We start from the raw sequence: 483,669 nt of genomic DNA on the forward strand, positions 1-483,669 counted from the left end.
TTACCTTCTGTGACATACTGGGGTACAATCCAGATCAGTGGGAGGCTGTGTCACCCCTGCCCTATAATCTGGGGCATTTTGCAGTACCTTGTTGCTGTAGACTCCAAAAGGTACAGCTCACAAACAGCCACTAGCATGCAGGTCACTCCTAGATGTGCTTGTGTAACTGCAGTGTGCCAGTCCCACATTGGCTTGCACCAGTCTGGGTTATACTGAAGAGTGATCCCAACATACTCCCAGTCCTGGACTTTCCCTCAGAAAGGCATGCCTTGTACTGCCCAACCCTTTCCTGGACAGTCTAAATATATTTAGTCCATCATTCCTTTATGGAAATAATATACCAGCTTATTACCTTAAATGGAGTTACCCAGACACTTCAATTTAACCACACTGGATTAAATAAAACAAGTTTATTAACTACAAAGAGATAGGTTTTACGTGAGGACAAGTAATGATGCATGAATATCTGAAATGGTTACAAGAAAAATAAAGATAAAATGCTTTCTAGCACCTAATTTAACAAACTATACTAGATTCGAGCACATGACCACATGCTTCCAGCATTACTCACTAAACTCTTCAGGTCAGGACCCCTCCCTCCAGAATGCAATAGTTGTTTGCATTCTCTGCACCTGAGAAGACAAAGGAAAGGGTGAGAGAGATAGGGGTGCCTTGGGGTATTTGCCCCTCCTTTTTATAGTTTCAGTCCCCCTTGTGAAAAACACTTCCAGCTGAGAACCAGGAGACAAAGAGTCCATGTGGAAGGATGTTCCCTGCTGTTTTTTCACCTGTTTAAGCAGGAAGGGAAAACAAAGGAAGCTCAATGACTCTGTTTAGTGTTTAAATGCAAATTAAGGTAAGCACACATTCCTTTGTTTAGGACAGACCTGTTTGCCTACTTCTGCCTGGGATGGCTGTGGGGTTTGGAACATGTGTTACTAACATCATACAGAGGAATCCTATAAATTCATATATAATGTTGCCACACACATTTTATCAGGCAGTACTAACCAGCAGATTATGGGTTTTCAAATGATACCATACAAAAAGATAATTAGAATAGTGTGTAGACTGTGAATACAGGGCTATATTCTGTCACACCTTCCTTTTTCACATAGATTAATTATCTAGCATATAGCATAACAATTGGACCACCTCCAAGATAAAGAGAATCAAAACAGGGAGATATAAACTTTAGGATTAAAAATGTCTGACATAAATGCAATACAGGAAGAAAACATTTCCCTAACTTTAGTGTTATTTAATGACATTTAACAGAAGATTCAGAACATTCCAATTTTAATGTATCAGTGTTAATAAAAGTAAGAGATTGTGTGTGAGTGCATGTCCTGAAAAAAAGACTTAATAAATGCAGAAGTTCAAGTGTACTTTTATTTCACCTCTTGGGCAGTTTCAGAATACAGTTAATTCACAGAATTACAGTATGTGTAACTTTTTCTGTGCAATCACTGCCCATTATGTATATGAATTATTTTTTCTTCTTTGTTCTATTTCCTGGTTCCTCTGTATGCCTCATAGTAACATGCAGTGGCTGTGGCCGTTGTTCTGTCAGAAGGGTTGTCTGGTCAATATGTCCCTTATTATAGCTACTTGCTTTTGTTTATAAAACACTGCAGACATACAATAGCTGCTCCTCCTCCAGTTTCTTCTACACTTGAGCAACCATTTTCAGAAGGAGTTCTTTTGAGATCAAGCGAATAGAAACAGCAGCTCTGGTTCCTGCATTTGTCAATGGTGGTCTCCTGTGGCCTTGCGACTTTATTATCCTTTAAAAATGTAGTAGCTTCAACCTTTAAGAACAATTGCTGATATGCAAATTTTTTTTATTTAATAGCAAAAACAGCTTAAAATACATCAGAGCAAATAACTTATTCAAACAATAATGAAGTTCATGTGGCCTGAGGAATACACTGTGACTGATTAAAATTAGTTTATTAATACTCAAACAAATTAATAGTGGCTTTCCTTGAAATAACTATGTAAAGGTATATGCTTAAGAAAGTAATACAAAGAAGATCAAACATAAACAGGTGCCAAGGACAAGCCAGATTTTAAGGAACTTATGATGGTCCTGGCACTTGGGTCTAGTTTGAAGATAATGATCCACAGAATCAGCAAGTGCAAATTTTTTTGGGCAGTAACCTAGCTGATTACATGCCTTGTCTATTCGGAATGTGTGAGTTACAGCGATGTTCCACACCTAAAAAGCAAAAGAACAATTAATAGTGATTCAAATATAGAATTATTTTAGGTGCCACTATTAGAACAGATATATAAATAAATGGGTGGGGTGACTGAGCAGACACAAAACACAGCAACAGAGAATACAGTGCATTCAACCAGACAGAATCTTTATAAATACAAACCAAACAGGATTGCCATAACCCAGCACAGTCTGGCTATGCCTTCCTCCAGTTCTGCCATATGCCCTTCGCTGGGGGAACCAGGAGTGCATGGCACAGAACTGTTATGCCATCTCTACACCACCTGGGGATCCCCCTATGCAAAGCTACTTCAGCCAGCTTGCTATCCCCTGTCTGTCACTGGAGCTAGAAGTTGGTGCAAAGTGAATGTAAAATGCCAGCAAATCAGAACTGTAGCAGTTTAAACCTATTGTGACAAAGCTCTGTCCTTGCCTCCGTGGGTCCCACATTTCCTGGTGGATTTCGCTAGCCTCAGAGGCTCACTGTGACCCTCCACGTAACCCTTCTTTCTCTAGAGACAAGGGTCACAGTCTACTGAGCCATTTTCATCATAAGCCAGCGAGGGAGGTGAGGAGAAGTTATCCTTCCTTGCACAGTCTCTGTTGTCTCCCAGTCTCAGTGATTAATCAGGGGGCAAAGGTGGGGTGGGGGAGCCCGGGCCCACCCTCTACTCCGGGCTCCAGCTCAGGGACTCTAATAGTATCAGCTATGGTAGCTGACCTTGTAGAAACATGACATGTACAATTCCCTGGGCTACTTCCCCCACAGCAGCCCTCAATCCCTCAAGCTCCACTTCACCCTTACCTCAGGGTCTCCTTCCTTGTGCCTGATGAGGTGTGTACTACTCAGCCTCTCCAACAGCACAACTTCCTCCCACAGCTCCTGACATGCACACCCACCTGACTACGTGGGAGGCTTTTAACTAGTTTCAGCCAGCCCCCGATTGGCTTCAGGTGTCCCAGGCAACCTAGCTTTCTCCCTGCCTTCTGGAAAGTTCTTAATTGGCCTCAGGTGTCTTAATTGACCTGGAGCAGCTGCCATTTCATTTATCCTGGTACCAGGGATTTGTTTAGCCTGGAGCTAATATATCTATCTCCCACTACTTTTCTATAGCCATCTGGCCTTGCCCCCTTACACTATGTAAAGTGAGTGTAAGACTACTCAGGGTGCAAGGCAGTGGAAAAGCAGGCTACTTGTTTCTTTCCACATAGCAATACCACATTGATCCACTAGATGACACTATTCACCCCCCCACCTAACAGAGTCCTTCTCTCATTTTAATAAGCATCAGCCCTCTTCAGCCTGTGAATAATATTCGTGTTTAATTGTTGTTTCTATTCTCAAATCTCTTTCTAAGGGTTTATAAATCAGTAATTAATTCTGTTGAGTGAAATGTCTCTCTTTTTTAAAAAACAAACAAACAAACATACATACATTTAAACAGATTTAACATCAAAAGGCCAAATCCTGCTTAATTTGCTCATAGTCCCACTGAAGTCATGAGAGCTAATTAAGCAGGATTTGGACATATCTTTTAGAAAAGGCATCCAATATTGATTTAAAAATTGTCAGTGATAGAGAATCCACCTCCAGCTGTTGGTAGGTTGTTCCAATGATTGGAACCTCCACACTGCTCTCATAATCCCCTGCTCTCTGGCAACATTTACACGGGCTAAAAAACTGGAAATAATACAGTGGTGAATCAGGCCCAATCTCCCTCAACAATCTGTGCATAACTTCAGATGATACTATGTGGACATATGTATAGGAAAATACTGGTAAGTGTTTAATTAGAATGGCTTCATTGTGATATTTTATAAAATTTAAAATAGCTACCATACTAACGTTAGAAAAAATCAATCATAAACCCCGAGTCCTATGAGTGGGTGGGTATGGGTGTATCTTTGCCCCTATATATTGCATAATATATGGTAATGTAAAAGATAGACATTTATCATGTGTCATTCATTCTTAGTATCATTAATGTTTTGGGGTATATATGGATTCATGCTATGCTCACTGGATGTGCTGAGATAAGGCAGTAAAGCAGGTCACATTCCAGTGCATTTTGACACTGACCTACCTAGAATGAATCTTGATGAAGGGTGCTTCACCTCATCATTTTTTAAAAGACTGACATTACCCAAAAAAGGTGATTAAAGGCAAAAAGCATATTTAAATGATATATATAAGTTTAAATAACCAAGATTTTCTTTTTTTAAAAAGCTGATACTTGATTGAAGCCACTCACATTGCCCAAGTACTGAAAAGATCTCAGGGTAGTGCTTCATGTTACATGCTGCAAAACTCCACATTACAAAATGGCAGCCAAATTCTGCCCTTGGCTTCTGTTGTGTAAATGAAAACCTCCTCTTGCTTCCAAGGGCAGGTCTACGCTACGGGGGAAAGTGGATCTAAGCTACGTAGGGTAACTCAAGTCAACGTAGCTTAGATCTACTTACTGCAGGGTCCACACTACACTATGTTGATGGGAAAACACTCTCTCGTCGACTGCCTCTTACTCTTCTCATTCCAGTGCAGTACCGGAGTTGACAGGAGAGTGATCTGCAGTCGATTTAATGAGTGTTCACTAGACCCGCTAAATGAGTGGTCACCAACCAGTCAATCGTGATCAACTGGTTGATCCTAGAGGATCTCCCAGTTGATCACAATCTCCAGTGGGGCTGCGGCTAAGACAGGCTCCCTGCTTGCCCCAGCCCCACGCAGCTCCCGGAAGTGGCCAGCATGGCCCCAGGGACAGTGGGGCAGGGGTCTCCCTCCAAACAGTGCTCCTGCCTGCATGCACCACTCCCGCAGCTCCCATTGGCCAGGAACTGAGAGCTGTGGCCAGTGGGAGCTGTGGGGTGGTGCTTGCAGAGAGGGGCAGCGTGCAGAGCCACTTGCCGGCTGCTGCCACCGGGTTGCATTGGCCCCTTCTGGGAGCGGTATGGGGCTGGGGCAGGCAGGGAGCCTGCCTTAGTGATAGCCATGCTGCACCGCCAACCAGGAGCTGCCCAAAGGTAAGTGCTGCCTGGTGGGAAGCTACACCCCAGCCCCACTGTGCAGAGTGGCCTGGCCCCTCCATCTAGGGGCTGGACATGCTGGTCACCTCGGGGAGCAGAGCAGCACGGAGCCAGGGCAGACAGGGATCCTGCCTTAGACGTACTGTGCCGCTGACCAGGAGCAGCCCGAGATAAGCGCCTCCCATCCGGAGCCTGCACCCCAACCCCCTACCCCAGCCCAGAACCCCCTCCCAGATCCCACACCCTGACCTGCACCCCAAACCCCTGCCCCAGCCCTGAGCCCTCTCCTGCACTCTAATCCCCTGCCCCAGCCCTGACCTCATTCCAAGCCCCCAGGAGCCTCACAAAATCTAATAGCCCTGGGCCCACAGGAGAGTTAATTCGGCCCTGGTGATACTACCCCTCCTGTGGAGTTTCCTCTAGGAGGCAGGAAAAATTGTATGCAAAGCCTCTCCTGGAAGAAAAAGAGGGTTTCTTTTGGAAGCTCCCTGGATACAGTGGAGATGGTAAAAATTTTTCTGATGGAATGTTTTTTTTGTTAGAAAACATTGATTTTTCCTATCATGATGTGATATTTCATATCCTATTATATTAGGACATGTCATTCCATGCCATAATAGAATAGTAAAATATTTAGACTTTTAGAATATAAATTATAATAGGACAACAGTGAAAATAATAATGTCAAAAGAAAACATTTAGATGAGGTTAAAACAAACAAAAAAAATCTCAGAAATTTCATTTAATGGGAAATTTTAAATTTTCAACTTTTTGTTCCGATTTGGAGGAAAAAAATAATCAAAGTGTCAGAATTTCTCTTGGAATGGAATTTGTGAGTTTTGACCACCTCTAAGTTATGGTATCTGCTGGGGATACACAGTCTCCATACCTTGCCTGTCCTTTTCCTACTTCTATAGACTCCAGGTCTGCAGTTGCCTCTGGAACCTCCCTTTAATATGCAGTTCCGTAATATGGAGTGGCTCATTGGAAATGATAATACAGCCTATGGTCCGTTTTACCTCTTATGGTGATTCCCGGCTGGTTGCATGAGGGATGATGCACTTGGTTCTCCTGTACCCCCTGACATACCCCCTCTGGCCCATCCACTTGCAAAGTAGGGAAACAGTATGGAGGGCCTTCTTGGGAGGGGGCTGAGATGGGGTAGAAAAATGGTGTTAAAGAGGTGACAGACTCGCTCTGCCCCTGCATGGAAAAGTGGAGCTCTATATGCAGGGAATCCACTCCACACATGCATCCAGAGGAGATGTTCCCCACCATTGATATTAAGTGTTTCTTGAGAACTTTAGCCAGAGACTTTATATAGATGATTATGCATGCATTTATACTTTTACCTCATTTCTGGTCAAGAAAGGTGTAAAGCTAAAAACTGGTTTCAACGCCAGGTGTAGGCATTCTGTCACTGTGGCTGTGGACAGAAAGTTGATAAAATGAGATAACAATAGTAAAGTGAGCATAACATAGGGCTTGCCTTTGCTGCCAAAAAAAAAGCCATGTTTTTTTATCTGGGGGTAACTAATGTGCGTGAGTTCTCAAGAGATTAAAAACACAAGTGAAGACAAGGTACTTTAGTTTTACCATGAAGTAAACTTGTTGAGGTCAACCCAATGTGGGGTATAGAATGACCTTAGTGAGTCTAACTAAAGCATCTTGTCTTCACTGTATTTTCACCCCAGCATAGCCCACATATATTAGTTACCCTGAAGTAAAGAAAAAACCCTAGCTTTTTTAGCAGTGAAGACAAGCCCATGGTGATGACAGGTGTTGTGGGCTAGATCCACAGTCAGCCCTCTGCAGTCAGTGGGTGTGCTGGGTTTGCTACAGAAGCAGGATCCAATGTTTTGAAAACAACATATAATTTACAGGATATTTGATGAACCCAAAGATATCTTGTCTCCTTTTGTAGAGAAGTACTTATTACACTTTTACAGGTATTACATAATTCCAGCTAGTACAATTGCACAATTATTGTAGGAATTACACAAGTTTAAATCTGTATATTTCTTTTACAGAACTGCCATGCAGATTACCAGTGACAGTGAAAATAAAAGGTGAAATGCAAAATAAAATAGCATAATAATCTAATACATTTTACTCTTTTTACCTGCTATATAAACGAGGAAAGCAGGAATACGTATCCATGGCCTACTGTAACCTAATTTTTCAAACTGGGAGGGATTAAAAAAAAAAAGAAGAGAGAATAAGATCAAAATATTAATACTAAATTGGGTCAGTGCAGCAAGAATATGCAGAAATAATTACTGTCAAATTATAAATCTGAACTTTTTCCCCAATTCAGCTATTACTATTTTAAAAACGTTTTTCAGTTGAATATCCCTATGACTGCCAACACAATGAGATGATATAGGCAGAGATATCTATTCTAAAACAATAGAGGACATGAGAGGAGTGCATTTTTAAAATCTTGAGTACAGTCCTGAAGTTTATTGCATTGATGTTCATGGGAGTTTTGTCTGTGCTTGCACTACAGGATGTGGCCTTTGTGGAGGTTCAAAATCCTAGCCTGCTAATTATGAACATATCCCAATGCTTCTGTTTTATGTTTACAATGAAATTTAAGGGCATGATTTTCCATGGCCTTGCATCTTGAGGAGCCATTTATAACAAAGCAGTCTCTGTACCATAGTGCTACCAGATAAAAATGGTAGCATTTTACATGCACTTTGGACAACTCTGCACAGTGGTAAATGACTACACAAGATGGTGAAGAATCAGGATTTATAGCTTTTTAATTAAATTAGGTCATAACAATAAAGGGCCTTACCCTGCATTCCTGCACATCTAAAACTCCTGTTGAAGCCGATGGGAGTTTGTCTTTATGAGCTATCACTTTGCTAAAGTCTGTGAGAATACAGGATTGGGTTCTGATCTGATGAAACAGAAATGTAGAACTGGAAGGGACCTCAATAGGTCATATAGTCCAGTCCCCGGCACTGAGGCAGGAAGGTGTTGTCTAGACCATCTCTGAGAGGTGTTTGTCTATCCTGTTCTTAAAAACCTCCAATCATGGAGCTTCCACAACCTTCCTAGATAATTTGTTCTAGTCCTTAACTACCCTGACAGGAAGTTTTTCCTAATGTCTAATATAAACCTTCCTTGCTGCAATTTAGTCCCATTACTTCTTGTGCTGTCCCTCAGTGGTTAATGAGAACAATTTATCACCCTTTTCTTTTATGTACTTGAAGATTCTTATGTTTCCCCTCAGTCTTCTCTTTTCCAGACAACAAATAGTTTTTAAAATCTTTCCCCATAGGTCATGCTTTCTAGATCTTGATTATTTTGTTGCTCTCCTCTGGACTTTCTTCCATTAGTCCGCATCTTTCCCGAAGTGTGGTGCCCAGAACTGGACACACTACTTCAATTGAGGCCTTTATCAGTGCTGAATAGAGTGGAAAAATTACTTCTTGTGTCTTGTTTACAAGACTCCTGCTAATACATCCCAGAATAATGTACGCTTAGTTGCAACAGTATTACATTATGAACTCATTTAGTTTGTGATCCACTGTAATCCTTTTCCACAGATCCTTTTCTGCAGTTCTCCTCCCTTGGCAGTCATTTCCCATTTTCTATTTGTGAAACTGACTATTCCTTCCTAAGTGGAGTACTTTGCGTTTGTCCTTACTGAATTTCACTCTGTTTAAATCAGACTATTTCTCCAGTTTATCAAGTTCATTTTGAACTCAAATCCTGTTCTCCAAAACACTTGCAGACCCTTCCAGCTAGGTACCATATGCAAAATGTATAAGTATACTTTCTATGCCATTATCCAACTTATTTATGAAGATATTGAATAGAACCAACCCAGGACAGATCCATGTGGGATCCTCACAATATGCCCTTCCAGAGAGATTGTGAACCATTGATAATTACTCTGAATATGCTTTTCCAGCCAGTTGCGCATCCACCTTATAGAAGGTTTGGCTGGGCCAGTGATACTCAGACTGAGGCTTGCGAGCCGCAAGTGGTTCTTTAATGTATCTCCTGCAGCTCATGATATTAAAACGCTGTGAGATTTATTAACCAATCTAAGTTATTATCCAGTCAGGATGCTTTTACTATGTTATTAACCAATTGTAGTTGATAAAATAATAATACTTGGTCAGTCAATTTTGCTGCAAGTATATTATACACCTCCCCCTGCCCCCGCCCAATGAATTCACACTGTTGTGGCTCTTTGAGGTAATGATTGCTAATTTGGCTCCTGAGCCACTGAGGTCTGAGAATCACTGGTCAAGGACATATTTATCCAGTTTGTTGATTAGATTGTCATGTGAAACAGTATCAAAAGCCTTACTAAAGTTGAAATGTAGCAAATATATTTATATATTTCTTAAATAGACCAGTTTTAAGTTCTGCTTCTTCAGGTAATTACTGTGGTATTGGCTTCATTTAGCCAATACGTTCTTTCTAGATTAGTTATATGCTCAAGTCCCATACACTGTATTAGAACTAAACATGTATATAGTACATACTAACGGAGTTATCCATTCAGAAAAGATGACATTCTCGCCGTCATGTATGTAATATGCCTGACCACTCTGTTAAAGAGGCAGAGAAAAGACAGATTAGAAACATAATACTGTGGGTGGAGTGACATTTTCTTTTTATCTTTTAAGACTATCTTTAATCATTTTGTAAATAACAGCAACCTAATTAAAAGCAAACATTTACAAATATATACAAATCAACAAGCAATCTCCAATGGAACTAATTCTGATCCTCATGTAAGTTTCACACATCTGTAAATTCATTTAAGTTACTGGAGTTACTTATGATTTATTACACTGATATATAAAAAAAAGAGCAGAGTCAGGTTCATTATGTTTAGGACTTCTGCTATGATTAAAACAATCAACCTAGTTGTCATAGCACTGAGGTTTTACTTTATATTTTTGCAGGAGCCAAAATTACATTAGACATGATGAATTAACCAGAGTTGACAATACTGACATGTTAGTTAATGCAACTTCCCGATTTCATGTTCTATTTGGCACTTCTTCCTGCTTTAAAAACAATGGCGTGTTCTTTAATGATTTTACCTATGTATAATTTTTTATACTAGGAGCATTAGTGACACTATTAAGATTTCCTATGGATTTATATTAGAACTCCCTATATTCAGTTCATAACATTCTGAATATTTCATTTAGTGAGATGAAGTTTGCCAGATGTTATCTCAGAATAAAAAGACAATTTTTTTGAAAGTTTGAACGAATACACTTCTGCGGTTCTCAATTAACAAGAGAGTGAAAAATACATTTTCCCCATATGTGATGTGGTTTGCAGATCCTATTCTATACCAGAGCAAGGCCTGGGCTAGTGAGGCCCCACCCCTCAACAGCTACCGGGCATGCTCCAGTTTAAATGGGCACTGGTAGGCCAGGAGAAGGAGTTACAGGCTGTACTAGGAAGTGACGCTGATGCCTGGAGCTGTGGGATGAGTGACTACAGAATTGGTATGGCCACTGGGAAGCGGTGATCCATATGCCTCTCCTGTTTGGAGTTGGAAACTCACAAGAGGCCCCAAAGAACTGGATATTGTCCACCCCGGCAGACTAAGCTGTTACTACTAAGATTGTGACTACACCCAAAAGGGAGGTGCCACAGCCTGGCAGGAAGTGCCCCAGGTCAGGACACTGTGGAGTGGGAAGACCTGGGTTCCTGTCCCCTGCTTCCACGCCACTGTTGTGATGGACGCCGAGGAAAGAAGAGGGGGCACACAGGAGGGACTGAGGCCCACCGTATATGGCCCACAAGGGCCCTGTCCAGAACGAGCAGACTGCAAAAGAACTGTGGTGCCACTATCTGACTACTAGGCCACTTGCCTATCGGACTGGTCAGCTACACCATATAAAAAGGTTACAACTTTTTTCCCCCAACAAATTCAGCACTGCGTGATATGGAGTAAAGAAGTTGAAATTTGTCAGGGAAATGGCCCACAGTGAGAAGTTTTTTTGAGGGTTAGCATGATTACTAGATCGGAGTTGACTAAGTTATGCAGGTTTGAAAAATTTCAGGGAGGAATATTCTTTTTATCCATATGGATAGGTCAAATCTCTCAAACCCTATTATGCCAGCTTTGCAGAATTATACTAGCCAGCCCAGGAAAAACATCTACTAATCCATACTTAAACAAACACCAACACACTGACAGGTCCTGTGGGTCCTGAACCCAGTTCTGTGCGGGTCCAGGAAGTCATTGCACTCCAATTCTCCAGTGGCAGCTCACACAGACAGCAGTTGGGGCCAGAGTCCATGAAGCCCAACTGGGGCACAAGCCCTTCCCCTACTCTCTGACTGAGAGAGGTCCAAGGCTCCTTGTTGGGCTGCAGCCCCTATTTAAGCCAGAGGAGGAAACAGGAAGTTGTTTGTACAAGTGAGCTTCACCCTGCCATGGGCCACTAGTATGGTGTTTATCTGTTTCTGCCTTCTAATCTTGACCTCCTGGTATCCTGTCTTGGCCTGACTCTTAGAAACGGTTTCTTGATCTCTGACCTCCCGTTCATCTCTAGATTCTAATCTCCTGGCTTTCCAATCCAACCTGATTCCTGGTAACTGGCTCCTGGTCACTGGACCCTCTGCCTGCACCCGCTGCTAAACCCTCGGCCATGCTGCACATGCCCCGGCCCTGACATATACAGAGCTCCCACTTCCTTGCCCATAGAGCCCACACATATACCAGATAACACCACCTCCCCATTATTTAAGCCCCACACTCCATGTGCCAAATGTACACCTCATCTCATCCCCTTCCTCCTCAACACTCAATCTTCATTCAGTCACCCACCAGCTGCACCTCAGTAACGCCCCCATTCTTTTACTACCAACTCAGTTCTCTACCCTCACCAAACTGATCAATTTTCTTTTCTTTACCCCACAAATTCATCAGCTCACATTCCACAGTCTAACAATTCTCTTCTCTCCTCCCTCCTTTCTCTCCAAATTGATCAGTTCTCTTCCTTGACTCACTGTGTAGCAGTCTCTTCCAAGCTCCACAAGGTACTTCAGCCCCTCCAAGTTGGGCCTCGTCCTTGCTACAGTAGCTGCCTGAATAACTTCCCCAAAACTGGGGACCCAAGCCTTCCCTTGGTGGCAGGAAACTCTCTCTCCCCTGGTTGCTCTACTTGCATCATCATTTCCAAAAAACTTGGGGAGGTTTGAAGGGTTGATGTCTATAGCCTCCAACACTGAAGAGGGTGGCCACTGTCACTGTTGGGATTTCTGCCCCTCCCTGGAGGAGAGGGTAGAGGGCAATAGAACAGGGGTTTTCTGGGACTGGGTCTTAGCTAACTCGGGGTGAGAATAAAACAACCTGGCCCAGAAGAGGCGGAGCCTAGAGGAGCTGCTGATCTTCCCTTCACCATAGGCCCAGGGCAGGGAATACTCCAAAGAGCCCAGAGAATTCATATATTTCTACAGTAGCTCAGCTGCTGAACAGAGTCAGAAGGAGAGGTGCAATCTATGAGCCTGATGGATGCTGGAGCTGCCAGGCAGTGTGAGCGCAGCTGCAACGCTGTCAGGTGTGTAATGGTTCATGCTCTTAAGATTTTTGTCACAACTATAAGGGTTGGAAATTTAAGTAAAAATATTCATAAGTGTTCACTAATTTTGAATACCCACATTTTTGGGAATGCTGAGCATGTACAAATTAGGCCCCAAAGGTTTCAGATTGGTCAATTAAAAATGTACACATCTAGAATCAAAGCCAGCTTTTGGGAAAAAAAAATATTAATTAAAAACTTTGATTCTAGAGAATTTGATGATTGCCATATTCACTTGGGGAAGATTCCTACTCAACCTGAGCAGGCAGGAAACCTTACCTTTGCAAAGCTAGCTTACAAGAAGAAAAAGATGTGACACAAAAATATTAACAAGATGAATGTGAGCTGCATTTACAAAGAAGACATTTCGCATGTGGAACTGTACAGTTTGCATATTCAGTACTTTTGAGAATTTAGCAGATTGACTTTTAGACACAGAATTTTATCTAAAAGCCACAGAAAGTGACCCATATTTTAAAAGTGTATCCAACTGGATAGGATATTTAAAATTGTTTACTTACCGCTATATAACCCTTCTCAGGGGTGAGAGCTTCAGCAGCTAAGAGATGAGCTTGCACAAGATTTCCTACATGAACCCAGTTCATCTGAGCTTTGGGATTTCCAAATTTGAAGTTAAATAGCCCTCTTTGGATATTCATCTGTAGAAACAGACAGCATATGCAAAAGACTAAAAAATTGCTTTTCATTTTTCAAAGTACCTTAGGTGCTGGAAACCTGCCAAACAAACTGTTGGGCCACTGGATGATCAAGGCATTTAAGGAGCACTTGAGGAACACAAGGCCATTGTGAAGAAGCTAAACAAATTCTTTGTATCGGTCTTCACTGCAGAGGATGTGAGGGAGATTCCCACACCTGAGCCATTCTTTTTAGGTAATAAATCTGAGGAATTGTCCCAGATTTGAGTGTCAATAGAGGAGGTTTTGGAACAAATTGATAAATTAAACAGTAATAAGTCATCAGGACCAGATGGTAATTCATCCAAGAGTTCTAAAGGAACTCAAATAGGTTATATACCACAGTTATGATACTGCAGAACTATCACTTAAATCAGCTTCCATTCCAGATGACAGGCAGATAGCTAATGTGACGGTAATTTTTTAAAAAGGACCAGAGGCAATCCTGGCAACTACAGACCAGTCAGCCTAACTTTCAGCATCAGGCAAAATTGGTTGAAACTATGTTAAAGCACAGAATTATCAGACATATAAATAAACATGATTTGTTGGGGGAAGATTCAACATGGCTTTTGTATGGAAATCATGCCTACCTAATCTATTAGAATTCTCTGAGGGGGTCAAACAAACATGTGGACAAGGGTAATCCAGTGGACATAGTGTACTTAGACTTTCAGAAAACCTTTGACAAGGTCCCGCACCAAAGGCTCTTAAGCAAACGAAGCAGTCATGGGATAAGAGGGAAGGTCCTCTCATGGATCAGTAACTGGTTACAAGACCGGAAATAAAGGGTAGGAATAAATGGTCAGTTTTCAGAATGGAGAGAGGTAAACAGTGGTGTCCCCCAGGGCTCTGTACTGGGATCAGTGCCCTTCAACCTATTTATAAATGACTTGGAAAAAGGGCTAAAAACAGTGAGGTGGCAAAGTTTACAGCTGATACAAAATTACTGTGGACACCTAGGTCCAAAGCTGACTGCAAAGAGTTACAAAGGGATCTCACAAAACTGGGTGATTGGGCAACAAAATGACAGATGAAATTCAAATCTTGGAAAATGCACAGTAATGCACACTGGAAAACATAATCCCAATTAGCTGTTACCACTCAAGAAAGATCTTAAAATCATTGCAGATAGTTCTCTGAAAATATCCGCTCAGTGTATGGCAGCAGTCAAAAAGATAAAGTTAGGAACCATTAGAAAAGGGATAGATAATAAAACAGAATATATCATAATGCCACTATATAAATCCATGATACACCCATATCTTGAATACTGTGTGCAGTTCTGGTCACTTGATCTCAAAAAGATTAGAAATGGAAGAGGTACAAAGAAGGGCAACAAAAATTATTAGGGGTATGGAATAGCTTCCATATGAGGAGAAATTAAAAAGTCTGGGACTGGTCATCTCTTTTCTAATCTGAACAAGAAGGTATATGATAGAGGTATGGAGAAAGTGAATAAGGAAATTTTATTTACTCCTTCACATAACACAGGAACTAGGGGTCATCCAATGAAGTTAAAAGGCAGCAGATTTAAAACAAACAAAAGGAAGTTCCTTCATATAATGCAGTCAACCTGTGGAACTCATTGCCAGAGGATGCTGTGAAGGTGAAAACTATAAAAAATTATATTTCAAAAAGATGATATAGGTCCATCAATACTATTAGCCAAGATAGTCAGGGATGCAACCTCATGCTCTGTGTAACCCTATGCCGCCGACTGCCAGATGCTGGGACTGGATGACAGGGCATATATCTGTGACTGAATGCACCCCTGTATTCACACCCTACACACTACTGTAATAATCTTTGTAAAAAATATGCCTTGTGAGGTATCATACGAAAACTAATAACTCACTGGTCAATAATATGGTGAAAGTATGTAGCAACATTATATGTAAAGTTATGAACATGGACTGAAATTCAGACATGGCATACTTCGTATGAAATATCACAACCATATACAAATGATGAATATGGGGGTAACAGGCTGCTACTTTGAGGTCCTATGCATCACAGTGGTTATCAGGTAATCTGGCATGTGGCTAAACCTGTTTCTCAAAAACAAAGGCCAGCTTTGTCATCAAAGTTGATGGGCAATCACCTGTCAAGTGGCCATTCTTCAGCAAAGAAGGGGGCCTGAACAGATCAATCTACATTTTAGCAAACAGCATGGAATCTTTTTCACCGCAAGATTCCATGACTCAAACTTCACACCGGGAATGAATTTTATCTAGGGTTAACTCTCAGGAAAATACATTTCAAAGGGTGACCGGGCTATACAAATGAGGGGCAAAAACACCCCAGGGATCTCTCCCTATCTATCTCCCTTTCTCTTTCACCTAAGATGACAAAGGAAGCAGCCGTTTGACTTTGGGAGAGATCCTGACATGAAATTTCATCAGCCCTGTTGCTGAGATCAAGTCTAGTTTGTTAAATTTTAGCACTAGAAAGCATTTTATCTTTATTTCTCTTGTAGCCATTTCTGACTTTAATGCCTTGTACTCTCTTAAAACCTACAAAAGGTAATAAACTTGTTTTATTCTTTAATCAAAACTAATCCAGTGTTGTCTTTAAACTGAACTGTAGGGGTAACTCCATTTAAAGTAGTCAACTGTTGTACATTGAGAGGGACAATGGACCTCCAATATCTGGACTATCCAGGAGAGAGCTGGTTAGTGAAGAACACATGTTTTTTGGGGGAATATCTGCGTCCAGGAGTGTATTGGGGTCATCCTGTAAATACTAAGCAAGGCTCGTGGAAGCCAGAGTGTGACTAGAGTGTGCTGGCAGGCTTCAGCTGTACATGCTCAGGGTGTTATCTTCATGCTGGAAGGCTGTGAGTGGCCCAGGTGGGAGCCACAGCAGCAAAGCACTGTGAGGCACCCAAGATTGCAGGGCAGGTGATGATACAACCCCTCACTTTCTGGGCTGCACCCCAGAATGTGACAGGATGACTTGATAATTGCCCTGTCCTGTTAATTCCCTTTGAAGCACCTGGCATTGGCCACAGTCATAAGACAGGATACTGGGCTCGATGGACTATTGGTCTGACCCAGTATGGCTGTTCTTATGCATGAAATAACTGCAGGAAGGGTGTGATTTGCCAAGCAATGTGATTCATTTAATTAGTCATTGCCTAAAAACCAAATGTTTGCCTCTTTAAAAACAAAAACAACACCACAAAAAAACCCAACATCTAAAACTTGACATCAGGAAGATTTAACTACGGCTGCATGTCATGGCTATGGTCTGATTAACTTCAGCATAAAATATTCTCAGAAAAATCCTGAAATCATATTTTACTATTGTTTAAAGTGCTTACTCAACAAAACAAATAATGCATAATAACCAGTGATGCAGGTGTAGCCCTTTCTCTACAACACTAGCCCAGTTTTTGTCTATCAAAAAAAACATGTTTATAATTTTCATTCGCATCATCCTCCAGTTATGCTATTTGTCAGCTTGCATTATGTGGTCAGTCAACAAAAGGTTGTTTGAGGGACTGGTTAGATCAGTAACCAGGTGTAGCCAGACAGCCAGCCCCCACCCCTCTCAGACCAGAATTGCTGGAAACACAGGAGGAAGCTGGAACAGGGCACTTAACATATATTCCAGCACAGCCTTTGAAGCTGTGAAAAGCACAGGTGTGCTGCTACAATGTGCCTCTGGGAACAGATACAACGATTAAGCTCACAGCAGGCAGAGGCCCTGTGACAGACATGGCTCTTAGCCCCTACTAAATAGCGTGATGCACACACACCAACATCCTAGGTGGGAAAATATTTACCCTGATAAAAGAAATGTCCAGTAGTCGAAACTTATTGTTTCTCTCCCTTGCAAGTGTAAACTACTCTTGCGAAAGCTGGCGTCACCCTGACAGACCAGCCGAATTTGGCATAAGAAAGGAGAAAGAGAATAAAGGAGTACAGAGGTATAAGTAGGGGACCTACAGCACCATGATTTTTGAGTGCTTTTCACTATCTATCTGCTGGTCAGATAAGTGACAGCCTCCCAAGGCTTCTGCAGCTAAGAGGGTCCCTAAGCCTTGTCCCTTATTCGTCTTTCCGCGGAATTGAGTGACCGATCCTGGCTTGGCACCGCTGGAATCGAGAGATGCAAGGAGGGTAAGAAGCACCCACACCTGATCTCCTATCTTTAGTGTACACATATTTTGAAATAGAGCTCTATACTTTGTTTTCTTTCTTTGGGATTGTGGCTTCAGTTTTGTAACTTGTTTGTGTGTGTAACATCTCTACATTTAAATAAGTAGGCACTAGCAATTTTGTAACCACATGATTAGAATCTAGCTTAATAAATTTTGGTAACCATTTATGCATAAGCCTGACTTGTTTTCTCTGGTTTACTGTAAAGCAGCCAACACAATTAAAGAACCTCAGCCGTTTTGGCTCTAAAGCCTGGCCATTAGGTGAGAGTACTAAGAGCCTAGCGTTGAGTTGTGCCGCCTCCACGGGGCAAACTCTTGGGGCACCTGTCAGTCAGTATTGACTGCCCGCTGCGAAGGAGCTCTGAGCTCTAGCAGTTAAAGTCACGGGTGGTTAGGACCTTGGGGCATCCGTCAGCCTAGCCCGGGCTGCCCGCCGCGAAGGGACAGTGCGTCCTAGCGGTTAAAGTCACGGATGGTATAAACGGGCATAGCTGGCACCTCACCAAACATCCTTGGCCGTCGGCTAACACCAGGATATTAGCTTTTGAATTTTTTAGACTTAAACAGTACAGGTACTATAATATTTGTAATGCACTCCAGAGCTGATAATACAATACATACTAATACTCGTGGCAGGTGCTTTTGCTCTTCTGGTCCGTAGATGCCTGGTGGGCGAAGAACACATGTATGGAGCTTATCGCCTCCTAGGAGATATAATGAAATGTGATTTTCCAAATAGTTTCCATATCAGTACACGACAGGTACACTTCATATACGGTTTATATTTTATTTTGAAAACGATAAGAGGGCCAAACACACTAGTCCCTTTGTAGTAAATTCTCTTCATCTTCTTTTACAATGTGAATTTAATACTCATGAAATCTGCTGACTCGTGAGTCCTGAAAATTGAAATCCTCTGACCATAAAATAGCTGCAATATGAACAGCATCTTACATATTTCCCTACCAATATACCCTCATGCCTAACTCGCAAAGGCCACCTCTTACAGTCTATTTATAAAAGAAATGCCCATCTTCAGGCACACAGAAGATTGAAAATCACAGTGTCTAATACAACTAGCTATATTCAGACACCTCCTCTGATCACAGTTGTAGCAGTATCACAAAGAGATAGAAACAGTTTCTCAAGCAGTCAGCATCCAAATCAGTTAGTTTTGACCTTAAAAAGTCCTAAACCTTTAAATATCTCATAGAAATCAACAGGCAGCCTGTGCTCTCTACTGAGAACAGATATGATGTGCTTTCTGTTTGAAACTACTTATAAGTAATAGACATATTCTGCACAAATAGTTTCAAGTTGTATCCCCACGTAGAGTACATCACAGTGGTGTGTGTCTGAGCTCACAGCCGTGGATAATGGTAGCAAGGTCTGCCTCTGGTAGACAAGATCATACCCTGCTTGCCTAGTGTAGATTGAATAAAGCCGCCTTGGCACAGCTGCTATCTGTGTACTCAGAATTTGAGAAACTAACATAACTCAGAAACTGAAAATCTAAGTAACAAGCATCTGTCTGCCTTCTTCCTTATCTGTTGCAAGTCATCTGTAAGCCCTAATGACCTGTGAGGATTAAGCTGGTGGAGAGAGTGTTTAGGGGCCACTGTGTCTATAGTGAAGTTTAGTGGGACTGTTGGCATGAGTATGCGTGTATATGAAAAAGAAATGCAGGCTCAGAGCCTATATTTGCAGTAGAATTTATAAACATTTTTAATTGACTTGAAGAAATAAGGTTTTAATTTTCTGAATCTTGGATTATCCCTTTTCCCCTTTGTGTATAGTCTCTTGTCCACCTAAATATACATGGACACTGAGATTAGACACATTAACTGAGGGAAGAAAAGACCCCTTTATGTTCATAGTTTGACATACAGTAGTGATATCAGAAAAGTAGATTTTTATATGTACCTTTTAGTGGGGTTCCATCAGCTGCAAGGATCATTTGGTCTGCCATTGCTTTGGTTCTAGAATAATGATTAACCTGCTGAAAAGAGTGCAAATATAATGAATTGCCTAACTGTATCCCTACATTGGCAAATGACACCTCTGATAACTTTTCAGTAAACTTGCACATCTATCCAGCTTGCAGCCATAACCTCAATAAAATCTTCTCAAAACATAAGATGTGGAGAAATTATTTAGGCCTCCAACCCTAAATTATCTGTTTATGATAAAAGAGACAGGTTAGTATTTTTGGCTACACAAGTTTAGATTCCCAGTAAACTGAGCATAGCCCTCTTTTAAATTTCTATTTTTACTTATGATATGCTTCAAATATATGCTTTGATTCAAATTATTCTTTGGTAAGGTAGATATTTTTGATATAAATAACAGTATTGTGAAAACAATAGGGTAAATACATATCAATTAAGTGATTTTTTAATTTATACATTTACTCATGCCAGATTTCTCATTAATCTTAAAACTTAAGTTGCTTAACTAGAGTATAGACTTGAAGGGCTCAATTCTCCCATGTGCTAGGGCAGCTCTGGGGCATTCTGGCTGCAGTGTCCCTAAAATCAGCTTCCTGGAGGACTGCCCCAATGTAGAGAAATCATAAGGTGGCAGAGTGTTGCCACAGTGGTTCCTATATGTCCCAACTCACAGCTGACATTATAGGGGCATAGCTAGGGAAAAAGGGGTGTGACTGGGGCTCCTTTACATGCAACTGATCACAGGCTTTTGAAATGGCCTCTTAGGGGTAGGAAGAGGCTGATGTAGGAGCTGCTACAGAGTCTCTACATGACCTGAGGTTCCCACTGAAATATATCAGGTGGCACAAAGGGAGGAAAAACCACTGATAAGCCCCCTGCTTAGCGTTCCTTTGGTATGAAGGAGTCTGCAACATGCATAGAACCAGAAAGAGTGGTCACTTACTTTACAGTGCTTTGAGATACATTGTCTGCATAGATTCCACTTTTGGTGGTGTGCATGAGCCCCATGTGCACATGGTTGGATTCTTTTTTGAATAGCAGTGTCCATTGGGGCCACACGTGCTCCCTGAGAGACCTTGTGACCCCTGTAGTTAAGGGTATAAGGAGTAGGGAGGCCCGAACTGCTTCTCAGTTCCTTTGCCAGTAAAGAATTCCATAGCGCAGGATTCTGAATTCATGGATATGGAGGACTGGTAGTGGAATCTGTGTGGACAATACATCTCAAAGAACCACAGTTACCTTTTTTCCTTCTGCAAGTGATGGTCTACACAGATTCCACTCTTGGGGCAGGTCTACACTGCAATTAGACACCTGCAGCTGGCCTGTGCCAGCTGACTCAGGCTCATGAGTAAGGCTAAGAATTTAATCACAGATACTTTTAGTAAAAGTCACGGGCAATAATGAAAAATTCACAGAAGCCCCTGATCGGTTCCTGACTTTTACTAAAAATAGCCGTGAAAAAATGGGGAGTTTGGGCAGCTGCGGGTGGGCTGGGAGCTCCAGGGACCCTCTCTGCTGGCGACTCCAAGCTGCAGGGGTTCCCCCTGGTGCCTGTGGAGGTAGAGAGCTCTGAGGGTTCCCCTGGGGCCCATGGTAGCTGGGAGCAGCAGGGGGTCTGCCTGCCACCTGCAGTGGCCGGAAGCTGCGGGGGGCTCCTGCTGCCTTGGGCAGCGGGGGTACCCTGCAGCTCTCTGCCTCTGCAGGTGACAGGGGACCCTGCAGTGCCCAACTGGAGCTGGCTGAAGTCTTAGAGGTCTTTAGAAGTCACAGATTCCGTGACCTTCATGACTAAATCGTAGCCTTACTCATTAGGCTCGGACTAAGGGGCTGTTTAATTGCAGTATTGACATTTGGGCCCAGGCTGGAGAGCTTGGGCTGTAAAACCCTGCGAGGTGGGAGGGTCCCAGAGTTCAGGCTGTAGCCTGAGCCCAGAAGTCTACACTACAATGAAACAGGCCTGCAGCTTGAGCCCTGGGAGCTCTAGTCAGCTGGCACAGGCCAGCTGTGGCTTTTTATTTGAAGTGTAGACATACCCTTGGTGACTAGCAAGCAGTATCTCATCCTCAGAGGTGGGTAAAAGGAGTCCTACTTAAAGATCGATTGATGGATGGCTCTGCCTAAACTTGCATCTAATCTAGAGGTAAAATTATGGACTGATCCATGGTGCCACCAGATATATCTCAGACATTGGGATACTGTTCAAAGAGGTAGTAAAGGCTGCTTAGGCTCAAGTAGATTGAAACAATGTGTCCAGAAATGTCTGTCTTAGTTAGTACATAGCAAGTTCATATATAGTCTGACACCCATTTAGTCTCTGAGGGTATTGGTTGTCCTCTCACTGGTTCCACAAATGCACCACATAGTTTAGGTGTGGCTCAAATTGATCTAGTATTGGCTATATCAAAGGACAATGTTCTTACTGAAATCCAATGTGTCTGAAGTTTTGCTTTGGCTGATTGAAAGTTCGAGGCTGGAAATTCGGGTGAAGCCTGGGAGTGAGTTTGTTTCTAAGGAGAACCTGGCATAAGGGCCTGAAAAGGCATCACATGCCCATCATTTATGGGCTTTGCTGTGTCACAAGATGAACAAATCTTGAATCCTGGAGACTTTGGCCATTTAGGGCCTATATACAGAGGGATGTAGGCCTTGGAAGAGAGGGGAGGCGGCAAGGAAACCTATCAATGCCCCAAGCAGCTAAATTGGTGATATATATACAATTTTTTTAAACCAATGGGTTAACTAAAATTTATCAAAGTGAATCTAGGTATCTAACAATAACTAATCTTTCTGTAGGTGAAGAGACGCAGGCTCTGTGGGGTTCTGTCTCATAGCCATGGGTGCTAAGAAGAAACTGAGAGGAAGTTGAGGCTGCCCCACCTCTTATACCTCTTGGTTGCAATGCTCCCAGGGCTCAGGCACAGCCCCAGTGGACACTTCTATTCAAGAAGAATCTGACCTTGCAGCCATGGGGTGCATGATCACCATTAAGAGTGGTATCTGCGTAAACAAACAGTCAAAGAAGAAGCGGTGGCTCCTAAACACATGAGGTGTTCTGAGGACAGGGAAGAGCAGCAAGCAGTGGGAGTGGCTAAGGCACAAGGGGCTCCAGATGGTAAACATTCCCTCAGAGACAATAGCAAGTTGGATGAAATTAGAACAGCCCCCAGACTACTCTAATTTATACTTGGGCTGGGTAGAGAACCAGGGAGCCAAAAGACTCCTTGACAGCCCCCTGCAATAAAGAATCTTCCCATTATTTTCAAATTCCAATTTTTTAGTTTGTTTATTTTTGCAAGATCCCAAATGTGCTTACTTATGGATAAGGACTGAATAACTGATCACAGGCCACTCTTAGAATAATCTCACAGCTTTTAAGTCAGAGCTATGGCAGCAATAGCTACCTCTACCCAAAGACAGACTGATACTACTAATTTAAATAAATGCCCTCTATAGAAGCCTACTTTGGAACACAAATACAGTTTCATAAAGTTGGACAGCAGTGCTTTGCTACTGATCAAGCTGACGAGGTCTGTTGCAAAGTAAAATACCTTTTCTAGTGGAAAATATGGTACAGTTTCCTCATCTCCTTCTTCAATGGGATTCCCTCCAAACACCACATTCACCGTACTAGTATAGATCAGCCTTGGGATATTTCTTTGTTTGCAAACTACAGTAATATACAAAATGCATTATTTTAAGAAAAGGGGAAGAATATGAAAATCCACATGAACTGGCAGCAAACATTTTCTTGTTAAAGGCAACTACTGCAAACATAAGAAGGGCTGTCTTTCAGTTTTAGCATTATTTTTAAATTAACATAATACCTTTCATTCATATGGAAATTTTTCATTCAAAAGATCTATTAGTTAGTGTCTATGCCACAGGTTGAAAATGGAAAGTGCTATATGAATGCTATTGTTATTACCAAGTGCTTTACAAACTACATACACGCAACAATCCCATCACCACCGAATTGCAGTCACTAGTGGGTGAGGGGTCGTTACTTGTGTGAGTACACTTGGATGGAAATAAAAAGCCCTGCTGCATTTCAGTAACATCACATTAAATATTTTTACTGTGTATGATTGAGTTAGAAAAGAAGAGCAATAGGCACATGCATGTGATCATATGGAATTATAAATGATTGCATCATCTTTTCTTATGGACTGTAGCTCTCCCTGCTGAAGTCACGTTAGCCCATGCTTGAGCAGTAGGCAGCTGTGCTCATAGTGCTGATACTTCGAGCACATCTGGCCTGTACCCCTGCCACCTCCTTGCGCACATGTACACACCTCCATGAGGTTATCCCCATTTTCATCTTGTGAGAACTTAAGCGTGATAGGAAACAGAGATGTCTTCCCAAATGTCTCAGTGGAGAAAAGTTTCCCACACCGTCATCCCAGGGATTGGAGGAAAAAAGGTGGAGGCAGCCTTCCAAGTGTTATGAAGGAGAACAGAGTGCTCCTCAACCTTCCTTTTCCAAAGTGCAATGGAGGAAAATTCCTCCAAGATAGGAGACAGAAAACAAAACAAAACAAAAAACAAAAACAAAAATCTTTGGTCAAATGGGATTCAAATCCACCATCCCTAATATTACAGCTGACTCTAGTCCCTTGTGCCAGAGTTCTGGTTGGGTTTGAGGTTTCTATACTCCACTTTTGTATGTAGGAAATCTTACGCAGACACATGCATGGGTACACTACGTAGTGTGTGGGAAGGAACAGCCAGAAGCATGGTCCAACTGTGTTAGGAATAGCACCACTGCGTGGCTCCCCACAGGTTGTGGTGACAACAGCAGGGAGAGCAGCTGTCATAATAGTGACTGAGAAAATACTTGTGGTTGCAAATACATGGGGTCAAATTCTGCCTTTTGGCAATGTGTACTCTTGAAAAATGACAGGCACATGGGAAATCTCAGCTTGTATGTATCCCCCACAATTTTTGCTCCATTATAAACCTGTGGAGACGTAACTCTGCAAATTCTGTGGCTCTAGAGATAGTTTCTGGTTGGGACTAAAGAGGGAAATATTTCAATGGATATGTTCCTTGATTCATTCTTGGCTTTGCTTACCACTTCACTTAAGCTATTTTTGCTCCAGGTAGACATAATCTGCCATGAGAGAAGGGGACTGTGCATGGGCATATAGGCAACACAAAAGTGGGTACAAATTAATCTTGCTTTTGCCTTTGCTGTGAGGGCAAAAGCAAAAATAATTTTGATATGTACAATAGAGTATGAAAAGCCATATCATCAGAAACTGAACTGTTGTCATTCTCCTGAAATTGTTGCTAAAAGGACAAAATATAATGGAAAAAGCCAGGATTTCATCCCAGATATCCTACTCACAGTAAGAAATACTTTAAATATATCATAATTACGTTACTTTAGGGTTTAATTCTGCCACCCTTACTCTCTCTGAGTTGTGCCTTACTCTGTGAATAAGGATGGAAGAGTTAGTCTTTGTCAAATCAATCACTAAAAACCTGAAGTGAATGGGAGTCTTTCTACTGACTTCAATGGGCTTTGGATCAGGCCCCAAGAAGGAAAATCTAGGTACATACCATCAATGACTACTTTTGTTCCATTGACATTTATGGATTCAATCTGTTCTTTCTTTTGTAGCTAGAAATAGAGAAGTTGTACAGTATCCAATTAAACACTTTAAATTCACCACACAGCTTTGTAATTACCAAAACCAAATGCAGTTATATCTACTTTGCTACTTATTTTATTGTTTTATTTTCTTGAAAACCTCACTTCTATTTTTTTGTGTCAGTTTCATGTAAGTAAAGTTTAAATTAAAAAAAGGGGATGGGGTGGGAAACAGATCCCAAGGCCTCAATTATCTGTTCTGCCCAAGGTATGACTGGCATAGAAATGAGAGCTGGAAGGTAGATTTATACACCTGTGTGCTATCCCCTATTCTGGGGCCTGGCCATGGCTCTGTCCTGTCCTGTCCACTCTGCCCAATAAACTAGAAGCCTCAGGGTTGCTTTAATTAATCTTTAGTACAACATTCTGATTATTTTGAGCTCTGCACTAGGTTAATGATTTGGTGCTTAGTATTTAATAAATGCCCCCTCATTCCCTAATTAGATTATTTAGCCAAAGTTATTTATAAAGGTTAACACTTTAAACTAATTTAATTGAATCACATTCATCAGAAGCTTAAATTACTTGTAGCTATGGGCTCAACATTTGTTTTCCACAAACATTTAAATGAATAAAATTTCACATGTATAAAATGTTTTAATAAATATAAAACAAGTTTGTGAATATTTTTTTCCTATTATTTACCCACCTTTATGTGAACAATATGCTTCTACTTTTAAAGGTTCCAGAGAGAAAAATAATAGGAAAATTGTACTCACTTGGTCCAGACCTGACATTCCATAAGAAGCTGCATGAAAAACACAGTCAACCCCTCCACAAGCCTGGAATACTGCTTTACAATCCCTCACATCACCCTGTGATAAATCAGAAAATGATAGATTTGGCCAGAAAGGTATCATTTATAATTTTTTATATAAATAATAATTGTTAAGAAATATCTAAAAGTAATTCTGCTGCCATTCACACAATTGCTTTGCTAACTAATATGCAATAGGCTTTTACAAAACTGTGCAGAAAAGTCCCTGATAGAGTATTTCATTAGGGACAATAAAAATCTGTATACAATGGTTTGGTTGAATGGTACTATGTTTTTCACACCTGGTCCTGTAGCCCTTATAATGGCAAAACTAGCTTGACTTGAATTGGAGTAACATGTGTCTAAGGGTATGTCTACACTACGAAATTAGGTTGAATTTATAGAAGTTGGTTTTTTAGAAATTGTTTTTAGATAGTCGATTTGTGTGTGTCCCCACACAAAATGATCTAAGTGCATTAACTCGGCGGAGTGCTTCCACAGTACCGAGGTGAGCGTCGACTTCCAGAGTGTTGCACTGTGGGTAGCTATCCCACAGTCTCCGCTGCCCATTGGAATTCTGGGTTGAGATCCCAATGCCTGATGGGGCAAAAAGCATTGTCGCGGATGGTTCTGGGTACATGTCATCAGGCCCTCCTTCCCACCCTCCCTCTGTGAAAGCAACAGCAGACAATCGTTCCGTGCTTTTTTTCTGGGCAGACGCCATACCACGGCAAGCATGGAGCCCGCTCAGCTCACTTTGGCAATTAGGAGCACATTAAACACCACACGCATTATCCAGCGGTATATGCAGCACCAGAACCTGGCAGAGCGATACCAGGCGAGTAGGCGACGTCAGCGCGGTGACATGAGGATTGAGGACATGGACATAGACTTCTCTCAAAGCATGGGCCCTGCCAATGTGGGCATCATGGTGCTAATGGGGCAGGTTCATGTGGTGGAACGCCGATTCTGGGCCCGGGAAACAAGCACAGACTGGTGGGACCACATAGTGTTGTGGGTCTGGGATGATTCCCAGTGGCTGCGAAACTTTCACATGCATAAGGGCACTTTCATGGAACTTTATGACTTGCTTTCCCCTGAAACGCATGAATACCAAGATGAGAGCAGCCCTCACAGTTGAGAAGTGAGTGGCAATAGCCCTGTGGAAGATTGCAATGCCAGACAGCTACCAGTCAGTCAGGAATCAATTTGGATTGGGCAAATCTACTGTGGGGCTGCTGTGATGCAAGTAGCCAAAGTAATCAAAGATCTGCTGATATCAAGGGTAGTGACCCTGGGAAATGTGCAGGTCATAGTGGATGGCTTTGCTGCAATGGGATTCCCTAACTATGGTGGGACCACAGACAGAACCCATATCCCTATCTTGGCACCGGAGCACCAAGCCGGCGAGTACATAAACCGCAAGGGGTACTTTTCAATAGTGCTGCAAGCACTGGTGGATCACAAGGGACATTTCACCAACATCAACGTGGGATGGCTGGGAAAGGTACATAACGCTTGCGTTTTCAGGAACTCTGGTCTGTTTCAAAAGCTATAGGAAGGTACTTTCTTCCCAGACCAGAAAATAACCATTGGGGATGTTGAAATGCCTATAGTTATCCTTGGGGACCCAGCCTACCCCTTAATGCCATGGCTCATGAAGCCGTACACAGGCAGCCTGGACAGTAGTCAGGAGCTGTTCAACTACAGGCTGAGCAAGTGCAGAATAGTGGTAGAATGTGCATTTGGACGTTTAAAAGCGCGCTGGCGCAGTTTACTGACTTGGTTAGACCTCAGCGAAACCAATATTCCCACTGTTATTACTGCTTGCTGTGCGCTCCACAATATCTGTGAGAGTAAGGGGGAAGACGTTTAGGCAAATCATCTGGCTGCTGGTTTCACACAGCCAGACACCAGGGCGGTTAGAAGAGCACAGGAGAGTGAGGTGCGCATCAGAGAAGCTTTGAAAACCAGTTTAATGACTAGACAAGCTATGGTGTGAAAGTTCTGTTTCTCCTTGATGAAACCCCCCACCACTTGGTTCACTCTACTTCCCTGTAAGCTAACCACCTACCCCACCACCCTTCGATCACCACTTGCAGAGGCAATAAAGTCATTGTTGCTTCACATTCATGCATTCTTTATTCATTCATCACTCAAATAGGGGGATGACTACCAAGGTAGCCCAGAAGGGGTGGTTGAGAGAAGGACAAGGCCTTTAAAAGTTTACAACTTTAAAACTTATTGAATGCCAGCCTTCTGTTTTTTGGGCAATCCTCTGTGGCGGAGTGGCCGGAGGGGCCCCCCCACATTCTTGGGCATCTGGGTGAGGAGGCTATGGAACCTGGGGAGGAGGGTGGTTGGTTACACAGGGGCTGTAGCGGCAGTCTGTGCTCCAGCTGCACCATACACTGGAGCATATTGGTTTGATCCTCCAGCAGCCTCAGCATTGAATCCTGCCTCCTCTTATCACGCTGCCACCACATTTGAGCTTCAGCCCTGTCTTCAGCCCGCCACTTACTCTCTTCAGCCTGCCACCTCTCCTTCTGGTCATTTTGTGCTTTCCTGAAATCTGACATTATCTGCCTCCATGCATTCGTTTGTGCTCTGTCAGTGTGGACGGACAGCATGAGCTCAGAGAACATTTCATCACGAGTGCATTTTTTTCTCTTTCTAATCTTCACTAGCCTCTGGGAAGGAGAAGATCCTGTGATCACTGAAACACATGCAGCTGGTGGAGAAAAAAAAAAAGGGACAGTGGTATTTAAAAAAAAAAAAAGACACCTTTTATAGAAGAATGGGTACACTCTTTCACAGTAAACCTGGCTGTTAACATTACATACATAGCACATGTGCTTTCATTACAAGGTTGCATTTTGCCTCCCCCCACCACATGGCTAACCCCCCCTCACCCCTTCCCCCTCCCCAGGGCTAACAGCGGGGAACTTTTATGTTCAGCCACAGGCAAACAGCCCAGCAGCAACGGGCACCTCTGAGAGTCCCCTGAAGAAAAGCACTCTATTTCAACCAGGTGACCATGAATTATATCTCACTCTCCTGAGGATAACAGGGAGATAAAGAACGGATGTTGTTTGTACAACAAAGCACTGCAGTGTATGTTTGCTGGCGTTCAATGATTCCCGAGTACGTGCTACTGGCCTGGAGTGGTAAAGTGTCCTACCATGGAGGATGCAATAAGGCTGCCCTCCCCAGAAACCTTTTGCAAAGGCTCTGGGAGTACATCCAGGAGAGCCACGAATGCCAGGGCAAAGTAATCATTACACCTGCTTGCTTTTAAACCATGTATAGTATTTTAAAAAGGAACACTCACCGGAGGTCCCTTCTCTGCCTGCTGGGTCCAGGAGGCAGCCTTGGGTGGGTTCGGGGATACTGGCTCCAGGTCCAGGGTGAGAAACAGTGCCTGGCTGTCGGGAAAACCAGTTTCTCTGCTTGCTTGAGCTATCTTCCTCAACCCCAAAACCTGCTTCCGTGTTGCCTCCATCTCCACTGAAGCAGTCAAACAACACGGCTGGGGTAGTGGTGGCTGAACCCTCTAAAATGGCATGCAGCTCATCATAGAAGTGCCATGTTTGGGGCTCTGACCCGGAGCAGCCGTTTGCCTCTCTGGTAGGCTTGCCTCAGCGCCTTAAGTTTCATGTGGCACTGCTTTGGGTCCCTGTTATGGCCTCTGTCCTTCATGCCCTGGGAGATTTTGACAAATGTTTTGGCATTTCAAAAACTGGAACGGAGTTCTGATAGCATGGATTCCTCTCCCCATACAGAGATCAGATCCCGTACCTCCTGTTCAGTCCATGCTGGAGCTCTTTTGCGATTCTGGGACTCCATCATGCTCACCTCTGCTGATGAGCTCTGCATGGTCACCTGCAGCTTGCCACACTGGCCAAAGAGGAAATTGAAATTCAAAAGTTCGCGGGCCTTTTCCTGTCTACCTGGCCAGTGCATCTGAGTTGAGAGTGCTGTTCAGAGCGGTCACAATGGAGCACTGTGGGATAGCTCCCGGAGGCCAATACAGTCTAATTGTGTCTACTGTACCCCAAATTCGACCTGGCAAGGCCGATTTAAGCGCTAATCCACTTGTCAGAGGTGGAGTAAGGAAATCGATTTTAAGATCCCTTTAAGTAAAAAAAAAAAAAAACAAAAAAAAAAAAGGCTTCATCATGTGGGTGGGTGCAGCTTTACATCGATTTAATGCTGCTAAATTCGACCTAAATTCCTAGTGTAGACTAGGGCTAAGAGCTGCAGGATCAGGGACCAATTCTAATAAGTCTGAGAGGGAGGGTTCAGTGATTTGCAATGTTGCCACCCTGAGATAAGAGTGTTAAATTTTACCATATTCATAATGGATCAGACATCAAATCTCAGATTTGCAGTTTATTAAAAACATACAAAATCTGGTCTCCAACAGGTTATTTTAAACATGTTTCTGTTAGACGTTTGCTATTTAATTGACATCAGTGCTAGTTCCTTGCAAAGTTTTAGGGTAGATTATATCCCTCTAGATGGATAACAAAAAAATATGAAAGTTCTATGGCTGGGTGGTGAGATGTGACTCAGATTACTATCAGAGCAAATAAAGTAATATATCTTGCACCTCAAGTTGTCAAAACATTTCACAATACTCCATGAGTCAGATAAATAATATTGGATCTGACCAGTTTGCAGTTTAAAGTGTAGGCACACAGAGTGGTGAAGTGAATTGCGCAAGATCACACGGCAGTTCCAATGCCAGGAATAGACCATCCAGGCATTCCAACTTCTAACCTGCTACTCTAACCACTGGATGAGAATGTCACCCTTCCGTGATTAGTTCATAGATTATATATATTTTAAGATATAGCTATATCTTATATACACACACACACCCCGCAGCAATTTTTTTTTTAATTAAAATGTGGGAAAAAATTGTTTAGTGGATTCTGACAGCCTGATCCTCAGATGGTGTAATCTGGCCGTGTTCCATTAATTTTGATGGAACTACACTGATTTACACCAGCTGAAAATCTTGCACATATTTTCTAATGAGGTCTTTGACATGACTTATGACAGTTCTGTGTTCCATGAAAACTGCTGAGATGACAACTTGCTGTTGTACACAAGAGTAGAACAATTCATTTAAATTTGATTGTTGTTAAAATGTAATTTTACCATACCTGGAAATATATGGCTCCATTAGGAACTTCCCATTTAGGCTTTTGTATATCAAAAAGAACAACAGTGATTCCTAATTTGGTGAGAGCACACCCCAGGTTGTATCCAAAGTAGCCTCCACCTCCGGTCACCAATGCCTTTGTGCTTTTAAGATGAGGTCCAGCTTGTTCATTCAGTCTGCCGTCTGATGATTGGTTCCAGTGGGGCAGTACCCCATCAGCACTGGTTTGTATCATGTCTACAGATTGAGAGACCATTTTGAAAATTCCTTCAGAGAGATCTGGCATGCAGATAATTCCACTAAGTTTCAGGTTACAAAACTCCATTCATGACTGCAAAGATTTTCTTTATCTAACCTGTTTAGAAGGCATAAAGATAAATCATAATACTAGTTGCAGAATTTCCCAGTATAAAGAATAACCAATATAAATGCTCATTGATATGTTCAGTGTTAGTCATTTTCTTTTTCATCACAAATTTCATGTGAAATGAAAAGAAATGCTGGCATTCTGCAAATGTTGCCCAACAGCTTATCAGTTATAAAATATTTTAAAAATTAGTTTATTGGAACTTTTGTACCCTGAAAAGGTTCACAATATTTGCATATATTGATGTCCTATATAAATATTAGTATAGCATACAAGAAAAAAAATGGATGAGTTTATATGTGATCAAGACAAAAAGACTATAACAGAATGTCCCAAACTGCTTGTATATATCACTTTTTTCCATTATGTGGAAAATTTACTGTTAATAATAATAAAAATAATAATTAAAAGTTGTTATAATCTAATGACTGCCTGTGCAAATGAGTTTAGGGAATCTCTGTCCAGTTTCTGTTAGCATCTGTTCTCATTATAAAATTCACCACTGCACTTGACACCTTTGCAGCCTCAGCAGAATGACAACTTGTGGTGTTTAGATGTTGCTTGTAATTATTAGAATTGGGAGCACCGGCTGTTGGGAGTCTGAAAGGACCAGAAACAGGAAGGACAGGGGAGGAGTTGAGAGGCTGGGAGAAAGCTACAGAGGGTGCAGCAGCAGCTTGGTAAAGAGGTTTCCACTTTGAAAATAAAGTCCTGTTGAAGATTGTTAGTACCTTGCCTGGTTGATACAACACAACTGAATGGGCAAGGAGATTACACGAATTCCGTTACTTCTAGGGTGGTCTCTCCAGATTATGGTGCAGGCACAGGAGGTTTGCATTGTTGCTTGTGCTGTGCCTGTTCTGAGGCGACACTAACAGAGGCCTTGTCTACACTTGCAAGTTAGAGCACATTAAGTCAGCCTCGGGCACCTTATTTATCTCCAGTTACCCACCCAGCTTCTTTGACAAGCACTTTCATTATGCTTCTTCCCTACCACACACACACAGTGTAAAAATTAAGAATAAAGTCATGCCAACAGGGTGGATTTGATTTAAATCATGATTTAAATAATTAGTCAGGAAGACTCGATTTAATCATGAATTTCTACATAAAAGTGCATTCTTGTTGGTAGTTATAACCTTAATACATATTTTTCACAACTTAGATGTAGGTTTCATTTTTAGAAGGTACACACTATACATTTTTAATCAGTGATTTATTCTGAAAACTTTTCAGATTAGTTTACAGCTTTATCAGAAAATGAATGATTGTTTGGTTATTTCATTTACCAAAGGTAATTGAAGCAGATATTTATGAAGTCATTCGGAGGTGAACTATCTCCTGTTCAACAAGTTAATCATTAATATTTGGTGGATTTTCTTGCCATGCTGTATTAGGAGGAGACCACCACCAGACAGACATTTAAATTGTTTTATTTTACTAAAACGATGTTAAGTATTCTGGATTTTTTTCTTCAACAGCAAACATATAATATTTTAAGAAGACAAGCATATGTCCCTCTCTTCTCACATTTATCTCCAGACTTCTTCTCCTTATCCAGATCTATTCTGCCCCTAACAATCTTCTATTCTTTGAACTTTCTGAAACTTTGTACTTTTAGAGAGGTGTCAGGGATTGACTCAGTGTACACAAATTTGCAGAGGGACAATAGAGTTGAGGTCTGTTATTTCTCACCTCTACATATTATTTATTTAAAAACATTTTTGCTGTTAACAAGCATGTTACCTCTGGAGACACAAATCCACAGTCTGAGAACTGCAAAACTAAGCATCTCTGATGGTATCTTCTAGACTGAGCTCTGAGTCCCATTGGGTAGATAGAAAGATTAACCTAAATAATCTATACAGAAGCCTATTGAACCCCATATGATTGGGTCCCTAATCCATGAACTATTGGAACTCATTTACAAAATGTTTCTTAAACATTACACGAATATATTTTCTCATACTATAGAATTAGAATTTATAATCCCTATTCCATGATGAGATACCTTTGAGCTATAATGTATCTTAATTAAAACTATCTTTAGCTAGGTTTTTTCCTCAAAAAATATTTTATAAAAAAAATCCAATTTAAACAAAAAAATTATCGATTTTTATCCACCCTGTATGCCAATATGTTGAAACAGAGTCTATTCTCACATCAATAAACAGATAAATCTCATTAGAAATAAGGAGTTAAGATGTATTAGATGTTTAAGGGCTTGGAAATGTGCCATGCTAGATAGCTGTAGGTGCTAAGTATTAACTCTTTTTATTATTGGAGTTGCTTGTATTCATCCTTCAGTCTGAGGGCTTGTCTACTTAAAAGGCTGCAGCCATGCAGCTGCATCAAATGTAGCTGCATCAATGTAGCTGCAATGCTGTAGTGCTTTAGTGAAGATGCTACCTACGCTGATGGGAGAGCTTCTCCTGGGGGGTGTAAGTAATTCACTTAAGAAGCCCTCCCCTTGATATAATGCTATTACATTGGGTGTTAGGTCAGTATAATTCTGTCGCTCGGGGTCCGGATTTTCTACACCTCTGAGCAATGTAGTTATATCGACAGAAGTTGCTAGTGTAGACCAAGCCTGAGAGTGAACCCTAATGTGTCTAACAAACTTACTGAGACACTTGTAAATTTGTAATTGAAATTATTAAAGCCAATACAATATGGTGCAATGCATTCTCATTTAACGTGCTAGAGTTTATAAAGTGGAAAATTCCTTGCCCTTGCACAATAACAATGTGTATTTTCCTAGGAATGAAAGGCGAAGGGAACATGGTGGTGAGGACATGGACAGACAAGTAGCCTAATAACATATCTTGAGTTCTTGTTTCAGGGAATATACAGTGAAAGTTTTTAAAAGTTATCTAGTTTTCAAGGACAAAATTGGAAACATGAGCATGGTATTCTCTATATTTTAGTATGCAAATACTGTAGTAATATCAATTACAAAAAATAAACATTTTAAGGAAGGCTGCATTATTAAGATTTCTTGTCCCTTGAGGTAAATATTGACTTCTGCATTACATGCATCAATACCTACTTCATTAGTTTTGATTATTCACCTCACCAGAAGTCACAGGCAAGGTTCTCCTCTCATTCACCCAAATATAAATCCAGACTAACTCCATCAAAGTCAGCTGAATTACATCAGCGTAAAAATAGTGAGAGAGGAGAACTGTGTTCTACATCACTTTATGATTCTCGGAGATATGAATAAAGGCTGTGCCGAGTGTCACCTTGGAGGGGTTTGGTGGGAATGTTGCAGAATCTGCTCTGGCTTGCTGATATTCAGGGTTGGTCTTGCCCTGTTATTGCTGCAGCCATGCCACCTCCCAATCACGATGTAGAAAATGGGTATGCTGTCTCTGGGTAGGTCTATATTGCATGCAGTGGTGTGTTATGGAGCTTGCATAAGCATACCAGTGCTAGATTTAATCTAGCTAGTTCACTAAAAATAGCAGTGAAAATGCAGTGGCTCTGGCTTCAGCGTGGGCTAGGAACGTGAATACATACTTTCTGTGAACTGGAGTCACGCCTCCAATTGCAGTATAGTCAGCGCTTATAGAATGGCGCAAAGAGACCAGAATGCATTTGAGAATCTGGTCTGTAGTAGGTTAAGTTACAAACTACTGCTATCTTTGACTCATTTACTTGTCATGCCTTTGGTTGGCAAGATCTTTTTTTAAATTTAAAATCCAGGAAATCATGTGGCAGATTTTCCACTCTGTTACACCAACTGAACACCAGTGTCACGTCACTGGAATCCATGGAGTTACAACAGTGTAACATTGGTGTAACAGAGTACAAATTCTAAGCTCTGGATGGTGATTTTACACCCAGGATATCATGAGAAAGTGTGCTGATATTATAGAGACAAAACTGAAAACCACCCAAACTCCTAAAGTAATATTAGGAAAAAGAAAATAGTCCCCTTGCCCCCCAAAGGGGAACTATCATGATTTGTACATTGTGAAAATAAGCTACCTTATAACCAGTGATGAGCTGCCAGACGCTCAAGAACCAGTTCCTTCATTTGCTCTGGGTCTTCAGCAGCATGTTGTTCAGTCCCTCTGGGTCTTCAGCGGCACTGAAGGACCCGCCGCCGAAATGCTGCTGAGGACCCGGAGCGAGCGAAGGACCCGCCGCCGAAGTCTCGGAGTGTCGCCGGGTCAGTAAAAATTCACATGGGAGCCTCCCCAGCCGAGAGCTCAGGCGGGACGGACAGGACGGTCCCGTGGGCCACATCCTGTCCGTCCTGCTTGAGCTTCCCCACCCCTTTAACAACTGGTTCTAAACCAGCTTCAAAATTTAACAACCGGTTCACGCAAACCAGTGCAAACCGGCTCCAGCTCACCACTGCTTATAACTTTAAACAGGGTAAAACTCTTCTTTTCCCTTTGCCTACCACAAGGACAGACCGAAAGCTGGGTTGTTATATCATGCCAGGTGATCTGTTAGGCCAGGTCTACACTACGCTATTATAGGTATAACTACCTCTCTCAGGGGTGTGAAAAATCCATATCCCTGAGTACTATAGTTATGCCTACCAGGCTCCACCTGTAGACAGCGCTATGGGAAAACTTCTCCCGCTGACATAGCTACCGCCTCTCAGGGAGGTGGATTAACTGCACTGATGGGAGAAGCTTTCCTGTCGGCATAGGAGCGTCTTCACTTAAGCACTACAGCATTACAGCTGCATTGGTGCAGCATTTTAAGTGTAGACCTGCCCTTAGTTTCAAACCTACCACATATTCCAAACAATCTCATTTCAGGGCAGCAAGTTGGTTCTTTATAACTTCAGTGAAATCTTGTTATGGGTTGAATTAAAACCTCTTTAAACTGATGTGTGAATAACTCTCCCATTTAAGAGAGGAAGAGCTCTGTGTAGCTCGAAAGCTCGTCTCTCTCATCAACAGAAGTTGAGCCAATAAAAGATATTACCTCATCTTCTTTGTCTCTCCCATTTAAGTCAACTGAAAGAGACAGATAAGGGGCCACCCCTAAAACAAAGCCTAATAGAGTCGGCTGGGAAACTAGCCCTATCTGGGTGCGGGGTTTGACTGGGTATGGTGATCAGGTGTAGGGGGAGAGACCATCCAGAAGAGCCTGAGAACAGACAAGAAAACTTCCTAACTGTCAGGGTAATTAAGCTCTGGAATAAATTGCCTAGAAAGATTGTGGAATCTCATCACTGGAGGTATTTAAGAACAGGTAGACATACACCTGTCAGGTATAGTCTAGTTATTACTTAGTCCTATTGGGAGCCTCCCAGTCTGCCCTGGTCAAAGCTACAGCTTCTTCCAGAACCCATACTTTATTTCCTGTTAGACATGTCTATTGGTTGTTTCCAGGCAGGGCCATACTGAGTTCCCAAGCACCCTGGCCAGCACCTCCCACTGTTGAGAGATGATTCATGAGTCATTGGAGCTTACATGGTCTCTCAGGACCCCTTATTGATCTGGGTCCGTTTCAACCAGTTTCTTAACAATTCTATTCATTCTGCCCAGACAGAGAGGTGACACACAAGCCTATTTCTCTTAGGGCTTGTCTACACTTGAAACTTTTCCCTTTGGCATAGTAATTCACCTTCTGAAGAAACAGTAGCTAAGTCAGACCTAGTGCTGTCTACACAGGGACTTAGGCTGGCTTAACTATTTTGCTCAGGTGGGTTTCACACCATTAAGTGACATAACTGGGTTGATCTAATTCTCTACTGTAGACCATCCCCAAGTCTGGCCTGAAAGCAAACTTAATCCTCCCTTCCAAATATGGGGGAAACAGACACAATACTAGGTGGAGGAAGAGTAGAATCACTAGGCTGAATAAACCTGGGGAGGAACCTTATACAATAGTAAAAACAAAGAGGTGCACAGGATACAGCTGTTTTGTCACAGGACAAAAAGTTATCCATAAGGACTAAGTAAGGCGATATCAGCAGAGGAGGGATTTCAGCATGGCTGCCCTCCAAATCTGAGCATGTGACTGTGGATACTGATGCTGGGAAAGTTGTGACGGTAACCAGTCCCTCACTTGACCAGAATGGACAGGAACTGTCACAGCCAACAAGTTCCACAGAAACAATAGACATGCCTCAGGAGAACACTGAAAGGAAAGCCAGGGAGAGAAAAGCCCCAAAGAATAATTTTTTTTATGTTGATAGTGTGAAACTACCCTGAGAGAAAGACACTGTACATATGTAAATAGTTAAGTTTGTATCAGCTGTAATTTGTTAAATTATTTATTTTCTTTCTATTTGGGATGGGTTATCATGTTTCACCACTTTAGGCCTCATTGGGATGATCGACAAAGCTGAGGTTTGAGGTGGTGTTACAAGTTAAAACCTCTTTAAGCTGATGAGTGAATGAGTCCTCCTTAAGTCAGTTGTAAGTGGCCACACGTCAAACAAAGCTTAATAGAGTGAGCCCAGAAGCTAGCACCAGGTGGGTGGGAATTCAACTGGGTATTGTGAGCAGGTTGTGTGTGAGATTGGTTACCCCTGGGGTGCCACCTGGAACTGGGGTACCACTGAGCTCCCCTGAGTCACCAGCTTGGGTTCCCTTTATACTGCACTGCTGTGACCAGCCTGCCAAGCCCTCTCTCAGGCTTCAGCACACATACAGGTAGAGACACACCCAGCTGCAGTACATACAGATGGTGTGATCAGCTCTGCATGGGGAGGCTACAGCTAAGGAACTGCCCAGCTGCTCAATTTCTACTCCCAGTTGGAACATCCTCAGAGCCCCAAACTCTGACTAGCTGCTTGGATCAAAAGGGGCAACAGTTCCTCAAGGAACTTCCTTTCACAAGCAGGATATTACATAAAATCTCTTTTTAAAACCACTTTTGGCATCAGTGCATTCATCACCATCAGACAGTGTTAGAAAATGCTCACTGCATTTTAAGTGCTATATGGAGATCCCAGTCAGAAATTTGTTTTCATTATTGATTACATCCCTCTTTCTGTTTTTCTCAATTTGTAGAGGCTATTTTGAGAGATTCACTCAAGACTTGTATATGATCAATGTAAATATGCTCAGGATTATGTCTAACTAGGTCTAAATATAGTGGGTTCATCTTTAGCTTCCCCACTGCAATCCTGATCACAAAAGATGCAGAAAAGCTATAAAGTACCTTACTACTTACAGTTAGCAGTTGTCCCAGTTCTTCCTTGTAAATGTGAGGGTGAAAACTCTCTTCTGAGGATGTTTATTAGCACCAAGATAGCAGGAATCCGTAGAACAGCATGTTGATGTTCCCAAGTGTGCTCAGGTTCTTTATATTGCCCCATAATTTCAGAAGAGAGAAATGCTTTAACCTGTAGTTGGAATCTGGCTGCAGGCCAGGGCAGGGCTCATTTCACTTCCCTCCCCTCCCCAGAAGCAGCCTGTCAGCCTCTTTTAAACAGGGACAGGTCTCACTGAATCAAGGTTGTAAATGTTATATTCATGCTGCCTGTGGATCTCAACAGTGTATAAGTTATTATTTATATTGCAACTCTACATATAAATGGTACAAGCAAAGCTATGTCTCATATGGGTGTATTTTGAATGCAGCAGAATTATGAACAATAAAATATAGGGAATTTTAAATTCCCCTTTGAAAAACACAAAGTCTCGTTTAAAAAAAGTGAGAAAAAGTATTTTAAAATGAACCCTTCACAGAATATATCTTCCTCTCAACTGAATGAGACTTTTTTGGTTTCATCTAATCTAACACACACAGACTAACTGTTCCCCAGGGTACTTAGATTTGCAGCACTGTTTTGCATGTAGTTAATACACAGTGAAGAATGAATGAAAAATTCCTGGAGCTGGCAGTAGCTAGTTAAAAAAAAAAAAAAAGTCTTCAGATCTTTATAGATCAGAATTTGTTGCTGTAAATGCCTTAACACTTTCATCTCGACTTACACAGTCTCAAACCCTAATACTGCAAACATTTACAAAGGTGCTTAAATTTAAGCACACAGGTTGTCTTATTGATTAAATTAATGCATGTGCTTAAGTATTTGCAGGATTGGGGCCTTTGTGCACATAGAATCAATGAAGTGCAGCAGCAGACTGGTGCATGGCACACAGGGAAAAGGCGATATTCTTAAACTAAGACCACATGCTTTTACATTAGGACTTGATTAAGTGATTGTATGAGAGCTTTTTTCAGAGGATTTTAAAGAGCTTTTTCAGGTACTAATTGATTAAGTATCAAAGCATCAGTTGATGCCCATTTTCCAAAAATGGAAACTGAGATAGAGAAATTAAAGCCAAATTTCGGCTTAAGTGACCTGCCCAAGATCATGGAGTCTGTGGTAAAGCAGGGTATCTAACTCAGGAGTCCTGTATCCAAGAACATTTGGTCTTTTCAATTTAAGTCCAATAATAGCCAACAGTGGACAAGGAGATCTTAAAATGACACCCAGTTAGGTACATCTTAGCACAAAACTAGGCTTGTATGTTGATTAAAAAGAAATGAAAACCCATTTATGGAGTTTGTAAACTCAGGTATATTTATAAAGTGAGAGATGGGTCATTCCATGTAGCAGGTAATGCATTTTTTTCAGCTTACAAAATTTGCTCCGAATTTTTTTAAATATTCACCCCAGTGAGAAAGTTTCCAGAGAAGTTTGTGGAGTTCATGCAGCTGGGGTGCCTCAAGTGAGAGGATGACTGCATGCTCTGATTTATTGTTCTTTCCTGTGAGGATGGTGTGCAGATAAACTAGGTAAAAGTCATTTGGATGATACAGATGTAGCATCTGCCAGGTAAGGTGGCTTAGCTATTACAGATCTGGGACAGGGGCTGGGGAGTGTGTATCTATACAATGGTGGTGTTTTTTTATGAGAGTGGATCAGGGTTAATTCACCACCCACATCAGCCTGAACTGGCTGTAGGTGCCTGGCAATTCAGGCCTGTGAATAAGCCTCCTCACTTTTGAGAGTGAGTTAGCCTGCAATAAGGCTGAAGTGTCTCAGTGTATATGCTGGAATTAACTTCAGAATATAATCATTAGCTCCGTAAGGATGACCTATTTTTCTTGGTTTTTCTGTTCAAGCAGTTGTGTGTAGGCATTATTTTCCACATTTTTCTGTTCCTCACAAAGTATCTTCACCTAGCTCAGTTCCATTTTACCTATGGTCAGGGTTTGCAAAAATACATACCCAAAGCTCCTAAACAAATTGGACCTGATTTCCAAAACTGCCGAGCATCTTCAGCTCCCTGTGATGTTAATGGCAACTGAAAGAGCCACGCGCTTTGGCAATTAGGCCACATTTAGTGTCCAAAGCATTTTCGGGATTCCCACACCATGTCTCAGGCTCAGTGAGAGAGCAGGGGCTGTGGACACAATACTCCTTCAGCAGGTGAGTGAAAAGAGCATTGAGAGGGTAGGGCAAAGAGGGATAAAGGAGGAAGTGGGCTGAATCTTACCTCTAGGAGTACCCCTCCCATCGCTGTAGTAAGCGTCTACGCTGAAACGCTATAGCGGGGCAGCTAGCTGTTGTAGCATTTTAAGTGTAGACATAGCTTCCAATAGCAATCCAATAGCTAGAGACAGCATTTTTTCTCTTTTTGATTGAAGAAAGGTTTAAAAAGGTATTCTTCGTTCATATTTACTTTATTATGAAAGCCACAAGTGAGAGAAATTGGATTAAATATGTGATTTTATTGCACTGAAACTTTATAGAATAATTTAAACTAATTACTTAAAAACAATGGACTTGGATCATATTTGAGATTGTTGTTCATGTGTGTTCCATGATCTAGTCAACAATTTTTATGACAGTCGCTTTCAACACACCCAGTTTATTAAAATTCAATTATTGTGAAAAATGTCTAATAGGTGCAACCACCAAATAATTATTTTAATTTTTTGGAGGCAGGGGTTTGTATGTGTGGGTGGATAAGAACTCAGACAACTAGACCTGGTTGAAAATTGTCTGACGGAATGCTTTTCCCCTGGAAAATGCTGATTCCTTGAAATTGAAACATTCTGCAGCAAATTTTGACAATTTTTTAGAAAAAAAATTAAAAGCATTTCAGTGGGTCAGAATGGAATGTTTTCACCATATAAATCAATTTAGTTTTTTGTTTCAAAATGACTCACACTTTTTACATTAAAATACTTTTAAAAATGAAAATGTTAAAAGAAAATAAAAAAGGTTAAAAATTGAAACAATGTTTTGATTGACTTGAATGTTTTTTCTAAAATTTTTTGTTTCATAGGAAATTTCAAAATTGGAGGTTTTATTCCAGTTTGGAACAAAAACAAATTCCATGAACTGGGAATGCTAGTTGCTGACCAGCTCTACAAATAACCTCAGACATCAAAGGATTGTACTGAAGTCAAGTGAAAACATATTATATGATAGCTAAGCGTATGCTAGGGCATCTTACACTTGGTTTCTAGAATTCATGTTACTCGAATGTCCTTGGGGTCTATGCTTCAAAGATGAAGTATTTAGTGTAATTAACAAACAGCACGAAGAGCTTTTACATAAAAAGACGGCCCTTTTGTAATTTGGAAAATACTTTTAATTGATTTCCTACCTGTAAGCATAGGGCCAGAGCTAGTGTTTGGCTTGAGTCAAGAGAAGAAGCAGGTCCCCAGTATTGGGAGCTCTTGCAATTTCATCACAAGCCTCGTGATATTTGGTGTGTTTCTTAAAGAATTCCAGCTTTCATTTAAAATAGCATTTCTAGCCCTCATAGATGCAGAGAAAGCTTGAAAGTGTGACATGAGTGAACCCCAAATGTTCACAAAAACAGAAGGGTAAATTATTCTCTTTTAAAAGTCTACTTATTTTTTAAGCCAAATTTATGATGAGACACTGATATGATTTTTGAATGCTTGGATTTGGTGATGTGGGAATCCTTATGACAGCCACATACTCTCATTCCCACTGGGCCCTGCAGCTCTGTTCCCCCCCCGGCTTCCCTCTTATGCGGCTTAAACCTTCAATTTATGTCTGCCCATTACCTGGCAATTTTCTTCTAACCCCATTTCTGTCACTCTCTCCAGCTATGTTTATTTCCAATCTCTTTTCTTTCACATTCTCCCTGTTTTATCACCCTCTCCCCCATGTTTGTGCTCTCCTCAACTTTTTACCACATCTCCTCAGGTTTTTCGTTCTCCTTCTCTTCCCTCTCTTTTTACCTACCCCTTTCCCTATACCCAATCTGCTTGGCCTTATTGTTCTCCCCTCCCACTCTCTCATGACTCCTTCCATTTTTGACCCCATTTCTCCTATCCCTCTGTTTTTTGGCCACCTTTTTTAAGATCCTTCATCTGCCCCGTTTTGGGTCCCAGGTGACTGAAGGGTTCCTCATGCTGTATTTGGGAAGTGACGGGCACATCCCCCATCCACAGTCCCTGCTAGTTTTTGACAGCAGTAAGAGCAAAAGGAAAAATGAGAAATGCTGCTGCATTGAGTCCCAGCCCTGCTCTTGGGTTTGGACTTGGTCCCCTCCCTGTAAGTCAAGATCCAAGGAAGCCCTATGTATGACCATTCCCCAGTTCACACAAAAATACCAGGAGAAAAGCCAGCAAGAAAGTCCTAAGATTTTATCAGTCCATAAAATGTAACACCAGGATGTCAAAAATTTGTCAGCTTGTTTAAACATTGCAAAACAGCAGCTGAGCAAGTTCAGTTTCAGAGATTTTGATATATGCAACTCGCATGCTAAAATCTTTCCCAGAACTATATTAACACCCACTCTGTGGGAAATTCAGAGAGGCAATTACAATGTCTAAGGGTGGATTTAACACTGCTGGTCTATAAATCCACTGATATGTTTTTGGTGAAAAGTTAGGGTGTGTCAGATTTGTGAAAGATGAAAAACGCTGTTGATGCAATAGATGAAATCTGTGTCAACTGGTAGCATCAGACAGGGAATACACACAACTCTAACAGCTGGGGATCAAAGCAGAGATCTGTTTTCCATGAATTTAAATGATGCAACATTGAATATGGGCTGATCATATGATGTATAGGACATTTTTTCCCTACTACTTGAGATTTAAAGGGATAGTTCAAGGAAATATATAAATAAATAGACAGCTTATACCTGAGTTTATGCAAGTAAATATAAAGCATTAGGGATTAACCTATTCCTAGAGGAAGCTCTCTCCTAGCCCACTAAATAGAGACTGGTTTATGCCTTGAAACATTAGGATTTGAATCCCCTTTTTAAAAATTTTGTCTAATGTAATTGTGATCTCATTGTCCATACAAATATATAAATCCCTTTAAAATCCTGCTAACCTTTTGGTGTTGATCATTGTAGTGTTGTGTGACTCACCCCCAAGGCACCTCCTGCTGGTCATCCAGGGAATTAGCATTCCAGCCTCCAGAGCGCCCTCTGCCAGCCAGTGTCCCGCTTCCCGCTAGGCCCCGAGTCCCTCCTGGACCCCAGTGCCCCCTTTCACACGGGGGTGCTGCCACCTGCAGTACCCCACACAGATCTGGGTCTCCCCTCCCCAGGGAACCCCCAACCCTCTACCCCCACCTCGCCTCAGTCTATGGCCACTGCCAGTCATCACCTAGGCCCTGTTCCCTGGGGGCGACTGCAGTGTAAGTGCCACTCATCATAGGCAAAGGAGGTTTGAACCTGCTGCCTACTCCTGCAACCCCTGTACCTGTTAGGCCTTTGGCCAGACCTGCAGCCTGGGGCTTTTCCAGGCAGGAGCTCTGTAGCTCCCTTGCCCTATTCCCCAGCACTGTTCTATTCCGGTACCTTACTCTGTTCCCAGACAGCCAGGTCCTTCTTTCTCTATCACCAGAGAGAGACTGACCTAGCTCCAGCCTAGCAGCCCCTTTATAGAGCCAGCTGAGGCTACTTGCCCCAATCAGCCCAGCTTTTCCCGTGCCACAGCCCTCTCCCAGGGCTGTTTAAGCCCTTTAAGGCAGGACCAGGTGACCACCCCACTACAATCATATTTTGCGACAATGAATTCTATAGGCTAATTGTGTAATGTAAAAAGTTGTAAAGAATAAAGGTATAAATTTAGGGACCGAGCTAAGAAGCTTCTAGATACTTTACCAAACAACCTTTAACCCTGGGGTTAAAGGTTTACCCTGATATCTTGACCCTGTTGAAGTTTTGAAAGAAAAACCAGCTCTCTTATTTTTGTGTGTTTTATTACAAATTAATAAAAGGCAAATTTAAAATTAAACTTCTAATTAAAACTATTAAACTTTTACTAAACCAAGTGAGGATTAACCAACACAATTATCAAATCAGAATCATATCCGGAATTGAATTAATAAATCAACAAATTGCCAGTGATATGGAATGAAATCAACAACTGACCAAATAATTAGATGAACACAATCAAGACTTAAACCATGAAATTAATATAACACATGACCAGGTCTGTCTATACTGTTACCTCTTTTGACTGAAGTGGCTAGCCAAATTTGGGGTTTTCTGAGTTCTTCCAGTTAGAAGGAAAAATTAACAATAGTAAGGTATTTTTTTTATGCAATCTTATTTACAAAGATGATATACAAAATTTGGTTTCCCTGAACACAGTAGGAGAAATGTACTTTGTCTGTTGTTGCAGACAACCCTGCCTTTCCAGCCAGAACTCTGTGCCCAAATAGCTCTCCTTTAGCTTTCTCTCAGAGCCACCTTACCAGAACTTCTGTTATTTAGACGAAGATCCTTGGGACGGGGACAGTCTTTTTGTTCTGTGTTTATACAGCATGTAGTACAATGGTGTTCTTAGTTCCTAAATTATGAGGACGACAGAACTGACTTGAAAACATTGAGGTTTTCAGAGCTGGAACTCTGCATAACTATGACATGAAGTTCTGGAATAAAAATAAAAACCAGCATATTCAAGGTCTTGCACTGCCTTTAATGCAACTGTGACAGTGCTGGAAGCTAACAGGTAACACTGATCACACAGGCACCGGTTAGTTCCCCTGGACAAGGCTGATGGGGGATATGCAAGCTAATTAGCTGATCAGGCTGGGAGGGCTGATGAACCAATTAGTCCATGAGTCAAAGGATATAAGAAAGACACGGGAAGGAAGCAAGTGAGAGGACATGGGCTAGCTAGGCTCAGTGTGTGCCACAATCTCAAGGAAGGGCGATCTGTTCCTTTCTTTAAAACAAAATTTGAGGACTTCAGTAACTCAGTCAGAGGTTAAGGGTCTATTAGAGAAGTGGGTGGGTCAGGTTCCGTGGCCTGCACTAGGTCAGACTTGATGATTACAACAATCTCTTCTGACCTTAAAGTGTATGAGTCTATGGAGGAAAGGCTAAAGGCTGAGATGCACTGTAAATAATTTGCTGCACAAGGAGCAGGAATGTAAATAAATCACACAAAGGTGCCACTTACTGGACAGTCAGAGAGGTTTCTGGGGCATCAGAGGCATGGGATTGAGCATTCCCTGTATTATATCAACGTGAGAAACCTATCTGTTGAACAGGACCATTGATTTATGGATGGCTCTGGGGGAAGGCAAGGAGTGCAGTACCCTGGGTGCCAACTTCCAAGGGGCATTGTACTGCTCAGCCCTTCTTTTTTTTGGGCTTTGCCCGGTGGGCAAAATGCCTAGGACTGCTTCTGTCCTGATTGGTGAGGGGGATTAGCAAACAGGAGAAGCTGGCCTCTCTACCCTTACAGAGGTCCAGCTGGCTAGAGAACTGGCAGGAAATCCCCCCTCCCTTAGTTCTTGCTGCCAGCTGCCCTCTGATTGGAGGATGGCATTGCAATGGATGAAGGGACTGAATTGGTCTGAGCTCCAGGAGGCAGCACATCTGTTTGGCCCCAATGATCCTGTACCATGCTGCATGTGTAGATCAGCCAGCGCCAAAGGGAAAGAGGCTTCAGTTCTGGATCCAGTTCTATTCAATATCTTCAATGATTTAGATAATGGCATACAGCAGGGGTGGACAACCTGTGGCTCTTCAGAAGTTAATACGCAGCTCCTTGTATAGGCACCAACTCCACGGCTGGAGCTACAGGCGCCAACTTTCCAATGTGCCGCAGGGTGCTCACTGCTCAACCCCTGGCTCTGCCACAGATCCTGCCCCCACTCCACCCTTTCCCGCCCCCTCCCCTGAGCCTTCCATGTCCTCGCTCCTCCCCTTTCCCCCCCAGAGCCTCCTGCACACCACGAAGCAGCTGATGAGGAGGAAATGGGAAGCGCCGATTGGTGGGGCTGCTGGTGGGTGGGAGGCACTGGGAGCAGGGTGGGAGCTGACGTATTACTGTGGCTCTTTGGCAATGTATATTGGTAAATTCTGGCTCCTTCTCAGGCTCAGGTTATCCACCCTGGCATATAGAGAGTACACTTATAAAGTTTGGGGTTGATACCAAGCTGGGAGGGGTTGCAAGTGCTTTGGAGGATAGGATTAAAATTCAAAATTTAATTTTAAGACTAGAGAAATAGTCTGAAGTAAATAGGATGAAATTCAATAAGGACAAATGCAAAGTACTCCACTTAGGGAGGAACAATCAGTTGCACAGATACAAAATGGAAATGACTGCCTAGGAAGGAGTCCGGGGAAAGAGATCTGGGAGTCAAAATGGATCACAAGCTAAATAAGTCAACTGTGTACCACTATTGCAAAAAAACCAAACCAAAACAAAAAAAACCCCCAAATAACATTCTGGTATGTATTAGCAGGAGTGTTGTTAGCAAGACACAAGAAGTAATTCTTCCACTCTACTCTGCGCTGATTAGGCCCACTTGGAGTATTGTGTCCAGTTCTGGGTGCTACATCTCAGGAAAGATTTAGACAAATGGGAGAAAGTCCAGAGGAGAGCAACAAAAATGATTAAAAGGTCTAGAAAATATGATGTATGGAAAAAACTGGGTTTGTTTAGTCTGGAGAAGAGAAGACTGAGGGAGAACACAACAGTTGCCAAGTACATAAAAGGTTGTTACAAAGATGAGGGAGAAAAATTGTTCTCGTTAACCTCTGATGATAGTATAAGAGGCAATAGACTTAAATTGCAAAAGGGCAGTTTAGGTTGGACATTAGGAAAACTTCCTAACTGTCACGGTAGTTAAGCACTGGAATAAATTGCCTAGAGATGTGGAATCTCCATCACTGAAGATTTTTAAGAGTAGTTTGACTGAAACCTTCAGGTATTGTCTTCCTAGACCCAGCTGGCTTGGAAGCAACGGGACCCAGCAATTGGGTCTACTCATAACAGATTCTCAAGTAGTCCATAGATTCAACTATGACATTTTCATGCTCTCTCTTTTTGTGGATTCTTGAGTGACTCTGAAGTCCAAAGCGTGATGCACATGCTCGTGAGCAGATCAGGCAGACAAAGTCATTGGTGAGCATCTTGGTAGCTATAGCAGTGGTATGACACTTTTCTCTTGCGGCTAACAATCATTTCTGTCCTTTTCAAAGGCTTGGAAAACTCTGAGTGTTGTGTGTCGCCACGCTGATCATCTGGTTTTATTGCACCAAAGTGTATGCTGTTCTTGACACTGTCCTTGTAGCGCTTTCTGGGGTGGTCTTGATTCCAATGTCCTTGTGCTAATTCTCCATAGAAAATTTTTCTGGGGAATCGATGTTCAGGCATCCTAATGATGTGTCCAACTGAGCATAGTTGGGCTTTTATCAGCATGGTCTTAATGCTTGTGACATTTGACTTTTGGATATCCTCCAGGTTGGTAATTTTGTCCTGACAGAGGATCCCCATAATGGCATGCAGAGACTGCATATGGCAGGCCTCTAGCTGTTTGATATGCCATTTGTATGGTGTCCAGGTCTCACAGCCATAGAGAAGAGATGTGAGCACAAAAGCATTATAAAGTTTTATTTTGGTTGAGAGGGTTATGTTGTGGGATTTTCAGGACTTTGTTACATAGCTTTCCTAATGACTGAGAAGCTTTCTGTATCCTGTTCATGATCTCTTTGTCAAGAGATCCAGCACTGGAAATGTTGCTGCCGCGAGAGGTAAAATTGTCAACTTGCTTTAGTTGGGTTCCACTGGTGGAGATGCCAGGGGGATATGGCCTGGAGGGGTGAAGATGACTGATGCAACACCACAGTTTTCTCCAGGCTGATTGTGAGGCCAAATAATTTTGATGCTTCAGTGAAGTGATCTACGATGCACTGGAGATCTCCCTGTGTGTGTGCTAGGAGGGCACAGTCATCCGCAAAGAGTGCTTCTCTTATTAGTAAAAACAACAAGGAGTCCGGTGGCACCTTAAAGACTAACAGATTTAGTCTTTAAGGTGCCACCGGACTCCTTGTTGTTTTTGTGGATACAGACTAACATGGCTATCCCCGATCTCTTATCAGTAGTTCTGTTACTTTTGTTTTTGCTTTATGCCTTATAAGACTGAAGACTGAGCTGTCATGTCTGTATCTGATGTATATGCCTCTGTTGAGCCCATCTGTAGCATGGTTGAGAACTTGGGTGAAGAAGAGGTTGAACAGTACAGGGGCAAGGACACAGCCTTGTTTGACTCCATTTGAAACTGGAAAGGAGTCAGTGAGATCTCCATTAAAAAGTACCTGACCTTGCATCCCTTCATGAAATAAACGAATGATATTTACCAGTTTTGGTGGGCAACCAAGTTTGCTGACAATCATCCATAATCATTCTCTGTTGACTGTATCAAATGCTTTTGTCAAATCAATGAAGACGCTGAACAGATCCATGTTTTGTTAGATACATTTTTCTTATATTTGCCTGATTCTGAAAATCATGTCTATGGTACTATGACCAGGTCTGAATCAGCACTGAGTCTCAGGTAGATTGGCTTCTGAGACAGATGAAATCAGTCAGTTCAGGAGGACACGAGGAAAGATTTTTTCCAGTGACAGATAGGAGAGAGATCCCACGGTAGTTATCACAGACTATTTTACTGTTTTTTTTTTAATAAAGGAATAATTGTGGCATCTTTGAAGTCTTGTGGCATTTCTTTGTTGTCCCAGATGTCAGTAAGGATCTTCCGGAGTGTTATCATCATCTTTGGACCCGCAGATTTATATATTTCTGCCAGTATTCCATCTCTGACCAAGGAATTCCTTGAGCTCATCATACTAATTGTCTTTTCTATTTCTTCAAGTGAGGGTGGTGAGTCAAGGTGGTGCTGAATAGGCTTTTGAGGTATCTGGTTAATAGCACTTGTTTCAATTGAGGATGGTCCGTTCAGTAGTTGGCTGAAGTATTCAACCCATCTCTGTTCCATGCCATGTTTATCTTTGGTGACTGTCCTATCATCAACCATCATAAGTGAACCTGTGCCCACCTTTGAAGGTCCATAGACTTGCTTCAAGGAATCAAAGAACTTATTTGTTTCCACATACATATGAGTGTCCTCTGCTACCTTCTCCCACCATTTATCTTGTATTACGTGTAGTTGTCTTTCTGTCGTGCTTTGCAGGAGTTTGAATCTGTCTCTCTTTGAGGTGGACTGAATATAACTTTGCCAGTTTTGGAAAGCCTCATTTTTTTTTTATTTCAATGACACCTTGCCAGCTGTTATCATCTTTATCTACTCTTGCACTGAAGTCTCCGAGGACGATTCGTTTGTCATTTTGAGGTGTTGACTTGATGAGAGAATTGAGACCAGAACAGAACCATGCCTTAGCATCGTCAGGGCTAGTGAAGGGAGACACATATGCACTGATGATGGTAGCAAATCACAACTTATTTAGATTTAATTGGAATTTAATTGGAACTTAAATTGGAATTTCATGAGTCTTTTGTTGATGCCGATTGGGAAGTCTTCAAGACATTGCAAGAGAGTTTGGTCTTGATGGCAATTCCCACTCCATGGATTCTATCTTCGTGTGGTTCTTTTCCCTTCCAAAAGAAGGTATAACTACCAGCCGGTTCTGAAATAATGCCCTTGTCTGCCAATCTAGTTTCATTGAGTGCTGCAATGTCAATGTCATGCTGGGCTAGCTCTTTTGAAAGGAGAGCTGTTCTTCTTTCAAATCAAGTGGTATCATCTTTGTCTATCATAGTCTGATATTCCAAGTAGCAATCTTTAGTACTGGTGTCCATACAAAGGGGCACTGAGTCAAGTTATAAGTAGCATTAATGTAGTATTATATAAACCATTAATAATCATAATTTTACAGACAAATTGTAAAGATTACTCTGTACAGACAGAGCTGTCACTCAAAGGACATTTTGAATCAGTCAAACTTACAAAAAACAACATGCAAGAAATGTCTTACTGAAAAATGACACAGGAAACATTTAAAAGGGAGAGAAAATGCTTCTAAATCTTTAAATAGGAGTCAGTCACCATCTAACGCAGAACATACTGCAGTCTGGATTTGCAATGTCATATATATCCAGATTCAAACACCGTTATTCATACTGTGTAATATCTTACCTTGAGAGTAGCCCAACTGATTTCAATGGGACCATTTGGGATCTATATACACCTGGACTTTGGGAAATCTCAGATCACTATCTGGACTTTACATCTCTGGCCCATTTCTACTTAATATTACATCTTTTAAACTTTTGGGGTGAAATCTTGGCCCCAAAGGCAATGGCAAAACTTCCATTGACTTCAGTGAGGCCAGGGTTTCATCCTTGGTGCCCACGTTTGCTAGCTAGAAGTGCATATTTTATGCAATTGCTGGAAAATTCTGCATCTCTCAGAACCGTGCAATTAGTTTGAATTGCATTTTCTCACAAGACTCCTGTGAACATATGTCCAGTCTCTCTGGCAATGTTCCCTCTAATTTTTGACAGGCCGTGTGCGCAAAAAATGTCTTCTGTGCAAATTGTTGTGCTTCTGTGCAAATTTTTGTGTATGCGGTGTTTTGCTGTATGCGCAGGGTTTAGGATCTGTGTGCGCGCGCACACGTGTACAGCTTAGAGGGAACAGTGCTCTCTGGAACTGCTACCAAAGAAATCTGAGCAAACTACCACTAATGTCAATGATAGTCTCTCCCTTGATTTTAGTTGACAGTTGAATTGGACCCATATTGAATTCAGCTGGACTTTATCAGCATGAAAGGGTATTGCTTGCTTGTGGGTCTGCTGATTTCTAGAATCATCTTTCCTTCCTACTTGTAATGGCAGCAAAGAGAAAATTTAGATCAAGAAGTGAAAACAGTTATTTGCAAAATCTTTTTGGCAAATGCATTCTCTTCAACTTTAGGCTTTATTTTTTTTCTGTGCAAACAGTTGTTTCTTGACATCACTATATAAAGACGTTGGGAATAATTTTCTTTTTAGGATGATAGTCCATCTCTTTTACCCATCAAGGATAATATCTGGAGTCTCTTAAAATAACTGTAAAAAAAAAAACAAAACAACAAACAACCAAATAAGAGGCTCAATATACAATGCCAATTAATTGAAGCAATTCTTATTACAATAATACAGTGTAAAAAATGTTTGGAACCTCAGTTAGGAGAAACAGTTGTATCCCCATTTTATCTATTAATTACATTGCAAATTTGCTTCATTTTTCAAAACCCTAACCCTAAGGTTGAACTGTATGTGCATTCTGGGCCTGATTTACTGTCCAAGCTGCAGGCTCCAACTGGCAGGAAGTCTTCACCTCTGTCACAGCCTTGACCTGGCAAAGCACCTAAACATATGCACAGATTAAGTACAGAGATAGTACATAACTTTTAACATATGAGTAGTCCCACTGAAGTCACATCAAGTGAAGAAGGGCTTCCTTACTCAATGCATGCCTATTAAAATAATATATTAAATGAAGTAGGGAAGAGCTGCATTGAAGCATGCTTGAACACTGCTTGAGCATGCTTGAACACTGCATCTTTGGTTCATTTAAAACTTTGGTAAACAGTGCTCTCATTTTTATCTTGGAATCCATTTGTCTGAACCCTGCTATACCTGGATGCTGATGATACCCATATACACTGTGCTTTACTATTTAAAGTTTTTATAACCTGATAGTCACATGTTACCAAGAGACATGTACTAGAATCTCTTGTAAATTTTGATTCCAGCAAAAACACATAATATTGGGTACTACGCCTCCAAAAGAGCTTTGCTATTTATTCTTTCTGAAGCATGGAGCCCTTAATAAAAACATACACCTGTATAGCACTTTTCATCCTCTCAAAACACATTACAACCTGTGAACTTTCTTGTGCATGTATTTGTTAGGTGCTGCTGTTAAGCTAATTGAGCTAAACACTAAAACAGCTGGAATGAATAGCTATTTACATTAAGCAATGACTCTCTCCAAAGTTGGAAAATATGGGATTCTAATTTGAAACAACATTCTTATAAAAATATATACAATCAATGACTTGTTTTGTACTGACTGGTTACCTGAGGATTTTTTTTTTTTAAAAAAGAACTGTCCTTTTGGTCCAAATTCCATTTTTCTAATAGCAACCTATTTAAAAGGAAAAATAAGGAATGTAAAATTATTACAGCATTTTTTCCTAAAGGAAGGTATGTAGTTATATAGTTATTACTATGTCTCTCCAATTAGCTCCGGCCATTGCTTAATTTGTAATGAAAGATGTGCTGGGCTTCAATCAATTTTTTTTTTTACATAACTTTATGCAACAAGCCCAGAGGTGCCGGGGCTATGAATTGCCAACCTGAGAGGTGCCAGGGCTCAGCCCTGATAAGCCCTGGCACAATTTAAGCACTGACCCTGGCCCCGGGTGACATCAGGATGACATTGTAAGGACATTAGGATCAATTGTCGTTCAGTTGTACTTGTTGAAATTAATTTGTTGTGGACTTGATGGGTACCAGAACAGATGATAGTTTTTAAGATGATATTTTTCAGAGCACTATGAGGTTGTTTGTAAAATTATGCAAGTTTGTTACATAAATGATTTACAAAATTTAACCGATGAGTAATGCCGTTCTTCATAAGTGCCATATCTTTCTGTGATAAGAACTTGTAATGGTGGCAGGAAATCCAGAAGGGGAAGGGGATGGGGAGGAGAGAGAAATTGTCTGGGAGTCACTGGCATAGTGATGGTAACATAAACCATGAGGATAGATTAGGCTGCCTAGAACTGAAGCACACAGAGAGAAGTGATGAGGGGACAGCACTGAACCCTGTGGGACCCTGACAGAATGTGGAAGCGAGGAAGCAGAGATGCTGAAAGAAAAGTTGCAAGTAGAAAGAGATTCTATGCAGAAGATGGTGGAGGGTCATAGAAGTCACAAGAGGATAAGACAGAGGGAGCAGGTACTGGTGTTGGCAGATAAGAGTAGGACTGATGCTTCAGATTCTGTCATCAGGCTGACGGAGAGTGCAAGGGAGGAGGAAGCTCACATCAGATAGAGCCACTTTTCTCTCTGAAGAAGATAGGCACCAAACACTACCTTGGTTTGGTAGGCAAGAGGGGAGAGCTGAACAAGATGATCAACCTCACAGAATTTTTCACCTAGGAAAAGGGAGAGACACACCCACAAGAGACAGAGATATTAGTCACATAGCTCAGTGCACTTCTAGAAGATGCTCAGATACTGGTGATTGGCTGCGGTATAAGAACATGAACAGAAACTATAGAGGAGGCAGTCTGCATGGATGTCCCTTCCTCACACTTAAAAATAATGCCATGAGTGCAAGAGACAAATATAGGTGAGATAAAATGATTCTTTTGTAAGCAGAAATTGGTAGCCAGATATTCTTTAACCATCTAACTTCCTCCTTGGCTCCCTCTATGAAAGAAAAGTAGTATTCATTAAAAGATCCTGGATAGATACACACCTAAAGGATTTTGCTTGCATTAAAAAGCTTCTGGCTTTTGCTACTTCTTGAGCAAGTTTCTTTAAATCATCTCCTTCGAAGAAAGGAAAAACTGGATCCTAAAATATAAAATTAAAATGTTGTTGCTAGAATCTACAGCAATCGCTTACAAATCTTAGGGCAGCAAATATAAATAACTGAACCCAAACTTCTGAACTTCACACTCACCAGATCCAGACAAGATCTTCTATTTATGAAGAGATAGAACAGAGTGTTTAACTCCAAATTCTACTTGAGGTGGATCTGGTCTTTATTTTTATGACACATTTCTATTGCAATAGTGCCTGGAGGCCTCAATCAGGTTGGAGACCCAGTATGTTAAGCACATTTAAAAAAACAGTAAATGACAGTCCCTGTCCTAAATATTTTATAATCTAAACCCAAGACATAATAGATGGATAAAACATAAATAGGTGGTAGTGAGGACAGCAGAACTTTGATAAAACTCGGGGGTATTCAGATCCAGGGTTTTGGTTTGCTCTCATTTCCAAATTCTTTTGCATCTTACACTCCTTCGATGGCTTCATTCACCTCCTCAGTGTGGCTGGGCAATAGGTATAGCCAGACATTAAATTTTGTTGTTCGGATCCCAAACATCTCAGTGCAAGATACCTTGGGAGTCTTATATTTTATTTTTTTAAAATGTAGTTTAGATCTGGAAGAAAATATACAGTCCATAAAGAAACACAATCCAAATAACTATTGAACATACATCATCATCATCAAACCCTTCTGTCAACATTCTGTGTGCTGCTAACTGTCCATCCATGTCTCCAATACAGCGATGGTAGCGTCCTCCTGTTTGAGAGGCCAGCTTCTTCAGAAATTCATTAGCTCTTCTGTTGACAATGAAGCAGTAAATTACCAGTAATGACTGCTCTTGAGCATTAATAGAGTCTTACTGTCAGGGACTCTTGTATTTCTAAGCATGCAGTTTGGGGAGTAAGCTTAGAAATGATTTAGATATTTGTAGAGTCTTTTCCAGCTATCGGGGATATATAAATTATATAATAATACTTAGTAATCATAAACTACAAAGGCTGGTTACTTTTGACCAACAGTTATAGGGACAGCATAGCAATAAGCACTGGAACCCAGACTTCTAGGCAGAAATGTGTGGATTTACATACTGGAGAAAAATATCACAGGTACAATAAGTAACTTATTTTATTGCCATAGTAAGTCATTTAATAGATCTCTATCTCTAGGGCCAGGTCCTCCACAAGTGTAAACTGTCGTAACTCCCATTGAAGTCAACGGAGCTATGACAATTTACACAAATTGAGGAGCTGGCCCCTAAAGTCTACACCAAAAATAAAGACACTGAGATTTAATTTCAGTCTAAGTTAGGATCAGAAAAGTTATATTAAATATAAGAACATACGAAGGGCCCTACTGGGTCAGACCAAAAGTCCATCTAGCCCAGTATCCTGTCTTCCAACAGTGGCCAGTGCCAGGTGCCCCAGAAGGAATGAACAGAACAAGTAATCATCAAGTGATCCATTATCTGTCACGCATTCCTAGCTTCTGGCAAACAGAGGCTAGGGATACCCTCCCTGCCCATCCTGGCTAATAGCCATTGATGGACCTATCCTCCATGAACTTATCTATTTCTTTTTTTAACCTGTTACGGTCTTGGCCTTCACAACATCCTCTGGCAAAGAGTTCCGCAGGCTGATTGTGCTTTGTGTGAAGAAATACTTCCTTTTATTTGTTTTAAACCTGCTGCCTATTAATTTCATTTGGTGACTCCTAGTTTTTGTGTTTTGAGAAGTAGTAAACAACACTTCCTTATCTATTTTCTCTACACCAGTCATGATTTTATAGATCTCAATCATATCTCCCCTTAGCCATCTCTTTTCCAAGCTGAAAAGTCCCAGTCTTATTACTCTCTCCTCATACGGAAGCCATTCCATATCCCTAATAATTTTTGTTGCCCTTTTCTGAACCTTTTCCAATTCCAATATATCTTTTTTGAGATAGGGCAACAACATCTGCACACAGTATTGATGTGGGCGTACCATGGATTTATATAGAGGCAACATGATATTTTCTGTCCTATTATCTATCCCTTTCTTAATGATTCCCAGCATTCTGTCACTTTTTTGACTGTTACTGCACATTGAGTGGATGTTTTCAGAGAACTATCCACAAGGACTCCAAGATCCCTTTCTTGAGTGGTAACAGCTAATTTAGACCCCATCATTTTATATGTATAGTTGGGATGATATACTATTAATAAAGGACACAAATGTCATATGTTACACATTAAGAGACTTGCTCAGTTTACAACATAAGGTTTGTTTTTAAACAGCCATAATTGCTGGCTCAACCTATTATCTGAATCTGTAAATCAAGGTATGTGTTAAGTCACCACAACACTCCACATCCAGAGTTTCAGGAAAACAAGAAACGCAAAACATGACTGTGATGCTGGCAGGCCAGGTGCCAGCTAATGCTATGGCATCCATGTCTCAACTGGACGCTAACAGATACAGAACTGGAATCTGTCTGCCTCACTTGTTGGTTAATATTGATAAAATAGGTAGGTATTACAATTATATGAGAGCTTAGTGTTTGGACTCTACTGATTGCTTGAGTTGCTGCATCCATTAATCTTGCTTGTTAATATCGGTGTTCCATATTGTAATGTAATATATGAGACTCCATTGTGAGCCTCTGTAGCTGTGAATCATTACACAGGAGACAGACACTAATTATAGTCTGGTCTACACCAGAAAATTAAGTTGGCTTAACTATGTTGCTCGCGAATGTGAAAAATCCACACACCTAAGTGTGTAGTTAAATCAACCTAACTGCCAGAGTAGACAGAACTAGGTCAATGGAAAAATTCTTCCATTGACCTAGTTACCGCCTCTTGGGAAGGTGTATTACCTACACCGATGGGAGAATCCCTCCCATCAGCGTAGGTAGCATCTACAGACTTATTACTGTTCTGCTCTAGTCCTATTAGCTGAGTTGGAAGCTCAGAGCACATGGCAGGAGGGGGATAAAAATCCCAGACAAAAGGAACAAGGTATCTCTATGCTGCTTGGACTCTGGGGATGCAAGGTGTTTCTAGGCATAAGCAAGAGATCCTTAGAGGTTTAGCCTAGGTTAGCCCTAAAGGACAAATAGAGATGACTGGTTATAGAAGCCTTTATTACTTTTTGAAACCTAAGACTAACTCATTTGTGTGTCTGTTTGGAGAGTTATTTATAAGGTTAAAGCAAGCAATTTCCTTTTCCTATCTAATAAGTCTTCATATTGTTTACTATAGGATTAGTTACAATCACTGTAGGTGTCAGACCTAAAGCGCAATTGACCTGTGGTGACTATTCCTTTGGGATCAGGAGTAACCTGAATATTACTGTGCTTAGTATAAAGGGCCAGCTATCACAGAGCTGTGCTCACCTGTGTGGCAAGACAGACCCGAGTATGCAAGGAGTCTCTGTCTGTGACTCCATTTAAGACTGTTAAAGTGCTTGAGGAGTTTGCAGTTGGCTGATGAAATCTAAGTTTAGAACTCATAACCAATCAGGAGTTCGTGCCCTGGTTTTTAACAGTCTACCCTGATGTTGGTACTCATGCTCTTGTGTTACCATTGGGAGCATTACAATGACAATACCTAAACTAGTAATTTTAATGAATTTCATATTATTCTGTAAAGTAATATATACCTGTCTGAACAGTTAAAAGAAATGGTGTGGATTTTAGTAGTTTGTTTCATTCTAATCTTTTCAACTTCTTTTAGAATGAGACTGCAGCTGGTGTCTGGCTTTCCATCGGTCAGAACATACAGTGCCTCTATATCTTGAAAACAGAAAGCTTTCTGAAAAAGCAGAAAATGAATTTAAACATTGGGGTATCACTTAAACAGCATTTTCACTTCTTTATTGTAATGTTTTCTAAATCCTGTTTACTTAGGTAACTGTACACAAATCATATCAACATTCATGGAACAGAAAATGACTATATTGAATATGAAAAGGATCTTAGTTACTGTTTAGAAAGGATATAACTTTTTTTCTAAATTGATAGAATGTTCGTAACATAAGACAATAAACCCAGGGAAAAATAATCTTCCGAGACTGTCTCAGTGAATTAGACTAGGTAGGAAGACTAGTTGGTCCTGATTTTGAAAGCTTGTGACTTCAGCTAAGCTAGTAAGTCCCCTATTGACTTCAGTTGAACTTGTAGGGACTCAACCTTTGAAAATCAGAATATTATGACTTGGCAGGTATTTCACTAAGAAAACTTGTACTGGGACGATGGGACTGAGATTATATTCTACTAGATCCAGTGCAGCCTTACCTAAGATAGTCTTACAAAACTCCCAATTGGAGGCAATCTGGAGTTAGATTTACATTTCGCCAGTAATACTCTCTTGACTTGTTTTCCAGAACTAATTCCAATTTAGGGATCGTAGGATCCCTAATTAGCCCTCTACATATTCACCTCTTAAGAGTTAATCTTTCATAGTATTCTGGCAATTCTCACAAGAGAAAGAAGGGATACTTATTAGTTACTTGTTTCAGGGTAGAAGCCGTGTTGGTCTGTATCCGCAAAAAGGAAAGAAAAGGAGTACTTGTGGCACCTTAGAGACTAACAAATTTATTTGAGCATAAGCTTTCGTGAGCTGTAGCTAAAGCTTATGCTCAAATAAATTTGTTAGTCTCTAAGGTGCCACAAGTACTCCTTTTCTTTTTATTAGTTACTGTACTTCAAGTGATTGCCCATATAGATTCACACTTCTCATCTACTTTTTCCACTTCTTTGAAGCCTTTAGGTGAATGTTTGATTACGTGGAAAAAGGAAGCAGAGTGGATATGGCACTTTATATATTGTCAAGTGTGACAGTTTGGATCCACAAAGCAGCATGTACATGGCCCAGTGACCCTGCTTTTCTAGGGGGCTCCGACTTGTCCCCAACCACATGTAATATCCCAAACAAGTGGCATTACAAGGGCTCTTCTCTTGAAGAACTAGTTATGGGCATGTTATCTCTTTTTTCTAAACTTTGGTTGAATGTGCAGAGGGTTAGTGGATTAATCTAAAAGAATGAAACATTTTAGGTTTCTGCTGACTCCAATACTAAATGACGTTTCCAAACACCTCTGAACTTTGGGATAAGGACTGGATCCAAATGTGGCTTGGATCCCAGATCTGTTCAATATATTACACATTTTTCAAGAGTTTTGTGCTAAATTAGCACTTAACTGACACTACTGCTGGAAAATAATTTGGTTATGTAAAGCAATGTTTTTATTATCATAATACACATTTTGCCACAGTATGATGTACAGTTAACTAACCTGCAAAGCCTTAAGGACGCATGTAGTGCCATGAGCTTGGAATTTTGACACCCATTGTACAGCATCATGACATGTTTCATCTGTAGCCTCTACAAGAAACTCCTGCCAAGTGTCTATATCTTCTGCAAATCTCAGCAGGTTAAACCTGGCAAGAAAGATGTAATTCTGTTATTGACAATGCCAATATCAGCATCCTAATACACAATTATATTTTAGTGTCAAATGTCAGCACCTATGTGTTCTATTTTTTATATTTAGGTTAAGTTTGGGAGGAATAATACTCTTGTGGGTAAGGCACAGGATTGGGACTGAGGAGACCTGAGTTCAGTTCCTAGCTCTGCCATAGACTCACTGTGTGACCATGGGTAAATTACTTAATCTCTTCATCCCTTAGTTCTCCCCACCTACAAAATGTATCTATGCAAACTATATGTTACAATATTTCCTTTCTCAGACCCTTTTACTGTCTTTTCTAGTTAGATTGTCAGCATATTAGTGCAGGTATCATCTCTTAATAGTGTGTTTGCAAAGTGCTTAACACAGTGGGGCTCTGAACTCACATGGGGCCTCTAGCTGCTACTGTAATACAAATAATAAATTGGAAGTTCATTTCATCCAAGTGGTCTTATACGTTACTGTTACTTTCAGTCCCCAGTGGCTGCCATCTTGCTGGCCTACAGATTTTCACGGTTTCCCAGCTGATGATAGCTAGCATCTGGACTGTACTTTATTGGGTTGGGCTTGCGCATGCTTTCCACTGAGTTTCCTGGTGGGTACTCCCTTCTCTCTCTCTCTCTTCTGAGTCCTGAGTTGTGTTTTTCCTTCCATCAGAGAACAGCTCACAACACTTATTCAAATGGTGCTCTCTGAAAGATTGCAAACTAACTGGACTGTCCAAGTCTATTCTGAGGCATGGTCTCCCTCTCATGCTAGCACTGCTTTAAAAAGCAATGCCAGTGTATGTTCTGTATACTGAGACCTATTCAACCTCTATTATCTGAATGGGTGATTTTTAAAAAAGTTTAGCTAATCAAGGTTTTTGATCAAATTATCTTTGTAAACAACAGATGCTGGGGGACAAAACTATTTTGGATAAGAGGTCATTTCAGATAAATGAGATTCAAATAATCAAGGATGTACTGCTTTACATCCTTTGAAAAGATGTAAGATTTAATAGATACTGGTTTAAAAAATCATATATTCTGTACTAGTTACTAATAACTGCTCCTATTGTGTTTCAATACCATTTAATTAGCTATTTAGCATTATACCACTTTCAGTCATCAGCTTTTCACACATACCTAGCATTATTCTTTCTTAGCTGTTCCCAGATGAGGGAGGTAAGCTCTTTTGTGACCTGTTGCAAATAAGGGTCCATGGAACCAGATGTATCAATCAAGATGCATACTTTTGTCTCCAAAATGGTGCCAAATAATCGCCGGCTTCCTAGTCCAGAACATGAGATTTAGAGCATGATAGCAGTTCATAGTATATTTATAAAATGAGTCTATTTCAGCTGAGATTATCAGTTCAATTTTCCATTGTTTGCAGCATTGTTGTACTGTAGTTGTATTGGGCCAGGATATTAGAAAGACAAGGTGGATGAGGTATATCTTTTATAGGATCAACTTCTGTTGGTGAAAGACAAACTTTTGAGCTACACAGAGCTCTTATTCAGGTCTGTGAAAGGCATTTATGGTATGTCTACACTGAATTAAAAACCTGCAGCTGACCCATGCCAGCTGACTCTGGCTTGTGGGGCTCAGGCTAAGGGGCTGTTTCACTGCAGTGTAGACCGTCAGGCTGAAGCCTGGGCTCTGGGACAAAGCAAAATGGGAGGGTCCCAGAGCTTGGGCTGCAGCCTGAGTCAGAACATTTATACCTCAGTTAAACAGCCCTTAGCCTGAGCCCGCAAGCCCACATCAGCTGGCATGGGCCAGCCGCGGGTTTCTAATTGCAGTGTAGACATCCCTCAGAGTTTCACAACTACATACAAGATGGAAAAAATTATTTAACATACATAGTTAACACAGCTTCTAAGGGACCATTCAAGATGAAGTGGCCCATTGACACCCCTTCTGTCATTGGACAAAAAAGGGGAGTTAGTGGAGAGATTGTTGTAATAAGCCCATACATCCAGTGTCTTTAAGACCATGTTTTTTAGTGTCTAGCAAAGTTGTGAATTTAAGCACCCAGGCTTGTCTTTTGAAGATGTACAGGTCAAAGGCCAGGTCTACACTTTGTCCACATGCCTAAGCAATGTAGTTATACTAGGGCTGTCAATTAATTGCAGTTATCTCATGTGATTAACTCAAAAAAAATAATCGTGATTAATTGCACTATTAAACAATAGAATACCAATTGAAGTTTATGAAATATTTTGGATGTTTTTCTACATTTTCAAATATTGATTTCTATTACAACACAGAATACAAAGTGTACAGTGCAAATATTTGCACTATAAAAATGATAAACAAAAGAAATAGTATTTTTCAATTCACCTCATACAAGTACTGTAGTGCAATCTCTTTATCATGAAAGTGTAACTTAAAAAAAAGTCTACATTTGTGTTACGTAACTGCACTCAAAAACAAAACAATGTAAAACTTTAGAACCTACAAGTCCACTCAGTCCTTCTTCTTGTTCAGCCAATCGCTAAGACAAACAAGTTTGTTTACATTTACTACAGATACTACAGCCTGCTTCTTATTTACAATGTCACCTGAAAGTGAGAACAGGCATTCACGTGGCACTTTTGTAGTCAGCACTGCAAGGTCTTTACATGACAGATATGCTAAACATTCGTATGCCCCTTCATGCTTTGGCCACCATTCCAGAGCACATGCTTCCATGCTGATGATGCTTGCTAAAAAAATGTGTTAATTAAATTTGCGACAGAACTCCTTGGGGGAGAATTGTATGTCCCCTGCTCTGTTTTGCCAGCATTCTGCCATATATTTCATGTTCTAGCAGTCTCGGACGATGACCCAGCACATATTCATTTTAAGAACACTTTCACAGCAGATTTAATAAAACACAAAGAAGGTACCAATGTGAGATTTCTAAAAATAGCTACAGTACTCGACCCCAGGTTTAAGTACACCTCTACCCCGACATAATGCGACCCGATATAACATGAATTCGAATATAACACAGTAAAGCAGCGCTCCGGGGGGGAGGGGGGAGAGGGGGCTGCGCGCTCCAGTGGATCAAAGCAAGTCTGATATAACAGGGTTTCACCTATGAGGCTGTAAGATTTTTTGGCTCCCGAGGACAGCGTTATATTGGGGTAGAGGTGTATCTGAAGTGCCATCCAAAATCTGAGAGGGATGAGGCATGGAGCATGCTTTCAGAAGTCTTAAAAGAAACTACAGAACCCGAAACACCAAAAAAGAAAATCAACCTTGTGCTGGTGGCATCTGACTCAGATGATGAAACTGAACGTGTCAGTCCGCACTGCTTTGGCTCGTTATCAAGCAGAACACATTATCAGCATGGATGCATGTCCTCTAGAATGGTGGCTGAAACATGAAGGGACATATGAATCTTTAGCGCATCTGGCACATAAATATCTTGTGACGCCGTCTACAACACTGCGATGCAAACGCCTGTTCTCACTTTCAGGTGACATTGAAAACAAGAAGCGGGCAGCATTACCTCCTGCAAATGTAAACAAACTTGTTTGTCGGAGCGATTGGCTGAAGTAGGACTGAGTGGACTTGTAGGCTCTAAAGTTTTACATTGTTTTGTTTTTGAATGCAGGGTTTTTTTGTACCTAATTCTACATTTGTAAGTTCAACTTTCATTATAAAGAGATTGCACCACAGTACTTGTACTAGGTGAACTGAAAAATACTATTTCTTTTGTTTTTTACAGAGCAAATTTGTAATAAAAAATATAAAGTGAGCACTGTACACTTTGTAATCTATGTTGTAATTGAAATCACTATATTTGAAAATGTAAAAAAAAATCCAAAAATATTTAAATAAATAGTATTCTATTATTGTTTAACAGCACAAATAATCACGATTAATTTTTTTAAATCACTTGACAACCCTAAATTATACTGACATAATCCCCATGTAAACAGCACCATGTCAGCGGGAGAACTGATATAGCTACCGCCTCTCGGGGAAGTAGATTAACAACACTGATAGGAGAAGCTCTCCTGTAGGCGTAGGAACGTCTTCACTAAAGTGCTACAGTGGTGTAGCTGTGCTGCTATATAGCTGTACATGAAGCCCAAGACTTAATCAGTTTGGATACTGAACCATTCTTTCATCCTTGGAATGGGCCTTCCATGTCAAGATTGAGGCACATTAGCAGTGGTGGATGTGGGGAAGCTTGCATTGCTGAGGCCATGTTCTGTTTCCAGGAATATCAACCTGGTACTCTTCACAAACACTAAAAAAATGTACGAGCAAGGCTCCATGTCCTGCATAGCAAGCAGGGTCTAAATTCAGCTGCAAGGTCCCTGGATTCTGCTGTCCTCTGGGGTGGCAGATTGGAAATTCCACTGCAACTTCTTTACATTTTTTTGAGTTTTTAAAAATAAACATCAATACCACAAGCAGTACAGTAGCCCCCGTGTGATTTTTTGACAGAAAATTTAATGTATTTGACACTATCTCCACATCTTCAATTTTCAGCATTGACTTTTTTTTCACAGCTGATCATTGCATTCTAGAAGTCAGGTGGGAAAGCAGGAGCTTTTGGCCGCTAGATAAGAGCAATAAAGACTTCTGGCACTGAGGAGGCATGACAAGCCATTTGGATTTGTGGGATAAGCATATTAAATAGATGTTTTTATTAAAATGATCAGCAGTGAAATATTTAGTGTTGATATTTAACCTATTATAACAGAGTACCAACTATGCTGCAAATAAGGTTTAGAACAACTTTCTGTTTAAAGATGGACTCTTCTAAATTCCACATAGTTACTTGGATTGCCTTGAAATCTTTGGGTTTTAGGGTTAATACCCTATTGAGATTAACAGGGGCAGTTCCCACGACTCAAAGCTAGTGTTTCAAGCTCTCCGTGGACTCTGGAACAGAATATTGCATGCCAAGTTTGCACTTAAGGTATGTATACACTGCAAATAAAAACCTGCAGCTGGCCAGCTGACTCAGGCTCCTGGGGCTCAGGCTGTGGGGCTGTTTCATTGCAGTGTAGACTTCTGGGTTTGGGCTGGAGGACCTTGCAAGGTGGGAGGGTCCCAGAGCTCAGGTTCCATCCTGAGCCCAGAAAGCCTACACTGCAGTGGAACAGCCCTGCAACGTGAGCCCCGTGAGCTTGAGTCAGAGGGCATGGACCAGCTGTGGGTTTTTCATTGCAGTGTACATACAACCCGAGTTCATCTTTCAAGGTTTTCTTTACAACCATGAGGACTTTACCATAAACATTAATTTAAAAAATTGAAAGTTTAGATTCTGGAGCACAATTCTGCAACAAGGAGAGGACAAGGGAGTGGAACCTTCAGCAAACTGTGCAGCTAAATAATCATGGAATAATAGATACACTAGCTCCTTACTCAGACCTAATGTTTACTATGCTGTCCAAATTTAAGCCAGTAGAAGGAGTAAGCAAGAGGAAATATTTTAATCATGCTTGGATTACACTCGCACAACCATGGATTATAACCTCATCCTTATCCCAGATGTAAAGCCTACCTGAGAGAAGCCACTGTATTCTTCTTATATAGCAACATAACACCCTCTCCATTTGTTCAACATAGTCTTCTAGTTCCTTAGGCTGAAATTGTAGGTGTTTCACAATACCCTAGAACAATTTACACCATTGGAAGAATAATGTCTTATTTCAGCAGACATGTACTGTGCTGCTATGTCAGTCTGTATGGCTGCTCAGGGACATGAATGCTACCATCTAGAACACCCATGACACAGTGGCTCCCATACTACACCTTTGGCTGTTGTTGTAGGTTTAACCACATTAGGAAAACCTGGCTCTGGTCAAGCGAGGGTGCATATGATAGAATTTGACTGGATACATTTATTTCTTGCATTTTTATGGTGTCACTTTTGTTAGGTGACAGACCGTTGATTAATACCTTAGGGTAAATTGCTGTTTCCCTCAGATTGTACTTTGACTAATTACGTGGAAATGTTTATAGCCAGAATCAAATCCATCAGCTACTACTCACACACAACTCTTACTGATTTCAGTGGGAAATCTATTTGAGTAAGAACTGATAGATTTAGCCCTTTATTTTTTTTCCTTTCAAATTGCAGGGACAGAAGACATCTTAATCTAGAAACAGTCTAGGGATGTTAAGTGCATACATATATTTGTACAGGTGTGCTGTATATTACCCACAGTAATTTTAAATAATATACACCTTCTTATTAACAGATAGACCCGTGTTGTTTTTGTATATTGCGGGAAAACAACAACTTAACCCATAGGGTAAGTTTAACACTGGTTTGGCACAATTAGAGATTGACTGGAACTGTGTTAAATGAATCATGTTATGATATGCACCTCAGATACAAGGGTTCATGATATCTGCATCAACTTACATTGATTTCTACACTGGGGAAGATGGTACAGTATTTTGCTGACACTTTCTTGTGCAAAGACTCCACCATTTTCTTCTGGTGAACACAGTTGGGACCAAACATCATTCTGGGCAACTCTAACTTCAACTTTTTTATACTGTACTTGTTCAACCACTTTTAAGAGAGAAAACAGAGCACTCTTAAGTTAACTAGATATAGGACAGCAAATATTAAAACCACGTACAAAACTATATTTGTCTAAGTCACAAATATTCATTTTCAATGTTAATTTCTTTTAAGTGGTCTAATAAAGATGGTGATAACATTAATAAATAACTGAATACCTCTTTGCTTGAACATATTTCCTCTTCCTTTGGCAGTGTAGCAAAAGGAATAGACCTCTTCACGCTTTTTTTCTTTGGATACTTTCTGTAAACTGCACCTAGCCAGAGCAGAAAAAAGTGAAGTTAAACACTCTGGGTGAAATCATGGCCATGCTTAAGTCAATGGAATCTTTTCTGTAGTTGGCATAATATATGTGCCTAAGATTCTTTAAAACACTTTGTATATAAAAAAATGTCACTTCCCTTTTAAACTTGTATTTGCTGTGGAGCATTGTGATCCAAACTTTTCCACATGGGCTCATACTACAATGACAATACTATTGACTTATAATATCTTTGACCAGATGATTTCAAAGAACTTTACAAAGGTGGGTAAATGTCATTCCATTCAGTGTACATATACTGAAATGATGTAGAGAGAAGTGATTCGGCTAAGATCATGCAGGAAATCAATGAAAGTATAAAATAAATCACTGGTTGTATGGTTCACCGTTTGACAAACCATTTTCCATACATTTCTCTCATGTGTAAAAATCAGTGTAAAAAGCTTGCTGGTGTTTAGCCAATATCTAAATAGTTTTGTAAATGAAGAGACAAATTTTTCGGTGTCAGATGCTGAGAGTACTTACCCACATTTTTTCCTTTGTCAATATAAAATACTGAGAGGGAGATCTGTGGCTGTTTTCTTGATGTATGTTTCTTCTTCCCAGAAGTCTGAGCCAATTCTTTTATTGGCTGAGCTATAATATAAAAGTAAATACTGTATTGTTTCATATAGGACAATCATGTTTGCTTTTGCAATGTTACTCCACTGTACTACTCTTTTCATAATTTTACATTGTCACAGATTGAAATACCTAAAAGATTTTACATGTAGATAAAAATGGTCAAATATTATTAACTCAGTCATGCTCTCCATATATAAGTGGGGATCAACAAGCTTAGACACTTACAAAGAGGTAAAATGAACAGATTTATGAATCTGAGGCCGAGAGATTAATACCATAATCATTGGGGACGGCAAGTAACAATACACATTACTCCCCACTGGCTGAAACTTCAAGAGATGATGGAATATGAATTTAGAACCAAATCAGTTCTGATTTTCTAAACTGAAATAGCTTTACTTTGAAAACAATTGTCATGTTTCCTAATAGTCATAGCTGTCTGGTTAAGAAGTGTACAATCAAGTTCTAGAAAGTATTTGCGAAGATAAACACACTTGTTCTAATCTAACTATTCCAGTGGCTTTCGATATAAAATAATGAATTTTATCTATACATACGTGGTGGGATTTCTGCTTTGGCACTAGTTGGACGCCATGTCAGAGCTTTTAAGGCAGCATTTTTCTCCCCCTCATGATTGTCTTTGATATTCTAAAAGCACAGATAACGAGTGAATCTTCTAAACATTTCCTTTTGACTGTATCTTGTTACAGAATTCTCACACTCCATACACTAGAGCCTATTTTCTATCTCCCCTTTACTTTGGTACCAATGACAAATTTGCAGATGAGTTTTAGCACAGGGTAACTTTCAGGAGCACCCCAGCCCAACTAATTCACTATGCTGTATTTTCTCATTGAACTCCTATTGGCTTCAACAGCAGGGTCAGACCTTTGCTATACCACTGAATGTATAGGGAGCATTCTGGAGCAAACAGCATAACAAACCTGATCACCTCTAGCTTACATACCCTAACTACCAGATTGCTGAATATTATTATGGTATTTTACCAAAAAGATATTTCCTGAAATTTCCATCTTAAGCACTTTTCTCTTCTAAAGGGCAGCATCTTACCTCTTGTGTATTGTCACTGACTAAAACAGATTTCATCTTTAAAATATGGGTAATAAATGAAATCAAACCATTCTAGCCAGAGTGAGAGCTGTAGGTTTAGGAGGCAGCAATTTCTGTGCTCTAGTTCTCTCCTTTTTCAAAAGCATCTTTAAGTCTTCTTCTGGGATAAACTGATTAACCAACTGTGTTCCTGAACGTTGCTTTAAGGATTCCACCAGCAAGGCACACTGAAATGAAAATTCAGATTGTTGCTATGCTTAACAGCTCCTTTGCAGGCAATCTAAGTACACACTTTAAACAGGCCCCTTACTATTTCTTATTTGTAATACAGCAACACCTACCTGTCCCAGTCAGGATTGGAGCCCCACTGTGCTTTGCACTGCACAAACACACAAAGAAAATCCCTGGCTTGAAGAGTATACAATCTGATTTAAAACAAGTCACAAACAGGATTGAGTGGGAGAGAGAGGATAAAGCCAACAACTAAATGTTTTACACAGATTAGCTATGAGAATACTAGGTGGTTAATTTAAAATGATACAAGCAAAAAATAAGACATAAGACTCTCCTGAATATCTACCTTGTTTTTGTCAATGGAATCTCCTTCCCTCTGCATTTTCCTGAGCAACAAAGATATCAGAATACAATATACCTTCCTCAGGGTCTTCCATATATTAAAAATTTAACTTCTAAACTGTAACTATATTACATCTGTGACAGTTTGGGGCAACTGAATCTGCAACCGCCTCCATGGTCCAACCTACTCTAGGCTTCTTGGCTTCCTCAGCCATCACATCTCTTGGTGGGGAGACCCAGGTCTTTGTCCCTCCTAACTGGGTTTTTTTCCAGGCTGCACAGTTCCTTGCCTACAGTGTGAGTTCCCTGGCAAGCCAGACTGCCTAACCATGCCTGCATCTGTGTTTTGTTTTCTCCTCAGAAGCTGTGAACATTTATAAGTTGCCACACAGACCTTTCCAAACAAGCACATTTATTCTTACGGAGAGAGCATTACAGAAAAAAAAAACCATATTAAAAATAATAAAATAACCTACATACAGAGGTTACCATCTTTCCTTAGTTGAGGAGGTAGATTTTCAATAAGGGGGGCAGATGATGAGGGGGTATATTTTTGAACATTTACCTCAAGGTGTCTAATTTTAGCATTAGTCAGAAGAACTATTTCCAAGAGAAACAGGCACGTCAAATGCATGACATTACATTGAATGTAATTTGAGAAAAAAATCAAATGGCCATTTTTGTTGTATATAAATGATTCCATATTATATTAGCTTAGTTTACAAGTAAAACTGATGGCAATGCAAAATCAACCTGGGTACGAACAGTCAATTTTCTGTTACATGTATTACAGCGGTGCCTAGATGCTCCGTTCCGCAAGGTGCTGTACAAAGTAAGAGCCAGTTCCTGCCACAAAGAGTTTACAATCTACATGTACAAGACAGCCAAAGGTGGGAGTGGAAATGGAGGCATAGAGAGATGGAGTGACTTGCCCATGGATCACACAGTAGGACAAAGGCAGAGAGGGGAATGAAACCCAGGCCTTCGGATTCCCAATCCCAGTGCCTTATCCACTAGACCAGGGGTCTCAAACTCAAATGACCACGAGGGCCACATGAGGACTAGTACATTGGCCTGAGGGCCACACCACTGACCACCCCCCCGCTGCCCCGGCCACACCCCCACTCCACCCCTTCCATGAGGCCCCACCCCTGCCCTGCCCCTTCCCACCCCTTCCCTGCCCCCATTCCAACCCCTTCCCTGAAATGCTGGGGAGCGCGGGGGTGCTGCGGGGAGCTGGCGGGCAGCAGAAAATAACCCTGTGGACTGCATGTTTGAGACCCCCGCAGTAGACTGAACTACAACTTGATTAGACTACACAGCAGAGTTCTGACCATTCTGTGTATCTTCACCAGTAATAAAAGGATTCTACAGGCCAAATTATGCCCACAGTTATATTTACTATTGCCATTTAGGTTGTTCAGAAATAATTAAGGGAATAATTTGGCCTGCAGAATCTTTATTACTGGTGATGTGTAAGAACCACCCAGCTTGAGTCTCAAAGCCCAGGCTGAGTTCACAGGATTGGCAGATAAAAAGAGCATCCTTTTACTTATAAAATCATATTTGATATGGAATCATTGAAACACAAATATGGAACACCACAAGGCCAGTTTTCTAGTTGCTTTCCAGAGCAGAACTCTATTTTTACTTTAAACATTATTTTATATTATCCTAAATCATACACCATCTTATAAATTACTTTGATTTTGTAGCTAATGCCTGAACACCATCAACTGAACAAATATTTTAGAGCTATTTTCTAAAGAAAATTGAAAATGGTATTTTTTAAAGCATACCTTTTGGGAGTAGTTGACTGCTTTTTCCATTTCAGACACAATAATACTGATATCATCACTTTCATAAATGCCTGGTAATTAAACATATGCTTATCAATAGGTAATTATTTAAAGAAAGTATATCGCAACTTGCAGAGCACACAAAAAAATCAACAGAAAAAGAGAACAAAAAAGTAAAGTGTGTACTTCATAAGGGCTAGATATAATTTAGCCCACACTTCATAAGTAATTAAAAACTTTAAAATGTTTGTCTTTAGAAATGCCTATCTGGGAGTTGACTTATGATTACATTCATTTCTAATTAGGTTTTAAAATACTAAAGTACAGAAATCCTGCATCATTATTAAACTTTTATATTGCAGTAGCACCTAGAGGCCTTAACTGGGATAAGCCCTCTGTCTATTTCAGTGCCAGTATAATGTCTTAACACAATGTAAAGGAGAAGCTATTTGTTTCAGGAAACAGTTGCATGTAATAGTGCAGAGATGGGCAAACTATGGCCTGTGGGATCATCCTGCCCAGGCTCTGAGCTCCTGGCCAGGGAGGCTAGCCTCCGGCCCCTCTCCTGCAGCCTCAGTTTACTGCGCCGCCGGCACGATGCTCTGGGAGGCGGGGCTGCAAGCTCCTAGGGCAGCGCAGCTTCAGAGCCCGGCCACCGGTGCTCCAGGCAGTGCGGTAAGGGGGCAAGAAGCAGGGGGGGGTGGATAAGGGTTGGGGCGGTCAGAAGGCAGGGAGGAAGTCAGGAAGGAGAGGAGGGGTTGGATGGGGCGGCAGGGGGCAGTTAGGGGCTGGGGGTGGTCAGGGGACAGAGAGCAGGGGGGGTGGGGTCGGATAGGGGGTGGGGGCTGGGCCATGCCTGGCTGTTTGGGGAGGCACAGTCCCCCCAACTGGCCCTCCATACAATTTCAGAAACCCGATGCAGCCCTCAGGCCAAAAAGTTTGCTCGCCCCTGTAATAGTGCATTACTAACTTGCCCAATAGAGGAGGAATGTATGAAGATGGAAGTTAAAAAACATACCTGTTTCTCCAAACCAATGAAACCTTCCATTGGCCGCATGTGCTATTTCTCTAAACGCGCTGGCAGTTTCATTTGGACTGGCATAGCGGGATGGAATAATGCCATTGGGGTCAAAGCCATTTACACTGAACAGACAAACGTGAAGCTGCAAATCACAACCTCCACAGACATCGGCCATATAAGTATTAACCGTATGCTACAAGACAAAAAGAAAGGCTACCACCATGAACTTCAGAAGAGTGACTATTTTATTGACTTGCAGGGCGAAATTCTCAGCTGGTGTAAATCAATGTCATTCCACTGAAGTCACTATATCGCTTCATACCAACTGAGGATCTGACCCTCAGAGCTTAACTTTAAGTAAATTTACTCTAGAGTTAGTCACAGAATTGATGAGAGATTTCTCCTTATAATTTAAATCCTCTTCTGTCTGGAGAATGATGTGTGGCCTGGCAGAAGTGGACTGTTGTCTTCTCCTGCAGATGGGGCATGGGAGGGCTGATGAAGAGTTGCCAGATAGAGGAAGGAGTGGGCAAGGAAGATCCTGCTGTCACTAGAAAAAGGGATCTACAGTGCCTGTGAGTGCTGGGGGGTGGGTCACACAAAAACATCCAGAACCTTTTGAGATTCACCCAGCAATATTTCCTGCCTTGAGTTATACAGGAATGAATAATTTCAGGAGGCGAAGTCACAGATCCTGGTACCATTGATGGGCTTACTTATATGAAAGACAAGTGTTCTATCACCAAACTACAGAAGGCAGGTGAAAAAAGTTTGAGGTTAATTCTGAATAAGCAATAAATATTTACAAAGAACATGCAAAATTTTGTATTGATACCCACCATCTCCTGGTCAGGAACTCCAGTGGTAAGTAGATAAAGTCCTTGAGATACATGTTTGTCTTTATCTTTGAGGTCTACTTCCACTGCTCTTCTTAGAGCACTCATGAAATTTCTACTGCCTTTGCACTGCAGGCTCAACACCCATCTAGAAAGAGTTTTATACTAATAATCAGAATGCAAAGAATATGCAATAGAAAGACTTTTCTGCAGGAAGCAATAAAACCCACCGTCTCAACTAAAATCTCATGGTGATACACTGAAATATAGAAATAGCTTTTGAATTATGACACACAGCACAGCCCGATGATACAATGGCCCAAGTGGACTGGCCTAATTTTACTGCAGCCCTGGCAAATTAGCAACTCTGAAAAGGGTCAAGGCACAGTTTTAAGGCAGAAGGATTATTAATGTACATTATATAGGAAAGCTGTAATATGAGACTCCATGTTAACTCATAATTCTACACACTCATGCATCAACAGAACTGTTTACTAAATTCCATTCAGTTACATCTGTGCAGATCTTCTGAAGACAATGGGACTGCATAGGTTCAATAAGGGTATAATTTGGCATGCAGAGTGGTGCTGGTATTAGGAAAGAAAGAATCCAGACTGACTTTCAGCTCTCAGGTTGTATCTGAAGGTTTGGCAGTTATTTTATAAACTACCTTTACACTTCTGAATGGAGCACATATGATATGGAAATAATTTCAACACACTAAATATTAAATGCTATCACGCTGTTGTCACAAGTAATTTTTCAGATTAGAACTACACAAACTATAGGACAGCACACCATACTAAACTTTTTACATCTGCAAAATTACTCACTGCTTTCGTTAAACCTGGTTCTATGCTACATTTGTTCTAGGATAAGCACTTTCATTAAATTCATAAATATAAGCAAATTATAATTTGATTGTACCTCCAGGCACTTTGTAAATTTTCTGAATTTGAAGGAACCATTTCTGGTTTCCAAGACTTGATGTCACTTCCAAATCTTTGGAGAAAACAAAACAGCAGTTACATTTTCAAATTATAGCTCTCAAGGGTACAATGTAAATTCCCTAGATAAAATCTAGCATTACAGATGTTTGTCATCTGATATCAGTTTGTGTTTCAAACCGTGGAACATTCCACACCTACCTGTGTATTAAGGAATTTAGTATTGTTGTATACTAGGAAAAATAATATCAAAGTTCATACACTATTGTATTTATGTCTCTTGTAAATTGCAAGAGGGATTTTGCAGTGGAGGGACCTGATAAACCCAACTATTTTTTTAAATGTGATGTTTTTTGACACTTTAATTTTGCAACTGTTCTCAGTACTATAATATGCACAGTATTTGTTATCACAGAATCATAGAATATCAGGGTTGGAAGGGACCTCAGGAGGTCATCTAGTCCAACCCCCTGCTCAAAGCAGGGCCAATCCCCAACTAAATCATCCCAGCCAGGGCTTTGTCAAGCCTGACCTTAAAAATATCTAAGGAAAGAGATTCCACCACCTCCCTAGGTAACGCATTCCAGTGTTTTTTTTACACTGTTTTAATGTTTTTGAACATTATCTGGGTTCACTGAAATGTGCAAAATCATGAAGCATAAACATCATAAAGTAGATGATGATCCTTAATTACCAGACTGGCCACCGTATATTTCAACTATTTAAAATAGTGATAAGGGCAAATTAGGGTGTTTTTCATAGGCTATTCTTGTAATTATTCTATCACAAAAAGTTAAATACGGTAAAATATCATCTAAATCAGATAAGACATTGGCAATCTTTAGTAGCTAGTTAGCCACCTTGCATGTCATTTTTCTATTTAGCCACCTGTGTACTGCTTGCTCACAATGTGTTATAGGTAATTGTTTAAAGAAAATATTTTTGATCAGCTACTTACGCTATAATATTGAAGAAATCCTTGTTTGACATTTGTTCTTCAAGTAAAAGTCGCAAGGAATGTTGGATATGAATGATGTACAAGAAATTTGTTACTGAGATATCAACCAGTATAACAACCCTACACAAGGAACACATACCTTAATTAAAAGGGACCCAAATCACAGACAATATTTCTATCACTTTGTTTAGATATTTTAATCACTACTGAATTAATTATTGTTCAAGTTTTGGCCTTAAAAATCTATGAAGTAATAGATTTCTTCCCTCGCACCACTGCAGAACTAGGGTAAAAGAAAACACACTTAGTATGGAATAAGCTAGTCTGCATCCTGGAAACACAGGGACAATTCATGTGATTAATAGGGCTGTCAAATGATTAAAAAAATTAATCGCAGTTTAAATTGCACTATAAATATATTTTGATGTTTTTCTAAATTTTCAAATATATTGATTTCAGTTACAACACAGAATACAAAGGGTACAGTGCTCACTGTTATTTTTATTACAAATATTTACACTGTAAAAAAGATAAATAAAAGAAAAGCATTTTTCAATTCACCTCATCCAAGTATTGTAGTGAGATCTCTTTATCATGACAGTGCAATCTACAAATGTAGATTTTTTTGTTTGTTACATAACTCAAAAACAAAACATGCAAATGCCTGTTCTCACTTTCAAGTGACATTGTAAATAAGAAGTGGGCAGCATTATCTCCCGTAAACAAACCTGTTTCTCTTAGCGACTTGGTGAACAAGAAGTAGGACAGAGTCAACTTGTAGGCGCTAAAGTTTTATATTGTTTTGTTGTAGCCAGCATTGCAAGATATTTATGTGCCAGATGCACTAAAGATACATATGTCCCTTCATGCTTCAACCACCATTCCAGAGGACATGCGTCCAGGCTGAAAACGGGCTCTGCTCAAAACCTATCCAAAGCAGTGCGGATCGACGCATGTTCATTTTCACCATCTGAGTCAGATGCCACCAGCAGAAGGTTGATTTTCTTTTTTGGGGTTTGGGTTCTGTAGTTTTCACATTGGAGTGTTGCTCTTTTAAGACATTTGAAAGCATGAGCCACACCTCGTCCCTCTCAGAGTTTGGAAGGCACTTCAGATTCTTAAACCTTTGGTCGAGTGATATAGCTATCTTTAGAAATCTCACATTGGTACCTTCTTTGCATTTTGTCAAATCTGTAGTGAAAATGTTCTTAAAATGAAGAACATGTGCTGGGTCATCATCCGAGACTGCTATAACATGAAATAGATGGCAGAATGCAGGTAAAACAGAGAAGGCGACATACGATTCTCCCCCAAGGAGTTTAGTCACAAAATTCATTAATTAATTATTTTTTTAACGAGCATCATCAGCATGGAAGCATGTTCTCTGGAATGGTGGCTGAAGCATGAAGGAGTATACGAATCTTTAGCATATCTGGCACGTAAAGACCTTGCAATGCTGGCTACAAAAGATCCATGTGAACGCCGGTTCACACTTTCAGGTGACATTGTAAGCAAGCGGGCATCATTATCTCCTGTAAATGGAACCAAACATATTTGTCTTAGCGATTGGCTGAACAAGAAGCAAGAGTAAATGGACTTGTAAGCCCTAAAGTTTTACATTGTTTTGTTTTTGAGTGCAGTTATGTAACAAAAAAAAAAAAATCTACATTTGTAAGTTGCACTTTCATGTTAAAGAGATTGCACTACAGTACTTGTATGAGGTGAAATGAAAAATACTATTTCTTTTGTTTATCATTTTTACAGTGCAAATATTTGTAATAAAAATAATATAAAGTGAGCACTGTACACTTTGTATTCTGTGTTGTAATAGAAATAAATATATTTGAAAATATAGAAAAACATCCACAATATTTAATAGGTAATTAATTTATTGAATTGGTATTCTATTGTTTAACAGTGTGATTAATTGAGATTAATCACAGTTCATTTTTTAAAGCACAGTTAACTTTTTGAGTTAATCACGTGTAACCGTGATTAATCGACAGCCCTAATATTTTTTATATATATATATATATATATACACACACACACACACACACACACACACACTCTGTGGCAGAGCTCCGACCTTGTCCCCGTGGGTCCCGTGCTTCCAGGCGGTTTATGCTAGCTTCAGAGGCTCACTGCAACCCTCCACGTAGGCCTTCTCTCTCTAGGGCCAGGGACACAGTCTACTGAGCCCTTTTCATCCTAAGCCAGCAAGGAGGTTGGTGAGAGAACTCCCACAGTCTCTGTTGCTCCTACTGCCTCATACTAAAACAGTTTAGCCTCGTGTCCTGACAGGGGCCTGTTTTCCCCTCGCAGGAGGTGTTTCTGTAGTGGTGGGTTGGGGGGAACCCAGGCCCGCCCTCTACTCTGGGTTCCGGCCCAGGGACCCTAATGGTAGCAGCTGTTGGCAGCCAACCTTTCACTGCCAAAGTTGCTACATTTCCCTGGGCCACTTCCCCTCAGCTCTCCTGCTTCTCTCTTCTTCTCTCTTACCTTAGGGCTCCCTTACCAATGACTTGAGGGTGTCTTCATTAACTAGCCCTTCAGCCATATTTCCTCTCCTCTGGCTTCCTAGAGTGAGCCCTTTTATAGTATCAGAGGGGCCTTAATTAGAGTCAGGTGGTCATATTAGCTTAATGGCCTCACCTGACTCTTTGCAGGTTAATTGGAGTCAGGTGTTCTCATTAGCCTGGAGTAGTCCCTGCTCTGGTCAGTCAGGGAACAGAAAACTGTTAATCCAGTTGCCAGTATATCTGCCTTCTGCTACTCTGCTGTACCCAACTGTCTATCACAATATTTTATATATATATACATACATAGAGAGAGAGAATATAATTCTCACAGCAAAATGACTGACCAAGTATTATTATTTTATCAACTACAATTGGTTAATAACATAGTAAAAACATCCTGATTGGTTAATAATTAAATCATAGTGTTTTAATATCATGTGCTGCAAAGAGCCACAGAAGACATATTAAAGAGTCATTTGCGGCTTAGGAACCTCAGTCTGAGTATCACTGATTTAGCATTGTGTTCGTCAGTGACTGTTTGATTTTAAATAATCACAATCTAACATAATGAGATCAAGCTGTATTATGGTCCTAATCCAGCAAACAATAATGCACATGCCTAATTTTAATCACATGAATAGTCCCTGTAAGTGTTTCCAGGATTGGGCCCTTACTTATTTCACACAGAATGTGTTTTGTTTTACCCTAATGCTGGACCCGGACCCAGGCAATACACCTCAAAAGGTGAGAAGAGTGGTCTCCCACCATTTTTACTGTGGTTCATAATTCCATATACAGTTTTTGGGGAAAAAAGTATTAAGTGTATGAGTGGGGCTGGGTGGAAGATTTGGTGTCTGAGCCTTCACAGTAGGAAGCTTTAACACTAAGTACAGATGGCTCAATGTGCTTTGCAGGAAGAGTCTTAATGTTTTAGCCTTTGTGACCATACACATCAGGCTCTGTTTACATGGGATTTAAGACAGAACATTTCCCAAAGGGTCATTTCTTAGATACCTCAAATTTAAATGTGTATATTAACCGGTCTCATTGAAGCTATGGCTTCTTTTCTAGTATATTTGAACTTTAGTGTCTTTATGGTTCACTGAACATCCCATCATCAATAATAAAAAGATATAGCTACATGCTGAACAGTACAATATCAGGTTTCAGAGTAACAGCCGTGTTAGTCTGTATTCGCAAAAAGAAAAGGAGTACTTGTGGCACCTTAGAGACTAACAAATTTATTTGAGCATAAGCTTTCATGAGCTACAGCTCACTTCATCGGATGCATTATATCATCATATCAGTTTTCAAAAATGGATACTTAAATTGCATGCACAAGTCACATTATCTGCAAATGATGCATTTAGGTGTGTACATTTTTTGTACTGTGTTTCTATGCTCATTTACAGGCACAAAGTTAACACTGCCAAATTAGGATGCCACTTCTGCAACAGGGACCCAGAATGCCCAATATTAATACCTCCGTTCACAAACAGTTCCCCATATTCTTCTGCTAGCGATAGAAAGCCAGTCTATTCGCCTCTCATATGTTCTCACCGTTCTATCAAGCTGTTTCTGTGAACAAAATATAGACAACTGACGAATGGTGGTTTTTAAAATAATCTAAATTAACATGTTTCTATTTCAGACTAAATTTGTATTTCCAAATATTTGTTGACCTAAAAATAGGATAATTGACTATGACAAACTATACAGATTTTAGTGAATAAAATCCACATATTTAAACTGATGGAAATGATCAGTTATGGTAAAGTACCCTTACCCTTCCAGTTCATGTATTCTGTTAAAACATCTGCAAATAAGACACACAGAAAATGATGAAGAAACTAAAAGGGCTCCATGGTTCTCTGACTCTCAATCTCCATTGACCACAGGAATGTCAGATGATAGTTTAGCTTGCTCATAATTGCCCTCTGTGCATTTTAGTTGCTCATCTGTTAATGTCACTTGATGCAATCACATTTCAATCATTTTGGCTATAACTCCATAGTCTTTAAAACTTCCTCATTAGAAGCAAAGTTGTTCCACAGTATATAAAATACTTGATTAATCATAGGGAGGGACACTGATACTATAAGCTTGGCATTTAGGGCACTCACTTGGGAAGCAGGAAACCCATGTTCAAGTTCCTGCTCGAATAACTATTTAATTATTTATAATTAAATAATTAATTATAGTGGCAAAGCTCCATACATGAAGATGGGGAAACAAGACCGTAGGTATCTCTCAGTGGTGGCATTACAGGAGCCAGAGGGGAGTGGGGCCATCGACAGAAACAGAGTTCACACCACGCTTAGCAATGGCAGCCACAGTGCAGGTAGAAAGCATATCTCCAGGAAGCTGGCAGAAATATGGCTGTTACAAGTGCACATGTAGCATGTTTGCACAGTGATCTACAGCAAGTAGACCTACAGTCATGTCTTTCAGCATCACAGAGACCACTAGGTATTCCTCACCCTCAACTCAGCCTCCCTTGCCACTTTCCTTAAATGTGTATTGTTGGGCAACCATTACTAGGGGGTGGGCACTGAAGGGGCCAGGACCCTATGAAGTCAATGACAGACACCTAGGGTACACAGTTCATAGCTCATCAGGAGGTTTCAGTATTCACACAGTGTTCCAAAACCAACAAAAAACAGTGTAGAATCAGCACAAGCACTTGTCCTACAGGAAGGGGTCCACCCAGCCATCTCACCTGTTTCAAAATTTGTATCCACATCCGATCTGCAGACATCGTCCACAGATATCTGCAGCTGCAGATATAAAGCGGATATCCACAGATTTGCAGGGTTCTGCCTGTTTCCATGCTAAACCTCCACATCATCCCTAAGCCAGGGAGCAAGAACTAGGAGAGTAAATTCTGGTATTCAGTGGACTATTAAAACACGAACAAGACTTAATCTACTTCTAGGGTATGACATCAAGAGCATATTTCTCTAAGGATATGTCTACACTGCAGCTATAAGCACAAATAGCAGCTCGTGTAGACATACCTGTGCTAGCTGTACTCTAGCTAGCTCACTAAACCCAGACGTGAGGATGCTGTGGTGCGGGATTCAGCACCTGCTGCACAAGCAAGTGCACACGCAGTGAGTCAGATGGGCGTGTAAAGCTGGTGCTGAAGCCCACACCGTGGTATCCCCACTTCTACTCCTAGAGCTCTAGTGAGAGTACAGGTTCATCAACATGACCTTCCATTCACACTCATGACTGCAGGGTAGACATATCCTAAGTGCTTTGTAGCACCAGTCAGATATTCCATTTGGTCAGTCAATGACAGGAGCAATGGCAGAGGCCAGGCCATATGTTCAACAAGCACCATATTTTTATTTATTAAAATGCAGTCCAAGGCCGTGCAAGGGCACGGAAGTATATTAAAACCATTAGACAAGAATTGGAGGCCACGCTTTTCTCTGGAGAACAATAACAGAAACTACTCTCAGTGAAGAATCACCACCAAGAATTCTGTCAATCATCTACACTGCAATATAAGCCCAGGGTTAGTAGAACTTGAGTTTCCAGACCGTAAGTTTGTTAAAATAGAGCTTGAGTGTCTACACTCATTTGCAACCCCAGGTTAGGTATTCAACCCTGGATCCCAGCCTGGAGCTTCAGTGTCTACACTGCATTATGGGGGTCTGACTCCAACCACCCAAATCCCAGATTTCCTAGTGCCCTCCCAAAATGTGGCTGCTCTAGCCTTTTGTGTATGGTGCAGTGTGGGAAAACTTGACTGTTCACCAAACTTGGCTGTCCAGATGACCAAGAAAGACAGCCCACAGGATTGTGGAATGCTTTTGGGAGACTCCCAGAGCACGAGTCCAGTGGGGCTGCATCTATGCTGCAAAGCAATAGAGCTTGAACCCTGGATCCTGGTTTGACTCAGGCTCAGACCCTCCACACCTGGGGTGTCCTGGGAAACAAACACCTGGAAGGTGATTCAGCATATTATATATATTCTTTACTATATCTCGTATGAACCACTTATCCCATGCCATTGCAGATGTTGTGCACACAACCATCTGAAGAATACTATCAGGCACAACATACAAGGCAAAAGGAGAGTGTCACTGATGGTGAGCCATAGCTGTTTGGGCATACCCTCACAGGTCTCGGCAAAGTTAGTTTCACCCTACTCTCACAAAGTTAGGTTCACAACACCAGGAGCTGATGTACTTGGCTAGATGCAGGACACATCCATCCTTTCCTATGACAACTCCATTTGCAATCCTATGGGGGCAATGGGGAGTCAAGACAGAGGAGACGTGTACTGTTGACATCGCAGACAGTCGGAGGCATCATATAGCTAAGCTCATTACTGCATATTACTGCAGCTAGCAACGCAGAGAGATGAACCTATAACAGGTCATTCAGGGGACAAAGTTATTCCTCAAAGGCTCAGAGTTGTTCACCCACTCAGATGGTCCAAAATCTTAGGGGAGATTTGTGCTTTTTCGCATTGGGAATTTGAGACTCAAAAGTGAGGATTCTGTTGTGGTGGTGGTGATAGAGAATGCTCACTGTTCTTAGTGATGTGGTTTGACACTGATGGCATATCATCTGTGTCCTTTAATGTCAGGTGTGTGTGGTTTCTTTTACTACAGAAGGGTCATGCACTCTTTCGCCTTGTCTATACAAGAAGGTTTTACTGGTAAAGCTCACTTTCAACTGCCACAACCTGGCAAGCACCAACATTTAATATTTTTTGTCTACTAACACCACTCTCCACTTTTGCCAGCATTTTTATTCCCTCTTCCAGAGTGATATAAGCCTACTGTTGGTATGTCTCAATTGGTACAGTAACAATCTGGACAAACATGTATCTGTATGGGTATAAGAAGTCTTCCAGCAACATTCCCACAATTCACCATTCCCTTCAGAAGCGAGCTGTCTAGTAAAAGATTTTGAACTCTGCTACTATGGGGTCCCAGTGGCCAGAAGCATGCCTCTCAGTTCAATCACCAGCACATTGTTTGTGGTCACATCTTTTCCTGTTACTTTTCTCACAGCACTACAAGCATGGTTCCAATCCATTCTAAAGCTGCTGTGTAGTCTAGAGGTTGGTGGGGTGGGAGCAGGGTAAAGGTCTTTGAATTTCTAGGGCTGTGGGGAAAGGAGCATGTTCTGGCACAACTATGGCATTATTATAGTAAGAAAGATATATATGCCAACCTTTCAAAAGTGATTCAAATCCAAGGAGAAAACCAGAGATGAGACCCAATGCAAGTCAAAAGAAGAGGAAGGGAGGCAGGTCTACCAAAAGGTCAAGGAGCACAAGAGGAGGTCTGGAGCTTCCCGCAAGCCCTGCTCCTTTATGCACAGCTTGATGCTATATCAAGCAGGGTTGCCTACCTTCACCTCTAAAATGGACTGCAGACACTTCAGCATCCCACAGTGCCCAGGAATCCCTCCCCGCACAGTGGGGATGAGGAAAAGGTGCTTGGCATTGCCAGGAATGTGATGATGATGACAGTGAGCTGAGCAATAGCCAGGAGCCGTTTTATATACAACCAGAATCCCAGAAAACTGTGCAAGTGCCCAACACATGTGCCATCCCAGTAAGAGGGAGAATTAGCAGAAGTATTGTAAGTAGGACATAAGAAGTAATTCTTCTGCTCTACTCCGCACTGATTAGGCCTCAACTGGAGTATTGTGTCCAGTTCTGGGTGCCACATTTCAGGAAAGATGTGGACAAATTGAAGAAAGTCCAGAGAAGAGCAACAAAAATGATTAAAGGTCTGGAAAACATGACCTATGAGACCTATGAGACCTATAAAAATTTGGGTTTGTTTAGTCTGGAGAAAAGAAGACTGAGAGGGAACATTATAACAGTTTTCAAGTACATAAAAGGTTATTACAAGGAGGGAGAAAAATTGTTCTTCTTAACCTCTGAGGACAGGACAAGAAGCAATGGACTTAAATTGCAGCAAGGGCAGTTTAGGTTGGACATTAGGAAAAAATTCCTAACTGTCAGAGTGGTTAAGCACTGGAATAAATTGCTTAAGAACATTTAGTGAGGGCTTTCTGAAAGTCCAAGTACACTATATCCACTGGATCCACACATTTGTTGACCCTCTCAAAGAATTCTAATAGATTGCTAATGCATGATTTCCCTTTTCAAAAGCCCTGTTGAATCTTCTCCAACATATCCTGTTCATCTGTGTGTCTGATGATTCTGCTATTTACTACAGTTTCTACTAGTTTGCCTGGTACTGAAGTCAGGCTTATGAGCCTATAATTGCCAGGATTGCCTCTGGAGCTTTTTTAAAAAATTGGCGTCACTTTAGCTATCTGCCAGTCATCTGGTACAGAGACTGATTTAAGTGATAGGTTACGTACCACATACGGTAGTTATGCAATTTCATATCTGAGCTCATTCACAACTCTTGGGTGATCACCAACTGGTCCTGGTGACTTATTACCAGGTGACTTATGGATGTTTAGTTTATCCATTTGTTTCAAATCCTCCTCTACTGACAGCTCAATCTTGAACAGTTCCTCAGATTTGTCTTCTAAAAAGAATGTCTCAAGTGTGTGAATCTCAGTTACGTCCTCTGTAGTGAAGACTGATCCAAAGAATTCATTTAGCTTCTCCACAACAGCCTTGTCTTCTTCAAGTGCACCTTTACCACCTTGATCATCTGGTGCCCCCACTGATTTTTTGGTACTTTCTCCTTCTGATGTACTTAAATTTTTTTTTTGCTATTAGCTTTTGAGTCTTTTGCTAGATGCTCTTCAAATTCTCTTTTGGTTTGCCTTATTATGCTTTTGCACTTGACATGCCAGAACTTGCATGCCCCCAACTGGCAGTTACAGTTCCTTGGGCTGCTGGCAGAATAGCTGGTTAACCTTTACCCACACAGATTTGGGATGCTGCCACAATTTTACAGAAAATCGTATTAGCAAGAGGTATTTAATCTTTTCCCTGTTACTGTCAGGCCAAGTTGCCTTGGTTGGACCACCATGGTATGGCATATTCCCTTGCCGCTCCGGCACTAGTTCTGTGAGTGGATCACTGGGAAAAACAACGTGGCTGCATACATTCCCAGGCAGCCTCTGGGCCTCTTACACACCTCCTTTCTCTGCCACTTTGTTATCCATCAGATGGATAAATCCTCAAAGATTCACAACTGCTGAAATTCATTCAGTAGTCTTTACTATAATATTTGTGTACGTATTTCATGTCCTGCCCCCTCCCTATTTAAGTGACCTGGTTAAGTACCCCCCACCATCCTGTATGGTCTAAAATGCTTACAATCCACATATAGTTCTGAGGCTAACCACAAATGTATACTGCCCAAGACAGGAAAATCTGAGTAGCTGGTGTAGTTATCTACCATAGAATGCTAAATCCTCAAACCTAACAACTGCTGTTTGTTTAATCTGTTTGTCAGTGACCTTTATGAGGGGAACCTCACCAACACCTGCAGAACATCTGGTAACTATCAGAACCAGACACCCCCTCACACAAAAAGGAGGACACATTTACAGAAATTATTCAGGAGATCAAGACAAATGTGAGGAATGCTAGGGAGTGGTATGAAATCTGCTGGAGGAGACATGAAAGGACAGAGGCACAGAAATACGCTGCTGCTACTGAAGCAGCAGACACCACTGTTGATCAGTGAATATATCAAGGATAACATTGCAGCAGTTCCACCCACTCTAAAGCATGAATAATACTGGCTGCTGCTAAGGATCATACACCTCTCCACCCCTGAATCACCCACATTTCTTGCAGTAGTTCCCATTACACTCAATTCCAATAGACAAACAGCATAGGGAACAAAAAGAAATGTTTTGACTAGACATACTGCAATCTGTGATGCATGACATCCAGTCTGCATGTTAAATTTCACTGTAAATAGTTTATATTATGTGGTTAGTAAATTCAAAGTTGTAAGTAAGCTCTTTTCTCCTTTTGTGAGGCATGTCTTACTGTGTTTTACATAGAGTTCAAGGTTGTTGATAGTTACTGCACACATTTATTGTGTTTTTTTTGGCACTACAGAGCTGTCTGAGGTGGTAGAAAGTACTTCATATAACCAGAAAGGCTTCTATACCACAATAAAAAAATTCAATAAGATATTAAAGCTAGTAATTAATGTGCACTACTAAAAGAATTGCCCTTATGCAATCCTCATTAAAATTTCTAATACAAGTCATATTCATGCATATTATCTAAAGGCAGGCTCAGTCAGTGTACATATTCCATGAGACAATGTCAGGCTACTACCCACTGTCAGAGGATACTCCTAAGCTTTCTTCACCCACACAGTGTTAATGGTGGCACTTTAACGGGCTTACTTTCAAGCTGTTTGAATGTAGCCGACGGCCTGTCTGTCCACCTCACTTCATCCACCCTAGCATTAGGGTCTCACCCTTGGTCTCACAGATGTTATGCAATCCGCAGCACACAGCAATAACTGTAGGAAAATTTTCCTTGCTGAATTTTAGCCTTGCAATGAAATACCTTCCCTTCAGCCTTCCAAAGACACACTCACATTCATTCTGTAGCTGCACAGGGGATAATAAAACCTTCCCTTATTTCTGTCCAAATTGCTGGTGTTTGGCTTCATAAGCCAGGGAAGCAAAGGGAAGGTAGAGTTACTAAGAATCACAATTGGCATAGAAACTCTGTTAATGTCAACTGGATGTCTGGAAAAAGTGTCCCAGCTTTCAGCTTGTCAAAAAGTCATGTATTTCTAAAAATCCCAGGTGGTACGGACTTTTCCAGACCAGCCAACTTTGTGTTGTCTGTACATCAATCCTTGGTGATCCACCAAACTACATAACGATCAAGAAACACCCATTTTATTTACTTGGAGGCTGGTGGTTGGGAGGGCACAGAATGGGGACATGCGTAGTCTACTGTCTCAGCAGTTAAGGAAGCCCGTATTGTTGAATCCATCTATTATTTCCTGCATGTTGCCCTGCCTTACTGTATAGGAGGACATGCTTTATTGCCTTGCATACCTCAGTGAAAACTGCCTGTTGATTTTCCAATGCCAAACTGCTTCCTCACTGACTGACAGCATCCAGGGTTGCAAGTTTCCATATGGTGATTGCCATTCATTTCTGCCTTGCAAGAGCAACTCTCGTCTTGGTGTTTCTGTGCTGTAGGACTCGGGTGAGCTTAGCACATAACTGAAGGGATGTGGAGTTCTACATCTCAAAGTTCTGGACCCCAGTGCTGATTGACCTAGGTTCACATGACATTCCAATTGTGCCACTTGGTACTCATTGAACGGGAGCACCCTTTGCAGTTGTATGAACGGCTGTAATAGTATAGCCACTACATTCACTGTCCACTCATCTTCAGCTGAGTCTGAGTAGTGCAGCCTTGCAAATACAACAAAGTTTCCTCTCTGTGCCACATCCATGCTGTTATGAGTTTGAAAATGGTGCATGAGAGCAGTAGATTATGTGGCGGAACAATACGAATTGTGTGCATTTAACCCAAATTCCCAAAATTTCCTGAGAGGAATGAGGTATCCCACATATACAGCAGCTGCCTCATAATGCACAGTGACAATTTCCAACAAGGTAGTGTTTCTGAAGGCAGCACGGAGGACACTGGAATGCTTATCCACAGTACAACGTACCTTTTGCTGGTCTAACTTGATACTGTATGGACATGAGGGATCAGCACAAACAATGAAATGTAAATGCACTCTGCTGAAATAATTGCATTATGCTGGCAAAACTTTTCCTGTTCAAAGTTTCTAGTGTAGATAAGACCTTAAGGCATTCTAAAACCTGAATTACACAGTACCCTGAATTGCACATATAAGGCAAACCAGTGCATCTATGGAAGGGCAAAAATCATGGGTAAAGTCAAGAGGCAAGAGTTCCCTGTTTTCTACTCTAACAGGGCTGGCTACATTGCTCAGAGTGAGCCCTAGCATTTATGCTCGCTAAATTACATTTCATCCAAACAAATGGAAAGGCTATTGTGGGAATGATCACCCAAACCTGTTGAGGCTAAAATGCGACTCACAAATATGATATACAGAGCTCCTGAGGACTATAAAGTGAACATTTCTATGATGGCCCTTTGATGATTATTAACACTTAGCACTTATACAGAACTTTTCATCCATTGATCTCATATTGCTTTACAATGGTAGGTAAGAATTACCCTGATTCATTGATGGAGAAACTGAGGCACAGAAAGGGTAAGTAATTTTCAGGTCACATGGCAAATCAGACTATATTTTGAATTTTGCCTATGTCTCCTGACTGTCTACTATCCTATCACCTGACAATACTGCTTCTCTTTAGGTGTAACAGCAGTACACCTGAAACAAAAATATTCCAGCAGTGCTGGATGCTGTGGAAACATATTCAGAACAGAGCCCATGTTGTAGAAATAAGCAGTGATATGGTGTTCTAAATCTAGACCCATGTGGCATCATGACTCACATCATCTGCTTTTTATTCCTGCAAATTTCCCCTTGATATAGACCGTCCTGTTTCTGTCACTTTCTGCTTCCAAGCTGCCACAGATTGCCCTCAGTGTCCTACACTGATCTGGTATTATTAGTTTTTCACCACTGTCCTCAGTCTCCTCTCCCCCAGGTGTTGTGCATCATCTGTTGCTCAGTTGGAAAACCCCGGTAGATCCACTTCATTGGTGATGAAGTGGTAGATCCACTTCACTGAGGAAGCTCTTTATACAATGCACTGTTTTGCAGGGCAAAATTTCCTGTTTAATCTATGCTTTATGAAGCCCTGGAATCAAATTCTTGACCTCAGAATTCTTTGCCTGCCTCTTCTTTCTGCACGTGAGCTGTCTGGGACTGCTATGGTAGCAGGGTGCTCTCTCTTATTGCCATAGACTGCTGCCATATCACACAGCAGTTATCTGAGCTTGTGAGTGCTTTGCTTGCTAAAATGTCCAATGTATGCCCTAGTTTATTTTTTTGTCTGACCAATGACTGCTAGGCATTCTGCTTTATTGGTCTTGTTTACTACTCAGACTGAATAGAATGGGGATATACTTGTAATTAAGGTATGAAATTATAGGCGAGGATTGTATTAGGGTGGGTTTGGGTGTTGCTGGTTTTAATACTGTACAGTATGTGTATTTATAGGATACACAGAACACCAGAATAGGATGGAATAATTACTATGTGTTCACAATAACTTGCTGCTGGACAACAAAGCATGTTTGGCACTAGTCCAGCAGTGCTCCTGACAGACCTGTTCCTCTTGTTTAGAGTTCTTCATTGTTAGATGAATCTGTTCATATATCCACCCAGGTTACTGGGTCCTATATGCTGCAGATACACTCAATGACAGCTGTAAGCATCTCGTCTTGTAACCAACTGTGCCCGTGAATCCTCTCTGTTGCTGGCCTCGTCTCAGCGCAGGATAACGACTGAGACGGAATAACTAGGTGTGCATGTAGTACTGAATTGTAGGACCAACTAGACAAATATTAATAACTCACCTGATAGTTATATAATATTGGTGGGTCCACGTGAACATTTTTCACCGTCCCATCATGCCATTCAAACTGCATCATTGCTTTCTGAAAGGATGAGAAAACACTCCGCGGTTTAAAGCAACATGTATGTTGTAAGTTACATAAACAGGACATTCTTTCCATTGAGTTTATTAGTGAAGAAATACACAGACTGTAGTTAATGACATTATATGTCTGACTTAAATCCATAAATGTAAGAAAACTAAAAGTCCATGGAGTTTCACCTGCTTACATCAGGGCTGAATTTGGTTCTGTAAGCCTAAGAGGCAGAACACAGAAGGATATTTAAACCTGCACAGATTAGGCATCACAATTTCAAATAAATACTACTTTTTCAGATAAAAATCTACCAGACAACCTCTTTGGACTGGATGTTCTATACAGGATGAAAGCTTTCTGAGCAGGCCACACAATGAGGCATTATACTTTTTAAAAAAAGTTATTTATTTGGGGCCCGTGCTGCAAGGTACTCCTGCAAGAGTATTTGCAACTCCAATGAAGTTCAAGGATGCTCAGAGTATTTAGAATCTCACAAGGTCAGTCCAGAGAAGTTATTTAGAATCATACAACTAGGAATACTGCTCTCTGTGGCAGCAATGCTACACAATTGAAAACAAATATTTTACCTTATTTTTCCATCAGCATACAATGACTTCAGGTAACATGAAAATAACAGAGAGATTTGGATACATATTCACCCAAGGAGACAACGCCTTCCTTCACCCCCCAAAAACCCCATATCAAACCAATCAACCAACCTTTCCCCCTCAAACAACCACCCCCCCCAAAAAAAACCCCACTTTGGAGAATAAGCTTTACAGTGTCATCAGAGTGTAAAACACAATTTAAAAAATTAGTTTCTGGCAGCCCAACAGAAGTTCCAGAGCTGATGTCCCCTCACTGAAAATGCCCTACCTCTATCTTCAGCCCCGTGCTGTAACCAGGAGGCTAACAGACAATGACAAGGAAGCTTATAAAATACGGGAGAACTAAACAAAATTAGTGTGCCCTTCTCACATGCTGGTAAACCACCCTTGGCACTCAGATGGCCTAGTAGAAACACTGCAAGCTGGGAGGGGTTGCAAGCATTTAGGAGGATAGGATTCAAATCCAAAATGACCTTGACAAATTGGAGAATTGGTCTGAATTCAACAAGATGAAATTCAATAAAGACAAGTGAAAAAAATACTTCACATAGGAAGAAAAAATCAAATGCACAACTATAAGATGGAGAGTAACTGGCTCGATGATAATACTGCTGAAAAGGTTCTGGGGGTTACAGTGGATCACAAGCTGAACGAGAGTCAACAATGTGATGCAGCTGAGAAAGAGGATAATATCATACTGGGATGTATTAACAGGAGTGTCATAAAATCGTCAGTTTTAGCTGGTAATGAAGGATGCTTAGGATGGTAATGCAGAGTCCTGCACTTAGGACGGAAGAATCCAATGCACCGCTACAGACTAGGGACCGAATGGCTAGGCAGCAGTTCTGCAGAGAAGGACCTAGGGGTGACAGTGGACGAGAAGCTGGATATGAGTCAACAGTCTGCCCTTGTTGCCAAGAGGGCCAATGGCATTTTGGGGTGTATAAGTAGGGGCATTGCCAGCAGATCGAGGGACGTGATCATTCCCCTCTATTCAACATTGGTGAGGCCTCATCTGGAGTACTGTGTCCAGTTTTGGGCCCCACACTACAAGAAGGATGTGGAGAAATTGGAGAGAGGCCAGCGAAGGGCAACAAAAATGATTAGGAGTCTGGAACACATGACTTATGAGGAGAGGATGAGGGAACTCGGATTGTTTAGTCTACGGAAGAGAAGAATGAGGGGGGATTTGATAGCTGCTTTTAACTACCTGAAAGGTGGATCCAAAGAGGATGGATCTAGACTATTCTCAGTGATAGCAGATGACAGGACAAGGAGTAATGGTCTCAAGTTGCAGTGGAGGAGATTTAGGTTGGATATTAGGAAAAACTTTTTCACTAGTAGGGTGGTGAAACACTGGAATGCGTTACCTAGGGAGGTGGTGGAATCCCCTTCCTTAGATGTTTTTAAGGTCAGGCTTGACAAAGCCCTGGCTGGGATGATTTAGTTGGGATTGGTCCTGCTCTGGGCAGGGGGTTGGACTAGATGACCTCCACAGGTCCCTTCCAACTCTGAAATTCTATGATTAACTGCTTCATCTGGGGAGGACAAAGGAATCGCCAAAGATGCAGAAGGGGTCACATGTTCCTCCAGATGATGATGATGATCAGTACTCTGTACATCCTGTTTGGGATCACAAATACCATGCTGTTGAGGTTGTTGCATTGACTTGGGAGGCTCAACTGTAGGGGAGGCCATCTATTCCTGGATGAGGTGTGGAGGGCGGGCTCAAAAAATATGGTCCCAGATAATGAGGTTGAGGATTTCAAGATGCCCAATAAGACCAAGACAGCATACCATATTAGGAAAAACTTTTTCACTAGGAGGGTGGTGAAACACTGGAATGTGTTACCTAGGGAGGTGGTGGAATCTCCTTCATTAGAAGTTTTTAAGGTCAGGCTTGACAAAGCCCTGGTTGGGATGATTTAGGTGGGGATCGGTCCTGCTTTGAGCAGGGGGTTGGACTGGATGGCCTCCTGAGGTCCCTTCCAACCCTGATATTCTATGATTCTGTGACCATAAGGATATGGCATATGAAATCATGGTGGAGGAATCCAGGGAGTCTGCATTTTGCCTGATCCATGTCTCTCACAGCAAGAACAACATCCTGATGTGACCTTCTCTGATTCCTGCTCATGGATTTACTCAGGCAGTATCTGCCATGAAAGAAGGACTTCTGCTATAAGCTAATGAAAAAGATTCCAAAATGTAAACCTAATCTCTGAAGAACTTTGGGAGGTTCTAGACAATTCTCCCTGAGATATAGATATTGGGTGCTGATGAGGCTGGACGAAGTTAAATCTTCCTTATCAGTACCCTAGGTACTGACAGAGGCTTTGTAGATGTTGGTAATGGTGTCATGTTTAGAAGGTTAGGTTCCAGTGCAATAGTTAAATCCAGATGTTGCAAATGTAGCCAGAGCAGAGGTCGATTGCACTGAAGGAGGCGATATTGGAGGCACTAATACTAAGGGGATTAATGTAGATCTCATTTCTCTATGTGGTACCAAAATTTCTGGAACTGTAGTTAGTACTGATGTAGGAGGTTTGGCAACAGACCTCAAATGGTACAGTGCCAGGGCTGAAAAATGCATTTCTTGTTATAGAGTACAACTGAGGTGCAGGTCAGATGTATGATAATTCTTTGACTTCCTCTTAGACTATACTGGGGATGGTGGTAGGTGCTCAGTTATGGTCTTAGATGTCTGCTCTTCTCTCCCACATATAGCTAGAGCAACTGACTGACCCACACAGGCTTGTGCTGCAACATCACTACCTTTAGAAAATGTAAGGTCTTTTGGTAACTGAAGAGACCTAGAGTACTAAGGTTAACATCCCCGATTAAACAGAGCACTAGCCAAATGCTGCTGCAAACACCAGCCACATCTTTCAACCCACAGTTGAAAGTTCTCCAAATCAGACACACTCTTCACTGAATGCTCCGAGTAAAATGTTTGTCGAGCACCTTAGCTTTTGAGCATGTTTTGATCTGCAGATGGGGCACTTGTCCAGAATGTGTCCTTCTCCAAGGCAAAAAAAGCATTTAGAATGCCCATTATTTCAGGGCATTGCTGCTTTACATGAAGGGCAGGACTTAAACCCTGGACACCGTCTCACACGTGAGGCTAATGCCTCAGTAGTAATGCTATCTTTAAACAAAAACAAAACACCCGCCCCGGCCGCCCCTCCCCAAAGTCAAAACACCATGTAACGGTCCTCACTCAGGGGTTGGTTGGGAAGCGTGGCCTAGTGGTCAGGGCTGTGACCCATGACTGGCAGGGGTTTGGTAGGGAAGCCTGGGCCCTCCCACTCCACCAGGCTCTGACCCAGGGTCCTTTGGGGCTACCAGCAGTCTGGCTACTGAGGCGGCTTAAGGCTGCCATCCCTGGGCCACTTCCTATCTCTGCCCCTACCCCAACCTGGGGGCCAGCTCAGTCCAAGGCTTTCCCCTCCTGAGATAGTCCAAATCAAGAAAGATAAAAAGGGATTACCAATGTCCAAGGTTCATCTGTGGGGGATAGGGGAATTCTTCCCTCTGTGTTTCTGGAGTTGGTCCTCCCTTCCCTCAGAAGGGCCCTTTGTGGCAGTTAGATTAGAGATATTGGCCTTCCCTCTGTTCTCCACTGCAGGAGCCATGGGTTGCAGGTCTGCTCTCTTCCAGGTCTGCCCCCAAATTAGCTGTTTCTGTCTTTTAATTCCTCTACCAAATAGAACATCTGCTGCAGATGTGGTTGGGTGTGGCTGGCTGGGCCCAAAGTAATTCCTGAACAGCTAGTTGCATAGTCTGGGGTTTGTACACCCATTCACACACCACCACCACAAAACCTTTTTTGCCAACAGGCTAGGAAAAAGGAGTGACAAGAAATAACTCACTCTAAACTAGTTCTGTGTTAATCTAACACTAATCCTACACTGACAGTTGAGAACTATGGGGCAGTAGGCAGACCCCACTGCTAAATTCTGTCTCACTGCCACAGGTAGTAAGAAGAAACTGAGAGGTGGTTGGGTCCCTTCTGTCCTTTATGCACTTTGGGGAAGGGGGGAAATGCGTGTGTGTGTAGGCGGGTGCAAGACTGTATGAATGCCATGCCACAATGGACACTGCTTGCCAACACATTGTGTGTGCATGGGGCTCATGTGCAGTTAGAGTGGGATCCATGTGGACAAATACTCAAGAAGCAGTCTTTTCCCTATCTCTTAGATCCACTTTCACTTGCTAATACCCACTGTTAAGATCCAATGTGGAAAACCAGATTAAACCTGCTACAGCATCCAGGGTATCATTTTTTGTGGTGACAGATAACAATCCTTTAGAGTAACTTCATTTAGTTTCCTACAGTCCCATACAATCTTGTTCCGCCATCTTTTTTCTTAATCAAAAATATGGGTAAGGACTGTTTGAAAGTTCATTTATTCCTTCCTGAAACATTTCCACAATGCCCTAAAGAACCTCTTCTCTCTTCACAACTGGTACATGGTATGGGGTCTGTTTAATGGGTTGATTTCCCCCGGTGTCAATCTTGTGCTGAACCAGTGTAGTATAACCTATATCTTTGACAGCATGAGAACAACCCTTGATTCCTAACCTCCGCCCCCAAATTAGACTTTTCTGCTGCTTTTTATTTAAATGTATATTGCTGCACTGGAACAACTCCAACAGAAACTCTGGGAGCTCGCTTTCACCTCTTTCTCCCTTAAAGTTTTCCTCTGTACCAGCTTTTACTAGTTCACATTTAGCAACTGTGATTTTCTCTTTTTCGGTTTTAGTCAGAAACATTCAGTAAATGAACAGGAATCCATTCCTGCTTCAGATTCACAAAAAGTTGGGTAGCTAAAATTCCCACAAAACCCTGGGTCTCAACACAAGTCTCAACCATTCCTTATCTTTCTCTTGCTGGAAAAATACTACAGCACACAGCTGATATTATGGTTTTAGCCCAGGAGTTAAGACAACTTGCTGACTAACATTCCCAAGCATTTTCAAAATGCCTGGTCTCATATCTTATATTTGAGCCCATACTCATAATTCTTCTGCTCCTATTACATATTCAGTAGCCAAATTCCCATTATTGTTTAAATGCTCAGACCTGAAGAAAAAAAAAGTGGGGCTACATCTTACACCTTCTGAATTTTCCCCTTCGTCTTGGTGTCTCCCAATTTACTGAACGGCGTTAGGGACTTTTGCTATATTTTGTGACTCTCCGTTCTGGCTGCCCCTCACTGTTATGTAAGGGGAGGCTGCGCAGGAAGCAGCAAATAAGGAAAAGGCTTGTAGGGCCAGCCAATTAGGGGAAGGTTTATTGGATGAGCCAATCAGGGCCAGGCTGGCCCATATAAGAAGGGGCTGCTGAGCAAAGCGGAGGCGGATAAGATAAGTTGCATATCTGTGTGTGTGTGTATCTATCTATCTATATCTATCTTACTATATGTTCCATTCTATGCATCCGATGAAGTGGGCTGTAGCCCACGAAAGCTTATGCTGAAATAAATGTGTTAGTCTCTAAGGTGCCACAAGTACTCCTGTTCTTTTTGCGGATACAGACTAACACGGCTGCTACTCTGAAACAGGCTATAAAAAAGTGTCATTTACAACACCCTGGATGATGTCTTTGGCTCAGATCCAGGTGAACCAGTGCAGTCTATAATTATTTACTCTACTCTGCACTGGAAGCTGCAAACCTTGCAATTGCACTAGTTCAGCCAGCTGGCTTAACTCATACCACAATACAATGCCCGAGGTTTGGAAAATTACCACACATGGGTGAGTAATATCTGGCTAACTCATCTGTACTGGTTTGAACATTTTAAATCAGTTTTCTGTGGTTACTTATCTAAATTGCCCGAGAAACAGTTTGGTGCATTGGCACAGCAATACTGTAGAAACATTTTAAATATTTCCTTGAAGAATTACAAACATAGCTCAGACATCAGGCTGACTTTGGCATGTCAGTGGTTTTACCTAAGGACGTTTAAAAAGCAAAGAGCACTTGGTTAATAAAGTGAGTTCTGGAGAGGAAAGAGCTGCAGCTTTGTGAAAGTGAACATACATTAAAATTAATCACAATCTTGTGTAACAGATAAAGGAATATGAAGGAGGAGGAACAGGTCCCAAATATTTACCTCATGCAGAGTTGATGACACTGTTTTCTGAAGAATAGGCACAAATTCTTCCACAGATGAAAAAGCGTTAGGAGCCAAAACTTGATAAAGGCTTAATTTCTTGGCTATAACAAACAAGGAAAATGCTAAATGAAATATACACTTATTTTGTAATCCATGCTTCATACCACATTAAGCTCTTTTATATGCAATACCTTTCAATCCATTTGTCTTTAACCAGCCTGCTGAGGTTTTGGCCAGGAAGCTTGGCATTTGTATAACAAGAGGTCCTTCATGCTTTGGAGGCTTGGGTAGGAAACTAGCAGGTGTCAACTTGGTAAATTCTGTGGAAATCTAGATAGATTTTAAAATGCTTTATGTAAATATCAATAATTGTTTTCTCAATTTTAAAACATAGAAGCATACAAATGTAGGGGTGAAAGGGACCTTGTGAGGTCATCTTGTCCAGTCCCCTGCACTGAGGCAGGACCAAGTATACTTAAACCGTCCCTGACAGATGTTTGTCCAACCTTTTCTTAAAAGCCTCCAGTGATGGAGATTCTATAACCTCTGTTGGTAACCAGTTCCAGTACTTAATTATGCTTATAATAAGCAATTTTTTCCTAATATCTAACCTAAATCTCCCTTGCTGCAGTTTAAACTAACTACGTCTTGTCCTGTTTCCAGTGGACATGAAGAACAATTGATCACCGTCCTCTTTAAGACTTCTCAGGTCTTTTTAGTCTTCTTTCCTCGAGACTTAACATATGCCCAGTTTTTTAAACCTTTCCTCATAGGTAAGGTTTTCTAAACCTTTTATTAATTTTGTTGCCCTTCTCTGGACTCTCTTCAATTTGTCCACATCCTTCTTAAAGTGTGGTGCCCAAAACTGGACACAATACTCCAGCTAAGGCCTCACCAGTGCGGAGTACAAGTGGTGTATTTACCTCTTGTGTCTTACATACAATGCTCCTGTTAATAGACTCCAAAATTATAATAGCCTTTTCCACAACTGTATCACATTGATGGCTCATGTTCAATTTGTGATCCATTATAACCCCCAGATCCTTTTCAGCAATACTACTGCCAAGCCAGTTTTTCCCCAGTTTGTAGTTGTGTATCAACTTTTCCTTCCTAAATGTAGCACTTGTCTTTATTGAATTTAATCTTGTTGATCTGAGACCAATTCTCCAATGTATCAAGATTATTTTCCCACAGCAGTTTTACATATGCTAAAATGTGAGGTACCAGTTAGTAGCACAGCTAAAAACTGGCAGAATGCTGTAAAAATATTTTGAACATAGATAACATTTCCAATGATCCCTTTTAAAATAGCTTTTGGAGTAGAGCATTCCACTGCATACATTGTGTTAGGCACACTGCAAACCTGTGGATTTCAATGGGATTGCATATTATTACTGCAGCACTAGGGCTCAAAAACTGTTATATATGTTCTTAGCACCTCCATAACTATCAAGGGCTGTACAGAATATATAAAAGGAGCAGAAGTGGTGCCTCTCATTGTGCAGTAGTGTAGAAAGTCATGCTTCTTCAAAATAGTCCAGATGTCAGTCCAAAGACCAGTGTGCCTGCTGGCCAATTCTACAACAAAAGGGAGCCATTTGGATTTGTTCTCCATGGGGCAGAGTTTTGCCCCAGTATGCTTATTAAAATCTTACTGTTCTATAAAAATTGAAACAAAATTACAGTTAAATTTCTCAGCATTATCTTCTCCTCTGGCTGCTGAACAGGGGTTTCCTCTCAACTACGTTGAGATGTGTTTCCACTACTGCTACATCTGACACTCTTTGGTCAAACAGAAATGGTTATGGTTTAAAAACACACCCAGCTAATACTTTCTTGCAAACAAAGTACATCATTTCACTTAAACAGTCTCCATGCATTTATTTACACTACAGAAAAGAAGTAGGCTTAGGTTTAATTTAGGTTAAGTTTATTCCCTTTGCATCAGAAATATGTATTTACTCTCATCAGTCTCCCTTGACCGCACTTGCTGCTCCAACTAGCCCTCCTTCTCTTTTCCATCTCTAAGCTCACTGAATGCATTGTCTACAACTTCTTTCTAGAGTTCCTCTCCTCTAACTCCATCCTGGACCCTCTCTAGTCTGGCTGCTGCCCCTTGCACTCCTCTGATCAGTCTCTCAACAAAGTCTCTAGTGACCTCTTCTGGGCCAAAGCTCAGGACCAATACTTCATACTCATCCTCCTCAACCTGTCAGCTGCCTTCAACCCATGCTTTTTTCTCTTGAAGTTTTATCCTCCTTCAGCTTTTTTAACTCCATCCTCTCCTGGTTCTCCTCCTACCTCTCTAATTGCTTTTTCAGTGTCTTATCTGCATAATCCTCCTCATCCTTCCCCTCCAACTTTCTGTGGGGTCCTAAAGGGCTCCGCCCTTGGTCCCCTCTCTCATCTCCCTCTCCAATTTATCTCTGGGTAATCACATTAATAAAACACCTCTGCAACTATCATCTCAATGCTGACCACACACAGATCTACCTTTCTACTGTCTCCTTTTATCCAAATTAAAATCTCTGCCTGTCTTTCTAACATCTCCTTGTGGATATTTAGCTGTCAGTTTAAGCTCAACAGCTTCAATGGGGCCCTGATCCAGGACAGGGGCTCCTAGGTGTTATATTTGCAAAACAGATAGAGATAGCTAGATGTAAAGTAGGGTCTGAATGAATGCTTCCCTGACAGCTAGCTGGGAGGGGGAGAGACTTTGTGTGTATTTATGTAAATACAGTTTGCTCCTGCTCTGCTGAGATATCCAGCAAATAGAGTGGTGTTTTGCTCAAAGGAATCAACTTTGGCTGGTGTGGGTTACAAATCACTTTAGGACTGAATGAAGGGGTAATGAAATGCTGTTACCAATGATGTAATTATTGTAGGAATACAGGGAAGCAGGACTGTGCTTAACCAGTCGCAAATGAGGGGGGGGTCACCCTCAGCTGAAAGGACCACATTAAGCCAGGGGCTCGAATGCCAGAGCCCTGTGAAAGTAAGAGGGGTGGGGACAGGGATCCCAGCCAGCTGGTGTGTAGACTCTCCCTAGGAGTCCCCAGAATGTTTTGACTTGTTCCTCCCCACAGTTCAAAGAAAGAGCTAAATAGGCTTCATTAGGAGCCTCTTTTGTTATTTTAAATGCTCAATCAGAGCTGAAATCAGTTGTGGTGTGACTGTGTTTCTATCCAGGCTGCCAAGAGCTCAAAATCACTAAGAAACTGATTTGCAGAGGTCACAGCAGAGAGGCAGGTGATAGCAGGAGGTGACTGACAGTCAGCTGGCGAACAAGTGGTTGGTGAGGTGGTGAGCAGAGCAAGTGGCCAGCAGGGTGACTGGCGGAGGGGAAAGCGGGTGAGTGGTGAGTGGCTCCTAATGAAGCCTAAGGTGCCTCCTTACCTTTACCCGGGGTGGGAAGTGAACTGTGCAGATGCACCTCTGAACTCTGGGTCTGCACTTACCAAGCACAGCAACTGTGAGAGGGGTGCAGAGAAGGGACAGGCACATTAAAGGGACTTTTGCACATGTTTATGAACCCTGTTTGCAGTGTTTTCCCAAATTAACGCCAAGTTACTTCCCTCCTTTTATTAAAAGTTTCTTTTCTACACTCAGACTCTGTGCTTGCAAGTGGGGAAGTACTGCCTCTCAGAGGCGCCCAGGGGTGGTGTGTAATTTTCCCAGGTTACTGGGTGGGGGCTCGAGCTGGTTCTGTGTTGTATTGATGGAAAGAAACCCCTAGATATTGAACCTGGCCCCGGTTGCTGATGGCTTCGCCTGGCAGAAGGGTTACATATAAATAAATTTTCAAAAAGGGATATATCCTAATTTTACAGAGCACACTAGAGCTTATGGAGAACACATCATGCAGATGGTTCACTGTTGTAGCTTGTGTGGCCAACAAGTTTCTGGACTGACACTGGAACTAGTTTGGAGAAGCATGGCCTTCAAAGACACTATAGTGTGGGTTTGATTCCATCTGGTAATTACAGAGCTGGCAGAAATACATACTGGAGTTGCTCTGCCCTAGTGCTGTCATAGCATTTATTATGTCTATAAACTGCTCAAGAGTTATCTCCTTAAAAAGAATGGAGTTAAATTTAGTCAAAAATCCTATTCTGCGAGATGTGAAACATATCCAGAGAAAGAAACACAAGCAGAAGCTCCTATCAGCTGGTGTTTTCCCTTGTCTTAGAGACAGGCATTTCTAGAGTCCATGAGAAAGTCCTAGTGACACCTGATGGAAGTCCTCTAACTGCCTCCAAATCCCCCGGAGGAGAGGGCCCATTCACCTGCACAGCATTGCCCCTTTTACCTACGAGACAGAAAAGCTTACTTTGTTTTTAAAAAAATCTTATATGCATCTAAATTTTAAAAAATAGAGCTGTTAAGCTCATTTACATTAAGGGTGGTAAGTACAGATGATTTATTAAGCTGTTTCTAGGTTGTCAGGCCCCCAGCAAGTACATGATGGCTCGTGTATGTGGCAAAGAAAAAGATGTGGCATACAAGACAACATAGCTCCTTCTACGCAAGTCAAAGCCAACAGAAAGATGTGATCAAGAAGCATTTCCATCTCAATAAATCCGTGCAGCAAATTCTTCAGGTGCTTTACAGAAGGAGAGACAGGCACAGGAAAATATCCTTTTTCTTTTTCCCAACCTCACCAAGGGCATAGGGAGGTTGGAAATGGAAATAAATGTTAATGAATGAGGCTAGCTTTTAGGTAGGCCAGCATTTGTTTTGGTGTCCATTATGGCCACATCCTATGTTTTAAAAATATTTTCCCTGCTGCTCTCTTTTTTGGTAAGTATTTCAGTTTACCAAAATAATTGTACCCAGAATGACTCCATTCAGGATCCATTCAAAGCTTTCCCTTACCATTTGTTAGTATTTATCTGATCTTACAAAGTACAGCCAGTAAATAGCATTTAAATTTATCATTGTGATCTGTTAGTATAATATGTTTTCCCTATTCTGATCATTAATACAGAGATCTGCATGTCTGTGCTATACACAGATTATCTGAAAACAAAACAAATACTGTACTTACATCTTGTACTCTACCAATAACTGAATCACCAATCCTTCCCTGGAAAGTTTCTTTGATGCTGCTGAGAATGTTCTTAGCTTTTTGGGATTCACAAAGCAGTAGATAAACATCGCTACTATCGTAATTCTGTTATGCAACAAGAAGAGGAAAAAAGGTTGAAAGGATTATACAATTCCTATGTTGTATTCAGTGTAGTTGTAGCTGTGTTGGTCCCAGGTTTTTAGAGAGACAATATAGGTGAGGTAATATCTTTTATTGGACCAACTTTTGTTGGTGAGAGAGACAAGCTTTGGAGATGCACAGAGCTCTTCTTCAGCTCTGTGTGGCTTGAAAGCTTGTCTCTCTCACCAACAGAAATTAGTCCAATAAAAGATATTACCTCATCCACCTTGTCTCTCTATGCTTCATAGTAAAACATCAAGCAAAATGCCAGCTCATCTGACACTGACACCAGTTATTTTATGGGCACTACCAATGATGCTGCCTCGCAGAACAGAGTAAATGTAGTTGTAGGCATTAAGATTGTGTACAGAAATGTCTCCCATTATTTAGTGAACATGAAATATTTGAATTAGTCTTCACTGATAAAGCCCATAGCTTTCATGCTACTTAGAAATTAGACCAGTGGTCCCCAATCAGTGGAGCGTGCCCTCCTAGGGTAGCATAGAAGAATGTTCATGGGGCACATCAGGGCCAGAACAGTCCCCATGGGGCAGGGAGGGAGTGCCCCAGCCCCACTCTGCCCCTAGCTCTGCTCTGTCCCCAGCCTCAGACCCCGCTGCCAGCCCCCATTGCGGTACGGCTGGGACCCACTCCCAGCTCCGGCCCCAGACCCACCCCCAGCTGCAGGCCCAGCTGCAGGCCCCCTTACCCCGTCTGTGTCGTCCCCCCCACAGCTAGGGCCCTGTTCCTGGTCCCACTATATCTGCAGAATATCTGAAGAAGTCTCCTGCACCCTTAGGAGAGCATTCCTGATTCTTGAAAACATTTAAGCATATATTTAATTTTAAGCAAGCTCTTAAGTGCTTTCCTGAACAAAGACTTTACTTACCAATTCTTTTTACTATAAATTGCTACAAAGACGAGAACCTATTTCACCAAGAGTGACAGCATGAAAATAAACAAACAAACAAATGAAAAGGTTGTTCTGTCTACTTCTAGCCTAAACCTACCTCACTCTTTGAAGAATAGCAGTGATAACGGCCTCCAACAACTTCTGCAAGGTTCTTTAGAACAGCCTACATATATGAAGAGAAGAAAAGTTACTTAAGATTTGGGCATCCCAATTTATAGGATTTCTTGTTGCTAATCGGCTCTCTAAAACAAACAGAGTAGCACCCTTAGCTGTGTGTAGCAAGGGCTGCAAACAAATTTAAGATGCAGTAATCTTTTCTATGCTGTTATACTTAGGAATAGGAAAACAACTAAGATAGCCTGAAGAGACTGATAACAGGTGACAAGATTGGTCACAGATAAGCTTCACCTCTGGATTAAAATGCCATAGTTAAACCTCTTCCTTCTAAAGGGGAAATATTTCACAGCACTCACTACTTGAGATTGAGATCCCACAATAAATATTTGAAAACATAATTTAACACTTCTGTAAATCTATGAATGTACAAAATATCTTAACTACAGCTCAAAAGGAAACAAACGACAGGTCGTTTTTAAGACAGATACAAAGAATGATTACTTACAGGAGGAACATGATTGCTACATTCATACGTAATGGTGTGTATCAGCAGCTTTCTCCCCAAGGTACATTGCTGAATATAGTCAGACAATATTTCCGAAGACTGATCGGGGCTGATGAAAAATGACATCCACAATTCCATCAACCAAAGAGTAGAAAAGGTCATGCTGGTCAAACTGACGTGCTTGTGGCAGGGGTGGAGAAGAAATATCAAATCACAGGAACATAATTTAAGCATTAAGCAAAAAGGGGTACCTGCCATTTTGTAACTTTTTATACATTTGTGTATCTGCTCCCTTTTCAACAGTTCCTCCCTCTACTCTGAAAAGCAAGTTCTAAAATAGTTTCATATGATTCCATATTTGTCTGTAATGACTTCTGGATCAAATTTGCTTGGTTTACAAGTTCCTGTGTGATGCTAGGCAAGCCACATACAACAAACTTTCCATGGGTATTTACTTCTGCATGTAATTAAAGGCTGTTTCATAATGCATATATACAAAGGGGCCAAATTGGGTCTGCCTGGGCAACATTCACTCTGGCATTTCCTAATTTGAGAGTGCTTGACTTTGAAAACTTTTAATCTTCTTAAACCTTAATTTTGTATTTCCTAATTTTTTGTAGTTTAGTTTATTTATTAGAGCAACTTTAAATGATTTTTTTTGTCTTTGAATTTCCTTAATTCTTTAATAGAAATAAAATCTTTTATACCTGTGCTATTTAATTAATAAAGCGCTTACACATAGGTTGCCTTCAGTGAATTTACCTCAGACTATCATTTTTATGGCCATTTCACCACTCAATACCATGTTGACATTGAAAGTAGTTTAATTAAACTGTATTCAAAGATAACTTTTTAAAATGCAACTTCAATTTTACTAAAACTTCTAAATTGTACCAGAAAACTGATTAGGAACTCTCAGCTACAATTTCTCACTTTTTTTAAAGGTAAACATTCAGAAAGCCATACCCCCCAATTTATAAGAAGCAGATAAACAATCTACATGAAAAGGAGCTGGAATTTTGCATCTTATTTTCATATAACCCTTTCTGAGGAAAGGAACAAGCAATAAGAGAAGAAACAGTGCAACTTTCCCCAGTACGCACCCAAAGGGGAAACACCACAAACTTATCCAAACTCAGTCTGCTTTCCTTACAACTCCTCCTGGGACTCTTCTTTGTAAGAATATTATGGGAGTGTGAGGTAAGCCAGCTAGCCAAGGCATCCATTGTCATGACAACTCAAACTGGAGTGAGAGTGACATATGGCTGATGTCATAATGTTCCTGCTCAAGCACCATCAGGGAGAAACTTAGGTGTACTCTGTGTGTGTTGGGGCGGGGGGAAGGAATCAGGCTTCTCTTTCCTCAAATTTCCTAAAAATCATCATCATTCCACACACATATGAATTAGTGGCTGAATGTTGGTTCAAATTCTTCATGGCATGTTTAGAAAAAAAGAGTTTAAAAAATGGTGAGACACTGAGATGCACACCCTGTAAAACAGAAAATTAGGGTGCAACCATAACTCTAGTTTTGTGTACTGGTGTGGTTGGGGAAGCACCTAACAGTGCTAATCCTTGCTGGAACTTCCAGGCACCCCACTCAGGCAGGCTTTGACCCATTGGCTAATTGTGCCTTCAGTCCTATCCCCTTCTGGGGGGGTTGGAGAGGTTTAGCTCAAAAATGTTCTTAAACAAAAAGCAAATCCAACTCAACATTGGGCCATCCACCATTCTTCCCATGGGGTGTCCAGGCCCTTTCCTTTGGGATTGGTTGCCCAACAGTCTCTTACTGTGTGTGGTTTGCTCCCTAGAGTCTAACTTCTCCCTCCCAGCTGCTGCTCCGACTAGTAGGCTCCACTCTATGCAACTGTGCAGGCAAAGCTCCCTTCAGGCAAAGAGCTCCATCTTCCTTCCTGGCCAAGCAGGCCTGAAGTGAGCCAGGCTCCCTCCTTTTAACTCCCCTCCAGGTTTGGCACTGACCGCAGGCATAGCAGGGTGGGGCTAACTGGGCCCACAAGTTCTCCTTAACCCCTTCACTGCTGTTTTGAGACTACTGTAAAACCGTAATAAATCAGACCTGAGCCAAATCTGCAAACCTTTCTTTGAATCTCCTGTGTTGGTGATTCAGTTAAAATGGAATCTGGATCCAGACTACCCCAAAATATCACTTTAGCAAAGCCAACAGTCTCCTCAATGCACCTTTAAAATAAATTTAATAAGTAAATATAATGGAATTAGTCCATATTGGTTACCTGTGCCCTCACCAGAGTCCTTTATATATTATTCTTTTCTTGCACTCGTTCATTTCAATTATGCAAACTCTAAAATGGACACCACAGACTGCAGAATTTAAGTCCAAGATCTGTGTCAGATCAACACTGGCTGCTGGCCAAAGCATTGTGGATTCTATTTTGCGCCAATGCTTATGATCAGACAGCAGATTAGTATGAACACACAATGCTACTTTACAGAAGTAATTCCAGAGCCATTCACATTCCCTCTGAAATCCTCAGTGATGCTGATGAATTTTTATTGACACAATACTAGTGTTAGACATTCTATTTATCAACAAGAGGACAAATTTGGAAGGGAAAACTATTTTCATATTGTTACAGAGAGGATTAGCAAGTAATAAGGGTTAAAATAGAAAAAGTAGCACACATGTAAATGAGGAAAGAACTGAAGCATGAATCTTGAAGAAACTGAGCTGTTTGAATCTTGTAAGAAAGGGGGATGTCAATAATGTCTCTTTAAAAGATAAAAATCTAGCCTAATTTACAACTAGGCGGAAAGTATAAGTCTGAAGCATTTAATTCTTTATGCAAATTAACATTTATTGCCAGTTTAGACAGTGGACCTACCAGCTTCCTACAATAAGGACCAATGAATTCAGTTCCCTCATTGTAAGGGCCTTCTTTAAAGCTTTCAGCAAATTACAGCCTCCACTGGGTTGTAGCTCCTGCACCCACTGCCTTGCTTCATCTAGGCTAGGAAGACAGAACATTAAAAACTTATTCTACACTTAACTAGTATATGGCCTTTTTTATTCAGCATTAAGATCACATACCCCCCTGGTTGATGGCTAAGATCTCCTGTGTGATTTACCTGTATGAATGAGCAGACTCATTTGCAATGCATTCACAATTCATTTCTGTATTTTTTCTGGCACAAAACTACAGCTACAATTCACTATGAGCACAAAACTGCTCCTAATTAAAAGGCGGCCCTGTTTGAAAACCCATTGTTACAAGCTAGGAAACATACTTACACGCGCACATTGACGTTTGTTGGATTCTCCCATAGAGATGAAATTTCAGTACCAAAGGAGAGGAAATATAACTGTTTCTTATAACACAGCTGTTCATCTATTAGACACTTAATAAAAAATGTTAGTGAGTTAATATCCCTCCTATTACTGGAGTTATGTACAAGAAAAAAAATTGTGATTTGCTAAAGTCAGTTCAGACTGTAGTATTCTGAACTACTATATAGGAGAACTTGGCTCAGAACTGAAGTGACACAGATTTAGTTTTAGTTTGGCACACTGAGAGACAGCAACTTAACCTAGTCCTTGTGCACCATGCTGACATAGTATTCCTATTCAGTTGGTTAAATGGGGAAACACATACTGTGTCAATTTCATCAGCACCCTTTAATAAACAAGCAAATGAGAGAGAAATGATATTGATTCAGAAAGCACATGTTCACCTATTGAGCTGTGATCATAGGAGCAACTGAAAAAGAATGAAGCAGCTATGATAGGATGTCAGATAAAAGTAGCTTTCACTTCTAGGGCTATACCTTAGGTAGGTTATTCTAGGCCCTTGTCAACCAGAGAGTAACAATTTTCTTGAAGTATCTTTACTTATGCTGCACAAATTATCAAAGAAGTAGGTGCAGTCAATTTTAAGTAACCTTCACTGGTATATGAAGAAAGATTGTACAGAGAAAGCTTCAAAACCAGAAAATATAATTGTTATTGTGACATTATAGTGTCTACCTGTAATAATCCTCATTAGAAACACTTTGTAAAAATAAACACAGTTTTGTTTCTTTTGGAAGTTGGGGAAGAGACTGTAAGACAGCAAGGTCCTGACCCAACAAAAAGCACACTTTGCTGCATCCAAGTGCATAAGCACAACTGCATCCTATTCTTTATAGGCATAGTACTGTATGTACAACTTGGCTCTCAGGTACTATGAACTATTTATTTCTATTATGTACATTACTCTAGCACAGGGGTTCTCAATCTTTTTCTTTTGGAGGCCTCCCCCCAACATGTATAAAAACTCCACAGCCCACTGTGTCACAACAACTGTTTTTCTGCATATAAAAGCCAGGGCCAGCATTAGGAGATAACAAGCAGGGCAATTGCCCAGGGCCCCATGCCACAGGGGTCCCTACAAAAGCTAAGTTGCTCAGGCTTCGGCTTCAGCTCCAGATGGCAGGGCTGGGAGCCCTGGGCTTCAGCCCCACACTGCGAGGCTTCAGCTTTCTGACCTTGGCCCCAGCAAATCTAACACTGGCCCTGCTTGGCGGCCCCCTAGGCGCCCCCGGACCCCTAGTTAAAAACTGCTGCTCTAGCAGATGCTTTTGAAGCACATCTGTCTGGGGTTGGTTAATATTTGAAGTCAGATCTTCAATTTTTGTTATTGTGGCAGATGCTTAAAATGTTTGAATCTTGATATTAAACAAATAATTTCTACTTTAAAAGTGATTAAGGTAAATCTATACATCTCCAACAAATTAACTGTTGATACTTAGAGTAATATGTAAATAAGTGATTATTACACTTACTTTCTTCCCTGCACTCAGAGAATCTTATTTAACTTACTTTAAGAGTCAGAGTCTCTTTCAGAATTATTTACCAAAAGGTCTTTCTGGAACTCAAATAGTCGAGGTTCACAACTTATATCAGATACATCAACCAGAAGTCCAACTTTGTTCCCTGTTATAAGGCCGAACACCTAAACATATAAAATGTTCATTTAAATATTTTGTGCTGATCTAACATTAAATTTCAGTATGTACCTCTTTATGCTGCCATTTTCATTTAAAATATTACATATTTATTGTCACTGTTACTTTTTAAGCATTAAAAAAAATGAGACAGTGGCAGAGCAAAGAGAAAGAGATATGAGTTTTGAATTCTACCTTCTGTTCTGAGTGGGCAATACTCCCTCTACCCCTAGATGACATGTTTGTTACTTGAGAAAATGAAGGATTACTCAGTTCCATAGTATCCCCATCATGCCAGTCAAGGGTGCTAGCTTTCTGGATGCTGCCGATACGCAATCCCTGCTTATAAAATAGCCGTCTGAATAAAGGCTCAAAACATATCTCAAATGAAACATCTATCAACTGAGAAGACAAAACATAGCTCCATTGTGCTCTAGTTACTCACAATATGGGAAAAATACAAAAAAGCTTTCTGGGTGGGATTCTAGACAACTATTAAACAGTTAATATATCCTTTAACACCATATGCAGGTTCCCCTTTTAAAAGCATATTAAAAAGTTAACATTACCTTTCTGCTGTCCTCCAACAGCCACTGAATTCGCTGGTGATAAAGTTCAATTGCTCTGACAAAATACAGTGCACACATTTAAATAATGCATTCTCTTAAACGGTATGTCAATTTAAGTTCAGATCTGTTTTTATCATCGGCCAAGTTTTCCATCAGGTGCACAACCGTCGTCTATAAATATTCTATTTACAACATTCTCAACTGTGATACAGCACTAGTGGCTGCAGTGTTAATTATTTAAATACTTCTTTCTCTAAACTTGTTTATTGTTTAAATATCTAATTGCCTTGAAAAAAATGAGATCAACAGAATGCTCTTTAATTAGTTGTGTTTGGATAAAGTGTGTGATGTGTGTGTGTATGGATGAAGGAAAGTTCAGCCAAAAGTCAAGTCAATTCATCCTATCTATTTAGCTTATTGGCTGGAGATTTATTTAATTCAAACCATACAAACTGATTTTTTTTTAAATGGTAAAGTCTCTTGATTGTGGGACAAAAGGAGCAAATTTATCAGTATTGAAAAATGTTTTGGTGATTTGATTACAAAACCTCTTTTTCAATTATTTAACCAATTTTAAAGGATTTATAATTGGGGTGAAACTTAGCATTTGCTGTCCCAGCCCTAGAACAAACTGTTTAAGAATTATTTTTAAATAACTTGCTTTTTAACACCATGCTCATGGTTTTAGAACTGAGAAAAAGTTAAAAGAAAGGATTTTTATGAAAAAGCTCTTTACTTCCCTGGAATGCAAGCCTATTTTTAATTGTTTTGACCAAAATTTTGCAAGCAGCTCATTCACAATGCACAAATAGCAAGTCCTGAAAAGGAGCATCCTGAGGAATCTGGGTCTCTGTACCTGATATATGGCAGTAGACCTAGGAACTATCAGACATATGTATTTATGGAAGATTGAAAGGATTACTATAATATTATTCTGCAGTATACTGAGCATATTTATCAGATCTGTTCTTTAAATGTAAATGTCCTTGATTTTTGGGGTTTGTCTCACAATTTTAGTGACTTTATTGCTGTTGTGGTTGATTATAAACTGTAAATGAGCAGAAGTTTATGTAGAAAGAGCTCATCCTTCAAACCTCAAAGAAAAGAGTTTCTTCCTCCCTCCCCAAAACACACACACTTTTTTAGCACACCAGGCCATGTGGCTCAGGTCTCATAACAGGCTATATAGCCTTTCACTGTTAGGTCATCAATTTGAAACAAACCCAGGTCTATAGCAAACAAAAGTCATTACCCATCTGATGGATGTTCAGAGGCCTATCTGAGGTGAGTTGATTGTTAAGATCCCACTTGACAGGTATCATCACAAAAACCACCATGGGTTCTAATGGACACCGAGCGAACCCATATTCCCCAGCGATTGCCTTTCAACACTGAGGTACACTAGAGGGGCAGCATGGGGGAAGCTTTCAAAGCGGCTGTTTATGTTTCATTTGTTGCATCTCCAGGGTTGATCCAGCCCAACATCAGACATGAAAAAAATCTCATTTTACAACTATCTAAGTTTGGAGGAAGGAAATCACTCTTATACTTTGAAACTGTAGCACATATTATATACTTACTCAGACAGCTTGGCTTCAAAATTAACAACTGTCTTGGCAGCAAACTCTATCTGTTCTGTGGCATTTCTTGAATTCCTAGAATGAAGTATATATTTAACATGAATAATATAAGCAAACTGAAAAGGAGTACTTGTTGCACCTTAGAGACTAACCAATTTCTTTGAGCATAAGCTTTCGTGAGCTACAGCTCACTTCATCGGATGCACCCGATGAAGTGAGCTGTAGCTCATGAAAGCTTATGCTCAAAGAAATTGGTTAGTCTCTAAGGTGCCACAAGTACTCCTTTTCTTTTGCGAATACAGACTAACACGGCTGTTACTCTGAAACCTGTCATAAGCAAACTGATAGATTAAGAAGGGATGGCACTGTACTCACAAGACAATATTGCCTTTCTTTAGGAGATCTTCTAACGTTAATTGCATGGATTCTAAACTGTGGTCTCTTAGCCATTCTTCTGTGGTTTGCACCTCACTGGATTGCATTTTCCTCTTTTGCACTCTCTGTAGATCAGAAGGAGGAGAAAAGTTAAAGGTAGGGATTAGAAACAGCAAGTGTTGTTCAAATGTTGCCAGTTCTGAGGGATGGCAGGAAAGAGGTATTATTTAGTAATTAAATCATTGATACAAATCCACTTGCAGCAAGCAGGAGGCCTTGGGATCTAGAACAGAAGGAATGCTGCCTAGGGTGTATTATGGCAGACACCAAAGAAGGTGTCTGCTACATAGTTCCAACAGGCATTATAGTCTCTTATTTCCTCTTGGAACATAATAAATTAGACGCTTATTAGTAGCAACATACTAGTGCCCTTTTGCTCCTACGTGACTATTGCTGTTATGGGGAGTGTCAACAATTCACAGTATGGAAAGTGTTCTCAGGGGAAATGTTGCTCATAAGCAGTGGTTGCACTTACAAGGTGTTGCTGCAAACAAGCATCTACTGTGCATGTAATTCAACATGAAGTATTCAAACAAATAAATCACTGTGATGCCACTAGAGGTCACTGTCCCCCTTCATTTTCCTGTTTCATAATAGCTTAATTATTCATAGAATCAAAAAGAACTATAAGCTATTCCTCTCTCTTTCTTTTCTTTATTATTTTTTAAGAAATAACCAACAAAAAGGTAGGAAGATACAAGAGTTCTGTTGTTACATGGAGAAGAGAATAACCATTAATGACACTGGAGATGATTTTATTGTGTATAATATATACATTTGCTGACGTAAAGCACTGATATTCATGGAAGTTGATACCTAAAGTACAGAAAATTAGATACTCAATAGTATTTGCTCTCATTTCCTTCTCAATATAAACCCCACAATATGTGAAAAAGCAAACCATGGAGCAGAAGGCAGGTGAAAACTGCAGTCAGAAAAATCTTATTTTGTGAATTTAAACAACACAGGAATAGCTGATAAACACAGCAACATGTAAATTAAAAGAATTATTATAATGGTTGACCTAGCTAGTCCAGAGACTGCCATTAACCTGAGAGTCTCTGGATTAAGTTTAGAAGTGTGAGCAACAAGGGTGATATCATGGTGGGAGTCTGCTATAGATAACCAGACCAGGTGGATGAGGTGGACGAGGATTTCTTCTGGCAACTAAGAGAAGTTACTAGATCACAGGCCATGGTTCTCATGGGAGACTTCAATCACCCTGATATCTGCTGGGTGAGCAATACAGCAGTGCACAGACAATCCAAGAAGTTTTTGGACCGTGTAGGAGGGGACAAGAAGTGAAGGATATCCGTGATAGTGATATTTGCTTACCAGAAGGTCTTGTGTCTGGTTGATGTGAGTAACCAGTAATCCATTATCGGGCTCCAAATCTGTTATTGTAATATCATGCCAGGATGGTCGGCCTCTCACTGGAACTGTGCCAGATCCCACGCTTACCCTACAAAATAAGTTTCAGAGTGGTAGCTGTGTTAGTCTGTATCAGCGGCAGTTGTATGCATCACTGAGAGTGCTGTCGCACTGACAAATAGTCCATTTATAAAATAGTTCATCATTACCCATAAGAATTAAACATTCTGGTTTCTGTTGAACAACTAAGAACTCTTATGCTCCATTTTAAGCATCCCAATATACATATGCATGAAAAAATGTAGTTTGCATCACCAGAAATGTATATTTCATTTCCATTTAAGCATTTCCCCTAAGGATTTTGCAACAACATCCTTACCCTACTTTTTCCAAAAACTGATCATTGTCCAGTAACTGAGCCATTTTTCTTGTTTGTGCATCCATTGTATTTATGACCAAAGATTTAACCTTCTTTAAAAAAAAAAAAAAGAGACATAGCATTAAAGAGTGGAAGTTTAGAATATCAAGAATAAAAGCTATGTATCAAGCATTTATATAAAATATCACTTTCCTAAGACTATAGTCCCACAGATACAAATCAACAGAAACCACATACTTAATTATATTGCATGCAGTGCCTGTGACCAAGAAAATTAAAAAAAGAAGTGGAAGTTATTTGATTATTAATTATTATTATTATTATATAATATACTTGGAAACCATTTTGCAAGAAGTCATTCACCAAGGGTTCTATCCAGTAAAATATGTATTCAAAATTGTGGAAAATTTTGTATGTTGGTCATACAACTCTTTAAGGAGAATGGTAAATCCACCAAAAATAAGAGCTCTGCAACTGAGAATTAGACATAGGAAGGAGTTAGAGAGCTTATGAAAACACAACTCACTGAATCCATCTGACTTCTCATCACTAGAAGCAACCAAGAGAATTACTATAGCCTTAGGAAAATGAACGAGGAGTACTTGTGGCACCTTAGAGACTAACAAATTTATTTGAACATAAGCTTTCGTGGGCTAAAACCCACTTCATCAGATGCATGCAGTGGAAAATACAGTAGTAGGAAGATTATACACACAGAACATGAAAAAATGGGTGTTGCCAAACACACTATAACAAGAGTGATCAATTAAGGTGAGCTATTATCAGCAGGAGAAAAAAACTGTTTGTAGCGATAATCAGGATGGCCCATTTCCAACAGTTGACAAGAAGGTGTGAGTAACAGTCGGGGCAGGGGTGGGGGGGGGGAGAATAGTTTTACTTTGTGTAATGACCCATCCACTCCCAGTCTTTATTCAAGCCTAATTTAATGGTGTCCTGGAATTAAATTATTTCCCCATACTTATTCCCCCCCTCCCACGGTACTGTTACTCACACCTTCTTGTCAACTGTTGGAAATGGGCCATCCTGATTATCACTACAAAAGATTTTTTTTCTCCTCCTGATAACAGCTCACCTTAATTGATCACTCTCCTTATAGTGTGTATGGCAACACCCATTTTTTCATGTTCTCTGTGTGTGCATATCTTCCTATGTATTTTCCACTGTATGCATCCGATGAAGTGGGTTTTAGCCCACGAAAGCTTATGCTCAAATAAATGTTAGTCTCTAAGATGCCACAAGTACTCCTCGTTCTTTTTGCTCGTACTGACTAACATGGCTACCACTCTGAAACCTATAGCTTTAGGGTTAGTTATGTGCCAGTTGCATCACCAACAGGGGCATGCCTGTTGCTACTGTCACAGAGGCAATCTGCTACTCTGGTTTTATGTTTCTTAATGCAGATAAAGGTATTTATTTTTTAAATTAATATTTTTGCCAGGATATTTAAGAGAAAACCAACCATTTAAATGTATTCTGCTTTGGCATAGCTAGATGACACAAAAAAGTTTAGGTCTATATGTCTAACTTGCTTGTTTAGTCTGTTTCTGTTATACACTGAATACTGTACAGACAAACAGTTCTTTCAGTGGTTTACAATTTTCAGGTCACTCCTGATTTGGAACCAAAAATTCTCCTTTCCCCTTTTCAATCTAGTTTTATCATTTACAGAGCATAAATAATTTAAAACTAACATTTCAATCTTCTTACAGGCTCTTTATTCAAACTCAGTTTACACATCTTCAAGTCTCTTTTCTGTTATATAATGATGGTCCCCTGCCGACCCCATATAGATCAGACTCAGGCTAAAAAAATAAGACTGAGGGTATGCTGCCAGTATGAAGCACAAATGCAATTTTTTAAGGATCTTAGACGTCATCAGACACCCAGGCCAGCACACTAGCCATGGGTACTTTGGGTTTATCTTTTGGTTGGACTGTCCCGTGTAATTCAATAACAATGGCAGTTTAACTATTTGAGAGACAAGTTGGGTGAGGAAATATATTTTATTTGACCAACTTCTGTTGGTGAGAGAGACAAGCTTTCGAGCTACACAGAGCTCTTCTTCAGGTCTGAGAAATTTACTCGGAATGGCATCGCTTAATCCAAGATGGAACAGATTGATAAGCGTAAGTAGCTACTGGATTTGTAGTTTATGATAACAATCTATAACCTACTAATAAGCCCCCACCAGCTAATTCCCCCCCTTCCTTTCCTCCCTATGACTGGGGAGAGGTGTTATCAGGCCACTTCACCTTGATTGGCCCCTTGAAACGTGTTAATGACTTATGCTAAACTCTCTGTTCCACCTTGTATTTAGCTGTGAGTAAATTTCCCAGACCCGAAGAGGAGCTGGAAAGCCTGTCTCTCTCACCAGCAGATGCTGGTCCAATACCAGATATTCCCTTACTCACCTTCTCTGTCTCCTCCCCTGGCACCCACACAGCTACAACCACCCTGCATACAACGTAACCTCAGTTAGCGTACAGCCATCCACACCACTGACTATCTGCATTAGATCTCATCTGACATTTCCTCCCGCTGAGCAAGGACCCGACCCCCAGGGGCCGGACACCCCCAGCGCCGTCAGCGGGAGCGGGAAGCCCAGGCGCCCCTGAGGGGACGGACTCGCGAGCTGCGCAGCCAGAGGGGGCTGAAGCATTTGAACCTGGGCGGGCAGGCGCGAGCCCGTTCGAGTTCAGCTCGCCCCGGCTTCTGCAAGAACCCCCCGCCGCTGGCAGCTTTTCGGCCTCACCCGCTCCTCTCCTTCCGCGGCTGGGGCGGGCCGGCCGGCAGCCGCGCCGGACAGGGGAGAACAGGGCAGCCGCCGCTCGCCAGGGGAGCAGCCGCAGCCGCCTGCGGCCCAGCTGTGTGTTACCGCGTTGCTAAGAGAAACGGGAGAAACTATTCCCCGCCCGGCAGGGGGCCGGGTCCCCCCATGCCAGGTAGTGGTACGGTCCCCTGGGCAGGGCTGCGGCGCTGCAAGCCGGCCAGGGTGGGCGTGGAGGAGCCTCGCCGGGGGGCTGGGGGCGGCTCTCCAGGGCCGCCTCCAGCGGAGGCTGCCGCAGGCGCCGCTCGCAATTAGTGCAGACGGGGCCAGGCCTGTCGTAGACAATTTATTTTGATAAACTTGCTCGATAACAAAAATACAATGAAGAAAAGTCTGTTCGTTTGCGCAGTCCGTAGTAGCAGGTGCCTGGCCACCAGCGCCTGAAGAGTGTCCGAGGCTGGGGGAGGAGGCCGCTGCAGCACAGACTTTCCTGCCGCCCAGGAGCAAGGTGACCGCTAACGCCGAGGCCGGACGAGCGAGTGGCAGACACTTCTTGCCTTCCTCTCTTCCATCCGTCGCACCGGTTGCAGAGGCCAGCCTAGAGCGGAGCCAGGCTTCCTGGTGAATGGGCATGTCCAGGGATAGGCTGCAATGCTTACACAGAGGCTCTGAAACAGCAGGCCCGGTCCATGGAGTCGAGGGGCCTAATCCTGCCGCTGAGCGTGTCACTCAAGAGAAACGCCCATTGAAACTAACCCAAAGAGTTCTGCTTGAGTAAAGGCAGGAGCAGGATTAAGTCTAGCGTTGTTACACACTACCAGCACTTTGGACCAGTTGTTAAATGCCTAGACGCTCAGCAATGAAAGTCAAAGGGTGAATGGGTTTGTAAATGCTTTCGGAGAAACACACTGCTCCACAGAGAAACTAAAAAAGCTTCTAGTGAGTTATTCCTTCTGTCTCCAAGAAGCGTTATACAGACACATTTACAATTTTCCTTTTTAAAGTATTTTAAGTTTCTGATTAGGACTTGAGGTTAACCAAATAAAACTACAAAATGTATACACAAATTGCATTATGCTGTGACATTAAACCTTTCAGGTGATAATGAAATGAAGATTAAACAAGAGTGTGCGGTGATTTATAATAGAATAAGCTGTCCTTCAAAATATATAAAACAGCTGGCAGAGTCTGAAAAGTTTATGTAAACAACAACATGTAACATGGGTTACCACCTTTGGAGAAGATTCATACTGAAGCATTTGCTTTAATGAGTTGAAAGTCTACAGATGTTTAGGCATGTTCAACAGGAACTTCCTGTAGTTTAAAAACTAATCCTTGTGCAAATAAAACCTATAAATAGTATTCAGCAGATTTTACAGTGATGCTCTTAGGTATGAAAAGAATGCATACAACTTTAAAACAAAATGACAAATTTGACAAACGATTGCACCATAGAACAGTGTTTTATATACAGTTTACAAGATATGATTTTCTGCTATAAATTAATACTGTACTATATAGTACTTAGTGACCTTATTAAAAAAGCAACTATTGACAGCTGTCTCTTTTCACTCACAGGGACATTTTTAATGCAAATGGATCCATCTAGTTGTAGACTGAAATGCCCAAATATTAACTAAAACAGTCTGCTAGCTGAAGTTATGCTGTCTTTCAATGATTCATAGGATTGGCTACCCACTAAGGTTCCAGCCAGCCATTCATGGACTGGATATGCTTCACGATAAGTTTTTTTTTTTAATTAAATGGTAATACATTTTAAATATAAGCTTAAATGAATAATATTATTATACAGGATGTCACTAACTGAAATAAGTAAACATGGGGGAAAATTCTTAGCAGCTGAGAAACTCTTCCCCCGCCCCCATGTCTGTGATCCAGTTAAAATATTTTATGGAACTATTTACAATAAGACTGACATTTCTGAGGGGGAAAAAAGCTATTAGCTTATCAAATTAATTAGTGAGCTATGATTCATTGTTAACACATTATATCAGGCTATACCACCAATCTTATAATACTGTTGAAAACATTTAGACCCCTGTCCTGCAATTGGATCCACCCAGACTGCATCCATATACACAGCTCCATTGATATCAGTGAAGCTTTGGATTGCCTGTGCAGCTATGACTGCCAGATCAGAATCTAAATTAGAAACCAATCAAATCTGAACTAGCAGTTCTAGATGAGAATCTCGCTGTATATTCTTATACTTCAGAAAAATTTAGAGAGACTTTGATGTGAAAGCTTCCTTCGGCTTGTGAGTGAACTGATAAGAGAGATTTTCTACAACCGAGAGCAAGTGATCCAAAACATCAATCAGGTAATTTTTCCTCACTAAAATACTTCTAATGGCACACAGTTCAATATAATTGTATAAAGTATCTCATTTCTAACACTTGTTTCTGCCATGATAGCTGTTCTTTTTCCAAAATATAAATACATTTCAGAAACAATATTATCATTCTTACAGAAAAATGCACTCAGTTTCACTTATGCCTTATAAAAGCATAAGTTTAAGTAATGCAGCGCTTTTCATAAGTACATTTGGACAGACACTTTGTTGTCAAGAGATACGTTTGTCAATACTTCCCCACAAAAAGATTAAATATTAACTGGGGAATAAGGGCTTGATCCTGCAAGCAAGCTTCCTGACACATCAATCTAAGTTTTGTGCTAATAAAGGTCAGATTTTAAGTGAATATTGAAGTATATAGCACTATTCATGGATCCAAGGTTTATACAATTCTTGTATTTAAAGAAAGTTGATTTCAGGGGAAAACTTACACTCTGAATCCAGGTGGTCCTTATGCCCACATTTTTATCTTCAACTTTAGTAAACAAGGCATATGGACATTAAAAACAGTTATATTGCTCATTTTTTGGTAAAGAAGATGAATTAACCTAATACTCACAAGTGAAAATAAATTCATCCAGCTTTACTACAGAACAGTGTTTTTACAGGTTGACCTAAACACTGAATGTTATATGCATTAGAAAAATTTACCTATGGTAAATTGCTGTGCTTGAACATGTATAAATAAATTCATTGTTAATGTAACAAACAAAGCAGTAGAAAAGAGACTCCCTGTACAACAGTTGCTAATAATTTAAATAGTGTCCATTTCCCAAAATTAGGATTTTAACTTTAAGGTATGACGTGATCTCACCTTCTACCCTCATATACAAATAAATTACCATACAAAGAATTTTAGCTTAACTTAAAATTGCACCTAGAAAGGCATGGGATTGTTTGTACCTGTTACAAAAACCTGTTAAAATCAAGGGCTGCTACAAAGAATGAGGTAAACTGAAGACTCTCAGGTATGTGGCCTTCAGAGAAATGGCTTTTTTCTATTGAGTTCTAGTTTTGCACACCACAGTGTTCTGCTAGCAAAGCATTCTGAGTTATCTTCCAGGAACTGTTTGTGTGTATATATACATATACATATATATATATATATATACACACACAGAGTATACTGCATCAGCAAAATATATATATATGTATATAAATATAAAGAACCTCCCCCCCCCCAAAAAAAAAGTTTCTTAGTGTTGTTCTACAGCTGAAGGGGGATGTGTGTCATTTTTTTTTGTTACATACATTGTAAAGAACATATTTTGATCTATTGGCTTCTTGGTGCAGTAATGCAAGATGGATTCATTTTGGTGCCAAAGGCTCTGCCCATCAGAAAGAAGATGTAAAATGCTAATCTCCTAAATTGTGAGGCCAGCCTCACTTGAACTCCTTTGCAACCCTCTGGTCTACCACAAGGTTCATAAATACTTCGATTTTCAAATTGTTAGACATTAAAAACAGATACAGTAACATGGGGCAATATGCTTCTCAGTGTAAAGCATTCTTCTTCACTAGTCCCTATCACAGTGCAGACCTGACTGCATTAATATGCTCAGGAGATTAGTCAATGATGTCTGTATTTGGTTATGGGAAAGGCTCTCTCTCTTTTTTTTAAAATCCAAAGTGCATAGTAAGAACAAGTCAAAGCATTCCTCTTTTCAGTAAGCATTTGATAGTCTGATCTAGGCTTTCTCCTGAGAATGCAACTCCGATATCTTGCTCTCCTCTGACACAAACTCATGCAGTTCAGATATTCATCAGCCAGGTAAACAAACTTTGCCGGCAAATAGAAGTCCCACTATTGTAAAGAAAATTGATAAGACAAACAGTACGTATGAGGACCCAACCACTGTATTGTTGGGCAATTTATATGGTTGACCTCCAACTTCATTGATGTAAAATCCTATTGGAAATATTAGGGCTGCCATGCAGAATAGGATCACTGCAAAACAAACAAACAAAATCAAGTTAGCATCTTGTTGAAAGTCAAAATGTTTGCCAGTTTGTACGGCAAATACTGAAAAGAGTGAACAAATATCCTTCTGTTGTTAATACAGAACAAAACATGGTCTGAGGTCCACCAATGCCTAACTCACAGGAAACTGATCATGTGGGACATACCCTGATCTTAACGGATCCCTGCTCTCTGTTCCAGAGGAAGGTGAAACAAAGACTGAAGTTCCTGTCAGTATGCAATGGCACAAAGTTCATTCCTCGCCCCCAGTTTATTAATCATTTGAACTATGTTCACAAGAGCAAGAATCACTGTTAAAGAAAGATGAATTTTGGAGGACACATTCTTCCACCATTCATTAATCTAATCCGATCATCATGCCTCAGAGCATTTTACAGGTAGTCATTCCCCCTAAAAGTCAATGTAGACTAACGTTCAACATTGAAGAAACTCACTTTCCGTTATTGAAGAGTTCCCTTTTCCCCAAATGTAGTTGCCCTCTCCTATTCTGCCACACAAATCCTTTACACATTTTCTGTACATATTTTGATAACAATAGAAAACACAGTTGTGCGCCACTAGTTTCCTTTAGATTAATTAAAATAAACCATTGTTTTCTAAATGCTGAGACACACAGCCTAGAGCATAAATAAAACATTCTGTTGAAATCTAACCTCCTCTGTAAAGGGCTCCAAGTTCAGACTACACAAATACAGAGCACCAAACAATTGATTTTTTTTTAATTTCACTTGCACAGTTATATAAATATGCATGGATGGTGTTGCTTACAACACATATCACTTTGTGTGGACACAAAAAAATACCAGTCACTATAAAAGCTACTTATTAAAATTACATAAGTGGTTTCACTCCTTCAGATACTAATATGGGCTGACATTCCTTGCAATACATTTTTACCCAAATGCACGACACAGCATCCAATATTGTCTAGCTCTGCTGACATCCTCTGTTTTTCTGTAAGTGCTTACGGCATAAATAATCTATTTAGTATTGATCATGGAGTCTGCAAGATACCAAGATCTTGACCAAGGCATAAAATCATGTCCTGACATGGCTTTTCTATGAAGCAACATGATTTTCTTCATGATAAAAAGATTTTCTTCACGATTGTTTTGACGCTGTATTTAAGACTATATAAATAGGTGAAAAATAGTATTGGGCAGATACAGAATTTTAAGTGGTAGAGTCATACAAGGCAACTATTAGGCTTTCTTTGCATCTGCAAATTAACTTTTATGCTTTATCTTGAAATACAATTATTCGTTGTGATTTAACTTTAAGAATTTCCAATACCCACTGACCCAACAACTAAGCCTACTACTTTGGGTGAAGAAAAACAAAAACCCCAAACAAACCTGCATTGCTCCCACAAAAACTAAGCCTAACTTACACCAAATCATCTTCCCGCCTTCGTAAATCAATTCTAAAACCTAGCCACCTCAAAAATCAATTTAACCCCCAATCAATTCTGCCTCCACCTGAATAAGAGTAATTAATGTAAGCTCCTCCCTCCTGCCAATCAATCAGTTAATGCTGGGCCTTACTCCTGTGTAGAGTACAGAAAGTCCTGTACCAAAGTTCTCTACACTACACTCCACTCCCAGCTGGTGGAAAGAGCAGTGGCTCCAGAGAAGCTCTACTCCTTACCTCACCTTCCCATCCTGTGGAAAACGTGTGGGCTCCAGCTGCTATGCTTCCTCAGCCTCCAGAGACAAAACCAGCAGTTCCCCATTCCCACTCAGCTCACAACTGGACAAGAGCTCTAGTCCCTCTAGATGAGCCAGTGATGGGTTTGTACAGCACTGAGGAAAGTTACATTTACATTATCTATACCTGCTTTAATACACTTAGAAAGCTTCAGTTTGTCCAAATTTATTGCTTCCTGTCTGTTTCTTCACATATGAATGTTGAAAAAATCCCCCACTCTCTATGAGCCTTATGTGTATTCCAGGCAGATATTTTATTGCATCTCTTTAGACCTCAAATGTCTCTTCATAAAACTATGAATGCTAAAGTTCATGGCTCATCGCTGGAGAAAAGATTTGTTGGTGTGTTTTTATAGAATAGCCTTTAAATTCTAGTTTAGGTCATATGTGCAATGACTTCAAACTGTTGCTCAAGTATTTGTGTATAACACAATAGGCTAATTTAGCATACTTAGACCAAGACTACAAGAGCAGCTGCATTTCATGTCAGGACTGACATGCACTATCACAATGGTTCTCACCCTGTAGTCTGTGGACCCCGGGGGTCTGCGGATTATGTCTAAGTGATCTGTGAAAGACTTGGACTGAAAACTGACTCAACAGAATTCCATTATATATACAGACAATAGATTTCCAAAGGGGTCTGCCCTTCCATACGAAAATTTCCAAAGAGGTACGCACCTCCATTCAAAAATTTTTAGGGGTCCGCAAATGAAAAAAGGTTGAGAACCACTGCACTAGACATGTGAAGCAGCTTACAAAGCACTTGCCTGCACTAGAATCTGTCTCTCAAACTAAAAGAGGACAATATTTAACTTAGTAATTAATATTCAAAAGTCAATAGAGCAGGGGTGGGCAAACTTTTTGTCCCGGGGGCCACATCTGGGTATGGAAATTGTATGGTGGGCCATGAATGCTCACAAAATTCGGGGTTGGTATATTGGAGGGGGTGTGGGCTCTGGTTGGGGGTGCAGGCTCTGGGGTGGAGCCAGAAATGAGAAGTTATGGGTGACTTTCTCCTCTTATTTTCTGGGGAACAGAAGCTCTTCTTTTTTTATGGTATAGGCAGTTCTGAGAGGTCTCCCACAGTCTTGGCTAACTGCAGCAGTAGTGACAGCCAGTGGGGCTTTCTGAGCAAATTAACCTGATTATGATTTGGATTCTGTGGGTCTCAGGGGATGCTCCATCAACAGGAGTTTTAGCCTGTTCTCCCTCAATTTCTTATACCTACTTTTAAATCCTGAGCTGATCTTACATTTGGAGGGGATATGAGTCTCTCCTAAGAAGCAGAGACAATTTGAGTGTCCATTGCTGCAGGAAAAAGACCTATGGCAGGGTCTGGCGCCAAGGACCCAGGATATAACCTGTTACTTGATGCTGTGGTCGAAGCTTGAGAAAAAACAAAGGCCTAGATCACGCAAACGAAAGGAAGGAAGGGGGAACACCCTCTCCCTGGAGCACAAGCTGACCTAAATAATAGAAAAATAAATAATAGTAATTACTAAAAGAAAATATAAGATAGGTAGTAAGCTCCATGGCTAGCTAATGGACACTATCAATGTTCCTTCAAATTTTTTCCGCCATGTGCGGAATACATTTTGTTATATGCACCAAGGTATGTGCGGATGTGTGCCACCAGTAGAAACAAAAAACCTGCATATAATATATATATTTTTAAAGTTACCATAGGGATAATTACTCCAGCCAGTACAGGTTAGGCATTTTAGAACTTGCTACTCAAAGAATTACATTTAAGTGTAAGAGAAATAAAAATTATGAAATGCATAGACCAGTCAAAACGCTAAAGTAACACACTTTGAAAGAATAAAATTACAGAGAACATGTGCGCATTGCAGGAAGTACCAAGAAATAACAACAACAATAATACTATTATGTGTTGGAAGATGTGTGTGAAAGAGACTGTGTGTGTGTGTGTGTGTGTGTGTGTGTGTGTGTGTGTGTGTACACACGCACGTGCGCGCTGGCTGCTGGGGAAATCTCAGAAACAGTGCACTGTAGGCACTCATTCACTCACTGTTCACCGCAGCAGCTCCAAGTCCTGAGCCAGGCTGTCCCCCCGCTCTGTGGAGATGGGGTACAGGGGTGGGGGAAGGGGGACACCCTGACATCAGCACGCCCCTCTCCCCACAGCCAGTTGGAGGGTCCCGCATGACATGCGGGGAGGGGCACCTGAACACATGCTGCTGGCTGTGTGCGCTCTGCTAATCAGCTGGGCAGCATTTGAATTTCTCCTGGGTGGCCATGCAAGCGCACAGCTTACAGGGAATACAGGACACTCTGGTATTCCATCTCAAGCCACAGGCAATTGAGTAGGAACTGGTGGCAGCTCTGCTTTTCCCTCCCCACATATACCCTCATATCAGAACATATCTAGAGCACATGGACACTGCTGACGAAAATCTCCACTCAAGTACACGGGCATGCGGACATCCTGAAGAGGAGCACCCATAGGGATGCTACTCAGAGAATCACCTTAATTCAGGACCCTTGTGCATATGCATTATGATCAGGTAATTAAAAACTGTATCATATGCTATTTTTTTCACAGGACCCCTGTCTCATTCAGCGCACTGGATGGAGCCACTTTGGGAATCAATCAGCTTTGTGAAGTGAAGGAGACTTGTCTGTAGAACCCTACCTCATTTGTTGAGGAAATTAGAAGGTGTTCAAGTGCGCTGTAGTGGGCACACACTCTTCTGCATACCTCCACCCCCAAACTTGACCCCTTTTGCCCTGTCCTCTCAAACCTGTTCCTGTCCCAATCCCGTCTCTTCCCTTCATCCCCCAACTCCTGGTCTTAATCTCAAGAAGTTGTGTTACTACAACGCAAGAATTCCAATGGTATCTTAATAGGATGACAAATAAGTTTGGTTAGAAATAAAATAAATCTTTAATCAATATTCTTTCCACTTTAAAAAACAGCTCACAGCAGAAAGTCAGAGTGAATGGAGAATATATCTTTGAAATTTCTCTTCTTATGTCACTCTTTTTAAAAAACACTGGCAAATTGCAAGCTTTATGGTAAGAGGAATCTAAAGATAAAACAGCTTTCAGGACAACACACATTTCAGCTGAAACAATGACTACTTAGAAGGTAGAGATATTTTAAAAATTAAAATATTTAGAATCAATAATACAAGCCACAGAAGTTAAAAAAGAACTTCAAATAAATGAAACTGATTTGCCAAAAGATAACCCTTTGCCTTAGAGTTCGGAACCCAGCTCATCATAAACACTTTTGTAATGTTTGAGGTGGTGTTTTGAGATTAGAGAGACATGATCCCTACCCTGAAGAGTTTACAATCTATATTAGACAAAAGAGACCAATCAGCTAGACAAAGGAAGAAGCTAGTGAAAAGTCGGCTAGAGTAAATAGCAATACTACAAAAGTAATGATTTCTGATATTTAACACTGTTCATTGTTGGAAATGGAAGAGTCAATCACAATGGAGTTGACTTTAAAATAATTAGTCCCATAGTATGCAAGAGCCACTTCAAATTTAATATGTGATATACTAAAGAAGTCGGGGTGATGGCTTTAATTATGGAGGTTCCTTTGTGGAGTACCACCCGTTAAAGTTGAGTTTTTACACACAGCAGGTTTACATCTATTAACATTAAGTACCTGCCAAATCTGTCTACTTCAGTGAGGAGCACACACTTGAATTTTCTAAGTAATTTTCATACTCCCTTCAGTCGCTTTTCAGAATTCAGGCTTATTTAAAATCTCTCAGTCTTATTTCCGCACCCCCACCCACCTCAAATTCTAGGTTTTTTTTCAGGCCTAGTAGAGCTGCCATCAAAACACCAGGACTTAATTTCATAGCCAAGTTAATCCTGTAACAAAAACCAAAAAAAGGTAGTTTGAACATTTTTGTGGGGTTTGAAAAATTGTATTCCGTTTACTGGTTATAACTGGTTTCCTTTATCTGTCTGCTCCCTTGGCACTGTAGTGAGGAGACGCGGCCTCCCGCCCTGTCAGAAGGGGAAAGACCTGAGCTTGCCCCTGGTGGGCAGAACCAGGCCACCTGCAGCCGCCCCACCGGAAGCAGAAGGCGGGACAGGAAGCTGGACTATAAAGGCCAGCCTCCTAGCTCAGTAGGGAAAGGGCTGCCAGAGGAGCAGGACACCTCTTCCTTGCTTCCGGGTCTTGGAGCTGAAGGAGACGGCTACCTGACCAGAAGAATTACCTGAATTGCTGGAGACCAGCAACGCCAATGAACTGCTGGGGCTGCCATTGGCTGTTTACCCCAGAGAGACCGAGGACACCCCCGGAACCCAGGTGCCCCAAACTGGGGAGGGTAGGAAGGAGCCTAAGGATGCCGAATAGGGTTTGGCTGTGGAATTATTGTGAACTGGCCAGCGTGTTGTGGGCGGATCCCCGCTGACCTAGTGGCAAACTACCTTGCCACTAATGGGGCCCTGGGCTGGGATGCAGTGGAGTGGGAGGGCCTGTGTCTCCCTACCCGGAGCACCCCACCTGTGAAGGGTGGCTACTTCCCCACTCACAGGCCAGGAGGCCTGAATTGGTCTGGTGCCCACTAGAGCTAAGGCGCCAGGCGCATTTACTGTCGCTCCTAGTTGAGAGCTAATTCCCCACCCTGAACTGGGCTGTATCGCACAGACTCAGCCATAAACTATGAATTGCCCTGCTTGAGGGACTGGGGTGGAAAGACTAAGGCCTGGGCTGATTGTTGGCCAGGCCTGCTAACTGCTTACTGTCCTGATTGAGGGATTGGGCAGAGGGACTAACTGCTACTTGGATTAATCACCAGGTGGACTCACCAGCTGGGAGCTGCGCCTCACTTGAGAAACAGTGACAAGGCATGGGTCCCCGCCCTGTCAGAAGTGGAGAGACAAGTGCCCCTCCTTATAGGCACAAATGTCTCCCTGCGATGTGCTTCTCTGCACAAAAACAAGAGGTTTCAAGAGGGAGGTTCAGTATGGGCTACTATGAGCAGAGCTGGCCATGTGTGGGTGCTAAAGAGCAGGTCAACGCTACAGGAGAGAGAAGGAAGGAAAACCTTAGCACTTCTTTGCTGACTCTCCTGCTAAGGGAGCTGCTATGGGTCATCAGGAAAGAAAAAGCCTTTGCACTATGAGCCAGAGTAGGTGCTCTGCAGTGGGCATGCCTTCTGCTAAGATGTAGTTGTGCTGTTTCTTAATAAAATCTATTTAAAATGTTTTTATCCATGTCTTATCTGGAAATTTCCTTTCTTGGAGTAATGAGGGCCATAGATCCATAACACTGGGACTCTATACAGCCTTGGAGGCAGACCAAATATATCCGAGGTGTAGCTCCACCCCTGAGAAACCACCAGTCTACACTTCCAAAGCCTAGGAAAAACTAAGCACTCTAAGGGAACTTAAGCAGTAAGACAAAACAGAACAATCCTCATCCAGAGCAAGCAATTAAATGAATAATCAACTGAACACCACATTAATAACTCAATGTCTTTTCCCAATTAACAGTCCATTCAGGGTGGGTTGGATCTGTGAACCTCATGACACCTGAAAATTTCCTTTCTTGGGAAGGCAGATATATTTTTCTATTCTTATTCATAATGAGGTCCACAGATCTGACATTAGGATTTTTATAGCAGTTGTCCACTTGGTGGCACGGGGGCACTATATACAGTTAAGTACAGGTAACATTTTCCTAATAAAAACTGGACTACTACAGCCCGGAGCACCCACTTACGGAAGGCAGCATCAGATGACAACTGGATGTCCAGTGTATAGCATCCAAAGGTGTTGTGACCAGATGACCCAGGTGACTGCTTTACAGATTTTCTTGTCTGAGGCATATGATCTATCTGCCCATGAAGCTGCTACAGCATTGAGGGAGTGAGCTCTGATATTTGAAGATGAAGTTAGGCTTTTTGACTTGCATGCTTCTGAGATACAATATCTCAGCCACCTGAAAATGGATGATTTTTGAGGCTCTTTCCCGTTGACAGTGGATAATAAAGCACAAACAAAGCATTTGTCTTTCTGACCTGATTTGTGTGGTAAATATATACTTTGAGAGCTCTGCAGTCATCCAAAGTATGCCACAATTTCTCTCTGGAGCGTGATGGATGTGGACAGAAGGATGGAAAAACAATTCCCTGTGTTCTATGGAATCTGGAGTTAATCTTTAGTCTGAAGTCAAAATCTGTTTGCATACCCCTTTTGCCTTATGACACGCAGTACTGAAGTTCCAGAAAAAGAGCTTACTCGGACACCCTGCACATAAACATGACTTTATTTAGGCATAAGCTTTCATGGGCTATAATCCACTTCCACATCTGATGAAGTGGGTTTTAGCCCACAAAAGCTGCTTTTTTTTGGGGGGGTGGGCTGATACAGACTAACATGGTTACCCCTCTGAAACCAGAAAAATGACTGTCATCCAAAAAGGCCATTTTAATGGTTAGAAAGCAATGAGATCCCTTCATGAATTGTTCAAATGTAGGGCTTCTAATGGCACTGAGAACCAGCTAAGAGCCAAAAATAATAAACCTTTATACACACAAGAAAGATGTAGAAGAGATGCTGCTCTCCTCAGAAAAATGCAGGGTATCTATGTAAGATTAAATTCACTACCTGTCCATTTCACTAAAGATGCTAGACAGACAGCAACTTGACCTTTTGAGAGTCTGAACTGTCAGGCCTAACCCGAATCCATTTGAAAAAATTAGAGGATCTGTAGTCCCAATGCAGATGTGGGGGTGAAACCCTGGTGCTAGCTCCAATAATTAAAACTCAACCAGGCCCTTGGATAGGCTGAGTTAGTAGATTTATTTCTGGAAATGAAAATTGTGAGTATTAGATCTCTGAATGACCTCTTTGGCTTAAGAGGCTCTGGTTCAAGAACCAGGCAGCTGGTCTCAGACTGTCTGAATTCTGATTGGCCCTTGTAATAGCATATCCCTTCTGAATGGAAATCAGGTGACAGGTCTTTGTACCATATCAAGGAGATTGTAGAACCAAAGCCTCTTTGATCGGAATGGGGATACCAGAATTATCAGTGCTGCTTCTCTCCTAATCTTCTGTAGCATTCTGGTGTGAAGAGAAAAAAGGCAGGTAAGGCATAAAAGAATCCCTTTTGGCTATTCTTTGCAACAAGGCATCTCTTGCCTTGGGTCTGTGATGCCACTGGCAAGAGCACAACACTGAAACCTTGTGATTCAGGTGGGAAGCAAACAGACCTACAGCTGAGATACTAAATATCTTTACCAGGAGATGAAACAACTGAGTGTAGGTCCCATTCTGGAGGACTGAAGTTTTGCCAGCTGAGCCAGTCAACCATAAAATTCAGTTTTGCCTTGGATGTGAAGATAAGTTGATTGCAGATTCTCCTTTGCCCACCTCATCAGGAGGTGAGCTTCTCTTTGAAGGACTATAGTCCTTTTTCCTTTTGTCTGATGTATGATATGGCTGAGGTGTTGTCTGTCATGGTCAGTGCATTAGGTAAATTTGGATGTGGGAGAAGAGCTTTGAAACCATACCGGATTGCCCTGAGCTCTCACCACTTTATGCTGTGCTTTCTCTTGTGTTTGGACTAGACCCCTTGGGCAGTCCTTGAACCGATGAGAATCCTCCTTGGATGAGACACCTTCACTGAGGTGCAGATAAGAGACAGCTGAGGGATAAGAGAAAGCTCTGTAGCAACCTCATGTGAGCACTGGACATCTAAGAATAACCACAGAGGAGATCACTGATCCCAAAAGAGTATGAACTGGTACTTCCCTTGAGAGGTTGACTATTTTGATAAGAGTTCTCTGCTTCTTGTGTCTTTGCTGCAATAAACAACTTTGTAGAGGGCAGTGACTGTTCCCACTCAGAGACTGGAAATACACTGAGACCTAATTGATTCTTTCACAAAACCTTGGTTCTGAAGTATCCTTATTGCTTTGGTGGTATAATCAATAAAGGAGTCACCCAGGAATGGGTAGACTTAGATCCTTTCCTGTCAGAGAGCAGATATTAACACCACCAGCACTTTTTTGTAAATACAGCAATGGTTTAGCAACAGCATTGCAAGTATTGGTAATGTGGTGCTCTGAGGATAAAGCTAAGGAAGAATCTGTGAGACTGTCAAACTGGATATAGGCATTCTTCATATCTACAGATGTCACGGAGACCCCCATTGATGGCGGCTAACGTGGATGTTACGGTCTCTATCTCGGATTTTTTTTTTTTAATGGATCTGTTGAGATACTTGATGAGAAATGCTCTATAGCTTTTTTTTTTTTCTTTTTAAATAAAGGTACAATATGGAGTAAGGTCTTGATTCCTCTGAAGAGGATGAACAGATTAAATTATTCCCATTGTAGCAGATGGGATGTAGCAGATTTATATGGCTCTCTGCACACCCTGACTCCTCCGCTTTCTTAGGCAGAACCCTTAGGACATGTGGTGGGTGGGGTTTTTTAATTTTTTTTTATTTTTAAAGACCGAGACAGCACACTTGCAACACTGTCCACCCGGATGACAGTTCTTTTCTTTATTTATTGTTGGCCTGAGACCCCCAGATAGTTTTTATGTCCAAAGGATGGGGCTGAGATTATGCCTGTGTGGATTTGGCTGCCTATGAAGGGTCTGTATAGTGAGGAGGCCACTCTTTCAGGTAAAAATTTTTCCCCAGTTAGAAACATCTAGTCCTTGACCATCAGAAAAAAAGGCACAATTCACTTTGATAGTGATAACAGGAGGACTTTTGACTGGTGTACACCAAGGAACTTTCTGAAAGATATGGAAACTCGCAACGGGAGCTGAGGAGGACAGCCAAATACTTTCCCAGTCTTTAGGTGTGTTAGGAAAATCCTTACCGCACTGTCTCACACTCAAAGGATGCATAAGGAGGGATATATAGCTATAGCTTGTCTGAGGCATCAGCAAACATCATAATTGTAGATCACCATCCTCTGTACACTTTTTGATCAGTCTATTCTCTGGTGTTTTTTATTTTAATAATTATTATTTGAGTCTTTAGCTATGATTTGGAGTACTGGCCTTCCTCCTATAAGCAGGGAGAATTCCCTTTGTGGGGTTGTGTGTATGCATGGCTACAGGAAACCGCTCATGTCCACAGTGTGCACTGACTTGCCATGCTGCACTCTGTGAGGATGAAGAGGGGAACCCAACACTGACTATCCCCTGTGCTGGGTGATCCAGGGAACTAAGTGCCTAGGATTTCTGCCTTGCTGCACTCTATGAAAGTGAGCAGAGGAACCAGACACTGAGGATTATCTGTCCTGATGCATTCTGCAGATTTATGCAGTTTGAGGGAAACTGATTTCACTTTATGCCTCTTAGGAGTGCCTCCTAGAGGAATCCCCTAAATCAGACTCTTAGAAAATGAAGGGGTGGAGGTTGTGTGTTTTATGTTGGGGTGACTAAAGGGGTCTGAACATCTTTCTTATGCCTACCTTAATCCTCATCAGAAGGAGAGAGACATTTTAGACTGATGGTTTGCATGGGAGTGAACCTTGTGGTTACCTCTTTTGAGTAGCCCCAAGAGAGTAATTTTGTGTTGGATGGGGTTCCAAAGCTGCTCCATGGTCAGACATAGCTGTGAATATGGGCTCCAATGGTTGGGTGGGAAGCTTCCCTGGCCCTCAGATACTGTGCTTCACACTACACTCACCCCAAGTTGGGGGGTAGAGGAGGAGTTGCCATTTGCTGATGCCAGGGCAAATGCTGTCCCCTGTCACGTACCAGGTTAAGGGATTTTTGCAGATGAGCTACTACCATTGCTTCCAGGAAGCTCTTCTGCTCAGGGAGGGAGACTGAAGGAAACTCTGCCCCTTCCTGAGCACTTAAGAAGCTTGGATCTTCACAGAACAGGCAATTATCTCCATGGAGGCACCTAATCAGAGGGCAGGTGCAAGGAGACACAATGTCAGGTTTTCCCTCTTGGCCTTCTCCACCGTGCTGCACTACATGTGGGTACGCAGGGAATACAGAGTCCTCCAGTGACTGAGAAGAAAGGGAATCCTCTCTGTCAATAAAAGCGGATCCTGACAGCTTGGAGAGTTTAAGCCATTTCCCCCCCAACCTTTTTCCCTCCCCTGAATTTCCTCTGCAGCAGGGACGAGCTGGCCTGCCTGCCTGCCGCTGGAGACGCAAATGGAAACTGGCAGTTTCTCAGAGGCAAAGCCACACCTCCACTGCCTCTGATTAACAGGTTTGGTCTGCCTCCAAGGCTGCTTAGAGCAGTGGTTCTCAACCTTCCCAGACTACTGTACCCCATTCAGGAGTCTGACTTCAGCCCTGGGTGGTGGGGTTTTGGCTCCAGCATGTATCTTAGCTTTGTGGGGGCCCTGCTTGCCACGTCTAATGCTGGCCTTGCACTTGCCACCCCCAGGTCGAGAAACTCTAGTATAGTATTTAGAGCAGTATAAACAAGTCACTGTCTGTATGAAATTTTAGTTTGTACTGACTTTGTTAGTGCTTTTCACGTAGCCTGTTGTAAAACTAGGAAAATATTTAGATGAGTTGACATGCCCCCTGGAAGACCTTTGCGTACCCTCAAGGGTACATGTAACCAATGTCATGGATCTGTGGACCTCATTACAAATAAGAAAACTTTCATGAGAATTGTAACAAAATAGAGCTAGCATCAACCCTGCATCAAATGTTCACAGGAGGATACTTCAACAGGACTGATTTCAGGGCAATAATGAGACCAAGGTCCACCAACATCCTCCTCCATGTGGGGGTAAAAAAGGCTTCAACCATTTCATTATTCCAGCCATCAGTGAGTACCAGCCACACCGGCCAAATTAAGAGTTCACATGACTCAGGAACAGCCTAACCATCCCCACTCCTGCACTCCCATTTCCTTGGGCCACTTTGTGACGTTCCCAGAGGGGAGAGGGGCTGGAGGCTACCATGGTCCAGAGGTGTACTTCTTTCTTCCTCTACCCTGGGGCTGCAGCAGGTGATCAGCACTGTGACTATAAAGCCAGGATCCCAAAGATCTTCCCTTGGTTCTCAGCCACTTCTGGATACCAAACCCTTGATTTTAAAGAAGAGGATTATTTCCATAAAGCAGGAATTTAAAAGGAAAAGCATTCTGTCTGATCAGGGCAGAGTTTTATCACTGGTCTCAGGCAACAAACCCCACCCAGATTTGTTTTAAAAAAAAAAATTCTACCAGTTTAATCCTTCAGATAGGCTTACTTCGTAGCTGAAGTCACTTACTTCCAGTGAATGCTATCCAGCGGGCATATTTAGTAGCTTCTCTTCGCCAATGGGAAGCCACTAGCAAACCACAAGTGACAGTCAGTGAAATGATTCCCATAATGATGAAAAATAATGTGGTGACCCACTCAGGAGGCAGCCGTGGAGGAATACAGGTCCTGTCACGTCCATGGATGGTTTGACACTGTCGCACAAGGCCAACTGTGAGTGCACCTGAAAATACAGAGAAATAAGTCTTAGCAGGATTTACTTTTCCAAAGTAATATTCTGAGATGTCCTCATCTTCCCCATGGAAGGGCTCAGTGTCATACCAAGACTCAGTCTGGCCGAAGAGGGTGGATGCGGCTCTCCTATGGAGTCTGTCAATGTCATTTAACGTCAGCTAGAGTGGTGACTGGGGAGAAGGAGGGTCATTTAGGTCATTGCTCTATCCCTTCCCAGATTTCTAGCATCAGGGGAGATTCCTCTGGCATTCCTCTAATTTCCTCCTGCCAAGCATGGAGTGGGGGAAAATGAGACTCCTCCCTCAGGAACCCCCTATGAGTCAGCTGGTCTAGCGCTGCACGCATTTTGCTCAGTACCGCATTCAGAAAGGTAACACAAGTAAAGTGTTTCTTCACACCTGTAAATACAAATTTACTGCTGTAAGGCACTACGCATGTGTGTGTCTAGATCATAGCTGGAATGTGCCTTTTGAAGGATGCACTTGAGAACATCCCTTTCAGAATTCTTTCATCCAAGAGGGGTAGGTCGGTTCTTTTGATAGTTAAACAGGCAAGTTATTAAATACATGCTAGGGTTTCTATATTACCAGTTTTAAAGGTCACGTCAATCCATTCAGTACACAGGATGCAAGAGAATGGGTCTAATTCAGGGGTCGGCAACCTTTCAAAAGTGGTGTGCCCAGTCTTTATTTATTCACTTCAATTTAAGGTTTCGCATGCCAGTAATACATTAATGTTTTTTAGGAGGTCTCGCGCTAAGTCTGTATATTATATAACTAAACTATTGTCGTATGTAAAGTAAACAAGGCTTTCAAAATGTTTAAGAAGCTTTATTTAAAATTAAATTAAAATACTAATTTTTACGCTGGCAGCCCGCTGCCAGTCTGGGGTTCCGTTCACCCAGACCGGCAGTGAATTGAGTGGGACCGGTGGCTGGGACCCCAGACTAGCCCTGCCCACAGAGTGGGTACCTACCTTCTCCCTGGTTCTAGCTTTTTTTTCCCCCCTCTCCCTGAGTGGGAGTGCACTGAGCACAGGGGTGAAGGAGCAGGCTGGGGGTTGGGGTGTAGGGTCTGGCCAGGAGCTTGAATGAGGGAGGGGGCTCAGGGTTGGGGCAGGAGATTTGGGTGTGGAGTGCTTATCTGGGCAGCTCCCCTTTGGTGCACGTGTGTGTGTGCGCGCACGTGTGTGTGCGCGAGCTCCCGTTTGGTGCTCAGGATGGGGGTGGGAATGTGGGGGGTGCAAGTGTTAGGGCGTGGGGGGGCTGGAGTCAGGGCTGGGGTTGTGGGGCAGTGCAGGGGTCAGGGCAGAGGGCTGGGAGTGTGAGCTAGGGTCATGGGGGTGCTCCCAGCCCCCTGCCCAAAGCGGCTCACGGCAGGGGGCTGGAGGGGATATGCCCTGATTCCACCCCCTTTCCCCAAGTCCCTGTCCCAACCTCTTCTCCGCCTCTTCCCTGGAGCGGTGAGCGCTGTGTGGCTCCGCTTCTCCTCCTCCCTCGCAAGGGCCATCAGCTGATCGGCAGCAAGGGAGAGGAGGAGGGGCAGGAACCCAGCACGCTGGGGGAAGAGGTGGGGGAAGGGGGCGCAGAGAAGAGCAGGCCGGGGCAGGCAGGATTTTTAAGTGGCAAGCTGTTGCCTGCCAGGGTCCCGGCCGTCGGCCCCGCTCAGCCCACTGCCAGCCTGGGTTCGGCAGCGGGCTGAGCGGGGCCGGCAGCTGGGACCCGGCGGGCAGCAGCGTGCCATTAAAAAATCGGCTCACGTGCCGTCTTTAATACGTGTGCCATAGGTTGCCGACCCCTGGTCTAATTATTACAAATATTCTAATCTGCCACAAAGTGCAGAAAAAGAAACCGAGGTCATTAAAATTATAGTTTACCTTCAGTTTGGTAATGGAAGAGTCATTTAACACACAGAATATAGGAAAGACAATAATACAAAACTCTGCATTGCAAGTGGCACAAGATTAGAGAATTTTGATTTTAAGTTTAAATGTACTGCTTTCAAGCACGGTTGCTGGAATTGGAGGTTTTGGGGGTGCGGCCAGGTTTCCATCTTTTTCAGCATTTACAGTTTTGTCCAGTGGCTTTCAGCACCCCCACTATAAAAATTGTTGCAGTGCCACTCCTTTCATGACCCACAATGTGTTACAGTCCAATACTAACCGCAAAACTTAATTTATTAGAAAATTTGAGCCCAGACATAAAATGAGATTCAAAGAGACTGTCTGCCAGTGTCTCTAAAATCTTGAATCCTGCATTTTGTGGAACAATCAGTTCCACCCCTACTCCCAAATCCTTTTCACACGTGAAGATTTCCTACAGCCAAATCAAAGGTAAACTCAGTAGTGCATGGTATTATCTTACATTAGTTAAAAAAATCAACATTCCCCTCCCAACACACACGCACAAATATTAGACACTGTAAACTAGTGTTGCTATACTTAAAAGGACACTTTAAAAATGGAGAGGGAAGGAGGTTGGACAAGTACATACAATGGAACTGGGAAACTGGAGTTCTGTGAGCCACTCAGGACTTGAAAAGATTTCTGTAGTCTATTCTCAATGCTTTTCCAAAAAAGAAAATATGCAAACCGAAAAACACAACTCACTGACCGGAACAATGGCTGGTGTTTACACCTACCCTCCAGGATGCCAGGGCCAGAAATAGGCACAAGCTCCTTTTGTGAGTGCACACAGAGAGGCTGCTCATGCTCCCAGCACTCATGCCCAGCAGAGTCAACATTTTTAAAACAAGCAGAATTAGGAATAAACAAGTTCTGAATCAACTCTGTTAAACCAATTCTGGAATCTGTTCAGGTCGTTTGGGGCCTGAAAAAGCAGGAAAGCTTGTTTTTCTTTTCCAGATTATGAACAAACAGGAAAATGAAGGTGAAGATGACTGAGTTAGCTCATATTGACCTGGCTGACAGTCAATTTTTTAAGTATTTCATTTAACATTGGTTTCAGAGTAGCAGCCGTGTTAGTCTGTATTCGCAAAAAGAAAAGGAGTACTTGTGGCACCTTAGAGACTAACCAATTTATTTGAGCATAAGCTTTCGTGAGCTACAGCTCACTTCATCGGATGCACCGATGACATTATGCTACTCAATATGAGTATTACAGTAATTTAATCTCTAAAAGTGGAAACAAATCACACTAAAGCAGAGGTTTTCAAACTGTGGGGTGCCCCCCACAGAGGGTGCAAACATGGAATGTTGGGGAGGGGCATGGCAATGCCAGGCAGCTCAGGCTTCAGCCCTGGGTAGTGGGGCTCGGGCTTTGGCTTCAGCAGGGTAGGGCCCACTCCTTAGTTTTTGCCCTGGGCCCCAGGGAGTCTAACGCTGGCTGTGGCAGGAAAGTCTCTTTATCCATGTGGGTTCTGGGAGTGAATGCAGAAGATCAAACACCCAGAAGGTGAATGTCCTTCTCCAGGCACTTGAGGCACTGTATGTGGCTGTAGTATGCCAGGAAGACATCTGGTCAGGAAGTGCATATTTTAACCCCAGGCGCTTCTGCTTTTTCAGTTCTGCCATAACACAGAACTGAAAGAGAATCACTGACTGACTAAATTAACTGCTAACGCCAGGATGGATAAAAATCAATTATTTAAAAAAAAAAATCTGATTTTTTTGATAAAATGCTTTTTTGAGGAAAAAACCTGGCTAAAGATACATTATAGCTCAAAGATCTCTCATCATGGAATAGGGATTATAAATTCTAATTCTATAGTAGGAGACAATATATATTCATGTAATGTTTAAGAAAAGTTTTGTGAATGAGTTCCAATAGTTCATGGATTAGGGACCCAATCTTATGGTGTTCCAGGGGTTTCTGTATAGATTATTTGGATTAATCTTTATCTACCCAATGGGACTCAGTGCTCAGTCTAGAAGATACCATCAGAGATGCTTAATTTTGCAGTTCTCAGACTGTGTGGATTTGTGTCTCCAGAGATAACATGCTTCTTAACAGCAAAAATGTTTTAAAATAAGTATAGAGAGGTAAGAAATAACAGGCTTCAACCCTATTGTCCCTCTGCAAATTTGTGTTCACAGAGTCAATCCCTCACCTCTCTCTGAAAGTGCAACGTTTCAAAAAGTTCAATGAATAGAAGATTGTTGGAGGCGGAATAGATCTGGACAAGGAGAAGAAGCCTGGAGATAAATGTGAGAAGGGAGGGACAGGCAGTAGAAACAAAAGTGGAACTGTTTGAGCAACATATTCCAGAAGTCTAGAGGTCTTTCTGAGTGTAGCCTTCACTGATTTGAGATCTACCATACTATTCTCTCACTAGAAGGGAAAACCTATAAATGGCAGCAATCTGTAAGAGAGACCCAGTTTAGGAATATTTTAATGAAGTTCCTCCACCTGTGGGTAAGACAGGCATGCATGCAAAATGCAAACAGTGCAACAAAGAAATGCAAGACCTGGTTGCCCGAATGAAGCAACATCATGAGAAGTGTTCCTTCTCAGGAGGAAGCTGCATTGAAGATGATGAAAGGAACATGTCTGAACATGCAGGATCTTCAGGTTGGTAAACTTTTTTTTTATTTCATACTACTTTCTTAAGGACCAGCTGTCTTCCTTCTGGACTATTCTTGAATTCTCACATTTGAGCAAAAAATATAGTTGTTACTCTGTGGAACTATTTTAGATGCAGTTGTGATAGGCCGTTTTTTTTCACAATTTCACCTTTAAAGTAGAACTGAGTATCAGTGAATGCAATGAGTAATACTAAATGAGCAGTGTGGTAATAATAAATTAAATAACTGCATTGATTTATTTTGCTTAGGAGAATCCATCCTCAACATACAGGATTCTGAAGACTATCCACCTTCTAGATTACCATCATTTTCTATACTTTCAGAGTTATCTGCCAATGGTATGTTTCAGTCACATCATGTATGTCACATAGCCACAGTATATCACCTGTAGCAAAAGGAAAAAAAAATCTCCATCATCCAGAAGCAACCACAGATAAGTTTGTGAGCTAAGGGTGAACCATTCAAGAAATATGTTTGCTGATGATTTAAAGAAAGTCACACCAGTGAACTGGAGGAAGTCACTTAAGCACTTGGATTCAGAGACTGTTGAAGTGATAATCTCACTTTTTACAGCAGTAGCTTCTTCTGCCAGTGTAGAAAGAATATTTTCTTCCTTTGGACTAATTCATTCCAAACTGAGAAATTGTTTGGGACCTGAAAAAGCAGGAAAGCTTGTTTTTCTTTTCCAGATTATGAACAAACAGGAAAATGAAGGTGAAGATGACTGAGTTAGCTGCAGAAGAGTTAGCTCATATTGACCTGGCTGACAGTCAATTTTTTTTTAAAGTATTTCATTTAACTATTTTAGTTAAAAACAATTCTAAAAACAATTTTAACAAACCTGATTTAAAAAAACTTGAACGTTTAACTAAATTCAAAAACGTATATGCTTGTTTTGTTAAAATATTATGTTTGCTGTTGAACAAAAAAATCCAGAATACATAACATTGTTGTTTTAGTTAAATAAAACAATTTAAAATGTCTGTCTGGCGATGTTCTCCTCCCAATACAGCATGGCAAGAAAATCCTCCAAATATTAATCATTAACCTGTTGAACTGGAGATAGTTCACCTCCCAATGACTTCATAAATATGTTTCAATTACCTCTGGTAAATGAAATAACCAAACAATCATTCATTTTCTGATATAGCTATAAAACTAATCTGAAATGTTTTTGAAATAAATCACTGTTTAAAAATGTATAGCGTATACCTTCTAAAAATGAACCATATATTTATCTCTGAGTCCTGGAAGTAGTACAGGATAAGTAAGGTTCTAACTACGAACAAGAATGCACTTATGTAGAAATCCATGATTAAATTGAGTCTTCCTGACTAGTGATTTAAATCATTATTTAAATCAAATCCATCCTGGCTAACTGAGAAAAAAGCAACTCTGGCTCCAAAGAGACCGGAGAGGTTCACGTCTGTCCAGGCATATGGCTGAAAGGAACAGAGGTGGCAAGGGCATTCTGCCCTTTATATAGGCTTGTCTTCAGAATGTCGGTGATGTTGAAGGGAGGGGCTGGGAGCACAAGAGTGCGCTAGTTGACGCTGCTAGAAGGAGATTCTACCCCAAAGCACTGCAAGTAGCGCAATATTCCATAAGTGGGAATATGCAGAGCCACTCGACGAACTGCTTAGAGGAAGAGTATTGGACTTCCTAGCTTCATACTTAAGGGTTTGATAATAAATACAGAGCATTTCTATAGTGGCTCTTTCCTCAAAGTTCTTTACAAACATTAACCCTTGACACCACTGTGAAATAGACACATAAACCAAAACAAAGAGGTGTTAAACTTCTGATCCTGTTCCCATTGTGGCAACACTCCTGTTGATTGCAGACCTCAACAGGAGCAGGACTGGGCCCATAGTGAATTGTCCAAAGCCTTAGAGCAGTGGTTCTCAAACTTTTGTACTGGTGACCCCTTTCATACAGCAAACCTCTGAGTGCGACCCCCTGGTAAATTAAAAACACATTTTTATATATTTAACACTATTATAAATGCTGGAGGCAAAGTGGGGTTTGGGGTGGAGGCTGACAGCTCACGACCCCCTATGTAATAACCTCACGAGCCCCTGAGGGGTCCCAACCCCCAGTTTGAGAACCCCTGCCTTAGAGTCTTGTAAATTCTGTCTCACGTGCAATCACTATTGCAACTGATTTACATATATACGCACATGCCAAAGGACAACAGTGAATATTTGTCAAAGAATTCAACACAAAAATATTTCTACATGTTGTGTTCAATCATTTCAGCCGTTTACCTAACACAAACAGGCAAACTGATACCTGGCAGCTGCCTGACACACTAACTCAGCAAATGAAATCTCAATTAGCTTTTCATAGCCCACTGACAAGATGTGGGGAAAGACAAGGCAAAAATATTGGACCAGATGTAGTTTTATGCCAATATCTGCAGGACACTTCACGTGTAGCTAGAAAAGGGCCACTGCTTCACTATTTGGGAGTCATCAAGTTCTATCTAATGTATAGAATGAAAAGGAATTTGTCACTCAGAGTAAGAATTATAGCACAATAGCTGGAAATTCAGTAAATGTTCAAAGGTGCTGGATTAAACAGCTGTGGAAACTAACTCTTTTTAGGCACAGAACGGATAGAGCACAGGAACAGGGCCCTCCATCCTCACAGTGCCCACTAACTACTCCTGGGGGAATTCTGCATCAAAAAATTAAAAATTCTGCACACAATATTTTCAAATTCTGCAAAATTCTGCATATTTTATTTGTCAAAATAACACAATATAATCACGCCAGTTTCAATTATTTTTGGTCATTTATTTCAAAATATATGTCAGCAAGTATGTTGGTAACAATACATATAACAAAAAAGATTCAGAAAAAGTTTTTTGACAAATAGATTCCTTACTAGGCATATTAATACAGAACTGAGTAATAATTCATTTAAACTACAATATAGAATCATATTTCATGCACCCCCTTCCCCCCCGAAGCAATGCAAAATCTTGGGGGAGTCAGGGGTAACAGAGAGCGAAGTAAATTGCTGGGAAGGAGCCTGGGTATGAACTTGGAGGGTTGTTCGGTATGGGTAGGAAAACAATGGAACAGGATTTTTGGGGAGGTTGGGGGAGACCGTGAGGGAGCTTCCCCCACTAGACCCTGGCGGACCCCTAGCCTCTCCCATTCAGTCAGGCACGTGTTCCTATCCGCATGTGTCTCTGTGCCCCCACCCAGCTACCCTATGTAGCCTACCCAGCCTACCCTACCCAGCCTACCCCTATGTAGCTCTTCACCCCCTCCCGTATCACAATGTGGCCCTGGCCCCTCCCTCCCTCCGTGGCTCTGTGCCCTCACTCCATTCAGCCTCTGCCCCAGTCTGTCCTCCTACTAGTCCTTATAATCCTCTGTCTGACCACCTCCCCCCCAGCACCCCAGGCTCTCTGTCTCCCTAAAGCCCATCTCCTGACCTGGCCTGGTAGGTGCTGCGAAGGCAGGCTCTCTCTCTTCTCTAGCTGGCTGGGAGTGGCTGCTGTGTTCTATTGCCACAGCGCCCTCTGGTAGTCAAAAGGTGGAACTACAGAAGGTTATTTTCTGCAGGGAGCTGCTGCTCTGTTCTATCGCCACAGCACCCTCTGGTGGGCAAAAAGTGGAACTGGAGCAACTTTTCAGCAAAAGCTTTTTTCTGTGCAAAAAAATAAAAATATGCCTGGATCATTAATTATGCACATGCAGTGGTAGAGTTTCCCCAGGAGTAACTAACAGACCCTGAACTAGAGGGACCACTTGAAGGTATGGGAAAGAATCTCTGTTTTCACACCATGTCTAACCCCAGGCTTTCTGCTGAGACTGCCAGCAAGGGCGTAAACTAGTGCCAGTCCTGGAAGTAGTATAGGATACAGATATCTGGTCCATTAGGAACTGGATTCAAACTGCCAATTCCTTTCACATAGGTCAAACAACCTTTAGCGTTAACAAGTCAGTCTCTACTGATTTGGGCTCAATTTAAACCAGTAACCTAGAAATGAGAGGTTTCATAACCCTTTCCCTACCCCTGCATTGCCCCCAAGTCATCCAGCCCAACAGAAATATTGTCATTTTTAAACACAGCATATTTATGCCAAAACATCCACCTGAATCACTTACAAAAATACTCCTTTGCAAACGTTTGAGAGCACAGCTTGACTAATAATTCAATGCAGTTTTACCAGTCTCATAAAAAAAAAAGCCAAGCATTTCATATTTGTGTAGATATATCTGTCTGCTGCTTAAAACTACACCCAACTTCAACTCTTCCAACACAGCCAATCAAATGCCATCTTACTCCTGTTTCCTAGGTAACCAACAGAGCTACCAAGAAGGAAATCCGTACAGTGATGGAAAGAAATGAAGATTGTTGCAGCTATTTCCCTCCCTAACATCTATGAATTATTAAAAGTGTCACAATGATACCAGGACTGAAAGACACAGTGGCATAAGGAATGCACATAACATCAGATTATTACTGTTCTTCATTATTTGCTTGTAGCAGCATCCAAAATTACCTATGTAATGTATGGCCACAGAAAGACTGTTCCTGTCCTGAAGAGATTACAACCCAATAAGAAACAGACACAAGAGAGGGTGAAGGTGGAGAGGGGATACCAAGTCAGAAGTATAATAAAAGGTCACATGGCCCATAAGTGATGTGCAAGTCCTGCAGTACATTAATGCAAGCTAAAAAAAGTCTATTTATGAGATATTTCCTTTGTTCTTAAATCTTTCTTACCTCTTCACCTCGCTACCTCCCCATCATCAGTCCTCACCTATCACCCATTGCTATTGAACCTGTTACATTTTCCTGTTTCTATTGAAAAAAAAAAACAACAACAAACTACTCTATTTAAAGACATCAGATTCTATCCACCACAATCTTCCCTAGCCACAGCCTTTATTCCAGTCCCGTTACACTCCTACCTCCCAAAAGTCAACCACTTCCTTGGCACAAATGCTCACTGCTAACATCAGACACAGTACTGTTACCCTTACAGAGGAGGTTAAAATAGCCAACTGTCACCTATTTACATTCTACATATACTTAGCTTCCTAGTCCCTGGATTTGATCACCAAGGGAGCGGGGGGCGGGGAGGGGAAAGCATTTTCCATAAACGAACAGGGGAAGCAGGTTCCACAGTCTGACAGAACCCACATCTTCACCAACAGGACTCAGTGTAGAGCCATTCTGTTTACTATGGATTTTGTTTAATAGGGTGATGGTAGGTAAATTTTTGCCTTACTGTAGATTGTGGCACAGAACTTAGATGCCATCAATATAAAACACTTAGGTTTTGTGTGTTTTAAGAATGATTTAAGTAGATGAGGCCAGGCTAATTGGGCACTTTAAATAAAAAGGAAGAATTGTGGTTTTCTAACATTCACACGCCACACACGCAGGATAGCTTTTTGTATATAAATAGTGGAACAGATCAGCTAAGATTTCCCCCCCCTCTTCCACACACACTTTTTTTTTTGAGCAGAGGAAAAGAAAAGAGCTGGGGAGGGTTGTTCATTGGAGCGGGAGGGTGGGAAGGCACTTTTTATGAAGGCAAAGTTACAATAAAATGTTAGCATATTACATTGTACATTACTTGTTCGGGATCAAGTTAATATTTAAAAACCTGGCTAAAAATTCTGTCTTGCTGACTGGAGAGCTTTCCTCCTCTTCATACACTGGAAAGGGTAACCAAATTTCTAGATTCCTCTTCTTTTTGTATATGAGCTTAGAGTGAAAGCCCTCCATTACAAGAACAGTCCATATTTTACTATACCCAAATTCAATAGGAGGGGATCTTATTTATACAATAATGTGCAATACAGGGTCTAGCTGCTAACAAAAAGAAAAATTAATTTATCTTTCTGTTTAAAATGCAGCTCCTTTACCGGAGCATTAAGTAGGTAGATCGGAGATCTCTAGGAAGCGGGCATTTTATCATAAAATGAATCTGTAAGAGTTTCCTCTCAAAACTGTTTAATTCCTGAACACAGCCACCACATATGCAATAATGTTCCCCTTTCCCTACAACCCCACCAAAAGAACACCTTCCTAGTAGCAAAAATGATGATGATCTCAACTGGAGTTCAATGTAATCTATATAGTTATTTATAAAACTTTATCACCCACACAAACTTAAGATGCACAGCCCCTTTCCTATATTTAGAGACCCATTCATCCAGATCCATTTTTTTGGTCCAAATCTCTTTCCCATCTTTTCATCTGGGTTGTTTTCTTATCAAGATCTTTTTCAATCAAAATTGTATATATCTTAGAAATTAAACCTTTTGTTCCAGCTTGCTCCGGGGTCAACTCCTCAAATGTGTTAAAGGTCTAGATAGTCACCTGATATCCAGATTTCACAATAAAATCTTTGACTTGCAAATGTTGAAAGTCAAGTGTGTCTAAACTCTACACAGCTGGTAACTGGAAAGGAGCAAGGCCCATACCCACTTTATAGCAGCTACAGATTTCAGCTCACTCTCTTTTTAATAGTGGTGGCCTGCAGAGATGACAGGTTCCAACACTCTATGTTGCTTGACGCATGTGAAGACCCCAAGGATCAAGATGGAGCATGGTGTGGACTAATACTCTCTATTAAACATTAAGGATGACCATAGGGCTTACTTTAGCCACACTAGCCTTAAGCATGTCTGCTTGCTTCCCACCTGCAGTCAAGCCTCTGATGGAGGCTTCCATCAGCCAGTCGAGGCACAGATGAGGACTTGTGGTGGGGGATAAATAGGACTAATTCAGATTTTAGACTAGACTACAGTAGTTATAATGTAACCCCCTTAGTACAGAATAAGCAGAAGCTGTTTTGAAAGAGTATATTTCAAAGTTGTCCAAGGACTTTGGCAGCTATTTAGTGGGATACTTCCAATGCTATTTATAAGGATTTATTTTCACGTGATATGCTGTTTCAAGTGGTGCAGCTGCAGCTATAAAAGGGTAAAATGAGGCATTTAGTTCTCTAAGTATATCTTGGTGTACTTTGCCTTTTAATAAATGTACACACATGGAGCCATATTCAAGGCATGAGCTTCACATAAGCAGAAGAACAAAACTCCATAGCCAGGAAGCTGCAATTTGTGTGTCACTCCTGCCTTTCCCAAAAATCCATGGAATTTACATCACAGATCCATTGCTGCCATAGTCAGAAAGGGAGTTTCTGGACACGGAATTATCAAGCTCCATGCATTTTAGTGTATAACCCACCCAAGCTTCAAACCCTTTTAACTCTGCCATGAAAGGATTCTTCATGCTCCTGGCTAAGCCATGCAGGACATTATGCAAGCACTTTTGAGAAGTCCAGAATAGAGAGTAAAACCCTTCTTTTGCAGTATTCCTATTTTTTGCTGCATTTGTACCCATTTTGGAAGCCATACATGGGCGGGTGTAGCAAAGAGAAAGCAACATGATGAGCGAATGGTTGAGAACTACACAAAACTGGAAAGGGAGGAAAAAGAATTTTGGTTAAAAGTACTGGGACAGACTCTTCTGCTAACAAAATATACCCCTGACTTTTTAAATATCTTCACAGTTTCAGAATATCTGTATTTAAGGTCTTACTGAAAGATGCCTGTAAAGTAAATAAACTGCAGGGTATTCTTCTGTATCTCAGAAAGATCAGGATTTCAATCTATGGTTAAAGGGAATCTAGTTATTCCAAATCTGATGCTTAGACCATTGAGTTATAGACCTACCTTAAAAACATTTACAGAGCCATATGCAGTGCCATCTCAAGACATTTTCCAGAAAGATTCATATATACAGAATTAATAATTCATAAGGAAACCAGACAACTCTCTATTTTCTCACTTCATTGCTTCACTACATACAGCATGACAACAAAAACAAACCTGGATTATACCTACAAAATCAGTGCGATAGATCGGTATAGGTTATCCGGCACAATTAAAGCATAATTTTATAACCTGCCAGTTCACGAAGTGTGTTAACATTAACTAATCAAAGGAAAGCTTTAAAGTTCAACCTTATTGGCCTTGTCTACAACAGGATTTTCAGACCCGTAATTCCCAACTGCTACAGCTCTACTGGTAGTTTAGGGATCAGATTTGCTACACCATACTATCCCTACCCTACGACCCAGCAGTAAAAATGCACAAGACCTGACTACACTAAAGCGTACGACAGTGCTACCACTTCCAAACTATGCCAATGAAGTTGCACTTGGTGGCAGTTATGGGTCCAAATATCCTAGTATAAATATAACCATTGAGGAGTCTGCAGGCAGAGTATACAGCAGTCCACACTTCTGCTATTACTGCTTGAAGATTGTTCTCTGTATGGATGATGTAACAGGGCAAATGCTCTTTTTGGGAAAGGCCAACTTTGCAACAAGAAAGGTTTAGAGGCTTTCAGTGCCTACAATTGAAAATTTGAGATGTATACACCACCACAGTGTAAGTCCAGCTTCTATCATTGATGAATCTACAGTTGTGGAGAGTTAAGGATCTAATTTTTGCCTAAAAGGCAAGTTAGAGTAAATATTTGTAATTAATACAGAGAGGTCCCAAAGGTAAAGATTCCTGCCCCACCTCTCCCAAAGCAAGTGATTTTTCCCTGGGTCTGTCTACTGATAAAAGACATACATAACCTGTTCTAGGCCTCCACTCCTAAACTGTTTCAAAGTAGTTTAAAATAAGTCTCCTCAATATAACAATTCCTCCTCTTTCCATATGTAAATTCACTGTCACTTTATCTCTCGACATAACCCCACATCCGCATGCAAGAAGTGTGGGAACTTCTCTTTAATTATTAAAATGCTGTCTGATGAGGAGACTATGGATTTCAACCAAGAATAAATTAACCTATGAAGCCATGTGACAATTTAGCCCTACAATAATTTATCTCTGAATAGTTAGCACTGTGGTAAGGTAGAGGGAGGTAGCACACTGATTTAATAAACTGGCTAGAGTCATCTGGATGCAAACAACTTTTCCAGTAAAGCACACGGTAGTTTATTTGCTACTATTCTTAAACAAGGATTTTCTTCACAGGTTAGGTCCGATGGGAGTAATTTAGTGTTTAAGCCTCTAAAGGACTTCAATTTTCTTACCCAAATATTCAGAAAGAAGCATGATAGATTAGTTTTCTACTGCACAGATACTAAGCCTGTTGTTCAGTCTGCAGACTGAAAGGTGAACAAGTCCAGACTTGTTGAAAGAAGATTTATGAATACAGGAGGCTGAATTCAGATTGTGATAAATGTGTTGCAAAACAGAGGACTAGCCATTTACTGCAAATGCTGAGGAAGTACAAGAGCTCAAAATGATGTTTATGTGAGTTTAGAATAATTACCTTTCTTATCTTTGGGATGAAAACTCTAATTTCTTTTTAGCATTCTGGTCTTTCCTCTTTAATTATCTGCTGATTACTGTAACTATGAACCAAAAGCCTTTGAAGTTGGCTAGTATTCTATGGACTGTCCAGCTGCAATATTGATCCACTCCTCACCCTTACTTTATTTCCAATAGGACAAAGCCCAAGGCCTGAGAACCCATATGTTCCTGTAAGAATATGCTATGGTCATAAAAGCAGAGATTTCTAATTTACTACATTCTTCTGTTAACATGTCATGTTTACAGAGGGTTTGCCCATATATTTTCCTTTCTGAAAGAACTCCTTAGAAAGTAGAGTGTCCCTTCAAGTTCCAGTTGATGGAGCTCATTATGAGAAGCACTGAGATATCACATCTCATTCTACTGCTAAGACACAGTTTTTGAAGGAATCTTTGCCAAAGTAGTTTCAAATAAACTAGGCCAACACTCTACATTATGCATTGCATCAATTCCAGTGATTAATATAGATTTCAGAGTGGTAGCCATGTTAGTTTGTATCAGCAAAAACAATGAGGTGCATTTGTTAGTCTCTCAGGTGCCACAAGGACTCCTCATTGTTTTTAGTGATTAATGTAGTTATACTATTTATCTTTCAATTTTATGTAAAAAATAATGAACTAGAATTAAAATGTGGGTGACCAAGAGTACGTCTACACTGCAATTCAACACATGCAGCTGACCTACGTCAGCCGACTTGGGCTCATGGGGCTATTTAATTGAAATGTAAGTGTTCGGGCTTGGGCCAGAGCCCAGGCTCTGAGAACCTGGAGGGGAGAGGGTCCACATCTCAATTAAACAGCCCCATGAACCTGAGTCAGTTGACACAGGCTAGCCACAGATGTTGAATTGCAGTGTAGCCCAAGACTATAACTGTTACACACAAGACTCCCACTGACAACATCGGGAGCTCTTAGTACTTGATTTTATTTCTACTGTGTCTTAAGAGAAACTATAGGTGCCCAGAAAATTAGGATAAATAGAATGTAAACCAGCAAAGAAAGTGCTAAGACTTTAGAAAGGCGAGATAACAAAATCTTCACCGAAGTCACAGAATAAGAGAAAAAAATAGTTTTAAAAATACTCAGCGATTTTCAAGAGAGATTCAGACAAGGTTTGCTTTAGGTATTCTTAAAGAGGACTTTGCAAGCAAAGAGTGCATCTTTTTAAGAATAATTTATGTTAAATCAATATTAAGCTACACACAGAGATTGATTGTGCTACGAAAGGCACCGTTTCCCCTCCACTCTGGTTATTCCCTCACCTCCAAAGTCAAAATCCACTCTCCCACTGAAGCCAATTCACAGAGACCATCTTATCTCCCTTTTATATAAAGGCTACTCCTTTCCCTTAATGACAGAATGCCCCCTTCCTCCCACAGAGATGCTTAAAAACTCTTAAGACCCTGTGTTTGTGGTATTAGAATAAGACACCTTAGGACACTTAGAATAGGACACTAGGTCACTAGTTCAAACCCAGTCCACAAAGGTAGTGACCCAGAGTTGTTACTCAGATTACTATTCAGTAGTCAATAATGAAGCAAGTTGTCTGGATGGACCACCATCTCAGAGTCCACATCACAAAAACAATCACAGTGGCATTGACTGGATCCTTCTTGGAACTCTGAGGAGAGGTGTCAAGGACTGATGAATCCTGAAACTGAACTATTCTAAGTCAGCCTCCAAGTTAGGGTTGATGCATGGTAGCAGAACAACGTGGGAAAGCTTGCCCTGCTGCTGCTGCTCTCCATGCTGTGTCTTTTTTGTGGCTATGATGACAACTTAGGTCTTAAGAGCTCTTGATGCAGGGCCTTGCATCAGTGCTAAGTTCAGACCAAAAAAACCAAACCACACTAAAAAGTGAGAAAGATAAATGATCACTGCAGCTGAGACACTAGGACCAGCTTTAAACTTCTCCTCTGCAAGTAACAGACATTTAAATGCATGAGCCCCACATAAAATATTTTTAATTGAACTCAGCTTAAAAATAAGAGGATATGATCCAGTTAAGGCTAGTCTGTTTTCTGATTCCAACATTCTGGGTTTCCAGTACCACACAGGTATTGGAGTTTATTTAATTTATGTATTTTTAGACAAGATGGACCACCACACGTTGAGAAAGTTATCCTCAGGCAACAACACAGAAATAGCTCTCCCAAGAACAAAACAAAGACTCTTCTGTGCTCTTACATACCAGAGACAAGAAATCAGCCCATCCTAACAGTAATCTTTCCTAGTTTATAGCACAGCGTTATTTAAAACGTGCATCCTTCTGGTGGTTTATTTTGACATTATAAACATTGCCACAATAAGATGATGTTGTCAATGAGAACTAGAACCTTTAGAAATTTTAAAGTGTGACTGGGCTGAAAAGACAAACTTTCTTCTTGCACATTTAATATAAAATTTGGTAAAACAGCCAAACCCATGCACCTTGAAAACTGACAGCTTGATTGCAAAGTGCCTAAATGCAACTACATCAATATATTTACTACACCAGTATCCAATATTTAGAGTGATCTTTCTAATCAACTGCTGCACTTTTGTTCCTCACTTTTGGAAGGGAAGCCAGAAGCTATGATACTTACAGCTGTTCTGCCATTTAACTTCTGATGAGTTATATTTGGCTTCAGACAGGAACGTAAAATGATACTCCTCAACAGATCACATATTAAAGTACCACTGAGGGCTTCTCAGAAAGAATGATCAAGAATTCCTGTTAATTATTTCAGTCTCACTACTGCTAAGTTACTGTTCAAATCTGGACAATTTTAATGTCACACAATGACATGATGTGACCTATGTCATAGTCTAGTCACATGGTAGCATAACACTCCAATACATAGTATGAACAAAGTTCAGATCAGCCAAAAAGAGGCAGAGCACTATTGAGGCCCAGACTGAGGATGGGGTGACCTCTCACACAAGGAACACTGTCTTACTCTGGCCTACTTCTGGATTGATGACTAGGTTTCAGAGAGTGCTGATTCTAGCTGATTTTCCATATCGTCTGAAAATATCACTTGCACAAACTACTCAATTTCTCCTCTTTGTTTTTACTTGGTAACTGTTCAAGGAACTTGCATAAAAAGTTAAACAAATGAAGTACCCTACTGTATGGGCACCATCTACAGCTTAGTCAAAAATCTAAAGAAATATCAGTTTAATATCAGATATGCTTTCTTTTGGGGAGAAAGACAACTAAATCCCACTCACTCAGGGACATGGACTTGATAAAGTAACATCAACTACTGTGATCCTGCTATAAATTGTCCTTTCTGTTGGCTTTTTTTTTTTTAAAAGAACAAATATACTCTAGAAATATGAAGAGGCATTACGTTGGTTGCTGATAATCACAACAAAATATGCTGTGCACTATATTGTACAATATGCACCAGTTTTAGAGTGAGAATCGAAGTTATGTTTCTACTACTAAGATTTGGACAGGATTAGTAATCAGAACAAAAGTTAATCAACTCACCATACCCGGGACTAAAAGCAAGACCTTCCACACAGAATCCACTGTCATGGTAGATAAAGCTTACAGACTTACCATGACAGTGTCTGATAATTCTGTACAGTTTTCTCTTCTAATAATGTTATTGCATTAAACTGGGCCCCATATAATCCATGTAGAATTAACAACAGAACACGCCTCTTGTGGTAGAACTATGCTACAGAAACTATGCTTCTAGCCCTCATTAAGAGGAAAGCCTGAAAACATGACCCAAATCTAATTGATGCAGTAATGTTTGCTCAAGTTTGCTGACAGCCCAAAACAACTGCTCTGACAGGTAACTAGCTCCCCCTTTCATCTTAATGGAACGGGACTCACTGAAACCTAAAGACAATCAGTGTCATATTGAAGACTCAAAATGTGGGGACAGCATAAAATAAAGTAGATTTAATATAAAAATAAACATACGAGTTGCTACCGTTGTGATTGTATTACTCATTTTTATATTTCAAATCAATTTTTGTAATATAACTGGAGCTGCCACCAAATTTCTAATCAGTTTGTTGCACAGTCTAAGGACCCCTCCCCAGAATTTAGGTCCAGATTGGCATGGAGTACAGTGGACCTTGGTTATAAGTAAATACTACACAAAGTTCAAAAGAGATAAAGCATACATCAGATGACATTCAATAGGAGAACATTCCTGATCCTTTAAGGCATCAAGCCTCTGCCAATTAAAGAAAGTGTCTCAGGTCATACGGCTTCCCCTATTTCAGAGCAATCAAGGTAAGAGTTCAAGCTGAATACAACAGCCAACAGCAAAAAAAATCCAAGAGTCAATGAACAGCTTCCAAGATTACGTACAACCTGTTTATAGCAATTAATGATACATGCTGAAGTAGTTTGATGCTGGCTGTCATCTATTTTACAAAATGTGAAACAATAACACTAGGGAGCATATTCTTCCTTGGACATGTATCTAATTCCCATTAATGTTATTGGCTGTGTCTCACCCTAAGGGCAGACAATATATTAATATAATTTCCCACTAGATTTTTAAAAGGGAACTGGCTATAGTATATAAAAGGTTGTTGACAGTTTCCCATGCAAGTTTAAAACGTCACATGTTTTGCAACTGATTCGCTGTACTGCAGCAGTAATCTTCACATCTAGGCATTTAATCACTGCTCCCCCGCAAACAAAGGTAAGCCTAAAGAACAAAGGGGGGGTGCAAGTGAGGGAGCAAATTTAAGGGTGGTTTCACTTTCAGAGCATATTTTGTTATCCTTTTCTCCATGGTAAGTCCTTGTTTTCAGAAGCCTACCAACAGATGCTGCCTTCAAGGGAAACTCACTCTCTGTCCTCCTTCCCCTTCCCAAAATGGTCACATACAAAAAGTGGAAGGAAGAATCTGGAGGCTTTTAAAAAAAGGCTTATGCATACTCTGAAAATGACGTCTCAAGAACAGTTAAACATGGACTTTACCAAGTTTAAAGCACAATTTCAACCTGCCTATAACAGTTTGGTCCTATCTGCACAGGAAGGATCATGCTTAAAACCTGTTGGTTTACATTGAGCATAACTATTAACCTGTTTCAGAAACTCAGGCGTATTTCAGAGTGAAAATGGGGCCTTTTTGAGTAAAGAGTACTTTTATTATCAAAACTGAATAAGAGGAGGGGTTAAAAAACAAAACAAAACAGGAATTTCACCCAACCATATTTCAAAGTAAGGTAACTAGTGCAATTCAATGGACTTAGAAATGCTGCTTTTTAAAAACAGAACCATTTCCTTTGGCAGCTTTTTTTTTCTTTTAAATTTTAGTCAAAAAGATGACTTTCATAATACTTTAAAGACATATGGTATTAATATTTTTCTTGGACCGGCATGTTCCTTGGTTCTGTCTGCACTATAACTTTTTAATAGTTTAACTACTGTATAACCCTATGCCATGGGAAGCCATTATGACTTGTTTGAAGAACTGAATAGCAAGCACTTACAGATGGCACCTAGTAAGGAATGGTTATTTCCAGGGGGAAAACCAAAACTCTGCACTGCAAGTCAATGGAAATTGTACTTCTCAATCCCTTGGTGCTTTTGAAAGTCTCCTCTGTATGCAAGTTGGCATATGGAAGTCCTCCGTTTACCATCACAATACTAACAGCACAGATAACTGCTTTTCATGCTGTTCTGCCCATGCATCTCACCATGGCCTGAGAAGACAGGCTCAGGTTACACTCTCTACATCTCAACCTTTTTCTTGCTGAGGCTCCCCAACATGCTATAAAAACTCCCCGGCCTGTCTGTGGTACAGCAACTGTTTTTCTGCATATACAAGCCAGGGCCAGCGCAAGGGATAGCAAGCTGGGCAATTGCCCAGGGTCCCATGCCACAGTGGGCCCTGTGAAGCTAAGCTGCTCAGGCTTTGGCTTCAGCCCCAGGCAGTGGGGCTTCAGTTTTCTGCCCTGGGTCCCAGCAAGTCTAATGCCAGCCCTGCTTGGCGGCTCCCCTAAAACCTGCTCACAGCCCCCCAGTGGGCCCCAGGTCCCTGGTTAAGAACTACTGCTCTAGATACTACCAATAAGTGTCAACTGGAAGAAGGCTGTTTACGATGTGGACATTTTCCACTAAGAACTAGACAGATACCACCAATTCATTTCACAGATACCACTATGCAGCTGTCAGATGGTAATCCATTGATAGTTTGAATGAGTGCAAATCAGTGAACTCCCAGTGCCATTACTGACATTCAAAATCCAGGATTCCCAGCTTCTTGGTAGTGGAGCACTCGGGAAAGAGGATGCCTGCCTCTTTCTGTCTCAGAGCTTCAGGGTCATTGCTGGCTGTTTGATGGCTCTCTTCCTTTTCTTCTGCATTTCCCTCCCGCCTCTTCCCTAAATGGAACTACACAATACTCTTCACCACATCTACTACAAGAGAAAGTGCTGTGCATAGGATATTTACCGTATTTCCCAAAGAGAAAACTGGACACCCCCCAGATGCTTGCCAGTGGGTTCTTCCTGCATGCTGCTGCCCAGCCGCTGGAACCCTGTGGGGGTACCTCATGCTGGAAAGCTGCTCACTCCCACCCAGCCCTGCTTCCCCCCCTGCAGGGAGACGGCATCTCCACTTGCCCCCTCTGAGCCGCACCCCCACCCCTTTTTTTTTTTTTAATATAAACACAAAAGTGGGCATTTGTCCTGTTGCTCTTGCCAACTGATCATATTAGCAAGAGCACACCGGACAAATGCCTCCGTTCGGAAAAAAGTCGAGAGGGCCAGGACAGGGCTTAACAAAGGGACTGTCCTGGCCAAAACTAGCTGTGTGCCACCAGTGTGGGCAGGGATTGTTCAGCAACAGCAAGTGGAGCGGCACTGTATGGAGGGTAAACAAGGAAAGAAAGCTTGGGGAGGGAGAACAGAGTGATTGAGAAGGAAAGGGAAACACTGGAAGAAGAAGACTATGAAACAAAATGGGAAGAGAAGTAGTGAGTCACTTTCATGATGTGTGTCACAAAGCTAGACTGCTTGTATTTGTTGTCCACAAACATGGTCGTTCATACCTTTTGGCTGTCAGTGACTAATGTTACTATTATTAACTACAACTATTTGAAATGCTGAGCACTAGGACAGCCCAATGCAGCATTCATGCATCTGCAGGAAAAGATGTTGGTGCTGAGGTTCAAGCCCTACAGTGCGCACTATTCAACTGGACTAATAACATAAATGATTTATAATCATTTACATTAAGAGGCTGTCATCAAGAAAAGATTCGGTGTAAAGAGAAGTGAGGAAGTTTATCTAAACCTCTTTTCTTTCTCACAGAAATTGTACACTACGTTTATTTTTCTCTAAATACTTGCCTACCTCCTTATTATACACAAAGTTTTGCCTGTTCAACCTCTGCTTTTATATTCCTTCTCCCAAAAGCAACATGTATTCATGGTGTGATGTTACACCACATATTCTTCATAGAAATATTGTTACGATATCAATATGGCATAACAGATATGTTTTATGCAAGATGGGTCATGTAAGATATCATTGGAAAGGTATATATATTTATACTAAATGTATAATTTCTTTACCTAAAGTTAGGAATACTGACTATGAAAAAATTACAACTGTGTGTGTACTTGGGAAACACCCACCAGAGAGCAGACCATCAGCCTTGATGGGCCATCAGGAAGAAACAATAAGACTTTGAAGATACTAATCTCTCTCCTTCCTGAGAAGCGTCCTGGGATGTTGCTTTGATACTACAAGTTCATGTGGTCATGTCACCTGGTACTAAACATCATCTTGGACTTCTAGTGATTTTCCACTAAAAGGAGGGGGAAGTCAAGACTGGGAAACAAAAGGTTCCCGCCTTATGTAAATTCTGTCTAAGGCTGGGGAGTAAGCTGATCTTGGTTCACTCTTCACTGAATCCTCACCCAGGATGACACCTGGAAAGATCTGAGAAACAAAGATGGGGGCGGGTGGGAAGAGAGTTGAGCCCAGGCTGGAAAAGGGATCTGGTCTGTGAATATGGTTTCTGAAGATTTAAGCTGCAAGCAGGGTAGCTAGCTTTCAAGAATTTCTGCAACTTGCCCAAAAGCAACATTTAGGGTGAGAAATTACTTCTTGAAACCAGTCTCAAGATCTTAAGCTTAGTATGCGTGTTTTGTTTTATTTGCTTAGTATTCTGCTTTGTTCAGTTTGCTATCCCTTATAGCCACTTAAAATCTGCCTTATGTGGTTAATAAACTTGTTTTTGTTTATTATAAAACATAGTTTGTGCAATTTATAACGGGGGGGGGAGAAGTTATGCATATCTTCCTCCATATTGAGGGAGGGGGCAAATTTATGAGCTTATGTTGTACAGATTTCTCTACAGCACAAGCCAATATTATTTTTGGTGTACTTTCCAGAGGACAGCTGCACTTGAGTGCTGGGCAATTTCCATAGAGAGCTATTTGTAGACCCTGTGTGATTCTACAGCTGGTACATCCCTACCTGTGTATGTGTGCTGCCAGAGGCCGGAGGGCTTGATTCAGCAAAACAGGAGAGAGGCCAGGCTAGTGGAGCAGGCAGGCTCAGTGAAACCCCAGTACATCAGGTGGCACCCTGGAAGGCGGGTCCAACCCGTCACACATGGCTCCTCTGCTTGGCCATATCCCCATTTTGCTGGTCTCACACACCTGGGAAGGGGGCACACACGAGAAGGGGAATGAACAGAAGTTTCACTGTCTCTTTGTTCTGTTTGTACAGCATCATGCATGATGGGATCTGGTCCATGACTACGGCACATCAACACTATGGAAATACAATAATACTGATGTCATATGTAACTTATACCACATAGCATATTTCTTTTTATTAAAAAATATAGAAATCCCTTCAGTGTTATGTTTGGTCTCTAGCAACTCAAACTCTGTTTGTATTTGACACTAATTCAGATAGGAGCATCTAACCTCTATTCCATTTAGCATTTTGTATTCCACAAAATCACCCACGTCACCTTCTCTGAAGTATCAAGAGATCACCTGCTGCCAGAAAAGAATATCAGGACTCAATGAACAAGTGGTCCCATGTGTTACAGCAAATCCTACATTCTGCCTCAGACAAGATAAAAGTGAGTCCCATCACCTGTGCTCCAAGATCAGAAAAGAAAAAGTTGTAGAGAAAACAAGAATAGTTGTCTAGTACCTATGAAAAAGTAGGTCATGCTTAGAAGTTTGACCTACTGATCTTCTTTACTTTGGCAAAAATACAAATTGAGTTTACATAATGCTGTTCATATGTGAGCACTGACTGAAATATGAAACAGTACAAGTATTTTTAATAAGCCATACAAGTCATTAACAGGATTCCATTTTGCACATTACTGATGGTAGAGAATCCTAGCTGTATGGCACATATTAAGCAAAAGCTTTATTTTTAATAACTATACACCTAAATGAATCACGTTAGAATTAAAAAGGCTCTAATCCGTACCATATTGTATCAATAGTAGCTAGAGTCTTCTAAAGTGAAAAATCCACTTATTTGACTGATGAACAGCGAAAGACCAGTAAAACCACAAAGTTAAAATGCTAGCAAGATACGTTTTCCACTATGTGTAGCGTACACATAAAGCAGATTCAGAATTCAACATATTTTGAGGGGAGTGGGAATTGAAAGAAAAGACAAGCAGCTTCCCCAGATACTGAATGTAACTCAATTTTAGCTGAGTTGTGACCAAAAGTACCTAATTCACTAGGGCTTAATGCTTTTGGAAATGTTACTGTTTGTGAGTAAGCTGAATACTGACGGAAGAAGCAAGGACTAGATACAAAGGAAAAAAAAAGCAATTAAACACTTAGTTGGGAGAAGGACATCCAGCCTTCCTGGAATTTTTATTACAAATTTACTCCCAAAAGAGAAGAAAAATAAAGCAAGCTAGTACTTTATGGCACTTTTAAAAATAATGGTGGAGTAACAACTCAAGTTATTGGCTTCCAGATCTGTGCTCAATGAAAAATGATGATCTGATGTCAGATTCTGTAAAACCAACTAAAATTTAAATAATTTAACAAAGATGCTGGAAATACAGGAATAACATTTTGCACCCTTGTGTGACAGAAATAAATATATTGCTACTTCAAAAACATGAATGAATAGCGTCTCCACTAAAGAGCAAAGAGAAAAGGATGATCAGAGCTCTCATACATCCTCTAGCTATGTCAAATAACTAGGCTGAAACAGGTATCTACCTTTAAGAGAGTCTGCCTATGTAGAAATCAATCCTTCCTATATGCCCAAACACCAGAAATTCAAACAAGCAAATAATTAATGCTTTTCATCACATCTATGCCTTATGATGATGATGATTACTACTACAGTGCTCTAAAACATTGCAGATTACAGAATAAGAAGTCACTCAAGTACAACTCAAGCCTTGTCTGAGATTTTTATAGTCACTTGAAAGACATTTTTAAAAAATATGATATTTAATAGAATTGAACTATACTAGATGTGCTTAGACTGGGAGCTTCAATGTTACCTTTTACAGGCTAATACGTCGCAGGTGTGGAGCAAACACACACTGCATACTTAGTACAGAATACAGAACTGTGCTCCCTTTTTTCCCCCTCTACCACCTCAAATCCATTCTATTTTTTATACCCATCAAAACCAAGCATTTTTATCTACTGTAACAAGTGTATAATCACAGCTTGGCTTTTCATCAGTTTTCATAACACCATATATGGAATATGTTTAGTCTTCAGAAAAAAAGACTGAGGGGGCGGGGGTCCCTGATAATCTTAAAATATGTTATAAGGATGACAGTGATCACTTGTTCTATATCCACTGAAGGTAGCACAAGAAGTAATTGGCTTAATTTGCAGCAAGGGAAATTTAGGTTAGTTATTGGGGGAAACTATCCTTATAATTAGAAAGTTAAGTACTGGAATAGGCTTCCAAGGGAGGTTGTGGAATCCCCATAATTGAAAATTTTTAAGAATAGGTTAGACAAACATTTGTCAGGGATGGTCTAGGTATACTTGGCTCTGCTTCAGCTCCTGTTCTCCCCATTATTACTGCATTTCTCCTTGTATATTTACCGCACCTGCTCCATGCACACGTGTCACTGAGAGGACAACTTCCCTCATTACAATCCCCACAAGATATGACCTAAAACAAATATTTACTTAAAATGATCTTTAAGTTATTCTTTCTTCATGGCTTCCCATCATGACCCATATTCTCTATTAGAATATAAATTCTTTGAAATAGAGTCAGTTTATGTTTTGTACAGTGCCAACCACATTGCTGAAACACTTAAACACTACCACCACTTTGCAGCCAGTTCTTAGATAGTGCAAGATCCGCAAATCCAAGGAGGAAGAAAATATAATAACTGCGCTAAGCGCACAGTACAGCAATTGCTTTCAAACCCATTTCCTCTGAATGGCAGCATTCTACATTACCAACTGCCATGCATGATACTAGACTCCACAGAAAGTATGTCGCAAAATTTGTACCGTAGCAGCCTTTGTGAATAAGCTGTTGACAGTTAAATAAGTCTCATGATGTAGATTCACAACTTATTGTCATTACTGTCACTACACTGCTTGATATACAGGGCTATTTAAATGAAAAACAAACATCATGGTCACTTATGTGAAGAATTACATACCACAGATGCACGGTAAAACTGAATATACTATTCAACAATAATCCTATACAAGACAGCACTGTTACATGTATAAATAGCAACCATAATGTCATACAATGTAGTCCTACATTAAACCATGCATCACATCCACTTACATTAATATGTTTATTTTAGAAGTGATCTTTCAAAATTTAGCAGTCTTAAGTTTTGACATTCACATTAAGTAAGTGATCAGTATAACTCAGTTATATTCTGTACTGTAAATTGGAACCAAATAATCCTAAAGTATTTGGCCATCCATCATGAAGTTGACACTAACAGTTCAGTGTACAAAACAGGATTTTTTTTTTTTTTTATTAAATGTTCCTCCACAGTTTTGTGGACTGCCCTGAAAGTATTCCAAATTGTCAAGAACATATACAAATGGCTTTAAAAATCATTCTTCAGGTCAATAGTACATCCCATTCAAATTCCTTTCGCTATGGCAATGTCTTGAAATGCTGAAACTAAGGTAAATTAAGCCCAACCATCCCTCTGAGAAAAAGACAAAGTATCAGCTTCAGTAAGAGTCACTATAGATCCTCTCACACAAAAATGAACACATAGTTTTTATTCCATCTGCTTATGAAAAACTTTTAAATTGATTACAGAAAGTGTACTGATATAGGATCAAACCCTATCACGAAGATCAATGGGAGTGTAGTCAGTGACTTAATCTGGAGCAGGTTTAAGCCTCTGTTTCTTGCTTAAGATACTGCTCTGTTAAAATAAAGCTGCCTCTGTAAAATTATTGATAAATTGCTGATTTCCAGATTTGATCCAGCAGTGTTTTACATGCACATAAAAAAAGATTCACTTCACACTGGGAGCTCTTTGAGAGACAAATCCATTTTTTAACCTTTTATTTTATGAAACAAATGTATTTTAAAACCTATGAACTTCCTTAAACAAGACTAGCTAAAGCAGCACTGTGATTCTGACAAACCTATGAAAGCAAAGACAAACTCACTTAAGGATCCAGCTCCTGAACTTAGTCAATTGTGCATAACTACAGAAGGGAATGGGAAAACACAGCATTCACACAGAGCTAAAATATCTACTTCTTTATGAGGAGAGTAGGGTTAAAGAGAAGTGCTACCCAGCCATCAAACTCTACAGAATTAAGCTTTCATTTAAATAAAATAAAGGCCCAGATTTTCAGAAAATCATATAAATGACCAATTTGGTTTGTAGTGTGACCAACTGCACAGACAATCTTAATTACACATTGTTGTGCATTCAAATAAGACACAGACTTTCCTGAAAATCTGGGCCCAGGTTTTCAGCCTTTATGGTAACAAACAACTTTGAGTAATCCAGTGCAGTATCATCTTGAATCTGCCGAGACCTCTCCTACACTGTAGGCAGCAGGAGTGCTGACAAGACGAGCAGTTGCATTCTGCTTTTCCAGACCCTGAGGAGAGCAGCCAAACTGAGAAATAATGTCGTTCTGCTGCTACTTGGTATCACAGTTATCTGCATAGGTAGGCACTAGAGCTATTCCCATGAGAAAGAAACCCCCAAAACAAAAAGGTTGGGCACAGAAAAAGAAAGTTCCCTTGACCAATGAGAGGAGGGTGCTTCAGACAACTACTGTTCAAAGGCAGATAGGAAAGAAAGTCCCTGAACATGGTGTAGGGACAGCAAACTAGTACGAATCCCAGAATCCCCCTAGCAGCTGGAACTGGGCTTATCAGCAAGGCATTTCTTTGGTCCTCAATGATGGGGCCCCATTCTTTTCCGTATCATTCTCTGGGAATGAAGTGTCATTTTTAAAAGCACTCATCTTATATTACAGTTATTCCTGAGGGTATTCTGTGCCAAAAATTTAAAAATTCTGCGCCAAAAAAAAATTCTGCAAATTTTATTTGTCAAATAAATGTGGAGGCTCCAGCATGGCATTGGGGAGCACAGGCCACTGACTGCACAGAGATGGGAAATCATTGGGCAGCTTTCCCCCTGGGACATAGACTCAGTGGTGAGGCTGCACCCAACTCTGACATACTGCAAGGTCTGGGCCTGCCCCAGAAACACCCCAGAGCCATGCCCCTCCATGCCAAGTGCACCAGGTGTGGGCAGGCAGGCTCAGGAAGGCAGGATCCAAGTGTGGAGGGGATCCAGGTGTGAATTGAGAAGGTTCTGCATGGGGCAATCTGGGTGCGGATGGCTCATTGGGGATCCAGGCGCAGGGTGGGGGGGATCTGGATGCACAGGGGCTTGTTGGGGGGGCTCTCAGTGCAATGGTGATGGGACTGCGGGGGGGTCTAGGTGAAGGTGGCTGGAGCTCAGCAGGGGGTGTGTGTCTGGGTATGGGGGGGCTCAGCGGTGGGGTCCAGATGCTGGGGGAGTGGGGCTTGGTATGATGGGGATCTGGGTGCAGGTGGCTCATCAGGGTGGCCCAGATGCAGGGGGAGTGAGGCTCGTCGGGGGGGTTCTGGGTATGAGGGGAGTCTGGATGCATGGTGGTTGGGCAGATGGAGGAGCAGCTCCCTGTTCAGTGATCCCTCCCCCTGCAGCTGAGGAGCGATGGGTGCAAGGAGCATGGGGGGCAGGAGAGGGGAGTTTACAGAATTTCCTACAGCTGGTGGAGAAATCTGGGGGTGGGTCTGACACAGCCCTAGATGCTGTGCAGGGGAAGATGAAGTCCTGTCCTCCCCAGCCCAGCTGGGACTAGCAACTAAGCCCGGCACAGGGTAGGAGCCACCAGCTGGGTCTTCCCCAGTCCTGCCCCCCGCCCCACAGTAATTTACCTCTCTGCTGGCTGCCCTGGGGACCCGAAACATACTGTGAGGATGACTGCTCTTGTGGCTTCCCTTTGCTTTCCTGTCAGAAAGTCATTTTTCTGCGGTGAAGCAAACACATTTGCGGGGGACATAAATTCTGCGCATGTGCAGTGGCACAGAATTCCCCCAGGAGCAATTACAGTGCTTAAAAAATACTAAGTGCAGTACTAAGCCCAAGAAGTCCTTGATATAATGGGCACCTTAGTTCTTTTTTTCCTTACTCTATCAGTTTAGATAAAATGCTTATTTTGGAATGTTTTTTATTCTTTTAGTACAAAAAAATTTTAAAAATAAGGTTTTACATTGTAACAATACATCGTTTTTCATGCTGATACAAATCTATGAAACTTTCTTATTAGGAAAAGACCTTAACAGCTTTCTTTTAAGATTGTATCAACTCAGCAGCTTCTTTGGCACCACCAGACAAAAGAAATCTCAGTCTGTCAAAATATTATTTGAATGGTCTAGTGCGTTAGAAAAATCCATGCACTCCTAAGGTTTGCCAAGCTTTAGCTTAATGAAGACTGTTTTACCTGCACCTCTAAAGGAGATTTAGAATGGAAATGGCATCTGATCCCTAAGTAATAAACAGTGATATAACTAATACTTAATGACTGCCCAGCAGAACAGTTCAAGTACTAATTTTTACATTATATAGAGATGTGATAAAGCTTGTTTCTTTAACAAGAATTTTAGTGTACTGTATGCAGCACCTTTATGTCCACATGACCTTTGCTCATTTGTGTTTTCAGAATAGTTTGGAAGCAGTGTCTGTTATCCTGTTCCTGTTTCCACACAAGCGAGAAAGTAAAAACAATTTTAGGTCCTACAGAAAGTGGTGAGGTGACAATTTGAGGGAATCTTGTGTATGTGCAATTAAGGAATTTGTTTGATATTATGAACTCTGTATACTTAAGCCATTTACCATATTCTTAACTCATGTTCCCTGTCCTAAGTCTGTCCTTGAAAGTGACAGTCACTAAGAGCCTCCTACGAGTGAACAGACCTGCCCAGAGAGAATGAGATGGCTAAAGTCTAGTGGAAGCCAGTTTTCTCCAGGTTCCATTAGTGAGCTGGGGTTTGTAGCAGTGAAATTTCTCCAGCAGCAGAACAAAGGAAGCAGATGTTAGTAGCAGGACTAAGGGCTCATTTACACGGCAAGTTACTGCACAAGCTAAGGTGTGAATCTTCAGCACACCAGGTTGCCACACCGTAATTTGCCATGAAATTACTACAGCGCAGTGAAAGTCCCAGAGCATGGCTTAGCACAGTGTGCTCTGAAGTAGTAGTACACTGAGCCACATGCCAGGACTCCCACTGCACAGTAGTCATGTCTATACAGTGAGTTACTGCACAGCAAGCGGGTGTGCTGTAGCATCACACTCTGGCTTGCTGTGCAGCAACTCACCATGCAGACAAGCCCTTATAAACTCAAGGAACTCACAGAGCAAGGAAGAGGAAGCAGGAGAGAGGGGCAGGCTTTCAGAGCAGGGGATCCTGTTTAACCGTGAAAGCAGCAGAGGAAGAAGGCAACCGGGTGATTAGGAGGAGAAGCCATGTGTAGTAGGGGGCTGTTCTTAGACTCCTTAGAGCAGTGGTTCTCAACTTTTCCAGACTACCGTACGCCTTTCAGGAGGCTGATTTGTCCTACGTACTCCCAAGTTTCACCTCACTTAAAAACTACTTGCTTACAAAATCAGACCTAAAAATTCAAGTGTCACAGCACACTATTACTGACAAATTATAATTTTACCATATTATAAAATAAAGCAATTGGAATATAAATACTGTATTTACACTTCAGTGTATAGTATATAGGGCAGTATAAAAAAGTCATTGTATGAAATTTTAGTTTGTACTGATTTCGCTAGTGCTTTTTATGTAGATTGTGGTAAAACTAGGCAAATATCTAGATGACTTGATGTACCCCCAGTGGTATGCATATCCCTGGTTGAGAACCACTGCCTTAGACAAATCTGACCTGAGCCCAAAGAAGACCTAAAAGCAGTGAGAAAACTGAGGCAAGGAAATGCATATAGATATTTTATTGTTTTGCCTACGTCTGTATATCTTTTGTGCTATCTAAAGTAGCATGATTGGTATATATTAGAATGGGAAAAAGTACAGAGAAGTGAAACAAAAGTGATTAAAGGTTGGGAACAGCTTCCATATAAAGAGAGATTAAAAAGACTGGGACTGTTCAGTTTGGAAAAAAGACAAATGAGGGGGGATATGATAGAGGTCTAGAAAGTCATGAATGGTGTGGAGAAAGTGAATAAGGAAGTGTTATTAACTCCTTCACATAACACACGAACCAGGGGTCACCCAATGAAATTAATAGGCAGCAGGATTAAACCAAACATAAGGAAGTACTTCTTCACACAAAGAAACGAGTACTTGTGGCACCTTAGAGACTAACCAATTTATTTGAACATAAGCTTTTGTGAGCTACAGCTCACTTCATCGGATGAAGTGAGCTGTAGCTCACGAAAGCTTATGCTCAAATAAATTGGTTAGTCTCTAGGGTGCCACAAGTACTCCTTTTCTTTTTGCGAATACAGACTAACATGGCTGTTACTCTGAATTCTTCACATAATGCACAGTCAACTTGTGGAACCTCTTGCCAGGGGATCTTGTGAAGGCCAAAAGTATAACTGGGCTCAAAGTGAATTAGATAAGTTCATGGAGGACGGGTCCATCAATAGCTATTAGCCAAGATGATCAGAGATGCAACCCCATGCTCTGGGTGTCCCTAAATCTGTGATTGCTAGAAGTTGGTACTGGAGGACAGGGGATGGATCACTCAATATATTGACCTGTTCTGTTCACTCCCTCGGAATCATCTGGCACTGGCCACATTTGGAAGACAGAATACTGGACTTGATGGACCACTGGTCAGAACCAGTATGGCCATTCTTATGTTCTTAAGAATTCTATGTATTTCCTGTGGGGACAGCCAGGAGATTGGAATATCAATGAGAGATCAGTTTAGGTTGCTTTGCCCATATTCAGGTGGTGGGATCTAGCAAGAATGGCATCACAGCTTCTTTCCCTGACAAGGAGCTTCTAGACTCATTTGGGTGCAAGATCGAAGAAAAACCCTTCTATTGTCTTCCTGTCCATTTCACCAGGACAAGCCCAGCCCCATCCAATAGCCAAGATGAACTGTAATAAAACTATGTATTTTTGCAAATATTGCAATTGCTTTTGCCTATAAAGACACTTGAAAAATCCTCCTTTAAAGGAACAATGTCAAATATTACAAAACAAAACATAGGTTTAAGCCTAAAAGTAGATTTAAAAACATCATGCCGAGAACATTTTGAAATAGGGAGGAGGCAAAATGAGATCTAAAGATCAATTCCAACATTAAAAATACAAACACAACAGCAGAGACCCCAAAAGTGAAACTAATTATAAATAAAAAAACAGACTGTTCTATATTCACTGTCTATGGTGACTAAAATTCAGTGTAGAAACAAGTAGTGGTACTATCTGTCCATTTAGCTTATAAGTGTTTCAACTTCGTTTGTTTTGCTTTTGCTACATAGATAGTATTAAAGTGACTTTTCAGAGAGTTTCTGTATTTGTGCACAGCTATATAGGAGAAGACAGATACCCAGAATATTCCACAAGATTCAGTCAGACTGGGTTGACAGATCAGGGTCCATCTTGCCCCTTATCCCAAGGTTTTCTCAATGTGAATTTACTGTTATTATCCCAGTCCAATTCAACCAGGCCAGTATTCTCGGAGAGTCTTGATCCAGTCTGGGCTGGTCAGGCTGAACCATCTGTACTCTTTTATTGTGGACTACCCAGGATTGATCCCACTTGAGATCTCATCAAGAAATATTCCAGCGCTGATCCAAACCAAACTGGCTTCTTGTCTACATCTCTCAGCATTTTTAATCCAGTATGGTTGCCTAGCTACGCACACAGATTTCCCCCAATACTGATCCATTTCAAATTGGCCAGACAGTGCCCTAGAATCTCTCACCTGCAGATTCTCCTCTCACAGAATCTCTCACCCAATCCATAGACTACTCCCATTAATCCATACCAGTGTTGGCCAGACTCACCTGCCCCATGTCCCTCGAGCTCTTCTCCTACAGATTTCCACCAGAATATATCCTGCCCCGACCAGCTAGAGTATCACCATCTCCGCTTGGACTCTGCAGTACCTCAGTCCAACCCCCTCTCATCTCAGACTCCCCAAAGCTGATCTAGTCCAGGTTCCACCAATACTCAGAACTACCGGCCTCCTTCATCTGGGAACTCCCCACTCATGTTCATTTAGGCAGGGTCCCCTCAACTCCACCTTGACTGCTCCCTGTGACTTAGTCCCCGTCCCCCAGCTTCCTCATCCAAAGGTTCCTAGTGTCAATTCAGGTTGTGCCCGCCGCCTCCCAGCCCCTCAGCCACAGGCTCTGTGGTGCTGACCCACCCCAAGTGGCCCTGCGTCCCCTCCCGCCGCAGGTTCCCAGTTCCAGCCCAAGTCCCCCAGCCCCCTCATCCACAGACTCCCCAGTAAGAAGCGATCCAGCTCCCCCAGTCCCCTTCACCTGCTGCTTACCCAGTCCGGGCCCCCTCACCACCCCCCCGGAGCCCTGGGTTTGATCCACTCCGGCCCCCCCACCCGGCTGCACCCAGACCCCTCGCCGTCGATCCGCTCCAGGCCCGCACAGCCCCTCACCCGCGGACTCCCCGGTGTTGATCCAGTCCGGGTTCGCCAGGCTCGCGATGGCGAAGATGTCGGCGGCCAGAAAGAGGCATCCTGAGATGATGGTCAATTTGTCCATCTCCTCCGGCTCCGGCGGCTCCCGTGTCCAGCCTCCGCCCGGCTCCCACAGCGGGTCCGGGCCGGGGGCTCCTCACAGCTGCGGCTCCATGAGACCTCAACTCCCACCCTCTCTCCGGCGGAGGCGGCAGCAACAGCAGCAGCACCAAAAACAGGGACGCCCACCTTTCCCGACAACACAGGAAGTGAGCCCGCGGGAAGGGGGGGGCAACAGGGCGCTCCGGAAGTGAAACCCACTCTCCTTCACATTTTCCCCAGACTGGGCAGGGCTTCTATGAGGGGGCGGAGCCTCCCCGGAGACGGGGCGGGGATCCCGTGAGACGAGACGAGACAAGCCTTCTCTAGGGAGGAGGGGCGGGGCGGATATTGTAGTGGGCGTGGCTTTTGAAAATGGGCGGGGCGGGTATCCAGGGAGGGGCAGAGCTTCTCCAAGGGGAGGCCAGAAGTGGAGAAGGGGGAGGAGGCGTTTCTAATGGTATTGGGGCAGGGAGGTGCTGTCATCCCTAGGAGCCTGCCCCTCCCCCACCCCCCTCTAGGAGCTGGGAGAGTCCATTCAGGCTGGGGAATGGAGGAATTTTTGGTGCAGGGAGGGTTCTCATGTGGAAGGAGGCTTTCTTAGAAAGGGGCTCATATTTGGGGAGGGAAAATCCCTCAGGGTTTTTGCGGGGCTCTTATTTGTGCGGGGAGACTCTCTGTTTTGGGGGGAAGGTCTCTCATTTTGGGGTGGGGAGACTCCCTCCTGTTTTGGGAGTGGAGGCCTCTCCTGCTGAAGGGGCCAAGTTTCTCCCTTTGGGGTGGGGGCCTGGGGCATTTGCTGCAGCAATGAAGGCAATGCACCCCATAATCCAGGCCCGCCGACAGCAATTCTGGGCCCCAGGGCAGAACAGTCAATGGGCCTCCACGCACGCACAAACCGCCCCCACAGTCCACCTGACACTTGGGCAGTGCTGAGCCTGCGCTGGCTGGTGCTGGGCACGCTCTTCTGGCATGGCCAGGGTTTGCAGATGCCTGCCCGGTAGGGTTGCCAACTGTCTAATTGCACAAACCCAAAGACCCTTGCCCTGCCCTGAGGCCACCTCCCTGTTCTGTCCCTTCTCTGAGGCCCCCCTCCAGCTCATTCCATCTCCCCTCCCTCTGTTTGGGGGGAGGGATAGCTCAGTGGTTTGAGCATTGGCCTGCTAAACCCAGGGTTGTGAGTTCAATCCTTGAGGGGGCCATTTAGGGATCTGGGGCAAAAATTGGGGATTGGTCCTGCTTTGAGCAGGGGTTTGGACTAGATGACCTCCTGAGGTCCCTTCCAACCCTGATATTCTATGATTCTATGTTTCTTGCTCTCCCCCACCCTCACTCTCACCAGGCTGGGGCAGGGGGCTGAGGTGCGGGAGAAGGGGTAGGGGGCAGACTCTGGGAGGGAATTTGGGTGTAGGGGGGGTATGGGCTCTGGGAGGGAGTTTGGTTGCGGGAGGGAGTCTGGGGTGTGAGCTCTGGGAGGAAGTTTGGTTGCAGCGTGCAGTCTCTAGGCTGGGGCAGGGGGTTGGGGGGCAGGGGGTCGGCGCTTACTTTGGGCGGCTCCTGAAAGCAACCAGCACACGCCTTTGACAGCGGCCCTGTGCCGCTGCCTGTGGGCAGCGCCCCTGCCCCTCCCATTGGCTGCAGTTCCTGGCCCCCAGTCAGCTCTCAGGGTGGGGGCAGCGCGCAGAGACCCCCTATCCCCTGCTCCATTCTGACCACTTCCAGGAGCGGCACAGAGTGAGGGCGGGCAGGCAGGCAGCCTGCCTTAGCCCCATTGTGCTGCCGGTGGCCGAGGCCCCCGGGTCCTTTTAAATCACCCAGGCCCCTAGGCAATTGCCCCCTTTCCTCCCCCCCATCAGGGAGCCTCTCATAATCCTTTAAGGCTGGCTGTGGAGATTGGTACCCAATGATCAAAGAATTGGAGGCATCCTAAATATGTAAATACCAAGGCACCATTGCCTGGCTTGCTCCACTGTGCAGTGTCCTGAAAGTGTTAAGTACTTCTTAACTGAAGTAAGTGTGGTCTAGGGCGGATTGAGCTCTAATCTACCACAACTACTGACTCATGAGATAGGAAATCTATATGTCTGTCTACCTATATGACCTCCATTACTGTAGTATGTGAGCACTTCACAACATCAATAGACATCCTCACAACACCCTTATGAGATAAGAGAAATATTGTCTCTATTTTATGCATGGGGAATCAAAGTGCAGAGAGACTAGAGTAAGTGACTTGCTCAAGTCATATAGGAAGGCTATAAAAGAGTCAGATATCAAACTCTGATCTGCTGAATCACAGACCAGTGCCTTAATCACAGCACCACCCTTTCTCTTGGGTTCTAATTCAAGTTTCAACCACTATCTCACTTCGTGACCTTGGGAAAGTTGCTTAATTTCAAAGTGTTACAGTTTCAACATGTGCAAAATAAGGAGAAAAATTGGGGCATTGTCCGGATTGATTAATTCATGTTTCTGTAGCACTTTGAAAATGTAAAGTGCTATCAAAGTGCTAATTATTATTATCTGTATTAGTAAGTGTCTGGAAGCAAATCTAATTAACCTTATCTGGAAAACTAATCCAAATACAGTGTCTATTGATTACATGCTTTTTCCAGTAAGTAACAAAGAATGCTTGAAGCAACTGAGCATTCAACCCACCCTTGGTCATACTGCTCTCCTAGTAGTTATCAAAATTATAACTCTGCGCCTTAGTTTTGCTCCCAGTTATGTGAGAATGTTGTACAACTATTGCTATTGTAAATTCTAAAGTCTAGCAGCCCCCAAATCCACAGGTAGCTTTAAAAATGCTGAAAATACCAGCAGTACCCCTTCCTGCCAATGCCTATCTTAAAACACCCACCCAGCTTTACAGACAAGCCATAATCCTGGCCTATACAAAGTATAGCTGGCATATGAACTCCAAGCAGGTGGTTATCCAGTTGCCTATTATGTGAATCTCCTGTGTAACTAAAAAATAATAGCAATCACCTGTGGTCAGGTCACTTGCCAGATGAGCGGTCCCAAGCAATAACAAAGAAGATACTACTAAAAACATCTAAACGGCATTCAAAAGCAATACATTGGGGGCAGGGGGTTGTTTGTTTTGTTTTCTGTTTTGTTTTTTTTTTCAGACCAGGGTAGGAGGATAGGACCTATCTTCAGCTTCTGTTGAAACATCCTGCTCTGGACAGATATTTTAGAGGGATTGAAAATAGTAATATATTTGTTGAAAAAAACCTGAGTAGTGATAGTTGGTATGTGGCAGAGATGGGAGAGCTAAGGATTTAAAATGATGTATTAACAATGTGATTCGGCAATCTTTAAGATAAATTGTTTCCCAATACTCTCTTGTTTTAGGTCACAAATTATCATAGAGGACAATTATTTTTGAATTGATGATTATTGAAAGAAGAATACATGCCCAAGAATATGTGAGGATTCAACAATGTGGTACAGAAGTGACACTCTGTGTGGGTCATATGTGCATAAGAGTTTAGGCAGGATTGGAGATTTAGAAAGAGAGTCTGAACTGCAGCCATTGGCAAAGCTGCTGTGCTAGACTGAAATAATCCAGCCAATATAGCAATCAGCAACACATACCTAGCCAAATGTAATACTTCCCCCGCATCTGTCACCAAGCAAGGAAATATTGAAAGCTTGAGTCCCGGCCAGTGCGTATGTGTGTGTCTATTGACTGTGAGGCTTTTATGTTTTCCCATAGCTGGGTACCGTGTGAGACTCGGAACCTGGCTGCCCTAGGATTCTAAACAGTTACTGGGTGTTTGAAAACTCCTCCTCACCTGCTGCTCTGTTCTTCCCCCACAGGCCACCATGGGGAGACAGCTGCTTTCAAAGAGACTCGCCTGAGACATTTGTCCATTTGATTTTCTCTTATAGTCTGGGATCCATGGAAGGGGCAGAAGCTTCTGGTACACAAGCAGGTGAGAATGAAACCAGAATGAGTTTTAATTCCCTCCCAACCTGTTGCCTCCTTTCCTGTTCTTCCATCTTCCCATTATCACCCCAGTACTTCAGGAAAAGCCCCAAACTTTGCATTTGAAGGGGCTCCAAGCTTTGGGCATCCTCTTGTTACCACTATACCTAAGACCAGATTACTTGTCTCCTTTCTAGACCTTTGTCACCCCACTTCTCAGCATCCAGAGACACCTCTTCTTTTGGAGGGTTGGGTAGTTCGATACATGCTGCATTCTCATAAGATCTGGAGTGGGATACAGGGCAGATGGCCAGAGGAGAGAATGTCATTTCAGGGGAAGAGAGCTGGATATTACTTCATTCAGAAGACCTGCAGAATTTAGGATTGGCCCTGAAGAGCTTTATGAGAAATGTAGGGGTGCTTCAGGATAAGGTTTGTAAAGTTTCCGATTCTCTCTCCTTACAGAACAAAAAAGTCATCCAGACACTTTCGCTGGAGATTATGGAAATGGACCAATATCAGGTGAGGATAGAATCAAGAGCATGATCCAAAGCCCATTGGAGTCAATGGGGAGGTCTTTCCATTCATTTCAATGGGCTTTGGTCAGGCCCTCTCTTATTTTATGCTTTTATTCTTCCTGTCATGTACTGCAGGGTGATCTAGTGTAGTGAATACAGGGCCAGAAATCAGGAACTTGGATTCTAATCCTCATTATAGTACAGACTTTCTACGTGATTTGGGGCAAATCACTTAGGGTATGTTCACACTAGCTGGGAGTACGTCTCCCTGCATGAGCAGACAGACATAAGCTAGTTCCGCTTGAAATAGCGCACTAAAATGGCAGTGTGGACATCGTGGCATGGGTGGCGGCACAGGTTAGTCACCTGAGCTCGGAGCTGGGTGGACTCATATTTGAACAGCTAGTCTGTGCTTCAACATCCACATTAATTTTAGAGTCCTAGCTGGAGCGGAGCTAGTGCAAGTCTGTCTGCCCAGGCTGGGAAGCACTCTCCCCGCTGAGGCGTAGACATACCTTTTGGGCCTGATCACAAACCACATAAGAATATTGACTTCAGTGGATTTTAAGTTATGCCTTTTATCTTTCTGTGCTTTACCCTCCTCCATCTGTAATATGGTGGTAATCTTTATAAAGTGCTTTCAAATCATTGGAGGGAAAGTGCTGTGTAAGTTTAAATTAGGAGTAGTATTTCGGCTACACTGCCATAGCAGCCCAAAGTTTACATTTTCTTAAAACAGGGTACGGCAGATAAATCAGTTTTAACACAAGAAAGCTTGTTTTAAAATGCTTTTGCGGCAATCTCATCATTTTCCAGGCTTTTGGTCCAGAGGCAAGCTGAGGGTTGGAGGGTTCATTTTGTGATCTGCATTATATTTGCTGGTGGAGTCGAGTTAGAACGAGCGGTCCTTTATTGTGTACTATCTATATTATGCATTTTAATGAACAGTGAATGCTCAGAGTATAGCACATAAAGAAATTAAATACATTTGCCAAGCACCAGTCCCTTCCTTCATGCAAGCAGCAGTGTGTAAAACCCATCTGCTGGAAATTTGGATATGAATCTTATCCAAAAATATTGACACAGGAAATTAATTTTCTCATATGAATTTACAGCTTTCTTGAAAGCTCTAACAGTTGGTGGCCTCGCTATGCTGTCATTTCTCTACCTCGTTCTCTTCCTTCCATGAATGCATACAGCCATTTAAAAATTATTCTAAAGTCATATACAATGTAAGCAATATTTGTTTGTTTTGCTCAATACAGTGTGTGAACTTTTAGAAACAGGCTTCTGAGTGTGTTGAGAAAAAGCTATTTTAGAAATATTTCTTTTTAGATTATTTATGGAATACACAACCTAACTTTTACATAGGCGTGTTTTCTGGCACCTCTTCAGCAGCCCATCCCTATTCAGAAAAGCACTTAAGCGTATGTTGAACTTTAAGCATGTGGGACTTAAGTGCTTTGCTGATGAAATGAATTTAAGTACCTGCTTACTTGCTTTGCTGAGTTAGGGCTTGTTTTGGTGGAGTAAGAAAATCACAATATCATAATTTCAAGTAGTAAAATGTCCCTCTCACTTTCCAAAGGGCAGTTTCCGGCACTGGAAAAAATCTCTGAACATACTTTAAGTGCTACATTAAAGACCAATATTAAGATGGGAGAACAAGGATTAGGTCTTATAGTAATTCAGAATGGACCATATCTCCAGATAACAAGTCTTGTTCAGAAAGGCTCTGCAGCTAAGAATGGAAGACTCAAACCAGGTAAAAAAAAAACAAAAACCCTAATCTTCAGAATTCCATAGGTGTGTTCCATTCCAGAGTTTATACTTTGTTGCCCTGCTTTTGACCTCATTTATGCTGATGTAAATCAGGAGTAATATTGCTTAAATCAGTGGAATTACAGAGGCATAGAACTGGCTCAAGCAATATGAGAGTCAGGCTCAATGTCACAGAAATATCCAACTGATAAATGAAGCCAGTCCAGTTTTATATTAAAATTCCTCTTGTCTTAATTTGATTAAAATTGGCTGACAGAGGTGACTATTTTTGAATTAGATCAAGAAAAAAGCATATCTAAATTGCACACACTTTTATATATATAATATAAACGGGATTGGAACAATGTGTTATGCATCTTACTTTAAGTATTCAAGACCAAAACAAATTGCTTACTCGTGTTTCATATTAATATTTCATAGCTGCATTGTAATGTGCAGTTTTCTTACACAGGCATCTATAAACATGATAAAAATAATTAATATAAAGCAATCGGAAAGGATTAAAGAACAAAAAAGACTCACTCAAAGCCCAGCTTAGGTTGTCATAAAAATTAACAATGGAAAAGACATGTATTAGGTCATCTGTTTTCCCTAGACTAGGTTATCCATACTTCTTTTGGCAGCAGAGGGTGGATTGCCTAGTGGTTTAGTGAAAAAAATTGGTTGTTTCGGCATAGTCACTTCCCCACCCTCTTACTACCCTAATGTCTGAGGATAGTAAGAGAACCAGGGTGCAGCAGATGAGCAAATGTCAGAAATCCCACTACTGCGGCTGAACTTGGCAGCCTCCAGTTCTGCTGGTCCTTATGCCTTGTGAACTTCTTTTGATATTTTACTTCATTATTATTCCTGGTTCTTGGACCCCAATAACTGAAGTTCATGAAGAGAGGTCCTCTGTTGAAATGGGCATTTTTATTTATTTTTTTTATAAAGGTAGCCCCTCTCCTATTATAATGAACATTTGCTTGTGCACAGGAATGGGAAAATGACACTTTGCTATAAAAGGGTTCTACTGTACTTAAAATTTCTCCTTTCTGGACACTGGATGCGCTTTCACAGCTGACAGCTTTTAACAAATAATTGTTCTTCATGTTAGAAGTCTTGATATAAGACTTTCAAAACAATAAATTCATGTCTCCATAAAATTAGGATTGTCATCATATGCTGCCTCTTGAAACAAATGTAATAGTTCTTTAGTCATCTGACTACTAGCCTGATTATAGTTAACATTTTTAACTAAAGTGAAAATATCTTAGGACAGTTTGACAAAAGGAGAATAAGGGTACTATTTAATCAGGGGTATCAAATTCGTGCAACCATTTTAAATTATGGTCTGTGAATAAAAGATATACAGTAACTCCTCAGTAAGTGAAACAATGTTAAGTGAATCCAATTTCCTGATCAGAATTAATGTAAATGGGGGGGGTTAGGTTCCAGGGAAATTTTTTTCGCCAGACAAAAGACTATATATATACGTACACACGTATAAGTTTTAAACAATTTAATACTGTACATAGCAATGATGACTGTGAAGCTTGGTTGAGGTGGTGAAATCAAAGGGTGGGATATTTCCCAGGGAATGCCTTACTGCTAAATGATGAATTAGCACTTGGCTGATCCCTCAAGGGTTAACACATTGTTGTTAACATAGCCTCACACTCTACAAGGCAGCATGAATGGAGGGAGGGGAAACAGCATGGCAGAGAGAGACAGAGACACACACCATGTATATGTGACAGAGAGAGATGCACATTGCCCCTTTAAGTACGCTGACCCTAAGTACATTGCCTTTTTAATTAGATCAGCAAGTTGAGACAGCAGCCGCTGCCAGAAAGCTCCCTCCGGCCTGAGCCCTGCCATGTGCCCCCCCTGCTCTGTGGAGATGGGGTAAAGGAGCAGGGGTTAAGGGGACATGCTGACATTAGCACCCCTTCCCCCCCCCCCCCAACCTCTGTCTGCACAGCAAGCAGGAGGCTCCAGGGAGCAGATCCAAGGCAGAGGGCAGGGGCAGGAGCAAGCAGGAGCAGCACACAGCAGTAGGGGGAGGGACACCTGAACTGGCCGACAATTGATAGCCTGCTGGGCAGCTGCCTTACAGGGAACTTAGGGGAGTAGGGAGCTGATGAGGGGGCTGCTGGTCCACCCTGGTTCCAAGCCTCCACCAGCTAGCTCCAACGGGCTGCTCTTTCTGCAAGCAGTGAACAAAGCAGGTGGCTGCCAAACAACGTTATAAGGGAGCATTGCGCAACTTTAAACGAGCATGTTTTTTAATTGCTCGGCAACGTAACCATGAAACAAGGTTAACTAGGACGACTTTAAGTGAGGAGTTACTGTCTAGAGTTGGGATTTTTATACTGAACACTCTTGAATTTTTCCCCTGGCAGGTGATATTTTGATTAAAATTGGACACGCTAACGTTTTAGGATGGACACTGCGAGAGCTTTGGCAACTTTTGCACAATATTCCCATAGGATCAGTTCTACAGATCAGGGTTTACAGAGATTTTGTTGAAGTACCTCAGCACTGGCAAAATGCACTTGAATTAGTTCCTGAAGTAAAGCCTCCTGTGAAGACAGAGTAAGAAACAAATGCTATTTTCAATGGGTTTCTTCACAATATATAGTTTAGTTATATTAGTCTACTGAGCAAGACAGGGAAATGACGTGGTAGCATTCTGGTTTTAGTTTCATTACTAATCAAGTATAAAAGGTAGAGTTCTTTTAAAAGTGTACCTCTTTCCAATGTAATTGTCTCCTACTCTTAGAAATATCTTGAAGGTAGTACAGCTACCCAGAAACTTACTTACCTAGAAAAGTCAACAGGTTTTCCAGTGTTTGTTGCCTAGACATTGTTCAAAAGTACTAAGATAAAACACCAAATTTCAATTTTTCCCATCCTCAAAGGGCAACTGTCATTGGGAGAGCACCTCATCTTGTATAAGCTGGTTTAGCTTCCTTGACTTAAATGCAGCTATGCCTATTTACATAGTTAAGGACATAGATTATTATATGTACCTGATTTTACCAAGATACAGGTAACCAGAGACCTGTAACCAGATAAACAGTTTAATGGGTCACTAGTCATTCAATCATATTAACAATAAGGCCATGGCTTACTATGTTTAGTCCTCATGACCTCTTAATTGACCTTTCCAGAAATGTTTACATAGCTGTGTAGTGTTATGCTCAGTTTCTACAAAGATAAGTATTATGAGGCCTTTTTTAAAAAAAAGGTCATAAGTTCTCATCTCCTAAAAATAAGCCTCACTATGACAAGTAGTAATCGATGCTAGACGGGGCACTAGGCAGTAAAAGTTTTTCTAAGGCATGGGGACAGATGTTCTAGTAGGGAGGGAAGACTAAAGCTCAGGAACAGGAAAGAAGATGAGGGAGTTTAAGTGAAGAAGGTAGCTGGGAATGGGAACATCAAAAGCACCTGATTAGGGCACAAGAGTGATAAGAATGAAGGAGGAAGTTCAGGCAATTAGAAAGGGGACTGTCTGGAAGGTTAGTTCTTTAAACTTGCGTTGCAACTAGGGCTGTTTTTGACAAATTCCTGCTGTTATTTATCACCTTATTATCTTCTAGGTGTTTGCAAATTGATTGCTTAATTATTTGCTCCATTATCTTTCTGGATACAGAAGTTAAGCTGACTGGTCTGTAATTCCCCAGGTTGTCCTATTCCCTTTCTATAGATGGGAACTAGATTTGCCCTTTTCCAGGAAGACTGAAGACATTCCAGAAGCCATGACTTTCCAAAGATAATTGCTTATGGCTCATGTCCAAAATATAAAGGGAAGGGTAACCACATTCTGTATACAGCACTATAAAATCCCTCCTGGCCAGAGGCAACATCCTGTTACCGGTAAAGGGTTAAGAAGCTCAGCTAACCTGGCTGGCACCTGACCCAAAGGACTAATAAGGGGACAAGATACTTTCAAATCTTGGGGGGGGAAAGCTTTTGTTTGTGCTCTTTGTTTACATGGTTGTTCTCTCTTGGGACTGAGAGAGGCCAGACAGAAATCCATCTTCTCCAACCCATCCTAATTGAAGTCTCCAGTATTGCAACCAGTAGGGGTAAGCCAGGCAAGGCGGATTAGTTTATCTTTTGTTTTGTGTGAATTTTCCCTGTGTTAGGAGGGAGGTTTATTCCTCTTTTCTGTAACTTTAAGGTTTTGCCCAGAGGGGGATCCTCTGTGTTTTGAATCTGAATACCCTGTACAGTATTTTCCATCCTGATTTTATGGAGATGATTTTTGCCTTTTTTTTTTTTTTTTTAAATAAAATCCTTTTAAGAACCTGATTGATTTTTCCATTGTTCCAAGATCCAGGCGTTTGGGTCTTTGATGATTTTCTAACTAATTGGTTAGGATATTATTCTCAAGCCTCCCCAGGAAAGGGGGTGTGTAGGGTTTGGGGGGATATTTTGGAGGAAGACATCTCCAGGTGGTCTCTTTCCCGGTTCTTTATTTGAAACGCTTGGTGGTGGCAGCATACTGTTCAAGGACAAGGCAAAGTTTGTACCTGGGGGAAGTTCTTAATCTAAGCTGGTACGAATAAGCTTGGGGGGGGTCCTTCATGCAGGTCCCCACATCTGTACCCTAGAGTTCAGAGTGGGGAAGGAACCCTGACAGCTCAGATATCCCCTCAGTCAACTCCTTGAGTATTCTAGGATGCATTTCATCAGGCCCTTGTGATCTGAAGACATCTAACTTGTCTAAGTAATTTTTGACTTGTTCTTTCCCTATTTTAGACTCTGATCCTACCTCATTTTCACTGGCATTCACTAGGTTAGATGTCCACTCACCACCAACGTTCTTAGAGAAAACAAAAACAAAGAAGTCATTAAACACCTCTGCCATTTCCACATTTTCTGTTATTATCTTTCCCTTCTCATTGACTAACGGGCCCACCCTGTCCTTTGTTACATAACTGCACTTAAAAACAACATAAAACTTTAGAGCCTACAAGTCCATTCAGTCCTACTTCTTGTTCAGCCGATCGCTAAGACAAACAAGTTTGTTTACATTTATGGGAAATAATGCTGCCCGCTTCTTGTTTATAATGTCACCAGAAAGCAAGAACAGGTATTCGCATGGTACTTTTGTAGCTGGCATTGCAAGGTATTTACGTGTCAGATATGCTAAACATTTGTATGGCCCTTCATGCTTCAGCCACCATTCCAGAGGACATGCTTCCATGCTGATGCTCGTTTAAAAAAGGCAGCGTGAATTAAATTTGTAACTTAAGTCTCCTTAGGGGAGAATTGTATGTCTCCTGCTCTATTTTACCCGCATTCTACTGTATATTTAGTGTTATAGTAGTCTCTGATGATGACCCAGCACATGTTCTTTTTAAGAACACTTTCACAGCCGATTTGACAAAATGCAAAGAATATACCAAGGTGAAATTTCTAAAAATAGCTACAGCACTCGACTCAACATTTAAGAATCTGAAGTGTTGTCCAAAGTCTGAGAGGGACGTGGTGTGGAGCATGCTTTCAGAAGTCTTAAAAGACCAACACTTCAATGCGGAAACTACAGAACTCGAACCACCAAAAAAGAAAATCAACCTTCTGCTGGTGGCATCAGACTCAGATGATGAAAATGAACATGTGTCGGTCTGCTCTGCTATGGATAGTTATCGAGCAGAACTTATCAGCATGGATGCATGTCCTCTGGAATGGTGATTGAAGCCTGAAGGGACATATCTTTATCACCCCTGGCATGTAAATAAATATCTTGTGACGCCGGCTACAAACATTCCATTCGAACATCTTTTCTCACTTCCCTTGTAAACAAGTCGTGGGTAGTATTATCTCCTGAAAATTGTAACCAAACTTGTTTGTCTGAGTAACTGGCTGAACAAGAAGTAGGACTGAGTGGACTTGTAGGCTCTAATATTTTACATTGTTTTATTTTTGAATGCAGTTATTTTGTACATAATTCTACATTTGTAAGTTCAACTTTCATGATAAAGTGATTGCACTATAGTACTTGTATTAGGTGAACTGCAAATATTTGTAATAAAAATATAAAGTGAGCACTGTACATTTTGTATTCTGTGTTGTAATTGAAATCAATATTTGAAAATGTAGAAAGCATCAAAAAATTTAAATAAATGGTATTCTATTATTGTTTAATCACACAATTAAACAGATTAATCCCTTACTGACTTAGTTGCAATTAGGGTTGTCGAGTCAAATTCTTTAATATTCTAAATGAACAGAGTAAGGATAGCTTTGTTTTTATTTTACTGAAAAAAGATATTTAAATTGACACTCCCTTTTGTTGTTTAAAACCCAGATGTTGTAGCATTACCTTAAGTCCAAGCAGAAGAATACACAAAAAAAATTGCACAAATCTGATTTCAATTTTGACACCCTAATCACAAGTAAAGAACTTGTAATTAAAGCTATGTAACTGTTGTACATTTTTAGCATTTCAAGTAAAGACAGTGAGACAAAAGACGACACGTGGACAAGTAGTGATGATTATGAAGATGCAGACTCTGACGGAAGTCTTAGATATGAAACTACACAATCATTTTGTTGTTCTACCAAAGAATTGCCATCAATATCGAAAACTTGGCATGCATTTAAAAGAAAAAAACACATATTTACTGTAGGTGCTGACATTGGATGTGACATTATAATTCATAAAGATTTTGATGCATGGTATAGTTCTGACTTTGCTACTGATGGTATTAGATCTCCTTCATACTGGACTATGGAAACACATGACAGCGAGTCAACATCGTCCTCTTCCTCTATATCAGATGCATTTTGGCTTGAAGAGTTTGCCAGTATTTTGGAATAACTAAATGGTCACATCCAATTTCAAGCCTTCAGAAACTGGATTTTTCTGAAGCACTTTATCAGCAAAAGGTTCACTTTCAAAATATTGATTTTGAAATTAGCTAAACTGAAGATTTAGCATAGCATGCCTTGACTGCCTAGGATATTTGAAAAATCTGGATTCTCAGATGAGAGCTGCTATCCAAAGCCACTCTTCCAGATCTTAAGCAAAAACCTGCTAAAGTCTCCATCAATCCTACCCATGAAGGGAACATTAAACATTCTGCTTCGTTGAGTCCAGTGATCAAGGTACAGCAGGCAAGTGCTAGAACTGCAGTATATTGCTTTCAGCTTTTACAGGTAAGTCTGATAATTTACTTCAGGTAGATATGGTGCAAATGGCAATTTTACCAACAAGTATTCTTGAATGTGTTAAGGATATATAACTGGGATATTAACTGTGGCAATTACAAATTTTACCTGCATCAAGAATGTAGTTAGACTACTATTATTCTCTGGTAGTTTTTGCAAGGCACACACCAAAATGCCAACTAATTGTTTCACTATATTTAAGTATTTTTAATTGATAATGTTCAATGTTTCCATGCTTATACATACCTTACTTTCAGTAGATAAATATTAACAAAAACGAAGCATATGAACTTAGCAATTTATTCAATATATGCAAGCCCACAATTATCTATTAATTCAAATGTCAGAATATTAATCTAAACAGGCTGATTGTAACTTATGTATAATGTAATTGGCATACAGTGAAGAGTCCAGTTTGAATCTGCCTCAGTTTTTTTTCCTACTACAACTCATCAACAAAAGGGGTATTTCCCAAGTTCCCACTAGCTGCCATTGATTTCTTCCCATCAACAAACTTCTTTGCAGCCTGAAAAGAAATAAATAAAAATTGGACATTAAGGAAACATCCATTAGGCACACTGAACAAGCTTATCTCCTTGCTTCAGAGTCCCAGCTTCAACTGATTTATGGAATCAGCAATGTAATATTTCTTATGGCAATGATTTTTAATAAGCTGTCTAAACTGTCTCAGTTTGACAGATTAATGATATCAGCCTGAAGAATGTAGAAAAGTAGCAACTTTTCCCAGCTCTCTGAAGTGGTCATACATATGCCTAACGTAGAAAATATTTTCTATTTGGGTCAGAAAAGCAGCAGAAAGGTCGAGTGTATCAATCACTGAAGGTAGAGTCAGGAAACCTAGGTTCTATTCCCAGTTTGACCAGTGACCTCCTGTGTAACCTGAGCAAGTCACTTCGCTGCTCTATGAACTCTATGTCCCTCCCACCTTTTGTCTGTCTTGTCTATTTATATTATAAGCTCTTTGGGGTAGAGACCATCTCTTACGATAGGTTTATACAGTGCTGAGCGCAATGGAGCCTCTAGGTACTACTGTCATTCAAATGAGTAATAGCAGCTTTGTGAAGAGATTTTGATGTTCTAGATTTGTTTTCCCCACTAGATTTCCAGATGGAATTTGTTCAGTTCAGAAACCGAGATTATAATAATTGTTATTACCACTAGCACAGCGTCTCAATAAAATCCTGTGAGGTATTCATTTTGCTTCTTACAATCACACCCTAGGGTTGAATCCTCCATAACCTTACTCAGGTGGAGGATTCCCTACTGACATCAGTGGGACATCTCCTGACTGTAGTTTTGTATGATTAGGTAAATAGCTGGAATTTTTCCTATGTTTACTTGTAATGGTAGAATTCAGCTAAATTCTCACAGCTATATTGACTTTGCCATATACAATATTAAAGATTATTCCCATCAGTAAACTAAGCAGACAACTGAAAAGGCATAGCTAGCAGAGATTTGTAAGCATCATAGAACCACTTTTTACAGGGTCCCTGTATACATATTCTATACACCCAGAAGAGTATGCTAGTCATAATTGTGCATAGCAAAGCTTATATGGAATCATTCTGTAAACAATGTATATGGACACATTTACTTACATTCACAATATCAGCAGTGGCTATGGAGTCAATGTTTTGAATTACAGCTGTTGGGGATGTATATATACCAGATGCCAATGCCTCGGAACCGATTTCATCAAGTAACCCGTCTGAGGTCTCAACTAACATCAAGTATGTGGCTTTCAGATGATTTCTGCCAAACAAAGTGTTGAGAATATCTGAGTAAGTAAATCTTGCAATGTTACTCAGTAGTTATAGACTAAATTAGAACTCCCAGTTGTGTGTAGTTTTATGCAACTTCGGGCTCTTAACTTCACTTCTGCTTTAATGCCCACCTCTGAAGCATTAGCATTCTGGGGATAAGCACCCTGCGATACTGGGATATTTTTATGGCTCTTCAACTCAATGATTTAAAGTCTCCTGCTGTGTTGAAACAGAAGCTTTCTCTTATGAGTATGGGAGTCTAAAACATATGATCAGCTGAAGAGGTAACAGAACTATTCAAAAGGACAAATTCCAGAAAGCTGAGAGGTAAGGTGGCAGAGGACCTCCCACCCCCTGCAATGGTAAGAAAGCTCTGGAAAGATTTTCAAGGGTCAGATACCAACTAGAGGCAGAAATAAAAGATGGAACCCTCAAGCAGGGCCTAAGGTAGGTATCTCAGCACACTACCCTTTCTCCAGTAGCGAGGGAATTTTTTTTTTTTTAAAGCTTCTAGCTGGAATGTGAATATTTCAAGCCTTGTTGGGCAACTTTCAAACAAATTTAAAGAATGTGATCATTTCAGTATTTTCTAGCCATAGATGTTCAAGTTTTAGCATTGGCAGTTTTTTGAAAATTAGAGATTTCTGGTTTTAGGTTTAAAACTAATTATCAGGTCTCACCTAGAAAAGTATAGACAGTTTTACTGCAAGGTGTAAACAATTAACAAAAACAATTAACACTTTTCTGTATAATAGGTTAGTGCTTCGTTTAAAGAACTGTAGCATAATACTTTTTGTTCCCTTATTATTTATTTGCCTCAAGCAGGTTCCCATTGCTAGTCACAATCTAGTTTATGAAAGTTAGTGTTTATTTTTTATTTTTAAAAGTAAAATAGTAACAGTTTAATCCAAAATGATGATCTATGGCACACACTATAATTGAGAAGTAGCGTTAATGTTATGACTGAATTCAACTAGGGCCACTAATACCTGCATCAAACAGTAATAATAATTATTTTTTTTTAAACTACACCCCAACTACAGGAAAAATTAGCAACATACTCCAAGGAAGATAATACGGAGAAAAACATTGCAGAAGAAAAGAAGTAGCGAAATCTATCTATATATATTAAGAAGATTTCTATTCAGTGCTATAAATAAACCAACAGGTAGAAGATTTAACATCTGGCTGATGAGAGAGGATATGATAATTTGTTTATCATGTTTTGTATGCAATCATGCAAAGTGTAACACCAATTTTCTTTAAGTTCTACATACAATCTTATAATAAATAGATTTTATATACGCAAGGACTCAGTCACTTCTATTCACTGTCTGCAGCTGAATCTCCTGTGGGCTGTAATACTTTGGCCTAATTTTGGCTGTTAGGTTTAATGTGTAGCAGTGGCCATTATATACAGAAGATCAGATTAGATGATCTGGTAGTTTCTTCTGGCCTTAAACTCTATGGGTATGCCTACGCTGCAATTAGACACCCGGGGCTGGCTCGTGCCAGCTGACACGGGCTCAGGCAAAAGGGCTATTTAATTGTAGACATTCAGGCATGGGCACTATGATCCTGTGAGTTGGGAAAGTCCCAGAACTTGGGCTGCAGCCCAAGCCCGAACATCTACACAGCAATTAAACAGACCCTCAGCCCAAGTCAGCTGGCACAGGTTCAGCTGCAGGTTTTTAATGGCAATATAGCTAAACCCTATGACTTGGGATAGTAGTTGAATTTTACTGCTTTAATTTAGAACAGAAAAATCACAATACAATCCCAGAAATTAACTGCACCTTAATTATTACAGTTGTACCCCTCTGTATTATTAGTTAGCTATTGTGTTTGCAGGCCTGCAAATCAGGAACTTCCAAAACTGTTAGTTTTGCCATCAGAGACGTGGCAATATTACTTTCTTACTTCATAGGGCTTTCAAGATTAGATACTTAATGTCCTTGGATAACGCACCACCATCAATTTAATGCTTTACATTTTCAAAACATTTTAAAAATACCATTTGCAGGTCCTCAATATTAGTGTTTTGAAGATGTAAGTGCATGCTAAATATTGCTGGTTGGGGAATCATCTCAGTGTTATCTTGTAGGGAATTTCCTAAATAAAGCAGTTTAGAGAAGTATTTAAACTGGAATTGTATACTCTTGTGTGCTATAATTAAATCACAGCTTCTGCTGACAGCTGTCATTTACATCTAATGAAGTAGTTAACAATAAGCTATTCTTTAAGAACACTTTTTGCTGATTTAAAAAGTTTCTATAGGAATTGCTGCTAGCATAGAATTTGCTGTCATTTTCTTAACAGCAACAGCAATACTTTAATTGGGTAGGTAGTGTATACCATTCCCATCCCTGCATGCTTTTGCTAGGTATAATTACAGAGGAATGAGTCTCAACCTAGGTAGTTATACCGTACACCTACGCAGTTGAAACTGTTGCCCTACAGAAGCCTCTTTATAAATGCTTACTGACAGGAAGCTGAGCATCTGATGTTAAAACTCCACTTCTATAACAAATTAAAGCAGTGACACTCAGACCTCAGAGCCAAACTAGTGATCAATATTACCTAAAAGTTACAGTAGTGTAAATTCATTGTTTCATTTACTATAGTACTATATATTCATATTTAAACAGTATGTCAATATATATGAATTCTCACAGAAAAAATGATTGACCAAATATTATTTTATCAACTACAATTGGTTAATAACAGAAAAAGCATCCTGATCGGTTAATAATTAAATCAGTGTTTTAATATCAATTGCTATAAAGAGCCACTTGCAGCTTGAAAGCCCCAGTCTGAGTACCACTGAATTAAAGTGTTTATTAGACTTTTTTGTATCAACTTACTTAGCCCTTGTGACATCTTCATCAGTGATACTGCCCTGAGCAATTGCCTTTACCTGGTTCAAAGCAGCCTTAATGACCTAGGACAAAAGTTAAGCAGTTTTTTAAATTTGGCACTAATGGCTTGATCATTCCCAACCCACAAGGAGTCTTCTCTTTACTGAGCAGAAACAAAAGACACTAAGTTTGAAAGGCTGCTTCACCTGTTTCACATTCCATTTTATTGGATCATCATTCTTCTCAACCTCCTCATATATTAACAGCCTCCTCCAATAACTATTCTACACTGTATTCAGTCAGGGGGGCTAACAAAAAAGTTTAGTCTGTGCTTTGAATCTCATACTGCCTCCAAAATGATCCCAAGTCCTTACACCAAATAAAATGCGATCACACTCTCTTCCCCCATTAGATTCAAACCCAGCTCTCACAGATGATCAATTCAGCCAGGTTTCTGCCAGCAGCCTAGTTCATTAGCATCCACTTCAAAATGGATACATTTAACTACTTATATTCAGCAATCTCAAGAATGCCTTCACTACTGCTACTTTATTTTTGTACTTGTACTTCCCCAAAAACAAGCCCTATTCCCTGCTTTGAGCAGTTAAGTCTTGTATCAATAATGCAATGTTAGTTTAAATCCAAGTCAAAAGAAACATTTCAAACTCTTGTTCAAACTACTAGATAGTTACACTAATAACTAGAATTTAATAAGCCAATATATCTGATCAAACCAACAAATTCTAATCAGCAACTTACCTCCCCAGCAGCAGAAGCCTGGGATATAGTATAAATCCCAAAGAGTCCAGAATCAGAGTAATTGACATTAAATGCTGCAGCCTGTGAAACAAAATTTTCAGTTACTGTTCCAATAATGAAGATTGGATACTCAATTTCTCCTTCAACAAAATAGCTACCAGTGGTATCCAATATGCTAGAATTTAGAAAGATGGGTTCCTTCTGTTGAAATGAAACCAATTAGGGTAGAAGACATTCCATGAAATATTTTTAATGTGTGTGCTAATGATTAAAAGAAAGGTTCTAGCATATGGGGCTTTAATCTCTCAAAGGACAAGAACGGTTTGGTATATATTTTTCTATTGCATTTGTTTTTTGTTGGGAAGGAAAGTTGCAATAAACCTTTAAGCTTACATCAAATGGTTGATTAGTTGTCTTAGCGATAGCTTGGAACAGTTTGCTGGAAATATTGCTTCCCCTTTTAATAAGAGGCCCTGCACCTAGAATATGCTGAAGGACACTGAACGCATTTGCTTCTGCACTTCCAGTAGCAACTCCTTCTGCTACTATGGCAGCATGGACAAGGCTTTCACCATTCTGTTCCCTGATTTCACCTGAAAATAAGAAGAAATTATAGTTAAAAATATAATGTATTAAACTTAATATGTGAATTAGTTCTTATCATATACCTCCAACAGTGGTTTCTAGTCAGTAAAGAAGAAAAGCCATTAATGAAGTTTAGTTGTAATATTAAGTCCACAGGATCTTGTTCCAAATATTGACAGTGGACATCAGCATTGACAGTTCAAGAAAAATAATCCCCTTGTTTTATAAAAACAGAAAAGGTGTAAGCCTTACTTTTTCACAACTTTCCCATAATCAAAGGGCCAAATTCAGTGGAGATATACTTGCGTATTCCAGGTCTGAATATGGTCTAAGGGCTTGTCTGTATGGTGATTTAGTGCATGGGAAGCCAGGGTATGAATCTACAGTGCACCAGCCTGCCAGGCACTAACTGGCCATGGGGACCATGCTGCTGCACACTACAAGTTTGTAGTATGTCAAAGCGCACATATGGAATTAGTGCATGTCTGCAGAGTTCACACAGTTATTTAAGCGTACAGCAGGCTGGTGTGCAGTAGATTTATGCGCTAGCTTGCTGTGCACTAAATCACTGTATAGACAAGACCTTAGACCCCCTATTGCAAAAGCTACAAAATCCATTGAATATCTGCCTGAAGGGAACGAGTTCTCACTCAATAGCTAGATTTTGACTGTCTGAAAGATTACTTATTCCACATTTTAGCCAACCCAAACGTAGTCCAGTTATCACCTAATTTTCTGACTAAGACTGTTTTCAGCTGGTTGCAGAAATAACCAGATTGTTATGCAGAATGAAACTGTTTGAATATTAGTCCAAGATACTGCATCAAAAGTACTCAAAAGAACTGGTACTCAAAGTTTGTTATGAAATATTTAGTGGCCTTCCTGGAAAGTGAGCTTTTCAATACTCCCAGGTATCCCTTTGTTACCTTCCACACCCCTGGGACACTTTACTGTTTCAAGTACACAAATTCTGGTATGGTGCCACTAGGTTGTGTGTTTTCACTTTATGGAATATAGTGGAAGGATGGCCCTGTGGTTAAGGCACTGGACTGGAGGTTAGAAGATTTGGATTCAGTTCCCAGTTTTGCCACAGACTGTTCGCCATCTTTGTCTTGCCCTTTGTCTATTTACATTGAAAACTGTCTCTATTCCTGTGTTTGTAAAGTACACAGTACAATGGGGGAATCAATCTCAACTGGGCTCTTGAGGTCATACTTAAGTCTTAATAGAGAAGACCAGCACAAACCTTGTAGTTACCAAAAAAAACCCCACCCCAAAACATACACAGACTGTGTTTACCTCCACGATATTGGGCCTTAACACCAGAAGAACCAGCCCCGCTCCTGATATTTAGAAATTGCTGTCCAACTTGTTTTAGTTCAGAATGGCTTACACCTGCAATATATTTGTATTAAAAAGAATCACATGTAAATTAACAGTATTAGAAAATTAACTAGAGATGGCTAACAATAAGTAATTTAGATGTACTTTAAGAGTGCTACTTGTAGAGATGAAGTTTGATTACTTGTATAGTTTTCTTTTAGTGCACAGTATGACACACAAGACATACCTAGTCCCACCAGAGCCATTCTTGCACTTGTGAAGTTGTTCTGTACAAACTGGTGCAGCTGCAACAATAATGTTGTGCGTGTTAGGATATTTCCACAAATAATAATAAAAAAAAGGCAACCACCATGTGTCAGGTTACTCATTTGAAGTTTTTCTAGTGGCAAAGATCCTTCTAGGTGTCTATTTTGGTAATACTGAAGAACCCTTTACAGCAGTGGTCTCCAACTTTAAGCAGAAGATCACTTTTTGAATTTAAGTGCAACCCAGGATCTACCCCACCCCTTCCCTGAGGCCCAGACCTGCTCACTCCATCCCCTCTCCCTCCATTGCTCGTTCTCCCCCACCTGCATTCACTTTCACCAAGCTGGGGCAGGGGTTGCAGGCTCTGTGCTAGGGCCAAGGGTTTTGGAGTGTGGGAGGGGGCTCCAGTCTGAGCCTGGGGCAGAGGGTTGGGGTGCAAGCTCTGGGAGGGAGTTTGGGTGCAGGAAGGAGCTCTGGGATTGGGCGGGGGGGGGTGCAGGCTCTGGAAGTTTGGGTGCAGAAGGGGGCTCAGGGTGCAGGCTCCAGCTGGGTGGCACTTTCCTAGAGCAGCAGGGCTAAGGCATGCTCCCTGCCTGCCACAGCACCACGCTGCTCCCAGAAGCTGCCAGCATGTCCCTGCGGCCCCTCCCTGCAGCTCCCATTGGCCGCAATTCCCCATTCTCGGCTCATGGGAGCTGTGGGGGTGGTGCCTACAGGCAGGAGCAGTGTGTGGAGACCCCTTCCCCCATGCAGGGACATGGTGGCCGCTTCCGGGAGTGGAGTGGGGCCAGGGCAGGCAGGGAGCCTGCCTTAGCCCCACTGAGCCACTCAACTTTTAGCGGCTGGAGACTGTGACTGACTGGCAGAGGCTCAGTCGATCGCAGTCTATCGGTTGGTGACCACTGCTTTAAAGACTCTTTCACAGAGCAAAGGTGGTGGTGTCACTAGCATGAAAAAGCTGTTACAAATAGAATTGGACGCCCAATGTCTTAGGTTAATAAGGAAGTTTAAAAAACGATGGTATCTACAATTGCTTTGACTCAAAGGAGTGCTCTTTAAATATTTCCAAAGTTTACCAGGAATCAGGTCATCTACAGAACTGGTTCAATTTTTATAAAAACCATGGAAGAAAAACCTCAAGCCGTGAATGAAGTTTGATCTTGCAGTAGCACTTGTTGTCACTGCAAAAGTGACAACAGTTGCCAGTTGCACAGAGTTTAGGGATGCAGATAATTTCCTTTTTAAAAAAGCATGCTCTAATCTTAATGGGAAATTCTGTCCATCAATCTCTGCAAGGAGAAATTACAAACATACTTCCCTAAATGCATAAACTTAAAACTCCAAACTGTTACGCACACAAATTGTAAGCTGGAAAGAGCCAGACCCACCTGATTTTTTATTGAGTTTATTTATTCTGAGTGGCCTCGAGAGAACTGCAGTTTTAGCTCTTAAACTACTGTTAATTTTCACTGCAGTTCTGTAAGTAGGTGTATCCATTGTTCAAATATTGTAATTCTGACTGCAGCAAGTCTTGAGGCTTCCAACAGCAGTTGTGTACAGGAGAGACTGTTTTATGCACTCTCCCCGTAGTGGCAGAAGCGTACTACTGTCCTATGTGGAAGTCACTAGCTCTTTGTACATGGATATCTGCACTTCAGTGCAGGTCCTATTGATAAATAATAGAAAGCCAGACACAATACAATGTAGCCTTTTCAAAGGCTTTGGAATCACAGTTGATAAGAGCCACATGAAAATTTTATACCCAATAACAATTTACAGTCAGAAAAAGGCTGACTTTACTTCAGCATCAGACTAACATTTGAGATGAGGACGCATCTATATAAGGAGTATTATTTTGGGAGAATTGAATAAGCCAAAAATGCAGCTTTAAGTGTCACGAGAGAATAGTTTTATAAAAGAAACTAGAGTTGCAGATTCACATCTGTCTCTTTATACTGTGGCTACAATATGTAAGATATATATTCTTACCTGCTCTGGTGTAATTTTCCCAATCGCATAATCTGGACAGTACAAGGAGTTAGCAAGAGCATTCCGATAAGCTGCAGCATGCAAGTTTTCAAGAACACCTAAAAAAAAATGAACAGAAGAAACACTCTTACAAAAATGTAGTTTAATAGCTACTTTCACTGAAGAGTAGAGATGGGATGAACATAGGAACTGCGAAAATGGATCAGCATTGTGGTCTGTCTCATCCAGTATCCATTCAGCATCAGATGCTTCAGGGGAAATCACAAGAAATCCTGTATTAGGCAGAGGTCGAATAATCCAGGAGGTCTCATCTTTATCCCTAAAAATTAGAAATTGTCTTAAACCCTAAAGCATTGCTTTAAAAAAAAATTAGCATTAAATTTTAACAAATCTGGATATTCTTATTATCCATAGTGAAGTCCAATCCCTCTTTGAATCTCAGTTCTTCACCAGAACAGCACTGTGTGGCAATTAAACTGAAGTCATTACGCATTGTGTAAAAAAGTATTTCCCTCTACCACTTTTGGATATCCTGTCACTTGATTTCATTGAGTGGCCCTTGTTCTCATGTCCTGAGTCAGGGAGAACAGACACTTCCTGTTTACCTTTTATAATACTAATAATTTGTGTACTTTATGTTCCCCCTCATACATCTCCTTTCTAAAGCGAACAATCCCAGTTTTTTCTTTATCACACCCCTCTGAACCCTTTCAGAGCTTTATTGTTCTGAATGTTGACTTAATGATAAAGCTGACGTTCAACACTCAATGGTCTTTTGCCTAAGTATTACATACACAATAATACAACATATAATAGTAAGCAACATATAGATCTGAAACCCTTCCTCCAATAGCTACATACAAACAGGATGGGTTTAAGAACAGCGCATACTTAACGTTATATTTTCTTGCTTTTGTGGGTTTGGTGTTACATCCATATTACTTCTTTTTTCTTTAAGACCTGACATGGTAGATCATGCTTACAAACCCTTTTAAAAATGGGAGTGTTTAGGCAGTTTAGTACTTTTACAGAAGAAGCTGTAATGTTTCATCAAAAGTAATAATTGTTTATTGTGCAAATATACAACATATCTATGTTTTTATAAATTATCTTAAGTACCCCTTATGAATACTATTGTATAAAAATATGCAGCTTTTAATAGTTCGATATCTTGGTCACAAAAGAGTTTCATCAAAATATCCTAAGTATGGCTTGCAGACAAACCACCTATTTTCGGATAAGCTTAAAGAAACCAACATGATTCAATTTTATCATTAAAAATACTTATTTGAACATCACCTGTTCAATGTGTCAGAGTTTTAGGAAAAGTGCCTGCGCTTCAAAATAAGCTACCAGTTTCCCAGAGAAAGAAATAGGATTCAACAGGGCATGACAGTTTGGAGACTTCAATATGATTAAATGATTCAAAACAATGAGTGTCATACAGGAATACTAGTATTACTTAGATGATAGAGATCTTGAGACTTGAGCCCTAAGTTATGCAGATATCCTGAAACAATCTCACCTCTTTGTTGGGTTATTACTAATATACTGATGTAAGACTAGATTGTAATTTAGATTAATTTAATAAAAATGTTTGTTTTAGATAGCATAGGTAGTAAAATTCCATAGAACTTCAAGAAGCCATTTATCCATTCAATCCTAAATAGCTTTCTATTAAGAAAGTTTTTATAATGCAAACGGCTTTTTTTATAAGATGGGCTTACCATGCTCTCCCTCCCTATTCATTTCTGATTTCATGGAGAAACAGACAGACAACTATGACTTTCTCCAGAAGGGCAAGTGAAAAATTAACTGGAGGGGTCAAATTGCTCAAAGTTAAGTGAAGAATCTTCTTTACATTTGTGGGGTGGGGGGTGTTGGGTAAATATTTTTGTGAAACTGTCATAGCTGGTCATTTAAAGCATACTTACTAACTTGTGGATTTTGAAAGACAACTGCTTTATCAACTTTTAATTGTGCCTGAAGCTCTGTTACTTCCCAAGGTCTGAATTCTGGAGCTGTAGTGACATTAATTAGGTACTCCATTACTGTATCACTGAAACAAAAAGACAAAAAGTTATGAAGGAATCTAGTTAAAGAGTTCTTTAAATAGAAGTGAATATAAAGTAGCACATATCCAAACATATCCAAGATATACTGTATTGATAGACCATTCTGTACAATAGTAAGAGTCCAATTTCATGCTACAAAGCACACATCTGAACACTGCAAAACTGTATGTAATTAAGTACAGTACATTAATACTTTGATAAAGTAAACAATAAGGGCATGTGTTAGAAGTGATGTTGTTTCCTCCCCTTAAAATAATGGTATTCTGTAGCTTAACTACTATGGTTTCTTGCAGAATATGCTTTAAACTCAATTGTTACATCTGGATACTTACACATAGTCACGTAGGCATTCAACAGAATAAATCATGTTCTCTCTAGTGGAGGTTACACTAAACGAGAAGAAATTTCAGAAAGTTATGTTGAACATATGTTCCTTGTTGATGTAAATTCCCTTGCCCAAATTCCGGACCAGAATGCAAAACTCCATTATTTTTAAAAAAGATTGTACTAGTCTTTTAAACATTCAAATGGATAAAAAGTGCTAATGTAAAAACCATCTCCCATCTCTACACAAATTCTGAAAAATGCCAACAGCTATGAGGCATCTGTAATTCAGGTACAATTTGACATTTTACCATTACATTTTTAAATTGCAAACTCAATAGAATTTAGGTAGAATTGCCCAGAAAACCTGCCAAGAGAGAAGTGTATTTCACTTTTGTCTTTCTGTTCATATTCAATAAAAACCAAGCCTCCTTAAATACATACTTTATTAAAGTTCTTAAATAAAGTATAACCATATCCCTTTGGGGTCAAAGGTTGTACCTTCAACTTAATATCCACTGGGCAACTTTAAGATACATTGTAATAGAATATATACAAGAATGCATTAAAAAAAATCAGCAATGTCTTTTGCATTTCTAAGTGTTAGTTTTTGTACTTTGAACTCCCCACCATCTAATTACAAAAACTGCTAAAAATCATGTACACTTGTATTCTTTTGCAAATTTTTCATTTATAAAACTATGAATAATTGATTAGGATAAAGGAATAGAGAACAAGTTATTTTTTGTCTATTACCGATCATTTTTGAAGCATGAAAAAAGCATGCTTTTTTGAAGCATTAAAAGAAGATTCATACTTCAAAGTTTACATATAATCACATAAGGCAGATCGGTCCATGTAGTTAGTGTTCATTGGGCATGTTTATGTATTTATTCTTTTTTTTTTTTTTTTTTTGGCACTTTGGGTCATTTTGCACATGGAAATTTTAGCCATACTACCTACAGTTTCCATTATTTTCTCAGCAATTCAGATTATCTTTAAATAATAGTTACAAACCTTAGGTTACCTCCAACAGCTTCAATGCCACGAGTAATCTTGAAGGAAGAGGCTCCCTTAGTAGTCTATAAAAACACAGAAGCAGTTTTTACACTTTTAGGTATTCCAAGAACAATTTTATTTGCATCAGGTTATTAAATATAATTCTAGGCACAACATTAAAAGATATTTCCAGTCTGTTTACCAAGAAATATTTTTTTCGTTTTCTTGTGTGTACTAACACATTTTCATAATCTTGAATTTTTAGCCAAACAACTAAAATTAACATGCTGTTAAAAAAAACAACAACATTAATTTTATCGAACACACTTAAGCAGTGGAAGATAGCTAAAACAGCATGGGCAGTATTAGGTCTACAACCATAATTAATAAGGAGGTCAGTACTTGAAAAAGATGATTTCATCTACAACCACAGATATGCCCATATATTAAATCAGATCACCAGGGAGTGAAACTGAACTCAATAAGACCTCATAAGGCACCCTGGAGCTTAAGATGTTCTTATCAGTAAGAAAAACTTTATTTGGACATCAATTAAATAGTAAATACATATTAAACATTCAATTTATCTTTTACTGCATTCTGTGTATAGCCTCATTAAAAGATTGGTGCAATCGCTCAATTTCTTACAGAGCAACACTGAATTAATGCATCAACGGTTGTTGATGTTTGAGACACATTTCTGACTACTAGAAAGTAACGTGTCATCAACTCATTTCTCCCAGACAACTAAAGTCATCGTATGGTAACAGTTTTTTCACTAGCCACCTGTGTTCTATATGAACCAAGAAACCAGAGGTAGAATGATACATCATCATCATTCAGTTAAGCAATCCAGTACCTCTAGATTAATTTTAATTACGTGGGTTTCTCTAAAAGATCTCAAGCATTTCACCATTTTACCTATCTTCAAAGAATTAAATAGAGGAAAGATACCTACCAAGTTTGACGCAAGACGGAGCAAATGGGAAGTTCCCAAATTGTTGGTAGTTTCATATCTGCTACCTGCTTTAATGAACACACCAATCCTTGAAGCAGGGGAATAGTTTTCCAGAGAGGCAATCACTAAGCCATTTGGTAATTTTGTGATCTGTATAATAAAGAAAATAAAGACCTATTACAGTTTAGCAGTTCATTAAAGGTACGGTCACCACACTGTTCCTTTGTGATCTGATTCAGTCCAACACAAAAAAAAGTTTAAAAATATTCATTTGCACTGACCTCGAGATCCTGTGGCTGTAGATGTAACTTTCCTCGCTCTGTAGCTGCTGAGGCTTCAACTTTGGGAGCAACGCTGAGAGAATAAAACCTCTTCTAAAACAGAAAATAACATCAAGCAAGATTAAATAGGAACGTATTTCTACTCTCAAATTATATATCACTGCAGTATCTAATGGAACACATTAAGCAATAATTCAGAACATACAGTTTTGAAATATATTAACCAGTGTATGGCAGAATGGTTACCATATCTTTTACCCCGAGGGTTTAATCTGAGCAGTTTCACATTCCTGTTGGAGCCCATTCAAAAAATCACACAGGTGAAGAACTACAAATTTAAGAATGATAAAATTAATTCTGCAGTCGCAGACTACTTGGGACCTTGATTATTATCACAAATGCCATATTACACTGTTGTATTAAATATTTAGTTACATGAAAATTATATAGCATACTCTGTGGTCACTACTGCAACTCACCAAGCAATTAATCACATGGAATTTAACTAAAATATAACATAACATGTGGAAGTGATACTCTTAACTCCTTGGTACAAGTGGCCCTACCCTTAGAGCGCCACCTACCAGCAAATTGACCCAACTTCACTAATAACTGCATAGATGACATGGACTTTCTTTGAAAGAAAGGTTCTCAAACTTTTTTTAGCTAAGCTCCCCTTCGGAAATTCATTTCCTATATATAACACCCTCACCCCACCCCCTGTATATCCAAGGGGCTAATCACCACATGGCAGTCAAGGAAGTCTTCTGCTCCCTGCAGTGGCCCTGTCAGCCCCCACGACTTCCATAGCACAGGCTCTGTCTGATAGCGAAAGCAGACAGGGCTCTGTCCAGCAGGCAGTCAGTTGTCCTGGGGGGGGGCCTGGTGGTCTGTCCAGCAGAGAAAGATATCTGTTGTTGTACAGGGAGAAGAGCAAGAAGCTATGGACAGAGCCCCCTCCTGAACCCTGGTCCTTCAGCACACTTCGTAGGCCCTTGCACCCTTGATAGTCTTGTGGTGCTCTCCCACTCCCACCCCCACCCCAGGGAGCGCGTCCCACTGCTTGAGAACCTCTAGTTTAGACTCAGGACTACAACGAAACCACAGCAGTAGTCAAAAGTCAGAAATGGAAGGCCTCCAAACTGAAGAGATGGACAATGGCATAAGAGCATCCCACACAGCCTATAAACCCCAAAACCAAGAAGTATAATTGAACTTCAAGTGTGAAACATTACCACCTTCTTCCTCAAATGTTAAGTTTATTTTTCATATAAAGACTCACTTTCTCCCCAAAACCTGAGAGTAACGAGTAAAAATTAAGTGACCAAAAAACCCCCCAAACCAACCAGACATGTTGAGGATCTGATAGAATTTTTAGGCCATTAACTTAAGTTACCATGTCTTTCTAGTTACACTATTACATGCTTTTCACTTAGCAACAGGGCTGGTTAATATATTTTGAAGCTACTTGTATCTCAATATAGGTTTTATCACCACAAAGGTGATAATTACTTCATCTCCAGACTCTTTCCTAGTTCGACTCAGTAGTACAGACATGTCTACAATTTATACAGAAAAATACTAGGGCTCCCAAGATATTTATTAGCCTACCTGTGCCACTATCTGCAACAGACAAGGCACCTTTCCCAGTAGGCCCTCAATAACGGTTAGAATTTTTCCACTACGTGCCGACACAAGTCAAGTCCGACAACCAACGGGCAGGCTAAGGCACTAACTAACAAGCTGAGGCTGCAGGTTTAAGGGCCCTACAGGGAATAACCCTTGTGGGGGAAGGAAGGAGATCCCGTCCAGCTGCCTCCCGAGGGATTCCTCCTCCCGCAGCTGCTCACTGCGCGGCTCCCATGGGAACTCGGAGCGGCGGCCCAGGCTATCCAGCCCGGCCTCCCCCAGCAGGGAACAGGCAGCTCGTTTCTGGGAAGGAGAAGGGCAGGTAGCAGGTCCCTACGGGAGCCCCAGGGAAGCTGCTCTGGCCGGGGACAGGCAAGGACTCCCACCCGCCGAGCGAGGGCCGAGCTGGGGCCGAGGTGACCTTCAGACACTCAGCCCCGCTCCCTGCCCCGGACACCGCCGCGGGCTCCGCTCCATCCTCCCCAGCCTCCCACACGCCCCTCCCTCGGTCTCAGCTCCACGCCGCACCTGAGAAGGGGGCTGCCCTCAGCCCCCTTACCCGACAGCAAGGCCAGGGTCAACCCCGCCTGGCCCGGACCCAGCCCCCTTCCAGGTGCAAGGACTCCTCGCTCTGCCCCCCGAACCGCATCCCGCCGCACTCACCGAGAGGGAACGAGCGATAGTCGGGATCCCCTTCATCCTCTCCGTGCCGCTGCCTCCGGTGCCCCCTCAGAGAAACAAGATGGCGACACCGGAGGAAGACTCTGCCTTCCCAGCATACACCGCGTCGCCTTGACCTTCTAGCTGTAGGCGACCAGCCTCTACTGCTCCCTGTTCGGGATTGGACAGCCTAGACAACCTAGACAGCCCTCTTTCACGGCTCGGCCACTGCGTCCGAATGATGTGCGGCGTGCGCCTGCGTGGGGGCGCAAAGCCCCGCCCACTCCCTCCAGTAATTCCCACGGCTCTTCATGGGGCCCCGCCTTCTCTTGTGGAGCGCCCCCTGCGGGGTGCAGGCCAGGGTTGTGCGCTGTGGCCCGCGATCCGTTCTTGTCTGGGTGGGTCGTGCGGCGCACGGGTGAGCGGGGGGCGGATCGAGGGCTTATGCCCTGCGGTTCAATAGAGAGCCATCACAAATCCCGGATTCTCCCCTTTCCTAGCTGGGCTCGTACCCGGAGATTCCGTAGGATCCCTCAGTAGCTGGGGTAGGAGTAGTGACCCCACAGCACAGGGCGTGGGATTAGTGAAGAGACGTTGCAAAAAACTGTGATCCCGTGGGAAACAATGTGCTCCTTTATGGGAAACGCATTGCCCGTGCCCAGGGCGTGTCACCCAAGTGGAACAAACAGGTTGCAGGGCTGGGCTCAGGCGGGGACAGTTCCCACAACGGAGGCTCCCTCCATTACGTTACCCCCTGCCCACACGCACCGTGGGTTTACCCTCTCCCCGTGGCGGGTGACCTCCCTCCGCAGTGAGCGAGACACCCCACAGTAAGGGATAATAATGAGCCGCACAATGCGGGGAGTTCCCCATAAGAGTCTGTTCCTTAGAATAACGGGGAAAATGACACACACACACACCCGTGACCTGTACCTATGAGATTCCCTGGCGGTGATTCCCCCCTTTCCAAGATAAGGGTCCATGTCCATAATGATTGGGACGTGGCAGCCGGGTCACATGCCGCCGTCCGGCCCCAATAGGCGAGGATGGATACTCCAGAGTGTCCCGTGTACCCACTAGGTGGAGCCCCACGCGGCACATTTGCAGCAGCCTGGCGAGGGGGGTGGCAGCGTGGGTCCCGGACAAAACTTACAGCCAAGCGGGCACAAGAGGCTGCAGCCGGAGGCGCACGAGGGTCTGTGCCGCCCGTGCGGCCCGTGTGCTGGTCACCATGAGCGCCGCGCCGCCGGTTTTCCTGGGCTCCGAGGTGGTGGAGAAGCACCTGCAGCGCGCCAGCCTCCTGGTCCCTTCGCTGGAAGCTGCCCTGGCCAATTTCTCCAGCGGCGCGGAGGGAGGCGTCGTGCAGCCCATGCGCACCGTCGTGGCGGTGCAGAAGTACAGCGGGTAAGTAGGGGTGCACGCTCCAGGGATCCCCATCACGGGCACTCCACGGGGGCCCCCCCTCTCGTCCTGAGCCAGCGTGGGGAGGGGGGGGGGACTCCCTTTCTCAGTCCCTCTCCACGGTGAGGGCTTCCTTGACTGCCCCTGCCGTGAGAGTCCCCAGTTGTGTCTGCTTAGAGAGATTTGCAGCTGGGATACTGCAATGAGAGTAACCAGGCAGGCGCCCCTCTCCTGTCATGTCCCCTACACCCGTCTATTAGTGAGCACTCGTGCAAACCGCTACAGTCTCTGAAGTGCCCGACCCAGGCTGTTGGAGCGGGGCTGTGCGCTGGAGCAGCAGGCAGCTGCGTTGGGCACCAGGCAGTTTGGTGTCCCAAATTTTCTGGTGTCCTACGCAGCTGCGTAGTTTGCGTATGGGTAAGGAGGGCCCTGGCTGATGCTTCCTTCAAACGAGTTCTGGAGCTGGCTCCAAATTGCTTTGTGCCTTTAAAATCTATGCTGAAGATCAGAGATCCAGACTGTTATAAGGTGTGCCCATTGGCCGGCACTCTGCAGTAACAGGATAAATCACTGCTATGTCTCTGCGCAGAGAGAGACAAAGCGGGACTGCTAGTGTTTCAAGGATAATAGGGGGATAATAATTAGTAGGAAAAGGAGAAGACTGTGGGTGGAATCCTGGCCTCCTCTGAGGTCAAAGGGAGTTTTGCCATTGACTTCACTAGGGCAAAGATTTCACCCTGTTAGTTCTGAACTAAAGCTGTAAATAGTCATTAACAGCGCCTGGTTAGGAGGAAAGTCAATGAGCAAACCATTAAAGTTAAACTGTACTAGAAAGCTGGGGTGAAATCTTGGCCCATTGAAGTCAATGGCAAAACTCCCATTGGGGGCAGATTGCATCCTTCTTTAGAAAACACACATTTAAATAGCCTAGAAAATGTCTCCCAATTTAGAAGTGGAGAAAAGAAAAAGTAGGGCTATAGAGAGGGTTATTTATTACATTAGAGATCAAAAGCAGTTGCTTATTAACTTCTTGCTAGTTAGCTAACAAATTATAAAATTTGATGTTAAATGTATATTTTTTTTCTCTTTCAAAGATTTTTAGGGGTCATGCCTGCTTACAGTGCAAAGGACGATGCTCTAACAACTAAACTGGTAACCTTCTATGAACACAAAAAGGATTCTTCTGTTCCCTCTCACCAAGCAACTATATTACTCTTTGACCCAAGAAATGGCTCTTTAAAAGCTGTAAGTTCAGTGTGCATTGATGCGTTCTGTTTTGTTAACAGTCTCTCAAAATCATACTTCGATTTTAGATGACATAGCTGGTGTAAATCGCCATCACTCCATTCACTTCAGTGGAGTTATGGTGATTTGTGCCAGCTGAGAATCTGGCCCTCAGTCTTGTCTGTTTCATTCTCTTTAATCTGTACTCCTTTCTTTGCTCTCTGAAACTGGTGATTTGAAGTTAAGCTGTTTATTTGAAGAAATCCCCCAACACCATGTTTAGTTGATATTTTAGGGGGAAAGAATAAATTGCCAAATATTCTGAACTGTTAAAGGCAATGCAAGTTTTACTGTTGGCCTCAGTGAGAATGGGATTGGGGGCTGTAATCGGAATTTTGGGATATTATCTTTCTTAATTAAAAATGAGGATAATGGTTTGAGAAGGGCCAGAACAGTGAAAGTGTCTGTTTCTCAGCGAGACTCCAGAATCCAGTTTCACATGATAATTGAATATATAGAGCCAGAGTCTCCGTTGTGCTCACCCTGGGTGCAGTACAAGGTAGGGGGGCACTTGATTATGGCTCTATGATTCTCTGCCTGTGCCCTGCTTCATATACATGCTTGCAATAGTCCCCAACGCTAGCCAGAGTGCAGTGTGCTCTGGCCATGCCTTCATTGCTCTGAAACACCCCCAGTACTGGGATTTCCAGGAAGTGTAGTGTAGAAATGGTTATGTTGGATCGATGCCACTGGGATGATGGCCAGTTTCCACTCACTTTGTGCTGACTGAGTATCATGAAAGGAGTGTAGCAGGGAAGAGAATCTGCCAATTTTACACAGAATATATTTGCAAGTGTTGCATTAATAATCATCTTCTCTCAGGTTTTCCTTGTCCCTTCACATGATAGTGAAGCACTAATTCACACATGGAGAAAGCAGCTGGCATTATGTTTTCAGTGTTCATTTCAGTCTATTTGATTTTCTTCTTTAAAAGGTCATGGATGGCAGTGTCATTACAGCAAAACGAACTGCTGCAGTTTCCGCAATAGCTACCAAGGTAGGTCTGATGCTTTATAAAGTGGTTTCAACCTGGATTTGTGCAGGAAATGGCCCAACTTGATTATTATGCACATTGTGTAAAGAGTTTTCACTTTGGATGGGCTATCACCAGCAGGAGAGTGAATTTGTGTGGGGGGGTGGAGGGTGAGAAAACCTGGATTTGTGCTGGAAATGGCCCAACCTGATGATCACTTTAGATAAGCTATTACCAGCAGGACAGTGGGGTGGGAGGAGGTATTGTTTCATATTCTCTGTGTGTATATAAAGTCTGCTGCAGTTTCCACGGTATGCATCCGATGAAGTGAGCTGTAGCTCACGAAAGCTCATGCTCAAATAAATTGGTTAGTCTCTAAGGTGCCACAAGTACTCCTTTTCTTTTTATAAAGTGGGTTGAAGTAGATTATTGGTGTGTGACGAGGCAATCCTTCCTCGGGTGCCCTCCTGCAGCATGCTGCTGCACGACCCATGAACCTGCCACAGTTATCCCTTTCTTCCAGAGTCCCCAGTAACTCCAGGCAATCTTTCCAGGTACCAATACCCTTTCCAGCATTTATTTATTACAAGAGTCCCAAAACTGTAATCCAGAATTCCTCAACACAGTCCAAATTCCCCTGTTCCACAGTTCAGCCAATCTTTCAAGTCACAACAGTTCATGAACACACCAAGTGCAGCCCTTATGTCTCTCACTATGCTCAGGCTCTCAGGTACAGCTCCAGCATCTCTCACCATGCCTCATCCTAGCCCCTCAACCTGGGTTGCTTCTCTGCCCTGTTTCATTCTCAGGTCTGGCTCTGACTCTCACCTGGAGACATCAGCAAGCTCACCCCTACATCCTCCGCCAGCCTTTAGCCCTCTCTGGTCTTTCAGCCAGCAGGTGTCTCCTTCTGCCACTCTCAGCCTTCAGCCCTCTCTGTCCATGGCTCTCTGGCCTGGGGAAACTTGTATGCGATTCCTCAACTGCCTTTCACTTTCACTGGCCTCATCTGGCTCACTGCTCAACACGGAACTCACAGCTCCTTCCTTCAGGGGCAGCCCAGCTCTGCCCTCAGCCTCTGGACTCTCTCTTGCCTTTGGGCTGTCTCTCATAACTCCCAGGAGCAGTCTCGCCCTCCTCATTACACCAAACTAGGGCACACCTGGACTGGAACAGGAGAGCTGGGCCAGTTGTCCTGTGACATGGTGTCATATAAAATAGCTTAGAGGTCAGATGCAAATGCGATATAAGAGCCTTTCAATCCATGACTGTTCTCTTTAATCATAGGTCAGTACTAGATTTATGACAATGTTCAATCCTCAAAGAAAAGCCTAAAACTTGGTTGTTCCTGTTTTAATTTGGAGGGAGTTGTGTAGAGTCAAATAGTTTAAGGCCAGAAGGGACCACCAGATCATCTAGTCAGACCTCTTGCACATCACAGGCCACTAGCTCCACCCAGTTAACCCAGTATTGAGCCCAATAACCTGAATTAGACTAAACTATTGTGTACCATAGACAGCAAATAGGAGGGACCAATGTGAACCAATGACCTAGCCCTCTGCAATAGCAGGGAATTGATTAGGTGAGCTATCCGAGATGATCCTAGTAAGTCACATGTCGCAGAGGAAAGCAAATAACCACCAAGGTCCCTGCCAATATGACCTGGGGAAAATTCCTTTCCAACCTAAAATGGCAATTGGTATGACCGTGAAAATGTGAGCAAGACCCACCAGCCAAGCATCTGAGGGAGAATTTTTCTGTCCCACCCTGTCTGGTGATGCCAGCTGTGCCATCTCCAATGCTTTAAAGGAAGGAGAACCACCCCGCAGAATACAACAGGGAAAAAATCCTTCCTAACCCCTACAGGTGACCAACTGAAGTCCTGCATCATGAGATTTAGGAACATAGGACTGGAAGGGACCCCCTTTGCCATCGAGCCCAACCCCCATCACTGCACGCAATGCCATCATATAGTCCCACTCAAAAATTTTTAAGCTCTATTTTCAGACTAATTAGGTTGTTTACCAAAACAACTTCTATTGGGAGGCTGTTTCAAAACCTCATTCTTCAGAAGATTACAAACTTTCTTCTAACTTCCATCCTAAATTTAGTCATGACCAGTTTGTACCCATTTCTTCTTGTGCCAACATTTTCCTTTAACCTAAATAGCTCTTCTCCCTACCTGTTGTTTATCTTCCGATGTCTTCATAGAGAGTAATCCTATCCTCTCTCATCCTTCATTTTGCCAGACTAAACAAGCCAAGCTCTTCCAGTGTCCTCTCATAAGATACGTCCTCCATTCCCCTGATCACGTAGTAGCTCTTCTCTGCACCTGTTCCAGTTTATGGTCATCTTTCTTGAACATGAGTAAACATATTTGTACACAGTATTCCAAATTAGGTCTTACTAATGCCTTGTACTATTACATTAATACTTCCCTATCTTTACTGGAAATACTCTTCAGTGTATACATGAATGATATGCGCAGAAATTTGCGTACGCTGATGGTTTGGCACTCGCCACTTAGGCCCATAGCTTTAAAAAACTTGAAGTGACCCTTAGATCTGACCTTAAGCGGATGGAGAAATACTTTCAAAAGTGGCAGCTGAGACCAAATCCAAGCAAATCGGTAGTCTCTACTTTCCACTTTGACAATAGAATTGCACAAAACACTCTTAACTGTCAAGTTTCATGGTGAAACTGTGCATTATGACCCAATGCCAACATATTTTGGTGGCATTTTTGACTGCACACTGACCTTTCATGACCACCTCAAGAAAGTAGCCTCGAAAGTGAAAACTCATGTAAATATTATTTAAAAGTTAGTGGGAACACACTGGGGATCAACTGCCCTGGTTCTAGGAACATTGGCCTTGGCCCTTGTGTACTCAGTTGCAGAGTATTGTGTCCTGGTGTCAACAAGAAGCTGCCATACCCAGCTTGTGGAGAGGCAGCTGAATCAGACCATGCGAATCATCATGGAAACTTTAAAATCAACACCTCTACTGTGGCTTTCTGTGTTAACAAACATCGAACCTCCAGCTGTCCGTTGAGATGTAGCCACAGCACAAGAATTTAAATGTGCCAAAGACTATGCGGAACCTCCCATCTGGCAGGTTATGGATTACATAACCCCATCATGCCTGAAATTGTGAAAGTTACTATGGACCACACTTGACTACTTCTAGTCTCTAGATCTGGCTAGGGAATGGCAAAGTGTCTGGACCTCATCTGCTGTTCCAAACAAGCACATTATTACTGACCCAACAAACTGCCTCCCCGGTTTCGACCTGCCAGACAGATTTGGGACCTCATTGACCCACATCCAAACAAACAGAGGAAGATGTAGTTACTTGATGCACAAGTGGAAAATCAAAGACGATGTTTCACGTGACTACAGTGAGAACATCCAAACCAATGAACACATCATAACGCAATGCCCCAAATGATATCCACAGTGTCACAGATTTCAGAGTAACAGCCATGTTAGTCTGTATTTGCAAAAAGAAAAGGAGGACTTGTGGCACCTTAGAGACTAACCAATTTATTTGAGCATAAGCTTTCGTGAGCTACAGCTCACTTCATCGGATGCATCCGATGAAGTGAGCTGTAGCTCATGAAAGCTTATGCTCAAATAAATTGGTTAGTCTCTAAGGTGCCACAAGTCCTCCTTTTCTTTCAGCTTATAGCAGAAATTCTTATTATTGGTTCTTATGTTCATGACCTTGCACTTTTAAATTTCATCTCATTTCTATTACTCCAGGTCATCAGTGTCATCCAATTCTTCCTGTATAAAATTCCAGTCCTCCTGTGTATTGACAATGCCTCCTAACTTCGTGTTTTCAGTAAATTTTACTAGCACCTTCCTACTTTTTGTGTCAAAGTCATAAGTCCCAAGTCTGATCCTTTAGGAACTCTGCTAGGAACCTCCCTTCAGCCCAATTGTTCTTTCAACACAACCATTTGTCTTCTCCCCTTTTGCCAGTTTCTTAACCTCCTTAAAGTTACCCTAATCCCCATCTTCTTCAGCTAAATTACTAATTTTCAGTGTGTATGAAATGCCTTACTGAAGGCCAGATTAGATCTACTTCATTTTCTTATTTAAAAAATCAGTTATTTTATCAAAGAAAGGTATTTATGCTTGTATTGTATGTGATATGGGAGCGATTCATTCTGTGCATTGTTCTGAGAATATATTGGAGTGTTTTTGCTTAGCGATTTTTTTGTTGCCTTATGTATGCACCTATAGGGCTTTGGGTAAGTGCAATGATAAATTAAAACTGATTAGACTACACAGCCTCTTCCCCAGTCTGGCCACTATGCCACTCCACATAACTTCAAATTCAAAGTAGGAATATTAATTCAAATAAATCTTTAAATACTAATTTAAAAATGTTTGTGTGGTCTGTTAATGCTGGGAATAAAGTAGATGACCCTTCTGAGGCCATCAGTTTGAAGGAAAGATTTAGTCTTCCAAGCCCTAGAATGAAGAAGATGGCAGATTTGATAAGTGCTAAATTTCCTGGCCCACTAACTCTCCTGCTTTAGACTGAAGACTAGATTCTATTCTCAAGTACATCAGTTTTATGCTGATGTAATTCAGCCCAAATCAGTGGAGTTACAGCCAACACAGAAGTGAGTATCTATCCCCAAGAGCCACTCTATTTGGAAGGGAGAAGAAGCGAACAATGAATTCCTGAGATGTTGGACTGTAGGGCTACTCTCAGCTCCGACCTTCCCCGCTTATAACCAGATCCTGAAGATTTTATACAGGCAAAGCTCCAGTGACTTCAAAGGTGCTCTGCCTGTATTAGAACTTCCAGATCAGACCCTTATGTGTCATCTGCTGCTCTGTGAGATTTTCAGGACTGTTTGAGCCCAGCTTTCAGTTGTCATCTTGTCCTCTTTATGGCAGTTCCTCTTCAATAAGACAATGCTTTTATGTAGGGAACTTTTGAAATCAGTGCTACAGAGTCGGTGTAATAAACATCGAAGTGGGCTCTTAGCTTTGAAAAATCTGCTGGATGAGAATTTTTTATTTCTTTGCAGCAGTCAGTTCAACAGGCATTGAAAGCACATATAGTTCAAAGGCTCCGAATACACAAGTGGCTATAACAAATGCACAAACAATAAATGCAGGTGGCTGGGGCTAGATTCAAACATCCCTTTTATTCCCTCCCCAGTTCCTGGTGAACCACAGAGGATGATTAAACAGGGAAATTCAGAGCTACCAGAGGAGTGAATTTTAAGTCTTGAGCCTCAAGCCACCCTTGTTTGTAAATATTGACTGGTGAACACATACCCTGTTCTTAGGGAAGTTCATCTATCTGAAGTGCTCTAAATCAGGGATGCCAAACAGTAAATAGATAGATGTAGCTACATCAGTACAAATGCAAAAGTGCAAATTGAATCAAGCCCACAAAAGTTTCTTTTAGGGATCAATGACCCCCCTGTAAAAAGTTTAAAAATAAACTCTCCAGTGTAAATGTGTCTCTCCAGTGTAAATATGCCTAAGATTGAGGTGTTTTAATTTAAAAAGCGGATCACCATCACAACTGTGTTTCTTCCATGACTACTGTCATTGATTTCTTTTCTGACTTGATATATTTTAGTTCTTAATGCCAGCTGATGCAGAAGTGCTGTGCATTCTAGGAGCTGGTGTTCAAGCCTATAGCCATTATGAGATCTTCACGGAGCAGTTCTCATTTAAAGAGGTAAGCCAAGGAATGCATCTCAAAGGAGAAGATTTATTTTTCTCAATTATTTTTCAGTAACACCAATAACAAATAATGTATATAATAACCAATAAAGTTGTATCTAATGGCTTGAGCATATTTCAATAAAATGTCTCTAGAGAACATAACACTTCTATAGCCTTTCCTCCTCCCATCTCAAAGCATTTTAATAACACATGCTTGAAACAAAGTCAAGTTTCAGACTTACTCTTCTCTAATTGAGACAATCCTACCATATATAAATTTCTTGGACAAGCTTCCTGCAGCCTTGATCAGTTCAGATTTTCTATTTAAAGTGTATTTTATAAATATAAAGATGCCATGAACTGTTATACTAGCATTGCAAGATAATCATGAAGGTGTACGAGCCCAGACACAAAATCTACTCCCCTGTTCTTTGCCAGGATGAGTAATGATAATGAAGAAAACTCATTGAGCATTTTAAAATAAGTGCTTGTTTGGGAATTTTGCAAGGATGGGTTACTCATATTATATAATCTCTACATGCTTTCCATGTTGCTTTGCAGGTCAGGATATGGAATCGCACTAAGGAGAATGCTGTGAAGTTTGCTCGCTCAGTTAGGGGTCCAGTGCAGGTTTGCTCCTCTGCTCAGGAGGCTGTCACCGGAGCTGATGTGATTATAACAGTCACCATGGCAACAATGCCAATTTTATTTGGAGAGTGGATAAAACCAGGTGCCCATATCAACGGTATGCCAGACTCTCATTGATTGGGGGGTTTCTCTGCTATTATTTATCATTATTATTTTATTTAGCTCTGATGTGCTCAGTGTGGTGCTGTATAATACTCACAAAGATGGTCTGTGCCCAGACTGGTCTAGATTTCTCAGAATAATCACTTCTCCTCTTTGAGCACGGTCCTGCTGGGTGTCTGGATTCAGTTCTATATAGGGATTCTGCTATTGTATGTTTGAGCAGCAGGTAATCTCATCTTTGCTTTTGTGGCCACCAAGGTGTGGCCTTGATATCCTTTTAATCTTAGATTTAAACAACACCTTAGAAACATGTTCCCAAAGTGATTTTTTAGTAGCACTACTTTTTCCCTGGTATTTATCAACCTTTCTATTGCCCTGTTTTGCAAACTCCTTAATTTCTTTTTTGGGGCTGAATCCCTTTGATCTCAGTGAGAGTTTTGCCTGAGTTAAGAACCGTGTAAAAACTGAGAGAACCCCAGGGTTTGGTCCCTTCGCTGTGTTCTTTTTTTTAATTGTGTTTTCTGGTGATGATGTTGCTGCCCTAGCATACAGAGCCCCTGGGCTCCTTGGCATTTATTTACATTAATTAATTTGGACCTGGTTCAGATGACCTTGTGCACTTTCCAAGTGGTCTGGTAATGAGACAAAGGCAACTTGTAAGAGAGGACAATATAAAGGAAGTTCCCACATTTGAAAAGCACCCCACCAGTTTTTCAAACTTAGTTTAATTCTTTGTCAGTGATGTTGTTATCTATGCTGTCTCACAGCTGAGGCAAGGCATACACAAAGACCACCTCTCCTTGTTTGTTCCCAGAGGCATTCCTACTGCATGAGGCATTGAGACAACACTGGAGTTCTCACATCCCTACTGTCTGTAAAGTTGTATAGGAGAATTGTTTTACCCTTCATACTATTATTATTTGTGTTTATCTGTACAAAAGAAGTTGCTAGGAGTTTTACTTTTTTTTTTTTTTTAATGATAAGCCTTTGTTCGCAAAACTGTTTCGGTAAGTAAAGATCTGTAAATGGGCTCCAATTGTACTGCTTCCAAAGTCACAAGAAAAGAATGGAAACTGCCGATTTAGAAATCGCAGATGATAATGTTCAGTCGTCGGTCTGCACGCACAATTCTCTGCAGCAAAGTGCTTCTTTGGTTCTGATATAATAAGGATAAGTGAGGGATCTTTTAATTGCATTTCTCTCTACAGGCACGTAACATCAAGACAGTCTGGATCAAAAACACTTAATAAAAAAGAATTATGAAATCCAAGGCTTTTGCAAATGAATTGAGGAGAGGGAAGTGGAGAGGGGCAAGAGATAATAGGAAAGGGGGGGAGGGAGGAATTGTGTCATTTACCTTAGATATCCACATCCTGCTGAGGAGGATGTTACAATCACAACATCCAGCAGGGCTTTGTCAGGAGCAGCAGGAAGAGGGTGAAGAACAGAAGAAGGGCTGATAGGATAAGAGAGGATATGATACAGCAGCATAGCACCAGCCAAGCCTGTTCTTGGACAGCTACCAAACTATAGTACAGTGTGGTTGTTTGTTAGTTAAACAACTTTATAAATACGCGTGTTATTCGAGAAAGGGTTGGGCTTGGCAGCCTTAGAGACTGAAGATCTGTGATTTATGATGAAAAGCACTATATGAGCACTAAGTACTTTTATTATCTGTAGCAGAGATACAGTGTAGGCAGTGACAGGGTGAGCTTCCCTATGTCGCCGTGCCTTGTCAGACTCGCCCTAAAGGGCGAAAGGGTAGCTGAGTCACTGTTGTACATCTGTCCTTGGTGCTAACCAAGCACTTGGCTTATCTGGTTTTGTATTAGTTTGTTAATGTCTTTGCCTGGTGTGAGATGGGCGGGTGGACACTGTGAGAATGGGAACAAGCTGGACACGGATAAAGCTCTTAGGCCAAACTGGGGAATGCACCTGTGTAACAAATAACATATTTTGCTCAAGGAGTTGCAGGTTTATTGGCAGATATTTCACTGTGATTACTTTGTAAATGCTATGCAGAGCTCTACCTCCCTTTCTCTGCCTCCACTATGACCTCTCCTCTTTGGCTAAGCCTTCCAGAGGAGTAGAGATGTAAGCAGGAGGGCCAAGCATAAGAGGAAAAGGCTGTCTAACGACAAATGCAAACAAAGAATTCTGCTCCCCCTTGTGAGTTCACCCTGCCATTGTGGATTTGCTCCCACATGAGTTTTATTTTTCTGTTAGCAGCCTGATCCTACAAGGCAGGGGTGGCCAGTCTGAGCCTGAGAAGGATCCAGAATTTGCCAACGTACAGCCCTGCCGATCAGCACCTCCCCCTCTCTCCTGCCCGCCGTGATCAGCTGTTTTGCAATGTACAGGAGGCTCTGGGATGGAGTGGGGAGGAGCAAGGTTGCAGCAGGCTCAGAGGAGGGGGCAGGAAAGGGCAGGGGAAAGTTGGCACCTGTAGCTCCAGCCCCGGAGTCAGCACCTGTGCAAGGAGCTGCATATTAACTTCTGAAGAGCCGCATGCAGCTTCGGAGCCACAGGTTAGCCGCCCCTGCTACAAGGGGACTCATTGATTTCAGTGGTCCTGGTCGTGTTTTCACGGAATACAAGGATTTCAGTGTGAGTAGGATTAGACCCAATGAGGGCTGAGGGTGCTCAGCAGACATAACAGGAACTCAGCACTTTGGAGGATTGGACCCTAAGGGCTTTGACATCAATGGGAGTAGAAGGTGCTAAGCAGGATCAAGCCCTAGATGCATAATGAATGGAGAGAAGCCCAGGACTTTCCCTAGTCAATCAGGCTGTTCTTGTTCTGTATCAGTGAACTTGTCCTCGGTTAATTTCAGGCTGCTTCTGCGTAAGTGACAACACTGCTGTGGAAAGGCATTATTCACCTCTGTTGAACAAGAAATGTGTTCTGTTGAATCCATTTTAAATATTTCTCTCTGAAGTTAATCACTTTTATCTTTTAGCTGTTGGGGCAAGCAGACCAGACTGGAGAGAGCTGAATGATGAAGTGATGAAGAATTCTGTCCTATATGTGGATTCTCGAGAGGCTGCTCTGAATGAATCAGGAGATGTTATATTATCAAGGGTAAGTCTTTCTTAAATGCTAGAGCTTCTCCCCTCGAGTGCTACTTTTGCACTGTGCCATTTCTCATTGCTTTCAGATCCGTCCTGTATTAGATCTACACTTAAAAATGTTTAATGTTTAAAAAATGATTCTAAATCTTTCACTTTCATCCCAGAAGATCCCAAAGCAATTTATATATGATGGGACAAATTCTGCTCTGTTGCACCTATGTATCCCCATGATATATGTTTCAGCATAATTAAATTGGAACTGTCTCTAATGTGTGGAGGCCAGCAGTCAAACAGATGTCTGTCACACTGCACAAAATTGAGGAGAGGGGACCTTTTGTCATGCCCTTACACAAAGTGCCATTGGATTTTTTTTAATGTCCACACATAGCAGACAGGGCTTTCATTTTTAAGATTTCATCTGCAAAACCAGCACACTGTAAACTACATAGAAGTCAATTTATCTTTGTCAGCAAGGTAACAGGTCAATCATTTTGGGTAATAAAATTCAGGCAGATATTTTTCTCTGAAAGCCATGTTATTCTTCTGGAATTTCTGTCCAGTTTCTACATTACTTGACCTAACAATGATCTGTTTTACTAGTTACAGAACCTTTCAAATTTTTTGTCTTCTCTTTCTTTTAAAATCACTCAAAACCAAGTTTATTTCTCTTGATGGCCATATCAAGCCTAAACATGCATTTGTTTCACAGGCAGAGATTTTTGCCGAGCTGGGAGAGGTAGTGAAGGGGACAAAACCAGCCTTGCCTGAGAAAACAACAGTGTTCAAATCTCTGGGTAAGAACAAGCCCCTCCTATGTGTAAATCTGATGAGGAAAAATGCCTTTTTATTTATTGGTTTCAGACTAGCAGCCGTGTTAGTCTGTATCCGTAAAAAGAAAAGGAGTACTTGTGGCACCTTAGACTAACAAATTTATTAGAGCATAAGCTTTCGTGAGCTACAGCTCCCTCTTGCATGGGAAAGTTGATGATCTTCAAAGCTGCTGTCCCACCACACACTACAGAGGACAGTAGCTACAGTATAAGATGAGTATTTTCCCTCCTTTCTCAATGTAACAAGGCTGATAAAATCAAAATTGAAAGGAAAGCAAACATGACAGAAAATTACATTGTCCATTTTGTTTAAGTTCCATTTACTCAACTCATGACTACATTGTTTACTAACATAACTTCAACCAGAACGTCCTACCCTGATGCCGCTGAAGTCTGTTTGATGTGAAGGTGATGTGACAAAGAAGTGCATTATTGAAAGCGATCAGAACACTGGATTACCATGGTCAAAGTAGAATGACCTAATAGCAAGGATCCATTGGTTCCAGTTGTGGTAGCTTTTACAGCATGGATACATGTCCAATGGGAATTGGATTGAAACTAATAAACTTCTTTCACACAAGGCACCTAGCAGCTATCTGATGGTGATAACTTCTTGTCATTATCAGTCTGGTGTCCTAGATTGCAGTGTGAAAGATTCTCTAGTCCATTGTCTAGTCATTCTGCTTCCCTGTGAAGTTAAATTATTTAATTCAACCAAAGTATTGGTTGTAGGTGATTTTAATTTTGTTATATATTTCAGGGATCGCAATTGAAGACACTGTGGCAGCAAAATTAGTTTATGATTCCTGGTCAGCTGGTAACTAAAACGAAGAGCCTGCAATACTAAGAAGGACAAAATAATATAAAGAAAATGGTTCATACCTAGTTTTCTTGTACCATTTCTTTATAAGAAAAGGAAATAATTCCATAGGGAATATAATACTTTATAACTTTCAATAGTCAATATTAAAATTACAACATATATAGCATTTGCTTTTATTCTTTAATATCAAATATCTAATGTTTGTGAAGTTACTAACAAATGTATTTCTGTGCATTTTGATATCCTTTGGAATAAACCACTTTTGCTTCCTAATGTACAATAGCTAGCAGAAAAACTGTGTGCAGATTTCATGTCTGTGGAGAGCTAATTGGTGCTATGGTAAAATGCACTAGTGTGGAACTGTAGTTTAAATCTGGTATCATGTCACTAGTGATAGCTGTCTCACTTTAAATCCCAGTGGGACAGTTCTCAGCATGATGAAACCACCATCATTCAGACATCTATCCATCCGGTCTCTGGAAAGGCCTGAATCTGAAATGCTGTAGGTTACAGTTAGAGTGTGTTAATCAAAAAGACTAAATAGTTCAGTGCCTTTCTATGCTGGGACTTAGTATTATCAGTTTATGATGGTCATGAGATTCACCCAAAACTTAAGCGTTAAACAGTTTTTTCTTTAAAAATAAATAAATAATATTTCACATATTCTTTTGGGAGATTTCCTGATTTAATATGTTCATAAATTCTCTACTAAGGCTCTCTTAGGTTAGAGTCATGCTGACTTATTTCAGTGGGATAAACTTCTTTCCAGTGTGAAGACAAACCTTTTCAGTGCTGAGGTTTGTTTGTGTCTTGAGTAGATGAGTGGACTGGTAATCATGCTTTTAGCCATCTGAGCATTGCTTTAAAGGAGCCACTGTGATCCTTTCTTGACAGGGGAACCAAGGGTGACATGCTAGGTAAAGAAAAGTTCCTGTTCTATGCAAACAACCTAACTGTTTTGCATAGACTGCACATCTGTTAATAGATGTCTCTTGCCTTGGGAAGGAGTTCTGAGCTTGGGCTGTATTTGTGCCATATAAAATTGTTTGTATCTACGTTTTATACCATGCAGGTCATTAAATATTTCTTCATTCCATGGGGATGTATATAGCACAGTCATTTGTAATGTTGCTAGTACAGTATAGAGAAGCAATAGACAGGAGGTACAGTAGAATGTATTGTTAAATCTCTGGGTGGTGCATGAGTAAATTTATAAAGAGAATTATGGGCAAAAGTCACAGGTGACATAATTTGTGTGCAAGTTACCAAGCCTTTTGTAAACTCGTCAGAAAATCGGAGTAAATTGCATATTTAGCATTGAGGGGGTAACAAACCCATAAATCTTTTGGGTCAAATGATGCTCTCTTTTACAGGGGTGCAAAATCCAGAGTAATTCCACTGACTTTTTACTGGCATAAGTGAATGCAGAATTTGTCCTCTTAACCTTTGCATTTTTAAATTGTAATTATGTGACCTTAAAAATTCTGTTATGAAAAAATTAACATTTAATGTACTGAATATTTTGAAATCTGTGCATTCATTTAGCAGTGGTGGACTAACAACACTGGGATGATCCAAGTGTAACATGGGCTACCAGAGTGAGTTTCCACACATAACTCTGGCAAAACAGTAATATCATCTAGCAACACTGCTATCCCAGTGCTATGCCTCTCTTGAACAAGGATTACAGTTCTCGCCAGACTGAGTAATGTTTTGAGATGGGGAACTAATGGGGACTGAAATGAGAACCCCAAATGGTTCATTTCCACATGTGAAATAAGCCAGCCTTTGTGTTTGGTTCTCTGAAGGTGGAACAGTTTATGCACTAACTCGCTGCCCAGTGTTTTATTCTGATGTCTGAAAATAAAAAATGAGATGGATCCAATCAAAGGACTTGATCCTGACCACCTGGAATTTCCATTGGCTTCAGTGGGAAAAGCAGGTGCTCAGAGCCAGGCTCCAAAGCTCCACAACTGGACATTTCTAAACTTTGGGGAAGTTTGGATTCAACTCTGGATCCAGTTTTCATAAACTTAACTAAATACCCAGATCCAAGTGCCCCCCAACTTTGTAAACATTCAGAGCTGAATCTGAACATTACAGCTTGATCCCATCTCTAACGAAAATGATTCTTGGTCATTTTCCATTTGGGTATCATGTTAAATAGTTGCCAAAATGTGACTGTTATCAAAGTGCTGTATCAGCTGATTCACTTTCTGACTTGACATTTCTTTCTGTATTTTCCATTAGCATTTCCAATACCATACTGAGAGGGCCATTTAATTGTAGCAAAATTGCAGCACGTTCAGATGGAATTTCCAAAGAAGCCTAGGAACATTAACTGTACTTCAGTGGAAGGTGTATGCCTTAGCTTCCTTTGAAAATTCCAGCCTAGATTTATATATTTTTCTTCTTTCACAAATCCCAGTGGTACAGCCTCAGGATGAGTGTCATGTGCAAGAGATATGTAAGGTAAAATGAAGGGGAAACTTTTTTATTTGTAGTAATCTTTCATTTTATTGTCCATTATTTGTTAAAACTCTTTTTTAGAAAATCAAAACAACTTTTTCTATCTAATTTGTGCTGCATCTTCCTGTGATTTTTAGCACTGCAAATATCAACCTGGCTGTCCATTATAGTAAATTACTTGCAGAGGGAAAAGAAAACAAGCCAACTCTGCCTCACTCCTGAGCCTGGACTTTCCAGGCTCTGGTAATGCAGCACAATTTGTATTCACTGTGCTGCCTGTCCAGTTTAGACTGTAAGCTCAGTGGAGAAGGGCCCACTGCTTCTGTATGCTACATAGGGCTCAGCACACTGGTGGGGCTTAACAAATAATTATGCGGGCATAGATTTGGCTGGATACTTTTACCCACAGTGTTTAAAGTCCTTCTAGTTGAAAGGCACCGTATAAATGTAGGCCATTATTACTAATGGGTCGAATTTTGGGCCAATTATAAAGACTTCTGAATGGGCAGAGGGTTTGTTTAAACAAGGAGAGCTGCTTTTGAGAGAGCTTCAGGAAATGACACTGCAGATTTCATAAATGAAGAACTAAAACGCATCCCTCCAAATTGAAGCATATTAACAGGTGGCCAGAGTGCTGTTCTACAGTAGGAGCCACTTATCAAAGATGTTGTTCTTCAAGGGAATTGCTTCAAGAAAAGTTTTTTTGTTTTTTGTTTATCATTTAAAATGAAGGAACTTTATCATGTGCATCCAGGCAGTCAGCCCCCACATAGGATATTGCTGTCTGCACCATTAGGAGGTGTGCTGATTCTCAAAGCTGGTATCAATAAAGTAGATTTACAAGTGGAAACACAAAGGGTCAGATTTTTAAAGGTATTTATGTGCCTAAAAATGCAGATAAATGCTTCTGAAAATGCCATTAACTGACTATCTGCATCTTTAGGTGTCTGCATACCTTTAAAACTTTGGCACAAAGAGCCATGTTATGCCTATGACTTTGTACTCTGGTCCAATTTCTTGTTGGCTATATTTTAACTGTACAACACAGTACAGAGACTGGTTATGTATTTCTGCTGAGACTCCAGTTAAACAGGCAACATCATCAGCATAGAATTATTGATGACTGTTCTTTGGTAAGGGTGGCCATGTAGCTGTTCCATCTTTAGTGGCTTCATTCCCAGATGGGTTGATGATGTGGTGAGAGAGTCCTAAATAAACACCGGTAACGTGTGGGGGGAACCAGAGGTGAGGGGAGACTGCAAATTGTAACCGGATTTCAGACATCTGGAAAAGTTGATGCTCAAGTGGAGTTTAGCAGGTAAATAAGGAAGGGGAGGGTAATCATGGGCCCAGTCCAACAGTCTATACTCAGGCAAAACCCACTGAGTTTTTAAATCAATTTGCCTGACTAAGGATGACAGGATTTGGCCCTTTGCGAGCCTCTTGTCAAATGGCTCAGCTAGGACGCCTTCAAGCACATAAATATTTTTAAGATCCTTTTTCTTTCTGTGTTAAACATTTAGTTAATTATCAACTGGGGTTTTTTATATGGAAAAAAATGCTGTCTGGTTTAATTAATGTTCTGAGCACTGCAGCTATTGTAAGTTGCACAGCATGGAACTCCAGAACAACTGCCTAATAAAAAGAAGTGTAGACGCATCAATACATTGCCTTCCGTGGAGGAAAATAAACAATCTAAAGTATGGTTGAGGCAAGAAGATATGTAGTTTCAATAAACTAAGGAACAGGAGGAAGGAGCAAAAAGAGTGGATCATGAAAAGTGTTAAATAGATTAAAAACTGGTGCCAGTGTCCGCAAAGGCAATGTAAAAGTATAACTGGATTCAAAAAAGAATTAGATGAGTTCATGGAGCTATATAGGTCCATCAGTGGCTATTAGCCAAGATGATCAGGGATGCAACTCCATGCTCTGGATGTCCCTAATCCTCTTGACTACGAAACTGTGACTGGATGATGGGATGGATCACCTGGTCATTGCCCTGTTCTGTTCATTCTCTAAGAACCATCTGGCATTGGCCACTGTCAGGATACTGAACTAGATGAACCATTGGTCTGCACCAGAATGGCTGTTCTTGATGTACTTTCTAGGATCACAGCTGAGCAACAGCACAAATCCTGTATGTACAGGCTGAGATTTTCAAAGCCATCTAGGGGATTTAGAGGCCCAGCTTCCATTAATGAGTAATGCAGTCTCTAAGTACTCTGTGTGGCTTTGAAAAATCTATCAGACGGTAGCAGCTCCAGCAAAGTCATTGGGTCATAGAATCATAGACGATCAGGGTTGGAAGAGACCTCAGGAGGTCATCTCGTCCAACCCCCTGCTCAAAGCAGGACCAACACCATTTGTCATAAATATAAAGGGAAGGGTAAACCCCTTTAAAATCCCTCCTGGCCAGAGGAAAAATCCTCTCACCTGTAAAGGGGTAAGAAGCTAAAGGTAACCTCGCTGGCACCTGACCAAAATGACCAATGGGGAGACAAGATACTTTCAAAAGCTGGGAGGAGGGAGAGAAACAAAGGGTCTGTGTGTCTGTCTATATGCTGCTTTTGCTGGGGATAGACCAGGAATGGAATCTTAAAACTTTAGTAAGTAATCTAGCTAGGTATGTGTTAGATTATGATTTCTTTAAATGGCTGAGAAAAGAATTGTGCTGAATAGAATAACTATCCCTGTCTGTGTGTCTTTTTTGTAACTTAAGGTTTTGCCTAGAGGGATTATCTGTGTTTTGAATCTAATTACCCTGTAAGGTATCTACCATCCTGATTTTACAGAGGTGATTCCTTTACTTCTATTAAAAGTCTTCTTGTAAGAAAACTGAATGCTTTTTCATTGTTCTAAGATCCAAGGTTTTGGGTCTGTGGTCACCTATGCAGATTGGTGAGGAATTTTACCAAACCTTCCCCAGGAAGTGGGGTGCAAAGGTTGGGAGGATTTTTTGGGGAAAGACGTATCCAAACTACGTTTCCCAGTAAACCCAGTTAAAGTTTGGTGGGGGCAGTGGAAATTCCAAGGGCAAAGGGTAAAATTAATTTGTACCTTGGGGAAGTTTTAACCTAAGCTGGTAAAAGTATGCTTAGGAGGTTTTCATGCAGGTCCCCACATCTGTACCCTAGAGTTCAGAATGGGGAAGGAACCTTGACACCATTAAATCATCCCAGCCAGGGCTTTGTCAAGCCGGGCCTTAAAAATCTCTAAGGATGGAGATTCTACCACCTCCCTAGGTAACCCATTCCAGTGCTTCACCACCCTTCTCGTGAAATAGTGTTTTCTAATATCCAACCTATACCTCCCTCAGTGCAACTTGAGACCCTTGCTCCTTGTTCTGTCACCACTGAGAACAGCCGAGCTCCATCTTCTTTGGAACCCCCCTTCAGGTAGTTGAAGGCTGCTATCAAATCCCCCCTCACTCTTCTCTTCTGAAGACTAAACAAGCCCAGTTCCCACAGCGTCTCCTCCTAAGTCATGTGCCCCAGCCCCCTGATCATTTTTGTTGCTCTCCGCTGGACTCTCTCCAATTTGTCCACATTCTTTCAGTAGTGGGGGCCCCAAAACTGAACGCAATACTGCAGATGTGGCCTCACCAGTGCTGAATAGAGGGGAATAATCACTTCCCTCGATCTGCTGGCAATGCTCCTACTAATGTAGCCCAATATGTCGTTAGCCTTTTTGGCAACAAGGGCACACTGCTGACTCATACCCAGCTTCTCATCCACTGTAATCCACAGGTCCTTTTCTGCAGAACTGCTGCTTAGCCAATCGGTCCCCAGCCTGTAGTGGTGCATGGGATTCTTCCGTCCTAAGTGCAGGACTCTGCACTTGTCCTTGTTGAACCTCATCGGATTTCTTTTGGTCCAATCCTCCAATTTGTCTAAGTCACTCTGGACCCTATCCTTACCCTCCAACGTATCTGCCTCTCCCCCCAGCTTAGCGTCCAGTTGATTTCAGGGCTCGCAGAGCGAGGCCCAACAAGCGCAACATGGGTTAAGAGGAGGGATTAACTCCCATCACACAGCCCTAGCTCTCTAGGGGACACTGCATGAGCAGTTCTACAGAGGATCTAATCCTCTGAGCAATCCCATCTTGTAGGTAGAGGTCTTCTCAATCCAGCAACCGGGAAGAGGGCTGGTCCTCCTTGGAACCAAGGCCCTCCCGCATAGTGCCATCACTTCCTTTTGAAGGCCTACTTCCCTAATGAGGGGAACCCAGCTGTGCATGACTCCGTCTAGGACAGAGAGTTATTTTTCCTTCCTCCCTATGGGTATATACACCCTAGCACATACAGCTTCCAAGCTGAGACCATGAGTGACCAGTGGAAAATACTGGGCATTAGGACTACAAATTCCATTAGAAATGCTAGGGCCCTAATTTCCAGAACTCTGTGGGGAAAATGTGTTTCTTTAGAGACCAAGCAAAGGGCATGTCAAATGAAACAGATACAAATGCTAGCCAACTAAAAAACAAACCAACCTACATCTTCCTGTAATTAAAGGCCTTGTATCCATTATAGAACAATAACTTTTGCAACTAATGTGACAAGAAAGAGGAACAAACAACTCAAACTAAAGGTGGCTCTGTCAGAAGTTTCACTTTTTAAAAAAACTAAGGAACATCTCTTGAACAGTGAGAAAACATGAATGACAGGAATATGAAATTTATTGGCACAAAGAGTTCATTCATTCAGAACCTATTATAGAGTCAATGGGATACAGTCAAAATCAAGATCAATCACCCAGTTCTCAAATAGTGTCAGTGAAGACACCTTGCAGCAATCTATTCAGAGTCTGAAAATTGTCTTATTTTGTGGGACAGAAAATCAAAGATCTCTGGCTGTTGGAAATGCATTGTGGTTCATTGCTTATGGAGTGCAGTAACTGTCTGTCAGTAATATTTTAAACCATTAAGACTGTAAAAAGAAGATATGCCTAGCATGATCTTTAGGTGGGAAGGATTCAGCTCTGGAACTATTTCTTTTACCTAAAAATGTAAGAACATAAGAGTGGCCATACTGGGTCAGACCAAAGGTCCATCTAGCCTAGAATCCTGTCTTCCGACAGTGGCCAATGCCAGGTGCTTCAGAGGGAATGAACAGAACAGGTAATCATCAAATGATCCACGCCCTGTCACCCATTCCCAGTTTCTGGCAAACAGAGGCTATGGACACCATACCTGCTCATCCTGGCTAATAGTCATTGATGGACCTATCCTCCATGAACTTATCTAGTGCTTTTTTGAACCCTGTTATAGTCTTGGCCTTCACAACATCCTCTGGCCCTTTCTTTGTTACCTATCTGCATTCTCTTTCTTTTTGTCAGGAGCTAAAGGTCATCCATTCAAACTGATGTTCTCTATTGGTCCCATTGTGCATGGTTAATCAGCTGGAAACCTCTTTGTCTTTTCCTGTGGAAGATGCCTGAAAAGAACCATACATGGCTTTAAAATAGCAAAAGCATGATGAATTAATGCATAGTTATTGCAACAGGCACATTTATTTATAAGCGAGTATCTACAAGCTTTCCAGGTTTCTCCAGTGCCTGCTTTCTTCTATCTGCTGCACTGAGGACTTTCTTCCTTGGGCCCAGCTGTATTTGTATGCTCAGTAGGTCTTCATTGGAACATAGCATGAGGGCATCTAAATCAATCTTTTCTCTCATGAAGACAGGAACAAACTCATTCAGATTCTGTGATGCCAGAAATACCTCAAGAGGGGTGCTCTCTGCTTCATCGTCATCCCATCCAATTTCATCCTCATTCCAAGGGACATCAAAATCATTTTCAGTGTCTAGCTCACTTGCGCTCTCAGCCCTTTCATGCCGAAAAAGCTCAGTTGGCATTTTAAAACTTATTTCTTCTTTCTCTGAGAACATCTCTTCAGCATTTATCCCTGCAGCCAAATTCCGTCTAAACACAATATTGCCAAGACCTGGCCGTTTGAAAATGGACACATGCTCCTGCTCGCTATCATCTTCGGAAATATTTTTCCCTTTAAAGTAATTACATAATTCATCCTCATCTTTTTCACTGAATACATCCATCACGGTAGTTCGCCCAGCCCTGTCATCTTCTTGGCCATTGCTTTGTGCTTCCTGATCACCTGTGTTTTCATCTTTCTTTTTTGTCTTCATCCTGAAAGTGTCCTTCAGATTTCTGGGGAAAGAGCCCAATGTATTAGAAATAAAGAAATTGGACACCTTTGTTCTGGAGGCTGTCCCACTGGCAGAACTCACTGATCCATACTTTTCTTTGTTATAATTCCTGGTCATTTCATGTTGGTGTTTCTCTTGGCGCTTTTCACATTCTTTTATTTGTTTCTCTGCATTCCTCGGGGCCTGGGCTTTGAGTTTGGCCACTCTTTTGGGATTCATTACTTTCTGTTCGGTAGCAGCTTTGTCTAGGATTCTGACACATTCATGCTGGTCCCTGTTGGCAGCTGCATCCAGAGGAGTGCGCAGATCATTATCCAGGGCAAATATATTGGCACCGAAGTTAATCAAGAATGAGACACAGTGAATGTGACCATTAGAAGCCGCATGATGGAGAGGTGTGTTCCCCCAGATGTCGCACTTGTCAGGGTCACCGCTGAAAAGCAAAATAGGAGTAAGGTGTGCATGTCAAAACACAGCTCAAACATAGCACTCAACGCAGTGGGAATGAACTGTGATCCAGGGCCAAATTCAGCACTGCTGTAAGTGGATGCAGCTCTACTGCAGACAAGTGGGTGCAAATCCACTGTCTTTAATGGTGTTGCACCTGGTTAGTCCAGGGCTGAACATGGCTGGATGTGTGGCCTGAGCTCTAATCCCAGCCCTAACACCAACGCCCTCTATGGTGCTGGGCAAACTCTTAGGGCTAGAACATGATGTGGACTACAGGCCCACACAGGCATAAGAACTCTCCTTTGTACCCTGGCTTGGGCTTCCCAGATCTTGACTCCAAGCCTTCCATGCTTGTTCACTAACCCCTTGAGCAGAGGGGTGGGGAGTGGGTGAGGGCATGCTGCACCTGCCAACAAGCCAGCTAGTATGACTGAGCTAACCCGTGGGTGTCATGCCTCGTGTTAACCAGCAACAAACTACCATCCCCCTCCCCAGCCTAGGAGAAGCTGGTCAGGAATGGTGTCTCAAATGGGCACTCAGAGAGTTTTACCATTGACTTCAATGGGAGTGGGATCAGACCCTAGATTCAGTGAAATCCTAGCCCCATTGAAGTCAATGGCAAAATTCTCATTGAATTCAATGGGACCAGGATTTCACTCAAAATGTTTTTAAGAATTATTGCTGAGCATTTCCTTTTGAATGTAAAATGCAGGCACAATGGGCTGAGACTACTGTATTTGACTACCTCAAAAAATACTTACAGTGTCCATGGAAGTAACTTTTATGATAGTTAATCGGTAAATTATTAGGAACAAAGCCCTGACGCTACACATTTGTCTTCACTGCAATTAAATATAGTTCAGAGAGAAGCTATCATTTTTCTTCAGCTCCTTTGTTCTTCTTAAGCTGTTTTTGCCCCTGGGTTTTTAAAAGCAGAAACTCATTTGAAAATAAAATTGTCATGTCCATTCATTTTAATTTAAAGCCAGTGGGAAGTATAATTTCTCTCTTCCTCTTGCATTAATTTCACACAAACCTGATGTCTATAGATTAGAATAACTTGGAATCTTTTCTCTCATATTAGGCAGACTTAAATGATATTATCAGCAGCTCAAAAGATAACAATGTTGTGCGTCTTATTACCAGTGTGGTCACATTTTCCCACAGCTTTTAAAGTTCAGAGCATGATTCACCTAATGTGAATGAAAGAGATTGTATCATAACAAAATCTCCAGCAGGCATCAGTCTCTGGCATCAAATGTCACTGGAAGAGACGCTTTAAATGATTCACCTTTAATTCTAAGTTATTTATTCAGCCCCCATTACCCTGGTATCTGAGCACCTCACAACTTCTCCTGTATCCTCACAACCCTGTGACATAGGACAGTGCTACCACTCCCATTTTACAGCTAGGGAACTGGAGCACACAGAGACTAAATGACTTGCCCATTGTCCCAAGGGAAGTATCTAGTGAAGTACGGAATTAAACCCAATAAGGCGAGCATCTTACTAGACCATTCTTTCTCGCATTGTGATGTGTATTAAAAAGGTGGTTGCCTATGTCCATAATTTTAGCCATCGATCATTTGTAATTTTTTTCTCTTCTGATGTCTTCCATCCTAGCATCTCAAAACACTTTGCAAACTAGGTGCTGATTCTAACTCAAGTCAATGGGACAATGGAAAAAATTAGTCACGTGTTCATGAATTTGCCCTCTTTGGGCTCTCTTGTACTCTTGGGCACTAGGAAGCAGCGGGCCTGATAACTCAAAGGAAGCTGATTCTTCCAGTCACTGGGGCTGCAAATAGGAGGAAAGCTTTCTTGCTTTCTCCTCCACTTGTGCAGTACACAGAGGCCAGGCACAATCTGGCCCTTCATGACTGAGGGCAAGTGCAATGTAGATGACAATGGCTCATTATTACTGCGGTTTTGTTTTACATTAGTATGAATACGTTCCAAGCTTCAGAGCCTGGAAATCTGCAGCCATTCTGAGGAAAAACTTCCACTGTATGTGAGTGTCTTTGTCCAGAAACTGTAGAAAACTGCTCTGCTTTGAGGATAAGAGGATTTTATTAAAAATAATAGCTACCAAGAAAATGCCATCTGACTGGAGCCTCTTTTTAAAACCTTCCAAAATTCAGCATCTCCCAGAGACCCAAACGGACATTTTTCAGACTAGAACAGTGTCTCTGTGAGTCACCGTGGACTACCTACAAAGTCAGAGAATCTCAGGTTAAAATGGGTGACGAGTTCCTGAAAACTGTAACTACTATTTGAGGCTCTAAATGGCAACAGCATCCCAAAGTTGTCATGTCTCAAGATGATTTGAATTAAAAGATATCAGATTAAAAATGAAGAGAGAAAACATTTTTGTGGAAGTTTGGATGCTCTGTGACACATGCCCTGACTTGTACGTCATAACACGAGACATTGGAACTTAGGAAAATATAATCTTATCTTCTTTTTCTCTGTTAGTTGCTCCTTCTCTTCTATCTTCTAAACATTGTGGGTCAAAAATTCAGCTGCTGTAAACTGATGTAGCTCTGCTGACTTCAGTAACTTCAGTAGAGCTATGTTGATATACCGCAGCTCGGGATCTATTTTTGCTTCTCTTAAGGTTATTGCAATGACCACACAGTTTATAGGTCTCCTTTATGGGTAATAAAATATTACTACTGCCACACCTAAGATCAGTGAGCAAAGAGGAACCTCGAGCTGTTACGCTTTACCATGCACAGAACTCATTTGCATTCTATAGCTTACGTTCTGTCTTTAAGAAAAAGACAAAACACATCTAAACAACTATTAATTTTTCATTGGTTTTCTGATCTTCCCTCTGGTTTATTGTACCTCATATGAAAGTACCTATTGATTTAATTTCCCTCCCATACTAGAAAGAACATTTGTTTCAATGGGACCCAGCACAGGAAAAAAAGGTATCCTCTAGTGAATCTTATTGCAGGATCAAAGCCTAAAAGACAGATTCAGAGGAAACAGAATACAGTGGGTAATCTAGAGGAGGGAGTGACTTTTTATGTTATTTTTCACTATTTGTACATTTAGGAATTAGCATTAGAAATATTACTGCTACCAAGTACCGAAGTAGAGAAAGCTCCTGGAGGTATACTCTATATTTAATTCCTTTTCAGTCTGCAAGAAGCCTAACTAAAACTCCAGTAACAGCTCTGAATGCTATCCAGGCATTATGGCTGTTTCTAATACTACAAACAGCAGAGAAATCATAATTTTGTGTTCAATCCTCTCTAACACCCAGTTCTGGCTTCCTTCTGAAAATCACCGTGAGGTTGTAGGTATTTACATTTACAAAATATCTGTATTTTGGAAACAAGTGGCATTAACATTTTGATAAAATGTATTGTTTGCTGCTGTGGACTTATCAAGGAGGCATTTCTCTGCTGAGCCAGTTTCTAAGGAATATTAAAACAAAGGGTGTGATCCCCACCACTGAAGTCAATGGCCAATCTCCTGTTGTCCTGAAGTGTTAATTGTGGAAACTGCTCCATGAAGGCAGCTCCCTGTAGCCCCATTGACGTCAATGGGGCTCAACTGGAATACAGGGGTCTGTTCACCTAGGGCAGTTTACAGGATTAGGGCCTAAGTCAGCGTAACTGAAATGAAGAAGCTACTGATACCAGCTATAAAACAAACTACAAATATTGGTTTAAATGTTAAGTCCCATTCCCACCACCACCACCATAACCCCAGCGTCACATCTAAGTCAATTAGAGAAGAAGGAATGATCTGTTTGCTCCACAATTTGCATTAATGGAGGCCAAATACTAGCTATAATTTTGTCCAGCAGGCTTTGGGAGACCAAGCTCTGCTATACTTACCCTCTCCTACATATGACTTCCACTGCCTCCAGGTACCCATGGTAAGCTGCCAGGAGGGTGGGTGTCATTCCGTCTTCATCTGAGGTATTGAGATCTTTTCTGGTGGCTTCTTTCAACAGGTCTAGGTTGCCATCCGCAGCTGCTTTGTGATACCTGGTTGACATTTCCAATAGCTCCCGGGTCCCCAAGGCTGTGTCTCTTGCTCTGAATTGCAGCTGAGATGCACAGCCGCACTTTCACTACCAGGATAGTTAGTTAATAATTACAAGCCGAGAAGTCAGCTTCAGCAGGCTAGAAATGAGAAGGCAAAGTTCATCCCCATAGAACTTGTCCAGATCTCTGCATAGTTAATGCAGCAGCTGTACAAATAGGTGTCTTGGTTTTCCAGAAGAATGACTGTGCCATTTGCCATTAACTCCAGTATTCTATATCTGAAAGGCATGTGGGTTTTGTTCATTTACCATGTGTCCCTACTCCCTTTTTTTAATACATATGGGGTGAAATTCTGACTACGCTGAAGTTATAGGAAACTTTGCCATTGACTTACATGGGGCCAGGCTTTCACCATTGGTGTTAAGATGAATCCTGATTTTGAGACGTGAAATACTGGAGGAAGAAGCATACCTTAGACTGGGCAGCATTTACCATTACCAGTGAAGCTGTTTACATTGAAGTCCCATCGTCTGTCACATAAGATGGAAATAAACCCAAGAATATGGCACTTTGCACCTATGTAGCCCATTTCATCCGAGGATCTTAAGGTGCTTCACAAATATTGATTAATGTAATAGGCATTGTTATCCCTATCTTACAGATGGATAAATGGAAGTATAGAGGCCCAGATGCTCAAATGTATTGAGGCACCTAACTCCCATTGATTTCAAGGGAAGTTAGAGCCTAAATACTTTTGGAATCTGGCCAAGAGCGTTTAAATTACTTGCTTAAGGTAACGTAGTGAGTTAATGCCAGAGCTGGAAATAGTACCCAGTAGTCCTGTATCGTAGGCCTCTTTTCTAATCACTACACAGCATTCCCTGCAATGTAATATATGGGCCTGACCCTGCAAACCCTTACTCCTATGAGTGGCCCCATTGATTTTAACAGGACTGCTTGTATGAGTAAGGGCTACCTGTGTGAGTAAAGACTTTCAGGATTGCACACTAATTCCAATTTGGAGATTCAAAATAGAAAGAGTAAACTTCCATTTTGAAGCAGAAGCTGAGGAGAAATTAAGGAAGATTGAGTAATAAAATGCCCCCTTATCATCTATCCTGGTCATGATCAACTTGCCATTTGACGTATTTTCTCCCCTTACTGTTTTCTATATTTAATTTGCATTTGACAGAACCCAATGCAATAATTAGGAACAACAGTATTTGAGCCTTTTACTATGTATTACGTTCCTAGGAAGAGTAGTGGTAGCAATTACAACCTGGCATTTTCGGTAAGTGAGGAGTCTAATTACTGACTGCAGTAAACCCTCATTTATTTCTCACAATGCATACCACATAATCCAGTGAGGTCTCTACACATGAGTTTTTTTTCAGATGCTGGTTAGGAGATCTTCAAGAGCTGAGTTTTTCATATGTTTTCCCATATGGAGAAAGAGAGTTGGACCAGACTGATCCTGGAAGGGCATGGTCCATCCCATCCTCTGGTGCCCCAGAAACCTTTCAGACTCTTCAGTAAGTGGCAACTTTGTGTGAATGTTTTACATCACTACCACCTATACAGTCATGCAGCAAAGTATTTACCGTGCTTCTTGCTCTGTTCCACAGGGCCAGAGAGGAACTGCAGTCTCCCTTTCTCAATATATTAGCACTTACTATATTCAGGTAGCTCAGGTCCTCACTCCCTTCCTGCATCTTCTTTTATACCTCTAGGCTGATGGCTAACTGATTCATCAGCCCTCCCAGCCTGATCAGCTAATGAACTGTATATCCCCAATCCGCCTTCTCTGGGAGAACTTATTGGTGCCTAAAAGATCAGCATGCTGGGTCACTGTTAGCTCCTAGCACTCTGCCACACACCTCCCTCCCTCACTCGTTGAATGCTGAGGTTCCTTTTCCCTGGCACCTGCTCTTCTTTAGAGGTGCCACCAGGTACCTTTTTCCTGTGCTTGCCCCCAGGGTGGTTATCCTTCCTCCACCCACTGAGCTCACACTTTGTGGGTGGGAGATTTGCCCATAATTCTGTTTCAGATCACTGGTCTTCACACCAGGACCCCCTTACCCTTATTCATTTGGGGCAGGGCATGTCCTAGCCCTTCATCATCTCATTTCCCCTCATTCTCCTTGTCCTACCAATGTATCTTGGGGTTCCTCCTATCAAGACCCTGGTAGTGAACATTCTCTAGACAGCCCATCGTCCTCCAATACTTTCAGGTTTCCTTTCCTCTGATGCCTGCTTGGCCAGTTCTTTCTTTTCTCCACTTTCTCCTCAGGAATGTTCATTCCTCTCTTTCATCCCCGGTTTTGTATCCCGTCATCTAGGGGTCTCTGGCTCCCCTACTTCGCGCCCTTTCTCTATGTTCTATGGCAGCTCATTTCCCTTCTTTCATGGGCCCTGGATGCCTACTTTCTTACTAAAGGGGAAGGGAGTCCAGTCCATCCCTAACAGTACTGGATGAAGACACCTATCCACACCACCAACCCCTTTTCCATCTGACCTTTCCCTAGATCTCCCGGGGTATCTCAGCCATTGTCAGTGTAGTTAAGCACTGGAATAAATTGCCTTGGGAGGTTGTGGAATCTCCATCACTGGAGATTTGTAAGAGCAGGTTAGACAAACACCTGTCAGGGATGGTCTAGATAATACTTAGTCCTGCCATGAGTGCAGGGGACTGGACTAGATGACCTCTTGAGGTCCCTTCCAGTTCTTTGATTGTATGATCCTAGGCTTACTGGATCATTAATAGATAAAAAGAGCCAGCAGTATCCAGTGAAGAAAAAAAATTGACCCACCTCAAGAAATGTTGATGCCAAACATTAAAATTACATACCGTGTCATACATGACCTATGGCTTCATACAGCTATGGTTTGCCTTTTCCATATTTAGCTCAGAAGCAGGGGAAGCAGTAAACACAACCACTGGCAAATGAAATAAATTTATATAAAGTATCTGGTGAGAAAACTATTGCTGGTGATGATGTTATTTGCCCATGGAGATTGAGACAGGGGCTGCCCATGCAAGTGGAATTGTGTTCTGAGCTAGGGCTGGATGAACCTTGCAGTGCCCTGATCCAGGTATACAGTAAGTGCATGGTATGAGAGATGAGACACTGTCTAGTGGGCTTGAATTTTAAATTGTTAGCTGTATCCCTTAGTTGCCTTAAAACTAGGGAGTTACAAAATAATATTTTCTATATGGCTCTCCAAAATTATTGGTTTCTATTATAAAGACAAATTTATTGGCTCCTGTAGCACAACACACTGATTTCTGAGTACTCTTAATTTCTCAAAATGAAAAAACCCACTTTTGTTTAGAATGTTAATCCTTCCGATGAAACAGGTTTTTTGTTGAAAATTTTAATTGGAGGCAAAGCAAAACCTACTTCAAAAAGAAAGAAACTACAGGACTTCACAAGCCTTATAGTTACTTATGTCACAGAAACAGGCAGCACAAAAAAATCAAACAAAAACTTCATTTAGTTCTAAAACCTCGGTGTTTGGTAGTCTTTATTTTTGTCGTCTTTCTAAAAACTTCAGCTTAAAATGTAATAAATGATTCAGGGTCAAATGAGCTGATTTCTTTCAGCCTGCATGGAGATTTTTCTTCTTAGAGGAGAGTTCAAAACTGTGAACTTTTTAAGGCCCCTGAAGGGTTAGAATGAAGCTTTTCTTTTTGTGCTGAAAGGAAGTTCCAAACCATTCCACTTCAAATTGAAATGTCTTACCAGGCTCAGGAGAAACTCTGCTGCTGTTGTACGTGCCATTGTAAACTAATGGATTATTTAACTAGCAGTTTTTATCTGTGATTGGATTTCTCAAGATCCATGATTATTGTTCTCCTATTTTCTTCCAAGGTCAGGATATAAATAAAATATAGGCTGATAGACACACTGTTCGGATTTTAAAAACCAATTGTTAGTAATTTTATTCACAACGGTTCCAGACAATTCAGAGCCCTGTTTTTCTTTATGCCCAAGAGAATGACAGAGCTGTTGTGCCATCTGTTTTGCATGAGCTATTATCCAGCACACCATTTCCTGACTGTACCTTTTGTGAATGGTAACTGCAGTATGGTAAAGCTAATAGGAGGGGGAAGCAAGTGTGTCCCCTCTGCTTGTCTAATGAAATACACTGCTGCTAATAGGCTCGGAGATGAATGAATCCAGTCACACTGGGTAATTGCGGCTACATGATTTGACGACGACAACAGCAACTGCTAACAACAGCAAGAGCTCAGTTGTCCAGTCCTTGTACAAGCAAAACTCCCACTGCAGTCCTAAATGAACTCTTTAACAGTACCTGGGTCAGTCGTCTCCCCCATATCTCCCCTCTGGGCTCCCAGTGAGGGGTTTGAGAGCATAGAGCAGGAGAATGTGGACATGTGGACCAACGCCCCCCCCTGCAATGATCTCCACTTAAGTGAAGTCAGTGGGGCTCTGTGCAGGCACAGGGGTCTGCTTGTGCACAGCTCATTGCAGGATTGTGGGAGCTGATGCCAGCTCTCACAAAGCCCCACCTATTTTCTACCCATCCATCCTCCTGATACTCACAAGAGCATATGTAGGGGCATTTGTAGGGCCAGAGGGAATGGAGGAGTGTGATCTCACTTAGGCTTATCTTCCTTCTAACCAACAATGTTCTTTCCTGCTGTTAGTGCTTAGGAGCAGATGGACATGATCTGTTCTTTTGCTTTTTGCACTCCTGAATGTCAACCCCACTCAGCAGATTCATTTTTCTCCCTGATAACTTCAGTAGCGCAAACAGCACTGAATAGAAAGAGAACGTTGCCTTTCTTGCCATCTGAAATTCTTGCCTCCTATTAATGTCTGACATAAACTGACACTCAACGCTCACAGAAAACTGTGCCCATGCTCAGAGGAGCTGAGTTTTCCTGAATTGCTAATTCACTGCCTCAGTGAGTTCAGGTGTTCAGGGCTAGCCTTGGACAATAACATTTTCTTCCAAAGTCAGAAAATCAAAGAGAAAAAGACAAAAGCTGAAGCATGGGAGATGTGCCAGTCTTCCGCAATGGAAGTGATATTATTCATCAGATAATAACAGTGCTTAGATACTGCAGGGATCAACGCTATAGAAGACCCTAAAATAGATGGCAAATATTTCTATAGTTTAATTCCTGAATTAATTATTTTTTCTACTGCACTAAGAACCTAATTATTCTTTCATGTTTCTACAATCCTAGTGGGTTGAATTTAATTTCCTGAGATGAGGAACAGTGGTTGTTTTCTGTAGTTTAAGTAGCACATTTTAAATTCAGAAATATAATAAAGCAACTATTTATTATCTTAGCATATTGTTGGTTAATCACCTTCTAAAAACTCATAAGCTAAAAGACTGAGACAATGAGCTTCTGGTGCTGCAGGTCCCTCTATGTTATGTTTCTTTCCTTCTATCCTTCTTATACATTGACTAGTCCATCCCTGCCCTAAGCTAACATGAGCTTTCTATTCTGTTTATAACCTGCTGCTACATATCCAGAAGCCACTCAGATCTGATAAGATCCCTAGGTTGTGAAATGTAGAAGCAAAAGGAAGGCATGTCCCTCCGTTAAAGGATGAGGATCATCTCCACCACCTCTTCCTGTTGTTTTTCCCCAAACTACCTGCACTGCCTTTGTCTTACCCAGATTGAGCTTCAACCAGCTAGCTTTCCTCCTAGCCCCGTCTCTCCACTGACTTCCAGGGACTTTGAGTCAGGCCCTGGGGAATCAAGTGAGTGCAACAGTGTACAATTTGGCCCTAAACTGGAAATATCAGGTATATAATTCAGAGACAAGGTGGCAAATCTCTCTCAACTTTTGTGACTTACTGTTTCAGGGATTTCAAAAAAGTGTACTTCTTACCAAAAATGGGCCAAATGCTAGTCCCACTGATGTCAATAGCATGTTCCCATTTACTTTATTGCTACTAAGATTAGCCAGTATCTGATCTAATCTATTTTAGGATTTTGGATAGTACCTATTGCCATAATAGGTAGTGAGTAATCTAGGCACCATATATTCTGCGTTGCCTTTCCATGCCCACTTGACATAGTGGTGTGTGACAGTGTTAACTCTGAATTTCCCATTATTTCATATAGACAATGATTACCTTAAAGGAACAGGTTTCAGAGTAGCAGCCATGTTAGTCCGTATTCGCAAAAAGAAAAGGAGTACTTGTGGCACCTTAGAGACTAACAAATTTATTTGAGCAGAAGCTTTTGTGAGCTACAGCTCACTTCATCGGATGCATTCAGTGGAAAATACAGTGGGGAGATCTATATACATAGAGAACATGAAACAATGGGTGTTACCATACACACTGTAACGAGAAAAGAAAAGGAGTACTTGTGGCACCTTAGAGACCTTTTCTTTTTGCGAATACAGACTAACACGGCTACTACTCTGAAAACTGTAACGATAGTGATCACTTAAGGTGAGCTATTACCAGCAGGAGAGCGGGGTGGAGAAACCTTTTGTAGCGATAATCAAGGTGGGCCATTTCCAGCTGTTGACAAGAAAGTCTGAGGAACAGTGGGGGGTGGGGGTGGGGAATAAACATGGGGAAATAGTTTTACTTTGTGTAATGACCCATCCACTCCCTGTCAAATAACATAGGTTCCCAAACTAGCTACAGTATCACCGTCTGCTGGTGCTATAGCAGCTTGGCTATGCAGAACACTGGTGACAAGCAAACACACTGCCAGCTGCCTGCCACCATTTATTATCCTAGCGCCCAACGCTTTGGTCCCCATCAGCATCTGGGACTCCAGTTCTTTTCTTCCTTTTCAAGCTGTTGTTCCTACCCATAATGCCGTTATCAGCGGGTGAGGGCGTGCCAAATGTGGCTGCAGATTACAAGTCCCTAAGAGCAACTCTGAGTATGAATATATAAACTGCAGAAAGAAAGATACGTAGATGTCTAAAGTTACTTAGACCTTGAACAAAACTACTGCACAATTCCCCCATGCACCAATTTAACATCCCACTCACTAATTACCATCTCTAATCTTAAAATTTTCTACAGTTCCTACAAGGAATCTTTCCATTTTCTGATCTCTGAGAAGTCAATCACTTTTAAAAATAGGATTCTCTGCATTTTTCTACAAGTCCGGTGAATTCAAGAACATCAGTAAAGCTGAAAGATAAAATAAATAACTCAGAGAGGTTTATAGAAATAAGATGGCAATCAATATTGGTCTAGTGATCAGTGCAGGTAACTAGATAGCAGGACTCCTCTGGATCCTCTCTGGAGCTCTGCCACTTACTTGTGCCTCAATCCCTCCAGTAAAGTCAATGGCAAAAAAACAAAAAGCCACTAACTTCAATGAGAACAGGATTAGCCTCCACACAGTCCATTTAAGAAGAAGAATAGGTGTGTGGTTAAGGCCCTAGTCCAGGAATCACAACCGCCAGATTCAAGATCTCGTGCCTCCTGTGTAACCTTAGCCCTAATCACTCTGTAATATAGATCCCTGTCTTATAGATGCGGGTAATAATCTGAACTTTCTCCCACCCTTCTTCTGTGCTCTCTATTTAGATTGCAAACTCTTCATGCCAGGGACTGGCTCTCACTCCATTCATACAGCACCTAGCACAATGGGGGTCGGGTGGGGTGTCGAGATGCTATCATAAAGCAAGCACTCATTAATAAGTGGCTTTGGGCAAATCTCTTTGTGTCCCACTTTTCTCCATCAATAGAATGGCATTTAACAAAGTATTTCTAGGCCTTTCCATCATACAGATTAATACTGACGACAACCATTCCTCTATTTCCCTGAGGGTTGGGAGGATTCATTCACATTGGTAACAGTTATGGCAAACTAGATATTGGGCAAACTGTCCCTCCTCAACAGAACTACCCTGGCAATGAAGATTTCCTGAGCGGGGGCTACTGAGGATAGTTCCCAAGCGTTGGGTAACCTACAAACCCCACGGCTGAGCACAAGGCTGTTTTAGTGGGCAGAAGAGCCCAGCAATGCCAAGTATTCTCCTTGGTAAGGGGCAAAGGGCTAGGGGAGCTTAAGGCTGCCACACAAAGTGTTTGTCTGTTTCTAGCTCGTCAGCTATATTGCCCCATCTTCCAGCGGAGGAGGAAAGGCAGTGGAAGAGCAGGGTGAAAGGAAAAATGGATACCAAAAATCATCTTAAAAGTGAAGGGAAACAGAAAATTGTGCAAAGGGGCATAAAATCCCCTTAAAGGAGGAGCTTTGTCCCTAAGCCGCCCCCTCCTCACTGATTGCAGCACAGAACGGGGCCAGGTGCAAACCATCAGCCTTAGAGTCAGCTGCTAGCAGGTGTTGAGGAAGCATCCCAGGTGTTTTCTAAGAGCTGCTGGTGTGCTGGGGCTGCAGCCCCTCCTATATAATCCCTGTAGCTGAGGAGGAGGTGAGTTTTTGGTGTTTTCATGTGGGTGGCTTGACTCTGAGCCATGAGGTTGCCTGTATTACAGCTAGGCTGGTCCTTTTACAGCATGTGGTAAGTGGGTGGGTTGTGTATAGGGAGGGTTCTGTTTGCTGTGCTGGCTTCTGAGCATCTTCTCTCTTGTTTGCAGGCTGCTTCTTTTACTTGGTTGCCTTATAGTGCCCTTGACAGCTGGTGTTACTAGTTCCATGGCTCTAGACTTCCCAGGTAACCAGGGCATTCACCTGATCATGGTTGGAGGGGGGGCAGGGGTGGACTTGTCTTGAGGCTGATAGGATAGTTTTACTGACCCTGGGGTGTGTTCCTGGGGTGACTCTCCTCTCCATTTGCTGGAGTGAGTGGGTTTTAGCATACTAACAGCCTGTATGCTGTCTCCTATCCTGTGTTGCAAGGAGTTGATATCAGACTGCTCACTTCCTCTTGTAGGGACGGTGTCTTGTCACACTGACAAAATGTTGATTGGGTTTCCCAGAGAGCTTGGAAGCAACTTCTGGCAGGTCCATGTAGTTGGTATGTATTGCTGCATGTTTAGCTAGGTTCTCAAGGCAACTTCTAGCAGCATAGCTGACCAGCTTACTCTTTCTAGATGGAAGTGGTGAAGAGATTGTAGACTGTGACTACATGGTGGATCATGAGAGGCTGACTGTAACTGCTCTGTATGTGAACTGCACCAGACTAGAGGTAAAACCGTCCCTCTGCTTTGGGAACATGCTCACTTGACAGAGGCTCCAAAGTGACTCCTCCTAAGTGACCCAACTGCAGTGTTGGGTCATGTAATGTACCATTTCTCTTTCCTGGAAGACTCCTCCTCCCCAGAGCACCCACTGAGGTGGTGCTTCCATGTAATAATGACTAATCAAATGGCTCCCAAAAATCAAATTCCTTCCTTTGAGTAACCCTGCCTCTTCTATAGACAGCAAATTCTCAACTTGAACATGTGGCCTCTGAGGGTTGGCTCTAATTGCTGATCTGAGGCAACATCTAGTAATGTAAAACTGTGCCACTGTCTTATTCTGACCAATGTGTTCTCTTGCTATAGCATGGCCAACACCAGCTGAGACTAGAGCTGCTGGTGCTCAACAAAACCATTGCAAGGGACAAGAATGTAACCTACAGTATTGGCTGTGATTCTCTTCAAGCAGATGAAGTTGTCCCTACTATTTTTACAGGAGCTACAAACTGTACTAAAGACTTCATGGCAGTAAGTGGGGCAGTTTGACAATCCCTTGGAAAGGGAACTGCTCTCAGCTGTAGAGAGGAGTCTGACACCTCAATGGCCTCTCGGTCAAATCTTGAAGATGTGTCTGTCGACTCTCTTTGGGTGGTGGGAGTAAGGAAATAAGACTGAGTAGCAGGAGGATAGTGGATTTTCCCCTTCCTGATCTCTGGGAAGACTCAGATTAAAGACTAGCCTTCTTATTTGTAAAAACTCTAGCTAGTTACCTTTACCTCCTCCTTTGTGTACTTCTAAGGGCTTCCCTGGCTAGGCTTGGCACAGCTTACTGAATTATGTAGACCCCTCTATTGGCTAATGGTCAGTAGCTGTCAACCTGGGCACAGGTGCCCTAAACTACAGGGGGAGAACAGCATTTGCTGCTTCCCCACCTTGTTCCTCTGAAAACAAGCCAGGCCTCTAGCCACTGCAGCACACTTCCTCAGAAGGCTCCCCGAAAGCTTCCATTCCTCTAATGGGTTAGAGGCTCCTTGTTCCATTCACCATGGAAAGCTTGCTTGGTATCCTCTTCTCTTTGAACAGTGTGCTTTGAAGTCAGCTGCTGTCCCGTTCTCTTTCAGGTTGTGTTTCCAAGACTCCTTCCCAGTTTTGCTGATGAACACATGGTATGAAACGTCGGTCAAAATGGGGGCTGGGTGTGCAAAGTAACATGCCTCTAAAGTAGAACTGCTGCATGTAGAAACTGCCACTTTGGTGATGCTTGCTAAAGTAGCAAACTGGACCCTTCAGTATCTCTCTTGTGTTGGTTAGCCAAGCTGCCACTCACAGCAGTCTTAACACTTCTTAAAGATAAGAACAATAACCCCCTTGCTCGGTAATGGAAAAACCTTATGCTTGACTGACCAGAAGTCTCAAATTGCAGACTACAGAATCTCAGATGGCCTGGATACTGTCCATAGATGATGGAACACGAACACACAGGCTAAGCCTTAGGCAAGCCATGCAGCAAGGGTATACATTCCTAGCTGACAGCAACAACCTAATCTTCCAGGTTTCTTTTGGTGCAACTGGAGTCGCCTCTTACAAGGTAGGTGCACAAGACTGTCTCGAGGCTGAAAGGCAAAACTTGCCATCGGCAAACGATGGTGTCTATAAATAGAACCGTGAGAAGCCTCAGACTTCTGAGGCTCACTAGTCTGAGCTATTGGGGCAGTCTGATTAGTCTGACTCTACATGCAGTCCATGAGGGCATCTGGAAATGGGAGTGTGTGAGAGCTTCAGCTTGACTTCTGGCTATGAATCCAGGTGGTGCATGAGGGCCTAGAATGGAGCTTGTTACACCCTTCCCAAAACTCCTGTGTGTAGGAGTTATGTGAAATGGCTAGGGTGTAATTCCAGTGGCGTTCTGCCTTCCCAACAATTTAAATGGCTAACATGCCCTGCAAGACTTCTCATAACTTCTGAAGTCTCTTCAGAACTACAGCCTGGCTTACTGAATCCTAATAGGCTTCTTTTATACCTGGCACTGGGAACTGCACTCTGAATAACCTGCTGTTCTCAACCGTATCTATCCTCTGCAGCAAGACAACCAGATGCTATATACTGTGGCACTCAAGCTTTCATATGGGCCTCCTGACCAGCGGCTAACTGTAGAATCAAGAATGATCTGTGCACCAGGTAAAACTTCCCCTCTTCACAGAGGAAGCTGGTCCCTCCTCTGACCCGAGAGGGACTTGGACCTTAAAATGTCTCTGGACACTAACAGAGCTATTCTTGCAGGCCCAGCAACCTGTAACTCCACACACATGACTGTTGCCATCCCAGCTTTCCCAGGGATCCTCTCTGCTGTGAGTATAGACAACAGAAACATTCCCATGACCCAACTCCAAGCAAATGGAATTGCTCTGGACACAAGAAGGGGCGTGAAGCTGCACATCAACAAAAGAATCCTGAAGTCCAGAGTAAGCTCCCTACAAACTAGTATCTGACTCCAATTAGGAATGGTCATAATTGTGAGTGAAATGCAAACCAAAGATGCAATAGAAAGGGCTGATCTACAAAATCAGATTTGCTGTCCTACCAGCAGAGTCTGTTCCAAGCCATAGGACTGGACTAGACTGTAGGTATCTGTACCTTCAGCAGCTGTCGTTTGGCTGCCATCTGATTCTTTTCCCTCAACTCTCACAACCAGGCAATGTCCAAAGCTTCAGAGTAATGGTCATATAAACCACTAACTTTTTTCAGGCACTAATCTGATCTCATTATTGCAATACAAGCCCCCTCTCTATAGCCCTTTCCAAATGTGTGGGTTTTTTTTAAATACTTCCTTGCTTAACATTCAAGCAATGTTTCCTGACAACAAACTACCCCTTGCTACTGCACTGGACTTGAGCTACTTGTTCTGGACCTTCTCTTGTCTTGGTAACATGACACTAGCTCTGCCATTCTGCAGCCTGGACAGGCAACTTGTCTACTACTCCCACAATACTCCAGGCTGGCAGTTATCCCTGGAATGATCTGTAAGGCTATTGCTCTTCACAAGAAATTAGAATACCCCCATGGATAGAATGAGGAGTTTGGTCTAATATACCTAGATAGAGATGGTATTCAGTTTCCTGTAGATTGTGCTGCTTATGTGAGATCTCTGGGTCAGGGATGACTGAGAATAAAACCTAGCCTGCTGTATTCTAACGCTTACAAATGAGTTAAAGTTGTGAGAACCCAGGCTGCTGGACTACTTAGTCTGGCTCTGCAGAGCCAAATATATATACTTAAAGGATTGACTGAGCTTTGGACAAGGTCTAAATATCTCTTTCCTAAAGATGACACTCTAAATCAGTTATGGATGTAAAATTTACAAATTTCTACTTCTAAACCAGCCTACTCAATCTCCTGGAGTAAGAAATAGCTAATCAAAGCAAAATATTTCTGGCTAGATTGGTCCAGTCTAAATGAGTGTCTGATCTTGGGCAAAAGGCTACCTTTGCCATTGTCCTCTTACCAGCAAACATAAATAACTAAAATTACCATTACAGACTTTCAGCTGTCTTAAATAACAAATGTTGTGGCCGGCCTCCCTCTCTTCCAGCTGTACAAGGAGAGCTGCTTAGGACTTCAGTCATACATAGCATCTCTAAGGCTAACTTTCAACTTCCGTGGAGAAATGGTGTCAATGGTCACTTACCCAGAGTGTCCCTGTGATCAACATGCACCAATAGGTAAGACCACATGTACTTCTGTCAACTCATTCTGTGCTGGTTCAGCTATCCCAGAAGTACTGGCCTACAAATGAGACTTCATCATGCTCAGCATGAAATACTGAAGCTGGCTGTCATCCACCTCCGTACAGGAGAACATGAGTGGACCTCAAACTGCAGCGCACAGCCCAAGATTCATTGGGTGAACATATGGCTAAAGTGTTGATATATTTGATGTAAACTCTTAATAGCTGGCAAGCAAAACTTACAATGTAGGGTGGTTCTCAGCAACTAATGGGCTCCACTATAAAGATGCCAAGTCACACTAATTCAATCTAAAATGGATGCCCCTTCCTAGGTGGTGGGGCGTCTCAGGCCTATGTATCTGATTACATACTTAGATATTCTGGACATCCACTCCTTGGAAGTGGAAGGGAGTCTTTGGTGTCTGATCATCAAAGTGCATTTGTGTTCACTGTAAAATGAACTGCTTTCCTCCTCCTTCTCCCTCCCCTCTTGCATGCCCCCGTCCCCAAGGTGGCAGGTAGGCAGCCCCACATACAACTGAACATCTCATAAGCTTTTCCCATAGTTCCTGGCTCCCCAGCAGCTGCTAGCTCTCTTCTGCAGAAAAGAATTCACCAGCTGTCCCCCAACCTACAGTGCAACTAATCTTGACCTGGAGCCATACCACTTCTCCTGCCTGGCCTGCCCTAAACAACTCCTAATGCAATGTTTCCAGCCTAGTCTCAGGTTTTGGTTCCCCCTCATCTAAGCCATAGAGCACTGCTTGCCAGCAGCTCTGGGTCCTTGAGCCTCCTGGTATGAGCTGTTGCAGGATCCTTGCCCTCCAGGTCATGCAATACAAACTGGAGAAACTACAATCCAGTAGGCTCAGGACAGCTCCTCCTAGGGTAGTTAGGGCCCCTGTGCACACAGCTCAGAATACTCGAGTCCCTCACTGAACTGAGGCAGGAGCTGCCATAGCCCCATGTCCAGGAGTCCCCTACAGCAACCCATCCCAATTCCTTGAATGTTTCAGCTGCTGTGTGCACTCAGGATGGCTACATGGACTTTGAAGTACAGAGTGACAGGACAAAACCAGCCCTAGACTTGGATACCATCAGGCTAAGAGATCCTACATGCAAACCAGTCTTCAAGTCTCCCTCAAATGACATGGTTCGGTTTCACGTCCCACTGAACAGGTGTGGGACAAGGCAGAGGGTAAGTGTCAGGACAGTGTCTGCGAAAGGCGCTCATGTGGCAGGGCAGTCACTAAGACTCCTGTATCCCCTGTAGTTTGAAGGCGAGAGGACAACTTATGAGAACGAAGTGCGTGCCTTGTGGGCAGATCAACCGCCACGCAGGATTTCTAGGGACAGTGAATTCAGGTCAGTCCACAACTCTGCTGGTGACAGCCCATCGCAACACTAAGCAAAGTGACTGACTGCAAATTGCCAGCTAAGCTGATGCTGCGCATTCTGCCTTTCAGGCTGACCGTAGTGTGCACCTACAAAAGTGGTGATGCGTCCCTGAGCGTAAGGATAAGCAGTCTCCCTCCTCCAGTTTCTTCAATAAACCAGGGTCCTCTCTCCTTGATCCTGCTGATCTATCCAGGTAAAGCTTGCATCTAGCTGCAAATTGTGTGCAGGGCAGAAATGAGTGATTCCCTCCATAGTCAAAGGAGCTCTTCAGTCCCTACTGTCCAGAGCAGTAGACCCAGAGACCTTTTGATATCTGGGGGTGGCATGATTCCATCACTACTGGTCTGTGATGTAGACCTGGCAGGCTAGGTTTTAATAGAGCCTCTTGCTATGGGGGAATCCAGTAGGGATGTTGAGTTTAGGAGGCTTTTTCTCTCCCTGTGCAAGGAGTTCAACTAAAGCACTCACTAGCTGTGTCCTTCTATGCATCTACAGTACCAGACTTCTTACTTAGCTGGCTGCTTCATCTCTCTAGATTGAGATTCCTACCTATTGCGAACTGGGCTGTCAACTCTGCCGTCCTTGGTTTTTTCAGATGACTCCTACATGCAGCCCTACAGTGACGACCAGTACCCTATTGTGAAATATCTGCGGCAACCAATCTTCTTGGAAGTGCAAGTTCTGAACCGCAATGACCCCAACATCCGACTGGTACTGGATGACTGCTGGGCAACAACCTCGCAAGATCCAAGCTCTCTGCCCCGGTGGAACATTGTTGTGGATGGGTAGGTATATTCCAACTCCTGTAGGAACATAGGTGAGGCTGGTCTGCTCAAGTGTTTCCCTGAAGTGCTATGCAAAGGCTTGTTGGAGCTGTGAGCGCATGTTCCTCACACAGATGTAGGCGCAAAGGGTTGCTGTCTGGCTATGATCTGACCACAAAGTGGAGGTCGCTCTAGCCTTAGGTCAAGCTAGACATTTGAGAGTGCACATGCTCAAGGACTAAAATGTGTAAATGCCAACTGTCACTCTAATGGCTCACAACTGAGTGACTCAACCCCAATGAATTGCTGTCCAAATGCAGGCTTCCAAGCTCTGGCAGATCTCTAGGAAACAGTATTGAGGGTCTCTTGGGTAATGGACTAAATATTAAACTTGAATGTTAATGACGCAAACCTTCCAAGACTCTCTTCTTGCCTGATTTCAACTCTGACCTCTCTGAGAAGCTGCCTTTCTACATGACCTCCTGTAGGTGTGACTATGAACTAGATAACTACAGAACCGCATTTCATCCAGTGGGCCTAGCAGTCAGCTATCCCAACTATCGCCAGAGATTTGAAGTGAAGACCTTTGCCTTTGTAGCGGGTGACAAGGCTCTCACTAGCCTAGTAAGTGCAGTCCCTCTTCCACTAGCTAAAGGCTCGGGCTTCCTGTGCTCCAAATGTCTCTCCCTTATCTTTCCTCCTAGGTGTACTTCCACTGCAGTGCTCTTCTCTGTGACAGACTTCATCCAGACTCCCCTCTGTGTTCAACACAATGTCCTCCCTCAGCCAGAAACAAACGAGGTAGGATTTAATCACTGCTGGCAACTAGAATGTCACGTAAACATGCCGTCCTACCACAGCAGAATAATGTAGGTGTGAAAGGGAACTTGCTAGGTCTTCTAGTCTCCTGCACTCAGCCAGGACTAAGTACTATCTATCCCGCTCTACTTTTCGTTAACAACCACCAGTGACAAATTCTGCAAACCATCTAGGTAACTTTGCTCCAGTGCCTACCTACCCTTGCAGTTAGACATTAGGAGAGAAACCTTTCCTAACCTAAACATCCCTTGCTGTGATTGAAGCCCCTGATTGATCCAGCACTGTTATCAGTGGAAAGACTTCAAGCATGTCAAAGTAAGGTACCGCTCAGTTGTCTTTGCTGGACTAAACCCCCTTTCCACCTTCTTGTAGGCCATGTTTTCTAGACCTTGAAGCATTCCTGTTGATATTCCAGTTAGCTTGCTATGTTTGTGGATTTCCAGACTCCAGTTAGTCAGAATTATGTGTTGACTAATCTCTTGCAGATGTTGTTGTGATGCAAGCAGAGAACTCCGGTGTAGCAAGCTTACCTGGTCCTGTTAGCTTTGTAGCAGATGAATGGCCTTCAACCCAAGGTATGGAACAAATACCCTCTCCTTGACCTAACTGAGGCATGTTGTTGCCAATCCAAGTTATGGCATAATCTGGCCACTGACTTGTGGTTCACCCTTTTTTCCTCCCTACAGAAGAAACTCCCGTGAGAGAAGGAGCATGGACCACTGTAGTAGCAGCAGCAGCTACTGTGGTCCTTGGCCTGATGGTCACTGCACTGGTGTCAGTGGCTCTCTTTAAAAATCTGAAGAGGACAAAAGCTGTAATGGGAAAGTGATATGCTAAATGACCTGTGACAAAATAAACTGCTGGATGCACTAGTTCATGGTAGACTCTCTCTCCTTTATTTCAGAAGTAGCCCCTTCTGAAAATCTAGCTTCTAGTTTCCACCAGAAGCCAGTGAGACTTGGCACCTCTCTAAAGCCCAGACCGACCAACCAGCCAGTCCCATGGTACAAAATGTTAACTCAATAGTAACTGCACTAGCCTGACAACTGTCCTAATTCCATTGTTTAATTGTCGTAAGTACCTATTCTACTATACAGCTGCTCCTTACTGTTCAGTTAATGTAGTAGGGTGAAGGCACTTGTATTGTTGGCAGTATTTAAGAACCCTTATTCTGCAGATACACCAAGGAGAGAGTGAGCCTAATCTCAACCTAACCTACATTCATCATTAAGGTGACAACCCTGGGCCTCGGTCTTTGCGCTAAAGAGCTCCATGTTTCCTCTGATCCTATCCACGACTCAACCAGTAGAAGTCAATGCCCATCAGTACATCAGCAGTAGTAGCAAGGTAGATCCGCAAGAGTCTGCTTACTAGCCCTACATTTTAGGAGATCTTGTGTTCTTATACTAACGGCGCCATGTCTAGCACTAATGAAACTAACCACTCATAGTGCCTATTACAAAAGCAGTTGGACTCACTACACTTGACACTATGGGGCATTTTTGAAGAGACAACTGTATTCTAGAAAATGTTGTGCTGTTTGTCAACCTTCTGCTACTCTTCTAGCTTACCCATGCAGTTGCAGGGCTAGGGTCTCCAGCCACGCGCTGTGTAGCTCAAGTGTCCTGGCATAGTGGTGGTGACTCTGGCAGATACTAGCCACTACACTAGGCTTAAACTTAGGCCAGCAATAGGGCTTTCATAAAGCTGTCCTCCATAGCTGTGGTTTTCTGTGAACACCAGCTCCCAGAGATGCAGCAGGCAAGAACAAACTGTAGTCCTGATTTCCGAATTGGCAATACTTGCCCTACACAAAACCTAGAGCCACGCAGCAGTTGGTGGCCAGTAACTGGACCTAGAAAAGTAGACTTGTCCAAACCAAGACCTTTGCCAGGGTTATTTTGGCAACATCTCTTCTCTGCCATAGTCTCTGACAACTCCATGTGGGCTGAGGTACCTATGCTACATGCAGAAAGTGACACCTGATCAGGAATAGGCAGTTATATGCCAAATGTGGGGGGTGGGAATACTGGATTTGGGCTTGGTTTTTTGGTTTAATTGGCTAGTTTGAGGGTGGGTGTATGGTTTTTTAATTGCCTCTAGGGCAGGGGGAAGAAGAGTCAGGGCTACACAGCATGCCTGCCACAGTTCCAGACTACACACCCAGTGGATCTAATCACATAGTGTTGGGGTTCTTGTTTTGAAATGGGATCAACTTGAGGGTTTTTTTTTAACCCTTTGAAAATCAGGGTGCTTACTTACTGCATAACAGAGCAACTGTGGCACAGTTGCTACCTTTAACTGGAAAATTTAAATGTCCCTACTTACTCTATGACCTACTCTGGCCATAGCATAAAATCAGTGAGGCTACTTCCAAAAAGGCAGGGTAGACAGAGAATAGAGCCATCTTTTTACTAACTACTATCCTTAGATTTAAAATGAACTCTTCATCAGGCTATTTACACCCCCTTCAAGACTGAGTAACTTGCCTGGCTGACAAAAGACTTAGCTGGTTTAAAAAACAACAAAAAAGCAAACTTCCTCACAATTGCGTAATTAACTTGAGGGCCCTCTCCTCTGGGGCTGGACAGTAGCTTAACCCTAGTGTCAGATATCACTATACTAGCACCTCAGGTGACTGTATTCTCCACAGCTGCTGCTTTCCTAGATGTGTGAAATTGCTAGGATCTCTAGTGCCATGGAACTAAACACTGACTACACATTTCCCCCCCTCCCCTCCAAATTCTGTGCTTTCTCTCAAGTTAGAATTTAATGGGATAAATTGTCTGAACTGTGATTTTTTTTTTCTCTGTATGAATAACTAAATATCTCCCTGCTTCCTACTTTCCTTCCCCCACATAATCCTTTAGGATAACTATAGCTATATTAGGATGAGAGCAGTGCCTGTTCCTCTTGCTGTTCGAGGATCTTTTCTTGGAATGACTGAGTATTCCTGTCACCTAACCCTACTCCATTTCTCATGTTTGTATATCAAGGGAAGCTCAAGTAATAGCAGTGAGAAAGCACTGTTAGAGGGCTGCTGGCAGAATCTGAGGGGGCTTCCAGTGCGGATTTCTCCCCCTTCCACTCCCCACAGTACCTCTCTAGGTAAATCACCTTCCTTGCTCTAAGAACTACAGTAGGAGGCCTAGTCCTGTATATAGTTCTCTATATTGCCTACACTGTGCAAGGGGCAGGGGCAGTGAGTTGTTTGGGCCCATGGTGCCCAGGCTCCAGAAAATTCAGGGCCTGGGAGGGCCCAGCTTCACCAATGTTGAGGGCAGGTCTTTCCCCAGGGCCCACCTGCCACCCCTGTGTGCCTCACCTGGAGCATCCCTGCCTGCTATGGGCAGCTGCCCCCTGCAGCTCCATGGTCCGCTCCCTCGCTGGCCACTGCCAGCTACAAGGGAGCGGCACTGGGGGCAATCTGAGGTGGCTGCTGTGCCTCACTGCGGGGGGCTTATCCTGGCTGGACCTCCTGAGCAGCAGCTGTGGAGAGCTTGGATGAGTATTGTGCTGGGGAGAGGCCCTCCTCCCTCCCCAGTACTTGCTGCTGCCAGGGGGGTAGAGGGCTGGGGGGAATTCTCCTCTCTGGCCCGCAGCCCCAGGGCAGCCTGCTTTCTGCATCCCAAACCCCTCATCCTTGGCCCAGCCCTGCACCCTAACCCTCTGTCCCAGGCCAAAGCCTGCACGCAGCACCCAAAGTCTCTCTCATAGTCTGCACCCCTCCTGCACCTAAACTCCCTCCCAGAGCCTTAGGCAGATGCGTGGGGGTGGGACTTGGACCCTTTCTGGGCGCCACCCAAAATTATGCAGAGCTGCTGCCCCTGGCTAGGGGTGCGAAGAGATGCCAGGGAACAAACACAGTTTTCAAAGCTCTGCTATCTCACTTAGCGTATGACTTGAAATAGCATGGTGGAAAGGAGACTAATGCTAGCCTCATATAGCCAAATTTCAATTGCAGTGTATGCATTACACTTGCAAAGAGGACTATTAAACAGATAATGACCAGACCTAGCCCTGCTAGCGGGGATGCTGTGGGTTGGACGCTTGCTCTTGTGGTGGCTGCACGCTCTCAGGCTCTAAGTGGTAGGACCCTTCTTCCCAGTGTCGCCCCTGCCCTGTCGGGGTTATGATCCAAACCTGGCCTGCAGAGCCTCTTGGCTCAGGCGTCTCCCTATGCTGGGCCCGCTGCCCAGGGTCCCCCTCGCTCTCCCCAGCTGCTCACCATACCCATCGACCCTTCCCTCTTTTTAGTACTGAGAGTTAGCAACTAAAACACCCCCACTGAATGTTAATAAGGGGGCAACAGTCCCCTTACATACAGATTAATACTGACGACAACCATTCCTCTACTTCCCCGAGGGTTGGGAGGATTCATTCACATTGGTAACAGTTATGGCAAACTAGATATTGGACAAACTATCCCTCCTCAACAGAACTACCCTGGCAATGAAGATTTCCCGGGCGGGGGCTACTGAGGATAGTTCCCAAGCGTGGGGTGACCTACAAACCCCATGGCTGAGCACAAGGCTGTTTTAGTGGGCAGAAGAGCCCAGCAATGCCAAGTGTTCTCCTTGGTAAGGGGCAAAGGGCTAGGGGAGCTTAAGGCTGCCACACAAAGCATTTGTCTGTTTCTAGCTCCTCAGCTATTTTGCTCCATCTTCTAGCGGAGGGAGAAAGGCGGTGGAAGAGCAGGGTGAAAGGAAAAATGGATACCGAAAGTAATCTTAAAAGTGAAGGGAAACAGAAAATTGTGCAAAGGGGCATAAAATCCCCTTGAAAGAGGAGCTTTGTCCCTAAGCTGCCCCTCCTCACTGATTGCAGCACAGAACAGGGCCAGGTGCAAACCATCAGCCTCAGAGTCAGCTGCTAGCAGGTGTTGAGGAAGCATCCCAGGTGTTTTCCAAGAGCTGCTGGTGTGCTGGGGCTGCAGCCCCTCCTATATAACCCCTGTAGCTGAGTAGGAGGTGAGTTGTTCTGGTGTTTTCATGTGGGTGGCTTGACTCTGAGCCATGAGGTTGCCTGTATTACAGCTAGGCTGGTCCTTTTACAGCATGTGGTAAGTGGGTGGGTTGCGTAGGGTTGTGTATAGGGAGGGTTCTGTTTGCTGTGCTGGCTTCTGAGCATCTTCTCTCTTGTTTGCAGGCTGCTTCTTTTACTTGGTTGCCTTATAGTGCCCTTGACAGCTGGTGTTACTAGTTCCATGGCTCTAGACTTCCCAGGTAACCAGGGCATTCCCCTGATCATGGTGGGGGGCAGGAGTGGACTTGTCTTGAGGCTGATAGGATAGTTTTACTGACCCTGCGGTGACTCTCTTCTCCATTTGCTGGAGTGAGTGGGTTTTAGCATACTAACGGCCTGTATGCTGTCTTCTATCCTGTGTTGCAAGGAGTTGATATCAGACTGCTCACTTCCTCTTGTAGGGACGGTGTCTTGTCACACTGACAAAATGTTGATTGGGTTTCCCAGAGAGCTTGGAAGCAACTTCTGGCAGGTCCATGTAGTTGGTATGTATTGCTGCATGTTTAGCTAGGTTCTCAAGGCAACTTCTAGCAGCATAGCTGACCAGCTTACTCTTTCTAGATGGAAGTGGTGAAGAGATTGTAGACTGTGACTACATGGTGGATCATGAGAGGCTGACTGTAACTGCTCTGTATGTGAACTGCACCAGACTAGAGGTAAAACTGTCCCTCTGCTTTGGGAACATGCTCACTTGACAGAGGCTCCAAAGTGACTCCTCCTAAGTGACCCAACTACAGTGTTGGGTCATGTAACGTACCATCTCTTTCCTGGGAGACTCCTTCTCCTGAGAGCACCCACTGAGGTGGTGCTTCCATGTAATAATGACTAATCAAATGGCTCCCAACAAATCAAATTCCTTCCTTTGAGTAAGGATGCAAATACAGCCATTTTTAAAAACTAACCCTGCCTCTTCTATAGACAGCAACTTCAGCTGAAGCAAATTCTCAACTTGAACATGTGGCCTCTGAGGGTTGGCTCTAATTGCTGATCTGAGGCAACATCTAGTAATGTAAAACTGTGCCACTGTCTTATTCTGACCAATGTGTTCTCTTGCTATAGCATGGCCAACACCAGCTGAGACTAGAGCTGCTGGTGCTCAACAAAACCATTGCAAGGGACAAGAATGTAACCTACAGTATTGGCTGTGATTCTCTTCAAGCAGATGAAGTCGTCCCTACTATTTTTACAGGAGCTACAAACTGTACTAAAGACTTCATGGCAGTAAGTGGGGCAGTTTGACAATCCCTTGGAAAGGGAACCGCTCTCAGCTGTAGAGAGGAGTCTGACACCTCAATGGCCTCTCAGTCAAATCTTGAAGATGTGTCTGTCGACTCTCTTTGGGTGGTGGGAGTAAGGAAATAAGACTGAGTAGCAGGAGGATAGTGGATTTTCCCCTTCCTGATCTCTGGGAAGACTCAGATTAAAGACTAGCCTTCTTATTTGTAAAAACTCTAGCTAGTTACCTTTACCTCCTCCTTTGTGTACTTCTAAGGGCTTCCCTGGCTAGGCTTGGCACAGCTTACTGAATTATGTAGACCCCTCTATTGGCTAATGGTCAGTAGCTGTCAACCTGGGCACAGGTGCCCTAAACTACAGGGGGAGAACAGCATTTGCTGCTTCCCCACCTTGTTCCTCTGAAAACAAGCCAGGCCTCTAGCCACTGCAGCACACTTCCTCAGAAGGCTCCCCGAAAGCTTCCATTCCTCTAATGGGTTAGAGGCTCCTTGTTCCATTCACCATGGAAAGCTTGCTTGGTATCCTCTTCTCTTTGAACAGTGTGCTTTGAAGTCAGCTGCTGTCCCGTTCTCTTTCAGGTTGTGTTTCCAAGACTCCTTCCCAGTTTTGCTGATGAACACATGGTATGAAACGTCGGTCAAAATGGGGGCTGGGTGTGCAAAGTAACATGCCTCTAAAGTAGAACTGCTGCATGTAGAAACTGCCACTTTGGTGATGCTTGCTAAAGTAGCAAACTGGACCCTTCAGTATCTCTCTTGTGTTGGTTAGCCAAGCTGCCACTCACAGCAGTCTTAACACTTCTTAAAGATAAGAACAATAACCCCCTTGCTCGGTAATGGAAAAACCTTATGCTTGACTGACCAGAAGTCTCAAATTGCAGACTACAGAATCTCAGATGGCCTGGATACTGTCCATAGATGATGGAACACGAACACACAGGCTAAGCCTTAGGCAAGCCATGCAGCAAGGGTATACATTCCTAGCTGACAGCAACAACCTAATCTTCCAGGTTTCTTTTGGTGCAACTGGAGTCGCCTCTTACAAGGTAGGTGCACAAGACTGTCTCGAGGCTGAAAGGCAAAACTTGCCATCGGCAAACGATGGTGTCTATAAATAGAACCGTGAGAAGCCTCAGACTTCTGAGGCTCACTAGTCTGAGCTATTGGGGCAGTCTGATTAGTCTGACTCTACATGCAGTCCATGAGGGCATCTGGAAATGGGAGTGTGTGAGAGCTTCAGCTTGACTTCTGGCTATGAATCCAGGTGGTGCATGAGGGCCTAGAATGGAGCTTGTACACCCTTCCCAAAACTCCTGTGTGTAGGAGTTATGTGAAATGGCTAGGGTGTAATTCCAGTGGCTTTCTGCCTTCCCAACAATTTAAATGGCTAACATGCCCTGCAAGACTTCTCATAACTTCTGAAGTCTCTTCAGAACTACAGCCTGGCTTACTGAATCCTAATAGGCTTCTTTTATACCTGGCACTGGGAACTGCACTCTGAATAACCTGCTGTTCTCAACCGTATCTATCCTCTGCAGCAAGACAACCAGATGCTATATACTGTGGCACTCAAGCTTTCATATGGGCCTCCTGACCAGCGGCTAACTGTAGAATCAAGAATGATCTGTGCACCAGGTAAAACTTCCCCTCTTCACAGAGGAAGCTGGTCCCTCCTCTGACCCGAGAGGGACTTGGACCTTAAAATGTCTCTGGACACTAACAGAGCTATTCTTGCAGGCCCAGCAACCTGTAACTCCACACACATGACTGTTGCCATCCCAGCTTTCCCAGGGATCCTCTCTGCTGTGAGTATAGACAACAGAAACATTCCCATGACCCAACTCCAAGCAAATGGAATTGCTCTGGACACAAGAAGGGGCGTGAAGCTGCACATCAACAAAAGAATCCTGAAGTCCAGAGTAAGCTCCCTACAAACTAGTATCTGACTCCAATTAGGAATGGTCATAATTGTGAGTGAAATGCAAACCAAAGATGCAATAGAAAGGGCTGATCTACAAAATCAGATTTGCTGTCCTACCAGCAGAGTCTGTTCCAAGCCATAGGACTGGACTAGACTGTAGGTATCTGTACCTTCAGCAGCTGTCGTTTGGCTGCCATCTGATTCTTTTCCCTCAACTCTCACAACCAGGCAATGTCCAAAGCTTCAGAGTAATGGTCATATAAACCACTAACTTTTTTCAGGCACTAATCTGATCTCATTATTGCAATACAAGCCCCCTCTCTATAGCCCTTTCCAAATGTGTGGGTTTTTTTTAAATACTTCCTTGCTTAACATTCAAGCAATGTTTCCTGACAACAAACTACCCCTTGCTACTGCACTGGACTTGAGCTACTTGTTCTGGACCTTCTCTTGTCTTGGTAACATGACACTAGCTCTGCCATTCTGCAGCCTGGACAGGCAACTTGTCTACTACTCCCACAATACTCCAGGCTGGCAGTTATCCCTGGAATGATCTGTAAGGCTATTGCTCTTCACAAGAAATTAGAATACCCCCATGGATAGAATGAGGAGTTTGGTCTAATATACCTAGATAGAGATGGTATTCAGTTTCCTGTAGATTGTGCTGCTTATGTGAGATCTCTGGGTCAGGGATGACTGAGAATAAAACCTAGCCTGCTGTATTCTAACGCTTACAAATGAGTTAAAGTTGTGAGAACCCAGGCTGCTGGACTACTTAGTCTGGCTCTGCAGAGCCAAATATATATACTTAAAGGATTGACTGAGCTTTGGACAAGGTCTAAATATCTCTTTCCTAAAGATGACACTCTAAATCAGTTATGGATGTAAAATTTACAAATTTCTACTTCTAAACCAGCCTACTCAATCTCCTGGAGTAAGAAATAGCTAATCAAAGCAAAATATTTCTGGCTAGATTGGTCCAGTCTAAATGAGTGTCTGATCTTGGGCAAAAGGCTACCTTTGCCATTGTCCTCTTACCAGCAAACATAAATAACTAAAATTACCATTACAGACTTTCAGCTGTCTTAAATAACAAATGTTGTGGCCGGCCTCCCTCTCTTCCAGCTGTACAAGGAGAGCTGCTTAGGACTTCAGTCATACATAGCATCTCTAAGGCTAACTTTCAACTTCCGTGGAGAAATGGTGTCAATGGTCACTTACCCAGAGTGTCCCTGTGATCAACATGCACCAATAGGTAAGACCACATGTACTTCTGTCAACTCATTCTGTGCTGGTTCAGCTATCCCAGAAGTACTGGCCTACAAATGAGACTTCATCATGCTCAGCATGAAATACTGAAGCTGGCTGTCATCCACCTCCGTACAGGAGAACATGAGTGGACCTCAAACTGCAGCGCACAGCCCAAGATTCATTGGGTGAACATATGGCTAAAGTGTTGATATATTTGATGTAAACTCTTAATAGCTGGCAAGCAAAACTTACAATGTAGGGTGGTTCTCAGCAACTAATGGGCTCCACTATAAAGATGCCAAGTCACACTAATTCAATCTAAAATGGATGCCCCTTCCTAGGTGGTGGGGCGTCTCAGGCCTATGTATCTGATTACATACTTAGATATTCTGGACATCCACTCCTTGGAAGTGGAAGGGAGTCTTTGGTGTCTGATCATCAAAGTGCATTTGTGTTCACTGTAAAATGAACTGCTTTCCTCCTCCTTCTCCCTCCCCTCTTGCATGCCCCCGTCCCCAAGGTGGCAGGTAGGCAGCCCCACATACAACTGAACATCTCATAAGCTTTTCCCATAGTTCCTGGCTCCCCAGCAGCTGCTAGCTCTCTGCTGCAGAAAAGAATTCACCAGCTGTCCCCCAACCTACAGTGCAACTAATCTTGACCTGGAGCCATACCACTTCTCCTGCCTGGCCTGCCCTAAACAACTCCTAATGCAATGTTTCCAGCCTAGTCTCAGGTTTTGGTTCCCCCTCATCTAAGCCATAGAGCACTGCTTGCCAGCAGCTCTGGGTCCTTGAGCCTCCTGGTATGAGCTGTTGCAGGATCCTTGCCCTCCAGGTCATGCAATACAAACTGGAGAAACTACAATCCAGTAGGCTCAGGACAGCTCCTCCTAGGGTAGTTAGGGCCCCTGTGCACACAGCTCAGAATACTCGAGTCCCTCACTGAACTGAGGCAGGAGCTGCCATAGCCCCATGTCCAGGAGTCCCCTACAGCAACCCATCCCAATTCCTTGAATGTTTCAGCTGCTGTGTGCACTCAGGATGGCTACATGGACTTTGAAGTACAGAGTGACAGGACAAAACCAGCCCTAGACTTGGATACCATCAGGCTAAGAGATCCTACATGCAAACCAGTCTTCAAGTCTCCCTCAAATGACATGGTTCGGTTTCACGTCCCACTGAACAGGTGTGGGACAAGGCAGAGGGTAAGTGTCAGGACAGTGTCTGCGAAAGGCGCTCATGTGGCAGGGCAGTCACTAAGACTCCTGTATCCCCTGTAGTTTGAAGGCGAGAGGACAACTTATGAGAACGAAGTGCGTGCCTTGTGGGCAGATCAACCGCCACGCAGGATTTCTAGGGACAGTGAATTCAGGTCAGTCCACAACTCTGCTGGTGACAGCCCATCGCAACACTAAGCAAAGTGACTGACTGCAAATTGCCAGCTAAGCTGATGCTGCGCATTCTGCCTTTCAGGCTGACCGTAGTGTGCACCTACAAAAGTGGTGATGCGTCCCTGAGCGTAAGGATAAGCAGTCTCCCTCCTCCAGTTTCTTCAATAAACCAGGGTCCTCTCTCCTTGATCCTGCTGATCTATCCAGGTAAAGCTTGCATCTAGCTGCAAATTGTGTGCAGGGCAGAAATGAGTGATTCCCTCCATAGTCAAAGGAGCTCTTCAGTCCCTACTGTCCAGAGCAGTAGACCCAGAGACCTTTTGATATCTGGGGGTGGCATGATTCCATCACTGGTGGTCTGTGACGTAGACCTGGCAGGCTAGGTTTTAATAGAGCCTCTTGCTATGGGGGAATCCAGTAGGGATGTTGAGTTTAGGAGGCTTTTTCTCTCCCTGTGCAAGGAGTTCAACTAAAGCACTCACTAGCTGTGTCCTTCTATGCATCTACAGTACCAGACTTCTTACTTAGCTGGCTGCTTCATCTCTCTAGATTGAGATTCCTACCTATTGCGAACTGGGCTGTCAACTCTGCCGTCCTTGGTTTTTTCAGATGACTCCTACATGCAGCCCTACAGTGACGACCAGTACCCTATTGTGAAATATCTGCGGCAACCAATCTTCTTGGAAGTGCAAGTTCTGAACCGCAATGACCCCAACATCCGACTGGTACTGGATGACTGCTGGGCAACAACCTCGCAAGATCCAAGCTCTCTGCCCCGGTGGAACATTGTTGTGGATGGGTAGGTATATTCCAACTCCTGTAGGAACATAGGTGAGGCTGGTCTGGTTTCCCTGAAGTGCTATGCAAAGGCTTGTTGGAGCTGTGAGCGCATGTTCCTCACACAGATGTAGGCGCAAAGGGTTGCGGTCTGGCTATGATCTGACCACAAAGTGGAGGTCGCTCTAGCCTTCGGTCAAGTTAGACATTTGAGAGTGCACATGCTCAAGGACTAAAATGTGTAAATGCCAACTGTCACTCTAATGGCTCACAACTGAGTGACTCAACCCCAATGAATTGCTGTCCAAATGCAGGCTTCCAAGCTCTGGCAGATCTCTAGGAAACAGTATTGAGGGTCTCTTGGGTAATGGACTAAATATTAAACTTGAATGTTAATGACGCAAACCTTCCAAGACTCTCTTCTTGCCTGATTTCAACTCTGACCTCTCTGAGAAGCTGCCTTTCTACATGACCTCCTGTAGGTGTGACTATGAACTAGATAACTACAGAACCGCATTTCATCCAGTGGGCCTAGCAGTCAGCTATCCCAACTATCGCCAGAGATTTGAAGTGAAGACCTTTGCCTTTGTAGCGGGTGACAAGGCTCTCACTAGCCTAGTAAGTGCAGTCCCTCTTCCATTAGCTAAAGGCTCGGGCTTCCTGTGCTCCAAATGTCTCTCCCTTATCTTTCCTCCTAGGTGTACTTCCACTGCAGTGCTCTTCTCTGTGACAGACTTCATCCAGACTCCCCTCTGTGTTCAACACAATGTCCTCCCTCAGCCAGAAACAAACGAGGTAGGATTTAATCACTGCTGGCAACTAGAATGTCACGTAAACATGCCGTCCTACCACAGCAGAATAATGTAGGTGTGTAAGGGAACTTGCTAGGTCTTCTAGTCAGTCTCCTGCACTCAACCAGGACTAAGTACTATCTAGCCCGCTCTACTTTTCGTTAACAACCACCAGTGACCAATTCTGCAAACCATCTAGGTAACTTTTGCTCCAGTGCCTACCTACCCTTGCAGTTAGACATTAGGAGAGAGACCTTTCCTAAACTAAACAGCCCTTGCTGTGATTGAAGCCCCTGATTGATCCAGCACTGTTATCAGTGGAAAGTCTTCAAGCATGTCAAAGTAAGGTACCGCTCAGTTGTCTTTTCTGGACTAAACCCCCTTTCCACCTTCTTGTAGGCCATGTTTTCTAGACCTTGAAGCATTCCTGTTGATATTCCAGTTAGCTTGCTATGTTTGTGGATTTCCAGACTCCAGTTAGTCAGAATTATGTGTTGACTAATCTCTTGCAGATGTTGTTGTGATGCAAGCAGAGAACTCCGGTGTAGCAAGCTTACCTGGTCCTGTTAGCTTTGTAGCAGATGAATGGCCTTCAACCCAAGGTATGGAACAAATACCCTCTCCTTGACCTAACTGAGGCATGTTGTTGCCAATCCAAGTTCTGGCATAATCTGGCCACTGACTTGTGGTTCACCCTTTTTTCCTCCCTACAGAAGAAACTCCCGTGAGAGAAGGAGCATGGACCACTGTAGTAGCAGCAGCAGCTACTGTGGTCCTTGGCCTGATGGTCACTGCACTGGTGTCAGTGGCTCTCTTTAAAAATCTGAAGAGGACAAAAGCTGTAATGGGAAAGTGATATGCTAAATGACCTGTGACAAAATAAACTGCTGGATGCACTAGTTCGTGGTAGACTCTCTCTCCTTTATTTCAGAAGTAGCCCCTTCCGAATATCTAGCTTCTAGTTTCCACCAGAAGCCAGTGAGACTTGGCGCCTCTCTAAAGCCCAGACCAACCAACCAGCCAGTCCCATGGTACAAAATGTTAACTCAATAGTAACTGCGCTAGCCTGACAACTGTCCTATTCCATTGTTTAATTGTCGTAAGTACCTATTCTACTATACAGCTGCTCCTTACTGTTCAGTTAATGTAGTAGGGTGAAGGCACTTGTATTGTTGGCAGTATTTTAGAACCCTTATTCTGTAGATACACCAAGGAGAGAGTGAGCCTAATCTCAACCTAACCTACATTCATCATTAAGGTGACAACCCTGGGCCTCGGTCTTTGTGCTAAAGAGCTCCATGTTTCCTCTGATCCTATCCACGACTCAACCAGTAGAAGTCAATGCCCGTCAGTACATCAGCAGTAGCAGCAAGGTAGATCCGCAAGAGTCTGCGTACTAGCCCTACATTTTAGGAGATCTTGTGTTCTTATACCAACAGCGCCATGTCTAGCACTAATGAAACTAACCACTCATAGTGCCTATTACAAAAGCAGTTGGACTCACTACACTTGACACTATGGGGCATTTTTGAAGAGACAACTGTATTCTAGAAAATGTTGTGCTGTTTGTCAACCTTCTGCTACTCTTCTAGCTTACCCACACAGTTGCAGGGCTAGGGTCTCCAGCCACACTCTGTGTAGCTCAAGTGTCCTGGCATAGTGGTGGTGACTCTGGCAGATACTAGGCTTAAACTTAGGCCAGCAATAGGGGTTTCATAAAGCTGTCCTCCATAGCTGTGGTCTTCTGTGAACACCAGCTCCCAAAAGTGCAGCAGGCAAGAACAAACCGTAGTCCTGATTTTCAGAATTGGCAATACTTGCCCTACACAACATAGAGCCACGCAGCAGTTGGTGGCCAGTAACTGGACCTAGAAAAGTAGACTTGTCCAAACCAAGACCTTTGCCAGGGTTATTTTGGCAACATCTCTTCTCTGCCATAGTCTCTGACAACTCCATGTGGGCTGAGGTACCTACACCACATGCAGAAAGTGACAATTGATCAGGAATAAGCAGTTTCATGCCAAACATGTGGGGGTGGGAATGCAGGAGTTGGGCTTGGTTTTTGGCTTAATGGGTGGGTACGTGTTTTTTTTTTTTATTGCCTCCAGGGTAGGGGGAAGCAGAGTTCGGGGTATACAGTATGCCTGCCACAGTTCCAGACTGCACACCAGGTGGATCTAATCACATAGTGTTGGGGTTCTCGTTTTGAAATGGGATTAGCTTGAGGGTGTTTTTTTCACTTTGAAAATCAGGGTGCTTACTTACTGCATAACAGATAGATAGCAACTCTGCCAGAGTTGCTATCTATCTATCTATCTATCTGTCTGTTAACTGGAAAATTTAAATGTCCCTACTTTATGACCTACTCTAGCCATGGCATAAGACCAGTCAGGCTATTTCCAGAAAGGCAGGGTAGACAGAGAATAGAGCCATCTTTTTACTAACTGCTATCCTTAGATTTAAAATAAACGCTTCATCAGGCTATTTACACCCCCTTCAAGGCTGAGTAACTTGCCTGGCTGAGAGAAGACTTAGCTGGTTTAAGAAACAACTGACAAGCAAACTTCCTCACAATTGCGTAATTAACTTGGGGGCCCTCTCCTCTGGGGCTGGACAGTAGCTTAACCCTAGTGTCAGATATCACTATACTAGCACCTCAGGTGACTGTATTCTCCACAGCTGCTGCTTTCCTAGATGTGTGAAATTGCTAGGATCTCTAGTGCTATGGAATTGAACACTGACTACACATCTTCCCCTGTTCCAAAATTCTGGTCTTTCTCTCAAGTTAGAATTTAATGGGATAAATTGTCTGAACGATTTTTTTTTTTTTCCTCTGCATGAATAACTACAAATATCTCCCTGCTTCCTACTTTCCTCCCCCACATAATCCTTTAGGCTAACTATAGCTACCTTCAGATGAGAGCAGTGCTTGTTCCTCTTGCTGTTTGAGGATCTTTTGTAGGAATGACTGAGTATTCCTTTCACCTAACCCTACTCCATTTCTCATGTTTGTATATCAAGGGAAGCTCAAGTAATAGCAGTGAGGAAGCACTGTTAGAGGGGGCTTCCAGTGAGGATTTCTTCCCCTTTCCACCCCACACAGTACCTCTCTAGGTAAATCACCTTCTTTGCTCTAAGAACTACATTAGGAGGCCTAGTCCTGTATATAGTTCTCTATATTGCCTACACTGTGCAAGGGGCAGGGGCAGTGAGTTGTTTGGGCCTATGGTGCCCAGGCTCCAGAAAATTCAGGGCCTGGGAGGGCCCAGCTTCACCAATGTTGAGGGTAGGTCTTTCCCCAGGGCCCACCTGCCACCCCTGTGTGCCTCACCTGGAGCATCCCTGCCTGCTGTGGGCAGCTGCCCCCTGCAGCTCCGTGGTGCGCTCCCTCGCTGGCTGCTGCCAGCTACAAGGGAGCGGCACTGGGGACAATCTGAGGTGGCTGCTGCGCCTGACTGCGGGGGGCTTCTCCTGGCTGGACCTCCTGAGCAGCAGCTGCGGAGGGCTTGGATGAGTATTGTGCTGGGGAGGGGCCCTCCTCCCTCCCTAGTACTTGCTGCTGCCAGGGGGGTAGAGGGCTGGGGGGAATTCTCCTCTCTGGCCCCCAGGCCCAGGGCAGCCTGCTTTCTGCATCCCAAACCCCTCATCCTTGGCCCAGCCCTGCACCCTAACCCTCTGTCCCAGGCCAAAGTCTGTCTCAGAGTCTGCACCCCCCCTGCACCTAAACTCCCTCCCAGAGCCTTAGGCAGGTGTGTGGGGGTGGGACCTGGACCTGTTCTGGGCACCACCCAAAATTATGCAGAGCTGCTGCCCCTGGCTAGGGGTGCAAAGAGATGCCAGGGAGCAAACATAGTTTTCAAAGCTCTGCTATCTCACTTAGCGTATGACTTGAAATAGCATGGTGGAAAGGAGACTAATGCTAGCCTCATATAGCCAAATTTCAATTGCCGTGTATGCATTACACTTGCAGAGAGGACTATTAAACAGATCATGACCAGACCTAGCCCTGCTAGTGCTCTTGGTATATGAAAGTAACCGCCTCTAAAAGCAGCATATCCTCTGCTCCTCTACTGGTGTAGTGACAAACTGAAGAGGATTTAACTATCAATGTTGCATGTGCTCAGCACAGCATTTGATGTGGCATGAGAAAGAGCATGAAACGGTGGGCATCTGTAGTAATGACAACACTTCCAGGTTTTGGTTTGTAGGCAAATACACACACTTTCACATACTTTTGGTTAATCAGAAAACCAGAATGCCTTTTCGGGGTTCTGAAACTGTTCATAGTCACCTTTTCTGAGCCCCTTAGACATAGTCTGCAGTCTCCCAGGGGTCCGTAGACCCCAGGTTGAAAACTGCAGCTCCATCTGATTAATAAGTAGTACAGACACTCTAGGAACCAGCTGTGCAAGTAACCAAGTACCCTCAGTGCCTGATAAAGCCAGTAACTGCTAAGGGGTGGCAGCAAGTTGCAGGACCTGTCCCTTGGTGAAGAACATCATGGGAGCAGCCAGGCACATAATTCATTTCTGCAGGGAAGTGGCCTGGACAATGAATGCATTATTAGCAGGGGAATTAAACTAAGCCTATCTGGACTCATTGGTTTCTGAATAAAAATGAGGCACTAGAAGTTGTGTGTTTTCGAAGCTACTTTTTAGGAAGATGGATATTTGAAGGATTTTTAGAGCAGCATTGTTCCTACCACTGCAATTAAAGGTCTGTTGGCATTTCCTTACCAATCCTTTTTCTTTTTCTTCTTGGGGAACAAATATGACATTCAAAGCTAGGATAGAGAGAGAGGCCCAGATCCTCAAAGGTATTTAGGTGCCTAACTCCCATTTCTTTCAATGGGAATTACCTTTGAGGTTTTGGGCCATCCTACCTTGCGAAAGAGATGCCAGCCTTAACTTTGAATTTTCCTCCACTCTTTGTTTTAGTTTTGGAGCAGAGATCTACCTTGTCCAACTGGTGTTGGAGCTGCTTTATGGAGTTCACTATCAAAATGTGCCTCCATTGTCTTACCTGTTAAATTTTGAAACAAGAACCTTTGTGATTTCTCCCATGCTGCCCCTCACACCTGGGAGGAGCTCCCCATCAACATCACAAATTCACCTCATTGTTCACCTTCAAATCCCTCCTCAAAGTCTCCTTTCCTGTGATGCCTACAAAAGACTTGACAACACGTAGGCCGCTGGAGTGCTGAGACCACTGCCTACCATGCTGAGCAATCCTGTTTCCTAGTTTCCTTGTATTCACCTGTCTGATTGTTTGTGCCCTTCTGTTGTCTCCTGTCTTATACTTAGGCTGTCAGCTTTCTGGGGCAGGAGCTGTCTTTTGGTTCTGTTTGTACAGTGCTTAGCACAATGGGGTCCCGGTCCCTGATGAGGGCTCCAAGGCACGATGGTAATACAAATAAATAATAATTGTGGAACTGGGACTGCATTCAATATTGGTCTAGTGGTCAGCGGAGGTAACTAGGTAACAGGACCCTGGATACCTCTGTGGCTCTGCCACTGACTTGTGGCCCAATCCTTCAAGTAAAGTACCTGAGTTCATGTGCTAGCTCCTCTCTCCGCTTCCTGTGTGACCTGAGCATTAATCACGCTGTAACATAGATCCCTGTCTGTATAAATGGGGATAATAATCCGTCCCTTCTCCCACCCTTCTTCTGTCTTGGCTCGTTAGATTGTGAAGTCTTTGGGGCAGGACTGTCTCTCACTGCATTCAATAGCACCTAGCACAAAGGGGCCCTGATCACGGGAGGATAGAGGAGTGGGGGGCAAAGTGCTACCATAAAGCAAATGCTAATTAAGTCGCTTTGGCCAAATCACTTGATCTCTTTGTGTCTCACTTTTCCCCATCAATAGAATAGGGTTTAACAGTGCGATTCTAGGCCTTTCCATCATACAGATTAATACTGACGACAACCATTCCTCTACTTCCCCGAGGGTTGGGAGGATTCATTCACATTGGTAACAGTTATGGCAAACTAGATATTGGGCAAACTGTCCCTCCTCAACAGAACTACCCTGGCAATGAAGATTTCCCGGGCGGGGGCTACTGAGGATAGTTCCCAAGCGTGGGGTGACCTACAAACCCCATGGCTGAGCACAAAGCTGTTTTAGTGGGCAGAAGAGCCCAGCAATGCCAAGTGTTCTCCTTGGTAAGGGGCAAAGGGCTAGGGGAGCTTAAGGCTGCCACACAAAGCATTTGTTTGTTTCTAGCTCCTCAGCTATTTTGTTCCATCTTCTAGCGGAGGGAGAAAGGCGGTGGAAGAGCAGGGTGAAAGGAAAAATGGATACCGAAAGTAATCTTAAAAGTGAAGGGAAACAGAAAATTGTGCAAAGGGGCATAAAATCCCCTTGAAAGAGGAGCTTTGTCCCTAAGCTGCCCCCTCCTCACTGATTGCAGCACAGAACAGGGCCAGGTGCAAACCATCAGCCTCAGAGTCAGCTGCTAGCAGGTGTTGGGGAAGCATCCCAGGTGTTTTCCAAGAGCTGCTGGTGTGCTGGGGCTGCAGCCCCTCCTATATAACCCCTGTAGCTGAGTAGGAGGTGAGTTGTTCTGGTGTCTTCATGTGGGTGGCTTGACTCTGAGCCATGAGGTTGCCTGTATTACAGCTAGGCTGGTCCTTTTACAGCATGTGGTAAGTGGGTGGGTTGTGTATAGGGAGGGTTCTGTTTGCTGTGCTGGCTTCTGAGCATCTTCTCTCTTGTTTGCAGGCTGCTTCTTTTACTTGGTTGCCTTATAGTGCCCTTGACAGCTGGTGTTACTAGTTCCATGGCTCTAGACTTCCCAGGTAACCAGGGCATTCCCCCTGATCATGGTGGGAGGGGGGGAGGGCAGGAGTGGACTTGTCTTGAGGCTGATAGGATAGTTTTACTGACCCTGGGGTGACTCTCCTCTCCATTTGCTGGAGTGAGTGGGTTTTAGCATACTAACGGCCTGTATGCTGTCTCCTATCCTGTGTTGCAAGGAGTTGATATCAGACTGCTCACTTCCTCTTGTAGGGACGGTGTCTTGTCACACTGACAAAATGTTGATTGGGTTTCCCAGAGAGCTTGGAAGCAACTTCTGGCAGGTCCATGTAGTTGGTATGTATTGCTGCATGTTTAGCTAGGTTCTCAAGGCAACTTCTAGCAGCATAGCTGACCAGCTTACTCTTTCTAGATGGAAGTGGTGAAGAGATTGTAGACTGTGACTACATGGTGGATCATGAGAGGCTGACTGTAACTGCTCTGTATGTGAACTGCACCAGACTAGAGGTAAAACCGTCCCTCTGCTTTGGGAACATGCTCACTTGACAGAGGCTCCAAAGTGACTCCTCCTAAGTGACCCAACTGCAGTGTTGGGTCATGTAATGTACCATTTCTCTTTCCTGGAAGACTCCTTCTCCCCAGAGCACCCACTGAGGTGGTGCTTCCATGTAATAATGACTAATCAAATGGCTCCCAACAAATCAAATTCCTTCCTTTGAGTAACCCTGCCTATTCTATAGACAGCAAATTCTCAACTTGAACATGTGGCCTCTGAGGGTTGGCTCTAATTGCTGATCTGAGGCAACATCTAGTAATGTAAAACTGTGCCACTGTCTTATTCTGACCAATGTGTTCTCTTGCTATAGCATGGCCAACACCAGCTGAGACTAGAGCTGCTGGTGCTCAACAAAACCATTGCAAGGGACAAGAATGTAACCTACAGTATTGGCTGTGATTCTCTTCAAGCAGATGAAGTCGTCCCTACTATTTTTACAGGAGCTACAAACTGTACTAAAGACTTCATGGCAGTAAGTGGGGCAGTTTGACAATCCCTTGGAAAGGGAACTGCTCTCAGCTGTAGAGAGGAGTCTGACACCTCAAAGGCCTCTCGGTCAAATCTTGAAGATGTGTCTGTCGACTCTCTTTGGGTGGTGGGAGTAAGGAAATAAGACTGAGTAGCAGGAGGATAGTGGATTTTCCCCTTCCTGATCTCTGGGAAGACTCAGATTAAAGACTAGCCTTCTTATTTGTAAAAACTCTAGCTAGTTACCTTTACCTCCTCCTTTGTGTACTTCTAAGGGCTTCCCTGGCTAGGCTTGGCACAGCTTACTGAATTATGTAGACCCCTCTATTGGCTAATGGTCAGTAGCTGTCAACCTGGGCACAGGTGCCCTAAACTACAGGGGGAGAACAGCATTTGCTGCTTCCCCACCTTGTTCCTCCAGAAACAAGCCAGGCCTCTAGCCTCTGCAGCACGCTTCCTCAGAAGACTCCCCGAAAGCTTCCATTCCTCTAATGGGTTAGAGGCTCCTTGTTCCATTCACCAAGGAAAGCTTGCTTGGTATCCTCTTCTCTTTGAACAGTGTGCTTTGAAGTCAGCTGCTGTCCCGTTCTCTTTCAGGTTGTGTTTCCAAGACTCCTTCCCAGTTTTGCTGATGAACATATGGTATGAAAAATGGGTCAAAATGGGGGCTGGGTGTGCAAAGTAACATGCCTCTAAAGTAGAACTGCTGCATGTAGAAACTGCCACTTTGGTGATGCTTGCTAAAGTAGCAAACTGGACCCTTCAGTATCTCTCTTGTGTTGGTTAGCCAAGCTGCCACTCACAGCAGTCTTAACACTTCTTAAAGATAAGAACAATAACCCCCTTGCTCGGTAATGGAAAAACCTTATGCTTGACTGACCAGAAGTCTCAAATTGCAGACTACAGAATCTCAGATGGCCTGGATACTGTCCATAGATGATGGAACACGAACACACAGGCTAAGCCTTAGGCAAGCCATGCAGCAAGGGTATACATTCCTAGCTGACAGCAACAACCTAATCTTCCAGGTTTCTTTTGGTGCAACTGGAGTCGCCTCTTACAAGGTAGGTGCACAAGACTGTCTCGAGGCTGAAAGGCAAAACTTGCCATCGGCAAACGATGGTGTCTATAAATAGAACCGTGAGAAGCCTCAGACTTCTGAGGCTCACTAGTCTGAGCTATTGGGGCAGTCTGATTAGTCTGACTCTACATGCAGTCCATGAGGGCATCTGGAAACGGGAGTGTGTGAGACCTGCAGCTTGACTTCTGGCTATGAATCCAGGTGGTGCATGACGGCCTAGAATGGAGCTTGTACACCCTTCCCAAGAACTCCTGTGTGTAGGAGTTATGTGAAATGGCTAGGGTGTAATTCCAGTGGCTTTCTGCCTTCCCAACAATTTAAATGGCTAACGTGCCCTGCAAGACTTCTCATAACTTCTGAAGTCTCTTCAGAACTACAGCCTGGCCTACTGAATCCTAATAGGCTTCTTTTATACCTGGCACTGGGAACTGCACTCTGAATAACCTGCTGTTCTCAACCGTATCTATCCTCTGCAGCAAGACAACCAGATGCTATATACTGTGGCACTCAAGCTTTCATATGGGCCTCCTGACCAGCGGCTAACTGTAGAATCAAGAATGATCTGTGCACCAGGTAAAACTTCCCCTCTTCACAGAGGAAGCTGGTCCCTCCTCTGACCCGAGAGGGACTTGGACCTTAAAATGTCTCTGGACACTAACAGAGCTATTCTTGCAGGCCCAGCAACCTGTAACTCCACACACATGACTGTTGCCATCCCAGCTTTCCCAGGGATCCTCTCTGCTGTGAGTATAGACAACAGAAACATTCCCATGACCCAACTCCAAGCAAATGGAATTGCTCTGGACACAAGAAGGGGCGTGAAGCTGCACATCAACAAAAGAATCCTGAAGTCCAGAGTAAGCTCCCTACAAACTAGTATCTGACTCCATTTAGGAATGGTCATAATTGTGAGTGAAATGCAAACCAAAGATGCAATAGAAAGGGCTGATCTACAAAATCAGATTTGCTGTCCTACCAGCAGAGTCTGTTCCAAGCCATAGGACTGGACTAGACTGTAGGTATCTGTACCTTCGGCAGCCGTTGTTTGGCTGCCATCTGATTTCTTTTCCCTCAACTCTCACAACCAGCAATGTCCAAATCTTCAGAGTAATGGTCATATAAACCACTAACTTTTTTTCAGGCACTAATCTGATCTCCATTACTGCAATACAAGCCCCCTCTCTATCAGCCCTTTCCAAATGTGTGGGTTTTTAAATACTTCCTTGCTTAACATTCAAGCAATGTTTCCTGACAACAAACTACCCCTTGCTACTGCACTGGACTTGAGCTACTTGTTCTGGACCTTCTCTTGTCTTGGTAACATGACACTAGCTCTGCCATTCTGCAGCTTGGACAGGCAACTTGTCTACTACTCCCACAATACTCCAGGCTGGCAGTTATCCCTGGAATGATCTGTAAGGCTATTGCTCTTCACAAGAAATTAGAATACCCCCATGGATAGAATGAGGAGTTTGGTCTAATATACCTAGATAGAGATGGTATTCCATTTCCTGTAGATTGTGCTGCTTATGTGAGATCTCTGGGTCAGGGATGACTGAGAATAAAACCTAGCCTGCTGTATTCTAACGCTTACAAATGAGTTAAAGTTGTGAGAACCCAGGCTGCTGGACTACTTAGTCTGGCTCTGCAGAGCCAAATACATATACTTAAAGGATTGACTGAGCTTTGGACAAGGTCTAAATATCTCTTTCCTAAAGATGACACTCTAAATCAGTTATGGATGTAAAATTTACAAATTTCTACTTCTAAACCAGCCTACTCAATCTCCTGGAGTAAGAAATAGCTAATCAAAGCAAAATATTTCTGGCTAGATTGGTCCAGTCTAAATGAGTGTCTGATCTTGGGAAAAGGCTACCTTTGGCATTGTCCTCTTACCAGCAAACATAAATAACTAAAATTACCATTACAGACTTCCAGCTGTCTTAAATAACAAATGTTGTGGCCTGCCTCCCTCTCCTCCAGCTGTACAAGGAGAGCTGCTTAGGACTTCAGTCATACATAGCATCTCTAAGGCTAACTTTCAACTTCCATGGAGAAATGGTGTCAATGGTCACTTACCCAGAGTGTCCCTGTGATCAACATGCACCAATAGGTAAGACCACATGTACTTCTGTCAACTCATTCTGTGCTGGTTCAGCTATCCCAGAAGTACTGGCCTACAAATGAGACTTCATCATGCTCAGCATGAAATACTGAAGCTGGCTGTCATCCACCTCCGTACAGGAGAACATGAGTGGACCTCAAACTGCAGCGCACAGCCCAAGATTCATTGGGTGAACATATGGCTAAAGTGTTGATATATTTGATGTAAACTCTTAATAGCTGGCAAGCAAAACTTACAATGTAGGGTGGTTCTCAGCAACTAATGGGCTCCACTATAAAGATGCCAAGTCACACTAATTCAATCTAAAATGGATGCCCCTTTCTAGCTGGTGGGGCGTCTCAGGCCTATGTATCTGATTACATACTTGGATATTCTGGACATCCACTCCTTGGAAGTGGAAGGGAGTCTTCGGTGTCTGATCATCAAAGTGCATTTGTGTTCATTGTAAAACGAACTGCTTTCCTCCTCCTTCTCCCTCCCCTCTTGCATGCCCCCGTCCCCAAGGTGGCAGGTAGGCAGCCCCACATACAACTGAACATCTCATAAGCTTTTCCTATAGTTCCTGGCTCCCCAGCAGCTGCTAGCTCTCTGCTGCAGAAAAGAATTCACCAGCTGTCCCCCAACCTACAGTGCCACTAATCTTGACCTGGAGCCATACCACTTCTCCTGCCTGGCCTGCCCTAAACAACTCCTAATGGAATGTTTCCAGCCTAGTCTCAGGTTTTGGTTCCCCCTCATCTAAGCCATAGAGCACTGCTTGCCAGCAGCTCTGGGTCCTTGAGCCTCCTGGTATGAGCTGTTGCAGGATCCTTGCCCTCCAGGTCATGCTATACAAACTGGAGATACTACAATCCAGTAGGCTCCGGACAACTTCTCCTCCTAGGGTAGTTAGGGCCCCTGTGCACACAGCTCAGAATACTCGAGTCCCTCACTGAACTGAGGCAGGAGCTGCCATAGCCCCATGTCCAGGAGTCCCCTACAGCAACCCATCCCAATTCCTTGAATGTTTCAGCTGCTGTGTGCACTCGGGATGGCTACATGGACTTTGAAGTACAGAGTGACAGGACAAAACCAGCCCTAGACTTGGATACCATCAGGCTAAGAGATCCTACATGCAAACCAGTTTTCAAGTCTCCCTCAAATGACATGGTTCGGTTTCACGTCCCACTGAACAGGTGTGGGACAAGGCAGAGGGTAAGTGTCAGGACAGTGACTGCAAAAGGCGCTCATGTGGCAGGGCAGTCACTAAGACTCCTGTATCCCCTGTAGTTTGAAGGCGAGAGGACAACTTATGAGAACGAAGTGCGTGCCTTGTGGGCAGATCAACCGCCACGCAGGATTTCTAGGGACAGTGAATTCAGGTCAGTCCACAACTCTGCTGGTGACAGCCCATTGCAACACTAAGCAAAGTGACTGACTGCAAATTGCCAGCTAAGCTGATGCTGCGCATTCTGTCTTTCAGGCTGACCGTAGTGTGCACCTACAAAAGTGGTGACGCGTCCCTGAGCGTAAGGATAAGCAGTCTCCCTCCTCCAGTTTCTTCAATAAACCAGGGTCCTCTCTCCTTGATCCTGCTGATCTATCCAGGTAAAGCTTGCATCTAGCCACAAATTGTGTCCAGGGCAGAAATGATTGATTCCTTCCATAGTCAAAGGAGCTCTTCAGTCCCTACTATGCAGAGCAGTAGACCCAGAGACCTTTTGATATCCAGGGGTGGCATGATTCCATCACTACTGGTCTGTGATGTAGACCTGGCAGGCTAGGTTTTAATAGAGCCTCTTGCTATGGGGGAATCCAGTAGGGATGTTGAGTTTAGGAGGCTTTTTCTCTCCCTGTGCAAGGAGTTCAACTAAAGCACTCACTAGCTGTGTCCTTCTATGCACCTACAGTACCAGACTTCTTACTTAGCTGGCTGCTTCATCTCTCTAGATTGAGATTCCTACCTATTGTGAACTGGGCTGTCAACTCTGCCATCCTTGGTTTTTTCAGATGACTCCTACATGCAGCCCTACAGTGACGACCAGTACCCTATTGTGAAATATCTGCGGCAACCAATCTTCTTGGAAGTGCAAGTTCTGAACCGCAATGACCCCAACATCCGACTGGTACTGGATGACTGCTGGGCAACAACCTCGCAAGATCCAAGCTCTCTGCCCCGGTGGAACATTGTTGTGGATGGGTAGGTATATTCCAACTCCTGTAGGAACATAGGTGAGGCTGGTCTGCTCAAGTGTTTCCCTGAAGTGCTATGCAAAGGCTTGTTGGAGCTGTGAGCGCATGTTCCTCACACAGATGTAGGCGCAAAGGGTTGCTGTCTGGCTATGATCTGACCACAAAGTGGAGGTCGCTCTAGCCTTAGGTCAAGCTAGACATTTGAGAGTGCACATGCTCAAGGACTAAAATGTGTAAATGCCAACTGTCACTCTAATGGCTCACAACTGAGTGACTCAACCCCAATGAATTGCTGTCCAAATGCAGGCTTCCAAGCTCTGGCAGATCTCTAGGAAACAGTATTGAGGGTCTCTTGGGTAATGGACTAAATATTAAACTTGAATGTTAATGACGCAAACCTTCCAAGACTCTCTTCTTGCCTGATTTCAACTCTGACCTCTCTGAGAAGCTGCCTTTCTACATGACCTCCTGTAGGTGTGACTATGAACTAGATAACTACAGAACCGCATTTCATCCAGTGGGCCTAGCAGTCAGCTATCCCAACTATCGCCAGAGATTTGAAGTGAAGACCTTTGCCTTTGTAGCGGGTGACAAGGCTCTCACTAGCCTAGTAAGTGCAGTCCCTCTTCCACTAGCTAAAGGCTCGGGCTTCCTGTGCTCCAAATGTCTCTCCCTTATCTTTCCTCCTAGGTGTACTTCCACTGCAGTGCTCTTCTCTGTGACAGACTTCATCCAGACTCCCCTCTGTGTTCAACACAATGTCCTCCCTCAGCCAGAAACAAACGAGGTAGGATTTAATCACTGCTGGCAACTAGAATGTCACGTAAACATGCCGTCCTACCACAGCAGAATAATGTAGGTGTGAAAGGGAACTTGCTAGGTCTTCTAGTCTCCTGCACTCAGCCAGGACTAAGTACTATCTATCCCGCTCTACTTTTCGTTAACAACCACCAGTGACAAATTCTGCAAACCATCTAGGTAACTTTGCTCCAGTGCCTACCTACCCTTGCAGTTAGACATTAGGAGAGAAACCTTTCCTAACCTAAACATCCCTTGCTGTGATTGAAGCCCCTGATTGATCCAGCACTGTTATCAGTGGAAAGACTTCAAGCATGTCAAAGTAAGGTACCGCTCAGTTGTCTTTGCTGGACTAAACCCCCTTTCCACCTTCTTGTAGGCCATGTTTTCTAGACCTTGAAGCATTCCTGTTGATATTCCAGTTAGCTTGCTATGTTTGTGGATTTCCAGACTCCAGTTAGTCAGAATTATGTGTTGACTAATCTCTTGCAGATGTTGTTGTGATGCAAGCAGAGAACTCCGGTGTAGCAAGCTTACCTGGTCCTGTTAGCTTTGTAGCAGATGAATGGCCTTCAACCCAAGGTATGGAACAAATACCCTCTCCTTGACCTAACTGAGGCATGTTGTTGCCAATCCAAGTTATGGCATAATCTGGCCACTGACTTGTGGTTCACCCTTTTTTCCTCCCTACAGAAGAAACTCCCGTGAGAGAAGGAGCATGGACCACTGTAGTAGCAGCAGCAGCTACTGTGGTCCTTGGCCTGATGGTCACTGCACTGGTGTCAGTGGCTCTCTTTAAAAATCTGAAGAGGACAAAAGCTGTAATGGGAAAGTGATATGCTAAATGACCTGTGACAAAATAAACTGCTGGATGCACTAGTTCATGGTAGACTCTCTCTCCTTTATTTCAGAAGTAGCCCCTTCTGAAAATCTAGCTTCTAGTTTCCACCAGAAGCCAGTGAGACTTGGCACCTCTCTAAAGCCCAGACCGACCAACCAGCCAGTCCCATGGTACAAAATGTTAACTCAATAGTAACTGCACTAGCCTGACAACTGTCCTAATTCCATTGTTTAATTGTCGTAAGTACCTATTCTACTATACAGCTGCTCCTTACTGTTCAGTTAATGTAGTAGGGTGAAGGCACTTGTATTGTTGGCAGTATTTAAGAACCCTTATTCTGCAGATACACCAAGGAGAGAGTGAGCCTAATCTCAACCTAACCTACATTCATCATTAAGGTGACAACCCTGGGCCTCGGTCTTTGCGCTAAAGAGCTCCATGTTTCCTCTGATCCTATCCACGACTCAACCAGTAGAAGTCAATGCCCATCAGTACATCAGCAGTAGTAGCAAGGTAGATCCGCAAGAGTCTGCTTACTAGCCCTACATTTTAGGAGATCTTGTGTTCTTATACTAACGGCGCCATGTCTAGCACTAATGAAACTAACCACTCATAGTGCCTATTACAAAAGCAGTTGGACTCACTACACTTGACACTATGGGGCATTTTTGAAGAGACAACTGTATTCTAGAAAATGTTGTGCTGTTTGTCAACCTTCTGCTACTCTTCTAGCTTACCCATGCAGTTGCAGGGCTAGGGTCTCCAGCCACGCGCTGTGTAGCTCAAGTGTCCTGGCATAGTGGTGGTGACTCTGGCAGATACTAGCCACTACACTAGGCTTAAACTTAGGCCAGCAATAGGGCTTTCATAAAGCTGTCCTCCATAGCTGTGGTTTTCTGTGAACACCAGCTCCCAGAGATGCAGCAGGCAAGAACAAACTGTAGTCCTGATTTCCGAATTGGCAATACTTGCCCTACACAAAACCTAGAGCCACGCAGCAGTTGGTGGCCAGTAACTGGACCTAGAAAAGTAGACTTGTCCAAACCAAGACCTTTGCCAGGGTTATTTTGGCAACATCTCTTCTCTGCCATAGTCTCTGACAACTCCATGTGGGCTGAGGTACCTATGCTACATGCAGAAAGTGACACCTGATCAGGAATAGGCAGTTATATGCCAAATGTGGGGGGTGGGAATACTGGATTTGGGCTTGGTTTTTTGGTTTAATTGGCTAGTTTGAGGGTGGGTGTATGGTTTTTTAATTGCCTCTAGGGCAGGGGGAAGAAGAGTCAGGGCTACACAGCATGCCTGCCACAGTTCCAGACTACACACCCAGTGGATCTAATCACATAGTGTTGGGGTTCTTGTTTTGAAATGGGATCAACTTGAGGGTTTTTTTTTAACCCTTTGAAAATCAGGGTGCTTACTTACTGCATAACAGAGCAACTGTGGCACAGTTGCTACCTTTAACTGGAAAATTTAAATGTCCCTACTTACTCTATGACCTACTCTGGCCATAGCATAAAATCAGTGAGGCTACTTCCAAAAAGGCAGGGTAGACAGAGAATAGAGCCATCTTTTTACTAACTACTATCCTTAGATTTAAAATGAACTCTTCATCAGGCTATTTACACCCCCTTCAAGACTGAGTAACTTGCCTGGCTGACAAAAGACTTAGCTGGTTTAAAAAACAACAAAAAAGCAAACTTCCTCACAATTGCGTAATTAACTTGAGGGCCCTCTCCTCTGGGGCTGGACAGTAGCTTAACCCTAGTGTCAGATATCACTATACTAGCACCTCAGGTGACTGTATTCTCCACAGCTGCTGCTTTCCTAGATGTGTGAAATTGCTAGGATCTCTAGTGCCATGGAACTGAACACTGACTACACATTTCCCCCCCTCCCCTCCAAATTCTGTGCTTTCTCTCAAGTTAGAATTTAATGGGATAAATTGTCTGAACTGTGATTTTTTTTTTCTCTGTATGAATAACTAAATATCTCCCTGCTTCCTACTTTCCTTCCCCCACATAATCCTTTAGGATAACTATAGCTATATTAGGATGAGAGCAGTGCCTGTTCCTCTTGCTGTTCGAGGATCTTTTCTTGGAATGACTGAGTATTCCTGTCACCTAACCCTACTCCATTTCTCATGTTTGTATATCAAGGGAAGCTCAAGTAATAGCAGTGAGAAAGCACTGTTAGAGGGCTGCTGGCAGAATCTGAGGGGGCTTCCAGTGCGGATTTCTCCCCCTTCCACTCCCCACAGTACCTCTCTAGGTAAATCACCTTCCTTGCTCTAAGAACTACAGTAGGAGGCCTAGTCCTGTATATAGTTCTCTATATTGCCTACACTGTGCAAGGGGCAGGGGCAGTGAGTTGTTTGGGCCCATGGTGCCCAGGCTCCAGAAAATTCAGGGCCTGGGAGGGCCCAGCTTCACCAATGTTGAGGGCAGGTCTTTCCCCAGGGCCCACCTGCCACCCCTGTGTGCCTCACCTGGAGCATCCCTGCCTGCTATGGGCAGCTGCCCCCTGCAGCTCCATGGTCCGCTCCCTCGCTGGCCACTGCCAGCTACAAGGGAGCGGCACTGGGGGCAATCTGAGGTGGCTGCTGTGCCTCACTGCGGGGGGCTTATCCTGGCTGGACCTCCTGAGCAGCAGCTGTGGAGAGCTTGGATGAGTATTGTGCTGGGGAGAGGCCCTCCTCCCTCCCCAGTACTTGCTGCTGCCAGGGGGGTAGAGGGCTGGGGGGAATTCTCCTCTCTGGCCCGCAGCCCCAGGGCAGCCTGCTTTCTGCATCCCAAACCCCTCATCCTTGGCCCAGCCCTGCACCCTAACCCTCTGTCCCAGGCCAAAGCCTGCACGCAGCACCCAAAGTCTCTCTCATAGTCTGCACCCCTCCTGCACCTAAACTCCCTCCCAGAGCCTTAGGCAGATGCGTGGGGGTGGGACTTGGACCCTTTCTGGGCGCCACCCAAAATTATGCAGAGCTGCTGCCCCTGGCTAGGGGTGCGAAGAGATGCCAGGGAACAAACACAGTTTTCAAAGCTCTGCTATCTCACTTAGCGTATGACTTGAAATAGCATGGTGGAAAGGAGACTAATGCTAGCCTCATATAGCCAAATTTCAATTGCAGTGTATGCATTACACTTGCAAAGAGGACTATTAAACAGATAATGACCAGACCTAGCCCTGCTAGCGGGGATGCTGTGGGTTGGACGCTTGCTCTTGTGGTGGCTGCACGCTCTCAGGCTCTAAGTGGTAGGACCCTTCTTCCCAGTGTCGCCCCTGCCCTGTCGGGGTTATGATCCAAACCTGGCCTGCAGAGCCTCTTGGCTCAGGCGTCTCCCTATGCTGGGCCCGCTGCCCAGGGTCCCCCTCGCTCTCCCCAGCTGCTCACCATACCCATCGACCCTTCCCTCTTTTTAGTACTGAGAGTTAGCAACTAAAACACCCCCACTGAATGTTAATAAGGGGGCAACAGTCCCCTTACATACAGATTAATACTGACGACAACCATTCCTCTACTTCCCCGAGGGTTGGGAGGATTCATTCACATTGGTAACAGTTATGGCAAACTAGATATTGGACAAACTATCCCTCCTCAACAGAACTACCCTGGCAATGAAGATTTCCCGGGCGGGGGCTACTGAGGATAGTTCCCAAGCGTGGGGTGACCTACAAACCCCATGGCTGAGCACAAGGCTGTTTTAGTGGGCAGAAGAGCCCAGCAATGCCAAGTGTTCTCCTTGGTAAGGGGCAAAGGGCTAGGGGAGCTTAAGGCTGCCACACAAAGCATTTGTCTGTTTCTAGCTCCTCAGCTATTTTGCTCCATCTTCTAGCGGAGGGAGAAAGGCGGTGGAAGAGCAGGGTGAAAGGAAAAATGGATACCGAAAGTAATCTTAAAAGTGAAGGGAAACAGAAAATTGTGCAAAGGGGCATAAAATCCCCTTGAAAGAGGAGCTTTGTCCCTAAGCTGCCCCTCCTCACTGATTGCAGCACAGAACAGGGCCAGGTGCAAACCATCAGCCTCAGAGTCAGCTGCTAGCAGGTGTTGAGGAAGCATCCCAGGTGTTTTCCAAGAGCTGCTGGTGTGCTGGGGCTGCAGCCCCTCCTATATAACCCCTGTAGCTGAGTAGGAGGTGAGTTGTTCTGGTGTTTTCATGTGGGTGGCTTGACTCTGAGCCATGAGGTTGCCTGTATTACAGCTAGGCTGGTCCTTTTACAGCATGTGGTAAGTGGGTGGGTTGCGTAGGGTTGTGTATAGGGAGGGTTCTGTTTGCTGTGCTGGCTTCTGAGCATCTTCTCTCTTGTTTGCAGGCTGCTTCTTTTACTTGGTTGCCTTATAGTGCCCTTGACAGCTGGTGTTACTAGTTCCATGGCTCTAGACTTCCCAGGTAACCAGGGCATTCCCCTGATCATGGTGGGGGGCAGGAGTGGACTTGTCTTGAGGCTGATAGGATAGTTTTACTGACCCTGCGGTGACTCTCTTCTCCATTTGCTGGAGTGAGTGGGTTTTAGCATACTAACGGCCTGTATGCTGTCTTCTATCCTGTGTTGCAAGGAGTTGATATCAGACTGCTCACTTCCTCTTGTAGGGACGGTGTCTTGTCACACTGACAAAATGTTGATTGGGTTTCCCAGAGAGCTTGGAAGCAACTTCTGGCAGGTCCATGTAGTTGGTATGTATTGCTGCATGTTTAGCTAGGTTCTCAAGGCAACTTCTAGCAGCATAGCTGACCAGCTTACTCTTTCTAGATGGAAGTGGTGAAGAGATTGTAGACTGTGACTACATGGTGGATCATGAGAGGCTGACTGTAACTGCTCTGTATGTGAACTGCACCAGACTAGAGGTAAAACTGTCCCTCTGCTTTGGGAACATGCTCACTTGACAGAGGCTCCAAAGTGACTCCTCCTAAGTGACCCAACTACAGTGTTGGGTCATGTAACGTACCATCTCTTTCCTGGGAGACTCCTTCTCCTGAGAGCACCCACTGAGGTGGTGCTTCCATGTAATAATGACTAATCAAATGGCTCCCAACAAATCAAATTCCTTCCTTTGAGTAAGGATGCAAATACAGCCATTTTTAAAAACTAACCCTGCCTCTTCTATAGACAGCAACTTCAGCTGAAGCAAATTCTCAACTTGAACATGTGGCCTCTGAGGGTTGGCTCTAATTGCTGATCTGAGGCAACATCTAGTAATGTAAAACTGTGCCACTGTCTTATTCTGACCAATGTGTTCTCTTGCTATAGCATGGCCAACACCAGCTGAGACTAGAGCTGCTGGTGCTCAACAAAACCATTGCAAGGGACAAGAATGTAACCTACAGTATTGGCTGTGATTCTCTTCAAGCAGATGAAGTCGTCCCTACTATTTTTACAGGAGCTACAAACTGTACTAAAGACTTCATGGCAGTAAGTGGGGCAGTTTGACAATCCCTTGGAAAGGGAACCGCTCTCAGCTGTAGAGAGGAGTCTGACACCTCAATGGCCTCTCAGTCAAATCTTGAAGATGTGTCTGTCGACTCTCTTTGGGTGGTGGGAGTAAGGAAATAAGACTGAGTAGCAGGAGGATAGTGGATTTTCCCCTTCCTGATCTCTGGGAAGACTCAGATTAAAGACTAGCCTTCTTATTTGTAAAAACTCTAGCTAGTTACCTTTACCTCCTCCTTTGTGTACTTCTAAGGGCTTCCCTGGCTAGGCTTGGCACAGCTTACTGAATTATGTAGACCCCTCTATTGGCTAATGGTCAGTAGCTGTCAACCTGGGCACAGGTGCCCTAAACTACAGGGGGAGAACAGCATTTGCTGCTTCCCCACCTTGTTCCTCTGAAAACAAGCCAGGCCTCTAGCCACTGCAGCACACTTCCTCAGAAGGCTCCCCGAAAGCTTCCATTCCTCTAATGGGTTAGAGGCTCCTTGTTCCATTCACCATGGAAAGCTTGCTTGGTATCCTCTTCTCTTTGAACAGTGTGCTTTGAAGTCAGCTGCTGTCCCGTTCTCTTTCAGGTTGTGTTTCCAAGACTCCTTCCCAGTTTTGCTGATGAACACATGGTATGAAACGTCGGTCAAAATGGGGGCTGGGTGTGCAAAGTAACATGCCTCTAAAGTAGAACTGCTGCATGTAGAAACTGCCACTTTGGTGATGCTTGCTAAAGTAGCAAACTGGACCCTTCAGTATCTCTCTTGTGTTGGTTAGCCAAGCTGCCACTCACAGCAGTCTTAACACTTCTTAAAGATAAGAACAATAACCCCCTTGCTCGGTAATGGAAAAACCTTATGCTTGACTGACCAGAAGTCTCAAATTGCAGACTACAGAATCTCAGATGGCCTGGATACTGTCCATAGATGATGGAACACGAACACACAGGCTAAGCCTTAGGCAAGCCATGCAGCAAGGGTATACATTCCTAGCTGACAGCAACAACCTAATCTTCCAGGTTTCTTTTGGTGCAACTGGAGTCGCCTCTTACAAGGTAGGTGCACAAGACTGTCTCGAGGCTGAAAGGCAAAACTTGCCATCGGCAAACGATGGTGTCTATAAATAGAACCGTGAGAAGCCTCAGACTTCTGAGGCTCACTAGTCTGAGCTATTGGGGCAGTCTGATTAGTCTGACTCTACATGCAGTCCATGAGGGCATCTGGAAATGGGAGTGTGTGAGAGCTTCAGCTTGACTTCTGGCTATGAATCCAGGTGGTGCATGAGGGCCTAGAATGGAGCTTGTACACCCTTCCCAAAACTCCTGTGTGTAGGAGTTATGTGAAATGGCTAGGGTGTAATTCCAGTGGCTTTCTGCCTTCCCAACAATTTAAATGGCTAACATGCCCTGCAAGACTTCTCATAACTTCTGAAGTCTCTTCAGAACTACAGCCTGGCTTACTGAATCCTAATAGGCTTCTTTTATACCTGGCACTGGGAACTGCACTCTGAATAACCTGCTGTTCTCAACCGTATCTATCCTCTGCAGCAAGACAACCAGATGCTATATACTGTGGCACTCAAGCTTTCATATGGGCCTCCTGACCAGCGGCTAACTGTAGAATCAAGAATGATCTGTGCACCAGGTAAAACTTCCCCTCTTCACAGAGGAAGCTGGTCCCTCCTCTGACCCGAGAGGGACTTGGACCTTAAAATGTCTCTGGACACTAACAGAGCTATTCTTGCAGGCCCAGCAACCTGTAACTCCACACACATGACTGTTGCCATCCCAGCTTTCCCAGGGATCCTCTCTGCTGTGAGTATAGACAACAGAAACATTCCCATGACCCAACTCCAAGCAAATGGAATTGCTCTGGACACAAGAAGGGGCGTGAAGCTGCACATCAACAAAAGAATCCTGAAGTCCAGAGTAAGCTCCCTACAAACTAGTATCTGACTCCAATTAGGAATGGTCATAATTGTGAGTGAAATGCAAACCAAAGATGCAATAGAAAGGGCTGATCTACAAAATCAGATTTGCTGTCCTACCAGCAGAGTCTGTTCCAAGCCATAGGACTGGACTAGACTGTAGGTATCTGTACCTTCAGCAGCTGTCGTTTGGCTGCCATCTGATTCTTTTCCCTCAACTCTCACAACCAGGCAATGTCCAAAGCTTCAGAGTAATGGTCATATAAACCACTAACTTTTTTCAGGCACTAATCTGATCTCATTATTGCAATACAAGCCCCCTCTCTATAGCCCTTTCCAAATGTGTGGGTTTTTTTTAAATACTTCCTTGCTTAACATTCAAGCAATGTTTCCTGACAACAAACTACCCCTTGCTACTGCACTGGACTTGAGCTACTTGTTCTGGACCTTCTCTTGTCTTGGTAACATGACACTAGCTCTGCCATTCTGCAGCCTGGACAGGCAACTTGTCTACTACTCCCACAATACTCCAGGCTGGCAGTTATCCCTGGAATGATCTGTAAGGCTATTGCTCTTCACAAGAAATTAGAATACCCCCATGGATAGAATGAGGAGTTTGGTCTAATATACCTAGATAGAGATGGTATTCAGTTTCCTGTAGATTGTGCTGCTTATGTGAGATCTCTGGGTCAGGGATGACTGAGAATAAAACCTAGCCTGCTGTATTCTAACGCTTACAAATGAGTTAAAGTTGTGAGAACCCAGGCTGCTGGACTACTTAGTCTGGCTCTGCAGAGCCAAATATATATACTTAAAGGATTGACTGAGCTTTGGACAAGGTCTAAATATCTCTTTCCTAAAGATGACACTCTAAATCAGTTATGGATGTAAAATTTACAAATTTCTACTTCTAAACCAGCCTACTCAATCTCCTGGAGTAAGAAATAGCTAATCAAAGCAAAATATTTCTGGCTAGATTGGTCCAGTCTAAATGAGTGTCTGATCTTGGGCAAAAGGCTACCTTTGCCATTGTCCTCTTACCAGCAAACATAAATAACTAAAATTACCATTACAGACTTTCAGCTGTCTTAAATAACAAATGTTGTGGCCGGCCTCCCTCTCTTCCAGCTGTACAAGGAGAGCTGCTTAGGACTTCAGTCATACATAGCATCTCTAAGGCTAACTTTCAACTTCCGTGGAGAAATGGTGTCAATGGTCACTTACCCAGAGTGTCCCTGTGATCAACATGCACCAATAGGTAAGACCACATGTACTTCTGTCAACTCATTCTGTGCTGGTTCAGCTATCCCAGAAGTACTGGCCTACAAATGAGACTTCATCATGCTCAGCATGAAATACTGAAGCTGGCTGTCATCCACCTCCGTACAGGAGAACATGAGTGGACCTCAAACTGCAGCGCACAGCCCAAGATTCATTGGGTGAACATATGGCTAAAGTGTTGATATATTTGATGTAAACTCTTAATAGCTGGCAAGCAAAACTTACAATGTAGGGTGGTTCTCAGCAACTAATGGGCTCCACTATAAAGATGCCAAGTCACACTAATTCAATCTAAAATGGATGCCCCTTCCTAGGTGGTGGGGCGTCTCAGGCCTATGTATCTGATTACATACTTAGATATTCTGGACATCCACTCCTTGGAAGTGGAAGGGAGTCTTTGGTGTCTGATCATCAAAGTGCATTTGTGTTCACTGTAAAATGAACTGCTTTCCTCCTCCTTCTCCCTCCCCTCTTGCATGCCCCCGTCCCCAAGGTGGCAGGTAGGCAGCCCCACATACAACTGAACATCTCATAAGCTTTTCCCATAGTTCCTGGCTCCCCAGCAGCTGCTAGCTCTCTGCTGCAGAAAAGAATTCACCAGCTGTCCCCCAACCTACAGTGCAACTAATCTTGACCTGGAGCCATACCACTTCTCCTGCCTGGCCTGCCCTAAACAACTCCTAATGCAATGTTTCCAGCCTAGTCTCAGGTTTTGGTTCCCCCTCATCTAAGCCATAGAGCACTGCTTGCCAGCAGCTCTGGGTCCTTGAGCCTCCTGGTATGAGCTGTTGCAGGATCCTTGCCCTCCAGGTCATGCAATACAAACTGGAGAAACTACAATCCAGTAGGCTCAGGACAGCTCCTCCTAGGGTAGTTAGGGCCCCTGTGCACACAGCTCAGAATACTCGAGTCCCTCACTGAACTGAGGCAGGAGCTGCCATAGCCCCATGTCCAGGAGTCCCCTACAGCAACCCATCCCAATTCCTTGAATGTTTCAGCTGCTGTGTGCACTCAGGATGGCTACATGGACTTTGAAGTACAGAGTGACAGGACAAAACCAGCCCTAGACTTGGATACCATCAGGCTAAGAGATCCTACATGCAAACCAGTCTTCAAGTCTCCCTCAAATGACATGGTTCGGTTTCACGTCCCACTGAACAGGTGTGGGACAAGGCAGAGGGTAAGTGTCAGGACAGTGTCTGCGAAAGGCGCTCATGTGGCAGGGCAGTCACTAAGACTCCTGTATCCCCTGTAGTTTGAAGGCGAGAGGACAACTTATGAGAACGAAGTGCGTGCCTTGTGGGCAGATCAACCGCCACGCAGGATTTCTAGGGACAGTGAATTCAGGTCAGTCCACAACTCTGCTGGTGACAGCCCATCGCAACACTAAGCAAAGTGACTGACTGCAAATTGCCAGCTAAGCTGATGCTGCGCATTCTGCCTTTCAGGCTGACCGTAGTGTGCACCTACAAAAGTGGTGATGCGTCCCTGAGCGTAAGGATAAGCAGTCTCCCTCCTCCAGTTTCTTCAATAAACCAGGGTCCTCTCTCCTTGATCCTGCTGATCTATCCAGGTAAAGCTTGCATCTAGCTGCAAATTGTGTGCAGGGCAGAAATGAGTGATTCCCTCCATAGTCAAAGGAGCTCTTCAGTCCCTACTGTCCAGAGCAGTAGACCCAGAGACCTTTTGATATCTGGGGGTGGCATGATTCCATCACTGGTGGTCTGTGACGTAGACCTGGCAGGCTAGGTTTTAATAGAGCCTCTTGCTATGGGGGAATCCAGTAGGGATGTTGAGTTTAGGAGGCTTTTTCTCTCCCTGTGCAAGGAGTTCAACTAAAGCACTCACTAGCTGTGTCCTTCTATGCATCTACAGTACCAGACTTCTTACTTAGCTGGCTGCTTCATCTCTCTAGATTGAGATTCCTACCTATTGCGAACTGGGCTGTCAACTCTGCCGTCCTTGGTTTTTTCAGATGACTCCTACATGCAGCCCTACAGTGACGACCAGTACCCTATTGTGAAATATCTGCGGCAACCAATCTTCTTGGAAGTGCAAGTTCTGAACCGCAATGACCCCAACATCCGACTGGTACTGGATGACTGCTGGGCAACAACCTCGCAAGATCCAAGCTCTCTGCCCCGGTGGAACATTGTTGTGGATGGGTAGGTATATTCCAACTCCTGTAGGAACATAGGTGAGGCTGGTCTGGTTTCCCTGAAGTGCTATGCAAAGGCTTGTTGGAGCTGTGAGCGCATGTTCCTCACACAGATGTAGGCGCAAAGGGTTGCGGTCTGGCTATGATCTGACCACAAAGTGGAGGTCGCTCTAGCCTTCGGTCAAGTTAGACATTTGAGAGTGCACATGCTCAAGGACTAAAATGTGTAAATGCCAACTGTCACTCTAATGGCTCACAACTGAGTGACTCAACCCCAATGAATTGCTGTCCAAATGCAGGCTTCCAAGCTCTGGCAGATCTCTAGGAAACAGTATTGAGGGTCTCTTGGGTAATGGACTAAATATTAAACTTGAATGTTAATGACGCAAACCTTCCAAGACTCTCTTCTTGCCTGATTTCAACTCTGACCTCTCTGAGAAGCTGCCTTTCTACATGACCTCCTGTAGGTGTGACTATGAACTAGATAACTACAGAACCGCATTTCATCCAGTGGGCCTAGCAGTCAGCTATCCCAACTATCGCCAGAGATTTGAAGTGAAGACCTTTGCCTTTGTAGCGGGTGACAAGGCTCTCACTAGCCTAGTAAGTGCAGTCCCTCTTCCATTAGCTAAAGGCTCGGGCTTCCTGTGCTCCAAATGTCTCTCCCTTATCTTTCCTCCTAGGTGTACTTCCACTGCAGTGCTCTTCTCTGTGACAGACTTCATCCAGACTCCCCTCTGTGTTCAACACAATGTCCTCCCTCAGCCAGAAACAAACGAGGTAGGATTTAATCACTGCTGGCAACTAGAATGTCACGTAAACATGCCGTCCTACCACAGCAGAATAATGTAGGTGTGTAAGGGAACTTGCTAGGTCTTCTAGTCAGTCTCCTGCACTCAACCAGGACTAAGTACTATCTAGCCCGCTCTACTTTTCGTTAACAACCACCAGTGACCAATTCTGCAAACCATCTAGGTAACTTTTGCTCCAGTGCCTACCTACCCTTGCAGTTAGACATTAGGAGAGAGACCTTTCCTAAACTAAACAGCCCTTGCTGTGATTGAAGCCCCTGATTGATCCAGCACTGTTATCAGTGGAAAGTCTTCAAGCATGTCAAAGTAAGGTACCGCTCAGTTGTCTTTTCTGGACTAAACCCCCTTTCCACCTTCTTGTAGGCCATGTTTTCTAGACCTTGAAGCATTCCTGTTGATATTCCAGTTAGCTTGCTATGTTTGTGGATTTCCAGACTCCAGTTAGTCAGAATTATGTGTTGACTAATCTCTTGCAGATGTTGTTGTGATGCAAGCAGAGAACTCCGGTGTAGCAAGCTTACCTGGTCCTGTTAGCTTTGTAGCAGATGAATGGCCTTCAACCCAAGGTATGGAACAAATACCCTCTCCTTGACCTAACTGAGGCATGTTGTTGCCAATCCAAGTTATGGCATAATCTGGCCACTGACTTGTGGTTCACCCTTTTTTCCTCCCTACAGAAGAAACTCCCGTGAGAGAAGGAGCATGGACCACTGTAGTAGCAGCAGCAGCTACTGTGGTCCTTGGCCTGATGGTCACTGCACTGGTGTCAGTGGCTCTCTTTAAAAATCTGAAGAGGACAAAAGCTGTAATGGGAAAGTGATATGCTAAATGACCTGTGACAAAATAAACTGCTGGATGCACTAGTTCGTGGTAGACTCTCTCTCCTTTATTTCAGAAGTAGCCCCTTCCGAATATCTAGCTTCTAGTTTCCACCAGAAGCCAGTGAGACTTGGCGCCTCTCTAAAGCCCAGACCAACCAACCAGCCAGTCCCATGGTACAAAATGTTAACTCAATAGTAACTGCGCTAGCCTGACAACTGTCCTATTCCATTGTTTAATTGTCGTAAGTACCTATTCTACTATACAGCTGCTCCTTACTGTTCAGTTAATGTAGTAGGGTGAAGGCACTTGTATTGTTGGCAGTATTTTAGAACCCTTATTCTGTAGATACACCAAGGAGAGAGTGAGCCTAATCTCAACCTAACCTACATTCATCATTAAGGTGACAACCCTGGGCCTCGGTCTTTGTGCTAAAGAGCTCCATGTTTCCTCTGATCCTATCCACGACTCAACCAGTAGAAGTCAATGCCCGTCAGTACATCAGCAGTAGCAGCAAGGTAGATCCGCAAGAGTCTGCGTACTAGCCCTACATTTTAGGAGATCTTGTGTTCTTATACCAACAGCGCCATGTCTAGCACTAATGAAACTAACCACTCATAGTGCCTATTACAAAAGCAGTTGGACTCACTACACTTGACACTATGGGGCATTTTTGAAGAGACAACTGTATTCTAGAAAATGTTGTGCTGTTTGTCAACCTTCTGCTACTCTTCTAGCTTACCCACACAGTTGCAGGGCTAGGGTCTCCAGCCACACTCTGTGTAGCTCAAGTGTCCTGGCATAGTGGTGGTGACTCTGGCAGATACTAGGCTTAAACTTAGGCCAGCAATAGGGGTTTCATAAAGCTGTCCTCCATAGCTGTGGTCTTCTGTGAACACCAGCTCCCAAAAGTGCAGCAGGCAAGAACAAACCGTAGTCCTGATTTTCAGAATTGGCAATACTTGCCCTACACAACATAGAGCCACGCAGCAGTTGGTGGCCAGTAACTGGACCTAGAAAAGTAGACTTGTCCAAACCAAGACCTTTGCCAGGGTTATTTTGGCAACATCTCTTCTCTGCCATAGTCTCTGACAACTCCATGTGGGCTGAGGTACCTACACCACATGCAGAAAGTGACAATTGATCAGGAATAAGCAGTTTCATGCCAAACATGTGGGGGTGGGAATGCAGGAGTTGGGCTTGGTTTTTGGCTTAATGGGTGGGTACGTGTTTTTTTTTTTTATTGCCTCCAGGGTAGGGGGAAGCAGAGTTCGGGGTATACAGTATGCCTGCCACAGTTCCAGACTGCACACCAGGTGGATCTAATCACATAGTGTTGGGGTTCTCGTTTTGAAATGGGATTAGCTTGAGGGTGTTTTTTTCACTTTGAAAATCAGGGTGCTTACTTACTGCATAACAGATAGATAGCAACTCTGCCAGAGTTGCTATCTATCTATCTATCTATCTGTCTGTTAACTGGAAAATTTAAATGTCCCTACTTTATGACCTACTCTAGCCATGGCATAAGACCAGTCAGGCTATTTCCAGAAAGGCAGGGTAGACAGAGAATAGAGCCATCTTTTTACTAACTGCTATCCTTAGATTTAAAATAAACGCTTCATCAGGCTATTTACACCCCCTTCAAGGCTGAGTAACTTGCCTGGCTGAGAGAAGACTTAGCTGGTTTAAGAAACAACTGACAAGCAAACTTCCTCACAATTGCGTAATTAACTTGGGGGCCCTCTCCTCTGGGGCTGGACAGTAGCTTAACCCTAGTGTCAGATATCACTATACTAGCACCTCAGGTGACTGTATTCTCCACAGCTGCTGCTTTCCTAGATGTGTGAAATTGCTAGGATCTCTAGTGCTATGGAATTGAACACTGACTACACATCTTCCCCTGTTCCAAAATTCTGGTCTTTCTCTCAAGTTAGAATTTAATGGGATAAATTGTCTGAACGATTTTTTTTTTTTTCCTCTGCATGAATAACTACAAATATCTCCCTGCTTCCTACTTTCCTCCCCCACATAATCCTTTAGGCTAACTATAGCTACCTTCAGATGAGAGCAGTGCTTGTTCCTCTTGCTGTTTGAGGATCTTTTGTAGGAATGACTGAGTATTCCTTTCACCTAACCCTACTCCATTTCTCATGTTTGTATATCAAGGGAAGCTCAAGTAATAGCAGTGAGGAAGCACTGTTAGAGGGGGCTTCCAGTGAGGATTTCTTCCCCTTTCCACCCCACACAGTACCTCTCTAGGTAAATCACCTTCTTTGCTCTAAGAACTACATTAGGAGGCCTAGTCCTGTATATAGTTCTCTATATTGCCTACACTGTGCAAGGGGCAGGGGCAGTGAGTTGTTTGGGCCTATGGTGCCCAGGCTCCAGAAAATTCAGGGCCTGGGAGGGCCCAGCTTCACCAATGTTGAGGGTAGGTCTTTCCCCAGGGCCCACCTGCCACCCCTGTGTGCCTCACCTGGAGCATCCCTGCCTGCTGTGGGCAGCTGCCCCCTGCAGCTCCGTGGTGCGCTCCCTCGCTGGCTGCTGCCAGCTACAAGGGAGCGGCACTGGGGACAATCTGAGGTGGCTGCTGCGCCTGACTGCGGGGGGCTTCTCCTGGCTGGACCTCCTGAGCAGCAGCTGCGGAGGGCTTGGATGAGTATTGTGCTGGGGAGGGGCCCTCCTCCCTCCCTAGTACTTGCTGCTGCCAGGGGGGTAGAGGGCTGGGGGGAATTCTCCTCTCTGGCCCCCAGGCCCAGGGCAGCCTGCTTTCTGCATCCCAAACCCCTCATCCTTGGCCCAGCCCTGCACCCTAACCCTCTGTCCCAGGCCAAAGTCTGTCTCAGAGTCTGCACCCCCCCTGCACCTAAACTCCCTCCCAGAGCCTTAGGCAGGTGTGTGGGGGTGGGACCTGGACCTGTTCTGGGCACCACCCAAAATTATGCAGAGCTGCTGCCCCTGGCTAGGGGTGCAAAGAGATGCCAGGGAGCAAACATAGTTTTCAAAGCTCTGCTATCTCACTTAGCGTATGACTTGAAATAGCATGGTGGAAAGGAGACTAATGCTAGCCTCATATAGCCAAATTTCAATTGCCGTGTATGCATTACACTTGCAGAGAGGACTATTAAACAGATCATGACCAGACCTAGCCCTGCTAGTGCTCTTGGTATATGAAAGTAACCGCCTCTAAAAGCAGCATATCCTCTGCTCCTCTACTGGTGTAGTGACAAACTGAAGAGGATTTAACTATCAATGTTGCATGTGCTCAGCACAGCATTTGATGTGGCATGAGAAAGAGCATGAAACGGTGGGCATCTGTAGTAATGACAACACTTCCAGGTTTTGGTTTGTAGGCAAATACACACACTTTCACATACTTTTGGTTAATCAGAAAACCAGAATGCCTTTTCGGGGTTCTGAAACTGTTCATAGTCACCTTTTCTGAGCCCCTTAGACATAGTCTGCAGTCTCCCAGGGGTCCGTAGACCCCAGGTTGAAAACTGCAGCTCCATCTGATTAATAAGTAGTACAGACACTCTAGGAACCAGCTGTGCAAGTAACCAAGTACCCTCAGTGCCTGATAAAGCCAGTAACTGCTAAGGGGTGGCAGCAAGTTGCAGGACCTGTCCCTTGGTGAAGAACATCATGGGAGCAGCCAGGCACATAATTCATTTCTGCAGGGAAGTGGCCTGGACAATGAATGCATTATTAGCAGGGGAATTAAACTAAGCCTATCTGGACTCATTGGTTTCTGAATAAAAATGAGGCACTAGAAGTTGTGTGTTTTCGAAGCTACTTTTTAGGAAGATGGATATTTGAAGGATTTTTAGAGCAGCATTGTTCCTACCACTGCAATTAAAGGTCTGTTGGCATTTCCTTACCAATCCTTTTTCTTTTTCTTCTTGGGGAACAAATATGACATTCAAAGCTAGGATAGAGAGAGAGGCCCAGATCCTCAAAGGTATTTAGGTGCCTAACTCCCATTTCTTTCAATGGGAATTACCTTTGAGGTTTTGGGCCATCCTACCTTGCGAAAGAGATGCCAGCCTTAACTTTGAATTTTCCTCCACTCTTTGTTTTAGTTTTGGAGCAGAGATCTACCTTGTCCAACTGGTGTTGGAGCTGCTTTATGGAGTTCACTATCAAAATGTGCCTCCATTGTCTTACCTGTTAAATTTTGAAACAAGAACCTTTGTGATTTCTCCCATGCTGCCCCTCACACCTGGGAGGAGCTCCCCATCAACATCACAAATTCACCTCATTGTTCACCTTCAAATCCCTCCTCAAAGTCTCCTTTCCTGTGATGCCTACAAAAGACTTGACAACACGTAGGCCGCTGGAGTGCTGAGACCACTGCCTACCATGCTGAGCAATCCTGTTTCCTAGTTTCCTTGTATTCACCTGTCTGATTGTTTGTGCCCTTCTGTTGTCTCCTGTCTTATACTTAGGCTGTCAGCTTTCTGGGGCAGGAGCTGTCTTTTGGTTCTGTTTGTACAGTGCTTAGCACAATGGGGTCCCGGTCCCTGATGAGGGCTCCAAGGCACGATGGTAATACAAATAAATAATAATTGTGGAACTGGGACTGCATTCAATATTGGTCTAGTGGTCAGCGGAGGTAACTAGGTAACAGGACCCTGGATACCTCTGTGGCTCTGCCACTGACTTGTGGCCCAATCCTTCAAGTAAAGTACCTGAGTTCATGTGCTAGCTCCTCTCTCCGCTTCCTGTGTGACCTGAGCATTAATCACGCTGTAACATAGATCCCTGTCTGTATAAATGGGGATAATAATCCGTCCCTTCTCCCACCCTTCTTCTGTCTTGGCTCGTTAGATTGTGAAGTCTTTGGGGCAGGACTGTCTCTCACTGCATTCAATAGCACCTAGCACAAAGGGGCCCTGATCACGGGAGGATAGAGGAGTGGGGGGCAAAGTGCTACCATAAAGCAAATGCTAATTAAGTCGCTTTGGCCAAATCACTTGATCTCTTTGTGTCTCACTTTTCCCCATCAATAGAATAGGGTTTAACAGTGCGATTCTAGGCCTTTCCATCATACAGATTAATACTGACGACAACCATTCCTCTACTTCCCCGAGGGTTGGGAGGATTCATTCACATTGGTAACAGTTATGGCAAACTAGATATTGGGCAAACTGTCCCTCCTCAACAGAACTACCCTGGCAATGAAGATTTCCCGGGCGGGGGCTACTGAGGATAGTTCCCAAGCGTGGGGTGACCTACAAACCCCATGGCTGAGCACAAAGCTGTTTTAGTGGGCAGAAGAGCCCAGCAATGCCAAGTGTTCTCCTTGGTAAGGGGCAAAGGGCTAGGGGAGCTTAAGGCTGCCACACAAAGCATTTGTTTGTTTCTAGCTCCTCAGCTATTTTGTTCCATCTTCTAGCGGAGGGAGAAAGGCGGTGGAAGAGCAGGGTGAAAGGAAAAATGGATACCGAAAGTAATCTTAAAAGTGAAGGGAAACAGAAAATTGTGCAAAGGGGCATAAAATCCCCTTGAAAGAGGAGCTTTGTCCCTAAGCTGCCCCCTCCTCACTGATTGCAGCACAGAACAGGGCCAGGTGCAAACCATCAGCCTCAGAGTCAGCTGCTAGCAGGTGTTGGGGAAGCATCCCAGGTGTTTTCCAAGAGCTGCTGGTGTGCTGGGGCTGCAGCCCCTCCTATATAACCCCTGTAGCTGAGTAGGAGGTGAGTTGTTCTGGTGTCTTCATGTGGGTGGCTTGACTCTGAGCCATGAGGTTGCCTGTATTACAGCTAGGCTGGTCCTTTTACAGCATGTGGTAAGTGGGTGGGTTGTGTATAGGGAGGGTTCTGTTTGCTGTGCTGGCTTCTGAGCATCTTCTCTCTTGTTTGCAGGCTGCTTCTTTTACTTGGTTGCCTTATAGTGCCCTTGACAGCTGGTGTTACTAGTTCCATGGCTCTAGACTTCCCAGGTAACCAGGGCATTCCCCCTGATCATGGTGGGAGGGGGGGAGGGCAGGAGTGGACTTGTCTTGAGGCTGATAGGATAGTTTTACTGACCCTGGGGTGACTCTCCTCTCCATTTGCTGGAGTGAGTGGGTTTTAGCATACTAACGGCCTGTATGCTGTCTCCTATCCTGTGTTGCAAGGAGTTGATATCAGACTGCTCACTTCCTCTTGTAGGGACGGTGTCTTGTCACACTGACAAAATGTTGATTGGGTTTCCCAGAGAGCTTGGAAGCAACTTCTGGCAGGTCCATGTAGTTGGTATGTATTGCTGCATGTTTAGCTAGGTTCTCAAGGCAACTTCTAGCAGCATAGCTGACCAGCTTACTCTTTCTAGATGGAAGTGGTGAAGAGATTGTAGACTGTGACTACATGGTGGATCATGAGAGGCTGACTGTAACTGCTCTGTATGTGAACTGCACCAGACTAGAGGTAAAACCGTCCCTCTGCTTTGGGAACATGCTCACTTGACAGAGGCTCCAAAGTGACTCCTCCTAAGTGACCCAACTGCAGTGTTGGGTCATGTAATGTACCATTTCTCTTTCCTGGAAGACTCCTTCTCCCCAGAGCACCCACTGAGGTGGTGCTTCCATGTAATAATGACTAATCAAATGGCTCCCAACAAATCAAATTCCTTCCTTTGAGTAACCCTGCCTATTCTATAGACAGCAAATTCTCAACTTGAACATGTGGCCTCTGAGGGTTGGCTCTAATTGCTGATCTGAGGCAACATCTAGTAATGTAAAACTGTGCCACTGTCTTATTCTGACCAATGTGTTCTCTTGCTATAGCATGGCCAACACCAGCTGAGACTAGAGCTGCTGGTGCTCAACAAAACCATTGCAAGGGACAAGAATGTAACCTACAGTATTGGCTGTGATTCTCTTCAAGCAGATGAAGTCGTCCCTACTATTTTTACAGGAGCTACAAACTGTACTAAAGACTTCATGGCAGTAAGTGGGGCAGTTTGACAATCCCTTGGAAAGGGAACTGCTCTCAGCTGTAGAGAGGAGTCTGACACCTCAAAGGCCTCTCGGTCAAATCTTGAAGATGTGTCTGTCGACTCTCTTTGGGTGGTGGGAGTAAGGAAATAAGACTGAGTAGCAGGAGGATAGTGGATTTTCCCCTTCCTGATCTCTGGGAAGACTCAGATTAAAGACTAGCCTTCTTATTTGTAAAAACTCTAGCTAGTTACCTTTACCTCCTCCTTTGTGTACTTCTAAGGGCTTCCCTGGCTAGGCTTGGCACAGCTTACTGAATTATGTAGACCCCTCTATTGGCTAATGGTCAGTAGCTGTCAACCTGGGCACAGGTGCCCTAAACTACAGGGGGAGAACAGCATTTGCTGCTTCCCCACCTTGTTCCTCCAGAAACAAGCCAGGCCTCTAGCCTCTGCAGCACGCTTCCTCAGAAGACTCCCCGAAAGCTTCCATTCCTCTAATGGGTTAGAGGCTCCTTGTTCCATTCACCAAGGAAAGCTTGCTTGGTATCCTCTTCTCTTTGAACAGTGTGCTTTGAAGTCAGCTGCTGTCCCGTTCTCTTTCAGGTTGTGTTTCCAAGACTCCTTCCCAGTTTTGCTGATGAACATATGGTATGAAAAATGGGTCAAAATGGGGGCTGGGTGTGCAAAGTAACATGCCTCTAAAGTAGAACTGCTGCATGTAGAAACTGCCACTTTGGTGATGCTTGCTAAAGTAGCAAACTGGACCCTTCAGTATCTCTCTTGTGTTGGTTAGCCAAGCTGCCACTCACAGCAGTCTTAACACTTCTTAAAGATAAGAACAATAACCCCCTTGCTCGGTAATGGAAAAACCTTATGCTTGACTGACCAGAAGTCTCAAATTGCAGACTACAGAATCTCAGATGGCCTGGATACTGTCCATAGATGATGGAACACGAACACACAGGCTAAGCCTTAGGCAAGCCATGCAGCAAGGGTATACATTCCTAGCTGACAGCAACAACCTAATCTTCCAGGTTTCTTTTGGTGCAACTGGAGTCGCCTCTTACAAGGTAGGTGCACAAGACTGTCTCGAGGCTGAAAGGCAAAACTTGCCATCGGCAAACGATGGTGTCTATAAATAGAACCGTGAGAAGCCTCAGACTTCTGAGGCTCACTAGTCTGAGCTATTGGGGCAGTCTGATTAGTCTGACTCTACATGCAGTCCATGAGGGCATCTGGAAACGGGAGTGTGTGAGACCTGCAGCTTGACTTCTGGCTATGAATCCAGGTGGTGCATGACGGCCTAGAATGGAGCTTGTACACCCTTCCCAAGAACTCCTGTGTGTAGGAGTTATGTGAAATGGCTAGGGTGTAATTCCAGTGGCTTTCTGCCTTCCCAACAATTTAAATGGCTAACGTGCCCTGCAAGACTTCTCATAACTTCTGAAGTCTCTTCAGAACTACAGCCTGGCCTACTGAATCCTAATAGGCTTCTTTTATACCTGGCACTGGGAACTGCACTCTGAATAACCTGCTGTTCTCAACCGTATCTATCCTCTGCAGCAAGACAACCAGATGCTATATACTGTGGCACTCAAGCTTTCATATGGGCCTCCTGACCAGCGGCTAACTGTAGAATCAAGAATGATCTGTGCACCAGGTAAAACTTCCCCTCTTCACAGAGGAAGCTGGTCCCTCCTCTGACCCGAGAGGGACTTGGACCTTAAAATGTCTCTGGACACTAACAGAGCTATTCTTGCAGGCCCAGCAACCTGTAACTCCACACACATGACTGTTGCCATCCCAGCTTTCCCAGGGATCCTCTCTGCTGTGAGTATAGACAACAGAAACATTCCCATGACCCAACTCCAAGCAAATGGAATTGCTCTGGACACAAGAAGGGGCGTGAAGCTGCACATCAACAAAAGAATCCTGAAGTCCAGAGTAAGCTCCCTACAAACTAGTATCTGACTCCATTTAGGAATGGTCATAATTGTGAGTGAAATGCAAACCAAAGATGCAATAGAAAGGGCTGATCTACAAAATCAGATTTGCTGTCCTACCAGCAGAGTCTGTTCCAAGCCATAGGACTGGACTAGACTGTAGGTATCTGTACCTTCGGCAGCCGTTGTTTGGCTGCCATCTGATTTCTTTTCCCTCAACTCTCACAACCAGCAATGTCCAAATCTTCAGAGTAATGGTCATATAAACCACTAACTTTTTTTCAGGCACTAATCTGATCTCCATTACTGCAATACAAGCCCCCTCTCTATCAGCCCTTTCCAAATGTGTGGGTTTTTAAATACTTCCTTGCTTAACATTCAAGCAATGTTTCCTGACAACAAACTACCCCTTGCTACTGCACTGGACTTGAGCTACTTGTTCTGGACCTTCTCTTGTCTTGGTAACATGACACTAGCTCTGCCATTCTGCAGCTTGGACAGGCAACTTGTCTACTACTCCCACAATACTCCAGGCTGGCAGTTATCCCTGGAATGATCTGTAAGGCTATTGCTCTTCACAAGAAATTAGAATACCCCCATGGATAGAATGAGGAGTTTGGTCTAATATACCTAGATAGAGATGGTATTCCATTTCCTGTAGATTGTGCTGCTTATGTGAGATCTCTGGGTCAGGGATGACTGAGAATAAAACCTAGCCTGCTGTATTCTAACGCTTACAAATGAGTTAAAGTTGTGAGAACCCAGGCTGCTGGACTACTTAGTCTGGCTCTGCAGAGCCAAATACATATACTTAAAGGATTGACTGAGCTTTGGACAAGGTCTAAATATCTCTTTCCTAAAGATGACACTCTAAATCAGTTATGGATGTAAAATTTACAAATTTCTACTTCTAAACCAGCCTACTCAATCTCCTGGAGTAAGAAATAGCTAATCAAAGCAAAATATTTCTGGCTAGATTGGTCCAGTCTAAATGAGTGTCTGATCTTGGGAAAAGGCTACCTTTGGCATTGTCCTCTTACCAGCAAACATAAATAACTAAAATTACCATTACAGACTTCCAGCTGTCTTAAATAACAAATGTTGTGGCCTGCCTCCCTCTCCTCCAGCTGTACAAGGAGAGCTGCTTAGGACTTCAGTCATACATAGCATCTCTAAGGCTAACTTTCAACTTCCATGGAGAAATGGTGTCAATGGTCACTTACCCAGAGTGTCCCTGTGATCAACATGCACCAATAGGTAAGACCACATGTACTTCTGTCAACTCATTCTGTGCTGGTTCAGCTATCCCAGAAGTACTGGCCTACAAATGAGACTTCATCATGCTCAGCATGAAATACTGAAGCTGGCTGTCATCCACCTCCGTACAGGAGAACATGAGTGGACCTCAAACTGCAGCGCACAGCCCAAGATTCATTGGGTGAACATATGGCTAAAGTGTTGATATATTTGATGTAAACTCTTAATAGCTGGCAAGCAAAACTTACAATGTAGGGTGGTTCTCAGCAACTAATGGGCTCCACTATAAAGATGCCAAGTCACACTAATTCAATCTAAAATGGATGCCCCTTTCTAGCTGGTGGGGCGTCTCAGGCCTATGTATCTGATTACATACTTGGATATTCTGGACATCCACTCCTTGGAAGTGGAAGGGAGTCTTCGGTGTCTGATCATCAAAGTGCATTTGTGTTCATTGTAAAACGAACTGCTTTCCTCCTCCTTCTCCCTCCCCTCTTGCATGCCCCCGTCCCCAAGGTGGCAGGTAGGCAGCCCCACATACAACTGAACATCTCATAAGCTTTTCCTATAGTTCCTGGCTCCCCAGCAGCTGCTAGCTCTCTGCTGCAGAAAAGAATTCACCAGCTGTCCCCCAACCTACAGTGCCACTAATCTTGACCTGGAGCCATACCACTTCTCCTGCCTGGCCTGCCCTAAACAACTCCTAATGGAATGTTTCCAGCCTAGTCTCAGGTTTTGGTTCCCCCTCATCTAAGCCATAGAGCACTGCTTGCCAGCAGCTCTGGGTCCTTGAGCCTCCTGGTATGAGCTGTTGCAGGATCCTTGCCCTCCAGGTCATGCTATACAAACTGGAGATACTACAATCCAGTAGGCTCCGGACAACTTCTCCTCCTAGGGTAGTTAGGGCCCCTGTGCACACAGCTCAGAATACTCGAGTCCCTCACTGAACTGAGGCAGGAGCTGCCATAGCCCCATGTCCAGGAGTCCCCTACAGCAACCCATCCCAATTCCTTGAATGTTTCAGCTGCTGTGTGCACTCGGGATGGCTACATGGACTTTGAAGTACAGAGTGACAGGACAAAACCAGCCCTAGACTTGGATACCATCAGGCTAAGAGATCCTACATGCAAACCAGTTTTCAAGTCTCCCTCAAATGACATGGTTCGGTTTCACGTCCCACTGAACAGGTGTGGGACAAGGCAGAGGGTAAGTGTCAGGACAGTGACTGCAAAAGGCGCTCATGTGGCAGGGCAGTCACTAAGACTCCTGTATCCCCTGTAGTTTGAAGGCGAGAGGACAACTTATGAGAACGAAGTGCGTGCCTTGTGGGCAGATCAACCGCCACGCAGGATTTCTAGGGACAGTGAATTCAGGTCAGTCCACAACTCTGCTGGTGACAGCCCATTGCAACACTAAGCAAAGTGACTGACTGCAAATTGCCAGCTAAGCTGATGCTGCGCATTCTGTCTTTCAGGCTGACCGTAGTGTGCACCTACAAAAGTGGTGACGCGTCCCTGAGCGTAAGGATAAGCAGTCTCCCTCCTCCAGTTTCTTCAATAAACCAGGGTCCTCTCTCCTTGATCCTGCTGATCTATCCAGGTAAAGCTTGCATCTAGCCACAAATTGTGTCCAGGGCAGAAATGATTGATTCCTTCCATAGTCAAAGGAGCTCTTCAGTCCCTACTATGCAGAGCAGTAGACCCAGAGACCTTTTGATATCCAGGGGTGGCATGATTCCATCACTACTGGTCTGTGATGTAGACCTGGCAGGCTAGGTTTTAATAGAGCCTCTTGCTATGGGGGAATCCAGTAGGGATGTTGAGTTTAGGAGGCTTTTTCTCTCCCTGTGCAAGGAGTTCAACTAAAGCACTCACTAGCTGTGTCCTTCTATGCACCTACAGTACCAGACTTCTTACTTAGCTGGCTGCTTCATCTCTCTAGATTGAGATTCCTACCTATTGTGAACTGGGCTGTCAACTCTGCCATCCTTGGTTTTTTCAGATGACTCCTACATGCAGCCCTACAGTGACGACCAGTACCCTATTGTGAAATATCTGCGGCAACCAATCTTCTTGGAAGTGCAAGTTCTGAACCGCAATGACCCCAACATCCGACTGGTACTGGATGACTGCTGGGCAACAACCTCGCAAGATCCAAGCTCTCTGCCCCGGTGGAACATTGTTGTGGATGGGTAGGTATATTCCAACTCCTGTAGGAACATAGGTGAGGCTGGTCTGCTCAAGTGTTTCCCTGAAGTGCTATGCAAAGGCTTGTTGGAGCTGTGAGCGCATGTTCCTCACACAGATGTAGGCGCAAAGGGTTGCTGTCTGGCTATGATCTGACCACAAAGTGGAGGTCGCTCTAGCCTTAGGTCAAGCTAGACATTTGAGAGTGCACATGCTCAAGGACTAAAATGTGTAAATGCCAACTGTCACTCTAATGGCTCACAACTGAGTGACTCAACCCCAATGAATTGCTGTCCAAATGCAGGCTTCCAAGCTCTGGCAGATCTCTAGGAAACAGTATTGAGGGTCTCTTGGGTAATGGACTAAATATTAAACTTGAATGTTAATGACGCAAACCTTCCAAGACTCTCTTCTTGCCTGATTTCAACTCTGACCTCTCTGAGAAGCTGCCTTTCTACATGACCTCCTGTAGGTGTGACTATGAACTAGATAACTACAGAACCGCATTTCATCCAGTGGGCCTAGCAGTCAGCTATCCCAACTATCGCCAGAGATTTGAAGTGAAGACCTTTGCCTTTGTAGCGGGTGACAAGGCTCTCACTAGCCTAGTAAGTGCAGTCCCTCTTCCACTAGCTAAAGGCTCGGGCTTCCTGTGCTCCAAATGTCTCTCCCTTATCTTTCCTCCTAGGTGTACTTCCACTGCAGTGCTCTTCTCTGTGACAGACTTCATCCAGACTCCCCTCTGTGTTCAACACAATGTCCTCCCTCAGCCAGAAACAAACGAGGTAGGATTTAATCACTGCTGGCAACTAGAATGTCACGTAAACATGCCGTCCTACCACAGCAGAATAATGTAGGTGTGAAAGGGAACTTGCTAGGTCTTCTAGTCTCCTGCACTCAGCCAGGACTAAGTACTATCTATCCCGCTCTACTTTTCGTTAACAACCACCAGTGACAAATTCTGCAAACCATCTAGGTAACTTTGCTCCAGTGCCTACCTACCCTTGCAGTTAGACATTAGGAGAGAAACCTTTCCTAACCTAAACATCCCTTGCTGTGATTGAAGCCCCTGATTGATCCAGCACTGTTATCAGTGGAAAGACTTCAAGCATGTCAAAGTAAGGTACCGCTCAGTTGTCTTTGCTGGACTAAACCCCCTTTCCACCTTCTTGTAGGCCATGTTTTCTAGACCTTGAAGCATTCCTGTTGATATTCCAGTTAGCTTGCTATGTTTGTGGATTTCCAGACTCCAGTTAGTCAGAATTATGTGTTGACTAATCTCTTGCAGATGTTGTTGTGATGCAAGCAGAGAACTCCGGTGTAGCAAGCTTACCTGGTCCTGTTAGCTTTGTAGCAGATGAATGGCCTTCAACCCAAGGTATGGAACAAATACCCTCTCCTTGACCTAACTGAGGCATGTTGTTGCCAATCCAAGTTATGGCATAATCTGGCCACTGACTTGTGGTTCACCCTTTTTTCCTCCCTACAGAAGAAACTCCCGTGAGAGAAGGAGCATGGACCACTGTAGTAGCAGCAGCAGCTACTGTGGTCCTTGGCCTGATGGTCACTGCACTGGTGTCAGTGGCTCTCTTTAAAAATCTGAAGAGGACAAAAGCTGTAATGGGAAAGTGATATGCTAAATGACCTGTGACAAAATAAACTGCTGGATGCACTAGTTCATGGTAGACTCTCTCTCCTTTATTTCAGAAGTAGCCCCTTCTGAAAATCTAGCTTCTAGTTTCCACCAGAAGCCAGTGAGACTTGGCACCTCTCTAAAGCCCAGACCGACCAACCAGCCAGTCCCATGGTACAAAATGTTAACTCAATAGTAACTGCACTAGCCTGACAACTGTCCTAATTCCATTGTTTAATTGTCGTAAGTACCTATTCTACTATACAGCTGCTCCTTACTGTTCAGTTAATGTAGTAGGGTGAAGGCACTTGTATTGTTGGCAGTATTTAAGAACCCTTATTCTGCAGATACACCAAGGAGAGAGTGAGCCTAATCTCAACCTAACCTACATTCATCATTAAGGTGACAACCCTGGGCCTCGGTCTTTGCGCTAAAGAGCTCCATGTTTCCTCTGATCCTATCCACGACTCAACCAGTAGAAGTCAATGCCCATCAGTACATCAGCAGTAGTAGCAAGGTAGATCCGCAAGAGTCTGCTTACTAGCCCTACATTTTAGGAGATCTTGTGTTCTTATACTAACGGCGCCATGTCTAGCACTAATGAAACTAACCACTCATAGTGCCTATTACAAAAGCAGTTGGACTCACTACACTTGACACTATGGGGCATTTTTGAAGAGACAACTGTATTCTAGAAAATGTTGTGCTGTTTGTCAACCTTCTGCTACTCTTCTAGCTTACCCATGCAGTTGCAGGGCTAGGGTCTCCAGCCACGCGCTGTGTAGCTCAAGTGTCCTGGCATAGTGGTGGTGACTCTGGCAGATACTAGCCACTACACTAGGCTTAAACTTAGGCCAGCAATAGGGCTTTCATAAAGCTGTCCTCCATAGCTGTGGTTTTCTGTGAACACCAGCTCCCAGAGATGCAGCAGGCAAGAACAAACTGTAGTCCTGATTTCCGAATTGGCAATACTTGCCCTACACAAAACCTAGAGCCACGCAGCAGTTGGTGGCCAGTAACTGGACCTAGAAAAGTAGACTTGTCCAAACCAAGACCTTTGCCAGGGTTATTTTGGCAACATCTCTTCTCTGCCATAGTCTCTGACAACTCCATGTGGGCTGAGGTACCTATGCTACATGCAGAAAGTGACACCTGATCAGGAATAGGCAGTTATATGCCAAATGTGGGGGGTGGGAATACTGGATTTGGGCTTGGTTTTTTGGTTTAATTGGCTAGTTTGAGGGTGGGTGTATGGTTTTTTAATTGCCTCTAGGGCAGGGGGAAGAAGAGTCAGGGCTACACAGCATGCCTGCCACAGTTCCAGACTACACACCCAGTGGATCTAATCACATAGTGTTGGGGTTCTTGTTTTGAAATGGGATCAACTTGAGGGTTTTTTTTTAACCCTTTGAAAATCAGGGTGCTTACTTACTGCATAACAGAGCAACTGTGGCACAGTTGCTACCTTTAACTGGAAAATTTAAATGTCCCTACTTACTCTATGACCTACTCTGGCCATAGCATAAAATCAGTGAGGCTACTTCCAAAAAGGCAGGGTAGACAGAGAATAGAGCCATCTTTTTACTAACTACTATCCTTAGATTTAAAATGAACTCTTCATCAGGCTATTTACACCCCCTTCAAGACTGAGTAACTTGCCTGGCTGACAAAAGACTTAGCTGGTTTAAAAAACAACAAAAAAGCAAACTTCCTCACAATTGCGTAATTAACTTGAGGGCCCTCTCCTCTGGGGCTGGACAGTAGCTTAACCCTAGTGTCAGATATCACTATACTAGCACCTCAGGTGACTGTATTCTCCACAGCTGCTGCTTTCCTAGATGTGTGAAATTGCTAGGATCTCTAGTGCCATGGAACTGAACACTGACTACACATTTCCCCCCCTCCCCTCCAAATTCTGTGCTTTCTCTCAAGTTAGAATTTAATGGGATAAATTGTCTGAACTGTGATTTTTTTTTTCTCTGTATGAATAACTAAATATCTCCCTGCTTCCTACTTTCCTTCCCCCACATAATCCTTTAGGATAACTATAGCTATATTAGGATGAGAGCAGTGCCTGTTCCTCTTGCTGTTCGAGGATCTTTTCTTGGAATGACTGAGTATTCCTGTCACCTAACCCTACTCCATTTCTCATGTTTGTATATCAAGGGAAGCTCAAGTAATAGCAGTGAGAAAGCACTGTTAGAGGGCTGCTGGCAGAATCTGAGGGGGCTTCCAGTGCGGATTTCTCCCCCTTCCACTCCCCACAGTACCTCTCTAGGTAAATCACCTTCCTTGCTCTAAGAACTACAGTAGGAGGCCTAGTCCTGTATATAGTTCTCTATATTGCCTACACTGTGCAAGGGGCAGGGGCAGTGAGTTGTTTGGGCCCATGGTGCCCAGGCTCCAGAAAATTCAGGGCCTGGGAGGGCCCAGCTTCACCAATGTTGAGGGCAGGTCTTTCCCCAGGGCCCACCTGCCACCCCTGTGTGCCTCACCTGGAGCATCCCTGCCTGCTATGGGCAGCTGCCCCCTGCAGCTCCATGGTCCGCTCCCTCGCTGGCCACTGCCAGCTACAAGGGAGCGGCACTGGGGGCAATCTGAGGTGGCTGCTGTGCCTCACTGCGGGGGGCTTATCCTGGCTGGACCTCCTGAGCAGCAGCTGTGGAGAGCTTGGATGAGTATTGTGCTGGGGAGAGGCCCTCCTCCCTCCCCAGTACTTGCTGCTGCCAGGGGGGTAGAGGGCTGGGGGGAATTCTCCTCTCTGGCCCGCAGCCCCAGGGCAGCCTGCTTTCTGCATCCCAAACCCCTCATCCTTGGCCCAGCCCTGCACCCTAACCCTCTGTCCCAGGCCAAAGCCTGCACGCAGCACCCAAAGTCTCTCTCATAGTCTGCACCCCTCCTGCACCTAAACTCCCTCCCAGAGCCTTAGGCAGATGCGTGGGGGTGGGACTTGGACCCTTTCTGGGCGCCACCCAAAATTATGCAGAGCTGCTGCCCCTGGCTAGGGGTGCGAAGAGATGCCAGGGAACAAACACAGTTTTCAAAGCTCTGCTATCTCACTTAGCGTATGACTTGAAATAGCATGGTGGAAAGGAGACTAATGCTAGCCTCATATAGCCAAATTTCAATTGCAGTGTATGCATTACACTTGCAAAGAGGACTATTAAACAGATAATGACCAGACCTAGCCCTGCTAGCGGGGATGCTGTGGGTTGGACGCTTGCTCTTGTGGTGGCTGCACGCTCTCAGGCTCTAAGTGGTAGGACCCTTCTTCCCAGTGTCGCCCCTGCCCTGTCGGGGTTATGATCCAAACCTGGCCTGCAGAGCCTCTTGGCTCAGGCGTCTCCCTATGCTGGGCCCGCTGCCCAGGGTCCCCCTCGCTCTCCCCAGCTGCTCACCATACCCATCGACCCTTCCCTCTTTTTAGTACTGAGAGTTAGCAACTAAAACACCCCCACTGAATGTTAATAAGGGGGCAACAGTCCCCTTACATACAGATTAATACTGACGACAACCATTCCTCTACTTCCCCGAGGGTTGGGAGGATTCATTCACATTGGTAACAGTTATGGCAAACTAGATATTGGACAAACTATCCCTCCTCAACAGAACTACCCTGGCAATGAAGATTTCCCGGGCGGGGGCTACTGAGGATAGTTCCCAAGCGTGGGGTGACCTACAAACCCCATGGCTGAGCACAAGGCTGTTTTAGTGGGCAGAAGAGCCCAGCAATGCCAAGTGTTCTCCTTGGTAAGGGGCAAAGGGCTAGGGGAGCTTAAGGCTGCCACACAAAGCATTTGTCTGTTTCTAGCTCCTCAGCTATTTTGCTCCATCTTCTAGCGGAGGGAGAAAGGCGGTGGAAGAGCAGGGTGAAAGGAAAAATGGATACCGAAAGTAATCTTAAAAGTGAAGGGAAACAGAAAATTGTGCAAAGGGGCATAAAATCCCCTTGAAAGAGGAGCTTTGTCCCTAAGCTGCCCCTCCTCACTGATTGCAGCACAGAACAGGGCCAGGTGCAAACCATCAGCCTCAGAGTCAGCTGCTAGCAGGTGTTGAGGAAGCATCCCAGGTGTTTTCCAAGAGCTGCTGGTGTGCTGGGGCTGCAGCCCCTCCTATATAACCCCTGTAGCTGAGTAGGAGGTGAGTTGTTCTGGTGTTTTCATGTGGGTGGCTTGACTCTGAGCCATGAGGTTGCCTGTATTACAGCTAGGCTGGTCCTTTTACAGCATGTGGTAAGTGGGTGGGTTGCGTAGGGTTGTGTATAGGGAGGGTTCTGTTTGCTGTGCTGGCTTCTGAGCATCTTCTCTCTTGTTTGCAGGCTGCTTCTTTTACTTGGTTGCCTTATAGTGCCCTTGACAGCTGGTGTTACTAGTTCCATGGCTCTAGACTTCCCAGGTAACCAGGGCATTCCCCTGATCATGGTGGGGGGCAGGAGTGGACTTGTCTTGAGGCTGATAGGATAGTTTTACTGACCCTGCGGTGACTCTCTTCTCCATTTGCTGGAGTGAGTGGGTTTTAGCATACTAACGGCCTGTATGCTGTCTTCTATCCTGTGTTGCAAGGAGTTGATATCAGACTGCTCACTTCCTCTTGTAGGGACGGTGTCTTGTCACACTGACAAAATGTTGATTGGGTTTCCCAGAGAGCTTGGAAGCAACTTCTGGCAGGTCCATGTAGTTGGTATGTATTGCTGCATGTTTAGCTAGGTTCTCAAGGCAACTTCTAGCAGCATAGCTGACCAGCTTACTCTTTCTAGATGGAAGTGGTGAAGAGATTGTAGACTGTGACTACATGGTGGATCATGAGAGGCTGACTGTAACTGCTCTGTATGTGAACTGCACCAGACTAGAGGTAAAACTGTCCCTCTGCTTTGGGAACATGCTCACTTGACAGAGGCTCCAAAGTGACTCCTCCTAAGTGACCCAACTACAGTGTTGGGTCATGTAACGTACCATCTCTTTCCTGGGAGACTCCTTCTCCTGAGAGCACCCACTGAGGTGGTGCTTCCATGTAATAATGACTAATCAAATGGCTCCCAACAAATCAAATTCCTTCCTTTGAGTAAGGATGCAAATACAGCCATTTTTAAAAACTAACCCTGCCTCTTCTATAGACAGCAACTTCAGCTGAAGCAAATTCTCAACTTGAACATGTGGCCTCTGAGGGTTGGCTCTAATTGCTGATCTGAGGCAACATCTAGTAATGTAAAACTGTGCCACTGTCTTATTCTGACCAATGTGTTCTCTTGCTATAGCATGGCCAACACCAGCTGAGACTAGAGCTGCTGGTGCTCAACAAAACCATTGCAAGGGACAAGAATGTAACCTACAGTATTGGCTGTGATTCTCTTCAAGCAGATGAAGTCGTCCCTACTATTTTTACAGGAGCTACAAACTGTACTAAAGACTTCATGGCAGTAAGTGGGGCAGTTTGACAATCCCTTGGAAAGGGAACCGCTCTCAGCTGTAGAGAGGAGTCTGACACCTCAATGGCCTCTCAGTCAAATCTTGAAGATGTGTCTGTCGACTCTCTTTGGGTGGTGGGAGTAAGGAAATAAGACTGAGTAGCAGGAGGATAGTGGATTTTCCCCTTCCTGATCTCTGGGAAGACTCAGATTAAAGACTAGCCTTCTTATTTGTAAAAACTCTAGCTAGTTACCTTTACCTCCTCCTTTGTGTACTTCTAAGGGCTTCCCTGGCTAGGCTTGGCACAGCTTACTGAATTATGTAGACCCCTCTATTGGCTAATGGTCAGTAGCTGTCAACCTGGGCACAGGTGCCCTAAACTACAGGGGGAGAACAGCATTTGCTGCTTCCCCACCTTGTTCCTCTGAAAACAAGCCAGGCCTCTAGCCACTGCAGCACACTTCCTCAGAAGGCTCCCCGAAAGCTTCCATTCCTCTAATGGGTTAGAGGCTCCTTGTTCCATTCACCATGGAAAGCTTGCTTGGTATCCTCTTCTCTTTGAACAGTGTGCTTTGAAGTCAGCTGCTGTCCCGTTCTCTTTCAGGTTGTGTTTCCAAGACTCCTTCCCAGTTTTGCTGATGAACACATGGTATGAAACGTCGGTCAAAATGGGGGCTGGGTGTGCAAAGTAACATGCCTCTAAAGTAGAACTGCTGCATGTAGAAACTGCCACTTTGGTGATGCTTGCTAAAGTAGCAAACTGGACCCTTCAGTATCTCTCTTGTGTTGGTTAGCCAAGCTGCCACTCACAGCAGTCTTAACACTTCTTAAAGATAAGAACAATAACCCCCTTGCTCGGTAATGGAAAAACCTTATGCTTGACTGACCAGAAGTCTCAAATTGCAGACTACAGAATCTCAGATGGCCTGGATACTGTCCATAGATGATGGAACACGAACACACAGGCTAAGCCTTAGGCAAGCCATGCAGCAAGGGTATACATTCCTAGCTGACAGCAACAACCTAATCTTCCAGGTTTCTTTTGGTGCAACTGGAGTCGCCTCTTACAAGGTAGGTGCACAAGACTGTCTCGAGGCTGAAAGGCAAAACTTGCCATCGGCAAACGATGGTGTCTATAAATAGAACCGTGAGAAGCCTCAGACTTCTGAGGCTCACTAGTCTGAGCTATTGGGGCAGTCTGATTAGTCTGACTCTACATGCAGTCCATGAGGGCATCTGGAAATGGGAGTGTGTGAGAGCTTCAGCTTGACTTCTGGCTATGAATCCAGGTGGTGCATGACGGCCTAGAATGGAGCTTGTACACCCTTCCCAAAACTCCTGTGTGTAGGAGTTATGTGAAATGGCTAGGGTGTAATTCCAGTGGCTTTCTGCCTTCCCAACAATTTAAATGGCTAACATGCCCTGCAAGACTTCTCATAACTTCTGAAGTCTCTTCAGAACTACAGCCTGGCTTACTGAATCCTAATAGGCTTCTTTTATACCTGGCACTGGGAACTGCACTCTGAATAACCTGCTGTTCTCAACCGTATCTATCCTCTGCAGCAAGACAACCAGATGCTATATACTGTGGCACTCAAGCTTTCATATGGGCCTCCTGACCAGCGGCTAACTGTAGAATCAAGAATGATCTGTGCACCAGGTAAAACTTCCCCTCTTCACAGAGGAAGCTGGTCCCTCCTCTGACCCGAGAGGGACTTGGACCTTAAAATGTCTCTGGACACTAACAGAGCTATTCTTGCAGGCCCAGCAACCTGTAACTCCACACACATGACTGTTGCCATCCCAGCTTTCCCAGGGATCCTCTCTGCTGTGAGTATAGACAACAGAAACATTCCCATGACCCAACTCCAAGCAAATGGAATTGCTCTGGACACAAGAAGGGGCGTGAAGCTGCACATCAACAAAAGAATCCTGAAGTCCAGAGTAAGCTCCCTACAAACTAGTATCTGACTCCAATTAGGAATGGTCATAATTGTGAGTGAAATGCAAACCAAAGATGCAATAGAAAGGGCTGATCTACAAAATCAGATTTGCTGTCCTACCAGCAGAGTCTGTTCCAAGCCATAGGACTGGACTAGACTGTAGGTATCTGTACCTTCAGCAGCTGTCGTTTGGCTGCCATCTGATTCTTTTCCCTCAACTCTCACAACCAGGCAATGTCCAAAGCTTCAGAGTAATGGTCATATAAACCACTAACTTTTTTCAGGCACTAATCTGATCTCATTATTGCAATACAAGCCCCCTCTCTATAGCCCTTTCCAAATGTGTGGGTTTTTTTTAAATACTTCCTTGCTTAACATTCAAGCAATGTTTCCTGACAACAAACTACCCCTTGCTACTGCACTGGACTTGAGCTACTTGTTCTGGACCTTCTCTTGTCTTGGTAACATGACACTAGCTCTGCCATTCTGCAGCCTGGACAGGCAACTTGTCTACTACTCCCACAATACTCCAGGCTGGCAGTTATCCCTGGAATGATCTGTAAGGCTATTGCTCTTCACAAGAAATTAGAATACCCCCATGGATAGAATGAGGAGTTTGGTCTAATATACCTAGATAGAGATGGTATTCAGTTTCCTGTAGATTGTGCTGCTTATGTGAGATCTCTGGGTCAGGGATGACTGAGAATAAAACCTAGCCTGCTGTATTCTAACGCTTACAAATGAGTTAAAGTTGTGAGAACCCAGGCTGCTGGACTACTTAGTCTGGCTCTGCAGAGCCAAATATATATACTTAAAGGATTGACTGAGCTTTGGACAAGGTCTAAATATCTCTTTCCTAAAGATGACACTCTAAATCAGTTATGGATGTAAAATTTACAAATTTCTACTTCTAAACCAGCCTACTCAATCTCCTGGAGTAAGAAATAGCTAATCAAAGCAAAATATTTCTGGCTAGATTGGTCCAGTCTAAATGAGTGTCTGATCTTGGGCAAAAGGCTACCTTTGCCATTGTCCTCTTACCAGCAAACATAAATAACTAAAATTACCATTACAGACTTTCAGCTGTCTTAAATAACAAATGTTGTGGCCGGCCTCCCTCTCTTCCAGCTGTACAAGGAGAGCTGCTTAGGACTTCAGTCATACATAGCATCTCTAAGGCTAACTTTCAACTTCCGTGGAGAAATGGTGTCAATGGTCACTTACCCAGAGTGTCCCTGTGATCAACATGCACCAATAGGTAAGACCACATGTACTTCTGTCAACTCATTCTGTGCTGGTTCAGCTATCCCAGAAGTACTGGCCTACAAATGAGACTTCATCATGCTCAGCATGAAATACTGAAGCTGGCTGTCATCCACCTCCGTACAGGAGAACATGAGTGGACCTCAAACTGCAGCGCACAGCCCAAGATTCATTGGGTGAACATATGGCTAAAGTGTTGATATATTTGATGTAAACTCTTAATAGCTGGCAAGCAAAACTTACAATGTAGGGTGGTTCTCAGCAACTAATGGGCTCCACTATAAAGATGCCAAGTCACACTAATTCAATCTAAAATGGATGCCCCTTCCTAGGTGGTGGGGCGTCTCAGGCCTATGTATCTGATTACATACTTAGATATTCTGGACATCCACTCCTTGGAAGTGGAAGGGAGTCTTTGGTGTCTGATCATCAAAGTGCATTTGTGTTCACTGTAAAATGAACTGCTTTCCTCCTCCTTCTCCCTCCCCTCTTGCATGCCCCCGTCCCCAAGGTGGCAGGTAGGCAGCCCCACATACAACTGAACATCTCATAAGCTTTTCCCATAGTTCCTGGCTCCCCAGCAGCTGCTAGCTCTCTGCTGCAGAAAAGAATTCACCAGCTGTCCCCCAACCTACAGTGCAACTAATCTTGACCTGGAGCCATACCACTTCTCCTGCCTGGCCTGCCCTAAACAACTCCTAATGCAATGTTTCCAGCCTAGTCTCAGGTTTTGGTTCCCCCTCATCTAAGCCATAGAGCACTGCTTGCCAGCAGCTCTGGGTCCTTGAGCCTCCTGGTATGAGCTGTTGCAGGATCCTTGCCCTCCAGGTCATGCAATACAAACTGGAGAAACTACAATCCAGTAGGCTCAGGACAGCTCCTCCTAGGGTAGTTAGGGCCCCTGTGCACACAGCTCAGAATACTCGAGTCCCTCACTGAACTGAGGCAGGAGCTGCCATAGCCCCATGTCCAGGAGTCCCCTACAGCAACCCATCCCAATTCCTTGAATGTTTCAGCTGCTGTGTGCACTCAGGATGGCTACATGGACTTTGAAGTACAGAGTGACAGGACAAAACCAGCCCTAGACTTGGATACCATCAGGCTAAGAGATCCTACATGCAAACCAGTCTTCAAGTCTCCCTCAAATGACATGGTTCGGTTTCACGTCCCACTGAACAGGTGTGGGACAAGGCAGAGGGTAAGTGTCAGGACAGTGTCTGCGAAAGGCGCTCATGTGGCAGGGCAGTCACTAAGACTCCTGTATCCCCTGTAGTTTGAAGGCGAGAGGACAACTTATGAGAACGAAGTGCGTGCCTTGTGGGCAGATCAACCGCCACGCAGGATTTCTAGGGACAGTGAATTCAGGTCAGTCCACAACTCTGCTGGTGACAGCCCATCGCAACACTAAGCAAAGTGACTGACTGCAAATTGCCAGCTAAGCTGATGCTGCGCATTCTGCCTTTCAGGCTGACCGTAGTGTGCACCTACAAAAGTGGTGATGCGTCCCTGAGCGTAAGGATAAGCAGTCTCCCTCCTCCAGTTTCTTCAATAAACCAGGGTCCTCTCTCCTTGATCCTGCTGATCTATCCAGGTAAAGCTTGCATCTAGCTGCAAATTGTGTGCAGGGCAGAAATGAGTGATTCCCTCCATAGTCAAAGGAGCTCTTCAGTCCCTACTGTCCAGAGCAGTAGACCCAGAGACCTTTTGATATCTGGGGGTGGCATGATTCCATCACTGGTGGTCTGTGACGTAGACCTGGCAGGCTAGGTTTTAATAGAGCCTCTTGCTATGGGGGAATCCAGTAGGGATGTTGAGTTTAGGAGGCTTTTTCTCTCCCTGTGCAAGGAGTTCAACTAAAGCACTCACTAGCTGTGTCCTTCTATGCATCTACAGTACCAGACTTCTTACTTAGCTGGCTGCTTCATCTCTCTAGATTGAGATTCCTACCTATTGCGAACTGGGCTGTCAACTCTGCCGTCCTTGGTTTTTTCAGATGACTCCTACATGCAGCCCTACAGTGACGACCAGTACCCTATTGTGAAATATCTGCGGCAACCAATCTTCTTGGAAGTGCAAGTTCTGAACCGCAATGACCCCAACATCCGACTGGTACTGGATGACTGCTGGGCAACAACCTCGCAAGATCCAAGCTCTCTGCCCCGGTGGAACATTGTTGTGGATGGGTAGGTATATTCCAACTCCTGTAGGAACATAGGTGAGGCTGGTCTGGTTTCCCTGAAGTGCTATGCAAAGGCTTGTTGGAGCTGTGAGCGCATGTTCCTCACACAGATGTAGGCGCAAAGGGTTGCGGTCTGGCTATGATCTGACCACAAAGTGGAGGTCGCTCTAGCCTTCGGTCAAGTTAGACATTTGAGAGTGCACATGCTCAAGGACTAAAATGTGTAAATGCCAACTGTCACTCTAATGGCTCACAACTGAGTGACTCAACCCCAATGAATTGCTGTCCAAATGCAGGCTTCCAAGCTCTGGCAGATCTCTAGGAAACAGTATTGAGGGTCTCTTGGGTAATGGACTAAATATTAAACTTGAATGTTAATGACGCAAACCTTCCAAGACTCTCTTCTTGCCTGATTTCAACTCTGACCTCTCTGAGAAGCTGCCTTTCTACATGACCTCCTGTAGGTGTGACTATGAACTAGATAACTACAGAACCGCATTTCATCCAGTGGGCCTAGCAGTCAGCTATCCCAACTATCGCCAGAGATTTGAAGTGAAGACCTTTGCCTTTGTAGCGGGTGACAAGGCTCTCACTAGCCTAGTAAGTGCAGTCCCTCTTCCATTAGCTAAAGGCTCGGGCTTCCTGTGCTCCAAATGTCTCTCCCTTATCTTTCCTCCTAGGTGTACTTCCACTGCAGTGCTCTTCTCTGTGACAGACTTCATCCAGACTCCCCTCTGTGTTCAACACAATGTCCTCCCTCAGCCAGAAACAAACGAGGTAGGATTTAATCACTGCTGGCAACTAGAATGTCACGTAAACATGCCGTCCTACCACAGCAGAATAATGTAGGTGTGTAAGGGAACTTGCTAGGTCTTCTAGTCAGTCTCCTGCACTCAACCAGGACTAAGTACTATCTAGCCCGCTCTACTTTTCGTTAACAACCACCAGTGACCAATTCTGCAAACCATCTAGGTAACTTTTGCTCCAGTGCCTACCTACCCTTGCAGTTAGACATTAGGAGAGAGACCTTTCCTAAACTAAACAGCCCTTGCTGTGATTGAAGCCCCTGATTGATCCAGCACTGTTATCAGTGGAAAGTCTTCAAGCATGTCAAAGTAAGGTACCGCTCAGTTGTCTTTTCTGGACTAAACCCCCTTTCCACCTTCTTGTAGGCCATGTTTTCTAGACCTTGAAGCATTCCTGTTGATATTCCAGTTAGCTTGCTATGTTTGTGGATTTCCAGACTCCAGTTAGTCAGAATTATGTGTTGACTAATCTCTTGCAGATGTTGTTGTGATGCAAGCAGAGAACTCCGGTGTAGCAAGCTTACCTGGTCCTGTTAGCTTTGTAGCAGATGAATGGCCTTCAACCCAAGGTATGGAACAAATACCCTCTCCTTGACCTAACTGAGGCATGTTGTTGCCAATCCAAGTTATGGCATAATCTGGCCACTGACTTGTGGTTCACCCTTTTTTCCTCCCTACAGAAGAAACTCCCGTGAGAGAAGGAGCATGGACCACTGTAGTAGCAGCAGCAGCTACTGTGGTCCTTGGCCTGATGGTCACTGCACTGGTGTCAGTGGCTCTCTTTAAAAATCTGAAGAGGACAAAAGCTGTAATGGGAAAGTGATATGCTAAATGACCTGTGACAAAATAAACTGCTGGATGCACTAGTTCGTGGTAGACTCTCTCTCCTTTATTTCAGAAGTAGCCCCTTCCGAATATCTAGCTTCTAGTTTCCACCAGAAGCCAGTGAGACTTGGCGCCTCTCTAAAGCCCAGACCAACCAACCAGCCAGTCCCATGGTACAAAATGTTAACTCAATAGTAACTGCGCTAGCCTGACAACTGTCCTATTCCATTGTTTAATTGTCGTAAGTACCTATTCTACTATACAGCTGCTCCTTACTGTTCAGTTAATGTAGTAGGGTGAAGGCACTTGTATTGTTGGCAGTATTTTAGAACCCTTATTCTGTAGATACACCAAGGAGAGAGTGAGCCTAATCTCAACCTAACCTACATTCATCATTAAGGTGACAACCCTGGGCCTCGGTCTTTGTGCTAAAGAGCTCCATGTTTCCTCTGATCCTATCCACGACTCAACCAGTAGAAGTCAATGCCCGTCAGTACATCAGCAGTAGCAGCAAGGTAGATCCGCAAGAGTCTGCGTACTAGCCCTACATTTTAGGAGATCTTGTGTTCTTATACCAACAGCGCCATGTCTAGCACTAATGAAACTAACCACTCATAGTGCCTATTACAAAAGCAGTTGGACTCACTACACTTGACACTATGGGGCATTTTTGAAGAGACAACTGTATTCTAGAAAATGTTGTGCTGTTTGTCAACCTTCTGCTACTCTTCTAGCTTACCCACACAGTTGCAGGGCTAGGGTCTCCAGCCACACTCTGTGTAGCTCAAGTGTCCTGGCATAGTGGTGGTGACTCTGGCAGATACTAGGCTTAAACTTAGGCCAGCAATAGGGGTTTCATAAAGCTGTCCTCCATAGCTGTGGTCTTCTGTGAACACCAGCTCCCAAAAGTGCAGCAGGCAAGAACAAACCGTAGTCCTGATTTTCAGAATTGGCAATACTTGCCCTACACAACATAGAGCCACGCAGCAGTTGGTGGCCAGTAACTGGACCTAGAAAAGTAGACTTGTCCAAACCAAGACCTTTGCCAGGGTTATTTTGGCAACATCTCTTCTCTGCCATAGTCTCTGACAACTCCATGTGGGCTGAGGTACCTACACCACATGCAGAAAGTGACAATTGATCAGGAATAAGCAGTTTCATGCCAAACATGTGGGGGTGGGAATGCAGGAGTTGGGCTTGGTTTTTGGCTTAATGGGTGGGTACGTGTTTTTTTTTTTTATTGCCTCCAGGGTAGGGGGAAGCAGAGTTCGGGGTATACAGTATGCCTGCCACAGTTCCAGACTGCACACCAGGTGGATCTAATCACATAGTGTTGGGGTTCTCGTTTTGAAATGGGATTAGCTTGAGGGTGTTTTTTTCACTTTGAAAATCAGGGTGCTTACTTACTGCATAACAGATAGATAGCAACTCTGCCAGAGTTGCTATCTATCTATCTATCTATCTGTCTGTTAACTGGAAAATTTAAATGTCCCTACTTTATGACCTACTCTAGCCATGGCATAAGACCAGTCAGGCTATTTCCAGAAAGGCAGGGTAGACAGAGAATAGAGCCATCTTTTTACTAACTGCTATCCTTAGATTTAAAATAAACGCTTCATCAGGCTATTTACACCCCCTTCAAGGCTGAGTAACTTGCCTGGCTGAGAGAAGACTTAGCTGGTTTAAGAAACAACTGACAAGCAAACTTCCTCACAATTGCGTAATTAACTTGGGGGCCCTCTCCTCTGGGGCTGGACAGTAGCTTAACCCTAGTGTCAGATATCACTATACTAGCACCTCAGGTGACTGTATTCTCCACAGCTGCTGCTTTCCTAGATGTGTGAAATTGCTAGGATCTCTAGTGCTATGGAATTGAACACTGACTACACATCTTCCCCTGTTCCAAAATTCTGGTCTTTCTCTCAAGTTAGAATTTAATGGGATAAATTGTCTGAACGATTTTTTTTTTTTTCCTCTGCATGAATAACTACAAATATCTCCCTGCTTCCTACTTTCCTCCCCCACATAATCCTTTAGGCTAACTATAGCTACCTTCAGATGAGAGCAGTGCTTGTTCCTCTTGCTGTTTGAGGATCTTTTGTAGGAATGACTGAGTATTCCTTTCACCTAACCCTACTCCATTTCTCATGTTTGTATATCAAGGGAAGCTCAAGTAATAGCAGTGAGGAAGCACTGTTAGAGGGGGCTTCCAGTGAGGATTTCTTCCCCTTTCCACCCCACACAGTACCTCTCTAGGTAAATCACCTTCTTTGCTCTAAGAACTACATTAGGAGGCCTAGTCCTGTATATAGTTCTCTATATTGCCTACACTGTGCAAGGGGCAGGGGCAGTGAGTTGTTTGGGCCTATGGTGCCCAGGCTCCAGAAAATTCAGGGCCTGGGAGGGCCCAGCTTCACCAATGTTGAGGGTAGGTCTTTCCCCAGGGCCCACCTGCCACCCCTGTGTGCCTCACCTGGAGCATCCCTGCCTGCTGTGGGCAGCTGCCCCCTGCAGCTCCGTGGTGCGCTCCCTCGCTGGCTGCTGCCAGCTACAAGGGAGCGGCACTGGGGACAATCTGAGGTGGCTGCTGCGCCTGACTGCGGGGGGCTTCTCCTGGCTGGACCTCCTGAGCAGCAGCTGCGGAGGGCTTGGATGAGTATTGTGCTGGGGAGGGGCCCTCCTCCCTCCCTAGTACTTGCTGCTGCCAGGGGGGTAGAGGGCTGGGGGGAATTCTCCTCTCTGGCCCCCAGGCCCAGGGCAGCCTGCTTTCTGCATCCCAAACCCCTCATCCTTGGCCCAGCCCTGCACCCTAACCCTCTGTCCCAGGCCAAAGTCTGTCTCAGAGTCTGCACCCCCCCTGCACCTAAACTCCCTCCCAGAGCCTTAGGCAGGTGTGTGGGGGTGGGACCTGGACCTGTTCTGGGCACCACCCAAAATTATGCAGAGCTGCTGCCCCTGGCTAGGGGTGCAAAGAGATGCCAGGGAGCAAACATAGTTTTCAAAGCTCTGCTATCTCACTTAGCGTATGACTTGAAATAGCATGGTGGAAAGGAGACTAATGCTAGCCTCATATAGCCAAATTTCAATTGCCGTGTATGCATTACACTTGCAGAGAGGACTATTAAACAGATCATGACCAGACCTAGCCCTGCTAGTGCTCTTGGTATATGAAAGTAACCGCCTCTAAAAGCAGCATATCCTCTGCTCCTCTACTGGTGTAGTGACAAACTGAAGAGGATTTAACTATCAATGTTGCATGTGCTCAGCACAGCATTTGATGTGGCATGAGAAAGAGCATGAAACGGTGGGCATCTGTAGTAATGACAACACTTCCAGGTTTTGGTTTGTAGGCAAATACACACACTTTCACATACTTTTGGTTAATCAGAAAACCAGAATGCCTTTTCGGGGTTCTGAAACTGTTCATAGTCACCTTTTCTGAGCCCCTTAGACATAGTCTGCAGTCTCCCAGGGGTCCGTAGACCCCAGGTTGAAAACTGCAGCTCCATCTGATTAATAAGTAGTACAGACACTCTAGGAACCAGCTGTGCAAGTAACCAAGTACCCTCAGTGCCTGATAAAGCCAGTAACTGCTAAGGGGTGGCAGCAAGTTGCAGGACCTGTCCCTTGGTGAAGAACATCATGGGAGCAGCCAGGCACATAATTCATTTCTGCAGGGAAGTGGCCTGGACAATGAATGCATTATTAGCAGGGGAATTAAACTAAGCCTATCTGGACTCATTGGTTTCTGAATAAAAATGAGGCACTAGAAGTTGTGTGTTTTCGAAGCTACTTTTTAGGAAGATGGATATTTGAAGGATTTTTAGAGCAGCATTGTTCCTACCACTGCAATTAAAGGTCTGTTGGCATTTCCTTACCAATCCTTTTTCTTTTTCTTCTTGGGGAACAAATATGACATTCAAAGCTAGGATAGAGAGAGAGGCCCAGATCCTCAAAGGTATTTAGGTGCCTAACTCCCATTTCTTTCAATGGGAATTACCTTTGAGGTTTTGGGCCATCCTACCTTGCGAAAGAGATGCCAGCCTTAACTTTGAATTTTCCTCCACTCTTTGTTTTAGTTTTGGAGCAGAGATCTACCTTGTCCAACTGGTGTTGGAGCTGCTTTATGGAGTTCACTATCAAAATGTGCCTCCATTGTCTTACCTGTTAAATTTTGAAACAAGAACCTTTGTGATTTCTCCCATGCTGCCCCTCACACCTGGGAGGAGCTCCCCATCAACATCACAAATTCACCTCATTGTTCACCTTCAAATCCCTCCTCAAAGTCTCCTTTCCTGTGATGCCTACAAAAGACTTGACAACACGTAGGCCGCTGGAGTGCTGAGACCACTGCCTACCATGCTGAGCAATCCTGTTTCCTAGTTTCCTTGTATTCACCTGTCTGATTGTTTGTGCCCTTCTGTTGTCTCCTGTCTTATACTTAGGCTGTCAGCTTTCTGGGGCAGGAGCTGTCTTTTGGTTCTGTTTGTACAGTGCTTAGCACAATGGGGTCCCGGTCCCTGATGAGGGCTCCAAGGCACGATGGTAATACAAATAAATAATAATTGTGGAACTGGGACTGCATTCAATATTGGTCTAGTGGTCAGCGGAGGTAACTAGGTAACAGGACCCTGGATACCTCTGTGGCTCTGCCACTGACTTGTGGCCCAATCCTTCAAGTAAAGTACCTGAGTTCATGTGCTAGCTCCTCTCTCCGCTTCCTGTGTGACCTGAGCATTAATCACGCTGTAACATAGATCCCTGTCTGTATAAATGGGGATAATAATCCGTCCCTTCTCCCACCCTTCTTCTGTCTTGGCTCGTTAGATTGTGAAGTCTTTGGGGCAGGACTGTCTCTCACTGCATTCAATAGCACCTAGCACAAAGGGGCCCTGATCACGGGAGGATAGAGGAGTGGGGGGCAAAGTGCTACCATAAAGCAAATGCTAATTAAGTCGCTTTGGCCAAATCACTTGATCTCTTTGTGTCTCACTTTTCCCCATCAATAGAATAGGGTTTAACAGTGCGATTCTAGGCCTTTCCATCATACAGATTAATACTGACGACAACCATTCCTCTACTTCCCCGAGGGTTGGGAGGATTCATTCACATTGGTAACAGTTATGGCAAACTAGATATTGGGCAAACTGTCCCTCCTCAACAGAACTACCCTGGCAATGAAGATTTCCCGGGCGGGGGCTACTGAGGATAGTTCCCAAGCGTGGGGTGACCTACAAACCCCATGGCTGAGCACAAAGCTGTTTTAGTGGGCAGAAGAGCCCAGCAATGCCAAGTGTTCTCCTTGGTAAGGGGCAAAGGGCTAGGGGAGCTTAAGGCTGCCACACAAAGCATTTGTTTGTTTCTAGCTCCTCAGCTATTTTGTTCCATCTTCTAGCGGAGGGAGAAAGGCGGTGGAAGAGCAGGGTGAAAGGAAAAATGGATACCGAAAGTAATCTTAAAAGTGAAGGGAAACAGAAAATTGTGCAAAGGGGCATAAAATCCCCTTGAAAGAGGAGCTTTGTCCCTAAGCTGCCCCCTCCTCACTGATTGCAGCACAGAACAGGGCCAGGTGCAAACCATCAGCCTCAGAGTCAGCTGCTAGCAGGTGTTGGGGAAGCATCCCAGGTGTTTTCCAAGAGCTGCTGGTGTGCTGGGGCTGCAGCCCCTCCTATATAACCCCTGTAGCTGAGTAGGAGGTGAGTTGTTCTGGTGTCTTCATGTGGGTGGCTTGACTCTGAGCCATGAGGTTGCCTGTATTACAGCTAGGCTGGTCCTTTTACAGCATGTGGTAAGTGGGTGGGTTGTGTATAGGGAGGGTTCTGTTTGCTGTGCTGGCTTCTGAGCATCTTCTCTCTTGTTTGCAGGCTGCTTCTTTTACTTGGTTGCCTTATAGTGCCCTTGACAGCTGGTGTTACTAGTTCCATGGCTCTAGACTTCCCAGGTAACCAGGGCATTCCCCCTGATCATGGTGGGAGGGGGGGAGGGCAGGAGTGGACTTGTCTTGAGGCTGATAGGATAGTTTTACTGACCCTGGGGTGACTCTCCTCTCCATTTGCTGGAGTGAGTGGGTTTTAGCATACTAACGGCCTGTATGCTGTCTCCTATCCTGTGTTGCAAGGAGTTGATATCAGACTGCTCACTTCCTCTTGTAGGGACGGTGTCTTGTCACACTGACAAAATGTTGATTGGGTTTCCCAGAGAGCTTGGAAGCAACTTCTGGCAGGTCCATGTAGTTGGTATGTATTGCTGCATGTTTAGCTAGGTTCTCAAGGCAACTTCTAGCAGCATAGCTGACCAGCTTACTCTTTCTAGATGGAAGTGGTGAAGAGATTGTAGACTGTGACTACATGGTGGATCATGAGAGGCTGACTGTAACTGCTCTGTATGTGAACTGCACCAGACTAGAGGTAAAACCGTCCCTCTGCTTTGGGAACATGCTCACTTGACAGAGGCTCCAAAGTGACTCCTCCTAAGTGACCCAACTGCAGTGTTGGGTCATGTAATGTACCATTTCTCTTTCCTGGAAGACTCCTTCTCCCCAGAGCACCCACTGAGGTGGTGCTTCCATGTAATAATGACTAATCAAATGGCTCCCAACAAATCAAATTCCTTCCTTTGAGTAACCCTGCCTATTCTATAGACAGCAAATTCTCAACTTGAACATGTGGCCTCTGAGGGTTGGCTCTAATTGCTGATCTGAGGCAACATCTAGTAATGTAAAACTGTGCCACTGTCTTATTCTGACCAATGTGTTCTCTTGCTATAGCATGGCCAACACCAGCTGAGACTAGAGCTGCTGGTGCTCAACAAAACCATTGCAAGGGACAAGAATGTAACCTACAGTATTGGCTGTGATTCTCTTCAAGCAGATGAAGTTGTCCCTACTATTTTTACAGGAGCTACAAACTGTACTAAAGACTTCATGGCAGTAAGTGGGGCAGTTTGACAATCCCTTGGAAAGGGAACTGCTCTCAGCTGTAGAGAGGAGTCTGACACCTCAAAGGCCTCTCGGTCAAATCTTGAAGATGTGTCTGTCGACTCTCTTTGGGTGGTGGGAGTAAGGAAATAAGACTGAGTAGCAGGAGGATAGTGGATTTTCCCCTTCCTGATCTCTGGGAAGACTCAGATTAAAGACTAGCCTTCTTATTTGTAAAAACTCTAGCTAGTTACCTTTACCTCCTCCTTTGTGTACTTCTAAGGGCTTCCCTGGCTAGGCTTGGCACAGCTTACTGAATTATGTAGACCCCTCTATTGGCTAATGGTCAGTAGCTGTCAACCTGGGCACAGGTGCCCTAAACTACAGGGGGAGAACAGCATTTGCTGCTTCCCCACCTTGTTCCTCCAGAAACAAGCCAGGCCTCTAGCCTCTGCAGCACGCTTCCTCAGAAGACTCCCCGAAAGCTTCCATTCCTCTAATGGGTTAGAGGCTCCTTGTTCCATTCACCAAGGAAAGCTTGCTTGGTATCCTCTTCTCTTTGAACAGTGTGCTTTGAAGTCAGCTGCTGTCCCGTTCTCTTTCAGGTTGTGTTTCCAAGACTCCTTCCCAGTTTTGCTGATGAACATATGGTATGAAAAATGGGTCAAAATGGGGGCTGGGTGTGCAAAGTAACATGCCTCTAAAGTAGAACTGCTGCATGTAGAAACTGCCACTTTGGTGATGCTTGCTAAAGTAGCAAACTGGACCCTTCAGTATCTCTCTTGTGTTGGTTAGCCAAGCTGCCACTCACAGCAGTCTTAACACTTCTTAAAGATAAGAACAATAACCCCCTTGCTCGGTAATGGAAAAACCTTATGCTTGACTGACCAGAAGTCTCAAATTGCAGACTACAGAATCTCAGATGGCCTGGATACTGTCCATAGATGATGGAACACGAACACACAGGCTAAGCCTTAGGCAAGCCATGCAGCAAGGGTATACATTCCTAGCTGACAGCAACAACCTAATCTTCCAGGTTTCTTTTGGTGCAACTGGAGTCGCCTCTTACAAGGTAGGTGCACAAGACTGTCTCGAGGCTGAAAGGCAAAACTTGCCATCGGCAAACGATGGTGTCTATAAATAGAACCGTGAGAAGCCTCAGACTTCTGAGGCTCACTAGTCTGAGCTATTGGGGCAGTCTGATTAGTCTGACTCTACATGCAGTCCATGAGGGCATCTGGAAACGGGAGTGTGTGAGACCTGCAGCTTGACTTCTGGCTATGAATCCAGGTGGTGCATGACGGCCTAGAATGGAGCTTGTACACCCTTCCCAAGAACTCCTGTGTGTAGGAGTTATGTGAAATGGCTAGGGTGTAATTCCAGTGGCTTTCTGCCTTCCCAACAATTTAAATGGCTAACGTGCCCTGCAAGACTTCTCATAACTTCTGAAGTCTCTTCAGAACTACAGCCTGGCCTACTGAATCCTAATAGGCTTCTTTTATACCTGGCACTGGGAACTGCACTCTGAATAACCTGCTGTTCTCAACCGTATCTATCCTCTGCAGCAAGACAACCAGATGCTATATACTGTGGCACTCAAGCTTTCATATGGGCCTCCTGACCAGCGGCTAACTGTAGAATCAAGAATGATCTGTGCACCAGGTAAAACTTCCCCTCTTCACAGAGGAAGCTGGTCCCTCCTCTGACCCGAGAGGGACTTGGACCTTAAAATGTCTCTGGACACTAACAGAGCTATTCTTGCAGGCCCAGCAACCTGTAACTCCACACACATGACTGTTGCCATCCCAGCTTTCCCAGGGATCCTCTCTGCTGTGAGTATAGACAACAGAAACATTCCCATGACCCAACTCCAAGCAAATGGAATTGCTCTGGACACAAGAAGGGGCGTGAAGCTGCACATCAACAAAAGAATCCTGAAGTCCAGAGTAAGCTCCCTACAAACTAGTATCTGACTCCATTTAGGAATGGTCATAATTGTGAGTGAAATGCAAACCAAAGATGCAATAGAAAGGGCTGATCTACAAAATCAGATTTGCTGTCCTACCAGCAGAGTCTGTTCCAAGCCATAGGACTGGACTAGACTGTAGGTATCTGTACCTTCGGCAGCCGTTGTTTGGCTGCCATCTGATTTCTTTTCCCTCAACTCTCACAACCAGCAATGTCCAAATCTTCAGAGTAATGGTCATATAAACCACTAACTTTTTTTCAGGCACTAATCTGATCTCCATTACTGCAATACAAGCCCCCTCTCTATCAGCCCTTTCCAAATGTGTGGGTTTTTAAATACTTCCTTGCTTAACATTCAAGCAATGTTTCCTGACAACAAACTACCCCTTGCTACTGCACTGGACTTGAGCTACTTGTTCTGGACCTTCTCTTGTCTTGGTAACATGACACTAGCTCTGCCATTCTGCAGCTTGGACAGGCAACTTGTCTACTACTCCCACAATACTCCAGGCTGGCAGTTATCCCTGGAATGATCTGTAAGGCTATTGCTCTTCACAAGAAATTAGAATACCCCCATGGATAGAATGAGGAGTTTGGTCTAATATACCTAGATAGAGATGGTATTCCATTTCCTGTAGATTGTGCTGCTTATGTGAGATCTCTGGGTCAGGGATGACTGAGAATAAAACCTAGCCTGCTGTATTCTAACGCTTACAAATGAGTTAAAGTTGTGAGAACCCAGGCTGCTGGACTACTTAGTCTGGCTCTGCAGAGCCAAATACATATACTTAAAGGATTGACTGAGCTTTGGACAAGGTCTAAATATCTCTTTCCTAAAGATGACACTCTAAATCAGTTATGGATGTAAAATTTACAAATTTCTACTTCTAAACCAGCCTACTCAATCTCCTGGAGTAAGAAATAGCTAATCAAAGCAAAATATTTCTGGCTAGATTGGTCCAGTCTAAATGAGTGTCTGATCTTGGGAAAAGGCTACCTTTGGCATTGTCCTCTTACCAGCAAACATAAATAACTAAAATTACCATTACAGACTTCCAGCTGTCTTAAATAACAAATGTTGTGGCCTGCCTCCCTCTCCTCCAGCTGTACAAGGAGAGCTGCTTAGGACTTCAGTCATACATAGCATCTCTAAGGCTAACTTTCAACTTCCATGGAGAAATGGTGTCAATGGTCACTTACCCAGAGTGTCCCTGTGATCAACATGCACCAATAGGTAAGACCACATGTACTTCTGTCAACTCATTCTGTGCTGGTTCAGCTATCCCAGAAGTACTGGCCTACAAATGAGACTTCATCATGCTCAGCATGAAATACTGAAGCTGGCTGTCATCCACCTCCGTACAGGAGAACATGAGTGGACCTCAAACTGCAGCGCACAGCCCAAGATTCATTGGGTGAACATATGGCTAAAGTGTTGATATATTTGATGTAAACTCTTAATAGCTGGCAAGCAAAACTTACAATGTAGGGTGGTTCTCAGCAACTAATGGGCTCCACTATAAAGATGCCAAGTCACACTAATTCAATCTAAAATGGATGCCCCTTTCTAGCTGGTGGGGCGTCTCAGGCCTATGTATCTGATTACATACTTGGATATTCTGGACATCCACTCCTTGGAAGTGGAAGGGAGTCTTCGGTGTCTGATCATCAAAGTGCATTTGTGTTCATTGTAAAACGAACTGCTTTCCTCCTCCTTCTCCCTCCCCTCTTGCATGCCCCCGTCCCCAAGGTGGCAGGTAGGCAGCCCCACATACAACTGAACATCTCATAAGCTTTTCCTATAGTTCCTGGCTCCCCAGCAGCTGCTAGCTCTCTGCTGCAGAAAAGAATTCACCAGCTGTCCCCCAACCTACAGTGCCACTAATCTTGACCTGGAGCCATACCACTTCTCCTGCCTGGCCTGCCCTAAACAACTCCTAATGGAATGTTTCCAGCCTAGTCTCAGGTTTTGGTTCCCCCTCATCTAAGCCATAGAGCACTGCTTGCCAGCAGCTCTGGGTCCTTGAGCCTCCTGGTATGAGCTGTTGCAGGATCCTTGCCCTCCAGGTCATGCTATACAAACTGGAGATACTACAATCCAGTAGGCTCCGGACAACTTCTCCTCCTAGGGTAGTTAGGGCCCCTGTGCACACAGCTCAGAATACTCGAGTCCCTCACTGAACTGAGGCAGGAGCTGCCATAGCCCCATGTCCAGGAGTCCCCTACAGCAACCCATCCCAATTCCTTGAATGTTTCAGCTGCTGTGTGCACTCGGGATGGCTACATGGACTTTGAAGTACAGAGTGACAGGACAAAACCAGCCCTAGACTTGGATACCATCAGGCTAAGAGATCCTACATGCAAACCAGTTTTCAAGTCTCCCTCAAATGACATGGTTCGGTTTCACGTCCCACTGAACAGGTGTGGGACAAGGCAGAGGGTAAGTGTCAGGACAGTGACTGCAAAAGGCGCTCATGTGGCAGGGCAGTCACTAAGACTCCTGTATCCCCTGTAGTTTGAAGGCGAGAGGACAACTTATGAGAACGAAGTGCGTGCCTTGTGGGCAGATCAACCGCCACGCAGGATTTCTAGGGACAGTGAATTCAGGTCAGTCCACAACTCTGCTGGTGACAGCCCATTGCAACACTAAGCAAAGTGACTGACTGCAAATTGCCAGCTAAGCTGATGCTGCGCATTCTGTCTTTCAGGCTGACCGTAGTGTGCACCTACAAAAGTGGTGACGCGTCCCTGAGCGTAAGGATAAGCAGTCTCCCTCCTCCAGTTTCTTCAATAAACCAGGGTCCTCTCTCCTTGATCCTGCTGATCTATCCAGGTAAAGCTTGCATCTAGCCACAAATTGTGTCCAGGGCAGAAATGATTGATTCCTTCCATAGTCAAAGGAGCTCTTCAGTCCCTACTATGCAGAGCAGTAGACCCAGAGACCTTTTGATATCCAGGGGTGGCATGATTCCATCACTACTGGTCTGTGATGTAGACCTGGCAGGCTAGGTTTTAATAGAGCCTCTTGCTATGGGGGAATCCAGTAGGGATGTTGAGTTTAGGAGGCTTTTTCTCTCCCTGTGCAAGGAGTTCAACTAAAGCACTCACTAGCTGTGTCCTTCTATGCACCTACAGTACCAGACTTCTTACTTAGCTGGCTGCTTCATCTCTCTAGATTGAGATTCCTACCTATTGTGAACTGGGCTGTCAACTCTGCCATCCTTGGTTTTTTCAGATGACTCCTACATGCAGCCCTACAGTGACGACCAGTACCCTATTGTGAAATATCTGCGGCAACCAATCTTCTTGGAAGTGCAAGTTCTGAACCGCAATGACCCCAACATCCGACTGGTACTGGATGACTGCTGGGCAACAACCTCGCAAGATCCAAGCTCTCTGCCCCGGTGGAACATTGTTGTGGATGGGTAGGTATATTCCAACTCCTGTAGGAACATAGGTGAGGCTGGTCTGCTCAAGTGTTTCCCTGAAGTGCTATGCAAAGGCTTGTTGGAGCTGTGAGCGCATGTTCCTCACACAGATGTAGGCGCAAAGGGTTGCTGTCTGGCTATGATCTGACCACAAAGTGGAGGTCGCTCTAGCCTTAGGTCAAGCTAGACATTTGAGAGTGCACATGCTCAAGGACTAAAATGTGTAAATGCCAACTGTCACTCTAATGGCTCACAACTGAGTGACTCAACCCCAATGAATTGCTGTCCAAATGCAGGCTTCCAAGCTCTGGCAGATCTCTAGGAAACAGTATTGAGGGTCTCTTGGGTAATGGACTAAATATTAAACTTGAATGTTAATGACGCAAACCTTCCAAGACTCTCTTCTTGCCTGATTTCAACTCTGACCTCTCTGAGAAGCTGCCTTTCTACATGACCTCCTGTAGGTGTGACTATGAACTAGATAACTACAGAACCGCATTTCATCCAGTGGGCCTAGCAGTCAGCTATCCCAACTATCGCCAGAGATTTGAAGTGAAGACCTTTGCCTTTGTAGCGGGTGACAAGGCTCTCACTAGCCTAGTAAGTGCAGTCCCTCTTCCACTAGCTAAAGACTCGGGCTTCCTGTGCTCCAAATGTCTCTCCCTTATCTTTCCTCCTAGGTGTACTTCCACTGCAGTGCTCTTCTCTGTGACAGACTTCATCCAGACTCCCCTCTGTGTTCAACACAATGTCCTCCCTCAGCCAGAAACAAACGAGGTAGGATTTAATCACTGCTGGCAACTAGAATGTCACGTAAACATGCCGTCCTACCACAGCAGAATAATGTAGGTGTGTAAGGGAACTTGCTAGGTCTTCTAGTCTCCTGCACTCAGCCAGGACTAAGTACTATCTATCCCGCTCTACTTTTTGTTAACAACCACCAGTGACAAATTCTGCAAACCATCTAGGTAACTTTGCTCCAGTGCCTACCTACCCTTGCAGTTAGACATTAGGAGAGAAACCTTTCCTAACCTAAACATCCCTTGCTGTGATTGAAGCCCCTGATTGATCCAGCACTGTTATCAGTGGAAAGACTTCAAGCATGTCAAAGTAAGGTACCGCTCAGTTGTCTTTGCTGGACTAAACCCCCTTTCCACCTTCTTGTAGGCCATGTTTTCTAGACCTTGAAGCATTCCTGTTGATATTCCAGTTAGCTTGCTATGTTTGTGGATTTCCAGACTCCAGTTAGTCAGAATTATGTGTTGACTAATCTCTTGCAGATGTTGTTGTGATGCAAGCAGAGAACTCCGGTGTAGCAAGCTTACCTGGTCCTGTTAGCTTTGTAGCAGATGAATGGCCTTCAACCCAAGGTATGGAACAAATACCCTCTCCTTGACCTAACTGAGGCATGTTGTTGCCAATCCAAGTTATGGCATAATCTGGCCACTGACTTGTGGTTCACCCTTTTTTCCTCCCTACAGAAGAAACTCCCGTGAGAGAAGGAGCATGGACCACTGTAGCAGCAGCAGCAGCTACTGTGGTCCTTGGCCTGATGGTCACTGCACTGGTGTCAGTGGCTCTCTTTAAAAATCTGAAGAGGACAAAAGCTGTAATGGGAAAGTGATATGCTAAATGACCTGTGACAAAATAAACTGCTGGATGCACTAGTTCATGGTAGACTCTCTCTCCTTTATTTCAGAAGTAGCCCCTTCTGAAAATCTAGCTTCTAGTTTCCACCAGAAGCCAGTGAGACTTGGCGCCTCTCTAAAGCCCAGACCGACCAACCAGCCAGTCCCATGGTACAAAATGTTAACTCAATAGTAACTGCACTAGCCTGACAACTGTCCTAATTCCATTGTTTAATTGTCGTAAGTACCTATTCTACTATACAGCTGCTCCTTACTGTTCAGTTAATGTAGTAGGGTGAAGGCACTTGTATTGTTGGCAGTATTTAAGAACCCTTATTCTGCAGATACACCAAGGAGAGAGTGAGCCTAATCTCAACCTAACCTACATTCATCATTAAGGTGACAACCCTGGGCCTCGGTCTTTGCGCTAAAGAGCTCCATGTTTCCTCTGATCCTATCCACGACTCAACCAGTAGAAGTCAATGCCCATCAGTACATCAGCAGTAGTAGCAAGGTAGATCCGCAAGAGTCTGCTTACTAGCCCTACATTTTAGGAGATCTTGTGTTCTTATACCAACAGCGCCATGTCTAGCACTAATGAAACTAACCACTCATAGTGCCCATTACAAAAGCACTTGGACTCACTACACTTGACACTATGGGGCATTTTTGAAGAGACAACTGTATTCTAGAAAATGTTGTGCTGTTTGTCAACCTTCTGCTACTCTTCTAGCTTACGCATGCAGTTGCAGGGCTAGGGTCTCCAGCCACACTCTGTGTAGCTCAAGTGTCCTGGCATAGTGGTGGTGACTCTGGCAGATACCAGGCTTAAAGTTAGGCCAGCAGTAGGGGTTTCATAAAGCTGTCCTCCAGAGCTGTGGTTTTCTGTGAACACCAGCTCCCAAAAGTGCAGCAGGCAAGAACAAACCGTAGTCCTGATTTTCAGAATTGGCAATACTTGCCCTACACAACATAGAGCCACGCAGCAGTTGGTGGCCAGTAACTGGACCTAGAAAAGTAGACTTGTCCAAACCAAGACCTTTGCCAGGGTTATTTTGGCAACATCTCTTCTCTGCCATAGTCTCTGACAACTCCATGTGGGCTGAGGTACCTACACCACATGCAGAAAGTGACAATTGATCAGGAATAAGCAGTTTCATGCCAAACATGTGGGGGTGGGAATGCAGGAGTTGGGCTTGGTTTTTGGCTTAATGGGTGGGTACGTGTTTTTTTTTTTTTTTATTGCCTCCAGGGTAGGGGGAAGCAGAGTTCGGGGTATACAGTATGCCTGCCACAGTTCCAGACTACACACCAGGTGGATCTAATCACATAGTGTTGGGGTTCTCGTTTTGAAATGGGATTAGCTTGAGGGTGTTTTTTTCACTTTGAAAATCAGGGTGCTTACTTACTGCATAACAGATAGATAGCAACTCTGCCAGAGTTGCTATCTATCTATCTGTCTGTTAACTGGAAAATTTAAATGTCCCTACTTTATGACCTACTCTAGCCATGGCATAAGACCAGTCAGGCTATTTCCAGAAAGGCAGGGTAGACAGAGAATAGAGCCATCTTTTTACTAACTGCTATCCTTAGATTTAAAATAAACGCTTCATCAGGCTATTTACACCCCCTTCAAGGCTGAGTAACTTGCCTGGCTGAGAGAAGACTTAGCTGGTTTAAGAAACAACTGACAAGCAAACTTCCTCACAATTGCGTAATTAACTTGGGGGCCCTCTCCTCTGGGGCTGGACAGTAGCTTAACCCTAGTGTCAGATATCACTATACTAGCACCTCAGGTGACTGTATTCTCCACAGCTGCTGCTTTCCTAGATGTGTGAAATTGCTAGGATCTCTAGTGCTATGGAATTGAACACTGACTACACATCTTCCCCTGTTCCAAAATTCTGGTCTTTCTCTCAAGTTAGAATTTAATGGGATAAATTGTCTGAACGATTTTTTTTTTTTCCTCTGCATGAATAACTACAAATATCTCCCTGCTTCCTACTTTCCTCCCCCACATAATCCTTTAGGCTAACTATAGCTACCTTCAGATGAGAGCAGTGCTTGTTCCTCTTGCTGTTTGAGGATCTTTTGTAGGAATGACTGAGTATTCCTTTCACCTAACCCTACTCCATTTCTCATGTTTGTATATCAAGGGAAGCTCAAGTAATAGCAGTGAGGAAGCACTGTTAGAGGGGGCTTCCAGTGAGGATTTCTTCCCCTTTCCACCCCACACAGTACCTCTCTAGGTAAATCACCTTCTTTGCTCTAAGAACTACATTAGGAGGCCTAGTCCTGTATATAGTTCTCTATATTGCCTACACTGTGCAAGGGGCAGGGGCAGTGAGTTGTTTGGGCCTATGGTGCCCAGGCTCCAGAAAATTCAGGGCCTGGGAGGGCCCAGCTTCACCAATGTTGAGGGTAGGTCTTTCCCCAGGGCCCACCTGCCACCCCTGTGTGCCTCACCTGGAGCATCCCTGCCTGCTGTGGGCAGCTGCCCCCTGCAGCTCCGTGGTGCGCTCCCTCGCTGGCTGCTGCCAGCTACAAGGGAGCGGCACTGGGGACAATCTGAGGTGGCTGCTGCGCCTGACTGCGGGGGGCTTCTCCTGGCTGGACCTCCTGAGCAGCAGCTGCGGAGGGCTTGGATGAGTATTGTGCTGGGGAGGGGCCCTCCTCCCTCCCTAGTACTTGCTGCTGCCAGGGGGGTAGAGGGCTGGGGGGAATTCTCCTCTCTGGCCCCCAGGCCCAGGGCAGCCTGCTTTCTGCATCCCAAACCCCTCATCCTTGGCCCAGCCCTGCACCCTAACCCTCTGTCCCAGGCCAAAGTCTGTCTCAGAGTCTGCACCCCCCCTGCACCTAAACTCCCTCCCAGAGCCTTAGGCAGGTGTGTGGGGGTGGGACCTGGACCTGTTCTGGGCACCACCCAAAATTATGCAGAGCTGCTGCCCCTGGCTAGGGGTGCAAAGAGATGCCAGGGAGCAAACATAGTTTTCAAAGCTCTGCTATCTCACTTAGCGTATGACTTGAAATAGCATGGTGGAAAGGAGACTAATGCTAGCCTCATATAGCCAAATTTCAATTGCCGTGTATGCATTACACTTGCAGAGAGGACTATTAAACAGATCATGACCAGACCTAGCCCTGCTAGTGCTCTTGGTATATGAAAGTAACCGCCTCTAAAAGCAGCATATCCTCTGCTCCTCTACTGGTGTAGTGACAAACTGAAGAGGATTTAACTATCAATGTTGCATGTGCTCAGCACAGCATTTGATGTGGCATGAGAAAGAGCATGAAACGGTGGGCATCTGTAGTAATGACAACACTTCCAGGTTTTGGTTTGTAGGCAAATACACACACTTTCACATACTTTTGGTTAATCAGAAAACCAGAATGCCTTTTCGGGGTTCTGAAACTGTTCATAGTCACCTTTTCTGAGCCCCTTAGACATAGTCTGCAGTCTCCCAGGGGTCCGTAGACCCCAGGTTGAAAACTGCAGCTCCATCTGATTAATAAGTAGTACAGACACTCTAGGAACCAGCTGTGCAAGTAACCAAGTACCCTCAGTGCCTGATAAAGCCAGTAACTGCTAAGGGGTGGCAGCAAGTTGCAGGACCTGTCCCTTGGTGAAGAACATCATGGGAGCAGCCAGGCACATAATTCATTTCTGCAGGGAAGTGGCCTGGACAATGAATGCATTATTAGCAGGGGAATTAAACTAAGCCTATCTGGACTCATTGGTTTCTGAATAAAAATGAGGCACTAGAAGTTGTGTGTTTTCGAAGCTACTTTTTAGGAAGATGGATATTTGAAGGATTTTTAGAGCAGCATTGTTCCTACCACTGCAATTAAAGGTCTGTTGGCATTTCCTTACCAATCCTTTTTCTTTTTCTTCTTGGGGAACAAATATGACATTCAAAGCTAGGATAGAGAGAGAGGCCCAGATCCTCAAAGGTATTTAGGTGCCTAACTCCCATTTCTTTCAATGGGAATTACCTTTGAGGTTTTGGGCCATCCTACCTTGCGAAAGAGATGCCAGCCTTAACTTTGAATTTTCCTCCACTCTTTGTTTTAGTTTTGGAGCAGAGATCTACCTTGTCCAACTGGTGTTGGAGCTGCTTTATGGAGTTCACTATCAAAATGTGCCTCCATTGTCTTACCTGTTAAATTTTGAAACAAGAACCTTTGTGATTTCTCCCATGCTGCCCCTCACACCTGGGAGGAGCTCCCCATCAACATCACAAATTCACCTCATTGTTCACCTTCAAATCCCTCCTCAAAGTCTCCTTTCCTGTGATGCCTACAAAAGACTTGACAACACGTAGGCCGCTGGAGTGCTGAGACCACTGCCTACCATGCTGAGCAATCCTGTTTCCTAGTTTCCTTGTATTCACCTGTCTGATTGTTTGTGCCCTTCTGTTGTCTCCTGTCTTATACTTAGGCTGTCAGCTTTCTGGGGCAGGAGCTGTCTTTTGGTTCTGTTTGTACAGTGCTTAGCACAATGGGGTCCCGGTCCCTGATGAGGGCTCCAAGGCACGATGGTAATACAAATAAATAATAATTGTGGAACTGGGACTGCATTCAATATTGGTCTAGTGGTCAGCGGAGGTAACTAGGTAACAGGACCCTGGATACCTCTGTGGCTCTGCCACTGACTTGTGGCCCAATCCTTCAAGTAAAGTACCTGAGTTCATGTGCTAGCTCCTCTCTCCGCTTCCTGTGTGACCTGAGCATTAATCACGCTGTAACATAGATCCCTGTCTGTATAAATGGGGATAATAATCCGTCCCTTCTCCCACCTTTCTTCTGTCTTGGCTCGTTAGATTGTGAAGTCTTTGGGGCAGGACTGTCTCTCACTGCATTCAATAGCACCTAGCACAAAGGGGCCCTGATCACGGGAGGATAGAGGAGTGGGGGGCAAAGTGCTACCATAAAGCAAATGCTAATTAAGTCGCTTTGGCCAAATCACTTGATCTCTTTGTGTCTCACTTTTCCCCATCAATAGAATAGGGTTTAACAGTGCGATTCTAGGCCTTTCCATCATACAGATTAATACTGACGACAACCATTCCTCTACTTCCCCGAGGGTTGGGAGGATTCATTCACATTGGTAACAGTTATGGCAAACTAGATATTGGGCAAACTGTCCCTCCTCAACAGAACTACCCTGGCAATGAAGATTTCCCGGGCGGGGGCTACTGAGGATAGTTCCCAAGCGTGGGGTGACCTACAAACCCCATGGCTGAGCACAAAGCTGTTTTAGTGGGCAGAAGAGCCCAGCAATGCCAAGTGTTCTCCTTGGTAAGGGGCAAAGGGCTAGGGGAGCTTAAGGCTGCCACACAAAGTATTTGTCTGTTTCTAGCTCCTCAGCTATTTTGTTCCATCTTCTAGCGGAGGGAGAAAGGCGGTGGAAGAGCAGGGTGAAAGGAAAAATGGATACCGAAAGTAATCTTAAAAGTGAAGGAAAACAGAAAATTGTGCAAAGGGGCATAAAATCCCCTTGAAAGAGGAGCTTTGTCCCTAAGCTGCCCCCTCCTCACTGATTGCAGCACAGAACAGGGCCAGGTGCAAACCATCAGCCTCAGAGTCAGCTGCTAGCAGGTGTTGAGGAAGCATCCCAGGTGTTTTCCAAGAGCTGCTGGTGTGCTGGGGCTGCAGCCCCTCCTATATAACCCCTGTAGCTGAGTAGGAGGTGAGTTGTTCTGGTGTCTTCATGTGGGTGGCTTGACTCTGAGCCATGAGGTTGCCTGTATTACAGCTAGGCTGGTCCTTTTACAGCATGTGGTAGGTGGGTGGGTTGTGTATAGGGAGGGTTCTGTTTGCTGTGCTGGCTTCTGAGCATCTTCTCTCTTGTTTGCAGGCTGCTTCTTTTACTTGGTTGCCTTATAGTGCCCTTGACAGCTGGTGTTACTAGTTCCATGGCTCTAGACTTCCCAGGTAACCAGGGCATTCCCTCTGATCATGGGGGGAGGGCAGGAGTGGACTTGTCTTGAGGCTGATAGGATAGTTTTACTGACCCTGCGGTGACTCTCTTCTCCATTTGCTGGAGTGAGTGGGTTTTAGCATACTAACAGCCTGTATGCTGTCTCCTATCCTGTGTTGCAAGGAGTTGATATCAGACTGCTCACTTCCTCTTGTAGGGACGGTGTCTTGTCACACTGACAAAATGTTGATTGGGTTTCCCAGAGAGCTTGGAAGCAACTTCTGGCAGGTCCATGTAGTTGGTATGTATTGCTGCATGTTTAGCTAGGTTCTCAAGGCAACTTCTAGCAGCATAGCTGACCAGCTTACTCTTTCTAGATGGAAGTGGTGAAGAGATTGTAGACTGTGACTACATGGTGGATCATGAGAGGCTGACTGTAACTGCTCTGTATGTGAACTGCACCAGACTAGAGGTAAAACCGTCCCTCTGCTTTGGGAACATGCTCACTTGACAGAGGCTCCAAAGTGACTCCTCCTAAGTGACCCAACTACAGTGTTGGGTCATGTAATGTACCATCTCTCTTTCCTGGAAGACTCCTTCTCCCCAGAGCACCCACTGAGGTGGTGCTTCCATGTAATAATGACTAATCAAATGGCTCCCAAAAATCAAATTCCTTCCTTTGAGTAACCCTGCCTCTTCTATAGACAGCAAATTCTCAACATGAACATGTGGCCTCTGAGGGTTGGCTCTAATTGCTGATCTGAGGCAACATCTAGTAATGTAAAACTGTGCCACTGTCTTATTCTGACCAATGTGTTCTCTTGCTATAGCATGGCCAACACCAGCTGAGACTAGAGCTGCTGGTGCTCAACAAAACCATTGCAAGGGACAAGAATGTAACCTACAGTATTGGCTGTGATTCTCTTCAAGCAGATGAAGTCGTCCCTACTATTTTTACAGGAGCTACAAACTGTACTAAAGACTTCATGGCAGTAAGTGGGGCAGTTTGACAATCCCTTGGAAAGGGAACTGCTCTCAGCTGTAGAGAGGAGTCTGACACCTCAATGGCCTCTCGGTCAAATCTTGAAGATGTGTCTGTCGACTCTCTTTGGGTGGTGGGAGTAAGGAAATAAGACTGAGTAGCAGGAGGATAGTGGATTTTCCCCTTCCTGATCTCTGGGAAGACTCAGATTAAAGACTAGCCATTCTTATTTGTAAAAACTCTAGCTAGTTACCTTTACCTCCTCCTTTGTGTACTTCTAAGGGCTTCCCTGGCTAGGCTTGGCACAGCTTACTGAGTTATGTAGACCCCTCTATTGGCTAATGGTCAGTAGCTGTCAACCTGGGCACAGGTGCCCTAAACTACAGGGGGAGAACAGCATTTGCTGCTTCCCCACCTTGTCCTTCCAGAAACAAGCCAGGCCTCTAGCCACTGCAGCACACTTCCTCAGAAGGCTCCCCGAAAGCTTCCATTCCTCTAATGGGTTAGAGGCTCCTTGTTCCATTCACCATGGAAAGCTTGCTTGGTATCCTCTTCTCTTTGAACAGTGTGCTTTGATGTCAGCTGCTGTCCTGTTCTCTTTCAGGTTGTATTTCCAAGACTCCTTCCCAGTTTTGCTGATGAACACATGGTATGAAACGTCGGTCAAAATGGGGGCTGGGTGTGCAAAGTAACATGCCTCTAAAGTAGAACTGCTGCATGTAGAAACTGCCACTTTGGTGATGCTTGCTAAAGTAGCAAACTGGACCCTTCAGTATCTCTCTTGTGTTGGTTAGCCAAGCTGCCACTCATAGCAGTCTTAACACTTCTTAAAGATAAGAACAATAACCCCCTTGTTAGATCAGGGTGGGTAGGGGTTATACACATATACTGACCTGTTCTAGTTTTAAGTAACACCATATAATGTACAAAAGAGCAACTCTAGTCAGAAGCCAGGAACATGAAGCTGTGAGCGATCTTTTAAGAATTGCCTTCTGTTGCAATAAGACTCATGGAAATCTTGAGCATCTTTGGGCTCTCTACTCCCAGGGGCTGTAACTCCCGTTGCTGTCAATAGGTGTTATACTGGCACAGAAGCCAAATCTTGTAAGGCAGTGAGCATACCTACTAAAACCCATTTGACTGAGAACACTTATGGCAGCCTGCTCCTCAAGGTGCTATGAGTAAAGTCCAAGCTGGTCCTTGGTCACTGACTAGCTGTGCTAATGATCTGACAAAGGCTACCAGTGTCTTTGTCTAGAAGATAAGCTTGCTTTTTCTTTGAGTAGTCTTATTTCTGCTTGACTTATGCTAGTAATATTGAAGATGACCTCTTTAAACTGGTACATTAATCTTAAAATGAGATAGTGGAACTGGAAAAGATCAAGTCAAGATGGGTAAAACTAGGAACACAGCGAGCCCATGTAATTTTCAAAATGGCAATAGTACAAGGAGGCTGATCTGAGCTGCTTGAAACTCCTTAGGAAAGATTGAATGAATTTTTTGTTCAATTTTTTCCAGGAAAAATTAATACTTTCACACAAGGTTGTAATAACAGCTAGTTTTGACTTCTATCAACTTGATTTTTTTTGTCATATAGACATGCCATAATATAAGTCTACATAATATACTATTTTTGTATTTCCAATGTTTTCACCTTTATTAAAAAAAATAACACCATGTTTATTAGCTGAGGTCTTGTATGTTGCACTAGCATTGACATTCCTGTGTTTTGAGCTTAAAACCCTTGTTCCTTTCCTCCTACCATTAGACAATTTATTTACTTGCAAGAATTGGGGCAGGCAGGAACACTGTTACTATGGAAATAAAGTACAATAGCAATAATAAAGCTAGAGGAAGGTGAAATTTGTCACCATGAACAGTCTAGTAGTAAATCAATACTGCATGACTAACTCTGGCATGCTGTGCACCACCACTGCTAAAGTATAAAACAGCCTGTCCAATTAAAAAGAACATGACAGTAAAATTAGACTCCAAAGCCAGGCAGGCTCCTTATGAGATTTATTAGGCTCAAATAGCTTATTTTTGAATAAGGAATTTCTAAAAAACTCAAATCGGGAAGTCTTTCATATTCAGCATTTTACTTTAGTTGATTTATTCTTTCTATGGAACTAAGATGTTAATCTCCTCCAGACTACTGACTTCTAGCTCATAACTTTCATGTCCAGGTCAAGGGATTCTTGATGTATAATTAGGGAGGCAAGACAGGGAACAGAGTATGGGCTACAAGCAGCTGAGGTCTGAGGCTTCATTTTGAAGCAAAATATTATCTACAACTGATAAAGTGCCTAGAATTTAGAACAACACAAGCCTAAAACCTCCATTTATACTACATCAAAGAAAAATACCAGCATTACACAAATGGCAGATCAAGAACTTGCACCCTTTCAAGGTGGTTATTTCAAACTGATATGTTTGATTCAGGGCACTTACAAAGCATGGGGCATAGTTACTGTGATTGATTTCCAGTGTACTAAAGCCTACCCTTTTAAAGACAACTAGAGGGGAAAAAGCAGTCCATTACCACTAGCAACTGGCTCAAGCTCATTTTCACAGCCTGTGCCTCTCTTAAAAGGGGAGCTTTAGGATAAAATTTGAGATGAGGCATGATAGCTCAGTGCAAGCACCTGTAATTAAGAATATCTGAAAATGTTCTTCAGGCCTCTGGTGAAATAAAGTAGATACCACCATTGAATAGCTGCTCACCAGAAATGTCCTGACTTCAGTCCCTGGCCCTTGTGATGAAACCAGATGGATGGTAATTTGGTTGCCTTTGACTATCTCAGCTGTTGAGGAGCTATCTCACAATTTTAGAGGGCAAGGAGGGGAGACTGAAAAAGTTGGGATTGTTCAGAGAAAAGATATGCTCGATAAACTACAAAATAACTAATGGTATAGAGAGGGTGAATAGCAGGGCCTGATTTACCTTCTCTTTCTCATAATACAGGGAGATGGGGATATTCAGTGAAACTGAAAAGCAACACATTTAAAACTGAAAAAAAGGAAATGCCTTTTTTACACAGTTCATAATTAATCTGTGAAACTCATTGCTACAAGCTATCAGTGAGTCCAAAAGATTAGTAGCATTCAGAAAAGAACTGAGCAGTTCTGTGGGCAATGAAAGCATCTTCTGTTACATTAGAGAGGATAGATCACATTTTTGGAAGGAATGCCAGTGGCTGACTGCCCAGGGTTAGGAAGAAACTTCACCTATGGGCAAATTCTGCCATAACAGTCCATCACATGGATTCTTCCCACTGTCAGGGACAGGCTACTAGACTATGTGAATCACTCATCTGATCTGGTATCACAATTTCTAGGTTTAACTAATCTTGTAAAATGTGGGCAGAGAGGTGGTCCCTGAGGTATTCAGGACATAACTGTTTAAGGCATTGTAGATCAAAACCACACCTTAACAGCTGGTAACAGACTGGATCCCCATGCAGGGCTGAAGGAAATACCCTTAAACAAACAGGTCACTGCATTCTGTGGTTGGTGTGGTTTCTGAACCCCAACCAGGGGTGCTGGAACAATCTGTATATTGGGGGTGCTGAGAGCCATTGAACCAAACTGTAAACCCTGTATATAATGGAAACCACCTTAAGCCAGGGGGTACTGCAGCACCCCTAATTCCAGCACCTATGGCCCCAGCTAGAGTGCATTACATTAGTTCAGCCTCAAGATGGCAAAGTTCACATTTAGAAGAGTCAGTAAGCTCCCACCAGCTGGCAATGCTGAAAGACAAACATGGTTACTGCTGTAATATGGCCATCCAGAAGCACTGGATGTTTCATTCCTATTGTCTGCACAGCATTATATGGTACACTGTTCATTCAAAATCCACACTTCCCTCTGTTCTATATGCATACACATTCATAGCATTCTCCCCTGAGTTATTACAGGGTGCCTAGCTTTTGTGACAAGGGGGAAATTGCCAGGAACTTCAAGCCCACTTCTCACTTGCCTACATAAATGTTTAAAAACAAGAATGACTACACCAAGCTATGATGTTTGCTCCAAAATGTATGTTGACAGATAGGTGAATTGATTGTTTACCAGCAGTAAACACTGCAGCTGACCACCTTTGTCCTGCCCACGATTACACAAGAAAGTGACATATGTTTTGAGGGATCACATTTGACTCTCATATACTCCTATATTATTAAAATAAATTACTGGATTTGGAAATACTGAATCATGACACTGAGGTGACATAAACTTTATGCATATCAAAGAAATTAGTCCCCCATAACTTCCAGCTCCCTCTTCTATCAGTCTTGTGTTCCTCATTTTGGGCCTTTGATACATTAATCCTCACCAGGTAGAAAGCTCTTGCTTGCAGTCTTACAAGGTGACATCTTCTAAGGGGTATTTCCTTAACACATGTGAGCATTATACCTCTAAAAGTCAAAAATGGTGATTAGAATAGGCATCTAAAACTGCCCTTTTAACTTTGTTTTGATATAAAATGTAAGTATAAAACAAAACATAAAAATACATACATGAGGAGGAAATAGCATATAAATAATAACGTTCAATGTTCATTATTTGCAAAACCTGAACCTCCCTCCCCTCAAACCGCCCTGAACCTGTAAAGGTCATGCAGGGCATTAATTATTGAAGTGACTAAATAGATAAATAAGTGAGAACATAGTCTATGAGTATCGGGGACTAATATATAATAAATTGCAAAGGTAAACGATAGTTTCATGTGTGACCAGACTTCCTGGTATTTTTTCTAAGCACGTCTATTAATGCAGGAGTAAGAACTCACTCAGTCAGTCTGTGTAGGAGAGAGGAATTGCAGATTTCCATTTTCTCAAAATAACTCTTTTTGGCCACTAGAATAGTTACTGCAATCCATTTCTTAATGTTAACCAGTAATTCCAACTCATCCAGCACCCCTAAAACTGCCTTTAAGATTCAGGACTATTCTGAAAAGTGACTCTGTAAAAACAGTCCCTTCGTAGTCTGTGGATCTGCTCCTTCTGTGTTGCCAGATAGATATCTGCTCATTTCAGTGTCAATGTTTTTACTATTTTTAGTTCCTGTCAGCCATGCAGGGCCAACACACTATGGGAGAGTGAGCTGGACTCTGTTCTTCCTTGTGCCTCATCATTAAGTTCCGATTACAGGGCCAGTCAGTTACATTGTTTCCAACCCAGGAAGGCATTGTGCATTGACAGCAGAATCTGAAGTGGGTGGGCTTGCTCAGATGTTACCGAGGGCAGGATTTGACCTGCAGAACCTTTAGTATGAGTGAAGCTGCATGGAAAGGAACGAACCCAGGCTAAATTTCATTTACAAGTTGAGTTTACAGGCCTGGAAGTTAGCAAAAAAAATCTTTATACTTGTAAACCAAGCACATTTACTGTAGGGATTATTGAGAGTTAAACGTGTGCCATTTTTACAGAGTTGCTTTTCCAAGTAGAGACGCACTTAATATTCCAGTCAGCAGAATGATCTCAGGACTGCATGGTAACAACAACAAAAATAGAATTTTTTTAAAAGTCAAATGTTTTCAGCAGCTTTAATTTATTCTCCATTATTTCTAAACTACTCTAAGCAAACAAGAAATTGCCTTCCTTAATAGCTATGCCCTTTTCCATTTTGCATATATGTAATCCTCCCTTCCCCCAGCTTCCCAATGTTTTTAGTGGATCTTAAAATTAATGAGGCTTTTTCTTCGTGGACTTCCTTGGTGGCACCCCGCCTCTGCTCTGAGAGTTGTTTGCTAGGAACCTTGTGCTCCCTCTGCTGGCTGTATAAGAGCAGAGAGCACCAAATACTGGGCTATATCAGGCCATTAATTTTTAAGCAGCATTCCCTAGTGGAAATGATGTGGTATTGTGCTGAAATATCTGTGGTGGGATATGTCCTGTTTTATTTATGGTTTCAGAGTAACAGCCGTGTTAGTCTGTATTCGCAAAAATTTCTTTTTTGTTTTATCTATGTCCCTGCATGAACAGAAGTGGTTCTTGAAAACACTTTCACTCAATGATAGAAGAGCACCCTTAAAAAATGTTTTCTCTTTTACCCACAGTGCTATTGTTCACATTGACTGGACCTGAGCTATTAGGGCATCCAATTCCTCATTAAACCACACACTGTTCTTCTCCTGACATTATTAAGGTTGGTGGAACTCCTATTCCCAGTCCCTATTACTAATCTGGAATTGCAGTTTGCTTTGCTATCTGGAGACTGTTCACATTAAGGTTATTTATGTACCTACATGACTCGACTGCATACACAGCTGCCAACAGTCACAATCAAACCAGAGCTGTTCCAAGCTTTGCAAACCCCTCCTGGGCAGCCACAGACTTGGCCAGCATGCCAGGGTCTGTATAGGGCCACCTCCCAGCATTGCAGCGATGTGCGCAGCAGGGCGTGGGCCACCCTGGTCTCCATTGCACACTCAAGCCTGCTAGAGCGGGAAGTGTCCCAAGATACTCCCCCCCCCCCCCCAAGATAGTGCTAGTCAGCCTGGGAACAGGACAAAGAACAGGCAGTCCCTTTTCCTCTGGGGAAGCTGGAGGTTGCTGGTCATGTGCAGGGGGAAGTGGAGTTAGTGTGCCTGGCCTGAACTTTGATGGAGGATTTGACTGAAGGCAAGGAGGAGAACAAATGTGGGGAAGGAATTTCTCTGGGTTGGGGGATGCACCGCAGGGACCCTAAAGAGATGGGAAAAAAACCTAAATGTCTCCCAGCTTTCAGGAGAGGGACAAATGGGAGAGAAAACTGGAAGCTCCTTGATGAAGAGTGGGGATGATCCCCCATGCTGGTCAATCTTCATGGACAGAGGGTGGAAGAATCATCCTCAAGACACAGAGAGAGGAATGGGCCTGCTAGACGCTGGGGCAGGCACAACAGGCTAGTGTACCTTTCCTAAGATGGCAGCTGCAGGTAAGTGGAGGTTGTTTGGGGAGGAGAGTGCCTCCCCTGGCTGCTTAGCTGAACCCTTAGCTTTCTGAGATCCTGAGAATTGAGAAATCCATGTCAAATCTGTATCCGTATCCCCCTGCAGCCCTCAGAAGTAATAATGGGCTTTAATAATATTTAGCTCTTCTAACACTTTCCATTTTCAGAGTGCTGTGCAAACAGGAGCTAATCCTTCTAACACGCCTCCTAGGTATGTAAGGATATACTATGATTGTCCCCATTTTACAGATGAGGAAACTGAGGCAGAGAAGTTGTGCTTTGCCTGTTCAGCTACAGCTGAGGAGTTCCTGAATTCCAGCCCTGTGCTTCCTCTAGACAAAAAGCTTTTCAAAGCTGCCTATGGGATTTGAATGCCCAAGTCCCATTACAATTAAGCACTTTTAAAATGCCTTTAAAATAGCTCATCAGAAATGTGTGACTCAATGTTAGTGAATATGTGCTGAAAAACCTCTTTTTTGGTATACTTGAGAAAGGTATAAGGTTAAAATAAGTACCTGGTAGGTAAAGGTGAATGACTAGAAGAAGAGTTAAATGCAGGGAACGATTATGTTATTATAATTACTCCTTCCTCACTTGCAGTAGATTTGTAAGATGCCTTGTAAGCTTTAAACCACCACAAAGTCCTTGCCCTGAGTAGTTTATTATCTAATTAAGGCAGGATCAGAGCAGAATAACAAGAAGTGTGAGGGACATGGGTGTGGGAAAGAGCATGTGGGAGGTGAACTCTGCTCCTGAGTAGTGGTTTTCCCATGGAGAGCAGAGAGTAAGTAGTATATACTGTTTGTTTCATGTGCATCTTGTTCAGTATATTTGAATAGGTTTTTTTACGCATCCTGTAGCTTGCAATGCTCTGATCTAATATTGAATATCAAAAGTCCCACTTTGTCTTTAATTGGTTAATCATCAGTTACTATTCGTCAGCTACTGCCCATGTTGAACTAAGTATTTCATTCTGGAAATGTGCCATATGATCCATCACTATCTTCTTTTCTGCTCCAGTTATTAGCTGTGTCTGTTGTTTGGTCATCATCTGTCTCTTGAGTTCTGGCCCTGAGGTTCACAGATGTACTGTCACTGGTAGCATATTAGAGGATCGCTGTTGTATGTGCTTAGTTTTTGCTGTTTTCTCATAGACCAACAGCAGTCCCTTACTTGAGATTATTACAGTAATTGATCATGAAACCAAGCATGTCACTCTTCAAACCGAACCCAATGGAGCAGACTCTGCTCCCAGTTACACAGCCTGTGAATAATATTGCCTTTGTGCACTGACTCCAGATAATGGACACACATGTAATAATATGCCTATAGGGGAAGTTTCTTCCCAGACTTCTCAGTTAGTATTACTGCTAATCCCATCTAGTTCTTATATGCCCTCATCATCTGTAAATCTCCAGGTGTGCTGTGAAAGAAGTTTGCATCTAACAGCTGGGGAAACTGAGGCACATAGAGGTTATGGTGCTTGCCATGGTCACCCACCAAAGCAGGAGTAGAACTGGGAATAAACCCAAATCTTTCCTGAGTCCCAGGTTAGAGTTCTATTCACTAGGCCACACTGCTTCCCAGTTAATGTTTGACCACTGGATGCCCGGAAACATGAGGGCTTGGGTTTAACCCTTCTTTAAAAATGATATATCCCATCTAATGTACTTGTGGATGCTTTTGTTTTTCCATAGAAGTGTCTAATCTGTTTTCAGTCCTACTAATCTCTTGGCCTTTGCAGCAATGAGTTCCATGGGCTAACTGCATTGTGTAAAAAATAGTATTTAACTGACTTCATGTTGTACTTGTAGCCTCTCAATTTTGTTGCCTGTTGTATTGTTCTTCCACTATGAGAGGGCAAATAGGAAGGCTCAGGATAGCGTTTCTGTACCATTCATTATTTAACTTTATCATGTTCACTCTCCTTCACCTCCTCATAGGGAAGTCTGTCCAGGCTTCTAGTCATGTTTGTCACATCACGATAGGCTACTAATCTGCTGTCTGCATACATGTGACTAAGGCTGGGGAGGAATGGTTGCTGTTGGAACCAGAATTGACTTTCTTGACTTTCTGGGTTTAATTTCTCAACCTGTCAGAGTTTGTGTGGGGTTTCTTACTCTAAATTAATGTCGAATACCTTTATTTGCAAATATGTGTCCAGTCAATTACATTTTAAAAAAATTACATCAGTACCTCCTATGCGGGCAGCTTCCCCAGTGGCTGCTGTTAAAAGTGTCTGCTGTCTCTCTGTGCTGCAGTTGCACAGTTGAGGAATCAAATGCTATATTCATTTAGGTCTTTGAAGACAGCATTCCAAAGCTGAAGATAAAGTAGTGGTGTAAAAAGTGCCTCCCAGTTGATACATGATGCTGGAGCTTAGGAAGATCCTTTGGAGAAACATCTAACTGTGTAATTATACCTTCTTCTGCTACATGCTCTGTGATCAGGATACAGTTTCATGAGTCAGACCAGTAGGGGGTAAGCAGGGTTCCCTAAAATGATAGTGGGCACACACCCCACATTGATAACTGTGTTATTTGGAGGGAATAAGTTTCCTGCTTGTCCAAACAGGTAAACACCAGATCTCCTGAGCACTGTAGCATCATGCGCCCCTTCCTAGTACCTCATGTTGATGTTCACGAACCTGCCTTTGTAGTCAATCAAGGGCAGTAGAATGATCAAGTAGCATCAATTGCAGTCGATGTATTCATCCACTTCTTGTGTTAGGCAAACCATGGGCTCATGAGTGTCATTGGCTATCCCAGCCCAGGCTGGGAAGCCCATTCTGTCTAAGACAACAATTATTTCAAGCATATTAGTTATGTCCACTGTCCATGGCTAAATCACAGTATTGACTGTCTCACAAACATTCACCACGACAACATTGACTGTGGATTTGCCAACAGCACCAGACTGGTTAGTCATGGACCTCTGGCTACCCCAGTTTGCTAATGTGACATTCTATACCTTGGGGAGTGCCCTGTAACCTCCATATTCATCGTTTATATATAATTGTGATATTTCATATAAAGCATGCCGTGTGAGGAATCACGGGAAAGGTTATGATCTGCTGAAAGCCATGGTTTTATCTAAATATTTATATCATTATGGCATATGAAGTTGTGAGAATTGTGTTGTATGGCTGTCACTAAAATATGCTGTGGGTTGGGGAAGCGCCCAGATACTAGCTCTCCAGAAACAATGACAAGTGAGGTAACCAGTGCCTGGATGGGTGCTCAATAGACATCACCAGCCATCGTCCAGCAAAGGAGTTACAATTCAATGACTTTCTCTCAGGAGACACACTGGGGGTATTACTTTACATTGTGACTCAGCAATGCCCACCAGGCATGCCTGGACTTGTGTTCTGCAAGCTCATGGACTAAGGGCATAAAACAGAACACAGTGGCCACATGCTGGGCCTTTCTCCTTCCCCCACCTACGCTGCAAGCAACAGGGACCCTGAGAAGACTGAAGTCTCCAACAAAGGAGACTGGCCCAGGTTTAAGGGACAAACCCGTATATTCAGGACTGCAATATCCAGTGGGGTGAGGAAAAACTGCTTAATCTCGTTGTTGCTCTGTCTAATAGGTTTAGACTGCGTGCTTATATTTTATTTTGGTAACTAACTCTGACTTTTTGCCTATCACTTATAATCACTTAAAATCTATCTTTTGTAGTCAATACATTTGTTTAACTGTTTATCTTTACCAGTGAATTTGCCTGAAGTATTTGGTAAGAGTGTTTTCTCAGGTTTGCAAAGGCTAGTGTATATCCGCTTTCCATCGATGAAGCGGTGAACCAATCAATAAATCTGCATTGCTCGTCTTGTGCAGTGGAAGATGGTATATTCCTGAGGTACAAGGCTGGGAGCTGGGGGGATTTGGCTAGTGACTTTCTCAGTGTGATTCATGAGTGGCTCTGGGAGTTTTCATGCAATATAGCCGGATATGGGGCTCCACATGCGGTTGTGCTGAGTGACGACAACGCCTGGAGGGAGTTGCTGTTGGTCACTAGCAAGGCATTGTAAGAAACAGTCCATGCTGGAGAATTAGGGGGGCACAGTGGTACCAGAGTCCCAGGCTGCACCCTGGGGATCCCATCACAGCCAGTTTCCAGATGGCAATAGCAACCTGCTTCTGTACTGGTACAGCCTCCCTCCTGTGCATGTCCTGACACTGAGAAATAGGTGCAAGCTCTTCACACAGCTCCATGAAGGTCTGGAGCTATTGCTAGTCATCCCAGGTCTTCATGACCAAGTGACCCCACCATGCCATGCTAGCTGCCCTACACCAGAAATTCTGAGCTATACATGGGCAATCCTGAGCTACTGCAGCATATAACAGGTGTCTCCAATGTATCATAAATGAACTCTCCTAAGACCAGCCACCACCTTCCAAGAGTCAGAAACTGCTATTGAAATGTCTTCCCATTGTTCCATGCCTCTGTCTGTACTCTGCAATAACATTTCATCCACTGGTGCTAGATCCACAGTGTGGTTCCAGCTGGAATGGACAGAAATGAAGAATGGGCAGAGCTAAGAACACTTCTGCACAGAGACCTGGGAAGGACAGACAATTTCTCCTACAATACATTGCAAACCAATTCCTAGAATGGCTCCAGTTAGTGAAGCTAACCAGATATGCCCCCAGAAATCCTAGCCCCCATTTAACTGCAAGGATATGGTTGCACAGGTATAGGTTGTGTGTGGGTCTGTACTGTGGATGCCTACACGGGTTTACATGCATGCAAGCCTGGACGTGAGTACACTCTGCAGTATTGGGATACACCTATTGTGCTCTGATCCTGCCTTTCATGAGCATGGTGGGACACTTCCTCCACCAAGGAATTCTCTCACCGAACAGACTTTGGGAAAGCAGTGCAGAGAAGCTGATGTTCATAATACTGCTCCTTGTATTACGTGATGAAGGATATAGCCATCATCTTGCTGTTTAACTGTGTGCTGTACCACAAAAGAGCTGTCATGGAGGGGAGAGTAAAGAATAGATAAACATGCAACTGGACAATCACTGATGTCTACTTGCAAGAATGTGCCTCTTCCCTCCGCCCCCAATATAGCCACCTACTTTCGCTTGTTACAAGTAATGGCTATGTGACTGTACACCTAGTCAATTAATTGAACCACTCTAATGCCACTGAGGTAGAGTGGATACTGTAAATACTCCAAGTGCTTTAAAACAATCCCACCTTTGAAAAAAGTGTCTGATATAGCCATGAGCTGGTTTTCAGAGATTTCGTGGCAGAGGGGACCATTGTGATCATCTAGTCTCACAAATAGTGCAACATTCCAATAGCAGTGTTCTTTTCTGTAACAAAAGGACATCTGTTCTACCCTTACTTATTGAACTGTATCGGAGAGCAATCTGAAGAATTATACTTTCTAGTAATAATCAAGGCACACCTGGCCTGATCTGTACCAGCCATCAGCATGCTAACTTTCCCAGGCCAGAGACTATGTTAATCTTAGTGATGCTGCAGGACTGAAAATAGTGACATTTAACAACAACAACAAAAAAGTGGCTCTAATGAATTGTCAGAGGTCAGAATCATAAGAATGTTAGAGTGACACTAATCCATGTCTGGTTAGCACCTACAGTTAAAGTTAAAACTCATTATTTTGACTCACATCAAGTATTCAGCATGAAAAATCAGTTTAAAAGGCACAAGTAAATAGATCAGTTAGGGCCAAATCCCCAGCTGGTATAAATCAGCAGAGCTTCATTGGCTTCAGTGGAAATTGGCTTCAGTGGAGCTACACCAGCTGAGCTTCAGGACCTTGAAGGGAAAGTTAAGAGGAAAGAGTAAACCTTTTTTTATTTCTAATAGTGCCCTCTGCCAGGTGATGTGTGGGATCATGATGTGCTAGGTTCTGTGGAATATACCCACACATTGTTTCTGGAGAAAGCAGTCTGACCACTGTTCTAGCAGCTGTCAAAGTTGAGTGACAAAGTCTTAAATTACATGATCTATGTATGTGGAGGAAGAGAAGGTGAAAGTAAATGAGAGAGTAAATGCTGAACATTCAACTGTGCAGACAAATGGAGGCATGTAAACCCAAGTATAGAGGAAAAGAATAGACTTCTGGGGCCAGATCACCCCTTCAAATCTGCTCAAGAGCCCTGATCAAAGCCTAGTGAAACCAATGGGAATCTTTCCACTGACATCAGTGGGTTTTAAAATGGACTCGGAGGGTATTCTCCAGATACTCCAGAGGGTATGCGTCCAGATCCCCCCCCTTTCCACGCAGAACTGTATGCGTGCGTGTGTGCGTGTATGCATACCAGGTGCTGTGGCTCACTTCTTTTGGGGACTCTCTATGGGTCTCATGTTCATGCAGGGTGGAGACAAATATCCTCTCCAGCCTCTTGGAGGCTCACTCTAAGAAGAGAATACTGCCTGAGGGTTTTAGTGTCTCATCTGTGGAGCTCCCTCTTGGGGCTTCCAGAAACAGCCACAGCCTTGGAGAGTTCCTGGTGGCATACCTCCGTTGAGCAGTTACATGGCGCATTCATTCAACATACAGGTGGCTAAATGAACAGCTCACAGAAGCTTAAGGACAGACAGATTAGAGTAAGAGGTTGGGGAACTCAGAGTTACACAGAACATATAAAATAACAGGCAATGCACTTTTTTTCAATTAGCACATAGTTACTTGAATACCATGGTCCAGGGCACTGTTTAGGAACCTGGATAGAACACAATATAGACAAATAGGAAATGGTAGTTGTTCGTTTTAAAATAAAGAGCTATGGAACACGACAGACCTTTACAGTTCTTCTTCATAAAACATGATGATAAATTCTGATTTAGTGTCTGTTTCTGTGAAATAAATTATTTTGCTTTGTACTGCGTTTATGGACCCACCACTATATTTTTTTTACAAAAGCAAAGACCTTTTAAACTATGAAAAGCTGTCTTCTGATGATAAATGACAGGAATAATGAGCGTTATGGAAACTTTGCTGTTACTACTGTCTTTCCCATTCACTCATCTTTCTATGGATATAGACACTCATTACCACTTTAATAATAAAAATGGCCAATATTAAAACAAAACTACTGATTTTGGGTGCCCAACTTGAGGTGCCTAAGAGGCCTGATCTGAAAGGAACCCAATTTTCAGAAACCTCTTAAAAAGGTGTCTCACATTGGGCACCCCAAAAACAGTCACTCAAAATAATGCTTAGAAGTCCTTGGCCTAATGCTTTGGAAACCTATGTCCATCAAAGGATTGCTCTCCGCTGCTGGAGAAATTTTATGGTGATAGGAATGTGGACATGATGTGCTGCCAGTGTCAGCAAACACTTCTGTCTAATGAAGTGCATAGAGTCCAGTCGTTATTTTCCGCTGTGCAATGGTTTGATGACCTGGTGGCAGCTAATCATTCAAGTCATGTTGGTGGGTGTACTATAATAATACAGTTCAGAACAGTTATTCTTTGGCTATTTTCAATCCATGATTTAATTTTAAATGCATTTGAAATTCTTCTTCTGGCTCTGGAACAGCTGATGTTGCTGGCAGAAAGCTGGCTTTGATCACTAGGAAATGAGTACAATATTGGCTATGCGTTAATGATCACATGCAGATGGAACGATGTAAATAGAGAAGTGAAAATGCTATTGTTGAATTGCTTTAAAATGTATTAGATTCCTGATCTGTCCCCAGGGAGAGAAGGATCAGAGCTGGTCTTAAGTCATCATTCTTCACACACTTAAAGCAAGAAAACAAGTTGAAACGCACGCCAGGTGTGATCCAATGGCAGTGCCTCTCAGCCAAGCCATGACTCATTGCTTGTATGGAATTTAACACCAACACTAAAATGTTTGGTGCCTGGGCCCTTCCAGTGAGAATATATGAAGAGTGCAAAAGTCTTTCACTTGCCAGGGGGAAAAGTAATTCACATCTAGCCAGGAAGAATTTAGAGGACACACATGAACTGGCTCAGCGTCAGACAGAACCCAGCCCAAATGTTGACGCTGCAGAAATCTTGTTTCCAGCCACAAGAGATCAGCTGGGCAGAGGAACCACTCCCACCACAAGACAGCCATTGGTACTCAGCCAAACAACTGTGTGTGCATTTGTGGAGGAATGTCTATAGTTAATACATGAGACCACCAGGGGCTTTTCTGGGCTGTGTGGGAATCTCCCACCTGCTGCCGATCTCTTTACCTGCCAGAGACAGACACCAGGTGCAGCAGTGGCTGTCCTGACTCATTTGGGTCCCCCTGTGCGCTGTTGCCCCCATTCTGGGAAGCCTCTTCCCCTGCAGCAGCCGGCCTGACGGAAACCACCAGCCTCCTGCGGAAGGTCTGCCCTAGCAGGATGTAGATGAAGGGGTTGAGGCAGCTACTGGCATAGCCCATGCTGATGGCCACGTTGTAGGCATAGTAGAAGGGCAGGGTGGGGTGGCGCATGGCTAGCTGCACGAGCTGTAGCACATGGTAAGGCGCCCAGCAGATGAAGAAGGCCAGGCAGATGGCAATGGCCACACGTGTCACTTTCTTGGTGCAGGTGCTGGTGCACCTCTGGCCAGTGAGTGCCTCTGAGGACCTGGCCATCCTGAGCAAGATCCTCCTGTAGGCCACAGTGATGAGGGTAAAGGGGATGGCGAAGACGAGGAAGAACTGATAGAGCGTATACCAGTAGATGTCATTCTGCGGGTCTGGCAGCCGAATCCCACAGCCCAGCAGCCCCCCAGCCAGAGGGATGAGCCGGGCATACATCCACACGGGGGTGATGCTGAGGAAAGAGAGGGCCCAGAGCATGCAGATCACCAGGATGGCCACAAGTGGCTTCCTGAAGCGAGTGGAGGTGAAAGGGTACACGCAGGCCAGGTAGCGGTCAATGGACATGGCAGTGAGGATATAGGTGCTAGTGAATTGGCTGTTGGCATCCAGAGCAGTGATAATGGTGCACATGGTTTCCCCAAAGTACCAGGCTCCGTTGCCCAGCAGCTGGTGAATGAGGAAGGGCATGCCCAGGAGGAAGAGCAGATCCACCATGGAGAGGCTGATGATGAAGATATCTGGGACACTGCTCCTGGGGCTGGATTTCTTAAAGACTGTGCAGATCACCAGACTGTTACCAATGATGCCTAGGAAGAAGATGATGCTAAACAGGGTAGGCATGATGAAGTCAGCATAGCTTACAGTGCTGGGCTCACCTGCAGAGACAGAGCATAGGCAGAGAAACATCAGGGCATGTGTACCGTGAGCAGAGGGTGCAGGGGAAGTTAGGGGCTTTACAGACTGGACATCCTGGTTTCTAATAAAACAATGATAATATGCTTATAGCAATATAACAATAATGTATTTTCCACACATACATAAGGTGGCGAGTGTGTTAATATAATACACATGCCTCTACACATATGTACAAATCTATTTACACTCACACATAGACAGACAGAGGTGTATGTGTATCTGCATGTATGTGTACAGTGATATATACTATATACAGCAAACTTAGTTATACATATATCTGCACTTATGTGTAAACACACACTCATACATATAGCTACACATGAATATGCACATCTAGGTTTCTTTGGATACAGCATACGTTTGTGTATATGCACACATCTATCACCTTGTGTACAATATATGCACATGTGTGTATCTCTTTATGTAGGAGTCTGTGTATATGCACACACACCAGATGCATGCATATATAAATGTGTGTGTATATAATACACATACTCCTTAGTTATATAGTAGACTCATAATAGCCCCAGTCCCATCACTTTTAGCTTTGAGAAAAGTGATCAGCAATTATCCCTGTATATAAGGCCTCCTGACAGCATGCACAAATATATATTTTCACCTACTCATTTACTTACCAGGCAAGGAAAAGTTTTGCACAGCCTTGGTGATGTTAGCAGTGCAGCCATTCAAGCTCTCTGTAGGATTTGTTTTAATATCCATCCCTCAGCAGTAATTGGATCTGATCAATAGTTTGAAGATGTTGCGGTGCTGACGTTTAATGTGGCCAGTTCCTGGGAGATCCTGTGATGATGCTCAAACCTGCTACTCTGAGAACCAGCAGAGGCTGCTGTCTCTGTTAAAAAGCTGCTGTTGTAAAGCTCTGACTCTCTTGCTTCTACACCAATGCCAGGTGAAACTGACACCAAAATGTAAGAGGAAAGTGCCTATCAGCAGGCTGTCAGCTGAGTGCCTATTAACACACTGGGAGGGAGAACAGAGAAGCAGAGCTCATTTATGTAGTGCAGAAGGCAGCGACTGGGATCCATTGGTGGACTGTGAAATAAACCTATGTTCTATAAAAAGACACTGGGACTTGCGCTAAGTAAATCGAAATACATTACACACATGCACAAACACATGCATTCAACATATAGGGCAGCTGTGGCTTTCATGACTCATATAAGCAAGTCAATAATACTATCTGCCTGAAAAGAGTTAATCTGAAGAGCCAACATTTAAATTTCAGTTGTATATGCTAGGGTTTGGGCTAATTTGCTTTTAACTCAAACAATATGAGCTATTAGTGGCTGAAAATATAAGGGCTGGATGGGTAAATATATTGGGAGCTATAATATTTTCTGATAAACCTGCTGAGTTGCAGTGCAATGAAGGACCTCTTCTTTCTCTCTCCCCCTTCCCCAATATTTTTCCCATTTTACTCCAGTGGACCATTGAAGCATCTGTGGAATGTGGAAGCAAGGACTGCTTATGGTCAACACAGGCAGGTGCTGCTTGGAGAGGAGGGGAACTAATCAGGAGATTTCTTTTCAAGGTTTGTGTGAAACTGTTGAAGTTTTATAGCATTTACATGTAATAAATACAATATTGGAAAAACTAAATGAGGTGGGACCTAGGCTTTCATTTAAATTACTGTCTTGCTTCTCCCACAACTTAAATTACAACATAGTCTTAGCAGCCAATGCACTCATGAACTGTAGACTCATTGATATTAGTCACTTTGGAAGATGAGATTACATACTAGGAATAGGTTTCAGAGTAACAGCCGTGTTAGTCTGTATTCGCAAAAAGAAAAGGAGGACTTGTGGCACCTTAGAGACTAACCAATTTATTTGAGCATGAGCTTTCGTGAGCTACAGCTCACTTCATCAGATGCATCTGATGAAGTGAGCTGTAGCTCACGAAAACTCATGCTCAAATAAATTGGTTAGTCTCTAAGGTGCCACAAGTACTCCTTTTCTTTATACTAGGAATAATAGTTCTAGTGAGAGTGGATAGTAGGCAGTAATGCAAGGAAAGGTAGGATGATAATCAGATTGATGTGATTTCAAGTCCCATTTCTTGCTAACCACAAGGATTCCTAGTACTTAGCAATAATTTCTATCCTGGTGGTTCATCGACAAGTGACCATTTTAAGGTCTAACAGCACAGTGAAAAATTCACTTCATTTACCAGATAGGGCAGGATGCTTTCAGCATCACAACCCTTTGGGTCACACTGCCCCTTAGAAGTCTCTTTAATTTGCAAACTGCATTCTCAACTGGTTCATTGCAGTTCTGGTCCATTCTGGTACCTGCACAGGGAAATAAGGTTGGTTGAAAGGAAAAGTATAAGTGTTGACTCCCAATCATTCCAAATTTTAACTTGCTTCCTTTCTTGGGGCATACTTTTATACTCGTTTCAGAAAATAGGACTTAACCATGTCCTCTCTTGCTTTGGAGATGAGGGGAAAATTGTTATGCACAAGTTTGTGCTATTAGCATCAATGGCAGCAAGGAAAATGTATGAAGAAACAGACTTCACTTAAAAATTGGAGTCACTGTAATTGCAATTACATTAGTTTCTTCACATACCAGTGCAAAGCAATTACTGCTTATCAATATTTTCATTACAATGCTCTTGTCTTACCTTGGGTCTGCAATTCCTCCAGGTGCAAAGGGAAGTGTTTGTCTTTATTGTTTTATTGCAGCAATTGAAAGCCAGCACACTTGTAGATATAGCAGCTGCTGCTGAAAGCTTCACTAAAGAATGCACTTTCCTTTTGGAAGCTGGCAGGTAAGACTACTCGCAGAGATGGCAGAAGCGTACGTAATAAAAACTTGCTGATGGGCTGTACTGACTGCAGCTGTGATGTGAATTCTTCTTGGTCAGCCCTGAACGTGAATAAAAGTGCAGCATTCTGCAGCAAAGTTACAATGTTGTTCCATACAAATCCTTAGCTGATGTAAAATTTGAGACAGGAGTAAATTTGGGTCTACACTAAGGGGCATATTTGTTTTGAGAGATAATTTGAAATATACCTTCAGTTTAGAGACAGTGTACCAGTTCATGCAACGTTGCAACATTATACCAGCTGAGGACCAAGAATGCTGCTGCCCATTTAAAGACAAGGAGGGCTGAATATCCCCAAATAATGCCAAACTGGCCACAGTTTGTGGCTGTCAAATTTATTGAGGAATAACTCACAAGGTGACGTGTTTGGGTTAATACAAAATGAAGCAAGAGCTTGTAAAAACTGAAATCTAATTCTAAGTAATGTTCATTACGGTTTAAGTTTTGAAAACTTGTTTTTGTTACCCTGTTTATCCTTGCTAAAGTAACAGCAAAAAGACAACCCAGATAAACAAACAGCACTTTATTAAACTAAGTATCTTTGAGATACACAAGGTTACTATTTAAGTAAAGATGTTTAGTATTTGCCCTCCCCCAGAAAAAGTTCACAGAATTTACATAGTCAAAGAGTGAAAATTGGTAAGCAAAACAGACTTGCAAAAACACTCGAACACTAAGCCCCTAATCCGCACCTCTTGTCGGATGGAAGGAGAATGAGGAAGGTATCCCTTCTGAATAACTTATCAAAACATGTAAGAGTTTAGACCAGTGGTCCCCAAGCTTTTTTGCTCCCTCTTTTCCCTCCCCCCATCTGATCCGCAAACCACACTCACCCATCCTGGGAGCTGCGGTCAGGAGCTGGAGCTGGGGCTGGGCACCACGGTCACGAGTGAAGCCAGTGCTGCAGCTGGGGACGTGGTCAGGGCCAAGAGCAGAACTTGGTGGCACTCCCTCTTGGGGGCTGGCCCTGGCCCTGTTGTGCTCCCCAGAACGTTCCTCCCCATACCCTTAGGGGGTCCGACCCAGAGTTTGGGAACCACTGGTTTAGGCTATTAAATATTATACATAGTAAAACTTCCTTTACCTTGCTTTTCCAACAACAGATATATTTAACATGGTGCAGGCGTAGTTCTTTACCACACAGATATTTTGATAACCACTGTTAAGGTTTAAAAATATTTTTCCAGTATTCAAACATGTGTTACCTTGTGTTGCTGTGCTTTCCCATTTCCCAAGTGCAAAAACATCCAACTGCTGCAGTCAGGTTGTTCCCCTTTGATTAAATTCTAACACCAACAGTTATAATCTCAAAACACACTTCCTCCTTGCACAAAACTGCCCCAATTTTATTCCGAATTATTGCTTTTATAGCAACAGGACTGGACGCTGTAGTGTGTTTGGAAGATTTCTCACCATGCCCTGTACACTTAGCATGACAGTGAATTGACTACAGGTTAAGATACTGTTACTATGCATTTTACAGCAACAACCAAAGAGGCATATTGAGTCTCAATTTCCATAAACAACGCACAAAGCTTGAGTATTTGACAGGAAAACAAAAAATTATAATTCAGAACAGTACAAGTAAGTGCATATCAAGGAAGACAGGAAGCTGGGAAAGTCCTGTTCATTCGCTCTTTGTGTTCTTGTTAGAAGGGTCCAAGACAGGAGGACTACTTTGTAGCAAACTGTTTCCATTAGCTTCTTGCTTCTTTACCAGGCTGCTGTATAATGAGAAGAATGGTCAAATTTACTGGGTTTTGCTTCCACAGGAGATTGTTGAGATCTTACCCAACACAAAGAAAGTTGAGCAATATGGGGGTTGACAAACCTATTACCTAGCATTTCTAGAGCAACTATTATTGAATTATCTGGGTGCTCTCCCAGCAATTATCTCATAGGATCCAGGGATCCATGTATGGGTATCGGCTTGATGCATGTCGTTCACTTACCCTCAAAGATCTGCAATGAATATGATGAAATTTTTTTAGCTTTGGCTGTATAATGTGGAACAACCCTCATGTGGACAAAGGAGGGGAAATTTTTTGGAGCATCAGGTGATATAAAAGACCTAGCAGAACGATTCCACTGAAGCCATGCTGCCAGAGAACAGGAGTGGCAACAAGCTTTGGAGCCAGCGCAAAGACAGGACTTCTGCCTGATAATCCTATGTTTTGGCATTCCCTTAGGAGTCACAGGTGGTTCTGTTTGTCCTCCGATATCGAAGGGACACTGCCCTCCAGATGCCAAATCTGAGGAAAATCCTCTGATGGAACCCTCAGTTTTATTCCCTACAGGTCTGCCTTCTGCTGGATGGGGGATTTGGACCCTAGAAAGTAGTACTACATGGATAGAGCTAGTCCCCAATAGTAATAGAAGCAGGCTATAGGTGGCACTCCGGCTTAATCCTCTTTAGCTCCTCTTACAAGACAGAATGCACATGTAACACTGTGACTTAGGCCCTCATTTACAATACAAATACATTCTAGTCTGCTGGACCATTTATAATACAGTTGTCCCTGACCCAGTTAAAACATGCTTCCAATCTGTAATATAGACAGGACCTTAACTGTGTTTTGCAGAGCGGACAAGGCTTTAGCTCAGTTATGGAACACAGTCAAGGTCCTGTCTGCACTACAAAATGGAACAGTATTGTAACCAGGTATCCTGACTTAGTTGCATTTGTAGAGGAGCCCCAAGAAAACACCATCCCAGCCACTATGGATGTAGAAGCCCTCTATACTAACATTCCACACAAAGATGGACTACAAGCCGTCAGGAACAGTATACCCGATAATGTCACGGCAAACCTGGTGGCTGAACTTTGTGACTTTGTCCTCACCCATAACTATTTCACATTTGGGGACAATGTATACCTTCAAATCAGTGGCACTGCTATGGGTACCCGCATGGCCCCACAGAATGCCAACATTTTTATGGCTGACTTAGAACAACGCTTCCTCAGCTCTCGTCCCCTAATGCCCCTACTCTACTTGCGCTACATTGATGACATCTTCATCATCTGGACCCATGGAAAAGAAGCCCTTGAGGAATTCCACCATGATTTCAACAATTTCCATCCCACCATCAACCTCAGCCTGGACCAGTCCACACAAGAGATCCACTTCCTGGACACTACGGTGCTAATAAGCGATGGTCACATAAACACCACCCTATACCGGAAACCTACTGACCGCTATACTTACCTACATGCCTCCAGCTTTCATTCAGACCACACCACACGATCCATTGTCTACAGCCAAGCTCTACAATACAATCGCATTTGCTCCAACTCCTCAGACAGAGACAAACACCTACAAGATCTCTATCAAGCGTTCTTACAACTACAATACCCACCTGCTGAAGTGAAGAAACAGATTGAGAGAGCCAGAAGAGTACCCAGAAGTTACCTACTACAGGACAGGCCCAACAAAGAAAATAACAGAACGGCACTAGCCATCACCTTCAGCCCCCAACTAAAACCTCTCCAACACATCATCGAGGATCTACAACCTATCCTGAAGGACGACCCATCACTCTCACAGATCTTGGGAGACAGGCCAGTCCTTGCTTACAGAAAGCTCCCCAACCTGAAGCAAATACTCACCAGCAACCACACAACAAAAACACTAACCCAGGAACCTATCCTTGCAACAAAGCCTGTTGCCAACTATGCCCACATATCAATTCAGGGGACACCATCATAGGGCGTAATCACACCAGCCACACTATCAGAGGCTCATTCACCTGCACATCTACCAATGTGATATATGCCACCATGTGCCAGCAATGCCCCTCTGCCATGTACATTGGCCAATCTGGACAGTCTCTACGTAAAAGAATAAATGGACACAAATCAGATGTGAAGAATTATAACATTCAAAAACCAGTCAGAGAACACTTCAATCTCTCTGGTCACTCGATTACAGACCTAAAAGTGGCAATTCTTCATCAAAAAAAACTTCAAAAACAGACTCTGAGAGACTGCTGAATTGGAATTAATTTGCAAACTGGACACCATTAACTTAGGCTTGAATAAAGACTGGGAGTGCATGTGTCATTACACAAAGTAAAACTACTTCCCCACGTTTATTTCCCCCCTACTGTTCCTCACATGTTCTTGTCAACTGCTGGAAATGGCCCACCTTGATTATCACTACAAAAGGGTTTTTTTCCTCTCCTGCTGGTAATAGCTCACCTTACCTGATCCCTCTCATTACAGTGTGTATGGTAACACCCATTGTTTCATGTTCTCTGTGTATATAAAATCTCCCCACTATATTTTCCACTGCATGCATCCGATGAAGTAAGCTGTAGCTCACGAAAGCTTATGCTCAAATAAATCTGTTAGTCTCTAAGGTGCCATAAGTACTCCTTTTCTTTTTGCCAAGACTTTTTGCATCTTAGCCCTGGTCTACACTACAGAATTACTTTGGTATAACTACGTCGCTCAGGGATGTGAATAATCCACACCCGAGCGACATAGTTATATCAATCTAAGAGCTGGTGTAAACAGCGCTATGTCAGCGGGAGAGTTTCTCCCAATTAACTAAGATGATGGGAAAAGCTCTCTCCCGTTGTCTTAGAGCGTCTTCATTAAAGTGCTACAGTGATACAGCTGTGCTGATACAGCGTTTTGAAATTTTGACCTGCCCTTACAGAAAGGTGATTGTGTAATTTAAAAGAACACTGTCATGTCAAATCTGACCAAAGCTAAGTTACAGGTTTCATAAAACAGGCTTTTACAAAACCTAACACTAACAGAAATATTTCCACAATTTTTTAAAAGGCTTTCTTGTTTTGCTTTTAAAATAGATATTTATTTGAAACGGTTGCCTCAAAAGCACTGCATAATTGTGGTAATGCAGAAGAACCAGAAAGCAAAATTGACTAGAAAATGGCTATAAAAGTAAAAGTATTCTATTTTCTTCTTCCAAGTCGAGAAGTGAACACACACTGTGCATAGGTAAGAGGAAATTAAATTGTTAAAGTTCTTTCAATTTAGTAAACTAAAGAATTACTAACTGTTACATAATGATCAAGAATACCACAGGAATCAAATGACTGAAACCCAAACCATGGCTAAAGTTCTACAAGAGCCTCGTTTAGTAATAGGGAAAAGATGAAAAGCATGAACTGAACAGTCAGGATTTTTAAAAGCTTTCCCAGATCAGGTGTTTCTTTACAGGGGCTTAATCCTTTCTATTTGGTACGTTCAAGCCTTTAATATTTAAAGCAGCTACATAACCCTGTTTATTTGTTGCTGTGTTTTAAAAGCTGAATAATTTTATCTGTTTGATATGAGGTTACATTAATACATGCAATTATACAAAGCAATTTTGATAACTATTTCTTCCTCCTCTTCCGTAAGTAGAAAATAGAGCCAGAGGTCCCTATATTAATTCTACTAAAATATAAATGTATATTATTGGCTAGACAGATATCTGCTGCATATTAATGGTCAGAGTAACATGCTATACTGACCAAGAACGATGAGTTTATTATCCTAAGTTAATCACAAGGTAACCAATGATGAGCCACAGCTTGACATTACAGAACAGATCAATATGTTAATACTTACTTTGGAGTATGCCAGTAGTTGATTAGCGTTGAAAGAGCTATGTAGCAAATACTCAGTACTCCAGAAACTGCCAATGAAAGGACGCCCAGGCCACACAGCACACAAAGAAGGGCTATGCCACCTACTGATATTACAACACCTAGTAAGAGAGAATTAGTTTATTTACACAAATACATATACAAGTAAACACACTAGATCCAGGAGATCTACTGCCACCCCAAATTCAAACTATCAGTGAAAATGATGTAGCACAACAACTAGCTGATTTGTTCACAGTGTAGTAGTTGAAGGCCCGATAGTCCCCATCCACAGGAAATCCTGAGGGCTACAGGGGAGGAAATCTCTATGAGGTTCTCCTTGCAGAGTTTTCCCCTGATAATTCTCATGGGGTGGTGCTTGCTTCCCTGTGGAGTAGCCTGTGGGGCCAGCCCCCAAATTTCATTCATCTTCTAGGCTCCATGCAGATCCCAAAGGATTGGGGGGAAGGAGGGGGCTAGGATCTTCTGCACAGAAGCTCTGTGCCACCCCAGCAGCTCTGGCCACAATTTAGCTGTGGAAAATAACTCCACTGGGGCAGCACTGTCATGATCTCCCTTAATTGCTGTCTTTTTACAGGGGGTTCCCCCACCATGGAAAGATAATACATCATCTTTCTGCTCTGAGCTCCATAGGGCTGATTAGCAAACAATATACATCCTGCCCCAAGTCAGACCCTGGTCTGTCCCTTCTCTTCCAAGTGGATCCCCTGGCTCACAGAGAGCTTTCCATGGGGAATCCTTGGAGAGGAATAATCAGGCCCAAAGTTTATTTGGTGGTGGACAGTAGAACTGGAAGTATCCTTGAGAAAAGTAGTTTTAATACATGACATTTGTTACAGTCCAGAAGGAAAAACAAAACTATTTGCTCTTCTAAATGTGCTCTTGCTAAATCTCTTTGAAGGCCAGAGATTAAAGTTATCCATGGCAAGGATAAATGGATTAAACAGTGTACAGTGTTGGGATTATCTGCGCCCAAGACAGGAAAATCCTTTCTCCCTTTTTAATTAGAATACTATTCTGGTATTAAAAGACTGTTGCTGTTTCTGAAAGTAGAGACATGCACAAAAAGATCATTACGATTTGCTCGCACCAAGAACTTCTGCAGATGAGAGATAAGAGAAATGAAAATCCTTGAAGTAAATAACTTTGTCCTAAAAGTTACTGATCTTTGTAGTAAGGAAATAAATAGATAAAGAAAATACCTTCAAGGACGACAACCCCCATACAGGCGACTATGGTTGTTGAAATCACAAATATCAGAAAGACTGCAACAGGAATAGCAGATACTGCAATAAACACCAACAGTGACAGGGCAACAAAAGGATGATCATCTAAGTACTGGCCAACTCGAGAGTTCATAAAAGAAACAACCTGTAAATGATTGAAAGAAAAAAGGCAGAATTAGATCAAATTTTAATTTTTTTAAAGTCTGTATTACCCGAGAAAGGGGTCAAAACCATTTTAGTGACATTATGGGTACAAACATTTCATAAGTATGTAAGTCGATGAATTAATTTCAGAGGCAGTGGCCATCCTGTTTCAAAAGTATGAGCATCTGTCTGTTTAGGTACTTCTAGGGCACTCATCAACATAGTGTCTGAATGCTTCAAAAATTCTACAGTGAACACATCAAAGGAAAGTTTCTTCAACACATGTTGAAACAAAGGTAGAGATCACAATGGATTTAGCAAGGCAGATCATGTATTTTAGTATCTAAAAACTTGACAGTGAAGTGAAAACAACTAAGAAAGATCAGTAGGAGGTGAAGATTCCTCAGCGATAGCTTAAAATAATTTACAAGGAATATCCTGTTAATTGTGATACTGATAAACTTCAAACACATGCATACTAAAATAAGTATCAAAAGCCAAAATGGTAAATGAAACATGCAGGTCCATGGTATAACACAACCGATTTCAGTGGAGTTTTACCAGCTACAATTTTGATCCAATGATTTATGTTTGTTTAAAAATCTGAAAATCTTCAAATCCTTCCTCACCTATAAACTGGCAATCTTCCCCTCCTCTATATGTGAGGACACTACAAGCTCATCTACATTGGAAAGTTGTACTGCTTTAATTATATCAGTCTAGTTAAAAAAATATAATCCTCTTAGTGTGGATGCAGTTATATCGGTATAAAGGTGCTTTATACTAGTATGGCTTTTCCCATATAGGAGATGGAATAACTATATCACATAAGTCACTTTTATATTGGTGTAACTGTGTCCACTCTAGGTTTTTTTACTAGTATAACTATACTGATTAAAAAAAAAAAAACCCTAGTGAAAACAGTTATACCAGTAAAGCTACCTCTTTCATGGCTGAAGATGTGGGAGGAGAGAACTCCCTGTAGCCAGACGGCACGAAAGGAAGACAACAGCCCTGCTGTATCTGGAAAAGATATGCACTAAGTGTTTTTAAAGCCCTGACTGTGCCCAGAAAGGTTACTGTCATTTGAAGCTCGCATAATTACCCCCTTCAAATAATTAAACCTTATAAAGATATACTGATTTTTTTTTAGCAGATTTCTGTTTTACTCCTCCAACACTGAAAAATCAACGGGAAAAAAAATACTATGTTGGTGGATCACAGTAAAATAGAGCTGCTGCCCAAAATTGACCAGGGCCCAATCCTGCTTTCCTGGAAGCCAATAAAAGTTTTGCCACTGATTTCCAAAGGCCCAGAATTAGTCCCTCTCTCTGTTAAGTCATGGGGCAATGCATATACAATAGCTGTGAGGAGTCTACGCAAAAATTAAATCTAAAATTAATGCTTACACAAAAATGGTCCATGTGTTTCCTACCACACACACAGCAGCTGGGAGAAGATCAATTTCTTTAGGTAGAACATCAATTTCTTTATGCTGTGTTTTGGTGTGAACGCACCAGATAGGTAATGACATAGTACTAAGAATAAGAAAATCTGGGTTCCAGATCACTTAATCTATGCTCCAGTTTCCTTGTCTGTAAAATGTGGATAATACTTGCCACCTACTTTACTGAGCGGTTGTGAATTTTACTATTTGTGAGGCATTCAGATGCTACAGTAATGAGTACCACAGAAATGCCTCTAATTTTTTGTAAGTGTCTTGTTCCTTTTGAGTCCTCTTATTAAAAGAAGGAACTCATTTTCTCTCTGGAATTCAATATTAGTTTTATAATTAAATGTCATTATCATACAACCATAAAATAAAATTGGGCATGATCCAACAATGATGAAAGGAGAAGTATTCTATGAACATGCTCTGTAAAATTATAAAATAATCCGAAACCCACATTGGAGTTGGTGTGGATGGTTTGCATCATGAAGTGCCACTGTTTCTGTAGTTCTTGCATTTCTTTTGACATTTTGGTGCCTTCAGTGTTGATCTTGAATCCTCTTCTGGAGAATTAATGCTTTTTTAGCCATCCACCCTACTTAAAAGTTAAGATAAAATTACGAACAGGCTTGGGCATGGTTATGTGGAAATTTTTCTTGTTTGAAACAGAAATATTTAGTTTATTATAGATTTTAATGTTACATGTAAAACATATAAAATGTAATGTAGTAATCTAAATTCCTGACAACTCTCCTGAGACATCCCCAAGTCCAGAAAGATTATTTCTCATTGTTCAAGTATCACGAATATAAAATGTCTCTGACCTTAATTTATATCATAAATCCTGTACTTAACAGTAATAATGTACCCAAATACCAGTAGGAACTCAGTTCTATCTATTTAAGCATTATACCACATTCATTTCTGCCTGAACAACTAATAATTTCTGAAGGTTACATTAATGAGGATATATGCACCTGTATATGGCCTCATATCTACAGCTAAAATCAAACACCATTCAACATTACAAATTAATGTATAGAGCAGAGGGAAGCTGCTTTCAAACAGTTTGAACATACATTATAAGCTCCTGAAATTTAAAGGGACAGCATCAACTTAAAATTGCATATCTGAAAGTTTATCCTATTATTCCTGAAAGGAACACTATAATTGAAAGATTAGAAAACATTTTACCTTTAGTTTTCTGAAAGTTTACCTTGAAATTTTACATCACTTTGTCTATAATCAATTTCACCACACAGTACTCAGTTTCCTCTTGTTTGTATAAGCCTTTCACACAGCAAGACAGGGGAAAAAAATTGAAGTGGAAGATGTAAATCTTGGCAGAGGGATAGTACATGAAACTACTTTTAATCTTTGAACTGACTAGATTTCAAATTGACTATATCTCCTTGCATGTTCACTTTTTTTAAAATTACACAATTAGCGCTGTTCCACGTGAGGTTTCAAATGTGTTTTACCAGTAGATTAAATTTAAAATATAGTCAGTGTCTTCCAAAATCACGTTTCCTTTGAAATTTAAAAGCAAAGTACGATATTATTTTTTAGAGTAACAGCCGTGTTAGTCTGTATTCGCAAAAAGAAAAGGAATACTTGTGGCACCTTAGAGACTAACCAATTTATTTGAGCATAAGCTTTTGTGAGCTATAGCTCACTTCATCGGATACATAGTATCTTTTTGCGAATATTATTTTTACTGACAAACCATGAGTTCAAAAAAAAATCAGGGCTGATACAATCACAATGGGAAGTTATAAAATTAAGTATTCAATAATTTGAAGAAGTGTGGATCTAAATTCTATTATCCTAGTTGTTAATGTTAAGAGGGGAAACCTACCAGGTACTATTACAAAAACTGCCTACGAGCCCTGACAAAAATTCTTATTAAGTATTGTCTGAGAGTCTCCAGAGACTTATTCTATCTAGAATGAAACTAATGCTCTGTAGTTTGAAAAATATATAGTAGTGATGAGAGGCTCCAAGATGCATGTACTGATATGATCTGTAGGAGGAGATTTCTCTCTGCCTATGTCAGCATTCAAATTAAGCCATGTCTACACTACAGTGACTATAGCTGCATAGCTATGGTGCCCTGACTAAGGCTATGTCTACACTACACAGCTTTTAGCGACATGGCTGTGTCATTTCAGCTGCGCCGCTAAAAGGGTTTGTCGGCAGAAGAGAGAGCTCTTCTGCCAACAAAAAACTTCCAACCCCAATGCACAGCGTTTGCTTTGCTGGCAGGAGCAAGCGCAGTTCACACTGGTGCTTGTCGTCGGCAAAACTTTTGTCTTTCAGGGTGTGTGGTTTTTTTACACCTCTGAAAGACAAACGTTTCGTGGTTCAGTTGCCAGTGTAGACAAAGCCTAACACCGTAGCACAGACACAGGTTTTTCTGTCGCTGCAGAAAACACCACCACAAAACAGAAAACACCACCATAGGTGCTGGAACTAAGGATTCTGACTTGAAGTGGTTTCCATCATATACAGGGATTACAGTGTGGTTCAACAGCTCTCAGCACCCCTGAACTCCACCTCCTTGAGTAACAGAGCTAGGTCTAGGGAAAGCATCCTTTGATTGACCTAGCTGTGTATATATACAGTGAGGGTTTGGTCGGCAAGTCCGCACCGAGGCTTTGATTGGCATTGCTGTGGCACTGGGCTGTGGATTTTTCACCCCCCTAAATGCCTTGGCTGTACTGACCTAAATTTTAAGTGTAGCTCAAGCTTAATGGGCAGCGTGGGCTGGTTCCTCGGGGGATCACACACACTGCTGGGGCTGGGGGTCCAGGAGAAGAGACTGGAACAGACAGAGGCAGGAGGCCCCGTTGGGGACGGAGCTCTCTTGCAGAGCGGCGGGCGTGAGGAGAAAGGCTCTGGGGGCAAAACCGTCCTAGACACCCCCTCCCCGCGCTCTGGCACGCCGAGGAGGGGCGCCAGGGAGCGGGAGTTCCCCGGAGCAGCAGCTGGGCTGGGCCCCGAGAAGGGCGGGGAGAGGACTCACGGTGGGACAAGCCTCTTCCTGGGGACCAGGCGGGCTGGCCTCTCCCGGCGGCTCGGCGGGCACTGGGGGGGGGGGGAATCCCCACCCCTGCCGCCGCCGCCCGATGCCAGGGGCCGGGCGGCTTCCCGCCTCCGGGCGAGGAGGCTTCTCGCGAAGTCCCCAGCGGGCGGCGCGCGGCCCGGGCGGCGCCGATCCCCCTACCTCAGAGGCCGGCTCCCCATTCCAGCCGCGGCAGCCGCCTCCGCGCCCCCTCCGGCCTCCGCCCGGCTCGGCCTGGCAGGCGGATGCTGCGTCTGGGACAGCCGGGCCTGCAGGCAGCTGACGGGCGAGGCGGGGCTGCGGCTGCTGCTGCTGCTGCTTGCAACTGCCACTTCCCCCGGCTGGGTTGGGAGGCGCCGCTGCTGTGATGTGCAACAGGCCGCTCCCAAAGCAGATGCCTCCTGCCTACGTGTGAAAGCTAAAATAAGGACGTGGGGGGCGGGGCGGCACAGGAGCTGAGGAGACACTGTCGGTGCTGGTCTAGCAGGCCCATCACATACAAGGCACTTCCATGGGCCCGGCATGTTCACATACAACATGGCACGGTTGCACCCGCACATGTGGCAGTGGTGTGTCTCCAGAGAACATTGCCTGCCCCTGCCATAGTATGGGGGTGGGGGGTGCACACTGCTGGCAGGATCAGAGGGAGTGGAGCGGGGGAAGGCCAATCGGATACACAAAATGCAAACGTCTTGCTCAGCCCATGCCAGTGCCTTGTGTGGAAACATAGCAAGCCCATGACAATGTCATGTATGGAGCACACAAGTGCCATGCATGACAAGTCCTTTCCAGTGTTACCTATAGAGACGCCCCAGTGCCACACGTGTTGGCACACCAGTGCCACATATGTGAACATGCAAGGCTCATGTAAATGCCTTGTGTGTGTGTGTGCGCATGTTAGATCAGTACTGACTGTGTCCTGTCCCTCCAAATGTCACTATTTTTAGCTTTCACATGTTGACAGGAGGCATGTGCCTTTATGAAGATTTTTAACTCATGACAGCAGCTCTGATCTCCCCAGTCAATCAAAAGTGTCCTTGTTATTTTACTTTGTCTAAACTACTGCATTTGTAAAATGCCCACCTCATCCTATCCAGCCAAATTATGTTTTGGCTCTTGGCACACTGCAAAATGTAAGTTTCATTTGGAAATCTGTGCAGATGGCATAATAGGCTGGCGCAACTTAGCCGAGGCAGCAAGTGGGGAGGAGGGCAAGCTGTAGTTAGTAAGCTTGCAGGAGATGAGATTTGGTTTGCAGAGAAGTGGTGTTGCCGGCACAGAGTGCCCGAGGCAAGCAACAGCTGGGTTCGTTGCCTGGTGTGCGTCGCGCCAATGACCACAACGGGGTGGAGAAGCAGAGAGATTTATTTGGAGCTCCAAATAGGGCGCAGGGAGACTGAGCTGTCTCAAATCCTGCCCCAGTGCAGCAGATTCCAGTATACGTTTTATACCTTTTCCTACTTCACTACACAAGCTTATGCAACCAATTACCTGTTGCCCCATACAATACCGTAGCCAATCAGCTAAAGCAGCCAGTTGTGTTTTTCCTCAGTAGCATTGCCTGAGCCTTGCCTTATTTGGTCCTGTTTGTTACCAGTTTTTGCTAAACATTTCTGCCTTATCTATCTGTTTCCCAGGCCGAAGCTGGCCTTGGCTGACGAGCCGTGTGCAAACCTGTCTGTTTGTGTGCTAGCTTCCTCAGTGTTATGCAGGATCACAGAGGGTTCAAGAAGCAAAGGGGCCTTGGTTTATCCTGGCCTAGAGCAGGAGGGCTTCATCAACACTCGTGGTCTTCCACCCTCCTGAGTTACCTAGTAGTGCCCAGTGTCCCCAACAACTCCCTCCTTTGAGAATACTCAACAAGCTTGCAACTGAGTCTTCTCATATTTCCTGGACAATAAGTGATTCAGCGTTGAGGAGTTAGAATCCTCAACAAGAGGATATAATGGGGTTTCTGTGGAGCGGGAGGCACATATCTTGTATATGAGTGCTTTACAACAGGCAAGCAAGAGGAGAATGATAATACACAACACGGCACCTGTGACCAGGAGACGAACAATGCCTCCCCCCAGGTCGGGCAGACATCCCCAGAGTGAGGCAAAGATAGTGGGCTTTCTTTCCTGGGCTTTCCACTGGTTAAGGGCCTGTTCGGCTGACAGGATGTGCTTGTTAATATCCTATGAATTTTCTGGGACATACGTACAGCATTCATCCCCAATCAGGGCACACACCCTGCCCTGTGCAGCCAAAAGGTAATCTAGGGCTTGGCGGTTTTGCAGGGACAACAACCGGAGTTGATAAAGTTCCGTGTTGAGGCTCCTCTCTATGGCCAAGGTATCACTGGCGAACTTGGTGAGGAATACAGAGAGCTGGCGATAGAGCTTGGCCAATCTACCCACCCCGTATGCTGGGAGAAGGATCAAACTGAATCTATCTTCCTCACTAATGGGTTGGGGGGTGGCATACAGGGACCACTGATGCCAGGGAAGGAGTAGACACCACCTTCAGGCGAGAGTAATGGATCCAGTTTTTGTGTCCCTTGACCTTTGCCGCCGTGTGGGAAACCAGCAGGACGGTGTGGGGTCCCTTCCACTTCTCTTGGAGAGGCTCGTCCTTCCAGGTATGAACAAGCACGGAGTCACCTGGCTGCAAGGAGTGGACAGGGGTATCCAATGGAAGAGGCTGGAAGTCTTTGGTATACCTGCGGAGAGAAGAGAGAACAGCAGACAGAGAGCACATGTACTGAGACAAAAAAAACACACCCCATTTCCCACTCCCCTGCCAGAACCGGTGTCCCATTCATAGGCCATGCCCTTCCAAACATAATTTCAAAGGGACTGAGCCCTAATCTACCCTTTGGGAGAGCGCGGACATGGAGTAGGACAAGGGGTAGAGCATTGGGCCATTGCAGGAGGCTTCTTGGCACACTTTGGTGTAGCTGCTGCAGTACTGGCCGGATCAGGCCCTTTGGTAGGAGGATCTTCCCTTCCGGAGAATGAAGCCATCCCTCTTTTTCCTGAAGACCGAGTTTGTCAGCTAGTTTCCTCTCTTCCCCAGAGTACTGAGGGGTTAAAAGCTCCCCCACTGATGGGATGAGGGTATGCATGTGGGCATCCTCAGCACGACAGCATAACCCACCCTCCTTTGCCCCTCCATGACAATGCTGCTACCATCAGTGTACTATTCATAATCTGCATTTGGGAGCGGCTGATCCTTTAAGTCCTGGCAGCTGGAGTATTGGGCATCTATGATCTCTAAACAGTTGTGTTCCTGTTCCTCTGTTTCTGGCAAGAGGGTGGCTGGGTTAAGGGAGGGGCAAGACTGCAGGGTGACCTAGGGGTTCTATAACAGCTTAGCCTGATACTGAGCAATCTGAGCCTGGGTGAGCCAGAGCCCACCCTTGGTGTCTAGCAGGGCTCGGACCATATGGGGAGTTTAGATTTGCATAACCCCTCCCAGCGTTAGCTTCCTCAAGCACTAGGGCAGTAGCTGCGACTGCCCGTAAACATGCCGGCCAACCCTTTGCAACCTGATCCAGTTGCTTAGAAAAATAAGCCACGGGATGTTTCCAGGTCCCTAACAATTGGGCTAGCACTCCCAGAGCCACCCCTTTTCGTTAGAGATCCGGCAGACCCAGGGCTGGAGCTTCCATCAGCTTCCTTTTTAGGATTTTAAATGCCCTGTCGGCTTCTGGGGACCAGTGAAAGGGGTCGTGATCCATTCCCTTGACACAGTCATATAACGGTTTAGCCCATAGTCCAAACTCTGGGATCCAGATCTTGCAAAAGCCTGCCATACCCAGAAAAGCTCTGAGCCGTTTACGAGTGCTTGGGGTAGGGACTTGACAGATAGCTTCCTTTCTTTCGCTTGAAAGCTGACGCTCCCCTTGCCTTAGCTGTAACCTGATTCCGCTCCACCTCAGACAACAGGGTTCTCAGGAGGATATTACAGTCATCCCAATCCGGCTTGTGACTACTGAGGTACCCCTCAAAGACTGAAATAAACCGGCTTGGGTTCGTGGAGAATTCCCCAGCTTGTGTTTTAAAAGCTGCTAGGTCTATTGGATTGAATGGCACATGGGTGTAAACTTGCATGGTGGTAGCCTGATGTCTGTCTGCCCCTGGGTGAGCCACAACAGTCTTGGTAAGCAAAGGATAGAGTCCCACCGAGGGGGCAATCTCTGTAACCCGAGGCATCCTACCCTTATAAGGTGGGGGTGTGGGGGCCGAAGGGGACACCGAATCTGCAACAGTGGGGGGCGGGGTCTGGGGGCTATCATTAGCTACTACCGGTCCTGTCGGAGTCAAATTACAGCTCTGTAGAATGTCTGTTCTATTTCTTAAAGCCATAAACGCTTGTGCATACAGATGTTCATTCCATTTACCCGTTCGCTCACAAAACAAAACTAATTGGAGGATCGTATTATAATTGATTGATCCTCCCGGTGGCCACCGTTCCTGGTCCTCTAGCCGATATTGAGGCCAGTCTACTGTACAAAACCTTTTCAATTTGCTTTTAGTCATTGGATCTGATCCAAACGCTTTCCTGTTTGCTAGAATGCATTCTAGGGGCGTACACCGTGCCCTGCCTGTAGTACTCTGTCCCTGTCCCTGTCCCGAACGACTCTGGGTGTCCCCAGATCTTAACAGAGAAAGTCCAGCCCACTGGACTGTTCCTACTTTTTCCACAGGACCGGTTCCTCACCGACGCCTGCAGTTGCTTCTCCACTATAGGGGCGCGTTGCACCGTTGTGCCCTCCGGGGTCGAGCAAATCGTGTCTGCCCTGAGGCCTCCCAATGAACTCACCAGTGTGTGCTGGGTGTCGGTTGTCGCCGCAATCCTCGACCGCCGGGAGGGGTCTGGGCAAGGCTAAATAGCAGCCTTGAGGCCCACCCAGGGACGCCAAGAATTGTTGCCGGCACAGAGTGCCCGAGGCAAGCAACAGCTGGGTTTGTTGCCCGGTATGCATCGCGCCAATGACCACAACGGGGTGGAGAAGCAGAGAGATTTATTTGGAGCTCCAAATAGGGCGCAGGGAGACTGAGCTGTCTCAAATCCTGCCCCAATGCAGCAGATTCCAGTATACATTTTATACCTTTTCCTACTTCACTACACAAGCTTATGCAACCAATTACCTGTTGCCCCATACAATACTGTAGCCAATCAGCTAAAGCAGCCAGTTGTGTTTTTCCTCAGTAGCATTGCCTGAGCCTTGCCTTATTTGGTCCTGTTTGTTACCAGTTTTTGCTAAACATTTCTGCCTTATCTATCTGTTTCCCAGGCCGAAGCTGGCCTTGGCTGACGAGCCGTGTGCAAACCTGTCTGTTTGTGTGCTAGCTTCCTCAGTGTTATGCAGGATCACAGAGGGTTCAAGAAGCAAAGGGGCCTTGGTTTATCCTGGCCTAGAGCAGGAGGGCTTCATCAACACTCGTGGTCTTCCACCCTCCCGAGTTACCTAGTGTAGTGCCAAGTGTCCCCAACAGTGGGGAAAGATCCCTAATGTGGGATACAGCTTCACTCCTGAAATAAAGAAAACTCTGGGGTGGATGGTAGCAGCCTGCTAGACAATGACAGACAGCACACTCCATAACAGAAGTGTACAGTATTGCCAAGTCCAGACATTCAAAAACCATGTCAGATCCTTTAAAAAAAATCATACAATTGTCTTAAACATCATGAGGTTTTTTTTTAAAACTGGGGTTTATTTTATTTGCTATTTGATTTGTGAGCCTTTCAGTACACTCTGGTAACATTTTCAATTTTTTTTCAAAAATTAGAGATATAAAGTTATTTAAAAATCATAAATAAAGGCTGAGCTGCTCATGTAATCCCTCTTTACTCCCGGAACTTGGCCTTTAAGTAGAACACCAAACATCATGAGACTCCTAATAAAGTCGTGCAAGTTGGCAAAACAAGATATAGAGTGGGAAGAATTTTGGTAAGGAACTTGGTATGATATTGTAATGAATGGGCTAGAATAAGGATGGATCACTGCCCTTGAGGAATTCCACCATGATTTCAACAATTTCCATCCCACCATCAACCTCAGCCTGGTCCAGTCCACACAAGAGATCCACTTCCTGGACACTACAGTGCTAATAAACAATGGTCACATAAACACCACCCTATACCGGAAACCTACTGACCGCTATTCCTACCTACATGCCTCCAGCTTTCACCCTGACCACACCACACGATCCATCGTCTACAGCCAAGCTCTGCGATACAACCGCATTTGCTCCAACCCCTCAGACAGAGACAAACACCTACAAGATCTCTGTCAAGCTTTCTTACAACTACAATACCCACCTGTGGAAGTGAAGAAACAGATTGATAGAGCCAGAAGAGTTCCCAGAAGTCACCTACTACAGGACAGGCCTAACAAAGAAAATAACAGAATGCCACTAGCCGTCACCTTCAGCCCCCAACTAAAACCCCTCCAACGCATTATTAAGGATCTACAACCTATCCTGAAGGATGACCCAACACTCTCACAAATCTTGGGAGACAGGCCAGTCCTTGCCTACAGACAGCCCCGCAACCTGAAGCAAATACTCACCAACAACCAATACCACACAACAGAACCACTAACCCAGGAACCTATCCTTGCAACAAAGCCCGTTGCCAACTGTGCCCACATATCTATTCAGGGGACACCATCACAGGGCCTAATAACATCAGCCACACTATCAGAGGCTCGTTCACCTGCACATCCACCAATGTGATATATGCCATCATGTGCCAGCAATGCCCCTCTGCCATGTACATTGGTCAAACTGGACAGTCTCTACGTAAAAGAATAAATGGACACAAATCAGATGTCAAGAATTATAACATTCATAAACCAGTCGGAGAACACTTCAATCTCTCTGGTCACGCAATCACAGACATGAAGGTCGCTATCTTACAACAAAAAAACTTCAAATCCAGACTCCAGCGAGAAACTGCTGAATTGGGATTCATTTGCAAATTGGATACTATTAATTTAGGCTTAAATAGAGACTGGGAGTGGCTAAGTCATTATGCAAGGTAGCCTATTTCCCCTTGTTTTTTCCTACCCCCCCCCCCGCCCCAGATGTTCTGGTTAAACTTGGATTTAAACTTGGAGAGTGGTCAGTTTGGATGAGCTATTGCCAGCAGGAGAGTGAGTTTGGGTGTGTGTGTGTGTTTCCGGGGGAGGGAGGGGGGTGAGAAAGCCTGGATTTGTGCTGGAAATGGCCCACCTTGATTACCATGCACATTGTAGGGAGAGTGGTCACTTTGGATGAGCTATTACCAGCAGGAGAGTGAGTTTGTGTGTGTATGGGGGTGGGGGGGTGAGAAAACCTGGATTTGTGCTGGAAATGGCCCAACTTGATTATCATGCACATTGTAGGGAGAGTGATCACTTTGGATAAGCTATTACCAGCAGGAGAGTGAGTTTGTGTGTGTGGTTTTTGGAGGGGGGTGAGGGAGTGAGAGAACCTGGATTTGTGCAGGAAATGGCCCACCTTGATTGTCATACACATTGTGAAGAGAGTGGTCACTTTGGATGGGCTATTACCAGCAGGAGAGTGAGTTTGTGTGTGGGGGGGGGTGGAGGGTGAGAAAACCTGGATTTGTGCTGGAAATGGCCCAACTTGATGATCACTTTAGATAAGCTATTACCAGCAGGACAGTGGGTGGGAGGAGGTATTGTTTCATGGTCTCTGTGTGTATATAATGTCTTCTGCAGTTTCCACGGTATGTATCCGATGAAGTGAGCTGTAGCTCACGAAAGCTCATGCTCAAATAAATTGGTTAGTCTCTAAGGTGCCACAAGTACTCCTTTTCTTTTTGCGAAGACAGACTAACACAGCTGTTACTCTGAAACCTGCCTACTACTGGATGCTCTTGGAACTGCTGAACTACATATTGTTAATCCTGCAACTTCTAGAGCTACAAAATTTTCTGCCTTCAGAGTAGGAGTAGCTGAGGGTTTTCCCAATGCTGCTGTGAATTTCTGAGTGGTTTAGTATGAAGTATAGTGAAATGGAAGTTGCTGGGTGTTTATGGGTTCATTACGCTGGTGGCAGATGCAGGATCTGAATGCCCGAATTTTCCTTTGTTAGTTCCTTACGCTCTATGGACGTTTTAGTGCTAAGTATGTTCAGAAATGTGCAAAATATTCAAGTTTCTGATTAGCACTTTTTAGTCATCATTGAGACTGTTGCAAAACTGAAAATAATTGGTTTCACTATTTTTTAAAAAAATTGTCAATGAAAATAGAATTTTTTTTATTAGATTTAAAAATTCTTCCATAGTGTTTGTAACCGAAACATCGCAGAGTTGTGTTAGGGCATGGGAACCTGACAGTGAAACTGATTGATCACGAGAGTGAAACTGACCTATCTAGTTTAACTATCCCAGCTCGTGAAAAGTAAATTAGATTTTTAAAATTCATTTTGCACCCTGATACTTCAAGGAGTTTCACAGAGGATTGGGGCTTTAGCAATCAAAGGTGGTTAGTAACATAGATGAAAACTTTTTTTAAAAAAATACATGACCGTATACTGCCCTTTTAATATGCACACTATATTGGGGGGCGGAAAATCCTTTCAAGTTCCCTTGCATATTCTGTATAGATTCTGCAACAGTCTTGTTAAAATAAAATGAAGCTTTATGAATGAGCCGCTTTAACAGACTCAATGGAACCCTGTGCCCTTGAAGAGACCTATTGACTTCAGACAGACTGTACAGGTGTAAGGATCTGTCCATTTATTAAATTGAAGGATGGGGGCCTAAATCAGCTCATAATTTGCTCCATTGCCTATATTAGGCTCTGGACTCAAAGATGCACAGCAAAAAAGAAATACTCAAAGACAGGAGTGAGAGAGAGAGAGAAAGGTAAGAGTGTTTTGCTAAGACTACTAAAAATATTCATATCTGACATTATTAAAGGGTATGCAGTGCTGTTGGAGCCATGTTGGTTCTCCAGAATATTAGAGAGACAAGGTGGGTCAGCAGCTAATATCATTTATTGGACCAACTTCTGTAGGTGAGCGAGACAAGCTTTTGAGCTTACACAGAGCTCTTTTTCAGGTCTGGGAAATGTCAGTGTCACAGCTAAATATAAAGTGGAACAGTTTGTTTAACATAGTAGTTAACACATATTTCAAGGGATCATTCAAGGTGAAGTGGCCTGTTAACATCTCTCCAGTCACGGGGGAGGGAGGGGTTGTAGATGCTTGTAATAAATCCAGTGACTCTATTCAGTCCATGATATTTACTAGCAAAGTTATGAATTTAAACTTCCAGGCTCATCTTTTGAAGGTGTGCAGGTTTCCTTTCAGGATGAGGACTAAGAGGTCGCATATAGAGGGAATGCTTTGTGAAAAAGTTTCATCCAGAGGTGATGTTGTATTTTTGTCTTTTATCATTTTCAGAAGACCCATTGGGAGGCATGTGGCTGCCAGAGCCCTCTTGAGGGGTTGGGAGAGGAGAGGTACCAGGCTCAGTGTAGGGTAGTGACCACTCTGGAGCTTCTGAATAACTTGGATGGTGAGGAGAGTCAGAATACCAGGATTCTCTCTCTGAAGATGGTGAAAGATAAGTGGATGGGAGGTGGGTCTGAGGGGAGCAGGATGAATCTGCTGGGGCAGCACAGGGGTTCAAGCACCCACATCTGAACCCAAATTTCTGGGATCCCATGGATTTTGGTTTGGAACCAGAATAAAAAGTGCCTGGAGAAGTTTGGATTCAGGGATTTGAATCCCTATGTTTTTTCCCTTTCAGATCTGAGGTTTTTGATTTGCCTCTCCTCTGCTGGATCTGAGGAAGTGAGCTGTAGCTCACGAAAGCTTATGCTCTAATAAATTGGTTAGTCTCTAAGGTGCCACAAGTCCTCCTTTTCTTTTTACGAATACAGACTAACACGGCTGTTACTCTGAAATCTGCTGGATAGGTGGCTCCCCCAGCCCTACCCCAGGTAACCGTAATCTGTCCCAAAACATCCCTGTAATTTTCAACAATATAATAGCAAACAAGCTGATAGCAGTGACACTGATTCCTGAACCATTCCTTCCTGGCTACAGCAGTACATAAGATTACACTGGGAGGAGTTTTTCTTCAGCCATTGTGGAGGAGGGGGAAAGCAGGGAGGGGGAAAAGGAGTCATTCTTATGTCTCCTAGCAACAAAAATGCTGTCACCTTGGCTACCAGGCTGAGAAGTGAAAGGCAGAGTGTCAGAGAAGTTCACTTGCATTAGGAGCTGCAGCCAGGCAGGAAGGTGGATAAGAAGCAAACCAGGTACCAAATCTCCTCTGCCCCGTTCCTCTCCCTTCCCCCCCCCGCTGCCCCCCCCCGAAAAAAACTAAATTAGGAAGAGGCTTAGTGGGCATTGTCTGTCTCTCTGTCTCCTTCACACTTTGATGTTTGTTCACTTTTCACAGCAATAAATGTGTGTGAAATTGTTTACTTAAACCCACACATTTGTGGCATTCGAAAAGGAGTAGGTGGGAGGCAGCGTGGAAGGGAAGGGGAAAGAATATGGGGTAGGTGGGGGGGGGGGGGAGAAAGGAGCTTGGCATGGAAGGAAGCAGAGAAGAGACCTGGGGGTGGGAGCAGTGGAAGCTAGAGAGCTTAAGGAAGGAGGTGAGTGGAAGAAAGCTTGGGACAGCTGGAGGGGGATAGAAGAGAGTTTGAGATGAGGTGCAGGGAAAAAGTGAGCTTGAAGTGGGGTAGAAAAGGAAGAGAGCTTGTGTAGCAGGGAGAAGAGATCTTAGTGTGGGCAGCATGGGAGAGGGAGAAGACAACTTGAGGAAGAGACAGGTGGAAGGAGTTTGAAGAGAGCTGTTTCCTTCCAGCTGTTGGGTTGTCTGGAAGGCAGGCATCTATTTTAACACTTTCTCTAGTCTCCTTAATGGAAACTCTGTCCTGAAACTATTTCCCTAATTTTCTGTATGCAGGTAGCTAATACGAGCTCATTTATTTTAAGAAAAATATTGACCTAATCTGTACATTTTAACAAACAAGAAACAATTTGACCAAAGTTTACAATGAAGCCAACACAGACTCCAAGGCTCCTGAGGGTAAGTGAGTGATTTATTGTTGGGGCTCTGTGAAGTATTCACAATGAAATTTGAAAACCTTGAACACAATTGGCACTTTATCATTAAGGATTCTTCACGATCCTTACTGCTGGTTACAGATCAGAGTGTTAAAAGAAGCTCCATGTGGTTAAATATTAATCACACGTTAGCCTCTGTAAAGTATTCCCTCTGAAAAGGTAATATAGCTCAAGCACGCTGTTAAAAGGATATTAATTTTTGGAATGGCTTTTATAGCATGTCAAGAGCTGCCTTAGCAGGAATATTCACTTTCCTACCAACTCCTGGAACTTTAAGGAAGAACAAACTCCTAATAAACTCTATTGTTTGTTCACTTTAAAAACAAACAAACAAACAAACAAAAAACGCCAATAAATTCTGCAGTCTTTAATCAAGTGAAATTCCTGATGACTTCAGTGGAGTTTTGCTTGATTAAGGACCATGGAGTATGGCCCAAAACTATGATTTATCTTGTATATTTGTGTGCTGGAGAATAGTTTATGGAGGTCAATCAGCTTCCTTCTTTTATAAATCCGATTTATAAATGAGCTCTTCACTGGGTGTCAAAAAAGAAGGAATTTGATTGGCTGTATACAGTTGGGACTGTCTCTCTGCTATAGCCACATGGATCAAGAGTCAATAGCCTCTTGCTACAAAATGTATCAAAGAAACATCCTATAGAAATAATAATACATTCTGGAAGTGTAATTATAACTGATAATACGTGCCCTTTTGATGGTGATTTAATGCACTGGCCTTCAAATACAGTGCACTTGAATGTTACATGTTTCTGGTATCACTTACCCATCTGCTGTAGTTGGGTTTTATGGCTCTTTTAAGGGATATAGAGTTGGAAGAATCCAAACAATAGTTGTTGCAGTATGGTACTATAGCTTTCTGTAATCCTTTAATGTTCTTCCTAGCTCCATATGGAATGTTACCTGGGTTTATATATATATATATATATATTTGGGCTGTCAAGTGGTTAAAAAAATTAATCACTATTAATCGCATTGTTAAACAATAATAGAATAACATTTATTTCAATATTTTTGGATGTTTTCTACATTTTCAAATATATTGATTTCAATTACAACACAGAATACAAAGTGTAAAGTGCTCACTTTATATTTATTTTTGATTACAAGTATTTGCACAGTAAAAAAACAAAACAAAAAAGTATTTTTCAATTTGCCAAATACAAGTACTATAGTGCAATCTCTTTATCATGAAAGTTGAACTTACAAATGTAGAATTATGTACAAAAAAACTTGCATTCAAAAATAAAACAATGTAAAATTTTAGAGCCTGCGAGTCCACCATTCTTTGCTGCTAGTTTCGTTTTATATAATTTCCTTGGGCACCTCCTGAACCCTGCACACAGAGAAGAAATTATAAGAGGGGGAAATGTATTGAGAAAATTCCACATGGAATGCCAGAAAGCTGTCTCAGCACATCAGCCCCTCAAGGGGGCTGCTGAGGAAATGTTTCTGTGACTTGCTAAATGTTCTGAAATCCACATTTCAGAGTAGCAGCCGTGTTAGTCTGTGTTCGCAAAAAGAAAAGGAGTACTTGTGGCACCTTAGAGACTAACAAATTTATTTGAGCATAAGCTTTTGTGAGCTACAGCTCACTTCATCGGATGCATTCAACCAACACTGAAATCCTATGGGTTTTAGTGCACATGTGAAGAGCCCATCCCTCTACTCTGTTTTCTGTTCTTCTGTATCCTGGCAGCACAGTGTCCTATGGAGTTGTAAAGTTCTTGATTCCCTGAATTGAAATTGAAATAATTTTTGAACTCTAATTTCCTTCGCCCAGTAAAAGCCCTGTATTTACCTTTTGCATTTCACTCAACTTAGACAAGCATTAGTCAGTTTCACTTTCTGGTATACATTCACTGTTACAATGCTGCAATATTTAGTTGGTTCCAAACCTGCTAGAGCAAACATTCAAAGCAAAACAGGTGTGGTGGCTGACTGGTTCAGGTGCTTGACCAGGATCCTGAAGGGTGTGGGTCTGAGTCTTGTTTGATCTTACAGTGAAATGCTGCTTGCAGTTCACCTAGCTACAAAATGGGTATCTAATGCACAGGGAAGTCAATAGAGGTTGGAAGTCATGCTGGCCATGTCATTTCCTTGTGGTCCTGTTGGCTACACCTAACTGTGTGAGCCATCTGTGTCTTGAGGCAGACTTTGATAAACACTTTAATATTTTTTCTAACATGAGCACTTTGTTGTTGTTGTTTTTAATTAAACCTAAATTTTGGAATATCAGCTTTTGCTCCAGAGTTTTTATCCACCAGTGAAAGATGCTTCCAAAGTCAGGTTTTTCTTTGAAATAGACATATTTCTGCTAAGGCTGTGAAGAGGTCAAAGATGACAGTGCTGCCAGAAAACCTGATTTGCTCTGAGTAAGAATATCCGTTTTCTCTTACGTTAGAACAGTTGCAACATACTATTCTTCAAGTGACTCCATCCTCCATGAATAAAGTCCTTTGTCAAATGGTGCAGTTCAAAATCTTTTTGTAAAACATATTTTTATTCTCTCTAGTCCCAAAATAATTCTGTGTATAATATGAGTTATTCCAAAGGGATACCAGAGTTGCCACCTCTGCCGGCTTCAACCAAAACAGAACCCTCAGAACTGTATCAGGTATGTGTCATCTTTTCTCCCAAATAAAACTTTTAAGTAGAGTACTGGAATGCCTGCAGGCATTGGATATTTTCAGGTTTTAAGCTGATGATGAGGTAAAAGGGCAGGCTAGGCTGCTAATCAGGTTTTAGATTCATCTAACTCTCCCCCTTTCCAAATATTATATAATTATACAAGAGCCTAGTTACCTATGCTAGTTACATTACTGAAAACTCTTTTGAAAAGCTCTCAGCTACCATGGTGATGGGCGAGGTATAAGAAACTGAATAGAATACAGCCTGTGAACTTTCAAAAGAGATTTTAGGGAGTATGAGTGCACTTTAACAGCAGTAGGAATGCCTGTTTCCTTACTGATAAGATTAACCACATCGATCATAAGAAAAACCCACAACAGGAGTTGTAATGTGGTTTTATCATCTATTGTAAATTGGCCAACTGTATCATTATCATTTTTTACTGAAGCTCATGATAGACTGGGGAAGAAAAAATGTTGCATCAGTAACACAAATGGAAGGAAGTTACTTCATGTCTTAATAATCTGCCTTTCCAGAGGTCATATGGTGATGGCCAGCTGAGCAGTCATGTTTAATTGCAGCTCCCAAGGGAATGGAAAGAAAAGAGAGGGAATAGAAGGCAGGATGTCAAGAACCTATTAAAAAAAGCTATTTTAAATTATTAAAAACTTGATGCTAGTAATGATGTCATGCAAAGGGAGGTGAAAAAGCAAATAGCTATGTTTTCATTGCATTATTTTATTAGGTGAGGAAAGGTTAAGCGGGATGAAATGTGAGAAGTGGAATATGCATTTAAAATGGGAGCTATAGAAACCGTGATCTGAAGAACATTCATACTGTATAGGCATGAGCATTTCCTCTCTCTAGGTGTGAAAATATTTTGTAAGGAATCTACTACCTGATCCCATCCCACAGCCTTTATATATATGAGCCTTCCCATTAAAATTGGGACTACAGGACATAAGTTTAACAGAGGGAACAATCTAGGTGTGGTGCTCTGTCCCATCTGGTGGCACTGAGACCACTTAGAGAGAGAGATTAATGATCTGCTCTACAGCCTTAGCTAAGGGTCATATGGCTTTTAGCTCATGCAGTAGAGGCTTATGCACTAAGCTCTAGAGATCCCAAGTTTGATCCCACCCGCCAACCCGGCCTGTTGGTGTTACACAAGCATTTAGGCATAAGTGTTGCAAACATTTCCTCTTCTCTCAGCTGATTAACAGAGTAGATCCCTTTATAGCACTGCTTGAAGAGGGCTTGAAGGGATAGAGAATTGGGGAGGATGAGGAAAAATTCAAAGTTACAAAAATGTAGGAAAAAAAGAGAAGAAATGAAACGGAGATGGCCTAAGATAAAGCCTATTAAATAATTTGTTGATACATGTATTGATTGATAAGGCCCCATTAAAGACATGTGTGTAAGTGTATGCAGGATCAGGCTCTAAGAGTGATACAGGATCAGGAGGATGTTATGAAAGGAAGAGACAGTGTCTCCCCAACCATAAGCGCCAACTCCTTGGGTGCTCTAGGGTTCAAGCACCCATGGGAAAAAAAATAGGGGGTGCTCAGCTCTCACAAGCCACAGCTGTTCAGTGGAGACCGCCAATCAGCTGTTTGGCAGCTGGCGGAGGTGCTCAGGAGAGGGCGCAAAGCAGCGAGTTGCTGGGGGGCTTTGGGGAGGGGCCAGAGTGGGGGCGGGAAGAGGTGGGCTGAGGGCTGGGCCTTGGGAGACGTGCTGGAGCAGGAGCGGGAAGAGGTGGAGAGGATGGAGTGTCAAGGGAGGGGCTGGGGAGACGCAGAGCGAGGGTAGGGCCTCAGGGCAGAGCGGGGGTGGAGCACTCACCGGGAAAAATAAAAATCACCTCTGTCCCCAACTGTCATTCCCGTGAGCCAGATTGGCTTGTTTGCCATATATGCTAGTCAGGCTGTGTGAAGTGACAGATTGTGTCCTCAGAAGGGGGCAGATAGATACAACTACATGATGTCTAATGACAGGTTTCAGAGTAGCAGCCGTCTTAGACTGTATCCGCAAAAAGAAAAGGAGTACTTGTGGCACCTTAGAGATTTATTTGAGCATAAGCTTTTGTGAGCTACAGCTCACTTCATCACTCCGATGAAGTGAGCTGTAGCTCACGAAAGCTTATGCTCAAATAAATTGTTTAGTCTCTAAGGTGCCACAAATCCTCCTTTTCTTTTTGATGTCTAATGTGGCATTTCCTGGCTGCCAGCAAGGGGACTGTTTCTTCCTCTAAGTAAAGCACAGCTTCCGTGTCTGATACAGTAGCTTAGAAGGCCAGTAGTCAATTCTTCAGGGGACACAAGCTGTAGAAGCTTTTTTCTGCTGCCGAAAGCCCAACATTATTTATTTTTTTCCACAACAGTCTACATTTCAGACACATTTTCCAATTATTCAATGAAGTTCCAATAATGACTGAAATAAGTTAAGAACACCATTCGTATTTCAAGAATATTACCATATACAGTCATATAACAAATCAGTTGTTCATTCTAAATTGCCATTGTTAGAATATATTATACATCAAGACAAAGTTGGAATACATGTAAAAGCATCACTATGCTGGCTATAAATCAAACCAATGAGTAAATAAAATATATACTTGATGATGAAAATCAACTAAATGTATTTTTTACATGGGTTATTCTTTAAACTGGAGAAACTAAAGAAAAATATTGGTTATGGTATTTTCATCTCAGGTTTGTGTGACTTTTACCAGTAAAATGATTCCAGAGTATAAACATCATAACTAGTGCTGGTCTGAAAATGGAATTTCTCCCTCACAGGAAATTGCAATATTCCAAAATTTGTTTTCATCGTGAATCAGGACAAGTTGGAATCTCAAAATATTTTGTAGAAGGGAAATTCTGAAATATTTTGATTCAGATATATCAAAAGAGCCTTCTTGAAACATTTTTGATAATGCAAAACATTAGTATATAATATTAAAGATTATAGATATTAAAATAAAAGTTAAAATTCAAAAAATTAAAGGTTGAAATGAAACAAAGTCGGAATGAAACAAAATGATAAAGTAGAAACAAAATTCTCCCTTTTGAATAGTTTCAACATGTTTGCATTGATATTTTCATTGATATTTTGTATATTCATGGAAAACGCTTTGATTTTGACAACTACATTTTCAAATGGAAAATTATTCCATCAAAAAAAATTGACCAATCGTCTGATATGAATGTTGACTTTAAAAATAAACGATTTGTTTTTAGTTTACTGCTCATTTGTGTATTGCATATGATCTTCAGCATGTTGTAAAAAATCAAAATCAAAATAGGTTCATTTCACTAAGTCCACTGAAGTTGCACCAGGATACAATTGAATCCGACTGTTTTAAAAGGAGGGACCAAATGGTTCAGTGGTTTGCTCACCCACTTTCACCTCTACGGCGGTGGTTACTACAGCTTAGGATGGTAACTACCAAAAGTTGACGGCAGTTCAGTGGCCTGCATGAAATTTGTTTAGTGTTTCTCAGCGACAAAACTTCCACATCACAGGAAACACCACTGGAACTGACACTGACCAACTCCCTGGGTGGCTGGTTCAGCAGACTGACCGAGGATCATGTGGTTGTGGAGAGTGATGTGCCCTTGTTTTTTCCTGCTCAAGGATGAGGCTCACTGGCAGGGCAGTGTGGAGAAGCTTGTAGTGCTGCTGCCTGCACTGTTGCTTGTCTATACCTTCATTCTTCAGGCTTGTCAATCTGGAACTTTTCATGAGCGTTATATAAACATACCGATTTTTTAAAATAGCAGTCAGTGCAAATGTGAACTGGTGTCGGTGATGTGGTAGAGCCAAGAGTTTTAGGCTGACTTCAGGCTAAGAAATAGCACTTATTCTTGTGCTAGCTACAGGAAGACACTACTTAGATAGCCCAATGACTTAATGATATTACTATTTTTCAATTTCAGCTTGTCCTTAAGAACAGCTATTATCCTCCTTTGATGCAAAGAGTGTCATGGACTTTGGCCGTTCCATTTAAAGAACAGCGTTATTACCGAAGCCCGAGTGATTCCATAGCTAATAACTACACACTTACTGCACGTGATCTAAAACTGAAAGATCTGCATAAAATGGTTCCCCCTGCAATGGCGAGAGCAACGTTGGGTTCAGTGAAGCAGAGGGCAGTCTCACCACGTATCCATACTTGCATATATTAGCACGTTGTCTAATGGTTCATTTGATCTCTGCATATTTAATTAGCAGTACAAATCTGCAGTCACTGTAATCCTGACCTTCTCTTCTATTAATCTTTCTTGGGTGAAGTTGGATATAAAATGACCAGAGGTTTAGCTCATAGAACTTGAGCAAGAAAGAGACCCATGCCAGATTAGCTAATGGCTCCATGGTTAGGGCACTTATCTCGGATGCCAGAGATCTCACGTTCAGAGACTGGGCCTTGAACCTCTATGTCCTGTATCCTAATCACCAGGCTATTGGTTATTCTGAGGCAGGGTGGTATAATGTTTTATCACAAAAAATTCTGAATGTCTTGTTTTCATTTCAGTGTGGACTGAAACCAAATTTCAAAACTTCAAAATTTTTCACAGACCAGAATTCTTATTTTCCATCAAGTCATCAACAGTAGTCAGTAACAACAGCAGACTGATTCTTTCATAATGTGCAGGGGCAACAGAATCCTTTTATTCACCTAAGATCTCCTTCCAAGTGAAGAGCCTTCTATGGTATGCAAACACAAGGTCACAACAATTTAAAATCCACTTTTTAATTTGTGAACTTTCTTCTGAGGATTCTGGCATCTCATCATAAACCACTGCTATTGGTGAGAGATTGCTATAATGTAGTATGCTAACTTCCCATTACTTACGGTACTTTATTTGTCTAAAGCTGTTGTCTGTTAATCCAGGCCCGTTGCTACCTTTCTTTTCATCTTGGCAAATGTTTGGGAATTTGACAAAAGAGTTTCAGTATCCACTTTTTCTCTTGCACACTACTTAAGTAGGCTCTGTTTTGGTTCACTAAGCCTCTTACCATTGTTTCTTCACCTGTTTTCTTGAATTCACATGCATCCCAAATGAATAAAAGTATGTGAAATGGAAGGCTGTCATAATCAGGGTCTGTTTCCTTGAAGAAAAGGCATTATATGGTGATTGATTATTTATATGTCTGAATAGCCTCTCATAACAGCCTCTTGTCCATAAATTAGTCATATATAGTGAATTTGGTAGAACTTCATATTTTATCGCACTACCTTTAGGTATTACATTGCACTACCTATATGTAAAAGTTAGAAATATAGGTCCTATTTCACGAAAGCATTCCTATTGAGGAAAACACTTAAACATTCACGTCAATGGAACTTAAGCACATGCCTAAGGTTAAGCACACGCTGAATGCTTTCCTAAACCTCAGTTCAGCAAGGTACTTCAGCATGTGTTTAAGGAAGTTGCTGAATCAGGACCCTAGCCCTCTATGTGCAGATTATATTTTTCTGTTATTTCATTGTCTGTTGTAGTTAATATATGTATCTCTGCTTTGCAATAACTTGAAATAACCTTATTACAAATTATTTTCTTGACTGATACTTATAGCTTCAAAAGAATTTGCACCTTCTGAGAAGAGGCTTAAACTTACACAAATAAGTAAATGTGAATCTGATAGGTAATGTACCATAGTTGATCATAAAGACATGGAGTGGTGAAATCAGTCTCAGAATTAGAGCTCTGCAGTTTGACATACTTACGGTATCCTGGTGCTTTAATTTTTCTCTTAGTTTGGATGTAGTTATAATAAAATTTTATGTTTTTTATAAAATCTGTTTGTGAAATTCCTGCCTGAGCAGAGAGGGCCAGCAGAAAGCTTAAGTGGCACTTTTTGCTGGTCCTCTGCAGAGGGATGAATTTCACTTCTAGCATATAAGATGGCACATTTAATGAATTGTGATAATTAATCATTTCCCTGGGGTGTGCATAGATAGATGATATATTCACAGGCAGAGGTCACAAGACAACTAGAAATATGCTTTAATTACACTATCAGTTTTTTTAGAGATACAGTACTTTTGGATAGTGGGAAAATACTGGTTTCTTTTCTCCCAATTCATCTCTATGCCCAGACATTACCTGTTCCCACCTTCCCCTGACTCCCCATCTGATCTGTCTCCCATGTCCTGGGCTCCAGTTGGTTCCCGTTTCTCCCCACCCTTTGCCTATGTTCCCTGTCCCTACAGACTCCCAGTCACAATCTCCTTCCCTGGCTCCTTGTCCCAGTCTTCTTGCCCATTCAGTTCCAGTTTTCCTCGCCACTCCCCTGCTGCTAGCCTCCAGGCCAAGTCTCAGTCTTCCTCATCTGGGACCCCTATACCCAGTCTACTCTATCCATCGTCTCTCTCCCCTCCCCCCACAGATCTTCCCTCTGCATTCAGTACAGGCTCCTGCAAGTGTGTGTGGAGGTTGGGGAGGTCATTGAGAGAAAAAGAGAGATAGACTCCCTGTTCTCAGTTCAGGTGCCTGGACCATCATGGCCATCAGGAGCCCAGAGCTGCAATTGCAAGGAAAGTTCTACTCAGCCCCCGGCTGGAACATGCCCAAGGCGGATGGAGTCTTTGGGGAAGTTATCTTCTAAAATCTAAGAAGTCTACTGCGGATGTGTGAACTGCAATTTTTCAGTGGCTTATAACTTGGCTAAATTTAGGCAGATTTTAATGGGGACAGCAAAAAGGGGACATTTCTGACACAAAGGCCACCCTGTACCACATTTCAAACCCCTGCCCCACGCATGGGACACTAGAGCTGCTCAAAGAAAAGATTACCAGATTGTAACATGAGTTAAAAAACCCACAGAACATATTTTTCTCTAGTCTCATTCTTGGAAATGGCTGAACCACTTTGACTGTAATTATCCATAGGTATTCAACCTCAGGTAGACACCTGGCATGGAAAATTTCAGCCTAAATGGTTAAAGTTTGGCAAAATTATACGCAGCTGAAAATGGATCTGATGTAAAATGTCAGTCAAACTTAATAATAGGTGCTACCAGTTTGCCTATAATAACATTACCCACTTTTGTCATTACAATTATCCGTACATATTTTTATGTTTTGTTTATTTTGATATAAAAATAACTAAAAAGATGCCTAGCCAAGACACTAGGTGCCCCACCACATATTAACAATGCAATTTAAAAGTCTGCAGCATTAAAATAATCAGCCATCCCTCTCTGAATGCCCTATCAAACAGTTGTCTTTTGCAGCATGCCCAGAAGGTTACCAAATTTGGACTAGTTTAGACTGGGGGTTTGTGTATATATACTGTAAGATATATTGCCCATATCTGTAATATATTGGCTAGTTTTCATATTACAATGTTAGGGAATAAGGCAGCATGTATATTGTTTACAATGAAGCAATTTGGTGTATGGCTGTACTACATCTTCATGAATAGTTGAAGTACTGTAGAAAAGGCCATGTTCATCCTCAACATAATGCCACTTTAAAACAGGGCATGAATTTGGCCAGAATGTTGTGAGAATGCATCTCTGGTTGTAAGTATACTAAACTGGTGCCCTTTTGTTTCAGAACCACACCAACCCAACTGTACAGTTTAGATTCACATTCATTATATTCAGATAGACATAGTCCAGAATTAGGCATCATACATTATTCAGACACCCAACCATTGACTCCAGAAGAACAGTTTGTTGTCATGCTTCAACATGAGGAGGAGATACATAAGCAAGAACAGTCACCTTCGGAAAGCGATACAGAGGTATTAACTTTTTTAAATTGAGAAAAGTGATGATAATCATAATCAGGAGTATGAATATGTACAGTTATGCCCACTTAAATTGGGCTTAAATTGGGAAAAGAAGAAAATTTCTATGTACCAGACAAAGCATGTATAAAAACTATATACCACAAACCGTGTTTAAATGTTTCTTTAACCCTAAATCTGCCTCCATGTCCTTCCCAATTGTTTCCTTTTTCTTTGAATAGTTTTTCACACCTCAATCTGTGTTCTCCAAGCCAGTGGGTTGCATCTAAGTGCATCTAACCAAATCCATAACCTCTCATATTGTTGGCTCGCACTTCAGATAGCAGCATTTTACTAAATTTTAGTTGGTCCAGCCCAGGGCAATATATCTAAGCAGATGGAACTACTTTAAAAAATTACATCAGAAATTTGTACTGGTTTAAAAGGAACTCAAGTTTGAAATAACTAAGGCACATGATAGTCCAAGTGCCCTACCCTTGCAAAAAAGGTTGAGGAGATTAAAAAACAAACAAACCTGGAAAGTATTTCATCATAGTCAGTAGTCTGTCTTAAAAGTCAATATAATAAGGATATTTTTATTTTTACAGAGATATTGTTATTACATACATAATGGAATACGGAAAGACATGCTGGTACCCCAGAGTAAAGAAATGAAAGACATGATTTTAAAGCATATTCCAAATCATTTTCTTACCAACCCAAATCTGGAGAAAGTGCTTCATAGTTTAACAGAAGAGATTCAGGATGACTACCACATCAGTCTCATGAAAAACATTGGTAAGGGGGCAAACCTCTCAGTAGTTTTGGCAGATGCAGTGATTTTGCAGTCCAAAAAAAAAGGGCCTCATTTTTCTCTCAGCTCCACATGGCTTACTCCTGTGAGGTCTGTGGAATCACTCTAGATTTCCGTGAAGATACAATCCATGAAAATTTAACTCTAGTTTCATCAAGTATCCTTATTTACTAAGCATCATAAGACTTCAATTAGTATAGAGTCAAATTCGGTAGCCAAGTAGTCTCTGGGCATACCCTTCACATGTAGTTTCCCATTCCTAATGCAGGCTCAAATCATATTAAGAAAGCATAGTTCTGCATAACCTGACAATATCATTCATTGAGACAAATTCATCTCTTACATGGCTCCACTGAATTCCAGTGCTGTTACACCAGGATCCATAAATGTCATGAGTTAAAGGTTTTCATTTAAATCATTACAGGATTAATGAGAATGGAACATATGGAACTGAAATAGGAAATAATTATAGGGTTAAGGTGCTTTTATGTTTGGGCATGTTCAACAAATAGGATAAGAAAATGAAAGAGCTAATACAGAAGATCAGAAGTATTGAAATTCACTAATGTTCAGTTACAGGAGATTGAGTATGAGGGAAATGATTCTGATAAAACAATGACCTCTCAAGAGTAGCTTTCTCTTCCCTTCTCTTCTTTTTTTCCCAGTAGATTCATTATAATTCTCTAGCTGGACTTTGGTTGGTAGCCCCAGGAACCAACAGCCTTCTTGCTCTTTTCCAAATGTAGCTGATGAGTGGGGATCAGTTCAAAATATTCAACTGGAATTTCCACCTGGGCTTTCCTTACATTCTATATTTTGCTAATGTTAATTGCTATGTTATTTGAATAAGTTACATTGTAAGTTCTCCAGGACAGAGACCTTCCCATCTTTCAGATATATATGTCACTAAAGTACCATGTTTACTTATGTTTCTTTTCCGATCTCTATGATGGCCAGCATATCCCAATTTAAGGGCTTGTCAGATGAGAATATTATAGCAATACAACTTTAAACCACTATAGTTTTACCAGTATAACTCCTGGAGTGGACAAATTTATTCAGGAATAACAATGCCTTTCTCTGGTTTAGTTTATATGACTTTGGTGGTGGTTAAAGCTAAACCAAAAAAAAAAAAAGTCAGTCTTATTCCAGAATAAGAGGATACTGGTACAATTAAACCAGTATAACTGGAAAAATCTCCCATGTGGACAAGACTTCACACATTTTCTGTACTCCTAAAGGTACTGACCCAGTCGCTTACTCCCTTCAAACAGGTCTGGGAGCCGAACTGACAGTAGAGCATTTGCTCCCCTGTCACAGATCTAGTTCTGGCACAGAAATGCTGGTGTTGTGCCAGGGCTGAAATACCTTTTATGAGATAGGCATGCACACACCTTCTTATGAGCTACTAAGAGGCTGGTTGGGAAGGAGGTTGCCCCTTATATCTGTGTAGGAATCGAAACCAGATTGTCATGTGCACTCAGAACTTAGATAAATCGAAATAAGTACTTATCCCTTTCTTTGCTCCCTCACGGAAGAGCTGTGAGAACCTGCTTTACTAACTAATAGATCAAGCAGTGCGAGCGGCATAGCTGGTCTGCATATGGTGCAGCAGAAATGACTCCGCAGTTTGGAATATTGGCATGATGGGTGTTCCCCAGTATGGAGCACCTAGTAATTGAAAGATGTCTTTCTAGGGAGAAAATCCATTTTAAAAGGGGAAATGGGGCAACTTAATCACTTTGATTTATCTGAGCCTCAGGACATGGATGCCAAGGGCTGCAGTAGGGGAACTGAAAGAAAGTATTTGAGGCTATGGCTACATTAGAGAGCTTACAGTGGCACGGCTGCATTGGTGCAGCTCTGTAAGTTCTCTATTGTAGCCACTCTAAGATGACGGGAGAGAGCTCTCCCATCAACTTCAGTAATTCACTCCCAATGAGTGGCACCAGCGATGTCTATGGGAGAAGCTCTCCCGCCATCATAGCGCTGTCCACATCGATGCTTAGGTCAGTGTAACTTATGTCACTCAGCGGAGTGGCTTATTCACACCTCTGAGCAACATAAGTTATACCGACATAAGTGGTAGTATAGATGCAGCTTGAGTTACAGAGTGCAGCCAAACTGCTCCCTGTTCAGGGGAACTGGGAGAATGAAGATCTAATTTGAAAGCTTTTGAACCGAGTTGTAAATTTATATGGTTGTAAATCAAGCCAGGTCTATACTAAAAAGTGAAGTTGACTCTGCTATGGCACTCAGGGGTGTGAAGAATCCACACCATTGAGCAACGTAGTTCAGCTGACCTAACCCAGTTCTCCTGTCGATCTAGCGACTGCCTCTTAGGGAGGTGGATTCACTACAGTGACAGGGGAACCCCTCCCATGGCTGTGGTGAGTGTCTGCACCGAAGTGCTACAGCAGCACAGCTTCAGCATTGCAGCTGCGCCATTGTAACTGTTTAACTGTTGACATAACCTCAGAAGTAACTCCACTGAAGTCTAAAATTGATGTGATAATCAGACTTCGATGCTGGATTGCAGGAGGATTCAGTGATCTGTAACAATTAGTGTAGACTCCATTTCAACAGCCGATGGGCACTGTATCTTAGTGTCGTTGTGTATATTATGATGTTGTTGATCTGGCCGGAGGTGAGGGGGTTAGCACGAAGTTCAGTCCTGTCTGTGTGACTGGAGTTGGTACTTGCATTGTCTCAATAAATCTCTGATTCTCTAAGCAAGTATTACAAATGGTGGCTTCAAGATGGCAAAAGAAGAAATTTACTGATCATGCAGAGCAGACTGGAATCTGAGTACTTGACAGACTTTGAGATGTCGCTCTCTGTGAATGAGTGGACTGAGGAGGGAGCAGCATAGTACCTAGCAGTGTTTTTGGATGGTGGTGCTGGTAAAATACTTTGGCAGCTTCCCAGTGCAGATCTTATAGACATTCATACAATCAGTTATACAACCACTGCGAAGGGGGATTGGCCCTTTTTTGAAATATAGCAAGGAATGGCAAACCAGGAGGACGCTGGAAGGGGAACCCCTACATAGTTATATGTGTGCGCTAAGAAGACTGTTTGATAGGGCTTTTTCTGCATCTGGGAGATGGCTCGAGTGAAGTGGAACCTACTGCACCTCATCTGGAACTGGCATTGCAGAAGGGCATATGCCCAGTGGCAAGCTATGGGAGGATCATATGTGAAAAGTCAGTTTATAAATGGTTGAACAGGGAAATTTCATAACCTGTCAGTGAAGGAGGATAACATACTGGATAAACCTATGGACCAGATTATATACAGAGTTCAAAATCTGGAAGAAGAAATTGGTGTTTCCTTGCAATTGGTGTTTCCTTGAAGGTATCGGATGTTAATTTCCAGCCTAGTGGGGACATCTTTATACTAGATGCAGCACTTCAAGAAATGATTGATAGCTAAATGGCTAAAAAATTGGAGGACATCCAAATGCAAGCTATTCACAGGTGTCCCATGGGTCAGAAGAGACAGACTGTTTCCCAACTGGTTTCAGGCCAGGTGACATTTGCAGGCATTGTGAAAGCAAAGGCCACAGGAGATGGAATTGCCTAAGCAGAGGGAAGCCACAAGAAGGGAAACAAAAAGTTAAGGATGCAGTAGGACCAGCAACTATTAGAATGGTCCATCTGAAGAGTTGCCCAGATACCTGTTACTATATATCTGGAGACATCACCGGCTGGAAAATCACAATGCTGTTGGACTCAGGGTCTGTAATAAATCTGATCCGTGGTGAACAGCCGGTGCTGAAATGGAAGAAAATTTATATTTCAGGAGTTGAATTGGTGTCTGTTAATCACCAGCCACTGCAAACAGGAGAAACCCAGCTCACGCTGAACTTGGGTCTGCATACTAAGTAGACTTTTGTTGTGGTCACCAGTATTTCTAGGACTGTTATATTGGGAGTAGATTTAACCTGAGGGCATCATGGGAACTTTTGGGGTGTTAATAGAACACACTTGTCCCTGGACAATATTCAGATGTCCCTGCTGAATGTGGAGCAACTCTTGAGGCCTTAGAGATGTCTCTACCATGCCTATAGTCACAGGACAGAGACGCCAAACAGAGTTGTGGTGAAGTCAGGTCATCATGCAATAATACCCACTGCTTCAGTGTAGGAGCATTTGAAGCTACCCATTGCCAGTCATGATTGTTGTTTAGCAGACTTTGGTTTCCAGCTGCACCAAATGCAAGAGCACCAAGAGCAATTAATCTGACTGACCAGGAAGTGCAGCTAGTGAAAAAGAAGTTGATGAAGACAGTGACGTAGCTGGTGTCTCAAAGCCTCTCACAGGGACAGAGATCAAGACCTGTGAAGTAGCCCAGTCAGGCAAAGAGCTAGGCGTTGTCTTGACAGAAGCAGCTGTGGAAGGGAATGAAAGAAACTGATTAGAACAGCTGATCTGATGATATGCTAGTGGTTCTCTAGGAATAATGAAGAACTTGGGAGATACTATTGCGGGCAATATCAGATTGTGTTTAAGCCAAGGAGATCTTCTGTGAGGCAGCCCCCATGTCAGATTCTCTTGGTATATGAGGTTGCTGTGAAAAAGATGCTGTTTCAATTCCTCAAAGTGCTTTTCAGGATCCTGAATGCACCAGGGATGTGTCAAAGGGTATTAAATCAACTAACCCACATTCTGAGAACTGAACACATCCTCAATATTTAGATGACTTCATTTGTTTCCATAAAACATGGGATGAACATCTGGGAGGAGTGGAAAGGATTCTCAAGCTTTTTAAGGAGTCAGGATTTAAACGTGTGGGAAATAAATATCAGTTTGCAAGGAATCACATCACCTTCCTAGGACATGTAGTCAGTGAGAATGGGTTGGAGCCCCAACCTCAGAAACTGAACCTTATAAAGGACTGGAAAGTTCCTGCAAACCTGGAGGAGATACAGCAGTTTGTAGGCCTCTGCAGATTCTATGGGAGATTTGTAAAAAAATTCACAGCTCAGGCAGCAGCATTACATCAGCTATGTGACAACAACTTTTTCTGGATGGAGGAATGCCAATAAGTCTTTGAGTCACTGAAGGAAGGACTTCTAATCCATGCTGTGCTTAAATTCCCAGATCCATCTCATCCATTCACAGTATCCTGTGATGCCTCAAAGGTTGCTGTTGGACTTGCTTGTGAACAAATTGACAAGTTTGGTAGGTGTAGACTGGTGGCCTGTAGAGGTCGCAAGATAAATGAGCGGGAAACCAAGTATTCAGCTGTGGAACTGGAGTGTCTGGCTATTGTGTAGGCCCTCAAGGCCTATCACCCCTCTTTAGTAGGTACGGAATGCACAATGTACACAGACCACGGTGCCCCCTTACAAAGCACATCCCAGAAGGATGCCTGTGGAGATGGATTCACAAACTGTCAAGAGGTAGTCTGTGGAAGAGCTAAGAACAGAATCCAGATCATCTGAGTCCCAGGCCTAGGGCCTTACCCACCAGAGGACCATCGCTCTTCTCTTAGTTTGCTGACATAGTTAGTTAATAATGGTCTCAGATAAAATTTTATTACCGTGTTATGTTAATTTAATTTTAAATACACGTAAGAGTAACAAAATTATATTGTGTAATGACAGATGTTTGGTCTGGCACCAGTGTGCAGTAATGTATATGTGTGGTTTTTAGCAATGCATTCAGTCTTATAATCATTTATATGATTTGTTGTAGTTGATTACATCTTGATGGATCCAGCTGAGAGAGAGAGACTCTTTATTGGAAATATCCCACGTGCTTTTCCTCAGAGAGTGATTCGTGCACCAGTCCCATGGCATAGCATTTACCAAGAAATAAAAAGCTGGAACGAAAACCATCTGTTCATAGTGAATCCAATGATGCTTATATTACAACACCTCTGGTTTACCGAGTAAGATGTCTTGCTTACTGTCTATTGGTTAGAGTAATTATTTGTATCATGATTTATTTTAATGATTTTTTAGTTCTTGCATTGCTGTGTCATCTGGACACAAGACATTACATTAAAAGCAAGAAACACTGAATCAGCAAGAAACTTATTGTTTCTTCTCATAGTAGGACACCATTTGAGACCCAAGGTACATGCTTGGATGGTTAATCCTTCGTGCTGCTGGGGTTGCTGCAACTACACTTCTCTTTTTAGCATGCTAGCTCGATCAGTCCCTATGGTAAAACACTCCACCCTCAACTTAGAACTCCTAGTCAAGATTTTCAAGTGTCTACTGATTTTTGGTGCTTCCATTTTGGGTTCTCAACTTGACACCTGAACAGGGCCTGATTTGCAGAGAGTGGGCACTCTGCTCTTCTGAAAATCAGACCCCTTTAAGATGTCTCAGGTTGGTGATGCAAAATCACTAGCCACTTTTGAAAATCATGGGCGCCCGTGTGGGGTTATGTCAGATTTGTACGCTATTTCGGCTTTGTTATTTGTATTTAAGTAACATTGCATTCTGTGGTCAGGAATCTAACCTGTTAATTTGTGACTTACTGAACATTGCAAGCTGGGACATGTATCATATTAGGCACTGAACCTCAGTGTGTAAAAGCTGACCAGATTTTGAATTTTTCTTCCTGCAGTTTAGCCAATATGAACACTTATATCTACTTCTGTTAGTGAGCATAGTAAGAGAAGAAACTCTGTCACTCTGCATGTTCATCTTTGGCTGAGTGGAATAATGAATCTGACAAAGAAATGAACCAAATCGTTTTAGGAAAAAGCTATTGTGATATGAAAAAGGCAAATACAAAATGAAATTCACTCAGCCCTGAAAGTTTGCTGATAGTAAAAATGAATCAGAAACATGTAGGGCAACTTATGAAAGAAACAAGTTGTATCAGTGAAAAAGAGTATTCACGTTTTTAACTCCTCATAAGAGCCTCCTGATTATATCCCATTAATTTTACTTTCAATTAAATTAATCACAGCTATCTGAGTTATGTTTTATTTTCCAAAGGTTTAGTGACCTAAGGTTTGTTCGTACAAAAGAAATGCTGTCAGGTGACCTGCCACTGCTGCCCAGTGAATTTGAAGATTTAGTTCGAAGACATTGTATGGAAGCACATGACATTCTTCAGAACAAGTCAGTACTGTATATAAGAACACTAGATGAATAGAATAGTCTTAGAGTGGATATGTACAGGTAACTGCAGTGGGGGAACGCACAAAAATGTGCATCTTCATTTGTTCCTACAAAACTCAATGTTTGCATGTGCAATTATGTAAGTGCTAAGTATTACCGCTGACCCATATCCTTCTGTCTTCATGAAAACAAAATTGTGATTTTTTTTTAATGAAACACCCCAGGAAAACTATGGTAATTTTGCTAGAGTAAGGACTGCATTATGTGGCAGATTATATTATTATATTATCAATAATTATATTATTATATTATTATCACTAGCTGCATGCACAAAAGAATAGTTCGATGCACAATTTACTGGGTTTTTACTTATCCAAAAGGTATGCTCAATGATCAATGGCTCCATGTCTAGTTGGCAGCCGGTATCAAGTGGAGTGCCCTGAGGGTTGGTCCTGGGGCCGGTTTTGTTCAATATCTTTATTAATGATCTGGAGGATGGCGTGGATTGTACCCTCATCAGGTTTGCAGATGACACTAAACAGGGAGGAGTGGTAAATACACTGGAGGGTAGGGGTAGGATACAGAGGGACCTAGACAATTTAAAGGATTGGGCCAAAAGAAGTCTGATGAGGTTCAACAAGGACAAGTGCAGAGTCCTGCACTTAGGACGGAAGAATCCCATGCACCGCTACAGACTAGGGACCGAATGGCTCGGCAGCAGTTCTGCAGAAAAGGACCTAGGGGTTACCGTGAATGAGAAGCTGGATATGAGTCAACAGTGTGCCCTTGTTGCCAAGAAGGCTAACAGCATTTTGGGCTTTATAAGTAGGAGCATTGCCAGCAGATCGAGAGATGTGATCATTCCCCTCTATTCGGCATTGGTGATGCCTCATCTGGAGTACTGTGTCCAGTTTTGGGCCCCACAGTACAAGAAGGATGTGGAAAAATTGGAAGGAGTCCAGCAGAGGGCAACAAAAATGATTAGGGGGCTGGAGCACATAACTTTTGAGGAGAGGCTGAAGGAACTGGGATTATTTAGTCTGCAGAAGAGAAGAATGAGGGGGGATTTGATAGCTGCTTTCAACTACCTGAAAGGGGGTTCCAAAGAGGATGGATCTTGACTGTTCTCAGTGGTAGCAGATGACAGAACAAGGAGTTCTCAAGTTTCAGTGGGGGAGGTTTAGATTGGATATTAGGAACAACTTTTTCACTAGGAGGGTGGTGAAGCACTGGAATGGGTTACCTAGGGAGGTGGTGGAATCTCCTTCCTTAGAGGTTTTTAAGGTCAGGCTTGAAAAAGCCCTGGCTGAGATGATTTATTTGAGGATTGATCCTGCTTTGAGCGGCGGGGTTGGACTAGGTGACCTCCTGAGGTCCCTTCCAACCCTGATATTCTATGATTCTGTGCGTGCATACTTGCAACTGTGCCCACATTTGAAAAATTGACCCTAAAATCCAGAATGAAGCCTTGTACATTATCATATTTGTATTAGTTTTGATATTAGCAGTGTTTACAAACTGTTGCTGTTCTGGTTGATCATCCTAAGCTAAACTTGATAGGCCAAACTGTGTAGTCAAGGAGGGAGCACTGCAGAATTTTTTCTTGTAAAACTCATGTGCTGTTATCAGAGTATAATATATAAAATATTTAATTTTTAAGACAGTTGAAATCCTGCCCCCATTGGCTTCAGAGGGACCAGATTTCAGATGCAAAGTCCATGATACAGAATTTAGTTGCAGAATAATGATCCCCAGTTGCTACATAATGGCCCAATCCTGATCTCAGTGAAATGCATCAATGAATGGCTTAATTCCCATTGACTTCAGTGGTTCACAGTTAGTCCCTAAAGGTCTGATCCAAAGCCTGTGTCATCAGTGGAATTCCTCCCATGGGCTTCAGCGGGTTTTGGATCAGGCCCTACGTCCTGTGGCATTTGCTATATGGAAAATGTTGAGACAGAGCCAAGGCATTTATCTTTCAGGCAAGTGACATTGATTGTGTGGCAAGGTTCTCTTCCTAAGCCTGTTATGTTTTAAACCTGTAGTACTGTAAGCTTTCACAAACTAACCTAGAGAAAGGACACCATCTGACTGATGAAAGTTTCCAAGCTTTAGGAATGTGGGGCATCCATCCTCACAGGATTTGTTGGCTACATCAGTCTTTTCTAGAGCTTTTCATCTAGGAATGTGCTGTTTTTTTTAAAAGCAGGCTAATAATCTTATTTACTTCAATCCATTCAGAATGAATTAAAGAAATAAATCTTGGAGGCCTTGGGATCTTCAGATGTCTCCTCTGAGCTTCAGAACTTTTTTCTGAAACTGGTAGCATTAGCCTAAGCCATTTGGCCTCCCCTATGTGAAGCATTTGAAATCAGCGGGGCTTGGACTGAAAGCAAGAATGGATGTTTGGTTTAATTCTGCTTAAAGAGGAGTTTGAACGCAGAGCTAGATGTGAATAGGATAGAAATGTCTTTATTCGAAAACTGCTTATTTCTATCTTCAGTTCTCTACAAATCCTGCTTGAGTCCTGTACTTTTCAAAAAGTTCACAGGAAAGATATTGAGCAGCTCAGGCTCATCGACGTGGTACTCCACAGGTCCCAGAGCCTCCAGTGTTTGAGGTTTTTAAATTCATTTTAAATTATTAAAAATCATAGAGGGTCTGGGCAGCTTATTAAAAACAAGTGTTAAACTTGGATGACCCGGACCACGCCCACAGGACCACCATGTTCAGCACTGGTAAAGCTCCAGATCCAGCACAGCACTTGAGCGGGTGCCTAACTTTAACTTCATGTGCAACCCCCTGAAATTTGAATCAAGACCCAAGGGAAGAGGTAGAGGGACCTGAGTCTTGATACCTCTTGTCAAACACTGGAGCAAATTCAGCTGAAGACAGAGCCTTATCCTGCCTCTTCTTTCTCACATTCTCTTCCCTTTCTATCTGTCTTCCTTCCCCTTGGTTCTGTCTCTTTCATTCCTTAGCTCCCTATTCATCTCCCTTTCAGACTGACTCCTCTGTTCCTATTCCACTGCAGTCGCCCCAAAAAGTCCTCCCATCCCTTGGGATGTGTCATGTCACAGACACCTGTATCAGCTCCCCCACCTCCACTGAGGCTCCAAGCATAGGCCAGTGGAATTGGTGTCAAAAGCCATTTCACACAGGGCTGCCATGAATTTGCCATTGTGGTTTTTATGAGTTTAAATTCTAAAATTTAACTCTAAAAATAATATCATATTTATAAAAATCCAGCTGAGGGGATTGAAAACTGTATCACACTGAAAATTGTCATGCTAGACCAAACTCTACTTATCTGGTTTTGTGTTGATAGACTAGCACTGTGGAACACCCCCCCCCCCACACACACACACACCGCCACCAAAGTAGGCATCCCCAACTCAAGCAATCAATATCTTCAAGGTTTTTGGTCCAGCTTTGTTTGACCTTCAATTAAAGACCAGTCTCTTCTAGACAGCTGAGTTTTGCTGGTTCCTTGGGTGACTGCTTAGTGCAGGTTTCATTACATACAGCACATTAAGTCTATAGGGTTTTTAAATGTTCTGTGCTTTTTGTTTTATTGTAGGTGGATCCCAACTTGTGCATCCCTCTTTATTGATCAGAAGGAGATGTGGCTTCATTTGGCACCCCAGAGTGACTATGATTCCCCTAAGCAAATTGAAGAGTATTTTGCTTCTGTTGCAAATCTCATGTCATTACAGCTACGCGAGATGGTTATTAACTCTTTGGAAGACCTCCTGGCATTTTTTATGATATACAAGGTATATGGAATGAAATGGGTTGCTGTTGTTTCTTTTCATTGTGATGTAGAAATAGGAATCTATACATTCCTCAAATCAAATACCTTTTCAGGGGTAAATGCCCAGGATTCCTCCTGCCTTCCAAACTTATGGCCTGATTCTGTAAAGCCATGCTGGTATTCAGTAGGACTTCTTGTGTGATCAAGAACAATTCACTTGTGTAAGAGTTTGCAGGATCAGGACCATAATTAGCAAGTTCTAAAAGTTTTCAGCTATTGATGTGCATTGCTGTAGTTTTGCTGTTTAGATAGGCTCTGATCTAGCAAAGTACTTTAGCACATGTTTGACTTTAAACATGTAAGTAGTCCAATTGAAGTCAAAAGTGCTTCAGTGCTTTGCTGATTCTGTCCCATAAAATCATATGTGTGTACAGGCAATAACTACTTATTAATATATGTGGTGCTATGACTCCAGCATATGAGTGCCTATCATTTCTTCCCTTCAGTAACATGGTTGTGTCAGTAGTTAAGTATCACCCAGGATCTGCTATAATCAGCTACGTAAAATATTTGTAAATAGCACAGATTTGGCTGGATTATGGCAAACAGCCACAGAAGCATATTGACAAAGTGTGGAGCTGCACCCGCCTTGTACTAAGGTTTGCATTTGGATGACGATGATTTATGATTTGTACTGCAGTAGCTCCTAGATGAGGCCCCCAGACATTGTGCCAGGTGCTGTGCAAACAATTGGGATGCAAACAAAATAATTAAAAGCTAAATAATTAAAAATGATCATCACTCATTAGGGGTTTGATTCTGTGAGGTGATCAGGGCTCTACTTCCATTGAATCAGTGAGGACTGTGCGGGTCAGTACCTTGAGAGATCAGGCTCTAGATCAGGATGAAGATACTGGTGGTGCAGTGTATTAAAAAGATCTCAGTTTATGTATGGGATTTTAAGTCATTTTTGAATGACTTTTGAGTTGTGCATGTTATACTTAATTAGTTCAGCATTTATTGTTTTTGTGCTTTTTTCCCTTGAGGATGGGAATGACTTTGGAGAACCATATCAAGAAATGCAGTTCTTTGTCCCTCAAATACTAATAATGAAACTCAATGTGGAGGAACCCAAAATTGTGTTTCAGCCACTTTGGAAAGATTGTTGGAATTTAATCTACTACTGTTTCATGGAGATCCTGCGGAGTTCGGAGGGACTTCTGAAGGTATAGGGTAAAAGAAGGGAGATGGGCTGTATTGTGCAGAGAATGCTGCATGCAGAATGAAACCTATAAGTCAACCTTCAGCTAATAAAGTGATGAGTGTGGTATAAAAACTCCGATACAGAAGACAAACAGAGTTACGTATGGGTAGCTGGCTAAGCTTTAGTGATTATAGTAGAGAACATAGAAAGGATTCCTGCTCACATCCAAGCTGCTTTATTGCTTTGGTGTGATCTCACATACTGTTCAGAAACAAGGAATATGTGTTGTCAAGTGAAAGCTATTCCAACAGTACAAATAATTATTACCTCTGCTCTCTGCTAATTTTCTTACAATAACAGATTTTTCTACAACTATTCTAAGTGGGAACACTTTGTTTTTCATGACAATTGGAAAAGTGCAAATGTTCTGATTATGTTTTCCCATTTATTCCATTCTATTATATAAAAGTGTCCTCTGGGATTCTTTAATGTTCCTAAGTAAAATGTTCATAAAGTCGGCCCAATTTTTAAACACAGGCTCTAACAGAGCATCAGAATCTTGCATTTGAGTGCTCAAATCAGTATTTAGGAATGTAAATGCCAATGCCTAAAAACATACTGGATGCCACTGAATGCCTGCTCAAGTGCCTAAATTTGTGATATTTGAAGTCCAGTGGCCCACTTATTCTGAGCTTACTCCTGACTATGGTCCTGTTTCAGCAAAGCATCAAAGCATATTCCTAAAGTGCGTGTTTAATTGCTTTGCTGAAGCAGGGCCAGTGTAGTGCAGGATGCTGTTTCTGCCAGATCACTAGATAGGTAGAATTCTGCACTTCTAGCCATGGTGTGAAATGCCCTTGCTTTTCCTGTAGTATGCTGTATTTGTGTTGTGGGGTTCCTTCTAGGTAGAAATGCAACTCTTTCCAGAATTAAAAAAAGATGACGCCACTCTTCGTACAGTGAAAGTGGATGAATCTTTGGTTTCAGAATATGTGAACAAAACTGCCAGGATATTTGATAGCAACATGGTTGGTCCACAGAAGTAAGTTTTTGCTTTTAACTTTGATGCTTATCTAGATCCACCAGCATGTTAAGGCAGCATCAGTGTCATTTTTGCATGTTTACTTCCCATTGCCATGAAGCCTAATTTGGGGATCTTGTGTTTGATTTACAATCTTCTGTGTTTAAGGTACTTAAATGTGTACAAGAAATACAGTGATCTTTTGAACAACAATGCAGAACAAGACATTACTGATTTTTTGAAGGAAAGCCATTCTCTAGATGATTTCACTAAGGTAACATCTAATAGTATTATTATTACTAATCACTCATACAACAGTCAACATTTACATGGCAGTTCACAGACACAGATCACAACAAGTTTTCCACCCCATGCTTTCTAGTCTAAGGGCTTGATACACCCTTGTAGGTACAGAGGAGTGGGGACAATTTACATCCACCCTTGCCTCTAGGGCAGCTGTGCCAGGTTATGCTGGGGAGGGCAAAGCTATGTTCCATGCAGAGTCCTACTAGAGGAGGCTGTCCAGAATGTGTACTGGATCAGCACATCCTCTCTTTGTCCCTCTGCTCCCCTCTCCTTAGCCAAGCCCACGCGCTTTCTATGCTGCTCCTGCTGGGCTGGAGCCCTGGCTGAGTGCAGTTTTTGCAGGTAACTTGTGCCATGACACCCATGTGGACTTTTCATTATTGGGGACCTCCCGCTGGGTTCTGGGGTTGGGAGTGATTTGAGCCCTAAATGGGTAAACATGGATTGTTATTTCTGTTTAAAATATATTATCCACCTGGTGGCTGACAGATAATTCTTTGCCCTCATGTAGCATTTCCTATCTGTAGAGTCTAAGGAAACTAATAGGATTATTCTTTTCCCTGTTGTAGAAGATTGACAATTTAACAAAACTGAAAAAAGAAATAGCCTCCATGCATGTCACCGTCCCTCTCGCCATGTTCTGTCTGGATGCTTTAAATCTGAATGAGGAGCTTTGCAATCGGGCCCAAAATCTTAAAAATAAGCTGATTCAATTTGAAGTGGATGAAAACAGGGAGTTAAATAAGAGGTACATATATGTGAGAATGCATGGCTATCACTAGATTTGTGCATTGATGCAGTATATCAGTGCCTGTGTAGATTCCTGAGATAAATTTTATTCATCTGCTGGATTTTTACAGGTATATCTACAGGCTTCTGTAAATTAACACAGCATTTCACTGGTTTGCAAGGACTCCATGTTGTGCATGTAAAGTTGACCTGAAATGTTCTTTAAATAAATATTTTTTTAAAAAAAAGTTCCTGAGTTAGGTTCTACCTGGATAGATCTGAAAGTCACAATGAAAATATTTGACAATTATTTCCTTTTTTACTGACTTGCTAGAAGTTAAGTTAAGGGTTCTATATTTCCCCTGCAAGAACTAATGCCCAAATAAAGCAGGGTAAGGACCACAGTTCCCTGTTCTGCATATCGAGATGTCTTTTGCAAGAAAGACCTGGGCCCTGAACTCTAGTTTTAGCCAGTAAAAAGTTTACTTTACTATGAATTTAGCTTTAATCTACTGCATGCATCCAATGAAGTGAGCTGTAGTTCTCAAATACATTTTTTAGTATCTAAGGTGCCACAAGTCCTCCTTTTCTTTTTTTGGTATAATTGTGCTTCACTTGAAAGAAATCCCTTTTCTTGTGAGTAAATATGGATGGTTACTCTTGGAATTGGGTTGAACTTGAAGTGTCTTGAGTACTGTGCATGTATGGATAACAAAAGTGCTTAGTCCAAACCTGAAACAAGAAAACACATTGTTGGGAAATGATATGTAATGGGTGTCTTTTTTGCTTCTGTATGTTTCCCATTTTTGTCCATGTTCATTTTTTGGGTGGTAGTTTGAGGATCTCTGGGTAAATCTTATCTTTTTGCCTAAATTTCATGCAGGATGCTTAGTTCTGTAGATGTCAGGAGAATAAGTGAGCTTCTGATTTCTGCACTTAAGGATGCCTCTGTATGTAAGAGTTCAGCTCTTGAAACAGAACATTCTAATTGTGTGGGAGGGAGCAGTTAACATAGTGTGTTAATGCCAATTTAACAAGCATTCTACTGTACGGATTTATCAGTCCTTGAAAGAGTGGTAGGATGTTGGAATGCCCTTAATTAATGCATGTCTGTTATGTGTATTAATGAGAATATCTTGTTTGTAAAGGGGCATTAGTATCCTTTGACATGCAATCTGCATTAATGAGATCCTGCACCACTCTTCATTAATAATAATCATAATTATGTGTCTGCTTTCTTTTTTGTTGTAGTATTTGCAATCAATACAACATAATTGCAGACAAAGTCAGTGAGGTGCCTTTGAACACTGAAGAGCTGGTAGAGCTTACAGCATACTTAAAAAAAGCCAGTGAAGTTACTGTTTTTAAGCTGAGACGTGAGATCTCTGAAGCAGCCTACAGGCTGGAATTCTTGATGGACTATGCTGATCTGCCTTGTATGTTTAAAAATATGGTATATAAAAGTGTCCCTGGCAAAAATGTGTATATGTATGTGTCTGTATACACACACAAATATATATGTATATATGTATATTGCTACTGAAAGGTTCCAAAAAAAGGCAAATGGCAAGACAAAAGGATTCTCTAGAGGGAAAAGATGTGTAAATGCAGGAAGATTCCCCTCTCCCCTCCTCTGCCCACACATTCTTCCTTCTCTATGATCTCTCGCTGAGAGATCTATGAACTGAGAACTCTTTCAGAGAATTTTTATAATATGTGCAATGATTCAACTAACATTCTTCACCACTGTATTGGCAAAATCAAGTAGCCTGGTTATTTATTAAAGATATTTATGTCAGTTTAATAAATTGCTGCAAGGGTTTTGAGGGTAACTAAAAATAGTTTAGAAATGAAAATCAGTGCTCATCTAAGGGCTTGTCTATGCCTGGACATTTAGGACACTCTTATTCTGGGATAAGAATATCTTTCTCTGATTTAGTTTATTCCACTTAGCTAAATTATACCAAATAGCTATAGCAGAACTGTTATTTGGAATAGCTATGCTGGTCAGTTTCTCCCACGTAGTCAAGGTTTCATGCAGATAATGCAATATTTCTGAGCTGATGTCAGTATTTTGTCCTACCACTAAACTATTTAAGGAAACAAAGTTAAACAGCCAAATCCACATCTGGGCTGTTTGAAGGTATCTATTTAAGTACCCTTGAACTTCCCAGGCCACATCTTTTAATAGGCCATATCTGAGGTCCTTACTTATCTTTAACATAATCCTTACGCAGGAAAATTTTCCAGTGGAGGGTTGAATAAAAACTGAGTAGCACCAGCTCACGTTTTCATGATACTGGCTTTGTTTTTGTTTTGCCGTATTTGAATTTTATCCTTTTCAAATCATCCGTCTCTTTTGAAATGTAGAAGAGCAAATTGGGGTAGCACTGGCATAAATGAAGGTAGAAACAGACTCACAGTTTGCCAACCAACTATAATAATTTTACATGAGGATCATGCTAGGTCTGATTTTGAGACCAACTTGGTCTGCAGTTTTACTCCCACAAAATTACAAGTGAAAACAATTTGAAATGCTAAATGACACCCCAGATTATTTGTGCTTGCAACATTCCACTCACAAAAAAATGGATGCCACTTTTTTAAAGATGTGTCACTTTTTCCTAAATGTAGTCTGAACAGTTCTGCTTACTCTTCATAATGACTACTTGGTACACTGCTCGAAGGATAATTTCCAAAATGTTTTTTTTAATTGTAGCTGAGGACATAAAGCTGAATAGTACTGTTTTTCACTGGCCGGAACAGATTGAGATAATCTTTGAAAATAGCAGAGCCCAGTTGTTTAGCAGGAGAGATCATGCAGAGGTTTCTCTGGTTAAAAGGTATGCTATTAAAATAGGACATTCCCTTGAACTAGGAGTTTAAACTTAATTAAGCAAGAGAAATGAAAAGGCTTGGGACCAACAAAAAGGGAGGTACTGTCAAGTCAATGGAACTGCTCGTGGGTGGAAAATCTGTCTTCTAGTACTGTGGGGTTTTAAACCATGTTTCAGAAAAATATCACTAAGCAGGATGGGCTAGATTTTTTCCCTGTCCCGGAATAAGTCTAATGGATGGAAGGAAGGATGATGCTATGATTTTCATAATTTCATCCCATTATTCCTAATTACACCCCCATATACTATGATAAAAATGTTATGTTCTCTCCTTGTTGTTTGTACCTTTCATACATCTATATGTGGTTAGTAAAAGGCAGCAAGGACTAGTCGACTGAGCATGGGACTAAATTTTAAAATGAGTCCTGAGTTCTAATCCTGTCTCTAGCACTAATTTACTGCATGGATATAGGCAAATTAATTAACCTTTGTGTCTCAGTTTCCTCATCTGTGAAATGGGAACCTCATAGGGCTGTTGTAAGGATTAATTAATTAGTATATGTTTGCAGGGGCATCTTTACTTACAAATCCTAAATTTTGAGGTTAGATTTCACTTGATGATGCCCTTTGTAATTTAAAAAATAACCAAAAGCCTGAAAAATGTAATATTACTGAGCTATCTTTGACTCTAATTAGGTGTGCCCAGTTTGAGGCATTACTTGAAAGTTATTTCAAAGAAGTAGAAAGTTACAAGAAACGGGATGTCATGACCATCGAAGAAATGAAGAATAATGTTGAGAAATTTAATGAGCTGGATAAGAATCTGGATAATGCACTAGTGGAATTTGAGGCAAGTAATTATCACCTAGCTTAAGTGAAAAGTTTGTTTGTAATGTGTGTTAGGTAAGATAGATGCTTAGGTTCATATCCTGTTTTTTCATGGTCATAGGCACATATCTTGGAGTTGGCTTTGAATAATTTCCCCAAGTTCTCAGACATCTATTGGCAATATCCTGCCATTTCCATTACTATTGCTGTTTATTAGAGTTGGTTTGAAAAACTGGATACTCTTGACAAAAAATTTAATTAGAAATTCATTTCTTGTGGGTTTTTTTCTCAAAAATTTGAATTTTAAAATTTTTCTATACCTGCATCATCCTCTCTGCTGACAAATCTGGGTCCATGTGGAGGCAGGGCTTCCTCAATGTCTAAGAATAGAGGGAGAAACATGTACAGAGATGGCTCTTATCTCTGAACATGGCCTCTAAAGCACAGGGCTGGGACTCAAAAGTTCTAGGTTCAGTTTCCTGCTCTGCCACAGACTTTCTGTGTGACCTTGGGTAAGTCATTTAATCTCCTTGTGCTTCAGCTCCCCATCTATGAAATGGGGATAACAGTACTTATTTTCTGCCAGCCTTTCTCTCTCTTTTTTATGTTGATTGTAAGCTCTTTGGGGCAAGTTTATGGTCTCTTACTGTGTACATGTACAGCACCTACCACCTGGTCTTGCTTGGAGACTTTGAGTGCTATTGTAATGCAAATTAATGAAAATAATAATCATAATGGATAAAATTTACCAATATACTTAAGTGACATAGGATCCTAAGTATGCATGTCACTTCTGAAAATGGGAGTTAGGCTCCTGTGTCTCATTGAATGTCAATGATATTTGGGCTCCTAAAAGTCTATGACATTTTTTAAAATGAGATTTAAAGTCATTAGGGTCAGATTTTTCAAAGGTATTTAGGCACCTAAAGAGGCTGATAGGTGCCTAATGGGATTTTCAAAAGTCCCTTGGTGCCTAACTCCCTTTAGGTGTCTAAATACCTTTAAATATCTGACTCTTAAGCCCAATTAAAAATGTTACCCAATGTTTCATAATAGGATTCTTACATAATAATTGGACTTCTTAATGGAAATATTTTTTTTCTTAAAGGCTATTAATAAAGAAGAGGAGTTACTTGAGCGGGAGAAGAGCCAGTTTCCTCTACTACAAACTATAATTGTAAATAAACAACCCTTTGAGCAACTTTGGGTAACAGCTTACAATTTCCATACTAAGTCTGAGGAATGGATGAATGGTGAGGACAAGAGCTGGATGAAATATTTCTCACAAAAAGTTTATATGATGAAATTTACCAAGTTTGAGTTGGCTGAACTTCTGTAGAATTCTGTAGAATTACAGCCAGCGATCTTTTGAGAAGCAACTGGGACCAAAGCCCTAAGTTCCTGATATTGAATCTGTTTGTCATACTGATTTGCTGTGTGGTCTAGGGCAGAGGTTCTCAAACTGTGATCCACGGACCACCAGTGGTCCGGAAGCTCCATTCAGGTAGTCCACGGATAGTTCCCTTTAAGATGCACGCCTGGGTAGCTGCACACAAGAGAATGAAGGGCCACCCACCTAATTAGTGGGCTCCACTGATTAGGTGCCTTGACCCTGGAAAAGATGCACATGTCATGTGAGGTTGTGGTCTTGGGGGGGAATAGGGAGTAGGTGGGAGGGAGCAGTGGGGTGAAAAGAGGGGATGGGGAGAATTTGGGATGTGCAGGGCTGCGGTGGCCAGAGAAAGAGGTGATTTTCCCCAGCTCCAGGGCTGTGGCTGCCGGGGAAAGATGGCCCTCCTTCCCAGCCTCAGCTCTGTGGCTTCTGCTGCGGCTGGGGGGAGAGGGAGAGACCCCTGCTCCTTCCCAACCCCAGCTCTGGAGCTGCCGCTGTGGGGGAGAGAGGGCACATCCATCGCATTAGAAAGGTAAGGCTACTGATATTAAAATATGAGTTGTGTGCTTTTATTTGTAGAACAAAAAATGTTTAAGTTTTTTTTTATATAGCGCTTTTATCCAAGGTGCTTTACAATAGTTAGCTAACAGTAGAAACATCTGGAAAGGTCATTAAGTGGTCCACCAAGACAGACCCTCAGCAATTTTCAAGTGGTCCGTGGGAAAAAAAAGTTTGAGAACCACTGGTCTAGGGCAAGTCATTTAATTGCTCTGCATCTCCGTGTCCCTATCTATAAAATGAGAATGCTATTACTTACTTACTGAGTTGGTGCAGCTGTTGCAAAGATTAATTAGTGGCTGTGTGTAAAACATTTTGAAGAGGTAAAGCACTGTATATAAGTGCTAAGTATAATTGTGGGCTTGGACCTGGTGTTATTTTAAGGTAGATTTGGGAATTTATCTTGTTCGCACATTTTCCTTAAAGGAGAATGGTAACAAATACCTATAAATGAATCTTTTTAGTGATAACTTGCTGAGATCTTCTTGCTGGCCTTTTCTAATTATACATGCAGGATCTCTCCAGGACTTGAATTCTGAAGAAATTACTGAGGAAATTGGAAATATGTGGAGGACAATGTATAAACTAACTAAGACTTTTGCAGACCTGCCTGGACCTAGACGCTTAGCAGAAAATGTGAAATTTAAACTTGACAAGTTTAAGCAGCATCTTCCCATCCTGTCTATTGCCTGCAATCGCGGAATGAAGGACAGACATTGGGAGCAGGTGCCACAGAAATACATTTTAAACAATGAAAACATTCTACCACGATAAGGAAATCCACTCAAAATTTACCACATGATGGTCCAATATTGAAATCCTTAAAGGTGCAGGCAAAACTCCCTATGACAAAGTGGGAGTTTGGCCTGCGGGTAAAACTACAGAACTGGGGGAAATTATGTTGGTTTTTCTTTAACTTTTATATCTTACTAGCTACTTGATAAACGCTGCTTACAAATTTATGTGATGATTGTGCTTATTTTTTCACTTATTTTCAGATCAGTGAAATAGTAGGATATGAAATAAGACCTGATGAAAGTACTTGCCTTCTAAACATGTTGGAATATGGATTATCAAAGTATATTGAAAAGTAAGAAATATATACTAAATCTAATTCCTTAAAATCAATTAGTATATTTTATATGCTTTCATAATCAGATATCAAATTCTAGTGTATTGAGGCTTATTGGATTGTTATTATTATTATTATTATTATTATTATTATTTTATTTTATTATTTTTAGAGTTTTTAAGGCCTTTCAAATTTTCACTGCTGAACTTTATCTACTAAGGATGGCATTTTCAAAAGAGCCTAAAGAGCACAAGCCCCACTGAAAAACAATGGGACTTGTGTTTCTAAATTACTTAAATTCAATTCACAATCCTCCCCCCCTCAAATCTCTACAAAGCTTTAATTTACAACCAAGCAGCAGCATTATATCATAGTGATTATCAGCAATAACTTGATTAGTTTGAAAATATAAAAAAAAATCCTTGAAATATATGCATATGCACTGTGGGGGAATAGCAGATGGAGCGGTGATTCTGGAATGGCCAGAAAATGTCTAGGTTATCAGTGAATTATGCAGGTAATTCCTAAGAAGAGACAATAAAACATTCACCACACTGTCATGTATTTGTCTTTGCCACATATGTTACAGTAAAACTATTTTAGACAGTTTTAAAACATATTTTTGGTATTATTTTTATTACATTCTGTATCTCTGAAGTCAGGTACCTCGATACCCAGTGTCCATCTTTCAGGAATTATTGGCCTGTTTTCTAGTTACCAAAATTGGGTATATGCTTAACTTAACTTAGATTGTAGGCTCTTTTGGGCATGGGCTGTGTTTTTCTTCTGTGTTTGTATAGCACCTAGCACAATGGGATCCTGGTCTTTAGGCACTACCATAATAAATATTTTTTTTTATTATGAATTAAGAAATATATGTGAAACATGCATTTAACTGACCACTTTTGTATGCAAATACTGGGCTGTAATACATGGACACTTCAATGGTATGTGCAAGCCTGTAATTTTTCTCACATGTTTTCTCACCTAATTGCCTTTTTCCTTCCTGCATTGGAAGATTACTCTCATTCATTCATTCATTCTCCTGCTTGTGGAGTGTAGAGTACACACTTTGTAGCCCCAGTTTCCAGAGAGCCCAGTTTCCTGCTCTATGTTAAGGCTGAGGCAGGTGAGATCAGAAGCCATGACATCCCTCCAGCATTTTGGCAAAGCCGTCCACAATGTCTTCCCCTCCAGCTTGTGTTGGATCAAACACATATGGCATATGGAGCAGATAGCCAAGCTATCTGAGCCAATATTGAGTCACTTGGGAAGACACTAGAGGCTGGTTGGTCCGGTGCCTGACATCCTCATTCGTAATGCAATGAAACCATCATATGCCTTCAATACGTCATTGCTCTTTCATCTCGAAAGCATCCATCCGGTGCATTTGCATCTCTGTGGTGGCCCAGGTTTCAGAGCCATACAAAAAAACAGAAGCCACTGCTGCTTTACAGATCTTCATCTTACTCTGAAACTCAGACCTCAGTGGTTCAGGAGTCAAGTTAGCGATCAGTATTACCCCAAAGAGCCACAGTAGTGTGAATTCATTGTTTCATTCACAGCAAAATGATTGACCAAGTATTATTTTATCAACTACAATTGTTTAATAACATAGTAAAAGCATCCTGATTGGTTAATAACTCAGATTAGTTAATAATTAAATCACAAAGTGTTTTAATATCATGTGCTGCAAAGAGCCACAGGAGACACATTAATGAGCCACTTGTGGCTCATGAGTTTCAGTCTGAGTATCAGTGCTCTAAATGATATTTATTTATTCACAATCTTTTCCTTTTTCTCTTTAGAGTGTTGAGGGTTTTTTGCAATGTAGCTAAACCAAATTTCATTTTAATCTAGACTGGAGCCTATTGGAGCAGCAGCCAGTAAAGAATATTCATTAGAGAAATCCATGGACAAAATGAAATTGGAATGGACCAACATAAGCTTCAGTTTTGTGAAGTACAGGGACACTGTGAGTATACATCAAACTAACAAATGTGTTGTTAAGTAGAATGGGTCTGAGTCTGCCTCACACTGATTCAGCAAAATAGTGGAATTATTCCTGATTTACAGTGGTATAACTAACTGAGAGGAGGAGAATCAGGCCCAACAGACCATGTGAAGTTACCAAACTATCTATTTTAGGTACTTATATGGCTTCCAATGTCATAGTATCTGAGCATTTCATAATCTTTGACATATTTATCCTCACAGCATCCTTAGGAGGTAGGGAAGTGGTGTTATCCCTATTTTACAGATGGGGAACTTAGGCAAAGAGAGATTAAGTGACTTGCTCAAGGATGCAAAGGAAGTCTGTGGTAGAGCAGGGAACTGAATCCGACTCTCTTTGAGTCCCAGGCTAGCACCCCAACCACTGGACCATCCTTCTTTCCCAACTAAGGTAGAGTCTCTGTGGACATTTTGGAAATAGGGGCATACAGCAGAGATACAGTCCATCTCTTCTGGTATGTTACAGGTGCTCATTTGCTTCCATCCACACCTTACAAAGACGGGGAATTACAGGCTAAATTTTTGGGAGTAAAATAGTTTTAAGATCAATGAATCAGAACAACTGTCATTTGCCTTAACAAAGTCTGATATATTTACAGAATACGAGTATCCTGTCAGCAGTTGATGATGTCCAACTTTTGCTTGATGATCACATAGTTAAAACGCAGACTATGTGTGGCTCTCCATTCATCAAACCGATAGAAACTGAATGCCGGGTAAGGAGAAGCTGGTTTGACTGAGTTAATACGTCTCTCATAATATGCTTTTCTCAAGTGGTTTGTGGTATTTTGGCATGAGAAGATGTTAAAATATAAGCTTGAGCTGTTTCTAAAGAACTCAAATATTCATACTGTATTTTCAAAGAACGATGAGCTACTGGTTTCCAAAGAAGCATATGCAAAGCTTGCCAATATGCTGAAGGAAACAGTAATAACAAGCCAGTCACTATATGCATGTTTTTTGAGTTGTTTTATATTTTAGGAATAGGTCAGTTGCTTTAAACAAATTCTGCTAAATTGTGTAATGAGATGCAGCTCTGTCATTTGTGAGAAATAATATATTTGTAATCTTTTGGCATTACCATAAGATTTTCAAAGTTATTCTACCTGTTGGTCCACCACTCCATACAGATATGATTTTATGGTAAGCTGATGAAACAAATCCCTCCTACAAGTAATTCATTGATGAAAAGAGGAGTTAAATATAATGATTTCCCTAAAGGAAGCTTCCACAGAAAACAGACTTTTCCCATCAATATTTGATGGTAATTTGAAGGCTGTTCTAACCTAATTCTCATGACTTGTCAACACTTCTAAACCTTTAATTCCATCCATTCCTTAGGACATTGGCCGTGATCCTAGCAAGAGCTGAGGGCAGACCGAGCAAATGCTACTTTAATTTATAGCTACCTGTAACAGTCCCCAAGGGGCTGTATGGCAGCTGGAGATTGCTGAAACACAATACAATCTGGCCACACCTCTTCCATTAATACATTCCTGGCATACCCTTTACAAAGGGATCTGTGAGAGGGTTTGGCAAGGAAAGAGGGCCCAGTCCTCCTCTTCTTACTGAGGGCTTGTCTACACTTACATTTTATAGGTTTCAGAGTAACAGCCGTGTTAGTCTGTATTCGCAAAAAGAAAAGGAGTACTTGTGGCACCTTAGAGACTAACCAATTTATTAGAGCATAAGCTTTCGTGAGCTACAGCTCACTTCCTCAGATGCATATTGTGGAAACTGCAGCAGGCTTTATATATACACAGAGAATATGAAACAATACCTACTCCCACCCCACTGTCCTGCTGGTAATAGCTTATCTAAAGTGATCATCAGGTGGGCCATTTCCAGCACAAATCCAGGTTTTCTCACCCTCCACCCCCCCCACACAAATTCACTCTCCTGCTGGTGATAGCCCATCCAAAGTGACAACTCTTTACACAATGTGCATGACAATCAAGTTGGGCTATTTCCTGCACAAATCCAGGTTTTCTCACATCCCCCCCACCCCCATACACACACAAACTCACTCTCCTGCTGGTAATAGCTCATCCAAACTGACCACTCTTCAAGTTTAAATCCAAGTTAAACCAGAACATCTGGGGGGGGGGGTAGGAAAAAACAAGAGGAAACAGGCTACCTTGCATAATGACTTAGCCACTCCCAGTCTCTATTTAAGCCTAAATTAATAGTATCCAATTTGCAAATGAATTCCAATTCAGCAGTTTCTCGCTGGAGTCTGGATTTGAAGTTTTTTTGTTTTAAGATAGCGACCTTCATGTCTGTGATTGCGTGACCAGAGAGATTGAAGTGTTCTCCGACTGGTTTATGAATGTTATAATTCTTGACATCTGATTTGTGTCCATTTATTCTTTTACGTAGAGACTGTCCAGTTTGACCAATGTATATGGCAGAGGGGCATTGCTGGCACATGATGGCATATATCACATTGGTGGATGTGCAGGTGAACGAGCCTCTGATAGTGTGGCTGATGTTATTAGGCCCTGTGATGGTGTCCCCTGAATAGATATGTGGGCACAATTGGCAACGGGCTTTGTTGCAAGGATAAGTTCCTGGGTTAGTGGTTCTGTTGTGTGGTATGTGGTTGTTGGTGAGTATTTGCTTCAGGTTGCGGCGCTAAGGTGCCACAAGTACTCCTTTTCTTTTTACATTTTATAAAGCTTTAACTTGCTGGCTCGGGGGGTGAATTTGAGCACTTTAAAGGAAATGTGAGCGCTTTAAAGCGCTAGTGTGGACAGACTCTGAGCGCTGGGAGACCTCTCTCCCAGCACTCACGTGTGACCACACTCACACTTCAAAGCACTGCTGCAGGAGCTCTCCCGCGGCAGCGCTTTGAAGTTTCTAGTGTGGACGTAGCCACAGGCAATGCACCCATTGACTTCAGTGAACAATTTGGCTGTCAGCAGTGTAATACTGGGTCAAAGTTAATGAATATTCAGATATTTATTGTGGGTGTGGAGCAAAATTCAGAAGATCTCTGTGTTTCTCCATTCTTTTTAAACTACGTCATTGGTTTTCATAAAGACTCATTTTGAGTGTGTAAAATAATGTGCTACTCTGCCCACATGGCTTGTGTCATTTCATTGTCAAAATTATTTCAGGGGGTTTTATCTGATACAAGAGACTGATTATTTTTGCAGCAATCAAAGGGATATTAGTCCTTAAATTACAATTTCATTATAGTTTGCGATGTTATCATAGCCATGCTGGTCCCAGGGTATGAGAGAGACAAGTATGGGTGAAGTAGTATCTATTACTGGACCATCTTTTATTGGAAATACAGTATTCTAAAGATTGCCCTGGAAAACTCATATGCCTCCTTTGATGTGGCTGTTGAGTTCTTTTTGTAAATGTACGTATTTGTTACTTAAAGGAGTTAACTGAACTTTAACTTGGCTGCCTAGTAAGGGTAAAAATAGAGGTATGTTGTACAAACGAAAAAGAATCCATTTATAGAGAGTATCTCTGAGCACGTCTAGAGGCAGTCACTCATGACGAAGAACAATACTTTCATCCAGAGGTTTGAAACGGTGGTGTTTATCTCCTGAAATGAACTAACTTACAGTCAAACAGACAAAAAGTCCAATCTTGTGACCTTACTTACATGAGTAGTCCTTCTTCACACAAGTAGTGCCAATGGGACTGCTCATGTGAGTAAGGAATAAACACATGAGTGAAAGATGCATGATCAGCCAGCCCATGATTTTTTTTTTGTAAGTAGTTCTTTCATGCAAGAGTATAATATTACAGGAAAAGTTCTTAAGTTGGTTTGTGTTCAATCTCATATATACTGATAATGAAGAACTGTAACAGAGAAAATATTGCATTAAAATAATCCGATATTTTACCCTCTGTTTATTCTGCTACTCAATGTACAATTTAAAACAATTGTTTGCAGACCATACATGTTAAATGTTCTGTTTACAGGCATGGGAAGAGAAGCTTGTTTCAATGCAAGATATTTTAGATAGCTGGTTAAAATGCCAGGCAACATGGCTTTACCTGGAACCAATTTTTAGTTCAGAAGACATTATAGCTCAAATGCCAGAAGAGGGCAGAAAGTTTGGAATAGTAGACGCTTGCTGGAAAGACATCATGACACAAACAGTAAGTATTTGCATTTAATAAAGTGCAAATTATGTTTGTTTATATTTCATCAAATTAGTTTTAAGTAAGATAATTTGTCTGCTTATCCAGAGTCAGAGATTCAGATTTCAGTCACTGGAACATGGAACACAGAGCCCAAAACACTGTTAATGCCTAGTCTTTTAGCAAAAATGGTAGGTAAGATTACCTACCCTTTTGAGATTTCTGTAGAATCTAGACACCACAGAATAAATTACCGCTGATCCTTTCACATTAAAAGGAGTAATAGCAGAGAGCAAACACAACTCTGAGGACAAGCACAGAAGAGGATAAACGTAGGGTGCTAAAGGTGCATTTCATAGGACTTGCACTCCTATTTGTGAATGAACAAATTACTATAAACTGGCCATCATTAGGCTTGAAATTAGACAAAGGTTTCTAACCATCAGAGGAGTGAAGTTCTGAAACAAGGTAAACAGTGCAGGCAAAAAAACCTAACTGGCTTCAAGACTGATCTTGATAAGTTTATGGAGGGGATGGTATGATGGGACTGCCTATGATAGCATGTGGCCCATCAGCTGGGAATTTTTCACCTTCCTCTGCAGCGTGGGGCACATGTCACTTATACTGTAAATGGTAAATTTTCTGTAACTTTAAGTCTTTAATCCATGATTTGAGGACTTCAGTAACTCAGCTGGAGGTTAGGGGTCTATTTCAGGAGTGGGTGGGGTTCTGTGGCTTGCAATGTGCAGGAGGTCAGACTAGATGGTCATGATGGTCTCTTCTGAACTTAATGTCTATGAATCTGTGACTGCTGAAAGCCCAAGACACAGCTGAATGTCCATACAAATAGTGATTTGCTCTCCAAATCAGTATATGTTTGAAAAGATAGTAATACCTGTGGATGTGATCCTATAAATTTTTCACAGGTTACAATATTGTTGGTATTGTTTAATCTCGACAAAGCAGTGGTCTTAAACAGCAATAACTGTCAAATACTGCATATATATTTTCCTCATTTGAAGACATTCAACAACCAAAGCAGTTTCCATGCTCTGTAACATATTCTGTAGCCTTCGTTATCACCAAATAAAAATAAAATGAAACAAACTGACAAACCAAATGTGAACTTTTTAGCTGTTTCTACACTGTGTTTCTTTTTATAAAGGTGAAAGACACCAGGGTACTTGTAGCAACTGAGCAATCCAGGATGTTGGAGAGGCTTCAAGAAGCAAATGTTCTCTTAGATGATATCCAGAAGGGGCTGAATACTTATTTGGAGAAGAAAAGATTATTTTTCTCACGGTAAATTGATTAACAGGTTCAACTTAGAGCAGCAAGAACCATAAAGAGATTCTAATGCTCTCTTTGAAATAATTTTTATTGAGTTGCGTGACTTGTAGTTGTCACAGAACACAGTTCTGTGCAGCAAAAAATGACAACCTATTTCCCTTTCTAGACATGTAGCCCAGATTCCCTGTTCCAGCTGAGCTATGCTTGGCCCAAGATTTGAGTGGGTGGGGAGGCCAAGGTGTCTTAGTACAGCAGGAACCTGCAGTGGAAAATACATCAATTACAGTGTATTTTCAGGGGAACATGCCATCTTCAGCAGTTGATTGCAACCCCCCCGCCATCATTCTATCGGGCATGCCCTACTCAGCTGCACAGAGGTGAAGTCCCATGTAATTGTCCCAGAGGGTCTAAAGATGACTAGGTGATGGTGGAGAACAGGCTGTGTGGCTAACTTTACAGTGTGCATGGCTGTCCCCCAAACCTGATTAGATTTCTTTCTCCCCTCTGTTTTGCATAAGGGGATGAATGTGACAACTGGCATGTAAAAAGGTGTAATAGTTTTATAACTTTTAAATCTGCTCCATAAGTCCAAATATCAAAGACTCACATGAACCCAGAAGTTCTTGAGAATAGTGCATTCCCCAAATCAGAGCAGGTAACTTCCCTTTTGTGATAAGTCTTTCTTACTTTAAGAGTTAGATCAAATCCAGCTTCTCAGATGATGGTTTCATGTCTGAAAAGTGCATGTGCATTTTCTTTTCAATAGGTTCTTTTTCCTGTCTAATGATGAGCTGCTTGAGATTTTATCAGAAACCAAAGATCCCCTTCGAGTACAGCCACATTTAAAGAAATGTTTTGAGGGAATCTCTACATTAGAGTTTACAGAAGATCTCGAAATCACAGGAATGATCAGTTCAGAGAAAGAAATGGTTCCTTTCATACAGAAAATCTACCCAGTGAAAGCAAAAGTAATTTTTTTCCTGTTATGACATTACATGAATAGTTGGCGGTAAAGGTTGTGCTTTTGGGGAAATGAGCTTTAAAATACCAAGACCCGATTTTTAAAGGCATTTAGTTGTCTAAAAATGCAGATAGGTGCCTGCTGGGAGTTTTAAAAAGGAGTTAGGCACTTGGGCGGAGTTGAAAATTCTGTAGGTGCCTATCTGCAACTTCAGGCATCTAAATACCTTTAAAAATTGGCACTTAGAACATAACTAAGATACCACATCACAATGGAAACAAGGAATGAATGAAAATATTAAAGGTACCAGTATAGGATTGCAGCCTAGCCTTATGGTCAAAAGGTGGCACAGTGGAGGTAGCAGCATGTAACAAGTTGAAGAAACACTCTGCCTTCCTCCTGGCAAGAAGGCACATGTCATAAATATAAAGGGAAGGGTAAACCCCTTTGAAATCCCTCCTGGCCAGGGGAAAGCTCCTCTCACCTGTAAAGGGTTAAGAAGCTAAAGGTAACCTCGCTGGCACCTGACCAAAATGACCAATGAGGAGACAAGATACTTTCAAAAGCTGGGAGGAGGGAGAGAAACAAAGGGTCTGTGTCTGTCTGTAGTCGTCTTGGCCGGGGACAGAACAGGAATGGAGTCTTAGAACTTTTAGTAAGTAATCTAGCTAGGTATGTGTTAGATTATGATTTCTTTAAATGGCTGAGAAAAGAATTGTGCTGAATAGAATAACTATTTCTGTCTGTGTATCTTTTTTGTAACTTAAGGTTTTGCCTAGAGGGGTTCTCTATGTTTTTGAATCTAATTACCCTGTAAGATATATACCATCCTGATTTTACAGGGGGGATTTCTTTATTTCTATTTACTTCTATTTTTTATTAAAAGTCTTCTTGTAAAACACTGAATGCTTTTTCATTGTTCTCAGATCCAAGGGTTTGGGTTTGTGGTCACCTATGCAAATTGGTGAGGCTTTTTATCCAACATTTCCCAGGAAAGGGGGGGTGCAAGTGTTGGGAGGATTGTTCATTGTTCTTAAGATCCAAGGGTCTGGGTCTGTAGTCACCTAGGCAAATTGGTGAGGCTTTTTACCAAACCTTGTCCAGGAAGTGGGGTGCAAGGTTTTGGGAAGTATTTTGGGGGGAAGGACGCGTCCAAACAGCTCTTCCCCAGTAACCAGTATTAGTTTGGTGGTGGTAGCGGCCTGTCCAAGGTGTAATATTTTGTACCTTGGGGAAGTTTTGACCTAAGCTGGTAAAGATAAGCTTAGGAGGTTTTTCATGCAGGTCCCCACATCTGTACCCTAGAGTTCAGAGTGGGGGAGGAACCTTGACAGCACACATGAGGCCAGAGTACAGAGAACACTGCTGCTGTGCTGCATTGTCCCTGGGGGGCTAGGGGTGGCCAAAGGCTGTGTGACACAGGAGGGAGGCGTGGCCAGCGTGGAGAATGGCATGAAAACACAGGGAAGGCCTTGTGAATCTCAGACTATCCCTCATCATCGCTGTTCCTGCCCCACAACAATAGCAGCATGGCTCAAACAGCTGCCTTGTCATTAGCGACTATCCACAATCCCAGTGTGGCCACAGCCCCTTTGGGGATGCAGGGAGGTGACAGACTGAGAGGAGTTACTGTTGTTGCTAAGACCAACAGTAACTTGCACTATAAACTATGTAATAAGGCACGCTGTTATAAAATGAATTAGATGGATGAAATTCCCTGACCTGTGTTATCCAGGAGGTAGGACTAGATGATCTAAAGGTCTCTTCTGGCCTTACCATCTGTGAACCTGTATGTTTTGTAGAAACTTGCCATAATGAGTGGCTGATTCCTCTGCCTCTCCTTGGCCATGCCCCACTAAATTGTATGGAGCTGAATTGCTACGTAGCAGTCATGAACAGGGGTAAAAAGTACAGGGTGAAAGATAGGGGATATTCTATTTAGCAACCTTTTAACCACATCTTTCAGGAGCAATGTGTTCACTGGTGTTATGGCCATGTTGCATTTACCTCCCAGAGCTGCATTTACACTACCTGGATGTATGGACACCACGCTGCCCCTTCAGATGCACGGCTCAGGCAGTTCACATGGCTTATTTTTCTGTATGCACTGTTTTGCTGCAGGCATGCCTTCATTGTGTACACCAGTGCTTGTGCCTCTATTTGGAGGCTGTCCACCCGTTTTCTTCCTTACCACCAGAGCAGAAAAAGGCATGAGTCAGCCTTTATGCTTTAAGCCTAATATATTCGAAGGTTTACTCCAGTGTGAAATTTGCTCTTTAAATGCCATTTAATCACAAATTTTATTTGGTGTATTTTCACTCTCCTCTCTTGTTCTTGTTTTAAGGGCATGGTAGAGAAATGGCTTTTGCAAGTAGAGGAAATGATGCTGGCCAGCATAAGACAAGTTATTCAAGATGGCATTGGAGGATATGTTCAAGTAATTATTCATCTCTTGCTTCTGTATCAATAAGTTACAGCATAAAGTAATTAACATAAAGTAACCTGCACATGTACAGGGCTCAAACTCTCCTTTACCACCATGTTAGGTTTTAAACTAAGTAGAATCCTGTTGTGCCAATTCAGCAGCATCCATTAAAAGTCCCATATCTAATTTCCTTGAAGGAAAATTAATGAAGTTCTCAGTGTTGAGTGCCATTTATTTTATAAATCAGATTTAAAAGCATTAGGGAAAATAGATTTTGTTATTGACAAAGCCTAGTGCATACACATCATTTTCTCTATCTCAAGTGTGATTATTTTTTTTTAAAAGGTTCCCCGAAATAAGTGGGTACTTCAGTGGCCTGGACAGGTGGTTATTTGTGTTTCATCCATCTACTGGACAAAGGAAGTGTCTGAAGCTATGCGATCAGGAACTTTACTTGTAAGGTTTTCTTGTAAATTCTTTCAATTAACCAAAGATTAAATTATGATATTAAGAAGAACTCTAACAAAGTGACTGCATTTTTGAAAGCATAAATTCTGACTTTTCTACTTAAGTTAAATCGTGGCAGAATATCCTTTAACTCAGAGTGCTTGGCAATTTCCACTTTTCTTATTCACTTTTGTTGTTTGTCTGCTTTGTTTTCTCTTTTTACTTTGCATTCAGTCATGCTGTATATTTGTCTTATGTCTCAGCAGCAGCTATTTCTCTATCATTATGGACACTGATTTTGATTTCATTTATACTGGTGCAAATCAGAAGTAACTCCATTGAAGCAAGTTGCAGACTCTTATTCATAGAGCTTTGCAAGTGTGAACAGAAGAATCAAACAAAAGTTGCAAACTATGACCAGAACTTATAAATAGTTACTCCTCTATGTATGCTTATCCCCTAGTATGTTTACGTGCCTAGTCATGTGAGAACTACACACATGAGTAGCTGTTTGCAGGATCAGGTGATTACACAGCTTTTGTGGCTGCTAGCTTCTCGGTAGGATAAAGGTGCATCAGCTAGGTTTGGTAGTTGAATGTTATTCTTCCCATAAGTATTTTCAATTCATCCATCATCACCATGGTCTTATGTATTACCCCATTCGGGACTGACCCAAAGTACACTAAATAACGGAAAGACCTCCTGTTGACTTCAATGGACTTTTGATTGGACCCTAGTAGAGTTGGATGAATACTGCAACCTTTTTTTCCTGTGATTATTTACATGAAATTTTAAAGAAATTTGCTTCAACTGTATGCCCCTTCTTTGATCACGTTCTGGAGCTACTCTAGCAAATGAGTCTACTGGTAGGGATTTTCATGAAAACAGAAAATTTTTAAATAGTTACTGCAGCAGAGACCAGATTCTGATGCTTTTACTCATCCACTCAAGACATAGAAACTACCTTGGCTTCAATTAAGCTATGCTGATTTACTGCAGCTGAGGATCTGAACCCATATGCCCAGTCAAAACAGGCTGAATTTAAAATGCTTGCAAAAAAATATCATCAGTGATCCATGGACCAAAATTATTAGTAGAAACTGTTGGGCAAAATAATTTGAAATAAAGAGTAAATTCAGGAAAATATTACATTTGCTGAATAACTATTTATTACAAGTAAAAACAACGAGGAGTCCTTGAAGTGGGTTATAGCCCATGAAAGCTTATGCCCAAATAAATTTGTTAGGACTCCTTGTTGTTTTTACTGATACAGACTAACATGGCTAACCCTCTGAAACCTTTTTATTACAAGAAATTTCATCCAGCTTTAGACAATAGAGAGAGCATGCATATCTCCTGGTACAGAGACTTGGCATTTGATTTAGGGAGAAATAAATGGCTTCCATTTCAGACTACAAAACCCTTCTGAGTAGTTATGATGAAATAAAATGGCAGTATATGAAGGAGACTCTTAAATGTTTGCATAGTGCCATTACTGAACTGCCTCATTTGGTTGAAAGAGTTTGTTCTAATGACTGTTCTGGGAGTTTAGGAGCTATTTGCTACAGCTTACCATTAATACTCACATTTCGTTCCGTAACAGGAATTCTTGGAGAAGAGCAACCAACAAATTGGAGAAATTGTTCAGTTAGTGAGAGGAAAGCTGTCCACTGGTGCCCGTCTGACTCTTGGGGCTCTCACTGTCATTGATGTGCATGGTAAATGCGTGATTATTACTTCTCTCCTTACATTCCAGGCAGAACTGCTACCATTAACTGAAGCAAATTATCTGCAACAGGTAGCTGGGGTGCTTCCCCAAGCTAAAGTTACGCCCTGGAGAATTAGTTAAAGGATTATATTAATTATTTTCAGTTGCTAATTCACATGAGACAAAAGCTAGTTGTAAATGCCGGCTTTAGGCATGAGCAAGATAACTAATGATTTGAGCATGTAGCCTGAGCAATTCAGAGCAAACTTTGTGGGATGCCTAATTTCAATGCCTCTTAGCTGGGGCGCCATTTCAGGTTTGTGGGGGAGGGCGCAACTTTAACCATGATTCCTGGGGCTACTTAGACACTTGAAAACTCTAGTTTTTTTGGCAGATAATTTAGCAATTAGCTGAGAGGAGCCCTGTATCTAATTCCTTTATAAGAGAAAGAAAATTAAATAAATATTAGACCCACTCAGCTCTAATAACATGTTCTGACATCTTGTGGCAAGTCACCTAAGGGACACTGGTTAGGTTTAGAATGTTAATGTATATTCTTACTTTATTACTAACTCTGTAGAGAGAGAGACCCCATCAGGACGGCTGGGTTCTATCCCAGTTCTGGGAGGAGAGCGAGGTCTAGTGGGAAACAGCAGTGAGCAGATACATCTGGGTTCTATATAAGAACATCAAAATGGTCATACTGGGTAAGACCAACGGTCCATCTAGCCCAGTATCCTGTCTTCCAACAGTGGTCAATGCCAGGTGCCCCGGGGGGAATGAACAGAACAGGTAATTATCTAGTTGCCCTGTTGCCCGCTCCCAGCTTCTGGAAAACAGAGGCGAGGGACATGCAGAACATGGTGTTGGATCCCTACCCACCCTGGCTAATAGTCATTGCTGGACCTATCCTCCATGAACTTATCTAGATCTTATTGGAACCCTGTTATAGTTTTGGCCTTCACAACATCCCCTGGCAAAGAGTTCCACATGTTGACTGTGAAGAAATACTTTTTTTTGCTTGTTTTAAATCTGCTGCCTATTAATTTTCTTTGGTGACCCCTGGTTCTTGCGTTATGTGAAGGAGTAAATAACATTTCCCTATTCAATTTTTCCACACCATACATGATTTTATAGCCCTCTATCACCCCTTAGTAGGGCTGGCTCCAGGCACCAGCGAACCAAGGAGGTGCCTAAGGCGACAAATGTGAAGGGCGGCAGGATGTCGGGCTCTGGGGCGGCAATAGGCCCTCGGCGGTGGTGGGAATTTGGCGGCCGCTCTGTCACATTGCGGCGATTCGGGGCTCTGGGGCGGCAATAGGGCCTCGCGCTTGGCGGCAATTCAGCGGTGGGAACGCGACTCTTCTTCGGTCGCCGGCAACAATTCGGCAGCTGCACCATCACTCCGCCTCCATGTTCGGCGGGCAGGATTCCATCTCCCTGTTCCGCGGCAAGTTTTGTGGGTTTTTTTTGCCGCTTGGGGCAGCAAAAACGCTGGAGCCGGCCCTGCCGTTTAGTCATCTCTTTTCCAAGCTGAAAAGTCCCAGTCTTTTTAGTTTCTCCTCATACAGAAGGTGTTTCTATACCCCTAATCATTTATGTTGCCCTTCTCTGTACAGTTTCCAAATCCAATATATCTTTTTTGAGATGGGGTGACCAAATCTTCACACTCTATTCAATATGTTGGTGTACCGTGGATTTATATAGAGCTAACATGATATTTTTTTCTTACTATCTGTCCCTTTCCTAATGATTTCCAATATTTTGTTAGATTTTTTAAATTGCAATTGCACATTGAGCAGATGTTTTCAGAGAACTATCCACAATGACTCCAAGATCTCTTTACTGATGGGTTCAGCTAATTTAGACCCCATCATTTATATGTGTAGTTGGATTATATTTTGCCAAGTGCATTACTTTGCATTTATCAACATTAAATTTCTTCTGCCATTTTGTTGCCCACTCACCCAGTTTTGTGAGATCCCTTTGTAATTCTTCACAGTCTGCTTTGGACTTAACTAACTTGAGTAATTTTGTATTATCTGCAAATTTTACCACATCACTGAGTACCCCTTTTTCCAGATCATATATGAATATGTTGAATAGGACTGGTCCCAGTACAGACCCCTGAGGGAAACCACTATTTACCTCTCTCCATTCTCACCTTTTATTTCTACCCTTTGTGTCCTGTCTTTTAACTGAAGTGCCTGGCAGTGCTTTCAGGATCATCTAATGATCCTTAATTTACTTTAATGATAAGCCTTTTGTTATCTTAGTCACCTTGCCCAATAGTTCTCAAACTTTTGTACTGGTGACCCCTTTCACGTAGCAAATTTCTGAGTGTGACCCCCCCCATATAAATTAAAAACACATTTTTATATATTTAACACCATTATAAATGCTGGATGCAAAGCGGGCTTTAGGGTGAAGGCTGACACCTCACGACCCCCCATGTAATAACCTCGCGACCCCCTGTGGGGTCTCAACCACCAGTTTGAGAACCCCTGACCTTGCCTCTGTTTATAAACAAACTCCCTGCCCCAAAGGCTATGCTGCTCCCAGCTTCCGAACTCATCACATATCACACTCAAGCTGTTGCAGTTAAGAGCTCTGTCTGGGGCTAGGGTGAGTAGGCCTCCCCTACGAAACTTGGGGCGGGGGGCTAGAGCCCTTCCCTGCCCCCCCTAAATGGTGTCCCTGTCTCTTATACCAATCTCCCTTCCCCTTCCAACAGCAGAACTGATGGGGGAGGCAACTCAGCTTCAGGGGGAACAGTGGGCTGGATTTTCCAGTCCAGTGTGCTACCGTGCACTACTCAAGTGGGGCAGAGTGGTTGTATTCTGTCCGGAGGTGGCCCGTTGAGAATTCCCTTTGCATGTGGGAATTCTCCACGGGTGTCAAACTGGCAGGAGCAGCATAGCTGCCTTCTGTACTAGTTGCCCTCCTACCTCTGGTGTAGGGAAAAGGAGGTGGCACTGTGGGGACTGGGAGAGGGTATGCTGGAGTAGAACTCTGCTACACCCATCCTTCACCAGCATACGTCAGAGCATCTCCTTAGGTAGAGCAGAATAAGGGAGCTGCAACTGGCTCCCTGATGGCTCCTAGCCTCACTTCTGTACTAAGTAGAGCTCTGGCCCAGGGGACCCTGAAAGGGTAAGGCTGGTCCCAGTGAAATGTTACAGTTACAAATACATTGATAGATATGTATAAACAAGTATTATAGTGATAACCAGGGATCCTAGAAATCCATTTGCCATGGAAAAATGTGGATTTTGCATTTTTACAGAGAATCTTTAGTTTTATATTGTGGCTGCTAGGGAAACTAAAGTTCAGCGTTTCATTTTATTTATGGAAAAACTTGGATTTTTATGGTTTTTTGTTGGAGAATTTTGGGTTTTTTAATCACAGAAGACTAGGATCCCTGGTGATGACATGCATGGTTCAACAGTAAGGTGTGGTTTGGGTTAGCTGTTAATCATCAGTTGCTATTTCACTGTTCAGTCAACTCTACAGTATGGTGCCTGTCCAGTTTTTTATGGTTTTTTTTTTTTCCATTTTGAGATTCTGGCCTAAACACTGGTACTAATCCTTCTTTTTTCTGTTTAACCAAGGATAAATTTGAACTGGATTCCAAGAAAGAAATGCAGCACAGCTGTTGAGAAATATAGTATTGCTAAATGTGATATTACAACTGTAACTGAAAAAGCCTAATTCTGTGCTACATGTCCTTCCATAAAAATATTCTTTTAACCCCATTAAATTTCTATTTATGTTGCTAGACCATCTCCTTCAGGAAAAGAGCAATCACTTCCCTTTTTAAATTAACAAATAATGTTAAGACTACATTGTGTTGGAAAAAACTAAGCACCTTTATTCTTGGATGCTTGCAACCTCTGCTGAAGTTCTCTTCAATTACTCAGCTCTATGTAACTTTGACCTACTAAACTTGTTTATTGTGTTATTACAACATACAAGGAAATGGAGAGCAACAAGAATCAGATTCTTTAAATTACTATTTAAACACCAAAGTTAATGGAACTCTGCCAGTTTATAACATCTCCATACTTTTAGGACAAAATTCCGGACTTGCCTGGCTTATAGGTCACAGCAGGAATCAGCCTTTAGTCAGGATTTTGACCCTACCATCTTGAATGTAACCTCGGCCACTGCTTTTGGTGAGGCTTTACAACACTCATGCCCACCTGATTTCATCACAGAATAACACAAGCATGTAGGGACAAAATCAGAAAGCTGAGGCACCAAATGAATTACATCTAGCAAGGGACATAAAAGAGAATAAGAAGAGGTTCTATAAATACATTAGGATCAAGAGAAAGATGAGAGAAAGCATAGGTTCTCTACTTAGTGGAGGAAGGAGAACTAATAACAGACAACATCAAGAAGGGGGAGGCGTTTAATGCCTATTTTGCTTCAGTCTCACTAAAATGGTTAATTATGGCTAGATGCATAACAATTAATATAACAACAAGGGGGAAGGAACACAAGCCAAAATAGGGAAAGTCCAGATTAAAGAGTATTTAGATAATTTAGATGTATTCAAGTTGACACGGCCTGATGAAATTCACACTTGGTCACATAAGAAACTAACTGAGGCAATCTTGGAACTGTGAGCAATTATTTTTGAGAACTCAGAGAATGAGTGAGGTCCCAGAGGACTAGTGAAGGGCACACATAGTACCTGTCTTTAAAAAGGGGAATAAAGAGGACCCAGGGAATTATAGACCCGTCTATCTGTCAATATCTGGACAGATACTGGAACAAATTATTAAACAATCAATTTACAAGCACTGAGAGGATTATAGGTTTAGAAGGAATAGCCAGCATGGATTTATCAAGAACAAATCATCCCAAAGCAACCTAATTTCCTTCTTTGACAGGGTTACTAGCCTACTGGATAGCAAGGAAAGCTGTAGATATAAAATATCTTGATTTTAGTAAGGCCTTTGACACAGGTCCACATGACATTTTCAGAAGCAAACTAGGGAAACGTGGTCTAGATGAAATTACTATAAAGTGAGTATACAACTGGTTGAAAGAGCATATTCAAAGGGTAGTTATCAATGGTTTTCTGTCAACCTGGGGGGATGTATGGAGAGATGTATGTAATGGAGTTCCGCATGGGTCAGTCCTGGGTCTGGTACTATTTAATATTTTTATTAATGACTTGGATAATGGAGAGGAGAGTATGCTTATAAAATTTGTGGATGACACCAATCTAGGAGGAGCTGCAATCCCTTTGGAAGACAGGATTAGACTTCAAAATGACCTTGGCAAATTGGAGAATCGATCCAAAATTAACAAGATGAAATTCAGAAAAAACACCTAGGAAGCAAAAATTAAATGAACAATTACAAAATAGGGGATAACTGGCTAGGCAGTAATACTGCAGTAAAGGATCAGGGTTATAGTGGATCACAAATTAAAGCTGAGTCAACAATGTGATGCAGTTGTAAAAACGGTGAGTGTCATTCTGGGGTGTATTAACAGGAGTGTAAAATGTAAGTCACAGGAGGTAATTGTCCTGCTTTGCTTGGCACTGGTAAGGCCTCAGCTGGAGTATTATGTCCAGTTTTGGGTGCCCCACTTTTAGAAAGTTATGGACAAATTGGAGAGAGTCTAGAGGAGATCAACAAAAATGAATAAAGGTTTAGAAAACCTGACTTATAAGGGAAGGTTAAAAAAAACTGGGTATCTTTAGTCTTGGGAAAAGAAGACTGAGGAGGGAACTCATAACAGTCTTCTAATATGTTAAGGGCTGTTATAAAGAGGATGGTGATCAATTTTTCTCCATTCCACTGAAGGTAGGACAGGAAGTAGTCAGAGTAATATGCAGCAAGGGAAATTTAGGTTAGGAAAAAATTTCTAACTATATGGATAATTAAGCAGTGGAATAGGCTTCCAAAGGAGGTTGTGGAATCCCCATCACTGGAGGTTTCTAAAAACAGATTAGACAAACACCTGTCAGGGATAGTCTAGGTTTATTTAGTCCAGCCTTAATGCAAGGGGCTGGACTAACTGACCTCTCAATGTCCCTTCCAGTTGTACATTTCTAAGATTCTGTCATTAAAAAATAGTGCTTCTGATTGTTAACCCTAGGCAAACCTAGATAAAAACCAGTTTACAGTTCCTGACATTGCTCTGCAAGTAGCCTGTGTGACACACAATTTTGCTTTTCAGCAGTATAGTTGCTAGCAGAGACCCAGAAATGTAAGGAAACCTAATGATAGTATATATGCAATAATATGTGATGCCAGTAGGAGTTCCAAGTGCAGATTGAGTGGCGTTTACAAGATCCTTTATTTTCAAATATAGTTGACTCTGAATTTGTGGATAACATGCCAACAAGTGAAGAGCTTTCTATCCAGGGGCAAATCTAGCCTCCTCCTTTGTGGCCCATAGAGGGCCACAGTGGCATTCTGTTGAGCAAAGAATGGGGGCTGGAGAATGGGGAGCTGTGGAGCAGGTGTACATCAGGTACAGGTACAGGTGTACATCAGCAGGTACAGAGCCCTGTGCTGTGAGCAAGCATTCTGATTTACAGGGGGCAGAAAGGCATGGGTGAACTGGGGGAGGGGTGAAAGAGACCTGTCACTGCACAGATCCTTGCATATTTTCTGGGTATGGAAGATGTAAGTGTCCTATATAGGTTTCTTCAGACACTGGTCTTAAATGGCCTTTATAGAGTGATTGTACTCCTCCACCCCTGCACAGCTCCCCAGCACCTGGCCTGGCTACTCATGCTGGGCACTGGGGTCTAGAATTTTGCCCAATTGAATTAAGATGGTTCATTAAGCAAAATGGATGCAGTTTTCTTTCAAAAAATGAAAGCTGAGGTACAGCTGTAAATGTTAGCTTACTGTTTATTAGGTATTTTATGAGCTATTTCTGTTCCTGCAGCTCGTGATGTGGTTGCAAAATTGGTTGAGGACAAAATCACAGATCAGAATGATTTCCAGTGGATTTCTCAGTTGAGATACTACTGGGAAGAAGGAGATGTAATGGTGCGAATGATTACGACAGAAGCCAAATATGGCTATGAGTACCTTGGCAATTCTCTACGTCTGGTTATAACTCCACTGACTGATCGATGCTATAGGTAAAATTCATATTCTCTATGACTATAGCATTCACTTTCCAGCTGGCTTGTATTTAATACATATTGTAACAGTGGCTAATGAAAAGAGCCTTAGTCATTAGTTTTCTTTTCCCCTTCCCGGTTTTTTATGTTTGGGTGTAGTGCCACAGTGTGGACATTTTCTGTAGTGTTGGAAGGGGTTTTCCCATTCATGTAGTTAATCCACCGCTCTGAGAGGCCAGAGTCTACACCAGGAGTTAGGTCGACCTTACTACAGAGCTCAGGGCATGTAATCTTCCACAGCCCTGAGTGATATAGCTAGATCCCTCTAATTTTTAAGTGTAGATCAGCTTAGGGGTAGAGGATATGAAGTTTGAATTTACCTCATCTGAAGTGGAAGTCAAACTCAAACATCTTAATGAGACTAAATCAGGGGGCCCAGATAATCTCCATCCAAGAGTATTAATGGAACTGGCACATGAAAATGCAAGCACAATAGCAAGGATTTTTAATGAATCTGTAAACTCAGGGGTTGCGTATTTAGTTCCTGTTTAATTTAGTTCCTATTGCTAATGAGAAAACCTGGATTTGTGCTGGAAATGGCCCAACTTGATTATCATACACATTGTAAGGAGAGTGATCACTTTAGATAAGCTATTACCAGCAGGAGAGTGGGGTGGGAGGAGGTATTTTTTCATGCTTTGTGTGTATATAAAAAGATCTTCTACACTTTCCACAGTATGCATCCGATGAAGTGAGCTGTAGCTCACGAAAGCTTATGCTCAAATAAATTGGTTAGTCTCTAAGGTGCCACAAGTACTCCTTTTCTTTTTGCGAATACAGACTAACACGGCTGTTACTCTGAAACCTATTGCTAATATAGTTCCTATTTTTTAAAAAAAGGGGGGAAAGTGATCCAGGGAAGTACAGGCCTGTTAGTTTCACCTCAATTGTTTGCAAGGTCTTGGAACAAATTTTGAAAGAGAAAGTAGTTAAGGACATAGAGGTGAATGGTAATTGGGATAAAATACCACATGGTTTTACAAAAGGTAGATCGTGCCAGACCAACCTGATCCCCTTCTTTGAGAAGCTAACTGATTTTTTAGACCAGTGGTTCCCAAACTTGTTCCGCCGCATGTGCAGGGAAAGCCCCTGGCGGGCCGGACCAGATTGTTTACCTGCCGCATCTTCAGGTTTGGCCGATCGCGGCTCTCACTGTCCGTGGTTCGCTGCTCCAGGCCAATGGGAGCTGCTGGAAGCGGTGGCCAGTATGTCCTTCGGCCCGCGCCGCTTCCAGCAGCTCCCATTGGCCTGGAGCAGCAAACCGGGGCCAGTGGGAGCCGCGATCGGCCAAACTTGCGGACGTGGCAGGCAAACAAACCGGCCCAGCCTGCCAGGGGCTTTCCCTGCACAAGTGGCTGAACAAGTTTGGGAACCACTGTATTAGACAAAGGAAATGCAGTAGATCTAATCTACCTGGATTTCAGTAAAGCATTTGATACAGTTCCACATGGGAAATTATTATTTAAATTGGAGAAAACGGGGATTAAGATGAGATTTGAAAGGTGGATAAGGATTTGGTTAAAGGGGAGACTACAATGGTTCATACTGAAAGGTGAACTGTCAGGCTGGAGGGGAGTTATTAATGGAGTTCCTCAGGGATTTAACATTTTTATTCATGACCTTGGCACAAAAAGTTGGAATGTGCTAATGAAATTTGCAAATGATATAAAGTTGTGAGGTATTGTCAATATGAAGGAGGACAGGAATATTGTACAAGGAAGATCTGGAGGACCTTGAAAACTGGAGTAATAGAAATAGGATGCAATTTAGTAGTGCAAAGTGCAAGGTCATGCATTTAGGGACTAACAACAAGAATTTTTGCTATAAAATGTGGATTTATCAGTTGGAAGAGATAGAGTAGGAGAAAGACCTGCATATATTGGTTGATCACAAGACTATGAGCCATCAGTGTCGTGTGGCTATGAAAAAGGCTAATGCAGACCTAGGATGCATCAGGTGAGGTATTTCCAGTAGGGACAGGGAAGTATTAGTACCATTATACAAGGCACGGGTGAAACCTCATCAGGCATACGGTGTGCAATTCTCATCTCCCATGTTTAAGAAAGTTGAATTCAAACTGGAACAGGTGCAGAGAAGGGCTAATAGGATGATCCGAGGAATGGAAAACTTACCTTATGAGAAGAGACTCAAAGAGCTTGGCTTGTTTAGCCTAACCAAACAAAGGTTAAGGGGAGATATGATTGCTCTCTATAAATACATCAGAAGGGTGAACACCAGGGAGAGAGAGGAGTTATTTAAGTTAAGTGCCAATGGGGACACAAGAACAAATGGTTATAAACTGGCCATCAACTAGTTTAGGCACGAAATTAGGTGAATGTTTCTAACCATCAGAAAGTTCTGGAACAGCCTTCCAAAGGGAGCAGTGGGGGCAAAAAACCTAACTAGCTTCAAGACTGAGCTTGATAAGTTGATGACATGATGGGAATGCCTACGATGGCATGTGGCCCATCTGTGACTGACAATAGCAAATATCCCCAACTGTTGGAGATGGGACACTAGATGGGGAAGGCTTTGAGTTACCACAGAGAATTCTTTCCCAGGTATCTGCCCAGTGGGTCTTGCCCACATGCTCTGGGTCTAACTGATCACCATATTTGGGGTCGGGAAGGAATTTTCCCCGGGTCAGATTGGCTGAGACCCTGGGGTTTTTTTGCCTTCCTCTGTAATATAGGTCATGGGTCCCTTGCAGGTTTAAACTAGTGAAAATGGTGAATTCTCTGTAACTTGAAGTCTTTAAACCATGACTTGAGGACTTCAGTAACTCAGCCGGAGGTTAGGAGTCTATTTCAAGAGTGGGTGGGTGAGGTTGTGTGTCCTGTAAGTGCAGGAGGTCAGACTAGATGATCATGATGGTCCCTTCTGACCTTAAAGTCTATGGGTCTTGTGGCAGAGCAGAATAGACCCATGTGGCTGATGTAGTAGCTATAAACATGGCTGCATGTGTCACTCATAGGCCCGGCTGACATGAGGGAAATTACCCATGGCTGACTGGGTATGTCTGGACTGGTGCCGAACACTATTTAGTTGCAAGTATGGAACAGGACAAACCATGCTTAGCAACATTTAAAAAAACACAGTTCACAACATGTTGTTTTCCTAGTGTAGAGAAGACTTCAGGGGGCCTTCATGGATTCATAACTTTTAAGATAAGGTGCTTGATGGACCTACTCTTTAAGGGGCAGCAACATGTTCGTATGAAGACTGCCAAGCTATTCCCCATAGAAGGAAGATAGGTGATTCTCAGGTTTTTAGGAACAATCTCCATCCTCTTTAAGCACTTCCAAGATTAATTTTCTTTATCAAGGTTCCCATCAAGCCAACTCCAGTTTTCTAGCTGCTGCACTTGACATCATGGCTCTGAATAGATACGGTTCCAGCCTATCTATCAAAAGGTGTAGCATCTACTAACTGTTCTGCCTTGGGCTTATGCTTATAACTGACCTGACTTGTTCATGACACTTGAACCCCGCACATGAGGACATAGGTGCTGAATGCATGTGCTCAGGTACAACAAGCACATATAGTAAACCAAGGTCAGACAATGAAGTAAATGATATTGCACCTACTTACACCATGTCTGAATTTGGGCCTTTATTCTGGATATTTGAAATGGCTTCCAACTCTAGGAGTCCATGCTGAGGAGATGCCAGTTTGATGGCTGGAGATGGCCAACCAATTAAAAAATGAATTCCTGATAACAACGCAGGGCCAGATCTCTTAGCAAGTGTAAATCATTGCTCTGCCTATGGGTCTGTGCTAACTTACAGCTGCTGAGGAGCTGGCCTATGATTCATATGTTATTTCTTTTTTGTTATGTAGAACATTAATGGGGGCTTTGAAACTAAATCTTGGTGGTGCTCCAGAAGGACCTGCGGGGACTGGCAAAACCGAAACAACAAAAGATTTAGCAAAAGCACTGGCTAAGCAGGTACCAAAATTAATGAAATGTTGCAGTGCATTGTTACATCACATTGTTTTGTGTTTGGAGATGCAGGTCTTCTCTGGAGTTCTTTCTCACAAAAGTGTTGGTGCCCTTAACCTATTATCCATTCATGGAGATTGCTAATGAAAAGCTCATAATTAGGACAAAATCCTGGCAAAAAGCACACAGCCTGAGTGAACACGCTGTGCGCATTCCATGAAATGTTTCCAGTAGGTATGGGGCTGGGTAATGGAATCCTCAGCTCCAGTCTGCAGTAGCCAGTATGTACCTAAACTGCAGCTGCTCCTTCAGGGTACCGGAGTAATTAATAGGCCTGCCCCACTGCTGACTGCCATGCTGCATTCTGGCCCACCTAAAATCCCCTTTCCATGTTCCTGTGTAGGAAGCTTTCACAGAGCTTGGTCAATGACTCAGTGTGGGGGCAGGTTCTCTTTGTATGGCTCTCAACTGTATAGTAGAAACATGATATTTTAGTTGTGTTTGGAAACTTACACATCCAGAAGAAGGAAACAGGATTTGCTTTTTAGGAACTATTCCTTTCCCAGAGATTTTCTTTTTTGACAAGCTGCTTAGAAAAATACTGAATTGTGATGTTTAATTTAAGTTAATATACTTTTTCACCTAAGCCAAGTGATAAACAAGTATTGTTTTGTATTTCCTAGGCTTGCAAAATCTTTGAGGTGTCTCCACACATCCAATATACAGTAGTGTGTTATGTCACATAAAACTAATCTGAATCCTTGTAGTGAGTAAATACTCAACAGGTACTTCACTACCAACATGTTAAAATCATGACTAGATCCATTAACTAGATATTTAGGTATATATAGTCTTTTAAATTACCAGTTACCATGGCAATAATAATCCCCTTCTGTTTATAGATGCCAACATTTTTGTAACAAATTTTAACACTGAATGCTGTTGTGGGTTGTTGTTGTTGTTTTTTTTAATATAGTGTGTTGTCTTTAATTGCTCCGATGGTCTTGATTACAAAGCCATGGGTAAATTCTTTAAGGGACTGGCACAATCTGGAGCTTGGGCCTGCTTTGATGAGTTCAACAGAATTGAGGTAACTTTTTAATCAAAGTATTTAAAACAACAAAAATGTTGTTAAAATGCAAAGAATAGCTTTAAAAGTAGATATGAATATGTATTACCATTAATTTCTTACTTTTAGCACACCTTGTAACCTAGGCCCAGGTTTTCATAATTACATGCACAGCTGCCAAATACACAGCTGCCATAATGCATGCACAAATTTTGACAGGGGCAGTGTGGTCTGGGTAGATAGAGCATTGGAGCTCTGGAATGGGTTCAAACCCTGGCTCTGCCACTAGCCTGTTGGGTGACCTTGGGCAAGTCACTTCATCGCTCTGTGCCTCAGTTTTCGCATCTGTAAAATGGGGATAATGATACTCACCTCCTTGTAAAGCACTTTTACATCTACTGATACTGGATAAAACGAGGTATTATTAGCTGTGAAAATCTGGGTCCTACATTTTTAGTTTTAAGAGCTATTGACACATAGTCTCTCTGTAGCTTCTCTTCTTCCAATACATGGGATTTTTAAATGCACTTGCCATTGGCCTAACTCTCCTGTGACTTTCACCACTGACTTCACTGGAAGCAAAATTAGGCTAATGCTAAATACTTTTGAAAATTCCATCCATAATCTGTCTGTTCTGTATATTATAGTATTCTGTGTATTCTTTATAGTGTATTCTATCACATTCATTGTTCCATTACATTAGGTTTTGTTAGCCTGTACCCCAGCGAAGTTGAAAGCCAGCATTTTAATTTTCTAAAATTCTTTTATCCTGGTTCTTCAAGACAATTTCCATCTCTAGGACTTCAACATAAAGCCATTAAGCTATATTTTTAAAAAAACCTTCTTTCAGCCAGAAATGCTTCTTTTATATTGGCTCCATGTATGGGATGTTTTCTAATCTGTTTCTTTATTATTAGGTTGAAGTGTTGTCTGTAGTTGCACAACAGATACTCAGTATACAGCAGGCTGTTGTGCGAAATCTGAAAACATTCCTCTTTGAAGGCACAGAGATCTCTCTTAATCCAACCTGCGCTGTCTTCATCACTATGAATCCTGGGTATGCTGGACGGGCAGAACTTCCTGATAATCTAAAGGTAACTCTGGAGTTCTGATTTCTAGTAGGAATGAAACACAATTTACAGTTTTGATTCTAATGTAGTATGAATAGTACAAAAGCAGCCATGTAATATAAGGGCATAATTCCATTTAGGTGTTCTCGTTCTGGTTCATTAGTGATTAAGCTTTAATCATGTGTTTAGTGTTTAGCACAAAATGAATAGACAATAGGCCTGAATTTGATTGTGTAAAAAACATTTACAGCAGTTTTACACTAGTCAATGCTATTGACGTCCATTAAGTTACTCCTGAATTACACTGGCATAAGTGAGCCTGGAATCAGGTCCTGTCCTTTAAATCCCTACTCTTGTGAGTAGTCTTGTGGTAGTCAATGGGAGTACTGATATGAGTAAGGAATGCTCATATTAATCAGCGTTTGCAAGATCAGGCTTTAGAGACTCACACTTAGTATAAACAGCTATTCTTGGGCAAACCAGGGGCATTGTTGCTGTTCTGATAATTTCTGTCGGCTCCAGTGACAATCCCCATTGTGTGTAAAGAGAATCTCTGTGAAACTGCTAGAATATATCAAAATGGAAAAAATATATTAAGTTCATCCACTGTATAGGTACTCCCACATGGAATCTAATTGACTTCAATAAATAACACTGTTTAAGATCCTTAATCATTAAAATAATATGGGCCTTATTCTGTGCTGATTTACTATTCCAGTAATCCTGTTGAAATCAATAGTATTGCACAGGGTGTAGGTCAGTGCAGAATTTGGTCCCACATCTATACACTTACACATTACAAATCATTGCATTTGTGTTTAAATTGAAGGTAATTTCCTTTTGCTTTTATCAGCCAAGACCAGAGTTTAGGGGTCTGTGCTTCTCTTGTAATATGTGATGGCATTGTCACAGTTTCGGGGTAACCACACCTTTAACCCCCGTCCATGGTCCACTTCAGGAATGCCTCTGAGGTTTAACGCCTCTGGTCTTCACCTCTCTCTGGGTAGGGACCTGTGTGCTACTCCCGTCTCCTTTTAGGTTGTAGCTCCCTAGAATTCACTGTGATATCCCCAGCAAGCTAGTCTGTCTAAAGGCCAGCACCCGTGCTTTGCTTTCTCTCCAAGAGCTATGAACAATGTATGCCAGCAGTAACACGTCACCACACAGTTTTTTCTCAGCAGAGTGCATTATTCAGGATAAAGTGCATACAGAGGAAACATATAAAAAACAATAAAAGGTCTTCCATGCTTGCTAAACACACCAAACATCGCCCACCAGTCCTATGGAGCGCTGCTAAGCCAAAAGCCTTCCAACACTTCAGCAAGTGTTGGGGGCTCCCTAGGATCCATGGTCCTGTCTGTTTGCTGAATCAAAAGAAAGACCCTGAGTCTTTAAACTCAGCCTTTTATATCCCAAGTTCTTTCTCAGTTCCTTGCCTCTCCTCTGGGACTGCCTTAAACTAGGGACTATAGTAATCACCCCCTAGTAATTCTCCCTCCTTGGAGTTGCACACAGTCCCTGGCCTACAACGATACATAAAGCATTAATAAACTTAATACAATATAGTCCCCAAAGATACTGCATATTGTTCCCAATATGTGTCGCAGGCATGGGTGATGGGTGAACCCCAGCTTTGGGGAGGCTAGCCCACCGGCCCTACCCCTTCCACACGCCAGAGCCCCAAACCCCTCCCCCCGTAACAGGAGAAGCCTTGTGGGGCCCCCCTCGACCAGAGGAGGCCCAGCCCACCCACCCCAGCCACACCGGGCCGAGCTGCCGGCCCCCCCAAACCAAATGCCCCCTCCCCCGCAAGTGCCAGGCTGAGCTGCTAGCCCCCCCCGAGGGCTGGGCCGGCCGCAGCGCCAGGCTGAAACTCCAGCCCCCGCTTCCCCTGATGGGTCCCCCAGCTGAGTCACCGCCCCCCACCCCGGCCAGTGCTGGTTCAAGCCACTGGCCCCCTCAGGCTCCGGGCCAGCCCCAGCGCCAGGCCGAGCCACCGCCCCCCGAACTACCCCCCCAGTCAAGCCGCCAGCCCCCCAACCCGTGAAGGCCCTCCTCTGGCTGAGCCACTGGCCCCCAAGTGCCGGACCCTCCTGCCCCTGAAGGTCCAGCCATCGGCCCCAGTGCCCAGCCGAGCCTCCTTGCTCCCTCACCTGCCGCTAGCTCTGCGCATCCCTCCTCACTCCCCCATCCCCGAGGAGGAGGGACACGGCAAGCAGCAGGGACCTTTGGAGGCAGGGTGGGGTAGAGGAGATAGGCAGGAAGGCAGCAGCAGCAGGCAGTGGGGGCCTCGCAGCCACCGCAGCCCAGGTGTCGAGCAGCGGGGCAGTGGCAGGGAAGGCTAAGCCTTCCCTGGGCTATTATACCCACAGCCTATTGTCACAGGCATCTCTAATACATGAACAGCAAAGGTCTGTTATAGGTGCAAATGATGGCAGAGGTTACAGGAGCTTTTGATTTGGGTTTTGGGAATAAAAAAGTTGTGAAGTTCATTTTAATATTTGAAATATTTAGTTAAAACTGGAGAATCCACTGAGGGTCATATTCCACCTGTCACAGATAAACTGCCTGCTTAAAACCTTTTATTGTGGAGTACAATGACAATTCAGGTTGCAGTCTTCAGACTACCTGCGGGATTTGGATGCCCAATTCCCATTAAAATTAATTGTAATTAAAATCTCCTAAACAGCTTTGCAAATCTCAGCCTCAAAGTATAAATAATGTTCCTGTATCAGTAAGGAAAATAGTTGTGGCACTGGACTGGGACTCAGAGGATCTGAGTTCAATTCCCAGCTTTGCCATAGATGCCCTGCGTGACCTTGGTCAAGTAATATAATCTCACAATACAACTACACAGCATACAATCTCTCCATGTGTCAGTTTGCCCATATGTAAAATGGGGTAATGATACTTCCTTTGTCTTATCTATTTAGATCGTGAAATTTTCAGAGTAGTGAATGTCACTTGTTGTGTCTGTATGGTGCCTAGCAAAATGGAGACCTGATCTTGGTTGAAGCCTCTTGGCAATACCATAATACAAATAATCAAGAATAACGATAATAATGGACTCCCCCAACCTCAATTTGATTCCTAAAGCCATATGCATGGAAGACAAAAGTCTGTGAATTTACAGAGGAACACTACACCTGTAAAACTAATTCAAGTTATTGCTTTATTCTCTATTCTTGGGTCTGTGTTTTTTTAGCTGTTAATTTTTTCTTCCATAGGCATTATTCCGAACAGTTGCCATGATGGTTCCAGATTATGCTTTGATTGGTGAAATTTCACTTTATTCAATGGGATTTCTTGACTCTAGAAGGTGAGTCATACTCAATTTTCTACTTACAGCTGGCTCTGAAATTCCTCAGGAGGCTAACCACTCTGGGTGTGGGACGGAGGATGGGGAGTATGTGTGTGTGATGTTGTTTCTACTCATAATTTGGACTAAATTTTCCAAGTGTTGTGTAAATATTTATCCAGGCAACTGTTCTGCTCAATTAAAATCACATGATTAAATCCGTATGCATTGCTTTGAAAACGAACTCCTTAATGGGTATTTCCTGATAATCCATCTCAAAGGACCTGCAGGATATTAACCATGCAACGTCGATTCAAGTTTGTAAAACAACAGAACCACACAAGAAGTTAACTATTACATGTTGCAAATCTTTGATATGTACCTTGGCTACCATAGGTGAAATGTACCCCTAGGTGGAGGGCCAGCACAAGGTGACACTATACTTAAGGCTTACTTAAGCCTCCATAAGTAGTGCATAGACCAGCGGGGGCAAACTACGGCCCTTGGCCATTCCCTCTGGCCCCTGAGCTCCTGCCAGGGAGTAGGGTCAGGACAGGCTTCTGGAGGAGCCCGCCCAACTCCCCAGCAGCAAGTAAGAGGGGTGGAGGCTAGCCTCTGCCCTGGCCTCTCCCCTTCTGTTGCCCTCCCTCCCTACTTCCCTCATGGTCACAGTTCCCCCGGTGCCTAGGCAGCGTGGCTACAGCTCCATAGCACCGCCAGACCTGGTGCTCCAGGGCGGCATGGTCAGGGGGCAAGGAGCAGGGGGAGCTCTGGGGTGGGGTACAATTTCTGTATCCAATGTGGCCCCAGGGCCAAAAGGTTTGACCACCTCTGGCATAGACCTTCTTCTGGAACTTGGCACAGAGGTGAATTGTCACTCTGTGTGAATGAAGTTTTATGTATGTTTGAAGCACATGAACAGGGAAACAGCATTGTAGCTGTTACTGTTTTACAAAACCCAAAACAATGGAGAAATCTATCATTTAGATTTCTATACATTTTGGGGCATGTCCTCAGGTGTAAACTGACATCACTCCATTTACTTCAAAGATCTGGGCAAATACTTGGCATTATATTTGCATTTCACACACCATATTTTAACATCCACAGTCTTGCCCAGAAAATTGTTGCCACGTACCGTCTTTGCTCTGAGCAGTTATCATCTCAGCATCACTATGACTATGGAATGCGTGCTGTTAAATCTGTCCTGACAGCAGCAGGGAACTTAAAACTAAAGTACCCAGAAGAAAATGAAAGTGTGTTGTTACTTCGAGCTTTGCTGGATGTTAACTTAGCCAAATTCTTGGCACAGGATGTTCCTCTCTTTCAGGTAAGATAACAGGTAGATGCATTCAAATACTAGGTTATAAGAATCTAGACAGATGGACAGACATATAGATGGGACTGCCATGATAAACTAAGAAAACAGATCATTGCTTTAATTTAAAACAGTTTTGCCCAAATTCTTTCATCATTACTACTGAAGTCAGCGGGGTTACACCAATTGAATTGTGGGCACAATTTGACTCTTAGTATTGTTTTGAAAAATGAACTTATAGCAATGATAGGAGTTACCTTTTGAGTTACCTTGTGATATGTTACATGCCATTGACATGATCTCTTGTAACTCCATTTACTCATGCCAATGAAAACCATTCTTTGCTAATTTTGTATATAAGGATGTGTCTACACTACGGAGACTATATTGGCATTGCTACGTTTCTGTAGCTATGTCAGCATAACCCTATAGTGTAGACACAGTCTACACCAATGGAACGGTTTTTTTCATCCCTGTAGGAACACCACCTTCCTTAGGTACAGTAGCTATGTCGACGGAAGCATTCTTCCGTAGATATAGTTGCATCTACGCTGGGGGTTAAGTCAGCATGGCTGTGGCACTCAGGGGTATGGCTTTTTCACACCACTGACCAATGTAGCTACATCGACCTAACTTTTAAGTGTAGGCCAGGACTTAGCTTTGTAATGTGAAGGAGGTGGGGAAAGTTAAACTGCAAGCAATAGAAAATACTTTGTTTGGAAGTCAGAGTGAAAACCATGAAAACCATGATGTTATTGCTAATGTTATGCTTCCATAGAAGGAGGAAAATCAATGTATCAGGCTTCAAAGCCATCCATATTAATTATAAAGACCTAAGATCTGGACTTTTGAAAAAAGTCACTGCTGTGAAATAAGAGAACACATATCTCCCCATTAGTCATTTAATCTCTCCCCTCCCCCAAGATTCATAGGTTAGGGTTGGAAGGGACCTCAGGAGGTCATCTAGTCCAACCCCCTGCTTGAAGCAGGACCAATCCCCAATTTTTGCTCCAGATCCCTAAACGGCTCCCTCAAGGATTGAACTCACAACCCTGGGTTTAGCAGGCCAATGCTCAAACCACTGAGCTATCCCCCCCCCCCCCTGTATTTAAAGGCAGATTTTCAGCAGTTTCACCTTCATTTTGCAAGAGCAATTCATGCCTGTATCATTTGTGACATTCATTCATTTGTGAGTGCAAAACAGAGTGCTTTCACCTCTATCTGATTGTGAGTACAAGTGAGTCAATTAAAGGCACAACTACTGAGCTTTGCACCTGCAGTAAATTTTGCAGGTCCAAAAATGGGGGCCGAATTAGTGCCTGTAAATTAGGACTCAGTCCAGCTGAATACATTCCCCCTTAAAGTCCTATTTCCTACCATTTTCTATGTATTTCTTAACACTTAGAAGTTCTGCTTTTGTTAGTCTGCTTTTAATAGTATCCTGTTTTTTTCATTAACAGGGTATCATATCTGACCTGTTTCCTGGAGTGGTTCTTCCTAAACCAGACTATGAGCTGTTTGTGCAGGCACTGAGTGACAATATTAAAAAAATGAATCTTCAACCAGTTCCTTGGTTTATTGGAAAAATTATTCAGGTATTTAAAAAAAATATTCATCACATCTGAAAAAAGATAATTTATGTATAAACTATTGAAGTATCTGGCTGAATCAGGGCCTAAATTAGTAGCTAGCAGAGCATTACAGAAAGCTTATCTATACAAAGTGAAAACCACAAAAGGTACAGACATTCATATGCCAGAAAAAAATTCCACCCTCTATAAGAGTAAGTACAAGTTGGTCAGTAGATATTGTCCCCTTCCATGTGGCAAGAGTACTCATATTTGTACCCATGTCTCAGGTCATAGGACTGGAGTCAGCAAATGAAGTTCAGTCTTACTAAGGGAGGCAATGTGCCTTAGCACTGAGAGCAGGGGACTAAGACTCATAAGACCTATGTTCTGTTCCTGGCTGTACTACTGGCCTGTTGGGTGACCATGAGCAAGTCAGTTTATCACTCTATGCCTCAGTTTCCCCATCTGTAAAATGGTAATAATGATACTGGCTGTCTTTGTAAAGTGTTTTGAGATCTCGGTATTGTTATTACCAGCACTCACATGTGTTGTGCCTTTATTTTTCCCACTGCTTTAACTTGCACCCTTTTATTAGTTGCTTTTCCTGCTTTGAAACCAAGTTAGTTAAACAGGTACAAACAGTTAAGAGGATGCTCTTGTTCTGGTTTAAACCAGACTTATTTTGGTGTAGGTTGGGTCAGTTCAGAATTGGATTAAGCTGAACTGAAAAAAGGTACTCTTAAACTGAAATAAGAATGTCTACAAGGGATTTGCACTAATTTAAATCTGTTTAAAAACAAATTTAATTAAACCAGTGCAAATTTCTAATGAAAACAAGGCCTGAGTTGGTGTAATTTACACTCTGAGGAGGCAGAAAGTGTAAATTATGCTGTCTTAGACTCACCTCTGAATTTGGCCTTGGGATTCTTAAGGGCAGTAATGTCAGTGTTTGTGTCTAGATTGGCTGATCTGCTCTTTCACACAATGTAGGAGTGCAAGAGAGACATGTAGTTTCACACATGTTACATTCAGTTCTTTAATATATTTAAGTATTAAACTCATGTCACCAATACAGATTTATGAAATGATGATGGTGCGCCATGGATATATGATTGTTGGAGATGCTTTGGGTGGAAAGACCTGTGCTTACAAAGTGCTAGCCGCAGCCCTTGGTGATTTGTACACAGGTAAAAATAAAAAGCCTGCCAAAGACTTCTCATAAAAAATTAATTCTATGACCAATGAACTTTCTGTACAAAGATAAATTCAGGTTGCTAATTCTGCTGTTAATGGGTTGCAGAATAGAAGAGAATTTGGATATGCAGGACTAAGATTGGAAAACCTCTGTTGTCAGAAATATTCTTCTTTTAAACGGATCACATGAATACGCAAAAAAGTAAATTACACATTTTGTTAAGCAAGTATATTTGTGCACAGTAGTCATGCAAAAGTAGCATCAATAGTCACATCAAACAAATCTCTTCATGTATGGTACTTCTCTGGAAAGTGACTGAGCAAAAATGGCACCTCTTGGCTCAACAAATCTATTCCCTGGGAGAGATTCTGTGAAGCTCTCTCATGAATGCACAATCAGTTTCCATTGTGCTTCTGTCCTGTTCCTCATTTTTTACCTTGTGCTTTTGCACACAACTCTCTGGACCTGCCTTGTGCAGCAATAAACTCTATGTGTAAGTAAAGGAGGTCATTACTTACTGCTAGGTAGCTTCCACATGTAAGGTCTATTGGGTGGCTACACTGGGATTCTATCAGGAATGTTTCACCTCTAAACTTCATTAGTGAAAAATATTTTTAAAGAACTTTTGCCTTCTATCTAGCTCAGTGGTTCCCAAACTTGTTCCGCCGCTTGTGCAGGGAAAGCCCCTGGCGGGCTGGGCCAGTTTGTTTACCTGCCCCGTCCATAGGTTCGGCCGATCGCGGCTCTCAGTGGCCGCGGTTCGCTGCGCCAGGCCAATGGGTGCTGCTGGAAGTGGCGGTCAGTACGTCCCTCGGCCCGCGTTGCTTCCAGCAGCTCCCATTGGCCTGGAGCAGCAAACCGCGGCCACTGGGAGCCACGATTGGCCAGACCTGCAGACGCGGCAGGTAAACAAACTGGTCTGGCCCGCCGAGGGCTTTCCCTGAACAAGCAGCGAAACAAGTTTGGGAACCACTGATCTAGCTAATCAATATAATTTATTTTTAATTCCTACCTAGCAAATTCCATGGATGAGTTTGCTGTTGAGTACAGAATTATTAATCCCAAAGCGATTACAATGGGACAGCTGTATGGGTGTTTTGACCCTGTGAGCCATGAGTGGACAGATGGAGTCCTTGCAAACACCTTCAGACAACAAGCATCTTCAACCACAGATGACAGGAAGTGGATTATATTTGATGGACCAGTGGATGCAGTTTGGATAGAGAACATGAACACTGTGCTAGATGATAATAAAAAGGTAGCCATCATTTTTGCCTGTTACTTTAGCGTGTGAATGCACATAATTAATTGCGGTTGGTTGGTTATTGCAGTTAGTGATCTGACCCTTTTAAGTAAATTGAAATACATGAATTCATCTTTCTAACTGGAAATTTTAACTGGAGATTTGTTTATTCACAAAATAATAATTATCTTAAACTGCCAAAAGAAAAGGATTGCTTTTTATTGTGGAATATATAAAGAGCTGGCTAATGCTTCGTTTTCTCTTTTTTTCTCCCAAGTCTGCAAGACTTGGAAATAACAAATGGAGAACTCTCTAAGACAGAATTCTATAAATATCACACACTATGGGAACATGAATGAATGAATGAATAAGAACTGACACTAAATGGGATGGCTGTTCAGTGATTTTATGACAAGCACTGCTATAAGTGAATGTTCAGCTATGATACGATTAAACCACGTTTATGCCATGTTTGCTTTCCAGCTGTGTTTAATGAGCGGGGAAATAATTCAGATGAGTTCCAAAATGAGTTTAATCTTCGAGCCAGCTGACTTGGAGGAGGCATCTCCAGCAACTGTCAGCAGGTAACAGTAACCCACCCAAAGTCTGAACTACCTCAGGCAATGTACCTGGTGCATTTCAGATACCTTACTGCACTATAACTACTTATTTTTCCAGGTGTGGCATGATCTATATGGATCCTAATCAACTGGGTTGGAAGCCTCTGAAGGATTCCTACATGGACACACTGCCCCCAAATCTGCAACAGGAGCACAGAGAACTGGTGCGAGCCTTTTTTTTATGTATCACCCTTATAACTTTTACTTTAAAGGTAATCTGCCCACTGCATCCTAGTATGTCCTATGGGCTTCCAGGTAGGCACATTGGGTAATCTTTTCAAAAGCGCCTCAATGAATCAGGACACAAAGGGTATGTCTACATTGCAATCAGACTGCAGCACATGTAGACATAACCACACTAGCTTTGCTCTAGCTAGCTTGAATAACTATACCATGGTATAGTTAGCATGGGAGGCAGCACAGCCTAGCTGGCCAAGTACATGCCTAGCATCCCAGATGGGCGTGTACATTCTATGCTGCCACCTGTACTGCCATGGCTTCGCTGCCATAGAACAAAGCTAGTTCGGGTATGTCTACATGTGCTGCAGTCACACCTCTGATCGCAATGAAGACATACCCTGAATCTAAAGGGGCTCCTAAGTCTTTCAGGCACATTTGAAAATTATATCCAGTATTACATGGGGTTTAGTGATGTGTGAGACTTCACTAACAGAGTCCTAGTGCATGATAGGTGGAGATTATGTGAGCCAGGTCCGGGGAAGAGGGGCGGGAAATATGCATTAAAAATGCACCTTCACCTGTTTGGGGCAATCAGATCCTAGCATGAGAAACGCATATATTAATAACATTCTTATCACTTTTAGGGTCTGCTTTTGCAAACCCTTTACTCACTAGAGTAGTTCTTACTGAGTAAGACAACTCAGATGAATCAGTGGTGCTCATGTTCATGTCGTGCACTTACAAATTAGACTGAAGGTTTGCAGGAATAGGTTCTGAAGGTTATCTATGCATTAAGTCTGAAGATTATCTAAGCATTAAACATAGAGTTCAGTGGGAGGAGGATCAGGCATTAAAAGGCCAAAACAAACTTTTCTGTGTTAGGCCTAGAGCTGGATGAAGCCATAGATTTCTGTGATCTGCCAGCCCCCTTCTTCACTGTTCATAGGAAGAACAAACAGGAGTTGGGACCAAATTCAGAAAAATGCTTAGGGATGGGGGAATGCTGCCTGCTGTTGGTTAAGAAGCAATCTCTCTCCCTTTATAAACTATCTGAAATAAAGGCCAGGATAGAAGCAGAGGAGAGGTTGGGCCATGACTTCCTGCACCCTGCGCTGCATAAGTCAGCAGAACTGGCTTGCCGTAGAGGGAAAGCGATGATGCTTCATTTACGGCAGTGATCACACTCTCCCTACATACTGGGGAGCTCTTGAAGGCATTTCACAATGGAATGAGGTGGCTATGCACTAACCTCAGTGCCCTTAATGGTCTGATGGAACCCTGGTCTTTCTTCTTTCTGCTGTCTGTTTACTAGACCTTGGATTTACTCTCTCAGATTATCCTGTAAACCTCAGTGAAATGCAGTCTTCCCATATTTAGTCCCTGTGCCTGGGTGGAGTAACAGCTCCCCAAGATGTAAAGGTCCTTCTGCTGTCTGGATTAATAAGAGGAGAACAAACTTCCTATTCCAAACCATTTATTTTCCTGTGGCAGAAGCAGCTTCTTTCCACTGTCAGGCAGGTTCCATGGCTCTGTGGCAACTCCCATAGTACCTTGTCAAGGCCACTCCCCAATCTCCCCCTCCACCAGGCAGAATTATTGGTGCCTTAAGGATCCACTTTTATTGAACAGCTAAGTCAAATAAACCTTTGATACAGGACTTTGTAAGTAAGGAAAATAATGCAACTCTTACACTGTTTTAAAACTGTTTCCTGTTCCGCTTGCAGATTGATGACATGTTTATGTGGCTAGTCCAGCCTTGCTTGGAATTTGTTCGCCTTCATTGCAAAATCATAGTACAGACATCTGCTATCCATCTGGCCTATAGCATGATGAAACTCTATACCTGTCTGCTCGGTCAGTATTTTTTAATGCTTCAGCCTCTTATTTTTCTCCTGATATGTCATAACAATAGAAAATCCAGGCCACTAGAGACAAATGAATGCTAGAAGACTTCATTTAGAATGAAGCAAGTGCTCTGGGGTTTGGATCATAGGCCATAGATCTTTTTCACTGACCTAGTAATAACAACAGTCCTTTGCGCCTTGTATAGCACCTCTCATCTCAGGATCTCAAAGTACTTTACAGGCCTGAGTAAGGCCCTGTGGGCATGGCCCCAGATGTTTAGCCTGCTGTTTACTAGCATCCTAATGAAATATTTAGAACTCCTTTAAATATTTCCCACTCATTCATTTTTAATTGAAAACAATATATTGCACCATCAAAACAGGGCCAGAGTCTCACCTGGTGAAAATTGACGTAGCTCCATTGAAGCCAGTGCTGAGGATCTGGCTTAGAATGATTTTTTTTTTTTTTTATGAAAGCAGATTTTGAATTGCAATTTTTGATAATTTAACCAAGATTTGAATGTATTTTTAGATGAAATAAGGAAATCGGGTGAAGAAGAAGGTGAAACCATGTCTAGTCAGCAGATCATCTTATGGCTACAAGGGCTTTTCCTTTTCGCATTGGTTTGGACAATTGGTGGGACCATCAGTGCAGACAGCAGAAAGAAATTTGATCTGTTTTTCCGCAACTTGCTAATGGGAATGGATGATGAGAACCCGCGCCCCAAAAGCGTGAAGCTCACCAAAAACAATATCTTTCCAGAAAAAGGTGTTTCTATGCAACTGTATTTGTATCCCTTAGTCTTGCTTTACAAACCCTGCCAAATCCTGTCTGGCACTACCGGGCAGACTGGGGTGTCTGGCACTTGTCCTTTGCTGCAGAGATCCTGCAGCCAGGCCTGAGGGATGCACAGTGGGGAGCTCTTTTTTGTTGCTCTAAACAAGAGGAGCATGTGCCCAGATTGACCTAAACAGTGAAATCTGTTGCAGGTAGTAACTTCCTGACAGTGAGGTTCAATGGGAGAGGAGGATATTCAGTGTTATTTAGGAGGCATTCATTGCCACACAGGCCATGTGAAGAACTGACAAATCAGGAAAATTCTTTCATTTGATCATTTCTACCCTTGTACTAGAAAAGACTAGGGGGAAATACTTTAGATGCTAAAGTGACATGACATTATTTTGATTGTCTATTCAGTCAGTTTTCCTATATTCTGTGTTTTGTTTAACAGGGAGTGTGTATGACTTCTATTTTCACAAGCAAGCCAGTGGGCAATGGAACATATGGACTGATTACATCACTAGGGAGGAGCAAAATATCCCTGCTGGTGCAAAGGTCAACATTAATTTTTTTTCATTATAGAAAAGAACTCAGTGATGAAAACAGTGTTGTGAAATGACAGAGCTACAAGTCAGTTACATTTGGTAGCTCTGATTAATTTATATGTGACTTCTTTCTGTTTACTGTGCAATGTCTTATGCTGTATGGGCTCTCCCCCGCTTAAACCGTGGTTCTGATGTCAGACCTATATTTAAATCTCAGTACAAAAGGTACATATGGAGCATAAGGATGATCTTGTGGTGAAAGATCTGGACTCAATTCCTGGCTTTGCTACAGAATACTCGTATGACCTTGGGCAAGTCACTTAGCCAGAACAGAGGCATCCCCATTTTGATGGCAAGCTTTGAACTTAATCTCTCTGTGCCTTGGTTTCCCCTTCTGCAAAGTGGGGCTAATGATACTTCCCAATTATAACAGGGCTGGCTGCCTCCCACATCCCCCTCATGGCCTAAGGTCATACTACAGGCAGTCTGCCTCACTTTCCCCTCTTTCCATCCAAAAGCCCACACAAGGCAAAGGTTCTCTTCCTCCTCCTAGGCCTTCCTGCCTGGCATCTTTTCTGCTTTGGCAGGCCACTCCCAGGCCCTGCCTGGTTAGAGTCTCAGTCCTCTCTGCTAGAACCTGCTCACTCTCCTAGCAGTCTCTAATTCCTGGGCATTTCCTCTTTCACTGCAGCCTCCTGCTGCTCTTTATAGAGTGACTCGTATAATCAGGGTTGGCTAACCCCAGCCCTCCAGCCCTTACGGGGTGAGCCACACTGTTACACCTGCCTTGCAGGTGTGATGTGGGGTTAAATTCATTAATAGTTGTAGAGCACTTTAAGAAGTTCAAAATGTTGTTACCCATTGCCTCATTACCACTATTCCTCATTGACATGCTAGATATCAGTACAGCTAGCATCTACGTGACATAAGTGGAAAGAAGAAGAACAAATCTTTATTTCATCATTTAAAAATAACATTTTAAGTACACAGTGCATAGCTGCCCCTCTGACGTGGGAGGAGAAGAGACTCCCTGTGACATTTTACCCCTTCCCTTTGCACAGTAAAGGGCAGAATTGAGCCCCAAATTAGGAATTATCCAATGTTCCCATTTTTGCTTTGAATTGTCACAGTGCTTAGGAGTCCTAGTCATGGAGCAGGATCCATTGTGCTAGGTGCTGTACAAACACAGAACAAAAGCAGCTCCTTACTTACCATTTACACTCTCTACAAGAAACTTGTAATAACCTTTATTTACATGTAGAAGTAATTTTTAAAAACTCCTTTTTTGGGCAATAAACTCACTGCAGTAAGTTGATTTCAAACCTCAGTATTGATTACAGTGTTAGATATTTGTTTTCCACACGGTATTTTACTTTTCCATATAATAGGTGTCCGAGCTTATAATTCCAACAATGGAAACAGCCAGGCAAAATTTTTTTCTAAAAACATATGTGGAACATAACATCCCCTTGCTGTTTGTGGGCCCCACTGGCACAGGAAAATCCGCTATTACCAACAGCTTTCTGCTGCAACTTCCAAAGCTTAAATACATCCCTAACTGCATCAACTTCTCTGCAAGAACTTCAGCTAACCAAACCCAGGATATTATTATGTCAAAGCTGGACAGAAGAAGAAAAGGACTATTTGGACCTCCCGTGGGGAAAAAAAATGTAATATTTGTAGGTAAGATAACTTGTGTGTTCTTATTTCTTCATGTAAATTCAGACTTCAGGAGAACTAAGTGCTTCATTGTTCTGATACTTACACAATTCCGCACTACTTGCTGGGTTTTTTTGTTTTTTGTTTAAGGCATCTGTGAAAGGATTAGGACTGTCCCCTGCTGGAAAATTTATATACATTGAAGCACAGGCATGGGAACTAAGGATGTGGGGGGTGCTGCAGCACCCCCACATTTTGCATGAGGTCCCAGCTGCTGGCCCTGCACCCAGGGTCCCGATGCTGCTGGACCCGTGCCCAGGAATCCGCTCCTGGTCCCGCACCCGGGGTCCCAGATGCAGGTTCCGCGTCCAGGGCTCTGCTCCTGGTCTTGCATGCAGGGACCTGGCTGCTGGCCCCACACCCTGGACTCTGCTCCCTCCCACAGCTGTGGTTCCAGCCTCAGCCCCCTCCCCCCACACACCTCCTGGAGCCATACCCCGTTCCTGGCCCCAGCTCTGGGGAGAGGGAGCACAGACAGGGAGGGTGTGAGGTGAAAAGTTTGGGGACCTCTGGCTTTCAGTACCCCCCAGTGTAAAAAGTAGTCCAGCGCCACTGCATTGAAGTGGTGCTTGTCTTTAAGATGGTTCACTCACTTACTTTAGGTCTGTGTAGTTTGGTACCTTATGTTGCAATTTGTGATCTTAAATAAACACAAAACAAAAAACAAAAAAAACAGCCCATCAGCCAAACTAAATTAAAACAATATCTTTAACTTAAAAAAAATTATCCCTGCAGGTATAATTACATTAGATGCAGTTGTTGCATCAAAGAGAAATAATAACAACGAAAGGTAACCTTTTCCTTGTTTAGAGAAACAATAGGTATCTGTGCTTTGATTTGTTTCTTAAGACATGAACATTCTTTCTAGATGACCTAAACATGCCTGCGAAGGAGGTGTACGGAGCCCAGCCACCTATTGAGCTTCTTAGACAGTGGATTGATCATGGTCACTGGTATGACAAGAAGGATACATCCAGGCTTGATATCGTAGATGTCTTACTTGTTTCAGCAATGGGCCCTCCTGGTGGAGGAAGGAATGATATTACAGGTAGGAAATATAATATAATATAATATATAAATAAATAAAAGACAGAAATACATCACTGTGACAATGCATTGTCTAGTTGACTGAGGTTATAGAGGGAAGCCTGGCTTGCCTAATGTTATTCAAATAGAAGACTATGAGCCTGTCTATATGAATAATTAGTTTGTGGCAAGCTGGGGTGTGAATCTACCCTGCACTGATGATGTACATTAACAGTTTGTCAATGTGCTTTGATCTAGTCCTCTTTGAAATGGGATTAGATCAAAGCATATTAATGAACTGTCTACATGGTTAGTCTTTGGCAGGCTAGCATGGGGTAGATTCACATTTTAGCTTTTCACAGACTAAATCTTTGTGTAGGCAAGTGCTGGGTTTGTATACAGATTGTAAGCCAGTGGGCAGATTCACCAGCTGGGTCATTCCAAATAAAGCCCACATACTCACATTTATTATTACATCTGAATATAAAGTATCTGTAAAAATGTGCCCAGGATAAGGATGACTGGCGTTGATTGACTTCTGCCTCACCTGATGGTATGGGAAGAGTGATGATGATGATGGTGGTGATGATTGATGATGACTCAAGTTTAAGTCCACGTCCGTTTCCTCAGGGTGGGTTTAATAATCAACAGAAGATGCAAAGGCTGAAAATAATACCAAACACTTAGGAACAGGTATGTTCTTATCACGTTAGATAACACATGCTGACTAACACAGTAAAATCCTAGTGTAGACAAGGCAGTATGTAGCTTTTGCACGTTAGCAAGTCAAGGTAAAAACTAGGGTGAATCTAAGGTTTATCTTAACTTGCTAACTTGTGTGAAAACTACAGATTGTCTTGCATTCTCCAGAATTTTAGCTCATCTCAGAGTATGTCCACAGTTCAAGTTGGGGGTATGATTCCCAGCTCGGGTAGACATACTTGTGCTAGCCCCTCACTGAGCTAGTCCACTAGAAATAGAATGTAGCCATGACAGTGCAAGCAGTGACAGGGCTAACCGCTTTGAGTGTGTGCCCATTAGAGATGTTGGGTGTGCACTGAGGGAAGCTAGTCCCTACCGCCACTCCTACTGCTATACTTCTATTTTTAGCACACTAACTCTATCAGAGCTAGCGCAAGTATGTTTACTCGAGGTGGGAATCACGTCCCCAGATCAAAGTGTAGGTATACTGTTAGCCGACGGCCAAGGATGTTTGGTGAGGTGCCAGCTATGCCCGTTTATACCATCCGTGACTTTAACCGCTAGGACGCACTGTCCCTTCGCGGCGGGCAGCCCGGGCTAGGCTGACGGATGCCCCAAGGTCCTAACCACCCGTGACTTTAACTGCTAGAGCTCAGAGCTCCTTCGCAGCGGGCAGTCAATACTGACTGACAGGTGCCCCAATGGCAACACTAAGAGCCTCTCCACACCCGTGACTTTAACTGCTAGAGCTCAGAGCTCCTTCGCAGCGGGCAGCCAGGATTGACTGACAGGTGCCCCAAGAGTTTGCCCCGTGGAGGCGGCACAACTCAACGCTAGGCTCTTAGTACTCTCACCTAATGGCCAGGCTTTAGAGCCAAAACGGCTGAGGTTCTTTAATTGTGTTGGCTGCTTTACAGTAAACCAGAGAAAACAAGTCAGGCTTATGCATAAATGGTTACCAAAACTTTATTAAGCTAGATTCTAATCATGTGGTTACAAAATTGCTAGTGCCTACTTATTTAAATGTAGAGATGTTACACACACAAACAAGTTACAAAACTGAAGCCACAATCCCAAAGAAAGAAAACAAAATATAGAGCTCTATTTCAAAATATGTGTACACTAAAGATAGGAGATCAGGTGTGGGTGCTTCTTACCCTCCTTGCATCTCTCGATTCCAGCGGTGCCAAGCCAGGATCGGTCACTCAATTCCGCGGAAAGACGAATAAGGGACAAGGCGTAGGGACCCTCTTAGCTGCAGAAGCCTTGGGAGGCTGTCACTTATCTGACCAGCAGATAGATAGTGAAAAGCACTCAAAAATCATGGTGCTGTAGGTCCCCTACTTATACCTCTGTACTCCTTTATTCTCTTTCTCCTTTCTTATGCCAAATTGAGGCTGGTCTGTCTGGGTGACGCCAGCTTTCGCAAGAGTAGTTTACACTTGCAAAGGAGAGAAACAATAAGTTTCGACTACTGGGCATTTCTTTTATCAGGGTAAATATTTTCCCACCTAGGATGTTGGTGTGTGTGCATCACGCTATTTAGTTGGGGCTAAGAGCCATGTCTGTCACAGGGCCTCTGCCTGCTGTGAGCTTAATCCTTGTATCTGCTCCCAGAGGCACATTGTAGCAGCACACCTGTGCTTTCACAGCTTCAAAGGCTGTGCTGGAATATATGTTAAGTGCCCTGTTCCTGCTTCCTCCTGTGTTTCCAGCAATGCTGGTCTGAGGGGGGGGGGGGGGGGCTGGCTGTCTGGCTACATTCCACCCCCTGATGCACCACACTACATCCCAGATTGCAAGGTGGCGGTGATGCCAGCACCTCTTGCCCTCCTTGGGGAAATCTAGAAATACCCAACAACCAAATTAGAGGATGAGGGTTCGCGGAATTGGTTAGGATCCCTTTTTAGCTCTAGGTATCTGATTTGCGTGGAGGAAAGAGCAGTGTGAATCAAACGCTTCATAATACATAAAGTTACACAAAAAACAATTACAATAATTAAAATGGTTAAAACAGTATTCACAACCGAATGTAAAAACGGGGAGAGGGAGAATCCCAAGTGTTGAGCTAACCATTGCATCCATGAGGTTTGTCCATTCTCAGCTACTGCATGTAGTGGTACAAATTCAATTCCCAGTCCATTGGTTGAATCTAGCAAGGTGCACATCCAGCAATTTGTAGCACCAGCAGCTGAGGCGATGGTTTGGATTGCTCCCCGAAGAGGATGTTCTGGTATTGCCAAGGTGACTGGAGCCAACAGAAGGATCATGAGGGCTTGCAGGAACATATCTCTGGTGGGTCGTGTTGTAGCTAAAAAAACTTATTTTAAAACCAAAAGCAAAAATTACACCTGCTATTATAAGTAATGGCAAATATATCAACAGTCCATAGTAGTCTCTAGTGATCAAACAGGTCTGCTGCATGATCCATTTTGCTGACAGGTTAGCTGGCAGGTTGCTCGGAACCATGGGACCATTCCTGCAATAAATCACATGGTCAGCCGGTCTTGGATGCGATCCAAGCCTCTGTAATGGTTATTAGCCTTTTATCAGCATTTAAGGCACTCCATACACCTTTCTCTTTATAGGCGTGCAAAATGCAGGTAAAGGTTCCCAGGGCTGGGTGTTTAATCACAACAGTATCTCCGGGAGCATACTTGGAACTGTGCAGTGGTGTTCTGGCAGGGGAGATAGCTTTCCCTGTAGGGAAGAATCCCCTGCTGATTGGACTTCCTGTAGGAGTCTGTCTGTTGTTTAATCTCTGCACCACTTCGTCCAGTCTGTCTCCCCATGTGCCATCAGTAGGCTTCAAGTGATTCTTTAGAAACCCATTCCAGCGCTCGACCATGCCATTAGATTGAGGTCGATATGGAAGGTGGAAGGTCCATTGGACTCCATGGTTAAGGGTCCATTCCCTTACAAGTTTATTCTTAAAATGCGAACCATTATCTGATTGGATTTCTTGAGGCATTGGGACACTTGCTGTTAAGCGGTTTAGTCCCATAACTGTGGACAACCCTGTTGCCAATCGGGTTGGATATGCAAAACCAATCCCTGAAACAATTTCTACCCCAGTCAAGATGTATTTCCACCTCTGCCTTGTAGTGGGCAGTGGTCCGACATAGTCGACCTGCCAGGTTGCCCATAGTGTTTTTCCATCTCTTAGCCTGGCAAACCTTTGTCCTTCTGCTATATGTTTTCTAGTCTCAGCACAAATAGCGCAGGCTTGTACCAGGTCTCTAGCCTGTCTGTGGGTGATAGGCCACCCCCTGATATGTGCTTGCCGCACTAACTCATCACTTCCTGTGTGTCCTAAATTATCATGTAACCATGAATATAAGCGTTCCCATTCTACTTGTGTGGTAAAGAGCTGGGCAGCTGCATCAGCTAAATTGTTTAACTGTGCAGCTGGGGTATTATTCCTCTGATGAGCTGAGACATGTCCTATAGACAGGGGTTGTTGCAGGGCATGCTGATATAACCACTTCCAGTATTCCAGTCCCCAGACTGGTTTACCTCCTATTTCCCAGTGGTTATTTTTCCAGTTAGTGATCCACTGAGTGGCACCTGCCCATACCGCATAGGAGTCCGTATATACTGCGGTGGCTCCTGCTTCACAGGCCAGTTTAATTGCAGCCAATTCTGCAAGTTGTGCTGACCCATCAATTTCAGCAGTTAGGGGTGCTGCAGAGGTGTCTGCAGGCACTGCTGCAGCTTTTCCCTTCCATTTTCCTTTGACCAGCCTGGCACTGCCATCAGTGAACCATACTCCCTCAGGCTTAGAAGGATCAAATGGGGCAGCATCCTTAATGGGAGACTGCTGTGGAGGCAGGCGGTATTCATCAGGCATTCCTACTTTCCATAGGGATTCCTGAATCATAGTGGGGTTTTGTGCAGTGTCTGCACTCCCTACCCTGTGGTGTATGTAAAGTGCCCATCTTTGGATAGTCATCTTTTGTGCTACACCAGGTGGTAACTCTTTCCCTTCCAATATAGGTTTAATGATTGGAAGAGGAGTGTGAATTGTGATGTCCTTATCCTGAGTTAATTCCTCAGTTTCTCTCAAGGCTGTGTAAGCTGCCAGAAGCACCTTCTCATAAGGCGTGTAGTTAGCCTGTGACCCTTGCCATGACTTGGAACCAAACTGAATTGGTCGTCTGGGAGCAGTGTCACTTTCTTGCCAGAGAGCATAAGACATTCCAGTGGCTCCCACAGTTAGGTACAAATGGAATGGGGCTTCAGGATGTATGGGACCCAGAGCCTGATAGGTGTGTATCTCCCCTATCAGTTGTCTGAGGGCTTCCTCATGGGCAGGAGCCCATTCCCAGGCAGCACTTTTCTTTAACAAATTGTACAATGGTCTGGCTATAATGGCAAAGCCAGGTACATGTTTTCTCCAAAACCCCAGGGTTCCCAAAATCTGTCTCAATTGATCTTTACTTTCAGGGGAGGGTGCCTGATTTAGCTCTTGCACAGTGTCATTAGGCACAGACCTCCTACCTCCCCATCCATACAGTACCTAAGAATTTTATCTCTTGGGAGGGACCTTGGCATTTCTCAGCTGGTAACTCTAAATTAAGGGCTTCTAGTGCTCCTTTGATTTGATTCATAGCCTCCTGTACCTCTTCTGAGGTTTTCCCACCTATTAAGATGTCATCAATGTATTGCACAGTTTGTACATTGGGTGGCAGGATAAGGTCATCTAGGACCTTTGCCAGTGCCCCATGGCAAATAGTGGGTGAGTGTTTAAACCCTTGTGGCATTCGGGTAAAAGTGTATTGTACACCTTTCCAAGTAAAAGCAAATCTTTCCTGGTCAGCTGGTTGCAAAGGGACCATGAAGAACATGTCCTTTACATCTAATACTGCTAGCCAGGGTTTATCCCAGGTTTGTATGGTGTTTACAATATCTGTTATGCTAGGGACTGCTGCAGTTAATGGTCCAGTGTTACTGTTTAACTTCCTATAGTCTATAGTGAGTCTCCATTTGCCATTTGGTTTCTTGATGGGCCACACAGGAGAATTAAAGCGAGAGTGGGTACGAATTAAAATTCCTCGCTGTTCCAAATCTTTGATCAGGTCAGTAACAGGGCTTATGGCCTCAGCTGGGGCATTATACTGCTTTGTGTTTGTTACTGTTGAGGGCGGGAGAGCAGGCGCGCTGCTAAGTAAGTTTACAGAATAGTGGGGAGGGCTTTCCTCTTCCAGGTGGGTGGCATGAGGAACAGAACTGACTCCAAAAGCCCATCTTTCCCCATTAATCCTTCCCTTCTTTCCTCTTAAAACGTCCATGCCCAGTATGTTGGCATTGCCCAAAATCACCTCATATTTTCGGGGCTGATGGTGGGGTTGCAAGGGGATATCCAGTTTTATCTTAACTAATGGGTAAGTTATGGTACTGCCATTTACCCCTGTAACAAGTACCTGTTTTCCGCCAGTAGGTGGCGAGCCCTGAAAACTTTCTCGCTTAATCATGGACCTTTGAGCCCCTGTGTCCATTAAGAAAGGAATAATGTGTTTGTCATTTACAGTTACATGTATCCGGGGGTCTTTTGCTGTTGTTTTCTCCTCTTTGGATTTAAGCTGGTTTATTAGGAGAGGAGATTGACCCCCGCAAGCTAGTTTCCCTGCTCTGGTAACTCTTGCAGTTGCTGCAGCAATGGAGTATATCGGGTGTCTGCAGGTGGGGAAAGAGGAGAGAGCTGCAGAGGTGCACTGGGAGTAGCATGAGTTGTCTCCCAGTCAGCTCTTTTAAAGGTGGTGAATAATTTTAGCCGCTCTGTGGGCAGTCCATTTATCACATCTCTGGGATAACCTAAAGCCAGACATTGTCTCCACAACTTGGCTCTAAGCTCCTTTTCCTCCTGGGTTGGCTCTCGCTTGTTTTTATGTCCTTTAGATGGTGCCCCCTTGTTTCCCTGAAGGGAACGCATCTTAGCTTTGCCTGTCAGTGCTCTGATGTCTCCGAATTCTCTAAAGTATGACACCAGAAGGTTTAGCAGTGCCCGAAAGATACTGTTATGTGCTGCAGCTTCTGATCTAAGGGACAGTGCCATAGCCCTGTGGTTACTCGGAACTCCCTTAAGCAGGGGTCTGAGATCATCTACATCTACCTGATCCTCCCATGGGCTTTCATAGGCTAACTCTTGAGGGTTTTGGCCAAGCATGCTAATGACAGCCACAGATAATAGAGCTGTTTTTACCTCATCTATGTTGGTCCAGTGCATTACTGTGGGTTCATCTCGGTCTGCTGGGTAAATTCCTCTTGCCCATTGACAAGCCAGAGACCAAAGTGTTTTAGGGGTGTTCCCCTCTGAGTGTTCCAGGAATATTCCTGCACCTAAGTTAAGGCGCTCAGTTTCTTGGGCTGTCAGGCGTATATATCCACCCCCAGTGTCCCAGAGGCGGACCAGCCACTCTATTATACCTTCCTCAGGCTTTTTAGCAAAATCTCCCTGGATTGTTTTTAACTCCATGGGAGTATATTGGCGGGTGGTAATTTTGGTAAAGTGTGTTGGAGCTTTACTCCCTTTTCCCTTTTTACCTCCCTTCTTTGTTTTTGAAGAGGTGGATGGATAATTGTCATCCCCTTCTTCATCCAGCTCTGCCCCACTCAAATTTTCCTCATGTTCTTCTGATTTGTGATGTGTGATAGCTGGTCTTAATTTTACAGAGGGACCTTCCTCCTCAGAGGAGGGGGACTCATCTGCTGAATCCCAAATGTCTCCATCCCATTCCTCAGGGTCTAGCCAGAGAGCAGTCTCAACTTTAGCCCGGTTGATACTGCGTGTTTTAGTCTCCAGCTTTTCCCTTCGTTCTATCCCTTCTTTCTCAATTAAGGGAAGTAATCTTTTCTGAAGATGTTCCATATCCCTATTCAGTGTTCTTACTCTGGTATCTAAATTCTGGCATTCCTGGCGCAGTGTGTCCCTTTCCTGTTGCAGCCTATTAAATTCTATTGACAGACTATGATAATCCTTACAGGCAGCTTGCCAAATGTTAGTAAGCAGCCACATACAAGCACCTTTTCCTTTCCCTTTCTTCATCTTGCAGGCAGTTCTCCAGTTACAGAAATGCTGCCAGATCTCTGCTGGTTTTCCCCAATATTTCTCCAGCAGTTCTTTGCTCCACAGGGGATTTCCCCATCCTTCTTGGGTCAAACTTTTCTCTAGCTCAAGGAATTCTGTGGTGTTTATCATGACTGGTTTCATTGTGTTACTGTAGTGCAGCCTATATCACAATCCTGTTCGTGACGCCAATTTCTGTTAGCCGACGGCCAAGGATGTTTGGTGAGGTGCCAGCTATGCCCGTTTATACCATCTGTGACTTTAACCGCTAGGACGCACTGTCCCTTCGCGGCGGGCAGCCCGGGCTAGGCTGACGGATGCCCCAAGGTCCTAACCACCCGTGACTTTAACTGCTAGAGCTCAGAGCTCCTTCGCAGCGGGCAGTCAATACTGACTGACAGGTGCCCCAATGGCAGCACTAAGAGCCTCTCCACACCCGTGACTTTAACTGCTAGAGCTCAGAGCTCCTTCGCAGCGGGCAGCCAGGATTGACTGACAGGTGCCCCAAGAGTTTGCCCCGTGGAGGCGGCACAACTCAACGCTAGGCTCTTAGTACTCTCACCTAATGGCCAGGCTTTAGAGCCAAAACAGCTGAGGTTCTTTAATTGTGTTGGCTGCTTTACAGTAAACCAGAGAAAACAAGTCAGGCTTATGCATAAATGGTTACCAAAACTTTATTAAGCTAGATTCTAATCATGTGGTTACAAAATTGCTAGTGCCTACTTATTTAAATGTAGAGATGTTACACACACAAACAAGTTACAAAACTGAAGCCACAATCCCAAAGAAAGAAAACAAAATATAGAGCTCTATTTCAAAATATGTGTACACTAAAGATAGGAGATCAGGTGTGGGTGCTTCTTACCCTCCTTGCATCTCTCGATTCCAGCGGTGCCAAGCCAGGATCGGTCACTCAATTCCGCGGAAAGACGAATAAGGGACAAGGCGTAGGGACCCTCTTAGCTGCAGAAGCCTTGGGAGGCTGTCACTTATCTGACCAGCAGATAGATAGTGAAAAGCACTCAAAAATCATGGTGCTGTAGGTCCCCTACTTATACCTCTGTACTCCTTTATTCTCTTTCTCCTTTCTTATGCCAAATTGAGGCTGGTCTGTCTGGGTGACGCCAGCTTTCGCAAGAGTAGTTTACACTTGCAAAGGAGAGAAACAATAAGTTTCGACTACTGGGCATTTCTTTTATCAGGGTAAATATTTTCCCACCTAGGATGTTGGTGTGTGTGCATCACGCTATTTAGTTGGGGCTAAGAGCCATGTCTGTCACAGGGCCTCTGCCTGCTGTGAGCTTAATCCTTGTATCTGCTCCCAGAGGCACATTGTAGCAGCACACCTGTGCTTTCACAGCTTCAAAGGCTGTGCTGGAATATATGTTAAGTGCCCTGTTCCTGCTTCCTCCTGTGTTTCCAGCAATGCTGGTCTGAGGGGGAGGGGGCTGGCTGTTTGGCTTCATATACCCTTAGTTACCATGAGGTAAGAACATGCCTTTGTGATGTTTTGGGGTCCACCCAGACCAGCAAGGGGTTCTGTCACCATCTTCCCTGTAACCTTGCCTGGTCTTGGTTCTGTGCGGCTATGGTTCAGATCCCACAAGCACAAGGTCTCATCCCGGCTCTGACCAACCCAGTTACTCTTTACGGGTGACATCTTCCCTTCCAAGTCCTGAGTCTCCCCAGATACGTCCTCCCTGAGTTCTTAATTAGCAGACACTCTGACCGTTCCCCTCTGGTTCCTCAACTCTGAACTTCAAGGCATGAAATTAGCCCTCCCCCCCACCTCAAGTTATCAACTCACTTTGGCATACACACTCCACAGAGTTTGTACACCAGAGAGCTGTTTGGGATTAAACTATACAAAAAGTGTATTTAATAGAAAAACCGCAGATTCCAAGATGGAATAGTAAGGGGAAAGGAAACATATACGAGTGACACAGAAACCAAACAGAGACACAGCCTCTGGCTTTGCACTTTCCTGTTAGATAAAATTCCTTTTTTAATAAGAGTCACCTATTCATAGAGGAACATGGCGTTTACAGGGTGCTCCCCCAAGGTATAGAATCATAGAATATCAGGATTGGAAGGGACCTCAGGAGGTCATCTAGTCCAACCCCTTGCTCAAAGCAGGACCAATCCCCAATTTTTGCCCCAGATCCCTAAATGGCCCCCCTCAAGGATTGAACTCACAACCCTGGGTTTAGCAAGCCAATGCTCAAGCCACTGAGCTATCCCTCCCACAACAATGCCTTAAAACAATGTACCCCCTAGCCATAGGTGGGAGGAAATCCCTCAGTTCCAAGCCTGCTTTGAAAAGGGCTTTTTCCTCCCCCCCCCTCAGTCCATGGTGAGTCATGGTAATTCGGAATGGGGATACGCCTTCCTGACTTGATGTTTGGAGCCGGAATGTTCTTTTTTATGTAGAGTTGCATCCATATCCTTCCATTAACCCCAACAGTCCACCATTTTCTTTTCCTGGACTGGACAATGGAGTTACTTGAAGCCAGTTTTGTGTAAACAACCGGTTCGGGAGGTGTCTCTACCTGCCTGACTGCTCCCTGCCCTACTGGGAGATAGAGCTGAAATTGCACCACAGTTTATGAGCACAGTTACATAAATTCATAAATTCATAACCATCATAGGTGCTAACTTCCCCTCTACCTGGTGGGTGCTCGATTCCCGCCGCCCCCATCCGCCCCAGGCCCCGCCCCCACTCTACCCCTTCCCCAAGTCCCTGCCCTGCCTCTTCCCCGCCTCTTTCTGTCCCCTCCCCCGAGTGCGCCCCATCCCTGTTCCTCCCACTCCCTCCCGGAGCCGACCTGCACACCGCGAAACAGCTGTTTGTGTCAGGCAGGAGGCACTGGGAGGGAAGGGGAGGAGTGATCAGCGGGGCCACCAGTGGGGGAGAGATACTGGGGGGCAAGGGAGAGAGGGTGGAGCTTTGCTGCTGGTGTGTGCTGAGCACCCACTAATTTTTCTCCGTGGGTGCTCCAGGGCTGGAGCACCCACGGAGTCAGCACCTATGATAACCATGGTCTGTATACGTATCTCATTTGGTGGGTTTAAGCCTTTTGGTCTCCCCTTGTGGTGTCTGGATCCTGATTGTCACAGCCTTTTTCTTAGAGAAGACAAGGCCTGAGAGTTTGAGGACTGGTCTACACGTGAAAAGTTTCACCAGTAGGAGTGTAATTTTTTGTTGACATTAGTACGCTGCTGAAAGCCCTAGTGAAAACGCAGTTATACTGGTATAAGGTACTCTATGCTGCTACAGTTTATTTCACTTTGCAGAACCGGAATAAGTTGTACTAATATAAGCACTTCTATACAGATATAACTGCGTCTACACTGGGGTGGATGGGCCTGCATTCATTGTACTGGTATACTTAAAAGCAGCAAAACTTTTAAGTGTAGGTAAGGCATTACTTTTTCGTATTGTTTTGTTTTTATGAAAGCTTTGATTCAGGAGATCAATATCGCTGCTTGAGAGATGTATCAGTACACTGTGCTGCTACATGCAGTCCGATCTGAGCCCAGATTGACAGCAGTATAAAAGCAGCCTTAGTTTAAATGAGAAGCAGGCCCTTCATGTTAAACACTGACATTCTTTTAAGAGCTATGCACAGTACTGAAGCAAAATATAACCCAGTTTATAATCTCATATCAGTCTCATCTAGTGATAGTGTCATTTTATTAAGGTGTAGAAATGTGCCTGAAAGAAAACCCTGGAACCAGATCCAGATCCAAATTGTACAGCTTGATTGTATTGCTAATAAGATGGTCACTGCTAGACAAATGATAGGTTTAAGGTGGAAAGAGTGTTGTGCAGTGCTGGACATGACTGTGTCATTCACTGTGTATTACAGGGCGTTTCACACGACACTTGAATATTATTTCAATCAACGCTTTTGATGATGACATTTTAACCAAGATTTTCTCTTCAATTGTTGACTGGCATTTCAGCAAAGGATTTGAAGCTGTATTTACAAGGTAATGGTGATATGTTTCCCGAGACTATTTTACAGAGAACATATTGTCTCAAATCTTTCATTTGCGTGCCTCACAATTAAATTCACCTTTCTCTTCTTTTTATTTATTTATTTTTTAAGGCTTGGCAAGATGATGATCCAAGCTACAATGACTATTTATAAAATGGCTGTCGAGAATTTTCTTCCAACGCCTTCAAAATCCCATTACGTCTTTAATCTTCGTGATTTCTCCCGTGTTGTTAGAGGAGTGCTGCTGTGTCCACACACCCATTTACAAGTAGGCTGCTGTTTAACTGTGTTCATAAAAACGATAGTTAAAAAAATAAAGTATTAAAGCTAAATTCTCTTCACTAACATGCACTGTAATTTTAATGGGTTTGCATGCATTTAACTGAGAGCAGGATTGGGCCTGAATATTTTGCTATGCATTTTCCTCCTCCCTCTTGATGAAGAAAAACATATTCAGATATTGTTATTATTATTATTATTTATTTATTTGCTTGTATTACAGTAACTGCTAGATCAGGGCCCTGAGGTGTTAGGCCCTGTAATATTCATAGTAGGAGACAGTTCCTGCCCCTGAACTTGCTACCTAAATAGACAAGACAAAAGGAGAAGGGAGAAAAGGATTATTATTCCCATTTTACAGATGAGGGAACCGATGCCACAAAGGGGTTGAATGGCTTGGCCCCCAAAAATGTATCTTGCTATTAACTGATGATGGAAGTTTCTATGTAATATAAAAAAGCCAAACAAAGCTATTAAGCAAGTTGGGGAACATTGTCATCCTTTTACACTGGATAAAAGGGCTGGAGTGGCATAAAGTGGCCATAAAAACCCTTGATTTATCCAGGGGAGAATTCTTCTGGTGCACAAAATGAGGAAGGCAGCTGCAGGCTGTCCTCTGAGGATCTCTGTGCCAGCTTTGATATAGTGGGCATGCAAGGGGCAAGCCTATTGGGGCAGGAGGGGTGTTTAAGGGGTGGGGACCTTTGTTAATGTTATTACAGGGGTGGGAGTTATGCATGTTAATCCTTATTCCTTGAGATGAGAGTGTACTCAGGATGAAGCTGCCTTCAGTGGGACCTGGATTTCACCCCCATTGTTTATCGCTATATGGAAGGATTGCTCCTAAGCACCCATGTCATGAGTCACATGTCCTTTGTTCATTGCCACTGATATTATTCTAGAATATGAAAAATCATCATAAAGTGCCCCAAAGATAAACACCCTTGATGTAACAATAGTTAAGTGCTTTATGAGCAGAGGTCAAGACTGTATTGGCAGGAAAGATATGACACAGTCATTATGTATTGAGGAAGCCAGCTGACCCATTTGCTTGCACTCTCACAACTCAAAGATTCCCATTGACTTCAGTGAGAGGTGGATCAGGCCTCAAATGGAGATCTGACTCCTTTGTTATGAAACAAGTCCTGCCCTTTAAATATTGATCTGTTCATTTATATCTGCTTTTACAGGATGGGGATAAGCTGATCAGACTTTGGATCCATGAAGTTTATCGAGTTTTCTATGACCGCTTAATTGACAGTGACGACAGGGAGATGTTCTTTAATATGGTAAAAGAAACAACTTCAAATAACTTCAAGCAGAGCGTTGATAAGGTACGCTGGCTTATACACTGAGAATGGTTTGGACAGGTAGATGGGACTGACAGATTTACAAAACTAATTCAACATTTCAGATATACTGTAGCAATATTAGAAAAAAATTTGAACCATCTCCATTGGTGCACCCACAATATTTGCGGGTGCATCTATTTGTATATTGTGCATTTGCAAATGCAAGTTAGGGGTCTCATCCTGCAAATTACTCTTTGCAGGTGGACTCCTGACTTCAGTGGGGCTCTCTCCAGGGGCAGGAGGTCACTTGGAATGAGTAACTGGCAGGATTGGGGCTGAGGTAGTTAGCCATGCTTTTATTTGATTTATGCGTATTTGGAAGGTTCCATACATGCTGTGGGTGTATTATTAGGCTTTTTGGAAACTTGGCCATATACTAGACAGTGAAATCAGAATACCCATATTTTGAGGTATGCATATCTGAAAAACACCATTTCAGCATACATTGTTTTGGTTTTTTTGGTCTAAAATAATACATTGGAACAGCTGGAAGATAGCATTTCCACAGCAGTAGGACCTACTACTATGTGGATATGGATGAGTATTTCTTTAGAGAAAAAACAGAATCTGAATTATCAGCTGAATCTTGTCTTTTGCATAGGTACTGAGTCATCTGTCGCCTACTGGCAAGATCACCGATAATAATATCCGCAGCCTCTTCTTTGGAGACTACTTTAAACCAGACAGTGATGTAAAAACCTATGATGAAATCACAGACTTAAAGCAACTGACAACCGTGATGGAATATTACCTTGACGAATACAACACTATCAGCAAGGCACCAATGTCCTTGGTCATGTTTAAGTTTGCCATTGAGCATATCTCAAGGATATGCAGAGTACTGAAACAGGACAATGGTCATTTGCTTTTGGTGGGAATTGGTGGGAGTGGGCGGCAAAGTGCTACCAAGCTGGCCACCTTCATGAATGCTTTTGAGCTTTCTCAGATTGAAATCACAAAGTCCTATGGCAACAACGAATGGAAGGAGGATGTGAAACGAATCATGATGCAGACTGGCGTCAGTAACAAAAATGTGTCTTTTTTGTTCTGTGACAATCAAATAAAGGACGAATCATTTGTGGAGGATGTTAACATGCTTTTAAATACAGGTGATGTGCCTAATATCTTCGCAGCGGATGAGAAGGCTGACATTGTTGAGAAAATGCAGGCTGCAGCGAGGACGGAAGGCAGGAAAATTGAGGCTACTCCACTTGCTATGTACAACTTCTTTATTGAAAGAGTGAAGAAAAATTTACACATTGTCTTAGGTCTGTATATAACACACAATGTCTTATTGTAAATCTTTCTGCCTCTTAACTGTTGGTGGACTTAAGAACAATATGAATTCTTTCCAGCAATGAGTCCAATTGGAGATGCATTTCGGAATCGACTACGAATGTTCCCTTCATTGATAAACTGCTGCACCATTGACTGGTTCCAGACCTGGCCCACTGATGCTTTGGAAATGGTTGCAAACAAGTTTTTGGAGGATGTAGAACTCGAAGATGAAATTCGAAAAGCGTATGTGTTTATTTGTCAAGAGAGTTCTGAAGCTGATAACCACATCTCCAGCTGAAGCATCGTATTAGGATAACATCACAGCTGTGTGATACTTCAGCTGAAGATGTGGTTATCAGCTTCAGCTCAAAGTGTCAACATACCCTTAGTTACAAGAGTGCAACTCCATTGATGTTTTCACAGGGTGACATTGGCCCTGTAAGACTGGTCAGTTCACCCCTAGATGGGGCTTAAAAGGGGACACCTGGGCTCAAGAGCCAAGGAGAGATAGACCTAGTGAGTCAGAACTGCCTTAGAGTGCAGATGGATTCAGTCAGGAAAAGGGCAGGTGAGAGCTGCCTGAGGGGTCCCAGGGCTGGAGCACCCATGGGAAAAAAATAGTGGGTGCTCAGCACCCACCCGTAGCCCTGCCGATCAGCTCCTCCCACTCCTCTCCCAGTACCTCCTGCCCGCCAGCGGGCCCCGCTCCCTCCCAGTGCCTCCTGCCCACTGCAGATCAGCTGTTCAGTGGCATGCAGGAGGAGCTGGGGGGAGGGGCGGAGCGAGGGCAGGCTGTGCTTGCGGGAGGGGGAAGAACAGGGTGGGAAGAGGCAGGGCGGGGTTGGGACGAGGGTGGGAAGAGACAGTGGTGGGGCTTGGGGGAAAGGGTGGAGTGGGCGTGGGGCCTGGGGCAAGCAGGGGTCGAGCACCCCTGGGAAAATTAGAAAATCTGCAGAGGGAGGAATTGCCTGGAAGCCAGCAGACATTGTTGAGCCAGAGAGCTGGGGCCAGACAGGGCTGAGGGCTGGGGTGATATGTGCTTAGAGATGCCAGAGCAATACCTGAGCAGTAAGCATGATGGGAGACACTGAGATGAGGTGGGACGCTGATAGACTGTTGGGGACTCGGTTTGTTATGGTTTATACACACAGGGGTTTATTTGGTAACAAATTAACCCTGCAAGTGCTATTTATATTCAGAAAGACTGTTTAGACTATTTCTGGGAACTACTGAAGGGGAAACTGAGGCAAGCACATCAATGATGCCACTGCCTGATGCTGGTGGGTACCCCAGTTGGGAGCCACCCTAGGACAATAGTCAGTTTGGGTCTGTGTGGGTTTATGGCCCAATTTTTATTGGTGCTCAATACCTGAAGCTCCCTTTGACTTTAGTGTGAACTACGTATATTCAGTACCTCTGAAAATCCTCTCTGAGAAGAGAATTTAGCTCCGTATATTTTAAATAATGTGCTAAATTTTGCTCTCAGTAACACCAATATAATTTCATTGACTTCTGTGTAGTTATTTTGGATTTACATTGGAGTAACCAAGAGCAGACTTTGACTCCATTGTTTTAGATGCTAATAGAAATAAACAAACAGTTGGTAGGACACAAAATTGCCAGGATTAATATAAAGAGACATTTTCATTCATATTAACATGTAAGATTTTCCATAGGGTTGTGTCAATGTGCAAATATTTCCAAGAAAGTGTGAGAGATCTCTCTGTCAGCTATTACAGCACACTGCGAAGACACAACTATGTAACACCAACATCTTATCTGGAACTGATTCTCACCTTTAAGGCTCTACTAAATAGCAAGAGGCAAGAAGTTGACATGATGAGAAATCGTTATCTTGTGGGTCTGCAAAAACTTGAATTTGCATCTTCACAAGTAAGTTTAGACTGAAAACTTGAAGAATACTTTTTAACATGACATATGGTTAATTTAGCACATAGCTTCTGCTAACGCTAATAAGAGTTGCAAGCTTAATTCTCTGTTCACTGTTGTGTTTATAATTTTCTTCTTAAAAGCCACCAGCAAATCTGAGATTCTTGCTTAGCTATTTTAAGAAACTGTGGCATGTAACTTCAGAGTAGATCTCCTAATGTAAGATTGAATGGAGTCAATGCTACTTAGCAAAGTTTTTCTAACATGTTTGGTTAAGTTCAAGTAACATTATTAGGGTTACCATACGTCCGTATTTTCCCAGACATGTCCGGCTTTTTGGTTCTTAAATCGCTGTCCAGGAGGAATTTTTAAACATCTAAAAACATCCAGGATTTTGCCATTATTATTTTTCCCCAAAGAAGAGTTGATCATTCAAGAAAGAGAGTGAATGTTGATCATTCGAGAAAGAAAGTGAATGTTGATCACTCAAGAGAGTGCCCGCTTTTTCCCCCTAGCTCCCAATGCTTGCGCTGCAAAACAGCTGTTTCGCATGGCTGGGAGGGAGAGGAGAGGGGGGGAACACGGTGCACCCAGGGGAGGAGGCGGGGCCAGGGCAGGGATTTGGGGAAGGGGTCCAACGGGGCAGGGAGGGGGCGGAACTGGAGTGGGGACTTTGGGGAAGGGGTAGAGTTGGGCCGGGGCAGGAGGGGCGCGAGCAAATACCCTCCCCCCCATGGAGCGCCCTCTTTTTTGAATGTTCAAATATGGTAACCCTAAACATTATAGTTTTCTCAGAGCCCCAGTTGAAGAATCTTTGGCAGCATAGTTTCTTCAAGAGCTTTCGTGACATTGGCTGTGCATGCCTGTGCCTATTCCTCCTTTCAAAAGGGGAAGAAGATGCAGGAAGGGAGTTACTGTTGCATGAATGAGCATTACCTTTTGAGGAGATTTGCACTAGGAAATCCACCAAGCCCCCAACTCGACAGCTTCCCAGCTCTTCTCCCTGCTGCTCCTGGAACAGACCCTGGCAAAACAAAGGGGCTTCCTACTTCTGTGCACTTCCCTAGTGGAGGAGAGCACCCCAAGAATCTGCTGCTATTCCAACTTCTGTATCCCTTGCCTGGTTTATGCTGGATTTCATTCTCATCCATGCATGTAAATGGAGGGGAGCATTGGGGTCCACTAGCTGACTATAAGGAAAGCAAAACTGATCAGTTTATTTTCAGTGTCCAGGCTGAGTGAATTGCAAAAAGTAAAGATATTACAAATATGAAAAACACATTAGATTTTAAAAATCTGCTTCAGTTTTAACAGGAGGAGATCTCAGTAAAATAGGCAAGAAGGCTACTTTTTAAAATGTGATTTGTATGCTGAGAGTCCTTTTTTAAATTGCACTATGTGTCGTAACATCTTTACCATTTTCTACCTATCACACTGAGACAGGAAATACACATGCAAATTACCAGGATTTCTCTCACGGAATATCATCACTAGGTTGCAGAAATGCAGAAGGAGCTGACTGCCCTTCAGCCTGAACTAATTCAAACCTCTGCAGAAACAGAGAAAATGATGATCCAGATAGAAAAAGAAACGATCGAAGTAGATGCAAAGAAGGAGCTAGTATCTGCAGATGAAAAGGAGGCGAATGATGCTGCAGCTGTTTCCCAAGCTATTAAGGTAATTTACAAGGGCCTGTCCCTGTGAGATACTGCATCTGTCTCCAGTCAAAGTAAATGGGGGTTGAGGAGATAGATGCACAGTACTTTACAGGTGAGGCCCAAGTTCCTAACAATGCAATTAAAAAAACAAAAACACAAGAGATAATGATTGAGATGTTAATAATGTTAACAAATGTTATTCTGGCTGTATTTAGCGATGGCCAGATAATAATTCTACAGTGCTCCCAGAATTCCTTTTTCCAGTCCTGACTTCAACGTGCATCTTGCACACGTAATGCAAGGTGCATCTCAGATCTTCCTGAAAGAGAAAGTTAGTCCCCTTATGCAGCTGAGTAAAGAAAGAGATGGACCTAATTACATGGGCGGGGAGGGGGTATCTTTCTGGGATTGTTATTTATGTGGAATAAGCCCCAGTAAACAGGTTTTATATAGAGGTTTGTGGGGGAGGAAGAAATCTCCTCCCCAGAGCTTATAGTGCAGTTACTCTGAGGCTGCTATCTGCAGACAGGAGCCATAGCCTCTAAGCTGGAGCAGCAGGTTATGGTATGCCAGGCCCACCACTTTATGTGGGGTTTATGGTCTTATGATGTTTGTAGTTTGTGGACACATTACTATGCCATGTCACTCTGTCAGCCAATCCATAGCCCCACTCCCCACTCTGTGCTAGTGTTCCTGAGTTCTACAGCATGCAGGAGTAGCTTCTCAGACCTCCATTTCCCATGCACTGGGACTGCAGTAGCTCCAAAGCATTGGGGCCTTCTGCAGACCCTAGAATTTCACCCTTAGTCTCTTCACTATGTCTACACTGCAATTAGACACCTGCAGCTGGCCTATGCCCACTGACTCAGGCTCACATGGCTTGCAATATGAGGCAGTTTAATTGTGGTGTAGATATTTGGGATTGGGCTGCAACCTGAACTCTGGGACTTTCTGACCTCACAGGATCATAGAGCCCAGGCTCCAGCCTGAGCACGAACATCTACACTGCAATTAAACAGTCTCTTAGCCCAAGCGCAACAATCCCGAGTCAGCTTGGGCCAGATGTGGCTTTTTAATTGCGGTATAGACATACCCTTGGTGTAGCAGACAGGCCCACAAAAAATGTGGTCTTGTTACAGTGTTGCCCAGCAAGCCTAATGTTCTATTCACTCTAATGAATGTAGGAGAAAAGTGAGATGTGTGCTTTACAAGGATAAGATTAAGTCTTGGATACTAGTCGATGAGGTGTCCCAACATAGTATCCCACCATGCTGTTGGAAACTGTTTGTCCTGCAGCGGTTTGTGTGTGACGTTCTTGTATATAGGCCAGGAGTTGCAAGTCATTAATCCAGAACCCTGTATACATACTAATGGGGAATGAAAATATTATTATTTATATTGTGATAGTAACCCAAGAGGCTCAGTCATGGGCCACGAGCAAACATCCTCAAAGGGAATATCTCCATGACCAGATGTCGGTGGCACAAAGACCTCCATGAGAGATTGTGAGAATCTCCAGCACTGTCTCAACTGTTGCAGAAACGCAAAACATATACAACTGCTGGTACCTGGGATTATCTCTGAAGTTATTGCTATATGCTGCATTCTGCTGCAATAGTAACATGCACATGGTAAAAGCAATGAACTGCTCAGCACTCTTCTGAAGTCCCATGGATCTGTTACTCTTACCCCCCGCCCCGCCCCCATTTCTCAGCACCTGCAACAAGTCAGCAGAAGTATTTTGAAGATGTTTAAATGGTGAAATGGAGATATCCCTTGGGCCTTCAACTGTAAAAAGGAATATGGTGGTGAGATGCAGTTAAAATGACTGTGTAGAGAGTAATACACTAAACTGTCAGGATAGATTATTAAAATAGTTATCTCTGCTTGAAATGTACTGCTATGTACATTGTTCCTAGTTAATTATAACTGCAAATGGTTCACTAATGCCACATTCGCATCTCTCAGCTCATGTCAGTCAGTTTACAGCAGACTGTGCAACTCAAAGGATTAAAGAATTCTTTCAATGTATTTGCAGGAAGAGTGTGAAGGGGATCTTGCAGAGGCCATGCCAGCTCTAGAGGCTGCACTCTCTGCTCTCGATACCCTGAACCCCTCAGACATCTCGCTTGTCAAAGCCATGCAGAATCCACCAGGCCCTGTCAAGCTCGTTATGGAGAGTATCTGTGTAATGAAAGGAATGAAACCAGAGAGAAAACCTGATCCAAGTGGCAGCGGTAATAATACCATTGTAAAAGCTTAGGGACTGTTTGTGTCATCTGTGTCCGAGCTAAGACACAGTCACCTATTCTGCTTTACATTCACACCGAGCTAAGATTTGCAGATGTAGGAGGGATGCCTCAGAGAGCTCTGGTGCAGCATGCTGCATTATTGTACCTTACACCTGCATGCTCCCCTCCAGCACCACCTGCCAAACACTACCAAGCATGTAGGGGAGGTCAGAATCCAGACTGTGCCATACTCCTAGATAACCACTCCCCGTGGACCTGTGGAGCATCACTAGCCATGCTAGTCAGCCTTTTGCACATGGGGATTAATAGGATTAGTATTGGGTCACACATAAATATACTGGATGGAAGAGGGGAAGAGATGCCTTTTACCACCTTCTCGCCTACCTAGTGCACCCACAATTTATACCTTAATAATTAGGAATTAATAGTTATAAATGTTGCTTTTATTATGTAAATTAGGAAGAAAATCCTCAGAATAGGATGTATTTAATAAAAGTCAACCACAAAAAATGTTTATAACCATTTGTTTCTCTCTCCCCTTTGCTTTTGGCAGATTAAAATTAAAATTATTGTATCGTTAATGTACATGCATACTAAATTTCAGTTTGACACAGATTAATGATGCCGTGTCCTTGTTTGAATTTTTATATGTAAGCATTTTTCTAAAATTTGTTAACTGCAGCTGTATGGCACAAACCTAAAGATAATTAGTATTAGTTTTTTCATATCTTTGTTTAAAGTATTTTAATTTTGAATACCTATGATTTAAGCCTGATTTGATTTATGTGCAATACAGGTAAAATGATAGAAGACTATTGGGGAATCTCTAGAAAGCTTCTAGGAGATCTGAAATTCCTTGAAAGCTTAAAGACATACGACAAGGATAATATTCCTCCTGCTGTAATGAAGAGGATCAGAGAGAGGTTTACTCAGCATCCAGATTTTCAGCCAGCTGTCATAAAAAATGTGTCATCAGCCTGTGAAGGCTTATGCAAATGGGTTAGAGCCATGGAGGTGTATGACCGTGTAGCTAAAGTGGTTGCTCCAAAACGTGAGCGTCTTAAGGAGGCGGAAGGTTTACTTGAAATTCAAATGAAAAAGCTAAATACAAAGCGTGCAGAACTTAAGGATGTAATGGACCGTCTCCAAGCTTTGAATGATGAGTTTGAAACCATGAATAACCGGAAGAAAGAATTAGAAAACAACATTGAAATCTGTTCACAAAAGTTGGTAAGGGCTGAAAAGCTGATTAGTGGACTTGGAGGTGAGAAAGATAGGTGGACAGAAGCTGCACGATTGTTGGGAATCCGATACACAGATCTTACTGGTGATGTTTTGTTATCTTCAGGAACAGTGGCTTATTTGGGAGCCTTTACTGTAGACTATCGCCTTGAATGCCAAAAGCAATGGCAGGTTCTATGCAGGGAGAAGCACATACCATGCTCCAATGATTTTAGTCTCAGTAATACTTTAGGGGATCCTGTCAAAATCCGTGCCTGGCAGATTGCTGGATTGCCAGTTGATTCATTTTCGATTGATAATGGTGTAATTGTTTCTAACTCAAGAAGATGGGCTTTAATGATTGATCCTCAAAGGCAAGCCAACAAGTGGATAAAAAATATGGAGAAAGCTAACAAGCTTTCAGTTATGAAACTCTCTGATACGAACTATGTGAGGACACTGGAAAATGCTATCCAGTTTGGAACACCAGTCTTGCTTGAAAATATTGGTGAAGAACTAGATGCTTTCATAGAGCCTATATTGCTAAAGCTAACATTCAAGCAACAGGGTGTGGAATACATGAGGTTAGGTGAAAATATAATTGAATACTCAAGAGACTTCAAGTTTTATATGACAACTCGCTTAAGGAATCCTCATTATTTTCCTGAAGTGGCTGTGAAAGTTTGTCTACTCAACTTCATGATTACACCACTAGGTCTTCAGGACCAACTTCTTGGAATTGTAGCTGCAAAGGAAAAGCCTGAGCTGGAAGAAAAGAAAAATAAACTGATCATAGAAAGTGCAGCCAATAAGAAACAGCTGAAGGAGATAGAAGATAAAATCCTTGAGGTTCTTTCCAAATCAGAAGGAAACATCTTAGAAGATGAAACAGCAATTAAGGTTTTGTCTTCATCCAAAGAGCTATCTGAAGAAATCTCAGAAAAGCAGGAAATTGCCTCTGTAACTGAAATGCAGATAGATGCTACTCGAATGGGTTACAAACCAGTAGCTGTTCATTCAGCAACTCTCTTCTTCTGCATTTCTGATCTGGCAAACATTGAACCTATGTACCAGTATTCATTAATTTGGTTCATTAACTTGTACATTCAATCCATTGCGAATAGCAAAAAGAGTGATGATCTAAAGGAGAGAATTGAGAATATAATTGAACATTTCACAGTAAGCATCTACAATAATGTCTGCCGTTCACTGTTTGAGAAGGATAAACTACTATTCTCCCTCCTCCTGACTATAGGAATAATGAAAGGAGAAGATAAAATAGATGATGAGGTTTGGCGGTTCCTATTGACAGGGGGTGTTGCTCTTGATAACCCTTACCTCAACCCAGCCCCAGAGTGGTTGACTGACAAATCATGGGCTGAGATAGTACGTGCATCTAGTCTAAAAAACCTTCATGGACTGATGGATCATGTAAGGGAGAATGTTTCAAAGTGGAAAATGATTTATGACTCTGCAAAGCCCCAGGAAGAGGTATTTCCCGATGTATGGAAGACTTTAGTAGGGCTAGATCGTATGATCATTCTAAGGTGTTTAAGACCTGATAAAATCATTCCAGCAATGCAGGATTTCATCACAGAAAATATGGGAAGAACCTATATAGAACCACCCACTTTTGACCTTGCGGGAAGTTACAATGATTCCAATTGCTGTGCACCTTTGATTTTTGTATTATCACCAGGTGCTGATCCTATGGCAGGTGAGGTTAAAAAAAAGATTTTAAACTGAAATCTTTGCATGATAAAATGTGGGCTCCTTCATTTAAACAGTCCTTTTATAGTACAATAAATTAATTGTAGTAGTAGTAGCTTCATATTTCAAACATTCTTACCCTTCCACACGTCCTTTATCTTGTAAAAACATACCAAAATAGGGGGAGAAACTGTGGGGGAAAATTATAATGGTGATGAAATGAATAAATTTCTGTTGGATCTTCAGGGGTTTAACAAGATTTAGATTCCAGGCCAGAGTCTCATTTATGCTAAGGCCCTTTTACACCACTCTTTAAATTGGGAGTAATTTACATCTAAAAAACAGCAACTGCCTGGAGACTCAGTCTCATATACCACCTGAAACTACTTTTAGCTTTCTTTTTTTTTTAATTTATTAGAATCAAGGACGGCTCAAGGCATCAGCGAACCAAGCAGGTGCCTGGGGCTGCAAATATAAAGGGGTGGCAGGACATCAGGCTCTGGGGCAGCAATCTGCCCTCGGCGGTGGCGGCGGGAATTCGGCATCCGCTCCGTTACAATGCGTTTCACGCTCGGCGGCAATTTGGCGGCGAGGACGTGACTCTTCAGTCGCCGGTGGCAATTCGGCGGCCGCACCACCACTCCGCCTCCGTGTTCGGCGGCAAGTTGGGGTTTTTCTTTTGCTGCTTGGGGCGGCAAAAAGGCTGGAGCCAGCCCTGATTAGAATGCAGATTAACATTTGTACCTTTAATGGTGTTTCTCATTATAAAAATGACATATGCAACATGGATCTATTTGCTAAAAGATTTTGTGTGCATTGTATTTTCTATAATAGGTTTGTTAAAGTTTGCTGATGATCTTGGCATGGGAGGTACAAGCATTCAGACTATTTCACTTGGCCAGGGCCAGGGTCCAATAGCAGCAAAAATGATATGTCAGGCTATCATTGATGGAACTTGGGTAGTGTTACAAAACTGCCATCTTGCAACCAGCTGGATGCCTGCTTTGGAGAAAATCTGTGAAGAAATGATAGTGCCTGAGAATACCCATGAAAAATTCAGGTAGAAGCTTTAATATTCTTCCATTTTCTGTGGGATTACTTCCAATATAAATTAGGACTGCTAGTAAAACGGAATAAAAAGGTTACATGAATAATTATCACATTGGAATAATTAAGTATTATTGAGAAAATAGCAATATGTAAATCGAGACACCATCTTTTCTATGTAGATATTCAATTTATCTAATCCACATCTGTTTCTAAAAATATATTTAGATTGCAACTGACTCTTATATTAATAAAGTTTAAAACTGATGCAGTTCAAGACTGAGGATATTTAATCAAATATGTTTCTGTCTTTACCCTGTTCAGATTATGGTTAACCAGTTATCCATCAGAAAAGTTTCCTGTCAGTATTCTCCAGAATGGCATCAAAATGACCAATGAACCTCCTAAAGGGGTTAGAGCAAATCTCCTACGATCGTACCTCAATGACCCAGTGTCTGATCCTGCATTCTTTACCAGTTGCCAAAAACAAGAAATGTGGCAAAAATTGCTTTTTGGACTTTGCTTTTTCCATGCCCTGGTTCAAGAAAGGAAAAATTTTGGCCCATTGGGTAAGATTTGGATCATTTTGCAGATCTCCTAAAAAGCATTAGCAGTTTTGCAATATGTTACTTCACTCTTGCCTCCAGAACGCCAGCCAGAAGCATTACCTCCAGCATTGTGAGAAGAGGGTGCTCATGTTATCTGATGATGGCTGTGAATTTTTGTGTGTGTCAGCATTGCACAGAATATAGTGAAGCAACATTGAAAAGCTATTTTGAGGTTTTGGGCTTTATAAATACACACAGGTTTGACTCCTGAGGTTCTTATTGAGACAAAACTGCTATTGAAGTCACTGGGAGCTTGCAAAGTAAACCTAGAATGTATTTATGTTGTCATAAATTGCTGTGTTGTTATTAATTATTATTTTATTACATTTCTGCATAAAACAGTTGTTTATCTGTTTGTCAAAAACAACTCCTATTCAAGTTTTCATTTTAAATTATTTACCTTTTTTATTAATAGAAATTGAATTTTACTCATATTTTTTTTTATCGAGCAAAACTAGTGCACATGTTCATTTAGTGTAGCATTTGAATTTATTTAGCTGCAGCTAATTGGCCATACAAAGAAAATTCCCAAGCACATAACATACATAAGAATTTGATTTGTTTTTCATTTTTTTGTGAATAAGTCCTACATGACCAGCAAATACTGTGTGGAATTAAAAGTTGTTTTAAAAATATTTAGGGACAAACTCAGATGTCATATACTCCATTGACTTACATGGAGTTCTGCCCATTTACACCAAGTCTGAACTTGGCATGCACATTGTATGCTTAACACAGCATTGCTAACTTGTCATAAAAATTAATCATTCTATACATACAATCTACTCACCTACCTTATCATGCAGCTGATGATAAAAGACAAATATTTGACTTCTCTGTCAGAGAAAGATACCTATCCTAGATGACTAAGCGGGTACAGTTTTGCATGTTTGGTTTGATATATAGTAACATATGGACTATGTTTTATTCAGATCAGAATTATTCAAAATACATGACACAATGATCACCATTAAAAAGACAACATCTGCCAAGAGTTAACCTTACATGTTACCATTTCCCTGTACTTAGGATATAAAATAACTTCCATATCTTTGATACCACTATGTGATAAGTAGTAATTCTTGTTAAACATGATCTTTTTAGTAGCAACCACTGTACCTATTTAAATGCACAGCAGTTAGATTGGTAGAAGGAGGCTATTTGTTTATTGATAAACAGTCTAAGTTCAGTCAGTCACAAAGGTTAAAACACTGAAATCAGTCAGAATTCCTATGGTCTTGCTATCTAACTGATTTCAGATCAGCTAAAGCACTGTACAGTTGTTTCCTACATCTATTAGAATACAGCTTTTCAGTTGTGAGCAGTGTCAAAATGTCAGGACCTATAGGCACATCTTTAATTATTTGGAATGCAGTAAGTAAGTATATAATGTTGCACTGGGATAGAATATTGTTAAGGATAGCTATCTCCAACTTGGGTAGTAAACACTCAGGCAAATGCCTAAACTTCACTGAGTGGTGATCTAGTGGCAGGAGGCTGTTACTCTGTAATAACAACTTCATACCAATGTCATTACTTTCTAAGCACAGTTATCAGGACAATATACCGCTGAATCAGGTGTCTTTTTTTAATTGAACAGGTTGGAATATTCCATATGAATTCAATGAATCTGATCTTAGAATCAGTATGCGACAGATCCAGATGTTTCTGAATGAGTATGAAGAAATCCCATTTGAAGCTCTGACCTATCTAACAGGTATAGAAGTGGCACTCTGTAATGTACTGGTGGGTATTTGATAAAAATAACTTCAGGTGATGAATGATAACATCATAAATACAATGACGGTCCATGATACATGGGATAGATTCCACGTAGTTATTCTTTCTTGCCCCCCTCCATCCCCAGGCAAGAGGTATATACCCCCAGGCATAAGATTTGAATAACTAGATCATTGTTGTACTTTGCATAGCTAGAAAGGTTACTCGTGGTCCAGAAAAACTCCTGGGCTTTGTTTAATACTTGTCAAACAAAAGCATCAATGGCATCTCTATCACCTTGGCTGAGCAATACATCAGAGCATGACATATTCAGTGCTGGAGATTTGCCAGGGAGTGTGATAATCCGCCTCACTTGTAAGGTATTGCGGATTGCCCTGTGCCTTGTAAATAGTTGATATATTTCCTGGTAGTCACAGTCACCTAGACATTGCTCATTCTTCAGCTAAAGGCCTGCTCATAGACACCTCCCCTCCCAACCTCCAAAGCATGATTTCATGCTTCTTTGTAGTGAATAGAGAATTTAGTTACATGAAAAGTAATATTGGGATAGTATTATGGAAAGAAGATATGAAAATAAACTTATTTAATGTAACAGGTGTGACTGCTGGGCTATGTCCCCCCACTTTGTACCTAAGCTGTTATTTCCTCTTCCCTGGTATAAAAGTTTCTGTTCTCTTAGGACCAAATCTCTCTTCATTGCCTGCAGCTCCCACTTTTCTAATCTCTCCAGGTCCTTCTGCAGAGTGGTTCTTCTTCTTGCTTGTTTATGTCTCTACAGTTTTGTCATCGCGCAGACATATAGTCAGGGTTGAGTTTATACCAAAGACAGGAAGCAATTATACAGGTAGAGAAGTGCTTAGTTTTGGAGTTTAGCTGGACAGATAAAGCCTCTGGAAAATGGAAAGGCCAAACGAGCCCCAAAGACGGGGTTCAGTTAGCAGGAAGTATCACTGCTTGAAGCATGACGTGATTCATCATTGTGAGAGAAGGAGTTTCCCAGACCAGCTGGAAGTGTCCCCCACACCATTTATGGTCAAGAGATCACAGCATGAGCAACACTGGGTTAGATAGTTCCTGTCATGGTTTTCAGCTTACCAGAGAAATTCTTTAATGTAAGCCATTTTTATTACATCTTTATAAATAACCATGCATTCTTTCAGCCCTGTTTTCTGTTTAATTTCCCAGGGGAATGTAACTATGGTGGGAGAGTAACAGATGACAAAGACAGGCGTCTTCTCCTGTCACTTCTTTCCATAGTCTATAATAAAGATATAGAACAGGAGAAGTATAAACTTTCACCTGAGGATGACTACTATATACCACCACATGGACCATACCAGGTAGGGAAATAAAGGACAGAAATTCCTTCTAATAAGTCATTGAGTTTATATGTGAACTTTTAAGAATAAAAATCTCAGAGTACACTGCTGTGTATTATTGTGTACAGGAAACAAAAAAATGTTAGATCATAAAGAGTGTCAGAATGTATCTTTATATGCACAGAATACAGACTCACCAGTTTTGAACTGGCACTTAATGTTCTGATGCAACTTGATGAGAGATGTGATGATCTTACAGTGTTCTGTTTCCTATAAATGAAAATGATGCCACATCTGTGCAGGTTTTCTATTTCAGGGCCATTGTGGTGCTGCAAAGCTGGGAAGGGTCAGGCTGCAGAGACACTATGCAGGGGGACTCTACACCTCCCGCAGGCCCTTTTTATCACGACAGCATGGTTTGCCCAGGTCTAGCTCTTTCGACATTTTAAAATATTGCACTTGGCTCCTGATCTCAACAGCGTAATCTGAGTAAGGCTGGGGAGTTCATTAGCTAGTATAGAAAATTAGATAAACTCAATACTTACATGAGGACTGCAAGATCAGGTCCTAAATTAGTTTCTGAAATATTCAAAGCTTTTGTATTTGTCTGCTTGGATTATGCAAAGCAATGATTTTTTTAGTTGGGAATTCATGTGTTTGAACATGACCGACTGTGTATTACATTCTCATTATGTTCCATTAAAGCTGGGCTGTACTTACCGATTGATAAAAAATGTTATTAAATACACATTTTTGGTAACTACATGTTTTCCTTGCAGTCTTACATTGACTACTTAAGAAGCTTACCAATTACAACACATCCAGAAGTGTTTGGGCTTCATGAGAATGCAGACATCACTAAAGATAATCAGGAGACCAACCAGCTTTTCAGTGGAGTGCTTTTGACTCTGCCTAGACAAGTGGGTGGAGGTGGCAAGTCCCCACAGGTAATGGGGATTGGGGATCCAAACAATCCCCTGTCAAGGAAGCATCTTAGGGAGGCATTCTTAGTGCATCATTCCTTATGGCTTAGAGGAGTCAGCCACTTCCACCTCTGACTACTGGGCCAGGAGTGGGTTTGAGTGACTCCTTGTGGATTCAATCACCTTTATGGGTAAAGGGCTCACTAAGAAAAGAAAGTGGTCTCCCTCTCAAAGAGACCAAATTGAAAGGCCTGCTCAGAGCTCCCCAATAATGTGGGGAACAGGGCCTTTGTATATTATCTATAAATAGCTATACAAATATTCAGTGAAGCAAAAGCATATGAAACAGCAATATTTGAGGAAATCTGTTTTGTAAAAAGCAACAATAACAAAAAAAAAAGCCATTTGAAAAACTTCCTCATTCTCTGCACATTCTTGATTTCAGGAAACTGTTGAAGATTTGGCACGGGACATCCTGTCCAAATTACCAAATGACTTTAACCTGGAAGCAGTAATGAAGAAATACCCAGTGCTTTATGAGGAGTCCATGAATACAGTTCTTAGGCAAGAACTTATCAGATTCAACAGGTGGGGCCGCCTGTTTTCTTTGACTTTACAAAAGCTGAAAGGTGCTAAAATGTTTGTGTTCATGATCAGCACCAGGTCACAAGCTTTAGACAATTGCAAGCATTTTATAATAAACTTCTTTTACAAAAGCTGTTTGAGAGCAGATTCAAAATATTTGAAAGCTGCAGCAAACGACTTCCTGATGGTCAGTTATCTGATAGTAACAGTTACCTTTTAGTCACTGCTAACGTGGACCAGATGTGAACGAGTGATGATGAAGTGAAAGACTACATATCTTATTACGAATCCTCTGAGTCATTCAGTCCCCTATATTCCCAGCATATGACAATATTTCAACTCATATCTAAAGTTTAAAGCTATGGTTAATTAATTTCCCTGGTCTATTGTAAGTTTTTCCTAGAAGTTAATAGCCAAAGTATAGTTTTGGTATTTACATATACAGTGAGAAATTTCTCAATACTCTCCAGCGCTTTCAGTCAATGGCAGTCAGTGCATAGAATTCAGTTGGCTTTGGACCAGAGGTTTAGTGAGTAATGAAATGGCAATCTCCCCTTTATCTGCAGGCTTACAGAAGTTGTTCGGAGCAGTCTTGTCAATTTAGGCAAAGCTATCAAAGGTCAAGTGTTGATGTCATCTGAACTCGAGGATGTTTTCAACAGCATGCTCGGAGGCAAAGTACCACCAATGTGGGCAGCCAAATCCTATCCATCGCTGAAACCCCTGGGCAGCTACGTGTCTGATCTTCTTACACGTTTGGCCTTCTTCCAGGTATACTAAAACTGGTGTGGATCCATCTCAGGGACCAATGTGTGAAAGCTGAATGAGAGGATTTACTTCAGTTTGGGTTACTTAATAATTCCCAGATAGAGCCAGTTTGTGAACTTCTTACACACATTCACAAGCAGTTACTCATGAGCAATCCTCTTGAAATTATCCATGCGAGTAACTGCTCAAAAGTATGAATAAGGACTTCACAATCTGGCCGTTACTCTGTAGTGACAATGTACAATTTTCAGCTTTTTACTTTAAACTTTTCAGTAGGGAGAAATGTTTTACATTGTGTTCAGCACCAAGATAGGGTTGAAAAGTTTTTACAATCTAAAGAAATAAATGTTTTGGGTTTTGCTAATAAATATATCTACATATATATATATTTTCATATTTAGGAGTGGATCAGCGAAGGGCCTCCCAACGTATTTTGGATATCGGGATTCTACTTTACTCAGTCCTTCTTAACAGGTGTTTCACAGAACTATGCTAGAAAATATACCATCCCAATTGATCATATTGGATTTGAATTTGAGGTAAAAATATGTGGAGGAATTTCATTTATACAAACCATTTACATGTGTTATGCGAAACGAACAAAAACAAGCTAACACTTTACAGACAAGACAATGGGGACATGTTAGGGTGTCAGTGTGAACCTAAGTCACTTTAGATTTACACCAGTGTAACAGAAATTGGAATCTCATAGACTCATAGACTTTAAGGCCAGAAGGGCCCATTGTGATCATCTAGTCTGACTGCCTGCACATTGCAGGTCACAACCTCACCCTCCCCATCCTGCATTAGACCGATAACCTCTGTCTGAGTTACTGAAGTCCTCAAATCATGATATAAAGTCTTCAAGTTACAGAGAATCCACCATTTATTCTAGTTTAAACCAGCAAGTCACATGTAACTCATGCTTTAGAGGATGGCAAAAAAACCCTAGAGTCTCAGCCAATCTGACCTGGGGGAAAATTCCAACCCCAAGTATGGCAATCGGTTGAACCCTGAGAACGTCGGCAAGACCACCTAGGAAAGAATTCTCTGTTATAATTCAGAGAACCCTCCCCATCTAGTGCTCCATCCCCAGCCGTTGGGGATTTTTGCTACTAGCAGTTGCAGATGGGCCACATATCATTGTGGCAATCTCATCATACCATCCCCTCCATAAATTTATCAAGCTCAGTCTTGAAGCCAGTTAGGTTTTTTGCTCCCCTTGAAAGACTGTTCCAGAACTTCATTCCTCTGATGGTTAGAAACCTTCGTCTAATTTCAAGCCTAAACTAGTTGATGGCCAGTTTATATCCATTTTTTTCTTGTATCAACATTGACGCTTAAATAACTTGTCTGCGAGTCTTGAGTTTTCCCTTGAGCCTCTTCTCGCCTTCCCTCCATCATCTGCTCAAATCCCCCTTTTAAACTCAACCATAGTGTTTACCTGCATCTCCAAACCTTGGATTGTCTCTTCCATCAGCTTTGGCACTTCATTCAAACAAAACACTTTTCAGGTACCCACTCCAGGATAATGTACATCCTGCAGCTTCCACATCCAGTCACCTTCACTGTCCCTTCCATTCCTTGGGTCACTACTACTGCTGCCTCAGTAGCTGTCATAGCCTTCCTGCCTAAGCTCCTTTCAAGAAAAAGAAAAAAAAAACACACAAAAAAAACCAAACAAAACAGAACACAACACCCCTCCCTTCCCCAAACTCCTCTTACAAACACCTATTCAAACTCCCATTTCCAGTTCTGTTTGCTAGCTCCTGTGCCGCTGCTCCTGGCCCAACATCTCAGCCCTGGTGAGCTTACAGCCTGAGGGTCCCATTCTTACTGCCGTCAGCATCTACTCTGTGACCATACTGGCTGGAGTGGGAGACTGTTGTCTGGGGAGTCGGGAACTGATGTGGAATGCTACAGTGGAACTGGGTCCTTGTCAAAGAGGGAACGCTTTTCATGAACAATCAGAAATAGATTCTGAGGCTGCAGAGACCAGAGTGCCTATAGAGCTTTCAGAGGCCAGAAGCACCAGAGGCTATTTTTCTACTTAATTGATCCCTTAGCTAGGAGACACTAGTTTGAAAAATATTAGAGAACTAGTGAGAAGAATGAATGCTGAATGGAAAAAACAGGATCTTGGAGCGATAAACCGGTAATAGTTTAAGTCAGGGATTCAGGGCTATTGGGATTGCACAGAAAGAGGTGAAAATAATGAGTCCAAAGAACATTATATACTTATCTACGATAATGAGCAGACTGTGAAATACTAAGGCCTGGAAAAATACATTATCTTTAGAAGTATTGTTGTGGATTCTCCATGATTTTGATCCTACTATTCATACTGAAGTCAGTTGCCAGAGCTCCCCTTGACTGCAATGGTGCACGATCAAAGCCTGTGTTTGAGACTTGCCACATGCTAGAAAAATGGCCTTAAAAAACTATCTTGGTGAGTGCTCTGAAAACAAACCAAGGGAAGCACAAATGAGAAGATGTCTCGGTCACATATCTTGTGTGCAAAAATGGGGATTTATTACAATCACTTCCCTCTGAGGAAAGTAGCCATCAGTGTTTGAAGGAACTCCTGTTAGTAGCAGAGGATGCACATGATTGAGCGTACTGTTTGGGTTTTTTTGCTGTTTGCCTCCCTGCTTTTGTTGCAGGAGTATTTAGCCTTGGCCCTGTTCGGGTTAAGTGCCATTAGTTTCTTCTTTTATATTTTGGCAGTTTTCCTTTGGTATCTTAATTGTGTGATCACCAAGGCATCTTTTTGTTTAATTCATTCATTCTTATCATAAGTTCTCTGAGTAAAATTCATGCCTCTGCAGAGAGCCAGCACAAGACCTATGCACCACTTAAGTCCTATTTCGAGGGCTTAAGTGGCATTTAATTAGTGCACAGGCCTCATGCTGGTCCTCTATACAAAGGTGAAGTTCACCCCCTGTGCATACAACTATACAAATGCCACTAAAATGATGGAAAACTCGGTAATACATACGATTTTATTTAAGCATATTTGCCAGTAATATGAACAAAAGATAGATTGGGTCTCCTTAAGAACTGCAGGACGGGGACACCAGAGAAGCAGGTAGGGCTTGATCCAAAATCCATTGAAGCCAAAGAAAATGTCCCATTGACTTCATTGGGCTTTGGATCAGGCCCTTAATCAGCTATCTGAGCACCGCAGATATTATGATTTCACTGAGTAAATATATTCTGGATATAAAAGGAGACCAAAGCCAATTATTTAATCATTCCAGGTGACAAGACAGGAACACAGCTTGGAGGAAATGCCAGAAGATGGGGCATATGTGAAAGGACTTTTTTTAGAAGGTGCCCGTTGGGACAGAGAAACCATGCAGATTGGGGAATCGCTTCCAAAAATCCTTTATGATTCTATGCCTGTAATTTGGCTGAAACCTGGAGAAAGTTCAGCATTTCTGCATGAGAACATTTACTCATGCCCTGTTTACAAGACAAGTGCAAGAAGAGGTACCTTGTCCACTACAGGGCATTCAACTAACTTTGTTCTCTCAATAGAGCTCCCTTCAGACCAGCCTCAGCAACACTGGATAAATCGTGGTGTGGCAGCACTATGCCAGTTAGATGATTAAATTTACCTACTTCAAGATACCTGAATTTTATAATTAAAAGACACACTTCACGCTCCTATAGCTGCACTTCTTTTTTACATCAGCATTTATTGCTGATTTTTAAACACTTCTACTTCCTATTTCTTTTGCTTTTCAGCCAATTTGCATTGGTAGGGGGAGGACTGATTAAAACAAAACACTCCAAACAAAACCCTGTTACAAAGACTTGGGCCTTGCTGTGCTGTAGATCAAAGTGGGCAGAATTCCCAGAGAGAATACGCACTGTACAGTCCACATCATTCTGACCTTGTGTAATCCTGATAAACAGAAACCTTCGTGCAGTTTGGTTAGCTTGCCCCCCATTAGGGTTGCCAACCCTCCAGGATTGTTCTGGAGTCTCCAGGAATTTAAAAATAATCTTTAATTAAAGATTGTCATGTGACAAAACCTCCAGGAATACATCCAACCAATATTGGCAACCCTATTCCCCACTTATGAACTACAGGCCCAGACCTGCCAAATGGGGTTTTGCCATTGATTTGAAAGGAGAGCAGGATGGGGCGTAGATGGCTGCTTAATCTAAAAGAGATATAGATGCTGTCCTCCTGCAACCATTACTCATAAAAATAGGCCTTACTGGATCTGCCTACTGCTGTGTGGGCTCCCTATAGCTGGTCTTCCCTTTGCATGCATGGCCTTGTACGCCCTAGGAACGTGGAGGTTGGGGAAGAGAAGAGACGGGGCTAGAGTCTTCCCCCAAACAAACAGAACAGGCCTTACAGTGGTATAAATTGTCATAGTTGCATTGTGGAACTATGATAATTTACACCAGATGATGATAGGTCCTAGAATTTCAGCACAAGCCTCTGTGTCATGGTTTTCAGCATGCCCAAGGCATATGCTTGCTACAGCATGTTTAAATTTTCAGTTTCAATATAATTTAGAAGTATCATTCAGAGTGCTGTTCTATTTTCTCTTTATCTTACCTGACCATACATGTTCTGTGTGCCTAAGAGAAAGGCAGTAGAGTGTCTCCCTGTACCTTACCTCCTCAGCCAACCCTCTCATATGATTAATTCATAACCTGATTATATATGGTGTTTGTTTAGAGCCTCTCATCAAAGGAGCTCAAAGTACTTTGCAAACTAATTAAAAATAAAATAGTGCTGTGCATCTTCATAGAGCTACACAGTCATTAACTAATTACTCCCCACAACACCCTGCTGAGATAGACCTGGGATCTGTGATGGGTGTGTACCGACCCCACACTGGGTCAGAAGGGGTTAATGAGGGCATGTGGGCGCAATCAGCCTGCAGTAGGTGTTAAGCCTGGAGGAAGGAGTGAAAAGGCCTGAGCCTAGCTCAGTTAGGCCCTACTGCGGAAGGAGAGCAGATTGCTGGTTCTTGCTTAGTGAGAGAAGCCTGGGGGAGTCAGAGAGCTGGGCGGGCTAGCTGAGCGACGGAGCCTCTCTACAGGAAGGTATGTTTCAGAACTGACATGCTGGGAGCCCATGAAGAGACTGAGGCAAAGCCTAAGGTAGAGCAAGGAAGTGGTCTAAGGGGGCAGCCCTTGGGCAGTTGGGCCTTGTCTGCCTATTCAAGGGTCTCTGGACTGAAACCCAATAGAGAGGGATGGCCTGAGTTCCTCTACCAGACTGCTGAGGAAGGAGGAGCAGAAACTCCTGCTGACAAGGAATAAGGACTACTGTAACCCCCCCCCCCCGTATTGTAGTGGTGGTGGGGAGGGGAAGAACTAATGAGTACAGACTTGGACTGAAGGTCCCATGTGAAGTTGACAGTTGTGTAGGACTACTGGTACCCCAGTACGTGTGGGACTCTGACCTGGCTGGACAGCTGAATCATAACAAGAAACACCACTGGGCCAGAACAGCTGTTCAGCAGGGAATGCTAAGGTAGGCGCTCCAGATATGCCATGCCCAGTCCCCGGAGGGTGTGCCGGTTGGGGAGTTGTATGCTTTTTCAGGGAGTTTCTTGAGCAAATGCTGTAGTTTCTTTTGGTAACCCTCAGTGGGATTAGAGGGTAATGGCTTGTAGAAAGTGGTGTTGGAGAGCTGCCGAGCAGCCTCTTGTTCATATTCCGACCTATTCATGATGATGACAGCACCTCCTTTGTCAGCCTTTTTGATTATGATGTCAGAGTTGTTTCTGAGGCTGTGGATGGCATTGTGTTCTGCACGGCTGAGGTTGTGGGGCAAGTGATGCTGCTTTTCCACAATTTCAGCCCGTGCACGTCGGCGGAAGCACTCTATGTAGAAGTCCAGTCTGCTGTCTCGACCTTCAGGAGGAGTCCACCTAGAATCCTTCTTTTTGTAGTGTTGGTAGGGAGGTCTCTGTGGATTAGTATGTTGTTCAGAGGTGTGTTGGAAATATTCCTTGAGTCAGAGATGTCAAAAATAGGATTCTAGGTCACCACAGAACTGTATCATGTTCTTGGGGGTGGAGGGGCAGAAGGAGAGGCTCTGAGATAGGACATTCATTTGCAAATTGGATACTATTAACTTAGGCTTGAATAGAGACTGGAAGTGGCTAAGTCATTATGCAAGGTAACCTATTTCCCCTTGTTTTTTCCTACCCCCCCACCTCAGACGTTCTTGTTAAACCCTGGATTTGTGCTGGAAATGGCCCAACTTGATTATCATACACATTGTAAGGAGAGTGATCACTTTAGATAAGCTATTACCAGCAGGAGAGTGGGGTGGGGGGAGAGAACCTTTTGTAGTGGTAAACACCCATTTTTTCATGGTTTGTGTGTATAAAAAGATCTTTTGTACTTTCCACAGTATGCATCCGATGAAGTGAGCTGTAGCTCACGAAAGCTTATGCTGAAATACATTGGTTAGTCTCTAAGGTGCCACAAGTACTCCTTTTCTTTTTGCGAATACAGACTAACACAGCTGTTACTCTGAAACCAGGTTTATTTTATTAGGAAAGAGCCCGTTTGGAAATGTCTTTCCCCCCAAAATCCTCCCAACACTTGCACCCCACTTCCTGGGGAAGGTTTGATAAAAATCCTCACCAATTTGCATAGGTGAGCACAGACCCAAACCCTTGGATCTTAAGAACAATGAAAAGAAGCATTCAGTTTCTTACCATAAGAATTTTAATAGAAGTAAAAAAGAATCACCTCTGTAAAATCAGGATGGTAAATACCTTACAGAGTAATTAGATTCAAAACATAGAGAATCCCTCTAGGCAAAACCTTAAGTTACAAAGAGACACAAAGACAGGAATATCCATTCTATTCAGCACAGCTTATTTTCTCAGCCATTTAAAGAAATCATAATCTAACGCATATCTAGCTAGATTACTTACTAAGTTCTAAGACTCCATTCCTGTTCTGTCCCCGGCAAAAGCATCACACAGACACCTTGTTTCTCCCCCCTCCAGCTTTGAAAGTATCTTGTCTCCTCATTGGTCATTTTGGTCAGGTGCCAGCGAGGTTATCCTAGCTTCTTACCCCTTTACAGGTGAAAGGGTTTTTCCTCTGGCCAGGAGGGATTTTAAAGGTGTTTACCCTTCCCTTTATATTTATGACAGTATGGTATTGCCGCCCTTAATTCTGCACTCCTGCCTGCAGAGCTGGGCCCTCAGTCAGCAGCTGCCACTTTCCGGCCACCCAGCTCTGAAGGCAGGAGTGCAGAAGTAAGGGTGGCATGGTATGGTATTGCCACATTACGTCTATGCTGCTGCTAGGGGTGGGATGATGCCTTCAGAGTTGGGCACCGGGCCAACAGCTGTTGGTCACTGGCCACCCAGCTCTGAAGGCAGCGCAGAAGTGAGGGTGGCAATACTATGACCCCCCCTAAAATAACCTTGTGACACCCCTGCAACTCCCTTTTGGGTCAGGACCCCCAATTTGAGAAACTCTGGTCTCCCACGTGAAATCTGTGTAGTAGAGGGTTAAAACACACAAGACTGGATTTCATGGGGGGAGACTGGATTTCATGGTCCATGACATTTTTTCATGGTCGTGAATTTGGTAGGGCCCTAAACATGGGTATTTGATGCAAGTGCTTTTTATTCAGTATTACGGAGGCACTGGTCACGACTTCATAGTTAAGACTGAAGTTCAATTTTGCACTTGAAGCAGGGTGGGGAAGAGGCAGTATTTTTGAAACTTACACACACACGCTTTGTGTACAGAACTAAATTTCTGAGGATTACAAGTAAATCAATGAATTGATATGACTTTAACTAAAACTTGGGTCCTGAAATTTACTATGTATATCAGTCTTCTTTGTCCAAGATGACCTTAATAATGGAATAACAGACTCTTGGAACTGTTCATATAGTTAAAATTAACTGAAATTTTGTGCATGTACAATATTTGAATAAATTAGGTTGCAGTTAGACAAAAGAATTATGATGAATAACCTAATAGTTACGATTATATGCCACGAACACTATTAAGTCAACCGCTCAGGAAACACTTAGTGAGACATTGTGATATCAGAGGTAACATAACCAGTCTCCACCCTTCCTCTACAGTAATTTGCAAGCAACAATTCTATGGGTTGTAATAAGTCAGTAGCATGAGGGAAGTTGGACCCATGTGTTGAGAATTCTTATTTATGGATTATTAGTTTGCTCAGCTGTCTCTGCTCTTTGGATTCTGTAGTTGCAGGCTGCGTTGGGCTTGAAATGCTACCTGTGGCACAGCTGCAGTGACTCCAGTGCATAGCAAGGCAGCACTGCCAGGGGAAATGAGGCTGGATGGAGCACAGGAAGAACCCTTAAAACACAGACATTGGGTCCCAATGACTGGGCTTCCCCAGCCCCCTTTAGATAGGGCCAGTCTCATTAACACAACCCAAATCAGTAAGTCCATTGCAGACTAAGAGCCAGATTCACCAGTATGCTTCAGATACTTTCTCCTTCTTTGGAGATGCAAAGTAACTAAACCCAGCTTAACTGGTCAGTAGGCTCTGCCTGTTTTTCAATGCTCAAGTTGAGTTGTGAATCTGTTCTTAAGGGTTAAAATTAAATGTGATTTAAGGCTGATACCACAAATCTTCAAATCATTATGCGCACTGCAGGTAGCTTTCCTCCTTTCTTGTTTAGTGTTTATGTATCCAATTTTTTAATATACATCTCATTTAACTATAGTGTAATTATAGAGAGATCTCTTGCGAGCTATAACATTTCTTTGCTGATATTCCTTGTGAACAACTTCCTTGCTGTTGTTAATATTCTAAATAGATAGCGATCTTAGTTGATCTGTGAGAGGAGGCATCTCCTAGAAAAGGTTAAACTTGGTTTTGAACAAGATGTATTTTAAAGTTTTCTGTAAGCTTTTATACAAGTGTGACCAAAATGTTTGGCTATGTAGTAATTCCCTAAAGGGGTGTGTGTGTGTGTGTGTGTGTGTGTGACTGTGTCCCTTGCAACATTCTCTTCACCAGAGATTGGGAATGGCTGAGTTAATTTTGTTGGGGATTACTAGGTTACTAAAAAAGCATGTGATGACTTTACACTGGGTTTCTCTTCCTGCTCGGGAGAAGGTGATGAAATTCTCCTTGTGGGTATATCTGCCTGTGAGGCATTTTCTATCGTATTCTGAAATTCTGCTTTGCATCCTTTTGCGAGTTGTGACATAGATAAGTCAGCACTATCTAGAGCTGAATGGAGAATGACAATTTGGCATGGCATTAGTCCTAAAAACACTTCTTGGCAAATGTAAATAAAAAAGAGAACACCACAGTTAGCCGGGCAGGATTTACTTCTGTGGTTAAGCCAGGACAAGACAGATCTGCAGATATATCAAGTTCCTAGTAATATTAATGATTAATACTAATGTGTTTGGTGTTGGGACTACTCCTCAAACCATATCCAGATTTTCCATTTCTCAGTCAGACTCACATTAAACAAACCACAAAGAAATGCCTGTAATTACTGCAGAACACAGATGCCCAGCCCCAGTGATCGTTCTTGGATGCATTTCAAAGCAAATGAAAATTAAATGAGATGTACGCAATCGAAAACTCAAGGAGTAGCTATGCCTTCACCAGAAATGGCACAGATGATTTCCAAGCTAGTGTTCCTGAAAGCCAGGCACGGCCAGCAGCTGAAAACTGAACCTACCAGTTTCTAATCAGTACAAAAGGCCATTTCCGAAATGAAGTGCCATCGTTGTTGCTCGCCAAACTATTTATTGGGCTGCTAAAGGACAAAATTCCCATGCACAATAGTGAAAATGTAATGGAGGTTCTTTCTGAAGTAAAGTGCCTAATGTTAAATTGCATGGCGCTGGCTTTCCATGGTGCTCTTCTGTCTATGGATAATATGCTGGAGTCTTTGGCTAATGAATCCTGTCATTAACATTCTTGCAGGTGAAATCATAGGTATAGGGAAATAAAGTAAACTTTCCATTTGTGCAGAGCTGCAGATTGACCCACAGGCATTTAGTTCAAGTCTTCATTAGTTTTATGCATGTGACAAAGCTGAGATGTGGTTTGAAATGACCCAGTCTCTGTATGCAGATCCAAGTTTTACAAAAATGTGTACAAAATTGTGTGCCCCAAAATCTGAGAGTACAAACTTAGAGTTTAGGTTGAGTTCAAGTTTAAAAATACGTCCCAGAGAGGAGTGTTGAAATCACCTTTATTTCCCCTGATTCTACAAAGGTAGTTTGGGGAACAATCTTGCATTAGATCAGATGAACTAATAGTCATTTCCATCTCTTATTTCTATGGGCTTGTCTTCACTGTGGGCTATATTGGTGCTGCTGCGATCGATGCAGCAGGCATAGATTTAGTGGGTCTGGTGAAGACGCGACAGGCATCATGATGGGAGAGCATCTCCCATGGTGTGGTGTGGACACCGCTGTAAGTCTGTCTAAGCTATGTCGTCTAAGTTACGTATCTTACATAACTTTACTAGCATAACTTAGATCTTCTTACCTCGTTAGCGTAGACAAGGCCTATGACCCTCTCCCTGGAACAGATTAAGCTGTTGCTGAAGCTTAATAGGAGTTCTTCATTCATAAAAATGTAACTGGCCATATACTGTAAGTGGGTGCAAGACCATTTGCTTATATGATGTAGCACCCATTTACAAAAGGAATTAATTTGGTTTGATATGTCATTAGTTATAGCCTTAGGAGTGATGGAGTTAAAGGAATGACCAATGTAGAGGATGTTACTCGACATTCAAGGGCAAATGTCATGCAAACAAATTGCCACTGTAGTGCCCACAAGTTAGCTCATCAGAGTATTCCCACAGCTGACTCAGGTCCTTATTTGAAGGAATGTCAAATTACGCTGGCAGGGGCTTTTCTATTCCAATTCATCTCCTGAAGGTTGTGATCAACTGAAAAGCATCCGGCTTTACTTGAAGGAAGTCACAGAAAATTAAGGAAACGATGTGTGCTGACTGGCTGTGTCTCGTGCAGGGCAAACACTACTGAAAAGTCAAGATGCTTTAATTAAATGTATGAAGAAGCTGTCCAAGGGAGACTGTATAGCAGTGATTTTTCAACCTTTTATTCATTTGTGGACCCTTAAAAATTTTCTAATGGAGATGCAGACCCATTGGGAAATGTTAGATATACTCTGCAGCCCCCCAAGGGTCCATGGACCAAAAGTTGAAAACTGCTGTTCTGTGGTAACAACCACCTTTCACAGACCCCCCCCTTAGACATAGTTTGTGGCCCCCCCAAGAGGTCTGCAGACCACAGGTTGAAAACCACCCCTATATAGGAATAATATATTGTACCAGTCTGTACATGTCTTGTCAAAGAACTCTATGTTGCACTTTGGAAAGAAAACTGAGGGCTTTAGAACTCCAAATTGGACACATTTTATAGAGGACAAAGGGCCTGATGGGAGCTGAGGTCATGCAACACCTTGCAAGACTGTTCTAGTAACAAAATCTGATCCTGGGAAAAGGGGGCTAATAAACTTCCACAGAGTGGGAAATGCACCTGAAAAATGACACAAAGAAAACCCCCCAAAGTTTTGAAAAGCACTTTATTGAAAACATAAGTTCTCAGTAACTGGCAGTATTAATGTAATGTGGGTGGCTGGAGCTCTTTTAATGAGATCATATTCATGCTGTCTCAATATGCTAAATGAGAGAACTGGGTTAGGGATCACGGTGCTAGAAATACTGTGGCATCATTATGACACAGGGAAAAACTACAAACCTGGAGACTTGAGACCAATTTATCCCTGGTGTAAATCTACTTATGCTGCCTTTGAAGGAGTTGTGTCAGGTATGGATCTAGCTGTTGCTGTTCAAGAGTATAATCCAGCTATTGTAATGGGAATTGGATCAGACCTTGGTAGATACTGTTGAGACCAGAGTGAAGTGGGAAGAGCTAAAAACCTGAGGCTACAGGGAGCCTGCCTCTACACAAGGGAGAAAACCACAGTAAGGAAATTCTAGAATTTCCCAATCGGACTGAAGTTTGCTAGTTTCACTGCCCAACCAGCGTGATGCCATGTGGGTCAGGCTGACACCAGCCACAGTGCTGACTGTGAGAGGGGATTTAGCTTTCACTAGATGTCACAGGTATTTGGAAAGGAAACACCCAAATTCATAACCATTTATCATCTTAAAACACATCTGAATGACTTCATGATCATAATTCAGTTTGAGTTACGGGATTTTCAGTCAAATGAATTGGATTTTCATCAGTATTACTTTGTTCCACATAACGACTGTTTTACATATTTGTTTTCTCCCTTGTAACAGAGTGTTCTACCCCTTTAAGTGCCAAAATCTGGCACTTAATTAGTCTGCCCTCACTATGCCTGTGCAGGGTTGATCTAAGAGGAGGGAAGTCCAGCAGGGAAGGGCTGACTGGAGATGAGAGCACAAGGTTTCATGGGGCCTTGGGCCATAGCAAGTGAGGGGTCCCTTCCCCACCCCTTCTGCCTGTGGCCCAACTCCATTCTGCCCATTCCCCTGCGGCTCTGTTCTGTTTTGCCCCGCCCCCCCTCCCCCCACTGCCACCCTACAACTCATTTGCTTCTTTCTGCCCCCACCCACTGCAACCCCAAGTCTGGAGAAGCTGTCTCCCCTCCACCCTGCCGCCAGGACAGGGAGTGAGAGCTCCCTCAGCCCTGAGACCATGGCAGGGAGCTAGAGCTCCTCCAGGCCCAGGGCGGTAGCTGGGGTCCAGGTGCTGGGACTTCCCCCACCACCATGTGCTTCTGCCAGGACTGGGGTTCTTGACTCATACCGCGGTCCGTCTGACCCAGTGCTCCTGCTGGGGGTTGGGGCATAGGAGTGCCCATTTTTCCAGGGCCCCCCAATTGGCCTTGGCCCCTGGGCATGGGCCCCGTCGGCCCACTGGCTGATCGGTCACTGTTGAGGGGAGATATGAAAAGGAGCCTGGGATGGGCAAAAGCTGAGCCCACAGGGAGAGCAGAAGAGCACTTTAATCAGGAGGGAAGAC

The 483,669-nt window shown here is 42.8% G+C and overlaps 12 protein-coding genes across 21 annotated transcripts; 5 read left to right on the top strand and 7 right to left on the bottom strand.

Annotated features, from left to right (window-relative positions):
• Positions 1-1,374: 1,374 nt before the first annotated feature.
• On the bottom strand, positions 1,375-38,801 carry LOC311527414 (putative short-chain dehydrogenase/reductase family 42E member 2). Of its 3 annotated transcripts, none has more exons than XM_084641373.1 (12): positions 38,740-38,801; positions 31,222-31,575; positions 26,013-26,108; positions 25,203-25,263; positions 23,189-23,307; positions 19,615-19,687; positions 18,313-18,395; positions 13,350-13,487; positions 9,760-9,825; positions 7,371-7,434; positions 6,601-6,674; positions 1,375-2,221 (listed from the first exon to the last, which is right to left on the bottom strand). In XM_084641373.1, exons 2-12 carry the CDS (start codon positions 31,543-31,545, stop codon positions 2,015-2,017), a joined length of 1,305 nt encoding a protein of 434 aa, XP_084497499.1. In that variant the 5' UTR covers positions 31,546-31,575; positions 38,740-38,801; the 3' UTR covers positions 1,375-2,014. The 3 variants fall into 3 exon arrangements, with proteins under 3 accessions (XP_084497499.1, XP_084497498.1, XP_084497500.1); XM_084641372.1 differs by having other exon boundaries at positions 19,615-19,690; XM_084641374.1 differs by having other exon boundaries at positions 19,615-19,690; positions 31,222-31,457; positions 38,740-38,795.
• An 11,970-nt stretch (positions 38,802-50,771) lies between these two features.
• Positions 50,772-114,163, bottom strand: VWA3A (von Willebrand factor A domain containing 3A). 2 transcript variants are annotated; one of them, XM_084641297.1, is made up of 34 exons: positions 114,026-114,163; positions 111,253-111,344; positions 110,838-110,964; positions 109,443-109,567; positions 109,068-109,142; positions 107,488-107,542; positions 106,828-106,926; positions 105,228-105,334; positions 104,821-104,946; positions 101,960-102,068; positions 101,435-101,500; positions 100,263-100,388; positions 95,407-95,545; positions 95,213-95,316; positions 88,411-88,491; positions 78,415-78,509; positions 74,410-74,529; positions 73,432-73,506; positions 72,508-72,652; positions 71,666-71,861; positions 70,648-70,718; positions 68,341-68,499; positions 67,759-67,849; positions 67,103-67,213; positions 66,474-66,571; positions 66,151-66,303; positions 65,284-65,392; positions 60,915-61,059; positions 59,614-59,758; positions 57,979-58,130; positions 55,011-55,137; positions 54,260-54,357; positions 52,852-52,918; positions 50,772-51,834 (listed from the first exon to the last, which is right to left on the bottom strand). In XM_084641297.1, the coding sequence occupies exons 2-34, from the start codon at positions 111,315-111,317 to the stop codon at positions 51,826-51,828; spliced, it is 3,570 nt and encodes a 1,189-aa protein (XP_084497423.1). In that variant the 5' UTR covers positions 111,318-111,344; positions 114,026-114,163; the 3' UTR covers positions 50,772-51,825. The 2 variants fall into 2 exon arrangements, 1 of the variants encoding a protein (XP_084497423.1); XR_014713322.1 differs by lacking the exons at positions 50,772-51,834; positions 52,852-52,918 and having other exon boundaries at positions 54,270-54,357; positions 54,807-55,137.
• Positions 114,164-114,373: 210 nt separating this feature from the next.
• Positions 114,374-164,861, bottom strand: MOSMO (modulator of smoothened). The gene is made up of 3 exons (XM_084640530.1): positions 164,566-164,861; positions 131,316-131,528; positions 114,374-118,362 (listed from the first exon to the last, which is right to left on the bottom strand). The coding sequence occupies exons 1-3, from the start codon at positions 164,669-164,671 to the stop codon at positions 118,178-118,180; spliced, it is 504 nt and encodes a 167-aa protein (XP_084496656.1). The 5' UTR covers positions 164,672-164,861; the 3' UTR covers positions 114,374-118,177.
• A 5,325-nt stretch (positions 164,862-170,186) lies between these two features.
• PDZD9 (PDZ domain containing 9) lies at positions 170,187-178,284 on the top strand. Its single transcript, XM_084640342.1, has 3 exons — positions 170,187-170,928; positions 173,291-173,496; positions 177,343-178,284. Exons 1-3 carry the CDS (start codon positions 170,704-170,706, stop codon positions 177,734-177,736), a joined length of 825 nt encoding a protein of 274 aa, XP_084496468.1. The 5' UTR covers positions 170,187-170,703; the 3' UTR covers positions 177,737-178,284.
• Positions 178,285-178,372: 88 nt separating this feature from the next.
• UQCRC2 (ubiquinol-cytochrome c reductase core protein 2) lies at positions 178,373-194,775 on the bottom strand. Its single transcript, XM_084640769.1, has 14 exons — positions 194,584-194,775; positions 192,292-192,384; positions 192,011-192,160; positions 191,071-191,135; positions 190,062-190,118; positions 189,589-189,713; positions 187,655-187,752; positions 185,646-185,703; positions 185,375-185,470; positions 183,884-184,083; positions 183,491-183,571; positions 182,738-182,814; positions 179,709-179,862; positions 178,373-178,612 (listed from the first exon to the last, which is right to left on the bottom strand). Exons 1-14 carry the CDS (start codon positions 194,617-194,619, stop codon positions 178,529-178,531), a joined length of 1,374 nt encoding a protein of 457 aa, XP_084496895.1. The 5' UTR covers positions 194,620-194,775; the 3' UTR covers positions 178,373-178,528.
• Positions 194,776-195,669: 894 nt separating this feature from the next.
• CRYM (crystallin mu) lies at positions 195,670-210,510 on the top strand. The gene is made up of 8 exons (XM_084640775.1): positions 195,670-195,984; positions 197,076-197,226; positions 198,200-198,262; positions 203,851-203,952; positions 204,501-204,684; positions 207,650-207,771; positions 208,471-208,555; positions 209,352-210,510. Exons 1-8 carry the CDS (start codon positions 195,812-195,814, stop codon positions 209,414-209,416), a joined length of 945 nt encoding a protein of 314 aa, XP_084496901.1. The 5' UTR covers positions 195,670-195,811; the 3' UTR covers positions 209,417-210,510.
• Positions 210,511-217,371: 6,861 nt separating this feature from the next.
• ANKS4B (ankyrin repeat and sterile alpha motif domain containing 4B) lies at positions 217,372-222,591 on the bottom strand. The gene is made up of 2 exons (XM_084640770.1): positions 222,352-222,591; positions 217,372-218,480 (listed from the first exon to the last, which is right to left on the bottom strand). Exons 1-2 carry the CDS (start codon positions 222,513-222,515, stop codon positions 217,394-217,396), a joined length of 1,251 nt encoding a protein of 416 aa, XP_084496896.1. The 5' UTR covers positions 222,516-222,591; the 3' UTR covers positions 217,372-217,393.
• Positions 222,592-231,078: 8,487 nt separating this feature from the next.
• LOC311527379 (uncharacterized protein) lies at positions 231,079-318,265 on the top strand. Its single transcript, XM_084641298.1, has 95 exons — positions 231,079-231,148; positions 231,368-231,451; positions 231,528-231,622; positions 231,981-232,142; positions 232,736-232,780; positions 233,038-233,202; positions 233,696-233,792; positions 233,895-234,076; positions 235,204-235,333; positions 236,355-236,536; positions 236,612-236,703; positions 236,805-236,929; positions 237,332-237,521; positions 243,468-243,544; positions 243,746-243,829; positions 243,906-244,000; positions 244,404-244,565; positions 245,159-245,203; positions 245,461-245,625; positions 246,118-246,214; positions 246,317-246,498; positions 247,626-247,755; positions 248,777-248,958; positions 249,034-249,125; positions 249,227-249,351; positions 249,754-249,943; positions 257,435-257,511; positions 257,723-257,806; positions 257,883-257,977; positions 258,337-258,498; positions 259,092-259,136; positions 259,394-259,558; positions 260,052-260,148; positions 260,251-260,432; positions 261,559-261,688; positions 262,713-262,894; positions 262,970-263,061; positions 263,163-263,287; positions 263,690-263,879; positions 269,826-269,902; positions 270,104-270,187; positions 270,264-270,358; positions 270,762-270,923; positions 271,517-271,561; positions 271,819-271,983; positions 272,476-272,572; positions 272,675-272,856; positions 273,984-274,113; positions 275,135-275,316; positions 275,392-275,483; positions 275,585-275,709; positions 276,112-276,301; positions 283,793-283,869; positions 284,081-284,164; positions 284,241-284,335; positions 284,695-284,856; positions 285,450-285,494; positions 285,752-285,916; positions 286,410-286,506; positions 286,609-286,790; positions 287,917-288,046; positions 289,071-289,252; positions 289,328-289,419; positions 289,521-289,645; positions 290,048-290,237; positions 296,184-296,260; positions 296,462-296,545; positions 296,622-296,716; positions 297,120-297,281; positions 297,875-297,919; positions 298,177-298,341; positions 298,834-298,930; positions 299,033-299,214; positions 300,342-300,471; positions 301,493-301,674; positions 301,750-301,841; positions 301,943-302,067; positions 302,470-302,659; positions 310,151-310,227; positions 310,439-310,522; positions 310,599-310,693; positions 311,053-311,214; positions 311,808-311,852; positions 312,110-312,274; positions 312,768-312,864; positions 312,967-313,148; positions 314,275-314,404; positions 315,429-315,610; positions 315,686-315,777; positions 315,879-316,003; positions 316,406-316,595; positions 317,063-317,198; positions 317,279-317,375; positions 317,879-317,968; positions 318,080-318,265. The coding sequence occupies exons 1-95, from the start codon at positions 231,130-231,132 to the stop codon at positions 318,220-318,222; spliced, it is 11,790 nt and encodes a 3,929-aa protein (XP_084497424.1). The 5' UTR covers positions 231,079-231,129; the 3' UTR covers positions 318,223-318,265.
• A 386-nt stretch (positions 318,266-318,651) lies between these two features.
• On the top strand, positions 318,652-325,783 carry LOC311526874 (zona pellucida sperm-binding protein 2-like; the record flags this gene model as incomplete). The annotated part of the gene is made up of 5 exons (XM_084640343.1): positions 318,652-318,740; positions 324,364-324,447; positions 324,524-324,618; positions 324,977-325,138; positions 325,733-325,783. The coding sequence occupies exons 2-5, from the start codon at positions 324,390-324,392 to the stop codon at positions 325,781-325,783; spliced, it is 366 nt and encodes a 121-aa protein (XP_084496469.1). The 5' UTR covers positions 318,652-318,740; positions 324,364-324,389.
• A 14,469-nt stretch (positions 325,784-340,252) lies between these two features.
• Positions 340,253-342,010, bottom strand: LOC311526976 (melanin-concentrating hormone receptor 1-like; the record flags this gene model as incomplete). Its single annotated transcript, XM_084640488.1, has 2 exons — positions 340,253-341,250; positions 341,926-342,010. 2 exons carry the CDS (start codon positions 342,008-342,010, stop codon positions 340,253-340,255), a joined length of 1,083 nt encoding a protein of 360 aa, XP_084496614.1.
• Positions 342,011-344,648: 2,638 nt separating this feature from the next.
• Positions 344,649-356,039, bottom strand: LDAF1 (lipid droplet assembly factor 1). 7 transcript variants are annotated; one of them, XM_084641552.1, is made up of 6 exons: positions 355,806-356,039; positions 353,037-353,177; positions 352,072-352,152; positions 350,962-351,130; positions 349,722-349,860; positions 344,649-345,864 (listed from the first exon to the last, which is right to left on the bottom strand). In XM_084641552.1, exons 2-6 carry the CDS (start codon positions 353,106-353,108, stop codon positions 345,768-345,770), a joined length of 558 nt encoding a protein of 185 aa, XP_084497678.1. In that variant the 5' UTR covers positions 353,109-353,177; positions 355,806-356,039; the 3' UTR covers positions 344,649-345,767. The 7 variants fall into 7 exon arrangements, with proteins under 7 accessions (XP_084497678.1, XP_084497675.1, XP_084497674.1 ...); XM_084641549.1 differs by lacking the exon at positions 352,072-352,152 and adding an exon at positions 353,796-353,869 and having other exon boundaries at positions 353,037-353,174; positions 355,806-356,034; XM_084641548.1 differs by lacking the exon at positions 352,072-352,152 and adding an exon at positions 353,796-353,869 and having other exon boundaries at positions 355,806-356,034.
• Positions 356,040-365,799: 9,760 nt separating this feature from the next.
• Positions 365,800-475,400, top strand: DNAH3 (dynein axonemal heavy chain 3). The gene is made up of 62 exons (XM_084640998.1): positions 365,800-365,910; positions 366,570-366,692; positions 369,264-369,365; positions 373,321-373,546; positions 374,962-375,031; positions 376,947-377,136; positions 377,730-377,919; positions 383,638-383,833; positions 384,897-385,022; positions 388,603-388,798; positions 389,823-390,002; positions 390,886-391,022; positions 391,170-391,275; positions 391,877-392,055; positions 393,288-393,472; positions 394,756-394,879; positions 395,570-395,723; positions 396,810-396,954; positions 398,167-398,378; positions 398,651-398,742; positions 400,585-400,699; positions 401,337-401,453; positions 404,683-404,862; positions 406,010-406,146; positions 406,901-407,102; positions 409,440-409,532; positions 409,866-409,976; positions 411,571-411,685; positions 418,594-418,792; positions 422,675-422,783; positions 423,754-423,867; positions 424,764-424,940; positions 428,144-428,235; positions 429,325-429,544; positions 430,993-431,127; positions 432,179-432,290; positions 433,315-433,556; positions 434,025-434,125; positions 434,220-434,325; positions 436,066-436,195; positions 436,718-436,954; positions 437,418-437,521; positions 438,900-439,194; positions 440,099-440,278; positions 451,894-452,017; positions 452,137-452,293; positions 453,495-453,638; positions 454,258-454,924; positions 455,012-455,177; positions 456,611-456,827; positions 458,319-458,501; positions 460,521-460,719; positions 461,531-463,672; positions 464,500-464,725; positions 465,037-465,281; positions 466,921-467,037; positions 468,246-468,400; positions 469,159-469,326; positions 469,748-469,890; positions 470,454-470,658; positions 471,057-471,194; positions 473,916-475,400. Exons 2-62 carry the CDS (start codon positions 366,660-366,662, stop codon positions 474,267-474,269), a joined length of 12,216 nt encoding a protein of 4,071 aa, XP_084497124.1. The 5' UTR covers positions 365,800-365,910; positions 366,570-366,659; the 3' UTR covers positions 474,270-475,400.
• Positions 475,401-483,669: the final 8,269 nt, after the last annotated feature.

This window comes from Lepidochelys olivacea (genome assembly GCF_965140295.1).
Source record: "Lepidochelys olivacea isolate rLepOli2 genome assembly, chromosome: 10".
Taxonomy (NCBI): Eukaryota; Metazoa; Chordata; order Testudines; family Cheloniidae; genus Lepidochelys; species Lepidochelys olivacea.

Coding starts and splice junctions, on each gene's coding strand:
- LDAF1 (XM_084641552.1), bottom strand. CDS start 353,108: ATGTCAAAAGAAATGCAAGAACTACAGAAACAGTGGCACTTCATGATG. Junction 349,861..350,961: donor GGGGGTTGTCGTCCTTGAAG/GTATTTTCTTTA, acceptor CTCTCTTACTAG/GTGTTGTAATATCAGTAGGT. Junction 345,865..349,721: donor AACTACTGGCATACTCCAAA/GTAAGTATTAAC, acceptor CTCATTATACAG/CAGCCTGGTAAAGAAGCAAG.
- ANKS4B (XM_084640770.1), bottom strand. CDS start 222,515: ATGTCAACCAGGTATCACAAAGCAGCTGCGGATGGCAACCTAGACCTG. Junction 218,481..222,351: donor GAAGTCATATGTAGGAGAGG/GTAAGTATAGCA, acceptor TTTGCTTTTCAG/CGGTGACCCTGACAAGTGCG.
- VWA3A (XM_084641297.1), bottom strand. CDS start 111,317: ATGGATGCACAAACAAGAAAAATGGCTCAGTTACTGGACAATGATCAG. Junction 109,568..110,837: donor ACCAGACACAAGACCTTCTG/GTAAGCAAATAT, acceptor TCTGATCTACAG/AGAGTGCAAAAGAGGAAAAT. Junction 66,304..66,473: donor AAATATGTTCAAGCAAAGAG/GTATTCAGTTAT, acceptor CTCTCTTAAAAG/TGGTTGAACAAGTACAGTAT.
- CRYM (XM_084640775.1), top strand. CDS start 195,812: ATGAGCGCCGCGCCGCCGGTTTTCCTGGGCTCCGAGGTGGTGGAGAAG. Junction 203,953..204,500: donor AGCAGTTCTCATTTAAAGAG/GTAAGCCAAGGA, acceptor GTTGCTTTGCAG/GTCAGGATATGGAATCGCAC. Junction 207,772..208,470: donor GAGATGTTATATTATCAAGG/GTAAGTCTTTCT, acceptor TTTGTTTCACAG/GCAGAGATTTTTGCCGAGCT.
- PDZD9 (XM_084640342.1), top strand. CDS start 170,704: ATGTCCCTCTCACTTTCCAAAGGGCAGTTTCCGGCACTGGAAAAAATC. Junction 170,929..173,290: donor AAAAAACAAAAACCCTAATC/TTCAGAATTCCA, acceptor CACTCTTGAATT/TTTCCCCTGGCAGGTGATAT. Junction 173,497..177,342: donor AAGCCTCCTGTGAAGACAGA/GTAAGAAACAAA, acceptor AGCTATGTAACT/GTTGTACATTTTTAGCATTT.
- MOSMO (XM_084640530.1), bottom strand. CDS start 164,671: ATGGACAAATTGACCATCATCTCAGGATGCCTCTTTCTGGCCGCCGAC. Junction 131,529..164,565: donor CAACACCGGGGAGTCCGCGG/GTGAGGGGCTGT, acceptor CTGTATTTTCAG/GTGCACTCACAGTTGGCCTT. Junction 118,363..131,315: donor CTGGATAGCATTCACTGGAA/GTAAGTGACTTC, acceptor TTTGTTTTGCAG/TGATCCTATTCTGCATGGCA.
- UQCRC2 (XM_084640769.1), bottom strand. CDS start 194,619: ATGAAGGGGATCCCGACTATCGCTCGTTCCCTCTCG. Junction 187,753..189,588: donor CTTTCAAAATCCACAAGTTA/GTAAGTATGCTT, acceptor ATTTTTTTTTAG/GTGTTCTTGAAAACTTGCAT. Junction 185,704..187,654: donor GGAAAATTACACCAGAGCAG/GTAAGAATATAT, acceptor TTATTGTTGCAG/CTGCACCAGTTTGTACAGAA.
- LOC311527414 (XM_084641372.1), bottom strand. CDS start 31,545: ATGGAGTTTTGTAACCTGAAACTTAGTGGAATTATCTGCATGCCAGAT. Junction 19,691..23,188: donor CATATTTTCCACTAGAAAAG/GTATTTTACTTT, acceptor CACTCTTTTCAG/CAGGTTAATCATTATTCTAG. Junction 9,826..13,349: donor CTGAGAAGGGTTATATAGCG/GTAAGTAAACAA, acceptor CCTCTTTAACAG/AGTGGTCAGGCATATTACAT.
- DNAH3 (XM_084640998.1), top strand. CDS start 366,660: ATGAAGCCAACACAGACTCCAAGGCTCCTGAGG. Junction 375,032..376,946: donor AGTAAATGTGAATCTGATAG/GTAATGTACCAT, acceptor CTTTTGTTTCAG/AACCACACCAACCCAACTGT. Junction 377,137..377,729: donor CTTCGGAAAGCGATACAGAG/GTATTAACTTTT, acceptor TTATTTTTACAG/AGATATTGTTATTACATACA.
- LOC311527379 (XM_084641298.1), top strand. Junction 258,499..259,091: donor GTACTAAAGACTTCATGGCA/GTAAGTGGGGCA, acceptor GTTCTCTTTCAG/GTTGTGTTTCCAAGACTCCT. Junction 285,917..286,409: donor CTGGAGTCGCCTCTTACAAG/GTAGGTGCACAA, acceptor TATCCTCTGCAG/CAAGACAACCAGATGCTATA.